This window comes from Chiloscyllium plagiosum, unplaced genomic scaffold (genome assembly GCF_037043375.1).
Source record: "Chiloscyllium plagiosum isolate Xiang-an unplaced genomic scaffold, Cpla_swu_hap1 HiC_scaffold_52, whole genome shotgun sequence".
In the NCBI taxonomy this organism is placed as follows: domain Eukaryota; kingdom Metazoa; phylum Chordata; class Chondrichthyes; order Orectolobiformes; family Hemiscylliidae; genus Chiloscyllium; species Chiloscyllium plagiosum.
Genome location: NW_028270190.1, coordinates 2,272,726 through 2,829,412, shown reverse-complemented (window position 1 = coordinate 2,829,412; position 556,687 = coordinate 2,272,726). Strand labels below are relative to the sequence as shown.

Below are 556,687 nucleotides of genomic sequence, written 5' to 3'. Positions count from 1 at the left end.
ATCCTCCAGTCTTCTGGCACTACTCCTGTAGACAAAGAGGACATAAAAATCAAGGCCAATGGCTCTGCAATCTCCTCCCTTGCTTCCCAGAGAATCCTCGGATAAATGCCATCAGGCCCAGGGGACTTATCTATTTTCACCTTTTCCAGGATTTCCAACACATCTTCTCTACATACCTCAAAGCCATCCATTCTACTTATTTGTGACTCAGTATTCACATCGACGACAATGCCCTGTTCCTGAGTAAATACTGAAGAAAAGTATTCATTCAGTGTCTCCCCAATCTCTTCCGCCTCCACACGCAACTTCCCACTACTATCCTTGACTGGACCTATTCCTACCCTAATCATTCTTTTATTCCTAACATACCTATAGAAAGCCTTAGGGTTTTCCCTAATCCTACCGACTAAGGACCTTTCATGTCCCCTCCTTGCTGCTCTTAGCTCTCTCTTCAGGTCCTTCCTGGCTACCCTATAACTCTCAATCGCCCCAATTGAACCTTCACGTCTCATCTTGAGATAGGCCGCCCTCTTCCATTTAACAAGGGATTCCAATTCCTTATTAAACCACGGCTCCCTCGCACGACCCTTTCCTCCCTGCGTGACAGGTACATAATTATCAAGGACACTCAATAGTTGCTCCTTGAACAAGCTCCACATATCATTTACACTCTTGCCTTGGAGTCTACTTTTCCAAGCCACACATCCTAAGTCATGCCTCACCGCATCATAATTTCCCTGACCCCAGCTATAACTCTTGCCCTGTAGTACACACTTATCCCTCTCCATCACGAGAGTAAAAATCACCGAATTATGGTCACTATCCCCAAAGTGCTCACCTACCTCTAATTCTAACACCTGGCCTGGTTCGTTACCCAGAACCAAATCCAGTATGGCCTCACCTCTTGTTGGCCTGTCTACATATTGTGTCAGGAAACTCTCCTGCACACATTGAACAAACACTGACCCATCTAACGAACTTGAGCTATAGCTTTCCCAATCAATATCAGGAAAGTTAAAGTCCCCCATAACAACCACCCTATTACTGTCACTCATCTCCTGAATCACCTTCCCTATCCTTTCTTCAATGATTCTAGGACTATTAGGAGGCCTGTAAAAGACTCCTAACAGGGTGAGCTCACCTTCCCTATTCCTAACCTCAGTCCAAACTACCTCAGATGGCAAGTCCTCATCCATCGTCCTTTCCACCAATGTAATACTATCTTTGACAAGCAATGCCACACCTCCCCCTCTTTTACCCCCACCTCTGACCCTGCTAAAACATTCAAATCCTGGAACCTGCAACAGCCAATCCTGTCCCTGTTTTACCCATGTCTCCGTAATAGCCACAACATCGAAGTCCCAGGTACCAACCCACGCTGCAAGTTCACCTACCTTATTTCGTATACTTCTTGCATTGAAGTATACACACTTCAAGCCACTTTCCTGTTTACAGGCACCCTCCTTTGAAATTGATGCCATGTTCCTAACCTCCCTACACTGCAGGCCCTGCACCCTGAAGCTACAATCTGGGTTCCCATGCCCCTGCAGAGTTAGTTTAAACCCCCCCCAAGAGCACTAGCAAACCTCCCCCCAAGGATACTGGTGCTCCCGCTCTTTCTGTGAAGAGAGAGTGAAAGAGAAAAAAACCCACCGCTGCCCGCTACCGGTAAGTACTTTTAAAACCAAACGGTCTTACCTTCGCTGCTGCTCGCACTGGAAATGGAGAGACTCTCCTCATCTACACACCTCCCACTAACCATACATTCACTGCACACAGTCTCCCAGTGAGACTAGCCTCATATACACACCTCTCTGTGACTGTACAGTCACTGCAAACAGTCTCGGAGAGAGCCTGTCCTCATCTACACACCTCCCAGTAACCAGTCACTGCACACGCTGACTGGCCTCAGCTATACACCTTCCAGTAACCACACACTCACCGCTAACCATCTCAGAGAGAGACTGTCCTCATCCACACACCTCTCATCACCAAACAGAAACTGTAAAGAATCTCAGTGAAACTGGCCTCATCAACACACCTCCCAGTAACCATACAGTCATTGCACACAGTCTCCCAGTGAGACTGGCCTCATCAACAAGCCTCCCAGTTACCATACAGTTACTGCAAACAGTATCACTGTGAGAATGACCTCAACCGCACACCTCCCAGTGACCACACAGTCACTGCAGATAGTATAATAGAGATCCTGTCCTTACCTACACACCTCCCAGTGACCAGACAGTCACTGAAAACCGTTTCATAAAGAGTCTATTCTCATCTACACACCTCCCATTAATCACCCAGTCACTGCACACAGTCTCCCAGCGAGACTAGCCTCATGAAAACACCACTCAGTAACCATACAGTCACTGCAAACAGACTCATAGAAAGCGTGACCTCATCGACACATCTCCCAGTAACATTAGAGTCAATGCAATCAGTCTCACAGTGAACCTCTCCTCATTCACACACCTCTCAGTAACTATACAGTCACTGCAAACACTCTCATATAGAGTCTATCCTCAACTACAGACGACCAAGTAACCACACAGTCACTGAAAACAGTCTCTCAGTGACACTAGCCTCATCTACACACCTACCAGTAACCATAAAGTCACTGCAAACAGTCTCAGATAGAGGCTGTTCTGATCTACACACTTCCCAGTGACCATACAGCCACTGCAATCAGTCTCAGAGAGAGCCTGTCCTAATCTACACACCTCCCAGTGTCTGTACAGTCAGTGTAAACAGGCTCATAGAGAGAGTCTGTCCTCATCTACACAAGTTCCAGTAGCCATACAGTCACTGCAAACAGTTGGATGGAGACCCTTTCCCCAGTCACACAGCTGCCAGTAACCAAACATTCACTGAAAACAATCTCATAGAGATTCTTTCCTCAACTACACACCTCTCAGTAACCACCCAGTCACTGCAAACAGCCTCCCAGTGAGATTGGCATCATCTACACACCTCCCAGTAACCACACAGTCACGGCACACATTCTCCCACAGTGACTGGCCTCATCTACCCACCTCACAGTAACCATACAGTCACCTTAGGGAACATCTCTGGGACACCTGCACCAATCAACCACACCGCCCTGTGGCCCAACATTTCAACTCCCCCTCCCACTCTGCCGAGGACATGGAGGTTCTTGGCCTCCTTCACCGCCACTCCCTCACCACCCAACGCCTTGAGGAAGAATGCTTCATCTTCTGCCTCGGAACACTTCAACCCCAGGGCATCAATGTGGACTTCAACAGTTTCCTCATTTCCCCTTCCCCCATCTCACCCCAGTTCCAAACTTCAATCTCAGCACTCTCCCCATGACTCTCCTACCTGCCTATCTTCCTTTCCACCTATCCACTCCACCCTTCTCCCTGACCTATCACCTCCATCCCCACTGTCCTCAACTACAGTTCTCCCAGTGGGCATACAGTCAATGCAAACAGTCTCACAGTGAGCCTGGCCTCATTTACACACCTCCCAGTAACCATACAGATACTGCACACAGTCTCCCAGTGACACAGGCCCAAACAACACGACTCCCAGTTACCATACTGTCACTGCAAACAGTATCATAGTGAGCCTGTCTTCATCCACACACCTTCCAGTAACCATACAGTCATTGAAAACAGTCTCATGCAGAGCCAGTCACTACAAACAGTCTTATAGATACCGGGTCTTTATCCACACATCTCCCTGTAACCATGCAGTCACTGCAAATAGTATCATAGAGAGCGTGTCCTTATCTACACGTCTCCCAGTGACCATTGAGTCACTGCAGTCTCAAAGAGAACCTGCCTTCATCTAAACTCCACCCAGGAACCACACAATCAGTGCAAACAGTCTCCCAGTGAGATGCACACAGAGACCCTTTTCCTCAGCTGCAGACCTCCCAGTAACCAGTCATTGCAAATACTCTCCCAGTGAGATGGCCTCATCAACACGACTCCCAGTTACCATACTGTCACCGCAAACTGTCTCATAGAGAGCCTGTCTTCATCCACACACCTTCCATGACCACATATTCACTGCAAAGAGCCTCTTATCCCTCCAAACCTTCCTATTCATATACCCATCCAAATGCCTCTTAAAATGTTGCAATTGTACCAGCCTCCACCACTTCCTCTGGCAGCTCATTCCATACAGGTTCCACACTCTGCATGAAAAAGTTGCCTCTTAGGTCTCTTTTATATCTTTCCCCTCTCACCCTAAACCTATGCCCTCTAGTTCTGGACTCCCCGACCCCAAGGAAGACACTTTGCCAATTTACACCATCCATACCCCTCATAATTTTGTAAACCTCTAGACGGTCACCCCTCAACTCCCGACGCTCCAGGGAAAACAGCCCCAGCCTGTTCAGCCTCTCCCTATATTTCAAATCCTCCAACGCTGGCAACATCCTTGTAAATCTTTTCTGAACCATTTCATGTTTCACAACATCTTTCCAATAGGAAGGAGACCAAAATTGCTCGCAATATTCCAACAGTGGCCTAACCAATGTCCTGAACAGCTGCAACATGACCTCCCAACTCCTGTACTCAATACTCTAACCAATACAGGAAAGCATACCAAATGCCTCCTTCACTTCCCTATCTACCACTTTCAAGGAGCTATCAACCTGCACTCCAAGGTCTCTTTGTTCAGCAACACTCCCTAGGACCTTACCATTAAGTGTATAAGTCCTGCTAAGATTTGCTTTCCCAAAATGCAGCACCTCGCATTTGTCTGAATTAAACTCCATCTGCCACTTCTCAGCCCATTGGCCCATTTGGTCCAGATCCTGTTGTAATCTGAGGTAACTCTCTTCGCTGTCTACTACACGTCCAATTTTGGTGTCATCTGCAAACTTACTAACTGTACCTCTTATGCTCGCATCCAAATCATTTATGTAAATGACAAAAAGTAGAGGACCCAGCACTGATCCTTGTGGCACTCTACTGGTCACAGGCCTCCAGTCTGAAAAACAACCCTCCACCACAAACAGTCTTCTACCTTTGAGCCAGTTTTGTATCCAAATGGCTAATTCTCCCTGTATTCCATGAGATCTAACCTTGCTAATCAGTATCCCATGGGGAGTAGAAGTAAGACTGTCCTCACCTACACACCTTTCAGTGACCATACAGTCACTGCAAACAGTCTAACAGTGAGCCTGTCCTCACCTACACACCTTTCAGTGACCATACAGTCACTGCAAACAGTTTGACAGTGAGACTGGCCTAATCTACACATGTCCCAGTAAACATACAGTCATTGAAAACAGTCTCAAAGTGAGACTGGCCTCTCCTACACATCTCTAAGCAGCCATACAGTCACTGCATACTGTCATCCATTGAGACTGGCCAAATCAACACACCTCCCAGTAATCATACAGTCACTACAAACAGTCTCATAGAGAGCCTGTCCTCATCTACACACCTCCACGTTATCATACAGTCATTCCAAAAGTCTCAGAGAGAGACTGTTCTCATCCATACACCTCCCATTGACCATACCGTCACTGCAAAAAGTCTCTCAGTGCGATGGCCTCCTCAACGCGACTCCCAGTTACCATACTGTCACTGCAAACTGTCTCATAGAGAGCCTGTCTTCATCCACACACCTTCCATGACCACATATTCATTGCAAAGAGCCTCACAGAGAGCATGCCCTCATCCGCACACCTCCCAGTAACCATACAATTACTGCACAGTCTCCCAGTGAGCTGGCCTCATCAACACAACTCCCAGTACAGTCATTGCAAACAGTCTCAATACAAACCTGTCCTTATCTGCACCCCTCACAGCAACCGCAGAGTCAATGCAAACAATCTGCCACTGAGATTGGCCTCATCTACCCACCTCGCAGTAACCAAACAGTCATAGAGATGTACAGCATGGAAACAGGCCCTTCGGTCCAACCTGTCCATGCCGATCAGGATATCCCAACCCAATCTAGTTCTACCTGCCAACACCTGGCCCGTATCCCTCCAAACCTTCCTATTCATTTACCCATCCAAATGCCTCTTAAAATGTTGCAATTGTACCAGCCTCCTCTGGCAGCTCATTCCATACACACACCACCCTCTGCGTGATAACGTTGTCCCTTAGGTCTCTTCTATATCTTTCCCCTCTCACCCTAAACTTATGCCCTCTAGTTCTGGACTCCCCGACCCCAAGGAAGACACTTTGCCAATTTACCCTATCCATACCCCTCATAATTTTGTAAACCTCTAGAAGGCCACCCCTTAGCTTCTGACGCACCAGGGAAAACAGCCCCAGCCTGTTCAGCCTCTCCCTATATTTCAAATTTTCCAACCCTGGCAACATTCTTGTAAATCTTTTCTGAACCATTTCATGTTTCATAACATCTTTCCGATAGGAAGGAGACCAAAATTGCACGCAATATTCCAACAGTGGCCTAACCAATGTCCTGTACAGCTGCAACATGACCTCCCAACTCCTGTACTCAATACTCTGACCAATACAGGAAAGCATACCAAATGCCTCCTTCACTTCCCTATCTACCACTTTCAAGGAGCTATCAATCTGGACTCCAAGGTCTCTTTGTTCAGCAACACTCCCTACGACTTTACCATTAAGTGTATAAGTCCTGCTAAGATTTGCTTTCCCAAAATGCAGCACCTCGCATTTATCTGAATTGAACTCCATCTGCCACTTCTCAGCCCATTGGCCCATTTGGCCAGATCCTGTTGTAGGTAACTCTCTTCGCTGTCTACTACACGTCCAATTTTGGTGTCATCTGCAAACTTACTAACTGTACCTCTTGTGCTCGCATCCAAATCATTTATGTAAATGACAAAAAGTAGAGGTCCCAGCACTGATTCTTGTGGCACTCTACTGGTCACAAGCCTCTAGTCTGAAAAACAACCCTCCACCACCACCCTCTGTCTTCTACCTTTGAGCCAGTTTTGTATCCAAATGGCTAATTCTCCCTGTATTCCATGAGATCTAACCTTGCTAATCAGTATCCCATGGGGAGTAGAAGTAAGACTGGCCTCTTCTACACACCTTTCAGTGACCATACAGTCACTGCTAACAATCTCATAGAAAGCCTGTCCTCAGCTACACATCTCCGAGTAACCATGCAGTCAACACAAACAGACTCATAGATAGCCTGTCTTCATCTACACACCTCCCAGTAAAAATACAGTCACTGCAAACAGTCTCATACAGAGCCTGTCCTTATCAACACACCTCCCAGTAATCATACAGTCACTACAAACAGTCTCATCGAGAGCCTGTCCTCATCTTCACACCTCCACGTTACCATACAGTCAGTGCAAAAAGTCTCAGAGAGAGGCTGTTCTCATCCACACACCTCCCAGTAACCATCCAGTCACAGCAAAGAGTCTCACATTGAGACTGGCCTCTTCTACACAGCTCCCATTAACCATACAATCACTGCAAATAGTACCATAGATAGCGTGTCCTTATCTACACATCTCCCGGTGACCATACAGTCATTGAAAACAGTCTCACAGTGATACTGGCCTCTCCTACACTCCTCTAAGCAACCATACATTCACTGCAAAGAGTCTCATAGAGAGACGGTTTTCATCCACACACCTTCCACTAACCAGTCTGTAAGCAGTCTCAGAGAGAGCCGACCCTCATCCACACATCTCCCAGTAACCATCCAGTCGTTGCACACAGTCTCACAGTGAAATTGGCCTCATCTACCCACTTCCCAGTATGCATACAGTCACTGCGAACAGTCTCATAGTGAGACTGGCCTAATCTACACACCTCTAAGCAACCATACAGTCACTGCACACAGTCATCCAGTGAGACTGGCCTCATCGACACACTATTCAGTAACCATACAGTCACTGCAAATAGTTTCATAGAGTTCCTGTCTTCAACCACACACATTCCAGTAACCAGACAGTCTCCGAGGGTGACTGGCCTCATCTACACACCTCCCAGTGACCACAGAGTCACTGCAAAGAGTCTCCCAGTGAGACAGGCCTTATATTTACACACCTCCTAGTAACCATACAGTCACTGCAAACAGTCTCATAGCGAGCCTGTCCTCAAATACATACATCCCAGTAACCACATAGTCACTGCAAACAGACTCGTAGTGAGACTGGCCTCACCAACAAAATTCCCAGTAATCATACAGTCACTGAAAAAAGTCTAAGAGAGAGCCTGTCCTCATCTACACACCTCCCAGTGCTCATACAGTCACTGCAAACAGTCTCAGAGAGACTATCCCCACTTACACAGCTGCCATGAACCATGCAGTCACTGCAAAAGGTATCATGGAGAACCTGTCCCCACTTACACACCTCCCAGTGACGTGAGTCATTGCACACAGTCTCATAGAGAAGCGGTGCTCATCAACACACTTCCAAGTAACCATACTGTCACTGCAAACAGTCTCAGAGAGAGCCTGCCCTCATCCTCACACCTCCCAGTGACCAACCAGTCACAGCAAAGAGTCTCACATTGAGACTGGCCTCTTCTATACAGCTCCCATTACCCATACAGTCACTGCAAATAGTACCATAGAGAGCGTGTCCTTATTTACACATCTCCCAGTAACCATACAGTCACTGCAATCAGTCTGATAGTGAGACTGGCCTAATCTACACATATCCCAGTAACCATACAGTCATTGAAAACAGTCTCACAGTGATACTGGCCTCATGTACACACCTCCCAGTAATCACACAGTCACTGCACACAGTCTCCCAGTGAGACTGGCCTCATGTACACACCTCCCAGTATCCATACAGTCACTGCACACAGTCTCCCAGTGAGACTGTCCTCATCAACACGCCTCCCAATTACAATACAGTCACTGCAAACAGTCTTCCAGTGAGACTGGCATCATCTACACACCTCCCACAAACCATTCATTCACTGCACACAGTCTCACAGTGATACTGGCCTCTTCTACACACCTCCCAGTAACCATACAGTCACTGTAAGCAGTCTCAGAGTGTCCTTATTGACATGCCTCCTAGTAGCCATACAGTCAGCGCAATTAGTCTCACAGTGAACCTGTCCTCATCTATACACCTCCCAGTAACAATACAGTCACTGCAAACAGTCTCATGTAGAGAGCCTGCCTTCATCCACACACACCTTCCAGTAACCATACAGTCAAAGCAAAGTCTCTTAGAAAGCCTGTCCTCATCTAAACATCTCCGAGTAACCATACAGTCAACGCAATTAGTCTCACAGTGAACTTGCCCTCATCTACACACCTCCCAGTGACCATACAGTCACTACAAAATGGTCTCATAGAGAGCCTGTCCTCATCTACACACCTCCCAGTTACCATACAGACACTGCACACCGTCACTCAGTGAGACAGGCCTCAACAACATGCCTCCCGGTTACTGTACAGTCACTGCAAAAAGTCTCAGAGATCCTGTCTTCAACCACATACCTCCCAGTAACCAAAGAGTCACTGCAAAGAGTCTCACAGTGAGATTGGCGTCATTTACACACCTCCTGGAAACCGTACAGACACTGATCAGTCTCCCAGTGAGGCTGGCCTCATCTACACACATCTCAGTAATGATAAAGTCACTGTAAATAGTCTCAGAGAGAACTTGGCCTCAGCTACACACCTCCCAGTAACCATACAGTCACTGCAATCAGTCTCATAGAGACTCTGTCCACATATACACACCTCCCTGTCACCACACAGGAACTGCAAATAGTATAATAGAAAGCCTGTCCTTATCGACACACCGCCCAGTGCTCATACAGCCACTGCAAACAGTCTCAGAGAGGCTATCCCCACTTACACAGCTGCCAGTAGCCATGCAGTCACTGCAAAAAGTATCATGGAGAACCTGTCCCCACTTACACACCTCCCAGTGACCATACAGTCATTGCACACAGTCTCATAGGGAGCCTAGCCTTACGCAGCTACCAGTAATCATACAGTCACTGCAAACTATCTCATAGAGAAACAGTCCTCAACTACACACCTCCCAAAAACAATACAGTCTCAGAGAACCTGTCCGCACTTACACACCTCCCAGTGACCATACAGTCACTGCACACAGTATCATAGAGAACCGGTGCTCATCTACACGCTTCCAAGTAACCATACTATCACTGCAAACACTCTCAGAGAGAGCCTATTTTCATCCACACACCTTCCAGTAACCATGCATTCAATGCAAACAGTCACAGAGAGAGTCTGTCCTCATTGACATGCCTCCCAGTAGCCATACAGTCAGTGCAGTCTCATAGAGAGCCTTCGTCATCTACACACCTACTAGTAAATATACAGTCACTGCAAACAGTTTCATAAAAAGCCTGTCCTTATCTACACACCACCCAGTAACCATACAGTCACTTCAAACAATCTCTTAGAAAGCCTGTCCTCATCTACACATCTCCCGGTAACCATACAGTCAACGCAATTAGTCTCACAGTGAACCTGCCCTCATCTAAACACCTCCCAGTAACGATACAGACACTGCAAACATTCTCATGGTGAGACTGTCCTCATGTAGACACCTCCCAGTGACCATGCAGTCACTGCAAAATGTCTCAGAAAGGCTATCCCCACTTACACAGCTGCCAGTAACCATGCAGTGACTGCAAAAAGTATCATAGAGAACCTGCCCCCATTTATACACCTTCCAGTAACCATACAGTCACTGCAAACAGTCTCATAGAGAGGCCCTCCTCGATTACACATCCCACATAAATCATACAGTCACTGCAAACAGTCTCACAGCGAGACTACTCTCATTTACACACCGCACAGTAACCAGTAGGTCATTGCACACAGTCTGATAGAGAGCCTATCCCCACTTACACATCTGCCAGTGGCCATACATTCACTGCAAACAGTCTCAGAGAGAGCCTGTGCCTACTTATACACCTCTCAGTAACCATACAGTCACTGCAAATAGGCTCACAGTGAGAGTGCCCTCATCTAAACAGCCGACAGTGTCCATTCAGTCACTGCAAACAGTCTCATCGAGAGTCTGTCCTCATGTACACACCTCCCAGTAACCATACAGAAAGTCTGACCTCATGCACACACCTCCATGTGATCATACAGTCACTGCAAACAGTTTCACAGTGAGCCTATCCTCATCTACACACTTTCCAACAACCATACAGTCAGTGCAAACAGACTCATAGAGGGCCTATCCACAACTATATCCATCCCAGGAACCACACAGTCACCGCAAGCAGTATCATTGAGACCCTGTCCCCATTTTCACAGCTGCCAATAAACATATAGTCACTGCAAATAGTCTCATAAAGAACCGGTACCATAGATACACATCTGCCAGTAACCATAGTCACTGCAAACAGTCACATAGAGAGCCTGTGCTCACCTACACACCTCCCAGTAACTGTACAGTCACTGCATTCAGTCTCCTAGGGTGACTGGCCTCATCTACCCACTTCCAATAACCATACAGTCACTGCAAACAGTCTCAGAGAGAGCCTGTCCTCATCCACACACCTCTCAGTAACCACACAGTCACTGCAAAGAATCTCAGTGAGACTGGCCTTATCAACACGCCTAGTAGTTACCATATAGTCACTGCAAATAGTCTCATAGAGATCATGTCCTCATCCACACACCTCCCAGTAACCATACAATCACTGCAAACAGTCTCACAGATAGCCTTTCCTCACCTGTACACCTGCCAGTAACCACCCAGTCACTGCAAACAGTCTCATAGAGAGTCTATCCTTATCTACACACCTCCCAGTAACCACACAGTCACTGCAAACAAACTCCCAGTGAGACTGGCATCATCTACACATCTCCCACTAACCATACATTCACTGCACACAGTCTCATAGAAAGCCTGACCTCATGTACACACCTCCCAGTGACCATACAGTCTCTGCAACCAGTCTCAGAGAGCATGTCCTAATCAACACACCTCCCAGAAACCATGCAGTGACTGCAAACAGCCTCATAGACAGCCTGTCCTAATCAACACACCTCAAAACAGCCATGCAGTCACTGCAAACAGTGTCATAGAGACCCTGTCCCCACTTTCACAGCTGCCAGTAAACATACAGTCACTGCAAATAGTCTCATAAAAGAACCTGTTCCCACTGACACAGATGATAGTAACCGTACATTACTGCAAATAGTCACATAGAGAGCCTGTCCTCATCTACACACCTCACAGTAACCATACTTTAACTGCAAACAGCCTCATCGAGATTTGTGGGAAGATTTGTAGCTTGGGTGCTGGTTGTTGTGGTTCTGTTCGCCGAGCTGGGAATTTGTGTTGCAGACGTTTTGTCCCCTATCTAGGTGACATCCTCAGTGCTTGGGAGCCTCCTGTGAATTGCTTCTGTGATGTTTCCTCCAGCATTTATAGTGGTTTGTCTCTGCCGCTTCCAGTTGTCAGTTCCAGCTGTCCGCTGCAGTGGCCGGTATATTGGGTCCAGGTCGATGTGTTTGTTAATAGAATCTGTGGATGAGTGCCATGCCTCTAGGAATTCCCTGGCTGTTCTCTGTTTGGCTTGTACTATAATAGTAGTGTTGTCCCAGTCGAACTCATGTTGCCTGTCATCTGCGTGATTTGCTACTAAGGATAGCTGGTCGTGTCGTTTCGTGGCTAGTTGGTGTTCATGGATACGGATCGTTAGCTGTCTTCTTGTTTGCCCTATGTAGTGTTTTGTGCAGTCCTTGCATGGGATTTTGTACACTACGTTGGTTTTGCTCATGCTGGGAATCGGGTCCTTTGTCCTGGTGAGTTGTTGTCTGAGAATGGCTGTTGGTTTGTGTGCTGTTATGAGTCCTCGTGGTCGTAGTAGTCTGGCTGTCAGTTCAGAAATGTTCTTGATGTATGGTAACGTGGCCACTCCTTTGAGTTGTGGCATGTCCTCATTCCATTGTCTTTCCCTTAGGTATCTGTTGATGAAATTGCGGGGGTATCCGTTTTTGGCGAATACATTGTAGAGGTGTTCTTCTTCCACTTTTTGCAATTCTGGTGTGCTGCAGTGTGTTGTGGCCATTTTGAACAGTGTCTTGATGCAACTTCTTTTGTGTGTGTTGGGGTGGTTGCTTTCGTAGTTCAGGACTTGGTCTGTGTGTGTGGCTTTCCTGTATAATCTTGTGGTGAATTCTCCATTCAGTGTTGGAGGAAACATCACAGAAGCACTTCACAGGAGGCTCCCAAACACTGAGGATGTCACCTAGATAGGGGACGAAATGTCTGCAACACAAATTCTCAGCTCGGCGAACAGAACCACAACAACCAGAACCCGAGCTACAAATCTTCTCACAAACTTTGGGATGATTAAGTTTTAAAGTGATCCCCATAAAGGACAAACAATAACTGGGAACCAGAAACAGAGCCTTATGGCCTTTGATAAGGTTCCATGTGGTCGGCTGCTCTGAAAGGTTCGATCTCATGAAATCCAGGGCAAGCTGGCAATTTGGATACACAATTGGCTTGAGAGTAGGAAACAGATGCTTGTCCAATTGCAGGCCTGTGACTATTGGAGTCCCTCAGGAGTCATTGCTAGGCCCATTGCTGTTTGTTGTCTATATCAGTGATTTGGATGAGAGTGTACAAGGTCAGTTTGCTGATGACACTAAAATAGGTGGTATTGTGGACAGTGAGGGAGATTATAGAAAATGCAGCAGGACCTTGATCAGCTGGGGAAGTGAGCAGAGAAATAGCAAATGGAGTTTAGTATACATAAGTGAATCCCCAGGACCCAATCAGGTGTCCTCTAGAACTTGAGAGGAAGTTCGGGAAATGATTGCTGGGCCCTTTGCTCAGATAATTGTCTTATTGATAGTCACAGGTGAGGTGCCGGAAGACTGGAATTGGCTAATGTGGTACCACTATTTAAGAAAGGTGGTAAGGACAAGCCAGGGAACTGTAGAACGGTGAGCTTCACTTCGGTGGTAGGCAAGTTATTGGAGGGAATCCTGAGGGATAAGATTTACACATATTCAGAAAGCCAAGGATTCATTAGGGATAATCAACATGTCTTTGAGTGTGGGAAATTATGTCTCAAGAATTTATTTGAGGTTTTTGAAGAAGTCACAAAGAGGATTGATGAGGGCAGAATGGTGGACGTGATCGATATGGACTTCAGTAAGGGGTTCGACAAGGTTCCCCATGGGAGACTGGTTAGCAAGGTTAGATCTCATGGAATACAGGGAGAACTAGCCATTTGGATACAAAACTGGCTCAAAGGTCAAAGAGAGATGGCGGTGGTGGAGTTTGTTTTTCAAACTGGAGACCTGTGACCAATGGAGTGGCACAAGAAATGGTGCTGGATCCACTAATGTTTGTCATTTGTATGAATAATTTGGATGTGAACATAGGACATATAGTTAGTAAGTTTGCAGATGATACCAAAATTGGAGGTGTAGTGGTCAACAAAGAAGTAGCAATAACATTAGCAACTTTGCTGATGATACTAAGCTGGGTGGCAGGGTGAAATGTGATGAGGATGTTAGGAGATTACAGGGTGACCTGGACAAGTTAGGTGAGTGGTCAGATGCATGGCAGATGCAGTTTAATGTGGATAAATGTATGGTTATCCACTTTGGTGGCAAGAACAGGAAGGCAGATTACTACCAAAGTGGAATCAATTTAGGTAAAGGGGCAGTACAGAGAGATCTGGGTGTTCTTGTACACCAGTCAATGAAGGTAAGCATGCAGGTACAGCAGATAGTGAAGAAGGCGAATAGCATGCTGGCCTTCATAACAAGAGGGATTGAGTATAGAAGCAAAGAGGTTCTTCTGCAGCTGTACAGGGCCCTGGTGAGACCACACCTGGAGTACTGTGTGCAGTTCTGGTCTCCAAATTTGAGGAAAGACATTCTGGCTATTGAGGGAGTGCAGCGTAGGTTCACGAGGTCAATTCCTGGAATGGCGGGATTACCTTACACTGAAAGACTGAAGCGACTGGGCTTGTATACCCTTGAGTTTAGAAGACTGAGAGGGGATCTGATTGAGACATATAAGATTATTAAAGGATTGGAAACTCTGGAGGCAGGAAACATGTTTCTGCTGATGGGTGAGTGCCGAACCAGAGGACACAGCTTAAAAATATGGGGTAGACCTTTTAGGACAGAGATGAAAAGAAACTTCTTCACCCAGACGGTGGTGGCTGTGTGGAACGCTCTGCCCCAGAGGGCAGTGGAGGCACAGTCTCTGCATTCATTTAAGAAAGAGTTGGATAGAGCTCTCAAGGATTGTGGAATCAAGGGTTATGGAGATAAGGCAGGAACAGGATACTGATTAAGGATGATCAGCAATGATCATATTGAATGGTGGTGCAGGCTGGAAGGGCAGAATGGCCTACTCCTGCACCTATTGTCTATTGTCTACCTCAGATTACAATGGTATCTTGATCAGATGGACAAATGGGCTGAGGAGTGGAATTTAATTTAGATAAATGGGAAGTGTTGCATCTTGGGAAAGCAAATCTTATCAGGACTTGTGCACTTAATGGTAAGGTCCTAGCGAGTGCTGATGAACAAATAGACTTTAGAGTGCAGGTTCATAGCTCTTTGAAAGTGGCGTCATAGGTAGAAACGATAGTAAAGAAGGCACTTAGTATGCTTTCCTTTACTGGTCAGGATATTGAGGATAGGAGTTGAGTGGTCATTTTGCGGATGCTGGTGAGGCCAACAATATTTTGGAATATTGTGTGCAATTCTGATTTCCTTTCGATCAGAGGGATATCTCGAAATTTGAAAGGATTCAGTAAAGATTGACAACGATGTTGTCAGGGTTGGAGGATTTGAGCTATAGGGAGAGGTTGAATAGGCTGGGGATGTTTTCCCAGGAACGTCAGAGGCTGAGAGGTGATCTTATAGAGGTTTATAAAATGATGAAGGGCTTGGATAGAGGAAATAGACAAGATCTTTTCCCTGGGGTGGGGAGTCTAGAACTAGAGGGCATAGGTTTAGAGTGACAGGGGAAAGATATAAAAGAGACCTAAGGGGCAACGTTTTCAAGCAGAGGGTAGTGTGTGTGTAGAATGAGCTGCCAAAGGAAGTGGTGGAGGCTGGTACAGTTGCAACATTTAAAAGGATCTGGATGGGTATATCAATAGGAAGGGTTTGGAGGGATGTGGGCCTGGGTGCTGGCAAGTGGAACTCGGCTGGGTTGGGATATCTACTCAACGTGGTTGGGTTGTGTCTGTTTTCATGCTACGCACCTCTCTGACTGGAGGTCTTGCATTTTGGAAAGTCAAATCAAGACAGGAATTTCATGCTGAATGTTAGGGCTTTAAAGAGTGTAGTGCAACAGAGGGACCTTGTAGTTCAGAAAGTGAAGTCACAGGTAGACAGGATAGTGAAGGAGGCATTTGGCACACTGACCTTCATCAGTTACAGCATTGAATACAGAAGTTGGGAAGTTATGTTGCAGTTATACAGAACGTTGATAAGGCTGCACTTGTGAGCATTGTGTTCAGTTTTGGTGACCTTGCTACAGGAAGGATGTTACCAAACTGAAATTTACTGGGATGTTGCCAAGACTCAACTGTCTGAGTTCTAACCAGAGATTGGGTAAACTAGGACATTTCTTTAGAGTGCAGGAAACTGAGATTGGATCTTATTAACGTGTACCAGATCATGACAGGCATGGAAAGGGTGAGGGCATTCAATCTTTTTCCCAGGCTTGGAAATTGTGGACGAGAGGGCATCAGTTTAAAGTTAGTGGGTGAAGAACGAAAGGGTAACTGAAGGGAAATGTTTTGACACAGACGGTGATATGCATATGCTGCAGGTCATTATCACTGTGAAACGGACTGGAAGGAGTGTGCTGCAGGTCAGTATCACTGAAACAGATTGTGAGGATGCGGGACACGATAGCGTTGATTTCTGCTTAAAGCAGCTTGATAGGAGAGGAGTAAATTTTGTAAGATTGTGCAGGGAATGCCGGATGACTGAAGAAATTGAGGATTTGGTTAAGAAAAAGAAGGAAGCATATATCAGGTATAGACAGGATAGATCGAGTAAATCCTTAGAATACTATAAAGGCAGTAGGAGTATACTTAAGAGGGAAATCAAGAGGGCAAAAAGAGGGCATGAGATAGCTTTGGCAAATACAGTTAAGGAGAACCCAAAGGGTTTTTGCAAGTACATTAAGGACAAAAGGGTAACTAGGGAGAGAACAGGGCCCCTCAAAGATCAGCAAGGCGGACTTTGTGTGGAGCCGCAGGAGATGGGGCAGATACTAAAGAAGTATTTGCATTATTATTTACTGTGTAAAAGGATATGGAAGATATAGAATATAGGGAAATTGATGGTGACATCTTGAAAAATGTCCATATTACAGAGAAGGAAGCGCGGGGTGTCTTGAAATGCACAGAAGTGGATAAATCCCCAGGAGAAAGTGAGGACTGCAGATGCTGGAGATCAGAACCGAAAATGTGTTGCTGGAAAAGTGTAGCAGGTCAGGCAGCATCCAAGAAGCAGGACAATCAACATTTCGGGCATGAGTCCTTCTTCAGGAATCTTTTCTGAAGAAGGGCTCATGCACGAAACATCGATTCTCCTGCTCCTTGGATGCTGCCTGACCTGCTGCGCTTTTCCAGCAACACATTTTCGGCGATAAATCCCCAGGACCTGATCAGGTGTACTCGAGAACTCTGTGGGAAGCTACGGAAGTGATTGCTGGGCCTCTTGCTGAGATGTTTGTATCATCGATAGTCATAGGTGAGGTGCTGGAAGACTGGAGGTTGGCTAACATGGTGCCAATGTTTAAGAAAGGTGGTAAGGACAAGCCAGGGCACTATAGACCAGTGAGCCTGACGTTGGTGGTGGGCATGTTGTTGGAGGGAATCCTGAGGGATAGAATGTACATGTATTTGGAAAGGCAAGCACAGATTAGGGATCGTCAAAATGGCATAATGCGTGGGAAATCATGTCTCACAAATTTGATTGAGCTTTTTGAAGTAACAAAAAGGATTGATGAGGGCAGAGTGGTTCTATAACGAACTACAGAAAGGGGTTCGACAAGGTTCCCCAAGGGAGACGAGTGAGCAAGGTGAGATCTCATGGAATATAGGGAGAATTAGCCATTTTGATACAGAACTGGCATAAAAGTAGAAGACAGAGAGTAGTGGTGGAAGTTTGTTTTTCAGACTGGATGCCTGTGACCAGTGAGTGCCACAGGATCAGTGCTGGGTCCATTACTTTTTATCATTTATATAGGTGATTTGGATGTGAACATAAGAGGTATAGTTCGTAAGTTTGCTGATGATGTCGAAATTGGAGGTGTCGTGGACAGCGAAGAAGGTTACCTCAGATTACAACAGGATCTTGATCAAATGGGCCAATTGGCTGAGAAGTGGCAGATGGAGTTTAAATTAGATAAATGTGAGGTGCTGCATTTTGGGAAAGCCAATCTCAGCAGGACTTATCCACTTAATAGTAAGGTCCTAGGGAGTTTTGGTGAACAAAGAGACCTTGGAGTGCAGGTTGATAGCTCCTTGAAAGTGGTAGATAGGATAGTGAAGAAAGCATTTGGTATGCTTTCCTTTATTGGTCAGAGTATTGAGTACAGGAGTTGGGAAGTCATGTTGCGGCTGTACAGGACATTGGTTAGGCCACTGTTGGAATATTGTGTGCAATTCTGGTCTCCTTCCTATCGGAAAGATGTTGTGAAACTTGAAAGGGTTCAGAAAAGATTTACAAGGATATTGCCAGCATTGGAGGATCTGAGCTAAGGGGGAGGCTGAACAGGCTGGGGTTGTTTTCCCTGGAACGTCGGAAGCTGAGACCTTGTAGAGGTTTATTAAAATCATGAGGGGCATGGTTAGAATAAATAAGACAGTCTTTTCTCTAGGGTGGGAGAGTCCAGAACTAGAGGACATAGGTTTAGGGTGAGAGGGGAAAGATAAAAAAAGAGACCTGAGGGGCAATGCTTTCACACAGAGGGTGGTCCATGTATGGAACGAGCTTCCAGAGGAAGTGGCGGAGGCTGGAACAATTACAACTTTTAAAAGGCATCTGGATGGGTATATGAATAGGAAGGGTTTGGAGAGCTTCGGGCTGTGTGCTGGCAGGTGGGACGAGCTTGCCTTGGGACGAGTTGGACCAAGGAGTCTATTTCCATGCTATACATCTCTATGACTGTAATAGTAGCAACCCACTTGTTATGAATGAATGTTCAGTACTTCGCCTGCCCCTCCACCGCACACATGTCTGTATTTTTCAGTTTGGTGTCAATAGTTCCCCCTCTGAATCTCCCAGTTTCTTATTGCTCAGCTTCAGAAATGTTAGTGATTGATTCGTAGTGAGAGCGGAAACAAGATCATGAGCACCAGAATTTGAGAGGCCAGCATTTGTCGGGCTTGGGTTTAAAGATGGAGAGAGGGGGGACAAATGGACAAATGAAATTCAAGTGAAGCAGATGTAAAATTTGACATGGGCACTCTGATAGAAATAAAGGTGTTTATTTTGGAAAGGAGAACAAAAGATCAGTATTATTTAAATAGGGAAAAGCTGCAGAAAGCTGCAACACAAAAACTGAGGGGAACCTGTGCAGGAAATACAAAGCTAGCAGACAGGGTGCAGTAGATAATGCTAATGGAATGTTTCTTACGTTCCTGACAAAGCTAAGGTTTAGTTATGATACATAGAGAGGAAAAATGTATGATCTGTGTCAGTTGAGAGTGGTTTACTGATCTCTGAAAACAAACAGGCATATGGTGGAGGGTGTATTGATCTGTGTAGCTTGTGGCAACAGTCTTCTGTTCAAGTGTTGGGTACCTCTTTGTCTTGGTGTTTCTCCATTTTCCAGACATGCAACGAAGGAGCTGCTTGATGAGACTGCTCCTGGTCACCAAGCACTAATTTGACTGAGCAACAGTGCAGCGACAGCAAACTCCTTCCAAGTCTTCATGGTACATGACTTGGAGGGGATCTTGCAAATGGTTCCATGTATTTGATGCCTTTGTCCTTCACGATGATTGAGGTTTGGAAGGTGGTTAGCGGTTTGGAAGGTGCTGCCTAAGGATCCTTGATGAGTTGTTGTAGTGATTCTTGTCAATGACACACACTACTGCCACTCAGTGTTGGTTGTGAAGGGAGTGGATTTTGAAGGTGGTGGATAGGATGTAACATGCGATTCTGATTTGACCTGTTACATAGCAATCTTTTCCAGTGTTGCTCATCCAGGCATCGTATTCCTGATTTGTGGCTTGTAGATGGTTGATGCTTTCTACACCTAATCTGTCTATCCCTTCAAGAATGTTGTAACTTTCAAAGAACATTGTTTATTCTTCTAATCTCCAGAGAAAACATGCCCAGTCTCCTCAATTGCTAATTGATAGGACAGTCCCACCAACCCAGCAATCAGTTTACTGAAAAGCCCTATAATTCCCTCTGAAGTAAATAGGCCAGAGGACCAGAAGTGTGCACAATACTCCAAGCAAGGTCTCACCTCTATAAAGAAAATTCAAAAGCTAACAGAGGATTTCCCTTCTGAATTGCTTTCTGCGCCGACATGTTAATGTTCAGTACCTTGTGAACAGGAGTATTTTGGTCCTTCTGTACCTCAATATTTTCAAGCTTTTACCATTCAAGAAATGCTCTTCACTGCTGTACGTGACTCTTTGTAGAAGAGAAAAAGATAGTATGAAGCCAAGTCTTAACTCCTGTGAGATTATAAAACTGACTTCATAGTCACTGACATGAACACACTATCTCTCCAAAATCTTGGAATCATGCAACATGGAAACAACAGATCCTTTATACCAACCAATCCAACCAGGTTTCCCAAACTAAACTAGTCCGATTTGTCTGCATTTGGTTTATATCCCTCTGAACTTTTCCGGTTCACGTACCTGTCCAGATAGCTTCCTCTGGCTGTTCATTTTGCATACAAACCACCCTCTGTGGAAAACGTTGCCCCAAACGTTCCACCTCCTCACCCCCTAACCTCTAGGTTTCTGCTCAAAACACTACCCAAGGCTTCACCTTGAACTGATTAATTCCTGCCCTTGTTGTACAAAAATGCAATAAACTCCATCTGCCACTTCTCAGCCTATTTTCCCAATTGATCAAGATTCCTTTCTAATCTCAGCTAACCTCCTTGGCTATTGACCATACTAACAAAGAGATCGATGTAAGGAAGGGGCTGAGCGCTATTTCTGAAGCACTAGTATGGACAGTAGTATCAACAGGACAAGGAAATGGTGATGGGGTGGGGAGCATGATAGGTATCGGAGTCTGTGAGCTTATACATGCAATTGACAAGGAGGCAATTGTCTGAAATGGAATTGGAGAAAGTGAAGACAGGAGAAATGGACCACAGAAGCTCCACTGAAAAAAGGGCATTTGTGGAAACTGAAAACTGGTCAATGAAGTTACTCAATATCGAGCTAATTGAAGGGGATGTCATCAAGACAGTAATGAAAGTACTGGCTGTAGCCAGGTAGCTGAGTAAATCAAGTCCAAATAGGGCTCTGGGACCCACAAGAGATAGTTGAAGGAAGTTGAAAGAGATAAGGGTTGATGGGTCCTTCTCAGGGAAGATCCCAAGCACTGATAATTTTATTCAGTTCCTTTTTAACTGAGCTTTACACCAGTTAGAGTAATTCAACATGGACAACAATGTGAGTGAACTTTACACAAACACACAAAACTAACCCTCAGTCTGACTGCACCCCTTCATCAGTGTTGACTAGCCCTTGAACTGACTATCTCCTGACTCACTGACTAATTTTGACTTACCTCAGGAGTCTGCCACCCTCTCCAACCACCACCCTCTTAACCTGCCACTCTAGCTACTTACCTCACCCACATGCCCACCTTGGCCTTTTGTGAATTCACTCACAAGATGTGGGCATTTATTGTCCATCCCTATTTGCCCTCAGGAAGTTAGTACTGTTCTGCCTTTTTGAACTGTTGCAGTCCATTCAATCACTCACTCACTCGCTGATTCAGTCATTCATTCAGAGAGAGAGACACACACACACACGCCAATATGAGTTGTCTTCTGCTTCCCTTGAGCCTGCAGCATATCAACAAGGGATGCTAGACTTCTCACTTCTAAGAACACACCAAGAAATACCAAATAACATCTGAGAATGGAAACATTTGAGCAGTTGGCTCTCCATTGATTGTTGCTTTGCAGAAGATCCAAGTATTTAATAAATGCCAAAAGAGGTCATTTGCAAAAGAAGCAAAGGTGAAGTAAGGTAAAATTTCTTCACTTAGCAAATAGCTGATGTATGGATTGTCTATCTGGGAATGTGGTGGAGGCAGGTTCAATCAAGACATTTGATGATCATTTGGCTAGAAATGATGTGCAATGATATGGGGGGAGAAAAGCAGGCGATTAACACTAGTAATGATGCTCATAGAGAAGGCAGTGCTGGCACAATGGGCCAAATGGTCTCTTCCTGCACTTGTGCACTTCTGTGATTCTGAGTGAAATCAGACTTCACAACAGCATAAGACCAGTGATAGTGAATTGACAGCCAGTCCAATTTGTTCTTGTTTCTCTGTTCCATTGGCTTGGGAAAGTGAAATTCCATTCAAAGTGAAATTGGGTGAGGTATATTTCCAGTGATGGGTCCTTAGTCAAATCTCATTGTTACTTGCCATTTATAAATTGCAGTAGAACCTTCCAATTTGTCCTGTTGAATTGTATTTTTACATCAAAGAAGCGCTGATTTGACTTTTTCATGTTTCCTATAATATTTGAGACACAGATTTTGCATACATTTTGGTTTGACTAAATATGTTTCTCGCTATTTTTGTTTAGTCTCCAGAGCAATGAACGGGAGATTCAGGAATAAAATTACATCTGGAAACCAAATTGCAAAATACAGGGACTGGAGCAAGTAGCAGAATGTGAGATGTTTATTATGACGAGATGTCTGACACTGCACACTTTTTATTAAGTGTACAAGTTTAAGCGTATCAGTAATGACATTAATACCAAACAGTGGAAGTGAAATTGGACAAGAGTGGAGAGGTAAAACAGATGGCATCATATTTGCCAGCTCTTGCAGGCCCACCCACTAATCAAACTCTGAATTGATTGAACCTAAAACCAGCTGCGAGTGGTACAGAAGAACTGGGCAATCTCATGTACTCTGTATCTGTACCAGTGAAAGGATTGTGTGTGACTGAGGAATACAAACTGTAAAACTGCAGGAAGTACCAGACTTTGTGGCATTGTGTTTGACATTGTCAGACAATGTACTGGATCGGTAACAATTAAAAAGCTCTGCACATTATTAATATCAATAATACTTTCTTTATCATACTCAGTGAGAATAATAAATACAGTACATTACCATTGTTATTCATAAAAATGGTGTCGTATTGGTATTGTTAAATATGGTTCACTCTTGTTAGAATTGATCGTACAAATATACTCCCATCAGTAACAGTGTTCTTTACACTGTAAATACTGTACATAGCTGTCCTTGTCCATACTGAAGTGTGCACAAGGTATATTTTCTGCTTTCCATTATTTCCCTTTGTTTGATCCAATTTCGAGCATGAATGATGTCAGTGTCCAAGGATCTGGGACCAAGGATCTTACTTCTGCTCTCACTGCACTTTAGTCAGTGATGGATCTGACCCAAAGGTGATGATAAATTGTCATTTGGGAATGAAAGAACTGCCTGTGGCTCTGGGGATTCCAAACTGTAAAATATAGATTCTGAGGTAATTAGGTCTGTTTCTGTGCTGTACAACTATGACTATTGATTTCATCGAGCTCCTTCCCTTCACCGGGAATAATGTGGTCTCTTACCCAAAGTATCCACAAATAATTTGCTAACTAATATCAAAGATGTTTTCTCACCCACATTGGAAGGATGAGAAAACCATAAACTCTCAGTCCGTGTTACCTCCCCCACAGTTTATATCCGAACATTAACAGTGTTTTTGATTTTAATACCGTCACGGGAAGGATTTTGGTTTGAAGCAAACCTTCAGAGTCCAGTGCAGCCGAAATCCCAGGGAAGACGAACCAACGGCCGTCGCGCGGGACCCGGTTTGAAATGTTACGCATGCGCAAGGCCCATCCCTCCCTCGCGCAGTGTCGGTTAAACGGCGGCGCTCGAAACTCCGAAGGGCGGGACTTAACTCAGCTGCCTGCTCCGATTGGGTAAGGGATCTGTCAATCGCATGGTGCCGGCCAATAGGGCTTGCGGTCCCGCTCGGGTGCCGCCCCTTGGAGGTGAATCCCTGGAGAGACTCGGCAGCTTCTGTGCGATTATAGCAAAGGGAACGGTTCCCGCCCGTTCACCCTTCGTCACAACCCACAGCAGGTCGGAAAAACAACAACTCTTCTTCATTAACTTATTGTGCAGACAATCAAAGATTTCACTGTCTTGGAAAATCTCCCGGGACATTTATTTTTGTGAGTGTTCCGAGTAAGTGTCCTCCTTGAGAACTGGGAATGTGATCTTCCAACGTGAAGGACAGGGATGTTATTCAGTAATGGGGTGGGGGGCAGCGGGTTATGGGGATGGGGAAAGGAAAGTTGGGTTGAGAATGAGCAGATCAACCGTGGTCTGAGTGAAAGGTGGAGCAGACTTTGGGAGGGAATCACTTCCTTCTGCTGTTCCATCTTATGGCGATCCCTGATCCATTGGGACAAGAACCTTCCACACTCAGTCCCCTCAATGTGACCGTTCACCTGTTTGGTCTAACACCATTTCATATCGTGGCTGGTGGATCAGAGGGTCAGCGTGCCCCAGGTGAGGGGAGAGGTTGAGAATCCTTCATGGTGTGAGAAACAGAACTCACTCATACATCAGCCTGAGACAAAGCCTTGGAAACAAGAACCATTTATTACGGCCTTGCAAGTACCAGACGCCTCTGCAATCAAGCAAAAATGCGCATGAAAACAAAGCACGTAAGCATTCTTATTCAGTTTGCAAGTTGCGGAATCACGCCTCCTTTTTCGCATCCTATCGTAAGCCAATTACCTCACTTGTTTTTTTGTCTCTCTAGTTATTTTTTTATCTGGCCATCCTGCTGTCCTTGTATGTCTGCATTCTTTGTTCCTTGTTTGTTACAGCTTATTCTTTTATCCAGTTTCTCTTATCAAACTACAAGCTTTATTGTGAAATGCCCCTACTGCTTCTTTTGTGGTCAACTACACCACTTTAAATTATTTCTTAGTTTAAAACTATTTCTTAAACAAAAACCTCTACATTCGTTAAAATCTTAGCCTTAAGAATCCCATGACCGTTTGTGTAATATTCCCCTTCCCCTCCCCCCACAACACCCCCTCCCCCACCTGCAGTAACGACATTTCTAATCTCCCACAATTTCCCCTTTTCTTTTTTTTAAACTGTTGTTTCTGCACTTATTAAGTCTCCTTTAATCCATTTTCTTATGTTCTGCCCTCTTACGCCTTTTGGCGATGAGGTTCACAATCTTACATTTTACATTTGTGCTGTTCGTCCCTCGAACTCTAGAAGCATTCTTTGACTTTCTCTTTGTTGCATATCACCTGCTGATTGTAAAAGCATCTGATGATTTATTTGGGTTCCTTCCCCAAGGGATGTCATCAGTTAGCTCATTACCCATTTTAGGACATTGAACCCTACCACCAGACCCACTAATATCTATAATCCATAGGTAGCCAGATTGACTAACCACCTTCCCCAACCAGTCAATCCTCCATTCCCATCCTTTTTTTGTTCAGGTACAGATTACCGGCCTCCCTTATCTTGGCGATTTTGTCTCGCACATGCTTGGAGATATCAGTAATGTTAGAGGAGACCTCCGGTATGTACATACAACATTCCTCTCCAATTAGTGCACAGGTACCACCCTTCTCTGCTAGAACAAAATCCAGAGCCATCCTGTTCTGAAGGGTCGTTAGCCTAGTGGCAATCATTTCGGTCGTTATGGCTGCTACTTGGGATTGGGTTTCAGCCAATGCATCAGCAGTATTGTTGGCCAACTCTTCCAGGGAAGCCGCCAACTTTTGTATTTCTACTCCTGCTCGAGCGGTCCCATACACAGGTATCAAAGTCCAGAGGAGGCGATCTCCTTTGGTTACTTTCCGGGTTGCTCGCCTTCCTCCCTGTTTATTCCGAGGTACTTTTGGGGCTCTCTTTAATAGCCACAAGTGGGGAATTATATAGGCGAGGTAGCAGCAGCCACTCCAGCCTTTCTGGCTTTGAGGCAGTGTTTGATCAACATCATGACATGCATGCATTCGTATACATTCGGTCACGCGAATGTATTTTTCCCCGGGAATAAATGGATCGGCCTTCAGGCCGCATACCCAATATGTTCCATTTAACATTCGGGGAATGGTCATGGCAGTGGCCTGGCTGGTGTAGATTCAAGATGATTTTCCTAATCGGAAGGGTGCGGTATCATTCTGATTACAGAAACAAGTGGTATTTACTGCTCCTTTCAATGGGGAAACTCTAAGGCCATCGATAGCACCCAGAGTTTTGGGGCTGGTCGAGGGAACCATCCCGCAAAGTTATAATTACCCCATTCAAATCTCCAAGTTGTATCATTTGAGCCCGAGTCAAGTTGTTGTACATTGTACACTTCTTCTTTGGTAAGTGGTATTACCGTGAGAGGAATTCCGGATTCCCCATGGTGTGGGATCTCCGCACATACCCAACATTCCCCTCTCCCCACAACACCCCCTCCCCCACCTGCAGAAACTACATTTCTAATCTCCCACAGTGGTAACCCACACTGATGGCATCACTCTCCATTGCAAACTAACTCTCCATTCAACTGAGCTCACCAACCTCACTTCAGGGGGCACACCATGCACAACACAATTATAGCCAGTCTTCACTTCAATAGGAACCATGAGCAAGGCCATTTGGCCTGCTCGAGCCAGAAGGGAGGCCACGGGAAGCCAGTGAAGGAAATAGTCTCTCCATGTGTCCTTCCCAAACTGCGCTGGAGGAGAGAGCACATCGGGCCCACTATTTGCTTCCCTGTGACTGGCCTGCTCCACCTTGCAGTGAGAGACTAAGGGGAGCTTCAAGGGGATTTCACTTCTCACACAGAGCCTGGAACTCTAATCCAGAAAGGCTGATTCACTCTGAAACTCTCAGAAGAGTGGAGCACTCTTCAGATCAGTCCTGTCTAGTCATAGACTCCAGTGTTTCGGCCAAGAGCTGGAAGATTACACTGAGAACATACGACCATCCAAAATAGGAATAGAAGAGGCCATTCAGCGTCTCGAGCCTGCTCTGCCATTGAATAGGATCATGACTGATTCAATATTTGAATTGGGATCTGAAACTCTGACAAATACAGCGATAGCGCGAATTAAATTATTCTGCCATGAGCAATTGTCAGATAAGAGCTTTCTCCTTGTCCTTCATTAACACCAGGCGAAATCAATTGTGGGTTTCAGGCTGTCTCTGGGATTTATACCACAAGGGACAAGCTCTGGGAAAGGGTGAGTTAAAGGGGCAAAAAGATAGCAAAGGGGCTAACCCCACGGATTTCACTGACTCCCTCTGTCTTTACTTCCACGTTCCCAGCTGTCTCTCCCACGTCTTTCCTTCAATCTCCCTCTCCTCATCCTTCACATCTCCATCCTGTTCACATTCCCCTGCGAATTCCCTTCTTACATTTCTCTGCTTGTTTGTCACCCCACCATTTTTTTCAGGAATGCTTAATCGTTCAATTTTTCCAAAACCAATATCTTTGTTCATCTCTCTCTCAGCTCTGTAGAATCTTGCTGTTCTTGTTTGTCGACCATTTTAACTGCATTGCAGTGGTACAAGCACTCTCTCAGCTCTACCTCTCTGTTTTTGCAAATGTCTCTCTGTCTCTATCCTATGCCTGTCCCTGGGATTTCTCTCCATCTTCCCTACTTTCTTTCTTTTCCTGGGTTTTCCATCCCTCTATCCCCACTTTCTTCCCATACCTGCTGACATTCTGTTTCATCCCGAAGGATTTCACTCTCTATCTTGCGATCTCCATCTACCTTTCTCTATCCTTCCATCGTTTTCTCCTTGCATTTTAGATTAAATTCCATTCTCTACAGTGTGGGAATAGACCCCTCGGCCCAACAAGTCATCACCAACCCCGAAGAGTAACCCACCCAAACCCATTTCCCTCTAACTAATGCATCAAACACTATGGGTAATTTAGCATGGCCAATTCACCTGACCTGCCCATCTTTGGATTGTAGGAAGAAAGCCATGCAGACACTGGGAGAATGTGCAAACTCCACACAGACTGAGGCTAGAATCTAACCTGGGTCTCTCGCACTGTGAGGCAGCTGTGCTAACCACTGAGCCACCATGCTGCCCTCGCTTTTTTTCCTCCATGAGCCCTCTGCTCTGTCCCAGTGACTGGGGAGGCAGCATTGGGAAATCTTGGACTCATTGACACAGGGTACTATACAGTTATAGAGTCATTGAGATGTACAGCACGGAAACAGACCCTTTGGTCCAATTCATCCATGCCGTCCAGATATCCAAACCTCATCTAGTCCCATTTGACAGTACTGGCCCATATCCCACTAAACCCTTCCTATTCATATACCCATTTAGATGCCTTTTAAATGTACCAGTTTTCACTACTTTCTCTGGCAGCTCATTCCATACATGTGCAATCGTATGCATGAAAAAGTCACCCCTTATGTCCCTTTTATATCTTTTCCGCTCTCACTCTAAACCTATGCTCACTAGTTCTGGGCTCCCTAGATAGAAGACTTTCTCTATTTATCGTATCCATGCCCCTCATGATTTCATAAACTTCTGAGGTCACCTCTCAGCCTCTGATGCCCCAGAGAAAACATCGCCAGTCTATTCAGCCTCTCCCGCTAGCTCAAATCCATGGCAAAATCCTTGTTCATCTTTTCTGAACCCTTTCAAGTTTCACAACATCCTTCCGACAGGAAGGAGACCAGAATTACACATGATATTTGAAAAGTGGCCTAATCAATGTCCTGTTCAGCTGTAACATGACCTCCCAATTCCTATACTCAATACTAACTAATAAAAGGAAAGCATTCTTCACTATCCTATCTACCTGTAACTCTACTTTCAAGGAACTATGAACCTGCATTCCAAGGTCTCTTTGTTCAACAACACTCCCTAGGTCCTTAAAATTAAGTGTATAAGTCTTGCTATGATTTGCTTTTCCAAAATGCAGCACCTCACATTTATGTAAATTAAACTCCTTTTGCCAGCACTCAACCCATTGGCCCATTTGAACATGATCCTGTTGTACTCTTGAGTTTTCCTTCTTCGCTGTCCATTACACCTCCAATTTTTGTTTCATTTGTAAACTTACTAACTGTCCCCCTTCCTATGTTTACATACAAACAATTTATTAAAAATGACAAAAAGTAGTGGACCCAGTACGATCCATGTGGCATTCCACTAGTTACAGGTCTCCAGTCTGAAAAGCAATCCTCCACCAACAACCTCTTTCTTCTACCTTCGAGCCAGTTCTGTATTGAAATGATTAGTTCTCATTGTATTCCATGAGATCTAACCTTGCTCACCAGCCTCCCATGGGGAGCCTGTTGAGCGCCTTACAGAAGTGCATATAGATCATGTCCACCGCTCTGTCCTCATCAATCCTCTTTGTTACTTCAATAAACTCTATCTAGTTCATGAGACATGATTTCCAATGCACAAAGCCATGCCGACTATCCCTAATCAGTCTTTGCCTTTCCAAATGCATGTAAGTCCTTTCCCTCAGGACAACAACTTGCCCACCACTGATGTCAGTCACACAGGTCTATAGTTCCCTGGCTTTTCCTTACCACCTTGCTAAAAAAGTGGCACCGCGTTAGCCAACCTCCAATCTTCTGGTACCTCACGTGTCTCTATCGATTATACAAATATCTCAGCAAGGGGCCCAGCAATCACTTCCCTAGCTTTTCACAGAGTTCTGCGATTCACCTGATCAGGTCCTGGGATTTATCCAGTTTTATACATTTCAAGACATCCAGCACCTCCTCCTCTTTAATATGGGCAATTTTCAAGATGTCACCATCTATTCCCCACATTCTGTATCTTCCATGTCATTCTCCACAGTAAAAACTGATGCAAAATACAGGTGTAATATCTTCTGCCATCTCCTGCGGTTCCACACATAGGCTGCTTTGCTGATCTTTGAGGGGCCATATTATCTCCCCATTTACTCTTTTGCCCTTAATGTGTTTAGAAGAACCCTTTATCCTTCACACTATTTGCCAAAGCTATCTCATGTCCCCTTTTTGTCCTCCTGATTTCCTTCTTAAGTATACTCCTACTGCCTTTCTACTCTTCTAAGGATTCACCTGATTTCTCCTGTCTATCCCTGACATACGTTTCCTTCTTTTTCTTAACCAAAACATCAATTTCTCTCGTCCAGCATTCCCTACGTCTACCAGCTTTTCCTTTCACTCTAACAGGAATATACTTTATCTGGAACCTTGTTATCTCATTTTTGGCTTCCCATTTTCCAGCCATCCATTTACCTTGATTCAGTGGGATCCACCTTTCCCTCCAATCTCACCCAGGTTTTACACGCATTGTTATCCAACTGGGGCGGTGAAGAAGAAGGGGTACAAAGTAACTTTCTCTTTGAGAGTGTGCCCAGGATGGCTGCAGACGGGGATCTTGATTTGAATTAATTTGGTCAGTCAAATGGCCAGTTAGTCTCTGCACCACATCCTCCAGCTGAGGGGTGGTGAGTCTTCGAGGGGAAGGTGAGAGGGGGCAGTTACCATGCCCCTGAGTTCCTGAGGGGGAGAGTGGTCAGCAGGGATTGGGCTGAAGAAACTGAGTGGAGTGATACTCAATGGTGGCATTTGGGGGAGGGTGGGGGGGAGGTGAGAGGGAGGTGCTGTTGTAAGAGGGAGAGAGACGATTGGAAGAAGAGAACACAGAGTGTGAGACAGGGCTGAGGAGTGGTCTCCACAGGAAGAATACTCAATGGGGCCATTCTGTGGCAAATCCTGGGGAAATGGACAGGACCAGGATCATTTAATAAGGAGCCCAAAAGGACACCCATTGTGAGGTGAAGCTTCTGTAATTCTGGCACTGGGATCTTGCTGTGCATTAAACCAGTCAGTGCACACAGACTCATTTGCCTCTGGCCCCAGGGAATTTGGCTCAGCACAATATTTGTGGCAGTAAACCATTCACGGGGTGGGGGAGGCATACATAGTGAGGCAAATATTTGGGAGTGCAAAATATTTTGAGAAAAGGGCATAGATTTTGGGAGGGGAGAGAAAATTTGGGGCCAGATATTTTCGGCGATACAAGGAGTTGGGAGGTTATTTTGTGGCTGTATATGAAGTTGATTTGACTATTGCATGCAATTCTCATCTCTCTGCTATAGGAACGGATGTTGTGAAACATGAAAGGGTTCTTAAACGATATACAAGGATATTGCGAGGGTTGGAATGTTTGTGGTGTAGGCAGGAGGCTGAATAGGCTGGGGCAATTTTCCCTGGAGCATCAGAGGCTGATGGGTGACCTTATAATGGTTTAGAAAATCATGAGTGATTTTCTAAGGACAGGATGAATAACAAACGACTTTTCCCCAAGGCAGGGTAGTTCAAACTCGAGGACACAGGTTCAAGTTGCAATGAGAAAGATTTATAAGGAACCGAAGGGGCAGCTTTGTCATGCAGAGGATGGTGTGTGTATGGAACGAGCTACCAGAGGAAGTGATGGAGGCTGGTACAAATGACATTTAAAAGGCATCTGGATGGGAATATGAACAGGAAAGATTCGGAGGGACATAGGCCAAGTGCTGGCCAATAGGACAAGATTAATTTAGGATATCTGGTCGCCATGGGCAAGTTAGATCAAAGGGTCTGTTCCTGTGCTGTACAAATATGACTCTTTGACAAATATGGAGACATGCTGATACATTTCCTGGCAGAAGCAAACCTTAGGAGAGAATGCGTGAGAAACTATCGAGAGAGCTGGGAACAATGGAATAGTGAGCATTATCCCTTCAATCTGACCATGTCTTAACTCCTATTTGTGTCTGTTGGAGTTTTCCCTTACGCTGTCTCACTCAATTTCTGTCCCTCTTTCTTCCAGTCTCTTGTCCTCTCTCCCGCCCTGTCCATCGTTCTCTCCCTCTTTGTCTCTGTCCTCTCTCCCTCTCTCTCTATCTGTCTTTCTCTCTCTCCTTCTCTTTGTCTGTCCTTCTCTCTCTGACCCTCTTTCTCCATCCTCTCACTCTTTCTCTCTGTGTCATTTTCTCCCTGTCTGTCTTTTTCTCACACTCTCCCTTTCTCCCTCTCTCTTCTTTATCTGTGTGTATCTCCATATCAGTATCTCTGTGCAATTCTGTCTCTGTTGTTTTGGGACTGGATCCTGTTTGTTCTCACTTTTTCTCTGTCTGTCAACCTTGAGTTTAAAGTGAAAAAATGCCACCCTCTACTGGACACTCCACATCACTGCACAAACAGCAGATTTTGTTTGGGAGGAAATATCAAAGTCTGTGTTCTCATCCATTGAAAAATAAAAACTGAAAGTATTGCCGATGTTATAAATCAGAAGCAAAAAGAGAAGGTGCTGGAAAAGCTCAGCAGGTCTGGCCGCATTTGTGAAGAAAACTCAAGAGTTAACATTTCAGGTCTGGTGCACTCTATTTAATGTGTATAATCCTTTCCACATCCATCAAAGTTTTACCTGCACATCCACTAATATCATCTATTGTATCCGTTGCTCCCGATGCGGTCTCCTCTACATTGGGGAGACTGGGCGCCTCCTGGCGGAGCGCTTTAGGGAACATCTCCGAGACACCCGCACCAATCAACCAAATCGCCCAGTGGCTCAACATTTCAACTCCCCCTCCCACTCTGCCGAGGATATGGAGGTGCTGGGCCTCCTCCACCACCGCTCCCTCACCACCAGACGCCTGGAGGAAGAATGCCTCATCTTCCGCCTCGGAACACTTCAACCCCAGGACATCAATGTGGATTTCAACAGTTTCCTCATTTCCCCTTCCCCCACCTCATCCTAGCTTCTAACCTCCAGCAACTCGATCCCCTGACCTGTCCGGACTTGTCCGACCTGCCCAGCTCCTTTTCCACCTATCCACTCCACCCTCTCCTCCCTGACCTATCACCTTCATCTCCTTCCCCACTGACCTATTGCACTCTATGCCACCCCCACCCTCCTCTAGCTTATCTCTCCACGCTTCAGGCTCTCTGCCTTTATTCCTGATGAAGGGCTTTTGCCCGAAACGTCGATTTTGCCTGTCTTCGGATGCTGCCTGAATTGCTGTGCTCTTCCAGCACCACTGATCCAGAAATTAATGTGTATAATGTCAGGAATATTGTGCAAAGACAAATCATTTCCACATTGCAGAGGGAGCACAACATTTCTCCATATATGCATGTCCACAACAAGGGACCTCAAGCCCAATTGCAACCCTCTGTATACCAGCCTTGTGTCTATGTCTCCGTGTTTGTCTCTGAGTGTGTTTCTTTATTGTTTGTGCTGATTGTTTGGATGTGCTGTGACCTGCTGCTCTCCATCTCTGACTGAATCCTTGAGGGTTTTTACCCTGCAACACTCATGTGCAGTGGTGTGGGGCAGCCAGCAGAGGGCATATCACTTTCAACACAAGGGAGTTTTGTTGCACTATTTTCACTCTTCACCACATGACACGAAATTTCTGATAAGACTACATTGGAGTAGCAGCCCATTGGAATTGGGAAGTTTGATGCTGAAAAATAGGGAGCCCAGACACTTATTTATTCGGTAAGTGGGTGACGATAATTCCATGTAATCGGCTGCCACAATTTCTTAAGTTGAAACAGTTGATATGACTGTGACATTAGCATTACTGAGAAGTGAGACCATGTATTTAATAGTGAAACATTTTCTGATTAACTATTCTATTTAATTTCGTCAGAACACTCCAAAGAATTTGATTTTAAAGGAGACTTACGGAGGGTTCCAAGCTGAGAGGAATTATCCAGCAGGAAATTCCATTTCTTAAGCACAATCCAAAAGAATTGTCCATGAGGGGGAATCAACAGGTTCCCAAGCTAAACTCTCTCCTTGCACTGATATAAGGACTCTGTGTCAGGATGTGATGAAATATTCCATACTTGCCTGGATTAGTGCAGCTACGACAAACACTCGAATCTTGATACCAGCCTGTTTGATTGACACCACATCAACAAACATTCGTTCCTTCCAACACCGACTATCAATAGCAGTAGTGTACCATCTACATGATGCACTGCAGAGATTCACCCAAGTTCTTCAGTCAGCACCTTCCAAACCCACAACCATTTCCCTCTAGAAGGACAGGTGCAGCAGATACGTGGGAGCAAGTTTCCTTCCAACCCTCTCACCCTTTTGACTTGGAAATATATCATGTCGTCTTTTGTGTTGCTGCATCAAAATCCTGGAATTCCCTCCCTAACAATATTGTGGGTCTATGTACAGTACATGGGCTACAGCAGTTCAAGAAGGCAGCTCACTGCTACGTTCTCAAAAAGCAGCTAGTGATGGGTAATAAATGCTGGGCCCAGCCAGTGATACTGACATCCCACAAATGAATTTAAAAAAATAATAATTTCATCGTCTGGGAACAATGGCACCCTCCTGTGGGCTACACTGAGGTGTTTTATTTGTTCATAATGCAAGGAATTCATGGATTCAGTTATTTTACTGCATTTCTGATATTTGCTGCAGACCTCAACAATTATGTGTTTGTGCAACAACTTAGGTTTTGCAGCAAGAAACCAACTGCACTGAAGTCATATGGAATAGGCAGGTTATCGTCAAGATTAAATCCATGAATGACAAATCGTAAGAAACATAAAACGTTGATTAAACACAGGAAGACAGAGCTCTCAGATATGTTGAAGAGCAAAATCACAGACATCCTTCCGCTTTCTATCTCTGGATCCCTGCGATCCTCTCCTTGTTCTCACCTTTCAGCCTCTTCCAATCTTGAGTGGTCAGTAAAACATGTCTGTCTGTCAGAGCATTGCGCAACAGAATTAAAGCGAATTAAAGAGGTTAAAACTATATGAAGACAATCTAATGCCACCCACCAAGTCTCAGTAAAGTAGCTTGATTTTGTGTGGGGCAGGTAGGGTAAATCGAGAGGTTAGGGTTTGGAATGTGCTACCTGAGAGTGCAGCGAAAGCAGGGTGAATTAGAACATTACAGTGCAGTACAGGCCCTTCGGCCCTCGATGTTGCGCCGTCGTCATACTAATCTGAAGCCCATCCCGCCTACACTGTTCCATGTACGTCCATTTGCCTGTCCAATGACAACTTAAATGCACTTAAACTTGGTGAATCTACCACCATTGCAGGCAAAGCATTCCATACCCTTACTACTTTCTGAGTAAAGAAACTACCTCTGACATCTGTCTATACTTATCTCCCCTCACTTTAAAGTTATGTCCCCTCGTGCTTGCCGTCCCCATACTTGGAAAAAGGCTCTCCCTGTCCACCCTATCTAACCCTCTGATTATCTTGTATGTCTCTATTAAGTCACCTCTCAACCTTCTTCTCTCAGTATGTAGATTGTCCAACCAGAGGGGAGGCCATATTGGATTTGGTACTCGGTAATGAACCGGGACAAGTGGTAGGCTTGTTAGTGGGTGAACATTTTGGTGATGGTGACCACAATTCTGTGACTTTCACCTTGGTTATGGAGAGAGATAGGTGCGCACAACAAGGTAGATTTTATAATTGGGGGAAGGGAAATTACGATGCTGTAAGGCAGGATTTGAGGACCATACGTTGGGAGCATAGGCTGTCAGGGAAGGATGTGGTGGAAATGTGGAACTTTTTCAAAGAGCAGATACGACGTGTCCATGATATGTATGTACCTATCAGGCAGGAAAGAAATGGTCGTGTGAGGGAGCCTTGGTTGACGAGAGAGGTTGAATGTCTGGTAAAGAGGAAGAAGGAGGCTTACATAAGGTTGAGGAAACAGGATTCAGACAGAGCAGTGGAGGGATACAGGATAGCCAGAAGGGACCTGAAGAAAGGGATTAGGAGAGCTAAGAGAGGGCATGAAAAATCGTTGGCGGATAGGATCAAGGATAGCCCCAAGGCATTTTATGTGTATGTGAGAAACCTGAGAATGACGAGAACGAGGGTAGGTCCGATCAAGGACAGTAGTGGGAGACTGTGTATTGAGTCGGAAGAGATAGGAGAGGTCTTGAACAAGTACTTCTCTTCAGTATTTACGAACGGGAGGGACCGTATTGTAGAAGAGGAGAGTGTGAAATGGACTGGTAAGCTAGAAGAGATACCTATTAGGAAGGAAGATGTGTTGGACATTTGGAACAACTTGAGGATAGACAAGTCCCCCGGGCCTGACGGGATATATCCTAGGATTATGTGGGAAGCAAGAGAGGAAATTGCAGTACCGTTGGCAATGATCTTCTCGTCTTCACTGGCAACGGGGGTGGTACCAGGGGACTGGAGAGTAGCGAATGTTGTGCCCCTGTTCAAAAAAGGGAATAGGGATAACCCCGGGAATTACAGGCCTGTTAGTCTTACTTCTGTGGTAGGCAAAGTAATGGAAAGGGTACTGAGGGATAGGATTTATGAGTATCTGGAAAGGCACTGCTTGATTAGGGACAGCCAGCTCGGATTTGTGAAGGGTAGGTCTTGCCTTACAAGTCTTATTGAATTCTTCGATGAGGTGACCAAGCATGTGGATGAGGGTAGAGCAGTGGATGTAGTGTACATGGATTTTAGTAAGGCATTTGATAAGGTTCCCCATGGTAGGCTTATGCGGAAAGTCAGGAGGCATGGGATAGAGGGAAATTTGGCCAATTGGATAGAAAACTGGCTAACCGGTCGAAGGCAGAGAGTGGTGGTAGATGGTAAATATTCAGCCTGGAGCCCAGTTACAAGTGGAGTTCCGCAGGGATCAGTTCTGGGTCCTCTGCTGTTTGTAATTTTTATTAATGACTTAGATGAGGGAGTCGAAGGGTGGGTCAGTAAATTTGCAGATGATACGAAGATAGGTGGAGTTGTGGACAGTGAGGAGGGCAGTTGTCGGCTGCAGAGGGACTTAGATATGATGCAGAGCTGGGCTGAGGAGTGGCAGATGGAGTTCAACCCTGCCAAGTGTGAGGTTGTCCATTTTGGAAGAACAAATAAGAATGCGGAATACAGGGTTAATGGTAGGGTTCTTAGTCAGGTGGAGGAACAGAGGGATCTTGGGGTCTATGTACATAGATCTTTGAAGGTTGCCACTCAGGTGGATAGAGTTTGTAAGAAGGCCTATGGAGTATTATCGTTCATTAGCAGAGGGATTGAATTCAAGAGTCGTGAAGTGATGTTGCAGCTGTACAGGACTTTGGTTAGGCCACAGTTGGAGTACTGTGTGCAGTTCTGGTCGCCTCACTTTAGGAAAGATGTGGAAGCTTTGGAGAGGGTGCAGAGAAGATTTACCAGGATGTTGCCTGGAATGGAGATGAAGTCGTACGAGGATAGGTTGAGAGTTCTCGGCCTTTTCTCGTTGGAACGGCGAAGGATGAGGGGTGACTTGATAGAGGTTTATAAGATGATCAGAGGAATAGATAGAGTAGACAGTCAGAAACTTTTTCCCCGGGTACAACAGAGTGTTACAAGGGGACATAAATTTAAGGTGAAGGGTGGAAGGTATAGGGGAGATGTCAGGGGTGGGTTATTTACCCAGAGAGTGGTGGGGGCATGGAATGCGCTGCCCGTGGGAGTGGTAGAGTCGGAATCATTGGCGACCTTTAAGCGGCATTTGGATAGGTACATGGATGGGTACTTAATCTAGGTTAGAAGTTCGGCACAACATTGTGGGCCGAAGGGCCTGTTCTGTGCTGTATTGTTCTATGTTCTATGTTCTAGATCCCATCCAGCCCAGGGGGCTTGTCTATTTTCACACTCTGCAGTATTTCTAATACCTCTTCCTTGTGAACCTCAATCTCTTCTAGTCTAGATGCAAGTATCTCTGTATCTTCCTCGCCAACATTTTCATTTTCTATAGTGAACACTGTCGAAAAATATTTATTTAGTGCTTCCCCTATCTCCTCTGACTCCACACACAATTTCCCACTATTATCCTTGATTGGCCCTATTTTAACTCTCATCATTCTTTTGTTCCTGACATACCTATGGAAAGCCTTAGGGCTAACCCTGAACCTATCCGCCAACAACTTCTCATGTCCCCTCCTGCTCTTCTGAGCTCTCTTTTTAGGTCTTTCTTAACTTCCTTGTAACCCTCAAGCGCCCTAACTGAGTTTTCACCTTTTGTCCTAACATAAGCCTCTTTCTTCTTCTTGACCAGGGATTCCACTTCCTTAGTAAACCACGGCTCACGCGTTCTATATCTTCCTCCCTGCCTGACAGGTACATACTTATCTAGGACACACAGGAGCTTTTCCTTGAATAAGCTCCACATTTTTAATGTGCTCATCCCCTGCAGTTTCCTTCCCCACTCTACGCTTCCTAAATCTTTCCTAATTGCATCGTAATTTCCCTTCCCCCATCTGTAACTCTTGCTCGGTGGAGTACACCTACCCCTTTCCATCACTAAAGTAAACCTGATCGAATTGTGATTGCTGTCTCCAAAGTGCTCACCGACTTCCAAATCTAACACCAAGCCAGGCTCGTTACCCAGGACTAAATCTAAAGTGGCTTCGCCCCTTGTAGGCCTGTCCACACACTGTGTCAGGAAGCCCTCCTGCACACACTAGACAAAAACTGATCACTCGTACTGTAGTGATCCCAGTCAATATTTGGATAGTTGAAGTCCCCCATGACAACTACCCTGCCTCTCTCACTCCTATCGAGAATCATCTTTGCTATCCTTTACTGTACATCTCTGGGACTATTCGGAGGTCTATAGAATGGTGACTTCTCCTTTCCTGTTTCTAACCTCAGCCCATACTACCTCAGTTAACGAGTTCCCAAACATCCTTTCTCCAACTGTAATATTGTCCCTGATCAACAATGCCACAGCTCCCCGTCTTTTACCATCTTCTCTGTTCTTACTGAAACATCTGAATCCTGGGACCTGCAACTACCCCTAGGACTCATAACGGCACACAAACCAACAGCCACGCTCAGACAACAACTCACCAGAACGAAGGACCCGATACCCAACATGAGCAAGACGAATGTAGTGTACAAAATACCATGCAAGGACTGCACTAAACACTATATAGGACAAACAGGAAGACAGCTAACAATCCGCATACATGAACGTCAACTAGCCACGAAACGACACAACCAGCTATCCTTAGTAGCCACACACGCAGACAACAAGCAACATGAATTCGACTGGGACAACACTACTATCATAGGGCCAGCCAGGGAATTCCTAGAGGCATGGCATTCATCCACAAACTCCGTCAACAAACACATCGACCTGGACCCAATATACCAACCACTACAGCGGACGGCTGAAACTGACAACCGGAAGCAGCAGGGACAGACCACTATAAACACCGGAGGAAACATCAAAGAAGCGCTTCGCAGAAGGCTCCCAAGCACTGATGATGTCGCCTAGCCAGGGGACGAAACGTTTGCAACAAAAACTTCCAGCTCGGCGAACAGAATTAGGAACATAGTGTCTGAGAATGTAGGGGAGGCAGGTTCACAGAGTCCTACAGCATGGAGACAGGGACGTTGGCCCAAACTGGCCATCCATATTTCCCTGGACTTAGCCGATATCTTTTTAAACTTTTCCGACCCATGTATTTGTCCAAATGCTTTTTAAGTGTTGTCGAGCATGGGGTTGGTGTCTTGAACACAATGCCTGAGAGTGTGGGGGAGGCAGGGTTGATAGAGGATTTAAGGTCTGAACATGCTGCCTGAGAGGGTAGGAGAAGCAGGTTTGATGGAAGAGTTCGGGTCTGAAACATACTGCCTGAAAGAGCAGTGAGAGCAAATTCAATCAGGAGCTTGTGGAGTGGAATTGGACAAAAATGGAAACAGTATGGCATTACCTCAGTACTAACCTCTGATAGTGCGGCACACCCTCAGTAGTGATCCTTCCGACAGAGCAGCACACCTTCAGTACTGACCTTCTGACAGTGCAGCACTCCCCAGGTACTGACCCTCCAACAGTGTGACACACTCCCTCAGTACTGACCCTCCAACAGTGCAGCACTCCTTCAGTATAGACCCACAGTTGCTGTCTTCCCTGTAAATCAATCTGGCCGGTTAACCTTCACTGATCTGAACCTCATTTCATTGTAATTCTCCTTATGAAAGTTAAACGCACTTGATTATGACCCAAAATACTCATTTCCAGATCGAATATGATATTGTCTCATGGTGTAACTGCTCCTTCCGCAAAGAGTTTTCACTCAGAGGTCCTCCCTTGAATGTGCTCCATTCCCATATTCAGATCCAGTATAAAACACAATAAGACCATAAGAATCAGGAGTAGGCCAACTGGCCCTTTGAGCTTGCTCTGTCATTCAGTAAGGTTATGGCTGATCTTTTCATGGCCTCAGCCCCAACTAACCTGCCCTCTCACCAAAAGCCTTAATTCCTTCACTGTTCAAAATGTTATTTTTCTTAGTTTAAAAAATATTCAATGAGGAAACCTCAGCTATTTTATTAGGCAGGGACTTCCACAGATTCACAGCTATCTGAGTGAAAAAAGTTCCTTCTCAATTCAGTCGTAAATCTGCTAATTTTGCCTCTTGTTCGATTTCACCTACCAGTACAAATATCCTCTCTACTTTTATCTCTTCCCTACATAATTTGATAAGTTTCTATAAAATTCCTCCTCAATCTTCTAAATTTCAATGAATATAATCACAGTCAACTAAGTTTCTCATCATAATCCAAACCCATCAACTCCAGAATCAACTCAATAAACCTCCTCTGCGTCCCTCTAGTGCCAGTACATCCTTTCTCAAGTATGGAGGCCAAAACTGCACACAGTGCTCCAGGTGGAGCCTCACCGGAACCCGATACAGCTGCAACACTACCTCCCTGCTTTTAAACTTAATCCCTTTAGCAATGAAGGGCAAAATTCTTAATTACTTATTGTACCTGCAAACCAATCTTTTGTGAATCATGCAGAAGGACACCTAGGTCCCTGTACACTGCAGCATCTTGCAATATTTTAATCATTCAAATAGCAGTCATTTTTACTGTTACTCCTATCAACATGGATAACTTCTTATTTTTTAGCATTGTCCTCCATTTGCCAGACCTCTATCCACTCACTTAGACTATCTATGTTCCTCTGCAAACTTTCACAGTCCTCTGCACACTTTTCTCTACCATGCATCTTAATGTCATCTGCAAACTTTCCCACACCATGCATGGTCCCCAACTCCAAATCATTCGTGTAAATTGTTAATAATTGCAGTCACAACACTGATTCTTGAGGCACACCACTAGTCTTGGTCACCAACCTAAAAAAAAACGCTCATTTATCCCCATTCTTCGCTTGCTATTAGTTAACCAATCCTCTATTCATGCTAATAGATCATGCTATTAATGCCTGTAATGCCACATATCTTTATCTCATTTAGCAGACTTTTCTGTGGCATCTTGTCAAATACCTTTTGGAAATCTTTATGAACCATATCCACTGGGTTCCTGCTCTCCACGGTGCTTGTAATGTTTTCTTAGAATTCCAGTAAATTAGTTAAGGATGTCTTGCCTTTTCATGAACCCATGCTGCATCTTATCCAATGGGACAATTTCTATCCAAGTGTTTTGCTAGTTCCTTCTTGATAATAGATTTAAGTATTTTCCCCACAACAAAAGTTAACCTGCCTATAATTCCCCACGTTTTGTCCACTCCCGTTTGTAAACAGTGGTGACCCATTTGCTGTTTTCCAATCTGCCAGAACTGCCCTAAAGTCCAGCGAATTTTGGAAAATAACCTCAAATTTATTTGCTATTTCTCCCTCTATCACTTTTAGTATTCTGAGATGCATTCCATTAGGACCAGGATACTTGTCTACCTTTAGCTCCATTAGCTTGTCCAACACTACCTCCTTCATACTAATGATCTCACTTACCTCAGTCTCCTTGTCAATTGCTGCTATGTTATTCTTGTACTCCACTGTGAAGACTGAAAAAAAAGTTCAATGTTTCAGACATTTCCTCATATCCCATTGTTAAATCCCAATCCTCATCCTCGAAAAGACAAATACTGACCTTAGTCACTGCTTTCATTTTATATTATAGAAACCTTTGCTATCTGTCTTTTTATATTCTGAGCTAGTTTACTCTCACAATCTACTTTACTTTTCTTTATAGCTTTTTGTGGCTTTCGGTTGACGTTTGAAGTTTGTCCAATCTTCTAGCTTCCCGCTGGTCTTTGCCACTTTATATACCTTTTCTTTCAATTTGACAGCCTCCATTATTTCCTGAGGCATCTATGGCAAATTGCCCCTTTTCCTACCGTTCTTCGTTTTCACTGGCCTGTATTTTTGCTGAACACTTTGAAAAATTGCTTTGAAAGCCCTCTACCATTCGTCAGCTGTCCCACCATAAAGTCTTTGCTTCCAGTGTAATTTACCCAGTTACTTCTCACTCTATTCCATGAGATCGAGCCTTGCTAACCAGTCTCCCGTGGGGAACTTTGTCGAACGCCTTACTGAAGTCCATGCAGACCACGGTGCACCACTCTGCCCTCATCAATCCTCTTTGCTACTTATTCAAAAAACTGAATGAATATTGTGAGACATGATTTCCCATGCACAAAGCTATGTTGACTATCCCTAATCAGTCTTTGCCTTTCCAAATACATGCACATCCTGTCCCTCAGGACTCCCTCCAACAACTTGCCAACCACTGACGTCAGGCTCACTTGTCTTTATTTCCCTGGCTTGTCCTTAGCACCTTTCTTAAACAGTGGCATCACGTTGATCATTCCACCGCAACAGAGATTAACTTCCTCCTTCGATGTTATTCTGAAGTGTGTCCCTACTACGGATGATTGACTCACTGGCCTGTAATTCTCTGGCCAATCTCCACACCATTCCTATAATGTGAATCATGTTAGCTGTACCCCAGAACTCTGGTACATAACCTGTAGCCAGCATTGTCTCAAACATTCAGGACAAGTTCCCTATAATTTCATCCGTAATCTCCCCTACCAGCCTGGTATATACCTCATTCAGCATTAAGCCGTGCCCACGTTAAATTCCACCAAAACATCCAACATCTTTGGCTTTATACATCATACCGTTTCAGAACTTCACAGTACACCTTGTTTAAATGTGAGCTTCATTCTTCCTTCTGTCGAGTAAGAACATATTTGAAGGATTAATGTAAGTCTCTGACAATGTCATCTGTCTTCACGCACAGTTCATTCCCTTCTTCCTGAATACATCCACCTCTTTCCCTCAGAATTTTTATCTTAACCATACACTTGTTTTTTTTTTAAATCTTGGGATTTAATAATAGAATATCATTTCTTGTCCTATGTCATCGATTACAGAAGTACAGGCGTACAGTGGCTGCTTTATTGGCGTCATCTTCGGCACAAGTGCCAAGCCAGAAATCGTTCAGTGTTAATATAGCGTAAAAAAACCCGCATAAATTGGTATGGAAGAGTGAAAAATTCCTGAATTATAACAAATGACATTAAGTATATAAGTTCCAAACCAAGCAGGAGGCCACACTGCCTCCATCTGCTGCCATCATTCCTGGACTCACACCGTCGCTGCTCTGAGAATCGCCCAGTCGCTACACTGCCAGTGCAGGACTCGGCCCATGTTTGTTCCACCACAGGACTCAGCCCGTGTTTGTTCCACCACAGGACTCAGCCCGTTTTTGTTCCACCACAGGTCTCAGCCCGTGTTTGTTCCACCACAGGACTCAGTCCGTGTTTGTTCCACCACAGGACTCAGCCGCTTTGTTCCACCACAGGACTCAGCCCGTGTTTGTTCCACCACAGGTCTCAGCCCGTGTTTGTTCCACCACAGGTCTCAGCCCGTGTTTGTTCCACCACAGGTCTCAGCCCGTGTTTGTTCCACCACAGGTCTCAGCCCGTGTTTGTTCCACCACAGGTCTCAGCCCGTGTTTGTTCCACCACAGGACTCAGCCCCTTTGTTCCACCACAGGACTCAGCCCATGTTTGTTCCACCACAGGTCTCAGCCCGTGTTAGTTCTACCACAGGTCTCAGCCCGTGTTAGTTCTACCACAGGTCTCAGCCCGTGTTTGTTCTACCACACGTCTCAGCCCGTGTTTGTTCCACCACAGGTCTCAGCCCGTGTTTGTTCCACCACAGGACTCAGCCCCTCTTTGTTCCTCCACAGATCTCAGCCCGTGTTTGTTCCACCACAGGTCTCAGCACATGTTTGTTCCACCACAGGACTCAGTCCATGTTTGTTCCACGGCAGGACACTGCTGTGCATGTTCCACTGCAGGACACAGCCCTTGTTTGTTCCACTGCAGTACTCATATTTTGCTTTCTCTGCAACAATTGTCTTTCACTGGTATTATAGGAAGCGATTTACTGTATTTTACAAGTGTAGATTAATTAATGGATGGGCATGAGTTAACTCGACATATTTATTCAATGGGCAGAAGTAATATCAATGTCTAAGTACCCTGATTGTGTCACTTGACATTTTCACTCTTGTGTTGATAAGGGACTCCTTTCTAAACTTCATTCTTTAATGCTATTGAGAAGATCGGAATTCAGTGACTCCACAGAAAAAGGGAGGATATATAGGAGCAGGAAGAGGCTGGAATTTGCAAGCAATATATTACAATGTTCGGACTGTGGGATTTGAGAACAAAATGTTTGGATGGCACAGCAAGGCAGGGGAGAGAAGCTAGTTATACTTCTGGAGCTAAGCTGTCATGCCCGATTGAACTGTTGGAATATATTCGAAAGTTGGATAAATCATTTTCAAACAACCAGTATATGAACCTCAGACAAAGGAATCATAGTTTCAGGCAATGAGACGCAGTGAGCTGCAATTCATTTCCTGATAGAGTATATGTGAGCCATTTCGACAAATTCAAACAGTACTCGAGTTTTTCCTGAATAAAATGTGAGCTACAAGGCTCCTGACGTAATGGTATAAGCAGGGATTAAACTGGATAGACCTTTGTCGATTGACGCAGATACAATTTGACAAGGAGCTGAAAGTTGCCACCCAGGTAAATAGTGCTGTGAAGAAGGCATATGGCGTACTGGCTTTTATTGGTAGAGGAATTGAGTTCCGGAGCCCTGAGGTCATGTTGCAGTTGTATAAGACTCTGGTGCGGCCACATCTGGAGTATTGTGTGCAGTTTTGGTCGCCATACTATAGGAAGGATGTGGAGGCACTAGAACGGGTGCAGGGAGGTTTACCAGGATGTTGCCTGGTATGGTAGGAAGATCGTATGAGGAAAGGCTGAGGCACTTGGGGTTGTTTTCATTGGAGAAAAGTAGGTTTAGGGGTGACTTGATAGAGGTGTACAAGATGATTAGGGGTTTAGATAGGGTTGACCATGAGAACCTTTTTCCACGTATGGAGTCAGCTATTACGAGGGGGCATAGCTTTAAATTAAGGGGTGGTAGGTACAGGACAGATGTTAGGGGTAGATTCTTTACTCAGTGAGTGATGTGTTCATGGAATGCCCTGCCAGGGAAATGTAGGGGTATGGGTGGATTGCGCTTCAGCGGGTCGGTGTGGACTTGTTGGGCCGAAGAGCCTATTTCCACACTGTAATGTAATCTAATCTAATCTAAATCAATTATTTGGGATAAAGCTATTAGTCAGGCTGAAAAAGGCGGGTTGGTTAGGAAAATTCATGGTGAAATTGTGCACAACTAACTTGCTTTTTGATGAAAGAGAGCAGATTGCTAAGGCCTTGATGAGCTTTGCATCCTCGCTAGCCATTAGACAGATCCTGGAAGACTGGCAAGTAGCAAAGTTGAAACTTTATTGCTGGAACAGCACAGCAGGTCAGGCAGCATCCAGGGAACAGGAGATTCGACGTTTCGGGCACAGGCCCTTCTTCAGTTCCTGAAGAAGGGCCTGTGCCCGAAACGTCGAATCTCCTGTTCCCTGGATGCTGCCTGACCTGCTGTGCTGTTCCAGCAATAAAGTTTCAACTTTGATCTCCAGCATCTGCAGACCTCACTTTCTCCTGGCAAGTAGCAAATGTTGTTTTTCTGTTCAAGAAGGGAGTTAGGGATAATCCAAGAAACTATAGACCAGTGAGTTTCTGATCAGTGGTTGGGAAGCTGTTGAAGAGAATACTTAGAATGTATATGCTTTTGGAAAAGCGTGGCCTAATTAGGGACAATCAGTATGGTTTTGTGTGGAGTAGATCATGTCTTACTCACATGGTTGAATTTCTTGAGTAGTTGACAAAGGTGGATAGAGCAGTGGATGTTGTCTACATCCTTTTTAATAAGGCTTTTTTAACAAGGTCCCTCATGGTAGGTTCATCTAGTAGATTAAGATGCATGGGATCCACTGTGACTTGGTTTCTTGGATTCAGAATTGGCTTGCCCGTAGAGGGTAGAGGGTAGGCGTGGAATAGTGTTTTTGTGGCCAGAGGTCCACGACCAGCACAAATCTGTACTGAGAACTCCACTGTTTGTGATACATATGAATGATTTGAATGAAAATGTAGTTGGTTGGGTTCGTAAGTTTGCAGTTAACAAAAACATTGGTGGAATTGTGGATAGTGTAGAAGATTGTCAAAGACTACAGTGGAATATCGATCAGTAGAAAATGTCAGGTGGAGTTTAATCCGGGTAATTGTGTGATGCTGCACTTTGGGAGATCAATTGTTAATGAAAAGTATGCAGTTAACGCCAGGACACTGAGTACACTGATGTACAGAGTTGAAGTCCATAGCTCCCTGACAGTGGCCATGTAGGTAGGTAGGGTGGTAAGAAGACATATGGCATGCTTGCCTTTATTGGTTAGGGAATTGAAACAAGACTCAGGATGTATGTTGCAGCTTCATAAGATCTTGGTTAAGTCACAGTTAGTGTTGCACTTGGCTTTAGAGTGGGTGCAGTAGAGGTTTACCAGGATGCTGCCTGAATTAGAGGGTATGAGTTCTTAGGAGATGCTTGAAACACTTGGATTGTTTTCTGTGGAGTGCAGGAGGCGAAGGGGAGACTTGAGAGATGTCTGCTGTCCGATCTGCTGTGCTTTTCCCGCACTGCACTTTCAACTACAAAAATTAGTTGTTTGGATACGCTTGACAGTGATAATCTTTATTCCAGAATTGAAATGTCTAATACAGAGAGGCATGCATGTAATGTGAGAGGGGAAAGTTCAAAGAAGATGTGAGGAAAAAGGTTTTTAGAGAGTGGTAGGAGTTTGTAACATGCTGCCAGGGATGGTTTTAGAGGCAGATACAATGGGAGCGTTTGAGCTTATAAGATAAGCACATGAATTTGCAAGGACTGGTCAGAAATGGAGCAAAGGTAGGCAGAAGGGATTAGTTTAATTTGGTGTCATGTCTGACGCAGCACAGTTGGCCTAAGGCCCCATTGCTGTACTGTATTGTTCTATGGTCCGACGGTGAGAGACTCTGAGCAAATTTCCATTAAATGCCTCATGCAGTTTAATGTCTGTCACTTCAAAGCAGCTACTAAAGTAGCACTATTGCAGCACACTGGTACTGCCTCTCTCTCAAAACAGAAACGAACACAGTTAATGGTAGGGCCTTGGGGATTACAGTTGAAGAGGGAGACCTTGGGGTGCAGGTACATAGTTCCTTGAAAGTGGTAGACTGGCTAGTGAGGAAAGCATTTGGCACGCTTGCCTTCATTGTTCAGAACATTGAGTACAGGAGTTGGGACATCATGTTACAGCTGTACAAGACAATGTAAGGCCACATGTGGAGTACTGGGTACAATTGAGTTTGCCTGCTTTAGGGAGGATATTATTAAATTGGAAGTGTGCAAAAAAGAATTACAAGGATGTCACCGAGATTAGAAGGTTTAAGTTATAAGGTGAAAGTGAATAGGCTGGGTTTTTCTTTAAACCTGAAACGTTGGAGGCTCAGGGGTGACCTTATGGAGGTTGACCATATCCAAAGTCTTTTCCCTCACTTAGGGGATCCAAAGACATTAGTTCAAGTTGAGAGGGGAAAGATTTAAAAGAAACCTGATGAGAGATCTTTTCAGACAGATGGTGGTGCGATTATCAAATGAGCTGCCAGGGGAAGTGGGTACAGTTACAAGATTTAAAAGAGATTTGGACAGGGATAGGAAAGATTAGCAGGATATGGGCCAACTGTGGGTAAATGGGACTACTTCAGGGATGCATAGGTCAGATGAATTAGCCATATGAAGTGCGAATATGGTAGATGGGTGAGTCTGGGTCGGATGCTCTTTGGAGAATCGGTGTGGACTTGTTGGATAGAATCACCTTGTTTCCACGTTGTTGGGATTCTATTGTATGACCTCCAGTTCAGGAAATCTGGTTGGAATGGATAAGTTGGATCTGTTTCCGTGTACTGAGATTCTGAGATCAGACAGTGTGTGACGTGGGTGGGGGTGGAGGGGAAACAGAACTCCCTGTATTTCAACATCTTTGTTGCATGATATATACATAAAAACAGACCCCTCAGTTCAACTCGTCCTTCCTCACTATCCTATCGAGCTGTGACTCCACTTTCAAGGAACTATGAACCTGCACTCCAAGGTCTCTTTGTTCAGCAAGACTTACCATTTACTGTTATTAAGACCCATCCTGATTTGCCTTTCCAAAATGCAGCACCTCACATTTATCTAAATTAAACTCCACCCGTTGGCCCAATGGCCCATACTCGAAGGTAACCATCTTTGCTGTTCACTGCTCCTCCAATTTTGGTGGTGTTTGCAAAGTTAAGAACCATACCTTCCATGTTCACATCCAAGTCACTTGTATAAATGATGACAAAATGATCCAGCACTGATCCTTGTGGCTCGCCATCGGTCACAGGCCTCCAGTCTGACAATCAATTCTCCATCACCGCCCTTTGTCTTCTACCTTCAAGCTAGTTTTGTATCCAAATAATTCTCCTTCTATTCAGTGTGATCTATCCTTGCTAACCAGTCCACCATGAGGAACTTTATCGAACATCTTACTGACGTCCAAAGATCATGTACACCACTGTGCCCTCATCAATGCTCTGTGATTCTTCAACAAAACTCAAATCAAGTTAGTCAGACTGTATTTCGCACACACAAAGCCAAGTTAACTATCCCTAATCAGTCCTTGCTTTTCAAAATACAATACATCCAAATACTCAGGATTCCCCCCAACAACTTGTCCACGACTCATGACAGGCTCACTGGTCTATAGTTCCCATTCAATTCTAGAGCTAACTGTAGTTGCACTGACATGGAGGAAAGTTGAATAGGTAATTTAATATTTTCAAAACCCTTTCAATTTTTTTTATTTCAGGGCATCATCACTTGGGAAGGTGTAACGCTGCCATGGCTGAAGGTTTGAGCAAGAGAGAAAATTAGATATCTTCAACAATAATGGGAATAGACACAGGTATTTTCTGAGAATGAAAAATGTTTTCTCATCTCGAAAAAGGCTGCTGAACTTAAGCAAAAAGTTGACATAGTACGAGGCAATTGGCTAGGTGCTCAGCAGGATGAGGGAAGGAAGTGGCCATTTAGAATAAACTTGTCTATCAAATGGCCCAATGACTGGAATAAATGTGGACTTCTGTCCCAGCTGTAGAGATACTTCCCTCTGCACCAATAGACCCAAGGACGGCATTGCTTATTTATCATTCTGTCCATTTCCAAGGCATTCTAAACAGCCCCTATTAGTCATTCCAAATACAGATGAATGATTTTGCAAGGAGTTGCTCTTTCACTCGGGCAATATCTCACCCGTGAGCCCAGTAGCAGCAGCAACAGCAACTGTGGGAGAGAATAGGCCTCAGGCTGGAAAAGCATCAAGCCTATATGAACTCCACCAGCCTTTTTGTGGAGCCGCAGAAAATAGGGGAGATATTAAATGTGTATTTTGCATTAGTATTTACTATGGAAAAGGACATGGAAGATATAGAATCCAGGGAAATAGACGGTGACATCTTGAAACATGCCCATATTACAGGGAAGTGCTGGATGTCTTAAAACGCATAAAAGGTGAATAAATCCCCAGGACCTGATCTGGTGTACCCGAGAACTCCATGGGAAGCTAACGAAGTGATTGCTGGCCCTCTTGCTGAGATATTTGTATCATCGATAGTCACAAGTGAGGTGCCAGAAGACTGGAGGTTGGCTGACGTGGTGCAGTGATTTAAGGTGGTAAGGACAGGGCAGGGAACAATAGACCAGTGAGCCTGACGTCGGTAGTGGGCAGGTTGTTTATTATTTAAATAGGGAAAAGCTGCAGAAAGCTGCAACACAAAAACTGGGAGGAACTTGTGAAGGAAACATAGAAAGCTCGCAGACAGAGGTCAGTAGATAATGCTAATTGAATGTTTGCCCTAATTTCAAGTGGGTTGGAGTATAAGAGTTGGGAAGTGTTACTGCAGCTACACAAGATGCTGATGAGACCACATGGGGAGTACTGTGAGCAGCTTTGCTTCCTTTAAGGAAAGATTCCATTTCATTGGATGCAGTTCAGAGAAGATTCAGTTAGGATGATCTGTCGTATGGGGAGATTGTCTTATGAACAAAGGTTTAACAGGCTGGGACACTACTTAATGCAGTTTAGAAAAATGAGAGGTCATCTCATTGAAACAAATGGGATTCTTAACGGGCCTGACAGGGGAAATACTGAAAGGACATTTCCCCTCATGGGAAAGTCTAGAACCAGAGGACAGTCTTAAATTGGCGCCCCTTTATTCTAAGGCAGAGATGAGGAGAATCAGAGGGTTGTCTTTGGAATTCCATGCCATAGAGAGCTGGCGGGTGGGGGAGCGGGAGGGGTGTGCAGAATCATTGAGTCATCCAGCATGGATACAGACCCTTCAGTCCTTCCAGTCCATGCAACATACGTAATCCCAAACGAAACTAGCCCCACCTGCATGCTCCCAGCCCATATTCATCCGAGCCGTTCCTCTTCATCTACCTATGCAAATGTCTTTTAAACATTGCAATTGTACCCACATCCACCACTTCCTCAGGAAATTAATTCCACGTGGGAACCATCCTCTCAAAAAAAAGTTGCTCTCAAGTCTTTATAAAATCTCTCTCACCTTAAAAATATGCACCTGAATCTCGAAATACCCCATCCTCGGGAAAGACAACTCATTAACTCATTATTTTATAAACTTCTATCATGTCTCTTCTCAACCTCCTGTGAACCAGTGGAAAACGTCCCAGCCCATCCTGCCTTTCCTTATAACTCAAACCTTCGATACTCGTAAGTAATGGCAGCTTCATTAATAACAGTCATGACTAGCACTAAAAATAATGTAGTGTTGTTAATGAAATAATAACTGTTAGTCGTCATCACATATAGAACCAGATACTCAGTTCTTATAATCACAGTCTCACACAATCTGGTAATTACCTCAGAATCTATATTTTACAGTTTGGAATTCCCAGAGCCACAGACAGTTATTTCATTCCCAAATGACAATTTATCATCACCTTTGGGTCAGATCCATCACTGACTAAAGTGCAGTGAGAGCAGAAGTAAGATCCTTGGTCCCAGATCCTTGGACACTGACATCATTCATGCTCGAAATTGGATCAAACGAAGGGAAATAATGGAAAGCAGAAAATATACCTTGTGCACACTTCAGTATGGACAAGGATACTGCAGCTATGTACAGTATTTACAGTATAAAGAACACTGTTACTGATGGGAGTATATTTGTACGATCAATTCTAACAAAAGTGAACCATATTTAACAATACCAATACGACACCATTTTTATGAATAACAATGGTAATGTACTGTATTTATTATTCTCACTGAGTATGGTAAAGAAAGTATTATTGATATTAATAATGTGCAGAGCTTTTTAATTGTTACCGATCCAGTACGTTGTCTGACAATGTCAAACACAATGCCACAAAGTCTGGTACTTCCTGCAGTTTTACAGTTTGTATTCCTCAGTCACACACAATCCTTTCACTGGTACAGATACAGAGTACATGAGATTGCCCGGTTCTTCTGTACCACTCGCAGCTGGCTTTAGGTTCAATCAATTCAGAGTTTGATTAGTGGGTGGGCCTGCAAGAGCTGGCAAATATGATGCCATCTGTTTTACCTCTGCACTCTTGTCCAATTTCACTTCCACTGTTTGGTATTAATGTCATTACTGATACGCTTAAACTTGTACACTTAATAAAAAGTGTGCAGTGTCAGATATCGCGTCATAATAAACATCTCACATTCTGCTACTTACTCCAGTCCCTGTATTTTGCAATTTGGTTTCCAGATGTAATTTTATTCCTGAATCACCCGGTCATTGCTCTGGAGACTAAACAAAAGTAGCGAGAAACATATTTAGTCAAACCAAAATGTATGCAAAATCTGTGTCTCAAATATTACAGGAAACATGAAAAAGTCAAATCAGCGCTTCTTTGATGTAAAAATACAGTTCAACAGGACAAATTGGAAGATTCTACTGCAATTTATAAATGGCAAGTAACAATGATATTTGACTTAGGACCCATCACTGGAAATATACCTCACCCAATTTCACTTTGAATGGAATTTCACTTTCCCAAGCCAATGGAACAGAGAAACAAGAACAAGTTGGACTGGCTGTCAATTCACTATCACTGGTCTTATGCTGTGGTGAAGTCTGATATCACTCAGAATCACAGAAGTGCACAAGTGCAGAAAGAGACCATTTGGCCCATTGTGCCAGCACTGCCTTCTCTATGAGCATCATTACTAGTGTTAATCGCCTGCTTTTCTCCCCCCATATCATTGCACATCATTTCTAGCCAAATGATCATCAAATGCCTTGTTGAATGCCTCGATTGAACCTGCCTCCACCACATTCCCAGATATACAATCCATACATCAGCTATTTGCTAAGTGAAGAAATTTTACCTTACTTCATCTTTGCTTCTTTTGCAAATGACCTCTTTTGGCATTTATTAAATACTTGGATCTTCTGCAAAGCAACAATCAATGGAGAGCCAACTGCTCAAACGTTTCCGTTCCCAGATGTTATCTGGTATGTCTTGGTGTGTTCTCAGAAGTGAGAAGTCTAGCATCCCTTGTTGATATGCTGCAGGCTCAAGGGAAGCAGAAGACAACTCACATTGGCGTGTGTGTGTGTGTCTCTCTCTCTGAATGAATAACTGAATCAGCGAGTGAGTGAGTGATTGAATGGACTGCAACAGTTCAAAAAGGCAGGACAGTACTAACTTCCTGAGGGCAAATAGGGATGGACAATAAATGCCCACATGTTGTGAGTGAATTCACAAAAGGCCAAGGTGGGCATGTGGGTGAGGTAAGTAGCTAGAGTGGCAGGTTAAGAGGGTGGTGGTTGGAGAGGGTGACAGACTCATGAGGTAAGTCAAAATTAGTCAGTGAGTCAGGAGATAGTCAGTTCAAGGGCTAGTCAACACTGATGAAGGGGTGCAGTCAGACTGAGGGTTAGTTTTGTGTGTTTGTGTAAAGTTCACTCACATTGTTGTCCATGTTGAATTACTCTAACTGGTGTAAAGCTCAGTTAAAAAGGAGCTGAATAAAATGATCAGTGCTTGGGATCTTCCCTGAGAAGGACCCATCAACCCTTATCCCTTTCAACTTCCTTCAACCATCTCTTGTGGGTCCCAGAGCCCTATTTGGACTTGATTTATTTCACCTCATTGACACAGTTTTCCTGGAATTCCTCTGATAAACAACAGTTCTGATCCGGAAACGAAAAACATCACTGTTCCTGCTGCTAGCCCGTGTGCGGTTGTAAGGGGTGTTTGTGTGCCTGCTGGGTGTAGACACTGCAGCATCCCCGCTTAAATGGTGTTGGTGTCGGATGCACTGGTGATGCTGCCTCTTTGTATTTGTCTTTATCCCAGTCTTACTCAGCTACCTGGCTACAGCCAGTACTTTCATTACTGTCTTTACGACATCCCCTTCAATTAGCTCGATATTGAGTAACTTCATTGACCAGTTTTCAGTTTCCACAAATGCCCTTTTTTCAATGGAGCTTCTGTGGTCCCTTTCTCCTGTCTTCACTTTCTCCAATTCCATTTCAGACAATTGCCTCCTTGTCAATTGCATGTATAAGCTCACAGACACCAATACCTATCATCCTCCCCACCCTATCGCCATTTCCTTGTCCTGTTGATACTCCTGTCCATGCTAGTGCTTCAGAAATAGCGCTCAGCCCCTTCCTTATACCGATCTCTTTGTTAGTATGGTCAATAGCCAAGGAGAAAGTGAGGTCTGCAGATGCTGGAGATCAGAGCTGAAAATGTGTTGCTGGAAAAGCGCAGCAGGTCAAATGCCTGACCTGCTGCGCTTTTCCAGCAACACATTTTCAGCTCAATAGCCAAGGAGGTTAGCTGAGATTAGAAAGGGATCTTGATCAATTGGGAAAATAGACTGAGAAGTGGCAGATGGAGTTTATTGCATTTTTGTACAACAAGGGCAGGAATTAATCAGTTCAAGGTTAAGCCCTGGGTAGTGTTTTGAGCAGAAACCTAGAGGTTTGGGGGTGAGGAGGTGGAACGTTGGGGCAACGTTTTCCACAGAGGGTGGTTTGTATGCAAAATGAACAGCCAGAGGAAGCTATCTGGACAGGTACGTGAGTCGGAAAAGTTCAGAGGGATATAAACCAAATGCAGACAAATCGGACTAGTTTAGTTTGGGAAACCTGGTTGGATTGGTTGGTATAAAGGATCTGTTGTTTCCATGTTGCATGATTCCAAGATTTTGGAGAGATAGTGTGTTCATGTCAGTGACTATGAAGTCAGTTTTATAATCTCACAGGAGTTAAGACTTGGCTTCATACTATCTTTTTCTCTTCTACAAAGAGTCACGTACAGAAGGGAAGAGCATTTCTTGAACGGTAAAAGCTTGAAAATATTGAGGTACAGAAGGACCAAAATACTCCTGTTCACAAGGTACTGAACATTAACATGTCGGCGCAGAAAGCAATTCAGAAGGGAAATCCTCTGTTAGCTTTTGAATTTTCTTTATAGAGGTGAGACCTCGCTTGGAGTATTGTGCACACTTCTGGTCCTCTGGCCTATTTACTTCAGAGGGAATTATAGGGCTTTTCAGTAAACCGATTGCTGGGTTGGTGGGACTGTCCTATCAATTAGCAATTGAGGAGACTGGGCATGTTTTCTCTGGAGATTAGAAGAATAAACAATGTTCTTTGAAAGTTACAACATTCTTGAAGGGATAGACAGATTAGGTGTAGAAAGCATCAACCATCTACAAGCCACAAATCAGGAATACGATGCCTGGATGAGCAACACTGGAAAAGATTGATATGTAACAGGTCAAATCAGAATCGCATGTTGCATCCTATCCACCACCTTCAAAATCCACTCCCTTCACGACCAACACTGAGTGGCAGTAGTGTGTGTCATTGACAAGAATCACTACAACAACTCATCAAGGATCCTTAGACAGCACCTTCCAAACCGCTAACCACCTTCCAAACCTCAATCATCGTGAAGGACAAAGGCATCAAATACATGGAACCATTTGCAAGATCCCCTCCAAGTCATGTACCATGAAGACTTGAAAGGAGTTTGCTGTTGCTTCACTATTGCTCAGTCAAATTTGTGCTTGGTGACCAGGAGCAGTCCTCATCAAGCAGCTCCTTCGTTACATCTCTGGAAAATGGAGAAACACCAAGACAAAGAGGTACCCAACACTTGAACAGAAGACTGTTACCACAAGCTACACAGATCAATACACCCTACACCATATGCCTGTTTGTTTTCAGAGATCAGTAAACCACTCTCAACTGACACAGATCATACATTTTTCCTCTCCATGTATCATAACTAAACCTTAGCTTTGTCAGGAAGGTAAGAAACATTCCATTAGCATTATCTACTGCACCCTGTCTGCTAGCTTTGTATTTCCTGCACAGGTTCCCCTCAGTTTTTGTGTTGCAGCTTTCTGCAGCTTTTCCCTATTTAAATAATACTGATCTTTTGTTCTCCTTTCCAAAATAAACACCTTTATTTCTATCAGAGTGCCCATGTCAAATTTCACATCTACTTCACTTTAATTTCAATTGTCCAGTTGTCCCCCCTCTCTCCATGTTTAAACCCAAGCCTCTCAAATACTGGCCTCTCAAATTCTGGTGCTCATGATCTTGTTTCCGCTCTCACTACGAATCAGTCACTAACATTTCTGAAGCTGAGCAATAAGAAACTGGGAGATTCAGAGGGAGAGCTATTGACACCAAACTGAAAAATACCGACATGGGTGCGGGGGAGGGGCAGGCGAAGTACTGAACATTCATTCATAACAAGTGGGTTGCTACAATTACAGTCATAGAGATGTATAGCATGGAAATAGACTCCTTGGTCCAACTCATCCCAAGGCAATCTAGTCCCACCTGCTAGCACACAGCCCGAAACTCTCCAAACCCTTCCTATTCATATATCCATCCAGATGCCTTTAAATGTTGTAATTGTTCCAGTCTCCTCCACTTCCTCTGGAAGCTCGTTCCATACATGGACCACCCTCTGTGTGAAAGCGTTGCCCCTCAGGTCTCTTTTTTTATCTTTCCCCTCTCACCCTAAAGCTATGTCCTCTAGTTCTGGACTCTCCCACCCCAGAGAAAAGACTGTCTTATTTATCCTAACCATGCCCCTCATGATTTTATAAACCTCTACAAGGTCTCAGCCTCCGACGTTCCAGGGAAAACTGCCCCAGCCTGTTCAGCCTCCCCCGTAGCTCAGATCCTCCAACCCTGGCAATATCCTTGTAAATCTTTTCTGAACCCTTTCAAGTTTCACAACATCTTTCCGATAGGAAGGAAACCAGAATTGCACACAATATTCCAACAGTGGCCTCACCAATGTCCTGTACAGCCGCAACATGACTTCCCACCTCCTTTTCAGTAGGAGTGGTTTACTGATCTCTGAAAACAAACAGGCATATGGTGTAGGGTGTATTGATCTGTGTAGCTTGTACTCAATACTCTGACCAATAAAGGAAAGCATACCAAATGCTTTCTTCACTATCCTATCTACCACTTTCAAGGAGCTATCAACCTGCACTCCAAGGTCTCTTTGTTCACCAAAACTCCCTAGGACCTGACCATTAAGTGGATAAGTCCTGCTGAGATTGGCTTCCCCAAAATGCAGCACCTCACATTTATCTAAATTAAACTCCATCTGCCACTTCTCAGCCTATTGGCCCATCTGATCAAGATCCTGTTGTAATCTGAGGTAACCTTCTTCGCTGTCCACGACACCTCCAATTTCGACATCATCAGCAAACTTACGAACTATACCGCTTATGTTCACATCGAAATCACCTATATAAATGATAAAAAGTAATGGACCCAGCATTGATCCTGTGGCACTCACTGGTCACAGGCCTCCAGTCTGAAAAACAAACTTCCACCACTACCCTCTGTCTTCTACCTTTGTGCCAGTTCTGTGTCAAAATGGCTAATTCTCCCTATATTCCATGAGATCTAACCTTGCTCACTCGTCTCCCTTGGGGAACCTTGTCGAACCCCTTTCTGTAGTCCGTTATCGAACCACTCTGCCCTCATCAATCCTTTTTGTTACTTCAAAAAGCTCAATCAAGTTTGTGAGACATGATTTCCCACGCATTATGCCATTTTGACGATCCCTAATCTGTGCTTGCCTTTCCAAATACATGTACATTCTATCCCTCAGGATTCCCTCCAACAACTTGCCCACCACCGACGTCAGGCTAACTGGTCTATAGTGCCCTGGCTTGTCCTTACCACCTTTCTTAAACATTGGCACCATGTTAGCCAACCTCCAGTCTTCCAGCACCTCACCAATGACTATCGATGATACAAACATCTCAGCAAGAGGCCCAGCAATCACTTCCGTAGCTTCCCACAGAGTTCTCGAGTACACCTGATCAGGTCCTGGGGATTTATCGCCGAAAATGTGTTGGTGGAAAAGCGCAGCAGGTCAGGCAGCATCCAAGGAGCAGGAGAATCGATGAAGAAGGGCTCATGCCCGAAACAGAAAAGATTCCTGAAGAAGGGCTCATGCCCGAAACGTCGATTCTCCTGCTCCTTGGATGCTGCCTGATCTGCTTCATTTTTCCAGCAACACATTTTCGACTCTGATCTCCAGCATCTGCAGTCCTCACTTTCTCCTAGGGATTTATCCATTTCTATGCATTTCAAGACATCCCGCACTTCCTTCTCTGTCATATGGACATTTTTCGAGATGTCACCATCAATTTCCCTATATTCTATATCTTCCATATCCTTTTACACAGTAAATAATAATGCAAAATACTTGTTTAGTATCTGCCCCATCTCCTGCGGCTCCACACAAAGGCCGCCTTGCTGATCTTTGAGGGGCCCTGTTCTCTCCCTAGTTACCCTTTTGTCCTTAATGTATTTGCAAAAACCCTTTGGGTTCTCCTTAACTCTATTTGCCAAAGCTATCTCATGCCCTCTTTTTGCCCTCTTGATTTCCCTCTTAAGTATACTCCTACTGCCTTTATAGTATTCTAAGGATTCACTTGCTGAAAATGTGTTGCTGGAAAAGCGCAGCAGGTCAGGCAGCATCCAGGGAACAGGAGAATCGACGTTTCGGGCGTAAGCCCTTCTTCAGGAATGAGGAAAGTTTGTCCAGCAGGCTAAGATAAAAGGTAGGGAGGGGGAATTGGGGGAGTGGCGTCGGAAATGTGATACGTGGAAAGAGGTCAAGATGAGTGTGATCGGTCAGACTGGGGTGGGGTCGGAGAGGTCGGGAAGAAGATTGCAGGTTAGGAAGGCGGTGCTGAATTCGATGGATTTGACTGAGACAGGGTGGGGGGAGGGGAAATGAGGAAACTGGTGAAATCCAAGTTCATCCCTTGTGGTTGGAGTGTTCCTCGGTGGAAGATGAGGCGTTCTTCCTCCAACCGTCGTTTTGTTGTGGTCTGACGATGGAGGAGTCCAAAGACCTGGTGGAGTGGGAGGGGGAATTGAAATGTTGAGCCACCGGGTGGTTGGGTTGGTTGGTTCGGGTGTCCCAGAGGTGTTCTCTGAAACGCTCCGCAAGTGGCCGGCCTGTCTCCCCAATATAGAGGAGGCCACATCGGGTGCAGAGGATGCAATAGATAATGTGTGTGCAGGTGAATCTGTGGCGGATATGGAAGTTTCCTTTGGGGCCTTGGAGGGAGGTGAGGGAGGAGGTGTGGGCGCAGGTCTTGCACCTCCTGCGGTTGCAGGGGAAGGTGCCGGGAGTGGAGATTGGGTTGGTGGGGGGTGTGGATCTGACGAGGGAGTCAGGGAGTGGTCTTTACGGAATGCTGATAGGGGAGGGGAGGGAAATATATCCTTGGTGGTGGGGTCCGTTTGGAGTTGGCGGAAATGACGGCGGATGATGCGCTGTACATGGAGATTGGTGGGGTGATAGGTGAGGACCAGTGGGGTTCTCTCCTGGTGGCGGTTGGAGGGGCGGGGTTCAAGGGCGGAGGAGCGGGAAGTGGAAGAGATGCGGTGGAGGTCATCGACGACCACATCGGGGGGGAAATTGCGGCCCTTGAAGAAGGAGGCCATCTGGGTTGTGCGTTTTTGGAACTGGTCCTCCTGGGAGCAGATGCGGCGGAGTCGAAGGAATTGGGAGAATGGGATGGCGTTTTTACAGGGGGCAGGATGGGAGGAGGTGTAGTCCAGGTAGCTGTGGGACTCGGTCGGTACCACATTAGTGGTACCACATTAGCCAATTCCAGTCTTCCGGCACCTCACCTGTGACTATCAATAAGACAATTATCTGAGCAAAAGGCCCAGCAATCATTTCCCGAACTTCCTCTCAAGTTCTAGAGTACACCTGATTGGGTCCTGGGCATTCACTTATGTATATTAAACTCCATTTGCTATTTCTCTGCTCACTTCCCCAGCTGATCAAGGTCCTGCTGCATTTTCTATAATCTCCCTCACTGTCCACGATACTACCTATTTTAGTGTCATCAGCAAACTGACCTTGTACACTCTCATCCAAATCACTGATATAGACAACAAACAGCAATGGGCTTAGCAATGACTCCTGAGGGACTCCAATAGTCACAGGCCTGCAATTGGACAAGCATCTGTTTCCTACTCTCAAGCCAATTGTGTATCCAAATTGCCAGCTTGCCCTGGATTTCATGAGATCGAACCTTTCAGAGCAGCCGACCACATGGAACCTTATCAAAGGCCATAAGGCTCTGTTTCTGGTTCCCAGTTATTGTTTGTCCTTTATGGGGATCACTTTAAAACTTAATCATCCCAAAGTTTGTGAGAAGATTTGTAGCTCGGGTGCTGGTTGTTGTGGTTTTGTTCGCCGAGCTAAGAATTTGTGTTGCAGACATTTCGTCCCCCATCGAGGTGACATCCTCAGTGTTTGGGAGCCTCCTGTGAAGTGCTTCTGTGATGTTTCCTCCAACACCGAACGGAGAATTCACCACAAAATTATACAGGAAAGCCACACACACAGACCAAGTCCTGAACTACGAAAGCAACCACCCCAACACACACAAAAGAAGTTGCATCAAGACACTGTTCAAAAGGGCCACAACACACTGCAGCACACCATAATTGCAAAAAGAGGAAGAAGAACACCTCTACAATGTATTCGCCAAAACGGATACCCCCGCAATTTCATCAACAGATACCTAAGGGAAAGACAATGGAATGAGGACATGCCACAACTCAAAGGAGTGGCCACGTTACCATACATCAAGAACATTTCTGAACTGACAGCCAGACCTACTACGACCACGAGGACTCATAACAGCACACAAACCAACAGCCATTCTCAGACAACAACTCACCAGGACAAAGGACCCGATACCCAGCATGAGCAAAACCAACATAGTGTACAAAATCCCATGCAAGGACTGCACAAAACACTACATAGGACAAACAAGAAGACAGCTAACACCATGAACACCAACGAGCCACGAAACGACACGACCAGTTATCCTTAGTAGCAAATCACGCAGATGACAGACAACATGAGTTCGACTGGGACAACACTACTATTATAGAACAAGCCAAACAGAGAACAGCCAGGGAATTCCTAGAGGCATGGCACTCATCCACAGATTCTATCAACAAACACATCGACCTGCACCCAATATACCGGCCACTGCAGCGGACAGCTGGAACTGACAACTGGAAGCGGCAGAGACAAACCACTATAAATGCCGGAGGAAACATCACAGAAGCGCTTCACAGGAGGCTCCCAAGCACTGAGGATGTCACCTAGATAGGGGACGAAACGTCTGCAACACAAATTCCCAGCTCGGCGAACAGAACCACAACAACCAGCACCCGAGCTACAATTCTTTTCACAAATCTTGATGAGGCTGTTTGCAGTTAAAGTATGGGAGGGGTGTGGATGAGCACAGATTCTCTGTGACTGTTTGCAGTGAGTGTATGGTTACTGTGAGGTGTGTAGATGAGGACAGGCTCTCTATGTGATTATTTGCAGTAATGTACGGTTACTATCATCTGTGTCAGTGGGAACAGGTTCTTTTATGAGACTATTTTCAGTGACTGTATGTTTACTGGCAGCTGTGAAAGTGGGGACAGGGTCTCTATGACACTGTTTGCAGTGACTGCATGGCTGTTTTGAGGTGTGTTGATTAGGACAGGCTGTTTATGAGGCTGTTTGCAGTCACTGCATGGTTTCTGGGAGGTCTGTTGATTAGGACATGCTCTCTGAGACTGGTTGCAGTGACTGTATGGTCACTGGGAGGTGTGTACATGAGGTCAGGCTTTCTATGAGACTGTGTGCAGTGAATGTATGGTTAGTGGGAGATGTGTAGATGATGCCAGTCTCACTGGGAGTTTGTTTGCAGTGACTGTGTGGTTACTGGGAGGTGTGTAGATAAGGATAGACTCTCTATGAGACTGTTTGCAGTGACTGGGTGGTTACTGGCAGGTGTACAGGTGAGGAAAGGCTATCTGTGAGACTGTTTGCAGTGATTGTATGGTTACTGGGAGGTGTGTGGATGAGGACATGATCTCTATGAGACTATTTGCAGTGACTGTATGGTAACTACTAGATGTGTTGATCAGGCCAGTCTCACTGAGATTCTTTGCAGTGACTGTGTGGTTACTGAGAGGTGTGTGGATGAGGACAGGCTCTCTCTGAGACTGTTTGCAGTGACTATGGTTACTGGCAGATGTGTACCTATGGTACCGGTTCTTTATGAGACTATCTGCAGTGACTATATGTTTATTGGCAGCTGTGAAAATGGGGACAGGGTCTCAATGATACTGCTTGCGGTGACTGTGTGGTTCCTGGGATGGATGTAGTTGTGGATAGGCCCTCTATGAGTCTGTTTGCACTGACTGTATGGTTGTTGGAAAGTGTGTAGATGAGGATAGGCTCACTGTGAAACTGTTTGCAGTGACTGTATGATCACATGGAGGTGTGTGCATGAGGTCAGGCTTTCTGTATAGTTACTGGGAGGTGTGTACATGAGGACAGACTCTCGATGAGACTGTTTGCAGTGACTGAATGGACACTGTCGGCTGTTTAGATGAGGGCAGGCTCACTGTGAGCCTATTTGCAGTGACTGTATGGTTACTGGGAGGTGTGTGGATGAGAACAGCCTCGCTCTCAGACTTTTTGCACTGACTGTATGGTAACGTGGAGGTGTGAAGATGAGGACAGGCTCTCGATGAGACTGTTTATAGTGACTGTATGATTACTGGGAGGTGTGTTGATAAGGACAGGCTCTGTATGAGACTGTTTGCAGTGACTGTATTTTTACTGGGAGGTGTGTAGATGAAGACAGGCTTTCTATGAGTCTGTTTGTGTTTGTGAGAAACAAAAGCTCACTCACTTTAATAATTTCAGTCCGAGACCAAATATCTGAAACAGCAGATATTTTTATTTGTACACCTGCAGGTGGGTGGAATGTCTGACGCCTAGAAAGGCATTGACAAATACACACCAAACCCCAATCAACTCTGCAATTTATACATTTTAAATTCCCATATTTTTGTCTCATTCCACTATTTGTCTCTGCTTCACTTACGTCACTCATTTCCTTAAGACTTATCCCACAACTTCTGTTTATCCTGTCTTGTCCGTGACAAACTCTTATCTCTGACTCCCATAAGGGTGTTTGATGTCAGTCTACCGTAGGTTATTGATTAGGCATATCTTTTCTTCTATCAGCATCTATTTCTATCCAGAGGCCACTTTGACCTCTTTCCTGTTTCAGGAAAATTTTCTCATTCCTGTTCTGTATCAGAATTTATAGTTGCAGAAATAACATTAATTCATTTATATCCCACAATTTCCCCTTTTTCTTTTCATTACTATCTGTTATCTTCTGCATTTTTGTCTCCTTTTTTTTAAACATTGTTCCCAAAATTCGCAAGCATCATTTCAGAGATTTCATCCATCTTGGTCTCACTCATCTCCTTATTATTTAGTTGATAAAGTTCCTCTGTCAAATTTCCCCTCAGGGGCATTCGTTTCATCAAGGCTGTTTCAATCAGCCTCTGGGTGAGCCCTCGTATACAGGGTATGACACAACAGCCAATGGCCACCAATACCCCGACTACTACTATCAGGAAGTAAGGATAGAAACCGCCACCCCCTTTTTCTGCTAAAATCATATCAAGGGCTATTCTGTTTTCCCATGCCATCCTACTTGTCGCATCAAGCTGTTCTGATATTCCTTTAACCGCATCTCTTGTATAATTTATAAACCGCTATTGATTATAGAAAATGTAATTTATCCAATCTACATTTTTATTAATTGTTGCCCACCAAAAGAGAGCTGACTCAAAGCCTGCTGCAATCTGGTTACGAGCCTTGAATTCATCAGGCACTCCCCTAGGGACTCCTACCGAGTCGAGATAAATCCTGTCATCAAAAGAAGTATCTAACAGTAATCTCTTACCCCTTCCCTTTTTCCCTACTATCTTTTCCTTCTTAAATGCCAAGGTAAATGGAATTGCCAATTGTACAATTGCACATATCCCTCTCCAATCCGGAGGTAGGGTGGGTCTCAATATTTTTCCTCCACAGTACCACCACAGATCCGCTCGGGGAACCTTTAATGCTGAGTAGTTCCCTCCCTTCTCCGTTTCGGTAACATTCTTAATCTCTGTACATAATTTCAGCTCCCCCAAATCTCTCGACCGACTTGTACCTCGCCTGCGCACAGATGACATGTGATTTCCAACTGCGGCGGAAAATGTGGGGGGGATCTTTTACATCTTTCTTCTCCAAGGGAGGGAACATCAGAGACAGGGAGGTACAATTCCATGCAGTCTCATCCTGGTACAGGGCTATCATACATTTCATGCCCTTCCTGTCTTGCTTCCACCCGAGCGGAAAGGGAACCACCTGGGCCACTGGCCTACCGGAGGCACATCCATAGCAATTGCTTTTGTTCAGACCTTTTTACAGTATACTTTACCCATTTAACCCAGGCATTTGCATCCCCGTACCCAGTCTCTATCTCGATGGTCTGTTTCAAATCCTTTACCTCTATAATTTTTACTACTTTAGGATCCTCGGGAGGGGTGAAAGGTTGTATCTCATTACCCAGTAATTCTACCCGTTTTTCCTGTCTTACGCTAATTCGAAAACAACAGCCCACAAACTCCTTCCCATTTGCTTTCATTTCAATCCCAAATGTTTCATTTAATTGTATCTCATAAGTGCTATGTGGTTTTCCTTATGATTAAATATATGGGGTTACACTTTTTATCGGGACAATCTCGTGCTGGTCGGAAGGGGGCCCGGTGTATTGTGACAAGACCATTATACCAGGTACCATCCCCGATGCCATCCCCATAGGACTTAAGATGTATCTCTGAGTTGCGGTATTGTCTCTGATTAGCTACATCCCACAATTTACTAAGCTACATGCATCAGTGTCTATTACTTGTGGATTATCAGACTCAGGAACCATTAATAATACATATGAAAATGATATTTGACAAAATCCTAATACCAAGAGGGCTAGCATCATAACTCTAATCATTCCCAGTATTCTAATCATTATGCTAAAACACAAAAAGACTTAATATACAATCTTACAGAAATAATCCCGCGCTCGCGTCGCCACTGTATAGTCAGTTACTCAAAGTCTCTTTAGTCTGAGTTTCAGCGGGTCTTGCGTTGATTCGGCTGTCCAGACTTCTTCCTCAACTGGTGGGTCCACTGGCGCTTTGACCCGAGTATAATGAGTCCAGCCTTTTTCCACTGTTCTTATTGCCGTTTCGGTAGTCAAAAGAGCCTGATGCGGCCCTTCCCAGTCTGGCTGCAGCTTAGTCTCTGTCCATGATTTTATTAAGACCCAATCTCCTGGCCGGATGGGATGAACAGCAAATTCAAGGGGCGGGGTCTGTGCCAATAGACCCTGTTTTCTGAGGAAAGATAAAGAGGAGGACAAGCCCAGTATATACTTCTTTAAAAACAAATCTTTAGTTTCGGGAATTGGCAATTCTCCCTGCGTTCCCAGATAAGGTAATCTAAATAAGAATTCATAGGGGGATAGTCCCAAATCTTTCCTCCGCCAAGGGACAAGCCCAAAAGGCATCCTTTAAATCTATCACACTAAACCATTTGTGATCATGAGGGATCTTACTTAATAACGTGTAGGGGTTTGGCACCACTGGGTGCCTGATCTGTACTATTCGATTTAATGTTCTCAAATCCTGCACCAATCGATAAGTTCCATCAGATTTCCATACTGGTAGAATTGGGGTATTATAAGGAGACATACATGGCTCCAACAGTCCATCTCTAATCAGTCCCTCAATTACTGGCTGCAGTCCTCGTTTACCTTCTATGGAAATAGGGTATTGTCGTTCACAGATAACGTCTCCTTTCCGTTTTAAATTTATTAAAAGGGGAGGGATCTAGTTTTCCACGATTCCCTTCTCTAGCCCATACAATAGGTTCTATCTTTCTCTCTGCATCCTCTGTCAACATCGCCAGTTGTACAACTAATTCTTTTTCCTGAATTCCAATCTCCAGTCCTAAAAGGATAATTAAGTCTCTCCCTAGTAAGTTACTTCCTATATCAGGGATATACAGTAGTTCCCCTGTGACCCTATCCTTAGGACTTTCTATCATCATAGGTTCAAATATCGGAACAGTAAATCCTTCCCCTTTTACCCCTGAAACAATAATTGACCGTGTTGACATTTCTACCTTCTTTGTTTTAAAATTCAGCAATGACCGTGCTGCCCCCGTATCTACTAGGAAGACTGCCTCTTCCCTACAGGGTCCCACCTTCAAGTTTATCAAGGGTTCCTGGTGGGCCCCCGAGGGCAGGAACCCCTGACACCCCCATTCTTCATCATAATTCATAAGCGGAATTGCCCTTTCTTCCCTTTGTAGATCAGAACACTGCCGCTTAAAATGCCCTATCTTTCCACAATAATAGCATCCTGCCTGTGGAGACTTCCATCTCTGCCCTTGTCGCTCAAACCCTCTATCAAATGTTCCCCCTTGTCCTCTCCCTCTCCCCTTTCCTCCCCAGTAAATAGTATATTCAAAATAGACATTAATTCAGCCCAGGTATACAGACTGGGCCCCAAAAATTGATCAATTTGTTCAGACAATCCCACCGGATCCTCAACCAGGACCTTAATTTCCTTTTTAAATGTTCTGACCTCCCCACTGGTGAGGGGGGACACTTACAAACCCAATCTCTTTGTCCCCTATGGGTACCTCCCAAAGGGGATAAGTCGTTACGTTCTTCCCCTTTTCCTTTTTTTTTAAAGAAATATTGCAATATTTCTAGCTCTCCATAACTTCAAACACCAATTCATCAATTCATGCTTGACTATCTTTAAAGCCTGTTCCTAACCTATAAATATATTTATATATTTACGTTCATTTCTTCAGTATTTAATAATTAAAATGCAAAATGCACACAGTTCCCAATTTTGCAATTCACTGTAATTACCCAGTTTTAGTCCTTTAATTTAGATGCAAAATTAGTTTTCTTAAATAGTCCTGACCAATCATTGCTCAATTACATTACTAGAAGTCGTAAAATAATCAGAGCTTGCCTTAAAAGAATTTGTCTACTCATGTTTTTTTTTAAAAAAAAACTTCTAATGCATGAACAATGGCTGAATCCAAGGTCACAAATATTAACCATAGAATTTTGCTTTTACTACAATCTAATGTTGAACTGAAACTTCAACTGTCCTCCATAAATCGCTTTTATGTAAAGATAAAAGAGATTAGTTAGAAACTGATAGTAAGACAGTCATGATCTGTAAAAAGAACAGGAGTTATCATTCTTTTTTTTCATAATCTCGATAGAATCCTTAACCTTAAAAGAAATCACGCTAAGTTTCCATAACAAAAATCAGATTCAAAACAGTCCTGGAACTCAAGCTCCAGGGAATAAAACACAAACATTCAATCACCAACAAACAAATGTTCACTCAAACCAAATCACAAAGGGTTAAACTTCCTACCAGCTGTACAGCTCTTTACATTCTCTCTCTCTCGCACATTGACATATAAATTCAGATATTCACAAACCCAGTCTTCGTCCGATCTGTACTTTGGCCAGAAGACAGCGGGACGAAGAATGGATTCCTCAGTCCATACAAAGCAACAATATTTAATCATCTTTCTCCCTTGTACAAGTATTATTTTGCCAATTTCCACAACATGCTGCCCAAAGGACTTTCCGGAGGAATGTTGTAAGGGACCCCGCCTCCATTTCCATTGCCTTTTCCTTACTTTGTTTCCCCGGAGGCTTTTTCCTTACCCACAGCACAATCCATATTGAGTTCCTTCGTTAATCCCTTATTAACGACTAAAACTCAATCCCGGCCACCAAGGCAATACTTAAAAGTCAATTTTCTTACCTTGGTCTGTGCACAGAGTTGCCTGGCCCCTTTTGTCACCGTATCTTCTATCGAGCTCCTATCACTGTCTGATTCAGATGTCTCTCTTATAGGATTCACATCAGTCACCCAAGGGAACAGACCAAACCGGGACACGAGACCGCTCCTCAATGGGGAACGGTACGCGTCTTCCCAGTGTCCAAGGCCAGCCACTCCACCCGGTGATGGAAGAAAATCCCGGACACGAGCCCCCAATTGTGAGAAACAAAACTCACTCACTTTTAAATTCCCATATTTTTGTCTCATTCCACTATTTGTCTCTGCTTCACTTACGTCACTCATTTGCTTAAGACTTATCCCACAACTTCTGTTTATCCTGTCTTATCTCTGACTCCCATAAGGGTGTTTGATGTCAGTCTATCGTAGGTTATTGATTAGGCATATCTTTTCTTCTATCAGCATCTATTTCTATCCAGAGGCCACTTTGACCTCTTTGATTAGGGTTTGTTCCTGTGTCTTCGTGCAAGTGGGGAAACAGATGTCTTCCTGTTTGCCCATACATCCACCATTGTTCTGTAATCACGTCTCATGCTAACATATCCTTTCTTTTTGCTGAATATATATTTTCTCATTCCTGTTCTGTATCAGAATTTATAGTTGCAGAAATAACATTAATTCATTTATATCCCACATGTTGACTGCATGGTTACTCGGAGGTGTGTGGCTGAGGACAGGCTTTCTATGAGACTGTTAGCAGTGACTGTATGGTCACTCAAAGGTGTGTAGAAGAGGCCAGTCATGGAATACTGATTAGCAAGGATAGATCTCATGGAATACAGGGAGAATTAGTCATTTGGATACAAAACTGGCTCAAAGGTAGAAGACAGAGGGTGGTGGAGGAGGGTTGTTTTTCAGACTAGAGGCCTGTGACCAGTAGAGTGCCACAAGAATCAGTGCTGGGACCTCTACTTTTTGTCATTTACATAAATGATTTGGATGCGAGCACAAGAGGTACAGTTAGTAAGTTTGCAGATGACACCAAAATTGGACGTGTAGTAGACAGCGAAGAGAGTTACCTCAGATTACAACAGGATCTGGCCAAATGGGCCAATGGGCTGAGAAGTGGCAGATGGAGTTTAATTCAAATAAATGCGAGGTGCTGCATTTTGGGAAAGCAAATCTTAGCAGGACTTATACGCTTAATGGTAAGGTCGGAGGGAGTGTTGCTGAACAAAGAGACCTTGGAGTCCAGGTTGATAGCTCCTTGAAAGTGGTAGATAGGGAAGTGAAGGAGGCATTTGGTATGCTTTCCTGTATTGGTCAGAGTATTGAGTACAGGAGTTGGGAGGTCATGTTGCGGCTGTACAGGACATTGGTTAGGCCACTATTGGAATATTGCGTGCAATTTTGGTCTCCTTCCTATCGGAAAGATGTTGTGGAACATGAAATGGTTCAGAAAAGATTTACAAGAATGTTGCCAGGGTTGGAGAATTTGAAATATAGGGAGAGGCTGAACAGGCTGGGGCTGTTTTCCCTGGTGCGTCGGATGTTGAGGGGTGACTGTCTAGAGGTTTACAAAATTATGAGGGACATGGATAGGGTAAATTGGCAAAGTGTCTTCCTTGGGGTCGGGGAGTCCAGAACTAGAGGGCATAGGTTTAGGGTGAGAGGGGAAAGATATAAAAGAGACCTAAGAGGCAACTTTTTCACGCAGAGTGTGGAACCTGTATGGAATGAGCTGCCAGAGGAAGTGGTGGAGGCTGGTACAATTGCAACATTTTAAGAGGCATTTGGATGGGTATATGAATAGGAAGGTTTGGAGGGATATGGGCCAGGTGTTGGCAGGTGGGACTAGATTGGGTTGGGATATCCTGATCGGCATGGACAGGTTGGACTGAAGGGTCTGTTTCCATGCTGTACATCTCTATGACTGTTTGGTTACTGCGAGGTGGGTAGATGAGGCCAGTCTCAGTGGCAGATTGTTTGCATTGACTCTGTGGTTGCTGTGAGGGGTGTAGATAAGGACAGGTTTTGTATGAGACTGTTTGCCATGACTGTATGGTTACTGGGAGTTGTGTTGATGAGGCCATTCTCACTGGGAGACTGTGTGCAGTAATTGTATGGTTACTGGGAGGTGTGCGGATGAGAGGCTCTTTGCAATGAATATGTGGTCATGGAAGGTGTGTGGATGAAGACAGGCTCTCTATGAGACAGTTTGCAGTGACAGTATGATAACTGGGAGTCGTGTTGATGAGGCCATCTCACTGGGAGAGTATTTGCAATGACTGGTTACTGGGAGGTTACTGGGAGGTCTGCAGCTGAGGAAAAGGGTCTCTGTGTGCATCTCACTGGGAGACTGTTTGCACTGATTGTGTGGTTCCTGGGTGGAGTTTAGATGAGGGCAGGTTCTCTCTGAGACTGTTTGCAGTGACTGTTTGGTCACTGGGAGGTGTGTAGGTGAGGACAAGCTCTCTATGTGACTGTGTGCAGTGACTGTATATTTACTGGGAGGTGTGTCGATGAGGCCAGTCTCACTGGGAGACTGTGTGCAGTTACTGCATGGTTAGTGGGAGGTGTGTGGATGAGAACATGCCCTCTATAAGTCTGTTTGCAGTGACCGTATGGTTACTGGGAGGTGTATTGATGAAGCTAGTCTCACAGTGAGACAGTTTGCAGTGACTGTCTGGTACAGTTGGGTGTGTAGATGGGGCCAGTCTCACCTCAGACTGTTTGCAGTGACTGTATGGTTACTGGGAGGGGTGTAGATGAGGCCAGTCTCACTGTGAGACTATTTGGAGTGACTGTTTTGTTACTGGGACGTGTGTAGTTGAGGATCGGCTCTCTGAGACTGTCCACTGTGACTGTATGGTTACTGGGAGGTGTGTCGATAAGGGCAGGTTCTCTCAGACTGTTTGCAGTGGCGTATGGTTACTGAGAGGTGTGTAGATGAGGCCAGTCACACAGTGAGTGACACTGCTTACAGTGACCGTATGGTTACTGGAATGTGTATTGATGAGGCCAGTCTCACCGTCAGTCTGCACGGAGTGACTGTGTTGTTGCTGGAACGTGTGCAGCTGAGGATGGGTTCTCTATGAAACTGTTTGCAGTGAATGTATGGTCACTGGGAGATGTGTGGATAAAGACCCGGTATCTATAAGACTGTTTGTAGTGACTGGCTCTGCATGAGACTGTTTTCAATGACTGTATGGTTACTGGAAGGTGTGTGGATGAAGACAGGCTCACTATGATACTGTTTGCAGTGACAGTATGGTAGCTGGGAGTCGTGTTGTTTGGGCCTGTGTCACTGGGAGACTGTGTGCAGTGTCTGTATGGTTACTGGGAGGTGTGTAAGTGAGGCCAGGCTCACTGTGAGCCTGTTTACACTGACTGTACGGACACAGGGAGGTGTGTAGATTAGGACAGGCTCTCTCTGAGACTGATTGCAGTGGCTGTATGGTCACTGGGAGGTGTGTAGATCAGAACAGCCTCGATCTGAGACTGTTTGCAGTGACTGTATGGTTACTGGTAGGTGTGTAGATGAGGCTAGTGTCACTGAGAGACTGTTTTCAGTGACTGTATGGTTACTGGGTCGTCTGTAGTTGAGGATAGACTCTATATGAGAGTGTTTGCAATGACTGTATGGTTACTGAGAGGTGTGTGAATGAGGAGAGGTTCACTGTGAGACTGATTGCATTGATTCTAATGCTACTGGGAGATGTGTCGATAAGGTCACGCTTTCTATGAGTCTGTTTGCAGTGACTGTATGGTTACTGAGTGGTGTTTTCATGAGGCCAGTCTCGCTGGGAGACTGTGTGCAGTGACTGGGTGATTAATGGGAGGTGTGTAGATGAGAATAGACTCTTTATGAAACGGTTTTCAGTGACTGTATGGTCACTGGGAGGTGTGTAGGTAAGGACAGGATCTCTATTATACTATCTGCAGTGACTGTGTGGTCACTGGGAGGTGTGCGGTTGAGGTCATTCTCACAGTGATACTGTTTGCAGTAACTGTATGGTAACTGGGAAGCTTGTTGATGAGGCTAGTCTCACTGGGAGACTGTGTGCAATGACTGTATGGTTACTGGGAGGTGTGTTGATGAGGCCAGTTTCACTATGAGATTCTTTACAGTTTCTGTTTGGTGACTGAGAGGTGTGTGGATGAGGACAGTCTCTCTGAGATGGTTAGCGGTGAGTGTATGGTTACTGGAAGGTGTATAGCTGAGGCCAGTCAGCGTGTGCAGTGACAGGTTACTGGGAGGTGTGTAGATGAAGACAGGCTCTCTATGAGTCTGTTTACAGTGTATGTATAGTCACTGGGAGGTGTGTAGGTGAGGACAGGCTCTCTATGAGACTGTGTTCAGTGACTGTATATTTACTGGGAGGTGTGTTGATGAGGCCAGTCTCACTGTGAGACTGTATGGAGTGACTGTATTGTTACAGGGATGTATGTAGTTGAGGATAGGCTCTCAATGAGACTGTTCGCTGTGACTCTTTGGTTCCTGGGAGGTGTGTAGATAAGGACACGCTCTCTATGATACTATTTGCAATGACTGTATGGTTACTTGGAAGTTGTGTAGCTGAGAACAAGTTCTCTGAGACTTTTGGCAGGTACCAACCCACGCTGCCAGGTCACCAACTTTATTTCGGATGCTCCTCGCGTTGAAATACACACACTTCAAACCAGGTTCTCGCTTGTGAGTGTCAAATACTTGATTTGGGTACTCCCTACTGTGCCTGTCCTACAATTAAAAGACCTAAGGGGCAACATTTTCACGCAGAGTGTGGTACGTGTATGGAATGAGCTGCCAGAGGATGTGGTGGAGGCTGGTACAATTGCAACATTTAAAAGGCATCTGGATGGGTATATGAATAGGAAGGGTTTGGAAGGATTTGGGCCAGGTGGTGGCAGGTGGGACTAGATTGGGTTGGAATATCTGGTCGGCATGGACAGGTTGAACCAAAGGGTCAGTTTCTGTGTTGTACATCTCTATGACTCTGTCTGCCACTTTCTGTTGCAGCTACTCTGAGATCCTGGGCCAACAAAATTCTCCACTCTCAAGGGAAGAGGAGAGAGATGTTGTAGCACAGGCCAGGAGCGGAGGCTGGGATTTTCCAGATCTCTGAGACTCCATACCATTCTGCACGTGTAATCCACACTACATGGATTTAATTTCGGAGTCTGTCTATTTCTGTGTCTCCTGTAGCTACTTGGAGTTCTTGACGGAGCAGAATTCCCAACTCCTATCTCATCCAGAACCACATTGAAGACAGTCAAGCAGCCAGGAAAAATGAAAGACAGATCTACAGCGTTCAATAAATCCTGCAGGTAAGATCACTCATGTTGGATAAAGCAGGAGATGAATTAGAGGACTCAAAGCAAAAAGCCCACAAAAGTGACATAGCTAAAGAGCTGCAGTGGGAACACAAAGGCTCCATTGTCATCCTGTCATGACAGGCCTGCTTTCACCACTGCTTTACTGAGTTCCACGAAGACAGCACAGGCCACAATTGATGACTGGGACCTTCACATGCTGTTTTAATGAAGCTCAATTTAACAAAGGTAAAAGCAGGCTCCTCATGAGAGGCTGGTAATTAAGTCTGATATCTTTGTATTCTATTCTGTTCTCTGTCTTCAAAACTGTAATTATGTCACATCTTATGATCCTGTGTGTTTCATCTTTCTAACTTTGATAACAGTCCCAATCTCTGTAACGTCTTCCAGTCACTGTTACTGTCCTATCTTTGTAACTTGTTCCTGTCTCTACAACATGTTTTATCTCAGCAATCTCAATGTCCAGTCATTGTCGTAGTCACTATCACTGCCATCTCCTCCAGTGTCTACAAACCTCCTCCAACACCTCGAACCCTCCCCATCGGTACACTCTCCTCCAGTCCCTGCAACACTGATTCCTCCCATTCAACAATGCACGATCTCTGTAATCTCCTACTGTTCATACAAATCTCCCCAACTGCTTAAAGTTGTCCAGTGGCTACAGCTTTCCCTTCCTGTGTAACCTGCTCTTTGCGTGACCTTCTGAAGTAACTTTGACCCTCCCCATGTCTGTTACCACCTCCAGTCTCTTCAACCTTCTCTATCTCTGACCTCCTCCAATTGCGAAAAAGATCGCTATCTCTCCTTCTTCCAGTCACGACTAGCCTTCCTAACCCTGTAATCTCCTCCAGCCACTAAAACTATCCATGTCCTTGTAACATTTTCTCGATTGATGTAACCACCTCCAGTCCCTACAGCTGCCTCTTTGAAACCTCTTTCAGTCCGAAGAACCATTGCTAACTCTGTAAACTTGTCCAGTGTCCACAACTTTCAGTGTCACTAACCTCATCCAGTCTTGATAACCATCCTGATCTTTTTAATCACCTTGTTGTAACCATCTTTCCAATAAACACTACTTAATTGACCTCCTTCTACACGACATACTATGTCTGCTTCCTCCTCCTGTTACTGCACTCCTGTGAACTCTGTAACCTCATCCAATCTGTGCCTTTGTATAAAGAACAAAGAAAATTTACAGCCCAGGAACAGGCCCTTCGGCCCTGCAAGCCTGAGCCGATCCACATCCACTGTCTAAACCTGTCGGCCAAGTCCTAAGCATCTGTATCCCTCTACTCCCCACCTACTCGTGCATCTATCCATTCGCATCTTAAATGAATCCACTGTGCCTGCCCCTACTACTTCTGCTGGCAACGCGTTCCAGGCACCTACCACCTTCTGTGTAAAGTATTTGCCGCATGTATCTCCCTTACCGCTCACCTTGAAAGCGTGATCTCTTAATATTGGATTCTTCACCCTGGGAAAAAGCTTATCTCTATCTACCCTGTCTATACCCTTTGATTTTGTAGACCTCAATCAGGTTCCCCCCCGCTCAATCTCCTTTTTCCTAATGAAAACAAACCTAACCTACTCAACATCTCTTCATAGCTAGCATCTTCCATATCAGGCAACATCCTTGTAAGTCTTCTCTGCACCCTCTCCAAAGCATCCACGTCCTTTTGGTAATGCGGCGACCAGAACTGTACACAGTATTCTAAATGCAACTGAACCAATGTCGTGTACAATTTTAACAAGACCTGCCAGCTCTTATACTCAAGAGCTGATGAAGGCAAGCATACCATATGCCCTCTTGACCACTCTATCCACCTGAGCAGACAGCTTCAGGGTACAATGAACCTGCACTCCCAGATCTCGCTTCTCTTCAACTTTTCCTGATGTCCTTGTGTTTTTTATAATTCGCTTCAGAATAAGACTTCCCAAAATGAATCACCTTGCATTTGCCTGGATTGAACTCTACCTGCCACTTCTCCGCCCAACTCTCCAGTCTATATATATTGTCCTGTATCCTTTGACAGTCCCCTATGTTTTCTGCTACTCCACCAATCTTAGTGTCATCTGCAAACTTACTGATCAGACGAACAATGCCCCCTTCCAGATCATTTATGTACCTTACAAATAACAGTGGCCCCGATCCCTTTGGAACACACTTGTCACATATCTCCAGTTCGAGAAACTTCCTTTAACTACTACTCTCTGTCTTCTGTTGCCCAACCATCCACCTAGTTAGAACACCCTGCATACCATGTGACTTCACTTTCTTCATTAGTTTATCATGGGGAACCTTATCAAAGACCTTACTAAAGTCCATGTATATGACATCTACAGCCCTTCCTTCATCTATCAACTTGGTCACTTCCTCAAAGAGCTCTATTAATTTGGTAAGGCACGATCTACCCAACACAAAACCATGTTGCCTATCACTGAGAAGCCCATTCTTTTCCAAATATAAATAGATTTTATCCCTCAGTACCTTCTCAGCAGCTTTCCCACCACTGATGTCAGACTCACTGCTCTATAGTTACCTGGAATATCCCTACTACCCACTTGTACAGGCAGACAACATGAGCAACCTTCCAGTCCTCCGTACCTCACCTGTGTTTAAGGATGCGACGAAGATATCTGTCAGGGCCGCAGCTATTTCCTCTTCTGCCTCCCTCAGCAACCTCATCTACACAACTCCAAGTAACCATACAGTCGTTGCAAGCTCTCTCAGAGATCCTGTCGCCACCTACACAACTCCCAGAAATAATACAGTCACTGTAAACAGTCTCTTAGAGATGCCTGTCCTCACCTACACACCTCCCAGTGACCATTCACTGCAAATAGCATAATAGAAAGTCTGTCCTTATCCACACACCACCCAGTGACCATACACTCACTGCACACAATCTCGTAGAGAACCTGTCCTCATCTAAACACCTAGGAGAAAGTGAGGACTGCAGATGCTGAAGATCAGAGCTGAACAATGTGTTGCTGGAAAAGCGTAGCAGGTCAGGCAGCATCAACGTTTCGGGCATAAGCCCTTCTTCAGGCTTATGCCCGAAACGTCGATTCTCCTGCTCCTTGGATGCTACCTGACCTGCTGCGCTTTTCCAGCGACACATTTTTCAGCTCTGATCTCCAGCATCTGCAGTCCTTACTTTTTCATCTACACACCTCCCAGTAACCACACGGTCACTGCGAACAGTCAGAGAGCCTGACTTCTTCCACACACCTTCCAGTCACCATATATTTCACTGTAAAGAGTCTCCTAGAGAGCATGTCCTCATCCACACACCTCACAGTAACCATACAGTCATTGAGAACAGTCTCACAGTGAGACTTGGCTCTTTACACACCTCTAAGCAACCATACAGTCACCGCAATCAGTGAATCTGTCCTCACCTACACACTATTCAGTAACCATACAATCACTGCCAACAGTTTCACAACGACCCTTCTCCTCAGCTACAGACCTCCCAGTAACCAGACAGTTATTGCAAATAGTCTCCCAGTGAGACTGGCCTCATCTACCCACCTTCCATTAACCATACAGTCACTGCAAATAGTATCATAGATAGCGTGTCCTTATCTACACATGTCCCAGTAACCATACAGTCTCTGCACAGTCGTCCAGTGAGACTGGCCTCATCAACACGCCTCCAAGTTGCTATACAGTCACTGCAAAAAGTCTCATAGAGAGCCTTTCCTCATCTACACACCTCAGTAGCCATACAGACACTGCTCACGGTCTCACAGTGAGACTGGCATAACCTACACATCTCCCAGTAACCATACAGTCATTGAAGACAGTCTCAGTGAGACTGCCCTCTTCTACACATCTCTCAGCAACCATACAGCCACTGCACACAGTCGTTCACTGAGACTGGCCTCATCAACACACCTCCCAGTTACAATACAGTTACTGCAAACAGTCTCAGAGAGCCCATCCTCATCTACACACATCGCAGTAACCATACAGTCATTGTACACAGTCTAGCAGTGAGAAAGGCATCAACAACAAGACTCCCAGTTGCCATACTGTCACTGCAAACAGTCTCACAGTGAAACTGGCTGAATCTAAACATTTCCCAGTAACCATAGAGTCATTGAAAACAATCTCACAGTAAGACGGGCCTCTTCTGCACACCTCTAAGCAACCATACAGTCACCGCAATCAGTCTCACAGTGAACCTGTCCTCACTTACACACTTTTCCATAAGCATACAATCACTACAAACAGTTTCATAGAGACCCTTTTCCTCAGCTACAAACCTCCCAGTAACCAGACAGACACTGTAAACAGTTTCATAGAAAAATTGTCCTCATCTACACACCTCGCAGTAGCCATAAAGTCACTGCAAAGAGTTTCATACAGACCCTGTCCTTATCAACACACCTCCCAGTAACCATACCATCACTGCAAACAGTAATAGTGAGACAGTTTGCAGTGACTGTATGGTTACTGGGAGGTGTGTAGACACTGCACACAGTCGCCCAGTGAGACAGGCGCAAACAACACTACTCCCAGTGACCATACTGTCACTGCAAACAGTCTCATAGAGACCCTGTCTTCATCCACACATGTTCCACTAACCATACAGTCATTGAAAACATGCTCATACAGAGCCTGTCCTCATCCACACCCTTCCCAGTAACCATACAGACACTGCAAACAGTCTCATAGAAAGCCTGTCCTCATCCTCACACCTCCCAGTAACCATACAGTCACTGCGAATAATATCCTAGATAGCGTGTTCTTATCTACACATATCCCTGTAACCATCAAGTCATTGAAAGAAGTCTCACAGTGAGACTGGCCTCTTCTCCATACATTCACTGCACACAGTCGTCCAGTGAGACTGGCCTCATCAACATGCCTCCCAGTTACTATACAGTCACTGCAAACAGAAACACAGTGAGACGGGCCTCATCTACACCCCTCTAAGCGACCATACAGTCACCGCAATCAGTCTCACAGTGAACCTGTCCTCACCTACAAACTTTTAAGTTACCATACAATCACTGCAAACAGTTTCATCTGGACCCTTTTCCTCAGCTACAGACCTCCTAGTAACCAGACAGTCACTGCAAAGTCTCCCAGTGAGACTGGCCTCATCTACCCACCGAGGAGAAAGTGAGGATTGCAGATGCTGGAGATCAGAGCTGAAAATGTGTTGCTGGAAAAGCGCAGCAGGTCAGGCAGCATCCAAGGAGCAGGAGAATCGACGTTTCAGGCATGAAGAAAAGTCCTTCCTGAAGAAGGGCTCATACCCGAAACGTCGATTCTCCTGCTCCTTGGATGCTGCCTGACCTGCTGCGCTTTTCCAGCAACACATTTTCAGCTCATCAACCCACCTCCCAGTAGCTATACAGACACTGCAAACAGTCTCCTAGAAAGCCTGTCCTCATCCTCACACCTCCCAGTGACCATACTGTCATTACAAAGAGTTCATAGATAGCGTGTTCTTATTTACACATCTCCCAGTCACTATACAGTCACTGCAAACAGAGTCACAGTGAGACTGGCCTCATCCACACCCCTCCCAGTTACCATACAGTCACTGCGAAAAGGATCTTAGATAGTGTTCTTATCTACACATATCCCTGTAACCATACAGTCATTGAAAAAGTGAGACTGGCCTCTTCTCCACACCTCTAAGCAACCATACATTCACTGTACACAGTTGTCCAACGAGACTGGCCTCATCAATACGCCTCCCAGTAGCCACACAGTCACAACAAACAGTCCCATAGAGAGCCGGTTCTCATCTACACACATCTAAGTAACCCTACAGTCAATGCAAACAGTTTCATAGACAGCCTGTCCCCAATTACACAGCTGCTAGTAACCATACAGTCACTGCAAACAGTCTCAGAGATAGCCTGTCCTCAGCTACACACCTCCCAGTAACCATACAGTCACTGCAAGGTGACTCCGAGAGACTACCCTCAACCTCACACATCCCAGGAACAATTCTGTCACTGCACACAGGGTGAGACAGGCCTCAACAACATGCCACCCAGTTACCCACTGCCAAAAGTCTCAGAGAGAGCCTGTCCTCCGCTACACCTCCAAGTAACCATATAGTCGCTGCAAACAGTCTCACAGTGAGACTGGCCACATCTACACACCTCCCAGTAACCATACAGACACTACACAGTCGTCCAGTAAGACTGGCATCATCAACACGCCTCCCAGTAACTATACAGTCACTGCAAACAGTCTCAGAGAGCCTGTCCTCATCTACACACAGAGTAACCATCCAGTCAATGTAAACAGACGCATCCAGAGCCTGTCCTCATCTACACACCTCCCACTAACCATACTCAGAGAGACTATCCTCATCTATACACGTCCCAGTAACCATACAATATTTGCAAAGAGTCTCACAGTGAGACTGGCCTCATCAATACACATCTCAGTAACCATACAGTCAGTGGAATCAGTCTCAGTGAGAATGGCCACATCTACACACTTCCCAGTAACCATACAGACACTACACAGTCGTCCAGTGAGACTGGCCTCATCAACACGCCTCCCAGTAACCATACAGTCACTACAAACACAGTCTCATAGACAGAGTGCCCTTATCCACACATCTCCCAGTGACCATACAGTCACTGCAAACAGTGTCACAGTGAGAATTGCCCAATTTACACATATCCCAGTCACAGTGAGCCTGTCCTCATCTACATACCCCCAGTAACCATACAGTCACAGCAAACAGTCTTATAGAGAGACTATTCTCATTTACACATGTCCCAGTAACCATACAGTCACTGTAAACTGTTTCATAGAGAGTCTGTCCTCAACTACACATGTTCCAGCAACAACAGTCACTCCATTCAGACTGACAGTGAGACTGGCCTTGTCAACACACATCACAATAACCATACGGTCACTGCAAACAGTGTCACTGTGTGACTGGCCTCATCTACACACCTCTCAGTAACCAGATGTCACTGCAAACGTCTCAGACACCCTATCTTCAACTACAGACATTCAGGTAACCATAGAGTCAGTGCACACAATCTGCCACTGAAACTGGCCTCGTTTACACACCTCCCAGTAACCATCAAGTCACTGCAAATAGTATCATAGAGAGCGTGTCCTTATCTACACATCTCCTAGTAGCCATACAGTCACAGTGAACAGTCACAGAGAGCCTGTCCTCATCCACACGCCTCCCAGTAAACATAGTCACTGCACAGTCTCAGAGAGCCTGTACTCACCTACACATCTCCCACTGCCCATACAGTCACTGCACACAGTCTCCCAGTGAGACTGGCCTCATCAACACACCTCCCAGTAAATATAGTCACTGCACACATTCTCATAGAGAGCCTGTCCTCATCTACACACCCCCCAGTGACCACACAGTCACTGTAAACAGTCTCATGGAGAACCTGCCCTCATCTAAACTCCACCCAGTAACCATGCAGTCACTGCAGACTGTCTCAGAAAGAGCCTGTCTTCATCTTCATATCTTCCAGTAACCATACAGTCACTGCAGTCACACAGTGAGACTGGCCTCATCAACACGACTCCCAGTAACCATATAGTCAATGCACACAGTCTTCCAGTGAGACTGGCCTCATCAACACGACTCCCAGTAACCATACAGTCACTGCAAACAGTCTCATGGAAAGCCTGTCTTCATCCACACACCTTCCATAACTGTATATTCACTGCAAAGAGCCTCAGAGAGCATGTCCTCATCCACACACCTCCCAGTAACCATACGGTCACTGCAAACAGTCTCATACACAGCCGGTCCTCATCTATGCACCTTCCAGTAACCATACAGTTACCGCAATCAGACGCAGTGAACCTGTCCTCACCTACACACCTTTCAATAACCATCGTATCATTGCAAACAGTCTCATAGAGACCCTATTCCTCAGCTACAGACCTCCCAGTAACCAGTCATTGCAAATAGTCTCCCAGTGAGACTGGCCTCATCCACCCACCTCCGAGTAACCATACAATTACTGCAAACAATCTCTTACAAAACCTGTCCTCATCCACTCACCTCCCAGTAACTATTTGCAGTGACTGTATGGTATCATAGCTGCAGTGTCCTTATCTACACCTCTCCTAGTAGCCATACCGTCACTGCAAACAGTCTCACAGTGAGACTGGCCTCATCTACACACCTCCCAGTATCGATATGGTTACTGCACACAGTCTCCCAGTGAGACTGGCTTCATCAACACAACTCCCAGTAACCATACAGTCATTGCAAACAGTCTCATACAAAACCTGTCCTTATCTACACCCCTCACAGCAACCGCAGAGTCAATGCAAATAATCTGCCACTGAGACTGGCCTCATCTACCCACCTCGCAGTAACCAAACAGTCATAGAGATGTCCAGCATGTAAACAGACCCTTCGGCCTAACCTGTCCATGTCAACCAGCTATCCCAACCCAATCTAGTCCCACCTGCCAGCACCCGGCCCATATTCCTCCAAACCCTTCCTATTCATATACCCATCCAAATGACTCTTAAAATGTTGCCATTGTACCAGCCTCTACCACTTCCTCTGGCAGCTCATTCCACATACGTACCACACTCTGCATGAAAAGGTTGCCCCTTAGATCTCTTTTATATCTTTCCCCTCTCACCCTAAACCTATGCCCTCTAGTCTTGGACTCCCTGACACGAGGGAAAAGACTGTGTATTTATCCTATCCATGCCCCTCATAATTTTATAAACCTTTATAAGGTCACCCCTCAGCCTCCGAAGCTCCCGGGAAAACAGCCCCAGCCTGTTCAACCTCTCCCTAAAGCTCAAATCCTCCAACCCTGGCAATATCCTTGTAAATCTTTTCTGAACTCTTTCAAGTTTCACAACATCTTTCCGATAGGAAGGAGACCAGAACTGCACAAAACATTCCAACTGTGGCCTAACCAATGTCCTGTACAGCCGCAACATGACCTCCCAGCTCCTGTACTCAATTCCTGACCAACACAGGAAAGCATACAAAATGCCTTCTTCACTATCCTACCTACCTGCGACTCCACTTTCAAGGAGCTATGAACCTGCACTCCAAGGTCTCTTTGTTCAGCAACACTCCCTAGGACCTTACCATTAAGTGTATAAGTCCTGCTAAGATTGGCTTTCCCAAAATGCAGCACCTCACATTTGTCTGAATTAAACTCCATCTGCCACTTCTCAGCCCATTGGCCCATTTGGTCCAGATCCTGTTGTAATCTGAGGGAACGCTCTTCACTGTCCACGACACCTCCAATTTTGTTGTCATCTGCAAACTTACTAACTGTACCTCTTATGCTCGCATCCAAATCATTTATGTAAATGACAAAAAGTAGAGGACCCAGCACTGATCCTTGTGGCACTCCACTAGTCTTTCCAAATACATGTACATCCTGTCTCTCAGGATTACCACCAATAACTTGCCCACCACAGAGGTCAGGCTCACCGGTCTATAGTTCCCTGGTTTGCCATGGCAAATCAGTCTCACTGTAAACGTGTCCTCACCTACACACCTTTCAGTAACCATACGATCACTGCAAACAGTTTCATAGAGACCCTTTTCTGCAGCTACAGACCTCCCAGTAACCATACAGTCACTGCAAATACACTCTCCATTGAGACTGGTCTCATCTACCCACTCCCAGTTACCATACAGACACTGCAAACAATCTCATTGAAAGCCTGTCCTCATCCACACACCTACCAGTAACCATACAGTCACTGCACACGGTCTCACAGCGAGACTGGCGTAATCTACACACCTCCCAGTAACTGTACAGTCATTAAAAACAGTCTCTCAGTGAGACTGGCAACTTCTACACACCTCTAAGCAACCAGACAGTCACCACACTCAGTCTCACTGTAAACGTGTCCTCACCTACACACCTTTCAGTAACCATACGATCACTGCAAACAGTTTCATAGAGACCTCTTTTCCTCAGCTACAGACCTCTCCGTAACCATACAATAACTGCAAATAGTCTCACTGTGAGACTGGCCTCATCTACCCACCTCCCAGTAACCATATTGACACTGCAAACAGTCTCATACAAAGCCTGTTGTCATCCACACATATCCCAGCAACCATACAGTTATTGAAAACAGTCTCCCAGTGAGACTGGCCTCATCTACACCCCCCCCCCCCCACCCCCGAGTAACCATACAGTCATTGGAAGCAGTCTCAGAGAGCCTACCCTCATCCACACATCTCCCAGTAACCATCTAGTCACTGCACACAGTGCCACAGTGAGACTGTCCTCATCTACCCACCTCCCAGTAATGATACCAACACTGCAAACAGTCTCATAGAAAGCCTGGCCTCATCAACACTCCTCCCAGTAGACATACAGTCATTGAAAACAGTCTCAAAGAGAGACTGGCCTCTTCTACACATCTCTGAGCAACCATACAGTCACTGCACACAATCTCCCAGTGAGACTGGCCTCATCAACACATCTCCCAGTTACCATACAGTCACTGCAAACAGTCTCATAGAGATCATGTCCCCATCCACACACCTCCCAGTAACCATACAGTTACTGCACATAGTATCACAGTGAGAATGGCCTCAACCGCACACCAACCAGTAACCATACAGCCACTGCAAACAAACAGGCTCAGAGAGAGCCTATCCTCAACTACATACATCCCAGTAACCATACAGTCACTGCAAACAGTCTCAGAGAGCCCCTCCTCGACTACACACCCCACAGTAACCATACAGTCGCTGCAAACAGTCTCCCAGTGAGACTGGCCTCATCTACCCACCTCCCAGTAAACATACAGTCTCTGCAATTAGTCTCAGAGAGCCTGTCCATATGTACACACCTCACAATAACCATACAGTCACCGCAAACACAGTCTCACAGTGAGACTACTGTCATCTACACACCTCTCAGTAACCAGAAGATCATTTCACACATAATCTGATAGAGAGCCTATCCCCACTTACACACCTCCCAGTAACCATAAAGTCCCAGCTAATAGGCTGGCCTCATCTATATACCTCCCATTAACCAGAGAGTAACTGCAAACAGTCTCTTAGAGAGACTGTCCTCATCTTCACACCTCCCAGTTAACTACACAGTCACTGCAAAAAAGTCTCATAGAGAGCCTGTCCCCACTTACACACCTCCCAATAACCATACAGTCACTGCAAACAGTCTTCCAGTGAGACTGGCATCTTCTACACACCACCCACTATCCACATTCACAGCACAATCTCCCAATGAGACTGGCCTCACTTACACACCTCCCTGTGACCATACAGTCACTGCAAACAGGCTTAGGGAGAGCCTGTCCTCATCCACACACCTCCCTGTAGCCATACAGTCACTGCAAACACTCTCATACAGAGTCTATCCTCAACTACAGACGACCCAGTAACCATACAGTCACTGAAAACAGTCTCACAGTGACACTGGCCTCATCTACACACCTCCAGTTAACCATAGTCACTGCACACAGTCTCAGTGAGACTGGCCCCATCCATACACCTCCCAGTAACAATACAGTCACTGCAATCAGTCTCAGAGAGAACCTGTTCTAATCTACACACTCCCAGTGACCGTACAGTCAGTGTAAACAGGCTCATAGAGAGCCTGTTCTCATCTACACAAGTTCCAGTAGCCATACAGTCACTGCAAACAGTCGGATAGAGACCCTTACCCCACTTACACAGCTGCCAGTAACCATACATTCACTGAAAACAGTCTCATAGGGACCCTGTCCTCAAGTTCACACTCCCAGTAACCATACAGTCACCACAAACAGTCTCAGAGTGAAAGTGGCATCATCAACACACCTCCCACTAACCATACATTCACTGCACATAGTCTCCTAGTGAGACTGGTCTCATGTACACACCTCCCAGTATCCACACAGACTCCCAGTGAGACTGGCCATATCAACACACCTGCCAGTTACCATACAGTCACTGCAAACAGTCTCACAGAGAGACTTTTCTCATCTACACACCTCGAAGTGATCATATAGTGATTGCAAACAGTCTCATAGGCTGACTGTCCTCATCTACACACCTCCCAATAACTATACAGTCACTGCAAACTGTCTGCCAGTAAGACTGGACTCTTCTACTCACCTCCCAGTAACCATACAGTCAGAGATTGCTTGTCCTCATCCACACACCGAGTATCCAGACAGTCACCGCAAACAGTCTCATACAGATTCTACTCTCAACTACACACCTCCCAGTAACCACCCAGTCACTGCAAACAGTCTCAGAGATTCTACTCTCAACTACACACTTCCCAGTAACCACCCAGTCACTGCAAACAGTCTCCCAGTGAGATTGGCATCATCTACACACCTCCCACAAACCATAGATTCACTGCACACAGTCTCCCAGTGAGACTGGCCTCATCAACACGCCACCAACTTACCAGACAGTCACTGCAAACAGTCTCTCAGAGAGACTTTTCTCAATTACACACCCCCAAGTGATCATATAGTGACTGCAAACAGTCTCAGAGAGACTCTCATCTACAAACCTCACAGTAACCATACAGTCACCGCAAACTGTCTCAGAGATTCTATCCTCCTCTACACACCTCCAAGTAACCACACAGTCTCCCAGTGAGACTGGCCTAATCTACACACCTCCCTGTGGCCAGACAGTCATGGTATACAGTCTCCCAAGGTGACTGGCCTCATCCACATACCTCCAGGTAACATTAGAGTCAACGCAATCAGTCTCGCAGTGAACCTCTCCTCATTCACACATCTCTCAGTAACCATACAGTCATTGCAAAGAGTCTCACAGTGAGACTGCCCTCATCTACACATCTCTCTGTATCCATACAGTCATTGCACACAGTCTCCCAGTGAGACTGGCCTCATCAACACGCCTCCCAGTTAACATACAGTCACTGCAAACAGTTTCAAAGAGCCTGTCCTCATGTACACACCACCCAGTGTCCAATCAGTACAAATAGTATCAGAGAGCATGTCCTTATCTACACATCTTCCAGTTACCACACAGTCACTGCAAAGAGTCTCACAGTGAGACTGGCCTCACCCACACACGTCCCAGTTACCATACAGTCGCTGTATGCCATCTCATAGAAAGCCTAACCTGATGTACACACTTCCCTGTGACCATACAGTCACTGCAAACAGTCTCATAGAAAGCCTGACCTCATCTACATACCTCCCAGTAACATTTGAGTCAACGCAGTCTCACAGTGAACCTCTCCTCATTCACACACCTCCCAGTAACCATACAGTCACTGCTAACAGTCTCATTGAGAGACTGCCCTCAACAACAGATCACCAGGACTTGTGCACTTAATGGTAAGGTCCTAGCAGGTTCATAGCTCATTGAAAGTGGTGTCATAGGTAGAAACGATAGGAAAGAAGGCACTTGGTATGCTTTCCTTTACTGGTCAGAATATTGAGTATAGGAGTTAGGAGGTAATTTTGCGGATGTTGGTGAGGCCAACAATATATTGGAATATTGTGTGCAATTCTGATTTCCTTTCGATCAGAGGGATATCTCGAAACTTGAAAGGATTCAGTAAAGATTGACAATGATGTTGTCAGGGTTGGAGGATTTGAGCTATAGGGAGAGGTTGAATAGGCTGGGGTTGGTTTCCCAGGAGCGTCAGAGGCTGAGTGGTGATCTTATAGAGGTTTATAAAATTATGAAGGGCTTGGATAGAGTAAATAGACAAGATCTTTTCCCTGGGGTGGGGAGTCTAGAACTAGAGAGCATAGGTTTAGGGTGAGAGGGGAAAGATATAAAAGAGACCTAAGGGGCAACGTTTTCACGCAGAGGGTAGTGTGTGTGTAGAATGAGCTGCCAAAGGAAGTGGTGGAGGCTGGTACAGTTGCAACATTTAAAAGGATCTGGATGGGTATATCAATAGGAAGGGTTTGGAGGGATGTGGGCCTGGGTGCTGGCAAGTGGAACTAGGCTGGGTTGGGATATCTACTCAACGTGGATGGGTTGCATCTGTTTTCATGCTACGCACCTCTCTGACTGGAGGTCTTGCATTTTGGAAAGTCAAATCAAGACAGGAATTTCATGCTGAATGTTAGAGCTTTAAGGAGTGTAGTGCAACAGAGGGACCTTGTAGTTCAGATGCACAATTCTCTGAAAGTGAAGTCACAGGTAGACAGGATAGTGAAGGAGGCATTTGGCACACTGACCTTCATCAGTTACAGCATTGAATACAGAAGTTGGGAAGTTATGTTGCAGTTATACAGAACGTTGATGAGGCTGCACTTGTGAGCATTGTGTTCAGTTTTGGTGACCTTGCTACAGGAAGGATGTTACCAAACTGAAATTTACTGGGATGTTGCCAAGACTCAACTGTCTGAGTTCTGAGGAGAGATTGGGTAAACTAGGACATTTCTTTAGAGTGCAGGAAACTGAGATTGGATCTTATTGAAGTGTACCAGATCATGACAGGCATTCTCTCTTTTTCCCAGGCTTGGAAATTGTGGACGAGAGGGCATCAGTTTAAAGTTAGTGGGTGAAGAACGAAAGGGTAACTGAAGGGAAATGTTTTGACTCAGACGGTGATATGCATATGCTGCAGGTCATTATCGCTGTGAAACGGACTGGAAGGAGTGTGCTGCAGGTCAGTATCACTGAAACAGATTGTGAGGATGCGGGACACGATAGCGTTGATTTCTGCTTAAAGCAGCTTGAGAGGAGAGCAGTAAATTTTGTAAGATTGTGCAGGTTAAGTGCATCTTCAAAAGCTCTAAGTTCGAAAGCATTTAGAGGAGGGTGGGGTGAGTACTTCTACAAGTGAAACTGTTGCAGTCCACTCACTGAAACAAATTATGGTCGCGATTTTTGACTGTAGTGCTTGGAGTGATTAAAAGACCTGCAGTGTAATTAATATTATTGAAAGGAAGAAATTAACAAGCTTAATTTCAGGGGATGTCCATGGTCAGTCGAGCAACAATCATGTCACAAAATGTCAATTGTGACAGGAACACTGAGTCAGGTATTTGCCTCCCATGTCACCTCACCACAAGCAGCACAACATCTTGGGGGCAATTAAACCTCCCCATGAAAGAAGATTGATCTTCTGCGCATTCCAGCTGACTCCACCTCCACTCCCACAACCATTAATTAATTTGCTTGTAGATCCAACATGATTCTTGATAACAACTCAGCATCTGCTGCTCTCTGTGGAAGAGAATTACCAAGAGTAGTTGTGCTCAGTGAAAATGAAGATTGTCCCAACAGTTCATCACACTCTTTCACCCAGAACTGGTGTCAGTATCCCGTGAATCAAAACTCATTTGTCCGACCTCTATTATTGAGCGACAGGTGCCAAACTATGATCTGATTTCCACAATGACAATTTCATCAGAGAAGTGCAGAGTCAATTCAAATTGGCATCCTGTGTTTTAATTTCAACCTCAGATGGCCAGGTTCCCTCAGCAGAATCCCTTTCATTGTCTCTCCTGTGTTCTTGATACCCACATGGACCACAATGTGCAAGGCGATTTCTTTTTAATTCATAGGATATGGACATGACTAGCCAGGAATCCAGTGACCCAGGTAATGGTCTGGGAACTGGGTTCAAATCCTGTCTTAGCAGACAGTGGAATCAGAATTCAGTAAAATCCTGGAATGGAGAGTTTAATGAGGACCATGAAACCATTATTGCTTATTGGGAAAAATAAACCCATCAGTTTCACTGATGTATCGGGAAGGAAATTGTCTTCCTTACCTCATCTAACCTGCATGTGATTTTAGAATTACAGCAATGTGGTTCACTCAATTACACTCTGAGCAATTAGGGTTGGACAAAAATTCTAGCCTGGCCAGCTAACCTGATATTGGTTGCATCTGTGAATGGGTCAACACACCAAATATCGATACTGCCGAAGGATCTTTGCTAAACTTCTGTGGTGATTCTTGTAGGTAATACGCACTGCTGCTACCGAGCGTCGGTAATGGAGGGACTGGGGATGCTTGTGGATGTGGTGTCAACCAAGTGCACAAGGATATAGAAACATGTACTGAGATTGATATTTAGCCCTCAGTCCCACTTACAGAACAATGCCCTTTAGTTGTCAAAGCTCAAAATGCTAAAATCAAGATGAGTTAATATTTGAATTAAGTGCAGAAAATTTCTGCATGAGCGACAGCAAAGAACGTAGAAATGTCATTACAAAGGACCAAGTCAAAGTAAGGAAGGTTATATCAATACCTTCCTTAAATCTCATCAGATTGAATTCAGAGGAATATTTCAATTTTCTTGATTATTCCGTGCATAGTGAAGGTAACCAGTTTTAAAATTAAGTAGATAGCATAAAATATTTTCAGAACTTAGTGCGTCCATTAACTCAGAGTACATTGGGTAAAAAACATTCCCATTGGTGAAAGAATTGGGAACCAGAAAGTATTTATTTTGGATAAGTGGTAAAAGAAGCAATGGCAACACGTGGAAATTATTTCCTGCATTAAATGGTTAGGATCTGGAGTGTTCTGCCTGAATGTGTGGTGAGGTCAGTACAAATCAGGCATTCAAGACAGCAAAGGATTATTTTCTGAAAAGCACAATGTGTAAATTGACAGCGCGAAGGGGACAAAAAAAACTATGCAGGTGTTTGTGAGGAAAGCTGGCAGAGTTTCTAAATGGCATCTTTTTTTGCAGTAATCTCTGAAATGGTTTTATCTCAAATTTAACAGGTTCAATTGTGCAAACGATGATGCTCAAATAGATTCTGGGTAATCCAAGATGGAAGACTGCAAAGATTTCTGGCTGTAATAGCTGCTCCTTTTTTGAGGTATTTTGGGTGTTGGAGGTGATTGCTTTGAATTTCAGGAGCAGCAATAACTGTTTTATATGCTGTTGCATTGTTTTGGAACTTTGGAGGAAAGAAAAGTCAAAACAACAGCACTTTTAAAAGGGAGAAGAACAGACAAATGAAGCACATGGTGAGGTCAGTGCAGGAGAGAAAGAGAGAGAGAGAAAGAAACCCACATTGCCCAACTGAGAGTTATTAGTTACTGCCTTTGCTGTTGAATTCATGTATCACTGGACATCGGACTGCGTCTGGGAAAATTAAAACACAGTGAAATTCACAACTGATCTTGGAGGAACCTGTCTGGGAGACGTCACTGTACACAAGCAGATAAGTGGATTTTAAGCATGGCCTTAAAATAAGTCTGCAGTAGTGAGTTGAGTGGGTTCTTTCATGATTATATATGTTTTATTGAGCTTTGTCTCTTAATTAACCTTAAAATATAAGCCATAATATTAATTTAACCTGGAGCAGTGTTTTGTAGAGGATTAAGACGGTGCTATTTTCTGGGTCTGTACATTGAAAGAAGCAAAAATGGCCTTTATGATTATATCTGCAACGATGCCGTTGGTTGTGAATCCTATCAGATTGAATGAATCGTTGGAGACACAGTTAGAGACAATGAGGAGTTTACAAGAGCAAAGGGATGTGATGGATGGCAGTTATAGGAAGGTGGGGAAAAGAGAGGTAGGCAGGTAGTGCAGGAGCCTTCTGTGGCTCTCCCCATTGCAAAAACCTGTGCTGTTTTTGAAAATATAGGGGGTGATGGATTCTCAGGGGAACGTGGCACCAAGAGCCAAGTTTCTGGCATTGAGACTGGCTCTAATGTAATGAGAGGTACGTTGGGTTCCAAGCGATCGATTGTGTTAGGGGACTCTCTAGTCTGAGATTCAGCAGCGAAAAATCAGAATAGTGTGTTGCTTCCATGGTGCCAAGATCAAGGATCTGTTAGAGAGAGTGCAGAATGTTCTCAAGGGGGAAAGGGGCCAGCAGGAGTTCATTGTAAACACGGAACTGATGATATAGGAAGTGAAAAGGTTGAGATTCTGAAGGGAGATTACAGAGAGTTAGGCAGGAATTTAAAAAGGAGGTCCTTGAGAGTAGTCATATCTGGTTTACTCCTGGTGCTACGAACTAGTGAGGGAGAGAATAGGAGTATGGAGCAGATGAATGCATGGCTGAGAGGCTGGTGTATGGGAGAAGGATTCACATTTTTGGATCATTGGAAGCTGTTTTGAGGTAGAAGTGATCTGTATAAGAAGGATGGATTGCACCTAAATTGGAAGGGGACTAATATATTGGCAGGGAGATTTGCTCGAGCTGCTCAGGAGGATTTAAACTAGTAAGGTTGGTGGGATCCAGGGATATAGTGAGGAAAGATTTCAATCTGAGACTGGTACAGTTGACAACAAAGGCGAGTCAAGCAGTCAGGGCAGGCAGGGAGAAAGCAGAGAACAAGGTACATGATATATTAAACTGCATTTATTTCAATACAAGAGACCAAACAGAGAAGAGAGATGAAGTCAGGGCATGTTTGGGAACATACGACTGGGATATCATAGCAATTACAGAAACATGGCTCAGGGATGGAGAGGACTGGCAGCCTAATGTTCCAGGATACAAATGCTACAGGAAAGACAGAAAGGGAGGCAAGAGAGGAGGGGGAGTCATGTTTTTGATAAGGGATAGCATTACAACTGGACTTACGGTGGATATTCCCTGAAATACATCCAGGGAAGTTATTTGGGTGGCCTGAGATATAAGAAAGTGATGATCACCTTATTGGGATTATATTATAGACCCCCTAATAGTCAGAAAGAAATTGAGAAACAAAATTCTGAGGAGATCTCCGTTATCTGTAAGGATAATAGAGTGGTTATAGTAGAGGATTTCAACTTTCCAAACATAGACTGGGACTGCCATAGTGTAATGGGCACTTTGAGTGCGAGCAGCAGCTAAGGTAAGACAGTTTGTTTTAAAATTACTTACCGGTAGCGTGCAGCGGTGTTTTTGTTTCTCTTCACAGAAAGAGCGGGAGCAGCAGGGGGAAGTGACGAAGACCAGAGGGGCAGCCGGGACCCGGAGGAAGGTAGAGCGTAAGCTTACCTGGGTAGGTTTTTTCCCTTTAAAAGCGCGCAGGAGAAGATCCCGAGGCACTACAGAGGTAGTGTCTCCCACCCGCCCTCCTCCTCTAACCTGAATAATAAGACCCGTTGTGGTAAGTAGGTAAGTGCTGCATTTTGCTTGTTGTATTCTTTAGACCCAGTTTTTTTAAAAAAGGTTACTTTCAGAGGGATGGCAGTGAAGGCAGTGCAATGTTCCTCTTGCAACATGTTTGAGGTGAGGGATGCCATGGCCGTCCATGCTGATTACACTTGCAGGAAGTGCACCCATCTCCAGCTCCTCCAAGACCGTGTTAGGGAACTGGAGCTGGAGTTGAATGAACTTAGGATCATTCGGGAGGCAGAGGGGGTCATAGATCGGAGCTTTAGGGAAGTAGTAACTCCAAAGATGGCAGACAGATGGGTGACAGTGTGGGGGACTGGGAGGAAGCAGCCAGTGCAGGGACCCCCTGCGGCCGTTCCCCTCAAGAACAAGTATACCGTTTTGGATACTTGTGGGGTGGATGACTTACCAGGGGTAAGTAACGGGGCTCAGGCCTCTGGCACGGAGCCTGTCCCCGTTACTCAGAAGGGAAGGTTGGAGAAGAGCAGACCAATAGTTATTGGGGACTTGATAGTTCGGGGCACAGATAGGCGGTTTTGTGGGAAGGAGAGAGACTCACGTTTGGTATGTTGCCTCCCAGGTGCAAGGGTACGTGATGTCTCTGATCGTGTCTCTGGTCCTTAAGGGGGAGGGGGAGCAGCCCGAAGTCGTGGTCCACATTGGCACCAATGACATAGGTAAGAGGAGGGCTGAGGATGTTAGGCAGGCTTTCTGGGAGCTAGGTTGGAAGCTCAGAATTAGAACGAACAAAGTTGTTGTCTCTGGTTTGTTACCCGTGCCATGTGATAGAGAGTCGAGGAATAGGGAGAGAGAACAGTTCAATGAGTGGCTGCAGGGATGGTGCAGGAGGGAGGGATTCCGGTATTTGGATAACTGGGGTTCTTTCTGGGGAAGGTGGGACCTCTATAAACAGGATGGTCTGCACCTGAACCTGAGGGGCACCAGTATCCTTGGTGGGAGGTTTGCTAGTGGTCTTGGGGGGGAGGGGGGTTTAAACTAACTCTGCAGGGGCATGGGAACCCAGACTGTAGCTTTAGGGTGCAGGGCCTGCAGTGTAGGGAGGTTAGGAACATGGCATCAATTTCAAAGGAGGGTGCATGGAAACAGGAAAGTGGCTTGAAGTGTGTATACTTCAATGCAATAAGTATACGAAATAAGGTAGGTGAACTTGCAGCGTAGGTTGGAACCTGGGACTTCGATGTTGTGGCTATTACGGAGACATGGGTAGAACAGGGACAGGATTGGCTGTTGCAGGTCCCAGGGTTTAAATGTTTTAGTAGGGTCAGAGGTGGGGGTAAAAGAGGGGGAGGTGTGGCATTGCTTGTCAAAGATAGTATTACAGCAGTGGAAAGGACGATGGATGAAGACTCGCCATCTGAGGTAGTTTGGGCTGAGGGTAGGAATAGGAAAGGTGAGCTCACCCTGTTAGGAGTCTTTTACAGGCCCCCTAATAGTCCTAGAATCGTAGAAGAAAGGATTGCGTGGATGATTCAAGAGAAGAGTGAAAGTAATAGGGTGGTTGTTATGGGGGACTTTAACTTTACTGATATTGATAATTAGATGGGTCGATGTTTGTCCAATGTGTGCAGGAGGGTTTCCTGACACAATATGTAGATAGGCCAACAAGAGGTGAGGCCATACTGGATTTGGTTCTGGGTAACGAACCAGGCCAGGTGTTAGAATTAGAGGTAGGTGAGCACTTTGGGGACAGTGACCACAATTTGGTGACTTTTACTCTAGTGATGGAGAGGGATAAGTGTGCACTGCAGGGCAAGAGTTATAGCTGGGGGCAGGGAAATTATGATGCGGTGAGGCATGACTTAGGATGTGTGGCTTGGAAAAGTAAGCTTCAAGGCAAGGGCGTAATTGATATGTGGAGCTTGATCAAGGAGCAACTATTGAGTGTCCTTGATAAGTATGTACCTGTCAGGCAGGGAGGAAAGGGTCGTGTGAGGGAGCCGTGGTTTAATAAGGAATTGGAATCCCTTGTTAAATGGAAGAGGGCGGCCTATGTAAAGATGAGGCGTGAAGGTTCAATTGGGGCGATTGAGAGTTATAAGATAGCCAGGAAGGACCTGAAGAGAGAGCTAAGAGCAGCAAGGAGGGGACATGAAAAGTCCTTAGTTGGTATGATTAGGGAAAACCCTAAGGCTTTCTATAGGTATGTCAGGAATAAAAGAATGACGAGGGTAGGAATAGGTCCAGTCAAGGATAGTAGTGGGAAGTTGCGTGTGGAGGCTGAAGAGATTGGGAATAGGTCCAGTCAAGGATAGTAGTGGGAAGTTGCGTGTGGAGGCTGAAGAGATTGGGGAGACACTGAATGAATACTTTTCGTCAGTATTCACTCAGGAACAGGACATTGTTGTCGATGTGAATACTGAGTCACAATTAAGTAGAATGGATGGCTTTGAGGTATGTAGACAAGAGGTGTTGGAAATTCAGGAAAGGGTGAAAATAGATAAGTCCCCTGGGCCTGATGGCATTTATCCTAGGATTCTCTGGGAAACAAGGGAGGAGATTGCAGAGCCATTGGCCTTGATTTTTATGTCCTCGTTGTCTACAGGAGTAGTGCCAGAAGATTGGAGGCTAGCAAATGTGGTTCCCTTGTTCAAGAAGGGGAGTAGGGATAACCCTAGTAACTATAGGCCGGTGAGTCTCACTTCTGTTGTGGGCAAAGTCTTAGAATTGTAATGGCAAAGTCTTAGAATTGTAAGGGATAGGATTTATGAACATCTGGATAGGAATAATGTGATCAAGGATAGTCAGCATGGTTTTGTGAAGGGTAGGTCGTGCCTCACAAACCTTATTGAATTCTTTGAGAAGGTGACTAAGGAGGTGGACGAGGGGAAAGCGATAGATGTGGTGTATATGGATTTTAGTAAGGCGTTTGATAAGGTTCCGCCTGGTAGACTACTGCAAAAAATATGGAGGTATGACATTGAGGGTGAGTTGGAGGTTTGGATTAGGAGTTGGCTGGCTGGAAGAAGACAGAGGGTAGTAGTTGATGGCAAAAGTTCATCTTGGAGTGTCGTCACTAGCGGTGTTCCGCAAGGATCTGTTTTGGGACCATTGCTGTTTGTCATTTTTATAAATGACCTGGAGGAGGGGTTAGAAGGTTGGGTGAGCAAGTTTGCGGATGATACGAAAGCCGGAGGAGTTGTAGACAGTGAGGAAGGATGTGGCAGGTTACAGCGGGATATAGATAAGCTGCAGAGCTGGGCAGAAAGGTGGCAAGTGGAGTTCAATGTAGGTAAGTGTGAGGTGATTCACTTTGGTAAGAGTAACAACAAGATGGGATACTGGGCTAATGGTCGGATACTTGGTAGTGTGGATGAGCAGAGGGATCTTGGTGTCCATGTACACAGATCTTTGAAAGTTGCCACCCAGGTAAATAGTGTGGTGAAGAAGGCATATGGCGTACTGGCTTTTATTGGTAGAGGAATTGAGTTCCGGAGTCCTGAGCTCATGTTGCAGTTGTATAAGACTCTGGTGCGGCCACATCTGGAGTATTGTGTGCAGTTTTGGTTGCCATACCACAGGACGGATGTGGAGGCACTGGAACGGGTGCAGAGGAGGTTTACCAGGATGTTGCCTGGTATGGTAGGAAGATCGTATGGGGAAAGGCTGAGGCACTTGGGGTTGTTTTCATTGGAGAAAAAAAGGTTTAGGGGTGACTCGATAGAGGTATACAAGGTGATTAGGCGTTTAGATCGGGTTGACAGTGAGAATCTTTTTCCACGTATGGAGTCAGCTATTACAAGGTTTAAATTAAGGTTCTTTACTCAGCGAGTCGTGAGTTCGTGGTATATTCCTGTTAGGGTGAAAGGACAGGCTGGTAGGTATAGGGAATGCCGGATGACTGAAGAAATTGAGGATTTGGTTAAGAAAAAGAAGGAAGCATATATCAGGTATAGACAGGATAGATCGAGTGAATCCTTAGAATACTATAAAGGCAGTAGGAGTATACTTAAGAGGGAAATCAAGAGGGCAAAAAGAGGGCATGAGATAGCTTTGGCAAATAGAGTTAAGGAGAACCCAAAGGGTTTTTGCAAATACATTAAGGACAAAAGGGTAACTAGGGAGAGAACAGGGCCCCTCAAAGATCAACAAGGCGGCCTTTGTGTGGAGCCGCAGGAGATGGGGCAGATACTAAACAAGTATTTTGCATCATTATTTACTGTGTAAAAGGATATGGAAAATATAGAATATAGGGAAATTGATGGTGACAACTTGAAAAATGTCCATATGACAGAGAAGGAAGTGCGGGATGTCTTGAAATGCATAGAAATGGATAAATCCCCAGGAGAAAGTGAGGACTGCAGATGCTGGAGATCAGAGCTGAAAATGTGTTGCTGGAGAAGCACAGCAGGTCAGGCAGCATCCAAGGAGCAGGAGAATCAACGTTTCGGGCATGAGCCCTTCTTCAGAAAAGATTCCTGAAGAATGGCTCATGCCCGAAACGTCGATTCCCCTGCTCCTTGGATGCTGCCTGACCTGCTGCGCTTTTCCAGCAACACATTTTCGGCGATAAATCCCCAGGACCTGATCAGGTGTACTCGAGAATTCTGTGGGAAGCGACGGAAGTGATTGCTGGGCCTCTTGCTGAGATATTTGTATCATCGATAGTCATTGGTGAGGTGCTGGAAGACTGGAGGTTGGCTAACATGGTGCCAATGTTTAAGAAAGTGGTAAGGACAAGCCTATAGACCAGTGAGCCTGATGTCGGTGGTGGGCAAGTTGTTGGAGGGAATCCTGAGGGATAGAATGTACATGTATTTGGAAAGGCAAGCACTGATTAGGGATAGTCAACATGGCTTTATGCGTGGGAAATCATGTCTCACAAACTTGATTGAGTTTTTTGAAGTAACAAAAAGGATTGATGAGGGCAGAGTGGTTCTATAATGGACTACAGAAAGGTGTTCGACAAGGTTCCCCAAGGGAGACGGGTGAGCAAGGTTAGATCTCATGGAATATAGGGAGAACTAGCCATTTTGATACAGAACTGGCACAAAGGTAGAAGACAGAGGGTAGTGGTGGAAGTTTGTTTTTCAGACTGGAGGCCTGTGACCAGTGAGTGCCACAGGATCAGTGCTGGGTCCATTACTTTTTATCATTTATATAAGTGATTTGGATGTGAACATAAGAGGTATAGTTCGTACGTTTGCTGATGATGTCGAAATTGGAGGTGTCGTGGACAGCGAAGAAGGTTACCTCAGATTACAACAGGATCTTGATCAGATGGGCCAATAGGCTGAGAAGTGGCAGATGGAGTTTAATTTAGATAAATGTGAGGTGCTGCATTTTGGGAAAGCCAATCTCGGCAGGACTTATCCACTTAATGGTCAGGTCCTAGGGAGTTTTGGTGAACAAAGAGACCTTGGAGTGCAAGTTGATAGCTCCTTGAAAGTGGTAGATAGGATAGTGAAGAAAGCATTTGCTATGCTTTCCTTCATTGGTCAGAGTATTGAGTACAGGAGTTGGGAGGTCATGTTGCGGCTTTACAGGACATTGGTTAGGCCACTGTTGGAATATTGTGTGCAATTCTGGTTTCCTTCCTATCGGAAAGATGTTGTGAAACTTAAAAGGATTCAGAAAAGATTTACAAGGATATTGCCAGGGTTGGAGGATCTGAGCTACGGGGGAGGCTGAACAGGCTGGGGCTGTTTTCCCTGGAACGTCGGAGGCTGAGACCTTGTAGAGATTTATAAAATCATGAGGGGCATGGTTAGGATAAATAAGACAGTCTTTTCTCTGGGGTGGGAGAGTCCAGAACTAGAGGACATAGCTTTAGGGTGAGAGGGGAAAGATAAAAAAAGAGACCTGAGGGGCAACGCTTACACACAGGGTGGTCCATGTATGGAACGAGCTTCCAGAGGAAGTGGCGGAGGCTGGAACAATTGCAACATGTAAAAGGCATCTGGATGGGTATATGAATAGGAAGGGTTTGGAGAGTTTCGGGCTGTGTGCTGGCAGGTTGGACTAGATTGCCTTCGGACGAGTTGGACCAAGGAGTCTATTTCCGCGCTATACATCTCTATGACTGTAATTGTAACCACCCACTTGTTATGAATGAATGTTCAGTACTTTGCCTGCCCCTCCCACGCCCCCATGTCTGTATTTTTCAGTTTGGTGTCAATAGTCCCCCCTCTGAATCTCCCAGTTTCTTATTGCTCAGCTTCAGAAATGTTAGTGATTGATTTGTAGTGAGAGCGGAAACAAGATCATGAGCACCAGAATTTGAGAGGCCAGCATTTGAGAGGCTTGGGTTTAAAGATGGAGAGAGGGGGGACAAATGGACAATTGAAATTCAAGTGAAGCAGATGTAAAATTTGACCTAGGCACTCTGATAGAAATAAAGGTGTTTATTTTGGAAAGGAGAACAAAAGATCAGTATTATTTAAAGAGGGAAAAGCTGCAGAAAGCTGCAACACAAAAACTGAGGGGAACCTGTGCAGGAAATACAAAGCTAGCAGACAGGGTGCAGTAGATAATGCTAATGGAATGTTTCTTACCTTCCTGACAAAGCTAAGTTTTAGTTATGATACATGGAGAGGAAAAATGTATGATCTGTGTCAGTTGAGAGTGGTTTACTGATCTCTGAAAACAAACAGGCATATGGTGGAGGGTGTATTGATCTGTGTAGCTTGTGGTAACGGTCTTCTGTTCAAGTGTTGGGTACCTCTTTGTCTTGGTGTTTCTCCATTTTCCAGACATGTAACGAAGGAGCTGCTTGATGAGACTGCTCCTGGTCACCAAGCACTAATTTGACTGAGCAACAGTGAAGCAACATCAAACTCCTTCCAAGTCTTCATGGTACATGACTTGGAGGGGATCTTGCAAATGGTTCCATGTATTTGATGCCTTTGTCCTTCACGATGATTGAGGTTTGGAAGGTGCTGCCTAAGGATCCTTGATGAGTTGTTGTAGTGATTCTTGTCAATGACACACACTACTGCCACTCAGTGTTGGTTGTGAAGGGAGTGGATTATGAAGGTGGTGGATAGGATGCAACATGCGATTCTGATTTGACCTGTTACATAGCAATCTTTTCCAGTGTTGCTCATCCAGGCATCGTATTCCTGATTTGTGGCTTGTAGATGGTTGATGCTTTCTACACCTAATCTGTCTATCCCTTCAAGAATGTTGTAACTTTCAAAGAACATTGTTTATTCTTCTAATCTCCAGAGAAAACATGCCCAGTCTCCTCAATTGCTAATTGATAGGACAGTCCCACCAACCCAGCAATCAGTTTACTGAAAAGCCCTATAATTCCCTCTGAAGTAAATAGGCCAGAGGACCAGAAGTGTGCACAATACCCCAAGCGAGGTCTCACCTCTATAAAGAAAATTCAAAAGCTAACAGAGGATTTCCCTTCTGAATTGCTTTCTGCACCGACATGTTAATGTTCAGTACCTTGTGAACAGGAGTATTTTGGTCCTTCTGTACCTCAATATTTTCAAGCTTTTACCATTTAAGAAATGCTCTTCCCTTCTATACGTGACTTTTTCTAGAAGAGAAAAAGATAGTATGAAGAAAAGTCTTAACTCCTGTGAGATTGTAAAACTGACTTCATAGTCACTGACATGAACTCTCCAATATCTCTCCAAAATCTTGGAATCATGCAACATGGAAACAACAGATCCTTTATACCAACCAATCCAACCAGGTTTCCCAAACTAAACTAGTCCGATTTGTCTGCATTTGGTTTATATCCCTCTGAACTTTTCCGATTCACGTACCTGTCCAGATAGCTTCCTCTGGCTGTTCATTTTGCATACAAACCACCCTCTGTGGAAAACGTTGCCCCAAACGTTCCACCTCCTCACCCCCTAACCTCTAGGTTTCTGCTCAAAACACTACCCAGGGCTTCACCTTGAACTGATTAATTCCTGCCCTTGTTGTACAAAAATGCAATAAACTCCATCTGCCACTTCTCAGCCTATTTTCCCAATTGATCAAGATTCCTTTCTAATCTCAGCTAACCTCCTTGGCTATTGACCATACTAACAAAGAGATCGGTGTAAGGAAGGGGCTGAGCGCTATTTCTGAAGCACTAGCATTGACAGTAGTATCAACAGGACAAGGAAATGGCGATGGGGTGGGGAGGATGATAGGTATCGGAGTCTGTGAGCTTATACATGCAATTGACAAGGAGGCAATTGTATGAAATGGAATTGGAGAAAGTGAAGACAGGAGAAAGGACCACAGAAGCTCCACTGAAAAAAGGGCATTTGTGGAAACTGATAACTGGTCAATGAAGTTACTCAACATCGAGCTAATTGAAGGGGATGTCGTAAAGACAGTAATGAAAGTACTGGCTGTAGCCAGATAGCTGAGTAAGACTGGGATAAAGACAAATACAAAGAGGCAGCATCACCAGTGCATCCGACACCAACACCATTTAAGCGGGGATGCTGCAGTGTCCACACCCAGCAGGCACACAAACACCCCTTACAACCGCACACGGGCTAGCAGCAGGAACAGTGATGTTTTTCGTTTCCGGATCAGAACTGTTGTTTAACAGAGGAATTCCAGGAAAACTGTGTCAATGAGGTGAAATAAATCAAGTCCAAATAGGGCTCTGGGACCCACGAGAGATGGTTGAAGGAAGTTGAAAGGGATAAGGGTTGATGGGTCCTTCTCAGGGAAGATCCCAAGCACTGATAATTTTATTCAGCTCCTTTTTAACTGAGCTTTACACCAGTTAGAGTAATTCAACATGGACAACAATGTGAGTGAACTTTACACAAACACACAAAACTAACCCTCAGTCTGACTGCACCCCTTCATCAGTGTTGACTAGCCCTTGAACTGACTATCTCCTGACTCACTGACTAATTTTGACTTACCTCAGGAGTCTGCCACCCTCTCCAACCACCACCCTCTTAACCTGCCACTCTAGCTACTTACCTCACCCACATGCCCACCTTGGCCTTTTGTGAATTCACTCACAAGATGTGGGCATTTATTGTCCATCCCTATTTGCCCTCAGGAAGTTAGTACTGTTCTGCCTTTTTGAACTGTTGCAGTCCATTCAATCACTCACTCACTCGCTGATTCAGTCATTCATTCAGAGAGAGACACACACACACACGCCAATATGAGTTGTCTTCTGCTTCCCTTGAGCCTGCAGCATATCAACAAGGGATGCTAGACTTCTCACTTCTGAGAACACACCAAGAAATACCAAATAACATCTGAGAATGGAAACATTTGAGCAGTTGGCTCGCCATTGATTGTTGCTTTGCAGAAGATCCAAGTATTTAATAAATGCCAAAAGAGGTCATTTGCAAAAGAAGCAAAGATGAAGTAAGGTAAAATTTCTTCACTTAGCAAATAGCTGATGTATGGATTGTATATCTGGGAATGTAGTGGAGGCAGGTTCAATCGAGGCATTCAACAAGACATTTGATGATCATTTGGCGAGAAATGATGTGCAATGATATGGGGGGAGACAAGCAGGCGATTAACACTAGTAATGATGCTCATAGAGAAGGCAGTGCTGGCACAATGGGCCAAATGGTCTCTTCCTGCACTTGTGCACTTCTGTGATTCTGAGTGATATCAGACTTCACCACAGCATAAGACCAGTGATAGTGAATTGACAGCCAGTCCAACTTGTTCTTGTTTCTCTGTTCCATTGGCTTGGGAAAGTGAAATTCCATTCAAAGTGAAATTGGGTGAGGTATATTTCCAGTGATGGGTCCTAAGTCAAATATCATTGTTATTTGCCATTTATTAATTGCAGTAGAATCTTCCAATTTGTCCTGTTGAACTGTATTTTTACATCAAAGAAGCGCTGATTTGACTTTTTCATGTTTCCTGTAATATTTGAGACACAGATTTTGCATACATTTTGGTTTGACTAAATATGTTTCTCGCTACTTTTGTTTAGTCTCCAGAGCTATGACCGGGAGATTCAGGAATAAAATTACATCTGGAAACCAAATTGCAAAATACAGGGACTGGAGTAAGTAGCAGAATGTGAGATGTTTATTATGACGAGATGTCTGACACTGCACACCTTTTATTAAGTGTACAAGTTTAAGCGTATCAGTAATGACATTAATACCAAACAGTGGAAGTGAAATTGGACAAGAGTGGAGAGGTAAAACAGATGGCATCATATTTGCCAGCTCTTGCAGGCCCACCCACTAATCAAACTCTGAATTAATTGAACCTAAAGCCAGCTGCGAGTGGTACAGAAGAACCGGGCAATCTCATGTACTCTGTATCTGTACCAGTGAAAGGATTGTGTGTGACTGAGGAATACAAACTGTAAAACTGCAGGAAGTACCAGACTTTGTGGCATTGTGTTTGACATTGTCAGACAATGTACTGGATCGGTAACAATTAAAAAGCTCTGCACATTATTTATATCAATAATACTTTCTTTACCATACTCAGTGAGAATAATAAATACAGTACATTACCATTGTTATTCATAAAAATGGTGTCGTATTGGTATTGTTAAATATGGTTCACTTTTGTTAGAATTGATCGTACAAATATACTCCCATCAGTAACAGTGTTCTTTATACTGTAAATACTGTACATAGCTGCAGTATCCTTGTCCATACTGAAGTGTGCACAAGGTATATTTTCTGCTTTCAATTATTTCCCTTTGTTTGATCCAATTTCGAGCATGAATGATGTCAGTGTCCAAGGATCTGGGACCAAGGATCTTACTTCTGCTCTCACTGCACTTTAGTCAGTGATGGATCTGACCCAAAGGTGATGATAAATTGTCATTTGGGAATGAAATAACTGTCTGTGGCTCTGGGGATTCCAAACTATAAAATATAGATTCTGAGGTAATTACCAGATTGTGTGAGACTGTGATTATAAGAATTGAGTATCTGGTTCTATATGTGATGACGACTAACAGTTATTATTTCATTAACAACACTACATTATTTTTAGTGCTAGTCATGACTGTTATTAATGAAGCTGCCATTACTTACGAGTATCGAAGGTTTGAGTTATAAGGAAAGGCAGGATGGGCTGGGACGTTTTCCACTGGTTCACAGGAGGTTGAGAAGAGACATGATAGATGTTTATAAAATAATGAGTTAATTTGTAGTTGTCTTTCCCGAGGATGGGGGATTTCGAGATTCAGGTGCATATTTTTAAGGTGAGAGAGATTTTATAAAGACCTGAGAGCAACCTTTTTTTGAGAGGGTGGTTCCCATGTGGAATTAATTTCCTGAGGAAGTGGTGGATGTGGGTACAATTGCAATGTTTAAAAGACATTTGCATAGGTAGATGAATAGGAATGGCTTGGAGGAATATGGGCTGGAAGCATGCAGGTGGGGCTAGTTTCGTTTGGGATTACGTTTGCCGCATGGACTGGACGGGCTGAAGGGTCTGTATCCATGCTGGATGACTCAATGATTCTGCACACATACACACCCCCCGCCAGCTCTCTCTGGCATGGAATTCCAAAGACAACCCTCTGATTCTCCTCATCTCTGCCTTAGAATAAAGGGGCGCCAATTTAAGACTGTCCTCTGGTTCTAGAGTTTCCCATGAGGGGAAACGTCCTTTCAGTATTTACCCTGTCAGGCCCGTTAAGAATCCCATTTGTTTCAATTTTGCTAAACTGCATTAAGTAGTGTCCCAGCCTGTTAAACCTTTGTTCATAAGACAATCTCCCCATACTACAGATCATCCAAGTGAATCTTCTCTGAACTGCATCCAATGAAATGGAATCTTTCCTTAAAGGAAGCAAAGCTGCTCACAGTACTCCTCATGTGGTCTCATCAGCATCTTGTGTAGCTGCAGTAACACTTCCCAACTCTTATACTCCAACCCACTTGCAATTAGGGCAAACATTCAATTAGCATTATCTACTGACCTCTGTCTGCGAGCTTTCTATGTTTCCTTCACAAGTTCCTCCCAGTTTTTGTGTTGCAGCTTTCTGCAGCTTTTCCCTATTTAAATAATAAACAACCTGCCCACTACCGACATCAGGCTCACTGGTCTATTGTTTCCTGCCCTATCCTTACCACCTTAAACCACTGCATCACGTCAGAGGAGAAAGTGAGGTCTGCAGATGCTGGAGATCAGAGCTGAAAATGTGTTGCTGGAAAAGCGCAGCAGGTCAGGCAGCATCCAGGGAACAGGATTCCTGAAGAAGGTCTTATGCCCGAAACGTCGATTCTCCTGTTCCCTGTATGCTCCCTGACCTGCTGCTTTTTCCAGCAACACATTTTCAGCACTGCACCACGTCAGCCAACCTCCAGTCTTCTGGCACCTCACTTGTGACTATCGATGATACAAATATCTCAGCAAGAGGGCCAGCAATCACTCCGTTAGCTTCACATGGAGTTCTAGGGTACACCAGATCAGGTCCTGGGGATTTATCCACCTTTTATGCGTTTCAAGACATCCAGCACTTCCCTGTAATATGGGCATGTTTCAAGATGTCACCGTCTATTTCCCTACATTCTATATCTTCCATGTCCTTTTCCATAGTAAACATACTAATGCAAAATATTCGGTTAATATCTCCCCTATTTTCTGCGGCTCCACAAAAAGGCCGCCCCACTGATCTTTGAGGGGCCCTATTCTCTGAGACCTCCTTCCACATTTGTTTCTCAATTTCCCTCTGACTATTAGGGGGTCTGTAATACAAACCCAATAAGGTGATCATTCCTTTCTTATTTCTCAGTTCCACCCAAATAACTTCCCTGGATGTATTTCTGGGAATAGCCTCCCTCAGTACAGCTGTAATGCTATCCCTTATCAAAAACGCCCACCCTCCCCTCCTCACTTGCTTCCCTTTCTGTCCTTCCTGTAGCATTTGGATCCTGGAACATGAAGCTGCCAGTACTGTCCATTCCTGAGCCATGTTTCTGTAATTGCTATGAAATCCCAGTCCCATGTTCCTAACCATGCCCTGAGTTCATCCGCCTTCCCTGTTAGGCGCCTTGCATTGAAATAAATGTAGTTTCATTTATCAGTTCTCCCTTGTACTCTGCTTTGTCCCTGCCTGCCCTGATTGTTTGACTTGCTTCTGTTCTCAACTGTACCAGTCTCAGATTGACCTCTTTCCTCACTATCTCCCTGTATCCCACCCCACCACCTTACTAGTTTAAATCCTCCAGAGCAGCTCTAGCAAATCTCCCTGTATGTTAGTCCCCTTCCAATTTAGTTGCAATCTGTCCTTCTTGTACAGGTCACTTCTGCCCCAAAACAGCTTGCAATAACCCAAAAATGTGAATCCTTCTCCCATACTCCAGCTTCTCAGCCTCATTCATCTGCTCTTCTATTCCTGCTCTCACGAACTCGTATTACCGGGAGTTATCCAGATATTACTACTCTCCAGGATCTCCCGTTGAAATTCCTGCCTAACCCTCAGTAATCTCCCTTCAGAATCTCAGCCTTTTTCTTTCCTATGTTGTTGGTTCCAATGTGTACAATGACCTCCTCCTGCTCCCTTTTCCCTTTGAGAACATTCTGCACTCTCTCTGAGACATCCTTGATCCTGGCACTAGGGAAGCAACACACCATTTGGATTTTTTGCTGCTGGCCACAGAAATGTCTGTCTGTACCTCAGACTAGAGAATCCCCTATCACAATTGATCTCTTGGAACCCGATGTAGCCCTCATTGCACTAGAGCCAGTCTCAATACTAGAAACTTGGCTGTTCGTGCTACGTTCCCCTGCGAATCCATTACCCCCTACATTTTCCAAAACAGCATACTTGTTTGAAATGGGGATAGCCACAGAATACTCTTGCACTACCTGCCCTACCTCTCTGACCTTTTCTGGAGTTAACCCATCTATGTGACTGTATCTGAGACTTTCCCCTTCCTACAACTGCCATACATCACATCCCCTTGCTCTTGTAAATTCCTCATTGCATCCAGCTGTCTCTCCAACCAAACCATTCGGTCTGATCGGATTCGCAACTAACGGCATTTATTGCAGATACAACCCTTAGTAACCCGTAAAACTCTCTGTGAACTCTCAAATCCGACCAGAAGAGCATATCACTCTACTAAAGGCCATTTTTCCTCCTTCACAATCTACAGATCCAGAAAATAGCACCACCTTATTCCTCTACAAAACACTGCTGCAGGTTAAATTAATAGTTATGGCTTATATTTGAAGTTTAATAAAGAGACATGTCTCAGTAAAATATATAATCAAGACAGAACCCACACTACTGCAGACTTAAATATTCACTTCTGTTTCTATGCTGTGACCTCTCCCAACCATGTTCCTCCAAGATTAGTTGTGAATTTCTCTCTGTCTCTCTCTCTCTCTCTCTCTCTTCCTCTCTTCCCTGCACTGACCTCACCACGTGCTTGCTTTGTCTGATCTTCTCCCTTTTAAAAGTGCTATTGTTTGATTTCTTTCTCTCCAAATTTCCAAAACAATGCAACAGCATATAAAACGGTAATTGATGCTCCTGGAATTCGAAGAAATCACTTCCAACACCCAAAATACCTCAAAAAAGGAGCAGCTGTTACAGCCAGAGATTTTTCCTGTCCTCCATCTTGAATTAACCAGAATCCTATCTTATTAAAGAAGAATAGTAGCGTTTATTTAATTAAACACACACATTGAATTGGTGGTTGCCGAATAAAATGACTTGGCTCGAGGAGTCTGGAACCAGCCACGAGAATGTAGTCATCAAATGGATCCAAAGCAAAAGAACATGCAAATACAATCATATTGTTTTTGTAATTTGCATTCTATCCCTGTTGACCTAAGAGATGAATGAATGTGCTGTGGTTCGTTTGGCCAAGAGATTGTTTTGCAAGTTGTACTTAATTGGAGGAAGGCAAATTTTGATGGTATTTGACAAGAACATTCAATAGTTGATTGGTAGCAGATACTAGCAGGTAAAGGAACAGCTAAAGAACAGCTCAAAAATGAGATAATCAGAGTACAGAACCAAGGTGAAATACAGAGCTGTTAGCTATAACATGGGGTAAAACTTCCCATTAGATAACCTGGACTAAAACCCTCTGAACTTGGGATATTAGTTTGTGGAATTTACGTTTGAACGAAGAGTCACTGAGTTCTCTGGCTGAGACAGACTAGGCAACACGTAAGCCCAGGAACAGCAGTCTGGAACAGGGGTAAGATAAGGGAAAGCCCCCACAAATGCCTCAGCTAAAATACAATAAAGGAGAAAGTGAGGGCTGCAGATGTTGGCGATCAGAATCGAAAAGTGTGACGCTGGAAAAGCACAGCAGGTCAGGCAACATGGTGGCACGGTGGATCAGTGGTTAGCAGTGCTGCCTCACAGCACCAGGGAGCTGGGTTCAATTCCAGCCTCGGACGACTGACTGCGTGGAGGTTGCACATTCTCTCCGTGTCTGTGTGGGTTTCCTCTGGGTGCTCCGGTTTCCTCCCACAATCCAAAGATGTGCAGGTCAGGTGAATTGATCATGCTAAATTGTCCGTAGTGTTAAGTGCATGAGTAGGGAAAGGAGTCTGGGTGGGTTACTCTTCGGACGGTTGAATGGACTTGTTGAGCCGAAGGGCCTGTTTCCGCACTGTAGGGAAGCTAATCTAAAAAAAATCTAAAACATCTGAGAAGCAGGAGAGTCGACGTTTCGGAATAAGCCCATCATCAGGAATGCAGGCCAGGTGGGAAGGGAGCTGAAACATAAACAGGGGGTGATAGGGCTGGGGGGGAAGGTAGCTGGGAAGGTGATAGGGAGATGCAGGTGGTGGGGGAGGGTGACAGGTCGGAGCGGTTAGATGGGAAAGAAGATGGACAGGTAGGATAGTTCAAGGGGGTGGTGCTGAGTTAGAGGGTTGGTTCTGGAATGCGGAAATTGGTGAAGTTGATGTTAATGTCGTGTGGTTGGGGGTCCCAAGACGGATTATGTGTTCTTCCTGTAGGTGCTGGCTAGCTTGGATTTGGCGGAGGAGGCGTCCCAGGACCTGCACGTCCTTGGCGGAATGAGAGAGGGAGTTGAACTGTTCAGCCACAGGGCAGTGGGGTTTGTTTTGTGCGTGTCCCAGAGATGTTCCCTGAAATGATCCGCAAGTTAGCATTCTGTCTCCCAATGTAGAGGAGACCACATCAGGTGCAATGGACACAGTAGATGAGGTGTTTGGATGTGTAGGAAAATCTCTGCCGGATGTGGAAGGATCCTTTGGGCCCTTGGACAGAGGTGAGCAGGGAGATGTGGGCGCAGGTGTTACACCTCTTGCGGTAAGGTGCTGGGAAGAGAATGTGGGTTGGTGGGCAGCGTGGACCTAACCAGGGAGTTACAGAGGGAACAGTATCTGTGAACTGCTTCCACATTCACTCCGTGACTCCCTGGTGGGGTCCATGCCCCACCAACCCACCCTCCACTCTCTGCACCTTGCCCTGCCACCGCATGAAATGTACAACCTGCATCCACTCCTCCCTGCTCACCCTAAATCTCCTTAATATGGCTGAGTTAACTACATTGGCAGACAGGGCATTCCATGCCCTTAACACTCTGCGTAAAGAACCTGCCTCTGATACCAGTATTAAATCTATCACCCCTCACTTTGTAGTTATGCCCCCTCATACAAGCTGACGTCATCATCCTGGGAAAAAGACTCTCACTGTCTACCCTATCTAATCCTCTGATCTTCTTGTATGTCTCTGTCAAATCCGCTCTTCGCCTTCTTCTTTCCAATGAGAACAGACCCTCGTCTCTCAGTCTTTTCTCATAAGACCTTTTCTCCAGACCAGGCAACATCCTGGGAAATCTCCTCTGCACCTTTTCTAATGCTTCCACATCCTTCCCGAAATATGGCGACCAGAACTGTGCCCAATATTCCAAGTTGGCTGCACTAGCATTTTGTATAGTTGCAGCATGGTATTGCGGCTACGGAACTCAGTCCCTCTACCAATGAAACCTAATACACCATATGCCTTCTTCACAGCACTATCCACCTGGGTGGCAACTTTCAGGGATCTATGTACATGGACTCCAAGATCCCTCTGCACATCCACACTACCAAGAGTCTTTCCATTGCTCCAGTACTCTGCCTTCCTGTTATTCTTCCCAGAGTGCATCACCTCACATTTAGCTGCATTGAACTCCATTTGCCAACACTCAGCCCAATTCTATAGTTTATCCAAGTCTCCCTGCAACCTGTAACATTCTTCCAAACTGTCCACTACTCCACTGACTTTAGTGTCATCTGCAAATTTACTAATCCATCACCAACTCCCGCATCTAAGTGGCGTACCACTAGTAACCGGACTCCAGACTGAAGATTTTCCATCAACCACTACTCACTGCCTTCTTTCAGAAAGCCAGTTTCTAATCCAAACTGCTAAATCACCCTCATTCCCATGCCTCTGCGTATTCTCCAACAGCCTACCGTATGCAAACTTATCAAAGGCTTCCTTCCCACCTATTCACCTATTCTGCTCTGAACTATCACCATCAAGCCCCCACCTTCACCTACCTATCGCCTTCCCAGCTACCTTCTCCCAGCTCCACTCCCACCCTCCTATTCATCACTCAGCCCCCGTCCTCCAGCCACATATTCCCGATAAAGTGATAATGCCTATACATCGACTCTCTTGCTCCTCAGATGCTGCCTGACCTGCTGTGGTTTTCTAGCACCACACTCTGAAAGACAATGAGCACCAGCCTGCAGAGCAAACAACAGAGACATTCTGCAGCTTGCAAAATTACGCGACCATTCAACTTGTAATCATTTGCTCAGACACAGAGATCCTGAACATTTCACACCTTTGTATGACATACAAACCTGTTTGTCTTGAAAGGGAAGGCCATCACACTATTAGCAACACCTTAACCTACACTTATCGAAGAGAAATAATGGACATTTGAAACTATTGTACACCCACTGACTTCAATTGGAGAACTATTCACACTCATCGAATACTCAGGAAGCTCATTCAGCCCCGAGAGGAGGAACAACAGCTCAGTGATCCAATCCAGGAGGGATTGGCAGGAGACACGGCAATTCAGGCAGCATCCGAGGACAGGCAAAATCGACGTTTCGGGCAAAAGCCCTTCATCAGGAATAAAGGCAGAGAGCCTGAAGCATGGAGAGATAAGCTAGAGGAGGGTGGGGGTGGGAGAGAGTGGCATAGAGTACAATAGGTCAGTGGGGAAGGAGATGAAGGTGATAGGTCAGGGAGGAGACACCCTCTCCTCCCTGACCTATCACCTTCATCTCCTTCCCCACTGACCTATTGTACTCTATGCCACTCTCTCCCACCCCCACCCTCCTCTAGCTTATCTCTCCATGCTTCAGGCTCTCTGCCTTTATTCCTGATGAAGGGCTTTTGCCCGAAACGTCGATTTTGCCTGTCCTCGGATGCTGCCTGAATTGCTGTGCTCTTCCAGCACCACTGATCCAGAATCTGGTTTCCAGCATCTGCAGTCATTGTTTTTACCTAGGAGACACGGCAACCCTGATCTCTGGGGTTTGTTCAGTAAGAGGTCCAGCCAGCATCAAGAGAATCAGTTACAACCAGTTGCAGACTCAGGAAAAGGAGAGCGAGCAATCTTCTCATCCACAACCCTCCATGTACTGATGAGATGTGACTGGAGAGCTGAGAGACTGACTGGGGGCAGTGCCAGTGACACCCACCACTCTCCAAACCAATACAAGCCATTCCAGGGGCGAGCAGAAGGTCATCAAGACCCTCTGTTCCAGCTCAGTAAGAGAGGGGAGAAATGGTGGCCTTCCGGCCTGACAGTGCAGGGCAGTCCCCATGGAAGGGAAATATGAGAGGATCCTGGGATTCGTGTTCACTCTCTCTCTCTCTTTTCCCCTCTCACTCAGTAATTAACAGCTCTTTGTAATTCAAACCCCACTGTACCAAGTCAGGGCGCAAGGGTTAACTGGAGAGTTAACAACAGTCAGACAAGTCGCACTGTTTTTTCCTAAATATTCATTTACCTGTCAATGTTTTAATAGAATCGGAATTTCCTTTGCCTCTGAAGTATCTCCCGCCTGTGTTTTTCACCACATGAGCCCAGTGTCAGAACCAGGGAGCTGGTTAATAAACTGACCCGCACTCCCTACATAGATGCTGGGGGACTGGAGAAGGTCAGGGTTTAGTCACGAAAAAGAAGGCAGCATATGTCAGGAATAGACAGCAGGGATTGAGTGAATCCCTTGAAGAGTATAAAGGCAGTGCAAGTATATTTAAGAGGGAATTCAGGAGGGCAAAAAAGGAATTGCTTTGGCAATCGGGTTAAGAAGAATCCAAAGGAATTTTAAACAAACATTGAGAACAAAGAAGTAACGAGGGAGAGAATAGGGCCCCTGTAAGATCAGCCTATGTGTGGAATTGCAGGAGATGGGGAGATTTTAAATTAATATTTTGCTTCTGTATTCACTTTGGAAAAGGATATGAAAGACCAGAGAATTGGAGAAATAAATGGCGACATCTTGAACAATGTCCACATTACAGAGGGAGGAGGTGCTGGATGTCTTAAATCATGAAAAGGATGATGAGCACCCAGGACGTGATCAGGTGTACCCTAGAACTCTGTGGGAAGCTAGGGAAGTAATTCCTGGGCGACTTGCTGAGATATTAGTATCATTGTTAGTCAAAGGTGAGGAGCCAGAAGACTGGAGGTTGGCTAACGTAGATGGGAAGGAAAATCCAGAGAACTATAGACCGTCTGACATCAGTAGTGGGAAGGTTGTTGAAGGGAATCCAGAGGGACAGGACTTGCATGTATTGGGCAAAGCAAGGACTGATTCGGGATATGGCTTTGTGCATGGGAATTCCTGTCACACTGACTTGATTTTTAGAGGAATTTTTGAAGACGGTTAGAGTCATAGAGGTGTACAGCATGGAAACAGACCCTTCAGTCCAACCAGTCCTTGCCAACCAGATATCCCAACCCAGTCTAGTCCCACCTGACAGCACCCGGCCCATATCCCTCCAAACCCTTCCTATTCATATACCCATCCAAATGCCTCTTAAATATTGCAATTATACGAGCCTCCACCACATCCTCTAGCAGCTCATTCCATACACGTACCACCCTCTGTGTGATAAAGTTGCCCCTTAAGTCTCTTTGATATCTTTCCCCTCTCACCCTAAACCTATGCCCTCTAGTTCTGGACTCCCCGATACCAGGGAAAAGACTTTCTCAATTTATCCTATCCATGCACCTCATAATTTTGTAAACCTCTATAAGGTCACCCCTCAGCCTCCACTCTAGGGAAAACAGCCCCTGCCTGTTCAGCCTCTCCCGATAGCTCAGATCCTTCAACCCTGGCAACATCCTTGTAAATCTTTTCTGAACCCTTTCAAGTTACACAACATCTTTCTGATAGGAAGGAGACCAGAATTGCACGCAATATTCCAACAGTGGCTTAACCAAAGTGGGCGGCACGGTGGCACAGTGGTTAGCACTGCTGCCTCACAGCGCCAGAGACCCGGGTTCAATTCCCGACTCAGGCGACTGACTGTGTGGAGTTTGCACGTTCTCCCCGTGTCTGCGTGGGTTTCCTCCGGGTGCTCCGGTTTCCTCCCACAGTCCAAAGATGTGCAGGTTAGGTGAATTGGCCATGCTAAATTGCCCTTAGTGTTAGGTAATAAGGGGTAAATGTAGGGGTATGGGTGGGTTGCGCTTCGGCGGGTCGGTGTGGACTTGTTGGGCCGAAGGGCCTGTTTCCACACTGTAAGTAATCTAATCTAATCTAATCAAAGTCCTGTAAAGCTGCAACATGACCTCCCAACTCCTATACTCAGTACTCTGACGAATAAAGGAAAGCATACCAAAAGCCTTCTTCACTATCCTATTTACCTGTGACTCCACTTTCAAGGAGCTATGAACCTGCACTTCAAGGTCTCTTTGTTCAGCAACACTCCCTAGGACCTTACCATTAAGTGTATAAGTCCTGCTAAGATTTACTTTCCCAAAATGCAGCACCTCGCATTTATCTGAATTAAACTCCATCTGCCACTTCTCAGCCCATTGGCCCATCTGGTCCAGATCCTGTTGTAATCTGAGGTAACCCTCTTTGTTGTCCACTACACCTCCAATTTTGGTGTCATCTGCAAACTTACTAACTGTACCTCTTATGCTCGCATCCAAATCATTTATGTAAATGACAGAAGGTAGAGGGCCCAGCACCGATCCTTGTGGTACTCCACTGGTCATAAGCCTCCAGCCTGAAAAACAACCCTCCAACACCACCCTCTGCCTTCTACCTTTGAGCCAGTTCTGTATCCAAATGGCTAGTTCTCCCTGTATTCCATGAGATCTAACCTTGCTAATCAGTCTCCCACGGGGAACCTTGTTGAACGTCTTACTAAGGTCCATATAGATCACATCTACTGCTCTGCCCTCATCAATCTTTTTTGTTACTTCTTCAAAAAACTCAATCAAGTTTGTGAGACATGATTTCCCACGCACAAAGCCGTGTTGACTATCCCTAATCAGTCCTTGCCTTTCCAAATACGTGTACATCCTGTCCCTCAGGATTCCCTCCAACAACTTGCCCACCACCGAGGTCAGGCTCACTGGTCTATAGTTCCCTGGCTTGTCTTTACTGCCCTTCTTAAACAGTGGCACCACGTTTGCCAACCTCCAGTCTTAAGGCATCTCACCTGTGACTATCGATGATACAATTATCTCAGCAAGAGGCCCAGCAATCACCTCTCTAGCTTCCCACAGATCCCAATAATGTGATCATCCCTTTCTTATTTCTCAGTTCCACCTAAATAACTTCCCTGGATGTATTTCTGGGAATATCCTCCCTCAGCACAGCTGTAATGCTATCCCTTATCAAAAATGCCACTCCCCCTCCTCACTTACCTCCCTTTCTATCCTTCCTGAAGCATTTGTATCCTGGAACATTAAGCTGCCAGTCCTGCTCATCCCTGAGCCATGTTTCTGTAATTGCTATGAGATCCCAGTCCCATGTTCCTAACCATGCCCTGAGTTCATCTGCCTTCCCTGTTAGGTCCCTTGCATTGAAATAAATGCAGTTTAATTTATTAGTCCTACCTTGTCCCTGCCTGCCCTACTGTTTGACTCTCTTCTGTTCTCAGCTGTACCTGTCTCAGATCGATCTCTTTCCTCACTATCTCCCCTGGTCCCACCCCCCCATTTTAGTAGTTTAAATCCCCCCAAGCAGTTCTAGCAACTTTCCCTGCCAGTATATTAGTCCCCTTCCAATTTAGGTGCAATCCGTCCTTCTTGTACAGGTCAACACTTCTACCCCACAAGAGATTCCAATGATCCAAAAATGTGAATCCTTCTCCCGTACACCAGCTCCTCAGCCATGCATTCATCTGCTCTAGCTTCCTATTCCTGCCCTGACTAGCTCATAGTATTGGGAGTAATCCAGATATTACTACCCTTGAGGACCTCCTTTTTAAATTCCTGCCTAACTCTCTGTAATCTCCCTTCAGAGTCTCAACCTTTTCCCTTCCAATGTTGTTGGTTCCAATGTGGACAATGACCTCTTGCTGGCCCCTCTCCCCCGTGAGAACATTCTGCACCCTCTCTGAGACATCCTTGATCCTGGCACCAGGGAAACAACACACCATTCTGCTTTTTCTCTGCTGGCCACATAAACGTCTGTCTGTACCTCTGACTACAGAATCCCCTAACACAATTGATCACTTGGAAGCCAACATACCCTTAGTTGCATTCGAGCCAGTCTCAATACCAGAAACTTGGCTGTTCGTGCTACATTCCCCTGACAATCCATCACCCCCTACATTTTCCAAAACAGCTTACCCATTTGAAATGGGTATATCCACAAAAGACTCCTGCACTAGCTGCCTACCTCTCTTACCCTTCCTGGAGTTAACCCATCTGTGTGACTATATCTGAGACTTTCCCCCTTTTCTATAACTGCCATCCATCACATACTGTTGCTGTTGCAAATTCCTCATCGCTTCTATCTGTCTCTCTAACCGATCCACTCGATCTGATTAGAGTCACATCCAACAGCATTTATGGCAGATATAATCCGCAGTAACCCTTAAACTCTCTTTAAACTCCCAAATCTGACAAGAAGTACATATCACTGCAAAGGCCTTCACAATCTACAGACCCAGAAAATAACACCGTCTTATTCCTCTACAAACACTGCCCCAGGTTAAATGAATAGCTATGGCTTATATTTTAAGTTTAATCAAGAGACTTTTCTCCAGAAACATATAATCAAGAAAGAATCCACTGTACCCACTACTGCAGCCTTTCTCTTGTACAGACTTAAAACAACAATTAACTTATCAGATTCTGTGCTGTGAACTTCGCCCAACAGTTCCTCCAAGATTAGTTGTGAATTTCACTGTTTGTTGATTTTCCCAGATGCACTCCGATGTCCAGCGATACATGAATTCAAACAGCAAAGGCAGTAACTGTGCTGAGGTGTTCCTCCTCCAGGCATTGGGTGGCTTGGACTTGGCAGTGGAGGATTCCCAGTGGAGGACGTCCTTGGTGGAGTCAGCGAGGGAGTTGAAGTATTCAGTCACAGGGCAGTGGGGTTTGTTTGGTGCATGTGTCCCAGAGATGTTCCCTGAAACGATCCGCATGGTGGTATCCTGTCTCCGAATGTAGAAGAGACCACATCGGGTGCAACAAACACAATAGATGAGGTGTTTGGATGCACAGAAAAATCTCTGCCAGATGTGGAAGGCTCCTTTGGGGCCTTGATCGGGGGTAAGGGGGGAGATGTGGGTGCAGGTTTTACACCTCTTGCGGTGATAAGGGAAGGTGCCGGGAGTGGAGTGTGGGTTGGTGGGGAGTGTGGACCTAACCAGGAAGTCATGGAGGGAACAGTATCTGCAGACCGCTTCCACATTCGCTCCGTGACTCCCTGATGAGGTCCATGCCCCCCACTAACCCCCTCCTCCACTCCCTGCACCTTGCCGTGCCACCAAATGAAGTGTAAAACCTGCACCCAGACCTCCCTGCTCACCTCTGTCCAAGGCCCCAAAAGGATCCTTTCGCATCCGGCAGAGATTTTCCTGCACATCCAACCACCTCATCTACCTTCTGTTGCTTTTGATGGTGTCTCCTCTGCATTGAGGATACAGGACGCCAATTTGAGGAATGTTTCAGGGAACATCTCTGGGACACACACACCAAACAACCCCACCACCCTGTGGCTGAACACTTCAATTCCCCCTTCCACTCTGCCAAGGACATGCAAGTCCTGGACCTCCTCCACTGCCAAATCCAAGCCACCCGACGTCTGGAGGAAAAAAAATAGCAGTTTTCCAAGACAGTTTTAGAAAGTAAGGACAAAATGAGTTGGCACAGGCTTGGAGGTTCCTATGCTGTGTTGTTCTGTGTTCTTTTGTAGGATCCAAGACCTAAGCAAGCTGCAGCTGCATGAGTTTGTTCCATACCCATTCCACAGAGTGAGTGTCAATACCCCTTTCTAGGAGGAGAGGGAGAGCTATTTGAGATTGTGAAACAGCAGTAATGTTAGTTTCTGGCATTGGAGCAAATAATCAACACTTGACTAGCATTACAGAGGAGAAAGGAATCTAATGATCTGGCTGCTGCAACATTGTTCCATCTGGGATCTTGTTGTGCATCAATTGCCATCACCCTATCTTTGCAGGCAGTGAATATTCTAATCAGCTAAAACCTCATCGTGTAAAGTTTTCAAAATGGTCTGGCCTGAAAATTCAACTTTCAGCTGATATGTTTAATGTTTGGATGTTCCTGAGAGAGGAAATAGACAATAGACAAATCCCTGGAATCTTGCTGTGCCATCTCTCTTAGCGTTTTCTTGCTCCGTCTTTTAATTGATCCCGTCTCTTTTTTTCCCAGGGAATTCTAGTCACTTAGAAGATCCAAAGAGAGTTTGGGGCAAGGTGAACTTTGAACAAGAGCATCCTCCAAGAGGGCACATGGTCCTGAGGCCTATTCCACAGGCCGCACTCCGTGGGGCCCCACCTCAGTTGTGTCCCTTTATTCCCCCAAAGAGTGGGTGCCTCTGTTGGACCCTGTTTTTTTTTAACAGGCCTCTGGTTAACTGGGTCCTGTCAAATTGTGGCCTTGTCATTTTAAAACAGGTTTGAAGCCTGGGGTTAAAGTAACCGAGGTCTTCGGATTTGACACAAACTTCTTAACCCCCACATCCTCACCCGCAGCAAGTGCCTGAGAGACAGGACTTCCCAAATAGAAAATGAAAACCCTAAATATCAAACTGTCTCTTGAAGACTTGTTATAATGTCAGAGTAATAATGTGTGGATGTTAAAATTGACTTTGGGAGTGAGAGCGAGACTTGTAAATGGGAGAGAGACAAGAGAAAGAGAGAGAGGAAAGGAGGGAGAGGCATTTGAAATTGTGAAATATGTCAGTGCATTAGTTGCAACAAATATGAAACGTTTAAGCAGCCTCCATCAGAAAAATTGAGCAGATCTTACTGCTGACATGTTGCTGTTGTGAGATCCTGCTGTGCTCTGACTGCCTGCGGTAATGCAATCGAAGCAAGGACTGTTTCGATGAACCCATAGTTTTAAGGCTAACCGATGGACCTGGGATTGAAATCCCCAAACTATTTTCTCAATTTGATCATACTTGGATTTGCTGAGGGATGTTGTGTGTGAGGGAATGAGCTCTTGCTGTGTAATTTGTTTGAAAATCTCCCCCGCTTTCCAGTTCCAATAATCTTTTTCTCTCCCACTCTCTACACCCACCCCTTGCAGGAATTGCTATTTTGAAACTACGACAGGACAAGAAATCCTTCTTTTGGACAGAAGTTTCTTCCAGAGGGGACGGGCGGACATCGGCCTGAGGCCTGTTCGACAGGCCGCACCCCATGGGGCCCGTGTGAGTTGTGTGTATTTGTTACCCCAAGGTTTGATTTCCTCTGGGACACCCTGGATTTTTAAGGGTCTCTGGTTAACTGAGTCCCAACGGGTTGTGGCTCTGTCATTTTAAAGCAAGTTTGAAGCCTGGGGTTAAAATAACCAGGGCCTTGGGATTTGACACAAATGTGTTAAGTGTCTGACACACTGGACTCCCCAAAGAGGAAATTTAAACCCTGAATGTGAAACTCTCCTTAAAGACTTGGTATAATGTCAGAGTAATGTGTGATGTGTGGGGCAGGATGGAAGAGACACGGATAAAGACAGAGAGAGAGAGAGAGAGAGAGTTATAGCTGGGAGTCACACATGTTTTCAAACTGCACTGATATACATTAGAAAGCATAAAAATGGCTAAAAAGCTTAAAAGGAAACAAGGAATGGGTCAAGCTTTCCTGTGCTAGAATTAACATGACAATGTTCAGGGAGATCCAACAAAGTTCAAGTCCTGACATTAACATCTCAATGGGACAGGCAGCTCTCTGGGAGGGAACTGAGAGACATTTCAATGTGTCCGACACATTGGGGTGGAGACAGTGAACCCCTCAGGGAGAATAAATCTGCAGAAGAATGTGTCAAATTAATTTTCAACTCGTTATTTCTCTCTCTGTCGTGAGAGAGAGCAGCTCTCTCTGGTTGAGATTGCCTGTGTAGGGAGAGAGAAAGAGAGAGATAGAGAATAATAAACAGAGTGATAGAACATAGAACAGTACAGCACAGAACAGGCCCTTCAGTCCACGATGTTGTGCCGACTATTGATCCTCGTGTGAGGTAAACCTATTGTACGAACTCTCAAATTTCTGCGACCATATGCATGTCCAGCAATCTCTAAAATATCCCCAATGACCTCGCTATCGGCAACGCATTCCATGCTCTCACGCTCTCTGCGTAAAGAACCCGCCTCTGGCATCCCCTCTACATTTATCGCCAAACAGCTTAAAGCTATGACCCCTCGTGTTAACAATTTCTGCCCTGGGAAAACGTTTCTGGCTGTGAGAAACAAAGCTCACACACACTTCAATAATTGCAGTCAGAGACAAAATCTGAATCAGTAGTGTCCTTTATTTTTACACTTGCAAGTGGGTGTGATGTCCAGTGCCAGGCAAGGCAGAGGACATACACACACCAAATTCAACAAACTCTCGATATTTATATAATTTGGTTCCTACATATTTTTTTCTTATTTCATTGTTTCCCCCCCCGTTTACATCCTCCACTTCCCTAAGACTGGTCCCGAATCAGTCCTTGCCCTCCTGATTTCCCTCTTTAGTGTACTCCTACTTTCTTTATAATCTTATAAGGATTCACTCGATCTATCCTGTCTATACCTGACATATGCTTCCTTTTTTTTCTTAACCAAATCCTCAATTTCTTTAGTCATCCAGCATTCCCTATACCTACCAGCCTTCCCTTTCACCCTGACAGGAATATACTTTCTCTGGATCCTTGTTATCTCATTTCTGAAGGCTTCCCATTTTCAAGCCGTCCCTTATCCAGGTTGAACTCCATCTGCCCCCTCTGAAACAGCATTACAGAGGAGAAAGTAATCAGAATCTCGGGCCAGCTGCTACTGTAGTGCTGGGCTGGGATCGTGCTGTGCAACCATTGCATGGGCAATGCCATTGATGCAGGCAGTGAGTGTTTTACTCAGCAAACGGAAGAGGAAAAAGAAAGGGAGACATTGACACAGAGAGAAAGAAAGAAGGACAGAGAGAGAGAGAGACAGTACGAAGCAGAGATAGCACATAGTGGGAGACAGAAATAGAGACAGGAAGAGAGAGACAGAGACAATGCCAAACAAAGGTGGCGGTAACAGTGTCTCAATCTCAAGAGCCTCTGGATTCTAACTGCAGATGTGCTCTTATTATCACCCAGTTGCTCTTTCATCCCAACGGTAGTCCTCTGGGTGGGTGGGTGGTGGGGGGGTAGTGGTTTCGAATTGGGGAATGTGGTCAGGAGCGTGTGAGGGGGCCATGTGTGAATTGGTGAAGAATCAAGTTTTGGGTTTTCAGAAGGGGCCACAACATGGCGAATGCACAATGGATGGGGCAGGTGCCATGCGTGTGCAGTATGCGAACATACCCAACATCGCCCTCACCCCGATGGCCTCCTTTGTGTGCGGCTGCATCAAGCTGTGTGTAGACCCTTGGTACACAGACACCAATTGTCACCATGTACTGAGGTTCTACCTGTCCCCGGTGTTGGGAAGGATGGGACTGGCCTCGTTGCCGTGCAACGCTCCAAATGGAGTCACAGAGTCATGGAGCTAGTCAGTACAGATATGGAAATGTGTTGCTGGAAAAGCGCAGCAGGTCAGGCAGCATCTAGGGAACAGGAGAATCAACGTTTCGGGCATTAGCCCTTCTTCAGGCAGATACAGACCCTTTGGTCCAACTCGTCCATTAAGACCAAATGTCCTCAATTACTCCTGTTCCATTTGCTCGCATTTCACCCATATCCCTCCAAACTCTTCCTATTAACATACCCATTCCAGGTGCCTTTTCAATGTAACTGTATAAGCATCCACCACTTCCTCTGGCAGCTCATTCCATACATGCACCACATCTGCATGGAAAAGTTGCCCCTTCTATCTTTCCCCTCTCCTTAAACCTCGGAAGTCTCCTTAAACTTCGGAAGTCCCCCAACACCGGGGAAAGTCTTTAGCTCTTCACCCTGTCCATGCCCCTCATAATTTTATAAACTTCTGTAAGGTCACCCCTGAGCCTCCGGTGCTCCAGGCAAAATACCCCAGTCTATTCAGCCTCTCCGTATAGCTCAAACTCTCCAACCCTGGCAACATCCTCATAAATTGTTTCTGAGCCCTTTCAAATTTCACAGCATACAGCAGGAAGACCGGAAGTGAACACAGTATTCCAAACATGGCCGAACCAATGTCCTATACAGCCACAACATGACCTCCCAACTCCGATACTCAATGCTCTGACCAATGCAGGAAAGCATACCAAACGCATTCTTCACTATCCTATTTATCTGCAACTCCACAAAAAGAGCGGGAGCAGCAGAGGAAGTGACGGCAAGCAGAGGGGCAGCCGGGAAGGAGAACTGTGAGTATAAATACTCACCCTTTAATCACCAACGGTCATTTGAGTGGGAGCAGCGGCCGAGTAAAGGCGAACCCGGGAGACTACAGCTAAGGTAAAACAGTTTGTTTCAAAATTACTTACCTGTAGCGGGCAGCGGTGTTTTTTATTCTCTCTTCACAAAAAGAGCGGGAGCAGCAGAGGAAGTGACGGCAAGCAGAGGGGCAGCCGGGAAGGAGAACTGTGAGTATAAATACTCACCCTTTAATCACCAACGGTCATTTGAGTGGGAGCAGCGGAAGTGAGGTTGGAGCGCATAGCTGGGCGGGAAGGTAAGTGATTAGTATTTGAGTGGGTGTGTTCTAGACCCCAGATCCTACTTCCGTAGGGCCTCCCTCCCACCCTCCTCCTCTAACCTAACTTTAAAGTCCACAGGTAAGTGACTCAGTGTTCTTGTTTTTGGAGAAAGTGTACAGTCATGGCAGCGCAGGCGGTGAAATGTTCCTCCTGCAGGATGTTTGAGGTAGGGGTGACCACCGATACTCCTGCCGACTTCGTCTGCAGGAAATGCAGTCAGATCCTGATCCTCACCGAAAGAGTTAGGGAACTGGAACTGGAGTTGGATGAACTGAGGATTATTCGAGAGGCTGAGAGGGTGATTGATAGAAGCTACAGGGACATAGTTACGCCGGAGAACAGAGGTAGCTGGGTAACAGTTAGAGGTGGGAAGGGAAAGAAGCAGGCAGTGCAGGGTTCCCCTGTGGTCGTTCCCCTAAAAAATAAATATACAGCTTTGGAAACTGTTGGGGGGGACAGCATTGCAGGTGTAAGCTGCAGTGAAGGGGTCTGTGGCTCTGAGACTCAGAAGGGAAAGGGGGAGAGGAGGAGAGCGCTAGTTATAGGGGACTCTCTAGTTAGAGGGACGGACAGGCGGTTCTGTGGACATGGGCGAGACTCACGGATGGTTTGTTGCCTCCCGGGTGCTAGGGTCCGAGACGTCTCAGACCGTGTCTTCAGAATCCTTAAGGGGGAGGGTGTGCAGCCAGAAGTCGTGGTGCACATTGGCACCAACGACATAGGTAGGAAGAGGGGTGGGGAGGTCATTCAAGAGCTCAAGGAGTTAGGCTGGAAGCTAAAAGCTAGGACAGACAGAGTCGTCATCTCTGGGTTGTTGCCGGTGCCACGTGACAGTGAGGCAAAGAATAGGGAGAGAGTGCAGTTGAACACGTGGCTGCAAGGCTGGTGTAGGAGGGAGGGCTTCAGATATTTGGACAATTGGACTGCATTCTGGGGAAGGTGGGACCTGTACAAACAGGACGGGTTGCACCTGAACCAGAAGGGCACCAATATCCTGGGAGGTAGGTTTGCTAGCACTCTTCGGGGGGGTTTAAACTAATTTGGCAGGGGGATGGGATCCGGACTTGTAGTCCAGCAAGTAGGTTAGCTGTTTGTCAGGATGCCCAAGACTGTAGGGGGGCTGTGGAGAAGGTAGCACTGACAGGGACTACTAGCGGACACAGAGATGGGCTCAAGTGCGTATACATCAACGCAAGGAGTATCAGAAATAAGGTGAGTGAACTTAAGGCGTGGATCGGTACCTGGGACTACGATGTTGTGGCCATCACGGAAACGTGGATAGAAGAGGGACAGGAATGGTTGTTGGAGGTTCCTGGTTACAGGTGTTTCAGTAAGATTAGGGAGGGTGGGAAAAAAGGAGGGGGGGTGGCATTGCTAATTAGAAATGGTATAACGGCTGCAGAAAGGAAGTTTGAGGGGGATCTGCCTCTGGAGGTAGTATGGGCTGAAGTCAGAAATAGGAAAGGTGCAGTCACCTTGTTGGGTGTTTACTATAGGCCCCCCAATAGCAGCAGAGATGTGGAGAAACAGATTGGGAAACAGATTTTGGAAAGGTGCAGAAGCCACAGGGTCGTAGTCATGGGCGACTTCAACTTCCCAAATATTGATTGGAAGCTCTTTAGATCAAGTAGATTGGATGGGGCAGTGTTTGTGCAGTGTGTCCAGGAAGCTTTTCTAACGCAGTATGTAGATTGTCCAACCAGAGGGGAGGCCATATTGGATTTGGTACTCGGTAATGAACCGGGACAAGTGGTGGGCTTGTTAGTGGGTGAACATTTTGGTGATGGTGACCACAATTCTGTGACTTTCACCTTGGTTATGGAGAGAGATAGGTGCGCACAACAAGGTAGATTTTATAATTGGGGGAAGGGAAATTACGATGCTGTAAGGCAGGATTTGAGGAGCATACGTTGGGAGCATAGGCTGTCAGGGAAGGATGTGGTGGAAATGTGGAACTTTTTCAAAGAGCAGATACGACGTGTCCATGACATGTATGTACCTATCAGGCAGGAAAGAAATGGTCGTGTGAGGGAGCCTTGGTTGACGAGAGAGGTTGAATGTCTGGTAAAGAGGAAGAAGGAGGCTTACATAAGGTTGAGGAAACAGGATTCAGACAGAGCAGTGGAGGGATAAAGGATAGCCAGAAGGGACCTGAAGAAAGGGATTAGGAGAGCTAAGAGAGGGCATGAAAAATCGTTGGCGGATAGGATCAAGGATACCCCAAGGCATTTTATGCGTATGTGAGAAACCAGAGAATGACGAGAACGAGGGTAGGTCCGATCAAGGACAGTAGTGGGAGACTGTGTATTGAGTCGGAAGAGATAGGAGAGGTCTTGAACAAGTACTTCTCTTCAGTATTTACGAACGAGAGGGACCGTATTGTAGAAGAGGAGAGTGTGAAATGGACTGGTAAGCTAGAAGAGATACCTGTTAGAAAGGAAGATGTGTTGGACATTTTGAACAACTTGAGGATAGACAAGTCCCCCGGGCCTGACGGGATATATCCTAGGATTATGTGGGAAGCAAGAGAGGAAATTGCAGTACCGTTGGCAATGATCTTCTCGTCTTCACTGGCAAAGGGGGTGGTACCAGGGGACTGGAGAGTAGCGAATGTTGTGCACCTGTTCAAAAAAGGGAATAAGGATAACCCCGGCAATTAAAGGGCTGTTAGTCTTACTTCTGTGGTAGGCAAAGTAATGGAAAGGGTACTGAGGGATAGGATTTATGAGTATCTGGAAAGACACTGCTTGATTAGGGACAGCCAGCACGGATTTGTGAAGGGTAGGTCTTGCCTTACAAGTCTTATTGAATTCTTCGAGGAGGTGACCAAGCATGTGGATGAGGGAAGAGCAGTGGATGTAGTGTACATGTATTTCAGTAAGGCATTTGATAAGGTTCCCCATGGTAGGCTTATGCGGAAAGTCAGGAGGCATGGGATAGAAGGAAATTTGGCCAATTGGATAGAAAACTGGCTAACCGGTCGAAGGCAGAGAGTGGTGGTAGATGGTAAATACTCAGCCTGGAGCCCAGTTACAAGTGGAGTTCCGCAGGGATCAGTTCTGGGTCCTCTGCTGTTTGTAATTTTTATTAATGACTTAGATGAGGGAGTCGAAGGGTGGGTCAGTAAATTTGCAGATGATACGAAGATAGGTGGAGTTGTGGACAGTGAGGAGGACAGTTGTCGGCTGCAGAGGGACTTAGATATGATGCAGAGCTGGGCTGAGGAGTGGCAGATGGAGTTCAACCCTGCCAAGTGTGAGGTTGTCCATTTTGGAAGAACAAATAAGAATGCGGAATACAGGGTTAATGGTAGGGTTCTTAGTCAGGTGGAGGAACAGAGGGATCTTGGGGTCTATGTACATAGATCTTTGAAGGTTGCCACTCAGGTGGATAGAGTTTGTAAGAAGGCCTATGGAGTATTATCGTTCATTAGCAGAGGGATTGAATTCAAGAGTCGTGAAGTGATGTTGCAGCTGTACAGGACTTTGGTTAGGCCACAGTTGGAGTACTGTGTGCAGTTCTGGTCGCCTCACTATAGGAAAGATGTGGAAGCTTTGGAGAGGGTGCAGAGAAGATTTACCAGGATGTTGCCTGGGATGGAGAGGAAGTCGTACGAGGATAGGTTGAGAGTTCTCGGCCTTTTCTCGTTGGAACGGCGAAGGATGAGGGGTGACTTGATAGAGGTTTATAAGATGATCAGAGGAATAGATAGAGTAGACAGTCAGAAACTTTTTCCCCAGGTACAACAGAGTGTTACAAGGGGACATAAATTTAAGGTGAAGGGTGGAAGGTATAGGGGAGATGTCAGGGGTGGGTTCTTTACCCAGAGAGTGGTGGGGGCATGGAATGCGCTGCCCGTGGGAGTGGTGGAGTCGGAATCATTGGCGACCTTTAAGCGGCATTTGGATAGGTACATGGATGGGTACTTAATCTAGGTTAGAAGTTCGGCACAACATCGTGGGCCGAAGGGCCTGTTCTGTGCTGTATTGTTCTATGTTCTATGTTCTATGTTCCACTATCAAAGAACTCTGAACCTGCACTCCAAGGTCTCTTTGTTGAGCAACACTCCCCAGGACCTTACCATTAACTGTGTCGGTCCTGCCTGATTTACCTTCCCAAAATACTGCACCTTACGTTTATCTAAATTAAATCCATCTGCCACTGCTCAGCCCGCTGGCCCATCTGATCGAGATTCCATTGTACTCTGAGGGAAAGCTTCTTCCCTGTCCACTGCACCTCCAACTTTAGTATCATCCGCAATTTAGGAACTATGCCTCTTATGTTCACAACCAAGTCATTTATGTAACTGACAGAACCCGGTGGAACACTACTGGTCATAGGCCTCGAGACTGAAAAATAACCAACACCCTCTGTCTTCTCCCTTTGAGCCAATTCCACATCAAAATGGCTAGTTCTCCCTCTATTCCATGATCTAACCCCGCTAAACAGGCTACCATGAGGAACCTTGTCAAGTGCCTTACTGAAGTCCATATAGATTAAGACCACCGCTCTGCTTTCATCAATCCTCTTCGACAATTCTTCAAAAAATCAGGTCAGTGAGACACGAGTTCCCATGCACAAAGCCATATTGCCTATCCTGAATCAGTCCTTGCCTTTCCAAATTCATGTAAGTGCTGTCCCTCAGAATTCCTTCCAACAACCTTCCCACCACTGATTTCAGGCTCACCAGTCTATAATTCCCTGGATTTTCCTTCCCATCTTTCCCATCCACGTTAGCCAACCTCCAGTCTTCCGGCACCTCACCTGTGGTTATCGATGAAACGTGTATCTCAGCAAGTGGCCCCAGAAATTACTTCCCTAACTTCCCACAGAGTTCTCAGGTACACCTGATCAGGTTCTAGGTGTTCATCATCCTTTCTGTGATTTAAGACATCCAGCTCCTCCTCCCTCTGTAATGTGGACATTGTTCAAGATGTCACCATTTATTTCTCCAATTCTCTGGTTTTCATATCCTTTTCCGAAGTGAACACGGAGGCAAAATATTCATTTAGTATCTCCCCCATATCCTGCAATTCCACACATAGGCTGATCTTACAGGGGCCTTATTCTCTCCCTCGTTACTTCTTTGTTCTCAATGTATGTGTAAAAATCCCTTTGGATTCTTCTTAACCCGATTGCCAAAGCTATCCCATGTTCCCTTTTTGCCCTCCTGAATTCCCTCTTAAATATACTTGCACTGCCTTTATACTCTTCAAGGGATTCACTCAATCCCTGCTGTCTATTCCTGATGTATGCTGCCTTCTTTTTCGTGACTAAAACCTTACCTTCTCCAGTCCCCCAGCACTCCTTGCCCCTATGTAGGGAGTGAGGGTCAGTTTATTATCCAACAGTTCCCTGGTCTGACAATGGGCTTATGTGGTGAGACATGGTGTGGTGAAAAACACGGTATGGAGATGCTTCAGAGGCAAAGAAAATTCCGATTTTATTAAAACATTGCCAGGTAAATGAATATTTTGAAAAAAACAGTGCGATGCATCAAGTGAAATGAGACTTATCTGACTGCTGTTAACTCCCCAGTTAATCCTTGCAGCCTTGACTTGGTACAATGGGGTTTGAATTACAGAGAGCTGTTAATTACTGAATGATAGGGGAAAGTAGAGAGAGAGAGAGTGACAGAGAGTAAACACGAATCCCGGGATCTTCTCATACTTCCCTCCCCTGGAGACTGCCCTGCACTGTCAGCCCTGTCGCCCACCCTTTCTCCCCTCTCTTACTGAGCTGGGACAGAGGGTCTCGATGACCTTCTGCTCGCCCCCACAGTGGCTTGTGTTGGTTTGGAGAGTGGTGGGTGTCGCTGGCACTGCCCTAGTCAGTCTCTCAGCTCTCCACTCACATCTCATCAGTAGGTGGAGGGTTGTGGATAAGAAGATTGCTCGCTCTCCTTCTTTTCCTGAGTTTGTGACTGGCTGTAACTGATTCCCTTGATGCTGGCCGGACCTCTTACTGAACACACCCCAGAGATTAGGGTTCCCCAGTTATACTGGCTGGAGGTTTCCCATGTTTCCTGCCAAATCTGCATTGGATCACTGAGCTACTGTTTCTCCTCTCGAGGCTGAATGAACTTCCTGAGTATTCGATGAGTGTGAATGGTTCTCCAATTAAAGTCAGTGGGTATACCATAATTTTGAATGTCCATTATTTCTCTTCGAGGGGTGCAGGTTAAGGTGTTGCTGATAGTGTGATAGCCTTCCCATTCAAGACAAACAGGTTTGCATGTCAGGTGTGGAGTGTTCTGGATCTCTGCGTCCGAGCAAATGATTACAAGTTGAATGGTTATGTAATTTTGCAAGCTGTAGAATGTCTCTGTTGTTTGCTCTGCAGGCTGGTGCTCATTGTCTTCTAGCGTGTGGTGCTAGAAAAGCATAGCAGGTCAGGCAGCATCCAAAGAGCAAGAGAGTCGATGTTTCAGGCATAATCCCCTCATCAGGAATAAGGGGCTGGGGGAAGGGGGCTGAGAAATGAATATGACGGTAGGGCTGGGGGAAGGTAGCTGGGAAGGTGATAGGTGGGTGTAGGTGAGGGAATCATGGTTATAGTTCGGAGCAGAGGGTGGAGTGGATAGGTGGGGAGGAAGATGGACAGGTAGGACAGTTCAAGACGGCAGTGCTGAGTTGGAGGGTTGGTTCTGGCAAGAGGTGGAGTGGAGGGGAGATGAGGAAACTGGTGAAGTCGATGTTAATGCCGTGTGTTGAAGTGGTCAGCCACAGGGCGGTGCGGTTATTTGGTGCATGTGTCCCAGTGATTTTCCCTGAAACGTTCCTCAAGTTGGCATCCTGTCTCCCCATTGTAGAGGAGACACCATCAAGAGCAACAGACACAATAGATGAGGTGGTTGGATGTGCAGGAAAATCTCTGCGGGATGTGAAAGGATCCTTTGGGGCCTTGGACAGAGTGAGCAGGGAGGTGTGGGTGCAGGTTTTACATTTCGTACTGTGGCAGGGCAAGGTGCCGGGAGTGGAGGAGGGGGTTAGTGGGGGGCGTGGACCTCACCAGGGAGTCACGGAGTGAATGTGGAAGCGGTCCACGAGACGTTTTCCTCCGTGACTCCCTGGTTAGGTCCACACTTCCCACTAACCCATCCTCCCCTCCACTTGTCACTGCAAGAGGTGTAAAGCCTGCGTCCACACCTCCAGCAAAGGCCCCAAAGGATCCTTCCACATCCAGCAGAGATTTTCCTGCACATCCAAACACTTCATCTGCGGTGTCTGTTGCACTCGATCATTTCAGCGAACATCTCTGGGACACGCACAAACAAACCCCACTGCCCTGTGGCTGAACGGTTCAACTCCCCCTCCCACTCTGCCAAGGACATGCAGGTGCTGGGACCCCTCCACTGCCAAATCCAGGTACTGCCTGACCTGCTGTGTTTTTCCAGTGCCACACTTTTCGACTCAGATTGCCTGTATCGGCAGTCCTCACTTTCTCCTTTATTGTCTTTGAGCTGATGCATTTGTGGGGGCCTTCCTTTATCTTACCCCTGTTCCAGACTGCTGCCCCTGAGCTTGCATATTGCTCGTCTGTCTCGGAAACTCTTAGTTTAAATGTGAATTCCACAAACTCATGTCCCAAGTTCAGAGGGTTTTTGTCCAGGGTATCTAATGGGAATGTTTACTCCACCTTACACCTTGTTTCTGTACTCTGATTATCTCATTTTTGATGGCTTCCTGTTTTTTTAGCTGTTCCTTTACCTGCAAGTATCTGCTACCAATCAACTATTGAATATTCTTGCCAAACACCATCAAAATTTGCCTTCTTCCAATTTAGTGCAACTTGCAAAACAATCTCTTGGCCAAACGAGCCACAGCACATTTAAAACCATCTCTTAAGTCAACAGGGATAGACTGTAAATTGCAAATGCAATCCAATCCGATTTGCATGTTCCCTTGCTTCGGACCCATTTGATGATTACATTCTCGTGGCTGGTTCCAGATTCTCCTCGAGGCAAGACATTTATTCACTATCCAACAATTCAATGTGTGTGTTTAACTAAATAAACTCCTTTTTTTAAAATGAGTGTAATAGGGTTTTGTGTGCAAGGCTACAGTCCGAAGTGAATACTTCATCTGATCAGCGATAATGTACACTTTACTCAAAGACACAATCCAGCTGACATCTGGCATGTGGACAACCTGACAGTGAAACATTGCCTCCCCACTGCTCCTGATAATGTGACAGGCTGTATACTCTGTAGTCTGCGTAGCTAGCAATTAAATCAAAGATTTTAACTGTTGCATCATTTATAACAAATTTAAGTTCCAATCATGAGAAAACAGCTCAACAATATCTGATCATGGAATCCAAGGGAAGGTAAAGGTTGTTGTTAATTAAAGGAATAAAGCTGATGTTGCGTGGGAGGGGTGTCTTGTGGTACAGTGGTGGTGTCCCTACCCATGCTCCAGAGGTGTGTGTTAACATCTCTGAACAGGTTGATTCTAAAAAGGTTAATTTTTAAAAAAATTCTACATAAAAAGCTGACGTTAAAGCCTGCGCATTCGAAACACTTTCGAATTCAGTAAAACAGGATTAACAAAATAATGCATTGAGAGAGAAAACAACATGAAATTAAACTAGTGAGAGACAAAAACATGTGTTTGAAATAGCTTTCTCAAGATAAAGAAAAAAGGTGATCAGAAAAGACAACTAGCAGAGGCAGGAAAACCTGCAATTGGGATGGTGTGAATAACAGAGAAATAAAGATGATATTTTAGGTCTCTTCAGAGAGGAACATTCACTCCACTTCTCAATAATACAATAGAAGCAATGTCCTAGTGAAAATGAGCAGATCGCTGAATTGGTCATGAGTGAACAGAAGTAGTACTGGAAAATTAATATAATCCCAGAATCTGAAGATCAACATTCAAAATCCTCAGAATATTGGTGGCAGTGATCATGATCTTTGACTGCCACTCCGGTACATATTTGTGTGTTCTGATCATGTTTTGCTTCACCTATAGAAAGCTTTTTCAAACATTTTCATCTCTCTCACTGGTTTAATTTGATGTAGTTTTCTCTCAATGCATTTTTTTTAGTCCGACTGTACTGAATTTAAAAAGATATTCTGAATCCCCATTTTTTAAAGCACCTTGTTCATTCCCACTGCATCACAAGATGTCACCCCTTCCGCAACATCATCATTATACACCTCTTCCTTTAATTAACAACAATCTTTACCTTTCCCGTATTCCATGAGTAGATCTTGTTGAGCTTTTGCTCATGATTGGAATTTAAATTTGTTACAAATGATGAAACAGTTAAATCTTTGACTACAGTGTATACAGCCTGTCACATTATCAGGAGCAGTGGGGAGGCAATGCTTCACTGTCAGGTTGTCCACTTGCCAGATGTCAGCTGGGTTGTGTCCTTGAATAAAATGTACATCATCGCTGATCTTATGAGGGAAGGGTATGCTGCCAGTGGAGAGATCAATATGAAAATATTTCTTCAGATGAAGTACTTGCTTCTGACAGTAAGTATTGCATGCAAGACTATTTACCTCATTAAAAAAATACAGGTAGAGTTTATTTAATTAAACACACACATTGTTGGTTGATTCGATTAGATCAGATCCCCCTCGGTAAGGAAACAGGCCTTTTGGCCCAATAAGTCCATACCAACCTTCCAAAGAGCAATCCACCCAGTCCAATTCCCCTACATTTACCCTTGACACTATGGGTAATATAGCATGGCCAATTCACCTGGCATGCACGTCTTTGGTTGTGGGAAAAAAACAGAGCACCCGGAGAAAGCCCACACAGACACAGGGAAAACATACAAACTCCACACAGACAGTTGCCCGAGGCTGGGATCGAACCCATGTCCCTGGCATTGTAAAGCAGCAGTGCTCACCACTGAGCCACCAGACCACCAAAGCAGTGGTTGTTGAATCAATGTCTCACCTTGAGGAGAATTTGGAATCAGCCGCCAGAGTATTGGCATTAAATTGGTTTGAAGCAAAGGAACATGCAAATGTTTTTACACTTTGCATTCTATCCCTGTTGACATAAGAAGTGGGTGGACGTGCTGTGGTTCATTTGGTCAACATGATTGTTTTGCAAGATGTAAATGTCTGGCCGACTCAAAGGAAGGAGTGGCCCAACAGGAACAGTAACATAAATTGAGGGCTGAAGGACAGAGTCATTAACTGGTTCAGAGAAGAGGTGGTTCAGGTTGGTGAAAAGTTTTTATGCCTCTCTGTCTGTTTCTCTTCACTTGGCTCTCTCTCTTTTTCTCTCTCACTGTCTCCCACTCTGCCTCTCTCTCGCTATCATTGTCCCTCTCCCTCTCTTGCTCTTTCTGTCTCAGTTCCTCTCTCCGTCGGTCTCATTCTCTTTCACTGATTCTCCCTCTCTCGCACTCTGTCTGTCTATCTCTTACGCTGTTTCTCTTCCTCTCCCACTGTATCTTTCTCTCTCAATGTCTCTCTCTCGCTCTCACTGTCTGTCACTCTTCTCTCTCACTGTCTTGTTGTCTCCCTCAACGAATCTCTCTCTCACTCTCTCTCTCTGTTCCTTTTTCTTGCTCGTTCCCCGCTCTCTCTCATATGTCTCTGTGTACTCTGCTTCTGAATTCCTCTCTCTCTCTCTGTCCTTCAGTATGTCTCTTGTCTCTCTCTCTCTCTTTTAAACTGTCTCTGTCTTAAACCGTCTCTCTCTCACACTATTGATCTCACTCTGTCCCTCTTTCTCATTCTTTCTGTGTTTCTCTCTCTCTTGTGCTTTCTGTCTCTATCTCTCCCTCTCGCTCTTTCAGCCGCAGTAACTCTCCCTCTCTCTAACTGACTCTAATTCCTCATTCTCTGTCTCCCTCTCTCTCCCTCACTGTATCTCTCCCACTGTCTTTCTTTCTCAGTGACTCTCTCTCTGTCACAGTCTCCCACTCTCTCTTTCTGAGTCTCTCACTGTCTCTGTCACTCCCCCTCCCTCACACTGTCTTGCTTTCTCCCTCAGGGTGTCTCTCTTTGACACACATGCTGTCTCTCTCTCCCTCTCTCACTGACTCTATTCCTCATTCTTACTTCCCCCTCTCTCTCATGTCTTTCTGTCTCTCTCTCTCTCTCTCTCACTGACTCTTTCAGTTCCTCATTCTTCCTTCAGCCCCCTCTCTCTCATGTCTCTCTATCTTTCTCTCCTGTATCTCTCTGTTTCTACTCTGTCTCTGACTCGCTCTGTCTCACTCTCTCTGTCCTTCACATTACCTCTCTCTCACACTCTCTCTCTCTCATTTTTGATCTCTTGCTGTCACTCTCTCTGTCAGTATTTCTTGTTCTTTCACCATCTATGTCTCTCTCACTCTTTTTTGCGTCTCTCTCTTCCTCTAGCGCTCTCACTGTCTCTTTCTCTCTTTCTGCCCCTTAGTCGCTCACTAACTCCCTTTCTCTCACACACATATTCTTTGTCTCTATCTGTCTCTCATTCCCTGTCTGCCTCTCACTCTCTTTCTCACTCTTTCCTTCTCTGCCTCTCACACTCTGTCTTTTTCTCTCTTCTACTGTCTCTGTCTCACCTCCTCTCTCTCTGTCCTTCTTTCCCATTCTGCATCTTTGATTGTCTGTCTTCTGTCTCTGTCTCTCTCACAAACTGTTTCTCTCATTGTCTGTGTCTGTGTCTCTTTCTCTCACTGTTTCTCCACGTCTGTCTGGTTTTCTCTCTCACTCTGTCAGCCCGCCTCTCTCTCTTCCCCCCCCTCCCCCACCCCATTTGTCTCTCGCTATCTGAAGCAGGTTGCTGAAGTCATAACATTATATTTATAATTACTGGGTTTCACAAGGTAATGTAAGAGAAGTGTGGAAAAGGTCCTGTTTGAACCATTGAATTCTAATTCTTCAAGCACAATATTTGGATAGATGGTAAATGATATTTTCCAGCTGTACTGTGGGTAGGGTGGTGCACACCAGTGTGATCGATACCAACAACACTCCGAGCAAATGCCTGCAGGTCAGGGAACATCAGCTCAGTGCTAATGTAATGGAGTCTGAACTTCGATCATTCCGATGTCTCATTGAGGAGGTGATTATCTGGACATTGTGTTCCAGGAGGCAGAAGCCTATGCTTGGATTTGCACTTTGGAAGTATCTGTGCTCAGAGATAGTACAGTGTCTGGAGGGAAGTGCAGTTTTCGAACCTCTGAGTGGAAAAACCTCAGCTTTTGCACTTTGGTGTGTTCACTGGCTAAATCAACTCTTATTATCCATCCCTAACTGTCTTTGTAATGAATACGGTGAACAACGAATTGATGGCAGCATCTGTGGGAAGAAACCAGAGTTAATGCTTCAGTCTGTTGACCCTTCATCAGAACAGATAGCAGCAGGGAATAAGGGATATTTATAGTGAAGAGCTGAAAATGTGTTGCTGAAAAAGCGCAGCAGGTCAGGCAGCATCCAAGGAACAGGAGAATCGACGTTTCGGGCATAAGCCCTTCTTCAGGAATGAGGAAAGTGTGTCCAGCAGGCTAAGATAAAAGGTAGGGAGGAGGGACTTGGGGGAGGTGTGTTGGAAATGCGATAGATGGGAGGAGGTCAAGGTGAGGGTGATAGGCCGGAGTGGGGTAGGGGCGGAGAGGTCAGGAAGAAGATTGCAGGTTAGGAAGGCGGTGCTGAGTTCGAGGGATTTGACTGAGACAAGGTGGGGGGGAGGGGAAATGAGGAAACTGGAGAAATCTGAGTTCATCCCTTGTGGTTGGAGGGTTCCTAGGCGGAAGATGAGGCGCTCTTCCTCCAACCGTCGTTTTGTTGTGGTCTGGCGATGTTGGCCAAGGCTGCATTTATGCGATGGTGGTATACTAGGACGCTGATGAGTATTAGTTAAATAATACATTATTTTGTCAAGTATTTTTTTGTTTTGCGTATTTTCTAACTGTGGGGTAAGAACGAAGTGTCTTTTGCTTAAATCCGATGAGATTGACCCATCAAATCACATCCGGAATGCAGCACCTTAAACTAGCCTCAAAATAAGGTAACGGTTACAGTCTCGGCTACCCCCTTGATAGTCTTCAGGGCATTTGGTCTGTTCCATAAAATACGAAAGGGCTGGGTAAACAAGGAGATAATGGAGAGCAGGCCAGTATAGAAGAAAAGTTGAATATGTGATAAAAGATGCTAAGAATAGGAGAGAATGGACAATGAAACAAAGGGTGACCTTCCCATCAGCCCTGCTCCATTTTCCAATATGATCCTGGCTGATCCTTTATCACGCAGTCACATACCTGTTCTTTTCTCAGACCCACTGACACTTTTAGCTCCTGGAAATCAATATGGTTCTTTCTTTAAAAAAAACAGTAACTTTCCTCCAGAGCCTTTTGCGGTAGAGGTCTCCAGATGGTCACCATTGCCTGAGTGAAGACATTTCTCAGCATCTCAGTCAGAAATGGTGTCCCGTGTGTATGCTGAGACCCTGGCCCCTTTCTCTGGATTCCCAGGCCGGGGAAACATCATCATTGCATCCTGAGCCCTATCAGAATCCTATACACATCAGTGAGACACTTCACCTTCTGATACCATCAAGTGAATGCCGGCCCACCCAACCCCAACATTCCTCATAGGACCAACCTGGCATAGCAACAATTATTCTGATAAACCCTTACTGCTGTCTCCTTGCAGTAGGTATCAATTTCCATAGGTACTTGAATCAAGAATGTACAAAATACTCCAGCTGTGGTCTCACCAACTGGATAAGCTTTCAAGCTGTACTGAAATCCACAGCCAATGAAGGCCAACATGCTGTTTGTCTTTCTAACATGTTGCTATTCAGCTGCACCTTCATTTTGAATTTCAGTGACCTCTGGAAAAGGACATCCATAGATTCATACAGCATGGAAAAGACCCTTCGGTGCAATGTGTCCACACTCATCAGGTTTCCCAAACTAACCTAGTTCCATTGCGCTGCATTTGGCCCATATCTCTCTGAACATTTCCTATCCATGTATCTGTCCAATTGTCTTTTAAATGTTGTAACTGTACATGCATCTCCCTCTTCTTCTGGCAGTTCAATCCACACATGAACCACCCTCTATGTAACAATGTTGCCCCTCAGGTCCCTTTTAAATCTCTCTCCTCTCACCTAAACACTGTGCCCTCCAGTTATGAACTCCCCTATCTTCAGAAAAAGACTGTTGCTATTCACCTCATCTACGCCCCTTATGATTTTTCAACCTCTCTAAGGTCACCCCTCAACCTCCTACATTCCAGTGAATTAATGTCCCAGCCTATCCCTCCTCTCCTTATGGAAGCCAATATTGCTCCATTCGATCAATATTTCAATGATACACTACAAATATGTATCTTATTTCCTACTGATGTGGACAATTTCCCATTTGCACCTTCCATGTGTTTCCCAATTTACTGAAATTGTTCATATTATTCTGAAGCCTTCTTACCTCCTGTACATCGGTCACAATGATGCACAAGTTTGAATTGTCATCAAACCTGGATATTTTATACTTGATTCACCCATCCAAATTGGTGATATGTATTGTGATTAACTGGACCTGCACCAAAGTCAGTTTGTAATCAGTGTATAATACTGGGAATCTGTGCAATATCCTGTGGGATGTTTCAATCCTTCAAAGGTTCTATGTAAGTGCATATTGTTTTGGACATTTTCAAGGTCCTGTTGTATTTGGAGTCTGAGAACACATCTCCTCCACCGACCCCCTCCAAGAGAGCTGTGGGCCTGTTGCACCTATTCTGAAAGGTTGGCTATACCCCATAACTCCTGGAAGAAACTCCAATCTTCACCTGCAAATTGTACCCATGGGAGGTAACCAGACCTTCTGCTTAATTAATGGCAAACACCACCCAGGACGATAGCGACAGTTTCTGTTTGCCAACATGTGTGTCCCTGCATATCTTTCACGCTCTTGCCAATGTAGTTATGAATTGAACAAGTTTTTCTTTCATCTTTTCCAGTTTTGTCTGTGTGTTCCCTATAGTACGGTTAAAGGGTGCTGACAAATCTGAAAAATGCGGACACTCTGCCTGTTCCTGTTGGTGCTGCTCACAATCCCCATGTCAGATGCGGCTGTACTGGATAACCATGCCGTGACTGGCATTTTTAAAAGGTAAGTGTCAGTGAAACAGATCTTACCTGATCAGGGCGGCACGGTAGTACAGTGGTTAGCACTGCTGCCTCACAGCGCTAGAGACCTGGGTTCAATTCCTGCCTCAGGCGACTGAATGGAGTTTACACATTCTCCCCTCCGGATGAATTGGCCATGCTAAATTGCCTGTAGTGTTAGGTGAAGGGGCAAATGGAGAGGTCTGGGTGGGTTGCCCTTCGGCGGGGCGGTGTGGGACTTGTTGGTAATCTTAAAAAAAAAGCTCTGTCAGCAGTGGGGGGGGGGATTTTTGGAGTGATTTTTGGAGAAAATGCCCAAATCCCACACACAGGCAACATTTTACTGTTTACTGAATCGCCTCACCCACCTCTCAGTTTCCCTTTGTCTCCCTCTATCTCCTTCACTACTATTCCCATTTCCTGTCAGTCTGCAAGTCTTTGTTTTCTCTCTGTCCCTTTCTTTTGTTCCCTTGCTTTCTAGTTGCTCCACGCCTTGTCCTTATGCCCCAAACTTTTTCTGTTTTCCAATTCTTCCAGGATTCTCTCTACCTCCAGTTCTCGTTCACTGCTCATGTAGCCTTCATTGTCTCTCTCTTTCTCTCTCCCCATCTCTCTGTTTCTAATCAATACGTATGGCATGGAGCATCGAGTAGTGCATCAGTCAAAGGACCTTATGATGAAGGTACAGTGAGTTATCAAGAAGGCTTGTGGCATTCTGTGATTCATTGCAGGAGGATTTGTACAAAAATAAGTAACAATGTTCTGCTTTCTGTCGCATCACCCTGGTTCTGTCTTTAAACCTGACACTGATCCCAGAACTTAATACAACACTGAGATAGCAACATTGACCTTCCCATGCAATAATTTGAAATGTGAATTGCAGGGTTTCACCTTTTCTTTAATATGATGGGCATTGTTCCAAATAACACATCTCAAACAGGGCCCACTAACACTGCACAGAGAATGTTTCACCTGAAGTCCGTCCCTTGACTCACACCCTGACTTTACCCCTTTCAGTCTCCGCTTGGTGCTGGGCACCGGGCGTCTGATTATGGGAGAGAACACTTCGCCTTCCTGGTGGCTTTACCTGCTTCCCAGTGCGGAAACTCCAATAGATATATAGACTTGAACCCCAGCATATCAATACATCCTTTCATTACCTCCGATGTGAACGTTTTCGAAAACTACCCGGGTAGAAATGACCTTGCTGTCTTTCCGAACAGTAGCAGTCGTTGCTCAGAAAGTAAATTGCTGAACCCCGCCCAGATCAACGGGAACCACACCGCGGCTCAGCTTTTCCAAACTCTGCTGAATAACAGAAGCCAGCACAATAACCAGCCAGTGGGCTGTATCATTCTCTACACCACCTACAGCCCACTGTAGATCACTGTTTCAGTAACACGGGGAATTATCAGACCATCCCTGCCTTGCAAAAATCCCCATTTCGGGACATATGGATCGAACCAGACGTTCACAAGCATTTTGTCTTCAGTAAAATATTTGCACATGATGCAGATCAGAGGTGACACCAGGAAATCCGGGAAAAGCTGGCTGCAGTGGAGAATACCGGGTTTCATGTCAGAAGGTGTGCTATAGAATACCCAATCAGGTGTAAAGAATGCTCCACTCCAGAATACTGCATCGAACAGACTCCAAGAATTGATTTAACATACTAAGGGATCTAGGAATTTCTGTAAATGGGTGCCTATTCAAATACATCTATCACATTTCAAAACAATATAAAAATCCAAATTTACCAACATATCCTTTCTGCTTAACATTCAATGAATCATATGAGATGTCATCAGAGAATAAAAGTCAATTATCAACTCAATAAATTCAAGAATCCCTCACAGTCAAAATCAATTCCATTCACAACCTCTTTTTCCTGTCCATCAACACATCTGCAAATGCAATACTGGTCCCACATTCTCAGTATCAGTCTTATTCTCACCCTGCTGCTCACTGCAGACAGAGATAGAACATAGATACAGAATGTTTGACAGACTGAACAAGCTTACAGTGATAGGGTGTGTTACAGCGCAGTACAGGCTCTTCGGCCCTCGATGTTTTGCCGAACTGTGAAATCAATTTGAAGCCCATCTAATCTATGCTCTTCCATTATCATCCATATGTTTATCCAGTGATCATTTAAATGCCCTTAAAGTTAGCGAGTCCTCTACTGATGTAGACAGGGCATTGCATGCCCTTTCTACTCTCTGAGTAAAGAATCTATCTCTGATATCTGTCCTATATGTATCACCTCTCAGTTTAAACTATGCCCCCTCGTGCTAGCAATCACCATCCGAGGAAAAAGGCTCTCACTGTCTGCCCTAGCTATTCCTCTGATCATCTTGTGTGCCTCTGTCAAGTCACCTTTTCACCTTTTTTTCTCTAAGCAAAACAGCATTAAGTCCCTCAGCTTTCTTCATAAGACCTACCCTCTGTACCAGGCAACATCCTGGTAAATCTCCTTTACACCGTTTCCAAAGCTTCCACATCCTTCTTATAATGCGGTGACCAGGACTCCAAGTGTGGCCACACCAGAGGTTTGTACAACTGCAACATGATTTCATGGCTCCAAAACTCAATCCCTCTACCAGTACAACCTAACACATTGTATGCCATCCTAACAATCCTTTAACCTGGGTGGAAATTTTCAGGGCACTAACATGGACACCGAGATCTATCTGCTCACCCACACTACCAAGTATCTTACCATTAGCTCAGTACTCTGTATTCCTGTTACTCAATCCAAAGTGGATCACCTCACATTTTTCTGCATTAAACTCCATTTGCCGCCTCTCAGCCCAGCTCTGCAGCCTATCTATGTCTCACTATAATCTACAACATACTTTGGTACAACTCCACCAACGTTAATGGCATCCGCAAATGTACTAACCCATCATTCCATGCCATCATTTATAAAACTGATAAACAGTAGTGGCACCAAAACAGATCCTTGCAGTACACCACTCGTAACTGAACTCCAGGATGAAACAATTCCCATCAACCACCACCCTCTGTCTTCTTACAGCCAGCCAATTAATGATCCAAACCACGAGATCAATCTCAATCCCATGCCTCCGTATTTTCCGTGATAGCCTACCGTAGATAATCTTATCAAACGCTTTACTGAAACTGAGATGTTGGACAACAGTACAGTAGCGCCTCGACTTACGAACTTAATCCGTTCTGGGACTCGGTTCGTGAACTGAATCAATTTTTCCCATTGCTCGGATAGCGTAAGAATGCTTGGACAGTTGTCCACAGCGCACGCGCCAAAGACGAACTGAATGAGATCACGCGGGGCCCGAGAGCTTTTGCGTTCAACAAGCACGTGGCAAAGCAGAACAATGAAACCACGTGGTCACACACGGGCTTTTTGCATTCGTACCTTCGTTCGTACCTTGAATTTTGTACGTACGTTGAAGCAAACTTTTACGTACAATCCTGTTCGTAAACTGATTTGTTCGTGAACGGGGTCGTTCGTATGTCAAGGCGCTACTGTACTTGAAAAGGTTCAGAAAAGATTTCCAAGGATGCTGCAAGGGTTGCAGAGTCTGCGCTATAGGGAGAGGCTGGTAGGCGGCACAGTGGCACAGTGGTTAGCACTGCTGCCTCACAGCGCCGGAGACCCGGGTTCAATTCCCGCCTCAGGTGACTAACTGTGTGGAGTTTGCACATTCTCCCCGTGTCTGCGTGGGTTTCCTCCGGGTGCTCCGGTTTCCTCCCACAGTCCAAAGATGTGCAGGTTAGGTGAATTGGCCGTGCTAAATTGCCCGTAGTGTTAGCTAAGGGGTAAATGTAGGGGTATGGGTGGGTTGCGCTTCGGCGGGTCGGTGTGGACTTGTTGGGCCGAAGGGCCTGTTTCCACACACTGTAATGTAATGTAATCTAAATAGACTGTTCAATATGAGTCTAGGTTAGAGTCGTGCTGGAAAAACACAGTTCAGGCAGCATCCGAGGACCTGCTGTGCGTTTCCAGCATCTGCAGTCCTTGTTTTTACCCTGTGTTCAATGTGATCTAACCTTGCTCAGCAGTCTGCGGGTGAGCAGTAGAGGAACCTTGTCGATCACCTGACTGACGTTCATGTAGATCATATCCACCGCTCTTTAAAGGCATCTGAATGAGTATGTGACTAAGAGGGGTTTAGAAGGATATGAGCTAAATGCTGGAAATGGGACTAGATTTATTTAGGATATCTGGTTGGCATGGTCGTGTTCGACAGAACCATCAGTTTCCGTGCTGTATATCTCTGTGACTCTATGCCTGTGACTCTAAAAGGAAGGGTATGCAGTAATGTTTAAACCCAGTGCTGGAGATGGATGTGAAGAAATCTGCACTGAGGCTTGTGGCCTTCTCCAAGTCCCCTTCTATTTACACATGAACTGTCCTTGACTTTATCACTACCTCATTCAGAGACCGCATTGACCCTTCTCATCTGTCGGCCAGGGCTCCCTGCTTGGTCCAGATTAACAGCCCCAATCAGGGAGCTCATATTCTATGAGGTCCAGCTGGCTGTCCTGGTCACAACCACTGGAATTCATATTTCCCCTGGAAATAAAGAGAAACAGTTACATACCCGGGGAAAAGGATGGGGTAAGGCCATGCTGGAGAGAAAAGGGAGTCACACATTTGAGGTGACCCAGAAAGTGGAAGAAAATTGAATGGGAAGGAGACCAGTAAAAACAGATGTAATCGCCTGAACGAAGTATTTCCTTTGTGAAATGGATTAAGTGTTTTGGTGCAGAGCATGCCTTCAGTTTCCCCTTAATTGATCTGCAGTTTCTGCAACATTTCCAAATGTTCTCTCTCCAATGTTGTACTGTTGGAATGGTTTGAACAGCAGAGATATCATTTCTTTGCACAGCTGTATTCAATGAAATGATTTGCATGCAGAACTACACGTGATTTTTTTGCTTTTGATTTATACACATAAAATAAAGTTAATCTCACCATTGAACAGCAATCCGTTTGCAGATGTATGATTTATCTCATTCACCTGCCACTTATTCCTGTCAATGAGTTATGTTTCTGTTTTGTGAAGAAATATGAATGAGCTGGAGAAGTAATGGCAGTGTCCATGGTGGGGATTCTCGAACATTGCAGCTGGATGGTGGGGTCAGGGAAGAGGGTTGGGGTTCACAAAAACTAGTCAGGAGGGAGAGGGAAAGACAAGTGGTGTACGTGGGAACACTAAGACAGTGAGGAGAATGAAATGCGGCCTGGAGAGATCTCTGGCTGCATTCCCAAAAGCAGGGGCTAAGTGGAAGAGGACACAAAGCATTGACTCACAGGAAGTAAGGATGAGGCTAGGCTGACTGTGAAACAGGCAACAGACACTGGTAGGAGGGTGAACAATACAGGCTCACTGTGAGACTGTTTCCAGTCACCATATAGTTACTGGGTCAAACGTCGACTGAGCCTGGAGAATCATCAACTCAGTGAATGATGCTCTTTGGTCTGCCCGAAACTTGTTGGTCTTCCAGAGCGAGGAGTTGACCCTGAGTGTTGCAGACTGACACATCCTAATGTCCAGGACTATGTGCTGAGGGATGGACTAAAGCTTGGGGCAACTGCTGCCAAGGTGCAGTGGGGGTAAGACCACTGTCCGAGGTCTTCCTGCTGAAGGGAAATGGGGGTCCGTTCAGTTATCGGACCCTCCCAGTGTCTCCCAGATATGTAATGATATACGTGTAAGAGACCTTTTTTGGGTTTTTGTCCAAAGTCCAATGTTTGTTTATTTGAATAGAATATTCTTTGTTGTAATATCCTTTATTGTCATGTGATATGCAACTGTAAAGTACCAAACTGCATTTGTGACTATGTATATATAGAAAGATGTTTTTGATGAATCAAATATAATTTTGAAATTTTAAAAGAAAAAGCTCAATGTTAGATTGTTCACAATCACCATGTAGTAACTGGGTGGCGTGCAGATGAGGCCAGACTCTCAATGAGACTGTTTGCAGTCATCATATCGTAACTGAGGCTAGTTTCACTGAGAGACTGTTTTACACTGACATTATACTGACTTGGAGGTGTGTAAACGAGGCCACACTCAGTGTGAGACTGTTTACAGACCTTGTACATTTACACAGAGGTGTGTAGATGAGGGCAGGCTCACCGTGAGACCCTTTACAGTCAGTGTATAGTTACTGGGAGGTGTGAAGATCAGGCCAGAATCACTCCGAGACTCTTTATAATTAGTGTATAGTTACTGGGAAGTGTGGAGATCATGTTAGCCTCAGTGTGAGACAAAAACAAAAATTGCTGGAAAAGCTCAGCAGATCTGGCAGCATCTGTGAAAAAACATCTGAGGATGGACCGAGACGGCGACACAGCCGTGACATGCTGCAAGAAGGAAGAGGGACAGAGTCACAGCCACAACATGCAGCGAGGGAAGGGGCATGTATAAGTCGTGACCTGGTTTGCCTAACCAGAATACAACACATCACATTCATCTCAATTAAATTCCATCTGCCACTCCTCAGCCTATTGTCCTGTGGTACTGTCAGACAACCTTCTTCACTGTTCAACACACCACCAATTTTGCTGCTATCTGCAAACTTACAAACCTATATTCATATCCAAACCATTTTTATAAATGACAAAAAGCAGTGGAACCTGCACTGATCCTGGTCACAGGCCTCCAGTCTGGAAAATAACCCTCTATCACCATTCTCTATCTCAGGAAAATAACCCTCTATTACAATCCTGTATCTCAGGAAGGTGCCCAGCAATCTCTTCTCTCGCTTCTTAAAACGTTCTGGAATTACCTGATCAGGTCCTAGGGAAATACCTACCTTTATTGATGTTAAGGTCTCCAGCGTCTCCTCCTCTGTAATATGGACAGCTTTCAAGACATCACTATTTATTTCCCCAAGTTCCCTCGCTTCCATTTAAACATGGCAGTTAAACATCCAAGGATTTACAACTTATCAAAAAGACACTGAGGTGGGCAGAGGGGGCGGGATTCCTTGTTAAAATAGATAGGGCATGTCAGAAAGGCAAGGTCATGGTGATCATAGGGGCTTAAATATGCAATTGGTCTGAGTGAATTATGTTGCCAGTGGATCCAAAGAAAGGGAATTCATGGAATGCTTACAGGATGGCATTTGGAATAGCTTGTGAAAGAGCCCACAAGGGAGCAGGCTAATTTTCGGATCATTGGAATTTGGATAATCGATGTTCCTCTGTACTTGATAAGCCAAAAGATCTAAAAATTGAGAAATCTCCTGGCCCGGATGGGCTACATCGTAGAGTTCTGAAGGAGGTAGCTCAAGAAATAGTGGAGATGTTGGTTGTAATCTTTCAAAAATCACTGGAGTCAGGGAAAGTCCCAGATGATTGGAAAATCGCTGTTGTTACCCCCTTGTTCAAGAAAGGATCAAGACAAAAGATGGAAAATTAAGGCTGATTAGCCTAACCTCGGTTATAGGTAAAATTCTAGAATCCATCATTAAGGATGAGATTTCTAAATTCTTGGAAGTGCAGGGTCGAATTAGAACAAGTCAGCATGGATTTAGTAAAGGGAGGTCATGCCTGACAAACCTGTTAGAATTCTTTGAAGAGGTAACAACTAGTTTAGACCAGGGAAACCCGGTAGATGTTATTTACGGAGACTTCCAAAATGCCTTTGATAAGGTGCCTCACGAGAGGCTGCTGAGTAATGAGGGCCCGTGGTGTTCGAGGTGAGCTACTGTCATGGATTGAGGATTGGCTGTCTGACAATGTACACTGGGATATGGGAGAACTAGTACAGGATTCTCTAAATATTGACTTGCAAGTTGAGTCCATGGTTAAGAAAGCAAATGTAATGTTGTCATTTATTTCAAGAGAGTTGGAATTTAAAAGCAGTGAGGCGCTACTAAGACTTTATAAACCTCTGCTTAGGCCCCATTTAGAATACTATGTCCAGTTTTGGGCCCCACACCTCAGGAAGGACATACTGGCACGAGAGCATGTCCAGCAGAGATTCATACGGATGATCCCTGGAATGGCAGGTCTAACATGCGATGAATGGCTGAGGATCCTGGCATTGTATTTGTTAGAGTTCAGAAGGTTGAGGGGAGATCTAATAGAAACCTCAAGATAGTGCATGGCTTAGAAAGGGTGGACAGTAGGAAATTGTTTCCATCAAACAGGGATAGTAGGACTCATGGACACAGCCTTAGAGTTAGAGGGGGTCAATTTAGAACGGAAATTAGGAGACATTTCTTCAGCCAGAGAGCGGTGGGACTGTGTATTTCACTGCCATGGAGCTCAGTAGAGGCCGGGACGGTATATGTCTTTAAGGCAGAGATTGATAAATTCTTAATTTCGCAAGAAATTAAGGGAGATGGGGAGAGTGCGGGTAAGTGGCGTTGAAATGCCCATCAGCAATGATTGAATGGCGGAGTGGACTCGATGGGCTAAATAGTCTAACTCCCACCCTGATGTCTTATGGTTTTATGGTGAAATTTAAACTATGCATACTGATAGGGAAGAGTTAGGCTGGTCCTTTTGGAAGCATTCTGGTCACAACAAGCTAACCCGAGGATGGCATTTGTATTCCTATTATTTGTTTGTTGCCCATCAAACAATGCTGAATGCTAACCAGTTTGTTACCCACAGATACATGCTCTCTGTCATATTGGATACCAAACCCTCCCTATTTACATTGTAAGCATTCTGTCAGTTAATTCTTCCAAGGAGGAAACTCAACAGAGTTTGTGAAATAATGTCTATCTTCATAAATTTGCATTGACTCCATCCAATCAGACCATTTTATTTTTAAGTGTCCACTTACATCATCGTTTACAATGCATTCTGATATTTCACTGGGGTTGATGCCATACCAACATCACAGAATTTGGAAAGATAACCAGCAACATATGTACGATTATGCCCGATGACTGCAATCGATAATGAGACGTTGGTTTTCAGATTCCAGGATTATTTTCTCCAGTACTACTTCTGTTCGCCATTGACCAATTCGTTTATCTCCTGATTTTGACGAGGGTATTGCTTCTATTGTATTGTTGAGAAACTTAGCAAATTTTCACCTCTGAAGACAGACCCAAAAGAACATCTTTTTTTCTCTGTTATTCACTTTGTCCCAATTGCAGGTTTTCTTCTGCTGCCAATCGAGTGCACATATTTGACTTTTCTGAGCACATTTTGTTTAATCTATAGAAAGTGGTTTCAAACACATGTTTATATCTCTCACCAGTTTATTCCATGCATTATTTTGTTAGTCCCTGCTTTACAGGATTAGAAAATGTTCCGAGTCCCCAGGCCCGGTGTTTAACGTCAGCTTTATATATATTTTATACATTTAGCACATCACCACTGCACCAGAAAATGCTCCCCACAACCCAACATCAGCTTTGCACAACTCTTCCTTTAATTAACAACACTCTTTACCTTCCCCTGTATTCCATGATTGGATCTCTTTTAGGCTTTCGCTCATGATTGGAACTCAAATTTGTTACAAATGATGAAACCTTTAAAATTTTCGATTGAACTGGAAGCTAACCAGACTACAGTGTATACCGATTGTCGCATTATCAGGAGCTGGGGGGAGGCAATGCTTCACTGTCAGGTTGTCCACTTGCCAGTTGTCAGCTGGGTTGTGTCTTTGAGTAAAGTGCACAGTATCGCTGATCTTTTGAGGGAAGGTTATGCTGCCAGTGGAGAGATCAACATAAAAGTATTTCTTCAGATGAAGTATTGCCTTCTGACAAGTTCTTATACAGAGGCATCTTATTTCCATTGAATGTTTGAACAATGAACAAATGTATTGCTTTAGGACAGTCTGGAACCAGGTATCAGGTTATAGAAATCAAATGGGTCAGAACGAAAGGAATCTACAACTGCAATCTAAATTATCTTTTGCGCTTGGCATTCGATCACTGTTGACACAAGAGGTGGCTGGATGTTCGTGGTTCATCTGGCCAAGATGGTTGTTTTACAATATGTAAGTGTCTGGCCAATTCAAAAGAATGAATGGGTCAACAGGGACAGTGACATCAATTGAGGGCTCAAGGACAGAGTCGTTAATTGATTCAGAGAAGAGGTGGTTCAGGTTGGTAAAACTTTTCTGTCTCTCTCTCTCTGCCTGTTTCCATTTGATACAATCTCCCTCACCCCTTCTCTCTCTTTCTCTGTGTTGCTCTACCACTCTCACTACCTCGCTCTCACACCCTGACTCTCCCTTGTTCTTTCACTCTTTATATCACTCACTGTCTGTCTGTCTCTGTCATCATCGCTCTGTCTGTCTCTCTGTCTGCTTTGTTCTCTGTGATTTTTCTCTTCTCACTTTCACTCTCTCACTCATTCTGTGTTTCTTTCTCTATCTTGTCGTCTCTCACTGTCTTTCTCTCCTAGCTCTGTCTCTCTAATAGTGTCTCTCTCACACTGTTTTTCTCTCTCTAACTGACTCTGCCAGTCTCTGTCTCTTACTTCATCACTCCCTCCTTCTGCTTTTTTATAAACCTGCTCTGACTCTGTCTCAGTGTCTCTCTCTCTTTCACTGTCTCTCTCTATCACACTCTCTATGTATCTCCCTTTCTCTCTTTCACTCTCATTCTCTCTGACCAACTCTTTCCATCTATATCTCACTATCTGTATCTCTTTCACTCTCAACACCCCACCTTTCTCTTTCATTGTCCCTCCCTCTCCCACTGTCCCTCCCTCTCCCACTGTCTCTCTCTGGGCCTCTGCTATTGCCATTCTTTCTCTCTCTGTCTTTCTGTCACACTTTCTCTCTCACTCACTCATTGATTCTCACTCTTTCTATCTTTGTCTGAGTCTTTCTCTTTCTTTCATTTCTCTCTCCCTCTATTGCTGTTCCTCTCTCTGTCTCACACACATTGTCTCTCTCTATCACTGTCTGCTCTCTTTCGCTGTTTCTCTCTCTTGCTCGCTGTCTGTCTGTCTCTCTCCCACCTCTCCCCCTCGCTCTCTCCTCCCTCACCACCCCGACATTGAACTATCTCGGAATTATCTGCATTGAACTGCATTTCCAACTCCTAAGCCCATGTCTGCAGTTTATCCAAGTCCCCCTGCAACCTGCAACATTCTTCCACACTGTCCACCACTCCACCGACTTTAGTGTCCTCTGCAAACTTACTAACCCATCCACTTTTGCCTGCGTCCAAGTCATTTATAAAATTGACAGACAGCAGTGGTCCCAAAACAGATTCTTGTGGCAAGAACTTCCTGGGAAGTTTGTAGGGACTGAAGGTGAATACACGGATAGGGAAGTTTGTATTGGCAGAGGTGTTTACAGAGGTAGGAATGATTGTATTGACTCGATAAAGTTATTCTAAAACAGAATATTTGAGAGACTGAAGAAGCTTCCAGGGATAGGATGTGTGTATGGACTAGAGGTTACAGACAGAGCAAAGTTTGGAGAGATGGGAAGAGTTTACAGTGATCAAGAGGGTTGTCGAGACATGACAACATTATTCAGATAGAGAATTTTGTAGGAACTGAGGGGAAGGTGGCAGCCAAAGGGAGGTTTGTACAAGCTAGATGCAGTTTAGAGAGACATGGACAGTTTTAGAGGCTGGTGCAGTTAACAGTGAATGGTGAATACTGTAATGAATGACAAATGTTCGAGTCATAAAGGTTTCTCAGGATGGTAAGAGTTTACAGTCATATGGAGCATTGCAAGAACAGAGGTTCATATCGACGAGAAGTATTTTAGGAATAATACAATTTACTGAGGCAGGGAAGGTAGTAGGAACGAGGCAAAGTGAAAAAGATGGATGACAGGACTGGAGGAAGATTAATTTAATTTTGAATTTTTTGAAAACTCAATATATTGATTAGGATAGTGCAGTGTATGTGGTTGACATGAACTTAAGTAAGACATTTGACAAGGTCTCACATGAAAAGCTGGAACAAAACGAAAGGACACAAGAATCCAAAACAAGTTGGCAAACTGGATTCAAACTTGGCTTACAAATATGAGACAAAGGATATTATCTTAGTAACGCAGTCTCAGACCAGCAGTGTGCCACATTGTTCAGCGCTAGGATGCTTGCTGCTTGTTATTTAAATTAATGACATGGAAGACTGCTAAGAGTGCAAAGAAGATCTGAGGATGTTGCCAGGACAAGTAGGCCTGAGGTATAGGGAGAGATTGGCCAGTATAGGACTTTATCCCTTGGAATGTCAAAGAATGAGGGGTGACCATACGAGGTGCATAAAATCACGAGGGGCACAAATAGGATGAATGCATATAGTTTTTTCCCAGGGATGGTGAACTAAAAACTAGAGGGCATTGGTTTAAGGTGGGAGGGGAAAGGTTTTAGACGAACTTGAGGGGTAACTTTGTCACGCAGAGAGTGGTGTGTATATGGACTGGGCTGCCAGAGGAAATGGTTGAGGCGGGTACCATAGCAATATTTAAAAAAAAAGCATTTTTATAGGTGCATGGCATGGGAAGACATGAGAGGGATATAGAAGAATTGTGGGCACTTGGAATAAGCTTTGTGGGCATCATAATCAGCATGGCCTAGTTGAGACTGAGCGGCCTGTTTCCATGCTGTATTCCTCTCTGACTCTGTGTGAATGCAGATGGTGGAATTGACAAGTTTGCAGAAGACACAAAAATCGGTGGTGCTGTTGATAGTGAGGAGGAGAGTCCCAGTCAGATACTGATCAGCTGGTAAATTGGGCAGGGCGCTGGCAAATAGAAATGAAGGACATACACAATGAATGCTCAATTACTGTGGAGTACTAAGGGGTTGTGGCGTCCAAGTCCATAGATCCATGAAGGGGTCAGTACAGGTAGACAGTTTGACAAAGCTGGCATGTGGGATACTTGTCTTCATTATCAAGTGTCGAGTGTGTGGTGCTGGAAAGGCACAGCAGGTCAGACAGCATCCGAGGACCAGGAGAGTCGACGTTTCGAGCATCAGCTCTTCATCAGGAATGAATGAGTAAGGAAGCTTACTACAAACATTGGTGAGACAACATCTGGAGTACTGTGCCCAGATCGGTTTGCCTCACTGTCAGAAAATCATGATTGCATTGGAGAGAGTGAAAAAGAGATTCATCCGGATGTTGCCTTGGATGAAAGGTTTCAGTTCTGAGGGGTGACTGATAGGCTGAGATTTTTTCGCTGGAGCAGAGGAGGCTGAGCTAGGAATTTGATTCATGTTTCCAAACCTATGAGTAGATCACAAGAATCTCTTCCCCATTGCATACTGTCATACACAAGAAGGCATAAGATTAAAGTGAGGAGCAGGTGAATTGGAAGAGTTTTGAGAAGTACTTTTTTCACTCAGAGGATAATAAATAGATGGAACGTGTTGCCTGAGAGGTGGTGGAGGCAGACAAAGAAGCATTAAAGAAGCATTTGGATGCGTAATTAATATGCCAGAATTAAGCAGCTTATGCACCAAGTGCAGGGAAATGAGGTTAGTGTAGATTGCTGCTGATTGTCTGCAGATACATCATGGGTTGAAGGACCTGTTTCTATGCAGTATGACAATAAGACACAAAGGTACAGATTGGATAAGGTTACAGAGTTCACAAAGGTTGCAGGAACAGGGGGAAGAAGCAGACATAGTATGTAGCATAGAAAGAGGTTAATAAATTAGTTTTTATTGGAAGGACGGAAGAAGGTTACAACAATAGGAAGGTTGCAGGTGATTACAGAGATAGGGATGGTTGTCAAGACTGGATGAGGTTGGTGACATGGAGGGCTGTAGACAATGGAGGACTGAAGGAGGTGACAAAAAGACAGCTGGAGGGACTGGAGGTGATTACAGCAAACAAGAGAATGTTACAGCAACATGGATAGTTTTCGAGGCTGCAGGAGATTAGAAGGCTAGTCATGACTGGAGGAACTCGAGATAGGGAGCACAGTAGCAACGGTCGGAGGTGAGAGATAGAGAAGATTGTAGAGACTGAATGAGGTGACAGACAAGGGGAGGGTCAAAGTGGCTTCAGGAGGTCACACGAATCTGGAGTTTAGTAGAGACTGAAGCAAGTTACACATGGGGGGAAGGATATTGGTTGAAGAACTTTAAGCAGTTCAGGAGATTTGTATTAATGGTAGGAGAAAGCTAGTGCGCTTCCCATTAAAGCTGTTGGACTATAACCTGGTGTTGTGTGATTTTTAACTTTGTACACCCCAGTCCAACACCCGCATCTCCAAATCTTTAGCTCTGGACACTCTCACCATCTATTCCCCTCGTTCTACAATCCAAACCCCAGCAGTTCCTTCCAGTTCTGAACAAGAGTTAGATCAGATTCTCGACATTAACTGTTTCTCTCTCCACACAACGTCCCTCAGCAACTCAGTTCCCGCAGCACACACTGGTGGACTACATGACCCATGCTGCCCTGGTAGCGAGCGCCTGCGTAGTAAGGGCTGGTGAGCTTGGTGCCGTGGAGGATCGGCCCACGGGGCCTAATGGGAATTGTAGTTCTGACGGGCGCACACGCGACGTGCGGCGGTTGGTGGCCAACGGCGGGGAGTTCGAATGTGCACGCGTGGGATTTCCCCCCAGCCGCAGTGACGTGGTGCGGCTGGATTTGGGGGCGCGCTCCTGTAAATAGCCTGGGGGAGGGGCGGGGTTTATAGACCCAGAGACCTCCCCCAATCAACAGCCTCCCTCCAAACCTGGGGTTATGGGAGAATAGGGAAATGGCATCAATGTTTTCTCTAATTTCTTGGTGGAATATAAAAAGAACATTATTAATTTCTGGGCACAAAGATCCTCAGAACTATAGACTAGTAAACCTAACGTCTATGGTGGGTGAATTACTTGATACGATTGCGAGGGATAAGATGTACATGCATTTGAAAAGATAGGGTTTGATTAGAAACAGTCAGCATAGCTTTGTGGATGGGAGATCATGCCTCACAAATTTGTTAAGAGTTCTTCGATGGAGTGACCAGCAAGACGTAGTCTGGATGGAGTTTGTGGAATGTTTTTGTCAGGGTTTGTTGGAACAACACCATTGTTGACTGACGGGGGATGTACCTGTTTCAGATCCAGCATTGCATCATGAAGCAGAGTAAATGAGTCATATCACAGTAAAAGATCCTCCAGGAAATTGGGAATAAAATGGAATTCAAAGGGATTATGAAGTTTTGAAGTGATCCCCATAAATGTCAAACAATAACTGGGAAACAGAAGTAGAGCCTTACGGCCTTTGATAAGGTTCCACATGGTCGGCTGTTCTGGAAGGTTGGATCTCATGGAATCCCGGGCAAGCTGGCAAATTGGATACACAATTGGCTTTACAGTAGGAAGCAGAGGGTGGTAGTCGAAGGATGCTTGTCTGATTGCAGGCCTGTGACTATTGGAGTCCCTCAGGAGTGGTTGCTGGGTCCATTGCTGTTTATTAACTATATCTGTGATTTGGATGAGTGTACAAGGCATGAGTAGTCAGTTTTGCTGATGACACTAAAATAGGTGGTATCGTGGACAGTGAGAAAGATTATAGAAAATGCAGCAGGACCTTGATCAGCTGGGAAAGTGAGCAGAAAAATGGCATATAGAGTTTAATATATATAAGTAATTCCCCAGGGTCCAATCAGGTGTACCCTAGAACTCTATGGGAAGCTAGGGAAATGATTGCTGGGCCCCTTGCTGAGATCATTGTCTTAGGTGAGGTGCCGTAAGACTGGAGTTGGCTACCACTATTTAAGAAAGATGGTAAGGACAAGCCAGAGTGAGCGGTGAGCTTCACCTCGGTTGTAGGAAAGTTATTGGAGGGATTCCTGACGGAAAGGATTTAAATGTATTTGGAAAGGCAAGGATTGATTAGGGATAGTCAACATGTCTTTGTGCATGTAAAATATGTCTCACAAACTTATTTGAGCTTTTTGAAGAAGTCACAAAGAGGATTGATGAGGGCAGAGTGGTGGACGTGATCTATCTCGACTTCAGTCAGGGGTTTGACAAGGTTCCCCATGGGAGACTGGTTAGCAAGGTTAGATCTCATGGAATACAGGGAGAACTAGTCATTTGGATACAAAGCTGGCTTGATTGTAAAAGATCTGGTGATGGAGAGTTCTTTTTCAGACTGAAGCCTGTGACCAGTGGAGTACTACAAAGATCTGTGCTGGGTCCACTACTTTTTGTCATTTATATAAATAATTTGGATGTCAACATAGGACGTAAGTTTGCAGATGATACCAAAATTGGAGCTGAAGTGGACAGCAAAGAAGGTTACCTCAGATTACAACGGGATCTTGATCAAATGGGCCAATGGGCTGAGGAGTGGCAGATGGAGTTTAATTTTGATAAATGTGAAATGTTGCATTTTGGGTAAGCAAATCTTAACAGGACTTATACACTTAACGGTAATGTCCGAGAGAGTGCTGCTGAACAAAGAGACCTTGGAATGCAGGTTCATAGCTCCTTAAAAGTAGAGTCACAGTTAGATAGGATAGTGAAGAAAGCGTTTGGTATGCTTTCCTTTGTTAGTCAGAGTATTGAGTATAGGAGTTGGAAGGTCATTTTGCGGATATACTGGATGTTGGTTAGGCCACTTTTGGAGTATTATGTGCAGTTCTGGTCTACTTCCTATCAGAAAGATACTGTGAAACTTGAAACGATTTAGAAAAGATTTACAAGGACGTTGCCAGGATTGGAGCTATATGGAGAGTTTGAATAGGCTGGGGCGGTTTTCCCTGGTGCGTTGGAGGCTAAAGTGTGACCTTATAGATGTTTATAAAATCGTGAACGGCATGGATGGGGTAATTAAACAAGGTCTTTTCCCTGGGTTGAGAAGTCGAGAACTAGAGATCGTAGATTTAAGGTGAGAGGGGAATGATCAAAAAGAGACCTAAGGGGCAACTTTTTCACACAGAGGGTGGTGAATGAGCTGCCAGAGGAAGTGGTGGAGGCTAGTACAATTGCAATATTAAAAAGACATCTGGATGAGTACATAAATAGGAAGGGTTTGGAGGGATATGGGCCCGGTGCTGGCAAGTGGAACCAGATTGGGTTGGGATATCTTGTCGGCATGGCTATGCTCTATGATTCAAAGTTTGAGGTCTTGCATTTTGGAAAGTCAAATCAAGACAGGAATTTCTTGCTGAATGTTAGGGCTTTAAGGTGTGTAGTGCAACAGAGGGACCTTGTAGTTCAGGTGCACAATTCTCTGAAAGTGAAGTCACAGGTAGACAGGGCATTTGGCACACTGACCTTTATCAGTTACAGCACTGAATAAAGCTGTTGGGAAGTTATGTTGTAGTTCTACAAAACATTGATGAGGCTGCTTTTGGGAGTATTGCATTCAGTTTTGATGACCTTGCTGCAGGAAGGATGTTACTAAACTGAAATTTACTAGGATGTTGCCAGGACTCAATTGTCTGAGTTCTAAGGAGAGGTTGGATAAGCTAGGACATTTTTTTTTCTTTAGAGCGCAGGAAACTGAGGATGGATCTTATAGAAGTGTACAAGATCATGAGAGGCACGGAAATGGTGAATGCACTCAATCTTTTTCCCAGGGTTGGGGAATTGAGGACTAGAGGGCATCAGTTTAATGTTAGTGGGTAAAGAACGAAAGGGTAACTGAGGGGAAACGGTTTTACATAGATGGTGGTACGAAGATGGAATGAGCTCCTGGTGGAAATGCTCGAAACGGGTACATTAACAATATTTAAAAGGCATTTGGTCAAATACATGGATAGGAAACAATTAGACGTATATGGGCCAAGAACAGCGAAATGGAGTTAGTTTGGAGGACTAGTGGAGGTTAGTGTTGGTCGGCATGAATCAGTTTGGGCCAAAGGATCTGGCACGATGCTGAAGGACTCCATGACTCTATGAAATGGTATTGGGTAAATTGATGGGAATAAAACCTAATAAATCCCCATGGCCTTGTGCTCTCCACCCTTAAGGAAGTGGCCCGAGAAATAGTGGATGCATTGGTGATCATTTTCCAGCATTCTGTAGACTCTGGAAGAGCTCTAAAAGCACGATGGCTTGGTTGTAGCACTGGTGCTTCATAGCATCAAGAACCTGGGTTCGATTCGAGTATCAGACCACTGTCTGTGTGGTGTTTGCACATTGTCTGTGTGGGGATTTTTGGGTGCTCTTGTTTCCTCCCACAGTCGAACGATGTGCAGGTTTGTTGAATTGGCCATCGTAAATTTTTCAGGGATGGGTAGGCTAGATGCGCTAGTCAGGGAAATGCAAAGTAATGGGGTCTGGATGGAATATTTTTCAGAGGGTTGGTGTGGCTTTATTGGGCCAAATGGCTTATTTTCACACTGTAGTGATTATGACTGGAGGGGAGAAAATGTAACTGTACTTTTCAAAAAAAAAGGACGGAGAGAGAAAATGGGGAATTATAGGCCGGTTAGCCAGAAATCAATAAGAGTGGAAAATGCTGAAGTAAATGTTAAAGACGTAATAACTAAGCATTTGGAAAGCAGTGACAGGATTGGTCTTAGTCAGTATGGATTCACGAAAGGAAATCACGCTTGACAAACCGTTTGGAATTTTTGAGGATGTGTCTGGTCAACAAGGGTTGATATTGTGACTTTGGGCTTTCGAAAGGCTTTTGACAAGGCTTATTAAGCAAAGTTATGGCTCATGGTACCAGAGGTAGTGATTTGATGTGGATAGAGAACTGGTTGACAGAGAGGAAGCAGAGAGTTGAAATAAGTGGGTAATTCTCCGAGTGGCAGGCAGTGACGTACCGTAGGGTTCAGTACTGGGACCCCAGCTGTTCACAATACATTAATGCTGTGGACGAAGGAATTGAATGCAACATCTTCAAATTTGCAGACAGCACAAACTGAATGGTAGTGTGTGTTATGAGGAGGATGCTGAGAAGTTGCAGAGTGACTTGGATAGGCTGGCTGAATGGGTACATACTTGCAAATGCAACATAATGCGGATAAATGTGTGTTTATCAACTTTGTGGCAAAAACAGGAAGGCAGATTATGATCTGAATGGTGGCAGTTTAGGAAAAGGTGAAGTCCAACAAGACCTGGGTGTTATGGTGGAACAGTTCACTGCTGGTATGCAGGTGCTGGAAGTGGGGGAAAGCTTACAGCATGCTGACGTTCATAGCAAGAGGATTTGATACAGGACGACTGATGTCTTCTTGCAGTTATATAGAGCATGTGGGAGGCTATGCCTTGAGTACTGTGTAGTATGTTGGTCTCCTAATCTGAGGAAGGACATTCTCACTATTGAGGGAGTCAAGCAAAACTTCAATAAACTGATTTCAAGGATGGCAGGACTGACACATGAAGAAAGACTGGATCAACTGGGTTTGTACTCACTGGAATTTAGGAGAATGGGGGTGGCCATTGAACCTGTGGAATTCTCTACCACAGACAGCTGTTGGGAACAGCTCATTAGATATATATTCAGGGAACTGGAAATGGCCCTGTGGCTAAAGAGATCAAGGCGTTTGGAGAGAAAGCAGGAATGGGATACTGAAATTGGATGATCAGCCATCATCATATTGAATGATGGTGCTGGCTCGAACGATTGATTGGCCTACTTCTGCAACTTTTTTCTATGTTTCTGAGTGTGCAGCAAATCAGTAGCTCCGTGAAGCAGGCTGCGAGGAGTGTGCTCCAGGTCAGCATCACTGAAACAGATTGAGAGGATGTGGTACACGAGGACAGTGTAGATTTCTGCTTAAAGCAGCTTGAGAGGAGAGCAGTCAATTTTGCAAGATTGTGCTGGTTTAGTGCATCTTTAAAAGCTCGAGGTCAGAGAGGACTTAGAGGAGGGTGCAGTGAGTACTTCTACTAATGAAACTGCTGCAGTCCACTCACTTAAATAAACTATGGTTGGGAGGTCGGACTGTGGTGGGTGTGCTTGGAGTGAAAAAAAAACCTTCATGTAATTAGTATTATTGAAAGGGAATAATTAATAAGCTTAATTTCAGCACAACCATGTAATAAAATATCAATTGTCACAGTAGCACTGAGCCAGCTCATCGCCTCCCATGTCACCTCACCACAAGCAGCAGAGCATCTTGGGGGCAATTAAACCTCCCCATAAAAGAAAATTCATCTTCTCCACATTCTAGCTGACATCACCTCCACTCCCACAACCATTAATTAATTCCCTTGTAGATCCAAATTCTGTCAAACTCATTCTCAATAACGATTGAGCAACTGCTGCTCTGTGTGGAAAAGAATTACAAAGAGAAATTATGTTCAATGAAGATAGAGACTGCCCCAACAGTTCACCCAGGACTGGTGTCAGTGTCCCATGAATCAAAACTCATTTGTCCTACATCAATTTATTGAGTTACAGGTGCAAAAATATGATCTGATTTCAACCATTACAATTTCACCACAGCAGTGCAGAGTCTATTCAAATTGGCATCCTGTGTTTTAATTTAAACCTCAGATGGCCAGGTTCCCTCAGCAGAATCCCTTTCATTGTCTCTCCTGTGTTCTTGATACTCACATGGACCACAAATATGCAAGGCAATTTCTTTTTATTCACAGGATATGGACATGACTGGCCAGGAATCCAGTGACCCAGGTAATGTTCTAAGAACTGGGTTCAAATCCTAACATGGCAGATGATGGAATCAGAATTTAGTAAAATCCTGGAATGGAAAGTTTAATGAGGACCATGAAACCATTATTTCTTATTAGGAAAAATAAAACCACCAGTTTCATTGACGTCCATGGAAGAAAACTCATCTTATCCGCATGTGACTTCAGACGCACAGCAATGTGGTTCACTCTTAATTACACACTGAGCAATTAGGGTTGGACAAAAATTCTAGCCTGGCCAGCCAACCCGTTATCCATTGTATCTGCAAATGGGGTAAGACACCAAATATCAAACAAGTTGTGAATCCCTAAAAGTAAAGCAATGCTCCAGTAATAGACACCATCACCAGTGAAGGCTCACTGAGCCTGCATTGGCTTCTGAAACAAAACTAAACATTTTCGGAAAAGCTCGGCAAGTCTGGCAGCATTTGTTGAGAGAAATCAGTGTTGACAATTCGGATAGAGTGACCCATCGTCACAACTGATTTCCCTCCACAGATGCTGCCAGACTTGCTGCACTTTTCTGGCAACTTCTATTTTTGTTGTGGTTCTGTTCGCCAAGCTGGGAATTTTTGTTGCAAACGTTTCGTCCCCTATCTAGGTGACATCCTCAGTGCTTGGGAGCCTCCTGTGAAGCGCTTCTGTGGTGTTTCCTCCGGCATTTATAGTGGCCTGTCCCTGCCGCTTCCGGTTGTCAGTTTCAGCTGTCCGCTGTAGAGGCCGGTATATTGGGTCCAGGTCGATGTGTTTGTTGATGGAGTTTGTGGATGAGTGCCATGCTTCTAGGAATTCCCTGGCTGTTCTTTGTTTGGCTTGCCCGATAATGGTAGTGTTGTCCCAGTCGAATTCATGTTGCTTGTCGTCTGCGTGTGTGGCTACTAAGGATAGCTGGTCGTGGCGAGTTGGTGTTCATGGATGCGGATCGTTAGCTGTCTTCCCGTTTGTCCTATATAGTGTTTTGTGCAGTCCTTGCATGGGATTTTGTACACTACATTAGTTTTGCTCATGCTGGGTATCGGGTCCTTCGTTCTGGTGAGTTGTTGTCTGAGGGTGGCTGTTGGTTTGTGTGCTGTTATAAATCCTAGTGGTCGCAGTAGTCTGGCTGTCAGTTCTGAAATGCTCCTGACGTATGGTAGTGTGGCTAGTCCTTTGGGTTGCGGCATGTCCTCGTTCCATTGTCTTTCTCTTAGGCATCTGTTGATGAAATTGCGCGGGTATCCGTTTTTGGCGAATACCTTGTACAGGTGTTCCTCTTCCTCTTTTTGCAGTTCTTGTGTGCTGCAGTGTGTTGTGGCTCTTTTGAATAGTGTCTTGATGCAACTTCGTTTGTGTGTGTTGGGGTGGTTGCTTTCATAGTTCAGGACTTGGTCTGTGTGTGTGGCTTTCCTGTGTACCCTTGTGGTGAATTCTCCGTTCGGTGTTCTCTGTACCATCACGTCTAGGAATGGGAGTTGGTTATCCTTTTCTTCTTCTCTCGTGAATCGGATTCCTGTGAGTGTGGTGTTGATGATCCGGTGTGTTTTCTCTATTTCTGTGTTTTTAATGATTGCAAAGGTGTCATCAACATATCTGACTAGAGTTTGGGTTGGATTTGTGGTAAGACTGTTTGTTCTAACCTTTGCATTACTGCTTCTGCGATGAGTCCAGAGATCGGTGAGCCCATGGGTGTTCCGTTGATTTGTTCGTATATCTGGTTGTTGAATGTGAAGTGTGTTGTGAGGCACAAAAAACTTCTATTTTTGTTTCTTATTTACAGCATCCACAGTTCTTAGTTTTTATTCTGCACTGTTGTCTGATTGTCACTGGCATGTTGTCTTTTACAACCAGTTCCTGTATTAGGAACACACATGGTGTGACACAGAAAGAAATGTGACAATCCTTCGACAAAATGTGTGATCAGAATGTTTTGTTTTAATATCTGGTTCTCATTCATGCTTGGATTCTGCCATTTCCAGACACTATACTATCACTGATGGAATATTCTCTTCAAAAGAAAAAGCAATACTGCAAATACTTCAACATAATGCAACAGAGTGAGGAGATCATCCTAACAAAGTAGGAACATTCTGTCACTCTGAGAATTAACTCCCAGCAAAGTCCTGCAATTTACTCTAGCGGATACATTGGCTTGTGCAGTTACCCAGGAAGCTGGGGTTTTGTGCTCAATGTTCCATTCTCAAGCTTATCCTTTATTTTTCTCTCTCCCTGGAGCTGCTTGATTGTGGAGTCCAATTCGAGGAATATCCAAGACAAAGCTGTCACTCTGAGTGAATCCAGAGAGTGGATGTTATTGGCAGAGGAGTCCATCTCAGGTGAGAGGCACAGTCCCCTTTCACTCCGACACAGATTCACAGGGCACTACTGCCTCACAGTGGTGGTTAGCACTACTGCCTCACAGTGCCAGAGACCCAGGTTCAATTCCCACCTCAGGGAATTTTCTGTGTGGAGTTTGCACATTCTCCCCGTGTCTGCGTGGGTTTCCTCCGAGTGCTCCGGTTTCCTCCCACAGTCCAAAAATGTGCAGGTTAGGTGAATTGGCTATGCTAAATTGCCCGTAGTGTTAGGCGAAGGGGTAAATGTAGGGGAATAGGTCTGGGTGGGTTGCTCTTCAGAGGATCGATGTGGACTTGTTGGGCCGAAGGACCTGTTTCCACTACTGTAAGTAATCTAAACCTTCCAGCAGGCTTACTGGGTAAGGTACTGAGCAGGAACCTGGAGTAATGTACCCTACAGACGCACAAATATTGAGCGTAACTGTCACTGTTCCATTGCAGTCCAGACAGAGTCCCACTCTGGTGTCTTCATGCCAATGCATGTCCCCAGCAGGTCACAATGAGGCAAAGATATCCTGTAGAAACCACACCGAGTCCGGGCCCCTGAGTCTCATGACTCTATGACTGGGCCTCTGACCTCACAATGAGAGATGGCCCTCCCTTAGCTCGAGTGGAGACTGGGAAATGGTCAATAGAATTTCAACCTTGAACACAGCCAGTTGAAGGAAGTGGGGGTAGGGTGCAGAATCAGCAAAAAATATTCAAATGACAACAGTAGTGATGCTCATAACTTCCAAGATTCACACAGTCCCTCTCAGTCTGGATCGGAGCGACTTCCCATTTGGAGTGAACTCCATTTCCCCACAATCTGAAACACATTGAAGATTAAACAGAAACTAAAGAGATGGAAACACGGTGTAAATAATGGAGAGACTGGGGTTAGTGCTCAATAATAAATATAGAAACATATTGAGCCTAATCTATATTGAATTTCTAATACTAAAGCAGCTCATAAACACTCACTTGATCCATTGCAGACTCTGCAGTTTGTACACAGTGGAACAATAAGGGGACAGAATTGTTGGTTAAGATGTTTAATGAGATGGACAACTCCATCAGTGACTGGTTTGTACTGAAAGCAAGGGCAAGTTTCTCAGCACAAAGCTCTGAGAAGGCAGTAGAACATACCCTAGGGGGGACAAAGAAAGAACAAGAACTAAAGTTTATTAAACAGCAGTATTTCTGACACAGACGTAACTGTAAAATATGGGATATTCTGTTCCAGTAAACTGAAGACAGGAAGCAGGTGGAATGTTCCTAGGTCCTGAATGACATAGATGACAATGATAAGCCTGGGAGCATCCCATCAGAACTCAAGCAGTGCCTTCCCTGAAATCAAGAGCAATAAATCACAATTCCCAATTGAGCTTTTCTCTGTTTTCAGTCATGGGAATTGGCATCGCTGGCTGGGCCAGCATTTATTGCTCATTCCCAGTTGTCACCTTCAAAACACGGGGATGAGCTTTTTGAATCGCAGTGATATTTCTAACTCAGGATGGTGAGTGGTTTAGAGTGGAATTTTCAAGGGTGGTGCTCCTATGTATCTGCTGCACTTGTCCTTCTAGATGGAAGTGGTCACGGATTGAGAGGTACTGTCAAAGGATCTTTGATGAACTTCTGCAGCGCAACTTGTAGATAATACGCACTGCTGCTACTGAGCATCGATGATGGAGGGACTGGGGATGCATGCAGATGTGGTGTCAATCAAGTGCACAAGGACATAGAAACATGTACTAGGATTTATATTTACCTCTTAGTCCCATTTACAGAACAAATTGCTTTAGTTCTCCAACCTCAAAATGTTAATTCAAATATTAACTCATCTTGATTTTAAGTGCAGAAAATGTCTGCATTACCAACAGTAAAAAACTTAGAATTGTCATTACTGAGGGCCAAGTCAAAGTAAGGAAGGTTACATTAATACTTTCCTTAAATCTCATCAGATTGAATTCAAAGGAATATTTCAATTTTCTTGATTATTCTGTGCATAGTGAAGATAATCAGTTCTAAAATTAAGTAGACAGCATAAAATATTTTCAGAACTTAGTGTATCCATTAACTTAGAATACATGGGATAAAAGCATTCCCATTGGTGAAAGAATAGAGAACCAGAAAGTATTTATTTCAGGTAAGTGGTAGAAGAAGCAATGGCAACATATGGAAATTATTTTTGGCATTAAATGGTTAGAATCTGGAATGTTCTGCCTGTGGGTGTGGTAAGGTCGGTACAAATCAGGCATTCAAGACAGCAAAGGATTATTTTCGTAAAAGCAAAATGCGTAAATTGACAGCGAGAAGGAAGACAAATAAAACTTTGCAGGTGTTTGTGAGGAAAGCTGGCACAGTTTGAATGGCATTCTTTCTTGCAGTAATCTCTCAATGGTTTTATTAGTAACAGGTTCAATGATGCAAATGATGTGGCTCAAATATTAATCTACAATTGTACCACCCAGTTGTTATGAATGAATGCCCAGTACTTCTCTCTCTCTCCCCTCTCCCCCCAATATTATCTATGTTTTTCAGTTTGGTGTCAATTTATTACTGATTGGATCAGTTTATTACTGATTAGCTTCAGAAATGTTAGTGACTGATTTGTAGTGACAGCAGAAACAAGATCATGAGCACCAGAATTTGAGAGGCCAGCATTTGTCAGGCTTGGGTTTAGAGATGGAGAGAGAGAAAAGAAATGGAAAATTGAAATTAAAGTGAAGCAGACATGAAATCTGTCATGAGCGCTCCGGTACGAATAAAAGTGTTCATTTTGGAAGGGAAGCAATAGATCAGTATTATTTAAATAGGAAAAAGCTGCAACACAAAAACTGAGAGGAGCTTGTGCAGGAAACACAAAGCTAGCAGACAGGGTGCAGTAGATAATGTTAATGGAATGTTTGATCTAATTTCAAGTTGGTTGACGTACAAGATTCAGGAAGTCTTACTGCAGCTGCACAAGATGCTGATGAGACTACATTGGGAGAACTGTGAGCAGCTTTGCTTCCTTTCAGGAAAGATTTCATTTCATTGAATGCAGTTCAGAGAAGATTCACTTGGATGACTTGTAGTATGGGGAGATTGTCTTATGAACAAAGGTTTAACAGGCTGGGACACTACTTACTGCAATTTAGAAAAATGAGAGGTCATCTCATTGAAACAAATGGGATTCTTAACGGGCCTGACAGGGTGAATACTGAAAGGACGTTTCCCCTCATGGGAAAATCTAGAACCAGAGGACAGTCTTAAATTGGCGCCCCTTTATTCTAAGGCAGAGATGAGGAGAAATTTCCTCTCTGAGGAATTCTTTGGAATTCCATGCCATAGGGAGCTGTGGGGGCAGAATCATTGAGTCATCCAGCATGGAAACAGACCCTTCAGTCCTACCAGTCCATGCCAAACATAATCCCAGACTAAACTAGCCCCACCTGCATGCTCCTGGCCCACATCCCTCCAAACATTTCCTATTCATCTACCCATCCAAATGTCTTTAAAACATTGCAATTGTACCCACATCCACCACTTCCTCAGGAAATTCATTCTACATGTAAACCACCCTCTGTGGAAAAAAAGTTGCTCTTAAGTCTTCATAAAATCTCTCTTCTCCCTGAAAAATATGCACCCGAGTCTCAAAATCCCCCATCCTCGGTAAAAAAAACTACAGATTAACTCATTATCTTATAAATTTCTGTCAGGTCTCTTCTCAACCTCCTATGATCCAGTGGAAAAAAATTCCAGCCTTTCTTTATAACTGAAGCCTTCCATACTCGGCAAAATCCTAGTAAATCTCTTCTGAATCATCTCCAGCTTAATAATATTTTTCCTATAACTGGGCGAGCATAAACGGACACAGCATTCCAGCAGAGGCCTCACCAATATTCTGCACAACTTTAACATGACTTCTGAACCCCTCTACTCAAAAGGCTGAGCAACGAAGGCAAGCATGCCAAACGCATTTCTAAACACCCTATGTATGATGCAAACTTCAATGATGCAGTCGGGGAATCAAGGATTATGAAGAAAGGGCAGAAAAGTGGAAATGTCGGATCAGCCATGATCCTATTGAATGGCAAAGGAGGCTAAAGGAGCTGAATGGCCTGTTACTACTTATGGACTTACGTCTTAATGATGTACAATGTATAACATTTTACAACACTATCACTGACCATAATAATGTACAGTGTTCCTTTAATGTGGAATATTTAAAATATTTTAATTACTGTCACTGACATGAATACTATGGAATTTATTAACACACTGATAATAGCAACATGCTAATTATTGTTAATGTGTAATAGAACTATTAATGTACAAAATCATTATTATTATTGACAATTTTGCTGATAAGAATTGTCGCACTGTTTAATGCCACTACTACTTCTGCTGGTTAAGTACTTTCTTTCAAATTACACAATCACTAACACAAATAGTGGACAGCTTAATTAATAAGTCATTACAAGGTCTAACAATAATGCACTGTTGTTAATGAAATAACTACTGTCAGTCGTCATCACACTGTGCCAGATATTCATTTCTTATAATCACGCAATCTGGTACTTACCTCAGAATCTACATTTTACAGTTTGGAATCCCCAGAGCTACAAACAGTTGTTCTACTCGCAAATGACCCAATTTATCATCACTTTGGGCCAGGTCCATCACTGATCAATGTGCCATGAGAGCAGAGATGAGATCCTAGGTCCCAGAATCTGTCATGGACACCAATAATGCTAGAAATTGGATCAAACAAGGGAAATAATGGAAAGCAGAAAAGATAGCATGTGTAAAATTCAGTATGGCCAAGGATACTGCAGCTATGTACAGTCTTTACAGAACAATGTTACTGATAGAAGTATATTTGTACGATTATCAATTCTAACAAAAGTGCACCTTATTTAACAATACCAATACCATGCCATTTTTATTAATTGCAATGTACCGAATTTATCATTCTCACTGAGTACTGTGAATAAAGTATTGTTGATATTAAGAAATCCAGTGCTTTTTAATTGTTGCTGATACAGTACATTGTCAGACAATGTCAAACACAATGCCACAAAGTCTGGTACTTCCTGCAGCGTGTGTATTTTACAGTTTGTATTCCTCAGTCACATACAGTCCTTTCACTGGTACAGACACAGAATACAGGAGATTGCCCAATTCTTCTGTACCATGCACAGCCGGATTTTAGGTTCAATCAATTCAGAGTTTGATTACTGGGTAGGCCTGGAAAAGCTGGCAAATATGATGCCATCTGTTTTACCTCTCCACTCTTGTCCAATTTCACATCCACTGTTTGCTATTAATGTCATTCCTGATATGCTTAAACTTGCACACATTTTATTAAGTGTACATTGTCAGACATCTAGCCATTATAAACATCTCACATTCTTCTACTTACTCCAGTCCCTGTATTCTGCAGTTTGGTTTCCTCTCAATCACAGATGTAATTTTATTCCTGAATCTCCTGGGTCATTACTCTGGAGACTAAACAAAGGTAGCGAGAAACATATACAGTCAAACCAAAATATATGCAAAGTTTGTGTCTTGAGTATTACAGGAAACACAAAAAAGTCAAATTGTTAGGTTCTTTGAAGTAAAAATACAATTCAACAGGACAAATTGGAAGGTTCTACTGCAATTAATAAATGGCAAGTAACAATGAGATTTGACTAAAGACCCATCACTGGAGCTATCCCTCACCCAATTTCACTTTCAATGAAATTTCAAGTTCCCAAGTCAATGGAACAGAGAAACAAGAACAAAGTGGACTGGCTGTCAATTCACTATCACTGGTCTTATGCTGTGGTGAAGTCTGATATCACTCAGAATGACAGAAGTGCACAAGTGCAGGAAGAGACCATTTGGCCCATTGTGCCTGCACTGCCTTCTCTATGAGCATCATTACTAGTGTTAATCGCCTGCTTTTCTCCCCCCATATCATTGCACATCATTTCTAGCCAAATGATCATCAAATGCCTTGTTGAATGCCTCGATTGAACCTGCCTCCACCACATACCCAGATATACAATCCATACATCAACTATTTGCTAAGTGACGATGTTTTACCTTACTTCACCTTTACTTCTTTTGCAAATGACCTCTTTTGTCAATTATTAAATACTTGGATCTTCTGCAAAGCAACAATCATTGGAGAGCCAACTGCTCAAACGTTTCCATTCCCAGATGTTATTTGGTATTTCTAGGAGTGTTGTTTAAGCCTGGCTTCTCCAGAAGTGAGAAGTCTAGCATCCCTTGGATATCTTTGTTGATATGCTGTAGGCTCAAGGGAAGCAGAAGACAACTCATTTTGGCACGTGTGTCTGAATGTCTGCCTGAATGAACAACTGAATCAGCGAATGAGTGAATGGACTACAACAGCTCAAAAATGCAGAACCCTCCTGAGGGCAGCTAGGGATGGATGATAAATGCTCAAATCTTGTGAGTGAGTTCATAAAAGGGCAAGGTGGGCATGTGGGTGAGGTAAGTGACTACAGTGGTAGGTTAAGAGGGTGGTGGATGCAGAGGGTGGCAGGTTCCTGAGGTTAGTCAAAATTAGTCAGTTTGGGTCAGGAGATAGTCAGTTCAAGGGCTTGTCAAGATTGATGAAGGGATGCAGTCAGACTGAGAGTAAGTTTTGTGTGTTTGTGTTAAAGTTCACTCACATTCTTGTCCATGTTGACCTTTCTCTAACTGGTGTAAAGCTCAGTTAAAAGGAGCAGAATAAAATTATCAGTGCTTGGGATCTTCCCTGAGAAGGACCCATCAATCCCTTTCCCTTTCAGCTTCCTTCAACCATCTCTTGTGAGTCCCAGAGCCCTATTTGGACTTGATTCATTTCAGCTCATTGACACAATCAACTGTTAAACAACAGTTCTGATCTGGAAATGAAAAAAATATCACTGTTCCTGCTGCTAGCCCATGTGCTGTTGTAAGGGGTGTTTGTGTAGGTGCTGGGTATAAACACTGGAGCATCCCCGCTTAAATAGTGTTGGTGTAGGACGCACTGGTGTTGCTGCCTGTGTGTATTTGTTTTTGTTCCAGTCTTACTCAGCTACCTTGCTATAGCCAGTACTTTCATTACTGTCTTTTCACCATCCCCTTCAATCAGCTGGATATGGAGTAAATTCTTTGACCTATTTTCAGTTTCCACAAATGCCCTTTATTTGGTGGACCTTCTGTGGTCCATTTCTCCTGTCTTCACTTTCTCCTATTCCATTTCAGACAATTGCCTCCTTGTCAATTGCATGTATAAGCTCACAGACTCCGATACCTATCATGCTCCCCACCCCATCGCCATTTCCTTGTCCTGTTGATACTACTGTCCATGCTAGTGCTTCAGAAATAGTGCTCAGCCCCTTCCTTACACCGATCTCTTTGTTAGTATGGTCAATAGCCAAGGAGGTTAGCTGAGATTACAAAGGGATCATGATCAATTGGGAAAATAGGCTGAGAAGTGGCAGATGGAGTTTATTGCATTTTTGTACAACAAGGGCAGGATTTAATCAGTTAATGGTGGAGCTCTGGGTAGTGTTTCGAGAAGAGACCGAGAGATTGGGGGTGAGGAGGTGGAATGCGTGGGCAATTTTTTCCAGAGAGGGTGGTTTGTATGCAGAATGAACAGCCAGAGGAAGCTATCTGGACAGATATGTGAATCGGAAAGGTTCAGAGGAATATAAACCAATTGTAGACAAATCGGACTAGTTTACTTTGGGAAACCTGGTCAGCGAGGATCAGTTAGAAAGAAGATCTGTTGTTTCCATGTTGCATGACTCCATGATTCCAAGATTTGGGGGCAATGGAGTGTTCATGCCATGACTGTGAAGTCAGTTTTACAATCTGACAGGAGTTAAGACTCGGCTTCATCCTATCTTTTTCCTGGAGAACTCATCAAGTCAATGCGTCAGAACTGGCAAAACCTTTCTGCTCTATCCCAGAGTTACAGGTTTCTACAGAGAGTCGCGTGTAGAAGGGAAATTGCCCATTAACAAATTCAAAATTCATGGATAATTCACACCAAAGTCCATGCTTCAGATCTTCCAAAAGATCCCAACATTCATCTTAGCTCATAAGATCTATACAAATGTACCGTCACTTATAAAACCTCTCAATCCCCCTCAGTTCACTCTAAATCCCTTATCAGAAATACTCTCCAAGATATTAATGATCACGACCGCAAAATTTGCTCTATTTCTGTTTCTTCTTTCATTCCAATCTCTGTTAAAATGCGACAACATAACCCTCCCGCCAGGCAGTTCTGGCGACCCTGCTACAGGAAGGATATTACTTAACTAGAGAAGATTTAGAAAGGATTTAAGAACCAGCATAGCATTACCTCAATACTTGGCATTCAGGAGCCAGATATTGGAATCCTTCAGAATTGTCTTGTACGTTGAGGTGGTTAATTGTGTCATAGAATTCACTATCCACCAGGAGACAGCCTCAATCCATCAAGCTCATTTTCACTGCAGATCTTCAAATGTCCCTGGGATCTGGGATCAGGCTTTGTGAGAGGGCAGCGACAAAGTCTTGGCTGGCGAGGTGTGGGAATGTGTAAACCAGACAGTGCACAGAATCATCTCTCTCCAGTAGTTCCATTAGGAACCCAGACAGGAACTTCATTCCTGAACACAACCTTCCTCTTCAGAATCCTGTGAAAGCCATCTCACCAAGCTCAGTAACATAACACGGGGGTCTTCACTCTCTCAGCCATGGCTTTTCACAATGTTGTAACTATAGTAAGAATATAGTTGGGTGATGATCTTGGGAAGTTGCTGCAGTTTCCTGTCTTGTTATGTGAAAAAGGGATTCAGTAACAGATCGAGGATCCAGTAGTACGAAACGTTGTAGACCATGGTACATAGGATCTTGTTCCCCTTCACTTGTTTGAAAACAGCTGCTGCCATCATCTGATCTTTAAAAAGCCTGTTGAAATATTCATCCCGCTCATCACCAACAAATCGCAGGATTTCAGCCCAGACACTGATCAGCTATTTCCAATAAATGGGACAGCTGGCCAGGAGCACTGAACATCCCGGGAGCAGCTTGTGCTGGATTAGAGTGTACACAATGTCAGAAACTGTCACACCAGCATTCAGGATCAGAGCACATGAACTGAGGGTCTACTTTTCAGACCATCAGAAAAATCGATACTGTCTTTGATTTCTTCCAAACCATCAAATATATAAAGCAATCCCTCTGGGTTCTTCCAGACCTCTCCCATATCATTCCCAAAGTAAGGATACTGTTCCAGCATTCCTGAGTGAATACCATTCAAATCCCGAAATTTAAAAAGGAAAACAGATTAAAATTCTGGGGTATATTTTCCCAGTGGTCCAATCACAGTCTTTTCTACCATTGTTGTTTTTCCAGTCCCTGGGTCCACAATCACTACCGTACTCCCAGATGTGGAAGTTCTCTGGGGAGGAAAAAACTGTTCTGGAACAACTGATCAGTTGTATTTTTTCTAGTTCTCTCCAGGGATGTTTCTCTTTCCACTCTTCACGGACTCAGACTCTTACCAGACGTTCATCTTCTCTAAATGTCCAATCTCGTACATTAGCGATTAGCATTAACTCAGCATATTGATCAACCAGCTGGAAACTGGTTTCTTCGGATGGTGTTCACACAGCTTTTCAGTTTGTACCTGGAGTATCTCCTTGTGTTTTTACTGAATACCTTCAGCTAGAACAGAGAGATAGCAGTTCTCAATGTTAGCTATATTATCATTACAGCAATTTCCAAATACCATTTCATGATTTTGGCAATTACTATTGAATAAATTGGTGCAGCTTTTATTTTCAGCTTCAATAAACCTGTGAGCAGCAACTGAATCGGTTAAGGATCAAGAACTGTTTCAACAATCAGCTGATTTCATTCTGTACTCAACATGAAAAGTTCAATGTTGGTGCTACTTTCCCTTGGATCTTTAATAAGAACCACCCACCCCATATTCCAGTTATCTCATTGTAAATCGACACATTGTCCTGACAATGCCATTGCAAATACAAGCAAGAAGCCAATTGGTTCTCCACGCTGTGCCGCTATTTAATAAGATCATATTGAAAGAGTCATTCTCAGGTTGTCAAGCTGTGACCAGAAGGATGAGTGATTGGGGCCCTGTTCTGGGGACTGATTGTAATATTTCCAAGTTTGCAGATGACATTAAATTTAGTGAGATTACAAATATTGAGGAAAGTGCCAAAAGGCTTCAGGTAGACTTAAATAGGCCGAGTGAATACAGAAGAGCATGGGAGATGGAAGAGAATGTGAATAAGTACAAGGTTGGAGGCCTGACAATGCAGACCATTTCTTAAAATTGGGAAAGTTTGAAAATATTGAGGTCGAGAAGGACCAAGATATTCCTGTTCACAAGGTACTGAACGTTAGCATGTCACTGCAGAAAACAATTCAGAAGGCAAATTAGGTGTTAGCTGTTGGTTTCCTTTGTAGAGGTGAGATCTCACCTGGAGTATTGTGTGCACTCTGGTCCTCCTGCCTATTTACCTAAGAAGGAGTATAGGGATGTTCACTAAACTGATTGCTGGGTTGGTGGGACCGTCCTATAAATTAGCGATTGAGGAGACTGGGCATGTTTTCTCTGAAGATTAGAAGAATCAACTATGTTACAATGCTCTTAAAGAGATAGACAGATTAGATGTAGAAAGCATCCACCATCTACAAGGCACAAGTCAGGAATGTTATGAAATAATCTCCAACTTGCCTGGATGAGCAACACTGAAAAAGTTTGACATGTGACAGGTCAAATCAGTTTCACATGTTGCATCCCATCCACCACCTTCAAAATTCACTCCCTTCACAACCAACACTGAATGGCAGTAGCGTGCACCATTGACAAGAAACACTGCAATAACTCATCTAGGCTCCTTAGACAGCACCTTCCAAACCTCTAACCTCTGTCATCGTGAAGGACAAGGGCATCAAATGTATGGAACCATCTGCAAGATTCCCTCCAAGTCATCCACCATGAAGGCTTGGAAGGAATTTTCTGTCACTTCACTGTTGCTCAGTCAAATTAGTGCTTGGCGACCAGGAGCAGTTCTCACCAAACAGCTGCTTTCTTTAGAGGCCAAGAAGATGGGGAAACACCAAGCGGAAGAGGGACCCAACACTTGAAGAGAAGACTGTTGCCACAAGCTACACACCCGCACCATATGCTTGTAAACCACTCTCAACTGACACAGATCATACATTTTTCCTCTCTATGTATCATTACTAAACAGTACCTTTGCCATGAATGTAAGAAGTTAACTGAAAAGGAGTTACCAGTGCTCAATCGCTTACTCCGGCTCCTAATCTTTCCTCTCACCAACAGCATACACTCCTATTCCTATGTTTCTATATACATCCAATCTCTAACCCTATTGAGGTGCCCTCCATCTCTTCAGTGACACAGGAAAACCACAGCACCATATCAACAGCTGTCCTTCAGATGGCTGGTGCATGTACATGGAGAGTCACACTCAACCACTCACTACCTCGCAGCCTCCCCCTGCTCGCCAAATCTCAGCTTCTTGCCTTCACCTCCCCAGGTGGCCTCCTGGCCCACACTCACCTCTCATTGCTCCGCAGCCTCAAGCACTGCTGCACCTCACGTCCAAATCCCAGCCTGACGTAAAGTAGGGAGGTTCAAAGAGGCTTGATGCTTTTCCAGTCTGAGGCCTTTTCTCTCCCACAGTTGCTGTTGCTGCTGCTGCTGCTACTGGGCTCACGGGTGAGAAATTGCCCGAGTGAAAGAGCAACTCCTTGCAAAATCATTCATCTGTATTTGGAATGACTAATAGACGCTGTTTAGAATGCCTTGGAAATGGACAGAATGAGAAATAAGCAATGCCGTCCTTGGGTCTATTGGTGCAGAGGGAAGTGTCTCTACAGCTGGGACAGAAGTCCACATTTATTCCAGTCATTGGGCCATTTGATAGACAAGTTTATTCTAAATGGCCACGTCCTTTCGTCATCCTGCTGAGCACCTAGCCAATTGCCTCGTACGATGTCAACTTTTTGCTTAAGTTCAGCAGCCTTTTTCAAGATGAGAAAACATTTTTTCATTCTCAGAAAATACCTGTGTCTATTCCCATTATTGTTGAAGATATCTAATTTTCTCTCTTGCTCAAACCTTCAGCCATGGCAGCGTTACACCTTCCCAAATGATGATGCCCTGAAATAAAAAAATTGAAAGGTTTTTGAAAATATTAAATTACCTATTCAACTTTCCTTCATGTCAGTGCAACTACAGTTAGCTCGAGAATTGAATGGGAACTATAGACCAGTGAGCCTGTCATGAGTCGTGGACAAGTTGTTGGGGGGAGTCCTGAGTATTTAGATGTATTGTATTTGGAAAAGCAAGGACTGATTAGGGATAGTTAACTTGGCTTTGTGTGTGCGAAATACAGTCTGACTAACTTGATTGAGTTTTGTTGAAGAATCACAGAGCATTGATAAAGGAACAGTGGTGCACATGATCTTTGGACGTCAGTAAGATGTTCAACAAAGTTCCTCATGGTGGACTGGTTAGCAAGGATAGATCACACTGAATAGAAGGAGAATTATTTGGATACAGAACTAGCTTGAAGGTAGAAGACAAAGGGCGGTGATGGAGAATTGATTGTCAGACTGGAGGCCTGTGACCGATGGCGAGCCACAAGGATCAGTGCTGGATCCACTGTTTGTCATCATTTATACAAGTGACTTGGATGTGAACATGGAAGGTATGGTTCTTAACTTTGCAAACACCACCAAAATTGGAGGAGCAGTGAACAGCAAAGATGGTTACCTTAGAGTATGGGCCATTGGGCCAAGGGGTGGAGTTTAATTTAGATAAATGTGAGGTGCTGCATTTTGGAAAGGCAAATCAGGATGGGTCTTAATAACACTTAATGGTAAGTCTTGCTGAACAAAGAGACCTTGGAGTGCAGGTTCATAGTTCCTTGAAAGTGGAGTCACAGCTCGATAGGAAGTGAGGAAGGACGAGTTGAACTGAGGGGTCCGTTTTCATGTATATATCATGCAACAAAGATGTTGAAATACAGGGAGTTATGTTTCCCCTCCACCCCCACCCAGGTCACACACTGTCTGATCTCAGAATCTCAGTACACGGAAACAGATCCAACTTATCCATTCCAACCAGATTTCCTGAACTGGAGGTCATACAATAGAATCCCAACAACGTGGAAACAAGGTGATTCTATCCAACAAGTCCACACCGATTCTCCAAAGAGCATCCGACCCAGACTCACCCATCTACCATATTCGCACTTCATATGGCCAATTCATCTGACCTACGCATTCCTGAAGTAGTCGTATTTACTCACAGTTGGCCTGTATCCTGCTAATCTTTCCTATCCCTGTCCAAATCTCTTTTAAATCTTGTAACTGTACCCACTTCCACTGGCAGCTCATTTGATATTCACACCACCATCTGTCTGAAAAGATCTCTCATCAGGTCTCTTTGAAATCTTTCCCCTCTCAACTTGAACTAATGTCTTTGGATCCCCTAAGTGAGGGAAAAGACTTTGGATATGCCCCTCATGATTTGGTAAACCTCCATAAGGTCACCCCTGAGCCTCCAACATTTCAGGTTTAAAGAAAAACCCAGCCTATTCACTTTCACCTTATAACTTAAACCTTCTAATCTCTGTGACATCCTTGTAATTCTTTTTTGCATGCTTCCAATTTAATAATATCCGCCCTAAAGCAGGCAAACATAATTGTACCCAGTACTCCACATGTGGCCTTACCATTGTCTTGTCCAGCTGTAACATGATGTCCCAACTCCTGTACTCAATGTTCTGAACAATGAAGGCAAGCGTGCCAAATGCTTTCCTCACTGGCCAGTCTACCACTTTCAAGGAACTATGTACCTGCACCTCTTCCTCTTCAACTGTAATCCCCAAGGCCCTACCATTAACTGTGTTCGTTTCTGTTTTGAGAGAGAGGCAGTACCAGTGTGCTGCAATAGTGCTACTTTAGTAGCTGCTTTGAAGTGACAGACATTAAACTGCATGAGGCATTTAATGGAAATTTGCTCAGAGTCTCTCACCGTCGGACCATAGAACTATACAGTACAGCAATGGGGCCTTAGGCCAACTGTGCTGCGTCAGACATGACACCAAATTAAACTAATCCCTTCTGCCTACCTTTGCTCCATTTCTGACCAGTCCTTGCAAATTCATGTGCTTATCTTATAAGCTCAAACGCTCCCATTGTATCTGCCTCTAAAACCATCCCTGGCAGCATGTTACAAACTCCTACCACTCTCTAAAAACCTTTTTCCTCACATCTTCTTTGAACTTTCCCCTCTCACATTACATGCATGCCTCTCTGTATTAGACATTTCAATTCTGGAATAAAGATTATCACTGTCAAGCGTATCCAAACAACTAATTTTTGTAGTTGAAAGTGCAGTGCGGGAAAAGCACAGATCGGATAGCAGACTTCTCTCAAGTCTCCCCATAGCCTCCTGCACTCCACAGAAAACAATCCAAGTGTTTCAAGCATCTCCTAAGAGCTCATACCCTCTAATTCAGGCAGCATCCTGGTCAACCTCTACTGCACCCACTCGAAAGCCAAGTGCAACACTAACTGTGACTTAAACAAGATCTTATGAAGCTGCAACATACATCCTGAGTCTTGTTTCAATTCCCTAACCAATAAAGGCAAGCATGCCATATGTCTTCTTACCACCCTACCTACCTGCATGGCCACTGTCAGGGAGCTATGGACTTCAACTCTGTACATCAGTGTACTCAGTGTCCTGGCGTTAACTGCATACTTTTCATTAACAATTGATCTCCCAAAGTGCAGCACCACACAATTACCCGGATTAAACTCCACCTGACATTTTCTACTGATCGATATTCCACTGTAGTCTTTGACAATCTTCTACACTATCCACAATTGCACCAATGTTTTAGTTAACTGCAAATTTACGAACCCAACCAACTACATTTTCATACAAATCATTCATATGTATCACAAACAGTGGAGTTCTCAGTACAGATTTGTGCTGGTCGTGGACCTCTGGCCACAAAAATACTATTCCACGCCTACCCTCTACCTTCTACGGGCAAGCCAATTCTGAATCCAAGCAACAAAGTCACAGTGGATCCCATGCATCTTAATCTACTAGATGAACCTACCATGAGGGACCTTGTTAAAAAAGCCTTATTAAAAAGCATGTAGACAACATCCACTGCTCTATCCACATCGACTACCTTTGTCACCTACTCAAAAAATTCAACCAAGTAAGACATGATCTACTCCACACAAAACCATACTGATTGTCCCTAATTAGGCCACGCTTTTCCAAAAGCATATACATTCTAAGTATTCTCTTCAACAGCTTCCCAACCACTGATCAGAAACTCACTGGTCTATAGTTTCTTGGATTACCCCTATCTCCCTTCTTGAACAGAAAAACAACATTTGCTACTTGCCAGTCTTCCAGGATCTGTCGAATGGCTAGCGAGGATGCAAAGCTCATCAAGGCCTTAGCAATCTGCTCTTTCCTCTGAGGTAGAAACCATCAGGCTCTGGAGATTCCTTCACCTTAATGATCATCAAGAGGTCGAACACTTCTTTCTTGATCTCAATATGCCTTGGCATGTTTGCATTCTCTGCATTAATTTCACTATCCACCATATCCTTCTCCTGGAGAATACCAATGAATGCTCCCTCCTTTATCCATGAGTGGTCCTACCTTCTCCCCAGTTATCCTCTTATTAATATGTGTGTAGAATACTCTTGCGATACTCTTTAACCCTAATTGCCAAAGTCATTTCACAGCACCTTCTTGCTCTCTTAATTCCCTGCTTGGGTTATTTCTGCTTTTTTATATTCATCACAGGTGCGGCCCAATTTTACCTTTCTAAAACCTTCCATATGCTTCTTTTTCACCCTTGGACTAAATTCACACTTTTTCTTGTTATCCAAGGCTCCCTTATATAGCCTTGCCCTTCCTCCCCCCCGGAACATGCTGTTCCCAATATTAACACCCTGCGAACTCTATTCCAAACTTTCCTCGAACTCAAAAAATATCCATTAACCGTCACTCTCTCTTTTTCCCATCACACAGTTAATGTTGTATTCATGTTGCCCCTCCTTGTTGTACCACGAATGACAATCTTCCTCAAGTCTGTTGCGTGGCACCTTCACAAAATTCATGTAAACCCCATCAGTAGATTGCCCTCATCAGCACTTTGTTAAGTCATCAAAAACATCTTAATCTACTAGATGAACCTACCATGAGGGACCTTGTTAAAAAAGCCTTATTAAAAAGGATGTAGACAAAATCCACTGCTCTATCCACCTTTGTCACCTACTCAAGAAATTCAACCAAGTGAGTAAGACATGATCTACTCCACACAAAACCATACTGATTGTCCCTAATTAGGCCACGCTTTTCCAAAAGCATATACATTCTAAGTATTCTCTTCAACATCTTCCCAACCACTGATCAGAAACTCACTGGTCTATAGCTTCTTGGATTATCCCTAACTCCCTTCTTGAACAGAAAAACAACATTTGCTACTTGCCAGTCTTCCAGGATCTGTCTAATGGCTAGCGAGGATGCAAAGCTCATCAAGGCCTTAGCAATCTGCTCTCTTTCATCAAAAGCAAGTTAGTTGTGCACAATTTCACCATGATTTTTCCTAACCAACCCGCCTTTTTCAACCTGACTAATACCTTTATCCCAAATAATTGATTTAGATTAGATTAGATTACATTAGTGTGGAAATAGGCCCTTCGGCCCAACAAGTCCACACCGATCCGCTGAAGCGCAACCCACCCATACCCCTACATTTCCCTGGCAGGGCATTCCATGAACACATCACTCGCTGAGTAAAGAACCTACCCCTAACATCTGTCCTATACCTACCACCCCTTAATTTAAAGCTATGCCCCCTCGTAATAGCTGACTCCATACGTGGAAAAAGGTTCTCACGGTCAACCTTATCTAAACCCCTAATCATCTTGTACACCTCTATCAAGTCACCCCTAAACCTTCTTTTCTCCAATGAAAACAGCCCCAAGTGCCTCAGCCTTTCCTCATACGATCTTCCTACCATACCAGGCAACATCCTGGTAAACCTCCTCTGCACCCGTTCCAGTACCTCCACATCCTTCCTATAGTATGGCGACCAAAACTGCAGACAATACTCCAGATGCGGCTGCACTAGTCTTATACAACTGAAACAGGGCTCCGGAACTCAATTCCTCTACCAATAAAAGCCAGTACGCCATATGCCTTCTTCACAGCACTATTTACCTGGGTGGCAACTTTCAGCTCCTTGTCAAATTGTATCTGCGTCAATCGACAAAGGTCTATCCAGTTTAATCCCTGCTTATACTATTACGTCAGGAGCCTTGTAGCTCACATTTTATTCAGGAAAAATTCGAGTACTGTTTGAATTTGTCGAAATGGCTCATATATACTCTATCAGGAAATGAGTTGCAGCTCACTGCGTCTCATTGCCTGAAACTATGATTCCTTTGTCTGAGGTTCATATACTGGTTGTTTGAAAATGATTTATCCACCTTTCGAATATATTCCAACAGTTCAATCGGGCATGACAGCTTAGCTCCAGAGGTATAACTAGCTTCTCTCCCCTGCCTTGCTGTGCCATCCAAACATTTTGTTCTCAAATCCCACAGTCCGAACATTGTAATATATTGCTTGCAAATTCCAGCCTCTTCCTGCTCCTATATATCCTCCCTCTTTCTGTGGAGTCACTGAATTCCGATCTTCTCAATAGCATTAAAGAATGAAGTTTTGAAAGGAGTCCCTTATCAACACAAGAGTGAAAATGTCAAGTGACACAATCAGGGTACTTAGACATTGATATTACTTCTGCCCATTGAATAAATATGTCGAGTTAACTCATGCTCATCCATTAATTAATCTACACTTGTAAAATACAGCAAATCGCTTCCTATAATACCAGTGAAAGACAATTGTTGCAGAGAAAGCAAAATATGAGTACTGCAGTGGAACAAACACGGGCTGTGTCCTGCAGTGGAACATGCACAGCAGTGTCCTGCCGTGGAACAAACATGGACTGAGTCCTGTGGTGGAACAAACACGGGCTGAGACCTGTGGTGGAACAAATACGGGCTGAGTCCTGTGGTGGAACAAAGGGGCTGAGTCCTGTGGTGGAACAAACACGGGCTGAGACCTGTGGTGGAACAAACACGGGCTGAGACCTGTGGTGGATCAAACACGGGCTGAGTCCTGTGGTGGAACAAACACGGGCTGAGTCCTGTGGTGGAACAAAGGGGCTGAGTCCTGTGGTGGAACAAAGGGGCTGAGACCTGTGGTGGATCAAACACAGGCTGAGTCCTGCGGTGGAACAAACACGGGGCTGAGTCCTGTGGTGGAACAAACACGGGCTGAGACCTGTGGTGGAACAAACACCGGCTGAGTCCTGTGGTGGAACAAACACGGGCTGAGTCCTGTGGTAGAACAAACACGGGCTGAGTCCTGTGGTAGAACAAACACGGGGCTGAGTCCTGTGGTGGAACAAAGGGGCTGAGACCTGTGGTGGAACAAACACGGGCTGAGACCTGTGGTGGAACAAACACGGGCTGAGTCCTGTGGTAGAACAAACACGGGCTGAGTCCTGTGGTGGAACAAACACGGGCTGAGTCCTGTGGTGGAACAAACACGGGCTGAGTCCTGTGGTGGAACAAACACGGGCTGAGTCCTGTGGTGGAACAAACACGGGCTGAGTCCTGTGGTAGAACAAACACGGGCTGAGTCCTGTGGTGGAACAAACACGGGCTGAGTCCTGTGGTGGAACAAACACGGGCTGAGTCCTGTGGTGGAACAAACACGGGCTGAGTCCTGTGGTAGAACAAACACGGGCTGAGTCCTGTGGTGGAACAAACACGGGCTGAGTCCTGTGGTAGAACAAACACGGGCTGAGTCCTGTGGTGGAACAAACACGGGCTGAGTCCTGTGGTGGAACAAACACGGGCTGAGTCCTGTGGTGGAACAAACACGGGCTGAGTCCTGTGGTAGAACAAACACGGGCTGAGTCCTGTGGTGGAACAAACACGGGCTGAGTCCTGTGGTGGAACAAACACGGGCTGAGTCCTGTGGTGGAGCAAACACGGGCTGAGTCCTGTGGTAGAACAAACACGGGCTGAGTCCTGTGGTGGAACAAACACGGGCTGAGTCCTGTGGTGGAACAAAGGGACTGAGTCCTGTGGTAGAACAAACACGGGCTGAGTCCTGTGGTGGAACAAACACGGGCTGAGTCCTGTGGTGGAACAAACACGGGCCGAGTCCTGCACTGGCAGTGTAGCGACTGGGCGATTCTCAGAGCAGCGACGGTGTGAGTCCAGGAATGATGGTGGCAGATGGAGGCAGTGTGGCCTCCGGCTTGGTTTGGAACTTATATACTTAACGTCATTTGTTATAATTCAGGAATTTTTCACTCTTCCATACCAATTTATGCGGGTTTTTTTACGCTATATTAACACTGAACGATTTCTGGCTTGGCACTTGTGCCGAAGATGACGCCAATAAAGCAGCCACTGTACGCCTGTACTTCTGTAATCGATGACATAGGACAAGAAATGATATTCTATTATTAAATCCCAAGATTTAAAAAAAAAACAAGTGTATGGTTAAGATAAAAATTCTGAGGGAAAGAGGTGGATGTATTCAGGAAGAAGGGAATGAACTGTGCGTGAAGACAGATGACATTGTCAGAGACTTACATTAATACTTCAAATATGTTCTTACTCGACAGAAGGAAGAATGAAGCTCACATTTAAACAAGGTGTACTGTGGAGTTCTGAAACGGTATGATGTATAAAGCCAAAGATGTTGGATGTTTTGGTGGAATTTAACGTGGGCACGACTTAATGCTGAATGAGGTATATATCAGGCTGGTAGGGGAGATCACGGATGAAATTAAAGGGAACTTGTCCTGAATGTTTGAGACAATGCTGGCTACAGGTTATGTACCAGAGTTCTGGGGTACAGCTAACATGATTCACATTATAGGAATGGTGTGGAGATTGGCCAGAGAACTACAGGTCAGTGAGTCAATCATCCGTAATAGGGAAACACTTCAGAATAACATCGAAGGAGGAAGTTAATCTCTGTTGCGGTGGAATGATCAACGTGATGCCACTGTTTAAGAAAGGTGCTAAGGACAAGCCAGGGAAATAAAGACAAGTGAGCCTGACGTCAGTGGTTAGCAAGTTGTTGGAGGGAGTCCTAAGGGACAGGATGTGCATGTATTTGGAAAGGCAAAGACTGATTAGGGATAGTCAACATAGCTTTGTGCATGGGAAATCATGTCTCACAATATTCATTCAGTTTTTTGAATAAGTAGCAAAGAGGATTGATGAGGGCAGAGTGGTGCACCGTGGTGTGCATGGACTTCAGTAAGGCGTTCGACAAAGTTCCCCACGGGAGACTGGTTAGCAAGGCTCGATCTCATGGAATAGAGTGAGAAGTAACTGGGTAAATTACACTGGAAGCAAAGACTTTATGGTGGGACAGCTGACGAATGGTTGAGGGCTTTCAAAGCAATTTTTCAAAGTGTTCAGCAAAAATACAGGCCAGTGAAAACGAAGAACGGTAGGAAAAGGGGCAATTTGCCATAGATGCCTCAGGAAATAATGGAGGCTGTCAAATTGAAAGAAAAGGTATATAAAGTGGCAAAGACCAGCGGGAAGCTAGAAGATTGGAAAAACTTCAAAGGTCAACCGAAAGCCACAAAAAGCTATAAAGAAAAGTAAAGTAGATTGTGAGAGTAAACTAGCTCAGAATATAAAAAGACAGATAGCAAAGGTTTCTATAATATAAAATGAAAGCAGTGACTCAGGTCAGTATTTGTCTTTTCGAGGATGAGGATTGGGATTTAACAATGGGATATGAGGAAATGTCTGAAACATTGAACTTTTTTTTCAGTCTTCACAGTGGAGTACAAGAATAACATAGCAGCAATTGACAAGGAGACTGAGATAAGTGAGAACTTAGAAACGATCATTAGTATGAAGGAGGTAGTGTTGGACAAGCTCATGGAGCTAAAGGTAGACAAGTATCCTGGTCCTAATGGAATGCATCTCAGAATACTAAAAGTGATAGAGGGAGAAATAGCAAATAAATTTCAGGTTATTTTCCAAAATTCGCTGGACTTTAGGGCAGTTCTGGCAAATTGGAAAACAGCAAATGGGTCACCACTGTTTACAAACGGGAGTGGGGAATTATAGGCAGGTTAACGTTTGTTGTGGGGAAAATACTTAAATCTATTATCAAGGAGGAACTAGCAAAACACTTGGATAGAAATTGTCCCATTGGATAAGATGCAGCATGGGTTCATGAAAAGGCAAGATCCTTAACTAATTTACTGGAATTCTAAGAAAACATTACAAGCACCGTGGAGAGCAGGAACCCAGTGGATATGTTTCATAAAGATTTCCAAAAGGTATTTGACAAGATGCCACAGAAAAGTCTGCTAAATGAGATAAAGATATGTGGCATTACAGGCATTAATAGCATGATCTATTAGCATGAATAGAGGATTGGTTAACTAATAGCAAGCGAAGAATGGGGATAAATGAGCGTTTTTTTTTAGGTTGGTGACCAAGACTAGTGGTGTGCCTCAAGAATCAGTGTTGTGACTGCAATTATTAACAATTTACACAAATGATTTGGAGACCATGCATGGTGTGTTGAAAGTTTGCAGATGACATTAAGATGCATGGTAGAGAAAAGTGTGCAGAGGACTGTGAAAGTTTGCAGAGGAACATCGATAGTCTAAGTGAGTGGGCAGAGGTCTGGCAAATGGAGTACAATGCTAAAAAATAAGAAGTTATCCATGTTGATAGGAGTAACAGTAAAAATGACTGCTATTTGAATGATTAAAATATTGCAAGATGCTGCAGTGTATAGGGACCTGGGTGTCCTTCTGCATGATTCACAAAAGATTGGTTTGCAGGTACAATAAGTAATTAAGAATTTTGCCCTTCATTGCTAAAGGGATTAAGTTTAAAAGCAGGGAGGTAGTGTTGCAGCTGTATAGGGTTCCGGTGAGGCCCCACCTGGAGTACTGTGTGCAGTTTTGGCCTCCATACTTGAGAAAGGATGTACTGGCACTAGAGGGACGCAGAGGAGGTTTATTGAGTTGATTCTGGAGTTGATGGGTTTGGATTATGATGAGAAACTTAGTTGACTGTGATTATATTCATTGAAATTTAGAAGATTGAGGTTGAATTTTATAGATACTTATCACATTATGTAGGGAAGAGATAAAAGTAGAGAGGATATTTGTACTGGCAGGTGAAATCGAACAAGAGGCAAAATTAGCAGATTTACGACTGAATTGAGAAGGAACTTTTTTCACTCAGATAGTTGTGAATCTGTGGAAGTCCCTGCCTAATAAAATAGCTGAGGTTTCCTCATTGAATATTTTTTAAACTAAGAAAAATAACATTTTGAACAGTGAAGGAATTAAGGCTTCTGGTGAGAGGGCAGGTTAGTGGGGCTGAGGCCATGAAAAGATCAGCCATAACCTTACTGAATGACAGAGCAAGCTCAAAGGGCCAGTTGGCCTACTCCTGATTCTTATGGTCTTATTGTGTTTTATACTGGATCTGAATATGGGAATGGAGCACGTTCAAGGGAGGACCTCTGAGTGAAAACTCTTTGCGGAAGGAGCAGTTACACCATGAGACAATATCATATTTGATCTGGAAATGAGTATTTTGGGTCATAATCAAATGCGTTTAACTTTCATAAGGAGAATTACAATGAAATGAGTTTCAGATCAGTGAAGGTTAACCGGCCAGATTGATTTACAGGGAAGACAGCAACTGAGGGTCAATACTGAAGGAGTATTGCACTGTTGGAGGATCAGTACTGAGGGAGTGTGTCACACTGTTGGAGGGTCAGTACCTGGGGAGTGCTGCACTGTCAGAAGGTCAGTACTGAAGGTGTGTTGCTCTGTCGGAAGGATCACTACTGAGGGTGTGCCGCACTATCAGAGGTGAGTACTGAGGTAATGCCATACTGTTTCCATTTTTGTCCAATTCCACTCCACAAGCTCCTGATTGAATTTGCTCTCACTGCTCTTTCAGGCAGTATGTTTCAGACCATAACTCTTCCATCAAACCTGCTTCTCCTACCCTCTCAGGCAGCATGTTCAGACCTTAAATCCTCTATCAACCCTGCCTCCCCCACACTCTCAGGCATTGTGTTCAAGACACCAACCCTATGCTCGACAACACTTAAAAAGCATTTGGACAAATACATGGGTCGGAAAAGTTTACAAAGATATCGGCTAAGTCCAGGGAAATATGGATGGCCATTTTGGTTGGCACAGACCAGTTTGGGCCAACGTCCCTGTCTCCATGCTGTAGGACTCTGTGAACCTGCCCCCCCTACATTCTCAGACACTATGTTCCTAATTCTGTTCGCCGAGCTGGAAGTTTTTGTTGCAAATGTTTCGTCCCCTGGCTAGGCGACATCATCAGTGCTTGGGAGCCTCCTGCGAAGCGCTTCTTTGATGTTTCCTCCGGTGTTTATAGTGGTCTGTCCCTGCCGCTTCCGGTTGTCAGTTTCAGCCGTCCGCTGTAGTGGTTGGTATATTGGGTCCAGGTCGATGTGTTTGTTGACGGAGTTTGTGGATGAATGCCATGCCTCTAGGAATTCCCTGGCTGGCCCTATGATAGTAGTGTTGTCCCAGTCGAATTCATGTTGCTTGTTGTCTGCGTGTGTGGCTACTAAGGATAGCTGGTCGTGTCGTTTCGTGGCTAGTTGATGTTCATGTATGCGGATTGTTAGCTGTCTTCCTGTTTGTCCTATATAGTGTTTAGTGCAGTCCTTGCATGGTATTTTGTACACTACATTCGTCTTGCTCATGTTGGGTATCGGGTCCTTCGTTCTGGTGAGTTGTTGTCTGAGCGTGGCTGTTGGTTTGTGTGCCGTTATGAGTCCTAGGGGTCGCAGTAGTTGCAGGTCCCAGGATTCAGATGTTTCAGTAAGAACAGAGAAGATGGTAAAAGATGGGGAGGTGTGGCATTGTTGATCAGGGACAATATTACAGTTGGAGAAAGGATGTTTGGGAACTCGTTAACTGAGGTAGTATGGGCTGAGGTTAGAAACAGGAAAGGAGAAGTCACCATTCTATAGACCTCCGAATAGTCCCAGAGATGTACAGGAAAGGATAGCAAAGATGATTCTCGATAGGAGTGAGAGAGGCAGGGTAGTTGTCATGGGGGACTTCAACTATCCAAATATTGACTGGGATCACTACAGTACGAGTGATCAGTTTTTGTCTAGTGTGTGCAGGAGGGCTTCCTGACACAGTGTGTGGACAGGCCTACAAGGGGCAAAGCCACTTTAGATTTAGTCCTGGGTAACGAGCCTGGCTTGGTGTTAGATTTGGAAGTAGGTGAGCACTTTGGAGACAGCAATCACAATTCTGTCAGGTTTACTTTAGTGATGGAAAGGGGTAGGTGTACTCCACCGAGCAAGAGTTACAGATAGGGGATGGGAAATTACAATGCAATTAGGAAAGATTTAGGAAGCGTAGAGTGGGGAAGGAAACTGCAGGGGATGAGCACATTAAAAATGTGGAGCTTATTCAAGGAAAAGCTCCTGTGTGTCCTAGATAAGTATGTACCTGTCAGGCAGGGAGGAAGATATAGAACGCGTGAGCCGTGGTTTACTAAGGAAGTGGAATCCCTGGTCAAGAAGAAGAAGGAGGCTTATGTTAGGATAAAATGTGAAAACTCAGTTAGGGCGCTTGAGGGTTACAAGGAAGTTAAGAAAGACCTAAAAAGAGAGCTCAGAAGAGCCAGGAGGGGACATGAGAAGTTGTTGGCGGATAGGTTCAGGGTTAACCCGAAGGCTTTCCATAGGTATGTCAGGAACAAAAGAATGATGAGAGTTAAAATAGGGCCAATCAAGGATAATAGTGGGAAATTGTGTGTTGAGTCAGAGGAGATAGGGGAAGCACTAAATAAATATTTTTCGACAGTGTTCACCATAGAAAATGAAAATGTTGGCGAGGAAGATACAGAGATACTTGCATCTAGACTAGAAGAGATTGAGGTTCACAAGGAAGAGGTATTAGAAATACTGCAGAGTGTGAAAATAGACAAGCCCCCTGGGCTGGATGGGATCTATCCTAGGATCCTCTGGGAAGCAATCTCTGTTTGTCATTTTTATAAATGACCTGGATGAGGGCTTAGAAGGGTGGGGTAGTAACTTTTCGGTGACACTAAGGTCGGTGGAGTTATGGATGTAGTAGGTTGCAGAGAGACATAGATAGGATGCAGAGCTGGGCTGAGAGGTGGCAAATGGAGTTTAATGTGGACAAGTGTGAGGTACACTGTGGACGGAGTAATTGGAATGCAAAGTACTGTGCTAATGGTAGGATTCTTGGGAGTGCAGATGAGCAGAGAGATCTCAGTGTCCATGTACACAGATCCTTGAAAGTTGCCACCCAGATTGACAGGGTTGTTAAGAAGGCATACAGTGTTTTGGCCTTCAATAGAGGGATTGAGTTCCAGAACCAGGAGATTATGCTGCACCTGTACAAAGCTCTGGTACGGCCACACTTGGAGTATTGTGTACAGTTCTGGTCACCGCATTATAAGAAGGATGTGGAAAGTTTGGAAAGGGTGCAGAGGAGATTTACTAGGATGTTGCCTGGTATGGAAGGAATGTCTTACGAGGAAAGGCTGAGGGACTTGAAGCTGTTCTCATTAGAGAGAAGAAGGTTGAGAGGTGACTTAATAGAGACATAAAAGATAATCAGAGGGTTAGATAGGGTGGACAGGGAGAGCCTTTTTCCAAGTATGGGGACGGCAAGCACAAGGGGACATAACTTTAAAGTGAGGGGAGATAAGTATAAGACAGATGTCAGAGGTAGTTTCTTTACTCAGAAAGTAGTAAGGGTATGGAATGCTTTCCCTGCAACGGTAGTAGATTCACCAAGTTTAAGTGCATTTAAGTCATCATTGGACAGGAAAATGGACATACATGGAACAGTGTAGGTGGGATAGGCTTCAGGTTAGTATGACGACGGCGCAACATCGAGGGCCGAAGGGCCTGTACTGCACTGTAATGTTCTAATTCACCCTGCTTTCGCTGCACTCTCAGGTAGCACATTCCAAACCCTAACCTCTCGATTTACCCTACCTGCCCCACACAAAATCAAGCTACTTTACTGAGACTTGGTGGGTGGCATTAGATTGTCTTCATATGGTTTTAACCTCTTTAATTCGCTTTAATTCTGTTGCGCAATGCTCTGACAGTCAGACACGTTTTAGTGACCACTCAAGTTTGGAAGAGGCTGAAACGTGAGAACAAGGAGAGAATCGCAGGGACCCAGAGATAGAAAGCGGAAGGATGTCTGTGATTTTGCTCTTCAACATATCTGAGAGCTCTGTCTTCCTGTGTTTAACGTTTTATATTTCTTACGATTTGTCATTCATGGATTTAATCTTGACGATTACCTGCCTATTCCATATGACTTCAGTGCAGTTGGTTTCTTGCTGCAAAACTTAAGTTGTTGCACAAACACATAATTGTTGAGGTATGCAGCAAATATCAGAAATGCAGTAAAATAACTGAATCCATGAATTCCTTGCATTATGAACAAATAAAACACCTCAGTGTAGCCCACAGGAGGGTGCCATTGTTCCCAGACGATGAAATTATTATTTTTTTAAATTCATTTATAGGATGTCAGTATCATTGGCTGGGCCCAGCATTTATTACCCATCACTAGCTGCTTTTTGAGAACGTAGCAGTGAGCTGCCTTCTTGAACTGCTGTAGCCCATGTACTGTACATAGACCCACAATATTGTTAGGGAGGGAATTCCAGGATTTTGATGCAGCAACACAAAAGACGACATGATATATTTCCAAGTCAAAAGGGTGAGAGGGTTGGAAGGAAACTTGCTCCCACGTATCTGCTGCACCTGTCCTTCTACAGGGAAATGGTTGTGGGTTTGGAAGGTGCTGACTGAAGAACTTGGGTGAATCTCTGCAGTGCATCATGTAGATGGTACACTACTGCTATTGATAGTCGGTGTTGGAAGGAACAAGTGTTTGTTGATGTGGTGTCAATCAAACAGGCTGGTATCAAGATTCGAGTGTTTGTCGTAGCTGCACTAATCCAGGCAAGTGTGGAATATTTCATCACATCCTGACACAGAGTCCTTATATCAGTGCAAGGAGAGAGTTTAGCTTGGGAACCTGTTGATTCCCCCTCATGGACAATTCTTTTGGATTGTGCTTAAGAAATGGAATTTCCTGCTGGATAATTCCTCTCAGCTTGGGACCCTCCGTAAGTCTCCTTTAAAATCAAATTCTTTGGAGTGTTCTGACGAAATTAAATAGAATAGTTAATCAGAAAATGTTTCACTATTACATACATGGTCTCACTTCTCAGTAACATATCATCAGACCCAATGCTTATGTCACAGTCATATCAACTGTTTCAACTTAAGAAATTGTGGCAGCCGATTACATGGAATTATCGTCACCCACTTACCAAATAAATAAGTGTCTGGGCTCCCTATTTTTCAGCATCAAACTTCCCAATTCCAATGGGCTGCTACTCCAATGTCGTCTTATCAGAAATTTTGTCTCATGTGGTGAAGAGTGAAAATAGTGCAACAAAACTCCCTTGTGTTGAAAGTGATATGCCCTCTGCTGGCTGCCCCACACCACTGCACATGAGTGTTGCAGGGTTAAAACCCTCAAGGATTCAGTCAGAGATGGAGAGAGGGAGAGCAGCAGGTCACAGCACATCCAAACAATCAGCACAAACAATAAAGAAACACACTCAGAGACAAACACGGAGACATAGACACAAGGCTGGTATACAGAGGGTTGCAATTGGGCTTGAGGTCCCTTGTTGTGGACATGCATATATGGAGAAATGTTGTGCTCCCTCTGCAATGTGGAAATGATTTGTCTTTGCACAATATTCCTGACATTATACACATTAAATAGAGTGCACCAGACCTGAAATGTTAACTCTTGAGTTTTCTTCACAAATGCGGCCAGACCTGCTGAGCTTTTCCAGCACCTTCTCTTTTTGCTTCTGATTTATAACATCGGCAATACTTTCAGTTTTTATTTTGCAATGGATGAGAACACGGTGGCACAGTGGTTAGCACTGCTGCCTCACAGCGCCAGAGACCCGGGTTCAATTCCCGACTCAGGCGACTGACTGTGTGGAGTTTGCACGTTCTCCCTGTGTCTGCGTGGGTTTCCTCCGGGTGCTCCGGTTTCCTCCCACAATCCAAAAATGTGCGGGTCAGGTGAATTGGCCATGCTAAATTGCCCGTAGTGTTAGGTTAAAGGGGTAAATGTAGGGGTATGGGTGGGTTGCGCTTCGGCGTGTCGGTGGGGACTTGTTGGGCCGAAGGGCCTGTTTCCACACTGTAAGTAATCTAATCTAATCTAATCTAATCTAACACAGACTTTGATATTTCCTCCCAAACAAAATCTGCTGTTTGTGCAGTGATGTGGAGTGTCCAACAGAGGGTGGCATTTTTTCACTTTAAACTCAAGGTTGACAGACAGAGAAAAAGTGAGCTGGAAATGTGTTGCTGGAAAAGCGCAGCAGGTCAGGCAGCATCCAGGGAACAGGAGAACTTTTTCTCCTGTTCCCTGGATGCTGCCTGACCTGCTGCGCTTTTCCAGCAACACATTTCCAGCTCTAATCTCCAGCATCTGCAGACCTGACTTTCTCCTCAGAGAAAAAGTGAGAACAAACAGGATTCAGTCCCAAAACAACAGAGACAGAATTGCACAGAGATACTGATATGGAGATACACACAGATAAAGAAGAGAGAGGGAGAAAGGAAGAGTGTGAGAAAAAGACAGACAGGGAGAAAATGACACAGAGAGAAAGAGTGAGAGGATGGAGAAAGAGGGTCAGAGAGAGAAGGACAGACAAAGAGTAGGAGAGAGAGAAAGACAGATAGAGAGAGAGGGAGAGAGGTCAGAGACAAAGAGGGAGAGAACGATGGACAGGGCGGGAGAGAGGACAAGAGACTGGAAGAAAGAGGGACAGAAATTGAGAGAGACAGCGTAAGGGAAAACTCCAACAGACACAAATAGGAGTTAAGACATGGTCAGATTGAAGGGATAATACTCACTATTCCATTGTTCCCAGCTCTCTCGATAGTTTCTCACACGCATTCTCTCCTAAGGTTTGCTTCTGCCAGGAAATGTATCAGCATGTCTCCATATTTGTCAAAGAGTCATATTTGTACAGCACAAGAACAGACCCTTTGATCTAACTTGCCCATGGCGACCAGATATCCTAAATTAATCTTGTCCTATTGGCCAGCACTTGGCCTATGTCCCTCCGAATCTTTCCTGTTCATATTTCCATCCAGATGCCTTTTAAATGTCATTTGTACCAGCCTCCATCACTTCCTCTGGTAGCTCGTTCCATACACACACCATCCTCTGCATGACAAAGCTGCCCCTTCGGTTCCTTATAAATCTTTCTCATTTCAACTTGAACCTGTGTCCTCGAGTTTGAACTACCCTGCCTTGGGGAAAAGACGTTTGTTATTCATCCTGTCCTTAGAAAATCACTCATGATTTTCTAAACCATTATAAGGTCACCCATCAGCCTCTGATGCTCCAGGGAAAATTGCCCCAGCCTATTCAGCCTCCTGCCTACACTGCAAACATTCCAACCCTCGCAATATCCTTGGAAATCGTTTAAGAACCCTTTCATGTTTCACAACATCCGTTCCTATAGCAGAGAGATGAGAATTGCATGCAATAGTCAAATCAATTTCATATACAGCCACAAAATAACCTCCCAACTCCTTGTATTGCCAAAAATATCTGGCCCCAAATTTTCACTCCCCTCCCAAAATCTATGCCCTTTTCTCAAAATATTTTGCACTCCCAAATATTTGCCTCACTATGTATGCCTCCCCCACCCCATGAATGGTTTACTGCCACAAATATTGTGCTGAGCCTAATTCCCTGGGACCAGAGGCAAATGAGTCTGTGTGCACTGACTGGTTTAATGCACAGCAAGATCCCAGTGCCAGAATTACAGAACCTTCACCTCACAATGGGTGTCCTTTTGGGCTCCTTATTAAATGATCCTGGTACTGTCCATTTCCCCAGGATTTGCCACAGAATGGCCCCATTGAGTATTCTTCCTGTGGAGACCACTCCTCAGCCCTGTCTCACACTCTGCGTCCTGTGCTCTCTTCTTCCAATCGTCTCTCTCCCTCTTACAACAGCCCCTCCCTCTCACCTCCCCCCCACCCTCCCCCAAATGCCACCATTGAGTATCACTCCACTCAGTTTCTTCAGCTCCCCCTCAGGAACTCAGGGGCATGGTAACTGCCCCCTCTCACCTTCCCCTCGAAGACTCACCACCCCTCAGCTGGAGGATGTGGTGCAGAGACTAACTGGCCATTTGACTGACCAAATTAATTCAAATCAAGATCCCCGTCTGCAGCCATCCTGGGCACTCTCTCAAAGAGAAAGTTACTTTGTACCCCTTCTTCTTCACCCCCCCAGTTGGATAACAATGCGTGTAAAACCTGGGTGAGATTGGAGGGAAAGGTGGATCCCACTGAATCAAGGTAAATGGATGGCTGGAAAGTGGGAAGCCAAAAATGAGATAACAAGGTTCCAGATAAAGTATATTCCTGTTAGAGTGAAAGGAAAAGCTGGTAGACGTAGGGAATGCTGGATGACGAGAGAAATTGATGTTTTGGTTAAGAAAAAGGAAACGTATGTCAGGGATAGACAGGAGAAATCAGGTGAATCCTTAGAAGAGTAGAAAGGCAGTAGGAGTATACTTAAGAAGGAAATCAGGAGGACAAAAAGGGGACATGAGATAGCTTTGGCAAATAGTGTCAAGGATAAAGGGTTCTTATAAACACATTAAGGGCAAAAGAGTAAATGGGGAGATAATATGGCCCCTCAAAGATCAGCAAAGCAGCCTATGTGTGGAACCGCAGGAGATGGCAGAAGATATTACACCTGTATTTTGCATCAGTTTTTACTGTGGAGAATGACATGGAAGATACAGAATGTGTAGGAATAGATGGTGACATCTTGAAAATTGCCCATATTAAAGAGGAGGAGGTGCTGGATGTCTTGAAATGTATAAAACTGGATAAATCCCAGGACCTGATCAGGTGAATCGCAGAACTCTGTGAAAAGCTAGGGAAGTGATTGCTGGGCCCCTTGCTGAGATATTTGTATCATCGATAGACACATGTGAGGTACCAGAAGACTGGAGGTTGGCTAACATGGTGCCACTTTTTTAGCAAGGTGGTAAGGAAAAGCCAGGGAACTATAGACCTGTGTGACTGACATCAGTGGTGGGCAAGTTGTTGTCCTGAGGGAAAGGACTTACATGCATTTGGAAAGGCAAGGACTGATTAGGGATAGTCGGCATGGCTTTGTGCATTGGAAATCATGTCTCATGAACTAGATAGAGTTTATTGAAGTAACAAAGAGGATTGATGAGGACAGAGCGGTGGACATGATCTATATGCACTTCTGTAAGGCGCTCAACAGGCTCCCCATGGGAGGCTGGTGAGCAAGGTTAGATCTCATGGAATACAATGAGAACTAATCATTTCAATACAGAACTGGCTCGAAGGTAGAAGAAAGAGCTTGTTGGTGGAGGATTGCTTTTCAGACTGGAGACCTGAAACTCGTGGAATGCCACATGGGTCCACTACTTTTTGTCATTTTTTATCAATTGTTTGTATGTAAACATAGGAAAGGGGACAGTCAGTAAGTTTACAAATGAAACAAAAATTGGAGGTGTAATGGACAGCGAAGAAGGAAAACTCAAGAGTACAACAGGATCATGTTCAAATGGGCCAATGGGTTGAGTGCTGGCAAAAGGAGTTTAATTTACATAAATGTAAGGTGCTGCATTTTGGACAAGCAAATCATAGCAAGACTTATACACTTAATTTTAAGGACCTAGGGAGTGTTGTTGAACAAAGAGACCTTGGAATGCAGGTTCATAGTTCCTTGAAAGTAGAGTTACAGGTAGATAGGATAGTGAAGAATGCTTTCCTTTTATTAGTTAGTATTGAGTATAGGAATTGGAGGGTCATGTTACAGCTGAACAGGACATTGATTAGGCCACTTTTCGAATATCATGTGCAATTCTGGTCTCCTTCCTGTCGGAAGGATGTTGTGAAACTTGAAAGGGTTCAGAAAAGATGAACAAGGATCTTGCCATGGATTTGAGCTAGCGGGAGAGGCTGAATAGACTGGCGATGTTTTCTCTGAGGCATCAGAGGCTGAGAGGTGACCTCATAGAAGTTTATGAAATCATGAGGGGCATGGATAGGATAAATAGAGAAAGTCTTCTATCTAGGGAGCCCAGAACTAGTGAGCATAGGTTTAGAGTGAGAGCGGAAAAGATATAAAAGGGACCTAAGGGGTGACTTTTTCATGCATACGATTGCACATGTATGGAATGAGCTGCCAGAGAAAGTAGGGAAAGCTGGTACATTTAAAAGGCATCTAAATGGGTATATGAATAGGAAGGGTTTAGTGGGATATGGGCCAGTACTGTCAAATGGGACTAGATGAGGTTTGGATATCTGGACGGCATGGATGAATTGGACCAAAGGGTCTGTTTCCGTGCTGTACATCTCAATGACTCTATAACTGTATAGTACCCTGTGTCAATGAGTCCAAGATTTCCCAATGCTGCCTCCCCAGTCACTGGGACAGAGCAGAGGGCTCATGGAGGAAAAAAAGCGAGGGCAGCATGGTGGCTCAGTGGTTAGCACAGCTGCCTCACAGTGCGAGAGACCCAGGTTAGATTCTAGCCTCAGGCGACTGTCTGTGTGGAGTTTGCACATTCTCCCCGTGTCTGCATGGCTTTCTTCCTACAATCCAAAGATGGGCAAGTCAGGTGAATTGGCCATGCTAAATTACCCATAGTGTTTGATGCATTAGTTAGAGGGAAATGGGTTTGGGTGGGTTCCTCTTCGGGGTTGGTAATGACTTGTTGGGCCGAGGGGTCTATTCCCACACTGTAGAGAATGGAATTTAATCTAAAATGCAAGGAGAAAACGATGGAAGGATAGAGAAAGGTAGACGGAGATCGCAAGATAGAGAGTGAAATCCTTCGGGATGAAACAGAATGTCAGCAGGTATGGGAAGAAAGTGGGGATAGAGGGATGGAAAACCCAGGAAAGAAAGAAAGTAGGGAAGATGGAGAGAAATCCCAGGGACAGGCATAGGATAGAGACAGAGAGACATTTGCAAAAACAGAGAGGTAGAGCTGAGAGAGTGCTTGTACCACTGCAATGCAGTTAAAATGGTCGACAGACAAGAACAGCAAGATTCTAAGAGCTGAGAGAAAGATGCAGAGAGAGATGAACAAAGATATTGGTTTTGGAAAAATTGAACGATTAAGCATTCCTGAAAAAAATGGTGGGGTGACAAACAAGCAGAGAAATGTAAGAAGGGAATTCGCAGGGGAATGTGAACAGGATGGAGATGTGAAGGATGAGGAGAGGGAGATTGAAGGAAAGACGTGGGAGAGACAGCTGGGAACGTGGAAGTAAAGACAGAGGGAGTCAGTGAAATCCGTGGGGTTAGCCCCTTTGCTATCTTTTTGCCCCTTTAACTCAACCTTTCCCAGAGCTTGTCCCTTGTGGTATAAATCCCAGAGACAGCCTGAAACCCACAATTGATTTCGCCTGGTGTTAATGAAGGACAAGGAGAAAGCTCTTATCTGACAATTGCTCATGGCAGAATAATTTAATTCTCGCTATCGCTGTATTTGTCAGAGTTTCAGATCCCAATTCAAATCTTGAATCAGTCATGATCCTATTCAATGGCAGAGCAGGCTCGAGATGCTGAATGGCCTCTTCTATTCCTATTTTGGATGGTCGTATGTTCTCAGTGTAATCTTCCAGCTCTTGGCCGAAACACTGGAGTCTATGACTAGACAGGACTGATCTGAAGAGTGCTCCACTCTTCTGAGAGTTTCAGAGTGAATCAGCCTTTCTGGATTAGAGTTCCAGGCTCTGTGTGAGAAGTGAAATCCCCTTGAAGCTCCCCTTAGTCTCTCACTGCAAGGTAGAGCAGGTCAGTCACAGGGAAGCAAATAGTGGGCCCGATGTGCTCTCTCCTCCAGCGCAGTTTGGGAAGGACACATGGAGAGACTATTTCCTTCACTGGCTTCCCGTGGCCTCCCTTCTGGCTCGAGCAGGCCAAATGGCCTTGCTCATGGTTCCTATTGAAGTGAAGACTGGCTATAATTGTGTTGTGCATGGTGTGGCCCCTGAAGTGAGGTTGGTGAGCTCAGTTGAATGGAGAGTTAGTTTGCAATGGAGAGTGATGCCATCAGTGTGGGTTACCACTGTGGGAGATTAGAAATGTAGTTTCTGCAGGTGGGGGAGGGGGTGTTGTGGGGGGACGGGAATGTTGGGTATGTGTGGAGATCCCACACCATGGGGAATCCGGAATTCCTCTCACGGTAATACCACTTACCAAAGAAGAAGTGTACAATGTACAACAATTTGACTCGGGCTCAAATGATACAACTTGGAGATTTGAAAGGGGTAGTTATAACTTTGCGGGATGGTTCCCTCGACCAGCCCCAAAACTCTGAGTGCTATCGATGGCCTTAGAGTTTCCATTGAAAGGAGCAGTAAATACCACTTGTTTCTGTAATCAGAATGATACCGCACCCTTCCGATTAGGAAAATCATCTTGTATCTACACCAGCCAGGCCACTGCCATGACCATTCCCCGAATCGTAAATGGAACATATTGGGTATGCGGCCTGAAGGCCGATCCATTTATTCCCGGGGAAAAATACATTCGCGTGACCGAATGTATACGAATGTATGCATGTCATGATGTTGATCAAACACTGCCTCAAAGCCAGAAAGGCTGGAGTGGCTGCTGCTACCTCGCCTATATAATTCCCCACTTGTGGCTATAAAAGAGAGCCCCAAAAGTACCTCGGAATAAACAGGGAGGAAGGCGAGCAACCTGGAAAATAACCAAAGGAGATCGCCTCCTCTGGACTTTGATACTTGTGCATGGGACCGCTCGAGCAGGAGTAGAAATACAAAAGTTGGCGGCTTCCCTGGAAGAGTTGGCCAACAATACTGCTGATGCATTGGCTGAAACCCAATCCCAAGTAGCAGCCATAACGACCGAAATGATTGCCACTAGGCTAACGACCCTTCAGAACAGGATGGCTCTGGATTTTGTTCTAGCAGAGAAGGGTGGTACCTGTGCACTAATTGGAGAGGAATGTTGTATGTACATACCGGAGGTCTCCTCTAACATTACTGATAGCTCCAAGCATGTGCGAGACAAAATCGCCAAGATAGGGGAGGCCGGTACTCTGTACCTGAACAAAAAAAGGATGGGAATGGAGGATTGACTGGTTGGGGAAGGTGGTTAGTCAATCTGGCTATCTATGGATTATAGATATTAGTGGGTCTGGTGGTAGGGTTCAATGTCCTAAAATGGGTAATGAGCTAACTGATGACATCCCTTGGGGAAGGAACCCAAATAAATCATCAGATGCTTTTACAATCAGCAGGTGATATGCAACAAAGAGAAAGTCAAAGAATGCTTCTGGAGTTCGAGGGTCGAACAGCACAAATGTAAAATGTAAGATTGTGAACCTCATCGCCAAAAGGCGTAAGAGGGCAGAACAAAAGAAAATGGATTAAAGGAGACTTAATAAGTGCAGAAGCATCAGTTAAAAAAAAAAGAAAAGGGGAAATTGTGGGAGATTAGAAATGTCATTACTGCAGGTGGGGGAGGGGGTGTTGTGGGGCGAGGGGAAGGGGAATATTACACAAACGGTCACGGGATTCTTGCAGCATACTTAAGGCTTAAGATTTTAACGAATGTAGAGGTTTTTGTTTAAGAAATAGTTTTAAACTAAGAAATAATTTAAAGTGGTGTAGTTGACCACAAAAGAAGCAGGAGGGGCATTTCACAATAAAGCTTGTAGTTTGATAAGAGAAACTGGATAAAAGAATAAGCTGTAACAAACAAGGAACAAAGAATGCAGACATACAAGGACAGCAGCATGGCCAGATAAGAAAATAACGAGAGAGAGAAAGAAAAAACAAGTGAGGTAATCGGCTTATGGTAGGATGCGAAAAAGGAGGCGTGATTCCGCAACTTGCAAACTGAATAAGAATGCTTACGTGCTTTGTTTTCACGCGCATTTTTGCTTGATTGCAGAGGCGTCTGGTACTTGCAAGGCCGTAATAAATGGTTCTTGTTTCCAAGGCTTTGTCTCAGGCTGATGTATGAGTGAGTTCTGTTTCTCACACCATGAAGGATTCTCAACCTCTCCCCTCACCTGGGGCACGCTGACCCTCTGATCCACCAGCCACGATATGAAATGGTGTTAGACCAAACAGGTGAACGGTCACATTGAGGGGACTGAGTGTGGAAGGTTCTTGTCCCAATGGATCAGGGATCGCCATAAGATGGAACAGCAGAAGGAAGTGATTCCCTCCCAAAGTCTGCTCCACCTTTCACTCAGACCACGGTTGATCTGCTCATTCTCAACCCAACTTTCCTTTCCCCATCCCCATAACCCGCTGCCCCCCACCCCATTACTGAATAACATCCCTGTCCTTCACGTTGGAAGATCACATTCCCAGTTCTCAAGGAGGACACTTACTCGGAACACTCACAAAAATAAACGTCCCGGGAGATTTTCCAAGACAGTGAAATCTTTGATTGTCTGCACAATAAGTTAATGAAGAAGGGTTGTTGTTTTTCCGACCTGCTGTGGGTTGTGACGAAGGGTGAACGGGCGGGAACCGTTCCCTTTGCTTTAATCGCACAGAAGCTGCCGAGTCTCTCCAGGGATTCACCTCCAGGGGGCGGCACCCAAGCGGGACCGCAAGCCCTATTGGCCGGCACCATGCGATTGACAGATCCCTCACCCAATCGGAGCCGACAGCTGAGTTAAGGCCCGCCCTTCGGAGTTTCGAGTGCCGCCGTTTATCCGACACTGCGCGAGGGAGGGATGGGCCTTGCGCATGCGTAACATTTCAAACCGGGTCCCGCGCGACGGCCGTTGGTTCGTCTTCCCTGGGATTTCGGCTGCACTGGACTCTGAAGGTTTGCTTCAAACCAAAATCCTTCCCGTGACGGTATTAAAATCAAAAACACTGTTAATGTTCGGATATAGACTGTGGGGGAGGTAACACGGACTGAGAGTTTATGGTTTTCTCATCCTTCCAATGTGGGTGAGAAAACATCTTTGATATTAGTTAGCAAATTATTTGTGGATACTTTGGGTAAGAGACCACATTATTCCCGGTGAGGGGAGGAGCTCGATGAAATCCAACAGTCATAGTTGTACAGCACAGAAACAGACCCTTGGTCCGGCTCGTCCATGTAAACCAGATATCCCTTATTAATCTAGTCCAATTTGCCAGCGCTTGGCCATATTCATATAAACCCTTATTCATTTTTTTCCATCCAGATTATTTTTAAATATTGTAATTATGCCAGCCTCCTCCACTTTCTCTGGCAGCTTATTCCATATATGCATCACCTTCTGTGTGAAAAAGCTGCCCCTCAATCCCTTTTAAATCTTTCCCATCTGTCCTTAAACCGCTATCTTCTAGTTTTGGACTCTCCACCCTCATACCCTGTCTATTTAACCTATCTGTGTTCCTCATGACTTTTATAAACCTCTAAAAAGCCATCTCCAGCCTCAGGCGCTCAATGGAAAACAGGTCCAGCTTATTTAGACTCTCCCCATAGCTCAAACCCTCCAACCCTGGCAAAATCCTTCTAAATCTCTTCTGAACACTTTCAAGTTTGAAAGAACAAGAACGAAGTCCCACTGCACACAAATAGGCTATTTGGTCAATCCAGATTCAAAAACAGCAGCAACAGTTCTCCTTCAAGATCCTCCGCTCCACGTTTGCAGCAATGCGCCGGCACCTAACCTCTCTACAGTCAGCCCTGCCTCAGCTGAGGGCCACACTCTCTCAGAATTGTAAAGGACCCACTCTGTACCACATCCTCAGGAGAATTCATACTCTCAACAAACAGTATTTCAATTCCATCTCAAACATCAAAAACTAAGTACAACAAACTTTTATCCACCCACCTCCATAACCAGCGCTCCTCAAACATTCCAGAAGATTCCCCTGGCCTCGGAACCTATTCCGCCATTAGCCATGCGGCTGATGCAGCTGCCACCCCCACGCTGATTGATGATGTCACTTCCACCTCTCACAATTCCTCAGCAAAGGACTCACCTTCATCCCCCTCCGTCCACGCATCAATGAATTTAATACACGCCGTGACGTCGAACAATTCTTCCTTCGCCTCCGAGCTTACTTTCACAATCAGGACTCCCGTCCACCTTCCGAGGACCCCTTCGTCCACCCCCAACACAGTGCATCCACCTGGACACCCCACGCTGGCCTATTACCTGCCCTCGACCTCTTCATTTCCAACTGCCGCCGAGACATTAACCGCCTCAACCTGTCCACCTCCCACCCCCAGTCCAAACTCTCACCCTCACAACGCGCAGCCCTCCAATCCCTCTGCTCCAATCCCAACCTCATCATCAAGCCAGTGGATAAAGGGGGCGCAGTGATAGTCTGGTGCACTGACCTCTACACCGCTGAAGCCAAACGTCAACTTGAGGACACCTCTTCCTACTGCCCCCTCGACCATGACCCCACCCCCCATCACCAAACCATCATCTCCCAGACCATAAAGAACCTCATCACCTCAGGAGATCTCCCACCCACAACTTCCAACCTCATAGTCCGGGAACCCCGCACTGCCCGGTTCTACCTCCTTCCCAAGATCCACAAACCTGACCACTCTGGCCGACCCATTGTCTCAGCATGCTCCTGCCCCACTGAACTCATCTCGACATACCTCGACACTGTCCTATCCCCCCTAGTCCAGGAACTCCCCACATAAGTTCGAGACACCACCCACGCCCTCCACCTCCTCCAAGACTTCCGTTTCCCTGGCCCCCAATGCCTCATCTTCATCATGGATATCCAATCCCTCTACACCTCCATCTGCCAAGACCAGGGCCTCCAAGCCCTTCGTTTTTTCCTCTCCCGACGTCCCCAACAGTACCCTTCCACCAACACTCTCATTCGTTTGGCCGACCTGGTCCTCACCCTTAACAATTTCTCCTTTGAATCCCCTCACTTCCTCCAGACCAAAGGGGTAGCCATGGGCACACGTATGGGCCCCAGCTATGCCTGTCTCTTTGTTGGCTACGTAGAGCAGTTGATCTTCCGTAATTAAACCGGCACCACTCCCCACCTCTTCCTCCGCTACATTGATGACTGCTTTGGCGCCACCTCATGCTCCTGTGAGGAGGTTGAGCAATTCATCAACTTCACCAACACATTCCACCCTGACCTTAAATTTACCTGGACCATCTCTGACACCTCCCTCCCCTTCCTGGACCTCTCCATCTCCATTAATGACGACCGACTTGACACTGACATTTTTTACACACCCACCAACTCCCGCAGCTACCTGGATTTCACCTTTTCCCACCCTACCTCTTGCAAAAATGCTATCCCGTATTCCCAATTCTTCCGCCGGATCTGCTCCCAGGAGGATCAGTTCCACCACAGAACACTCCAGATGGCCTCCTTCTTTAGAGACCGCAATTTCCCTTCCCACGTGGTTAAAGATGGCCTCCAACGCATCTCGTCTACATCCCGCACCTCCGCCCTCAGACCCCACCCCTCCAACCGTAACAAGGACAGAACGCCCCTGGTGCTCACCTTCCATCCTACCAACCTTCACATAAACCAAATCATCCGCCGACATTTCCGCCACCTCCAAACAGACCCCACCACCAGGGATATATTTCCCTCCCCACCCCTTTCCGCCTTCTGCAAAGACCGTTCCCACCGTGACTACCTGGTCAGGTCCACGCCCCCCTACAACCCACCCTCCCATCCTGGCACTTTTCCCTGCCACCGCAGGAACTGCAAAACCTGCGCCCACACCTCCTCCCTCACCCTCTATCCAAGGCCCTAAAGGAGCCTTCCACATCCATCAAAGTTTTACTTGCACATCCACTAATATCATTTATTGTATCCGTTGCTCCCGGTGCGGTCTCCTCTACATTGGGGAGACTGGGCGCCCCCTAGCAGAGCGCTTTAGGGAACATCTCCGGGACACCCGCACCAATCAACCACACCGTCCCGTGGCCCAACATTTCAACTCCCCTCCCACTTTGCCGAGGACATGGAGGTCCTGGGCCTCCTTCACCGGCGCTCCCTCACCACCAGACGCCTGGAGGAAGAACACCTCATCTTCCACCTCGGAACACTTCAACCCCAGGGCATCAATGTGGACTTCAACAGTTTCCTCATTTTCCCTTCCCCCACCTCACCCTAGTTCTAAACTTCCAGCTCAGCACTGTCCCCATGACTTGTCCGGACTTGTCCTACCTGCCTATCTCCTTTTCCACCTATCCAAGCCACCCTCCTCTCCCTGACCTATCATCTTCATCCCCTCCCCCACCCTCCCATTGTACTCTATGCTACTTTCTCCCCACCCCAACCCGCCTCTAGCTTATCGCTCCAGGCTCACTGCCTTTATTCTTGATGAAGGGCTTTTGCCCGAAACGTCGATTTCGAAGCTCCTTGGATGCTGCCTGAACTGCTGTGCTCTTCCAGCACCACTCATCCAGAATCTGGTTTCCAGCATCTGCAGTCATTGTTTTTACCTATTTGGTCAATCTGTCTATCCCGTCCGGATTTCCTAAACTGAACTAGCCCCATTTGGCTGTGTTTGGCACGTGTCCCTCTGAACCTTTTCCTTTTGGGTGACGTGGTGACTCAATGGTTAGCATTGCCTCACAGCACCAGGGTCCCAGATTTGATTCTACCTTTGACTGACTGTGTGGAGTTCGTATGTTGTCCCCCTGTCTGTGTGGGTTTCCGCTTGGTGCTCTAGTTTCCTCCCACAGTCCAAAAATGTGCAAGTTAGGTAAATTGGCCATGCTAAGTAACCCATAGTATTCAGGGGCCTGTAGGTGTGGTAGCCATGAGATATGCAGGGTTACAGGAATTGGGTAGGGGATGTGGCTGGGTGGATCGGTGTCAACTCGTTGAGCCGAATGGCCTGCTCCCACAATGAAGCGATCCAATCCAATCACTTGTCCAGTTTATGTTGGCAATCAGATGTAACAGGACACCAGAACTGGATCTGATGCATCGAAGGATTTTGCATGAAGTGAGAGGAGAAATTATGGGGGCACTAGCCAGAAGGTTACACTCTTCCCTGCAATCTGATGAGGTACCAGGACACTGTAGGATTACCAGCATGACAATCTTTATTTTTCTAAAAAGAGTTGTAAAGTTAATCCTGTCTTGTCTGTTTAACTCCAGGGAAACCTCTGGCAACAATTATTTGGGATAAAGCTATTAGTCAGGCTGAAAAAGGCAGGTTGGTTAGGAAAAATCATGGTGAAATTGTGCACAACTAACTTGCTGATGTTTTTTGATGACTTAACAAAGTGCTGATGAGGGCAATCTACTGATGGGGTTTACATGAATTTCGTGAAGGTGCCACGCAACAGACTTGAGGAAGGTTGTCATTCGTGGTACAACAGGGAGGGGCAACATGAATACAACATTAACTGTGTGATGGGAAAGAGAGAGAGTGACGGTTAATGAATATTTTTTGAGTTCGAGGAAAGTTTGGAATAGAGTTCTCAGGGTGTCAATATTGGGAACAGCATGTTCCGGGGGGGAGGAAGGGCAAGGCTATATAAGGGAGCCTTGGATAACAAGGGAAAGTGTGAATTTAGTCCAAGAGTGAAAAAGAAGCATATGGAAGGTTTTAGAAAGCTAAAATTGGGCCGCAATTGATGAATATGAAAAAGCAGAAATAACCCAAGCAGGGAATTAAGAGAGCAAGAAGGTGCTGTGAAATGACTTCAGCAATTAGGGTGAAAGAGTATCGCAAGAGTATTCTACGCATATATTAATAAGAGAATAACTGGGGAGCAATTAGGACCACTCAAGGATAAAGGAGGGAGCATTCATTGGTATTCTCCAGGAGAAGGATATGGTGGATAGTGAAATTAATGCGGAGAATGCAAACATGCTAAGGCATATTGAGATCAAGAAAGAAGTGTTCGATCTCTTGATGAGCATCAGAGCCTGATGGTTTCTACCTCAGAAGAAGGAGAGCAGATTGCTAAGGCCTTGATGAGCTTTGCGTCCTCGCTAGCCATTAGACAGATCCTGGAAGACTGGCAAGTAGCAAATGTTGTTTTTCTGTTCAAGAAGGGAGATAGGGGTAATCCAAGAAACTATAGACCAGTGAGTTTCTGATCAGTGGTTGGGAAGCTGTTGAAGAGAAGACTTAGAATGTATATGCTTTTGGAAAAGCGTGGCCTAATTAGGGACAATCAGTATGGTTTTGTGTGGAGTAGATCATGTCTTACTCACTTGGTTGAATTTTTTGATTAGGTGACAAAGGTAATCGATGTGGATAGAGCAGTGGATGTTGTCTACATCCTTTTTAATAAGGCTTTTTTAATAAGGTCCCTCATGGTAAGTTCATCTAGTAGATTAAGATGCATAGGATCCACTGTGACTTGGTTGCTTGGATTCAGAATTGGCTTGCCCGTAGAAGGTAGAGGGTAGGCGTGGAATAGTGTTTTTGTGGCCAGAGGTCCACGACCAGCACAAATCTGTACTGAGAACTCCACTGTTTGTGATACATATGAATGATTTGTATGAAAATGTAGTTGGGTTCGTAAGTTTGCAGTAAACAAAAACATTGGTGGAATTGTGGATAGTGTAGAAGATTGTCAAAGACTACAGTGGAATATCGATCAGTAGAAAATGTCAGGTGGAGTTTAATCCGGGTAATTGTGTGGTGCTGCACTTTGGGAGATCAATTGTTAATGAAAAGTATGCAGTTAACGCCAGGACACTGAGTACACTGATGTACAGAGTTGAAGTCCATAGCTCCCTGACAGTGGCCATGCAGGTAGGTAGGGTGGTAAGAAGACATATGGCATGCTTGCCTTTATTGGTTAGGGAATTGAAACAAGACTCAGGATGTATGTTGCAGCTTCATAAGATCTTGGTTAAGTCACAGTTAGTGTTGCACTTGGCTTTCGAGTGGGTGCAGTAGAGGTTTACCAGGATGCTGCCTGAATTAGAGGGTATGAGCTCTTAGGAGATGCTTGAAACACTTGGATTGTTTTCTGTGGAGTGCAGGAGGCTATGGGGAGACTTGAGAGAAGTCTGCTGCCTGATCTGTGCTTTTCCCGCACTGCACTTTCAACTACAAAAATTAGTTGTTTGGATACGCTTGACAGTGATCATCTTTATTCCAGAATTGAAATGTCTAATACAGAGAGGCATGCATGTAATGTGAGAGGGGAAAGTTCAAAGAAGATGTGAGGAAAAAGGTTTTTAGAGAGTGGTAGGAGTTTGTAATATGCTGCCAGGAATGGTTTTAGAGGCAGATACAATAGGAGCGTTTGAGCTTATAAGATAAGCACATGAATTTGCAAGGACTGGTCAGAAATGGAGCAAAGGTAGGCAAAAGGGATTAGTTTAATTTGGTGTCATGTCTGACGCAGCACAGTTGGCCTAAGGCCCAATTGCTGTACTGTATAGTTCTCTGGTCCGAAGGTGAGAGACTCTGAGCAAATTTCCATTAAATGCCTCATGCAGTTTAATGTCTGTCACTTCAAAGCAGCTACTAAAGTAGCACTATTGCAGCACAGTGGTACTGCCTCTCTCTCAAAACAGAAACGAACACAGTTAATGGAAGGGCCTTGGGGATTACAGTTGAAGAGGGAGACCTTGGGGTGCAGGTACATAGTTCCTTGAAAGTGGTAGACTGGCTAGTGAGGAAAGCATTTGGCACGCTTGCCTTCATTGTTCAAAACATTGAGTACAGGAGTTGGGACATCATGTTACAGCTGTACAAGACAATGGTAAGGCCACATGTGGAGTACTGGGTACAATTGTGTTTGCCTACTTTCGGGCGGATATTATTAAATTGGAAGCGTGCAAAAAAGAATTACAAGGATGTCACAGAGATTAGAAGGTTTAAGTTATAAGATGAAAGTGAATAGGCTGGGTTTTTCTTTAAACCAGAATGTTGGAGGCTCAGGGGTGACCTTATGGAGGTTTACCAAATCATGAGGGGCATATCCAAAGTCTTTTCCCTCACTTAGGGAAAGACATTAGTTGAGAGGGGAAAGATTTCAAAGAGACCTGATGTGAGGTCTTTTCAGAAAGATGCTGTGCGATTATCAAATGAGCTGCCAGTGGAAGTGGGTACAGTTACAAGATTTAAAAGAGATTTGTACAGGGATAGGAAAGATTAGCTGGATATGGGCCAACTGTGGATAAATGGGACTACTTCAGGGATGCGTAGGTCAGATGAATTAGCCATATGATGTGCGAATATGGTAGATGGGTGAGTCTGGGTCGGATGCTCTTTGGAGAATCGGTGTGGACATGTTGGATAGAATCACCTTGTTTCCACGTTGTTGGGATTCTATTGTATGACCTCCAGTTCAGGAAATCTGGTTGGAATGGATAAGTTGGATCCGTTTCCGTGTACTGAGATTCTGAGGTCAGACAGTGTGTGACCTGGGTGGGGGTGGAGGGGAAACAGAACTCCCTGTTTTTCAACATCTGTGCATGATATATACATGAAAACAGACCCCTCAGTTAAACTCGTCCTTCCTCACTATCTTATCGAGCTGTGACTCCATTTTCAAGGAACTATGAACCTGCACTCCAAGGTCTCTTTGTTCAGCAAGACTTACCATTAAGTGTTATTAAGACCCATCCTGATTTGCCTTTCCAAAATGCAGCACCTCACATTTATCTAAATTAAACTCCACCCCTTGGCCCAATGGCCCATACTCTAAGGTAACCATCTTTGCTGTTCACTGCTCCTCCAATTTTGGTGGTGTTTGCAAAGTTAAGAACCATACCTTCCATGTTCACATCCAAGTCACTTGTATAAATGATGACAAACAGTGGATCCAGCACTGATCCTTGTGGCTCGCCATCGGTCACAGGCCTCCAGTCTGACAATCAATTCTCCATCACCGCCCTTTATCTTCTACCTTCAAGCTAGTTCTGTATCCAAATAATTCTCCTTCTATTCAGTGTGATCTATCCTTGCTAACCAGTCCACCATGAGGAACTTTATCGAACATCTTACTGACGTCCAAAGATCATGTACACCACTGTGCCCTTATCAATGCTCTGTGATTCTTCAACAAAACTCAGTCAAGTTAGTCAGACTGTATTTCACACACACAAAGCCAAGTTAACTATCCCTAATCAGTCCTTGCTTTTCCAAATACAATACATCCAAATACTCAGGATTCCCCCCAACAACTTGTCCACGACTCATGACAGGCTCACTGGTCTATAGTTCCCATTCAATTCTAGAGCTAACTGTAGTTGCACTGACATGGAGGAAAGTTGAATAGGTAATTTAATATTTTCAAAACCCTTTCAATTTTTTTTATTTCAGGGCATCATCACTTGGGAAGATGTAACACTGCCATGGCTGAAGGTTTGAGCAAGATAGAAAATTAGATATCTTCAACAATAATGGGAATAGACACAGGTATTTTCTGAGAATGAAAAAATATTTTCTCATCTTGAAAAAGGCTGCTGAACTTAAGCAAAAAGTTGACATTGTATGAGGCAATTGGCTAGGTGCTCAGCAGGATGAGGGAAGGAAGTGGCCATTTAGAATAAACTTGTCTATCAAATGGCCCAATGACTGGAATAAATGTGGACTTCTGTCCCAGCTGTAGAGACACTTCCCTCTGCACCAATAGACCCAAGGACGGCATTGCTTATTTATCATTCTGTCCATTTCCAAGGCGTTCTAAACAGCCTCTATTAGTCATTCCAAATACAGATGAATGATTTTGCAAGGAGTTGCTCTTTCACGCGGGCAATTTCTCACCCGTGAGCCCAGTTGCAGCAGCAATAGCAATTGTGGGAGAGAAAAGGCCTCAGGCTGGAAAAGCATCAAGCCTATATGAACTCCTTTTTGTGGAGCCGCAGAAAATAGGGGAGATATTAAATGTGTATTTTGCATTAGTATTTACTATGGAAAAGGACATGGAAGATATAGAATGTAGGGAAATAGACGGTGACATCTTGAAACATGCCCATATTACAGGGAAGTGCTGGATGTCTTGAAACGCATAAAAGGTGAATAAATCCCCAGGACCTGATCTGGTGTACCCGAGAACTCCATGGGAAGCTAACGAAGTGATTGCTGGCCCTCTTGCTGAGATATTTGTAGCTTCGATAGTCACAAGTGAGGTGCCAGAAGACTGGAGGTTGGCTGACGTGGTGCCACTGTTTAAGGTGGTAAGGACAGGGCAGGGAACAATAGACCAGTGAGCCTGACGTCGGTAGTGGGCAGGTTGTTTATTATTTAAATAGGGAAAAGCTGCAGAAAGCTGCAACACAAAAACTGGGAGGAACTTGTGAAGGAAACATAGAAAACTCGCAGACAGAGGTCAGCAGATAATGCTAATTGAATGTTTGCCCTAATTTCAAGTGGGTTGGAGTATAAGAGTTGGGAAGTGTTACTGCAGCTACACAAGATGCTGATGAGACCACATGGGAAGTACTGTGAGCAGCTTTGCTTCCTTTAAGGAAAGATTCCATTTCATTGGATGCAGTTCAGAGAAGATTCACTTGGATGATCTGTAGAATGGGGAGATTGTCTTATGAACAAAGGTTTAACAGGCTGGGACACTACTTAATGCAGTTTAGAAAAATGAGAGGTCATCTCATTGAAACAAATGGGATTCTTAACGGGCCTGACAGGGTAAATACTGAATGGACATTTCCCCTCATGGGAAAGTCTAGAACCAGAGGACAGTCTTAAATTGGCGCCCCTTTATTCTAAGGCAGAGATGAGGAGAATCAGAGGGTTGTCTTTGGAATTCCATGCCATAGAGAGCTGGCGGGTGGGGGAGGGGGTGTGTGTGCAGAATCATTGAGTCATCCAGCATGGATACAGACCCTTCAGTCCTTCCAGTCCATGCGACAAACGTAATCCCAAACTAAACTAGCCCCACCTGCATGCTCCCAGCCCATATTCCTCCAAGCCGTTCCTATTCATCTACCTATGCAAATGTCTTTTAAACATTGCAATTGTACCCACATCCACCACTTCCTCAGGAAATTAATTCCACATGGGAACCACTCTCTCAAAAAAAAGTTGCTCTCAGGTCTTTATAAAATCTCTCTCACCTTAAAAATATGCACCTGAATCTCGAAATCCCCCATCCTCGGGAAAGACAACTACAAATTAACTCATTATTTTATAAACTTCTATCATGTCTCTTCTCAACCTCCTGTGAACCAGTGGAAAACGTTCCAGCCCATCCTGCCTTTCCTTATAACTCAAACCTTCAATACTCGTAAGTAATGGCAGCTTCATTAATAACAGTCATGACGAGCACTAAAAATAATGTCGTGTTGTTAATGAAATAATAACTGTTAGTCGTCATCACATATAGAACCAGATACTCAGTTCTTATAATCACAGTCTCACACAATCTGGTAATTACCTCAGAATCTATATTTTACAGTTTGGAATCCCCAGAGCCACAGACAGTTATTTCATTCCCAAATGACAATTTATCATCACCTTTGGGTCAGATCCATCACTGACTAAAGTGCAGTGAGAGCAGAAGTAAGATCCTTGGTCCCAGATCCTTGGACACTGACATCATTCATGCTCGAAATTGGATCAAACAAAGGGAAATAATGGAAAGCAGAAAATTTACCTTGTGCACACTTCAGTATGGACAAGGATACTGCAGCTATGTACAGTATTTACAGTGGAAAGAACACTGTTACTGATGGGAGTATATTTGTACGATCAATTCTAACAAAAGTGAACCATATTTAACAATACGAATACGACACCATTTTTATGAATAACAATGGTAATGTACTGTATTTATTATTCTCACTGAGTATGGTAAAGAAAGTATTATGATATTGATAATGTGCAGAGCTTTTTAATTGTTACCGATCCAGTACATTGTTTGACAATGTCAAACACAATGCCACAAAGTCTGGTACTTCCTGCAGTTTTACAGTTTGTATTCCTCAGTCACACACAATCCTTTCACTGGTACAGATACAGAGTACATGAGATTGCCCGGTTCTTCTGTACCACTCGCAGCTGGTTTTAGGTTCAATCAATTCAGAGTTTGATTAGTGGGTGGGCCTGCAAGAGCTGGCAAATATGATGCCATCTGTTTTACCTCTCCACTCTTGTCCAATTTCACTTCCACTGTTTGGTATGAATGTCATTACTGATACGCTTAAACTTGTACACTTAATAAAAAGTGTGCAGTGTCAGACATCGCGTCATAATAAACATCTCACATTCTGCTACTTACTCCAGTCCCTGTATTTTGCAATTTGGTTTCCAGATGTAATTTTATTCCTGAATCTCCCGGTCATTGCTCTGGAGACTAAACAAAAGTAGCGAGAAACATATTTAGTCAAACCAAAATGTATGCAAAATCTGTGTCTCAAATATTACAGGAAACATGAAAAAGTCAAATCAGCGCTTCTTTGATGTAAAAATACAGTTCAACAGGACAAATTGGAAGATTCTACTGCAATTAATAAATGGCAAGTAACAATGATATTTGACTTAGGACCCATCACTGGAAATATACCTCACCCAATTTCACTTTGAATGGAATTTCACTTTCCCAAGCCAATGGAACAGAGAAACAAGAACAAATTGGACTGGCTGTCAATTCACTATCACTAGTCTTATGCTGTGGTGAAGTCTGATTTCACTCAGAATCACAGAAGTGCACAAGTGCAGGAAGAGACCATTTGGCCCATTGTGCCAGCACTGCCTTCTCTATGAGCATCATTACTAGTGTTAATCGCCTGCTTTTCTCCCCCCATATCATTGCACATCATTTCTAGCCAAATGATCATCAAATGCCTCGATTGAACCTGCCTCCACCACATACCCAGATATGCAATCCATACATCAGCTATTTGCTAAGTGAAGAAATTTTACCTTACTTCACCTTTGCTTCTTTTGCAAATGACCTCTTTTGGCATTTATTAAATACTTGGATCTTCTGCAAAGCAACAATCAATGGAGAGCCAACTGCTCAAACGTTTCCATTCTCAGATGTAATTTGGTATTTCTTGGTGTGTTCTCAGAAGTGAGAAGTCTAGCATCCCTTGTTGATATGCTGCAGGCTCAAGGGAAGCAGAAGACAATTCATATTGGCGTGTGTGTGTGTCTCTCTCTCTCTGAATGAATGACTGAATCAGCGAGTGAGTGAGTGATTGAATGGACTGCAACAGTTCAAAAAGGCAGAACAGTACTAACTTCCTGAGGGCAACTAGGGATGGACAATAAATGCCCACATCTTGTGAGTGAATTCACAAAAGGCCAAGGTGGGCATGTGGGTGAGGTAAGTAGCTAGAGTGGCAGGTTAAGAGGGTGGTGGTTGGAGAGGGTGACAGACTCCTGAGGTAAGTCAAAATTAGTCAGTGAGTCAGGAGATAGTCAGTTCAAGGGTTAGTCAACACTGATGAAGGAGTGCAGTCAGACTGAGGGTTAGTTTTGTGTGTTTGTGTAAAGTTCACTCACATTGTTGTCCATGTTGAATTACTCTAACTGGTGTAAAGCTCAGTTAAAAAGGAGCTGAATAAAATTATCAGTACTTGGGATCTTCCCTGAGAAGGACCCATCAACCCTTATCCCTTTTAACTTCCTTCAACCATCTCTTGTGGGTCCCAGAGCCCTATTTGGACTTGATTTATTTCACCTCATTGACACAGTTTTCCTGGAATTCCTCTGTTAAACAACAGTTCTGATCCGGAAACGAAAAACATCACTGTTCCTGCTGCTAGCCAGTGTGCTGTTGTAAGGGGTGTTTGTGTGCCTGCTGGGTGTGGACACTGCAGCATCCCCGCTTAAATGGTGTTGGTTTCGGATGCACTGGTGATGCTGCCTCTTTGTATTTGTCTTTATCCCAGTCTTACTCAGCTACCTGGCTACAGCCAGTACTTTCATTACTGTCTTTACGACATCCCCTTCAATTAGCTCGATATTGAGTAACTTCATTGACCAGTTTTCAGTTTCCACAAATGCCCTTTTTTTCAATGGAGCTTCTGTGGTACCTTTCTCCTGTCTTCACTTTCTCCAATTCCATTTCAGACAATTGCCTCCTTGTCAATTGCATGTATAAGCTCACAGACTCCGATACCTATCATGCTCCCCACCCCATCGCCATTTCCTTGTCCTGTTGATACTACTGTCCATACTAGTGCTTCAGAAATAGCGCTCAGCCCCTTCCTTACACCGATCTCTTTGTTAGTATGGTCAATAGCCAAGGAGAAAGTGAGGTCTGCAGATGCTGGAGATCAGAGCTGAAAATGTGTTGCTGGAAAAGCGCAGCAGGTCAACTGCCTGACCTGCTGCGCTTTTCCAGCAACACATTTTCAGCTCAATAGCCAAGGAGGTTAGCTGAGATTAGAAAGGGATCTTGATCAATTGGGAAAATAGACTGAGAAGTGGCCAATGGAGTTTATTGCATTTTTGTACAACAAGGGCAGGAATTAATCAGTTCAAGGTGAAGCCCTGGGTAGTGTTTTGAGCAGAAACCTAGAGGTTAGGGGGTGAGGAGGTGGAACGTTTGGGGCAACGTTTTCCACAGAGGGTGGTTTGTATGCAAAATGAACAGCCAGAGGAAGCTATCTGAACAGGTACGTGAATCGGAAAAGGTCAGTGGGATATAAACCAAATGCAGACAAATTGGACTAGTTTAGTTTGGGAAACCTGGTTGGATTGGTTGGTATAAAGGATCTGTTGTTTCCATGTTGCATGATTCCAAGATTTTGGAGAGATAGTGTGTTCATGTCAGTGACAATGAAGTCAGTTTTATAATCTCACAGGAGTTAAGACTTGGCTTCATACTATCTTTTTCTCTTCTACAAAGAGTCACGTACAGCAGTGAAGAGCATTTCTTGAATGGTAAAAGCTTGAAAATATTGAGGTACAGAAGGACCAAAATACTCCTGTTCACAAGGTACTGAACATTAACATGTCGGTGCAGAAAGCAATTCAGAAGGGGAATCCTTTGTTAGCTTTTGAATTTTCTTTATAAAGGTGAGATCTCGCTTGGAGTATTGTGCACACTTCTGGTCCTCTGGCCTATTTACTTCAGAGGAATTACAGGGCTTTTCAGTAAACTGATTGCTGGGTTGGTGGGACTGTCCTATCAATTAGCAATTGAGGAAACTGGGCATGTTTTCTCTGGAGATTAGAAGAATAAACAATGTTCTTTGAAAGTTACAACATTCTTGAAGGGATAGACAGATTAGGTGTAGAAAGCATCAACCATCTACAAGCCACAAATCAGGAATACGATGCCTGGATGAGCAACACTGGAAAAGATTGCTATGTAACAGGTCAAATCAGAATTGCATGTTGCATCCTATCCACCACCTTCAAAATCTACTCCCTTCACAACCAACACTGAGTGGCAGTAGTGTGTGTCATTGACAAGAATCACTACAACAACTCATCAAGGATCCTTAGGCAGCACCTTCCAAACCGCTAACCACCTTCCAAACCTCAATCATCGTGAAGGACAAAGGCATCAAATACATGGAACCATTTGCAAGATCCCCTCCAAGTCATGTACCATAAAGACTTGGAAGGAGTTTGCTGTCGCTTCACTGTTGCTCAGTCAAATTAGTGCTTGGTGACCAGGAGCAGTCCTCATCAAGCAGCTCCTTCGTTACATGTCTGGAAAATGGAGAAACACCAAGACAAAGAGGTACCCAACACTTGAACAGAAGACTGTTGCCACAAGCTACACAGATCAATACACCCTACACCATATGCCTGTTTGTTTTCAGAGATCAGTAAACCACTCTCAACTGACACAGATCATACATTTTTCCTCTCTATGTATCATAACTAAACCTTAGCTTTGTCAGGAAGGTAAGAAACATTCCATTAGCATTATCTACTGCACCCTATCTGCTAGCTTTGTATTTCCTGCACAGGTTCCCCTCAGTTTTTGTGTTGCAGCTTTCTGCAGCTTTTCCCTATTTAAATAATACTGATCTTTTGTTCTCCTTTCCAAAATAAACACCTTTATTTCTATCAGAGTGCCCATGTCAAATTTCACAGCTACTTCACTTGAATTTCAATTGTCCATTTGTCCCCCCTCTCTCCATCTTTAAACCCAAGCCTCTCAAATGCTGGCCTCTCAAATTCTGGTGCTCATGATCTTGTTTCCGCTCTCACTACGAATCAATCACTAACATTTCTGAAGCTGAGCAATAAGAAACTGGGAGATTCAGAGGGAGAACTATTGACACCAAACTGAAAAATACAGACATGGGGGCGGGGGAGGGGCAGGCGAAGTACTGAACATTCATTCATAACAAGTGGGTTGCTACAGTTACAGTCATAGGGATGTATAGCATGGAAATAGACTCCTTGGTCCAACTCATCCCAAGGCAATCTAGTCCCACCTGCCAGCACACAGCCCGAAACTCTCCAAACCCTTCCTATTCATATACCCATCCAGATGCCTTTAAATGTTGTAATTGTTCCAGTCTCCATCACTTCCTCTGGAAGCTCGTTCCATACATGGACCACCCTCTGTGTGAAAGCGTTGCCCCTCAGGTCTCTTTTTTTATCTTTCCCCTCCCACCCTAAAGCTATGTCCTCTCGTTCTGGACTCTCCCACCCCAGAGAAAAGACTGTCTTATTTATCCTAACCATGCCCCTCATGATTTTATAAATCTCTACAAGGTCTCAGCCTCCGACGTTCCAGGGAAAACAGCCCCAGCCTGTTCAGCCTCCCCCGTAGCTCAGATCCTCCAACCCTGGCAATATCGTTGTAAATCTTTTCTGAACCCTTTCAAGTTTCACAACATCTTTCCGATAGGAAGTAAACCAGAATTGCACACAATATTCCAACAGTGGCCTAACCAATGTCCTGTACAGCCGCAACATGACTTCCCAACTCCTTTTCAGTAGGAGTGGTTTACTGATCTCTGAAAACAAACAGGCATATGGTGTAGGGTGTATTGATCTGTGTAGCTTGTACTCAATACTCTGACCAATAAAGGAAAGCATAGCAAATGCTTTCTTCACGATCCTATCTACCACTTTCAAGGAGCTATCAACCTGCACTCCAAGGTCTCTTTGTTCACCAAAACTCCCTCGGACCTGACCATTAAGTGGATAAGTCCTGCTGAGATTGGCTTTCCCAAAATGTAGCACCTCACATTTATCTAAATTAAACTCCATCTGCCACTTCTCAGCCTATTGGCCCATCTGATCAAGATCCTGTTGTAATCTGAGGTAACCTCCTTCGCTGTCCACGACACCTCCAATTTCGACATCATCAGCAAACTTACGAACTATACCTCTTATGTTCACATCCAAATCACCTATATAAATGATAAAAAGTAATGGACCCAGCACTGATCCTGTGGCACTCACTGGTCACAGGCCTCCAGTCTGAAAAACAAACTTCCACCACTACCCTCTGTCTTCTACCTTTGTGCCAGTTCTGTGTCAAAATGGCTAATTCTCCCTATATTCCATGAGATCTAACCTTGCTCACCCGTCTCCCTTGGGGAACCTTGTTGAACCCCTTTCTGTAGTCCGTTATAGAACCACTCTGCCCTCATCAATCCTTTTTGTTACTTCAAAAAGCTCAATCAAGTTTGTGAGACATGATTTCCCACGCATTATGCCATTTTGACGATCCCTAATCTGTGCTTGCCTTTCCAAATACATGTACATTCTATCCCTCAGGATTGCCTCCAACAACTTGCCCACCACCGACGTCAGGGTCACTGGTCTATAGTGCCCTGGCTTGTCCTTACCACCTTTCTTAAACATTGGCACCATGTTAGCCAACCTCCAGTCTTCCAGCACCTCACCTATGACTATCGATGATACAAACATCTCTTTTTATTCCTGATGAAAGGCTTTTGCCCGAAACGTCGATTTTGCCTGTTCTCGGATGCTGCCTGAATTGCTGTGCTCTTCCAGCACCACTGATCCAGAATCTGGTTTCCAGCACCTGCAGTCATTGTTTTTACCTCTCAGCAAGAGGCCCAGCAATCACTTCCGTAGCTTCCCACAGAGTTCTCGAGTACACCTGATCAGGTCCTGGGGATTTATCGCTGAAAATGTGTTGCTGGAAAAGCGCAGCAGGTCAGGCAGCATCCAAGGAGCAGGAGAATCGATGTTTCGTGTATGAGCCCTTCTTCAGAAAAGATTCCTGAAGAAGGGTTCATGCCCGAAACGTCGATTCTCCTGCTCCTTGGATGCTGCCTGACCTGCGACATTTCTCCAGCAACACATTTTCAGCTCTGATCTCCAGCATCTGCAGTCCTCACTTTCTCCTGGGGATTTATCCATTTCTATGCGTTTCAAGACATCCCGCAGTTCCTTCTCTGTCATATGGAGATTTTTCAAGATGTCACCATCAATTTCCCTATATTCTATATCTTCCATATCCTTTTACACAGTAAATAATAATGCAAAATACTTGTTTAGTATCTGCCCCATCTCCTGCGGCTCCACACAAAGGCCGCCTTGCTGATCTTTGAGGGGCCCTGTTCTCTCCCTAGTTACCCTTTTGTCCTTAATGTATTTGCAAAAACCCTTTGGGTTCTCCTTAACTCTATTTGCCAAAGCTATCTCATGCCCTCTTTTTGCCCTCTTGATTTCCCTCTTAAGTATATTCCTACTGCCTTTATAGTATTCTAAGGATTCACTCGCTGAAAATGTGTTTCTGGAAAAGCGCAGCAGGTCAGGCAGCATCCAGGGAACAGGAGAATCGACGTTTCGGGCATAAGCCCTTCTTCAGGAATGAGGAAAGTTTGTCCAGCAGGCTAAGATAAAAGGTCGGGAGGAGGGAATTGGGGGAGGGGCGTCGGAAATGTGATAGGTGGAAAGAGGTCAAGATGAGGGTGATACGTCAGAGTGGGGTGGGGGCGGAGAGGTCGGGAAAAAGATTGCAGGTTAGGAAGGCGGTGCTGAATTCGATGGATTTGACTGAGACAGGGTGGGGGGAGGTGAAATGAGGAAACTGGTGAAATCCGAGTTCATCCCTTGTGGTTGGAGGGTTCCTAGGCGGAAGATGAGGCGTTCTTCCTCCAACCGTCGTTTTGTTGTGGTCTGACGATGGAGGAGTCCAAAGACCTGTATATCCTTGGTGGAGTGGGAGGGGGAATTGAAATGTTGCGCCACCGGGTGGTTGGGTTGGTTGGTTTGGGTGTCCCAGAGGTGTTCTCTGAAACGCTCCGCAAGTAGCCGGCCTGTCTCCCCAATAAAGAGGAGGCCACATCGGGTGCAGAGGATGCAATAGGTGTGGAGGTGCAGGTGAATCTGTGGCGGATATGGAAGTTTCCTTTGGGGCCTTGGAAGGAGGTGAGGGGGGAGGTGTGGGCGCAAGTCTTGCACCTCCTGCGGTTGCAGGGGAAGGTGGCGGGAGTGGAGGTTGTGTTGGTGGGGGGTGTGGACGAGGGAATCACGGAGGGAGTGGTCTTTACGGAATGCTGAAAGGGGAGGGGAGGGAAATATATCCTTGGTGGTGGGGTCCGTTTGGAGGTGGCGGAAATGACGGCGGATGATGCGCTGTACATGGAGATTGGAGGGGTGGTAGGTGAGGACCAGTGGGGTTCTGTCCTGGTGGCGGTTGGAGGGGCGGGGTTCAAGGGCGGAGGAGCGGGAAGTGGAAGAGATGCGGTGGAGGGCATCGTCGACCACGTCGGGGGGCAAATTGCGGTCCTTGAAGAAGGAGGCCATCTGGCTTGTGCGTTTTTGGAACTGGTCCTCCTGGGAGCAGATGCGGCGGAGTCGAAGGAATTGGGAGAATGGGATGGCGTTTTTACAGGGGGCAGGATGGGAGGAGGTGTAGTCCAGGTAGCTGTGGGAGTCTGTCGGTTTGTAGTCTACTACAAGGGCAGGAATAAACATACATTTATCCACATTAAACTGCAACTGCCATGCATCTGACCACTCACCTAACTTGTCCAGGTCACCCTGTAATCTCCTAACATCCTCATCACATTTCACCCTGCCACCCAGCTTAGTATCATCAGCAAATTTGCTAATGTTATTGCTACTTCTTTGTTGACCACTACACCTCCAATTTTGGAATCATCTGCAAACTTAGTAACTATATGTCCTATGTTCACATCCAAATTATTCATACAAATGACAAAAATTAGTGGACCCAGCACCATTTCTTGTGCCACTCCATTGGTCACAGGTCTCCAGTTTGAAAAACAAACTCCACCACCGCCACCTCTCTTTGACCATCGAGCCAGTTTTGTATCCAAATGGCTAGTTCTCCCTGTATTCCATGAGATCTAACCTTGCTAACCAGTCTCCCATGGGGAACCTTGTCGAACCCCTTACTGGAAGTCCATATCGATCACGTCCACCATTCTGCCCTCATCAATCCTCTTTGTGACTTCTTCAAAAACCTCAAATAAATTCTTGAGACATAATTTCCCACACACAAAGACATGTTGATTATCCCTAATGAATCCTTGGCTTTCTGAATATGTGTAAATCTTATCCCTCAGGATTCCCTCCAACAACTTGCCTACCACCGAAGTGAAGCTCACCGTTTACAGTTCCCTGGCTTGTCCTTACCACCTTTCTTAAATAGTGGTACCACACTAGCCAATTCCAGTCTTCCGGCACCTCACCTGTGACTATCAATAAGACAATTATCTGAGCAAAGGGCCCAGCAATCATTTCCCGAACTTCCTCTCAAGTTCTAGAGGACACCTGATTGGGTCCTGGGGATTCACTTATGTATATTAAACTCCATTTGCTATTTCTCTGCTCACTTCCCCAGCTGATCAAGGTCCTGCTGCGTTTTCTATAATCTCCCTCACTGTCCACGATACCACCTATTTTAGTGTCATCAGCAAACTGACCTTGTACACTCTCATCCAAATCACTGATATAGACAACAAACAGCAATGGGCCTAGCAATGACTCCTGAGGGACTCCAATAGTCACAGGCCTGCAATTGGACAAGCATCTGTTTCCTACTCTCAAGCCAATTGTGTATCCAAATTGCCAGCTTGCCCTGGATTTCATGAGATCGAACCTTTCAGAGCAGCCGACCACATGGAACCTTATCAAAGGCCATAAGGCTCTGTTTCTGGTTCCCAGTTATTGTTTGTCCTTTATGGGGATCACTTTAAAACTTAATCATCCCAAAGTTTGTGAGAAGATTTGTAGCTCGGGTGCTGGTTGTTGTGTTTCTGTTCGCTGAGCTGAGAATTTGTGTTGCAGAAGCGCTTCACAGGAGGCTCCCATGCACTGAGGATGTCACCTAGATAGGGGACGAAACGTCTGCAACATAAATTCCCAGCTTGGCGAACAGAACCACAACAACCAGCACCCAAGCTACAAATCTTCTCACAAATCTCGATGAGACTGTTTGCAGTTAAAGTATGGGAGGGGTGTGGATGAGCACAGATTCTCTGTGACTGTTTGCAGTGAGTGTATGGTTACTGTGAGGTGTGTAGATGAGGACATGATCTCTATGAGACTATTTGCAGTGACTGTATGGTAACTACTAGGCGTGTTGATAAGGCCAGTGTCACTGAGATTCTTTGCAGTGACTGTGTGGTTACTGAGAGGTGTGTGGATGAGGACAGGCTCTCTCTGAGACTGTTTGCAGTGACTATGGTTACTGGCAGATGTGTACCTATGGTACCGGTTCTTTATGAGACTATTTGCAGTGACTGTATGTTTATTGGCAGCTGTGAAAATGGGGACAGGGTCTCAATGATACTGCTTGCGGTGACTGTGTGGTTCCTGGGATGGATGTAGTTGTGGATAGGCCCTCTATGAGTCTGTTTGCACTGACTGTATGGTTGTTGGAAAGTGTGTAGATGAGGATAGGCTCACTGTGAAACTGTTTGCAGTGACTGTATGATCACATGGAGGTGTGTGCATGAGGTCATGCTTTCTGTATGGTTACTGGGAGGTGTGTACATGAGGACAGACTCTCGATGAGACTGTTTGCAGTGACTGAATGGACACTGTCGGCTGTTTAGATGAGGGCAGGCTCACTGTGAGCCTGTTTGCAGTGACTGTATGGTTACTGGGAGGTGTCAGGATGAGAACAGGCTCTCTCTGAGACTGTTTGGAATGACTGTATGGTCACTGAAAGATGTGTAGGTGAGGATAGGTTCACTGTGAGACTGTATGGTTACTGAGAGGTGTGTAGATTAAGCCAGTCTCACTGTGAGACTGTTTGAGTGTCGGTATGGTTACTGGGAGGTGTGTGGATGAGAACAGCCTCTCTCTGAGACTTTTTGCACTGACTGTATGGTAACGTGGAGGTGTGCAGATGAGGACAGGCTCTCAATGAGACTGTTTATAGTGACTGTATGATTACTGGGAGGTGTGTTGATAAGGTATGAGACTGTTTGCAGTGACTGTATTTTTACTGGGAGGTGTGTAGATGAAGACAGGCTATCTATGAGTCTGTTTGTGTTTGTGAGAAACAAAAGCTCACTCACTTTAATAATTTCAGTCCGAGACCAAATATCTGAATCAGCAGCGTCGTTTTATTTGTACATCTGCAGGTGGGTGTAATGTCTGACGCCTAGAAAGGCATTGACAAATACACACCAAACCCCAATCAACTCTGCAATTTATACATTTTAAATTCCCATATTTTTGTCTCATTCCACTATTTGTCTCTGCTTCACTTACGTCACTTAAGACTTATCCCACAACTTCTGTTTATCCTGTCTTGTCCGTGACAAACTCTTATCTCTGACTCCCATAAGGGTGTTTGATGTCAGTCTACCGTAGGTTATTGATTAGACATATCTTTTCTTCTATCAGCATCTATTTCTATCCAGAGGCCACTTTGACCTCTTTGATTAGGGTTTGTTCCTGTGTCTTCGTGCAAGTGGGGAAACAGATGTCTTCCTGTTTGCCCATACATCCACCATTGTTCTGTAATCACGTCTCATGCTAACATATCCTTTCTTTTTGCTGAATATATATTTTCTCATTCCTGTTCTGTATCAGAATTTATAGTTGCAGAAATAACTAATTCATTTATATCCCACAATTTCCCCTTTTTCTTTTCATTACTATCTGTTATCTTCTGCATTTTTGTCTCCTTTTTTTTAAACATTGTTCCCAAAATTCGCAAGCATCATTTCAGAGATTTCATCCATCTTGGTCTCACTCATCTCCTTATTATTTAGTTGATAAAGTTCCTCTGTCAAATTTCCCCTCAGGGGCATTCGTTTCATCAAGGCTGTTTCAATCAGCCTCTGGGTGAGCCCTCATAAACAGGGTATGACACAACAGCCAATGGCCACCAATACCCCGACTACTACTATCAGGGAAGTAAGGATAGAAACCACCACCCCCTTTTTCTGCTAAAATCATATCAAGGGCTATTCTGTTTTCCCATGCCATCCTACTTGTCGCATCAAGCTGTTCTGATATTCCTTTAACCGCATCTCTTGTATAATTTATAAACCGCTATTGATTATAGAAAATGTAATTTATCCAATCTACATTTTTATTAATTGTTGCCCACCAAAAGAGAGCTGACTCAAAGCCTGCTGCAATCTGGTTACGAGCCTTGAATTCATCAAGCACTCCCCTAGGGACTCCTACCGAGTCGAGATAAATCCCGTCATCAAAAGAAGTAGCTAACAGTAATCTCTTACCCCTTCCCTTTTTCCCTACTATCTTTTCCTTCTTAAATGCCAAGGTAAATGGAATTGCCAATTGTACAATTGCACATATCCCTCTCCAATCCGGAGGTAGGGTGGGTCTCAATATTTTTCCTCCACAGTACCACCACAGATCCGCTCGGGGAACCTTTAATGCTGAGTAGTTCCCTCCCTTCTCCGTTTCGGTAACATTCTTAATCTCTGGACATAATTTCAGCTCCCGCAAATCTCTCGACCGACTCGTACCTCGCCTGTGCACACATGATGTGTGATTTCCAACTGCGGCGGAAAATGTGGGGCGGAACCTTTACATCTTTCTTCTCCAAGGGAGGGAACATCAGAGACAGGGAAGTACAATTCCTATCATTCCATGCAGTCTCATCCTGGTACAGGGCTATCATACATTTCATGCCCTTCCTGTCTTGCTTCCACCCAAGCGGAAAGGGAACCACCTGGGCCACTGGCCTACCGGAGGCACATTCATAGCAATTGCTTTTGTTCAGACCTTTTTACAGTATACTTTACCCATTCAACACAGGCATTTGCATCCCCGTACCCAGTCTCTATCTCGATGGTCTGTTTCAAATCCTTTACCTCTATAATTTTTACTACTTTAGGATCCTCGGGAGGGGTGAAAGGTTGTATCTCATTACCCAGTAATTCTACCCGTTTCCCCTGTCCTATGCTAATTCGAAAACAACAGCCCACAAACTCCTTCCCATTTGCTTTCATTTCAATCCCAAATGTTTCATTTAATTGTATCTCATAAGTGCCATGTGGTTTTCCTTATCATTAAATATATGGGGTTACACTTTTTACCGGGACAATCGCGTGGTGGTCGGAAGGGGGCCCGGTGTATTGTGACAAGACCATTATACCAGGTACCATCCCCGAGGCCATCCACATAGGACTTAAGATGTATCTCTGAGCTGCGGTATTGTCTCTGATTAGCTACATTCCCACAATTTACTAAGCTACACACATCAGTGTCTATTACTAGTGGATTATCAGACTCAGGAACCATTAATAATACATATGAAAATGATATTTGACAAATTCTTAGTAACAAGAGGGCTAGCATCATAACTCTTAAGCATTCCCAGTATTCTGATCATTATGCTAAAACACAAAAAGACTTAATATACAATCTTACAGAAATAATCCTGCGCTCGCGTCGCCACTGTATAGTCAATTACTCAAAGTCTCTTTAGTCTGAGTTTCAGTGGGTCTTGCGTTGATTCGGCTGTCCAGACTTCTTCCTCAACTGGAGGGTCCACTGGCGCTTTGATCCGAGTATAATGAGTCCAGCCTTTTTCCGCCGTCCTTATTGCCGTTTTGGTGGTCAAAAGAGCCTGATACGGCCCTTCCCAGTCTGGCTGCAGCTTATTTTATTAATATGATTTTATTAAGACCCAATCTCCTGGCCGGATGGGATGAACAGCAAATTCGAGGGGCGGAGTCTGTGCCAATAGACCCTGTTTTCTGAGGAAAGATAAAGAGGAGGACAAGCCCAGTATATACTTCTTTAAAAACAAATCTTTAGTTTCTGGAATTGGCAATTCTCCCTGCGTTCCCAGATAAGGTAATCCAAATAAGATTTCATAGGGGGATAGTACCAAATCTTTCCTCCACCAAGGGATAAGCCCAAAAGGCATCCTTTAAATCTATCACACTAAACCATTTGTGATCATGAGGGATCTTACTTAATAACGTGTAGGGGTTTGGCACCACTGGGTGCCTGATCTGTACTATTCGATTTAATGTTCTCAAATCCTGCACCAATCGATAAGTTCCATCAGATTTCCGTACTGGTAGAATTGGGGTATTATAAGGAGACATACATGGCTCCAACAGTCCATCTCTAATCAGTCCCTCAATTACTGGCTGCAGTCCTCGTTTACCTTCTATGGAAATAGGGTATTGTCGTTCACAGATAACGTCTCCTTTCCGTTTTAAATTTATTAAAAGGGGAGGGATCTGTAGTTTTCCACGATTCCCTTCTCTAGCCCATACAATAGGTTCTATCTTTCTCTCTGCATCCTCTGTCAACATCACCAGTTGTACAACTAATTCTTTTTCCTGAATTCCAATCTCCAGTCCTAAAAGGATAATTAAGTCTCTCCCTAGTAAGTTACTTCCTATATCAGGGATATACAGTAGTTCCCCTGTGACCCTATCCTTGGGACCTTCTATCATCATAGGTTCAAATATCGGAACAGTAAATCCTTCCCCTTTTACCCCTGAAACAATAACTGACCGTGTCGACATTTCTACCTTCTTTGTTTTAAAATTCAGCAATGACCGTGCTGCCCCCATATCTACTAGGAAGACTGCCTCTTCCCTACAGGGTCCCACCTTCAAGTTTATCAAGGGTTCCTGGTGGGCCCCCGAGGGCAGGAACCCCTGACACCCCCATTCTTCATCATAATTCATAAGCGGAATTGCCCTTTCTTCCCTTTGTAGATCAGAACACTCCCGCTTAAAATGCCCTATCTTTCCACAATAATAGCATCCTGCCTGTGCAGACTTCCATCTCTGCCCTTGTCGCTCAAACCCTCTATCAAATGTTCCCCCTTGTCCTCTCCCTCTCCCCTTTCCACCCCAGTAAATAGTATATTCAAAATAGACATTAATTCAGCCCAGGTATACAGACTGGGCCCCAAAAATTGATCAATTTGTTCAGACAATCCCACTGGATCCTCAACCAGGACCTTCATTTCCTTTTTAAATGTTCTGACCTCCCCACTGGTGAGGGGGGAACACTTACAAACCCAATCTCTTTGTCCCCTATGGGTACCTCCCAAAGGGGATAAGTCGTTACGTTCTTCCCTTTTTCCTTTTTTTTAAAGAAATATTGCAATATTTCTAGCTCTCCATAACTTCAAACACCAATTCATCAATTCATGCTTGACTATCTTTAAAGCCTGTTCCTAACCTATAAATATATTTATATATTTACGTTCATTTCTTCAGTATTTAATAATTAAAATGCAAAATGCACACAGTTCCCAATTTTGCAATTCACTGTAATTACCCAGTTTTAGTCCTTTAATTTAGATCCAAAATTAGTTTTCTTAAATAGTCCTGACCAATCATTGCTCAATTACAATACTATAAGTCGTAAAATAATCAGAGCTTGCCTTAAAAGAATTTGTCTACTCAAGTTTTTTTTTTAAAAAAAACTTCTAATGCATGAACAATGGCTGAATCCAAGGTCACAAATATTAACCATAGAATTTTGCTTTTACTACAATCTAATGTTGAACTGAAACTTCAACTGTCCTCCATAAATCGCTTTTATGTAAAGATAAAAGAGATTAGTTAGAAACTGATAGTAAGGCAGTCATGATCTGTAAAAAGAACAGGAATATCATTCTTTTTTTTCATAATCTCGATAGAATCCTTAACCTTAAAAGAAATCACGTTAAGTTTCCATAACAAAAATCAGATTCAAAACAGTCCTGGAACTCAAGCTCCAGGGAATAAAACACAAACATTCAATCACCAACAAACAAATGTTCACTCAAACCAAATCACAAAGGGTTAAACTTCCTACCAGCTGTACAGCTCTTTACATTCTCTCTCTCTCTCTCTCTCGCACATTGACATATAAATTCAGATATTCACAAACCCAGTCTTCGTCCGATCTGTACTTTGGCCAGAAGACAGCGGGACGAAGAATGGATTCCTTAGTCCATACAAAGCAACAATATTTAATCATCTTTCTCCCTTGTACAAGTATTATTTTGCCAATTTCCACAACATCCTGCCCAAAGGACTTTCCGGAGGAATGTTGTAAGGGACCCCGCCTCCATTTCCATTGCCTTTTCCTTACTTTGTTTCCCCGGAGGCTTTTTCCTTACCCATAGCACAATCCATGTTGAGTTCCTTCGTTAATCCCTTATTAACTACTAAAACTCAATCCCGGCCACCAAGGCAATACTTAAAAGTCAATTTTCTTACCTTGGTCTGTGCACAGAGTTGCCTGGCCCCTTTTGTCACCGTATCTTCTATCGAGCTCCTATCACTGTCTGATTCAGATGTCTCTCTTATAGGATTCACACCAGTCACCCAAGGGAACAGACCAAACCGGGACACGAGACCGCTCCTCAATGGGGAACGGTACGCGTCTTCCCAGTGTCCAAGGCCAGCCACTCCCCCCGGTGATGGAAGAAAATCCCGGACACGAGCCCCCAATTGTGAGAAACAAAACTCACTCACATTAATAATTTCAGTCCGAGACCAAATTTCTGAAACAGCAGTGTCGCTTTATTTGTACACCTGCAGGTGGGTGTAATGTCTGACGCCTAGAAAGGCATTGACAAATACACACCAAACCCCAATCAACTCTGCAATTTATACATTTTAAATTCCCATATTTTTGTCTCATTCCACTATTTGTCTCTGCTTCACTTACGTCACTCATTTCCTTAAGACTTATCCCACAACTTCTGTTTATCCTGTCTTGTCCGTGACAAGCTCTTAATCTCTGACTCCCATAAGGGTGTTTGATGTCAGTCTACCGTAGGTTATTGATTAGGCATATCTTTTCTTCTATCAGCATCTATTTCTATCCAGAGGCCACTTTGACCTCTTTGATTAGGGTTTGTTCCTGTGTCTTCGTGCAAGTGGGGAAACAGATGTCTCCCTATCTGCAGACCTCACTTTCTGCCCATACATCTACCATTGTTCTGTAATCACGTCTCATGCTAACATATCCTTTCTTTTTGCTGAATATATATTTTCTCATTCCTGTTCTGTATCAGAATTTATAGTTGCAGAAATAACATTAATTCATTTATATCCCACATGTTGACTGCATGGTTACTCGGAGGTGTGTAGCTGAGGACAGGCTTTCTATAAGACTGTTAGCAGTGACTGTATGGTCACTGAAAGGTGTGTAGAAGAGGCCAGTCTTACTTCTACCCCCCATGGGATACTGATTAGCAAGGTTAGATCTCATGGAATACAGGGAGAATTAGCCATTTGGATACAAAACTGGCTCAAAGGTAGAAGACAGAGGGTGGTGGAGGAGGGTTGTTTTTCAGACTAGAGGCCTGTGACCAGTAGAGTGCCACAAGAATCAGTGCTGGGACCTCTACTTTTTGTCATTTACATAAATGATTTGGATGCGAGCACATCAGGTACAGTTAGTAAGTTTGCAGATGACACCAAAATTGGACGTGTAGTAGACAGCAAAAAGAGTTACCTCAGATTACAACAGGATCTGGCCAAATGGGCCAATGGGCTGAGAAGTGGCAGATGGAGTTTAATTCAGATAAATGCGAGGTGCTGCATTTTGGGAAAGCAAATCTTAGCAGGACTTATACACTTAATGGTAAGGTCGTAGGGAGTGTTGCTGAACAAAGAGACCTTGGAGTGCAGGTTGATAGCTCCTTGAAAGTGGTAGATAGGGAAGTGAAGGAGGCATTTGGTATGCTTCCCTGTATTGGTCAGAGTATTGAGTACAGGAGTTGGGAGGTCATGTTGCGGCTGTACAGGACATTGGTTAGGCCACTCTTGGAATATTGCGTGCAATTTTGGTCTCCTTCCTATCGGAAAGATGTTGTGGAACATGAAATGGTTCAGAAAAGATTTACAAGAATGTTGCCAGGGTTGGAGAATTTGAAATATAGGGAGAGGCTGAACAGGCTGGGGTTGTTTTCCCTGGTGCGTCAGAAGCTAAGGGGTGACCTTCTAGAGGTTTACAAAATTATGAGGGGTATGGATAGGGTAAATTGGCAAAGTGTCTTCCTTGGGGTTGGGGAGTCCAGAACTAGAGGGCATAAGTTTAGGGTGAGAGGGGAAAGATATAGAAGAGACCTAAGGGACAACTTTATCACGCAGAGGGTGGTACGTGTATGGAATGAGCTGCCAGAGGAAGTGGTGGAGGCTGGTACAATTGCAACATTTTAAGAGGCATTTGGATGGGTATATGAATAGGAAGGTTTGGAAGGATATGGGCCAGGTGCTGGCAGGTGGGAGTAGATTGGGTTGGGATATCCTGATCGGCATGGACAGGTTGGACCGAAGGGTCTGTTTCCATGCTGTACATCTCTATGACTGTTTGGTTACTGCGAGGTGGGTAGATGAGGCCAGTCTCAGTGGCAGATTGTTTGCATTGACTCTGTGGTTGCTGTGAGGGTGTAGATAAGGACAGGTTTTGTATGAGACTGTTTGCCATGACTGTATGGTTACTGGGAGTTGTGTTGATGAGGCCAGTCTCACTGGGAGACTGTGTGCAGTAATTGTATGGTTACTGGGAGGTGTGCGGATGAGAGGCTCTTTGCAGTGAATATGTGGTCATGGTAGGTGTGTGGATGAAGACAGGCTCTCTCTGAGACAGTTTGCAGTGACAGTATGATAACTGGGAGTCGTGTTGATGAGGCCATCTCACTGGGAGAGTATTTGCAATGACTGATTACTGGGAGGTTACTGGGAGGTCTGCAGCTGAGGGAAAGGGTCTCTGTGTGCATCTCACTGGGAGACTGTTTGCACTGATTGTGTGGTTCCTGGGTGGAGTTTAGATGAGGGCAGGTTCTCTATGAGACTGTTTGCAGTGACTGCATGGTTCCAGGATGGTGTTTACGTGAGGGCAGGTTCTCCATGAGACTGTTTGCAGTGACTGTTTGGTCACTGGGAGGTGTGTAGGTGAGGACAAGCTCTCTATGTGACTGTGTGCAGTGACTGTATATTTACTGGGAGGTGTGTCGATGAGGCCAGTCTCACTGGGAGACTGTGTGCAGTTACTGCATGGTTAGTGGGAGGTGTGTGGATGAGAACATGCCCTCTATAAGTCTGTTTGCAGTGACCGTATGGTTACTGGGAGGTGTATTGATGAAGCTAGTCTCACAGTGAGACAGTTTGCAGTGACTGTCTGGTACGGTTGGGTGTGTAGATGGGGTCAGTCTCACCTGAGACTGTTTGCAGTGACTGTATGGTTACTGGGAGGGGTGTAGATGAGGCCAGTCTCACTGTGAGACTATTTGGAGTGACTGTTTTGTTACTGGGACGTGTCTAGTTGAGGATCAGCTCTCTGAGACTGTCCACTGTGACTGTATGGTTACTGGGAGGTGTGTCGATAAGGGCAGGTTCTCTCTCAGACTGTTTGCAGTGGCGTATGGTTACTGAGAGGTGTGTAGATGAGGCCAGTCACACAGTGAGTGACACTGTTTACAGTGACCGTATGGTTACTGGAATGTGGCCAGTCTCACCGTCAGTCTGCACGGAGTGACAGTGTTGTTGCTGGAACGTGTGTAGCTGAGGATGGGCTCTCTATGAAACTGTTTGCAGTGAATGTATGGTTGCTCTGAGGTGTGTAGATTAGGACAGGCTCTCTATGAGACTGTTTGCAGTGACTGTATGGTCACTGGGAGATGTGTGGATAAAGACCCGGTATCTATAAGAATGTTTGTAGTGACTGGCTCTGCATGAGACTGTTTTCAATGACTGTATGGTTACTGGAAGGTGTGTGGATGAAGACAGGCTCACTATGATACTGTTTGCAGTGACAGTATGGTAACTGGGAGTCGTGTTGTTTGGGCCTGTGTCACTGGGAGACTGTGTGCAGTGTCTGTATGGTTACTGGGAAGTGTGTAAATGAGGCCAGGCTCACTGTGAGACTGTTTGCATTGACTGTATGCCCACTGGGAGAACTGTAGTTGAGGACAGTGGGGATGGAGGTGATAGGTCAGGGAGAAGGGTGGAGTGGATAGGTGGAAAGGAAGATAGGCAGGTAGGACAGTCATGGGGAGAGTGCTGAGATGGAAGTTTGGAACTGGGGTGAGGTGGGGGAAGGGGAAATGAGGAAACTGTTGAAGTCCACATTGATGCCCTGGGGTTGAAGTGTTCCGAGGCAGAAGATGAAGCGTTCTTCCTCCAGGCGTTGGGTGGTGAGGGAGTGGCGGTGAAGGAGGCCAAGAACCTCCATGTCCTCGGCAGAGTGGGAGGGGGAGTTGAAATGTTGGGCCACAGGGCGGTGTGGTTGATTGGTGCAGGTGTCCCAGAGATGTTCCCTAAGGTGACTGTATGGTTACAGTCAGGTGGGTAGATGAGGCCAGTCACCGTGGGAGAATGTGTGCCGTGACTGTGTGGTTACTGGGAGGTGTGTAGATGATGCCAATCTCACTGGGAGGCTGTTTGCAGTGACTGGGTGGTTACTGAGAGGTGTGTAGTTGAGGAAAGAATCTCTATGAGACTGTTTTCAGTGAATGTTTGGTTACTGGCAGCTGTGTGAGTGGGGAAAGTGTCTCCATCCAACTGTTTGCAGTGACTGTATGGCTACTGGAACTTGTATAGATGAGGACAGTCTCTCTATGAGCCTGTTTACACTGACTGTACGGACACTGGGAGGTGTGTAGATTAGGACAGGCTCTCTCTGAGACTGATTGCAGTGGCTGTATGGTCACTGGGAGGTGTGTAGATCAGAACAGCCTTGATCTGAGACTGTTTTCAGTGACTGTATGGTTACTGGGTCGTCTGTAGTTAAGGATAGACTCTATATGAGAGTGTTTGCAATGACTGTATAGTTACTGAGAGGTGTGTGAATGAGGAGAGGTTCACTGTGAGACTGATTGCATTGACTCTAATGTTTCTGGGAGATGTGTCGATGAGGTCACGCTTTCTATGAGTCTGTTTGCAGTGACTGTATGGTTACTGAGTGGTGTTTTCATGAGGCCAGTCTCGCTGGGAGACTGTGTGCAGTGACTGGGTGATTAATGGGAGGTATGTAGATGAGAATAGACTCTTTATGAAACGGTTTTCAGTGACTGTATGGTCACTGGGAGGTGTGTAGGTAAGGACAGGATCTCTATTATACTATCTGCAGTGACTGTGTGGTCACTGGGAGGTGTGCGGTTGAGGTCATTCTCACAGTGATACTGTTTGCAGTAACTATATGGTAACTGGGAAGCTTGTTGATGAGGCTAGTCTCACTGGGAGACTGTGTGCAATGACTGTATGGTTACTGGGAGGTGTGTTGATGAGGCCAGTTTCACTATGAGATTCTTTACAGTTTCTGTTTGGTGACTGAGAGGTGTGTGGATGAGGACAGTCTCTCTGAGATGGTTAGCGGTGAGTGTATGGTTACTGGAAGGTGTATAGCTGAGGCCAGTCAGCGTGTGCAGTGACTGGTTACTGGGAGGTGTGTAGATGAAGACAGGCTCTCTATGAGTCTGTTTACAGTGTATGTATGGTCACTGGGAGGTGTGTAGGTGAGGACAGGCTCTCTATGAGACTGTGTTCAGTGACTATATATTTACTGGGAGGTGTGTTGATGAGGCCAGTCTCACTGTGAGACTGTATGGAGTGACTGTATTGTTACAGGGATGTATGTAGTTGAGGATAGGCTCTCAATGAGACTGTTCGCTGTGACTCTTTGGTTCCTGGGAGGTGTGTAGATAAGGACACGCTCTCTATGATACTATTTGCAATGACTGTATGGTTACTTGGAAGTTGTGTAGCTGAGAACAAGTTCTCTGAGACTTTTGGCAGGTACCAACCCACGCTGCCAGTTCACCAAATTTATTTCGGATGCTCCTCGCGTTGAAATACACACACTTCAAACCAGGTTCTCGCTTGTGAGTGTCAAATACTTGATTTGGGTACTCCCTACTGTGCCTGTCCTACAATTAAAAGACCTAAGGGGCAACATTTTCACGCAGAGTGTGGTACGTGTATGGAATGAGCTGCCAGAGGATGTGGTGGAGGCTGGTACAATTGCAACATTTAAAAGGCATCTGGATGGGTATATGAATAGGAAGGGTTTGGAAGGATTTGGGCCAGGTGGTGGCAGGTGGGACTAGATTGGGTTGGAATATCTGGTCGGCATGGACAGGTTGAACCAAAGGGTCAGTTTCTGTGTTGTACATCTCTATGACTCTGTCTGCCACTTTCTGTTGCAGCTACTCTGAGATCCTGGGCCAACAAAATTCTCCACTCTCAAGGGAAGAGGAGAGAGATGTTGTAGCACAGGCCAGGAGCGGAGGCTGGGATTTTCCAGATCTCTGAGACTCCATACCATTCTGCACGTGTAATCCACACTACATGGATTTAATTTCGGAGTCTGTCTATTTCTGTGTCTCCTGTAGCTACTTGGAGTTCTTGACGGAGCAGAATTCCCAACTCCTATCTCATCCAGAACCACATTGAAGACAGTCAAGCAGCCAGGAAAAATGAAAGACAGATCTACAGCGTTCAATAAATCCTGCAGGTAAGATCACTCATGTTGGATAAAGCAGGAGATGAATTAGAGGACTCAAAGCAAAAAGCCCACAAAAGTGACATAGCTAAAGAGCTGCAGTGGGAACACAAAGGCTCCATTGTCATCCTGTCATGACAGGCCTGCTTTCACCACTGCTTTACTGAGTTCCACGAAGACAGCACAGGCCACAATTGATGACTGGGACCTTCACATGCTGTTTTAATGAAGCTCAATTTAACAAAGGTAAAAGCAGGCTCCTCATGAGAGGCTGGTAATTAAGTCTGATATCTTTGTATTCTATTCTGTTCTCTGTCTTCAAAACTGTAATTATGTCACATCTTATGATCCTGTGTGTTTCATCTTTCTAACTTTGATAACAGTCCCAATCTCTGTAACGTCTTCCAGTCACTGTTACTGTCCTATCTTTGTAACTTGTTCCTGTCTCTACAACATGTTTTATCTCAGCAATCTCAATGTCCAGTCATTGTCGTAGTCACTATCACTGCCATCTCCTCCAGTGTCTACAAATCTCAACCAACACCTCGAACCCTCCCCATCGCTACACTCTCCTCCAGTCCCTGCAACACTGATTCCTCCCATTCAACAATGCACGATCTCTGTAATCTCCTACTGTTCATACAAATCTCCCCAACTGCTTAAAGTTGTCCAGTGGCTACAGCTTTCCCTTTCTGTGTAACCTGCTCTTTGCGTGACCTTCTGAAGTAACTTTGACCCTCCCCATGTCTGTTACCACCTCCAGTCTCTTCAACCTTCTCTATCTCTGACCTCCTCCAATTGCGAAAAAGATCGCTATCTCTCCTTCTTCCAGTCACGACTAGCCTTCCTAACCCTGTAATCTCCTCCAGCCACTAAAACTATCCATGTCCTTGTAACATTTTCTCAATTGATGTAACCACCTCCAGTCCCTACAGCTGTCTCTTTGAAACCTCTTTCAGTCCGAAGAACCATTGCTACCTCTGTAAACTTGTCCAGTGTCCACAACTTTCAGTGTCACTAACCTCATCCAGTCTTGATAACCATCCTGATCTTTTTAATCACCTTGTTGTAACCATCTTTCCAATAAACACTACTTAATTGACCTCCTTCTACACGACATACTATGTCTGCTTCCTCCTCCTGTTACTGCACTCCTGTGAACTCTGTAACCTCATCCAATCTGTGCCTTTGTATAAAGAACAAAGACAATTTACAGCCCAGGAACAGGCCCTTCGGCCCTGCAAGCCTGAGCCGATCCACATCCACTGTCTAAACCTGTCGGCCAAGTCCTAAGCATCTGTATCCCTCTGCTCCCCACCTACTCGTGCATCTGTCCATTCGCATCTTAAATGAATCCACTGTGCCTGCCCCTACTACTTCTGCTGGTAACGCGTTCCAGGCACCTACCACCTTCTGTGTAAAGTATTTGCTGCATGTATCTCCCTTACCGCTCACCTTGAAAGCGTGATCTCTTAATATTGGATTCTTCACCCTGGGAAAAAGCTTATCTCTATCTTCCCTGTCTATATCCTTTATGATTTTGTAGACCTCAATCCGGTTCCCCCCCCGCTCAATCTCCTTTTTCCTAATGAAAACAAACCTACTCAACATCTCTTCATAGCTAGCATCTTCCATATCAGGCAACATCCTTGTAAGTCTTCTCTGCACCCTCTCCAAAGCGTCCACGTCCTTTTGGTAATGCGGTGACCAGAACTGTACACAGTATTCTAAATGCAACTGAACCAATGTCGTGTACAATTTTAACAAGACCTGCCAGCTCTTATACTCAAGAGCTGATGAAGGCAAGCATACCATATGCCCTCTTGACCACTCTATCCACCTGGGCAGCCAGCTTCAGGGTACAATGAACCTGCACTCCCAGATCTCGCTTCTCTTCAACTTTTCCCGATGTCCTTGTGTTTTTTGTAATTCGCTTCAGAATAAGACTTCCCAAAATGAATCACCTTGCATTTGCCTGGATTGAACTCTACCTGCCACTTCTCCGCCCAACTCTCCAGTCTATATATATTCTCCTGTATCCTTTGACAGTCCCCTATGTTTTCTGCTACTCCACCAATCTTAGTGTCATCTGCAAACTGACTGATCAGACGAACAATGCCCCCTTCCAGATCATTTATGTACCTTACAAATAACAGTGGCCCCGATCCCTTTGGAACACACTTGTCACATATCTCCAGTTCGAGAAACTTCCTTTAACTACTACTCTCTGTCTTCTGTTGCCCAACCAGTTCTTTATCCACCTAGTTAGAACACCATGCATACCATGTGACTTCACTTTCTTCATTAGTTTATCATGGGGAACCTTATCAAAGACCTTACTAAAGTCCATGTATATGACATCTACAGCCCTTCCTTCATCTATCAACTTGGTCCCTTGCTCAAAGAGCTCTATTAATTTGGTAAGGCACGATCTACCCCACACAAAACCATGTTGCCTATCACTGAGAAGCCCATTCTTTTCCAAATATAAATAGATTTTATCCCTCAGTACCTTCTCCAGCAGCTTTCCCACTACTGATGTCAGACTCACTGCTCTATAGTTACCTGGAATATCCCTACTACCCACTTGTACAGGCAGACAACATGAGCAACCTTCCAGTCCTCCGCACCTCACCTGTGTTTAAGGATGCGACGAAGATATCTGTCAGGGCCGCAGCTATTTCCTCTTCTGCCTCCCTCAGCAACCTCATCTACACAACTCCAAGTAACCATACAGTCGTTGCAAGCTGTCTCAGAGATCCTGTCGCCACCTACACAACTCCCAGAAATAATACAGTCACTGTAAACAGACTCTTAGAGATGCCTGTCCTCACCTACACACCTCCCAGTGACCATTCACTGCAAATAGCATAATAGAAAGTCTGTCCTTATCCACACACCACCCAGTGACCATATACTCACTGCACACAATCTCGTAGAGAACCTGTCCTCATCTAAATACCTAGGAGAAAGTAAGGACTGCAGATGCTGAAGATCAGAGCTGAAAAATGTGTTGCTGGAAAAGTGCAGCAGGTCAGGCAGCATCAACGTTTCGGGCATAAGCCCTTCTTCAGGCTTATGCCCGAAACGTCAATTCTCCTGCTCCTTGGATGCTACCTGACCTGCTGCGCTTTTCCAGCGACACATTTTTCAGCTCTGATCTCCAGCATCTGCAGTCCTTACGTTTTCATCTACACACCTCCCAGGAACCACACAGTCACTGCGAACAGTCAGAGAGCCTGACTTCTTCCACACACCTTCCAGTCACCATATATTTCACTCTAAAGAGTCTCCTAGAGAGCATGTCCTCATCCACACACCTCACAGTAACCATACAGTCATTGAGAACAGTCTCACAGTGAGACTTGGCTCTTTACACACCTCTAAGCAACCATACAGTCACCGCAATCAGTGAATCTGTCCTCACCTACACACTATTCAGTAACCATACAATCACTGCAAACAGTTTCACAGCGACCCTTCTCCTCAGCTACAGAACTCCCAGTAACCAGACAGTTATTGCAAACAATCTCCCAGTGAGACTGGCCTCATCTTCCCACCTTCCATTAACCATACAGTCACTGCAAATAGTATCATAGATAGCGTGTCCTTATCTACACATGTCCCAGTAACCATACAGTCTCTGCACAGTCGTCCAGTGAGACTGGCCTCATCAACACGCCTCCAAGTTGCTATACAGTCACTGCAAAAAGTCTCATAAAGTCTCATCTACACACCTCAGTAGCCATACAGACACTGCTCACGGTCTCACAGTGAGACTGGCATAACCTACACATCTCCCAGTAACCATACAGTCATTGAAGACAGTCTCAGTGAGACTGCCCTCTTCTACACATCTAACAGCAACCATACAGCCACTGCACACAGTCGTCCACTGAGACTGGCCTCATCAACACACCTCCCAGTTACAATACAGTTACTGCAAACAGTCTCAGAGAGCCCATCCTCATCTACACACATGGCAGTAACCATATAGTCATTGCACACAGTCTAGCAGTGAGAAAGGCATCAACAACAAGACTCCCAGTTGCCATACTGTCACTGCAAACAGTCTCACAGTGAAACTGGCTGAATCTAAACATTTCCCAGTAACCATAGAGTCATTGAAAACAGTCTCACAGTAAGACGGGCCTCTTCTGCACACCTCTAAGCAACCATACAGTCACCGCAATCAGTCTCACAGTGAACCTGTCCTCACTTACACACTTTTCCATAAGCATACAATCACTACAAACAGTTTCATAGAGACCCTTTTCCTCAGCTACAAACCTCCCAGTAACCAGACAGACACTGCAAATAGTCTCCCAGTGAGACTGGCCTCATCTACCCACCTCCCAGTAACCATACAGACATTACAAACAGTCTCATAGAAAGCCTGTCCTCATCCTCCCAGTGACCATACAGTCAGTGCGAATAGTATCAAAGATCGCGTGTTCTTATCTACACATCTCCCAGTAACTATACAGTCACTGCAAACAGTCTCACAGTGGGACTGGCTTAATCTACCTACCTCCCAGTAACCATACAGACACTGTAAACAGTTTAATAGAAAAATTGTCCTCATCTACACACCTCGCAGTAGCCATAAAGTCACTGCAAAGAGTTTCATACAGACCCTGTCCTTATCAACACACCTCCCAGTAACCATACCATCACTGCAAACAGTAATAGTGAGACTGTTTGCATTGACTGTATGGTTACTGGGAGGTGTGTAGACACTGCACACAGTCGCCCAGTGAGACAGGCCCAAACAACACTACTCCCAGTGACCATACTGTCACTGCAAACAGTCTCATAGAGAGCCTGTCTTCATCCACACATGTTCCACTAACCATACAGTCATTGAAAACATGCTCATACAGAGCCTGTCCTCATCCACACCCTTCCCAGTAACCATACAGACACTGCAAACAGTCTCATAGAAAGCCTGTCCTCATCCTCACACCGGAGAAAGTGACGTCTGCAGATGCTGGAGATCAAAGTTGAAACTTTATTGCTGGAACAGCACAGCAGGTCAGGCAGCATCCAGGGAACAGGAGATTCGACGTTTCGGGCACAGGCCCTTCTTCAGGAATCCTGAAGAAGGGCCTGTGCCCAAAACGTCGAATCTCCTGTTCCCTGGATGCTGCCTGACCTGCTGTGCTGTTCCAGCAATAAAGTTTCAACTCATCCTCACACCTCCCAGTAACCATTCAGTCACTGCGAATAATATCCTAGATAGCGTGTTCTTATCTACACATATCCCTGTAACCATCAAGTCATTGAAAGAAGTCTCACAGTGAGACTGGCCTCTTCTCCATACATTCACTGCACACAGTCGTCCAGTGAGACTGGCCTCATCAACATGCCTCCCAGTTACTATACAGTCACTGCAAACAGAAACACAGTGAGATGGGCCTCATCTACACCCCTCTAAGCAACCATACAGTCACCGCAATCAGTCTCACAGTGAACCTGTCCTCACCTACAAACTTTTAAGTTACCATACAATCATTGCAAACAGTTTCATATGGACCCTTTTCCTCAGCTACAGACCTCCTAGTAACCAGACAGTCACTGCAAATAGTCTTCCAGTGAGACTGGCCTCATCTACCCACTGAGGAGAAAGTGAGGATTGCAGATGCTGGAGATCAGAGCTGAAAATGTGTTGCTGGAAAAGCGCAGCAGGTCAGGCAGCATCTAAGGAGCAGGAGAATCGAGGTTTCGGGCATGAAGAAACGTCCTTCCTGAAGAAGGGCTCATACCCGAAATGTCGATTCTCCTGCTCCTTGGATGCTGCCTGACCTGCTGCGCTTTTCCAGCAACACATTTTCAGCTCATCAACCCACCTCCCAGTAGCTTTTCAGACACTGCAAACAGTCTCCTAGAAAGCCTGTCCTCATCCTCACACCTCCCAGTGACCATACTGTCACTACAAAGAGTCTCATAGATAGTGTGACCTTATTTACACATCTCCCAGTCACTATACAGTCACTGCAAACAGAGTCACAGTGAGACTGGCCTCATCCACACCCCTCCCAGTTACCATACAGTCACTGCGAAAAGGATCTTAGATAGCGTGTTCTTATCTACACATATCCCTGTAACCATACAGTCATTGAAAAAGTCTCAGTGAGACTGGCCTCTTCTCCACACCTCTAAGCAACTATTCATTCACTGTACACAGTTGTCCAACGAGACTGGCCTCATCAATACGCCTCCCAGTAGCCACACAGTCACAACAAACAGTCCCATAGAGAGCCGGTCCTCATCTACACACCTCTAAGTAACCCTACAGTCAATGCAAACAGTTTCATAGACAGCCTGTCCTCAATTACACAGCTGCTAGTAACCATACAGTCACTGCAAACAGTCTCAGAGATAGCCTGTCCTCAGCTACACACCTCCCAGTAACCATACAGTCACTGCAAAGTGACTCAGAGAGACCACCCTCGACCTCACACATCCCAGGAACAATACTGTCACTGCACACAGGGTGAGACAGGCCTCAACAACACGTCACACAGTTACCCACTGCCAAAAGTCTCAGAGAGCCTGTCCTCAGCTACACCTCCAAGTAACCATACAGTCGCTGCAAACAGTCTCACAGTGAGACTGGCCACATCTACACACCTCCCAGTAACCATACAGACACTACACAGTCGTCCAGTAAGACTGGCATCATCAACACGCCTCCCAGTAACTATACAGTCACTGCAAACAGTCTCAGAGAGCCTGTCCTCATCGACACACAGAAAAACCATCCAGTCAATGTAAACAGACACATCCAGAGCCTGTCCTCATCTGCACACCTCCCACTAACCATACTCAGAGAGACTATCCTCATCTATACACGTCCCAGTAACCATACAATATTTGCAAACAGTCTCACAGTGAGACTGGCCTCATCAACACACATCTCAGTAACCATACAGTCAGTGGAATCAGTCTCAGTGAGAATGGCCACATCTACACACCTCCCAGTAACCATACAGACACTACAAACACAGTCTCATAGACAGAGTGCCCTTATCCACACATCTCCCAGTGACCATACAGTCACTGCAAACAGTGTCACAGTGAGAATTGCCCAATTTACACATATCCCAGTCACAGTGAGCCTGTCCTCATCTACATACCCCCAGTAACCATACAGTCACAGCAAACAGTCTTATAGAGAGACTATTCTCATTTACACATGTCCCAGTAACCATACAGTCACTGTAAACTGTTTCATAGAGAGTCTGTCCTCAACTACACATGTTCCAGCAACAACAGTCACTCCATGCAGACTGACAGTGAGACTGGCCTTGTCAACACACATCACAGTAACCATACGGTCACTGCAAACAATGTCACTGTGTGACTGGCCTCGTCAACACACCTCTCAGTAACCATATGTCACTGCAAACGTCTCAGACACCCTATCCTCAACTACAGACATTCAGGTAACCATAAAGTCAGTGCACACAATCTGCCACTGAGACTGGCCTCATTTACACACCTCCCAGTAACCATAAAGTCACTGCAAATAGTATCATAGAGAGCGTGTCCTTATCTACACATCTCCCAGTAGCCATACAGTCACAGTGAACAGTCTCAGAGAGCCTGTCCTCATCCACACGCCTCCCAGTAAACATAGTCACTGCACAGTCTCAGAGAGCCTGTACTCACCTACACATCTCCCAGTGACCATACAGTCTCAGAGACAGCCTGTTCTCATCCACACACCTCCCACTGCCCATACAGTCACTGCACACAGTCTCCCAGTGAGACTGGCCTCATCGACACACCTCCCAGTAAATATAGTCACTGCACACATTCTCATAGAGAGCCTGTCCTCATCTACACACCCCCCAGTGACCACACAGTCACTGTAATCAGTCTCATGGAGAACCTGCCCTCATCTAAACTCCACCCAGTAACCATGCAGTCACTGCAGACTGTCTCAGAAAGAGCCTGTCTTCATCTACATATCTTCCAGTAACCATACAGTCACTGCAGTCACACAGTGAGACTGGTCTCATCTACACACCTCCCAGTAACCATATAGTCAATGCACACAGTCTTCCAGTGAGACTGTCCTCATCAACACGACTCCCAGTAACCATACAGTCACTGCAAACAGTCTCATGGAAAGCCTGTCTTCATCCACACACCTTCCATAACTGTATATTCACTGCAAAGAGCCTCAGAGAGCATGTCCTCATCCACACACCTCCCAATAACCATACGGTCACTGCAAACAGTCTCATACAAAGCCGGTCCTCATCTATGCACCTTCCAGTAACCATACAGTTACCGCAATCAGACTCAGTGAACCTGTCCTCACCTACACACCTTTCAATAACCATAGTATCATTGCAAACAGTCTCATAAGAGACCCTTTTCCTCAGCTACAGACCTCCCAGTAACCAGTCATTGCAAATAGTCTCCCAGTGAGACTGGCCTCATCCACCCACCTCCGAGTAACCATACAATTACTGCAAACAATCTCTTACAAAACCTGTCCTCATCCACTCACCTCCCACTAACTATTTGCAGTGACTGTATGGTATCATAGCTGCAGTGTCCTTATCTACATATCTCGCAGAAACCATAAAGTCACTGCAAACAGTCTCACAGTGAGACTGGCCTCATCTACACACCTCCCAGTATCCATACGGTGACTGCACACAGTCTCCCAGTGAGACTGGCTTCATCAACACAACTCCCAGTAACCATACAGTCATTGCAAACAGTCTCATACAAAACCTGTCCTTATCTACACCCGTCACAGCAACCGCAGAATCAATGCAAACAATCTGCCACTGAGACTGGCCTCATCTACCCACCTCGCAGTAACCATACAGTCATAGAGATGTACAGCATGGAAACAGACCCTTCGGCCCAAACTGTCCATGTCAACCAGCTATCCCAACCCAATCTAGTCCCACCTGCCAGCACCCGGCCCATATTCCTCCAAACCCTTCCTATTCATATACCCATCCAAATGACTCTTAAAATGTTGCAATTGTACCAGCCTCTACCACTTCCTCTGGCAGCTCATTCCACATACGTACCACACTCTGCGTGAAAAGGTTGCCCCTTAGGTCTCTTTTATATCTTTCCCCTCTCACCCTAAACCTATGCCCTCTAGTCCTGGACTCCCCGACACGAGGGAAAAGACTGTGTATTTATCCTATCCATGCCCCTCATAATTTTATAAACCTTTGTAAGGTCACCCCTCAGCCTCCGATGCTCCAGGGAAAACAGCCCCAGCCTGTTCAGCCTCTCCCTAAAGCTCAAATCCTCCAACCCTGGCAACATCCTTGTAAATCTTTTCTGAACTCTTTCAAGTTTCACAACATCTTTCCGATAGGAAGGAGACCAGAACTGCACACAAGATTCCAACTGTGGCCGAACCAATGTCCTGTACAGCCGCAACATGACCTCCCAACTCCTGTACTCAATACTCTGACCAACACAGGAAAGCATACAAAACGCCTTCTTCACTATCCTACCTACCTGCGACTTCACTTTCAAGGAGCTATGAACCTGCACTCCAAGGTCTCTTTGTTCAGCGACACTCCCTAGGACCTTACCATTAAGTGTATAAGTCCTGCTAAGATTGGCTTTCCCAAAATGCAGCACCACACATTTGTCTGAATTAAACTCCATCTGCCACTTCTCAGTCCATTGGCCCATTTGGTCCAGATCCTGTTGTAATCTGAGGTAACCCTCTTCACTGTCCACGACACCTCCAATTTTGGTGTCATCTGCAAACTTACTAACTGTACCTCTTATGCTCGTATCCAAATCATTTATGTAAATGACAAAAAGTAGAGGGCCCAGCACCGATCCTTGTGGCACTCCACTGGTCTTTCCAAATACATGTACATCCTGTCCCTCAGGATTACCACCAATAACTTGCCCACCACAGAGGTCAGGCTCACCGGTCTATAGTTCCCTGGTTTGCCATGGCAAATCAGTCTCACTGTAAACGTGTCCTCACCTACACACCTTTCAGTAAGCATACGATCACTGCAAACAGTTTCATAGAGACCCTTTTCTGCAGCTACAGACCTCCCAGTAACCATACAGTCACTGCAAATACACTCTCCATTGAGACTGGTCTCATCTACCCACTCCCAGTTACCATACAGACACTGCAAACAATCTCATTGAAAGCCTGTCCTCATCCACACACCTACCAGTAACCATACAGTCACTGCACACGGTCTCACAGCGAGACTGGCGTAATCTACACACCTCCCAGTAACCATACAGTCATTAAAAACAGTCTCACAGTGAGACTGGCAACTTCTACACACCTCTAAGCAACCAGACAGTCACCACAATCAGTCTCACATTGAACCTGTCCTCACCTACACATCTTTCAGTAACCATACAATCACTGCAAACAGTTTCATAGAGACCTCTTTTCTTCAGCTACAGACCTCTCAGTAACCATACAATAACTGCAAATAGTCTCACTGTGAGACTGGCCTCATCTACCCACCTCCCAGTAACCATACAGACACTGCAAACAGTCTCACACAAAGCCTGTTGTCATCCACACATATCCCAGCAACCATACAGTTATTGAAAACAGTCTCCCAGTGAGACTGGCCTCATCTACACCCCCCCCCCCCCCAGTAACCATACAGTCATTGGAAGCAGTCTCAGAGAGCCTACCCTCATCCACACATCTCCCAGTAACCATCTAGTCACTGCACACAGTGCCACAGTGAGATTGTCCTCATCTACCTACCTCCCAGTAACGATACCAACACTGCAAACAGTCTCATAGAAAGCCTGGCCTCATCAACACTCCTTCCAGTAGACATACAGTCATTGAAAACAGTCTCAAAGAGAGACTGACCTCTTCTACACATCGCTGAGCAACCATTCAGTCACTGCACACAATCTCCCAGTGAGACTGGCCTCATCAACACATCTCCCAGTTACCATACAGTCACTGCAAACAGTCTCATAGAGATCATGACCCCATCCACACACCTCCCAGTAACCATACAGTTACTGCACATAGTATCACAGTGAGAATGGCCTCAACCGCACACCTACCAGTAACCATACAGTCACTGCAAACAAACAGGCTCAGAGAGAGCCTATCCTCAACTACATACATCCCAGTAACCATACAGTCACTGCAAACAGACTTGTAGTGAGACTGGCCTCACCAACAAACTTCCCAGTAATCATACAGTCACTGAAAAAGGTCTAAAAGCAAGCCTGTCCTCATGTACACACCTCCCAGTAACCACAGTCACTGCAAACAGTCTCAGAGAGCGCCTGTCCTCAACGACACACCTCCCAGAAACAATACAGTCACTGCAAACGGTCTCAGAGAGGCTGTCCACACCTACACACCTCCCACAAACAATACAGTCTCTCCAAAGTCTCATATAGAATCTGTCCCACTTACATACCTCCCAGTAACCAAACAGTCTCATGGGGATTCTATCCTCATCTACATACCTCCCAGTACCTACCCAGTCACTGCCAACAGTCTTCCAGTGAGACTTGCGTCATATACACACCTCCCTGTGACCATACAGTCACTGCAAAATGTCTCAGAGAGCCTGTCTTCATTCATACACCACCCAGTAACCATACAGTCAATGCAAACAGTCTCAGAGATCCTGTCCCTGTACACACCTTCCACAAACAATACAGTCTCCACAAACAGTCTCATGGAGAGCCCGTCCTCGTGCACACACCTCTCAGTAACCATACACTCACGGCAAATAGGCTCACAGTGAGACTCGTTTCATCTACACACCTCCCAGTAATACAGTCACTGCAAACAGTCTCAAATAACCTGTCCTCATTCACATGCCTCCCAGTAACCATACAGTCACTGCAAACAGTCTCTAAGTGAGACTGGCCTCATCTACACACCTCACAGTAACCATTGGGTCACTGCAAACAGTCACTTCGAGAGCCTATGCTCACCTACGCACCACCCAGTAACCATGCAGTCACTGTAAACAGTCTCAAAGAGCCTGTTCTCATCTACACATCTCTCAATAACCATACAGTCACTGCAAACAGTCTCAGAGAGCCCCTCCTCGACTACACACCCCACAGTAACCATACAGTCACTGCAAACAGTCTCCCAGTGAGACTGGCCTCATCTACCCACCTCCCAGTAAACATACAGTCTCTGCAATTAGTCTCAGAGAGCCTGTCTATATGTACACACCTCACAATAACCATACAGTCACCGCAAACACAGTCTCACAGTGAGACTACTGTCATCTACACACCTCTCAGTAACCAGAGGATCATTTCACACACAATCTGATAGAGAGCCTATCCCCACTTACACACCTCCCAGTAACCATAAAGTCCCAGCTAATAGGCTCACAGTGAGACTGGCCTCATCTACATTCCTCCCATTAACCAGAGAGTAACTGCAAACAGTCTCTTAGAGAGACTGTCCTCATCTTCACACCTCCCAGTTAACTACACAGTCACTGCAAAAAAGTCTCATAGAGAGCCTGTCCCCAGTTACACACCTCCCAGTAACTATACAGTCACTGCAAACGGTCTCCCAGTGAGACTGGCCTCATCTGCACACCTCCCAATAACCATACAGTCACTGCAAACAGTCTTCCAGTGAGACTGGCATCTTCTACACACTACCCACTATCCACATTCACAGCACAATCTCCCAGTGAGACTGGCCTCATATACACACCTCCCTGTGACCATACAGTCACTGCAAACAGGCTTAGGGAGAGCCTGTCCTCATCCACACACCTCCCTGTAGCCATACAGTCACTGCAAACACTCTCATATAGAGTCTATCCTCAACTACAGACGACCCAGTAACCATACAGTCACTGAAAACAGTCTCACAGTGACACTGGCCTCATCTACACACCTCCAGTTAACCATAGTCACTGCACACAGTCTCAGTGAGACTACTTCCATCTACACACCTCCCAGTAACAATACAGTCATTGCAATCTGTCTCAGAGAGAGGCTGTTCTGATCTACACACCTCCCAGTGACCATAAAGTAAATACAAACATTACATTAGTGAGCCTGTCCTCATCTACACAAGTTCCAGTAGCCATACAGTCACTGCAAACAGTCACATAGAGACCCTTTCCCCACTTATCCAGCGGCCAGTAACTATACAGTCCCTGCAAACATTTCATAGAGAGCCTGTCCTCATCTACACACCTCACACTAACTGTACAGTCACTGTAAACAGTCTCAGAGAGCCTGTCCTAATCTACAGACCTCCCAGTAACCATATTTTCACTGCAGAGAGTCTATGGAGAACCTGTCCTCAACCTCACACCTCACAATAACCATACAGTCATCGCAAATAGTCTCATTGTGAGTCTATCCTCATTTACACACCTCCCAGTAACAATACAGTCACTGCAATCAGTCTCAGAGAGAACCTGTTCTAATCTACACACTCCCAGTGACCGTATAGTCAGTGTAAACAGGCTCATAGAGAGCCTGTTCTCATCTGCACAAGTTCCAGTAGCCATACAGTCACTGCAAACAGTCGGATAGAGACCCTTACCCCACTCACACAGCTGCCAGTAACCATACATTCACTGAAAACAGTCTCATAGAGACCCTGTCCTCAACTTCACACTCCCAGTAACCATACAGTCACCGCAAACAGTCTCGGAGTGAAAGTGGCATCATCAACACACCTCCCACTAACTATACATTCACTGCACATAGTCTCCTAATGAGACTGGTCTCATGTACACACCTCCCAGTATCCACACAGTCTCCCAGTGAGACTGGCCATATCAACACGCCTGCCAGTTACCATACAGTCACTGCAAACAGTCTCACAGAGAGACTTTTCTCATCTACACACCTCCAAGTGATCATATAGTGACTGCAAACAGTCTCAGAGAGTTTCTCATCTACAAACCTCACAGTAACCATACAGTCACCGCAAACTGTCTCAGAGATTCTATCCTCCTCTACACACCTCCAAGTAACCACACAGTCTCCCAGTGAGACTGGCCATATCAACACGCCTGCCAGTTACCATACAGTCACTGCAAACAGTCTCACAGAGAGACTTTTCTCATCTACACACCTCCAAGTGATCATATAGTGATTGCAAACAGCCTCATAGGATGGCTGTCCTCATCTACACACCTCCCAATAACTATACAGTCACTGCAAACTGTCTCCCAGTAAGACTGGACTCTTCTACACACCTCCCAGTAACCATACAGTCAGAGATTGCTTGTCCTCATCCACACACCGAGTATCCAGACAGTCACCGCAAACAGTCTCATACAGATTCTATCCTCAACTACACACCTCCCAGTAACCACCCAGTCACTGCAAACAGTCTCCCAGTGAGATTGGCATCATCTACACACCTCCCACAAACCATAGATTCACTGCACACAGTCTCCCAGTGAGACTGGCCTCATCAACACGCCACCAACTTACCAGACAGTCACTGCAAACAGTCTCTCAGAGAGACTTTTCTCAATTACACACTCCCAAGTGATCATATAGTGACTGCAAACAGTCTCAGAGAGTTTCTCATCTACAAACCTCACAGTAACCATACAGTCACCGCAAACTGTCTCAGAGATTCTATCCTCCTCTACACACCTCCAAGTAACCACACAGTCTCCCAGTGAGACTGGCCTAATCTACACACCTCCCTGTGGCCAGACAGTCATGGTATACAGTCTCCCAAGGTGACTGGCCTCATCCACATACCTCCAGGTAACATTAGAGTCAACGCAATCAGTCTCGCAGTGAACCTCTCCTCATTCACACATCTCTCAGTAACCATACAGTCATTGCAAAGAGTCTCACAGTGAGACTGCCCTCATCTACACATCTCTCAGTATCCATACAGTCATTGCACACAGTCTCCCAGTGAGACTGTCCTCATGTACACACCACCCAGTGACCAGTCACTACAAATAGTATCAGAAAGCATGTCCTTATCTACACATCTTCCAGTTACCACACAGTCACTGCAAAGAGTCTCACAGTGAGACTGGCCTCACCCACACACGTCCCAGTTACCATACAGTCGCTGTATGCCATCTCATAGAAAGCCTAACCTGATGTACACACTTCCCTGTGACCATACATTCACTGCAAACAGTCTCATAGAAAGCCTGACCTCATCTACATACCTCCCAGTAACATTTGAGTCAACGCAGTCTCACAGTGAACCTCTCCTCATTCACACACCTCCCAGTAACCATACAGTCACTGCTAACAGTCTCATTGAGACACTGCCCTCAACAACAGATCACCAGGACTTGTGCACTTAATGGTAAGGTCCGAGGGAGTGCTGATGAACAAATAGAGTTTGGAGTGCAGGTTCATAGCTCTTTGAAAGTGGCGTCACAGGTAGAAACGATAGGAAAGAAGGCACTTGGTATGCTTTCCTTTACTGGTCAGAATATTGAGTATAGGAGTTAGGAGGTAATTTTGCGGATGTTGGTGAGGCCAACAATATATTGGAATATTGTGTGCAATTCTGATTTCCTTTCGATCAGAGGGATATCTCGAAACTTGAAAGGATTCAGTAAAGATTGACAATGATGTTGTCAGGGTTGGAGGATTTGAGCTATAGGGAGAGGTTGAATAGGCTGGGGTTGGTTTCCCAGGAGCATCAGAGGCTGAGCAGTGATCTTATAGAGGTTTATAAAATTATGAAGGGCTTGGATAGAGTAAATAGACAAGATCTTTTCCCTGGGGTGGGGAGTCTAGAACTAGAGAGCATAGGTTTAGGGTGAGAGGGAAAAGATATAAAAGAGACCGAAGGGGCAACGTTTTCACGCAGAGGGTAGTGTGTGTGTAGAATGAGCTGCCAAAGGAAGTGGTGGAGGCTGGTACAGTTGCAACATTTAAAAGGATCTGGATGGGTATATCAATAGGAAGGGTTTGGAGGGATGTGGGCCTGGGTGCTGGCAAGTGGAACTAGGCTGGGTTGGGATATCTACTCAACGTGGATGGGTTGCATCTGTTTTCATGCTATGCACCTCTCTGACTGGAGGTCTTGCATTTTGGAAAGTCAAATCAAGACAGGAATTTCATGCTGAATGTTAGGGCTTTAAGGAGTGTAGTGCAACAGAGGGACCTTGTAGTTCAGATGCACAATTCTCTGAAAGTGAAGTCACAGGTAGACAGGATAGTGAAGGAGGCATTTGGCACACTGACCTTCATCAGTTATAGCATTGAATACAGAAGTTGGGAAGTTATGTTGCAGTTATACAGAACGTTGATGAGGCTGCACTTGTGAGCATTGTGTTCAGTTTTGGTGACCTTGCTACAGGAAGGATGTTACCAAACTGAAATTTACTGGGATGTTGCCAAGACTCAACTGTCTGAGTTCTGAGGAGAGATTGGGTAAACTAGGACATTTCTGTAGAGTGCAGGAAATGAGGGTGGATCTTATAGAAGTGTACCAGATCATGACAGGCATGCAAAGGGTGAGGGCATTCAATCTTTTTCCCAGGCATGGAAATTGTGGACGAGAGGGCATCAGTTTAAAGTTAGTGGGTGAAGATCGAAAGGGTAACTGAAGGGAAATGTTTTGACTCAGACGGTGATATGCATATGCTGCAGGTCATTATCACTGTGAAACGGACTGGAAGGAGTGTGCTGCAGGTCAGTATCACTGAAACAGATTGTGAGGATGCGGGACACGATAGCGTTGATTTCTGCTTAAAGCAGCTTGAGAGGAGAGCAGTAAATTTGTAAGATTGTGCAGGTTAAGTGCATCTTCAAAAGCTCTAAGTTCGAAAGCATTTAGAGGAGGGTGGGGTGAGTACTTCTACAAGTGAAACTGTTGCAGTCCACTCACTGAAACAAACTATGGTCGCGATTTTTGACTGTAGTGCTTGGAGTGATTAAAAGGCCTGCAGTGTAATTAATATTATTGAAAGGAAGAAATTAACAAGCTTAATTTCAGGGGATGTCCATGGTCAGTCGAGCAACAATCATGTCACAAAATGTCAATTGTGACAGGAACACTGAGTCAGGTATTTGCCTCCCATGTCACCTCACCACAAGCAGCACAGCATCTTGGGGGCAATTAAACCTCCCCATGAAAGAAGATTGATCTTCTGCGCATTCCAGCTGACTCCACCTCCACTCCCACAACCATTAATTAATTTGCTTGTAGATCCAACATGATTCTTGATAACAACTCAGCATCTGCTGCTCTCTGTGGAAGAGAATTACCAAGAGTAGTTGTGCTCAGTGAAAATGAAGATTGTCCCAACAGTTCATCACACTCTTTCACCCAGAACTGGTGTCAGTATCCCGTGAATCAAAACTCATTTGTCCGACCTCTATTATTGAGCTACAGGTGCCAAACTATGATCTGATTTCCACAATGACAATTTCATCAGAGAAGTGCAGAGTCAATTCAAATTGGCAATGTTGTGTTTTAATTTCAACCTCAGATGGCCAGGTTCCCTCAGCAGAATCCCTTTCATTGTCTCTCCTGTGTTCTTGATACCCACATGGACCAAAATGTGCAAGGCGATTTCTTTTTAATTCACAGGATATGGACATGACTGGCCAGGAATCCAGTGACCCAGGTAATGGTCTGGGAACTGGGTTCAAATCCTGTCTTAGCAGACAGTGGAATCAGAATTCAGTAAAATCCTGGAATGGAGAGTTTAATGAGGACCATGAAACCATTATTGCTTATTGGGAAAAATAAACCCATCAGTTTCACTGATGTATAGGGAAGGAAATTGTCTTCCTTACCTCATCTAACCTGCATGTGATTTTAGAATTACAGCAATGTGGTTCACTCAATTACACTGAGCAATTAGGGTTGGACAAAAATTCTAGCCTGGCCAGCTAACCTGATATTGGTTGCATCTGTGAATGGGTCAAAACACCAAATATCGATACTGCCGAAGGATCTTTGGTAAACTTCTGCGGTGAATCTTGTAGGTAATACGCACTGCTGCTACCGAGCGTCGGTAATGGAGGGACTGGGGATGCTTGTGGATGTGGTGTCAACCAAGTGCACAAGGATATAGAAACATGTACTGAGATTGATATTTAGCCCTCAGTCCCACTTACAGAACAATGCCCTTTAGTTGTCAAAGCTCAAAATGCTAAAATCAAGATGAGTTAATATTTGAATTAAGTGCAGAAAATTTCTGCATGAGCAACAGTAAAGAACTAGAAATGTCATTACAAAGGACCAAGTCAAAGTAAGGAAGGTTATATCAATACCTTCCTTAAATCTCATCAGATTGATTTCAGAGGAATATTTCAATTTTCTTGATTATTCCGTGCATAGTGAAGGTAACCAGTTTTAAAATTAAGTAGATAGCATAAAATATTTTCAGAACTTAGTGCGTCCATTAACTCAGAGTACATTGGGTAAAAAACATTCCCAATGGTGAAAGAATTGGGAACCAGAAAGTATTTATTTCGGATAAGTGGTAAAAGAAGCAATGGCAACACGTGGAAGTTATTTCCTGCATTAAATGGTTAGGATCTGGAGTGTTCTGCCTGAATGTGTGGTGAGGTCGGTACAAATCAGGCATTCAAGACAGCAAAGGATTATTTTCTGAAAAGCACAATGTGTAAATTGACAGCGCGAAGGGGACAAAAAAAACTATGCAGGTGTTTGTGAGGAAAGCTGGCAGAGTTTCTAAATGGCATCTTTTCTTGCAGTAATCTCTGAAATGGTTTTATCTCAAATTTAACAGGTTCAATTGTGCAAACGATGATGCTCAAATAGATTCTGGGTAATCCAAGATGGAAGACTGCAAAGATTTCTGGCTGTAATAGCTGCTCCTTTTTTTGAGGTATTTTGGGTGTTGGAGGTGATTTCTTTGAATTTCAGGAGCAGCAATAACTGTTTTATATGCTGTTGCATTGTTTTGGAACTTTGGAGGAAAGAAAAGTCAAAACAACAGCACTTTTAAAAGGGAGAAGAACAGACAAATGAAGCACATGGTGAGGTCAGTGCAGGAGAGAAAGAGAGAGAGAGAAAGAAACCCACATTGCCCAACTGAGAGTTATTAGTTACTGCCTTTGCTGTTGAATTCATGTATCACTGGACATCAGACTGCGTCTGGGAAAATTAAAACACAGTGAAATTCACAACTGATCTTGGAGGAACCTGTCTGGGAGACGTCACTGTACACAAGCAGATAAGTGGATTTTAAGCATGGCCTTAAAATAAGTCTGCAGTAGTGAGTAGAGTGGGTTCTTTCATGATTATATATGTTTTATTGAGCTTTGTCTCTTAATTAACCTTGAAATATAAGCCATAATATTAATTTAACCTGGAGCAGTGTTTTGTAGAGGATTAAGACGGTGCTATTTTCTGGGTCTGTACATTGAAAGAAGCAAAAATGGCCTTTAGGATTATATCTGCAACGATGCCGTTGGTTGTGAATCCTATCAGATTGAATGAATCGTTGGAGACACAGTTAGAGGCAATGAGGAGTTTACAAGAGCAAGGGGATGTGATGGATGGTAGTTATAGGAAGGCGGGGAAAAGAGAGGTAGGCAGGTAGTGCAGGAGTCTTCTGTGGCTATCCCCATTTCAAAAACCTGTGCTGTTTTTGAAAATATAAGGGGTGATGGATTCTCAGAGGAACGTAGCACCAAGAGCCAAGTTTCTGGCATTGAGACTGGCTCTAATGTAATGAGAGGTACGTTGGGTTCCAAGCGATCGATTGTGTTAGGGGACTCTCTAGTCTGAGATTCAGCAGCGAAAAATCAGAATAGTGTGTTGCTTCCATGGTGCCAAGATCAAGGATCTGTTAGAGAGAGTGCAGAATGTTCTCAAGGGGGAAAGGGGCCAGCAGGAGTTCATTGTAAACACTGGAACCGATGATATAGGAAGTGAAAAGGTTGAGATTCTGAAGGGAGATTACAGAGAGTTAGGCAGGAATTTAAAAAGGAGGTCCTTGAGAGTAGTAATATCTGGTTTACTCCTGGTGCTACGAACTAGTGAGGGAGAGAATAGGAGTATGGAGCAGATGAATGCATGGCTGAGAGGCTGGTGTATGGGAGAAGGATTCACATTTTTGGATCATTGGAAGCTGTTTTGAGGTAGAAGTGATCTGTATAAGAAGGATGGATTGCACCTAAATTGGAAGGGGACTAATATATTGGCAGGGAGATTTGCTCGAGCTGCTCAGGAGGATTTAAAGTAGTAAGGTTGGTGGGACCCAGGGATATAGTGAGGAAAGATTTCAATCTGAGACTGGTACAGTTGACAACAAAGGCGAGTCAAGCAGTCAGGGCAGGCAGGGAGAAAGCAGAGAACAAGGTACATGATATATTAAACTGCATTTATTTCAACACAAGAGGCCAAACAGAGAAGAGAGATGAAGTCAGGGCATGGTTGGGAACATACGACTGGGATATCATAGCAATTACAGAAACATGGCGCAGGGATGGAGAGGACTGGCAGCCTAATGTTCCAGGATACAAATGCTACAGGAAAGACAGAAAGGGAGGCAAGAGAGGAGGGGGAGTCACATTTTTGATAAGGGATAGCATTACAACTGGACTTACGGTGGATATTCCCTGAAATACATCCAGGGAAGTTATTTGGGTGGCCTGAGATATAAGAAAGTGATGATCACCTTATTGGGATTATATTATAGACCCCCTAATAGTCAGAAGGAAATTGAGAAACAAAATTCTGAGGAGATCTCAGTTATCTGTAAGGATAATAGAGTGGTTATAGTAGAGGATTTCAACTTTCCAAACATAGACTGGGACTGCCATAGTGTAATGGGCACTTTGAGTGCGAGCAGCAGCTAAGGTAAGACAGTTTGTTTTAAAATTACTTACCAGTAGCGTGCAGCGGTGTTTTTTTTTCTCTTCACAGAAAGAGCGGGAGCAGCAGGGGGAAGTGACAAAGACCAAAGGGGCAGCCGGGACCAGGAGGAAGGTAAGCTTACCTGGGTAGGTTTTTTCCCTTTAAAAGCGCGCAGGAGAAGAACCCGAGGCACTACAGAGGTAGTGTCTCCCACCCGCCCTCCTCCTCTAACTTGAATAACAAGACCCGTTGTGGTAAGTAGGTAAGTGCTGCATTTTGCTTGTTGTATTCTTTAGACCCAGTTTTTTTAAAAAAGGTTACTTTCAGAGGGATGGCAGTGAAGGCAGTGCAATGTTCCTCTTGCAACATGTTTGAGGTGAGGGATGCCATGGCCGTCCCTGCTGATTACACTTGCAGGAAGTGCACCCATCTCCAGCTCCTCCAAGACCGTGTTAGGGAACTAGAGCTGGAGTTGGATGAGCTTAGGATCATTCGGGAGGCAGAGGGGGTCATAGATCGGAGCTTTAGGGAAGTAGTAACTCCAAAGATTGCAGACAGATGGGTGACAGTGTGGGGGACTGGGAGGAAGCAGCCAGTGCAGGGACCCCCTGCGGCCGTTCCCCTCAAGAACAAGTATACCATTTTGGATACTTGTGGGGTGGACGACTTACCAGGCGTAAGTAACGGGGCTCAGGCCTCTGGCACGGAGCCTGTCCCCGTGACTCAGAAGGGAAGGGGTGGAGAAGAGCCGACCAATAGTAATTGGGGACTCGATAGTTCGGGGCACAGATAGGCGGTTTTGTGGGAACGAGAGAGACTCACGTTTGGTATGTTGCCTCCCAGGTGCAAGGGTACGTGATGTCTCTGATCGTGTCTCTGGTCCTTAAGGGGGAGCGGGAGCAGTCCGAAGTCGTGGTCCACATTGGCACCAATGACATAGGTAGGAGGAGGGCTGAGTATGTTAGGCAGGCTTTCAGGGAGCTAGGTTGGAAGCTCAGAGTTAGAACGAACAAAGTTGTTGTCTCTGGTTTGTTACCCGTGCCATGTGATAGAGAGTCGAGGAATAGGGAGAGAGAACAGTTAAATGCGTGGCTACAGGGATGGTGCAGGAGGGAGGGATTCCGGTATTTGGATAACTGGGGTTCTTTCTGGGGAAGGTGGGACCTCTATAAACAGGATGGTCTGCACCTGAACCTGAGGGGCACCAGTATCCTTGGTGGGAGGTTTGCTAGTGCTCTTGGGGGAGGGGGGGGAGTTTAAACTAACTCTGCAGGGGCATGGGAACCCAGACTGTAGCTTTAGGGTGCAGGACCTGGAGTGTAGGGAGGTTAGGAACATGGCATCAATTTCAAAGGAGGGTGCATGTAAACAGGAAAGTGGCTTGAAGTGTGTATACTTCAATGCAAGAAGTATACGAAATAACGTAGGTGAACTTGGGTTGGTGCCTGGGACTTCGATGTTGTGGCTATTATGGAGACATGGGTAGAACAGGGACAGGATTGGCTGTTGCAGGTCCCAGGGTTTAAATGTTTTAGTAGGGTCAGAGGTGGGGGTAAAAGAGGGGGAGGTGTGGCATTGCTTGTCAAAGATAGTATTACAGTGGTGGAAAGGACGATTGATGAAGACTCGCCATCTGAGGTAGTTTGGGCTGAGGGTAGGAATAGGAAAGGTGAGCTCACCCTGTTAGTCTTTTACAGGCCCCCTAATAGTCCTAGAATCGTAGAAGAAAGGATTGCGAGGATGATTCAAGAGAAGAGTGAAAGTAATAGGGTGGTTGTTCTGGGGGACTTTAACTTTCCTGATATTGATTGTTAGATGGGTCGATGTTTGTCCAATGTGTGCAGGAGGGTTTCCTCACACAATATGTAGATAGGCCAACAAGAGGTGAGGCCATACTGGATTTGGTTCTGGGTAACGAACCAGGCCAGGTGTTAGAATTAGAGGTAGGTGAGCACTTTGGGGACAGTGACCACAATTCGGTGACTTTTACTCTAGTGATGGAGAGGGATAAGTGTGCACTGCAGGGCAAGAGTTATCGCTGGGGGCAGGGAAATTATGATGCGGTGAGGCATGACTTACGATGTGTGGCTTGGAAAAGTAAGCTTCAAGGCAAGGGCATAATTGATATGTGGAGCTTGATCAAGGAGCAACTATTGAGTGTCCTTGATAAGTATGTACCTGTCAGGCAGGGAGGAAAGGGTCGTGTGATGGAGCCGTGGTTTAATAAGGAATTGGAATCCCTTGTTAAATGGAAGAGGGCGGCCTATGTAAAGATGAGGCATGAAGGTTCAATTGGGGCGATTGAGAGTTATAAGATAGCCAGGAAGGACCTGAAGAGAGAGCTAAGAGCAGCAAGGAGGGGACATGAAAGGTCCTTAGTTGGTAGGATTAGGGAAAACCCTCAAGCTTTCTATAGGTATGTCAGGAATAAAAGAATGACTAGGGTAGGAATAGGTCCAGTCAAGGATAGTAGTGGGAAGTTGCGTGTGGAGGCTGAAGAGATTGGGGAGACACTGAATGAATACTTTTTGTCAGTATTCACTCAGGAACAGGACATTGTTGTCGATGTGAATACTGAGTCACAATTAAGTAGAATGGATGGCTTTGAGGTATGTAGAGAAGAGGTGTTGGAAATTCTGGAAAGGGTGAAAATAGATAAGTCCCCTGGGCCTGATGGCATTTATCCTAGGATTCTCTGGGAAGCAAGGGAGGAGATTGCAGAGCCATTGGCCTTGATTTTTATGTCCTCGTTGTCTACAGGAGTAGTGCCAGAAGATTGGAGGCTAGCAAATGTGGTTCCCTTGTTCAAGAAGGGGAGTAGGGATAACCCTAGTAACTATAGGTCGGTGAGTCTCACTTCTGTTGTGGGCAAAGCCTTAGAATTGTAAGGGATAGGATTTATGAACATCTGGATAGGAATAATGTGATCAACGATAGTCAGCATGGTTTTGTGAAGGGCAGGTCGTGCCTCACAAACCTTATTGAATTCTTTGAGAAGGTGACTAAGGAGGTGGACGAGGGGAAAGCGATAGATGTGGTGTATATGGATTTACGGAGGTATGACATTGAGGGTGAGTTGGAGGTTTGGATTAGGAGTTGGCTGGCTGGAAGAAGACAGAGGGTAGTAGTTGATGGCAAAAGTTCATCTTGGAGTGTCGTCACGAGCGGTGTTCCGCAAGGATCTGTTTTGGGACCATTGCTGTTTGTCATCTTTATAAATGACCTGGAGGAGGGGTTAGAAGGTTGGGTGAGCAAGTTTGCGGATGATACGAAAGTCGGAGGAGTTGTAGACAGTGAGGAAGGATGTGGCAGGTTACAGCGGGATATAGATAAGCTGCAGAGCTGGGCAGAAAGGTGGCAAATGGAGTTCAATGTAGCTAAGTGTGAGGTGATTCACTTTGGTAAGAGTAACAACAAGATGGGATACTGGGCTAATGGTCGGATACTTGGTAGTGTGGATGAGCAGAGGGATCTTGGTGTCCATGTACACAGATCTTTGAAAGTTGCCACCCAGGTAAATAGTGCGGTGAAGAAGGCATATGGCGTACTGGCTTTTATTGGTAGAGGAATTGAGTTCCGGAGTCCTGAGGTCATGTTGCAGTTGTATAAGACTCTGGTGCGGCCACATCTGGAGTATTGTGTGCAGTTTTGGTCGCCATACTACAGGAAGGGTGTGGAGGCACTGGAACGGGTGCAGAGGAGGTTGACCAGGATGTTGCCTGGTATGGTAGGAAGATCGTATGAGGAAAGGCTGAGGCACTTGGGGTTGTTTTCATTGGAGAAAAGAAGGTTTAGGGGTGACTCGATAGAGGTGTACAAGATGATTAGGGGTTTAGATCGGGTTGACAGTGAGAATCTTTTTCCACGTATGGAGTCAGCTATTACAAGGTGGCATAGCTTTAAATTAGGGGGTGGTAGGTATAGGACAGATGTTAGGGGTAGGTTCTTAACTCAGCGAGTCGTGAGTTCATGGAATGCCCTGCCAGTAGCAGTGGTGGACTCTCCCTCATTATGGGCATTTAAGCGGGCATTGGATAGGCATTTGGAGGATAGTGGGCTAGTGTAGGGTAGGTGGGCTTGGGTCGGCGCAACATCGAGGGCCGAAGGGCCTGTACTGCGCTGTATTCTTCTATGTTCTATGTAGATGGAGATGAATTTGTTATGTGAATCAGAAAATTTTCTGATTCATTATGTGGATGTACCTACTATAGAAGGTGCAAAACTTGACCTAGTCTTGGGAAATAAGGCAGGGCAGGGGACTGAGATGTCAGTGGGGGAGGACTTTGGGACCAGCGAGCATAATTCTGTTAGTTTTAAAATAGTGATGGAAAAGCACAGACCAGATCTAAAGTTGAAGTTCTAAACTGGAGCAAGGCCAATTTTGACGGTGTTCGGCAAGAACTTTCAAAAGCTGATTGGGCGCAGATGTTCGCAGGTAAAGGGACGGCCTTCAGAAATGAGATAACGAGAGTCCAGAAAAAGTATATTCCTGTTAGGGTGAAAGGAAAGGCTGGTAGGTATAGGGAATGCCGGATGACTGAAGAACTTGAGGATTTGGTTAAGAAAAAGAAGGAAGCATATATCAGGTATAGACAGGATAGATCGAGTGAATCCTTAGAATACTATAAAGGCAATAGGAGTATACTTAAGAGGGAAATCAAGAGGGCAAAAAGAGGGCATGAGATAGCTTTGGCAAATAGAGTAAAGGAGAACCCAAAGGGTTTTTGCAAATACATTAAGGACAAAAGGGTAACTAGGGAGAGAACAGGGCCCCTCAAAGATCAAAAAGGTGGCCTTTGTGTGGAGCTGCAGGAGATGGGGCAGATACTAAACAAGTATTTTGCATAATTATATACTGTGCAAAAGGATATGGAAAATATAGAATATTGGGAAATTGATGGTGACATCTTGAAAAATGTCCATATGACAGAGAAGGAAGTGCGGGATGTCTTGAAACGCATAGAAATGGATAAACCCCAGGAGAAAGTGAGGACTGCAGATGCTGGAGATCAGAGCTGAAAATGTGTTGCTGGAGAAGCGCAGCAGGTCAGGCAGCATCCAAGGAGCAGGAGAATCAACGTTTCGGGCATGAGCCCTTCTTCAGAAAAGATTCCTGAAGAATGGCTCATGCCCGAAACGTCGACTCCCCTGCTCCTTGGATGCTGCCTGACCTGCTGCGCTTGTCCAGCAACACATTTTCGGCGATAAATCCCCAGGACCTGATCAGGTGTACTCGAGAACTCTGTGGGAAGCTACGGAAGTGATTGCTGGGCCTCTTGCTGAGATATTTGTATCATCGATAGTCATAGGTGAGGTGCTGGAAGACTGGAGGTTGGCTAACATGGTGCCAATGTTTAAGAAAGATGGTAAGGACAAGCCAGGGCACTATAAACCAGTGAGCCTGATGTCGGTGGTGGGCAAGTTGTTGGAGGGAATCCTGAGGGATAGAATGTACATGTATTTGGAAAGGCAAGCACTGATTAGGGATCGTCAACATGGCTTTATGCGTGGGAAATCATGTCTCACAAACTTGATTGAGTTTTTTGAAGTAACAAAAAGGATTGATGAGGGCAGAGTTGTTCTATAATGGACTACAGAAAGGGGTTCGACAAGGTTCCCCAAGGGAGACAAGTGAGCAAGGTTAGATCTCAAGGAATACAGGGAGAACTACCCATTTTGATACAGAACTGGCACAAAGGTAGAAGACAGAGGGTAGTTGTGGAAGTTTGTTTTTCAGACTGGAGGCCTGTGACCAGTGAGTGCCACAGGATCAGTGCTGGGTCCATTACTTTTTATCATTTATATAAGTGATTTGGATGTGAACATAAGAGGTATAGTTCGTAAGTTTGCTGATGATGTCGAAATTGGAGGTGTCGTGGACAGTGAAGAAGGTTACCTCAGATTACAACAGGATCTTGATCAGATGGGCCAATAGGCTGAGAAGTGGCAGATGGAGTTTAATTTAGATAAATGTGAGGTGCTACATTTTGGGAAAGCCAATCTCAGCAGGACTTATCCACTTAATGGTCAGGTCCTAGGGAGTTTTGGTGAACAAAGAGACCTTGGAGTGCAAGCTGATAGCTCCTTGAAAGTGGTAGATAGGATAGTGAAGAAAGCATTTGGTATGCTTTACTTTATGGTCAGAGTATTGAGTACAGGAGTTGGGAGGTCATGTTGCGGCTGTACAGGACATTGGTTAGGCCACTGTTGGAATATTGTGTGCAATTCTGGTTTACTTCCTATCGGAAAGATGTTGTGAAACTTGAAAGGATTCAGAAAAGATTTACAAGGATATTGCCAGGGTTGGAGGATCTGAGCTACGGGGGAGGCTGAACAGGCTGGGGCAGTTTTCCCTGGAACATCGGAGGCTGAGACCTTGTAGAGATTTATAAAATCATGAGGGGCATGGTTAGGATAAATAAGACAGTCTTTTCTCTGGGGTGGGAGAGTCCAGAACTAGAGGACATAGCTTTAGGGTGGGAGGGGAAAGATTAAAAAAAGAGACCTGAGGGGCAACACTTTCACACAGAGGGTGGTCCATGTATGGAACGAGCTTCCAGAGGAAGTGGTGGAGGCTGGAACAATTACAACTTTTAAAAGGCATCTGGATGGGTATATGAATAGGAAGAATTCCCGACTCAGGCGACTGATTGTGTGGAGTTTGCACATTCTCTCCGTGTCTGCGTGGGTTTCCTCCGGGTGCTCCGGTTTCCTCCCACAGTCCAAAGATGTGCAGGTCAGGTGAATTGGCCATGCTAAATTGCCCGTAGTGTTACGTTAAAAGGGGTAAATGTAGGGGTATGGGTGGGTTGCGCTTCGGCGGGTCGGTGTGGACTTGTTGGGCCGAAGGGCCTGTTTCCACACTGTAAGTAATCTAATCTAATCTAATCTAAAAAAGGGTTTGGAGAGTTTCGGGCTGTGTGCTGGCAGGTGGGACTAGCTTGCCTTGGGACGAGTTGGACCAAGGATCTATTTCCATGCTATACATCTCTATGACTGTAATTGTAGCCACCCACTTGTTATGAATGAATGTTCAGTACTTCGCCTGCCTCTCCCACGCCCCCATGTCTGTATTTTTCAGTTTGGTGTCAATAGTCCCGCCTCTGAATCTCCCAGCTTCTTATTGCTCAGCTTCAGAAATGTTAGTGATTGATTCGTAGTGAGAGCGGAAACAAGATCATGAGCACCAGAATTTGAGAGGCCAGCATTTGAGAGGCTTGGGTTGAAAGATGGAGAGAGGGGGGACAAATGGACAATTGAAATTAAAGTGAAGCAGATGTGAAATTTGACATGGGCACTCTGATAGAAATAAAGGTGTTTATTTTGGAAAGGAGAACAAAAGATCAGTATTATTTAAATAGGGAAAAGCTGCAGAAAGCTGCAACACAAAAACTGAGGGGAACCTGTGCAGGAAATACAAAGCTAGCAGACAGGGTGCAGTAGATATTGCTAATGGAATGTTTCTTACCTTCCTGACAAAGCTAAGGTTTAGTTATGATACATAGAGAGGAAAAATGTATGATCTGTGTCAGTTGAGAGTGGTTTACTGATCTCTGAAAACAAACAGGCATATGGTGGAGAGTGTATTGATCTGTGTAGCTTGTGGCAACAGTCTTCTGTTCAAGTGTTGGGTACCTCTTTGTCTTGGTGTTTCTCCATTTTCCAGACATGTAACGAAGGAGCTGCTTGATGAGGACTGCTCCTGGTCACCAAGCACTAATTTGACTGAGCAACAGTGAAGCGACAGCAAACTCCTTCCAAGTCTTCATGGTACATGACTTGGAGGGGATCTTGCAAATGGTTCCATGTATTTGATGCCTTTGTCCTTCACGATGATTGAGGTTTGGAAGGTGGTTAGCGGTTTGGAAGGTGCTGCCTAAGGATCCTTGATGAGTTGTTGTCGTGATTCTTGTCAATGACACACACTACTGCCACTCAGTGTTGGTTGTGAAGGGAGTGGATTTTGAAGGTGGTGGATAGGATGCAACATGCGATTCTGATTTGACCTGTTACATAGCAATCTTTTCCAGTGTTGCTCATCCAGGCATCGTATTCCTGATTTGTGGCTTGTAGATGGTTGATGCTTTCTACACCTAATCTGTCTATCCCTTCAAGAATGTTGTAACTTTCAAAGAACATTGTTTATTCTTCTAATCTCCAGAGAAAACATGCCCAGTCTCCTCAATTGCTAATTGATAGGACAGTCCCAGCAACCCAGCAATCAGTTTACTGAAAAGCCCTATAATTCCCTCTGAAGTAAATAGGCCAGAGGACCAGAAGTGTGCACAATACTCCAAGCGAGGTCTCACCTCTATAAAGAAAATTCAAAAGCTAACAGAGGATTTCCCTTCTGAATTGCTTTCTGCACCGACATGTTAATGTTCAGTACCTTGTGAACAGGAGTATTTTGGTCCTTCTGTACCTCAATATTTTCAAGCTTTTACCATTTAAGAAATGCTCTTCCCTTCTATACGTGACTCTTTGTAGAAGAGAAAAAGATAGGATGAAGCAATGTCTCAACTCCTGTGAGATTATAAAACTGACTTCATAGTCACTGACATGAACACACTATCTCTCCAAAATCTTGGAATCATGCAACATGGAAACAACAGATCCTTTATACCAACCAATCCAACCAGGTTTCCCAAACTAAACTAGTCCGATTTGTCTGCATTTGGTTTATATCCCTCTGAACTTTTCCGATTCACGTACCTGTTCAGATAGCTTCCTCTGGCTGTTCATTTTGCATACAAACCACCCTCTGTGGAAAACGTTGCCCCAAACGTTCCACCTCCTCACCCCCTAACCTCTAGGTTTCTGCTCAAAACACTACCCAGGGCTCCACCTTGAATTGATTAATTCCTGCCCTTGTTGTACAAAAATGCAATAAACTCCATTGGCCACTTCTCAGCCTATTTTCCCAATTGATCAAGATTCCTTTCTAATCTCAGCTAACCTCCTTGGCTATTGACCATACTAACAAAGAGATTGGTGTAAGGAAGGGGCTGAGCGCTATTTCTGAAGCACGAGCATTGACAGTAGTATCAACAGGACAAGGAAATGGCGATGGGGTGGGGAGCATGATAGGTATCGGAGTCTGTGAGCTTATACATGCAATTGACAAGGAGGCAATTGTCTGAAATGGAATTGGAGAAAGTGAAGACAGGAGAAAGGTACCACAGAAGCTCCACTGAAAAAAGGGCATTTGTGGAAACTGAAAACTGGTCAATGAAGTTACTCAATATCGAGCTAATTGAAGGGGATGTCGTAAAGACAGTAATGAAAGTACTGGCTGTAGCCAGGTAGCTGAGTAAGACTGGGATAAAGACAAATACAAAGAGGCAGCATCACCAGTGCATCCGACACCAACACCATTTAAGCGGGGATGCTGCAGTGTCCACACCCAGCAGGCACACAAACACCCCTTACAACCGCACACGGGCTAGCAGCAGGAACAGTGATGTTTTTCGTTTCCGGATCAGAACTGTTGTTTAACAGAGGAATTCCAGGAAAACTGTGTCAATGAGGTGAAATAAATCAAGTCCAAATAGGGCTCTGGGACCCACAAGAGATAGCTGAAGGAAGTTGAAAGGGATAAGGGTTGATGGGTCCTTCTCAGGGAAGATCCCAAGCACTGATAATTTTATTCAGCTCCTTTTTAACTGAGCTTTACACCAGTTAGAGTAATTCAACATGGACAACAATGTGAGTGAACTTTACACAAACACACAAAACTAACCCTCAGTCTGACTGCACCCCTTCATCAGTGTTGACTCGCCCTTGAACTGACTATCTCCTGACTCACTGACTAATTTTGACTTACCTCAGGAGTCTGCCACCCTCTCCAACCACCACCCTCTTAACCTGCCACTCTAGCTACTTACCTCACCCACATGCCCACCTTGGCCTTTTGTGAATTCACTCACAAGATGTGGGCATTTATTGTCCATCCCTATTTGCCCTCAGGAAGTTAGTACTGTTCTGCCTTTTTGAACTGTTGCAGTCCATTCAATCACTCACTCACTCGCTGATTCAGTCACTCATTCAGAGAGAGAGACACACACACACGCCAATATGAGTTGTCTTCTGCTTCCCTTGAGCCTGCAGCATATCAACAAGGGATGCTAGACTTCTCACTTCTGAGAACACACCAAGAAATACCAAATTACATCTGAGAATGGAAACGTTTGAGCAGTTGGCTCTCCATTGATTGTTGCTTTGCAGAAGATCCAAGTATTTAATAAATGCCAAAAGAGGTCATTTGCAAAAGAAGCAAAGATGAAGTAAGGTAAAACTTCTTCACTTAGCAAATAGCTGATGTATGGATTGTATATCTGGGAATGTGGTGAAGGCTGGTTCAATCGAGGCATTCAACAAGGCATTTGATGATCATTTGGCTAGAAATGATGTGCAATGATATGGGGGGAGACAAGCAGGCGATTAACACTAGTAATGTTGCTCATAGAGAAGGCAGTGCAGGCACAATGGGCCAAATGGTCTCTTTCTGCACTTGTGCACTTCTGTCATTCTGAGTGATATCAGACTTCACCACAGCATAAGACCAGTGATAGTGAATTGACAGCCAGTCCAATTTGTTCTTGTTTCTCTGTTCCATTGGCTTGGGAAAGTGAAATTCCATTCAAAGTGAAATTGGGTGAGGTATATTTCCAGTGATGGGTACTTAGTCAAATATCATTGTTACTTGCCATTTATTAATTGCAGTAGAATCTTCCAATTTGTCCTGTTGAACTGTATTTTTACATCAAAGAAGCGCTGATTTGACTTTTTCATGTTTCCTGTAATATTTGAGACACAGATTTTGCACACATTTTGGTTTGACTAAATATGTTTCTCGCTACTTTTGTTTAGTCTCCAGAGCTATGACCGGGAGATTCAGGAATAAAATTACATCTGGAAACCAAATTGCAAAATACAGGGACTGGAGCAAGTAGCAGAATGTGAGATGTTTATTATTACGAGATGTCTGACACTGCACACTTTTTATTAAGTGTACAAGTTTAAGCGTATCAGTAATGACATTCATACCAAACAGTGGAAGTGAAATTGGACAAGAGTGGAGAGATAAAACAGATGGCATCATATTTGCCAGCTCTTGCAGGCCCACCCACTAATCAAACTCTGAATTGATTGAACCTAAAACCAGCTGCGAGTGGTACAGAAGAACCGGGCAATCTCATGTACTCTGTATCTGTACCAGTGAAAGGATTGTGTGTGACTGAGGAATACAAACTGTAAAACTGCAGGAAGTACCAGACTTTGTGGCATTGTGTTTGACATTGTCAGACAATGTACTGGATCGGTAACAATTAAAAAGCTCTGCACATTATTAATAGCAATAATACTTTCTTTACCATACTCAGTGAGAATAATAAATACAGTACATTACCATTGTTATTCATAAAAATGGTGTCGTATTGGTATTGTTAAATATGGTTCACTTTTGTTAGAATTGATTGTACAAATATACTCCCATCAGTAACAGTGTTCTTTCCACTGTAAATACTGTACATAGCTGCAGTATCCTTGTCCATACTGAAGTGTGCACAAGGTATATTTTCTGCTTTCCATTATTTCCCTTTGTTTGATCCAATTTCGAGCATGAATAATGTCAGTGTCCAAGGATCTAGGACCAAGGATCTTACTTCTGCTCTCACTGCACTTTAGTCAGTGATGGATCTGACCCAAAGGTGATGATAAATTGTCATTTGGGAATGAAATAACTGTCTGTGGCTCTGGGGATTCCAAACTGTAAAATATAGATTCTGAGGTAATTACCAGATTGTGTGAGACTGGGATTATAAGAACTGAGTATCTGGTTCTATATATGATGACGACTAACAGTTATTATTTCATTAACAACACGACATTATTTTTAGTGCTCGTCATGACTGTTATTAATGAAGCTGCCATTACTTACGAGTATCGAAGGTTTGAGTAATAAGGAAAGGCAGGATGGGCTGGGACGTTTTCCACTGGTTCACAGGAGGTTGAGGAGAGACCTGATAGACGTTTATAAAATAATGAGTTAATTTGTAGTTGTCTTTCCCGAGGATGGGGGTTTTCGAGATTCAGTTGCATATTTTTAAGGTGAGAGAGATTTTATAAAGACCTGAGAGCAACCTTTTTTTGAGAGGGTGGTTCCCATGTGGAATTAATTTCCTGAGGAAGTGGTGGATGTGGGTACAATTGCAATGTTTAAAAGACATTTGCATAGGTAGATGAATAGGAACGGCTTGGAGGAATATGGGCTGGGAGCATGCAGGTGGGGCTAGTTTAGTTTGGGATTACGTTTGCCACATGGACTGGACGGGCTGAAGGGTCTGTATCCATGCTGGATGACTCAATGATTCTGCACACACACACACACCCCCCGCCAGCTCTCTATGGCATGGAATTCCAAAGACAACCCTCTGATTCTCCTCATCACTGCCTTAGAATAAAGGGGCTGGAAATGTGTTGCTGGAAAAGCGCAGCAGGTCAGGCAGCATCTAGGGAACAGGAGAATCGACGTTTCGGGCATTAGCCTTTCTGCAGGAAGAAGGGCTAATGCCCGAAACGTCGATTCTCCTGTTCCCTAGATGCTGCCTGACCTGCTGCGCTTTTCCAGCAACACATTTCCATCTCTGATCTCCAGCATCTGCAGACCTCACCTTCTCCTCTTAGAATAAAGGGGCGCCAATTTAAGACTGTCCTCTGGTTCTAGACTTTCCCATGAGGGGAAATGTCCTTTCAGTATTTACCCTGTCAGGCCCGTTAAGAATCCCATTTGTTTCAATGAGATGACCTCTCATTTTTCTAAACTGCAGTAAGTAGTGTCCCAGCCTGTTAAACCTTTGTTCATAAGACAATCTCCCCATACTACAGATCATCCAAGTGAATCTTCTCTGAACTGCATCCAATGAAATGGAATCTTTCCTTAAAGGAAGCAAAGCTGCTCACAGTACTTCCCATGTGGTCTCATCAGCATCTTGTGTAGCTGCAGTAACACTTCCCAACTCTTATACTCCAACCCACTTGAAATTAGGGCAAACTTTCAATTAGCATTATCTGCTGACCTCTGTCTGCGAGCTTTCTATGTTTCCTTCACAAGTTCCTCCCAGTTTTTGTGTTGCAGCTTTCTGCAGCTTTTCCCTATTTAAATAATAAACAACCTGCCCACTACCGACGTCAGGCTCACTGGTCTATTGTTTCCTGCCCTGTCCTTACCACCTTAAACCACTGCACCACGTCAGTGGAGAAAGTGAGGTCTGCAGATGTTGGAGATCAGAGCTGAAAATGTGTTGCTGGACAAGCGCAGCAGGTCAGGCAGCATCCAGGGAACAGGATTCCTGAAGAAGGGCTTATGCCCGAAACGTCGATTCTCCTGTTTCCTGGATGCTCCCTGACCTGCTGCGCTTTTCCAGCAACACATTTTGAGTACTGCACCACGTCAGCCAACCTCCAGTCTTCTGGCACCTCACTTGTGACTATCGATGATACAAATATCTCAGCAAGAGGGCCAGCAATCACTCCGTTAGCTTCCCATGGAGTTCTAGGGTACACCAGATCAGGTCCTGGGGATTTATCCACCTTTTATGCGTTTCAAGACATCCAGCACTTCCCTGTAATATGGGCATGTTTCAAGATGTCACCGTCTATTTCCCTACATTCTATATCTTCCATGTCCTTTTCCATAGTAAACATACTAATGCAAAATATTCGTTTAATATCTCCCCTATTTTCTGCGGCTCCACAAAAAGGCCGCCCTACTGATCTTTGAGGGGCCCTATTCTCTCCCTCGTTACCCTTTTGTCCTTCATGTATTTGAAAAAACCCTTTGGATTCTCCTTAACTCTATTTGCCAAAGCTATCTCATGTCCCCTTTTTGCCCTCCTGATTCCTCTCTTAGGTATACTCCTACTGCCTTTATACGCTTCTAAGGATTCACTCGATCGATCCTGTCTAAACTTGATATATGCTTCCTTCTTTTTCTGAACCAAGCCCTCAATTTCTTTAGTCATCCAGCATTCCCTCTACCTACCAGCCTTCCCTTTCACCCTAACAGGAATATACTTTTTTCTGGATTCTCGTTATCTCATTTCTGAAGGCTTCCCATTTTCTAGCTGTCCCTTTACCTGCGAATATTTGCCCCCAATCAGCTTTTGAAAGTTCTTGCCCGATACCGTCAAAATTGGCATTTCTCCAGTTTGGAACTTCAACTTTTAGATCTGGTCTATCCTTTTCCATCATTATTTTAAAACTAATAAAATTATGGTCGCTGGCCCCAAAGTGCTTCCCCATTGACACCTCAGTCACCTGCCCTGCCTTCTTTCCCAAGAGTAGGTCAAGTTTTGCACCTTCTCTAGTAGAATATAGAACATAAAAAATTACAGCGCAGTACAGGCCCTTCGGCCCTCGATGTTGTGCCACCCTGTCATACTAATCTGAAGCCCATCCCACCTACACTATTCCATGTATGTCCATATGCCTGTCCAATGACGATTTAACAGAATTAAAGCGAATTAAAGAAGTTAAAACCATATGAAGACAATCTAATGCCACCCACCAAGTCTCAGTAAAGTAGCTTGATTTTGTGTGGGGGAGGTAGGGTAAATCGAGAGGTTAGGGTTTGGAATGTGCTACCTGAGAGTGTAGCGAAAGCAGGGTGAATTAGAACATTACAGTGCAGTACAGGCCCTTTGGCCCTCGATGTTGCGCCGTCGTCATACTAATCTGAAGCCCATCCCGCCTATACTATTCCCTGTACGTCCATTTGCCTGTCCAATGACGACTTAATGCACTTAAACTTGGCGAATCTACTACCGTTGCAGGCAAAGCATTCCATACCCTTACTACTCTCTGAGTAAAGAAACTACCTCTGACATCTGTCTTATACTTATCTCCCCTCACTTTAAAGTTATGTCCCCTCGTGCTTGCCGTCCCCATACTTGGAAAAAGGCTCTCACTGTCCACCCAATCTAACCCTCTGATTATCTTGTATGTCTCTATTAAGTCACCTCTCAACCTTTTTCTCTCTAACGAGAACAGCTTCAAGCCCCTCAGCCTTTCCTTGTAAGACATTCTTTCCATACCAGGCAACATCCTAGTAAATCTCCTCTGCACCCTTTCCAAAGTTTCCACATCCTTCTTATAATGCGGTGACCAGAATTGTACACAATACTCCAAGTGTGGCCGTACCAGAGCTTTGTACAGGTGCAGCATAACCTCCTGGTTCCGGAACTCAATCCCTCTATTAAAGGCCAAAATACTGTATGCCTTCTTCACAACCCTGTCAATCTGGGTGGCAACTTTCAAGGATCTGTGTACATGGACACCGAGATCTCTCTGCTCATCTGCACTCCCAAGAATCCGACCATTAGCACAGTACTTTGCATTCCGATTACTCCGTCCAAAGTGTATCACCTCACACTTATCCACATTAAACTCCATTTGCCACCTCTCAGCCCAGCTCTGCATCCTATCTATGGCTCTCTGCAACCTACTTCATCCTTCGTCACTATCCACAACTCCACTGACCTTAGTGTCGTCCACAAATTTACTACCCACCCTTCTAAGCCCTCATCCAGGTCATTTATAAAAATGACCAGCAGCAGTGGACCCAACACCGACCCTTGCAGTACGCCACTAGTAACTGGACACCAAGATGAACATGTTCCATCAACTACAACCCTCTGTTTTCTTTCAGCAAGCCAATTACTGATCCAAACTGCTTTGTCTTCCACAATCCCATTCCTCTGCATTTTGGAAAAGAGCCGACTGTGGGGAACCTTATCGAATGCCTTGCTGAAATCCATATACACCACATCAACTGGTTTACTCTCATCTACTGTTTGGTCACTTTGTCAGAAAGGTCAGTGAGATTCGTTAGGCATGACCTACCCTTCACAAAACCGTGCTGACTGTCCCTGATCAGATTATTCTTTTCTAGATGGTTATAAATCCTGTCTCGTATAACCTTTTCCAACACTTTACCAACAACTGAAGTGAGACTCACTGGTCTGTAATTACCAGGATTGTCTCTACTACCCTTTTTGAACAAGGGAACCACATTTGCTATCCTCCAGTCCTCAGGCACTATTCCTGTAGACAATGATGATTTGAAGATCAATGCTCGGCAATCTCTTCCCTTGCTTCCCAGAGGATCCTAGGATAGATCCTATCCAGCCCAGGGGACATCCACATACTAAATCAGAAGATTTTCTTGTACACTCTTAACACATTCCTATCCATCTAAACCCTTAACACTATGGCAGTCTCAGTCTATGCTTGGAAAGTTAAAATCCCCTACCATATCCATCCTATTATTCTTACAGATAACTGAGACCTCCTTCCACATTTGTTTCTCAATTTCTCTCTGACTATTAGGGGGTCTGTAATACAAACCCAATAAGGTGATCATCCCTTTCTTATTTCTCAGTTCCACCCAAATAACTTCCCTGGATGTATTTCTGGGAATAGCCTCCCTCAGTACAGCTGTAATGCTATCCCTTATCAAAAAGCCCCCCCCCCCCTCCTTACTTGCTTCCCCTTCTGTCCTTCCTGTAGCATTTGGATTCTGGAACATTAAGCTGCCAGTACTGTCCATTCCTGAGCCATGTTTCTGTAATTGCTATGAAATCCCAGTCCCATGTTCCTAACCATGCCCTGAGTTCATCTGCCTTTCCTGTTAGGCGCCTTGCACTGAAATAAATGTAGTTTTATTCATTAGTTCTCCCTTGTACTCTGCTTTGTCCCTGCCTGCCCTGATTGTTTGACTTGCTTCTGTTCTCAACTGTACCAGTCTCAGATTGACCTCTGTCCTCACTATCTCCCTGTATCCCACCCCACCACCTTACTAGTTTAAATCCTCCAGAGCAGCTCTAGCAAATCTCCCAGTATGTTAGTCCCCTTCCAATTTAGTTGCAATCTGTCCTTCTTGTACAGGTCACTTCTGCCCCAAAACAGCTTGCAATAACCCAAAAATGTGAATCCTTCTCCCATACTCCAGTTTCTCAGCCATGCATTCATCTGCTCTTCTATTCCTGCTCTCACTAACTCGTATTACCGGGAGTAATCCAGATATTACTACTCTCCAGGATCTCCCGTTGAAATTCCTGCCTAACCCTCTGTAATCTCCCTTCAGAATCTCAGCCTTTTTCTTTCCTGTGTTGTTGGTTCCAATGTGTACAATGACCTCCTCCTGCTCCCTTTTCCCTTTGAGAACATTCTGCACTCTCTCTGAGACATTCTTGATCCTGGCACTAGGGAAGCAACATACCATTTGGATTTTTTGCTGCTGGCCACAGAAATGTCTGTCTGTATCTCAGACTAGAGAATCCCCTATCACAATTGATCTCTTGGAACCCGATGTAGCTTTCATTGCATTAGAGCCAGTCTCAATACTAGAAATTTGGCTGTTCGTGCTACGTTCCCCTGAGAATCCATTACTCCCTACATTTTCCAAAACAGCATACTTGTTTGAAATGGGGATAGCCACAGAATACTCTTGCACTACCTGCCCTACCTCTCTTACCTTTTCTGGAGTTAACCCATCTATGTGACTGTATCTGAGACTTTCCCCTTCCTACAACTGCCATACATCACATCCCCTTGCTCTTGTAAATTCCTCATTGCATCCAGCTGTCTCTCCAACCAAACCATTCGATCTGATCGGATTCGCAACTAACGGCATTTATTGCAGATACAACCCTTAGTAACCCGTAAAACTCTCTGTGAACTCCCAAATCCGACCAGAAGAGCATATCACTCTACTAAAGGCCATTTTTCCTCCTTCACAACCTACAGATCCAGAAAATAGCACCATCTTATTCCTCTACAAAACACTGCTGCAGGTTAAATTAATAGTTATGGCATATATTTGAAGTTTAATAAAGAGACATGTCTCAGTAAAATATATAATCAAGACAGAACCCCCACTACTCACTACTGCAGACTTAAATATTCACTTCTGTTTCTATGCTGTGACCTCTCCCAACCATGTTCCTCCAAGATTAGTTGTGAATTTCTCTCTGTCTCTCTCTCTCTCTCTCTCTCTCTTCCTCTCTTCCCTGGACTGACCTCACCACGTGCTTGCTTTGTCTGATCTTCTCCCTTTTAAAAGTGCTATTGTTTGATTTTTTTCTCTCCAAAGTTCCAAAACAATGCAACAGCATATAAAACGGTAATTGATGCTCCTGGAATTCGAAGAAATCACTTCCAACACCCAAAATACCTCAAAAAAGGAGCAGCTGTTACAGCCAGAGATTTTTCCTGTCCTCCATCTTGGATTAACCAGAATCCTATCTTATTAAAGAAGAATAGTAGCGTTTATTTAATTAAACACACACATTGAATTGGTGGTTGCCGAATAAAATGACTTGGCTCGAGGAGAGTCTGGAACCAGCCACGAGAATGTAGTCATCAAATGGATCCAAAGCAAAGGAACATGCAAATACAATCATATTGTTTTTGTAATTTGCATTCTATCCCTGTTGACCTAAGAGATGGATGAATGTGCTGTGGTTCGTTTGGCCAAGAGATTGTTTTGCAAGTTGTACTTAATTGGAGGAAGGCAAATTTTGATGGTATTTGACAAGAACATTCAATAGTTGATTGGTAGCAGATACTAGCAGGTAAAGGAACAGCTAAAGAACAGCTCAAAAATGAGATAATCAGAGTACAGAACCAAGGTGAAATACAGGGCTGTTAGCTATAACATGGGGTAAAACTTCCCATTAGATAACCTGGACTAAAACCCTCTGAACTTGGGATATTAGTTTGTGGAATTTACGTTTGAACGAAGAGTCACTGAGTTCTCTGGCTGAGACAGACTAGGCAACACGCAAGCCCAGGAACAGCAGTCTGGAACAGGGGTAAGATAAGGGAAAGCCCCCACAAATGCCTCAGCTAAAATACAATAAAGAAGAAAGTGAGGGCTGCAGATGCTGGCGATCAGAATCGAAAAGTGTGATGCTGGAAAAGCACAGCAAGTCAGGCAACATGGTGGCACGGTGGATCAGTGGTTAGCAGTGCTGCCTCACAGCACCAGGGAGCTGGGTTCAATTCCAGCCTCGGACGACTGACTGCGTGGAGGTTGCACATTCTCTCCGTGTCTGTGTGGGTTTCCTCTGGGTGCTCCGGTTTCCTCCCACAATCCAAAGATGTGCAGGTCAGGTGAATTGATCATGCTAAATTGTCCGTAGTGTTAAGTGCATGAGTAGGGAAAGGAGTCTGGGTGGGTTACTCTTAGGACGGTTGAATGGACTTGTTGAGCCTAAGGGCCTGTTTCCGCACTAGGGAAGCTAATCTAAAAAAAATCTAAAACATCTGAGAAGCAGGAGACTCAACGTTTCGGAATAAGCCCATCATCAGGAATGCAGGCCAGGTGGGAAGGGAGCTGAAACATAAACAGGGGGTGATAGGGCTGGGGGGAAGGTAGCTGGGAAGGTGATAGGGAGATGCAGGTGATGGGGGAGGGTGACAGGTCGGAGTGGTTAGATGGGAAAGAAGATGGACAGGCAGGACATTTCAAGGAGGTGGTGCTGAGTTAGAGTGTTGGTTTTGGAATGCGGAATTTGGTGAAGTTGATGTTAATGTCGTGTGGTTGGGTGTCCCAAGACGGATGATGTGTTCTTCCTGTAGGTGCTGGCTAGCTTGGATTTGGCGGAGGAGGAGTCCCAGGACCTGCACGTCCTTGGCGGAATGAGAGAGGGAGTTGAACTGTTCAGCCACAGGGCAGTGGGGTTTGTTTTGTGCGTGTCCCAGAGATGTTCCCTGAAATGATCCGCAAGTTAGCATTCTGTCTCCCAATGTAGAGGAGACCACATCAGGTGCAACGGACACAGTAGATGAGGTGTTTGGATGTGTAGGAAAATCTCTGCCGGATGTGGAAGGATCCTTTGGGCCCTTGGACAGAGGTGAGCAGGGAGGTGTGGGCGCAGGTGTTACACTTCTTGCGGTAAGGTGCTGGGAATAGAATGTGGGTTGGTGGACAGCGTGGACCTAACCAGGGAGTTACAGAGGGAACAGTATCTGTGAACTGCTTCCACATTCACTCCGTGACTCCCTGGTGGGGTCCATGCCCCACCAACCCACCCTCCACTCTCTGCACCTTGCCCTGCCACCGCATGAAGTGTACAACCTGCACCCACACCTCCCTGCTCACCCTAAATCTCCTTAATATGGCTGAGTTAACTGCATTGGCAGGCAGGGCATTCCATGCCCTTAACACTCTGCGTAAAGAACCTGCCTCTGATACCTGTATTAAATCTATCACCCCTCAATTTGTAGTTATGCCCCCTCATACAAGCTGACGTCATCATCCTGGGAAAAAGACTCTCACTGTCTACCCTATCTAATCCTCTGATCTTCTTGTATGTCTCTGTAAAATCCGCTCTTCGCCGCCTTCTTTCCAATGAGAACAGACCCTCGTCTCTCAGTCTTTTCTCATAAGACCTTTTCTCCAGACCAGGCAACATCCTGGGAAATCTCCTCTGCACCTTTTCTAATGCTTCCACATCCTTCCCGAAATATGGCGACCAGAACTGTGCACAATATTCCAAGTTGGCTGCACTAGCGTTTTGTATAGTTGCAGCATGGTAATGCGGCTACGGAACTCAGTCCCTCTACCAGTGAAACCTAATACACCGTATGCCTTCTTCACACCACTATCCACCTGGGTGGCAACTTTCAGGGATCTATGTACATGGACTTCAAGATCCCTCTGCACATCCACACTACCAAGAGTCTTTCCATTGCTCCAGTACTCTGCCTTCCTGTTATTCTTCCCAGAGTGCATCACCTCATATTTAGCTGCATTGAACTCCATTTGCCACCACTCAGCCCATTCTGCAGTTTATCCAAGTCTCCCTGCAACCTGTAACATTCTTCCAAACTGTCCACTACTCCACTGACTTTAGTGTCATCTGCAAATTTACTAATCCATCACCAACTCCCGCATCTAAGTGGCATACCACTAGTAACCGGACTCCAGACTGAAGATTTTCCATCAACCACCACTCACTGCCTTCTTTCAGAAAGCCAGTTTCTAATCCAAACTGCTAAATCACCCTCATTCCCATGCCTCTGCATATTCTCCAACAGCCTACCATATGCAAACTTATCAAAGGCTTCCTTCCCACCTATTCACCTATTCTGCTCTGAACTATCACCATCAAGCCCCCACCTTCACCTACCTATCGCCTTCCCAGCTACCTTCTCCCAGCTCCACTCCCACCCTCCTATTCATCACTCAGCCCCCGTCCTCCAGCCACATATTCCCGATAAAGTGATTATGCCTATACATCGACTCTCTTGCTCCTCAGATGCTGCCTGACCTGCTGTGCTTTTCTAGCACCACACTCTAAAAGACAATGAGCACCAGCCTGCAGAGCAAACAACAGAGACATTCTGCAGCTTGCAAAATTACACGACCATTCAACTTGTAATCATTTGCTCAGACACAGAGATCCTGAACATTTCACACCTTTGTATGACATACAAACCTGTTTGTCTTGAATGGGAAGGCCATCACACTATTAGCAACACCTTAACCTACACTTATCGAAGAGAAATAATGGACATTTGAAACTATTGTACACCCACTGACTTTAATTGGAGAACTATTCACACTCATTGAATACTCGGGAAGCTCATTCAGCCCCGAGAGGAGGAACAACATCTCAGTGATCCAATCCAGGAGGGATTGGCAGGAGACACGGCAACCCTGATCTCTGGGGTTTGTTCAGTAAGAGGTCCAGCCAACATCAAGAGAATCAGTTACAACCAGTTGCAGACTCAGGAAAAGGAGAGCGAGAAATCTTCTCATCCACAACCCTCCATGTACTGATGAGATGTGACTGGAGAGCTGAGAGACTGACTGGGGGCAGTGCCAGTGACACCCACCACTCTCCAAACCAACACAAGCCATTCCAGGGGCGAGCAGAAGGTCATCAAGACCCTCTGTTCCAGCTCAGTAAGAGAGGGGAGAAATGGTGGGCTTCCGGCCTGACAGTGCAGGGCAGTCCCCATGGAAGGGAAATATGAGAGGATCCTGGGATTCGTGTTTACTCTCTCTCTCTCTTTTCCCCTCTCACTCAGTAATTAACAGCTCTTTGTAATTCAAACCCCACTGTACCAAGTCAGGGCGCAAGGGTTAACTGGAGAGTTAACAACAGTCAGACAAGTCGCACTGTTTTTTTCTAAATATTCATTTACCTGTCAATGTTTTAATACAATCGGAGTTTTCTTTGCCTCTGAAGTATCTCCCGCCTGTGTTTTTCACCACATGAGCCCAGTGTCAGAACCAGGGAGCTGGTTAATAAACTGACCCGCACTCCCTACATAGGTGCTGGGGGACTGGAGAAGGTCAGCGTTTAGTCACGAAAAAGAAGACAGCATATGTCAGGAATAGACAGCAGGGATTGAGTGAATCCCTTGAAGAGTATAAAGGCAGTGCAAGTATATTTAAGAGGGAATTCAGGAGGGCAAAAAGGGAATTGCTTTGGCAATCGGGTTAAGAAGAATCCAAAGGGATTTTAAACAAACATTGAGAACAAAGAAGTCACGAGGGAGAGAATAGGGCCCCTATGTGTGGAATTGGAGGAGATGGGGAGATTTTAAATTAATATTTTGCTTCTGTATTCACTTTGGAAAAGGATATGAAAAACCAGAGAATTGGAGAAATAAATGGCGACATCTTGAACAATGTCCACATTACAGAGGGAGGAGGTGCTGGATGTCTTAAATCATGAAAAGGATGATGAGCACCCAGGACGTGATCAGGTGTACCCTAGAACTCTGTGGGAAGCTAGGGAAGTAATTCCTGGGCCACTTGCTGAGATATTAGTATCATTGTTAGCCAAAGGTGAGGAGCCAGAAGACTGGAGGTTGGCTAACGTAGATGGGAAGGAAAATCCAGAGAACTATAGACCGTCTGACATCAGTAGTGGGAAGGTTGTTGGAGGGAATCCAGAGGGACAGGATTTGCATGTATCGGGCAAAGCAAGGACTGATTCGGGATATGGCTTTGTGCATGGGAATTCCTGTCACACTGACTTGATTTTTAGAGGAATTTTTGAAGACGGTTAGAGTCATAGAGGTGTACAGCATGGAAACAGACCCTTCAGTCCAACCCGTCCTTGCCGACCAGATATCCCAACCCAGTCTAGTCCCACCTGACAGCACCCGGCCCATATCCCTCCAAACCCTTCCTATTCATATACCCATCCAAATGCCTCTTAAATATTGCAATTATACGAGCCTCCACCACATCCTCTAGCAGCTCATTCCATACACGTACCACCCTCTGCGTGATAAAGTTGCCCCTTAAGTCTCTTTGATATCTTTCCCCTCTCACCCTAAACCTATGCCCTCTAGTTCTAGATTCCCCGATATCAGGGAAAAGACTTTCTCAATTTATCCTATCCATGCACCTCATAATTTTGTAAACCTCTATAAGGTCACCCTCAGCCTCCACTCTCGGGAAAACAGCCCCTGCCTGTTCAGCCTCTCCCGATAGCTCAGATCCTTCAACCCTGGCAACATCCTTGTAAATCTTTTCTGAACCCTTTCAAGTTACACAACATCTTTCTGATAGGAAGGAGACCAGAATTGCATGCAATATTCCAACAGTGGCTTAACCAAAGTCCTGTAAAGCTGCAACATGACCTCCCAACTCCTATACTCAGTACTCTGACGAATAAAGGAAAGCATACCAAACGCCTTCTTCACTATCCTATTTACCTGTGACTCCACTTTCAAGGAGCTATGAACCTGCATTTCAAGGTCTCTTTGTTCAGCAACACTCCCTAGGACCTTACCATTAAGTGTATAAGTCCTGCTAAGATTTACTTTCCCAAAATGCAGCACCTCGCATTTATCTGAATTAAACTCCATCTGCCACTTCTCAGCCCATTGGCCCATCTGGTCCAGATCCTGTTGTAATCTGAGGTAACCCTCTTTGCTGTCCACTACACCTCCAATTTTGGTGTCATCTGCAAACTTACTAACTGTACCTCTTATGCTCGCATCCAAATCATTTATGTAAATGACAAAAGGTAGAGGGCCCAGCACCGATCCTTGTGGTACTCCACTGGTCATAGACCTCCAGCCTGAAAAACAACCTCCAACACCACCCTCTGCCTTCTACCTTTGAGCCAGTTCTGTATCCAAATGGCTAGTTCTCCCTGTATTCCATGAGATCTAACCTTGCTAATCAGTCTCCCACGGGGAACCTTGTTGAACGTCTTACTAAGGTCCATATAGATCACATCTACTGCTCTGCCCTCATCAATCTTTTTTGTTACTTCTTCAAAAAACTCAATCAACTTTGTGAGACATGATTTCCCACGCACAAAGCCGTGTTGACTATCCCTAATCAGTCCTTGCCTTTCCAAATACGTGTACATCCTGTCCTTCAGGATTCCCTCCAGCAACTTGCCCACCACCGAGGTCAGGCTCACCGGTCTATAGTTCCCTGGCTTGTCTTTACTGCCCTTCTTAAACAGTGGCACCACGTTTGCCAACCTCCAGTCTTAAGGCATCTCACCTGTGACTATCGATGATACAATTATCTCAGCAAGAGGCCCAGCAATCACTTCTCTAGCTTCCCACAGATCTCAATAATGTGATCGTCCCTTTCTTATTTGTCTGTTCCACCTAAATAACTTCCCTGGATGTATTTCTGGGAATATCCTCCCTCAGCACAGCTGTAATGCTATCCCTTATCAAAAATGCCACTCCCCCTCCTCACTTACCTCCCTTTCTATCCTTCCTGAAGCATTTGTATCCTGGAACATTAAGCTGCCAGTCCTGCTCATCCCTGAGCCATGTTTCTGTAATTGCTATGAGATCCCAGTCCCATGTTCCTAACCATGCCCTGAGTTCATCTGCCTTCCCTGTTAGGTCCCTTGCATTGAAATAAATGCATTTTAATTTATTAGTCCTACCTTGTCCCTGCCTGCCCTACTGTTTGACTCTCTTCTGTTCTCAGCTGTACCTGTCTCAGATCGATCTCTTTCCTCACTATCTCCCTGGGTCCCACCCCCCCATTTTAGTAGTTTAAATCCCCCCAAGCAGTTCTAGCAACTTTCCCTGCCAGTATATTAGTCCCCTTCCAATTTAGGTGCAATCCGTCCTTCTTGTACAGGTCACTTCTACCCCAAAGAGATTCCAATGATCCAAAAATGTGAATCCTTCTCCCGTACCCCAGCTCCTCAGCCATGCATTCATCTGCCTTAGCTTCCTATTCCTGCCCTGACTAGCTCATAGCACTGGGAGTAATCCAGATATTACTACCCTTGAGGACCTCCTTTTTAAATTCCTGCCAACTCTCTATAATCTCCCTTCAGAGTCTCAACCTTTTCCCTTCCAATGTTGTTGGTTCCAATGTGGACAATGACCTCTTGCTGGCCCCTCTCCCCCGTGAGAACATTCTGCACCCTCTCTGAGACATCCTTGATCCTGGCACCAGGGAAACAACACACCATTCTGCTTTTTCTCTGCTGGTCACATAAACGTCTGTCTGTACCTCGGACTACAGAATCCCCTAACACAATTGATCACTTGGAAGCCAATATACCCTTAGTTGCATGAGAGCCAGTCTCAATACCAGAAACTTGGCTGTTCATGCTATATTCCCCTGAGGATCCACCACCCCCTACATTTTCCAAAACAGCTTACCTGTTTGAAATGGGTATATCCACAAAAGACTCCTAGCACTAGCTGCCTACCTCTCTTACCCTTCCTGGAGTTAACCCATCTGTGTGACTGTATCTGAGACTCTCCCCCCTTTCTATAACTGTCATCCATCACACACTATTGCTGTTGCAAATTCCTCATCGCTTCTATCTGTCTCTCCAACCGATCCACTCGATCTGATAAGATTCGCATCCAACAGAATTTATGGCAGATATAATCCACAGTAACCCTTAAACTCTCTTTAAACTCCCACATCTGACAAGAAGTACATATCACTGCAAAAGGCCATTTTTGCTCCTTCACAATCTACAGACCCAGAAAATAACACCGTCTTATTCCTCTGCAAACATTGCCCCAGGTTATATTTTGAGTTTAATCAAGGGACTTATCTCCAAAAACATATAATCAAGAAAGAATCCACTATCCTCACTACTGCAGCCTTTCTCTTGGACAGACTTAAAACAACAATTAACTTATCAGATTCTGTGCTGTGAACTTCAACAGTTCCTCCAAGATTAGTTGTGAATTTCACTGTTTGTTAATTTTCCCAGATGCACTCCGATGTCCAGCGATACATAGGATGCAATTGCAGATCAGAGGTGGTACAAGGACATTGTTCAGACTGGAAAATTAGCTATGAGAAGTTCAGACTGGTGGGTGATTTCTTTAAAAGAATGAAAGCTGGGGGTAAATTTAAGATTATATAAAATTGAGCACTTGGTATAGGATAGATACAACCTTTTTGATTAAAACAGGAAGTAACTGGTTTGCTTAGATCTAAGGTCCCCTCTCAAAGTGGTGCAGCTCTAGTATGAGAAAGCAGTGGTGCTAGAAACTCAAATTTGAAAAGAATGTTAGACTTGTACTTGGGAATACTGTAATTTACTGCTTTCCAAAATCTCTCTCCTCCCCCCCCCCGACCTCATCTCAGATCCAACCTTATAAGTCAACACTGCCCTCTTGACCTGCCCTACCTGTCTATTTTCTTTCCTATCTATCCAGTCCACCCTCCCCACCTATCATTACTGCATCCCACCTGCATCTACCTATCGCCTTCCCACCTACCTTCCTGCACCCCCATTCCCTTCACATTACTGATGAAGGGCTTTTGCCTGATACATTGACTCGCCTGCTTAAATGCTGTCTGATTTACTGTGCTTTTCCAGCACATTTCCATTGTAGGCCAGGAGCAAGAAAGTGAGGTTAGGCTGAGTAGCAACTTTTTTTTGACAGACAGGGATACAAGAGGTTGAGCATTCAGAACCTGAAGAAAGGTCACTAGATCAAAACATTAACTCAATTTTCTCCCCACCATACTAGGTAACACAGCCTCCAGATGAAGCACCAGTGGCACAGCCCGCTCTCCACTTGTGCGTTTAGGCTACCATGGGCCGGCGACCGCCCACTCCCCCCTGGGTGCGGCAAATTGAATCCAAGTCGACGCACACAACAGAGTTCTGATTGGAATGCCATGCCTCCAGGAACCCCCACACATATCTCCGCCTGGCCTGTCCCAGAATGGACGTGCTGTTTCAGTAAAAGTGGCGCTCCTCCCCATCTGCATGAGAAGACACCAGCGAGAGTGAACCACCAGGACACATGAACGTCAACTCTCCACAAAAAGACATGACCCACTCTCACTAGTATCCCCACACACAGAAAAAGAAGGACATCACTTCGACTGGGACGACAGATCCATCCCAAGACAAGCCAAACAGAGACAGGCACCGAGAATTTCCAGAAGCATAGCACTCCAACCGAAACTCCATCAACAAGCACATTGACCTGGACCCCATCCACCATCCTGAGAAAGAGAACAGGAAACATCACCACCAACCCAAGGAAAGCCAAATAAATAAAAAGCAGGCCACACCACTAGTGCTTCACCCGAAGGCTCACTGATGATGTTACCTAGTGTGGTGACTAAACGTCAGAAACCAAACCTTCCATCTCAGTGAGCAAACCTACATCCAGAACCTCAACCTGAGCTACAAATCATAAAACTCGATATCACCTTTCTTCTTAAAAGGGAAGAGGGACTGGTACCTAAGGGGAGTAGCAACAAGTGAATTATGGAGGCCAAGAAGAAAACTGCAGAGAATCTTTAGTTGCTTACTGCTCAAATAGTTGTCTCAAAAGAGCCACAACAATTTAGCTTATGTGACGTGTTTATTTTAGAAAGAAAAATCAATTCACATTTTGACTATTAAGACAGTTATCAATTTATGTAGTCATCCATTAAAGTAATACATTGACGAAAGCAGAGTAGTGGTCATGATCTATATGGACTTCAGTAAGGCACTTGAGAAGGTTCCTCATAGTAGACTGTCAGCAAGGTTAGATGATGTGGAATAGAGGGAGAACTAGCCATTTTGGTGCAGAATTGGCTCAAAGGGAGGAGACAGAGGGTGTGGGCGGATAGGTCTGGAGGCCTATCAATAAGCAGTGTCCCACAAGGATCAGTGCTGGGTTCAATTACATAAATGACTTGGAAGTGAACATAAGAGGCACTGTTCCTAAGTTGCAGGTGAAAGTAAAGTTGGAGGTGCGGTGGACAGCGAAGAAGCTTACGTCAGAGTACAACAGGATCTCGAACAGATGGGTCAATGAGCTGAGGAGTGGCAGATGGAGTTTAATTTAGATAAATGTGAGGTGCTGCATCTTGGGAAGGCAAATCAGGGTAGGAGTTATACACTAAACGGAATGGTCCGGGGAGTGTTGCTGAACAAAGCGACTTTGGAGTGCAGGTTCATAGTTCCTTGATAGTGGAGTTGCAGGTTGATAGGATAGTGAAGAAGGCATTTGGTATGCCTTCCTTTATTGGTCAGAGCATTGAGTATAGGAGTTGGGAGGTCATGTTGTGGCTGTACAGGACATTGGTTAGGCCATGTTTGGAATACAGTGTTCACTTCTGGTCTTCCTGCTGTAGCAAGGATGCTGTGAAACTTGAAAGGGTTCAGAAAAGATTTACAAGGAGGTTTCCAGGGTTGGAGCGTTTTGAGCTATAGGGAGAGGCTGAATAGACTGCAGCTATTTTCCCTGGAGCATCAGAAGTTGAGGGGTGACCTTACAGAAGTTTATAAAATTGTGAGGGGCATGGATAGGGTGAAGAGCTAAAGACTTTTCCCTGGTGTGGGGGTTTCCAGAACTGGGGGTGTAGGTTTAAGGAGAGGGGAAAGGTTTGAACGGTATCTGAGGAGCAACTTTTTCACGCAGATAGTGGTGTTTGAATAGAATGAGCTGGCAGAGGAAGTGGTGGATGCTTGTACAGTTACGTTTAAAAGATGGATACATGAATAGGAAGAGTTTAGAGGGATATGGGCGAAATGCGAGTAAATGGAACTGGATTAATTGAGGATATTTGGTCTGAATGGACGAGTGGGACGGAAAGGTCTGTTTTCGTACGGAACAGCTCCATGACTCTATGACTCTGGAGCATTGCACAGCAACGAGGCCAGTCCCATCCTTCCCAATACCAGGCGCAGGTAGACCCTCAGTATGTAGTTACACTTGGTGTTTGTGTACTGAGGGTCTACACACAGCTTGATGCAGCTGCACACAAAGGGGGCCATCAGGATGAGGGCGATGTAGGTATGTCCATCACCTACCTTACCCAGAGTTTTGTACATGGAGTCCCTGCAGACACGGTCTATCTGAGGCTGCCTGATGAAGTGGAAGATGCCTCAGGTGACTGAAACAGTGTAGTTTTGGGCAATGCGTCATACCTGTGATATGTCCAACAACATATCACACCTGGTAACTAGGTTTTTACCCATAATGGGGAGGGAGCGTGTCTGCTTCACTGCGCTCCTCTGTAAATTTTATGCACACCCCAACACCTTCACGTAATGCGTCCTGACTGTGAAGGGAATGGAGGATCAGTCAGCCCAGTTCCCAGAGAACATGGCCTCCATCTTGCCTGGATTTTCCTTGGCTCCCGAGGCCAGTTGGAACTCTTCCAAGATGCTCATGAGTCTGTGCACTGACAGGGGGTCCCAGCAGAAAACGGTGACGTCATCCATGTACGGGGAGGCTTTGACCTGCTGGCCTTCTCTGCCTGGAATAGTCACCCTTCTCGTGGTCACATCCTTCCTGATGGACTCATCAAAGGGCTCTATACAACACACAAACAAGGCTGGAGAGAGTGGGCGGCATGGTGGTACAGTGGTTAGCACTGTTGCCTCACAGCGCCAGAGACCCGGGTTCAATTCCCGCCTCAGGCGACTGACTGTGTGGAGTTTGCACATTCTCCCCGTGTCTGCTTGGGTTTCCTCTGGGTGCTCCGGTTTCCTCCTACAGTCCAAAAAAACATGTGCGGGTCAGGTGAATTGGCCATGCTAAATTGCCTGTAGTGTTAGGTGCAGGGATAAATGTAGGGGAATGGGTCTGGGTGGGTTGCGCTTTGGCGGGTCGGTGTGGACTTGTTGGGCCGAAGGGCCTGTTTCCACGCTGTAAGTAATCTAATCTAACCTACCTGAATCCAGATCTGATCAGGAAGCTTTCAGATTCCCACCCGTTGATTGAGACTGAGCTAACGATGTTGGTGTAGAGCAGTCGGATCTAATTGCAGACTCCCTCCCCGAAGCTCATTTTGGAGAGTAGGTCCCACGTGTAGGTGTGTGTGATATCCTGTGAAAGGTCTTCTCCTTGTCCAGGCTGATGAGGCAGGCGTCCACCCCCCTGTCCTGTATGTAGGTGATCGTATCCCTGAGGAGCATAAGGCTCTCACTGATATAGTCCCACCCAGTACAGCACAGGTTTGGTTGGGGTGGATCACTGTTCTCAGAGCAGATCTGACCCAATTGGTAATCACTTTAGACAGCATTTTGTAGTCTTCATTCAGCAATGATATTGGCCCCAATTTCTAATTTCCTTCCTCTCCCCATTCTGCTTGTAGATGAGGGTGAGAATGACTTTCCTCATGGAGCCCCTTATGGTACCTGCCAGCAGCAAACTGTCATACACCTCCAGCAGGTCTTGGGCAGTCAAATCCCACCGAGGTGAATACAGCTTGATAGACAGCATGGCTCTGTGTGGGGAACACCATGCGTCAGTTAATGAATTGAGTTTATTGAGGACATGACGAAAATATATGATATCATTTATATATGAAAATATATTTATATAAATGATTTGAAAGTGAGCATAAGAGTAAGTTAGTAGGTTTGCTGGTGACACCAAAATTGGAAGTGCAGTGGACAGCAAAGAAGGTTACCTCTGAGTACAATGGGATCTTGATCAGAGGGGCCAATGGGCTGAGAAGTGGCAGATGGAGTTGAATTTAGATAAATGCGAGATGCTGCATTTTGGGAAAGCAAATCTTAGCAGGACTTATACATTTAATGGTAAGATCCTCGATACTGTCGGTGAACAAAGAAACCTTGGAGTGCACGTTCATAGCTCCTTGAAAGTAGAGTCACAGGTTGATAGGATAGTGAAGAAGGCATTTGGTATGCTTTCCTTTATCGATCAGAGTATTGAGTGCAGGAGTTGGGAGGTTATGTTGCAGCTGTATAGGTCATTGTTTAGGCCACTGTTGGAATAATGTGTACAATTCTGGTCTCCTTCCTATCGGAAAGATAGGAAGATGTTGTGCAACGTGAAAGGATTCATAAAAGGTCTACAGGACGTTGCCAGGGTTGGAGGATTTGAGCTACAGGAAGAGGCTGAATAGGCTAGGGCTGTTTCTCTGGAGTGTCAGAGGCTGAGGGGTGACCTTATAAAAGTTATAAGATCATGAGGGGCATGGATAGGATAAATAAGCAAAGTCTTTTGTCAGGGGTGGGGGAGTCCAGCACTGGAGAACATAGGTGTAAGTGAGAGGGGAAAGATATAAAAGAGACCTAAGGGGCAACATTTTCACGCAGTGGGTAGAAAGTGAATGGAATGAGCTGCCAGAGGATGTGGTAGAGGCTGGTACAATTGCAACATTTAAGAGGCATTTGGATGAGTATATGAATAGGAAGGGTTTGGAGGGATATGGGCCGCGTGCTGGCAGGTGGGACTAGACTGGGTTGGGATATCTGGCCAGCCTGGACGGGTTCAACCGAAGCTGTACATCTCTATGACTCCATGATTGGTGAGAAAAAAGTGGATGATATTGTCTACATGAACTTCAATCTCCCACATGACAGTCTTGTATCGGGTGGTATCGGGATGAGCTGACAAGATGCATACAGAACTGGTTATTTAGTAAGTTTGTGTATGATACAAAGATTAGTGGAATTGGAGATATTGAGGAAGATTGTCAGAGGATACAGCAGGATATAGTTCACTTGGCAGCATGGGCAGAAATCTAGGAGTTTAGTCCGGACAAATGGGAGGTGATCCATTTTCAACGGTCAAGTACAGATGGAGATTGAATAGTGAATGGCAAAACCCTGAAGAGTATTGACATGTAGAGCGAACTGGGTGTGCAGGTTCACAGATCACTGAAGATGCCAGCTCAGGTAGACAAGGTAGTGAAAAAAGGCTGATGACATGCTTGCCTTCATTGGAAGGGGCAGTGAGGATAAGGATTGACAAGTTATGCTGCAGCTTTACAGAACTTTAGTGAGGCCACACTTGGGATACTGTGTGCAGTTCTGGTCACCACATGACCAGAAGGATGTGGATGCTTTGGGGAGGGTGCAGAAAAAGACTACCCTGGATGTTGCCTGGTATGGAGGAGTTTAGCTGTGAAGAAAGGTTGGATAGACTGCGCTTGTTTTCAATGGAATGCAAGAGGTTGAGGGGGGACCTGATCAAGGTTTCTTGGATTGTTAATAGCATGGATAGAGTGGACAGTATGAGGCTTTTTCCCAGGGTTGAAGGGGACAGTTACTGGGGGTCACAGGTTCAAGGTGCGAGGGACGGGGGAGGGGAGCAGTTTAAAAGACATGTGAGAGATAAGTTTTTCACACAAAGGTTGGTGAGTACCTGCAATGTGCTGCCAGAGGAAGTGGTGAAAGCAGACACGACAGCAGCTTTCAGGAACACCTGGACAAATACATGATTAGGAAGGGAATAGAGGGATATGGATCCTGTAAGTGAAGACAGTTTTAGAAAGAAAGGAGAAAATGAGTTGGCGCAGGCTTGGAGGGTCGAAGGACCTGTTCCTGTGCTGTGCTGCTCTGTGTTCTCCTCTTCTCTGTGTTCTAGCGTCCAAGACCTAAGCAAGCTGCAGCTCCAAGAGTTTGTTCCATACCCATTCCACAGAGTGTCAATACCCCTTCCACATGAGGAGAGAGAGGGAGAGCTATTTGAGATTGTGGAACAGCAGTAATGTTAGTTTCTGGCATCAGAGCAAATAATGTGCAGGTTAGGTGAATTGGCCATGCTAAATTGCCCGTAGTGTTAGGTGAAGGGGCAAATACAGGGGAATTGGTCTGGGTGGGTTGCTCTTCGGAGGGTCGGTGTCGACTTGTTGGTCCGAAGGGCCTGTTTCCACATTGTAATTAATCTAATCTAATTAACACTTGACTAGAATTGCAGAGAAGAAAGGAATCAAATGATCTGGTTGCTGCTACATTGTTCCATATGGGATCTTGCTGTGCATCAATTGCCATCATGCCACCTTTGTGGGCAGTGAGTCTTCTCATCAGCTAACTCCTCATTTTGTAAAGGTTTCAAAAAGGTCTGGCCTGAAAAATCAACTTCCAGCTGACATGTTTAATGTTTAGAGGTTGCTGAGAGAGAAAATTCCTGGGATCTTGCTGTGCCATTGCTCTAAAATTTCTAGCTCTGTCTTTTAATTGATTCTGTCTCTTTTATCCCAGGGAATTATTATTCACTTGAAAGATCCAAAAAGAGAGAGAGTTTGGGACAAGGTAAACTTTGAACAAGAGCATTCTCCAAGAGGGCACATAGTCCTGAGGCCTATTCCACAGGCCGCACTCCGTGGGTCCCCACCTCAGTTGTGTTCCTTTATTTCCCCAAAGAGTGGTTGCCCCTTGTTTTTTAACAGGCCTCTGGTTAACTGCCCCACTGAACTCATCTCTACCTACCTCGACACTGTCCTATCCCCCCTAGTCCAGGAACTCCCCACATACGTTCGAGACACCACCCACGCCCTCCACCTCCTCCAAGACTCCCGTTTCCTCGGCCCCCAACGCCTCATCTTCACCATGGATATCCAATCCCTCTACACCTCCATTCGCCATGACCAGGGCCTCCAAACCCTCCGTTTTTTCCTCTCCAGACGTTCCCAACAGTACCCCTCCACCAACACTCTCATTCGTTTGGCCGAACTGGTCCTCACCCTTAACAATTTCTCCTTTGAATCCTCCCACTTCCTCCAGACCAAAGGGGTAGCCATGGGCACACATTTGGGCCCCAGCTATGCCTGTCTCTTTGTTGGCTACGTAGAGCAGTTGATCTTCCGTAATTACACCGGCACCACTCCCCACCTCTTCCTCCGCTACATTGATGACTGCATTGGCGCCACCTCATGCTCCCGCGAGGAGGTTGAGCAATTCATCAACTTCACCAACACATTCCACCCTGACCTTAAATTTACCTGGACCATCTCTGACACCTCCCTCCCCTTCCTGGACCTCTCCATCTCCATCAGTGACGACCGACTTGACACTGACATTTTCTACAAACCCACCGACTCCCACAGCTACCTGGATTACACCTCTTCCCACCCTACCTCTTGCAAAAATGCCATCCCGTATTCCCAATTCCTCCGCCTCTGCCGTATCTGCTCCCAGGAGGAGCAGTTCCACCATAGAACACACCAGATGGCCTCCTTCTTTAGAGACCGCAATTTCCCTTCCCAAGTGGTTAAAGATGCCCTCCAACGCATCTCGTCCACATCCCGCACCTCCGCCCTCAGACCCAACCCCTCCAACCGCAACAAGGACAGAACGCCCCTGGTGCTCACCTTCCACCCTACCAACCTTCGCATAAACCAAATCATCCGCCGACATTTCCGCCACCTCCAAACAGACCCCACCACCAGGGATATATTTCCCTCCCCACCCCTCTCCGCCTTCCGCAAAGACCGTTGCCTCCGTGACTATCTGGTCAGGTCCACGCCCCCCCTACGACCCACCCTCCCATCCTGGCACTTTCCCCTGCCACCGCAGGAACTGTAAAACCTGTGCCCACACCTCCTCCCTCACCTCCATCCAAGGCCCTAAAGGAGCCTTCCACATCCATCAAAGTTTTACCTGCACATCCACTAATATCATTTATTGTATCCTTTGCTCCCGATGCGGTCTCCTCTACTTTGGGGAGACTGGGCGCCTCCTAGCAGAGCGCTTTAGGGAACATCTCCGAGACACCCGCACCAATCAACCAAACCGCCCCGTGGCTCAACACTTCAACTCCCCCTCCCACTCTGCCGAGGATATGGAGGTGCTGGGCCTCCTCCACCGCCGCTCCCTCACCACCAGACGCCTGGAGGAAGAACGCCTCATCTTCCGCCTCGGAACACTTCAACCCCAGGGCATCAATGTGGATTTCAACAGCTTCCTCATTTCCCCTTCCCCCTCCTCATCCTAGTTTCTAACCTCCAGCAACACGATCCCCTGACTTGTCCGACCTGCCCAGCTCCTTTTCCACCTATCCACTCCACCCTCTCCTCCCTGACCTATCACCTTCATCTCCTTCCCCACTGACCTATTGTACTCTATGCTACTCTATCCCCACCCCCACCCTCCTCTAGCTTATCTCTCCACGCTTCAGGCTCTCTGCCTTTATTCCTGATGAAGGGCTTTTGCCCGAAACGTCGATTTTGCCTGTCCTCGGATGCTGCCTGAATTGCTGTGCTCTTCCAGCACCACTGATCCAGAATCTAGTTTCCAGCATCTGCAGTCATTGTTTTTACCTCTGGTTAACTGGGTCATGTCAGATTATGGCCCTGTCATTTTTAAACAGGTTTGACACCTGGGGTTAAAGTAACCAAGGTCTTTGAATTTGACACAAACTTGTTAACCCCCACGTCCCCACCCGCAGCGAGTGTCTGAGAGACAGGACTTTCCAAAGAGGAAATTAAACCCTAAATGTCAAACTGTCTCTTGAAGACTTTTTATAATGTCAGAGTAATGATGTGTGAGTGTTAAAATTGACATTGGGAGTGAGAAAGAGACTTGTAAATGTGAGAGAGGCAGGAGAAAGAGAGGGAGGGAGAGGCATTTGAGATTGTGAAATAACAGTTATGTCAGTGTCTGTAGTTGCAACAAATATTGAACATTTAAGCAGCCCCCATCAGAAATATCGAGCTGATCTTGCTGCTGATATGTTGCTGCCTGTGAGATCCTGCTGTGCTCTGACAGCCTGTGGCAATGCGATCGAAGCAAGGACTGTTTAGATAAACCGACAGGACTCGATGGGTCTGGGATTGAAATCCCTGAACTTTTTTACCAATTTGATCGCTCTTGGGTTTGCTGAGGGATGTTTTATGTGAAGGAATGAGCTCTTGCTGTGTAATTTGTTTGAAAATCTCCCCCCCCGACTTTCCAGTTCCAATAATCTTTTTCTCTCCCACTCTCTCCACCCACCCCTTGCGGGAATTGCTATTTTGAAGCTACAACAGGACAAGAAATCCTTCCCTTGGACAGAAGTTTCCTCCAGAGGGGAGGGGCGGACATCGGCCTGAGGCCTATTCGACAGGCCACACCCCATGGGGCCCGTGTGAGTTGTGTCTGTTTGTTACCCTGAGGTTTGATTTCCCCTGGATTTTTAAGGGTCTCTGGTTAACTGAGATTGATTGTGGCTTTGTCATTTTAAAGCAAATTTGAAGCCTGGGGTTAAAGTAACCAGGGCCTTGGGATTTGACACAAACGTGTTAAATGTCTGGCACACAGGACTCCCCACAGAGGAAATTCAAACCCTAAATGTGAAACTCTCCTTAAAGACTTGGTATAATGTCAGAGTAATGTGTAATGTGTGGGGCAGGATGGAAGAGACATGGATAAAGACGGGGAGAGAGAGAGTTATAGCTGGCAGTCACACTGACAGAAGGAAAATCCCAAAGAGGGAACCTCCGCGAAAATCTTCACAGTCCGGCCAGTTCTGTGTTTGGTGGTAGATTTAGGGACAGAGGATCTTCGAGGCTACTGAGAAGTCAATGTTTAATGTTTTTAAACTGCACTGATATATTTTACAAAGCTTAAAAAAGGCGTAAAAAGCTTAAAAGGAAACAAGGAATGATCAAGCTTTCCTGTGCTAGAATTAACATGACAATGTTCAGGGAGATCCAATGAAGTCCAAGTCCTGAGATTAACATCTCAATGGGACAGGGTAAAAACAATGACTGCAGATGCTGGAAACCAGATTTTGGATTAGTGGTGCTGGAAGAACACAGCAGTTCAGGCAGCATCTGAGGAGCAGCAAAATCGATGTTTCGGGCAATAGCCCGACTTTTGCCCGAAACGTCGATTTTGCTGCTCCTCAGATGCTGCCTGAACTGCTGTACTCTTCCAGCACCACTAATCCAAAATCTGAATGGGACAGGCAGCTCTCTGGGAGGGGACTGAGAGACATTGCAATGTGTCCGACACACCTTGTTGGAGACAGCAAATCCCTCAAGGAGAATAAATCTGCAGAAGAACATGTCAAATTAATTCTCATGTTATTTTTCTCTTTGTCGGGAGAGAGCAGCTCTCTCTGTCTGGTCAATATTGTCTGTGTGGTGAAGGGGTGGGGGGGAGAGAGAGAGAGGGTTAGACAGAGTGATGTGTGTGTGTAGAGAGAGAGGGATAGACGTTTGAGATTAGTTGGTATCTGGAGCAACAGTTAATGCGGAAACAGCATCACAGAAGAGAAGGAAATCAGATTCTCGGGCCGGCTGCTGCTATGCTGGGCTGGGATTGATGTCAGCTGGGTTGTGTCATTGAGTAAAGTGCACATTTTCGCTGATCGTATGAGGGAAGGATATGCTTCCAGTGGAGAGATCAATAAAACAGTATTTCTTTAGAAGTGCTCACTTCTGACAGTAACATCGCACACAAAACCCTATTTCCTCATTAAAAAAAGAGTAGAGTTTATTTAAGAAAACACACACACACTGAATTGTTGGATGCTGAATAAATATTTCACCTCGAGGAGAGTCTGGAACCAGCCACAAGAATGTAGTCATCAAATGGGTCCAAAGCAAAGGGACATGCAAATATAATCACATTGTATTTGCACTTAGCATTTACCCCGGTTGACTTAAGAGATGGTTGAATGTGCTGTGGTTTGTTTGGCCAAGAGCTTGATTTGCAAGTTGTACTAAATTGGGGGAAGGCAAATTTTGACAGTATTTGGCAAGAACATTCAATAGTTGATTGGGAGCAGATACTCACAGATAAATGAACAGCTAAAAAATGGGAAGCCGTTCCTTTACCTGGGAGTAAAGAGATAATCAGAGTACAGAACCAAGGTGAAATACAGGGCTGGTAGGTGTAAGGTGAAGGAAGCATTCCCATTCGATACGCTGGACAAAAACCCTCTGAACTTGGGACATGAGTTTGTGGAAGTTACATTTAAACTAAGAGTCACTGAGCTCTCTGGCTGGGACAGACGAGGCAATATGCAAGCCCAGGGGCAGCAGTCTGGAACAGGGGTAAGATAAAGGAAGGCCCCCACATATGCCTCAGCTCAAAGGAGAAAGTGAGGGCTGCAGATGCTGGCGATCAGAGTCGAAAGTGTGGCACTGAAAAAACACAGCAGGGCAAGCAACATCCAAGGAGCAGGAGAGTCGACGTTTCAGCCATAAGCCCATCATCAGCAATGTGGGACGGGAGGAAGGGGCCTGAAACATAAATGGGGGTTGGCAGTGGGGCTGGGGTGAAGGTAGCTGGGAAGGTGATAGGTAGATGCAGGTGGGGGGGGTGGGAGGGTTGATAGATTGGAGGGGAGGGTGGAGTGGATAGGTGGGAAGGAAGATGGACAGATAGGACATGTCAAGAGGGGGTTCTGGGTTGGAGAGTTGGTTCTGGGATGAGGTGGGGGAGGGGAGATGAGAAAACTGGTGAGCTCGATGGTAATGTCGTGTGGTCGGAGGGTCCCAAGGTGGAAGATAGAGTCAGAGAGAGGTACAGCATGGAAACAGACTCTTCGGTCCAACCCGTCCATGCCAACCAGATATCCCAACCCAATCTAGTCCCAGCTGCCAGCACCCAGCCCATATCCCTCCAAACCCTTCCTATTCATATACTCATCCAAATGCCTCTTAAATGTTGCAATTGGACGAGCCTCCACCACATCCTCTGGCAGCTCATTCCATACACATACCACCCTCTGCGTGATAAAGTTGCCCTTTGGTCTCTTTTATATCTTTCCCCTCTCACCCTAAACCGATGCCATCGAGTTCTGGACTCTGTGACCCTAGGGAAAAGACTTTATCTAGTTATCCTATCTGTGCCCCTCATAATTTTGTAAACCTCTATATGGTCACCCCTCAGCCTCCGACGCTCCAGGGAAAACAGCCTCTCCCTATAGCTCAGATCCTCCAACCCTGGCAACATCCTTGTAAATCTTTTCTGAACCCTTTCAAGTTTCACAACATCTTTTCGATAGGAAGGAGACCAGAATTGCACGCAATATTCCAACAGTGGCCTAATCAATGTCCTGTACAGCCGCAACATGACCTCCCAACTCCTGTACACAATACTCTGACCAATAAAGGAAAACATACCAAACGCCTTCTTCACTATCCTATCTACCTGTGACTCCACTTTCAAGGAGCTATGAACCTGCACTCCAAGGTCTCTTTGTTCAGCAACACTCCCTAGGACCTTACCATTAAGTGTATAAGTCCTGCTAAGATTTGCTTTCTCAAAATGCAGCACCTCGCATTTATCTGAATTAAACTCCATCTGCCACTTCTCAGCCCATTGGCCCATCTGGTCCAGATCCTGTTGTAATCTGAGGTAACCCTCTTCGCTGTCCACCACACCTCCAATTTTGGTGTCATCTTATTAACTGTACCTCTTATCTCGCATCCAAATCATTTATGTAAATGGCAAAAGGTAGAGGGCCCAGCACCGATCCTTGTGACCAGCACTCCACTGGCCACAGGCTTCCAGTCTGAAAAACAACCCTCCAACACCACCCTCTGCCTTCTACTTTTGAGCCAGTTCTGTATCCAAATGGCTAGTTCTCCCTGTATTCCATGAGATCTAATCTTGTTAATCAGTCTCCCATGGGGAACTTTGTTGAACGTCTTACACATCTACTGCTCTGCCCTCATCAATCTTCTTTGTTACTTCTTCAAAATACTCAATCAAGTTCGTGAGACATGATTTCCACGCACAAAGTCATGTTGACTATCCCTAATCAGTCCTTGCCTTTCCAAATACATGTACATCCTGTCCCTCAGGATTCCCTCCAACAACTTGCCCACCACCGAGGTCAGGCTCAACGGTCTATAGTTCCCTGGCTTGTCTTTACTGCCCTTCTTAAACAGTGGCACCCCGTTTGCCAACCTCCAGTCTTCCGGCACCTCACCTGTGACTATCGATGATACAAATATCTCAGCAAGAGGCCCAGCAATCACTTCTCTAGCTTCCCACAGAGTTCTTGGGTACACCTGATCAGGTCCTGGGGATTTATCCACCTTTAACCGTTTCAAGACTTCCAGCACTTCCTCCTCTGTAATCTGGACATTTTGCAAGATGTCACCATCGATTTCCCTACAGTCTATATCTTCCATATCCTTTTCCACAATAAATACTGATGCAAAATATTCATTTAGTATCTCCCCCACTTTGTGTGGCTCCACACAAAGGCTGCCTTGCTGATCTTTGAGGGGCTCTATTCTCTCCCTAGTTACCCTTTTGTCCTGAATATATTTGTTAAACCCGTTTGGATTCTCCTCAATTCTATTTGCCAAAGCTATCTCATGTCCCTGTTTTGCTCTCCTGATTTCCCTCTTAAGTGTACTCCTACTTTCTTTATACTCTTCTTAGGATTCACTCGATCTATCCTGTCTGTACCTGACATATGCTTCCTTCTTTTTCTTAGCCAAACCCTCAATTTCTTTAGTCATCCAGCATTCCCTATACCTACCAGCCTTCCCTTTCACCCTGACAGGAATGTACTTTCTCTGGATTCTTGTTATCTCATTTCTGAAGGGTTTCCATTTTACAGCTGTCCCTTTACCTGCAAACATCTGCCTCCAATCAGCTTTTGAAAGTCCTTGCCTAATACATTCAAAATTGGCCTTTCTCCAATTTAGAACATCAACTTTTATATCTGGTCTATCCTTTTCCATCACTACTTTAAAACGAATAGAATTATGGTCGCTGGCCCCAAAGTACTCCCCCACTGACACCTCAGTCACCTGCCCTGCCTTATTTCCCAAGAGTAGGTCAAGTTTTGCACCTTCTCTAGTAGGTACATCCACATAGTGCATCAGAAAATTGTCTGTACACACTTAAGAAATTCATCTCCATCGAAACCTTTAACACTATGGCAGTCCCAGTCGATGTTTGGAAAGTTAAAATCCCCTATTATTCTTACAGAAAGCTGGGATCTCCTTACAAGTTTGTTTCTCAATTTCCTTCTGACTATTGGGGGGATCTATAATACAATCCCAATCAGGTGATCATCCCTTTCTTATTTCTCAGTTCCACCCAAATAACTTCCCTGGATGTATTTCCGGGAATATCCTCCCTTAGCACAGCTGTAATGCTATCCCTTATCAAACATTCCACACCCCGTCCTCTTTTGCCTCCCTTTCTATCCTTCCTGTAGCATTTGTATCCTGGAACATTCAGCTGCCAGTCCTGCCCATCCCTGAGCCATGTTTCCGTAATTGCTATGATAGCCCAGTCCCATGTTCCTAACTACGCCCTGAGTTCATCTGCCTTCCCTTTTAGGCCCCTTGCATTGAAATAAATGCAGTTTAATTTATTAGTCCTACCTTGTCCCTGCCTGCCCTACTCTTTGACTCTCTTCTGTTCTCAGCTGTACCCGTCTCAGATCGATCTCTTTCCTCACTGTCTCCCTGGGTCCCACCTCCCCCCCCCATATTAATAGTCTAAATCCTCTCAAGCAGTTCTAGCAACTTTCCCTGCCAGTATATTAGTCCCCTTCCAATTTAGGTACAATTCGTCCTTCTTGTACAGTTCACTTCTACCCCAAAGAGATTCCAATGATCCAAAAATGTGAATCCTTCTCCCGTACACCAGCTCCTCAGCCATGCATTCATCTGCTCTAGCCTCCTATTCCTGCCCTGACTAGCTCATAGCACTGGGAGTAATCCAGATATTACTACCCTTGAGGACGCCCTTTTTAAGTTCCTGCCTAACTCTCTGTCATCTCCCTTCAGAGTCTCAACCTTTTCCCTTCCAATGTTGTTGGTTCCAATGTGGACAATGACCTCCTGCTGGCCCCTCTCCCCCGTGAGAACATTCTGCACCCTCTCTGAGACATCCTTGATCCTGGCACCAGGGAAACAACACACTATTTTGCTTTTTCTCTGGTGACCACATAAACGTCTGTCTGTACCTCTGACTACAGAATCTCCTAACACAATTGATCTCTTAGAAGCCAACGTACCCCTCGTTGCATTAGAGCCAGTCTCAATACCAGAAACTTGGCTGTTCGTGCGACATTCCCCTGACAATCCATCACCCCCTACATTTTCCAAAACAGCTTACCCGTTTGAAATGGGTATATCCACAAAAGACTCCTGCACTAGCTGCCTACATCTCTTACCCTTCCTGGAGTTAAACCATCTGTGTGACTGTATCTGAGACTTTCCCCCCTTTCTATAACTGCCATCCATCACTTACTGTTGCTGTTGCAAATTCCTCATCGCTTCTATCTGTCTCTCTAACCGATCCACTCGATCTGATAAGATTCGCATCCAACAGCATTTATGGCAGATATAATCTGCAGTAACCCTTAAACTCTCTTTCAACTCCCACATCTGACAAGAAGTATATATCACTGCAAAGGCCTTCACAATCTACAGACCCAGAAAATAACACCGTCTTATTTCTCTACAAACACTGCCCCAGGTTAAATGAATAGCTATGGCTTATATTTTAAATTTAATCAAGAGACTTTTCTCCAGAAACATATAATCAAGAAAGAATCCACTGTACCCACTACTGCAGCCTTTCTCTTGTACAGACTTAAAACATCAATTAACTTATCAGATTCTGTGCTGTGAACTTCGCCCAACAGTTCCTCCAAGATTAGTTGTGAATTTCACTGTTTGTTAATTTTCCCAGATGCACTCCGATGTCCAGCGATACATGAATTGAAACAGCAAAGGCAGTAACTGTGCTGAGGTGTTCCTCCTCCTGGCATTGGGTGGCTTGGACTTGGCAGTGGAGGATTCCCAGTGGAGGACGTCCTTGGTGGAGTCAGCGAGGGAGTTGAAGTATTCAGTCACAGGGCAGTGGGGTTTGTTTGGTGCATGTGTCCCAGAGATGTTCCCTGAAACGATCCGCATGGTGGTATCCTGTCTCCGAATGTAGAAGAGACCACATCGGGTGCAACAGACACAATAGATGAGGTGTTTGGATGCACAGAAAAATCTCTGCCAGATGTGGAAGGCTGCTTTGGGGCCTTGATCGGGGGTAAGGGGGGAGATGTGGGTGCAGGTTTTACACCTCTTTCGGTGATAAGGGAAGGTGCCGGGAGTGGAGTGTGGGTTGGTGGGGAGTGTGGACCTAACCAGGAAGTCATGGAGGGAACAGTATCTGCAGACCGCTTCCACATTCGCTCCGTGACTCCCTGATGAGGTCCATGCCCCCCACTAACCCCCTCCTCCACTCCCTGCACCTTGCCGTGCCACCGAATGAAGTGTAAAATCTGCACCCACACCTCCCTGCTCACCTCTGTCCAAGGCCCCAAAAGGATCCTTTCGCATCCGGCAGAGATTTTCCTGCACATCCAACCACCTCATCTACTGTCTGTTGCTCTTGATGGTGTCTCCTCTGCATTGAGGATACAGGACGCCAATTTGAGGAATGTTTCAGGGAACATCTCTGGGACACACACACCAAACAACCCCACCGCCCTGTGGCTGAACACTTCCATTCCCCCTCCCACTCTGCCAAGGACATGCAAGTCCTGGACCTCCTCCACTGCCAAATCCAAGCCACCCGACATCTGGAGGAAAAAAATAGCAGTTTTCCAAGGCAGTTTTAGAAAGTAAGGACAAAATGAGTTGGCACAGGCTTGGAGGGTCGAAGGGCCTGTTCCTATGCTGTGTTGTTCTGTGTTCTTTTGTAGGATCCAAGACCTAAGCAAGCTGCAGCTCCATGAGTTTGTTCCATACCCATTCCACAGAGTGAGTGTCAATACCCCTTTCTAGGAGGAGAGGGAGAGCTATTTGAGATTGTGAAACAGCAGTAATGTTAGTTTCTGGCATTGGAGCAAATAATCAACACTTGACTAGCATTACAGAGGAGAAAGGAATCTGATGATCTGGCTTCTGCAACATTGTTCCATCTGGGATCTTGTTCTGCATCAATTGCCGTCACCCTATCTTTGCAGGCAGTGTGTATTCTAATCAGCTAAAACCTCATCGTGTAAAGTTTTCAAAATGGTCTGGCCTGAAAATTCAACTTTCAGCTGACATGTTTAATGTTTGGATGTTACTGAGAGAGGAAATAGACAATAGACAAATCCCTGGAATCTTGCTGTGCCATCTCTCTTAGCGTTTTCTTGCTCCGTCTTTTAATTGATCCCGTCTCTTTTTTTCCCAGGGAATTCTAGTCACTTAGAAGATCCAAAGAGAGTTTGGGGCAAGGTGAACTTTGAACATCCTCCAAGAGGGCACATGGTCCTGAGGCCTATTCCACAGGCCGCACTCCGTGGGGCCCCACCTCAGTTGTGTCCCTTTATTCCCCCAAAGAGTGGGTGCCTCTGTTGGACCCTTTTTTTTTTAACAGGCCTCTGGTTAACTGGGTCCTGTCAAATTGTGGCCTTGTCATTTTAAAACAGGTTTGAAGCCTGGGGTTAAAGTAACCAAGGTCTTCGGATTTGACACAAACTTCTTAACCCCCACATCCTCACCCGCAGCAAGTGCCTGAGAGACAGGACTTCCCAAATAGAAAATGAAAACCCTAAATATCAAACTGTCTCTTAAAGACTTGTTATAATGTCAGAGTAATAATGTGTGGATGTTAAAATTGACTTTGGGAGTGAGAGCGAGACTTGTAAATGGGAGAGAGAGGAAAGGAGGGAGAGGCATTTGAAATTGTGAAATAGCAGTTATGTCAGTGCGTGTAGTTGCAACAAATATTAAACATTTAAGCAGCCTCCATCAGAAAAATTGAGCAGATCTTGCTGCTGACATGTTGCTGTTGTGAGATCCTGCTGTGCTGTGACAGCCTGCGGTAATGCAATCGAAGCAAGGACTGTTTCGATGAACCCATGGTTTTAAGGCTAACCGATGGACCTGGGATTGAAATCCCCAAACTATTTTCTCAATTTGACCATCCTTGGGTTTGCTGAGGGATGTTGTGTGTGAAGGAATGAGCTCTTGCTGTGTAATTTGTTTGAAAATCTCCCCCGCTTTCCAGTTCCAATAATCTTTTTCTCTCCCACTCTCTACACCCACCCCTTGCAAGAATTGCTATTTTGAAACTACGACAGGACAAGAAATCCTTCCTTTGGGATGAAGTTTCTTCCAGACGGGACGGGCGGACATCGGCCTGAGGCCTGTTCGACAGGCCGCACCCCATGGGGCCCGTGTGAGTTGTGTGTATTTGTTACCCTGAGGTTTGATTTCCTCTGGGACACCCTGGATTTTTAAGGGTCTCTGGTTAACTGAGTCCCAACGGGTTGTGGCTCTGTTATTTTAAAGCAAGTTTGAAGCCTGGGATAAAAATAACCAGGGCCTTGGGATTTGACACAAATGTGTTAAGTGTCTGACACACTGGACTCCCCAAAGAGGAAATTTAAACCCTAAATGTGAAACTCTCCTTAAAGACTTGGTATAATGTCAGAGTAATGTGTAATGTGTGGGGCAGGATGGAAGAGACACGGATAAAGACAGAGAGAGAGAGAGTTATAGCTGGGAGTCACACTGACAGCAGGAAAATCCCAAGAGAGAACTTCAGCAAGTATTCCCACGGTCTGGCCAGTTCTGTGTTTGATGGTAGATTTAGGGACAGACAATCTTCAAGGCTACTGAGGGGTCAATGTTTAATGTTTTCAAACTGCACTGATATACATTCGAAAGCATAAAAATGGCTAAAAAGCTTAAAAGGAAACAAGGAATGGTCAAGCTTTCCTGTGTTAGAATTAACATGACAATGTTCAGGGAGATCCAACAAAGTTCAAGTCCTGACATTAACATCTCAATGGGACAGGCAGCTCTCTGGGAGGGAACTGAGAGACATTTCAATGTGTCCGACACACTGGGGTGGAGACGGTGAACCCCTCAGGGAGAATAAATCTGCAGAAGAATGTGTCAAATTAATTCTCAACTCGTTATTTCTCTCTCTGTCGTGTGAGAGAGCAGCTCTCTCTGGTTGAGATTGTCTGTGTGGGGAGAGAGAAAGAGAGAGATCGAGAAAAATAAAGAGAATGATAGAATGTAAAACAGTACAGCACAGAACAGGCCCTTCAGCCCACGATGTTGTGCCGACTATTGATCCTCATGTGAGGTAAACCTATTGTACGAACTCTCAAATTTCTGCGACCATATGCATGTCCAGCAATCTCTAAAATATCCCCAATGACCTCTCTACCACAACTGCTACCGGCAAGGCATTCCATGCTCTCACAACTCTCTGCGTAAAGAACCCGCCTCTGGCATCCCCTCTACACTTTCCGCCAAACAGCTTAAAGCTATGACCCCTCGTGTTAACAATTTCTGCCCTGGGAAAAAGTTTCTGGCTGTGAGAAACAAAGCTCACACACACTTCAATAATTGCAGTCCGAGACAAAATCTGAATCAGTAGTGTCCTTTATTTTTACACTTGCAAGTGGGTGTGATGTCCAGTGCCAGGCAAGGCAGAGGACATACACACACCAAATTCAACAAACTCTCGATATTTATATAATTTGGTTCCTACATATTTTTTTCTTATTTCATTGTTTCCCCCCACTGTTTACATCCTCCACTTCCCTAAGACTGGTCCCGAATCAGTCCTTGCCCTCCTGATTTCCCTCTTAAGTGTACTCCTACTTTCTTTATACTCTTATAAGGATTCACTCGATCTATCATGTCTATATCTGACATATGCTTCCTTTTTTTTCTTAACCAAATCCTCAATTTCTTTAGTCATCAGCATTCCCTTTACCTACCAGCCTTCCCTTTCACCCTGACAGGAATATACTTTCTCTGGATCCTTGTTATCTAATTTCTGAAGGCTTCCCATTTTCAAGCCGTCCCTTATCCAGGTTGAACTCCATCTGCCACCTCTGAAACAGCATTACAGAGGAGAAAGTAATCAGAATCTCGGGCCAGCTGCTACTGTAGTGCTGGGCTGGGATCGTGCTGTGCAACCATTGCATGGGCAATGCCATTGATGCAGGCAGTGAGTGTTTTACTTAGCAAACGGAAGAGGAAATAGAAAGGGAGACATTGACACAGAGAAAGAAAGAAGGACAGAGAGAGAGAGAGACAGTACGAAGCAGAGATAGCACATAGTGGGAGACAGAAATAGAGACAGGAAGAGAGAGACAGAGACAATGCCAAACAAAGGTGGCGGTAACAGTGTCTCAATCTCAAGAGCCTCTGGATTCTAACTGCAGATGTGCTCTTATTATCACCCAGTTGCTCTTTCATCCCAACAGCAGTCCTCTGGGTGGGAGGGTGGTGGTTTCGAATTGGGGAATGTGGTCAGGAGCGCGTGAGGGGGCCACGTGTGAATTGGTGAAGAATCAAGTTTTGGGTTTTCAGAAGGTGCCACAACATGGCGAATGCACAATGGATGGGGCAGGTGCCATGCGTGTGCAGTATGCGAACATACCCAACGTCGCCCTCACCCCGATGGCCCCCTTTGTGTGCAGCTGCATCAAGCTGTGTGTAGACCCTTGGTACACAGACACCAATTGTCACCATGGACTGAGGTTCTACCTGTCCCCGGTGTTGGGAAGGATGGGACTGGCCTCGTTGCCGTGCAACGCTCCAAATGGAGTCACAGAGTCATGGAGCTGGTCAGTACAGATACAGACCCTTTGGTCCAACTCGTCCATTAAGACCAAATATCCTCAATTACTCCTTTCCCATTTGCTCGTATTTCACCCATATCCCTCCAAACTCTTTCTATTAACATACCCATTTCAGGTGCCTTTTCAATGTAACTGTATAAGCATCCACCACTTCCTCTGGCAGCTCATTCCATACATGCACCACATCTGCATGGAAAAGTTGCCCCTTCTATCTTTCCCCTCTCCTTAAACCTCCAGTTCGGAAGTCCCCCAACACCGGGGAAAAGTCTTTAGCTCTTCACCCTGTCCATGCCCCACATAATTTTATAAACTTCTGTAAGGTCACCCCTGAGCCTCCAGTGCTCCAGGCAAAATAGCCCCAGTCTATTCAGCCTCTCCCTATAGCTCAAACTCTCCAACCCTGGCCACATCCTCATAAATCGTTTCTGAGCCCTTTCAAATTTTACAGCATACAGCAGGAAGACCGGAAGTGAACACAGTATTCCAAACATGGCCGAACCAATGTCCTATACAGCCACAACATGACCTTCCAACTCCGATACTCAATGCTCTGACCAATACAGGAAAGCATACCAAACGCATTCTTCACTATCCTATCTATCTGCAACTCCACTATCAAAGAATCTGAACCTGCACTCCAAGGTCTCTTTGTTGAGCAACACTCCCCAGGACCTTACCATTAACTGTGTCGGTCCTGTCTGATTTACCTTCCCAAAATACAGCACCTTACCTTTATCTAAATTAAATCCATCTGCCACTGCTCAGCCCCCTGGCCCATCTGATCGAGATTCCATTGTACTCTGAGGGAAAGCTTCTTCCCTGTCCACTGCACCTCCAACTTTAGTATCATCCGCAATTTAGGAACTATGCCTCTTATGTTCACAACCAAGTCATTTATGTAACCGACAGAACCCAGTGGAACACCACTGGTCGTAGGCCTCCAGTCTGAAAAATAACCAACACCATCTGTCTCCTCCCTTTGAGCCAATTCCACATCAAAATGGCTAGTTCTCCCTCTATTCCATGATCTAACCCCGCTAAACAGGCTACCATGAGGAACCTTGTCAAGTGCCTTACTGAAGTCCATATAGATTAAGACCACCGCTCTGCTTTCATCAATCCTCTTCGACAATTCTTCAAAAAATCAGGTCAGTGAGACACGAGTTCCCATGCACAAAGCCATATTGCCTATCCCGAATCAGTCCTTGCCTTTCCAAATTCATGTAAGTGCTGTCCCTCAGAATTCCTCCAACAACCTTCCCACCACTGATTTCAGGCTCACGAGTCTATAATTCCCTGGATTTTCCTTCCCATCTTTCCCATCCATGTTAGCCAACCTCCAGTCTTCCGGCACCTCACCTGTGGCCATTGATGAAACGTGTATCTCAGCAAGTGGCCCCAGAAATTACTTCCCTAACTTCCCACAGAGTTCTCAGGTACACCTGATCAGGTTCTAGGTGTTCATCATCCTTTCTGTGATTTAAGACATCCAGCTCCTCCTCCCTCTGTAATGTGGACATTGTTCAAGATGTCGCCATTTATTTCTCCAATTCTCTGGTTTTCATATCCTTTTCCGAAGTGAACACTGAGGCAAAATATTCATTTAGTATCTCCCCCATCTCCTGCAATTCCACACATAGGCTAATCTTACAGGGGCCCTATTCTCTCCTTCGTTATTTCTTTGTTCTCAATGTATGTGTAAAAATCCCTTTGGATTCTTCTTAACCCGATTGCCAAAGCTATCCCATGTTCCCTTTTTGCCCTCCTGAATTCCCTCTTAAATATACTTGCACTGCCTTTATACTCTTCAAGGGATTCACTCAATCCCTGCTGTCTATTCCTGACGTATGCCGCCTTCTTTTCGTGACTAAACACTGACCTTCTCCAGTCCCCCAGCACTCCCTGCCCCTATGTAAGGAGTGAGGGTCAGTTTATTATCCAACAGCTCCCTGGTCTGACAATGGGCTTACATGGTGAGACATGGTGTGGTGAAAAACACGATATGGAGATGCTTCAGAGGCAAAGAAAATTCCGATTTTATTAAAACATTGCCAGGTAAATGAATATTTTGAAAAAAACAGTGCGATGCATCAAGTGAAATGAGACTTATCTGACTGCTGTTAACTCCCCAGTTAATCCTTACAGCCTTGACTTGGTACAATGGGGTTTGAATTACAGAGAGCTGTTAATTACTGAATGACAGGGGAAAGGAGAGAGAGTGACAGAGAGTGACAGAGAGTAAACACGAATCCCGGGATCTTCTCATACTTCCCTCCCCTGGGGACTGCCCTGCACTGTCAGCCCTGTAGCCCACCCTTTCTCCCCTCTCTTACTGAGCTGGGACAGAGGGTCTCGATGACCTTCTGCTCGCCCCCAGAGCGGCTTGTGTTGGTTTGGAGAGTGGTGGGTGTCGCTGGCACTGCCCTAGTCAGTCTCTCAGCCTCCACTCACATCTCATCAGTAGGTGGAGGGTTGTGGATAAGAAGATTGCTCGCTCTCCTTCTTTTCCTAAGTCTGTGACTGGCTGTAACTGATTCCCTTGATGCTGGCCGGACCTCTTACTGAACAAACCCCAGAGATTAGGATTCCCCAGTTATACTGGCTGGAGGTTTCCCATGTTTCCTGCCAAATCTGCATTGAATCACTGAGCTGCTGTTTCTCCTCTTGAGGCTGAATGAACTTCCTGAGTATTCGATGAGTGTGAATGGTTCTCCAATTAAAGTCAGTGGGTGTACCATAATTTTGAATGTCCATGATTTCACTTCGAGGGGTGCAGGTTAAGGTGTTGCTGATAGTGTGATATCCTTCCCATTCAAGACAAACAGGTTTGCATGTCATACAAAGGTGTGGACTGTTCAGGATCTCTGCGTCCGAGCAAATGATTGTTTGCTCTGCAGGCTGGTGCTCATTGTCTTTTAGCGTGTGGTGCTAGAAAAGCATAGCAGGTCAGGCAGCATCCGAAGAGCAAGAGAGTCGATGTTTCAGGCATAATCCCCTCATCAGGAATAAGGGGCTGGGGGAAGGGGGCTGAGAAATGAATATGACGGTGCGAGTGGAGCTGGGGGAAGGTAGCTAGGAAGGTGATAGGTGGGTGTAGGTGAGGGGATGATGGTGATAGTTCGGAGCAGAGGGTGGAGTGGATAGGTGGGGAGGAAGTTGGACAGGTAGGACAGTTCAAGACGGCAGTGCTGAGTTGGAGGGTTGGTTCTGGCAAGAGGTGGAGTGGAGGGGAGATGAGGAAACTGGTGAAGTCGATGTTAATGCCGTGTGTTGAAGTGGTCAGCCACAGGGCGGTGCGGTTATTTGGTGCATGTGTCCCAGTGATTTTCCCTGAAACGTTCCTCAAGTTGGCATCCTGTCTCCCCATTGTAGAGGAGACACCATCAAGAGCAACAGACACAGTAGATGAGGTGGTTGGATGTGCAGGAAAATCTCTGCGGGATGTGAAAGGATCCTTTGGGGCCTTGGACAGAGTGAGCAGGGAGGTGTGGGTGCAGGTTTTACATTTCGTACTGTGGCAGGGCAAGGTGCCAGGAGTGGAGGAGGGGGTGAGTGGGGGGCGTGGACCTCACCAGGGAGTCACGGAGTGAATGTGGAAGCGGTCCACAGAGACTTTTTCCTCCGTGACTCCCTGGTTAGGTCCACACTTCCCACTAACCCATCCTCCCCTCCACTTGTCACTGCAAGAGGTGTAAAGCCTGCATCCACACCTCCAACAAAGGCCCCAAAGGATCCTTCCACATCCAGCAGAGATTTTCCTGCACATCCAAACACCTCATCTGTGGTGTCTGTTGCACTCGATCATTTCAGGGAACATCTCTGGGACACACGCACAAACAAACCCCACTGCCCTGTGGCTGAACGGTTCAACTCCCCCTCCCACTCTGCCAAGGACATGCAGGTGCTGGGACCCCTCCACTGCCAAATCCAGGTACTGCCTGACCTGCTGTGTTTTTCCAGTGCCACACTTTTCGACTCTGATTGCCTGTATCGGCAGTCCTCACTTTTTCCTTTATTGTCTTTGAGCTGATGCATTTGTGGGGGCCTTCCTTTATCTTACCCCTGTTCCAGACTGCTGCCCCTGAGCTTGCATATTGCCTCGTCTGTCTCAGCGACTCTTAGTTTAAATGTGAATTCCACAAACTCATGTCCCAAGTTCAGAGGGTTTTTGTCCAGGGTATCTAATGGGAATGTTTACTCCACCTTACATCTTGTTTCTGTACTCTGATTATCTCATTTTTGATGGCTTCCTGTTTTTTTAGCTGTTCCTTTACCTGCAAGTATCTGCTACCAATCAACTATTGAATGTTCTTGCCAAACACCACCAAAATTTGCCTTCTTCCAATTTAGTGCAACTTGCAAAACAATCTCTTGGCCAAACGAGCCACAGCACATTTAAAACCATCTCTTAAGTCAACAGGGATAGACTGTAAAATGCAAATACAATCCAATCCGATTTGCATGTTCCCTTGCTTCGGACCCATTTGATGATGACATTCTCGTGGCTGGTTCCAGATTCTCCTCGAGGCAAGACATTTATTCACTATCCAACAATTCAATGTGTGTGTTTAACTAAATAAAATACTTTCTTTTAAATGAGTGTAATAGGGTTTTGTGTGCAAGGCTACAGTCCGAAGTGAATACTTCATCTGATCAGCGATAATGTACACTTTACTCAAAGACACAACCCAGCTGACATCTGGCAAGTGGACAACCTGACAGTGAAGCATTGCCTCCCCACTGCTCCTGATAATGTGACAGGCTGTATACTCTGTCGTCTGTGTAGCTAGCAATTAAATCAAAGATTTTAACTGTTGCATTATTTATAACAAATTTAAGTTCCAATCATGAGAAAACAGCTCAACAATATCTAATCATGGAATCCAGGGGAAGGTAAAGGTTGTTGTTAATTAAAGGAATAAAGCTGATGTTGCGTGGTATAGTGGTGGTGTCCCTACCCATGCTCCAGAGGTGTGTGTTAACATCTCTGAACAGGTTGATTCTAAAAAGGTTAATTTTTTAAAAAATTCTACATAAAAAGCTGACGTTAAAGCCTGCGCATTCGAAACACTTTTGAATTCAGTAAAACAGGATTAACAAAATAATGCATTGAGAGAGAAAACAACATGAAATTAAACTGGTGAGAGACAAAAACATGTGTTTGAAATAGCTTTCTCAAGATAAAGCAAAAGGTGATCAGAAAAGACAACTAGCAGAGGCAGGAAAACCTGCAATTGGGATGGTGTGAATAACAGAGAAATAAAGATGATATTTTGGGTCTGTCTTCAGAGAGGAACATTCACTCCACTTCTCAATCATACAATAGAAGCAATGTCCTAGTGAAAATGAGCAGATCGCTGAATTGGTCACGAGTGAACAGAAGTAGTACTGGGAAATTAATATAATCCCAGAATCTGAAGATCAACATTCAAAATCCTCAGAATATTGGTTGCAGTGATCATGATCTTTCACTGCCACTCCGGTACATATTTGTGTGTTCTGATCATGTTTTGCTTCACCTATAGAAAGCTTTTTCAAACATTTTCATCTCTCTCACTGGTTTAATTTGATGTAGTTTTCTCTCAATGCATTTTTTTTAGTCCGACTGTACTGAATTTAAAAAGATATTCTGAATCCCCATTTTTTAAAGCACCTTGTTCATTCCCACTGCATCACAAGATGTCACCCCTTCCCCAACATCATCATTATGCACCTCCTCTTCCTTTAATTAACAACAATCTTTACCTTTCCTGTATTCCATGAGTAGATCTTGTTGAGCTTTTGCTCATGATTGGAATTTAAATTTGTTACAAATGATGAAACAGTTAAATTTTTGACTACAGTGTATACAGACTGTCACATTATCAGGAGCAGTGGGGAGGCAATGCTTCACTGTCAGGTTGTCCACTTGCCAGATGTCAGCTGGGTTGTGTCCTTGAATAAAATGTACATTATCGCTGATCTTAAGAGGGAAGGGTATGCTGCCAGTGGAGAGATCAATATGAAAATATTTCTTCAGATGAAGTACTTGCTTCTGACAGTAAGTATTGTATGCAAGACTATTTACCTCATTAAAAAAATACAGGTAGAGTTTATTTAATTAAACACACACATTGAGTTGTTGGTTGATTCGATTCGATCAGATCCCCCTCGGTAAGGAAACAGGCCTTTTGGCCCAATAAGTCCATACCAACCCTCCAAAGAGCAATCCACCCAGTCCAATTCCCCTACATTTACCCTTGACACTATGGGTAATATAGCATGGCCAATTCACCTGGCATGCACGTCTTTGGTTGTGGGAAAAAAACAGAGCACCCGGAGAAAGCCCACACAGACACAGGGAGAACGTACAAACTCCACACAGACAGTTGCTCGAGGCTGGGATCGAACCCATGTCCCTGGCACTGTAAGGCAGCAGTGCTCACCACTGAGCCACCAGACCACCCAAAGCAGTGGTTGTTGAATCAATGTCTCACCTTGAGGAGAATTTGGAATCAGCCGCCAGAGTATTGGCATTAAATTGGTTTGAAGCAAAGGAACATGCAAATGGAATCAAATTGTTTTTACACTTTGCATTCTATCCCTGTTGACATAAGAAGTGGGTGGACGTGCTGTGGTTCATTTGGTCAACATGATTGTTTTGCAAGATGTAAATGTCTGGCTGAGTCAAAAGAAGGAGTGGCCCAACGGGGACAACGACATAAATTGAGGGCTGAAGGACAGAGTCATTAACTGGTTCAGAGAAGAGGTGGTTCAGGTTGGTGAAATGTTTTTATGCCTCTCTGTCTGTTTCTCTTCACTTGGCTCTCTCTCTTTTTCTCTCTCACTGTCTCCCACTCTGCCTCTCTCTCGCTATCATTGTCCCTCTCCCTCTCTTGCTCTTTCTGTCTCAGTGCCTCTCTCCGTCGGTCTCATTCTCTTTCACTGATTCTCCCTCTCTCGCACTCTGTCTGTCTATCTCTTATGCTGTTTCTCTTCCTCTCCCACTGTATCTTTCTCTCTCAATGTCTCTCTCTCTCGTTCTCACTGTCTCTGTCACTCTTCTCTCTCACTGTCTTGTTGTCTCCCTCAACGAATCTGTCTCTCACTCTCTCTCTCTGTTCCTTTTTCTTGCTCGTTCCCCGCTCTCTCTCATATGTCTCTGTGTACTCTGCTTCTGAATTCCTCTCTCTCTCTGTCCTTCAGTATGTCTCTTGTTTCTCTCTCTCTGTCTTAAACTGTCTCTCTCTCACACTATTGATTTCACTCTGTCCCTCTTTCTCATTCTTTCTGTGTTTCTCTCTCTCTTGTGCTTTCTGTCTCTATCTCTCCCTCTCGCTCTTTCAGCCGCAGTAACTCTCCCTCTCTCTGTCTAACTGACTCTCACTTCCTCATTCTCTGTCTCCCTCTCTCTCCCTCACTGTATCTCTCCCACTGTCTTTCTTTCTCAGTGACTCTCTCTCTGTCACAGTCTCCCACTCTCTCTTTCTGAGTCTCTCACTGTCTCTGTCACTCCCCCTCCCTCACACTGTCTTGCTTTCTCCCTCAGGGTGTCTCTCTTTGACACACATGCTGTCTCTCTCTCCCTCTCTCACTGACTCTATTCCTCATTCTTACTTCCCCCTCTCTCTCATGTCTTTCTCTATCTCTCTCTCTCTCTCTCTCACTGACTCTTTCAGTTCCTCATTCTTCCTTCAGCCCCCTCTCTCTCATGTCTCTCTATCTTTCTCTCCTGTATCTCTCTGTTTCTACTCTGTCTCTGACTTGCTCTATCTCACTCTCTCTGTCCTTCACATTACCTCTCTCTCACACACTCTCTCTCTCTTTTTGACCTCTTGCTGTCACTCTCTCTGTCAGTATTTCTTGTTCTTTCACCATCTGTGTCTCTCTCACTCTTTTTTGCCTCTCTCTCTTCCTCTAGCGCTCTCACTGTCTCTTTCTCTCTTTCTGCCCCTTAGTCGCTCACTAACTCCCTTTCTCTCACACACACATTCTTTGTCTCTATCTGTCTCTCATTCCCTGTCTGCCTCTCACTATCTTTCTCACTCTTTCCTTCTCTGCCTCTCACACTCTGTCTTTTTCTCTCTGCTACTGTCTCTGTCTCACCTCCTGTCTCTGTCCTTCTTTCCCATTCTGCATCTTTGATTGTCTGTCTTCTGTCTCTGTCTCTCTCACAAACTGTTTCTCTCATTGTCTGTGTCTGTGTCTCTTTCTCTCACTGTTTCTCCACGTCAGTCTGGTTTTCTCTCTCACTCTGTCTGTCAGTCCGCCTCTCTCTCTCCCCGCCCCCCCCCCCCCCCCCCCCCCCCAACCCATTTGTCTCTCGCTATCTGAAGCAGGTGGCTGAAGTCATAACATTATATTTATAATTACTGGGTTTCACAAGGTAATGTAAGAGAAGTGTGGAAAAGGTCCTGTTTGAACCATTGAATTCTAATTCTTCAAGCACAATATTTGGATAGATGGTAAATGATATTTTCCAGCTGTACTGTGGGTAGGGTGGTGCACACCAGTGTGATCGATATCAACAACACTCCGAGCAAATGCCTGCAGGTCAGGGAACATCAGCTCAGTGCTAATGTAATGGAGTCTGAACTTCGATCATTCCGATGTCTCATTGAGGAGGTGATTATTTGGACATTGTGTTCCAGGAGGCAGAAGCCTATGCTTGGATTTGCACTTTGGAAGTATCTGTGCTCAGAGATAGTACAGTGTCTGGAGGGAAGTGCAGTTTTCGAACCTCTGAGTGGAAAAACCTGAGCTTTTGCACTTTGGTGTGTTCACTGGCTAAATCAACTCTTATTATCCATCCCTAACTGTCTTTGTAATGAATACGGTGAACCACGAATTGATGGCAGCATCTGTGGGAAGAAACCAGAGTTAATGCTTCAGTCTGTTGACCCTTCATCAGAACAGATAGCAGCAGGGAATAAGGGATATTTATAGTGAAGAGCTGAAAATGTGTTGCTGAAAAAGCGCAGCAGGTCAGGCAGTATCCAAGGAACAGGAGAATCGACGTTTCGGGCATAAGCCCTTCTTCAGGAATGAGGAAAGTGTGTCCAGCAGGCTAAGATAAAAGGTAGAGAGGAGGGACTTGGGGGAGGTGTGTTGGAAATGCGATAGGTGGGAGGAGGTCAAGGTGAGGGTGATAGGCTGGAGTGGAGTAGGGGCGGAGAGGTCAGGAAGAAGATTGCAGGTTAGGAAGGCGGTGCTGAGTTCGAGGGATTTGACTGAGACAAGGTGGGGGGGAGGGGAAATGAGGAAACTGGAGAAATCTGAGTTCATCCCTTGTGGTTGGAGGGTTCCTAGGTGGAAGATGAGGCGCTCTTCCTCCAACCGTCGTTTTGTTGTGGTCTGACGATGTTGGCCAAGGCTGCATTTATGCGATGGTGGGATATTAGGACGCTGATGAGTATTAGTTAAATAATTAGCCATTTTTTTGTTTTGCGTATTTTCTAACTGTGGGGTAAGAACGAAGTGTCTTTTGCTTAAATCCGATGAGATTGACCCATCAAATCACATCCGGAATGCAGCACCTTAAACTAGCCTCAAAATAAGGTAACGGTTACAGTCTCGGCTATCTCCTTGATAGTCTTCAGGGCATTTGGTCTGTTCCATAAAATACGAAAGGGCTGGGTAAACAAGGAGATAATGGAGAGCAGGCCAGTATAGAAGAAAAGTTGAATATGTGATAATAGATGCTAAGAATAGGAGAGAATGGACAATGAAACAAAGGGTGACCTTCCCATCAGCCCTGCTCCATTTTCCAATATGATCCTGGCTGATCCTTTATCAAGCAGTCACAGACCTGTTCTTTTCTCAGACCCACTGACACTTTTAGCTCCTGGAAATCAATATGTTTCTTTCTTTAAAAAAAACAGTAACTTTCCTCCAGAGCCTTTTGCGGTAGAGGTCTCCAGATGGTCACCATTGTCTGAGTGAAGACATTTCTCAGCATCTCAGTCAGAAATGGTGTCCCGTGTGTATGCTGAGACCCTGGCCCCTTTCTCTGGATTCCCACGCCGGGGAAACATCATCATTGCATCCTGAGCCCTGTCAGAATCCTATACACATCAGTGAGACACTTCACCTTCTGATACCATCAAGTGAATGCCGGCCCACCCAACCCCAACATTCCTCATAGGACCAACCTGGCATAGCAACAATTATTCTGATAAACCCTTACTGCTGTCTTCTCGCAGTAGGTATCAATTTCCATAGGTACTTGAATCAAGAATGTACAAAATACATTCTTGTACCATCCAGCTGTGGTCTCACCAACTGGATAAGCTTTCAAGCTGTACTGAAATCCACAGCCAATGAAGGCCAACATGCTGTTTGTCTTTCTAACATGTTGCTATTCAGTTGCATCTTCATTTTGAATTTCAGTGACCTCTGGAAAAGGACATCCATAGATTCATACAGCATGGAAAAGACCCTTCGGTGCAATGTGTCCACACTCATCAGGTTTCCCAAACTAACCTAGTTCCATTGCGCTGCATTTGGCCCATATCTCTCTGAACATTTCCTATCCATGTGTCTGTCCAATTGTCTTTTCAATGTTGTAACTGTACATGCATCTCCCTCTTCTTCTGGCAGTTCAACCCACACATGAACCACCCTCTATGTAACAATGTTGCCCCTCAGATCTCTTTTAAATCTCTCTCCTCTCACCTAAACACTGTGCCCTCCAGTTATGAACTCCCCTATCTTCAGAAAAAGACTGTTGCTATTCACCTCATCTACGCCCCTCATGATTTTTCAACCTGTCTAAGGTCACCCCTCAACCTCGTACATTCCAGTGAATTAATGTCCCAGCCTATCCCTCCTCTCCTTATGGAAGCCAATATTGCTCCATTCGATCAATATTTCAATAATACACTACAAATATGTATCTTATTTCCTACTGATGTGGACAATTTCCCATTTGCACCTTCCATGTGTTTCCCAATTTACTGAAATTGTTCATATTATTCTGAAGCCTTCTTACCTCCTGTACATCGGTCACAATGATGCATAGGTTTGAATTGTCATCAAACCTGGATATTTTATACTTGATTCACCCATCCAAATTGGTGATATGTATTGTGATTAACTGGACCTGCACCAGAGTCAGTTTGTGATCAGTGTATAATACTGGGAATCTGTGCAATATCCTGTGGGATGTTTCAATCCTTTAAAGGTTCTATGTAAGTGCACATTGTTTTGGACATTTTCAAGGTCCTGTTGTATTTGGAGTCTGAGAACACATCTCCTCCACCGACCCCCTCCAAGAGAGCTGTGGGCCTGTTGCACCTATTCTGAAAGGTTGGCTATACCCCATAACTCCTGGAAGAAACTCCAATCTTCACCTGCAAATTGTACCCATGGGAGGTAACCAGACCTTCTGCTTAATTAATGGCAAACACCACCCAGGACGATAGTGACAGTTTCTGTTTGCCAACATGTGTGTCCCTGCATATCTTTCACGCTCTTGCCAATGTAGTTATGAATTGAACAGGTTTTTCTTTCATCTTTTCCAGTTTTGTCTGTGTGTTCCCTATAGTACGGTTACAGGGTGCTGACAGATCTGAAAAATGCAGACACTCTGCCTGTTCCTGCTCACAATCCCCATGTCAGATGCAGCTGTACTGGATAACCATGCAGTGACTGGCATTTTTAAAAGGTAAGTGTCAGGGTGGGTTGCGCTTCGGCGGGTTGGTGTGGGACTTGTTGGTAATCTAAAAAAAAGCTCTGTGGGGGGGGGGGGTGCTGTACATCACTAAGAGTGAAATCGATTGCATCCACTGACCCTGAAATAAAGGAGACAGTGAAATAGATCGGAGTGATTTTTGGAGAAAATGCCCAAATCCCACACACAGGCAACATTTTACTGTTTACTGAATCGCCTCACCCACCTCTCAGTTTCCCTTTGTCTCCCTCTGTCTCCTTCACTACTATTCCCATTTCCTGTCAGTCTGCAAGTCTTTGTTTTCTCTCTGTCCCTTTCTTCTGTTCCCTTGCTTTCTAGTTGCTCCACACCTTGTCCTTATGCCCCAAACTTTTTCTGTTTTCCAATTCTTCCAGGATTCTCTCTACCTCCAGTTCTAGTTCACTGCTCATGTAGCCTTCATTGTCTCTCTCTTTCTCTCTCCCCATCTCTCTCTGTTTCTAATCAATACGTATGGCATGGAGCATCGAGTAGTGCATCAGTCAAAGGACCTTATGATGAAGGTACAGTGAGTTATCAAGAAGGCTTGTGCCATTCTGTGATTCATTGCAGGAGGATTTGTACAAAAATAAGTAACAATGTTCTGCTTTCTGTCGCATCACCCTGGTTCTGTCTTTAAACCTGACACTGATCCCAGAATTTACTACAACACTGAGATAGCAACATTGACCTTCCCATGCAATATTTTGAAATGTGAATTGCAGGGTTTCACCTTTTCTTTAATATGATGGGCATTGTTCCAAGTAACACATCTCAAACAGGGCCCACTAACACTGCACAGAGAATGTTTCACCTGAAGTCCGTCCCTTGACTCACACCCTGACTTTACCCCTTTCAGTCTCCGCTTGGTGCTGGGCACCGGGCGTCTGATTATGGGAGAGAACACTTCGCCTTCCTGGTGGCTTTACCTGCTTCCCAGTGCGGAAACTCCAATAGATATATAGACTTGAACCCCAGCATATCAATACATCCTTTCATTACCTCCGATGTGAACGTTTTCGAAAACTACCCGGGTAGAAATGACCTCGCTGTCTTCCCGAACAGCAGCAGTCGTTGCTCAGAAAGTAAATTGCTGAACCCCGCCCAGATCAACGGGAACCACACCGCGGCTCAGCTTTTCCAAACTCTGCTGAATAACAGAAGCCAGCACAATAACCAGCCAGTGGGCTGTATCATTCTCTACACCACCTACAGCCCACTGTAGATCACTGTTTCAGTAACACGGGGAATTGTCAGATCATCCCTGCCTTGCAAAAATCCCCATTTCGGGACATATGGATCGAACCAGACGTTCACAAGCATTTTGTCTTCAGTAAAATATTTGCACATGATGCAGATCAGAGGTGACACCAGGAAATCCGGGAAAAGCTGGCTGCAGTGGAGAATACCGGGTTTCATGTCAGAAGGTGTGCTATAGAATACCCAATCAGGTGTAAAGAATGCTCCACTCCAGAATACTGCATCGAACAGACTCCAAGAATTGATTTAACATACTAAGGGATCTGGGAATTTCTGTAAATGGGTGCAGTGCCTATTCAAATACATCTATCACATTTCAAAACAATATAAAAATCCAAATTTACCAACATATCCTTTCTGCTTAACATTCAATGAATCATATGAGATGTCATCAGAGAATAAAAGTCAATTATCAACTCAATAAATTCAAGAATCCCTCACAGTCAAAATCAATTCCATTCACAACCTCTTTTTCCTGTCCATCAACACATCTGCAAATGCAATACTGGTCCCACATTCTCAGTATCACTCTTATTCTCACCCTGCTGCTCACTGCAGACAGAGATAGAACATAGATACAGAATGTTTGACAGACTGAACAAGCTTACAGGGATAGGGTGTGTTACAGCGCAGTACAGGCTCTTAGGCCCTCGATGTTTTGCCGACCTGTGAAATCAATTTGAAGCCCTTTCTACTCTCTGAGTAAAGAATCTATCTCTGATATCTGTCCTATATGTATCACCCCTCAGTTTAAACTATGCCCCCTCGTGCTAGCAATTACCATCCGAGGAAAAAGGCCCTCACTGTCAGCCCTATCTATTCCTCTGTCAAGTCACCTTTTAACCTTTTTTTCTCTAAGCAAAACAGCATTAAGTCCCTCAGCTTTCTTCATAAGACCTACCCTCTGTACCAGGCAACATCCTGGTAAATCTCCTTTACACCGTTTCCAAAGCTTCCACATCCTTCTTATAATGCGGTGACCAGGACTGTGCACAATAACTCCAAGTGTGGCCACACCAGAGTTTTGTACAACTGCAACATGATTTCATGGCTCCAAAACTCAATTCCTCTACCAATACAACCTAACACATTGTATGCCATCCTAACAATCCTTTAACCTGGGTGGAAATTTTCAGGGCTCTAACATGGACACCGAGATCTATCTGCTCACCCACACTACCAAGTATCTTACCATTAGCTCAGTACTCTGTATTCCTGTTACTCAATCCAAAGTGGATCACCTCACATTTTTCTTAATTAAACTCCATTTGCCGCCTCTCAGCCCAGCTCTGCAGCCTATCTATGTCTCACTGTAATCTACAACATACTTTGGCACAACTCCACCAAAGTTAATGGCATCCGCAAATGTACTAATCCATCATTCTATGCCATCATTTATAAAACTGATAAACAGTAGTGGCACCAAAACAGATCCTAGCAGTACACCACTAGTAACTGAACTCCAGGATGAAACAATTCCCATCAACCACCACCCTCTGTCTTCTTACAGCCAGCCAATTAATGATCCAAACCACGAGATCAATCTCAATCCCATGCCTCCGTATTTTCCGTGATAGCCTACCGTAGATAATCTTATCAAACGCTTTACTGAAACTGAGATGTTGGACAACAGTACAGTAGCGCCTCGACTTACGAACTTAATCCGTTCTGGGACCCAGTTCGTGAACTGAATCAATTTTTCCCATTGCTCGGATAGCATAAGAATGCTTGGACAGTTGTTCACAGCGCACGCGCCAAAGACGAACTGAATGAGATCACGCGGGGCCCGAGAGCTTTTGCGTTCAACAAGCGCGTGGCAAAGCAGAACAATGAAACCACGTGGTCACACACGGGCTTTTTGCATTCGTACCTTTGTTCGTACCTTGAATTTTGTACGTACGTTGAAGCAAACTTTTACGTACAATCCTGTTCGTAAACTGATTTGTTCGTGAACGGGGTCGTTCGTATGTCGAGGTGCAACTGTACTTGAAAAGGTTCAGAAAAGATTTCCAAGGATGCTGCAAGGGTTGCAGAGTCTGCGCTATAGGGAGAGGCTGGTGGGCGGCACAGTGGTTAGCACTGCTGCCTCACAGCGCCGGAGACCCGGGTTCAATTCCCGCCTCAGGCGACTAACTGTGTGGAGTTTGCACATTCTCCCCGTGTCTCCGTGGGTTTCCTCCGGGTGCTCCGGTTTCCTCCCACAGTCCAAAGATGTGCAGGTCAGGTGAATTGGCCAGGCTAAATTGCCCGTAGTGTTAGGTAAGGGGTAAATGTAGGGGTATGGGTGGGTTGCGCTTCAGCGGGTCGGTGTCGACTTGTTGGGCCAAAGGGCCTGTTTCCACACTGTACTGTAATCTAATGTAATCTAATCTAAATAGACTGTTCAATATGAGTCTAGATTAGAGTAGTGCTGGAAAAACACAGTTCAGGCAGCATCCGAGGACCTGCTGTGCTTTTCCAGCACCACTCTGATCTAGACTCTGGTTTCCAGCATCTGCAGTCCTTGTTTTTACCCTGTGTTCAATGTGATCTAACCTTGCTCAGCAGTCTACGGGTGAGCAGTAGAGGAACCTTGTCGATCACCTGACTGACGTTCATGTAGATCATATTCACCGCTCTTTAAAGGCATCTGAATGAGTATGTGACTAAGAGGGGTTTAGAAGGATATGAGCTAAATGCTAGAAATGGGACTAGATTTATTTAGGATATCTGGTTGGCATGGTCGTGTTGGACAGAAGGGTCAGTTTCCGTGCTGTATATCTCTGTGACTCTAAGCCTGTGACTCTAAAAGGAAGGGTATGCAGTAATGTTTAAACCCAGTGCTGGAGATGGATGTGAAGAAATCTGCACTGAGGCTTGTGGCCTTCTCCAAGTCCCCTTCTATTTACACATGAACTGTCCTTGACTTTATCACTACCTCATTCAGAGACCGCATCTCTGACATTGACCCTTCTCATCTCTCAGCCAGGGCTCCCTGCTTGGTCCAGATTAACAGCCCCAATCATGGAGCTCATATTCTATGAGGTCCAGCTGGCTGTCCTGGTCACAACCACTGGAATTCATATTTCCCCTGGAAATAAAGAGAAACAGTTACATACCCGGGGAAAAGGAAGGGGTAAGGCCATGCTGGAGAGAAAAGGGAGTCACACATTTGAGGTGACCCAGAAAGTGGAAGAAAATTGAATGGGAAGGAGACCAGTAAAAACAGATGTAATCGCCTGAACGAAGTATTTCCTTTGTGAAATGGATTAAGAGTTTTGGTGCAGAGCATGCCTTCAGTTTCCCCTTAATTGATCTGCAGTTTCTGCAACATTTCCAAATGTTCTCTCTCCAATGTTGTACTGTTGGAATGGTTTGAACAGCAGAGATATCATTTCTTTGCACAGCTGTATTCAATGAAATGATTTGCATGCAGAACTACACGTGATTTTTTTGCTTTTGATTTATACACATAAAATAAAGTTAATCTCACCATTGAACAGCAATCCGTTTGCAGATGTATGATTTATCTCATTCACCTGCCACTTATTCCTGTCAATGAGTTATGTTTCTGTTTTGTGAAGAAATATGAATGAGCTGGAGAAGTAATGGCAGCGTCCATGGTGGGGATTCTCGAACATTGCAGCTGGATGGTGGGGTCAGGGAAGAGGGTTGGGGTTCACAAAAACTAGCCAGGAGGGAGAGGGAAAGACAAGTGGTGTACGTGGGAACACTAAGACAGTGAGGAGAATGAAATGCGGCCTGGAGAGATCTCTGGCTGCATTCCCAAAAGCAGGGGCTAAATGGAAGAGGACACAAAGGATTGACTCACAGGAAGTAAGGATGAGTCTAGGCTGACTGTGAAACAGGCAACAAACACTGGTAGGAGGGTGAACAATACAGGCTCACTGTGAGACTGTTTCCAGTCACCATATAGTTACTGGGTCAAACGTCGACTGAGCCTGGAGAATCATCAACTCAGTGAATGATGCTCTTTGGTCTGCCCGGAACTTGTTGGTCTTCCAGAGCGAGGAGTTGACCCTGACTGAGTGTTGCAGACTGACACATCCTAATGTCCAGGACTATGTGCTGAGGGATGGACTAAAGCTTGGGGCAACTGCTGCCAAGGTGCAGTGGGGGTAAGACCACTGTCCGAGGTCTTCCTGCTGAAGGGAAATGGGGGTCCGTTCAGTTATTGGACCCTCCCAGTGTCTCCCATATATATAATGATATACGTGTAAGAGACCTATTTTGGGTTTTTGGTTTGTCCAAAGTCCAATGTTCGTTTATTTGAATAGAATATTCTTTGTTGTAATATCCTTTATTGTCATGTGATATGCAACTGTAAAGTACCAAACTGCATTTGTGACTATGTATATATAGAAAGATGTTTTTGATGAATCAAATATAATTTTGAAATTTTAAAAGAAAAAGCCAAGCTCAATGTTAGATTGTTCACAATCACCATGTAGTAACTGGGTGGTGTGCAGATGAGGCCAGACTCTCAATGAGACTGTTTACAGTCATCATATCGTAACTGGGTCGTGTGTCAATGAGGCTAGTTTCACTGAGAGACTGTTTTACACTGACATTATACTGACTTGGAGGTGTGTAAACGAGGCCACACTCAGTGTGAGACTGTTTACAGACATTGTACAGTTACACAGAGGTGTGTAGATGAGGGCAGGCTCACCGTGAGACCCTTTACAGTCAGTGTATAGTTACTGGGAGGTGTGAAGATCAGGCCAGAATCACTGTGAGACTCCTTACAGTCAGTGTGTAGTTACTGGGAGGTGTGGAGAGCAGGCCAAAATCACTCCGAGACTCTTTATAATTAGTGTATAGTTACTGGGAAGTGTGGAGATCATGTTAGCCTCAGTGTGAGACAAAAACAAAAATTGCTGGAAAAGCTCAGCAGATCTGGCAGCATCTGTGAAAAAACATCTGAGGATGGACCGAGACGGCGACACAGCCGTGACATGCCGCAAGGAAGAGGGACAGAGTCACAGCCACAACATGCAGCGAGGGGAGGGGCATGTATAAGTCGTGACCTGGTTTGCCTAACCAGAATACAACACATCACATTCATCTCAATTAAATTCCATCTGCCACTCCTCAGCCTATTGTCCTGTGGTACTGTCAGACAACCTTGTTCACTGTTCAACACACCACCAATTTTGCTGCTATCTGCAAACTTACAAACCTATATTCATATCCAAACCATTTTTATAAATGACAAAAAGCAGTGGAACCTGCACTGATCCTGGTCACAGGCCTCCAGTCTGGAAAATAACCCTCTATCACCATTCTCTATCTCAGGAAAATAACCCTCTATAACCATCCTCTATCCAGTGCGAGCAGCAGCGAAGGTAAGACCGTTTGGTTTTAAAAGTACTTACCGGTAGCGGGTAGCGGTGTTTTTTTTTCTCTTTCACTCTCTCTTCACAGAAAGAGTGGGAGCACCGGGGGAAGTGACGACGACCAGAGGGGCAGCCGAGACCCGGAAGCAGTTAGTGTAAGCTTACCTGGGTAGGTTTTTTCCCCCTTTAAAAGCGCGAAGGAGAGGGATGCCATCGACGTCCCTGCCGATTACACTTGCAGGAAGTGCACCCATCTCCAGCTCCTCCAAGATCGTGTTAGGGAACTGGAGCTGGAGTTGGATGAACTTCGGATCATTTGGGAGGCAGAGGGGGTCATAGATCAGAGTTATAGGGAAGTAGTAACTCCAAAGATGGCAGATAGATGGGTGACAGTGAGGGGGACTGGGAGGAAGCAGCCAGTGCAGGGACCCCCTGCGGCCGTTCCCCTCAAGAACAAGTATACCGTTTTGGATACTTGTGGGGGGGCTGACTTACCAGGGGTAAGTAACGGGGCTCAGGTCTCTGGCACCTGTCCCCGTTACTCAGAAGGGAAGGGTGGAGAAGAGCAGACCAATAGTAATTGGGGACTCGATAGTTCGGGGCACAGATAGGCGGTTTTGTGGGAACGAGAGAGACTCACGTTTGGTATGTTGCCTCCCAGGTGCAAGGGTACGTGATGTCTCTGATCGTGTTTTCCGGGTCCTGGAGGGGGAGGGGGAGCAGCCCGAAGTCGTGGTCCATATTGGCACCAACGACATAGGTAGGAGGAGTGCCGAGGATGTTAGACAGGCATTCAGGGAGCTAGGTTGGAAGCTCAGAGTTAGAACGAACAGAGTTGTTGTCTCTGGTTTGTTACCCGTGCCACGTGATAGAGATTCGAGGAATAGGGAAAGAGAACACTTAAATGCGTGGCTACAGGGATGGTGCAGGAGGGAGGGATTCCGGTTTTTGGATAACTGGGGTTCTTTCTGGGAACGGTGGGACCTCTATAAACAGGATGGTCTACACCTTAACCTGAGGGGCACCAGTATCCTTGGGGGGAGGTTTGCTAGTGCTCTTGGGGGGGGTTTAAACTAACTCTGCAGGGGCATGGGAACCCAGATTGTAGCTTCAGGGTGCAGGGCCTGAAGTGTAGGGAGGTTAGGAACATGGCATCAATTTCTAGGGAGGGTGCCTGTAAACAGGAAAGTGGCTTGAAGTGTGTATACTTCAATGCAAGAAGTATACGAAATAAGGTAGGTGAACTTGCAGCGTGGGTTGGTACCTGGGACTTCGATGTTGTGGCTATTACGGAGACATGGCTAGAACAGGGACAGGATTGGCTGTTGCAGGTTCCAGGATTTAAATGTTTTAGTAGGGTCAGAGGTGGGGGTAAAAGAGGGGGAGGTGTGGCATTGCTTGTCAAAGATAGTATTACAGTGGTGGAAAGGACGATGGATGAGGACTTGCCATCTGAGGTAGTTTGGGCTGAGGTTAGGAATAGGAAAGGTGAGGTCACCCTGTTAGGAGTCTTTTACAGGCCTCCTAATAGTACTAGAATCATTGAAGAAAGGATAGGGAAGGTGATTCAGGAGATGAGTGACAGTAATAGGGTGGTTGTTATGGGGGACTTTAACTTTCCTGATATTGATTGGGAAAGCTATAGCTCAAGTTCGTTAGATGGGTCAGTGTTTGTTCAATGTGTGCAGGAGAGTTTCCTGACACAATATGTAGACAGGCCAACAAGAGGTGAGGCCATACTGGATTTGGTTCTGGGTAACGAACCAGGCCAGGTGTTAGAATTAGAGGTAGGTGAGCACTTTGGGGACAGTGACCATAATTCGGTGATTTTTACTCTCGTGATGGAGAGGGATAAGTGTGTACTACAGGGCAAGAGTTATAGCTGGGGTCAGGGAAATTATGATGCGGTGAGGCATGACTTAAGATGTGTGGATTGGAAAAGTAGACTCCAAGGCAAGAGTGTAAATGATATGTGGAGCTTGTTCAAGGAGCAACTATTGAGTGTCCTTGATAATTATGTACCTGTCAGGCAGGGAGGAAAGGGTCGTGCGAGGGAGCCGTGGTTTAATAAGGAATTGGAATCCCTTGTTAAATGGAAGAGGGCGGCCTATCTCAAGATGAGACGTGAAAGTTCAATTGGGGCGATTGAGAGTTATAGGGTAGCCAGGAAGGACCTGAAGAGAGAGCTAAGAGCAGCAAGGAGGGGACATGAAAGGTCCTTAGTCGGTAGGATTAGGGAAAACCCTAAGGCTTTCTATAGGTATGTTAGGAATAAAAGAATGACTAGGGTAGGAATAGGTCCAGTCAAGGGTAGTAGTGGGAAGTTGCGTGTGGAGGCGGAAGAGATTGGGGAGACACTGAATGAATACTTTTCGTCAGTATTTACTCAGGAACAGGGCATTGTCGTTGATGTGAATACTGAGTCACAAATAAGTAGAATGGATGGCTTTGAGGTATGTAGAGAAGAGGTGTTGGAAATCCTGGAAAAGGTGAAAATAGATAAGTTCCCTGGGCCTGATGGCATTTATCCTAGGATTCTCTGGGAAGCAAGGGAGGAGATTGCAGAGCCATTGGCCTTGATTTTTATGTCCTCTTTGTCTACAGGAGTAGTGCCAGAAGACTGGAGGATAGCAAATGTGGTTCCCTTGTTCAAAAAGGGGAGTAGGGATAACCCTAGTAACTATAGGCCGGTGAGTCTCACTTCTGTTGTGGGCAAAGTCTTAGAGAGAATTGTAAGGGATAGGATTTATGCACATCTGGATAGGAATAATGTGATCAAGGATAATCAGCATGGTTTTGTGAAGGGCAGGTCGTGCCTCACAAACCTTATTGAATTCTTTGAAAAGGTGACGAAGGAGGTTGATGAGGGGAAAGCGGTAGATGAGGTATATATGGATTTTAGTAAGGCGTTTGATAAGGTTCCCCATGGTAGGCTACTGCAGAAAATACGGAGATATGGCATTGAGAGTGAGTTGGAGGTTTGGATTAGGAATTGGCTGGATGGAAGAAGACAGAGGGTAGTAGTTGATGGCAAAGTTTCTTCATGGAGTGCCGTCACTAGCGGTGTTCCGCAAGGATCTGTTTTGGGACCATTGCTGTTTGTCATTTTTATAAATGACCTGGAAGAGGGGTTAGAAGGTTGGGTGAGCAAGTTTGCGGATGATACGAAAGTCGGAGGAGTTGTTGACAGTGAGGAAGGATGTGGCAGGTTACAGCAGGATATAGAGAAGCTGCAGAGCTGGGCAGAAAGGTGGCAAATGGAATTCAATGTAGCCAAGTGTGAGGTGATTCACTTTGGGAAGAATAACAAAAAGATGGGGTACTGGGCTAATGGTCGGATACTTGGTAGTGTGGATGAGCAGAGGGATCTTGGTGTCCATGTACACAGATATCTGAAAGTTGCCACCCAGGTAAATAGTGCGGTGAGGAAGGCATATGGCGTACTGGCTTTTATTGGTAGAGGAATTGAGTTCCGGAGTCCTGAGGTCATGATGCAGTTGTATAAGACTCTGGTGCGGCCGCATCTGGAATATTGTGTGCAGTTTTGGTCGCCATACTACAGGAAGGATGTGGAGGCACTGGAACGGGTGCAGAGGAGGTTTACCAGGATGTTGCCTGGTATGGAAGGAAGATCGTATGAGGAAAGACTGAGACACTTGGAGCTGTTTTCATTAGAGAAAAGAAGGTTTAGGGGTGACTTGATTGAGGTGTACAAGATGATTAGGGGGTTAGATAGGGTTGACAGTGTGAACCTTTTCCTGCGTATGGAGTCGGGTATTACAAGGGGGCATAGCTTTAAATTAAAGGGGGGTAGATATAGGACTGAAGTTAGGGGTAGGTTCTTCACTCAGCGAGTCGTAAGTTCATGGAATGCCCTGCCAGTAGCAGTGGTGGACTCTCCCTCTTTATGGGCATTTAAGCGGGCATTGGATAGGTATATGGAGGATAGTGGGTTAGTATAGGTTAGGTGGGCTTGGATCGGCGCTACATCGAGGGCCAAAGGGCCTGTACTGCGCTGTATTCTTCTATGTTCTATGTTCTATCTCAGGAAGGTGCCCAGCAATCTCTTCTCTCGCTTCTTAAAACGTTCTGGAATTACCTGATCAGGCCCTGGGGAAATACCTACCTTTATTGATGTTAAGGTCTCCAGCGTCTCCTCCTCTGTAATATGGACAGCTTTCAAGACATCACTATTTATTTCTCCAAGTTCCCTAGCTTCCATTTAAACATGGCAGTTAAACATCCAAGGATTTACAACTTATCGGAAAGACAGTGAGGTGGGCAGAGGGGGCGGGATTCCTTGTTCGTTAAAAATGAAATTAAATCTATGGCACTGAATGACATAGGGTGAGATGATGTGCAGCCTGTCTGGATGGAGTTGAGTAACCACAAAGGCAAAAGAAAACAGAATGGGATTTATGTACAGACCTCCCAGCAGTGGTCAGGACCAGGGGTGCAAGATGTACCAGAAAATAGATAGGGCATGTCAGAAAGGCAAGGTCATGGTGATCATAGGGGCTTAAATATGCAATTGGTCTGAGTGAATTATGTTGCCAGTGGATCCAAAGAAAGGGAATTCATGGAATGCTTACAGGATGGCATTTGGAACAGCTTGTGATCGAGCCCACAAGGGAGCAGGCTAATTTTCGGATCATTGGAATTTGGATAATCGAGGTTCCTCTGTACTTGATAAGCCAAAAGGTCTAAAAATTGAGAAATCCCCTTGCCCGGATGGGCTACATCGTAGGGTTCTGAAGGAGGTAGCTCAAGAAATAGTGGAGATGTTGGTTGTAATCTTTCAAAAATCACTGGAGTCAGGGAAAGTCCCAGATGATTGGAAAATCGCTGTTGTTACCCCCTTGTTCAAGAAAGGATCAAGACAAAAGATGGAAAATTAAGGCTGATTAGCCTAACCTTGGTTGTAGGTAAAATTCTATAATCCATCGTTAAGGATGAGATTTCTAAATTCTTGAAGTGCAGGGTCGAATTAGAACAAGTGAGCACGGATTTAGTAAAGGGAGGTCATGCCTGACAAACCTGTTAGAATTCTTTGAAGAGGTAACAAGTTGTTTCGACCAGGGAAACCCAGTAGATGTTATTTACAGAGACTTCCAAAACACCTTTGACAAGGTGCCTCACGAGAGGCTGCTGAGTAAGGTGAGGGCCTGTGGTTTTCGAGGTGAGCTACTCTCATGGATTGAGGATTGGCTGTCTGACAATGTACACTGGGATATGGGAGTACTAGTACAGGATTCTCTAAAGATTGACTTGCAAGTTGAGTCCATGGCTAAGAAAGCAAATGTAATGTTGTCATTTATTTCAAGAGAGTTGGAATTTAAAAGCAGTGAGGTGCTACTAAGACTTTATAAACCTCTGCTTAGGCCCCATTTAGAATACTATGTCCAGTTTTGGGCCCCACACCTCGGGAAGGACATACTGGCACTAGAGCATGTCCAGCAGAGATTCATACGGATGATCCCTGGAATGGCAGGCCTAACATGCGTTGAACGGCTGAGGATCCTGGCATTGTATTTGTTAGAGTTCAGAAGGTTGAGGGGAGATCTAATAGAAACCTCAAGATAGTGCATGGCTTAGAAAGGGTGGACAGTAGGAAATTGTTTCCATCAAACAGGGATAGTAGGACTCATGGACACAGCCTTAGAGTTAGAGGGGGTCAATTTAGAACGGAAATGAGGAGACATTTCTTCAGCCAGAGAGCGGTGGGACTGTGTATTTCACTGCCATGGAGCTCAGTAGAGGCCGGGACGGTATATGTCTTTAAGGCAGAGATTGGTAAATTCTTAATTTTGCAAGGAATTAAGGGAGGTGGGGAGAGTGCGGGCAAGTGGCGTTGAAATGCCCATCAGCAATGATTGAATGGCAGAGTGGACTCGATGGGCCAAATAGTCTAACTCCCACTCTGATGTTTTATGGTTTTATGGTGAAATTTAAACTATGCATACTGATTGGGACGAGTTAGGCTGGTCCTTTTGGAAGCATTCTGGTCACAACAAGCTAACCCAAGGATGGCATTTGTATTCCTGTTATTTGTTTGTTGCCCATTAAACAGTGCTGAATGCTAACCAGTTTGTTACCCACAGTTACATGCTCTCTGTCATATTGGATACCAAACCCTCCCTATTCACATTGTAAGCATTCTGCCAGTTAATTCTTCCAAGGAGGAAACTCAACAGAGTTTGTGAAATAATGTCTATCTTCATAAATTTGCATTGACTCCATCCAATCAGACCATTTTATTTTTAAGTGTCCACTTACATCATCGTTTACAATGCATTCTGATATTTCACTGGGGTTGATGCCATACCAACATCACAGAATTTGGAAATATAACCAGCAACATATGTACGATTATGCACGATGACTGCAATCGATAATAAGACGTTGGTTTTCAGATTCCAGGATTATTTTCTCCAGTACTACCTCTGTTCGCCATTGACCAATTTGTTTATCTCCTGATTTTGACGAGGGTATTGCTTCTATTGTATTGTTGAGAAACTTAGCAAATTTTCACCTTTGAAGACAGACCCAAAATAACATCTTTTTTTCTCTGTTATTCACTTTGTCCCAATTGCAGGTTTTCTTCTGCTGCAATCGAGTGCACATATTTGACTTTTCTGAGCACATTTTGTTTTATCTATAGAAAGTGGTTTCAAACACGTGTTTATATCTCTCACCAGTTTAATTCCATGCATTATTTTGTTAGTCCCTGCTTTACAGGATTAGAAAATGTTCCGAGTCCCCAGGCCCGGTGTTTAACGTCAGCTTTATATATATTTTATACATTTAGCACATCACCACTGTACCAGAAAATGCTCCCCACAACCCAACATCAGCTTTGCACAACTCTTCCGTTAATTAACAACACTCTTTACCTTCCCCTGTATTCCATGATTGGATCTCTTTTAGGCTTTCGCTCATGATTGGAACTCAAATTTGTTACAGATGATGAAATCTTTAAAATTTTCGATTGAACTGGAAGCTAACCAGACTACAGTGTATACAGATTGTCGCATTATCAGGAGCTGGGGGGAGGCAATGCTTCACTGTCAGGTTGTCCACTTGCCAGATGTCAGCTGGGTTGTGTCTTTGAGTAAAGTGCACAGTATCGCTGATCTTATGAGGGAAGGTTATGCTGCCAGTGGAGAGATCAACATAAAAGTATTTCTTCAGATGAAGTATTGCCTTCTGACAAGTTGTTATACAGAGGCATCTTATTTCCATTGAATGTTTGAACAATGAACAAATGTATTGCTTTAGGACAGTCTGGAACCAGGTATCAGGTTATAGAAATCAAATGGGTCAGAATGAAAGGAATCTACAACTGCAATCTAAATTATCTTTTGCGCTTGGCATTCGATCACTGTTGACGCAAAAGGTGGCTGGATGTTCGTGGTTCATCTGGCCAAGATGGTTGTTTTACAATATGTAAGTGTCTGGCCAATTCAAAAGAATGAATGGGTCAACAGGGACAGTGACATCAATTGAGGGCTCAAGGACAGAGTCGTTAATTAATTCAGAGAAGAGGTGGTTCAGGTTGGTAAAACTTTTCTGTCTCTCTCTCTCTCTGCCTGTCTCCATTTGATACAATCTCCCTCACCCCTTCTCTCTCTTTCTCTGTGTTGCTCTACCACTCTCACTACCTCGCTCTCACACCCTGACTCTCCCTTGTTCTTTCACTCTTTATATCACTCACTGTCTGTCTGTCTCTGTCATCATCGCTCTGTCTGTCTCTCTGTCTGCTTTGTTCTCTGTGATTTTTCTCTTCTCACTTTCACTCTCTCACTCATTCTGTGTTTCTTTCTCTATCTTGTCGTCTCTCACTGTCTTTCTCTCCTAGCTCTGTCTCTCTAATAGTGTCTCTCTCACACTGTTTTTCTCTCTCTCTAACTGACTCTGCCAGTCTCTGTCTCTTACTTCATCACTCCCTCCTTCTGCTTTTTTATAAACCTGCTCTGACTCTGTCTCAGTGTCTCTCTCTCTTTCAGAATAACAGGGACAGTTTTAGAGGCTGGTGCAGTTAACAGTGAATGGGGAATACTGTAATGAATGACAAATGTTCGAGTCATAAAGGTTTCTCAGGATGGTAAGAGTTTACAGTCATATGGAGCATTGCAAGAACAGAGGTTCATATCGACGAGAAGTATTTTAGGAATAATACAATTTACTGAGGCAGGGAAGGTAGTAGGAACGAGGCAAAGTGAAAAAGATGGATGACAGGACTGGAGGAAGATTAATTTAATTTTGAGTTTTTTGAAAACTCAATATATTGATTAGGATAGTGCAGTTGATGTGGTTGACGTGAACTTAAGTAAGACATTTGACAAGGTCTCACATGAAAAGCTGGAACAAAACGAAAGGACACAAGGATCCAAAACAAGTTGGCAAACTGGATTCAAACTTGGCTTACAAATATGAGACAAAGGATATTGTCTTAGTAACGCAGTCTCAGACCAGCAGTGTGCCGTATTGTTCAGCGCTGGGATGCTTAGATTAGATTAGATTAGATTAGATTACAGTGTGGAAACAGGCCCTTTGGCCCACCAAGTCCACACCGACCCGCCGAAGCGAAACCCACCCATACCCCTACATTTACCCCTTACCTAACACTATGGGCAATTCAGTATGGCCAATTCACCTGATCCTGCACATCTTTTGGACTGTGGGAGGAAACCGGAGCACCCGGAGGAAACCCACGCAGACACGGGGAGAACGTGCAAACTCCACACAGTCAGTCGCCTGAGGCGGGAATTGAACCCGGGTCTCTGGCGCTGTGAGGCAGCAGTGCTAACCACTGTGCCGCCGTGCCGCCCACTAACTGCTTGTTATTTAAATTAATGACATGGAAGACTGCTAAGAGTGCAAAGAAGATCTGAGGATGTTGCCAGGACAAGTAGGCCTGAGGTATAGGGAGAGATTGGCCAGTATAGGACTTTATCCCTTGGAATGTCAAAGAATGAGGGGTGACCATACTGAGGTGTATAAAATCACGAGGGGCACAAATAGGATGAATGCATATAGTTGTTTTCGCAGGGATGGGGAACTAAAAACTAGAGGGCATTGGTTTAAGGTGGGAGGGGAAAGGTTTTAGACGAACTTGAGGGGTAACTTTGTCACGCAGAGAGTGGTGTGTATATGGACTGGGCTGCCAGAGGAAATGGTTGAGGCGGGTACCATAGCAATATTTAAAAAAAAAGCATTTTTATACGTGCATGGCATGGGAAGACATGAGAGGGATATAGAAGAATTGTGGGCACTTGGAATAAGCTTTGAGGGCATAATAATCAGCATGGCCTAGTTGAGACTGAAGAGCCTGTTTCCATGCTGTATTACTCTCTGACTCTGTGTGAATGCAGATGGTGGAATTGACAAGTTTGCAGAAGACACAAAAATCGGTGGTGCTGTTGATAGTGAGGAGGAGAGTCCCAGTCAGATACTGATCAGCTGGTAAATTGGGCAGGGCACTGGCAAATGGAAATTAAGGACATACACAATAAATGCTCAATTACTGTGGAGTACTAAGGGGTTGAGTAGATCACGAGAATCTCTTCCCCATTGCATACTGTCATTCACAAGAAAGCATAAGATTAAAGTGAGGAGCAGGTGAATTGGAAGAGTTTTGAGAAGTACTTTTTTCACTCAGAGGATAATAAATAGATAGAACGTGTTGCCTGAGAGGTGGTGGAGGCAGACAATCTCACAGCATTAAAGAAGCATCTGGATGCTTAATTAATATGCCAGAATTAAGCAGCTTATGCACCAAGTGCAGGGAAATGAGGTTAGTGTAGATTGCTGCTGATTGTCTGCAGATACATCATGGGTTGAAGGACCTGTTTCTATGCAGTATGACAATAAGACACAAAGGTACAGATTGGATAAGGTTACAGAGTTCACAAAGGTTGCAGGAACAGGGGGAAGAAGCAGACATAGTATGTAGCATAGAAAGAGGTTAATAAATTAGTGTTTATTGGAAGGACGGAAGAAGGTTACAACAATAGGAAGATTGCAGGTGATTACAGAGATAGGGATGGTTGTCAAGACTAGATGAGGTTGGTGACATGGAGGGCTGTAGACAATGGAGGACTGAAGGAGGTGACAAAAAGACAGCTGGAGGGACTGGAGGTGATTACAGCAAACAAGAGAATGTTACAGCAACATGGATAGTTTTCGAGGCTGCAGGAGATTAGAAGGCTAGTCATGACTGGAGAAACTCGAGATAGGGAGCACTGTAGCAACGGTCGGAGGTGAGAGATAGAGAAGATTGTAGAGACTGAATGAGGTGACAGACAAGGGGAGGGTCAAAGTGGCTTCAGGAGGTCACACGAATCTGGAGTTTAGTAGAGACTGGAGCAAGTTACACATGGAGGGAAGGATATTGGTTGAAGAACTTTAAGCAGTTCAGGAGATTTGTATTAATGGTAGGAGAAAGCTAGTGCGCTTCCCATTAAAGCTGTTGGACTATAACCTGGTGTTGTGTGATTTTTAACTTTGTACACCCCAGTCCAACACCCGCATCTCCAAATCTTTAGCTCTGGGCACTCTCACCATCTATTCCCCTCGTTCTACAATCCAAACCCCAGCAGTTCCTTCCAGTTCTGAACAAGAGTTAGATCAGACTCTCGACATTAACTGTTTCTCTCTCCACACAACGTCCCTCAGCAACTCAGTTCCCGCAGCACACACTGGTGGACTACATTACCCATGCTGCCCTGGTAGCGAGCGCCTGCGTAGTAAGGGCTGGTGAGCTTGGTGCCGTGGAGGATCGGCCCACGGGGCCTAATGGGAATTGTAGTTCTGACGGGCGCACACGCGACGTGCGGCGGTTGGTGGCCAACGGCGGGGAGTTCGAATGTGCACGCGTGGGATTTCCCCCCAGCCGCAGTGACGTGGTGCGGCTGGATTTGGGGGCGCGCTCCTGTAAATAGCCTGGGGGAGGGGCGGGGTTTGTACACCCAGAGACCTCCCCCAATCAACAGCCTCCCTCCAAACCTGGGGTTATGGGAGAATAGGGAAATGGCATCAATGTTTTCTCTAGTTTCTTGGTGGAATATAAAAAGAACATTACAAATTTCTGGGCACAAAGATCCTCAGAACTATAGACTAGTAAACCTAACGTCTATGGTGGGTGAATTACTTGATACGATTGCGAGGGATAAGATGTACATGCATTTGAAAAGATAGGGTTTGATTAGAAACAGTCAGCATAGCTTTGTGGATGGGAGATCATGCTTCACAAATTTGTTAGGAGTTCTTCGATGAAGTGACCAGCAAGACTTTGGATGGAGTTTGTGGAATGTTTGTGTCAGGGTTTGTTGGAACAACAACATTGTTCACTGACAGGGGATGTACCTGTTTCAGATCCAGCATTGCATCATGAAGCAGAGTAAATGAGTCATGTCACAGTAAGAGATCCTCCAGGAAATTGGGAATAAGATGGAATTCAAAGGGATGATGAAGTTTTGAAGTGATCCCCATAAATGTCAAACAATAACTGGGAAACAGAAGTAGAGCCTTACGGCCTTTGATAAGGTTCCACATGGTAGGCTGTTCTGGAAGGTTGGATCTCATGGAATCCCGGGCAAGCTGGCAAATTGGATACACAATTGGCTTTACAGTAGGGAGCAGAGGGTAGTAGTTGAAGGATGCTTGTCTGATTGCAGGCCTGTGACTATTGGAGTCCCTCAGGAGTGGTTGCTGGGTCCATTGCTGTTTATTAACTATATCAGTGATTTGGATGAGTGTACAAGGCATGAGTAGTCAGTTTTGCTGATGACACTAAAATAGGTGGTATCGTGGACAGTGAGAAAGATTATAGAAAATGCAGCAGGACCTTGATCAGCTGGGAAAGTGAGCAGAAAAATGGCATATAGAGTTTAATATATATAAGTAAATCCCCAGGGTCCAATCAGGTGTACCCTAGAACTCTATGGGAAGCTAGGGAAATGATTGCTGGGCCCCTTGCTGAGATCATTGTCTTAGGTGAGGTGCCGTAAGACTGGAGTTGGCTACCACTATTTAAGAAAGATGGTAAGGACAAGCCAGAGTGAGCGGTGAGCTTCACCTCGGTGGTAGGAAAGTTATTGGAGGGATTCCTGACGGAAAGGATTTAAATGTATTTGGAAAGGCAAGGAATTGATTAGGGATAGTCAACATGTCTTTTTGCATGTAAAATATGTCTCACAAACTTATTTGAGGTTTTTGGAGAAGTCACAAAGAGGATTGATGAGGGCAGAGTGGTGGGCGTGATCTATCTCGACTTCAGTCAGGGGTTTGACAAGATTCCCCATGGGAGACTGGTTAACAAGGTTAGATCTCATGGAATACAGGGAGAACTAGTCATTTAGATACAAAGCTGGCTTGATTGTAAAAGATCTGGTGATGGAGAGTTCTTTTTCAGACTGAAGCCTGTGACCAGTGGAGTGCTACAAAGATCTGTGCTGGGTCCACTACTTTTTGTCATTTATATAAATAATTTGGATGTCAACATAGGACGTATAGTTAGTAAGTTTGCAGATGATACCAAAATTGGAGCTGTAGTGGACAGCAAAGAAGGTTACCTCAGATTACAACGGGATCTTGATCAAATGGGCCAATGGGCTGAGGAGTGGCAGATGGAGTTTAATTTTGATAAATGTGAAATGTTGCATTTTGGGTAAGCAAATCTTAACAGGACTTATACACTTAACGGTAATGTACGAGAGAGTGCTGCTGAACAAAGAGACCTTGGAATGCAGGTTCATAGCTCCTTAAAAGTAGAGTCACAGTTAGATAGGATAATGAAGAAAGCGTTTGGTATGCTTTCCTTTGTTAGTCAGAGTATTGAATATAGGAGTTGGAAGGTCATTTTGCAGATATACTGGATGTTGGTTAGGCCACTTTTGGAGTATTATGTGCAGTTCTGGTCTACTTCCTATCAGAAAGATACTGTGAAACTTGAAACGATTTAGAAAAGATTTACAAGGACGTTGCCAGGATTGGAGCTATATGGAGAGTTTGAATAGGCTGGGGCGGTTTTCCCTGGTGCGTCGGAGGCTAAAGTGTGGACCTTATAGATGTTTATAAAATTGTGAATGGCATGGATAGGGTAAATAGACAAGGTTCTTTTCCCTGGGTGTGAGAAGTCTAGAACTAGAGATCGTAGATTTAAGGTGAGAGGGGAATGATAAAAGAGAGACCTAAGGGGCAACTTTTTCACACAGAGGGTGGTGTGTGTTGAATGAGCTGCCAGAGGAAGTGGTGGAGGCTAGTACAATTGCAATATTTAAAAGACATCTGGATGAGTACATAAATAGGAAGGGTTTGGAGGGATATGGGCCTGGTGCTGGCAGGTGGAACCAGATTGGGTTGGGATATCTTGTCGGCATGGCTATGCTGTGCATCTCTATGATTCAAAGTTTGAGGTCTTGCATTTTGGAAAGTCAAATCATGACAGGAATTTCATGCTGAATGTTAGGGCTTTAAGGAGTGTAGTGCAACAGAGGGACCTTGTAGTTCAGGTGCACAATTCTCTGAAAGTGAAGTCACAGGTAGACAGGGCAGTGAAGAAGGCATTTGGCACACTGACCTTTATCAGTTACAGCACTGAACGTAGCTGTTGGGAAGTTATGTTGTGGTTCTACAAAACGTTGATGAGGCTGCTTTTGGGAGTATTGCATTCAGTTTTGATTACCTTGCTGCAGGAAGGATGTTACTAAACTGAAATTTACTAGGATGTTGCCAGGACTCAATTGTCTGAGTTCTAAGGAGAGGTTGGATAAGCTAGGACATTTTTTTTTCTTTAGAGCGCAGGAAACTGAGGATGGATCTGATAGAAGTGTACAAGATCATGAGAGGCACAGAAATGGTGAATGCACTCAATCTTTTTCCCAGGGTTGGGGAATTGAGGACTAGAGGGCATCAGTTTAATGTTAGTGGGTAAAGAACAAAAGGGTAACTGAGGGGAAACGGTTTTACATAGATGGTGGTACGAAGATGGAATGAGCTCCAGGTGGAAATGCTCGAAACGGGTACATTAACAATATTTAAAAGGTATTTGGTCAAATACATGGATAGGAAACATTTAGACGTATATGGGCCAAGAACAGCGAAATAGAGTTAGTTTGGAGGACTAGTGGAGGTTAGTGTTGGACGGCCTGAATCAGTTTAGGCTAAAGGATCTGGCACGATGCTGAAGGACTCCATGACTCTATGAAATGGTATTGGGTAAATTGATGGGAATAAAACCTAATAAATCCCCATGGCCTTGTGCTCTCCACCCTTAAGGATGTCCTTAAGGAAGTGGCCCGAGAAATAGTGGATGCATTGGTGATCATTTTCCAGCATTCTGTCGACTCTAGAAGAGCTCTAAAACTACGATGGCTTGGTTGTAGCACTGGTGCTTCATAGCATGAAGAACCTGGGTTCGATTCGAGTATCAGACCACAGTCTGTGTGGAGTTTGCACATTGTCTGTGTGGGGATTTTTGGGTGCTCTTGTTTCCTCCCACAGTCGAACGATGTGCAGGTTTGTGAATTGGCCATACTAAATTTTTCAGGGATGGGTAGGCTAGATGCGCTAGTCAGGGAAATGCAAAGTAATGGGGTCTGGATGGAATAGCCTTCAGAGGGTTGGTGTGGATTTATTGGCCAAATGGCTTATTTTCACACTGTAGTGATTATGACTGGAGGGGAGCAAATGTAACTGTACTTTTCAAAAAAAAAAGGACGGAGAGAGAAAATGGGGAATTATAGGCCGGTTAGCCAGAAATCAATAAGAGTGGAAAATGCTGAAGTAAATGTTAAGGACGTAATAACTAAGCATTTGGAAAGCAGTGACAGGAATGGTCTTAGTCAGTATGGATTCACGAAAGTAAATCATGCTTGACAAACCGTTTGGAATTTTTGAGGATGTGTCTGGTCAACAAGGGTTGATATTGTGACTTTGGGCTTTCGAAAGGCTTTTGACAAGGTTTAGTAAGCAAAGTTATGGCTCATGGTATCAGAGGTAGTGATTTGATGTGGATAGAGAACTGGTTGACAGAGAGGAAGCAGAGAGTTGAAATAAGTGGGTAATTCTCCGAGTGGCAGGCAGTGACGTACCGTAGGGTTCAGTACTGGGACCCCAGCTATTCACAATACATTAATGCTGTGGACGAAGGAATCGAATGCAACATCTTCAAATTTGCAGACAGCACAAACTGAGTGGTAGTGTGTGTCATGAGGAGAATGCTGAGAAGTTGCAGAGTGACTTGGATAGGCTGGCTGAATGGGTACATACTTGCAAATGCAACATAATGCGGATAAATGTGTGTTTATCCACTTCGTGGCAAAAACAGGAAGGCAGATTATGATCTGAATGGTGGCAGTTTAGGAAAAGGTGAAGTCCAACAAGTCCTGGGTGTTATGGTGGAACGGTTCACTGCTGGCATGCAGGTGCTGGAAGTGGGGGAAAGCTCACAGCATGCTGACGTTCATAGCAAGAGGATTTGATACAGGACGACTGATGTCTTCTTGCAGTTATATAGAGCATTTGGGAGGCTATGCCTTGAGTAGTGTGCGCAGTATTTTGGTCTCCTAATCTGAGGAAGGACATTCTCGCTATTGAGGGAGTCAAGCAAAACTTCAATAAACTGATTTCAAGGATGGCAGGACTGACATATGAAGAAAGACTGGATCAACTGGGTTTGTACTCACTGGAATTTAGGAGAATGGGGGTGGCCATTGAACCTGTGGAATTCTCTACCACAGACAGCTGTTGGGAACAGGTTATTAGATATATATTCAGGGAACTGGAAATGGCCCTGTGGCTAAAGAGATCAAGGCGTTTGGAGAGAAAGCAGGAATGGGATACTGAAATTGGATGATCAGCCATCATCATATTGAATGATGGTGCTGGCTCGAACGATTGACTGGCCTACTTCTGCAGCTTTTTTCTATGTTTCTGAGTGTGCAGCAAATCAGTAGCTCCGTGAAGCAGGCTGCGAGGAGTGTGCTCCAGGTCAGCATCACTGAAACAGATTGAGAGGATGTGGTACACGAGGACAGTGTAGATTTCTGCTTAAAGCAGCTTGAGAGGAGAGCAATCAATTTTGCAAGATTGTGCTGGTTTAGTGCATCTTTAAAAGCTCGAGGTCAGAGAGGACTTAGAGGAGGGTGCAGTGAGTACTTCTACTAATGAAACTGCTGCAGTCCACTCACTTAAATAAACTATGGTTGGGAGGTCGGACTGTGGTGGGTGTGCTTGGAGTGAAAAAAAAAACCTTCATGTAATTAGTATTATTGAAAGGGAATAATTAACAAGCTTAATTTCAGCACAACCATGTAACAAAATATCAATTGTCACAGTAGCACTGGGCCAGCTCATCGCCTCCCATGTCACCTCACCGCAAGCAGCAGAGCATCATGGGGGCAATTAAACCTCCCCATAAAAGAAAATTCATCTTCTCCACATTCTAGCTGACACCACCTCCACTCCCACAACCATTAATTAATTCCCTTGTAGATCCAAATTCTGTCAAACTCATTCTCAATAACGATTGAGCAACTGCTGCTCTCTGTGGAAGAGAATTACAAAGAGAAATTGTATTCAATGAAGATAGAGACTGTCCCAACAGTTCATCATCCTCTTTCACTCAGGACTGGTGTCAGTGTCCCATGAATCAAAACTCATTTGTCCTACATCAATTTATTGAGTTACAGGTGCCAAAATATGAACTGATTTCAACCATTACAATTTCACCACAGCAGTGCAGAGTCTATTCAAATTGGCATCCTGTGTTTTAATTTAAACCTCAGATGGCCAGGTTCCCTCAGCAGAATCCCTTTCATTGTCTCTCCTGTGTTCTTGATACCCACATGGACCACAATATGCAAGACAATTTCTTTTTATTCACAGGATATGGACATGACTGGCCAGGAATCCAGTGACCCAGGTAATGTTCTAAGAACTGGGTTCAAATCCTAACATGGCAGATGATGGAATCGGAATTTAGTAAAATCCTGGAATGGAGAGTTTAATGAGGACCATGAAACGATTATTGCTTATTAGTAAAAATAAAACCACCAGTTTCATTGATGTCCAGGGAAGGAAACACATCTTATCCGCACGTGACTTCAGACGCACAGCAATGTGGTTAACTCTTAATTACACTTTGAGAAATTAGGGTTGGACAAAAATTCTAGCCTGCCAGCCAACACGTTATCCATTGTATCTGTAAATGGGGTAAGACACCAAATATCAAACAGGTTGTGAATCCCTGAAAGTAAAGCAATGCTCCAGTAATAGACACCATCACCAGTGAAGGCTCAGTGAGCCTGCATTGTCTTCTGAAACAAAACTAAACATTTTCAGAAAAGCTTGGCAAGTCTGGCAGCATTTGTTGAGAGAAATCAGTGTTAACAATTCGGGTAGAGTGACCCATCGTCACAACTGATTTCCCTCCACAGATGCTGCCAGACTTGCTGCACTTTTCTGGCAACTTCTATTTTTGTTTCTTATTCATAGCATCCACAGTTCTTGAGTTTTTATTCTGCACTGTTGTCTGATTGTCACTGGCATGTTGTCTTTTACAACCAGTTCCTGTATTAGGACCACACATGGTGTGACACAGAAAGAAATGTGACAATCCTTCGACAAAATGTGTGATCAGAATGTTTTGTTTTAATATCTGGTTCTAATTCATGCTTGGACTCTGCCATTTCCAGACACTATACTATCACTGATGGAATATTCTCTTCAAAAGAAAAAGCAATACTGCAAATACTTCAACATAATGCAACAGAGTGAGGAGATCATCCTAACAAAGTAGGAACATTCTGTCACTCTGAGAATTAACTCCCAGCAAAGTCCTGCAATTTACTCTAGCGGATACATTGGCTTGTGCAGTTACCCAGGAAGCTGGGGTTTTGTGCTCAATGTTCCATTCTCAAGCTTATCCTTTATTTTTCTCTCTCGCTGGAGCTGCTTGATTGTGGAGTTCAATTCGAGGAATATCCAAGACAAAGCTGTCACTCAGTGAATCCAGAGAGTGGATGTTATTGGCAGAGGAGTCCATCTCAGGTGAGAGGCACAGTCCCCTTTTACTCCGACACAGATTCACAGGGCACTACTGCCTCACAGTGGTGGTTAGCACTACTGCCTCACAGTGCCAGAGACCCAAGTTCAATTCCCACCTCAGGGAACTGTCTGTGTGGAGTTTGCACATTCTCCCGGTGTCTGCGAGGGTTTCCTCCGGGTGCTCCAGTTTCCTCCCACAGTCCAAAAATGTGCAGGTTAGGTGAATTGACCATGCTAAATTGCCCGTAGTGTTAGGCGAAGGGGTAAATATAGGGGAATAGATCTGGGTGGGTTGCTCTTCAGAGGATCGATGTGGACTTGTTGGGCCAAAGGACCTATTTCCACTACTGCAAGTAATCTAAACCTTCCAGCAGGCCTACTGGGTAAGGTACTGAGCAGGAACCTGGAGTAATGTACTCTACAGACGCATGAATATTGAGAGTAACTGTCACTGTTCCATTGCAGTCCAGACAGAGTCCCACTCTGGCTCCTTCATGCCAATGCATGTCCCCAGCAGGTCACAATGAGGCAAAGATATCCTGTAGGACCCACACCGAGTCCGGGCCCCTGAGTCTCATGACCCTATGACTGGGCCTCTGACCTCACAATGAGAGATGGCCCTCCCTTAGCTCGAGTGGAGACTGGGAAATGGTCAATAGAATTTCAACCTTGAACACAGCCGGTTGAAGGAAGTGGGGGTAGGGTGCAGAATCAGCGAAAAATATTCAAATGATGACAGTAGTGATGCTCATAACTTCCAAGATTCACTCAGTCCCTCTCAGTCTGGATCGGAGCGACTTCCCATTTGGGGTGAACTCCATTTCCCCACAATCTGAAACACATTGAAGATTAAACAGAAACTAAAGAGATGGAAACACGGTGTAAATAATGGAGAGACTGGGGTTAGTGCTCAATAATAAATATAGAAACATATTGAGTCTAATCTATATTGAATTTCTAATACTAAAGCAGCTCACTTGATCCATTGCAGACTCTGCAGTTTGTACACGGTGGAACAATGAGGGGACAGAATTGTTGGTTAAGATGTTTAATGAGATGGACAACTCCATCAGTGACTGGTTTGTACTGAAAACAAGGGCATGTTTCTCAGCACAAAGCTCTGAGAAGGCAGTAGAACATACTCTAGGGGAGACAAAGAAAGAACAAGAACTAAAGTTTATTCAACAGCAGTATTTCTGACACAGACGAACTGTAAAATATGGGATATTCTGTTCCAGTAAACTGAAGACAGGAAGCAGGTGGAATGTTCCTAGGTCCTGAATGACACAGATGACAATGATAAGCCTGGGAGCATCCCATCAGAACTCAAGCAGTGTCTTCCCTGACATCAAGAGCAATAAATTACAATTCCCAATTGAGCTTTGCTCTGTTTTCAGTCATGGGAATTGGCATCGCTGGCTGGGCCAGCATTTATTGCTCATTCCCAGTTGTCACCTTCAAAACACGGGGATGAGCTTTTTGAATCGCAGTGATATTTCTAACTCAGGATGGTGAGTGGTTTAGAGTGGAATTTTCAAGGGTGGTGCTCCTATGTATCTGCTGCACTTGTCCTTCTCGATGGAAGTGGTCACGGATTGAGAGATACTGTCAAAGGATCTTTGATGAACTTCTGCAGCGCAACTTGTAGATAATACGCACTGCTGCTACTGAGCATCGATGATGGAGGGACTGGGGATGCATGCAGATGTGGTGTCAATCAAGTGCACAAGGACATAGAAACATGTACTAGGATTTATATTTAGCTCTTAGTCCCACTTACAGAACAAACTGTTTTAGTTCTCCAACCTCAAAATGTTAATTCAAATATTAACTCATCTTGATTTTAAGTGCAGAAAATGTCTGCATTACCAACAGTAAAAAACTTAGAATTGTCATTACTGAGGGCCAAGTCAAAGTAAGGAAGGTTACATTAATACTTTCCTTAAATCTCATCAGATTGAATTCAAAGGAATATTTCTTGATTTTCTTGATTATTCTGTGCATAGTGAAGGTAATCAGTTCTAAAATTAAGTAGACAGCATAAAATATTTTCAGAACTTAGTGTATCCATTAACTTAGAATACATGGGATAAAAGCATTCCCATTGGTGAAAGAATAGAGAACCAGAAAGTATTTATTTCAGGTAAGTGGTAAAAGAAGCAATGGCAACATATGGAAATTATTTTTGGCATTAAATGGTTAGAATCTGGAATGTTCTGCCTATGGGTGTGGTAAGGTCGGTACAAATCAGACATTCAAGACAGCAAAGGATTATTTTTGTAAAAGCAAAATGCGTAAATTGACAGCGAGAAGGTAGACAAATAAAACTTTGCAGGTGTTTGTGAGGAAAGCTGGCACAGTTTGAATGGCATTCTTTCTTGTAGTAATCTCTCAATGGTTTTATTAGTAACAGGTTCAATGATGCAAATGATGTGGCTCAAATATTAATCTACAATTGTAGCCACCCAGTTGTTATGAATGAATGCCCAGTACTTCTCTCTCTCTCTCTCTCTCCCCTTTCCCCCCCCCCCAACCACCCGTATTATCTATGTTTTTCAGTTTGGTGTCAATATTTCCACTCCTGAATCTTCCAGTTTATTACTGATCAGCTTCAGAAATGTTAGTGACTGATTCGTAGTGACAGCAGAAACAAGATCATGAGCACCAGAATTTGAGAGGCCAGCATTTGTCGGGCTTGGGTTTAGAGATGGAGAGAGAGAAAAGAAATGGAAAATTGAAATTAAAGTGAAGCAGACATGAAATCTGTCATGAGGGCTCCGATACGAATAAAAGTGTTCGTTTTGGAAGGGAAACAATAGATCAGTATTATTTAAATAGGGAAAAGCTGCAACACAAAAACTGAGGGGAGCTTGTGCAGGAAACACAAAGCTAGCAGACAGGGTGCAGTAGATAATGTTAATGGAATGTTTGATCTAATTTCAAGTTGGTTGACGTACAAGATTCAGGAAGTCTTACTGCAGCTGCACAAGATGCTGATGAGACTACATTGGGAGAACTATGAGCAGCTTTGCTTCCTTTCAGGAAAGATTTCATTTCATTGAATGCAGTTCAGAGAAGATTCACTTGGTTGATTTGTAGTATGGGGAGATTGTCTTAAAAACAAACGTTTAACAGGCTAGGACACTACTTATTGTAATTTAGAAAAATGAGAGGTCATCTCATTGAAACAAATGGGATTCTTAACGGGCCTGACAGGGTAAATACTGAGAGGAGGTTTCCCCTCATGGGAAAGTCTAGAACCAGAGGACAGTCTTAAATTGGCGCACCTCTAAGGCAGAGATGAGGAGAAATTTCCTCTCTGAGGAATTCTTTGGAATTCCATGCCATAGGGAGCTGTGGGGGCAGAATCTTTGAGTCATCCAGCATGGAAACAGACCCTTCAGTCCTACCAGTCCATGCCAAACATAATCCCAGACTAAACTAGCCCCACCTGCATGCTCCTGGCCCACATCCCTCCAAACATTTCCTATTCATCTACCCATCCAAATGTCTTTTAAACATTGCAATTGTACCCACATCCACCACTTCCTCAGGAAATTCATTCTACATGTGAACCACCCTCTGTGGAAAAAAAGTTGCTCTTAAGTCTTCATAAAATCTCTCTTCTCCCTGAAAAATATGCACCCGAGTCTCAAAATCCCCCATCCTCAGTAAAAAAAAAACTACAAATTAACTCATTATCTTATAAAATTCTGTCAGGTCTCTTCTCAACCTCCTATGATCCAGTGGAAAAAAATTCCAGCCTTTCTTTATAACTGAAGCCTTCCATACTCGGCAAAATCGTAGTAAATCTCTTCTGAACCATCTCCAGCTAAATAATATTTTTCCTATAACTGGGCGAGCATAAACGGACACAGCATTCCAGCAGAGGCCTCACCAATATTCTGCACAACTTTAACATGACTTCTGAACCCCTCTACTCAAAAGGCTGAGCAACGAAGGCAAGCATGTCAAACGCATTTCTAAACACCCTATGTATGATGCAAACTTCAATGATGCAGTCGGGGAATCAAGGATTATGAAGAAAGGGCAGAAAAGTGGAAATGTCGGATCAGCCATGATCCTATTGAATGGCAAAGGAGGCTAAAGGAGCTGAATAGCCTGTTACTACTTATGGACTTATGTCTTAATGACGTACAATGTATAACATTTTACAACACTATTACTGACCATAATAATGTACAGTATTCCTTTAATGTGGAATATTTAAAATATTTTAATTACTGTCACTGACATGAATACTCTGGAATTTATTAACACACTGATAATAGCAACGTGCTAATTATTGTTAATGTGTAATAGAACTATTAATGTACAAAATCATTATTATTGACAATTTTGCTGATAAGAATTGTCGCACTGTTTAATGCCACTACTACTTCTGCTGGTTAAGTACTTTCTTTCAAATTACACAATCACTAACACAAATAGTGGGCAGCTTAATTAATAAGTCATTACAAGGTCTAACAATAATGCACTGTTGTTAATGAAATAACTACTGTCAGTCGTCATCACACTGTGCCAGATATTCATTTCTTATAATCACGCAATCTGGTACTTACCTCAGAATCTATATTTTACAGTTTGGAATCCCCAGAGCTACAAACAGTTGTTCTACTCGCAAATGACCCAATTTATCATCACTTTGGGCCAGGTCCATCACTGATCAATGTGCCATGAGAGCAGAGATGAGATCCTAGGTCCCAGAATCTGTCATGGACACCAATAATGCTAGAAATTGGATCAAACAAGGGAAATAATGGAAAGCAGAAAAGATAGCATGTATAAAATTCAGTATGGACAAGGATACTGCAGCTATGTACAGTCTTTACAGAACAATGTTACTGATAGAAGTATATTTGTACGATTATCAATTCTAACAAAAGTGCACCTTATTTAACAATACCAATACCATACCATTTTTATTAATTGCAATGTACCGAATTTATCATTCTCACTGAGTACTGTGAATAAAGTATTGTTGATATTAAGAAATCCAGTGCTTTTTAATTGTTGCTGATACAGTACATTGTCAGACAATGTCAAACACAATGCCACAAAGTCTGGTACTTCCTGCAGCGTGTGTATTTTACAGTTTGTATTCCTCAGTCACATACAGTCCTTTCACTGGTACAGACACAGAATACAGGAGATTGCCCAATTCTTCTGTACCATGCACAGCCGGATTTTAGGTTCAATCAATTCAGAGTTTGATTACTGGGTAGGCCTGGAAAAGCTGGCAAATATGATGCCATCTGTTTTACCTCTCCACTCTTGTCCAATTTCACATCCACTGTTTGCTATTAATGTCATTCCTGATATGCTTAAACTTGCACACATTTTATTAAGTGTACATTGTCAGACATCTAGCCATTATAAACATCTCACATTCTTCTACTTACTCCAGTCCCTGTATTTTGCAGTTTGGTTTCCTCTCAACCACAGATGTAATTTTATTCCTGAATCTCCTGGGTCATTACTCTGGAGACTAAACGAAGGTAGCGAGAAACATATACAGTCAAACCAAAATATATGCAAAGTTTGTGTCTTGTGTATTACAGGAAACACGAAAAAGTCAAATGAAACCTTCTTTGAAGTAAAAATACAATTCAACAGGACAAATTGGAAGGTTCTACTGCAATTAATAAATGGCAAGTAACAATGAGATTTGACTAAAGACCCATCACTGGAGCTATCCCTCACCCAATTTCACTTTCAATGAAATTTCAAGTTCCCAAGCCAATGGAACAGAGAAACAAGAACAAAGTGGACTGGCTGTCAATTCACTATCACTGGTCTTATGCTGTGGTGAAGTCTGATATCACGCAGAATCACAGAAGTGCATAAGTGCAGGAAGAGACCATTTGGCCCATTGTGCCAGCACTGCCTTCTCTATGAGCATCATTACTAGTGTTAATCGCCTGCTTGTCTCCCCCCATATCATTGCACATCATTTCTAGCCAAATGATCATCAAATGCCTTGTTGAATGCCTCGATTGAACCTGCCTTCACCACATTCCCAGATATACAATCCATACATCAGCTATTTGCTAAGTGACGATGTTTTACCTTACTTCACCTTTACTTCTTTTGCAAATGACCTCTTTTGTCATTTATTAAATACTTGGATCTTCTGCAAAGCAACAATCAATGGAGAGCCAACTGCTCAAACGTTTCCATTTTCAGATGTTATTTGGTATTTCTAGGAGTGTCGTTTAAGCCTGGCTTCTCCAGAAGTGAGAAGTCTAGCATCCCTTCGATATCTTTGTTGATATGCTGTAGGCTCAAGGGAAGCAGAAGACAACTCATTTTGGCACGTGTGTCTGAATGTCTGCCTGAATGAACAACTGAATCAGCGAATGAGTGAATGGACTACAACAGCTCAAAAATGCAGAACCCTCCTGAGGGCAGCTAGGGATGGATGATAAATGCTCAAATCTTGTGAGTGAGTTCACAAAAGGGCAAGGTGGGCATGTGGGTGAGGTAAGTGACTACAGTGGTAGATTAAGAGGGTGGTGGATGCAGAGGGTGGCAGGTTCCTGAGGTTAGTCAAAATTAGTCAGTTTGGGTCAGGAGATAGTCAGTTCAAGGGCTTGTCAAGATTGATGAAGGGGTGCAGTCAGACTGAGAGTAAGTTTTGTGTGTTTGTGTTAAAGTTCACTCACATTCTTATCCATGTTGACCTTTCTCTAACTGGTGTAAAGCTCAGTTAAAAGGAGCTGAATAAAATTATCAGTGCTTGGGATCTTCCCTGAGAAGGACCCATCAATCCCTTTCTCTTTCAGCTTCCTTCAACCATCTCTTGTGAGTCCCAGAGCCCTATTTGGACTTGATTCATTTCAGCTCATTGACACAATCAACTGTTAAACAACAGTTCTGATCTGGAAATAAAAAAAAATCACTGTTCCTGCTGCTAGCCCATGTGCTGTTGTAAGGGGTGTTTGTGTGGGTGCTGGGTATAAACACTGGAGCATCCCCGCTTAAATAGTGTTGGTGTAGGACGCACTGGTGTTGCTGCCTGTGTGTATTTGTTTTTGTTCCAGTCTTACTCAGCTACCTTGCTATAGCCAGTACTTTCATTACTGTCTTTACGCCATCCCCTTCAATCAGCTGGATATGGAGTAAAGTCTTTGACCTATTTTCAGTTTCCACAAATGCCCTTTATTAGGTGGACCTTCTGTGGTCCCTTTCTCCTGTCTTCACTTTCTCCTAGCTTTATTCCTGATGAAGGGCTTTTGCCCGAAACGTCGATTTTGCCTGTCCTCGAATGCTGCCTGAATTGCTGTGCTCTTCCAGCACCACTAATCCAGAATTCACTTTCTCCTATTCCATTTCAGACAATTGCCTCCTTGTCAATTGCATGTATAAGCTCACAGACTCCGATAACTATCATGCTCCCCACCCCATCGCCATTTCCTTGTCCTGTTGATACTACTGTCCATGCTAGTGCTTCAGAAATAGTGCTCAGCCCCTTCCTTACACCGATCTCTTTGTTAGTATGGTCAATAGCCAAGGAGGTTATCTGAGATTACAAAGGGATCATGATCAATTGGGAAAATAGGCTGAGAAGTGGCAGATGGAGTTTATTGCATTTTTGTACAACAAGGGCAGGATTTAATCAGTTAATGGTGGAGCCCTGGGTAGTGTTTCGAGAAGAGACCGAGAGATTGGGGGTGAGGAGGTGGAATGCGTGGGGCAATTGTTTCCAGAGAGGGTGGTTTGTATGCAGAATGAACAGCCAGAGGAAGCTATCTGGACAGGTATGTGAATCGGAAAGGTTCAGAGGAATAGTTTAATTTGGGAAACCTGGTCAGCGAGGATCAGTTAGAAAGAAGATCTGTTGTTTCCATGTTGCATGACTCCATGATTCCAAGATTTGGAGGCAATGGAGTGTTCATGCCATGACTGTGAAGTCAGTTTTACAATCTGACAGGAGTTAAGACTAGGCTTCATACTATCTTTTTCCTGGAGAACTAATCAAGTCAATGCGTCAGAACTGGCAAAACCTTTCTGCTCTATCCCAGAGTTACAGGTTTCTACAGAGAGTCGCGTGTAGAAGGGAAATTGCCCATTAACAAGTTCAAAATTCATGGATAATTCACACCAAAGTCCATGCTTCAGATCTTCCAAAAGATCCCAACATTCATCTTAGCTCATAAGATCTATACAAATGTACCGTCACCTATAAAACCTCTCAATCCCCCTCAGTTCACTCTAAATCCCTTATCAGAAATACTCTCCAAGATATTAATGATCACGACCGCAAAATTTGCTCTATTTCTGTTTCTTCTTTCATTCCAATCTCTGTTAAAATGAGACAACATAACCCTCCCGCCAGGCAGTTCTGGCGACCCTGCTACAGGAAGGATATTACTTAACTAGAGAAGATTTAGAAAGGATTTAAGAACCAGCATAGCATTACCTCAATACTTGGCATTCAGGAGCCAGATATTGGAATCCTTCAGAATTGTCTTGTACGTTGAGGTGGTTAATTGTGTCATAGAATTCACTATCCACCAGGAGACAGCCTCAATCCATCAAGCTCATTTTCACTGCAGATCTTCAAATGTCCCTGGGATCTGGGATCAGGCTTTGTGAGAGGGCAGCGACAAGTCTTGGCTGGCGAGGTGTGGGAATGTGTAAACCAGACAGTGCACAGAATCATCTCTCTCCAGTAGTTCCATTAGGAACCCAGACAGGAACTTCATTCCTGAACACAACCTACCTCTTCAGAATCCTGTGAAAGCCATCTCATCAAGCTCAGTAACATAACACGGGGGTCTTCACTCTCTCAGCCATGGCTTTTCACAATGTTGTAACTATAGTAAGGATATAGTTGGGTGATGATCTTGGGAAGTTGCTGCAATTTCCTGTCTTGTTATGTGAAAAAGGGACTCAGTAACAGATCGAGGATCCAGTAGTACGAAACATTGTAGACCATGGTACATAGGATCTTGTTCCCCTTCACTTGTTTGAAAACAGCTGCTGCCATCATCTGATCTTTAAAAAGCCTGTTGAAATATTCATCCCGCTCATCACCAACAAACCGCAGGATTTCAGCCCAGACACTGATCTCAGCTATTTCCAATAAATGGGACAGCTGGCCAGGAGCACTGAACATCCCGGGAGCAGCTTGTGCTGGATTAGAGTGTACACAATGTCAGAAACTGTCACACCAGCATTCAGGATCAGAGCACGTGAACTGAGGGTGTACTTTTCAGACCATCAGAAAAATCGATACTGTCTTTGATTTCTTCCAAACCATCAAATAAATAAAGCAATCCCTCTGGGTTCTTCTAGACCTCTCCCATATCATTCCCAAAGTAAGGATACTGTTACAGCATTCCTGAGTGAATACCATTCAAATCCCGAAATTTAAAAAGGAAAACAGATTAAAATTCTGGGGTATATTTTCCCAGTGGCCCAATCACAGTCTTTTCTACCATTGTTGTTTTTCCAGTCCCTGGGTCCACAATCACTGCTACCGTACTCCCAGATGTGGAAGTTCTCTGGGGAGGAAAAAACTGTTCTGGAACAACTGATCAGTTGTATTTTTTCTAGTTCTCTCCAGGGATGTTTCTCTCTCCACTCTTCACGGACTCAGCCTCTTACCAGACGTTCATCTTCTCTAAATGTCCAATCTCGTACATTAGCGATTAGCATTAACTCAGCATATCGATCAACCAGCTGGAAACTGGTTTCTTCGGATGGTGTTCACACAGCTTTTCAGTTTGTACCTGGAGTATCTCCTTGTTTTTACTGAATACCTTCAGCTAGAACAGAGAGATAGCAGTTCTCAATGTTAGCTATATTATCATTACAACAATTTCCAAATACCATTTCATGATTTTGGCAATTACTATTGAATAAATTGGTGCAGATTTTATTTTCAGCTTCAATAAACCTGTGAGCAGCAACTGAATCGGTTAAGGAAAAAAACTTGAAAGTGGACAAGGATCAAGAACTGTTTCAATAATCAGCTGATTTCACTCTGTACTCAACATGAAAAGTTCAATGTTGGTGCTACTTTCCCTTGGATCTTTAATAAGAACCACCCAACCCATATTCCAGTTATCTCATTGTAAATCGACACATTGTCCTGACAATGCCACAGCAAATACAAGCAAGAAGCCAATTGGTTCTCCACGCTGTGCCGCTATTTAATAAGACCATATTGAAAGAGTCATTCTCAGGCTGTCAAGCTTTGACCAGAAGGATGAGTGATTGGGGCCCTGTTCTGGGGACTGATTGTAATATTTCCAAGTTTGCAGATGACATTAAATTTAGTGAGATTACAAATATTGAGGAAAGTGCCAAAAGGCTTCAGGTAGACTTAAATAGGCCGAGTGAATACAGAAGAGCATGGGAGATGGAAGAGAATGTGAATAAGTACAAGGTTGGAGGCCTGACAATGCAGACCATTTCTTAAAATTGGGAAAGTTTGAAAATATTGAGGTCTAGAAGGACCAAGATATTCCTGTTCACAAGGTATTGAACGTTAGCATGTCACTGCAGAAAACAATTCAGAAGGCAAATTAGGTGTTAGCTGTTGGTTTCCTTTGTAGAGGTGAGATCTCACCCTGGAGTATTGTGTGAACTCTGGTCCTCCTGCCTATTTACCTAAGAAGGAGTATCGGGATGTTCACTAAACTGATTGCTGGGTTGGTGGGACTGTCCTATAAATTAGCGATTGAGGAGACTGGGCATGTTTTCTCTGAAGATTAGAAGAATCAACTATGTTACAATGCTCTTAAAGAGATAGACAGATTAGATGTAGAAAGCATCCACCATCTACAAGGCACAAGTCAGGAATGTTATGAAATAATCTCCAACTTGCCTGGATGAGCAACACTGAAAAAGTTTGACATGTGACAGGTCAAATCAGTTTCACATGTTGCATCCCATCCACCACCTTCAAAATTCACTCCCTTCACAACCAACACTGAATGGCAGTAGCGTGCACCATTGACAAGAAACACTGCAATAACTCATCTAGGCTCCTTAGACAGCACCTTCCAAACCTCTAACATCTGTCATCGTGAAGGACAAGGGCATCAAATGTATGGAACCATCTGCAAGATTCCCTCCAAGTCATCCACCATGAAGGCTTGGAAGGAATTTGCTGTCACTTCACTGTTGCTCAGTCAAATTAGTGCTTGGCAACCAGGAGCAGTCCTCACCAAACAGCTGCTTTCTTTAGAGGCCAAGAAGATGGGGAAACACCAAGCGGAAGAAGGACCCAACACTTGAACAGAAGACTGTTGCCACAAGCTACACACCCGCACCAATTGCCTGTTTGTTCTCAGAGATCAGTAAACCACTCTCAACTGACACAGATCATACATTTTTCCTCTCTATGTATCATAACTAAACAGTAACTTTGCGATGAATATAAGAAGTTAACTGAAAAGGAGTTACCAGTGCTCAATCGCTTACTCCGGCTCCTAATCTTTCCTCTCACCAACAGCATACACTCCTATTCCTATGTTTCTATATGCATCCAATCTCTAACCCTATTGAGGTGCCCTCCTTCTCTTCAGTGACACAGGAAAACCACAGCACCATATCAACAGCTGTCCTTCAGATGGCTGGCGCATGTACATGGAGAGTCACACTCAACCACTCACTACCTCGCAGCCTCCCCCTGCTCACCAAATCTCAGCTTCTTGCCTTCACCTCCCCAGGTGGCCTCCTGGCCCACACTCACCTCTCATTGCTCCGCAGCCTCAAGCACTGCTGCACCTCACGTCCAAATCCCAGCCTGATTTAAAGTAGGGAGGTTCATATAGGCTTGATGCTTTTCCAGCCTGAGGCCTTTTCTCTCCCACAGTTGCTGTTGCTGCTGCTACTGGGCTCACGGGTGAGGAATTGCCCGAGTGAAAGAGCAACTCCTTGCAAAATCATTCATCTGTATTTGGAATGACTAATAGAGGCTGTTTAGAACGCCTTGGAAATGGACAGAATGATAAATAAGCAATGCCATCCTTGGGTCTATTGGTGCAGAGGGAAGTGTCTCTACAGCTGGGACAGAAGTCCACATTTATTCCAGTCATTGGGCCATTTGATAGACAAGTTTATTCTAAATGGCCACTTCCTTCCCTCATCCTGCTGAGCACCTAGCCAATTGCCTCGTACGATGTCAACTTTTTGCGTAAGTTCAGCAGCCTTTTTCAAGATGAGAAAACATTTTTTCATTCTCAGAAAATACCTGTGTCTATTCCCATTATTGTTGAAGATATCTAATTTTCTCTCTTGCTCAAACCTTCAGCCATGGCAGAGTGACACCTTCCCAAGTGATGATGCCCTGAAATAAAAAAATTGAAAGGTTTTTGAAAATATTAAATTACCTATTCAACTTTCCTCCATGTCAGTGCAATTACAGTTAGCTCGAGAATTGAATGGGAACTATAGACCAGTGAGCCTGTCATGAGTCGTGGACAAGTTGTTGGGGGGAATCCTGAGTATTTGGATGTATTGTATTTGGAAAAGCAAGGACTGATTAGGGATAGTTAACTTGGCTTTGTGTGTGCGAAATACAGTCTGACTAACTTGATTGAGTTTTGTTGAAGAATCACAGAGCATTGATCACAGTGGTGCACATGATCTTTGGACGTCAGTAAGATGTTCCACAAAGTTCCTCATGGTGGACTGGTTAGCAAGGAGAGATCACACTGAATAGAAGGAGAATTATTTGGATACAGAACGAGCTTGAAGGTAGAAGACAAAGGGCGGTGATGGAGAATTGATTGTCAGACTGGAGGCCTGTGACCGACGGCGAGCCACAAGGATCAGTGCTGGATCCACTGTTTGTCATCATTTATACAAGTGACTTGGATGTGAACATGGGAGGTATGGTTCTTAACTTTGCAAACACCACCAAAATTGGAGGAGCAGTGAACAGCAAAGATGGTTACCTTAGAGTATGGGCCATTGGGCCAAGGGGTGGAGTTTAATTTAGATAAATGTGAGGTGCTGCATTTTGGAAAGGCAAATCAGGATGGGTCTTAATAACACTTAATGGTAAGTCTTGCTGAACAAAGAGACCTTGGAGTGCAGGTTCATAGTTCCTTGAAAATGGAGACACGGCTCGATAGGATAGTGAGGAAGGACGAGTTGAACTGAGGGGTCTGTTTTCATGTATATATCATGCAACAAAAATGTTGAAATACAGGGAGTTCTGTTTCCCCTCCACCCCCACCCAGGTCACACACTGTCTGATCTCAGAATCTCAGTACACGGAAACAGATCCAACTTATCCATTCCAGCCAGATTTCCTGAACTGGAGGTCATACAATAGAATCCCAACAACGTGGAAACAAGGTGATTCTATCCAACATGTCCACACCGATTCTCCAAAGAGCATCCGACCCAGACTCACCCATCTACCATATTCGCACTTCATATGGCTAATTCATCTGACCTACGCATTCCTGAAGTAGTCATATTTACCCACAGTTGGCCCGTATCCTGCTAATCTTTCCTATCCCTGTCCAAATCTCTTTTAAATCTTGTAACTGTACCCACTTCCACTGGCAGCTCATTTGATATTCACACCACCATCTGTCTGAAAAGATCTCTCATCAGGTCTCTTTGAAATCTTTCCCCTCTCAACTTGAACTAATGTCTTTGGATCCCCTAAGTGAGGGAAAAGACTTTGGATATGCCCCTCATGATTTGGTAAACCTCCATAAGGTCACCCCTGAGCATCCAACGTTTCAGGTTGAAAGAAAAACCCAGCCGATTCACTTTCACCTTATAACTTAAACCTTCTAATCTCTGTGACATCCTCGTAATTCTTTTTTGCACGCTTCCAATTTAATAATATCCGCCCTAAAGCAGGCAAACACAATTGTACCCAGTACTCCACATGTGGCCTTACCATTGTCTTGTCCAGCTGTAACATGATGTGCCAACTCCTGTACTCAATGTTCTGAACAATGAAGGCAAGCGTGCCAAATGCTTTCCTCACTAGCCAGTCTACCACTTTCAAGGAACTATGTACCTGCACCCCAAGGTCTCCCTCTTCAACTGTAATCCCCAAGTCCCTACCATTAACTGTGTTCGTTTCTGTTTTGAGAAAGAGGCAGTACCAGTGTGCTGCAATAGTGCTACTTTAGTAGCTGCTTTGAAGTGACAGACATTAAACTGCATGAGGCATTTAATGGAAATTTGCTCAGAGTCTCTCACCGTCGGACCATAGAACTATACAGTACAGCAATGGGGCCTTAGGCCAACTGTGCTGCGTCAGACATGACACCAAATTAAACTAATCCCTTCTGCCGACCTTTGCTCCATTTCTGACCAGTCCTTGCAAATTCATGTGCTTATCTTATAAGCTCAAACGCTCCCATTGTATCTGCCTCTAAAACCATCCCTGGCAGCATGTTACAAACTCCTACCACTCTCTAAAAACCTTTTTCCTCACATCTTCTTTGAACTTTCCCCTCTCACATTACATGCATGCCTCTCTGTATTAGACATTTCAATTCTGGAATAAAGATTATCACTGTCAAGCGTATCCAAACAACTAATTTTTGTAGTTGAAAGTGCAGTGCGGGAAAAGCACAGATCAGGCAGCAGACTTCTCTCAAGTCTCCCCATAGCCTCCTGCACTCCACAGAAAACAATCCAAGTGTTTCAAGCATCTCCTAAGAGCTCATACCCTCTAATTCAGGCAGCATCCTGGTAAACCTCTACTGCACCCACTCGAAAGCCAAGTGCAACACTAACTGTGACTTAAACAAGATCTTATGAAGCTGCAACATACATCCTGAGTCTTGTTTCAATTCCCTAACCAATAAAGGCAAGCATGCCATATGTCTTCTTACCACCCTACCTACCTACATGGCCACTGTCAGGGAGCTATGGACTTCAACTCTGTACATCAGTGTACTCAGTGTCCTGGCATTAACTGCATACTTTTCATTAACAATTGATCTCCCAAAGTGCAGCACCACACAATTACCCGGATTAAACTCCACCTGACATTTTCTACTGATCGATATTCCACTGTAGTCTTTGACAATCTTCTACACTATCCACAATTCCACCAATGTTTTTGTTAACTGCAAACTTACGAACCCAACCAACTACATTTTCATTCAAATCATTCATATGTATCACAAACAGTGGAGTTCTCAGTGCAGATCACCACTGGTCGTGGACCTCTGGCCACAAAAATACTATTCCACGCCTACCCTCTACCTTCTACGGGCAAGCCAATTCTGAATCCAAGCAACCAAGTCACAGTGGATCCTATGCATCTTAATCTACTAAATGAACCTACCATGAGGGACCTTATTAAAAAAGCCTTATTAAAAAGGATGTAGACAACATCCACTGCTCTATCCACATCGATTACCTTTGTCACCTAATCAAAAAATTCAACCAAGTGAGTAAGACATGATCTACTCCACACAAAACCATACTGATTGTCCCTAATTAGGCCATGCTTTTCCAAAAGCATATACATTCTAAGTATTCTCTTCAACAGCTTCCCAACCACTGATCAGAAACTCACTGGTCTATAGTTTCTTGGATTACCCCTATCTCCCTTCTTGAACAGAAAAACAACATTTGCTACTTGCCAGTCTTCCAGGATCTGTCGAATGGCTAGCGAGGACGCCAAGCTCATCAAGGCCTTAGCAATCTGCTCTTTCCTCTGAGGTAGAAACCATCAGTCTCTGGAGACTCCTTCACCTTAATGCTCATCAAGAGATCGAGCACTTCTTTCTTGATCTCAATATGGGGAGAAAGTGAGGTCTGCAGATGCTGGAGATCAAAGTTGAAACTTTATTGCTGGAACAGCACAGCAGGTCAGGCAGCATCCAGGGAACAGGAGATTCGACGTTTCGGGCACAGGCCTCATTCCTGAAGAAGGGCCTGTGCCCGAAACGTCGAATCTCCTGTTCCCTGGATGCTGCCTGACCTGCTGTGCTGTTCCAGCAATAAAGTTTCAACCTTGATCTCAATATGCCTTGGCATGTTTGCATTCTCCGCATTAATCTTACTATCCACCATATCCTTCTCCTGGAGAATACCAATGAATGCTCCCTCCTTTATCCTTGAGTGGTCCTACCTTCTCCCCAGTTATCCTCTTATTAATATATGTGCAGAATACTCTTGCTATACTCTTTAACCCAAATTGCCGAAGTCATTTCACAGCACCTTCTTGCTTTCTTAATTCCCTGCTTGGGTTATTTCTGCTTTTTTATATTCATCACAGGTGCGGCCCAATTTTAGCTTTCTAAAACCTTCCATATGCTTCTTTTTCACCCTTGGACTAAATTCATACTTTCCCTTGTTATCCAAGGCTCCCTTATATAGCCTTGCCCTTCCTCCCCCCCGGAACATGCTGTTCCCAATATTGACACCCTGAGAACTCTATTCCAAACTTTCCTCGAACTCAAAAAATATTCATTAACCGTCACTCTCTCTCTTTCCCATCACACAGTTAATGTTGTATTCATGTTGCCCCTCCCTGTTGTACCACGAATGAAAACCTTCCTCAAGTCTGCGTGGCACCTTCACAAAATTCATGTAAACCCCATCAGTAGATTGCCCTCATCAGCACTTTGTTAAGTCATCAAAAACATCTTAATCTACTAGATGAACCTACCATGAGGAACCTTGTTAAAAAGCCTTATTAAAAAGGATGTAGACAAAATCCACTGCTCTATCCACCTTTGTCACCTACTCAAGAAATTTAACCAAGTGAGTAAGACATGATCTACTCCACACAAAACCATACTGATTGTCCCTAATTAGGCCACGCTTTTCCAAAAGTATATACATTCTAAGTATTCTCTTCAACAGCTTCCCAACCACTGATCAGAAACTCACTGGTCTATAGTTTCTTGGATTATCCCTAACTCCCTTCTTGAACAGAAAAACAACATTTGCTACTTGCCAGTCTTCCAGGATCCGTCTAATGGCTAGCGAGGATGCAAAGCTCATCAAGGCCTTAGCAACCTGCTCTCTTTCATCAAAAAGCAAGTTAGTTGTGCACAATTTCACCATGATTTTTCCTAACCAACCCGCCTTTTTCAGCCTGACTAATAGCTTTATCCCAAATAATTGATTTAGATTAGATTAGATTACATTACAGTGTGGAAATAGGCCCTTCGGCCCAACAAGTCCACATCGATCCGCTGAAGCGCAACCCACCCATACCCCTACATTTACCTAGCAGGGCATTCCATGAACACATCACTCACTGAGTAAAGAATCTACCCCTAACATCTGTCCTATACCTACCACCCCTTAATTTAAAGCTATGCCCCCTCGTAATAGCTGACTCCATACGTGGAAAAAGGTTCTCACTGTCGACCCTATCTAAACCCCTAATCATCTTGTACACCTCTATCAAGTCACCCCTAAACCTCTTTTCTCCAATGAAAACAACCCCAAGTGCCTCAGCCTTTCCTCATACGGTCTTTCTACCATATCAGGCAACATCCTGGTAAACCTCCTCTGCACCCGTTCCAGTACCTCCACATCCTTCCTATAGTATGGCGACCAAAACTGCAGACAATACTCCAGATGCGGCCGCACCAGTCTTATACAACTGCAACATGACCTCAGGGCTCCGGAACTCAATTCCTCTACCAATAAAAGCCAGTACGCCATATGCCTTCTTCACAGCACTATTTACCTGGGTGGCAACTTTCAGCTCCTTGTCAAATTGTATCTGCGTCAATCGACAAAAGTCTATCCAGTTTAATCCCTGCTTATACTATTACGTCAGGAGCCTTGTAGCTCACATTTTATTCAGGAAAAACTCGAGTATTGTTTGAATTTGTCGAAATGGCTCACATATACTCTATCAGGAAATGAGTTGCAGCTCACTGCGTCTCATTGCCTGAAACTATGATTCCTTTGTCTGAGGTTCATATACTGGTTGTTTGAAAATGATTTATCCACCTTTCGAATATATTCCAACAGTTCAATCGGGCATGACAGCTTAGCTCCAGAGGTATAACTAGCTTCTCTCCCCTGCCTTGCTGTGCCATCCAAACATTTTGTTCTCAAATCCCACAGTCCGAACATTGTAATATATTGCTTGCAAATTCCAGCCTCTTCCTGCTCCTATATATCCTCCCTCTTTCTGTGGAGTCACTGAATTCCGATCTTCTCAATAGCATTAAAGAATGAAGTTTTGAAAGGAGTCCCTTATCAACACAAGAGTGAAAATGTCAAGTGACACAATCAGGGTACTTAGACATTGATATTACTTCTGCCCATTGAATAAATATGTCGAGTTAACTCATGCCCATCCATTAATTAATCTACACTTATAAAATACAGCAAATCGCTTCCTATAATACCAGTGAAAGACAATTGTTGCAGAGAAAGCAAAATATGAGTACTGCAGTGGAACAAACACGGGCTGTGTCCTGCAGTGGAACATGCACAGCAGTGTCCTGCCGTGGAACAAACACGGGCTGAGACCTGTGGTGGAACAAACACGTGCTGAGATCTGTGGAGGAACAAAGAGGGGCTGAGTCCTGTGGTGGAACAAACACGGGCTGAGTCCTGTGGTGGAACAAACACGGGCTGAGACCTGTGGTGGAACAAACACGGGCTGAGACCTGTGGTAAAACTAACATGGGCTGAGACCTGTGGTGGAACAAAGGGGCTGAGTCCTGTGGTGGAACAAACACGGGTTGAGACCTGTGGTGGAACAAACACGGGCTGAGACCTGTGGTGGAACTAACACGGGCTGAGTCCTGTGGTGGAACAAACACGGGCTGAGACCTGTGATGGAACAAACACGGGCTGAGACCTGTGGTGGAACAAAGGGGCTGAGTCCTGTGGTGGAACAAAGGGGCTGAGACCTGTGGTGGAACAAACACGGACTGAGTCCTGTGGTGGAACAAACACGGGCTGAGTCCTGTGGTGGAACAAACACGGGCTGAGTCCTGTGGTGGAACAAACACGGGCTGAGACCTGTGGTGGAACAAACACGGGCTGAGTCCTGCGGTGGAACAAACACCGGCTGAGTCCTGTGGTGGAACAAACACGGGCTGAGTCCTGTGGTGGAACAAACACGGGCTGAGACCTGTGGTGGAACAAACACGGGCTGAGTCTTGTGGTGGAACAAACACGGGCTGAGTCCTGTGGTGGAACAAACACGGGCTGAGTCCTGTGGTGGAACAAACACGGGCTGAGACCTGTGGTGGAACAAACACGGGCTGAGTCCTGCGGTGGAACAAACACCGGCTGAGTCCTGTGGTGGAACAAACACGGGCTGAGTCCTGTGGTGGAACAAACACGGGCTGAGACCTGTGGTGGAACAAACACGGGCTGAGTCTTGTGGTGGAACAAACACGGGCTGAGACCTGTGGTGGAACAAACACCGGCTGAGTCCTGTGGTGGAACAAACACGGGCTGAGTCCTGTGGTGGAACAAACACGGGCTGAGTCCTGCGGTGGAACAAACACCGGCTGAGTCCTGTGGTGGAACAAACACGGGCTGAGTCCTGTGGTGGAACAAACACGGGCTGAGTCCTGTGGTGGAACAAACACCGGCTGAGTCCTGTGGTGGAACAAAGGGGCTGAGACCTGTGGTGGAACAAACACGGACTGAGACCTGTGGTGGAACAAACACCGGCTGAGTCCTGTGGTGGAACAAACACGGGCTGAGTCCTGTGGTGGAACAAACACGGACTGAGACCTGTGGTGGAACAAACACCGGCTGAGTCCTGTGGTGGAACAAACACGGACTGAGACCTGTGGTGGAACAAACACCGGCTGAGTCCTGTGGTGGAACAAACACGGACTGAGACCTGTGGTGGAACAAACACCGGCTGAGACCTGTGGTGGAACAAACACGGGCTGAGACCTGTGGTGGAACAAACACCGGCTGAGTCCTGTGGTGGAACAAACACGGGCCGAGTCCTGCACTGGCAGTGTAGCGACTGGGCGATTCTCAGAGCAGCGACGGTGTGAGTCCAGGAATGATGGTGGCAGATGGAGGCAGTGTGGCCTCCTGCTTGGTTTGGAACTTATATACTTAACGTCATTTGTTATAATTCAGGAATTTTTCACTCTTCCATACCAATTTATGCGGGTTTTTGTACGCTATATTAACACTGAACGATTTCTGGCTTGGCACTTGTGCCTAAGATGACGCCAATAAAGCAGCCACTGTACGCCTGTACTTCTGTAATTGATGACATAGGACAAGAAATGATATTCTATTATTAAATCCCAAGATTTAAAAAAAAACAAGTGTATGGTTAAGATAAAAATTCTGAGGGAAAGAGGTGGATGTATTCAGGAAGAAGGGAATGAACTGTGCGTGAAGATAGATGACATTGTCAGAGACTTACATTAATACTTCAAATATGTTCTTACTCGACAGAAGGAAGAATGAAGCTCACATTTAAACAAGGTGAACTGTGAAGTTCTGAAACGGTATGATGTATAAAGCCAAAGATGTTGGATGTTTTGGTGGAATTTAACGTGGGCACGGCTTAATGCTGAATGAGGTATATATCAGGCTGGTAGGGGAGATTACGGATGAAATTATAGGGAACTTGTCCTGAATGTTTGAGACAATGCTGGCTACAGGTTATGTACCAGAGTTCTGGGGTACAGCTAACATGATTCACATTATAGGAATGGTGTGGAGATTGGCCAGAGAACTACAGGTCAGTGAGTCAATCATCCGTAATAGGGAAACACTTCAGAATAACATCGAAGGAGGAAGTTAATCTCTGTTGCGGTGGAATGATCAACGTGATGCCACTGTTTAAGAAAGGTGCTAAGGACAAGCCAGGGAAATAAAGACAAGTGAGCCTGACGTCAGTGGTTGGCAAGTTGTTGGAGGGAGCTGAAACTTTATTGCTGGAACAGCACAGCAGGTCAGGCAGCATCCAGGGAACAGGAGATTCGACGTTTCGGGCACATGCCCTTCCTCAGGAAGTTTCAGCTTTGATCTCCAGCGTCTGCAGACCTCACTTTCTCCTCGAAGTTGTTGGAGGGAGTCCTGAGGGACAGGATGTGCATGTATTTGGAAAGGCAAAGACTGATTAGGGATAGTCAACATAGCTTTGTGCATGGGAAATCATGTCTCACAATATTCATTCAGTTTTTTGAATAAGTAGCAAAGAGGATTGATGAGGGCAGAGTGGTGCACCGTGGTCTGCATGGACTTCAGTAAGGCGTTCGACAAAGTTCCCCACGGGAGACTGGTTAGCAAGGCTCGATCTCATGGAATACAGTGAGAAGTAACTGGGTAAATTACACTGGAAGCAAAGACTTTATGGTGGGACAGCTGACGAACGGGAGAGGGCTTTCAAAGCAATTTTTCAAAGTGTTCAGCAAAAATACAGGCCAGTGAAAACGAAGAACGGTAGCAAAAGGGGCAATTTGCCATAGATGCCTCAGGAAATAATGGAGGCTGTCAAATTGAAAGAAAAGGTATATAAAGTGGCAAAGACCAGCGGGAAGCTAGAAGATTGGAAAAACTTCAAAGGTCAACCGAAAGCCACAAAAAGCTATAAAGAAAAGTAAAGTAGATTGTGAGAGTAAACTAGCTCAGAATATAAAAAGACAGATAGCAAAGGTTTCTATTATATAAAATGAAAGCAGTGACTAAGGTCAGTATTTGTCTTTTCGAGGATGAGGATTGGGATTTAACAATGGGATATGAGGAAATGTCTGAAACATTGAACTTTTTTTTCAGTCTTCACAGTGGAGTAGAAGAATAACATAGCAGCAATTGACAAGGAGACTGAGGTAAGTGAGAACTTAGAAACGATCATTCGTATGAAGGAGGTAGTGTTGGACAAGCTAATGGAGCTAAAGGTGGACAAGTATCCTGGTCCTCATGGAATGCATCTCAGAATACTAAAAGTGATAGAGGGAGAAATAGCAAATAAATTTGAGGTTAGTTTCCAAAATTCGATGGACTTTAGGGCAGTTCTGGCAGATTGGAAAACAGCAAATGGGTCACCACTGTTTACAAACGGGAGTGGACAAAAAGTGGGGAATTATAGGCAGGTTAACTTTTGTTGTGGGGAAAATACTTAAATCTATTATCAAGGAGGAACTAGCAAAACACTTGGATAGAAATTGTCCCATTGGATAAGATGCAGCATGGGTTCATGAAAAGGCAAGACATCCTTAACTAATTTACTGGAATTCTAAGAAGACATTACAAGCACCGTGGAGAGCAGGAACCCAGTGGATATGGTTCATAAAGATTTCCAAAAGGTATTTGACAAGATGCCACAGAAAAGTCTGCTAAATAAGATAAAGATATGTGGCATTACAGGCATTATTAGCATGATCTATTAGCATGAATAGAGGATTGGTTATCTAATAGCAAGCGAAGAATGGGGATAAAGGAGCGTTTTTTTTAGGTTGGTGACCAAGACTAGTGGTGTGCCTCAAGAATCAGTGTTGTGACTGCAATTATTAACAATTTACACGAATGATTTGGAGTTGGGGACCATGCATGGTGTGGGAAAGTTTGCAGATGACATTAAGATGCATGGTAGAGAAAAGTGTGCAGAGGACTGTGAAAGTTTGCAGAGGAACATAGATAGTCTAAGTGAGTGGGCAGAGGTCTGGCAAATGGAGTACAATGCTAAAAAATAAGAAGTTATCCATGTTGATAGGAGTAACAGTAAAAATGACTGCTATTTGAATGATTAAAATATTGCAACATGCTGCAGTGTATAGGGACCTGGGTGTCCTTCTGCATGATTCACAGAAGGTTGGTTTGCAGGTACAATAAGTAATTAAGAATTTTGCCCTTCATTGCTAAAGGGATTAAGTTTAAAAGCAGGGAGGTAGTGTTGCAGCTGTATAGGGTTCCGGTGAGGCTCCACCTGGAGTACTGTGTGCAGTTTTGGCCTCCATACTTGAGAAAGGATGTACTGGCACTAGAGGAGGTTTATTGAGTTGATTCTGGAGTTGATGGGTTTGGATTATGATGAGAAACTTAGTTGACTGTGATTATATTCATTGAAATTTAGAAGATTGAGGTTGAATTTTATAGAAACTTATCACATTATGTAGGGAAGAGATAAAAGTAGAGAGGATATTTGTACTGGCAGGTGAAATCGAACAAGAGGCAAAATTAGCAGATTTACGACTGAATTGAGAAGGAACTTTTTTCACTCAGATAGTTGTGAATCTGTGGAAGTCCCTGCCTAATAAAATAGCTGAGGTTTCCTCATTGAATATTTTTAGACTAAGAAAAATAACATTTTAACAGCGAAGGAATTAAGGCTTTTGGTGAGAGGGCAGGTTAGTGGGACTGAGGCCATGAAAAGATCAGCCATAACCTTACTGAATGACAGAGCAAGCTCAAAGGGCCAGTTGGCCTACTCCTGATTCTTATGGTCTTATTGTGTTTTATACTGGATCTGAATATGGGAATGGAGCACATTCAAGGGAGGACCTCTGAGTGAAAACTCTTTGCGGAAGGAGCAGTTACAGTGTTGGACAAGCTAATGGAGCTAAGTTCCTAGAGGCATGGCATTCATCCACAAACTCCGTCAACAAACACATCGACTTGGACCCAATATACCAACTACTACAGCGGACGGCTGAAACTGACAACCGGAAGCGGCAGGGACAGACCACTATAAACACCGGAGGAAACATCAAAGAAGCGCTTCGCAGGAGGCTCCCAAGCACTGATGATGTCGCCTAGCCAGGGGACGAAACATTTGCAACAAAAACTTCCAGCTCGGCGAACAGAATTAGGAACATAGTGTCTGAGAATGTAGGGGGGGTAGGTTCCATGAGACAATATCATATTCGATCTGGAAATGAGTATTTTGGGTCATAATCAAGTGCGTTTAACTTTTATAAGGAGAATTACAATGAAATGAGTTTCAGATCAGTGAAGGTTAACCGGCCAGATTGATTTACAGGGAAGACAGCAGCTGAGGGTCAATACTGAAGGAGTATTGCACTGTTGGAGGGTCAGTACTGAGGGAGTGTCACACTGTTTGAGGGTCAGTACCTGGGGAGTGCTGCACTGTCAGAAGGTCAGTATTGAAGATGTGCTGCTCTTTCGGAAGGATCCCTACTGAGGGAGTGCCGCACTATCAGAGGTTAGTACTGAGGTAATGTCATACTGTTTCCATTTTTGTCCAATTCCACTCCACAAGCTCCTGATTGAATTTGCTCTCACTGCTCTTTCAGGCAGTATGTTTCAGACCCTAACTCTTCCATCAAACCTGCTTCTCCTACCCTCTCAGGCAGCATGTTCAGACCTTAAATCCTCTATCAACCCTGCCTCCCCACACTCTCAGGCATTGTGTTCAAGACACCAACCCCATGCTCGACAACACTTAAAAAGCATTTGGACAAATACATGGGTCGGAAAAGTTTACACATGGGTCGGAAAAGTTTACAAAGATATCGGCTAAGTCCAGGGAAATATGGATGGCCATTTTGGTTGGCACAGACCAGTTTGGGCCAACGTCCCTGTCTCCATGCTGTAGGACTCTGTGAACCTACCCCCCCTACATTCTCAGACACTATGTTCCTAATTCTGTTCGCCGAGCTGGAAGTTTTTGTTGCAAATGTTTCGTCCCCTGGCTAGGCGACATCATCAGTGCTTGGGAGCCTCCTGCGAAGCGCTTCTTTGATGTTTCCTCCGGTGTTTATAGTGGTCTGTCCCTGCCGCTTCCGGTTGTCAGTTTCAGCCATCCGCTGTAGTGGTTGGTATATTGGGTCCAAGTCGATGTGTTTGTTGACGGAGTTTGTGGATGAATGCCATGCCTCTAGGAATTCCCTGGCTGTTCTCTGTCTGGCTTGCCCTATGATAGTAGTGTTGTCCCAGTCGAATTCATGTTGCTTGTTGTCTGCGTGTGTGGCTACTAAGGATAGCTGGTCGTGTCGTTTCGTGGCTAGTTGATGTTCATGTATGCGGATTGTTAGCTGTCTTCCTGTTTGTCCTATATAGTGTTTAGTGCAGTCCTTGCATGGTATTTTGTACCCTACATTCGTCTTGCTCATGTTGGGTATCGGGTCCTTCGTTCTGGTGAGTTGTTGTCTGAGCGTGGCTGTTGGTTTGTGTGCCGTTATGAGTCCTAGGGGTCGCAGTAGTTGCAGGTCCCAGGATTCAGATGTTTCAGTAAGAACAGAGAAGATGGTAAAAGATGGGGAGGTGTGGCATTGTTGATCAGGGACAATATTACAGTTGGAGAAAGGATGTTTGGGAACTCGTTAACTGAGGTAGTATGGGCTGAGGTTAGAAACAGGAAAGGAGAAGTCACCATTCTATAGACCTCCGAATAGTCCCAGAGATGTACAGGAAAGGATAGCAAAGATGATTCTCGATAGGAGTGAGAGAGGCAGGGTCGTTGTCATGGGAGACTTCAACTATCCAAATATTGACTGGGATCACTACAGTACGAGTGATCAGTTTTTGTCTAGTGTGTGCAGGAGGGCTACCTGACACAGTGTGTGGACAGGCCTACAAGGGGCGAAGCCACTTTAGATTTAGTCCTGGGTAACGAGCCTGGCTTGGTGTTAGATTTGGAAGTAGGTGAGCACTTTGGAGACAGCAATCACAATTCTGTCAGGTTTACTTTAGTGATGGAAAGGGTTAGGTGTACTCCACCGAGCAAGAGTTACAGATGGGGGAACGGAAATTACGATGCAATTAGGAAAGATTTAGGAAGCGTAGAGTGGGGAAGGAAACTGCAGGGGATGAGCACATTAAAAATGTGGAGCTTATTCAAGGAAAAGCTCCTGTGTGTCCTAGATAAGTATGTACCTGTCAGGCAGGGAGGAAGATATAGAACGCATGAGCCGTGGTTTACTAAGGAAGTGGAATCCCTGGTCAAGAAGAAGAAGGAGGCTTATGTTTGGACAAAATGTGAAAACTCAGTTAGGGCGCTTGAGGGTTACAAGTCAGGAAAGACCTAAAAAGAGAGCTCAGAAGAGCCAGGAGGGGACATGAGAAGTTGTTGGCGGATAGGTTCAGGGTTAACCCTAAGGCTTTCCATAGGTATGTCAGGAACAAAAGAATGATGAGAGTTAAAATAGGGCCAATCAAGGATAATAGTGGGAAATTGTGTGTGGAGTCAGAGGAGATAGGGGAAGCACTAAATAAATATTTTTCGACAGTGTTCACTATAGAAAATGAAAATATTGGAGAGGAAGATACAGAGATACTTGCATCTAGACGAGAAGAGATTGAGGTTCACAAGGAAGAGGTATTAGAAATACTGCAGAGTGTGAAAATAGACAAGCCCCCTGGGCTGGATGGGATCTATCCTAGGATCCTCTGGGAAGCAATCTCTGTTTGTCATTTTTATAAATGACCTGGATGAGGGCTTAGAAGGGTGGGGAAGTAACTTTTCGGTGACACTAAGGTCGGTGGAGTTATGGATGTAGTAGGTTGCAGAGAGACATAGATAGGATGCAGAGCTGGGCTGAGAGGTGGCAAATGGAGTTTAGTGTGGACAAGTGTGAGGTACACTTTGGACGGAGTAATTGGAATGCAAAGTACTGTGCTAATGGTAGGATTCTTGGGAGTGCAGATGAGCAGAGAGATCTCGGTGTCCATGTACACAGATCCTTGAAAGTTGCCACCCAGATTGACAGGGTTGTTAAGAAAGCATACAGTGTTTTGGCCTTCAATAGAGGGATTGAGTTCCGGAACCAGGAGGTTATGCTGCACCTGTACAAAGCTCTGGTACGGCCACACTTGGAGTATTGTGTACAGTTCTGGTCACCGCATTATAAGAAGGATGTGGAAACTTTGGAAAGGGTGCAGAGGAGATTTACTAGGATGTTGCCTGGTATGGAAGGAATGTCTTACGAGGAAAGGCTGAGGGACTTGAAGCTGTTCTCATTAGAGAGAAGAAGGTTGAGAGGTGACTTAATAGAGACATACAAGATAATCAGAGGGTTAGATAGGGTGGACAGGGAGAGCCTTTTTCCAAGTATGGGGACGGCAAGCACAAGGGGACATAACTTTAAAGTGAGGGGAGATAAGTATAAGACAGATGTCAGAGGTAGTTTCTTTACTCAGAAAGTAGTAAGGGTATGGAATGCTTTGCCTGCAACGGTAGTAGATTCACCAAGTTTAAGTGCATTTAAGTCATTATTGGACAGGAAAATGGACATACATGGAATAGTGTAGGTGGGATGGGCTTCAGATTAGTATGACGAAGGGCCTGTACTGCACTGTAATGTTCTAATTCACCCTGCTTTCGCTGCACTCTCAGGTAGCACATTCCAAACCCCAACCTCTCGATTTACCCTATCTGCCCCACACAAAATCAAGCTACTTTACTGAGACTTGGTGGGTGGCATTAGATTGTCTTCATATGGTTTTAACCTCTTTAATTCGCTTTCATTCTGTTGCACAATGCTCTGACAGTCAGGCACGTTTTACTGACCACTCAAGTTTGGAAGAGGCTGAAAGGTGAGAACAAGGAGAGAATCGCAGGGACCCAGAGATAGAAAGCGGAAGGATGTCTGTGATTTTGCTCTTCAACATATCTGAGAGCTCTATCTTCCTGTGTTTAATCAACGTTTTATATTTCTTACGATTTGTCATTCATGGATTTAATCTTGATGATTACCTGCCTATTCCATATGACTTCAGTGCAGTTGGTTTCTTGCTGCAAAACCTAAGTTGTTGCACAAACACATAATTGTTGAGGTCTGCAGCAAATATCAGGAATACAGTAAAATAACTGAATCCATGAATTCCTTGCATTATGAACAAATAAAACACCTCAGTCTAGCCCACAGGAGGGTGCCATTGTTCCCAGACGATGAAATTATTATTTTTTTAAATTCATTTGTGGGATATCAGTATCACTGGCTGGGCCCAGCATTTATTACCCATCACTAGCTGCTTTTTGAGAACGTAGCAGTGAGCTGCCTTCTTGAACTGCTGTAGCCCATGTACTGTACATAGACCCACAATATTGTTAGGGAGGGAATTCCAGGATTTTGATGCAGCAACACAAAAGACGACATGATATATTTCCAAGTCAAAAGGGTGAGAGGGTTGGAAGGAAACTTGCTCCCACGTATCTGCTGCATCTGTCCTTCTAGAGGGAAATGGTTGTGGGTTTGGAAGGTGCTGACTGAAGAACCTGGGTGAATCTCTGCAGTGCATCATGTAGATGGTACACTACTGCTATTGATAGTCGGTGTTGGAAGGAATGAATGTTTGTTGATGTGGTGTCAATTGAACAGGCTGGTGTCAAGCTTCGAGTGTTTGTTGTAGCTGCACTAATCCAGGCAAGTGTGGAATATTTCATCACATCCTGACACAGAGTCCTTATATCAGTGCAAGGAGAGAGTTTAGCTTGGGAACCTGTTGATTCCTCCTCATGGACAATTCCTTTGGATTGTGCTTAAGAAATGGAATTTCCTGCTAGATAATTCCTCTCAGCTTGGAACCCTCCGTAAGTCTCCTTTAAAATTAAATTCTTCGGAGTGTTCTGACGAAATTAAATAGAATAGTTAATCAGAAAATGTTTCACTATTACATACATGGTCTCACTTCTCAGTAACATATCATCAGACCCAATGCTTATGTCACAGTCATATCAACTGTTTCAACTTAAGAAATTGTGGCAGCCGATTACATGGAATTATCGTCACCCACTTACCAAATAAATAAGTGTCTGGGCTCCCTATTTTTCAGCATCAAAATTCCCAATTCCAATGGGCTGCTACTCCAATGTAGTCTTATCAGAAATTTTGTCTCATATGGTGAAGAGTGAAAATAGTGCAACAAAACTCCCTTGTGTTGAAAGTGATATGCTCTCTGCTGGCTGCCCCACACCACTGCACATGAGTGTTGCAGGGTGAAAACCCTCAAGGATTCAGTCAGAGATGGAGAGAGGGAGAGCAGCAGGTCACAGCACATCCAAACAATCAGCACAAACAATAAAGAAACACACTCAGAGACAAACACGGAGACATAGACACAAGGCTGGTATACAGAGGGTTGCAATTGGGCTTGAGGTCCCTTGTTGTGGACATGCATATATGGAGAAATGTTGTGCTCCCTCTGCAATGTGGAAATGATTTGTCTTTGCACAATATTCCTGACATTATACACATTAAATAGAGTGCACCAGACCTGAAATGTTAACTCTTGAGTTTTCTTCACAAATGCGGCCAGACCTGCTGAGCTTTTCCAGCACCTTCTCTTTTTGCTTCTGATTTATAACATCGGCAATACTTTCAGTTTTTATTTTTCAATGGATGAGAACACAGACTTTGATATTTCCTCCCAAACAAAAATCTGCTGTTTGTGCAGTGATGTGGAGTGTCCAACAGAGGGTGGCATTTCTTCACTTTAAACTCAAGGTTGATAGACAGAGAAAAAGTGAGAACAAACATGATTCAGTCCCAAAACAACAGAGACAGAATTGCACAGAGATACTGATATGGAGATACACACAGATAAAGAAGAGAGAGGGAGAAAGGAAGAGTGTGAGAAAAAGACAGACAGGGAGAAAATGACACAGAGAGAAAGAGAGAGAGGATGGAGAAAGAGGGTCAGAGAGAGAAGGACAGACAAAGAGTAGGAGAGAGAGAAAGACAGATAGAGAGAGAGGGAGAGAGGACAGAGACAAAGAGGGAGAGAACGATGGACAGGGCGGGAGAGAGGACAAGAGACTGGAAGAAAGAGGGACAGAAATTGAGAGAAACAGCGTAAGGGAAAACTCCAACAGACACAAATAGGAGTTAAGACATGGTCAGATTGAAGGGATAATACTCACTATTCCATTGTTCCCAGCTCTCTCGATAGTTTCTCACACGCATTCTCTCCTAAGGTTTGCTTCTGCCAGGAAATGTATCAGCATGTCTCCATATTTGTCAAAAAGTCATATTTGTACAGCACAGGAACAGACCCTTTGATCTAACTTGCCCATGGCGACCAGATATCCTAAATTAATCTTGTCCTATTGGCCAGCACTTGGCCTATGTCCCTCCGAATCTTTCCTGTTCATATTTCCATCCAGATGCCTTTTAAATGTCATTTGTACCAGCCTCCATCACTTCCTCTGGTAGCTCGTTCCATACACACACCATCCTCTGCATGACAAAGCTGCCCCTTCGGTTCCTTATAAATCTTTCTCATTTCAACTTGAACCTGTGTCCTCGAGTTTGAACTACCCTGCCTTGGGGAAAAGACGTTTGTTATTCATCCTGTCCTTAGAAAATCACTCATGATTTTCTAAACCATTATAAGGTCACCCGACAGCCTCCGATGCTCCAGCGAAAATTGCCCCAGCCTAATCAGCCTCCTGCCTACACCGCAAACATTCCAACCCTCGCAATATCCCTGTAAATCGTTTAAGAACCCTTTCATGTTTCACAACATCCGTTCCAAGAGCAGAGAGAATTGCATGCAACGGTCAAATCAATTTCATATACAGCCACAAAATAACCTCCCAACTCCTTGTATCGCTAAAAATATCTGGCCCCAAATTTTCACTCCCCTCCCAAAATCTATGCCCTTTTCTCAAAATATTTTGCACTCGCAAATATTTGCCTCACTATGTATGCCTCCCCCACCCCGTGAATGGTTTACTGCCACAAATATTGTGCTGAGCCTAATTCCCTGGGGCCAGAGGCAAATGAGTCTGTGTGCACTGACTGGTTTAATGCATAGCAAGATCCCAGTGCCAGAATTACAGAAGCTTCACCTCACCTCACCCCTTTTGGGCTCCTTATTAAATGATCCTGGTCCTGTCCATTTCCCCAGGATTTGCCACAGAATGGTCCCATTGAGTATTCTTCCTGTGGAGACCACTCCTCAGCCCTGTCTCACACTCTCCGTCCTGTGCTCTCTTCTTCCAATTGTCTCTCTCCCTCTTACAATAGCCCCTCCTTCTCACCTCCGCCCCACTCTCCCCCAAATGCCACCATTGAGTATCACTCCACTCAGTTTCTTCAGCCCAATCCCTGCTGACCACTGTCCCCCTCAGGAACTCAGGGGCATGGTAACTGCCCCCTCTCACCTTCCCCTCGAAGACTCACCACCCCTCAGCTGGAGGATGTGGTGCAGAGACTAACTGGCCATTTGACTGACCAAATTAATTCAAATCAAGATCCCCGTCTGCAGCCATCCTGGGCACACTCTCAAAGAGAAGTTACTTTGTACCCCTTCTTCTTCACCACCCCAGTTGGATAACAATGTGTGTAAAACCTGGGTGAGATTGAAGGGAAAGGTGGATCCCATTGAATCAAGGTAAATGGATGGCTGGAAAATGGGAAGCCAAAAATGAGATAACAAGGTTCCAGATAAAGTATATTCCTGTTAGAGTGAAAGGAAAAGCTGGTAGACGTAGGGAATGCTGGACGAGGGAAATTGATGTTCTGGTTAAGAAAAAGAAGGAAACGTAGGTCAGGGATAGACAGGAGAAATCAGGTGAATCCTTAGAAAAGTAGAAAGGCAGTAGGAGTATACTTAAGAAGGAAATCAGGAGGACAAAAAGGGGACATGAGATAGCTTTGGCAAATAGTGTCAAGGATAAAGGGTTCTTATAAACACATTAAGGGCAAAAGAGTAAATGGGGAGATAATATGGCCCCTAGGTCAGGTGAATTGGCCATGCTAAATTACCCTGAAGAAGGGCTAATGCCCGAAACGTCGATTCTCCTGTTCCCTAGATGCTGCCTGATCTGCTGCGCTTCTCCAGCAACACATTTCCATCCATGCTAAATTACCCATAGTGTTTGATGCATTAGTTAGAGGGAAATGGGTTTGGGTGGGTTACTCTTCGGGGTTGGCGATGACTTGTTGGGCCGAGGGGTCTATTCCCACACTGAAGAGAATGGAATCTAATCTAAAATGCAAGGAGAAAACGATGGAAGGATAGAGAAAGGGAGGGAGTGAGAGAAAGGTAGACGGAAATCGCAAGATAGAGAGTGAAATCCTTAGGGATGAAACAGAATGTCAGCAGGTATGGGAAGAAAGTGGGGATAGAGGGATGGAAAACCCAGGAAAAGAAAGAAAGTAGGGAAGATGGAGAGAAATCCCAGGGACAGGCATAGGATAGAGACAGACAGACATTTGCAAAAACAGAGAGGTAGAGCTGAGAGAGTGCTTGTACCACTGCAATGCAGATAAAATGGTCGACAGACAAGAACAGCAAGATTCTACAGAGGTGAGAGAAAGATGCAGAGAGAGATGAACAAAGATATTGGTTTTGGAAAAATTGAACGATTAAGCATTCCTGAAAAAAATGGTGGGGTGACAAACAAGCAGAGAAATGTAAGAAGGGAATTCGCAGGGGAATGTGAACAGGATGGAGACGTGAAGGATGAGGAGAGGGAGATTGAAGGAAAGATGTGGGAGAGACAGCGGGGAACGTGGAAGTAAAGACAGAGGGAGTCAGTGAAATCCGTGGGGTTAGCCCCTTTGCTATCTTTTTGCCCCTTTAACTCACCCTTTCCCAGAGCTTGTCCCTTGTGGTATAAATCCCAGAGACAGCCTGAAACCCACAATTGATTTCGCCTTGTGTTAATGAAGGGCAAGGAGAAAGCTCTTATCTGACAATTGCTCATGGCAGAATAATTTAATTCTCGCTATCGCTGTATTTGTCAGAGTTTCAGATCCTAATTCAAATATTGAATCAGTCATGATCCTATTCAATGGCAGAGCAGGCTCGAGACGCTGAATGGCCTCTTCTATTCCTATTTTGGATGGTCGTATGTTCTCAGTGTAATCTTCCAGCTCTTGGCCGAAACACTGGAGTCTATGACTAGACAGGACTGATCTGAAGAGTGCTCCACTCTTCTGAGAGTTTCAGAGTGAATCAGAGACTATTTCCTTCACTGGCTTCCCGTGGCCTCCCTTCTGGCTCGAGTAGGCCAAATGGCCTTGCTCATGGTTCCTATTGAAGTGAAGACTGGCTATAATTGTGTTGTGCATGGTGTGCCCCCTGAAGTGAGGTTGGTGAGCTCAGTTGAATGGAGAGTTAGTTTGCAATGGAGAGTGATGCCAACAGTGTGGGTTACCACTGTGGGAGATTAGAAATGTAGTTTCTGCAGGTGGGGGAGGGGGTTTTGTGGGGGGAGGGGAATGTTGGGTATGTGCGGAGATCCCACACCATGGGGAATCCGGAATTCCTCTCACGGTAATACCACTTACCAAAGAAGAAGTGTACAATGTACAACAATTTGACTCGGGCTCAAATGATACAACTTGGAGATTTGAATGGGGTAATTATAACTTTGCGGGATGGTTCCCTCGACCAACCCCAAAACTCTGGGTGCTATCGATGGCCTTAGAGTTTCCCCATTTAAAGGAGCAGTAAATACCACTTGTTTCTGTAATCAGAATGATACCGCACCCTTCCGATTAGGAAAATCATCTTGTATCTACACCAGCCAGGCCACTGCCACGACCATTCCCCGAATGGTAAATGGAACATATTGGGTATGCGGCCTGAAGGCCGATCCATTTATTCCCGGGGAAAAATACATTCGCGTGACCGAATGTATACGAATGCATGCATGTCATGATGTTGATCAAACACTGCCTCAAAGCCAGAAAGGCTGGAGTGGCTGCTGCTACCTCGCCTATATAATTCCCCAATTGTGGCTATAAAAGAGAACCCCAAAAGTACCTCGGAATAAACAGGGAGGAAGGCGAGCAACCCGGAAAGTAACCAAAGGAGATCGCCTCCTCTGGACTTTGATACTTGTGCATGGGACCGCTCGAGCAGGAGTAGAAACACAAAAGTTGGCGGCTTCCCTGGAAGAGTTGGCCAACAATACTGCCGATGCAATGGCCGAAACCCAATCCCAAGTAGCAGCCATAACGACCGAAATGATTGCCACTAGGCTAACGACCCTTCAGAACAGGATGGCTCTGGATTATGTTCTAGCAGAGAAGGATGGTACCTGTGCACTAATTGGAGAGGAATGTTGTATGTACATACCGGAGGTCTCCTCTAACCTCACTGATATCTCCAAGCATGTGCGAGACAAAATCGCCAAGATAAGGGAGGCCGGTAATCTGTACCTGAACGGAAAAAGGATGGGAATGGAGGATTGACTGGTTGGGGAAGGTGGTTAGTCAATCTGGCTACCTATGGATTATAGATATTAGTGGGTCTGGTGGTAGGGTTTAATGTCCTAAAATGGGTAATGAGCTAACTGATGACATCCCTTGGGGAAGGAACCCAAATAAATCATCAGATGCTTTTACAATCAGCAGGTGATATGCAACAAAGAGAAAGTCAAAGAATGCTTCCAGAGTTCGAGGGACGAACAGCACAAATGTAAAATTGTGAACCTCATCGCCAAAAGGCGTAAGAGGGCAGAACATAAGAAAATGGATTAAAGGAGACTTAATAAGTGCAGAAACAATAGTTTAAAAAAAAGAAAAGGGGAAATTGTGGGAGATTAGAAATGTCGTTACTGCAGGTGGGGGAGGGGGTGTTGTGGGGGGAGGGGAAGGGGAATATTACACAAACGGTCACGGGATTCTTGCAGCATACTTAAGGCTAAGATTTTAATGAATGTAGAGGTTTTTGTTTAAGAAATAGTTTTAAACTAAGAAATAATTTAAAGTGGTGTAGTTGACCACAAAAGAAGCAGTAGGGGCATTTCACAATAAAGCTTGTAGTTTGATAAGAGAAAGTGGATAAAAGAATAAGCTGTAACAAACAAGGAACAAAGAATGCAGACATATAAGGACAACAGGATGGCCAGATAAAAAAATAACTAGAGAGAGAAAAAAAAGTGAAGTAATCGGCTTACGATAGGATGCGAAAAAGGAGGCGTGATTCCGCAACTTGCAAACTGAATAAGAATGCTTACGTGCTTTGTTTTCACGCGCATTTTTGCTTGATTGCAGAGGCGTCTGGTACTTGCAAGGCCGTAATAAATGGTTCTTGTTTCCAAGGCTTTGTCTCAGGCTGATGTATGAGTGAGTTCTGTTTCTCACACCATGAAGGATTCTCAACCTCTCCCCTCACCTGGGGCACGCTGACCCTCTGATCCACCAGCCACGATATGAAATGGTGTTAGACCAAACAGGTGAACGGTCACATTGAGGGGACTGAGTGTGGAAGGTTCTTGTCCCAATGGATCAGGGATCGCCATAAGATGGAACAGCAGAAGGAAGTGATTCCCTCCCAAAGTCTGCTCAACCTTTCACTCAGACCACGGTTGATCTGCTCATTCTCAACCCAACTTTCCTTTCCCCATCCCCATAACCCGCTGCCCCCCACCCCATTACTGAATAACATCCCTGTCCTTCACGTTGGAAGATCACATTCCCAGTTCTCAAGGAGGACACTTACTCGGAACACTCACAAAAATAAATGTCCCGGGAGATTTTCCAAGACAGTGAAATCTTTGATTGTCTGCACAATAAGTTAATGAAGAAGGGTTGTTGTTTTTCCGACTTGCTGTGGGTTGTGACGAAGGGTGAACGGGCGGGAACCGTTCCCTTTGCTTTAATCGCACAGAAGCTGCCGAGTCTCTCCAGGGATTCACCTCCAGGGAGCGGCACCCGAGCGGGACCGCAAGCCCTATTGGCCGGCACCATGAGATTGACAGATCCCTTACCCAATCGGAGCCGGCAACTGAGTTAGGTCCCGCCCTTCGGAGTTTCGAGGCGCCGCCGTTTAACCGACACTGCGCGAGGGAGGGATGGGCCTTGCGCATGCGTAACATTTCAAACCGGGTCCCGCGCGACGGCCGTTGGTTCGTCTTCCCTGGGATTTCGGCTGCACTGGACTCTGAAGGTTTGCTTCAAACCAAAATCCTTCCCGTGACGGTATTAAAATCAAAAACACTGTTAATGTTCGGATATAGACTGTGGGGGAGGTAACACGGACTGAGAGTTTATGGTTTTCTCATCCTTCCAATGTGGGTGAGAAAACATCTTTGATATTAGTTAGCAAATTATTTGTGGATACTTTGGGTAAGAGACCACATTATTCCCGGTGAGGGGAGGAGCTCGATCAAATCAATAGTCATAGTTGTACAGCACAGAAACAGACCCTTGGTCCGGCTCGTCCATGTAAACCAGATATCCCTTATTAATCTAGTCCAATTTGCCAGCGCTTGGCCCATATTCATATAAACCCTTATTCATTTTTTCCATCCAGATTATTTTTAAATGTTGTAATTATGCCAGCCTCCTCCACTTTCTCTGGCAGCTTATTCCATATATGCATCACCTTCTGCGTGAAAAAGCTGCCCCTCAATCCCTTTTAAATCTTTCCCATCTGTCCTTAAACCGCTATCTTCTAGTTTTGGACTCTCCACCCTCAGACCCTGTCTATTTTACCTATCTGTGTTCCTCATGACTTTTATAAACCTCTAAAAAGCCATCCTCAGCCTCAGGCGCTCAAGGGAAAACAGGTCCAGCCTATTCAGACTCTCCCCATAGCTCAAACCCTCCAACCCTGGCAAAATCCTTCTAAATTTCTTCTGAACACTTTCAAGTTTGAAAGAATAAGAACGAAGTCCCACTGCACACAAATAGGCTATTTGGTCAATCCAGATTCAAAAACACCAGCAATAGTTCTCCTTCAAGATCCTCCGCTCCACGTTTGCAGCAATGCGCCGGCACCTAACCTCTCTACAGTCAGCCCTGCCTCAGCTGAGGGCCACACTCTCTCAGAATTGTAAAGGACCCACTCTGTACCACATCCTCAGGAGAATTCATACTCTCAACAAACAGTATTTCAATTCCATCTCAAACATCAAAAACTAAGTATAACCAAACTTTTATCCACCCACCTCCATAACCAGCGCTCCTCAAACATTCCAGAAGATTCCCCTGGCCTCGGAACCTATTCCGCCATTAGCCATGCGGCTGATGCAGCTGCCACCCCCACGCTGATTGATGATGTCACTTTCGCCCCCACTTCCACCTCTCAGAATTCCTCCTGCATCACACGTGACATCACTTCCGCCCCTCACATCATCGCTGATGCCACATGCTCAGTGACTTCCGCCACCCCTACTGCCGTTGTCACCATCACTTCCGTCCCCACCAGCGCCACTCACCTGCATTCTGCTGACATGCCCCCACAGACCCCACTGTCACTATCCCCACCCCCCAGAACCCCGAGGGGAACACTACCCCCTGCTCATGACTCCACCCCCATTACCCCCACCATCACACCCACTCCAGTTACAGGTTCCGCCCCCATGCCCAGCTCTACAACCACACCAGGTCCCAGCCCTGCCGAGTTTTCACCATCCCCCCAGACCTCCCCCCTCACTGAGGACGAACGATCAGTCCTCAGCAAAGGACTCACCTTCATCCCCCTCTGTCCACGCATCAATGAATTTAATACACGCCGTGGCGTCGAACAATTCTTCCGTCGCCTCCGCCTCCGAGCTTACTTTCACAATCAGGACTCCCGTCCACCTTCCGAGGACCCCTTCGCCCACCCCCAACACAGTGCATCCACCTGGACACCCCGCGCTGGCCTATTACCTGCCCTCGACCTCTTCATTTCCAACTGCCGCAGAGACATTAACTGCCTCAACCTGTCCACCTCCCACCCCCAGTCCAAACTCTCACCCACACAACGCACAGCCCTCCAATCCCAACCTCATCATCAAGCCAGCGGATAAAGGGGGCGCAGTGGTAGTCTGGTGCACTGACCTCTACACCGCTGAAGCCAAACGTCAACTTGAGGACAGCTCTTCCTACTGCCCCCTTGACCATGACCCCACTCCCCATCACCAAACCATCATCTCCCAGACCATAAAGAACCTCATCACCTCAGGAGATCTCCCACCCACAACTTCCAACCTCATAGTCCGGGAACCCCGCACTGCCCGGTTCTACCTCCTTCCCAAGATCCACAAACCTGACCACTCTGGCCGACCCATTGTCTCAGCATGCTCCTGCCCCACTGAACTCATCTCTACATACCTCGACACTGTCCTATCCCCCCTAGTCCAGGAACTCCCCACATACGTTCGAGACACCACCCACGCCCTCCACCTCCTCCAAGACTTCCGTTTCCCCGGCCCCCAATGCCTCATCTTCATCATGGATATCCAATCCCTCTACACCTCCATCTGCCAAGACCAGGGCCCCCAAGCCCTTCGTTTTTTCCTCTCCCGACGTCCCCAACAGTACCCTTCCACTGACACTCTCATTCGTTTGGCCGACCTGGGCCTCACCCTTAACAATTTCTCCTTTGAATCCTCTCACTTCCTCCAGACCAAAGGGGTAGCCATGGGCACACGTATGGGCCCCAGCTATGCCTGTCTCTTTGTTGGCTACGGAGAGCAGTTGATCTTCCGTAATTAAACCGGCACCACTCCCCACCTGTTCCTCCGCTACATTGATGACTGCATTGGCGCCACCTCATGCTCCTGTGAGGAGGTTGAGCAATTCATCAACTTCACCAACACATTCCACCCTGACCTTAAATTTACCTGGACCATCTCTGACACCTCCCTCCCCTTCCTGGACCTCCCCATCTCCATTAATGACGACCGACTTGACACTGACATTTTTTACACACCCACCAACTCCCGCAGCTACCTGGATTTCCCCTTTTCCCACCCTACCTCTTGCAAAAATGCTATCCCGTATTCCCAATTCTTCCGCCGGATCTGCTCCCAGGAGGACCAGTTCCACCACAGAACACACCAAATGGCCTCCTTCTTTGAGACTGCAATTTCCCTTCCCACGTGGTTAAAGACGCATCCCGTCTACATCCCGCACCTCCGCCCTCAGACCCCACCCCTCCAACCGTAACAAGGACAGAACGCCCCTGGTGCTCACCTTCCATCCTACCAACCTTCGCATAAACCAAATCATCCGCCGACATTTCCGCCACCTCCAAACAGACCCCACCACCAGGGATATATTTCCCTCCCCACCCCTTTCCGCCTTCTGCAAAGACCGTTCCCTCCGTGACTACCTGGTCAGGTCCACGCCCCCCCTACAACCCACCCTCCCATCCTGGCACTTTTCCCTGCCACCGCAGGAACTGCAAAACCTGCGCCCACACCTCCTCCCTCACCGTCTATCCAAGGCCCGAAAGGAGCCTTCCACATCCATCAAAGTTTTACTTGCACATCCACTAATATCATTTATTGTATCCGTTGCTCCCGGTGCGGTCTCCTCTACATTGGGGAGACTGGGCGCCCCCTAGCAGAGCGCTTTTGGGAACATCTCCGGGACACCCGCACCAATCAACCACACCGCCCCGTGGCCCAACATTTCAACTCCCCTCCCACTCTGCCGAGGGCATGGAGGTCCTGGCCTCCTTCACCGCCGCTCCCTCACCACCAGACGCCTGGAGGAAGAACACCTCATCTTCCGTTTCGGAACACTTGAACCCCAGGGCATCAATGTGGACTTCAACAGTTTCCTCATTTTCCCTTCCCCCACCTCACCCTAGTTCTAAACTTCCAGCTCAGCACTGTCCCCATGACTTGTCCGGACTTGTCCTACCTGCCTATCTCCTTTTCCACCTATCCAAGCCACCCTCTCCTCCCTGACCTATCATCTTCATCCCCTCCCCCACCCTCCCATTGTACTCTATGCTACTTTCTCCCCACCCCAACCTGCCTCTAGCTTATCTCTCCACGCTCCAGGCTCACTGCCTTTATTCCTGATGAAGGGCTTTTGCCCGAAACGTCGATTTCGAAGCTCCTTGGATGCTGCCTGAACTGCTGTGTTCTTCCAGCACCACTCATCCAGAATCTGGTTTCCAGCATCTGCAGTCATTGTTTTTACCTATTTGGTCAATCTGTGTATCCCGTCCGGATTTCCTAAACTGAACTAGCCCCATTTGGCTGTGTTTGGCACATGTCCCTCTGAACCTTTTCCTTTTGGGTGACGTGGTGACTCAATGGTTAGCATTGCATCACAGCACCAGGGTCCCAGATTTGATTCTACCTTTGACTGACTGTGTGGAGTTCGTATGTTGTCCCCCTGTCTGTGTGGGTTTCCGCTTGGTGCTCTAGTTTCCTCCCACAGTCCAAAAATGTGCAAGTTAGGTAAATTGGCCATGCTAAGCAACCCATAGTATTCAGGGGCCTGTAGGTGTGGTAGCCATGAGATATGCAGGGTTACAGGAATTGGGTAGGGGATGTGGCTGGGTGGATCGGTGTCAACTCGTTGAGCCGAATGGCCTGCTCCCACAATGAAGCGATCCAATCCAATCACTTGTCCAGTTTATGTTGGCAATCAGATGTAACAGGACACCAGAACTGGATCTGATGCATCGAAGAATTTTGCATGAAGTGAGAGGAGAAATTATGGGGGCACTAGCCAGAAGGTTACACTCTTCCCTGCAATCTGATGAGGTACCAGGACACTGTAGAATTGCCAGCATGACAATCTTTATTTTTCTAAAAAGAGTTGTAAAGTTAATCCTGTCTTGTCTGTTTAACTCCAGGGAAACCTCTGGCAACAATTATTTGGGATAAAGCTATTAGTCAGGCTGAAAAAGGCGGGTTGGTTAGGAAAAGTCATGGTGAAATTGTGCCCAACTAACTTGCTGATGTTTTTTGATGACTTAACAAAGTGCTGATGAGGGCAATCTACTGATGGGGTTTACATGAATTTCGTGAAGGTGCCACGCAACAGACTTGAGGAAGGTTGCCATTCGTGGTACAACAGGGAGGGGCAACATGAATACAACATTAACTGTGTGATGGGAAAGAGAGAGAGTGACGGTTAATGAATATTTTTTGAGTTCGACGAAAGTTTGGAATAGAGTTCTCAGGGTGTCAATATTGGGAACAGCATGTTCCGGGGGGGAGGAAGGGCAAGGCTATATAAGGGAGCCTTGGATAACAAGGGAAAGTATGAATTTAGTCCAAGGGTGAAAAAGAAGCATATGGAAGGTTTTAGAAAGCTAAAATTGGGCCGCACCTGTGATGAATATAAAAAAGCAGAAATAACCCAAGCAGGGAATTAAGAGAGCAAGAAGGTGCTGTGAAATGACTTCAGCAATTAGAGTTAAAGAGTATCACAAGAGTATTCTACGCATATATTAATAAGAGAATAACTGGGGAGCAGTTAGGACCACTCAAGGATAAAGGATATGGTGGATAGTGAAATTAATGCGGAGAATGCAAACATGCTAAGGCATATTGAGATCAAGAAAGAAGTGTTCGATCTCTTGATGAGCATCAGAGCCTGATGGTTTCTACCTCAGAAGAAGGAGAGCAGATTGCTAAGGCCTTGATGAGCTTTGCGTCCTCGCTAGCCATTAGACAGATCCTGGAAGACTGGCAAGGAGCAAATGTTGTTTTTCTGTTCAAGAAGGGAGATAGGGGTAATCCAAGAAACAATAGATCAGTGAGTTTCTGATCAGTGGTTGGGAAGCTGTTGAAGAGAATACTTAGAATGTATATGCTTTTGGAAAAGCGAGGCCTAATTAGAGACAATCAGTCTGGTTTTGTGTGGAGTAGGTCATGTCTTACTCACTTGGTTGAATTTTTTGATTAGGTGACAAAGGTAATCGATGTGGATAGAGCAGTGGATGTTGTCTACATCCTTTTTAATAAGGCTTTTTTAATAAGGTCCCTCATGGTAGGTTCATCTAGTAGATTAAGATGCATAGGATCCACTGTGACTTTGTTGCTTGGATTCAGAATTGGCTTGCCCGTAGAAGGTAGAGGGTAGGCGTGGAATAGTGTTTTTGTGGCCAGAGGTCCACGACCAGCACAAATCTGTACTGAGAACTCCACTGTTTGTGATACATATGAATGATTTGTATGAAAATGTAGTTGGGTTCGTAAGTTTGCAGTTAACAAAAACGTTGGTGGAATTGTCGATAGTGTAGAAGATTGTCAAAGACTACAGTGGAATATCGATCAGTAGAAAATGTCAGGTGGAGTTTAATCCGGGTAATTGTGTGATGCTGCACTTTGGGAGATCAATTGTTAATGAAAAGTATGCAGTTAACGCCAGGACACTGAGTACACTTGAAGTCCATAGCTCCCTGACAGTGGCCATGCAGGTAGGTAGGGTGGTAAGAAGACATATGGCATGCTTGCCTTTATTGGTTAGGGAATTGAAACAAGACTCAGGATGTATGTTGCAGCTTCATAAGATCTTGTTTAAGTCACAGTTAGTGTTGCACTTGGCTTTCGAGTGGGTGCAGTAGAGGTTTACCAGGATGCTGCCTGAATTAGAGGGTATGAGTTCTTAGGAGATGCTTGAAACACTTGGATTGTTTTCTGTGGAGTGCAGGAGGCGAAGGGGAGACTTGAGAGAAGTCTGCTGCCCGATCTGTGCTTTTCCCGCACTGCACTTTCAACTACAAAAATTAGTTGTTTGGATACGCTTGACAGTGATAATCTTTATTCCAGAATTGAAATGTCTAATACAGAGAGGCATGCATGTAATGTGAGAGGGGAAAGTTCAAAGAAGATGTGAGGAAAAAGGTTTTTAGAGAGTGGTAGGAGTTTGTAACATGCTGCCAGGGATGGTTTTAGAGGCAGATACAATAGGAGCGTTTGAGCTTATAAGATAAGCACATGAATTTGCAAGGACTGGTCAGAAATGGAGCAAAGGTAGGCAGAAGGGATTAGTTTAATTTGGTGTCATGTCTGACGCAGCACAGTTGGCCTAAGGCCCCATTGCTGTACTGTATAGTTCTATGGTCCGAAGGTGAGAGACTCTGAGCAAATTTCCATTAAATGCCTCATGCAGTTTAATGTCTGTCACTTCAAAGCAGCTACTAAAGTAACACTATTGCAGCACACTGGTACTGCCTCTCTCTCAAAACAGAAACTAACACAGTTAATGGTAGGGCCTTGGGGATGACTGTTGAAGAGGGAGACCTTGGGGTGCAGGTACATAGTTCCTTGAAAGTGGTAGACTGGCTAGTGAGGAAAGCATTTGGCACGCTTGCCTTCACTGTTCAGAACATTGAGTACAGGAGTTGGCACATCATGTTACAGCTGGACAAGACAATGGTAAGGCCACATGTGGAGTACTGGGTACAATTGTGTTTGCCTGCTTTAGGGCGGATATTATTAAATTGGAAGCGTGCAAAAAAGAATTACGAGGATGTCACAGAGATTAGAAGGTTTAAGTTATAAGGTGAAAGTGAATAGGCTGGGTTTTTCTTTAAACCTGAAATGTTGGAGGCTCAGGGGTGACCTTATGGAGGTTTACCAAATCATGAGGGGCATATCCAAAGTCTTTTCCATCACTTAGGGGATCCAACGACATTAGTTGAGAGGGGAAAGATTTCAAAGAGACCTGATGAGTGATATTTTCAGACAGATAGTGGTGTGAATATCAAATGAGCTGCCAGTGGAAGTGGGTACAGTTACAAGATTTAAAAGAGATTTGTACAGGGATAGGAGAGATTAGCAGGATATGGGCCAACTGTGGATAAATGGGACTACTTCAGGGATGCGTAGGTCAGATGAATTAGCCATATGACGTGCGAATATGGTAGATGGGTGAGTCTGGGTCGGATGCTCTTTGGAGAATCGGTGTGGACATGTTGAATAGAATCACCTTGTTTCCACGTTGTTGGGATTCTATTGTATGACCTCCAGTTCAGGAAATCTGGTTGGAATGGATAAGTTGGATCCGTTTCCATGTACTGAGATTCTGAGATCAGACAGTGTGTGACCTGGGTGGGGGTGGAGGGGAAACAGAACTTACTGTATTTCAACATCTTTGTTGCATGATATATACATGAAAACAGACCCCTCAGTTAAACTCGTCCTTCCTCACTATCGAGCCGTGTCTCCATTTTCAAGGAACTATGAACCTGCACTCCAAGGTCTCTTTGTTCAGCAAGACTTACCATTAAGTGTTATTAAGACCCATCCTGATTTGCCTTTCCAAAATGCAGCACCTCACATTTATCTAAATTGAACTCCACCCGTTGGCCCAATGGCCCATACTCTAAGGTAACCATCTTTGCTGTTCACTGCTCCTCCAATTTTGGTGGTGTTTGCAAAGTTAAGAACCATACCTTCCATGTTCACATCCAAGTCACTTGTATAAATGATGACAAAATGATCCAGCACTGATCCTTGTGACTCGCCATCGGTCACAGGCCTCCAGTCTGACAATCAATTCTCCATCACCGCCCTTTGTCTTCTACCTTCAAGCTAGTTCTGTATCCAAATAATTCTCCTTCTATTCAGTGTGATCTATCCTTGGTAACCAGTCCACCATGAGGAACTTTATCGAACATCTTACTGACGTCCAAAGATCATGTACACCACTGTGCCCTCATCAATGCTCTGTGATTCTTCAACAAAACTCAAATCAAGTTAGTCAGACTGTATTTCGCACACACAAAGCCAAGTTAACTATCCCTAATCAGTCCTTGCTTTTCCAAATACAATACATCCAAATACTCAGGATTCCCCCCAACAACTTGTCCACGACTCATGACAGGCTCACTGGTCTATAGTTCCCATTCAATTCTAGAGCTAACTGTAGTTGCACTGACATGGAGGAAAGTTGAATAGGTAATTTAATATTTTCAAAACCCTTTCAATTTTTTTTATTTCAGGGGATCATCACTTAGGAAGATGTAACACTGCCATGGCTGAAGGTTTGAGCAAGGGAGAAAATTAGATATCTTCAACAATAATGGGAATAGACACAGGTATTTTCTGAGAATGAAAAAAATGTTTTCTCATCTCGAAAAAGGCTGCTGAACTGAAGCAAAAAGTTGACATTGTACGAGGCAATTGGCTAGGTGCTCAGCCGGATAAGGGAAGGAAGTGGCCATTTAGAATAAACTTGTCTATCAAATGGCCCAATGACTGGAATAAATGTGGACTTCTGTCCCAGCTGTAGAGACACTTCCCTCTGCACCAATAGACCCAAGGACGGCATTGCTTATTTATCATTCTGTCCATTTCCAAGGCATTCTAAACAGCCTCTATTAGTCATTCCAAATACAGATGAATGATTTTGCAAGGAGTTGCTCTTTCACTCGGGCAATTTCTCACCCGTGAGCCCAGTAGCAGCAGCAATAGCAATTGTGGGAGAGAAAAGGCCTCAGGCTGGAAAAGCATCAAGCCTATAAGAACTCCACCGGCCTTTTTGTGGAGCCGCAGAAAATTGGGGAGATAGTAAATGTGTATTTTGCATTAGTAATTACTATGGAAAAGGACATGGAAGATATCGAATGTAGGGAAATAGACGGTGACATCTTGAAACATGCCCATATTACAGGGAAGTGCTGGATGTCTTGAAATGCATAAAAGGTGAATAAATCCTCAGGACCTGATCTGGTGTACCCTAGAACTCCATGGGAAGCTAACGAAGTGATTGCTGGCCCTCTTGCTGAGATATTTGTATCATCGATAGTCACAAGTGAGGTGCCAGAAGACTGGAGGTTGGCTGACATGGTGCAGTGATTTAAGGTGGTAAGGACAGGGCAGGGAACAATAGACCAGCGAGCCTGACGTTGGTAGTGGGCAGGTTGTTTATTATTTAAATAGGGAAAAGCTGCAGAAAGCTGCAACACAAAAACTGAACACATGGATACAGACCCTTCAGCCCGTCCAGTCCATGCGGCAAACGTAATCCCAAACTAAACTAGCCCCACCTGCATGCTTCCAGCCCATATTCCTCCAAGCCGTTCCTATTCATCTACCTATGCAAATGTCTTTTAAACATTGCAATTGTATCCACATCCACCACTTCCTCAGGAAATTAATTCCACATGGGAACCACCCTCTCAAAAAAAAGTTGCTCTCAGGTCTTTATAAAATCTCTCTCACCTTAAAAATATGCACCTGAATCTCGAAATCCCCCATCCTCGGGAAAGACAACTACAAATTAACTCATTATTTTATAAACTTCTATCATGTCTCTTCTCAACCTCCTGTGAACCAGTGGAAAACGTCCCAGCCCATCCTGCCTTTCCTTATAACTCAAACCTTCGATACTCGTAAGTAATGGCAGCTTCATTAATAACAGTCATGACGAGCACTAAAATAATGTCATGTTGTTAATGAAATAATAACTGTTAGTCGTCATCACATATAGAACCAGATACTCAGTTCTTATAATCACAGTCTCACACAATCTGGTAATTACCTCAGAATCTATATTTTACAGTTTGGAATCCCCAGAGCCACAGACAGTTATTTCATTCCCAAATGACAATTTATCATCACCTTTGGGTCAGATCCATCACTGACTAAAGTGCAGTGAGAGCAGAAGTAAGATCCTTGGTCCCAGATCCTTGGACACTGACATCATTCATGCTCGAAATTGGATCAAACAAAGGGAAATAATGGAAAGCAGAAAATATACCTTGTGCACACTTCAGTATGGACAAGGATACTGCAGCTATGTACAGTATTTACAGTGTAAAGAACACTGTTACTGATGGGAGTATATTTGTACGATCAATTCTAACAAAAGTGAACCATATTTAACAATACCAATACGACACCATTTTTATGAATAACAATGGTAATGTACTGTATTTATTATTCTCACTGAGTATGGTAAAGAAAGTATTATTGATATTAATAATGTGCAGTTTTTTAATTGTTACCGATCCAGTACATTGTCTGACAATGTCAAACACAATGCCACAAAGTCTGGTACTTCCTGCAGTTTTACAGTTTGTATTCCTCAGTCACACACAATCCTTTCACTGGTACAGATACAGAGTACATGAGATTGCCCGGTTCTTCTGTACCACTAGCAGCGGCTTTCGGTTCAATCAATTCAGAGTTTGATTCGTGGGTGGGCCTGCAAGAGCTGGCAAATATGATGCCATCTGTTTTACCTCTCCACTCTTGTCCAATTTCACTTCCACTGTTTGGTATGAATGTCATTACTGATACGCTTAAACTTGTACACTTAATAAAAAGTGTGCAGTGTCAGACATCTCGTCATAATAAACATCTCACATTCTGCTACTTACTCCAGTCCCTGTATTTTGCAATTTGGTTTCCAGATGTAATTTTATTCCTGAATCTCCCGGTCATTGCTCTGGAGACTAAACAAAAGTAGCGAGAACCATATTTCGTCAAACCAAAATGTATGCAAAATCTGTGTCTCAAATATTACAGGAAACATGAAAAAGTCAAATCAGCGCTTCTTTGATGTAAAAATACAGTTCAACAGGACAAATTGGAAGATTCTACTGCAATTAATAAATGGCAAGTAACAATGATATTTGACTTAGGACCCATCACTGGAAATATACCTCACCCAATTTCACTTTGAATGGAATTTCACTTTCCCAAGCCAATGGAACAGAGAAACAAGAACAAATTGGACTGGCTGTCAATTCACTATCACTGGTTTTATGCTGTGGTGAAGTCTGATATCACTCAGAATCACAGAAGTGCACAAGTGCAGAAAGAGACCATTTGGCCCATTGTGCCAGCACTGCCTTCTCTATGAGCATCATTACTAGTGTTAATCGCCTGCTTTTCTCCCCCCATATCATTGCACATCATTTCTCGCCAAATGATCATCAAATGCCTTGATTGAACCTGCCTCCACCACATTCCCAGATGTACAATCCATACATCAACTATTTGCTAAGTGAAGAAATTTTACCTTACTTCACCTTTGCTTCTTTTGCAAATGACCTCTTTTGGCATTTATTAAAACTAGGATCTTCTGCAAAGCAACAATCAATGGAGAGCCAACTGCTCAAATGTTTCCATTCTCAGATGTTATTTGGTATTTCTTGGAGTGTTCTCAGAAGTGAGAAGTCTAGCATCCCTTGTTGATATGCTGCAGGCTCAAGGGAAGCAGAAGACAACTCATATTGGCGTGTGTGTGTGTGTCTCTCTCTGAATGAATGACTGAATCAGCGAGTGAGTGAGTGATTGAATGGACTGCAACAGTTCAAAAAGGCAGAACAGTACTAACTTCCTGAGGGCAAATAGAGATGGACAATAAATGCCCACATCTTGTGAGTGAATTCACAAAAGGCCAAGGTGGGCATGTGGGTGAGGTAAGTAGCTAGAGTGGCAGGTTAAGAGGGTGGTGGTTGGAGAGGGTGGCAGACTCCTGAGCTAAGTCAAAATTAGTCAGTGAGTCAGGAGATAGTCAGTTCAAGGGCTAGTCAACACTGATGAAGGGGTGCAGTCAGACTGAGGGTTAGTTTTGTGTGTTTGTGTAAAGTTCACTCACATTGTTGTCCATGTTGAATTACTCTAACTGGTGTAAAGCTCAGTTAAAAAGGAGCTGAATAAAATTATCAGTGCTTGGGATCTTCCCTGAGAAGGACCCATCAACCCTTATCCCTTTCAACTTCCTTCAACCATCTCTTGTGGGTCCCAGAGCCCTATTTGGACTTGATTTATTTCACCTCATTGACACAGTTTTCCTGGAATTCCTCTGTTAAATAACAGTTCTGATCCGGAAACGAAAAACATCACTGTTCCTGCTGCTAGCCCGTGTGCTGTTGTAAGGGGTGTTTGTGTGCCTGCTGGGTGTGGACACTGCAGCATCCCTGCTTAAATGGTGTTGGTGTCGGATGCACTGGTGATGCTGCCTCTTTGTATTTGTCTTTATCCCAGTCTTACTCAGCTACCTGGCTACAGCCAGTACTTTCATCACTGTCTTTACGACATCCCCTTCAATTAGCTCGATATTGAGTAACTTCACTGACCAGTTTTCAGTTTCCACAAATGCCCTTTTTTCAATGGAGCTTCTGTGGTCCCTTTCTCCTGTCTTCACTTTCTCCAATTCCATTTCAGACAATTGCCTCCTTGTCAATTGCATGTATAAGCTCACAGACTCCGATACCTATCATCCTCCCCACCCCATCACCATTTCCTTGTCCTGTTGATACTACTGTCAATGCTAGTGCTTCAGAAATAGCGCTCAGCCCCTTCCTTACACCGATCTCTTTGTTAGTATGATCAATAGCCAAGGAGGTTAGCTGAGATTAGAAAGGAATCTTGATCAATTGGGAAAATAGGCTGAGAAGTGGCAGATGGAGTTTATTGCATTTTTGTACAACAAGGGCAGGAATTAATCAGTTCAAGGTGAAGCCCTGGGTAGTGTTTTGAGCAGAAACCTAGAGGTTTGGGGGTGAGGAGGTGGAACGTTTGGGGCAACGTTTTCCACAGAGGGTGGTTTGTATGCAAAATGAACAGCCAGAGGAAGCTATCTGGACAGGTACGTGAATCGGAAAAGTTCAGAGGGATATCAACCAAATGCAGACAAATCGGACTAGTTTAGTTTGGGAAACCTGGTTGGATTGGTTGGTATAAAGGATCTGTTGTTTCCATGTTGCATGATTCCAAGATTTTGGAGAGATAGTGTGTTCATGTCAGTGACTATGAAATCAGTTTTATAATTTCACAGGAGTTAAGACTTGGCTTCATACTATCTTTTTCTCTTCTAGAAAGTGTCACGTATAGAAGGGAAGAGCATTTCTTAAATGGTAAAAGCTTGAAAATATTGAGGTACAGAAGGACCAAAATACTCCTGTTCACAAGGTACTGAACATTAACATGTCGGTGCAGAAAGCAATTCAGAAGGGAAATCCTCTGTTAGCTTCTGAATTTTCTTTATAGAGATGAGACCTCACTTGGAGTATTGTGCACACTTCTGGTCCTCAGGCCTATTTACTTCAGAGGGAATTATAGGGCTTTTCAGTAAACTGATTGCTGGGTTGGTGGGACTGTCCTATCAATTAGCAATTGAGGAGACTGGGCATGTTTTCTCTGGAGATTAGAAGAATAAACAATGTTCTTTGAAAGTTACAACATTCTTGAAGGGGTAGACAGATTAGGTGTAGAAAGCATCAACCATCTACAAGCCACAAATCAGGAATACGATGCCTGGATGAGCAACACTGGAAAAGATTGCTATGTAACAGGTCAAATCAGAATCGCATGTTGCATCCTATCCACCACCTTCAAAATCCACTCCCTTCACAACCAACACTGAGTGGCAGTAGTGTGTGTCATTGACAAGAATCACTACAACAACTCATCAAGGATCCTTAGGCAGCACCTTCCAAACCGCTAACCACCTTCCAAACCTCAATCATCGTGAAGGACAAAGGCATCAAATACATGGAACCATTTGCAAGATCCCCTCCAAGTCATGTACCATAAAGACTTGGAAGGAGTTTGCTGTTGCTTCACTGTTGCTCAGTCAAATTAGTGCTTGGTGACCAGGAGCAGTCTCATCAAGCAGCTCCTTCGTTACATGTCTGGAAAATGGAGAAACACCAAGACAAAGAGGTACCCAACACTTGAACAGAAGACTGTTGCCACAAGCTACACAGATCAATACACCCTACACCATATGCCTGTTTGTTTTCAGAGATCAGTAAACCACTCTCAACTGACCCAGATCATACATTTTTCCTCTCTATGTATCATAACTAAACCTTAGCTTTGTCAGGAAGGTAAGAAACATTCCATTAGCATTATCTACTGCACCCTGTCTGCTAGCTTTGTATTTCCTGCACAGGTTCCCCTCAGTTTTTGTGTTGCAGCTTTTTGCAGCTTTTCCCTATTTAAATAATACTGATCTTTTGTTCTCCTTTCCAAAATAAACACCTTTATTTCTATCAGAGTGCCCATGTCAAATTTCACATCTGCTTCACTTTAATTTCAATTGTCCATTTGTCCCCCCTCTCTCCATCTTTAAACCCAAGCCCGACAAATGCTGGCCTCTCAAATTCTGGTGCTCATGATCTTGTTTCCGCTCTCACTACGAATCAATCACGATCATTTCTGAAGCTGAGCAATAAGAAACTGGGAGATTCAGAGGGGGAACTATTGACACCAAACTGAAAAATACAGACATGGGTGCGGGGGAGGGGCAGGCGAAGTACTGAACATTCGTTCATAACAAGTGGGTTGCTACAATTACAGTCATAGAGATGTATAGCATGGAAATAGACTCCTTGGTCCAACTCGTCCCAAGGCAATCTAGTCCCACCTGCCAGCACACAGCCCGAAACTCTCCAAACCCTTCTTATTCAAATACCCATCCAGATGCCTTTTACATGTTGCAATTGTTCCAGCCTCTGCCACTTCCTCTGGAAGCTCGTTCCATACATGGACCACCCTCTGTGTGAAAGCGTTGCCCCTCAGGTCCCTTTTTTTATCTTTCCCCTCTCACCCTAAACCTATGTCCTCTATTTCTGGACTCTCCCCCCTAGAGAAAAGATTGTCTTATTTATTCTAACCATGCCCCTCATGATTTTATAAACCTCTGCAAGGTCTCAGTCTCCGACGTTCCAGGGAAAACAACCCCAGCCTGTTCAGCCTCCCCCTTAGCTCAGATCCTCCAACGCTGGCAATATCCTTGTACATCTTTTCTGAATCCTTTCAAGTTTCACAACATCTTTCCGATAGGAAGGAGACCAGAATTGCACACAATATTCCAACAGTGGCCTAACCAATGTCCTGTACAGCCGCAACATGATTTCCCAACTCCTGTACTCAATACTCTGACCAATGAAGGAAAGCATACCAAATGCTTTCTTCACTATCCTATCTACCACTTTCAAGGAGCTATCAACCTGCACTCCAAGGTCTCTTTGTTCACCAAAGCTCTCTAGGACCTTACCATTAAGTGGAGAAGTCCTGCTGAGATTGGCTTTCCCAAAATGCAGCACCTCACATTTATCTAAATTAAACCCCATCTGCCAGTTCTCAGCCTATTGGCCCATCTGATCAAGATCCTGTTGTAATCTGAGGTAACCTTCTTCGCTGTCCAGGACACCTCCAATTTTGACATCATCAGCAAACTTACGAACTATGTTCACATCCAAATCACTTATATAAATGATAAAAAGTAATGGACCTAGCACTGATCCTGTGGCACTTCAGGAAAAGATTCCTGAAGAAGGGCTCATGCCCGAAACGTCGATTCTCCTGCTCCTTGGATGCTGCCTGACCTGCTACACTTTTCCAGCAACACATTTTCGGTTCTGATCTCCAGCATCTGCAGTCCTCACTTTCTCCTGGGGATTTATCCACTTCTATGCGTTTCAAGATACCCCGCACTTCCTTCTCTGTAATATGGACATTTTTCAAGATGTCACCATCAATTTCCCTATATTCTATATCTTCCATATCCTTTTACACAGTAAATAATAATGCAAATACTTGTTTAGTATCTGCCCCATCTCCTGCGGCTCCACACAAAGACCGCCTTGCTGATCTTTGAGGGGCCCTGTTCTCTCCCTAGTTACCCTTTTGTCCTTAATGTATTTGCAAAAACCCTTTGGGTTCTCCTTAACTCTATTTGCCAAAGCTATCTCATGCCCTCTTTTTGCCCTCTTGATTTCCCTCTTAAGTATACTCCTACTGCCTTTATAGTATTCTAAGGATTCACTCGATCTATCCTGTCTATACCTGATATATGCTTCCTTCTTTTTCTTAACCAAATCCTCAATTTCTTCAGTCATCCGGCATTCCCTGCACAATCTTACAAAATTTACTCCTCTCCTCTCAAGCTGCTTTAAGCAGAAATCAACGCTATCGTGTCCCGCATCCTCACAATCTGTTTCAGTGATACTGACCTGCAGCACACTCCTTCCAATCTGTTTCACAGTGATAATGACCTGCAGCATATGCATATCACCGTCTGAGTCAAAACATTTCCCTTCAGTTACCCTTTCGTTCTTTACCCACTAACTTTAAACTGATGCCCTCTCGTCCACAATTTCCATGCCTGGGAAAAAGATTGAATGCCCTCACCCTTTCCATGCCTGCCATGATCTGGTACACTTCAATAAGATCCAATCTCAGTTTCCTGCACTCTAAAGAAATGTCCTAGTTTACCCAATCTCTCCTCAGAACTCTGACAGTTGAGTCTTGGCAACATCCCAGTAAATTTCAGTTTGGTAACATCCTTCCTGTAGCAAGGTCACCAAAACTGAACACAATGCTCACAAGTGCAGCCTCATCAACGTTCTGTATAACTGCAACATAACTTCCCAACTTCTGTATTCAATGCTGTAACTGATGAAGGTCAGTGTGCCAAATGCCTCCTTCACTATCCTGTCTACCTGTGACTTCACTTTCAGAGAATTGTGCATCTGAACTACAAGGTCCCTCTGTTGCACTACACTCCTTAAAGCCCTAACATTCAGCATGAAATTCCTGTCCTGATTTGACTTTCCAAAATGCAAGACCTCCAGTCAGAGAGGTGCGTAGCATGAAAACAGACGCAACCCATCCACGTTGAGTAGATATCCCAACCCAGCCTAGTTCCACTTGCCAGCACCAGGCCCACATCCCTCCAAACCCTTCCTATTGATATACCCATCCAGATCCTTTTAAATGTTGCAACTGTACCAGCCTCCACCACTTGCTTTGGCAGCTCATTCTACACACACACTACCCTCTGCGTGAAAACGTTGCCCCTTAGGTCTCTTTTATATCTTTCCCCTGTCACTCTAAACCTATGCCCTCTAGTTCTAGACTCCCCACCCCAGGGAAAAGATCTTGTCTATTTCCTCTATCCAAGCCCTTCATAATTTTATAAACCTCTATAAGATCACCTCTCAGCCTCTGACGTTCCTGGGAAAACATCCCCAGCCTATTCAACCTCTCCCTATAGCTCAAATCCTCCAACCCTGACAACATCGTTGTCAATCTTTACTGAATCCTTTCAAATTTCGAGATATCCCTCTGATCGAAAGGAAATCAGAATTGCACACAACATTCCAAAGTATTGTTGGCACTCGCTAGGACCTTACCATTAAGTGCACAAGTCCTGATAAGATTTGCTTTCCCAAGATGCAACACTTCCCATTTATCTAAATTAAACTCCACTCCTCAGCCCATTTGTCCATCTGATCAAGATACCATTGTAATCTGAGGTAGACAATAGACAATAGGTGCAGGAGTAGGCCATTCTGCCCTTCCAGCCTGCACCACCATTCGATATGATCATTGCTGATCGTCCTTAATCAGTATCCTGTTCCTGCCTTATCTCCATAACCCTCGATTCCACAATCCTTGAGAGCTCTATCCAACTCTTTCTGAAATGAATGCAGAGACTGTACCTCCACTGTCCTCTGGGGCAGAGCATTCCACACAGCCACCATCGTCTGGGTGAAGTAGTTTCTTTTCATCTCTGTCCTAAAAGGTCTACCCCATATTTTTAAGCTGTGTCCTCTGGTTCGGCACTCACCCATCAGCAGAAACATGTTTCCTGCCTCCAGAGTTTCCAATCCTTTAATAATCTTATATGTCTCAATCAGATCCCCTCTCAGTCTTCTAAACTCAAGGGTATACAAGCCCAGTCGCTTCAGTCTTTCAGTGTAAGGTAATCCTGCCATTCCAGGAATTGACCTCGTGAACCTACGCTGCACTCCCTCAATAGCCAGAATGTCTTTCCTCAAATTTGGAGACCAGAACTGCACACAGTACTCCAGGTGTGGTCTCACCAGGGCCCTGTACAGCTGCAGAAGAACTTCTTTGCTTCGATACTCAATCCCTCTTGTTATGAAGGCCAGCATGCTATTCGCCTTCTTCACTATCTGCTGTACGTGCATGCTTACCTTCATTGACTGGTGTACAAGAACACCCAGATCTCTCTGTACTGCCCCTTTACCTAAATTGATTCCACTTAGGTAGTAATCTGCCTTCCTGTTCTTGCCACCAAAGTGGATAACCATACATTTATCCACATTAAACTGCATCTCCATGCATCTGACCACTCACCTAACGTGTCCAGGTCACCCTGTAATCTCCTAACATCCTCATCACATTTCACCCTGCCACCCTGCTTAGTATCATCAGCAAAGTTGCTAATGTTATTGCTACTTCTTTGTTGACCACTACACCTCCAATTTTGGTAGCATCTGCAAACTTGCTAACTATATGTCCTATGTTCACATCGAAATTATTCATACAAATGACAAAAATTAGTGGATCCAGCACCATTTCTTGTGCCACTCCATTGGTCACAGGTCTCCAGTTTGAAAAACAAACTCCACCACCGCCATCTCTCTTTGACCTTCGAGCCAGTTTTGTATCCAAATGGCTAGTTCTCCCTGTATTCCATGAGATCTAACCTTGCTAACCAGTCTCCCATGGGGAACCTTGTCGAACCCCTTACTGAAGTCCATATCGATCACGTCCACCATTCTGCCCTCATCAATCCTCTTTGTGACTTCTTCAAAAACCTCAAATAAATTCTTGAGACATCATTTCCCACTCACAAAGACATGTTGATTATCCCTAATGAATCCTTGGCTTTCTGAATATGTGTAAATCTTATCCCTCAGGATTCCCTCCAACAACCTGCCTACCACCGAAGTGAAGCTCACCGTTCTACAGTTCCCTGGCTTGTCCTTACCACCTTTCTTAAATAGTGGTACCACATTAGCCAATTCCAGTCTTCTGGCACCTCACCTGTGACTATCAATAAGACAATTATTTGAGCAAAGGGCCCAGCAATCATTTCCCGAACTTCCTCTCAAGTTCTAGAGGACACCTGATTGGGTCCTGGGGATTCACTTATGTATATTAAACTCCATTTGCTATTTCTCTGCTCACTTCCCCAGCTGATCAAGGTCCTGCTGCATTTTCTATAATCTCCCTCACTGTCCACAATACCACCTATTTTAGTGTCATCAGCAAACTGACCTTGTACACTCTCATCCAAATCACTGATATAGACAACAAACAGCAATGGGCCTAGCAATGACTCCTGAGGGACTCCAATAGTCACAGGCCTGCAATTGGACAAGCATCTGTTTCCGACTCTCAAGCCAATTGTGTATCCAAATTGCCAGCTTGCCCTGGATTTCATGAAATCGAACCTTTCAGAGCAGCCAACCACATGGAACCTTGTGAGAAGATTTGTAGCTCGGGTGCTGGTTGTTGTGGTTCTGTTCGCCGAGCTAAGAATTTGCGTTGCAGACATTTCGTCCCCTATCTAGGTGACATCCTCAGTGTTTGGGAGCCTCCTGTGAAGTGCTTCTGTGATGTTTCCTCCAACACCGAACAGAGAATTCACCACAAAATTATACAGGAAAGCCGCACACACAGACCAAGTCCTGAACTACGAAAGCAACCACCCCAACACACACAAAAGAAATTGCATCAAGACACTGTTCAAAAGGGCCACAACACACTGCAGCACACCAGAATTGCAAAAAGAGGAAGAAGAACACCTCTACAATGTATTCGCCAAAAATGGATACCCCCGCAATTTCATCAACAGATACCTAAGGGAAAGACAATGGAATGAGGACATGCCACAACTCAAAGGAGTGGCCACGTTACCATACATCAAGAACATTTCTGAACTGACAGCCAGACTACTACGACCACGAGGGCTCATAACAGCACACAAACCAACAGCCATTCTCAGACAACAACTCACCAGGACAAAGGACCCGATACCCAGCATGAGCAAAACCAACGTAGTGTACAAAATCCCATGCCAGGACTGCACAAAACACTACATAGGGCAAACAAGAAGACAGCTAACGATCCGTATCCATGAACACCAACTAGCCACGAAACGACACGACCAGCTATCCTTAGTAGCAAATCACGCAGATGACAGGCAACATGAGTTCGACTGGGACAACACTACTATTACAGAGAACAGCCAGGGAATTCCTAGAGGCATGGCACTCATCCACAGATTCTATCAACAAACACATCGACCTGGACCCAATATACCGGCCACTGCAGCGGACAGCTGGAACTGACAACTGGAAGCGGCAGAGACAAACCACTATAAATGCTGGAGGAAACATCACAGAAGCAATTCACAGAAGGCTCCCAAGCACTGAGGATGTCACCTAGATAGGGGACGAAACGTCTGCAACACAAATTCCCAGCTCGGCGAACAGAACCACAACAACCAGCACCCAAGCTACAAATCTTCCCACAAATCTCGATGAGACTGTTTGCAGTTAAAGTATGGTTACTGTGAGGTGTGTAGAAGAGGACAGGCTCTCTATGTGACTATTTGCAGTAATGTACGGTTACTATCATCTGTGTCAGTGGGAACAGGTTCTTTTATGAGACTATTTGCAGTGACTGTATGTTTACTGGCAGCTGTGAAAGTGGGGACAGGGTCTCTATGACACTGTTTGCAGTGACTGCATGGCTGTTTTGAGGTGTGTTGATTAGGACAGGCTGTCTATGAGGCTGTTTGCAGTCACTGCATGGTTTCTGGGAGGTGTGCTGATTTGGACATGCTCTCTGAGACTGGTTGCAGTGACTGTATAGTCACTGGGAGGTGTGTACATGAGGTCAGGCTTTCTATGAGACTGTGTGCAGTGAATGTATGGTTAGTGGGAGATGTGTAGATGATGCCAGTCTCACTGGGAGTTTGTTTGCAGTGACTGTGTGATTACTGGGAGGTGTGTAGATAAGGATAGACTCTCTATGAGACTGTTTGCAGTGACTGGGTGGTTACTGGCAGGTGTACAGGTGAGGAAAGGCTATCTGTGAGACTGTTTGCAGTGATTCCTGAGGGCCTGTGCCCGAAACGTCGAATCTCCTGTTCCCTGGATGCTGCCTGACCTGCTGTGCTGTTCCAGCAATAAAGTTTCAACTTTGATCTCCAGCATCTGCAGACCTCACTTTCTCCTGTTTGCAGTGATTGTATGGTTACTGGGAGGAGTGTGGATGAGGACATGATCTCTATGAGACTATTTGCAGTGACTGTATGGTAACTACTAGGCGTGTTGATAAGGCCAGTCTCACTGAGATTCTTTGCAGTGACTGTGTGGTTACTGAGAGGTGTGTGGATGAGGCCAGTCACCCTAGGAGACTGAATGCAGTGACTTTACAGTTACTGGGAGGTGTGTAGGTGAGCACAGGCTCTCTATGTGACTGTTTGCAGTGACTATGGTTACTGGCAGATGTGTACCTATGGTACCGGTTCTTTATGAGACTATTTGCAGTGACTATATGTTTATTGGCAGCTGTGAAAATGGGGACAGGGTCTCAATGATACTGCTTGCGGTGACTGTGTGGTTCCTGGGATGGATGTAGTTGTGGATAGGCCCACTATGAGTCTGTCTGTACTGACTGTATGGTTGTTGGAAAGTGTGTAGATGAGGATAGGCTCACTGTGAAACTGTTTGCAGTGACTGTATGATCACATTGAGGTGTGTGCATGAGGTCAGACTTTCTGTATGGTTACTGGGAGATGTGTACATGAGGACAGACTCTCGATGAGAGTGTTTGCAGTGACTGAATGGACACTGTCGGCTGTTTAGATGAGGGCAGTCTCACTGTGAGACTATTTGCAGTGACTGTATGGTTACTGAGAGGTGTGTAAGTAGGGACAGGCTCTCTCTGAGACTGTTTGCAGTGAATGTATGGCCACTGGCAGATGTGTAAGTGGGGATAGGCTCTCTATCAGACTGTGTGCAATGACCTACTGGTTACTATGCGGTGTGTAAATGAGAGTAGTCTCACTGTGAGACTGTTTGCAGTGACTGTATGATTTATGTGGGATGTGTAATCGAGGAGGGCCTCTCTATGAGACTGTGTTTGCTGTGACTGTATAGTTACTGGGAGGTGTGCAAGTGAGACGAGTCTCACTGTGAGCCTATTTGCCATGACTGTATGGTTACTGAGAGGTGTGTGCACGAGGACAGGTTCTCCAGAGACTGTTTGTGAAGACTATTATTTATGGGAGGTGTGTACATGAGGACAGGGTCTCTATCAGATTGACTGCAGTGACTTTATGGTTACTGTGAGGTCTGTAGTTGAGGATGGCCTCTCTATGATACTTTTTGCAGTCACTGCATGGTTACTGGCAGCTGTGTAAGTGGGGATAGCCTTTCTGAGACATTTTGCAGTGACTGCATGGTCACTGGGAGGTGTCTACATGAGGACAGTCTCACCATGAGAATGTTTGCAGTGTCTGTATCGTTACTGGGAGGTGTTTAGATGAGGGCAGGTTCACTGTGAGACTAATTGCGTTGACTGTATGGTTACCGGGAGATGTGTAGATGAGGACAGGCTTTCTAAGAGATTGTTTGAAGTGACTGTATGGTTACTGGGTGGTGTGTAGATGAAGACAGGCTTTTTCTGAAACTGTTTGCAGTGACTGCATATTTACTAGTAGGTGTGTAGATGACGAAGGCTCTCTATGAGACTGCACTGACTGTATGGTTACTGGGAGGTGTATAGATGAGGTCAGGTTCACTGTGAGACTGATTGCACTGACTGTATGGCTACTGGGAGGCATGTCAATGAGGACAGACTCTCTCTGTGACTGTTTGCATTGAATGCATGGTTACTGGAAGGTGTGTGGATGAAAATAGGCTCTCTCTGAGAGTGTTTGCAGTGATAGTATGGTTACTTGGAAGCGTGTAGATGAGCACCGGTTCTCTATGATACTGTGTGCAGTGACTGTATGGTCACTGGGAGGTGTGTAAGTGCGGACAGGTTCTCTGAGACTGTATTGTTTCTGGGAGGTGTGTAGTTGAGGACTGTTTCTCTATGAGATAGTTTGCAGTGACTGTATGATTACTGTCAGCTGCGTAAGGCTAGGCTCCCTATGAGACTGTGTGCAAAGACTGTATGGTTACTGGGAGGTGTATAAGTGGGGACAGGTTCTCCATGATACTTTTTGCAGTGACTGCATGGCTACTGGCAGCTGTGTAAGTGGGGATAGCCTCTCTGAGACTGTTTGCAGTGGCTGTATGAGCACTGGGCGGTGTGTCGATAAGGACAGGCTTTCTATTATACTATTTGCAGTTCCTGTGTGGTGACAGGGAGGTGTGTATATGTGGACAGAGTCTCTATGAGACTGATTGCAGTGACTGTATGGTTACTGGGAGGTGTGTAGCTGAGGCCAAGTTCTCTCTGAGACTATTTGCAGTGACTGTATCATTACTGAGATGTGTGTAGATGAGGCCAGCCTCACTGGGAGACTGTGATCAGTGTCTGTACGGTTTCCAGGAGGTGTGTAAATGAGGCCAATCTCACTGTGAGACTCTTTTCAGTGATTCTTTGGTTACTGGGAGGTATGTGGTTGAAGACAGGATCTCTGAGACTTTTTGCAGTGACTGTACAGTAACCGGGAGGCACGTTGTTGAGGCCTGTCTCACTGAGTGACGGTGTGCAGTGTCTGTATGGTAACTGGGAGGTGTGTAGATGAGAACAGGCTCTCTATGAGACCATTTTATAGTGACTGTATGGTCACTGGGAGGTGTGTAGATGAGGGCAAGTTCACTGTGAGACTAATTGCGTTGACTGTATGGTTACTCGGAGATGTTTAGATGAGGACAGGCTTTCTAAGAGACTTTGCTTTGACTGTATGGTTACTGGAAGGTGTGTGTGGATGAAGGCAGGCTCTCTACATGAGACTGTTTGCAGTGACTGTATTGTTACTGGGAGGTGTATAGATGAGGACAGGTTCACTGTGAGACTAATTGCGCTGACTGTATGGCTACTAGGAGGCATGTCAATAAGGACATTCTGAGACTGCTTACAGTGACTGTATGGTTACTGGGAGGTGTGTAGAAGAGGCCAGTATCACTGTGAGACTGTGTGCAGTGAATGAATGGTTTGTGGGAGGTGTGTAGATGATGCCAGTCTCACTGGAAGACTGTTTGCAGTGACTGTATTGTAATTGGGAGGCGTGTTGATGAGGACAGTCTCACTGGGAGACTGTGTGCAGTGACTGTATGGATACTGGGAGGTGTGTACATGAGGCCAGTCTCACTGGGAGACTGTGTGCAGTGACTGTGTGATTACTGGGAGGTGTGTACATGAGGCCAGTATCACTGTGAGACTGTTTTCAATGACTGTATGGTTACTGGGATATGTGTAGATTAGGCCAGTCTCATTATCAGACTGATTGCAGTGACTGTATGGTTACTGGGAGATGTGTAGATAAGGACACGCTCTCTATGGTACTATTTGCAGTGACTGTATGGGTAATGGGAGCTGTATAGAAGAGGCCAGTCTCAATGTGAGACTCTTTGCTGTGACTGGTTGGTCACTGGGAGGTGTGAGGATGAGGGCAGGCTCTCTCTGAGACTGTTTGCAGTGACAGTATGGTTACTTGGAAGTGTGTTAATGAGCACCGCTTCTCTATGAGACTGTGTGCAATGACTAACGTCACTGGGAGGTGTGTAAGTGGGGACAGGTTCTCCATGATACCTTTTGCAGTGATTGCATGGTTCATGGCAGCTGTGTAAGTGGGGATAGTCTCTATGAGACTGTTTGCAGTGACTGTATGAGCACTGGGAGGTGTGTCGATAAGGACAGGCTTTCTATTATACAATTTGCAGTTCCTGTGTGGTGACGGGGAGATGTGTACATGTGGACAGGGTCTCTATGAGACTGATTGCAGTGACTGTATGGTTACTGGGAGGTGTGTAGATGAGGACAGGCTCGCTATGAGACTGTTTGCAGTGACTGTATGGTTACTAGGAGGTGTGTAAATATAAGGCCAGTCTCACTGGGAGACTCTTTGCAGTGACTCTGTGGTCACTGGGAGGTGTGTAGATGAGGCCAGTCACCCTCGGAGACTGTCTGGTTACTGGAATGTGTGTGGTTGAAGACAGGATCTCTATGACACTATTTGCAGTGACTGTATGGTTACTGAATAGTGTGTCGATGAGGCCAGTCTCACTGGATGACTGTGTGCAGTGACTGTATGATTGCTTAGAGGTGTGTAGATTAGGCCAGTCTCACTATGAGACTGTTCGCAGTGACTGTATGCATACTGGGAAGTGGGTAGATGAGGCCAATTTCACTGTGAGACTGTGTGCAACGACTGGATGGTTACTGGGAGATGTGTGGATGAGGGTCGGCTCTCTCTGAGACTGCTTACAGTGACTGGTTAGTGGAAGGTGTGTGGATGAAAACTGTCTCTCTATGAGACTCTTTGCAGTGAATGTATTGTTGCTTAGAGGAGTGTAGGAGAGGCCAGTATCACTGTGAGACTGTTTTCAATGACTGTATGGTCACCGGGAGATGTGTAGATAAGGACACGCTATCCTTATCTATTTGCAGTGATTGTATGGTTAATGGGAGCTGTGTAGAAGAGGCCAGTCTCAATGTGAGACTCTTTGCTGTGACTGGATGGTTACTGGGAGGTGTGTGGATGAGAACAGCCTCTCTCTGAGACTTTTTGCACTGACTGTATGGTAACGTGGAGGTGTGAAGATGAGGACAGGCTCTCGATGAGACTGTTTGTAGTGACTGTATGATTACTGGGAGGTGTGTTGATAAGGACAGGCTCTGTATGAGACTGTTTGCAGTGACTGTATTTTTACTGGGAGGTGTGTAGATGAAGACAGGCTATCTATGAGTCTGTTTGTGTTGACTGCATGGTTACTCGGAGGTGTGTAGCTGAGGACAGGCTTTCTATGAGATTGTTAGCAGTGACTGTATGGTCACTGAAAGGTGTGTAGAAGAGGCCAGTCTTACTTCTACTCCCCATGGGATACTGATTAGCAAGGTTAGATCTCATGGAATACAGGGAGAATTAGCCATTTGGATACAAAACTGGCTCAAAGGTAGAAGACAGAGGGTGGTGGTGGAGGGTTGTTTTTCAGACTAGAGGCCTGTGACCAGTAGAGTGCCACAAGAATCAGTGCTGGGACCTCTACTTTTTGTCATTTACATAAATGATTTGGATGCGAGCACAAGAGGTACAGTTAGTAAGTTTGCAGATGACACCAAAATTGGACGTGTAGTCGACAGCGAAGAGAGTTACCTCAGATTACAACAGGATCTGGCCAAATGGGCCAATGGGCTGAGAAGTGGCAGATGGAGTTTAATTCAGACAAATGCGAGGTGCTGCATTTTGGGAAAGCAAATCTTAGCAGGACTTATACGCTTAATGGTCAGGTCCTAGGGTGTGTTGCTGAACAAAGAGACCTTGGAGTGCAGGTTGATAGCTCCTTGAAAGTGGTAGATAGGGAATTGAAGGAGGCATTTGGTATGCTTTCCTGTATTGGTCAGAGTATTGAGTACAGGAGTTGGGAGGTCATGTTGCAGCTGTACAGGACATTGGCTAGGCCACTGTTGGAATATTGCGTGCAATTTTCCTATTGGAAAGATGTTGTGGAACATGAAATGGTTCAGAAAAGATTTACAAGGATGTTGCCAGAGTTGGAGGATTTGAAATGTAGGGAGAGGCTGAACAGGCTGGGGCTGTTTTCCCTGGAGCGTCGGAAGTTAAGGGGTGACTGTCTCGAGGTTTACAAAATTATGAGGGGTATGGATAGGGTAAATTGGCAAAGTGTCTTCCTTGGGGTCGGGGAGTCCAGAACTAGAGGGTTTAGGGTGAGAGGGGAAAGATATAAAAGAGACCTAAGAGGCAACTTTTTCATGCAGAGTGTGGAACCTGTATGGAATGAGCTGCCAGAGGAAGTGGTGGAGGCTGGTACAATTGCAACATTTTAAGAGGCATTTGGATGGGTATATGAATAGGAAGGTTTGGAGGGATAAGAGGCTCTTTGCTGTGAATATGTGGTCATGGAAGGTGTGTGGATGAAGACAGGCTCTCTATGAGACAGTTTGCAGTGACAGTATGGTAACTGGGAGTCGTGTTGATGAGGCCATCTCATTGGGAGAGTATTTGCAATGACTGGTTACTGGGAGGTCTGCAGCTGAGGAAAAGGGTCTCTGTGTGCATCTCACTGGGAGACTGTTTGCACTGATTGTGTGGTTCCTGGGTGGAGTTTCTTTGAGACTGTTTGCAGTGACTCTATGGTCACTGGGAGACGTGTAGATAAGGACACGCTCTCTATGATATTGTTCGCAGTGACTGCATGGTAACAGGGTGGTGTTTACATGAGGACAGGTTCTCCATGAGACTGTTTGCAGTGACTGTTTGGTCACTGGGAGGTGTGTAGGCGAGGACAAGCTCTCTATGTGACTCTGTGCAGTGACTGTATATTTACTGGGAGGTGTGTCGATGAGGCCAGTCTCACTGGGAGACTGTGTGCAGTTACTGCATGGTTAGTGGGAGGTGTGTGGATGAGAACATGCCCTCTATAAGTCTGTTTGCAGTGACCGTATGGTTACTGGGAGGTGTATTGATGAAGCTAGTCTCACAGTGAGACAGTTTGCAGTGACTGTCTGGTACGGTTGGGTGTGGAGATGGGGCCAGTCTCACCTGAGACTGTTTGCAGTGACTGTATGGTCACTGGGAGATGTGTGGATAAAGACCCGGTATCTATAAGACTGTTTGTAGTGACTGGCTCTGCATGAGACTGTTTTCAATGACTGTATGGTTACTGGAAGGTGTGTGGATGAAGACAGGCTCACTATGATACTGTTTGCAGTGACAGTATGGTAACTGGGAGTCGTGTTGTTTGGTCCTGTGTCACTGGGAGACAGTGTGCAGTATCTGTATGGTTACTGGGAGGTGTGTAAATGAGGCTAGGCACACTGTGAAACTGTTTGCATTGACTGTATGCCCACTGGGAGAACTGTAGTTGAGGACAGTGGGGATGGAGGTGATAGGTCAGGGAGAAGGGTGGAGTGGATAGGTGGAAAGGAAGATAGGCAGGTAGGACAGTCATGGGGAGAGTGCTGAGATGGAAGTTTGGAACTGGGGTGAGGTGGGGGAAGGGGAAATGAGAAAACTGTTGAAGTCCACATTGATGCCCTGGGGTTGAAGTGTTCCGAGGCAGAAGATGAAGCGTTCTTCCTCAAGGCGTTAGGTGGTGAGGGAGTGGCGGTGAAGGAGGCCAAGAACCTCCATGTCCTCGGCAGAGTGGGAGGGGGAGTTGAAATGTTGGGCCACAGGGCGGTGTGGTTGATTGGTGCAGGTGTCCCAGAGATGTTCCCTAAGGTGACTGTATGGTTACAGTGAGGTGGGTAGGTGAGGCCAGTCACCGTGGGAGAATGTGTGCCGTGACTGTGTGGTTACTGGGAGGTGTGTAGATGATGCCAATCTCACTGGGAGACTGTTTGCAGTGACTGGGTGGTTACTGAGAGGTGTGTAGTTGAGGAAAGAATCTCTATGAGACTGTTTTCAGTGAATGTTTGGTTACTGGCAGCTGTGTGAGTGGGGAAAGGGTCTCCATCCAACTGTTTGCAGTGACTGTACGGACTACTGTATGGCTACTGTATGGCTACTGGAACTTGTGTAGATGAGGACAGACTCTCTCTATGAGCCTGTTTACACTGACTGTACGGACACTGGGAGGTGTGTAGATTAGGACAGGCTCTCTCTGAGACTGATTGCAGTGGCTGTATGGTCACTGGGAGGTGTGTAGATCAGAACAGCCTCGATCTGAGACTGTTTGCAGTGACTGTATGGTTACTGGTAGGTGTGTAGATGAGGCTAGTGTCACTGAGAGACTTTTCAGTGACTGTGTGGTTACTGGGTCGTCTGTAGTTGAGGATAGACTCTATATGAGAGTGTTTGCAATGGCTGTATGGTTACTGAGAGGTGTGTGAATGAGGAGAGGTTCACTGTGAGACTGATTGCATTGACTCTAATATTACTGGGAGATGTGTCGATGAGGTCACGCTTTCTATGAGTCTGTTTGCAGTGACTGTATGGTTACTGAGTGGTGTTTTCATGAGGCCAGTCTCGCTGGGAGACTGTGTGCAGTGACTGGGTGATTAATGGGAGGTGTGTAGATGAGAATAGACTCTTTATGAAACGGTTTTCAGTGACTGTCTGGTCACTGGGAGGTGTGTAGGTAAGGACAGGATCTCTATTATACTATCTGCAGTGACTGTGTGGTCACTGGGAGGTGTGCGGTTGAGGTCATTCTCACAGTGATACTGTTTGCAGTAACTGTATGGTAACTGGGAGGCTTGTTGATGAGGCCAGTCTCACTGGGAGACTGTGTGCAATGACTGTATGGTTACTGGGAGGTGTGTTGATGAGGCCAGTTTCACTATGAGATTCTTTACAGTTTCTGTTTGGTGATGAGAGGTGTGTGGATGAGGACAGTCTCTCTCTGAGATGGTTAGCGGTGAGTGTATGGTCACTGGAAGGTGTATAGCTGAGGCCAGTCAGCGTGTGCAGTGACTGGTTACTGGGAGGTGTGTAGATGAGGACAGGCTCTCTCCGAGACTGTTTGCAGTGACTGTACAGTCACAGAGAGGTGTGTATATGAGGCCAGTCTCACTGGGAGACTGTGTGCAGTGAATGTATGGTTAGTGGGAGGTGTGTAGATGAGGAGAGTCTCTCTATGAGACTGTTTGCAGTCACTATATGATCACTTGGGGTGTGTAGTTGAGAAAAGTCTCTCTGAGAGACTGTTTGTAGTGACTGTATGGTTACTGGGAGGCGTGTTGATGAGGCCTCTCTCACTGGGAGACTGCAGTGACTGTGTGGTTACTGAGAGGTGTATGGATGAGGACAGGCTCTCTCTGAGATGGTTTGCAGTTAGTGTATGGTTACTAGGAGGTGTGTAAACGAGGACAAGCTCTCTCTGAGACTATTTGCAGTGACTGTATGGTTACTGGGAGGTGTGCAGTTGAGGCCATTCTCACTGTGATACTGTTTCCAGTGACTGTATGGTTACTGGGAGGTGTGTAGATGAAGACATTATCTCTATGAGACTGTTTGCAGTGACTGTATGGTTACTGGAATGGGTGTGGTTGAAGACAGGTTCTCTATGAGACTGTTTGCAGTGACTGCGTGGTTACTAGCAGATGTGTAAATGGGGATAGACTCTCTATCAGACTCTGTGCAGTGAATGTATGGTTACTGGGAGGTATGTCAGTGGGGACAGGTTCTATATGAGACTGCAGAGACTGTAATGTTTCTGCGAGGTGTGTGGATGAGGACAGGCTCTCTCTAAGCCTGTTTGCAGTTACTGTATGGTCACAGGGAGGTGTGTAGAATAGGCCAGTCTCACTGGGAGACTGTGTGCAGTGTCTGGGTAGTTATTGGGAGGTGTATAGATGAGGATAGAATCCCTATGGGTGTTTACAGTGACTGTATGGTTACTGGGAGGTGTGTAGATGAGGACAGTCTCACTGGGAGACTGTGTGCAGTGATTGTATGGATACTGGGAGGCATGAGGCCAGTCTCACTGTGAGACTGTTTGCAATGATTGTGTGGTCACTAGGAGGTGTGAAGATGAGGACAGGCTCTCTAAGAGACTGTTTGCAGTTACTCTATGGTTCATGGGAGGTGTGTGTAGATGAGGCGTGTCTCACTGTGAGACTTTGCAGTGATTGTATGGTTACTGGGAGGTGTGTAGATGAGAACAGGTTCTCGATGAGACTGCATGGTCACTGGAAGGTGTTTACATGAGGACAGTCTCACCATGAGAATGTTTGCAGTGTCTGTATCGTTACTGGGAGGTGTGTAGATGAGGGCAGGCTCACTGCGCGACTGATTGCACTGACTGTATGGTTACTAGGAGATGTGTAGATGAGGACAGGCTCTCTCTGAGACTGTTTGCAATGACTGTATGTCGACTGGAAGGTGTGTAGATGAAGACAGGCTCTCTCTGAGACTGTTTTCAGTAACTGTATGGTTACTGGGAGGTATGTAGGTAAGGACAGGCTTTTTATGAAACTGTTTGCAGTAACTGTATATTTACTAGTAGGTGTGGAGATGACGAAGGCTCTCTATGAGACTGTTTGCACTGACTGTATGGTTACTGGGAGGTGTGTAGAGGAGGACAGGTTCACTGTGAGACTGACTGCGCTGACTGGCTACTGGGAGGCATGTCAATGAGGACAGACTCTCTCCGTGGCTGTTTGCAGTGACTGTATGGTTACTGGAAGATGTGTGGATGAAGACAGGCTCTCTGAGACTGTTTGCAGTGACTGTATGGTTACTGGGAGATGTGTAGATGAAGCCAGTTTCACTGTGAGACTTGTTTGGAGTCACTTTATTGTTACTGTGACATGTGTAGTTGAGGATAGGCTCTCTATGAGACTGTTCGCTGTGACTGTATGATTACTGGGAGGTGTATAAATGAAGACAGGCTCTCTATGAGTCTGTTTACAGTGTATGTATGGTCACTGGGAGGTGTGTAGGTGAGGACAGGCTCTCTATGAGACTGTGTTCAGTGACTGTATATTTACTGGGAGGTGTGTTGATGAGGCCAGTCTCACTGTGAGACTGTATGGAGTGACTGTATTGTTACAGGGATGTATGTAGTTGAGGATAGGCTCTCAATGAGACTGTTCGCTGTGACTCTTTGGTTCCTGGGAGGTGTGTAGATGAAGACACGCTCTCTATGATACTATTTGCAATGACTGTATGGTTACTTGGAAGTTGTGTAGCTGAGAACAAGTTCTCTGAGACTTTTGGCAAGTACCAACCCACGCTGCCAGTTCACCAACTTTATTTAGGATGCTCCTCGCGTTGAAGTACACACACTTCAAACCAGGTTCTCGCTTGTGAGTGTCAAATACTTGATTTGGGTACTCCCTACTGTGCCTGTCCTACAATTAAAAGACCTAAGGGGCAACATTTTCACGCAGAGTGTGGTACGTGTATGGAATGAGCTGCCAGAGGATGTGGTGGAGGCTGGTACAATTGCAACATTTAAAAGGCAACTGGATGGGTATATGAATAGGAAGGGTTTGGAAGGATTTGGGCCAGGTGCTGGCAGGTGGGACTAAATTGGGTTGGGATATCTGGTCGGCATGGACAGGTTGAACCAAAGGGTCAGTTTCTGTGTTGTACATCTCAATGACTCTGTCTGCCACTTTCTGTTGCAGCTACTCTGAGATCCTGGGCCAACAAAATTCTCCACTCTCAAGGGAAGAGAAGAGAGATGTTGTAGCACAGGCCAGGAATGGAGGCTGGGATTTTCCAGATCTCTGAGACTCCGTACCATTCTGCATGTGTAATTCACACTCCATGGATTTAATTTCGGAGTCTGTCTATTTCTGTGTCTCCTGTAGCTACTTGGAGTTCTTGACGGAGCAGAATTCCCAACTCCTATCTCATCCAGAACCACACTGAAGACAGTCAAGCAGCTAGGAAAAATGAAAGACAGATCTACAGCGTTCAATAAATCCTGCAGGTAAGATCACTCATGTTGGATAAAGCAGGAGATGAATTAGAGGACTCAAAGCTATAAGCCCACAAAAGTGACATAGCTGAAGGGCTGAAGTGGGAACACAAAGGCTCCATTGTCATCCTGTCATGACAGGCCTGCTTTCACCACTGCTTTACTGAGCTCCACGAAGACAGCACAGGCCACAATTGATGACTGGGACCTTCACATGCTGTTTTAATGAAGCTCAATTCAACAAAGGTAAAAGCAGGCTCCTCATGAGAGGCTGGTAATTAAGTCTGATATCTTTGTATTCTATTCTGTTCTCTGTCTTCAAAACTGTAATTATGTCACATCTTATGATCCTGTGTGTTTCATCTTTCTAACTTTGATAACAGTCCCAATCTCTAACGTATTCCAGTCACTGTTACTGTCCTATCTTTGTAACTTGTTCCTGTCTCTATAACATGTTTTATCTCAGCAATCTCAATGTCCAGTCATTGTCGTAGTCACTATCACTGCCATCTCCTCCAGTGCTACATACCTCCTCCAACACCTCGAACCCTCCCCATCGGTACACTCTCCTCCAGTCCCTGCAACACTGATTCCTCCCATTCAACCATGCACGATCTCTGTAATCTCCTACTGTTCATACAAATCTCCCCAACTGCTTAAAGTTGTCCAGTGGCTACAGCTTTCCCTTCCTGTGTAACCTGCTCTTTGCGCGACCTTCTGAAGTAACTTTGACCCTCCCCATGTCTGTTACCACCTCCAGTCTCTTCAACCTTCTCTATCTCTGACCTCCTCCAATTGCAAAAAAGATCGCTATCTCTCCTTCTTCCAGTCACGACTAGCCTTCCTAACCCTGTAATCTCCTCCAGCCACTAAAACTATCCATGTCCTTGTAACATTTTCTCGATTGATGTAACCACCTCCAGTCCCTACAGCTGTCTCTTTGAAACCTCTTTCAGTCCGAAGAACCATTGCTAACTCTGTAAACTTGTCCAGTGTCCACAACTTTCAGTGTCACTAACCTCATCCAGTCATGATAACCACCCCGATCTTTTTAATCGCCTTGTTGTAACCATCTTTCCAATAAACACTACTTAATTGACCTCCTTCGAAACGACATAATATGTCTGCTTCCTCCTCCTGTTACTGCACTCCTGTGAACTCTGTAACCTCATCCAATCTGTGCCTTTGTATAAAGAACAAAGAAAGAACAAAGACAATTTACAGCCCAGAAACAGGCCCTTCGGCCCTCCAAGCCTGAGCCGATCCACATCCACTGTCTAAACCTGTTGGCCAAGTCCTAAGCATCTGTATCCCTCTGCTCCCCACCTACTCGTGCATCTGTCCATTCGCATCTTAAATGAATCCACTGTGCCTGCCTCTACTACTTCTGCTGGCAACGCGTTCCAGGCACCTACCACCTTCTGTGTAAAGTATTTGCTGCATGTATCTCCCTTCCCGCTCACCTCTTAATATTGGATTCTTCACCCTGGGAAAAAGCTTATCTCTATCTACCCTGTCTATACCCTTTATGATTTTGTAGACCTCAATCAGGTTCCCCCCCGCTCAATCTCCTTTTTCCTAATGAAAACAAACCTAACCTACTCAACATCTCTTCATAGCTAGCATCTTCCATATCAGGCAACATCCTTGTAAGTCTTCTCTGCACCCTCTCCAAAGCGTCCACATCCTTTTGGTAATGCGGCGACCAGAACTGTACACAGTATTCTAAATGCAACTGAACCAATGTCGTGTACAATTTTAACAAGACCTGCCAGCTCTTATACTCAAGAGCTGATGAAGGCAAGCATACCATATGCCCTCTTGACCACTCTATTCACCTGGGCAGCCAGCTTCAGGGTACAATGAACCTGCACTCCCAGATCTCGCTTCTCTTCAACTTTTCCCGATGTCCTTGTGTTTTTTATAATTCGCTTCAGAATAAGACTTCCCAAAATGAATCACCTTGCATTTGCCTGGATTGAACTCTACCTGCCACTTCTCCGCCCAACTCTCCAGTCTATATATATTCTCCTGTATCCTTTGACAGTCCCCTATGTTTTCTGCTACTCCACCAATCTTAGTGTCATCTGCAAACTTACTGATCAGACGAACAATGCCCCCTTCCAGATCATTTATGTACCTTACAAATAACAGTGGCCCCGATCCCTTTGGAACACACTTGTCACATATCTCCAGTTCGAGAAACTTCCTTTAACTACTACTCTCTGTCTTCTGTTGCCCAACCAGTTCTTTATCCACCTAGTTAGAACACCCTGCATACCATGTGACTTCACTTTCTTCATTAGTTTATCATGGGGAACCTTATCAAAGACCTTACTAAAGTCCATGTATATGAAATCTACAGCCCTTCCTTCATCTATCAACTTGGTCACTTCCTCAAAGAGCTCTATTAATTTGGTAAGGCACGATCTACCCCACACAAAACCATGTTGCCTATCACTGAGAAGCCCATTCTTTTCCAAATATAAATAGATTTTATCCCTCAGTACCTTCTCCAGCAGCTTTCCCACTACTGATGTCAGACTCACTGCTCTATAGTTACCTGGAATATCCCTACTACCCACTTGTACAGGCAGACAACATGAGCAACCTTCCAGTCCTCCGCACCTCACCTGAGTTTAAGGATGCGACGAAGATATCTGTCAGGGCTGCAGCTATTTCCTCTCCTGCCTCCCTCAGCAACCTCATCTACACAACTCCAAGTAACCACACAGTCGTTGCAAGCTGTCTCAGAGATCCTGTCGCCACCTACACAACTCCCAGAAATAATACAGTCACTGTAAACAGTCTCTTAGAGATGCCTGTCCTCACCTACACACCTCCCAGTGACCATTCACTGCAAATAGTATAATAGAAAGTCTGTCCTTATCCACACACCACCCAGTGATCATACAGTCACTGCAAACAATCTCGTAGAGAACCTGTCCTCATCTAAACACCGAGGAGAATGTGTGGACTGCAGATGCTGAAGATCAGAGCTGAAAAATGTGTTGCTGGAAAAGCGCAGCAAGTCAGGCAGCATCAACGTTTCGGGCATAAGCCCTTCTTCAGGCTTATGCCCGAAACGTCGATTCTCCTGCTCCTTGGATGCTACCTGACCTGCTGCGCTTTTCCAGCGACACATTTTTCAGCTCTGATCTCCAGCATCTGCAGTCCTTACTTTTTCATCTACACACCTCCCAGTAACCACACAGTCACTGCGAACAGTCAGAGAGCCTGACTTCTTCCACACACCTTCCAGTCACCATATATTTCACTGTAAAGAGTCTCCTAGAGAGCATGTCCTCATCCACACACCTCACAGTAACCATACAGTCATTGAGAACAGTCTCACAGTGAGACTTGGCTCTTTACACACCTCTAAGCAACCATACAGTCACTGCAATCAGTGAATCTGTCCTCACCTACACACTATTCAGTAACCATACAATCACTGCAAACAGTTTCACAGCGACCCTTCTCCTCAGCTACAGACCTCCCAGTAACCAGACAGTTATTGCAAATAGTCTCCCAGTGAGACTGGCCTCATCTACCCACCTTTCATTAACCATACAGTCACTGCAAATAGTATCATAGATAGCGTGTCCTTATCTACACATGTCCCAGTAACCATACAGTCTCTGCACAGTCATCCAGTGAGACTGGCCTCATCAACACGCCTCCAAGTTGCTATACAGTCACTGCAAAAAGTCTCATAGAGAGCCTTTCCTCATCTACACACCTCAGTAGCCATACAGACACTGCTCACGGTCTCACAGTGATACTGGCATAACCTACACATCTCCCAGTAACCATACAGTCATTGAAGACAGTCTCAGTGAGACTGCCCTCTTCTACACATCTCTCAGCAACCATACAGCCACTGCACACAGTCGTCCACTGAGACTGGCCTCATCAACACACCTCCCAGTTACAATACAGTTACTGCAAACAGTCTCAGAGAGCCCATCCTCATCTACACACATCGCAGTAACCATACAGTCATTGCACACAGTCTAGCAGTGAGAAAGGCATCAACAACAAGACTCCCAGTTGCCATACTGTCACTGCAAACAGTCTCACAGTGAAACTGGCTGAATCTAAATATTTCCCAGTAACCATAGAGTCATTGAAAACAGTCTCACAGTAAGACGGGCCTCTTATGCACACCTCTAAGCAACCATACAGTCACCGCAATCAGTCTCACAGTGAACCTGTCCTCACTTACACACTTTTCCATAAGCATACAATCACTACAAACAGTTTCATAGAGACCCTTTTCCTCAGCTACAAACCTCCCAGTAACCAGACAGACACTGCAAATAGTCTCCCAGTGAAACTGGCCTCATCTACCCACCTCCCAGTAACCATACAGACATTACAACAGTCTCATAGAAAGCCTGTCCTCATCCTCACACCTCCCAGTGACCATACAGTCAGTGCGAATAGTATCAAAGATCGCGTGTTCTTATCTACACATCTCCCAGTAACCATACAGTCACTGCAAACAGTCTCACAGTGGGACTGGCCTAATCTACCTACCTCCCAGTAACCATACAGACACTGTAAACAGTTTCATAGAAAAATTGTCCTCATCTACACACCTCGCAGTAGCCATAAAGTCACTGCAAAGAGTTTCATACAGACCCTGTCCTTATCAACACACCTCCCAGTAACCATACCATCACTGCAAACAGTAATAGTGAGACTGTTTGCAGTGACTGTATGGTTACTGGGAGGTGTGCAGACACTACACACAATCGCCCACCGAGACAGGCCCAAACAACACTACTCCGAGTGGCCATACTGTAACTGCAAACAGTCTCATAGAGAGCCTGTCTTCATCCACACATGTTCCACTAACCATACAGTCATTGAAAACATGCTCATACAGAGCCTGTCCTCATCCACACCCTTCCCAGTAACCATACAGACACTGCAAACAGTCTCATAGAAAGCCTGTCCTCATCCTCACACCTCCCAGTAACCATACAGTCACTGCGAATAATATCTTAGATAGCGTGTTCTTATCTACACATATCCCTGTAACCATCAAGTCATTGAAAGAAGTCTCACAGTGAGACTGGCCTCTTCTCCATACATTCACTGCACACAGTCGTCCAGTGAGACTGGCCTCATCAACATGCCTCCCAGTTACTATACAGTCACTGCAAACAGAAACACAGTGAGATGGGCCTCATCTACACCCCTCTAAGCAACCATACAGTCACCGCAATCAGTCTCACAGTGAACCTGTCCTCACCTACAAACTTTTAAGTTACCATACAATCATTGCAAACAGTTTCATATGGACCCTTTTCCTCAGCTACAGACCTCCTAGTAACCAGACAGTCACTGCAAATAGTCTCCCAGTGAGACTGGCTTCATCTACCCACCGAGGAGAAAGTGAGGACTGCAGATGCTGGAGATCAGAGCTGAAAATATGTTGCTGGAAAAGCGCAGCAGGTCAGGCAGCATCCAAGGAGCAGGAGAATCGACGTTTCGGGCATGAAGAAACGTCCTTCCTGAAGAAAGGCTCATGCCCGAAACGTCGATTCTCCTGCTCCTTGGATGCTGCCTGACCTGCTGCGCTTTTCCAGCAACACATTTTCAGCTCATCAACCCACCTCCCAGTAGCTTTACAGACACTGCAAACAGTCTCCTCGAAAGCCTGTCCTCATCCTCACACCTCCCAGTGACCATACTGTCACTACAAAGAGTCTCATAGATAGCGTGACCTTATTTACACATCTCCCAGTCACTATACAGTCACTGCAAACAGAGTCACAGTGAGACTGGCCTCATCCACACCCCTCCCAGTTACCATACAATCACTGCGAAAAGGATCTTAGATAGCGTGTTCTTATCTACACATATCCCTGTAACCATACAGTCATTGAAAAAGTCTCAGTGAGACTGGCCTCTTCTCCACACCTCTAAACAACCATACATTCACTGTACACAGTTGTCCAACGAGACTGGCCTCAATACGCCTCCCAGTAGACACACAGTCACTGCAAACAGTCCCATAGAGAGCCGGTTCTCATCTACACACCTCTAAGTAACCCTACAGTCAATGCAAACAGTTTCATAGACAGCCTGTCCCCAATTACACAGCTGCTAGTAACCATACAGTCACTGCAAACAGTCTCAGAGATAGCCTGTCCTCAGCTACACACCTCCCAGTAACCATACAGTCACTCCAAACAAACAGGCTCAGAGAGAGCCTATCCTCAACAACATGCATCCCAGTAACCATACAGTCACTGCAAACAGACTTGTAGTGAGACTGGCCTCACCAATAAACTTCCCAGTAATCATACAGTCACTGAAAAAGGTCTAAGAGCAAGCCTGTCCTCATGTATCCACCTCCCAGTAACCACAGTCACTGCAAACAGTCTCAGAGAGCGCCTATCCTCAACTACACACCTCCCAGTAACCATACAGTCACTGCAAACGGTCTCAGAGAGGCTGTCCACACCGACACACCTCCCAGAAACAATACAGTCTCTCCAAAGTCTCTTATAGAACCTGTCCCACTTACATACCTCCCAGTAACCACACAGTCACTGCAAACAATCTCATGGGGATTCTATCCTCATCTCCATACCTCCCAGTACCTACCCAGTCACTGCCAACAGTCTTCCAGTGAGACTGGCGTCATATACACACCTCCCTGTGACCATACAGTCACTGCAAAATGTCTCAGAGAGCCTGTCTTCATTCACACACCACCCAGTAAACATACAGTCAATGCAAACAGTCTCAGAGATCCTGTCCCTGTACACACCTTCCACAACAATACAGTCTCCACAAACAGTCTCATGGAGAGCCCGTCCTCGTGCACACACCTCTCAGTAACCATACACTCACGGCAAATAGGCTCACAGTGAGACTCGTTTCATCTACACACCTCCCAGTAATACAGTCACTGCAAACAGTCTCAAAGAACCTGTCCTCATTCACATGCCTCCCAGTAACCATACAGTCACTGCAAACAGTCTCCAAGTGAGACTGGCCTCATCTACACACCTCACAGTAACCATTGGGTCACTGTAAACAGTCACTTCGAGAGCCGATGCTCACCTACGCACAACCCAGTAACCATGCAGTCACTGTGAACAGGCTCTTTGAGACTCATCTACGCATCTCCCAATAACCATACAGTCACTCCAAACAGTCTCAGAGAGCCCCTCCTCGACTACACACCCCACAGTAACCATACAGTCACTGCAAACAGTCTCCCAGTGAGACTGGCCTCATCTACCCACCTCCCAGTAAACATACAGTCTCTGCAATTAGACTCAGAGAGTCTGTCCATATGTACACACCTCACAATAACCATACAGTCACCGCAAACACAGTCTCACAGTGAGACTACTGTCATCTACACACCTCTCAGTAACCAGAGGATCATTTCACACACAATCTGATAGAGAGGTAAAAACAATGACTGCAGATGCTGGAAACCAGATTCTGGATCAGTGGTGCTGGAAGAGCACAGCAATTCAGGCAGCATCCGAGGACAGGCAAAATCGACGTTTCGGGCAAAAGCCCTTCATCAGGAATAAAGGCAGAGAGCCTGAAGCATGGAGAGATAAGCTAGAGGAGGGTGGGGGTGGGAGAGAGTGGCATAGAGTACAATAGGTCAGTGGGGAAGGAGATGAAGGTGATAGGTCAGGGAGGAGAGGGTGGAGTGGATAGGTGGAAAAGGAGCTGGGCAGGTCGGACAAGTCCGGACAGGTCAGGGGATCGAGTTTCTGGAGGTTAGAAGCTAGGATGAGGTGGGGGAAGGGGAAATGAGGAAACTGTTAAAATCCACATTGATGCCCTGGGGTTGAAGTGTTCCGAGGCGGAAGATGAGGCGTTCTTCCTCCAGGCGTCTGGTGGTGAGGGAGCGGCGGTGGAGGAGGCCCAGCACCTCCATATCCTCGGCAGAGTGGGAGGGGGAGTTGAAATGTTGAGCCACTGGGCGATGTGGTTGATTGGTGCGGGTGTCTCGGAGATGTTCCCTAAAGCGCTCTGCTAGGAGGCGTCCAGTCTCCCCAATGTAGAGGAGACCGCATCGGGAGCAACGGATACAATAGATGATATTAGTGGATGTGCAGGTAAAACTTTGATGGATGTGGAAAGCTCCTTTGGGGCCTTGGATGGAGGTGAGGGAGGAGGTGTGGGCGCAGGTTTTACAGTTCCTGCGGTGGCAGGGGAAAGTGCCAGGATGGGAGGGTGGGTCGTAGGGGGGCGTGGACCTGACCAGGTAGTCACGGAGGGAACGGTCTTTGCGGAAGGCGGAGAGGGGTGGGGAGGGAAATATATCCCTGGTGGTGGGGTCTGTTTGGAGGTGGCGGAAATGTCGGCGGATGATTTGGTTTATGCGAAGGTTGGTAGGGTGGAAGGTGAGCACCAGGGGCGTTCTGTCCTTGTTGCGGTTGGAGGGGTTGGGTCTGAGGGCGGAGGTGCGGGATGTGGATGAGATGTGTTGGAGGGCATCTTTAACCACGTGGGAAGGGAAATTGCGGTCTCTAAAGAAGGAGGCCATCTGGTGTGTTCTATGGTGGAACCGCTCCTCCTGGGAGCAGATACGGCGGAGGCGGAGGAATTGGGAATACGGGATGGCATTTTTGCAAGAGGTAGGGTGGGAAGAGGTGTAATCCAGGTAGCTGTGGGAGTCGGTGGGTTTGGAGAAGATGTCAGTGTCAAGTCGGTCGTCACTGATGGAGATGGAGAGGTCCAGGAAGGGGAGGGAGGTGTCAGAGATGGTCCAGGTAAATTTAAGGTCAGGGTGGAATGTGTTGGTGAAGTTGATGAATTGCTCAACCTCCTCGCGGGAGCACGAGGTGGCGCCAATGCAGTCATCAATGTAGCGGAGGAAGAGGTGGGGAGTGGTGCCGGTGTAATTACGGAAGATCAACTGCTCTACGTAGCCAACAAAGAGACAGGCATAGCTGGGGCCCATACGTGTGCCCATGGCTACCCCTTTGGTCTGGAGGAAGTGGGAGGATTCAAAGGAGAAATTGTTAAGGGTGAGGACCAGTTCGGCCAAACGAATGAGTGTCGGTGGAGGGGTACTGTTGGGAACGTCTGGAGAGGAAAAAACGGAGGGCTTGGAGGCCCTGGTTACGTAGAGCAGTTGATCTTCCGTAATTACACCGGCACCACTCCCCACCTCTTCCTCCGCTACATTGATGACTGCATTGGCGCCACCTCGTGCTCCCGCGAGGAGGTTGAGCAATTCATCAACTTCACCAACACATTCCACCCTGACCTTAAATTTACCTGGACCATCTCTGACACCTCCCTCCCCTTCCTGGACTTCTCCATCTCCATCAGTGACGACCGACTTGACACTGACATCTTCTACAAACCCACCGACTCCCACAGCTACCTGGATTACACCTCTTCCCACCCTCCCTCTTGCAAAAATGCCATCCCGTATTCCCAATTCCTCCGCCTCCGCCGTATCTGCTCCCAGGAGGAGCGGTTCCACCATAGAACACACCAGATGGCCTCCTTCTTTAGAGACCGCAATTTCCCTTCCCACGTGGTTAAAGATGCCCTCCAACGCATCTCATCCACATCCCGCACCTCCGCCCTCAGACCCAACCCCTCCAACCGCAACAAGGACAGAACGCCCCTGGTGCTCACCTTCCACCCTACCAACCTTCGCATAAACCAAATCATCCGCCCACATTTCCGCCACCTCCAAACAGACCCCACCACCAGGGATATATTTCCCTCCCCACCCCTCTCCGCCTTCCGCAAAGACCGTTCCCTCCGTGACTACCTGGTCAGGTCCACGCCCCCCTACGACCCACCCTCCCATCCTGGCACTTTCCCCTGCCACCGCAGGAACTGTAAAACCTGCGCCCACACTTCCTCCCTCACCTCCATCCAAGGCCCCAAAGGAGCTTTCCACATCCATCAAAGTTTTACCTGCACATCCACTAATTTCATCTATTGTATCCGTTGCTCCCGATGCGGTCTCCTCTACATTGGGGAGACTGGACGCCTCCTAGCAGAGCGCTTTAGGGAACATCTCCGAGACACCCGCACCAATCAACCACATCGCCCAGTGGCTCAACATTTCAACTCCCCCTCCCACTCTGCCGAGGATATGGAGGTGCTGGGCCTCCTCCACCGCCGCTCCCTCACCACCAGACGCCTGGAGGAAGAACGCCTCATCTTCCGCCTCGGAACACTTCAACCCCAGGGCATCAATGTGGATTTTAACAGTTTCCTCATTTCCCCTTCCCCCACCTCATCCTAGCTTCTAACCTCCAGAAACTCGATCCCCTGACCTGTCCGGACTTGTCCGACCTGCCCAGCTCCTTTTCCACCTATCCACTCCACCCTCTCCTCCCTGACCTATCACCTTCATCTCCTTCCCCACTGACCTATTGTACTCTATGCCACTCTCTCCCACCCCCACCCTCCTCTAGCTTATCTCTCCATGCTTCAGGCTCTCTGCCTTTATTCCTGATGAAGGGCTTTTGCCCGAAACGTCGATTTTGCCTGTCCTCGGATGCTGCCTGAATTGCTGTGCTCTTCCAGCACCACTGATCCAGAATCTGATAGAGAGCCTATCCCCACTTACACATCTCCCAGTAATCATAAAGTCCCAGCTAATAGGCTCACAGTGAGACTGGCCTCATCTACATACCTCCCATTAACCAGAGAGTAACTGCAAACAGTCTCTTAGAGAGACTGTCCTCATCTTCACACCTCCCAGTTAACTACACAGTCTCTGCAAAAAAGTCTCATAGAGAGCCTGTCCCCACTTACACACCTCCCAGTAACAATACAGTCACTGCAAACGGTCTCCCAGTGAGACTGGCCTCATCTGCACACCTCCCAATAACCATACAGTCACTGCAAACAGTCTTCCAGTGAGACTGGCATCTTCTACACACCACCCACTATCCACATTCACAGCACAATCTCCCAGTGAGACTGGCCTCATATACACACCTCCCTGTGACCATACAGTCACTGCAAACAGGCTTAGGGAGAGCCTGTCCTCATCCACACACCTCCCTGTAGCCATACAGTCACTGCAAACACTCTCATATAGAGTCTATCCTCAACTACAGACGACCCAGTAACCATACAGTCACTGAAAACAGTCTCACTGTGACACTGGCCTCATCTACACACCTCCAGTTAACCATAGTCACTGCACACAGTCTCAGTGAGACTGGCCCCATCCATACCACTCCCAGTAACAATACAGTCACTGCAATCAGTCTCAGAGAGAGGCTGTTCTAATCTACACACCTCCCAGTGACCGTACAGTCAGTGTAAACAGGCTCACAGAGAGCCTGTTCTCATCTACACAAGTTCCAGTAGCCATACAGTCACTGCAAACAGTCGGATAGAGACCCTTACCCCACTCACACACCTGCCAGTAACCATACATTCACTGAAAACAGTCTCATAGAGACCCTGTCCTCAACTTCACACTCCCAGTCACCGCAAACAGTCTCGGAGTGAAAGTGGCATCATCAACACACCTCCCACTAACCATACATTCACTGCACATAGTCTCCTAATGAGACTGGTCTCATGCACACACCTCCCAATATCCACACAGTCTCCCAGTGAGACTGGCCATATCAGCACGCCTGCCAGTTACCATATAGTCACTGCAAACAGTCTCTCAGAGAGACTTTTCTCAACGACACACCCCCAAGTGATCATATAGTGATTGCAAACAGTCTCATAGGATGACTGTCCTCATCTACAAACCTCCCAATAACTATACAGTCAATGCAAACGGTCTCCCAGTAAGACTGGACTCTTCTACACACCTCCCAGTAACCATACAGTCAGAGATTGCTTGTCCTCATCCGAGTATCCAGACAGTCACCGCAAATAGTCTCATACAGATTCTACTCTCAACTACACACCTCCCAGTAACCACCCAGTCACTGCAAACAGTCTCCCAGTGAGATTGGCATCATCTACACACCTCCCACAAACCACAGATTCACTGCACACAGTCTCCCAGTGAGACTGGCTTCATCAACACGCCACCAACTTACCAGACAGTCACTGCAAACAGTCTCTCAGAGAGACTTTTCTCAACTACACACCCCCAAGTGATCATATAGTGACTCCAAACAGTCTCAGAGAGACTCTCATCTACAAACCTCACAGTAACCATACAGTCACCGCAAACTGTCTCAGAGATTCTATCCTCCTCTACACACCCCCCAGTAACCACACAGAGTCCCAGTGACACTGGCCTAATCAACACACCTCCCTGTGGCCAGACAGTCACGGTATACAGTCTCCCAAGGTGACTGGCCTCATCTACATACCTCCAGGTAACATTAGAGTCAACACAATCAGTCTCGCAGTGAACCTCTCCTCATTCACACATCTCTCAGTAACCATACAGTCATTGCACACAGTCTCCCAGTGAGACTGGCCTCATCAACACGCCTCCCAGTTACCATACAGTCACTGCAAACAGTTTCAAAGAGCCTGTCCTCATGTACACACCACCCAGTGACCAGTCACTACAAATAGTATCAGAGAGCATGTCCTTATTTACACATCTTCCAGTTACCACACAGTCACTGCAAAGAGTCTCACAGTGAGACTGGCCTCACCCACACACGTCCCAGTTACCATACAGTCGCTGAATGCCATCTCATAGAAAGCCTAACCTGATGTACACACTTCCCTGTGACCATACAGTCACTGCAAACAGTCTCATAGAAAGCCTGACCTCATCTACATACCTCCCAGTAACATTTGAGTCAACGCAGTCTCACAGTGAACCTCTCCTCATTCACACACCTCCCAGTAACCATACAGTCACTGCTAACAGTCTCATTGAGAGACTGCCCTCAACAACAGATCACCAGGACTTGTGCACTTAATGGTAAGATCCTAGGGAGTGTTGATGAACAAATAGAGTTTGGAGTGCAGGTTCATAGCTCTTTGAAAGTGGTGTCATAGGTAGAAACGATAGGAAAGAAGGCACTTGGTATGCTTTCCTTTACTGGTCAGAATATTGAGTATAGGAGTTAGGAGGTAATTTTGCGGATGTTGGTGAGGCCAACAATATATTGGAATATTGTGTGCAATTCTGATTTCCTTTCGATCAGAGGGATATCTCAAAACTTGAAAGGATTCAGTAAAGATTGACAATGATGTTGTCAGGGTTGGAGGATTTGAGCTATAGGGAGAGGTTGAATAGGCTGGGGATGTTTTCCCAGGAACGTCAGAGGCTGAGAGGTGATCTTATAGAGGTTTATAAAATTATGAAGGGCTTGGATAGAGTAAATAGACAAGATCTTTTCCCTGGGGTGGGGAGTCTAGAACTAGAGAGCATAGGTTTAGGGTGAGAGGGGAAAGATATAAAAGAGACCTAAGGGGCAACGTTTTCACGCAGAGGGTAGTGTGTGTGTAGAATGAGCTGCCAAAGGAAGTGGTGGAGGCTGGTACAATTGCAACATTTAAAAGGATCTGGATGGGTATATCAATAGGAAGGGTTTGGAGGGATGTGGGCCTGGTGCTGGCAAGTGGAACTAGGCTGGGTTGGGATATCTACTCAACGTGGATGGGTTGCATCTGTTTTCATGCTATGCACCTCTCTGACTGGAGGTCTTGCATTTTGGAAAGTCATATCAAGACAAGAATTTCATGCTGAATGTTAGTGCTTTAAGGAGTGTAGTGCAACAGAGGGACCTTGTAGTTCAGATGCACAATTCTCTGAAAGTGAAGTCACAGGTAGACAGGATAGTGAAGGAGGCATTTGGCACACTGACCTTCATCAGTTACAGCATTGAATACAGAAGTTGGGAAGTTATGTTGCAGTTATACAGAACGTTGATGAGGCTGCACTTGTGAGCATTGTGTTCAGTTTTGGTGACCTTGCTACAGGAAGGATGTTACCAAACTGAAATTTACTGGGATATTGCCAAAACTCAACTGTCTGAGTTCTAAGGAGAGATTGGGTAAGCTAGGACATTTCTTTAGAGTGCAGGAAATGAGGGTGGATCTTATAGAAGTGTACCAGATCATGACAGGCATGGAAAGGGTGAGGGCATTCAATCTTTTTCCCAGGCTTGGAAATTGTGGACGAGAGGGCATCAGTTTAAAGTTAGTGGGTGAAGAACGAAAGGGTAACTGAATGTTTTGACTCAGACGGTGATATGCATAAGCTGCAGGTCATTATCACTGTGAAACGGACTGGAAGAGTGTGCTGCAGGTCAGTATCACTGAAACAGATTGTGAGGATGCGGGACACGATAGCGTTGATTTCTGCTTAAAGCAGCTTGAGAGGAGAGCAGTAAATTTTGTAAGATTGTGCAGGTTAAGTGCATCTTCAAAAGCTCTAAGTTCGAAAGCATTTAGAGGAGGGTGGGGTGAGTACTTCTACAAGTGAAACTGTTGCAGTCCACTCACTGAAACAAATTATGGTCGCGATTTTTGACTGTAGTGCTTGGAGTGATTATAAGGCCTGCAGTGTAATTAATATTATTGAAAGGGAGAAATTAACAAGCTTAATTTCAGGGGATGTCCATGGTCAGTCGAGCAACAATCATGTCACAAAATGTCAATTGTGACAGGAACACTGAATCAGGTATTTGCCTCCCATGTCACCTCACCACAAGCAGCACAGCATCTTGGGGGCAATTAAACCTCCCCATGAAAGAAGATTGATCTTCTGCGCATTCCAGCTGACTCCACCTCCACTCCCACAACCATCAATTAATTTGCTTGTAGATCCAACATGATTCTTGATAACAACTCAGCATCTGCTGCTCTCTGTGGAAGAGAATTACAAAGAGTAGTTGTGCTCAGTGAAAATGAAGATTGTCCCAACAGTTCATCACACTCTTTCACCCAGAACTGGTGTCAGTATCCCATGAATCAAAACTCATTTGTCCGACCTCTATTATTGAGCTACAGGTGCCAAACTATGATCTGATTTCCACAATGACAATTTCATCAGAGAAGTACAGAGTCTATTCAAATTGGCATCCTGTGTTTTAATTTCAACCTCAGATGGCCAGGTTCCCTCAGCAGAATCCCTTTCATTGTCTCTCCTGTGTTCTTGATACCCACATGGACCACAATGTGCAAGGCGATTTCTTTTTAATTCACAGGATATGGACATGACTGGCCAGGAATCCAGTGACCCAGGTAATGGTCTGGGAACTGGGTTCAAATCCTATCTTAGCAGACGGTGGAATCAGAATTCAGTAAACTCCTGGAATGGAGAGTTTAATGAGGACCATGAAACCATTATTGCTTATTGGGAAAAATAAACCCATCAGTTTCACTGATGTATCGGGAAGGAAATTGTCTTCCTTACCTCATCTTACCTGCATGTGATTTTAGAATTACAGCAATGTGGTTCACTCAATTACACTCTGAGCAATTAGGGTTGGACAAAAATTCTAGCCTGGCCAGCTAACCTGATATTGGTTGCATCTGTGAATGGGTCAAAACACCAAATATCGATGCTGCCGAAGGATCTTTGGTAAACTTCTGCGGTGAATCTTGTAGGTAATACGCACTGCTGCTGCCGAGCGTCGGTAATGGAGGGACTGGGGATGCTTGTGGATGTGGTGTCAACCAAGTGCACAAGGATATAGAAACATGAACTGAGATTGATATTTAGCCCTCAGTCCCACTTACAGAACAATGCCCTTTAGTTGTCAAAGCTCAAAATGCTAAAATCAAGATGAGTTAATATTTGAATGAAGTGCAGAAAATTTCTGCATGAGCAACAGTAAAGAACGTAGAAATGTCATTACAAAGGACCAAGTCAAAGTAAGGAAGGTTATATCAATACCTTCCTTAAATCTCATCAGATTGAATTCAGAGGAATATTTCGATTTTCTTGATTATTCCGTGCATAGTGAAGGTAACCAGTTTTAAAATTAAGTAGATGGCATTTTTTTTGCAGTAATCTCTGAAATGGTTTTATCTCAAATTTAACAATTGTGCAAACGATGATGCTCAAATAGATTCTGGGTAATCCAAGATGGAAGACTGCAAAGATTTCTGGCTGTAATAGCTGCTCCTTTTTTGAGATATTTTGAGTGTTGGAGGTGATTTCTTTGAATTTCAGGAGCAGCAATAACTGTTTTATATGCTGTTGCATTGTTTTGGAACTTTGGAGGAAAGAAAAGTCAAAACAACAGCACTTTTAAAAGGGAGAAGAACAGACAAATGAAGCACATGGTGAGGTCAGTGCAGGAGAGAAAGAGAGAGAGAGAAAGAAACCCACATTGCCCAACTGAGAGTTATTAGTTACTGCCTTTGCTGTTGAATTCATGTATCACTGGACATCGGACTGCGTCTGGGAAAATTAAAACACAATGAAATTCACAACTGATCTTGGAGGAACCTGTCTGGGAGACGTCACTGTACACAAGCAGATAAGTGGATTTTAAGCAGGGCCTTAAAAAAAGTCTGCAGTTGAGTGGGTTCATTCATGATTATATATGTTTTATTGAGCTTTGTCTTTTAATTAACCTTAAAATATAAGCCATAATATTAATTTAACCTGGAGCAGTGTTTTGTAGAGGATTAAGACGGTGCTATTTTCTGGGTCTGTACATTGAAAGAAGCAAAAATGGCCTTTAGGATTATATCTGCAACGATGCCGTTGGTTGTGAATCCTATCAGATTGAATGAATCGTTGGAGACACAGTTAGAGGCAATGAGGAGTTTACAAGAGCAAGGGGATGTGATGGATGGCAGTTATAGGAAGGCGGGGAAAAGAGAGGTAGGCAGGTAGTGCAGGAGTCTTCTGTGGCTATCCCCATTTCAAAAACCTGTGCTGTTTTTGAAAATATAGGGGGTGATGGATTCTCAGGGGAACGTAGCACCAAGAGCCAAGTTTCTGGCATTGAGACTGGCTCTAATGTAATGAGAGGTACGTTGGGTTCCAAGCGATCGATTGTGTTAGGGGACTCTCTAGTCTGAGATTCAGCAGCGAAAAATCAGAATAGTGTGTTGCTTCCATGGTGCCAAGATCAAGGATCTCTCAGAGAGAGTGCAGAATGTTCTCAAGGGGGAAAGGGGCCAGCAGGAGTTCATTGTAAACACTGGAACTGATGATATAGGAAGTGAAAAGGTTGAGATTCTGAAGGGAGATTACAGAGAGTTAGGCAGGAATTTAAAAAGGAGGTCCTTGAGAGTAGTAATATCTGGTTTACTCCTGGTGCTACGAACTAGTGAGGGAGAGAATAGGAGTATGGAGCAGATGAATGCATGGCTGAGAGGCTGGTGTACGGGAGAAGGATTCACATTTTTGGATCATTGGAAGCTGTTTTGAGGTAGAAGTGATCTGTATAAGAAGGATGGATTGCACCTAAATTGGAAGGGGACTAATATATTGGCAGGGAGATTTGCTCGAGCTGCTCAGGAGGATTTAAACTAGTAAGGTTGGTGGGATCCAGGGATATAGTGAGGAAAGATTTCAATCTGAGACTGGTACAGTTGACTGTCAAGCAGTCAGGGCAGGCAGGGAGAAAGCAGAGAACAAGGTACATGATATATTAAACTGCATTTATTTCAATACAAGAGACCAAACAGAGAAGAGAGATGAAGTCAGGGCATGGTTGGGAACATACGACTGGGATATCATAGCAATTACAGAAACATGGCTCAGGGATGGAGAGGAATGGCAGCCTAATGTTCCAGGATACAAATGCTACAGGAAAGACAGAAAGGGAGGCAAGAGAGGAGGGGGAGTCACATTTTTGATAAGGGATAGCATTACAACTGGACTTACGGTGGATATTCCCTGAAATACATCCAGGGAAGTTATTTGGGTGGCCTGAGATATAAGAAAGTGATGATCACCTTATTGGGATTATATTATAGACCCCCTAATAGTCAGAAGGAAATTGAGAAACAAAGTTCTGAGGAGATCTCAGTTATCTGTAAGGATAATAGAGTGGTTATAGTAGAGGGTTTCAACTTTCCAAACATAGACTGGGACTGCCATAGTGTAATGGGCACTTTGAGTGCGAGCAGCAGCTAAGGTAAGACAGTTTGTTTTAAAATTACTTACCGGTAGCGTGCAGCGGTGTTTTTTTTTCTCTTCACAGAAAGAGCGGGAGCAGCAGGGGGAAGTGACGAAGACCAGAGGGGCAGCCGGGACCCGGAGGAAGGTAGAGCGTAAGCTTACCTGGGTAGGTTTTTTCCCTTTAAAAGCGCGCAGGAGAAGAACCCGAAGCACGACAGAGATAGTGTCTCCCACCCGCCCTCCTCCTCTAACCTGAATAATAAGACCCGTTGTGGTAAGTAGGTAAGTGCTGCATTTTGCTTGTTGTATTCTTTAAACCCAGTTTTTTAAAAAAAAGGTTACTTTCAGAGGGATGGCAGTGAAGGCAGTGCAATGTTCCTCTTGCAACAGGTGAGGGATGCCATGGCCGTCCCTGCTGATTACACTTGCAGGAAGTGCACCCATCTCCAGCTCCTCCAAGACCGTGTTAGGGAACTGGAGCTGGAGTTGGATGAACTTAGGATCATTTGGGAGGCAGAGGGGGTCATAGATTGGAGCTTTAGGGAAGTAGTAACTCCAAAGATGGCAGATAGATGGGTGACAGTGTGGGGGACTGGGAGGAAGCAGCCAGTGCAGGGACCCCCTGCGGCCGTTCCCCTCAAGAACAAGTATACCGTTTTGGATACTTGTGGGGTGGACGACTTACCAGGGGTAAGTAACGGGGCTCAGGCCTCTGGCACGGAACCTGTCCCCGTTACTCAGAAGGGAAGGGTGGAGAAAAGCAGACCAATAGTAATTGGGGACTCGATAGTTCGGGGCACAGATAGGCGGTTTTGTGGGAACGAGAGAGACTCACGTTTGGTATGTTGCCTCCCAGGTGCAAGGGTTAGTGATGTCTCTGATCGTGTCTCTGGTCCTTAAGGGGGAGGGGGAACAGCCCGAAGTCGTGGTCCACATTGGCACCAATGACATAGGTAGGAGGAGGGCTGAGGATGTGAGGCAGGCTTTCAGGGAACTAGGTTGGAAGCTCAGAGTTAGAACGAACAGAGTTGTTGTCTCTGGTTTGTTACCCGTGCCACGTGATAGAGAGTCGAGGAATAGGGAGAAAGAACAGTTAAATGCGTGGCTGCAGGGATGGTGCAGGAGGGAGGGATTCCGGTATTTGGATAACTGGGGTTCTTTCTGGGGAAGGTCGGACCTCTATAAACAGGATGGTCTGCACCTGAACCTGAGGGGCACCAGTATCCTTGGTGGGAGGTTTGCTAGTGCTCTTGGGGGGGGTTTAAACTAACTCTGCAGGGGCATGGGAACCCAGACTGTAGCTTTAGGGTTCAGGACCTGGAGTGTAGGGAGGTTAGGAACATGGCATCACTTTCAAAGGAGGGTGCATGTAAACAGGAGAGTGGCTTGAAGTGAGTATACTTCAATGCAATAAGTATACGAAATAAGGTAGGTAAACCTGCAGCGTGGGATGGTACCTAGGACTTCGATGTTGTGGCTATTACGGAGACATGGGTAGAACAGGGACAGGATTGGCTGTTGCAGGTCCCAGGGTTGAAATGTTTTAGCAGGGTCAGAGGTGGGGGTAAAAGAGGGGGAGGTGTGGCATTGCTTGTCAAACATAGTATTACAGCGGTGGAAAGGACGATGGATGAAGACTCGCCATCTGAGGTAGTTTGGGCTGAGGGTAGGAATAGGAAAGGTGAGCTCACCCTGTTAGGAGTCTTTTACAGGCCCCCTAATAGTCCTAGAATCGTAGAAGAAAGGATTGCGAGGATGATTCAAGAGAAGAGTGAAAGTAATAGGGTGGTTGTTATGGGGGTCTTTAACTTTCCTGATATTGATTGGGAAAGCTTTAGCTCAAGTTCGTTAGATGGGTCGATGTTTGTCCAATGTGCGCAGGAGGGTTTCCTGACACAATATGTAGATAGGCCAACAAGAGGTGAGGCCATACTGGATTTGGTTCTAGGTAACGAACCAGGCCAGGTGTTAGAATTAGAGGTATGTGGGCACTTTGGGGACAGTGACCACAATTCGGTGACTTTTACTCTAGTGATGGAGAGGGATAAGTGTGCACTGCAGGGCAAGAGTTATAGCTGGGGGCAGGGAAATTATGATGCGGTGAGGCATGATTTAGGATGTGCAGCTTGGAAAAGTAAGCTTCAAGGCAAGGGCGTAATTGATATGTGGAGCTTGTTCAAGGAGCAACTATTGAGTGTCCTTGATAAGTATGTACCTGTCAGGCAGGGAGGAAAGGGTCGTGTGATGGAGCCGTGGTTTAATAAGGAATTGGAATCCCTTGTTAAATGGAAGAGGGCGGCCTATGTAAAGATGAGGCGTGAAGGTTCAATTGGGGCGATTGAGAGTTATAAGATAGCCAGGAAGGACCTGAAGAGAGAACTAAGAGCAGCAAGGAGGGGACATGAAAGGCCCTTAGTTGGTAGGATTAGGGAAAACCCTCAGGCTTTCTATGGGTATGTCAGGAATAAAAGAATGACCTGGGTCGGAATAGGTCCAGTCAAGGATAGCAGTGGGAAGTTGCGTGTGGTGGCTAAAGAGATTGGGGAGACACTGAATGAATACTTTTCGTCAGTATTCACTCAGGAACAGGACATTGTTGTCGATGTGAATACTGAGTCACAATTAAGTAGAATGGATGGCTTTGAGGTATGTAGAGAAGAGGTGTTGGAAATTCTGAAAAGGGTGAAAATAAATAAGTCCCCTGGGCCTGATGGCATTTATCCAAGGATTCTCTGGGAAGCAAGGGAGGAGATTGCAGAGCCATTGGCCTTGATTTTTATGTCCTCGTTGTCTACAGGAGTAGTGCCAGAAGATTGGAGGCTAGCAAATGTGGTTCCCTTGTTCAAGAAGGGGAGTAGAGATAACCCTAGTAACTATAGGCCGGTGAGTCTCACTTCTGTTGTGGGCAAAGTCTTAGAGAGAATTGTAAGGGATAGGATTTATGAACATCTGGATAGGAATATTGTGATCAAGGATAGTCAGCATGGTTTTGTGAAGGGCAGGTCTTGCCTCACAAACCTTATTGAATTCTTTGAGAAGGTGACTAAGGAGGTGGACGAGGGGAAAGCGGTAGATGTAGTGTATATGGATTTTAGTAAGGCGTTTGATAAGGTTCCCCATGGTAGACTACTGCAAAAAATACGGAGGTATGACATTGAGTTGGAGTTTTGGATTAGGAGTTGGCTGGCTGGAAGAAGACAGAGGGTAGTAGTTGATGGCAAACGTTCATCTTGGAGTGCCGTCACTAGCGGTGTTCCGCAAGGATCTGTTTTGGGACCCTTGCTGTTTGTCATTTTTATAAATGACCTGGAGGAGGGGTTAAAAGGTTGGGTGAGCAAGTTTGCGGATGATACGAAAGTCGGAGGAGTTGTAGACAGTGAGGAAGGATGTGGCAGGTTACAGCGGGATATAGATAAGCTGCAGAGCTGGGCAGAAAGGTGGCAAATGGAGTTCAATGTAGGTAAGTGTGAGGTGATTCACTTTGGTAAGAGAAACAAAAAGATAGGGTACTGGGCAAATGATCGGATACTTGGTAGTGTGGATGAGCAGAGGGATCTTGGTGTCAATGTACACAGATCTTTGAAAGTTGCCACCCAGGTAAATAGTGCGGTGAAGAAGGCATATGGCGTACTGGCTTTTATTGGTAGAGGAATTGAGTTCCGGAGTCCTGAGCTCATGTTGCAGTTGTATAAGACTCTGGTGTGGCCACATCTGGAGTATTGTGTGCAGTTTTGGTCGCCATACTACAGGAAGGATGTGGAGGCACTGGAACGGGGTGCAGAGGAGGTTTACCAGGATGTTGCCTGGTATGATAGGAAGATCGTATGAGGAAAGGCTGAGGCACTTGTGGCTGTTTTCATTGGAGAAAAGAAGGTTTAGGGGTGACTTGATAGAGGTGTACAAGATGATTAGGGGTTTAGATAGGGTTGACCGTGAGAATCTTTTTCCACGTATGGAGTCAGCTATTACAAGGGGGCATAGCTTTAAATTAAGGGGGGGTAGGTATAGGACAGATGTTAGGGGTAGGTTCTTTACTCAGCGAGTCGTGAGTTCATGGAATGCCCTGCCAGTAGCAGTGGTGGACTCTCCCTCATTATGGGCATTTAAGCGGGCATTGGATAGGCATATGGAGGATAGTGGGCTAGTGTAGGTTAGGTGGGCTTGGATCGGCGCAACATTGAGGGCCGAAGGCCCTGTACTGCGCTGTATTCTTTTATGTTCTATGTTCTATGTAGATGGAGATGAATTTGTTGTGTGAATCAGAAAGTTTTCTGATTCATTATGTGGATGTACCTCCTATAGAAGGTGCAAAACTTGACCTAGTCTTGGGAAATAAGGCAGGGCAGGGGACTGAGATGTCAGTGGGGGAGGACTTTGGGACCAGCGAGCATAATTCTGTTAGTTTTTAAATAGTGATGGAAAAGCACAGACCAGATCTAAAAGTTGAAGTTCTAAACTGGAGCAAGGCCAATTTTGATGGTGTTCGGCAAGAACTTTCAAAAGCTGATTGGGTGCAGATGTTCGCAGGTAAAGGGACGGCTGGAAAATGGGAAGCCTTCAGAAATGAGATAACGAGAGTCCAGAAAAAGTATATTCCTGTTAGGGTGAAAGGAAAGGCTGGTAGGTATAGGGAATGTCGGATGACTGAAGAAATTGAGGATTTGGTTAAGAAAAAAAAGGAAGCATATATCGGGTATAGATCGAGTGAATCCTTAGAATACTATCAAGGCAGTAGGAGTATACTTAAGAGGGAAATCAAGAGGGCAAAAAGAGGGCATGAGATAGCTTTGGCAAATAGAGTTAAGGAGAACCCAAAAGGTTTTTGCAAATACATTAAGGACAAAAGGGTAACTAGGGAGAGAACAAAGATCAACAAGGCGGCCGCAGGAGATGGGGCAGCTACTAAACAAGTATTTTGCATCATTATTTACTGTGTAAAAGGATATGGAAAATATAGAATATAGGGAAATTGATGGTGACATCTTGAAAAATGTCCATATTACAGAGAAGGAAGTGCGGGATGTCTTGAAACGCATAGAAATGGATAAATCCCCAGGAGAAAGTGAGGACTGCAGATGCTGGAGATCAGAGCTGAAAATGTGTTGCTGGAGAAGCGCAGCAGGTCAGGCAGCATCCAAGGAGCAGGAGAATCAACGTTTCGGGCATGAGCCCTTCTTCAGAAAAGATTCCTGAAGAATGGCTCATGCCCGAAACGTCGATTCCCCTGCTCCTTGGATGCTGCCTGACCTGCTGCGCTTTTCCAGCAACACATTTTCCGCAATAAATCCCCAGGACCTGATCAGGTGTACTCGAGAACTCTGTGGGAAGCTACGGAAGTGATTGCTGGGCCTCTTGCTGAGATATTTGTATCATCGATAGTCATAGGTGAGGTGCTGGAAGACTAGAGGTTGGCTAACATGGTGCCAATGTTTAAGAAAGGTGGTAAGGACAAGCTAGGGCACTATGGACGAGTGAGCCTGACGTCGGTGGTGGGCAAGTTGTTGGAGGGAATCCTGAGGGATACAATGTACATGTATTTGGAAAGGCAAGCACTGATTAGGGATAGTCAACATGGCTTTATGTGTGGGAAATCATGTCTCACAAACTTGATTGAGTTTTTTGAAGTAACAAAAAGGATTGATGAGGGCAGAGTGGTTCTATAATGGACTACAGAAAGGGGTTCGACAAGGTTCCCCAAGGGAGACGAGTGAGCAAGTTAGATCTCATGGAATATAGGGAGAACTAGCCATTTTGATACAGAACTGGCACAAAGGTAGAAGACAGAGGGTAGTGGTGGAAGTTTGTTTTTCAGACTGGAGGCCTGTGACCAGTGAGTGCCACAGGATCAATGCTGGGTCCATTACTTTTTATCATTTATATAAGTGATTTGGATGTGAACATAAGAGGTATAGTTCGTAAGTTTGCTGATGATGTCGAAATTGGAGGTATCGTGGACAGCGAAGAAGGTTACCTCAGATTACAACAGGATCTTGATCAGATGGGCCAATAGGCTGAGAAGTGGCAGATGGAGTTTAATTTAGATAAATGTGAGGTGCTGCATTTTGGGAAAGCCAATCTCAGCAGGACTTATCCACTTAATGGTAAGGTCCTAGGGAGTTTTGGTGAACAAAGAGACCTTGGAGTGCAAGTTGATAGCTCCTTGAAAGTGGTAGATAGGATAGTGAAGAAAGCATTTGGTATGCTTTATTTTATGGTCAGAGTATTGAGTACAGGAGTTGGGAGGTCATGTTGCGGCTGTACAGGACATTGGTTAGGCCACTGTTGGAATATTGTGTGCAATTCTGGTTTCCTTCCTATCGGAAAGATGTTGTGAAACTTGAAAGGATTCAGAAAAGATTTACAAGGATATTGCCAGGGTTGGAGGATCTGAGCTACGGGGGAGGCTGAACAGGCTGGTGCTGTTTTTCTTGGAACGTCGGAGGCTGAGACCTTGTAGAGATTTATTAAATCATGAGGGGCATGGTTAGGATCAATAAGACAGTCTTTTCTCTGGGGTGGGAGAGTCCAGAACTAGAGGACATAGCTTTAGGGTGAGAGGGGAAAGATAAAAAAAGAGACCTGAGGGGCAACGCTTTCACACAGAGGGTGGTCCATGTATGGAACGAGCTTCCAGAGGAAGTGGTGGAGGCTGGAACAATTACAACTTTTAAAAGGTATCTGGATGGGTATATGACTAGGAAGGGTTTGGAGAGTTTCGGGCTGTGTGCTGGCAGGTGGGACTAGCTTGCCTTGGGACGAGTTGGACCAAGGAGTCTATTTCCGCGCTATATATCTCTATGACTGTAATTGTAGCCACCCACTTGTTATGAATGAATGTTCAGTACTTCGCCTGCCCCTCCCAAGCCCCCATGTCTGTATTTTTCAGTTTGGTGTCAATAGACCCCCCTCTGAATCTCCCAGTTTCTTATTGCTCAGCTTCAGAAATGTTAGTGATTGATTCGTAGTGAGAGCGGAAACAAGATCATGAGCACCAGAATTTGAGAGGCCAGCATTTGAGAGGCTTGGGTTTAAAGATGGAGAGAGGGGGGACAAATGGACAATTGAAATTAAAGTGAAGCAGATGTGAAATTTGACATGGGCACTCTGATAGAAATAAAGATGTTTATTTTGGAAAGGAGAACAAAAGATCAGTATTATTTAAATAGGGAAAAGCTGCAGAAAGCTGCAACACAAAAACTGAGGGGAACCTGTGCAGGAAATACAAAGCTAGCAGACAGGGTGCAGTAGATAATGCTAATGGAATGTTTCTTACCTTCCTCACAAAGCGAAGGTTTAGTTATGACACATAGAGAGGAAAAATGTATGATCTTGATCAGTTGAGAGTGGTTTATTGATCTCTGAAAACAAACAGGCATATGGTGTAGGGTGTATTGATCTGTATAGCTTGTGGCAACAGTCTTCTGTTCAAGTGTTGGGTACCTCTTTGTCTTGGTGTTTCTCCATTTTCCAGACATTTGACGAAGGAGCTGCTTGATGAGACTGCTCCTGGTCACCAAGCACTAATTTGACTGAGCAACAGTGAAGCGACAGCAAACTCCTTCCAAGTCTTCATGGTACATGACTTGGAGGGGATCTTGCAAATGGTTCCATGTATTTGATGCCTTTGTCCTTCACGATGATTGAGGTTTGGAAGGTGGTTAGCGGTTTGGAAGGTGCTGCCTAAGGATCCTTGATGAGTTGTTGTCGTGATTCTTGTCAATGACACACACTACTGCCATTCAGTGTTGGTTGTGAAGGGAGTGGATTATGAAGGTGGTGGATAGGATGCAACATGCGATTCTGATTTGACCTGTTACATAGCAATCTTTTCCAGTGTTGCTCATCCAGGCATCGTATTCCTGATTTGTGGCTTGTAGATGGTTGATGCTTTCTACACCTAACCTGTCTATCCCTTCAAGAATGTTGTAACTTTCAAAGAACATTGTTTATTCTTCTAATCTCCAGAGAAAACATGCCCAGTCTCCTCAATTGCTAATTGATAGGACAGTCCCACCAACCCAGCAATCAGTTTACTGAAAAGCCCTATAATTCCTCTGAAGTAAATAGGCCAGAGGACCAAAAGTGTGCACAATACTCCAAGCGAGGTCTCACCTCTATAAAGAAAATTCAAAAGCTAACAGAGGATTTCCCTTCTGAATTGCGTTCTGCACCGACATGTTAATGTTCAGTACCTTGTGAACAGGAGTATTTTGGTCCTTCTGGATCTCAATATTTTCAAGCTTTTACCATTTAAGAAATGCTCTTCCCTTCTATACGTGACTCTTTGTAGAAGAGAAAAAGATAGTATGAAGCCAAGTCTTAACTCCTGTGAAATTATAAAACTGACTTCATAGTCACTGACATGAACACATTATCTCTCCAAAATCTTGAAATCATGCAACATGGAAACAACAGATCCTTTATACCAACCAATCCAACCAGGTTTCCCAAACTAAACTAGTCCGATTTGTCTGCATTTGGTTTATATCCTTCTGAACTTTTCCGATTCACGTACCTGTCCAGATAGCTTCCTCTGGCTGTTCATTTTGCATACAAACCACCCTCTGTGGAAAACGTTGCCCCAAACGTTCCACCTCCTCACCCCCTAACCTCTAGGTTTCTGCTCAAAACAGGGCTTCACCTTGAACTGATTAATTCCTGCCCTTGTTGTACAAAAATGCAATAAACTCCATCTGCCACTTCTCAGCCTATTTTCCCAATTGATCAAGATTCCTTTCTAATCTCAGCTAACCTCCTTGGCTATTGACCATACTAACAAAGAGATTGGTGTAAGGAAGGGGCTGAGTGCTATTTCTGAAGCACTAGCATTGACAGTAGTATCAACAGGACAAGGAAATGGTGATGGGGTGGGGAGGATGATAGGTATCGGAGTCTGTGAGCTTATACATGCAATTGACAAGGAGGCAATTGTCTGAAATGGAATTGGAGAAAGCGAAGACAGGAGAAAGGGACCACAGAAGCTCCATTGAAAAAAGGGCATTTGTGGAAACTGAAAACTGGTCAATGAAGTTACTCAATATCGAGCTAATTGAAGGGGATGTCGTAAAGACAGTAATGAAAGTACTGGCTGTAGCCAGGTAGCTGAGTAAGACTGGGATAAAGACAAATACAAAGAGGCAGCATCACCAGTGCATCCGACACCAACACCATTTAAGCGGGGATGCTGCAGTGTCCACACCCAGCAGGCACACAAACACCCCTTACAACAGCACACAGGCTAGCAGCAGGAACAGTGATGTTTTTCGTTTCTGGATCAGAACTGTTGTTTAACAGAGGAATTCCAGGAAAACTGTGTCAATGAGGTGAAATAAATCAAGTCCAAATAGGGCTCTGGGACGCACAAGAGATGGTTGAAGGAAGTTGAAAGGGATAAGGGTTGATGGGTCCTTCTCAGGGAAGATCCCAAGCACTGATAATTTTATTCAGCTCCTTTTTAACTGAGCTTTACACCAGTTAGAGTAATTCAACATGGACAACAATGTGAGTGAACTTTACACAAACACACAAAACTAACCCTCAGTCTGACTGCACCCCTTCATCAGTGTTGACTAGCCCTTGAACTGACTATCTCCTGACTCACTGACTAATTTTGACTTACCTCAGGAGTCTGCCACCCTCTCCAACCACCACCCTCTTAACCTGCCACTCTAGCTACTTACCTCACCCACATGCCCACCTTGGCCTTTTGTGAATTCACTCACAAGATGTGGGCATTTATTGTCCATCCCTATTTGCCCTCAGGAAGTTAGTACTGTTCTGCCTTTTTGAACTGTTGCAGTCCATTCAATCACTCACTCACTCGCTGATTCAGTCATTCATTCAGAGAGAGAGACACACACACACACGCCAATATGAGTTGTCTTCTGCTTCCCTTGAGCCTGCAGCATATCAGCAAGGGATGCTAGACTTCTCACTTCTGAGAACACTCCAAGAAATACCAAATAACATCTGAAAATGGAAACGTTTGAGCAGTTGGCTCTCCATTGATTGTTGCTTTGCAGAAGATCCAAGTATTTAATAAATGCCAAAAGAGGTCATTTGCAAAAGAAGCAAAGATGAAGTAAGGTAAAATTTCTTCACTTTGCAAATAGCTGATGTATGGATTGTATATCTGGGAATGTGGTGAAGGCAGGTTCAATCGAGGCATTCAACAAGGCATTTGATGATCATTTGGCTAGAAATGATGTGCAATGATATGGGGGGAGACAAGCTGGCGATTAACACTAGTAATGATGCTCATAGAGAAGGCAGTGCTGGCACAATGGGCCAAATAGTCTCTTTCTGCACTTGTGCACTTCTGTCATTCTGCGTGATATCAGACTTCACCACAGCATAAGACCAGTGATAGTGAATTGACAGCCAGTCCAATTTGTTCTTGTTTCTCTGTTCCATTGGCTTGGGAAAGTGAAATTCCATTCAAAGTGAAATTGGGTGAGGTATATTTCCAGTGATGGGTCCTTAGTCAAATATCATTGTTACTTGCCATTTATTAATTGCAGTAGAATCTTCCAATTTGTCCTGTTGAACTGTATTTTTACATCAAAGAAGCGCTGATTTGACTTTTTCATGTTTCCTGTAATATTTGAGACACAGATTTTGCATACATTTTGGTTTGACTAAATATGTTTCTCGCTACTTTTGTTTAGTCTCCAGAGCAATGACCGGGAGATTCAGGAATAAAATTACATCTGGAAACCAAATTGCAAAATACAGGGACTGGAGCAAGTAGCAGAATGTGAGATGTTTATTATGACGAGATGTCTGACACTGCACACTTTTTATTAAGTGTACAAGTTTAAGCGTATCAGTAATGACATTAATACCAAACAGTGGAAGTGAAATTGGACAAGAGTGGAGAGGTAAAACAGATGGCATCATATTTGCCAGCTCTTGCAGGCCCATCCACTAATCAAACTCTGAATTGATTGAACCTAAAGCCAGCTGCGAGTGGTACAGAAGAACCGGGCAATCTCATGTACTCTGTATCTGTACCAGTGAAAGGATTGTGTGTGACTGAGGAATACAAACTGTAAAACTGGAGGAAGTACCAGACTTTGTGGCATTGTGTTTGACATTGTCAGACAATGTACTGGATCGGTAACACTTAAAAAACTCTGCACATTATTAATATCAATAATACTTTCTTTACCATACTCAGTGAGAATAATAAATACAGTACATTACCATTGTTATTCATAAAAATGGTGTCGTATTGGTATTGTTAAATATGGTTCACTTTTGTTAGAATTGATCGTACAAATATACTCCCATCAGTAACAGTGTTCTTTACACTGTAAATACTGTACATAGCTGCAGTATCCTTGTCCATACTGAAGTGTGCACAAGGTATATTTTCTGCTTTCCATTATTTCCCTTTGTTTGATCCAATTTCGAGCATGAATGATGTCAGTGTCCAAGGATCTGGGACCAAGGATCTTACTTCTGCTCTCACTGCATTTTAGTCAGTGATGGATCTGACCCAAAGTTGATGATAAATTGTCATTTGGGAATGAAATAACTGCCTGTGGCTCTGGGGATTCCAAACTGTAAAATATAGATTCTGAGGTAATTACCAGATTGTGTGAGACTGTGATTATAAGAACTGAGTATCTGGTTCTATATGTGATGACGACTAACAGTTATTATTTCATTAACAACACAACATTATTTTTATGACTGTTATTAATGAAGCTGCCATTACTTATGAGTATCGAAGGTTTGAGTTATAAGGAAAGGCAGGATGGGCTGGGACATTTTCCACTGGTTCACAGGAGGTTGAGAAGAGACATGATAGATGTTTATAAAATAATGAGTTAATTTGTAGTTGTCTTTCCCGAGGATGGGGGATTTCGAGATTCAGGTGCATATTTTTAAGGTGAGAGAGATTTTATAAAGACCTGAGAGCAGCCTTTTTTTGAGAGGGTGGTTCCCATGTGGAATTAATTTCCTGAGGAAGTGGTGGATGTGGGTACAATTGCAATGTTTAAAAGACATTTGCGTAGGTAGATGAATAGGAACGGCTTGGAGGAATATGGGCTGGGAGCATGCAGGTGGGGCTAGTTTAGTTTGGGATTACGTTTGCCGCATGGACTGGTTGGGCTGAAGGGTCTGTATCCATGCTGGATGACTCAATGATTCTGCACACCCCTCCCGCTCCCCCACCCGCCAGCTCTCTATGGCATGGAATTCCAAAGACAACCCTCTGATTCTCCTCATCTCTGCCTTAGAATAAAGGGGCGCCAATTTAAGACTGTCCTCTGGTTCTAGACTTTCCCATGAGGGGAAATGTCCTTTCAGTATTTACCCTGTCAGGACCGTTAAGAATCCCATTTGTTTCAATGAGATGACCTCTCATTTTTCTAAACTGCAGTAAGTAGTGTCCCAGCCTGTTAAACCTTTGTTCATAAGACAATCTCCCCATACTACAGATCATCCAAGTGAATCTTCTCTGAACTGCATCCAATGAAATAGAATCTTTCCTTAAAGGAAGCAAAGCTGCCCACAGTCCTCCTCATGTGGTCTCATCAGCATCTTGTGTAGCTGCAGTAACACTTCCCAACTCTTATACTCCAACCCACTTGAAATTAGGGCAAACATTCAATTAGCATTATCTATGGACCTCTGTCTGCGAGCTTTCTATGTTTCCTTCACAAGTTCCTCCCAGTTTTTGTGTTGCAGCTTTCTGCAGCGTTTCCCTATTTAAATAATAAACAACCTGCCCACTACCGACGTCAGGCTCACTGGTCTATTGTTTCCTGCCCTGTCCTTATCACCTTAAACCATTGCACCACGTCAGAGGAGAAAGTGAGGTCTGCAGATGCTGGAGATCAGAGCTGAAAATGTGTTGCTGGAAAAGCGCAGCAGGTCAGGCAGCATCCAGGGAACAGGATTCCTGAAGAAGGGCTTATGCCCGAAACGTCGATTCTCCTGTTCCCTGGATGCTCCCTGACCTGCTGCGCTTTTCCAGCAACACATTTTCAGCACTGCACCACGTCAGCCAACCTCCAGTCTTCTGGCACCTCACTTGTGACTATCGATGATACAAATATCTCAGCAAGAGGGCCAGCAATCACTCCGTTAGCTTCCCATGGAGTTCTAGGGTACACCAGATCAGGTCCTGGGGATTTATCCACCTTTTATGCGTTTCAAGACATCCAGCACTTCCCTGTAATATGGGCATGTTTCAAGATGTCACCGTCTATTTCCCTACATTCTATATCTTCCATGTCCTTTTCCATAGTAAACGTACTAATGCAAAATATTCGTTTAATATCTCCCCTATTTTCTGCGGCTCCACAAAAAGGCCGCCCTACTGATCTTTGAGGGGCCCTATTCTCTCCCTAGTTACCCTTTTGTCCTTAATGTATTTGAAAAAACCCTTTGGATTCTCCTTAACTCTATTTGCCAAAGCTATCTCATGTCCCCTTTTTGCCCTCCTGATTCCTCTCTTAGGTATACTCCTACTGCCTTTATACGCTTCTAAGGATTCACTCGATCGATCCTGTCTACACTTGATATATGCTTCCTTCTTTTTCTTAACCAAGCCCTCAATTTCTTTCGTCATCCAGCAATCCCTCTACCTACCAGCCTTCCCTTTCACCCTAACAGGAATATACTTTTTTCTGGATTCTCGTTATCTCATTTCTGAAGGCTTCCCATTTTCTAGCTGTCCCTTTACCTGCGAATATTTGCCCCCAATCAGCTTTTGAAAGTTCTTGCCCGATACCGTCAAAATTGGCATTTCTCCAGTTTGGAACTTCAACTTTTAGATCTGGTCTATCCTTTTCCATCATTATTTTAAAACTAATAGAATTATGGTCGCTGGCCCCAAAGTGCTTCCCCATTGACACCTCAGTCACCTGCCCTGCCTTATTTCCCAAGAGTAGGTCAAGTTTTGCACCTTCTCTAGTAGAATATAGAACATAAAAAATTACAGCGCAGTACAGGCCCTTCGGCCCTCGATGTTGCGCCGCCCTGTCATACTAATCTGAATCCCATCCCACCTACACTATTCCATGTACGTCCATATGCCTGTCCAATGACGATTTAACAGAATTAAAGCGAATTAAAGAGGTTAAAACCATATGAAGACAATCTAATGCCACCCACCAAGTCTCAGTAAAGTAGCTTGATTTTGTGTGGGGGAGGTAGGGTAAATCGAGAGGTTAGGGTTTGGATGTGCTGCCTGAGAGTGTAGCAAAAGCAGGGTGAATTAGAACATGACAGTGCAGTACAGGCCCTTCGACCCTCGATGTTGCGCCGTCGTCATACTAATCTGAAGCCCATCCCGCCTACACTATTCCATGTACGTCCATTTGCCTGTCCAATGACGACTTAATGCACTTAAACTTCGCGAATCTACTACCGTTGCAGGCAAAGCATTCCATACCCTTACTACTCTCTGAGTAAAGAAACTACCTCTGACATCTGTCTTATACTTATCTCCCCTCACTTTAAAGTTATGTCCCCTCGTGTTTGCCGTCCCCATACTTGGAAAAAGGCTCTGGCCTGTCCACCCTATCTAACCCTCTGATTATCTTGTATGTCTCTATTAAGTCACCTCTCAACCTTCTTCTCTCTAACGAGAACAGCTTCAAGCCCCTCAGCCTTTTCTTGTAAGACATTCTTTCCATACCAGGCAACATCCTAGTAAATCTCCTCTGCACTCTTTCCAAAGTTTCCACATCCTTCTTATAATGCGGTGACCAGAATTGTACACAATACTCCAAGTGTGGCCGTACCAGAGCTTTGTACAGGTGCAGCATAACCTCCTGGTTCCGGAACTCAATCCCTCTATTAAAGGCCAAAACACTGTATGCCTTCTTCACAACCCTGTCAATCTGGGTGGCAACTTTCAAGGATCTGTGTACATGGACACCGAGATCTCTCTGCTCATCTGCACTCCCAAGAATCCTACCATTAGCACAGTACTTTGCATTCCGATTACTCCGTCCAAAGTGTATCACCTCACACTTGTCCACATTAAACTCCATTTGCCACCTCTCAGCCCAGCTCTGCATCCTATCTATGGCTCTCTGCAACCTACTACATCCTTCGTCACTATCCACAACTCCACTGACCTTAGTGTCGTCCACAAATTTACTACCCACCCTTCTAAGCCCTCATCCAGGTCATTTATAAAAATGACCAACAGCAGTGGACCCAACACCGACCCTTGCGGTACGCCACTAGTAACTGGACACCAAGATGAACATGTTCCATCAACTACAACCCTCTGTTTTCTTTCAGCAAGCCAATTACTGATCCAAACTGCTATGTCTTCCACAATCCCATTCCTCTGCATTTTGTATAAGAGCCTACTGTGGGGAACCTTATCGAATGCGTTGCTGAAATCCATATACACCACATCAACTGGTTTACTCTCATCTACTGTTTGGTCACTTTGTCAGAAAGGTCAGTGAGATTCGTTAGGCACGACCTACCCTTCACAAAACCGTGCTAACTGTCCCTGATCAGATTATTCTTTTCTAGATGGTTATAAATCCTTTCTCTTATAACCTTTTCCAACACTTTACCAACAACTGAAGTGAGACTCACTGGTCTGTAATTACCAGGATTGTCTCTACTACCCTTTTTGAACAAGGGAACCACATTTGCTATCCTCCAGTCCTCAGGCACTATTCCTGTAGACAATGATGTTTTGAAGATCAATGCTCGGCAATCTCTTCCCTTGCTTCTCAGAGGATCCTAGGATAGATCCTATCCAGCCCAGGGGACATCCACATACTAAATCAGAAGATTTTTTTGTACACTTTAACACATTCCTATCCATCTAAACCCTTAACACTATGGGAGTCTCAGTCTATGCTTGGAAAGTTAAAATCCCCTACCATATCCATCCTATTATTCTTACAGATAACTGAGACCTCCTTCCACATTTGTTTCTCAATTTCCCTCTGACTATTAGGGGGTCTGTAATACAAACCCAATAAGGTGATCATCCCTTTCTTATTTCTCAGTTCCACCCAAATAACTTCCCTGGATGTATTTCTGGGAATAGCCTCCCTCAGTACAGCTGTAATGCTATCCCTTATCAAAAACATCCCCCCCCCCCCCTCCTCACTTGCTTCCCTTTCTGTCCTTCCTGTAGCATTTGGATCCTGGAACATTAAGCTGCCAGTACTGTCCATTCCTGAGCCATGTTTCTGTAATTGCAATGAAATCCCAGTCCCATGTTCCTAACCATGCCCTGAGTTCATCTGCCTTCCCTGTTAGGCGCCTTGCATTGAAATAAATGTAGTTTAATTTATCAGTTCTCCCTTGTACTCTGCTTTGTCCCTGCCTGCCCTGATTGTTTGACTTGCTTCTGTTCTCAACTGTACCAGTCTCAGATTGACCTCTTTCCTCACTATCTCCCTGTATCCCACCCCACCACCTTACTAGTTTAAATCCTCCAGAGCAGCTCTAGCAAATCTCCCAGTATGTTAGTCCCCTTCCAATTTAGTTGCAATCTGTCCTTCTTGTACAGGTCACTTCTGCCCCAAAACAGCTTGCAATAACCCAAAAATGTGAATCCTTCTCCCATACTCCAGCTTCTCAGCCATGCATTCATCTGCTCTTCTATTCCTGCTCTCACTAACTCATTTTACCAGGAGTAATCCAGATATTACTACTCTCCAGGATCTCCCGTTGAAATTCCTGCCTAACCCTCTGTAATCTCCCTTCAGAATCTCAGCCTTTTTCTTTCCTATGTTGTTGGTTCCAATGTGTACAATGACCTCCTCCTGCTCCCTTTTCCCTTTGAGAACATTCTGCACTCTCTCTGAGACATCCTTGATCCTGGCACTAGGGAAGCAACACACCATTTGGATTTTTTGCTGCTGGCCACAGAAATGTCTGTCTGTACCTCAGACTAGAGAATCCCCGATCACAATTGATCTCTTGGAACCCGATGTAGCCCTCATTGCATTAGAGCCAGTCTCAATACTAGAAACTTGGCTGTTCGTGCTACGTTCCCCTGAGAATCCATTACCCCCTACATTTTCCAAAACAGCATACTTGTTTGAAATGGGGATAGCCACAGAATACTCTTGCACTACCTGCCCTACCTCTCTTACCTTTTCTGGAGTTAACCCATCTATGTGACTGTATCTGAGACTTTCCCCTTCCTACAACTGCCATACATCACATCCCCTTGCTCTTGTAAATTCCTCATTGCATCCAGCTGTCTCTCCAACCAAACCATTCGATCTGATCGGATTCGCAACTAACGGCATTTATTGCAGATACAACCCTTAGTAACCCGTAAAACTCTCTGTGAACTCCCAAATCCGACCAGAAGAGTATATCACTCTACTAAAGGCCATTTTTCCTCCTTCACAATCTACAGATCCAGAAAATAGCACCATCTTATTCCTCTACAAAACACTGCTGCAGGTTAAATTAATAGTTATGGCTTATATTTGAAGTTTAATAAAGAGACATGTCTCAGTAAAATATATAATCAAGACAGAACCCACACTACTCACTACTGCAGACTTAAATATTCACTTCTGTTTCTATGCTGTGACCTCTCCCAACCATGTTCCTCCAAGATTAGTTGTGAATTTCTCTCTGTCTCTCTCTCTCTCTCTCTCTTCCTCTCTTCCCTGGACTGACCTCACCACGTGCTTGCTTTGTCTGATCTTCTCCCTTTTAAAAGTGCTATTGTTTGATTTTTTTTCTCTCCAAAGTTCCAAAACAATGCAACAGCATATAAAACAGTAATTGATGCTCCTGGAATTCGAAGAAATCACTTCCAACACCCAAAATACCTCAAAACAGGAGCAGCTGTTACAGCCAGAGATTTTTCCTGTCCTCCATCTTGGATTAACCAGAATCCTATCTTATTAAAGAAGAATAGTAGCGTTTATTTAATTAAACACACACATTGAATTGGTGGTTGCCGAATAAAATGACTTGGCTCGAGGAGTCTGGAACCAGCCACGAGAATGTAGTCATCAAATGGATCCAAAGCAAAGGAACATGCAAATACAATCATATTGTTTTTGTAATTTGCATTCTATCCCTGTTGACCTAAGAGATGGATGAATGTGCTGTGGTTCGTTTGGCCAAGAGATTGTTTTGCAAGTTGTACTTAATTGGAGGAAGGCAAATTTTGACGGTATTTGACAAGAACATTCAATAGTTGATTTGTAGCAGATACTAGCAGGTAAAGGAACAGCTAAAGAACAGCTCAAAAATGAGATAATCAGAGTACAGAACCAAGGTGAAATACAGGGCTGTTAGCTATAACATGGGGTAAAACTTCCCATTAGATAACCTGGACTAAAACCCTCTGAACTTGGGATATTAGTTTGTGGAATTTACATTTGAACGAAGAGTCACTGAGTTCTCTGGCTGAGACAGACTAGGCAACACGCAAGCCCAGGAACAGCAGTCTGGAACAGGGGTAAGATAAGGGAAAGCCCCCACAAATGCCTCAGCTAAAATACAATAAAGGAGAAAGTGAGGGCTGCAGATGTTGGCGATCAGAATCGAAAAGTGTGACGCTGGAAAAGCACAGCAGGTCAGGCAACATGGTGGCACGGTGGATAAGTGGTTAGCAGTGCTGCCTCACAGCACCAGGGAGCTGGGTTCAATTCCAGTCTCGGACGACTTACTGCGTGGAGGTTGCACATTCTCTCCGTGTCTGTGTGGGTTTCCTCTGGGTGCTCCGGTTTCCTCCCACAATCCAAAGATGTGCAGGTGAGGTGAATTGATCATGCTAAATTGTCCGTAGTGTTAAGTGCATGAGTAGGGAAAGGAGTCTGGGTGGGTTACTCTTCGGACGGTTGAATGGATTTGTTGAGCCGAAGGGCCTGTTTCCGCACTAGGGAAGCTAATCTAAAAAACATCTAAAACATCTGAGAAGCAGGAGAGTCGACGTTTCGGAATAAGCCCATCATCAGGAATGCAGGCCAGGTGGGAAGGGAGCTGAAACATAAACAGGGGGTGATAGGGCTGTGGGGAAGGTAGCTGGGAAGGTGATAGGGAGATGCAGGTGGTGAGGGAGGGTGACAGGTCGGAGCGGTTAGATGGGAAAGAAGATGGACATGTAGGACAGTTCAAGGGGGTGGTGCTGAATTAGAGGGTTGGTTCTGGAATGCGGAAACTGGTGAAGTTGATGTTAATGTCGTGTGGTTGGGGGTTCCAAGACGGATGATGTGTTCTTCCTGTAGCTGCTGGCTAGCTTGGATTTGGCGGAGGAGGAATCCCAGGACCTGCACGTCCTTGGCGGAATGAGAGAGGGAGTTGAACTGTTCAGCCACAGGGCAGTGGGGTTTGTTTTGTGCGTGTCCCAGAGATGTTCCCTGAAATGATCCGCAAGTTAGCATTCTGTCTCCCAATGTAGAGGAGACCACATCAGGTGCAATGGACACAGTAGATGAGGTGTTTGGATGTGTAGGAAAATCTCTGCCGGATGTGGAAGGATCCTTTGGGCCCTTGGACAGAGGTGAGCAGGGAGGTGTGGGCGCAGGTGTTACACCTCTTGCGGTAAGGTGCTGGGAATAGAATGTGGGTTGGTGGGCAGTGTGGACCTAACCAGGGAGTTACAGAGGGAACAGTATCTGTGAACTGCTTCCACATTCACTCCGTGACTCCCTGGTGGGGTCCATGCCCCACCAACCCACTCTCCACTCTCTGCACCTTGCCCTGCCACCGCATGAAGTGTACAATCTGCACCCACACCTCCCTGCTCACCCTAAATCTCCTTAATATGTCTGAGTTAACTACATTGGCAGGCAGGGCATTCCATGCCCTTAACACTCTGCGTAAAGAACCTGCCTCTGATACCTGTATTAAATCTATCACCCCTCAATTTGTAGTTATGCCCCCTCATACAAGCTGACGTCATCATCCTGGGAAAAAGACTCTCACTGTCTACCCTATCTAATCCTCTGATCTTCTTGTATGTCTCTGTCAAATCCGCTCTTCGCCTTCTTCTTTCCAATGCGAACAGACCCTCGTCTCTCAGTCTTTTCTCCAGACCAGGCAACATCCTGGGAAATCTCCTCTGCACCTTTTCTAATGCTTCCACATCCTTCCCGAAATATGGCGACCAGAACTGTGCACAATATTCCAAGTTGGCTGCACTAGCGTTTTGTATAGTTGCAGCATGGTATTGCGGCTACGGAACTCAGTCTCTCTACCAATAAAACCTAATACACCGTATGCCTTCTTCACAGCACTATCCACCTGGGTGGCAACTTTCAGGGATCTATGTACATGGACTCCAAGATCCCTCTGCACATCCACACTACCAAGAGTCTTTCCATTGCTCCAGTACTCTGCCTTCCTGTTATTCTTCCCAGAGTGCATCACCTCACATTTAGCTGCATTGAACTCCATTTGCCACCACTCAGCCCAATTCTGCAGTTTATCCAAGTCTCCCTGCAACCTGTAACATTCTTCCAAACTGTCCACTACTCCACTGACTTTAGTGTCATCTGCAAATTTACTAATCCATCACCAACTCCCGCATCTAAATGGCATACCACTAGTAACCGGACTCCAGACTGAAGATTTTCCATCAACCACTACTCACTGCCTTCTTTCAGAAAGCCAGTTTCTAATCCAAACTGCTAAATCACCCTCATTCCCATGCCTCTACGTATTCTCCAACAGCCTACCGTATGCAAACTTATCAAAGGCTTCCTTCCCACCTATTCACCTATTCTGCTCTGAACTATCACCATCAAGCCCCCACCTTCACCTACCTATCGCCTTCCCACCTACCTTCTCCCAGCTCCACTCCCACCCTCCTATTCATCACTCAGCCCCCGTCCTCCAGCCACATATTCCCGATAAAGTGATTATGCCTATACATCGACTCTCTTGCTCCTAGGATGCTGCCTGACCTGCTGTGCTTTTCTAGCACCACACTCTGAAAGACAATGAGCACCAGCCTGCAGAGCAAACAACAGAGACATTCTGCAGCTTGCAAAATTACACGACCATTCAACTTGTAATCATTTGCTCAGACACAGAGATCCTGAACATTTCACACCTTTGTCTGACATACAAACCTGTTTGTCTTGAATGGGAAGGCTATCACACTATTAGCAACACCTTAACATCCACTTATCGAAGAGAAATAATGGACATTTGAAACTATTGTACACGCACTGACTTTAATTGGAGAACTATTCACACTCATCGAATACTCAGGAAGCTCATTCAGCCCCGAGAGGAGGAACAACAGCTCAGTGATCCAATCCAGGAGGGATTGGCAGGAGACACGGCAACCCTGATCTCTGGGGTTTGTTCAGTAAGAGGTCCAGCCAACATCAAGAGAATCAGTTACAACCAGTTGCAGACTCAGGAAAAGGAGAGCGAGCAATCTTCTCATCCACAACCCTCCATGTACTGATGAGATGTGACTGGAGAGCCGAGAGACTGACTGGGGGCAGTGCCAGTGACACCCACCACTCTCCAAACCAACACAAGCCATTCCAGGGGCGAGCAGAAGGTCATCAAGACCCTCTGTTCCAGCTCAGTAAGAGAGGGGAGAAATGGTGGGCTTCCGGCCTGACAGTGCAGGGCAGTCCCCATGGAAGGGAAATATGAGAGGATCCTGGGATTCGTGTTTACTCTCTCTCTCTCTCTTTTCCCCTCTCACTCAGTAATTAACAGCTTTTTGTAATTCAAACCCCACTGTACCAAGTCAGGGCGCAAGGGTTAACTGGAGAGTTAACAACAGTCAGACAAGTCGCACTGTTTTTTTCTAAATATTCATTTACCTGTCAATGTTTTAATAGAATCGGAGTTTCCTTTGCCTCTGAAGTATCTCCCGCCTGTGTTTTTCACCACATGAGCCCAGTGTCAGAACCAGGGAGCTGGTTAATAAATTGTCCCGCACTCCCTACATAGGTGCTGGGGGACTGGAGAAGGTCAGGGTTTAGTCATGAAAAAGAAGGCAGCATATGTCAGGAATAGACAGCAGGGATTGAGTGAATCCCTTGAAGAGTATAAAGGCAGTGCAAGTATATTTAAGAGGGAATTCAGGAGGGCAAAAAGGGAATTGCTTTGGCAATCGGGTTAAGAAGAATCCAAAGGGATTTTAAACAAACATTGAGAACAAAGAAGTAACGAGGGAGAGAATAGGGCCCCTGTAAGATCAGCCTATGTGTGGAATTGCAGGAGATGGGGAGATTTTAAATTAATATTTTGCTTCTGTATTCACTTTGGAAAAGGATATGAAAAACCAGAGAATTGGAGAAATAAATGGCGACATGTTGAACAATGTCCACATTACAGAGGGAGGAGGTGCTGGATGTCTTAAATCATGAAAAGGATGATGAGCACCCAGGACGTGATCAGGTGTACCCTAGAACTCTGTGGGAAGCTAGGGAAGTAATTCCTGGGCGACTTGCTGAGATATTAGTCTCATTGTTAGCCAAAGGTGAGGAGCCAGAAGACTGGAGGTTGGCTAACGTAGATGGGAAGGAAAATCCAGAGAACTATAGACCGTCTGACATCCGTAGTGGGAAGGTTGTTGGAGGGAATCCAGAGGGACAGGACTTGCATGTATTGGGCAAAGCAAGGACTGATTCGGGATATGGCTTTGTGCATGGGAATTCCTGTCACACTGACTTGATTTTTAGAGGAATTTTTGAAGACGGTTAGAGTCCTAGAGGTGTACAGCATGGAAATAGACCCTTCAGTCCAACCCGTCCTTGCCAAACAGATATCCCAACCCAGTCTAGTCCCACCTGACAGCACCCGGCCCATATCCCTCCAAACCCTTCCTATTCATACACCCATCCAAATGCCTCTTAAATATTGCAATTATACGAGCCTCCACCACATCCTCTAGCAGCTCATTCCATACAGGTACCACCCTCTGCGTGATAAAGTTGCCCCTTAAGTCTCTTTGATATCTTTCCCCTCTCACCCTAAACCTATGCCCTCTAGTGCTGGACTCCCCGATACCAGGGAAAAGACTTTCTCAATTTATCCTATCCATGCACCTCATAATTTTGTAAACCTCTATAAGGTCACCCCTCAGCCTCCACTCTCGGGAAAACAGCCCCTGCCTGTTCAGCCTCTCCCGATAGCTCAGATCCTTCAACCCTGGCAACATCCTTGTAAATCTTTTCTGAACCCTTTCAAGTTACACAACATCTTTCTGATAGGAAGGAGACCAGAATTGCACGCAATATTCCAACTGTGGCTTAACCAAAGTCCTGTAAAGCTGCAACATGACCTCCCAACTCCTATACTCAGTACTCTGACGAATAAAGGAAAGCATACCAAACGCCTTCTTCACTATCCTATTTACCTGTGACTCCACTTTTAAGGAGCTATGAACCTGCACTTCAAGGTCTCTTTGTTCAGCAATACTCCCTAGAACCTTACCATTAAGTGTATAAGTCCTGCTAAGATTTACTTTCCCAAAATGCAGCACCTCGCATTTATCTGAATTAAACTCCATCTGCCACTTCTCAGCCCATTGGCCCGTCTGGTTCAGATCCTGTTGTAATCTGAGGTAACTCTCTTCGCTGTCCACTACACCTCCAATTTTGGTGTCATCTGCAAACTTACTAACTGTACCTCTTATGCTCGCATCCAAATCATTTATGTAAATGACAAAAGGTAGAGGGCCCAGCACCAATCCTTGTGGTATTCCACTGGTCATAGGCCTCCAGCCTGAAAAACAACCCTCCAACACCACCCTCTGCCATCTACCTTTGAGCCAGTTCTGTATCCAAATGGCTAGTTCTCCCTGTATTCCATGAGATCTAACCTTGCTAATCAGTCTCCCACGGGGAACCTTGTTGAACGTCTTACTAAGGTCCATATAGATCACATCTACTGCTCTGCCCTCATCAATCTTTTTTGTTACTTCTTCAAAATACTCAATCAAGTTTGTGAGACATGATTTCCCACGCACATACCCGTGTTGACTATCCCTAATCAGTCCTTTCCTTTCCAAATACGTGTACATCCTGTCCCTCAGGATTCCCTCCAACAACTTGCCCACCACCGAGGTCAGGCTCACCGGTCTATAGTTCCCTGGCTTGTCTTTACTGCCCTTCTTAAACAGTGGCACCACGTTTGCCAACCTCCAGTCTTAAGGCACCTCACCTGTGACTATCGATGATACAAATATCTCAGCAAGAGGCCCAGCAATCACTTCTCTAGCTTCCCACAGATCCCAATAATGTGATCATCCCTTTCTTATTTGTCAGTTCCACCTAAATAACTTCCCTGGATGTATTTCTGGGAATATCCTCCCACAGCACAGCTGTAATGCTATCCCTGATCAAAAATGCCACTCCCCCTCCTCACTTATCTCCCTTTCTATCCTTCCTGAAGCATTTGTATCCTGGAACATTAAGCTGCCAGTCCTGCTCATCCCTGAGCCATGTTTCTGCAATTGCTATGAGATCCCAGTCCCATGTTCCTAACCATGCCCTGAGTTCATCTGACTTCCCTGTTAGGTCCCTTGCATTGAAATAAATGCAGTTTAATTTATTAGTCCTACCTTGTCCCTGCCTGCCCTACTGTTTGACTCTCTTCTGTTCTCAGCTGTACCTGCCTCAGATCGATCTCTTTCCTCACTATCTCCCCGGGTCCCACCCACCCCCCCCCCCCCCCCCCATTTTAGTAGTTTAAATCCCCCCAAGCAGTTCTAGCAACTTTCCCTGCCAGTATATTAGTCCCCTTCCAATTTAGGTGCAATCCGTCCTTCTTGTACAGATCACCTCTACCCCACAAGAGATTCCAATGATCCAAAAATGTGAATCCTTCTCCCGTACACCAGCTCCTCAGCCATGCATTCATCTGCTCTAGCCTCCTATTCCTGCCCTGACTAGCTCATAGCACTGGGAGTAATCCAGATATTACTACCCTTGAGGACCTCCTTTTTAAATTCCTGCCTAACTCTCTGTAATCTCCCTTCAGAGTCTCAACCTTTTCCCTTCCAATGTTGTTGGTTCCAATGTGGACAATGACCTCTTGCTGGCCCCTCTCCCCCGTGAGAACATTCTGCACCCTCTCTGAGACATCCTTGATCCTGGCACCAGGGAAACAACACACCATTCTGCTTTTTCTCTGCTGGCCACATAAACGTCTGCCTGTACCTCGGACTACAGAATCCCCTCACACGATTGATCACTTGGAAGCCAACATACCCTTAGTTGCATTAGAGCCAGTCTCAATACCAGAAACTTGGCTGTTCATGCTATTTTCCCCTGAGAATCCACCACTCCCTACATTTTCCAAAACAGCTTACCTGTTTGAAATATCCACAAAAGACTCCTGCACTAGCTGCCTACCTCTCTTACCCTTCCTGGAGTTAACCCATCTGTGTGACTGTATCTGAGACTCTCCCCCCTTTCTATAACTGCCATCCATCACATACTGTTGCTGTTGCAAATTCCTCATCGCTTCTATCTGTCTCTCCAACCGATCCACTCGATCTGATAAGATTCGCATCCAACAGAATTTATGACAGATATAATCCACAGTAACCCTTAAACTCTCTTTAAACTCCCACATCTGACAAGAAGTACATCTCACTGCAAAAGGCCATTTTCGCTCCTTCACAATCTACAGACCCAGAAAATAACACCGTCTTATTCCCCTGCAAACACTGCCCCAGGTTATATTTTGAGTTTAATCAAGGGACTTATCTCCAAAAACATATAATCAAGAAAGAATCCACTATCCTCACTACTGCAGCCTTTCTCTTGGACAGACTTAAAACAACAATTAACTTATCAGATTCTGTGCTGTGAACTTCGCCTAACAGTTCCTCCAAGATTAGTTGTGAATTTCACTGTTTGTTAATTTTCCCAGATGCACTCCAATGTCCAGCGATACATAGGATGCAATTGCAGATCAGAGGTGGTACAAGGACATTGTTCAGACTGGAAAATTAGCTATGAGAAGTTCAGACTGGTGGGTGATTTCTTTAAAAGAATGAAAGCTGGGGGTAAATTTAAGATTATATAAAATTGAGCACTTGGTCTAGGATAGATACAACCTTTTTGAGTAAAACAGGAAGTAACTGGTTTGCTTAGATCTAAGGTCACTCATAATAGGATTAAGGGAGGGAAGAATTCAAGTGTTTTTTTCCCCTCTCAAAGTGGTGCAGCTCTAGTATGAGAAAGCAGTGGTGCTAGAAACTCAAATTTGAAAAGAATGTTAGACTTGTACTTGGGAATACTGTAATTTACTGCTTTCCAAAATCTCTCTCCTCCCCCCCCCGACCTCATCTCAGATCCAACCTTATAAGTCAACACTGCCCTCTTGACCTGCCCTACCTGTCTATTTTCTTTCCTATCTATCCAGTCCACCCTCCCCACCTATCATTACTGCATCCCACCTGCATCTACCTATCGCCTTCCCACCTACCTTCCTGCACCCCCATTCCCTTCACATTCCTGATGAAGGGCTTTTGCCTGAAACATCGACTCGCCTGCTTAAATGCTGTCTGATTTACTGTGCTTTTCCAGCACATTTCCATTGTAGGCCAGGAGCAGGAAAGTGAGGTTAGGCTGAGTAGCAACTTTTTTTTTACAGACAGGGATACAAGAGGTTGAGCATTCAGAACCTGAAGAAAGGTCACTAGACCAAAATATTAACTCAATTTTCTCCCACCATACTAGGTAACACAGCCTCCAGATGAAGCACCAGTGGTACAGCCCGCTCCCCACTTGTGCGTTTAGGCAACCATGGGCCGGCGACCGCCCACTCCCTCCTCGGGGTGGCAAATGGAATCCAAGTCAACGCACCCAACAGAGTTCTGATTGGAATGCCATGCCTCCAGGAACCCCCACACATATCTCCGCCTGGCCTATCCCAGAATGGACGTGCTGTTTCAGTAAAAGTGGCGCTCCTCCCCATCTGCATGAGAAGACACCAGCGAGAGTGAACCACCAGGATACATGAACGTCAACTCTCCACAAAAAGACATGACCCACTCTCACTAGTATCCCCACACACAGAAAAAGAAGGACATCACTTCGACTGGGACGACAGATCCATCCCAAGACAAGCCAAACAGAGACAGGCACCGAGAATTTCCAGAAGCATAGCACTCCAACCGGAACTCCATCAACAAGCACATCGACCTGGACCCCATCCACCATCCTGAGAAAGAGAACAGGAAACACCACCACCAACCCAAGGAAAGCCAAATAAATAAAAAGCAGGCCACACCACTAGTGCTTCACCAGGAGGCTCACTGATGATGTTACCTAGTGTGGTGACTAAACGTCAGAAACCAAACCTTCCATCTCAGTGAGCAAACCTACATCCAGAACCTCAATCTGAGCTACAAATCATAAAACTCGATATCACCTTTCTTCTTAAAAGGGAGGAGGGACTGGTACCTAAGGGGAGTAGCAACAAGTGAATTATGGAGGCCAAGAAGAAAACTACAGAGAATCTTTAGTTGCTTACTGCTCAAATAGTTGTCTCAAAAGAGCCACAACAATTTAGCTTATGTGACGTGTTTATTTTAGAAAGAAAAATCAATTCACATTTTGACTATTAAGACAGTTATCAATTTATGTAGTCATCCATTAAAGTAATACATTGATGAAAGCAGAGTGGTCATGATCTATATGGACTTCAGTAAGGCACTTGAGAAGGTTCCTCATAGTAGACTGTCAGCAAGGTTAGATGATGTGGAATAGAGGGAGAACTAGCCATTTTGGTGCAGAATTGGCTCAAAGGGAGGAGACAGAGGGTGTGGGCGGATAGGTCTGGAGGCCTATCAATAAGCAGTGTCCCACAAGGATCAGTGTTGGGTTCAATTACATAAATGACTTGGAAGTGAACATAAGAGGCACTATTCCTAAGTTGCAGGTGATACTAAAGTTGGAGGTGCAGTGGACAGCGAAGAAGCTTACGTCAGAGTACAACAGGATCTCGAACAGATGGGTCAATGAGCTGAGGAGTGGCAGATGGAGTTTAATTTAGATAAATGTGAGGTGCTGCATCTTGGGAAGGCAAATCAGGGTAGGAGTTATCCGCTAAACGGAATGATCCGGGGAGTGTTGCTGAACAAAGCGACTTTGGAGTGCAGGTTCATAGTTCCCTGATAGTGGAGTTGCAGGTTGATAGGATAGTGAAGAAGGCATTTGGTATGTCTTCCTTTATTGGTCAGAGCATTGAGTATAGGAGTTGGGAGGTCATGTTGTGGCTGTACAGGACATTGGTTAGGCCATGTTTGGAATACAGTGTTCACTTCTGGTCTTCCTGCTGTAGCAAGGATGCTGTGAAACTTGAAAGGGTTCAGAAAAGATTTACAAGGAGGTTTCCAGGGTTGGAGCGTTTGAGCTATAGGGAGAGGCTGTATAGACTGCAGCTATTTTCCCTGGAGCATCAGAAGTTGAGGGGTGACCTTACAGAAGTTTATAAAATTATGAGGGGCATGGATAGGGTGAAGAGCTAAAGACTTTTCCCTGGTGTGGGGGTTTCCAGAACTGGGGGTGTAGGTTTAAGGAGAGGGGAAAGGTTTGAACGGTATCTGAGGAGCAACTTTTTCACGCAGATATTGGTGTTTGAATGGAAAGAGCTGCCAGAGGAAGTGGTGGATGCTTGTACAGTTACGTTTAAAAGATGGATACATGAATAGGAAGAGTTTAGAGGGATATGGGTGAAATGTGAGTAAATGGAACTGGATTAATTGAGGATATTTGGTCTGAATGGACGAGTGGGACGGAAAGGTCTGTTTTCGTACGGAACAGCTCCATGACTCTGTGACTCTGGAGCATTGCACAGCAACGAGGCCAGTCCCATCCTTCCCAATATACCAGGGGCAGGTAGACCCTCAGTATGTAGTTACACTTGGTGTTTGTGTACTGAGGGTCTACACACAGCTTGATGCAGCCGCGCACAAAGGGGGCCATCAGGATGAGGGCGATGTAGGTATGTCCATCACCTACCTTACCCAGAGTTTTGTACATGGAGTCCCTGCAGACACGGTCTATCTTAGGCTGCCTGATGAAGTGGAAGATGCCTCAGGTGACTGAAACAGTGTAGTTTTGGGCAATGCGTCATACCTGTGATATGTCCAACAACATATCACACCTGGTAACTAGGTTTTTACCCACAATGGGGAGGGAGCGTGTCTGCTTCACTGCGCTCCTCTGTAAATTTTATGCACACCCCAACACCTTCAGGTAATGCGTCCTGACTGTGAAGGGAATGGAGGATCAGTCAGCCCAGTTCCCAGAGAACATGGCCTCCATCTTGCCTGGATTTTCCTTGGATCCCGAGGCCAGTTGGAACTCTTTCAAGATGCTCATGAGTCTGTGCACTGACAGGGGGTCCCAGCAGAAAATGGTGACCATGTACGGGGAGGCTTTGACCTGCTGGCCTTCTCTGCCTGGAATAGTCACCCTTCTCGAGATCACATCCTTCCTGATGGACTCATCAAAGGGCTCTATACAACACACAAACAAGGCTGGAGAGAGTGGGCGGCATGGTGGTACAGTGGTTAGCACTGTTGCCTCACAGCGCCAGAGACCAGGGTTCAATTCCCGCCTCAGGCGACTGACTGTATGGAGTTTGCACATTCTCCTCGTGTCTGCTTGGGTTTCCTCCGGGTGCTCCGGTTTCCTCCCACAGTCCAAAAAAAAATGTGCGGGTCAGGTGAATTGGCCATGCTAAATTGCCCGTAGTGTTAGGTGCAGGGATAAATGTAGGGGAAGGGGTCTGGGTGGGTTGCGCTTTGGCGGGTCGGTGTGGCCTTGTTGGGCCAAAGGGCCTGTTTCCATGCTGTAAGTAATCTAATCTAATCTACCTGAATCCAGATCTGATCAGGAAGCTTTCAGATTCCCACCCGTTGATTGAGACTGAGCTAACGATGTTGGTGTAGAGCAGTCGGATCTAATTGCAGACTCCCTCCCCGAAGCTCATTTTGGAGAGTAGGTCCCACGTGTAGGTGTGTGTGATATCCTGTGAAAGGTCTTCTCCTTGTCCAGGCTGATGAGGCAGGCGTCCACCCCCCTGTCCTATATGTAGGTGATCGTATCCCTGAGGAGCATAAGGCTCTCACTGATATAGTCCCACCTAGTACAGCACAGGTTTGGTTGGGGTGGATCACTGTTCTCAGAGCAGATCTGACCTTAGACAGCATTTTGTAGTCTTCATTCAGCAATGATATTGGCCCCAATTTCTAATTTCCTTCCTCTCCCCATTCTGCTTGTAGATGAGGGTGAGAATGACTTTCCTCATGGATCCCCTTATGGTACCTGCCAGCAGCAAACTGTCATACACCTCCAGCAGGTCTTGGGCAGTCAAGTCCGACCAAGCTGAACACAGCTTGATAGACAGCATGGCTCTGTGTGGGGAACACCATGCGGCAGTTAATGAATTGAGTTTATTGAGGACATGACGAAAATATATGATATCATTTATATATGAAAATATATTTATATAAATGATTTGAAAGTGAGCATAAGAGTAAGTTAGTAGGTTTGCTGGTGACACCAAAATTGGAAGTGCAGTGGACAGCAAAGAAGGTTACCTCTGAGTACAATGGGATCTTGATCAGAGGGGCTAATGGGCTGAGAAGTGGCAGATGGAGTTGAATTTAGATAAATGCGAGATGCTGCATTTTGGGAAAGCAAATCTTAGCAGGACTTATACACTTAATGGTAAGATCCTAGATACTGTCGGTGAACAAAGAAACCTTGGAGTGCACGTTCATAGCTCCTTGAAAGTAGAGTCACAGGTTGATAGGATAGTGAAGAAGGCGTTTGGTATGCTTTCCTTTATCGATCAGAGAATTGAGTGCAGGAGTTGGGAGGTTATGTTGCAGCTGTATAGGTCATTGTTTAGGCCACTGTTGGAATAATGTGTACAATTCTGGTCTCCTTCCTATCGGAAAGATAGGAAGATGTTGTGCAACGTGAAAGGGTTCATAAAAGGTCTACAGGAAGTTGCCAGGGTTGGAGGATTTGAGCTACAGGAAGAGGCTGAATAGGCTAGGGCTGTTTCTCTGGAGTGTCAGAGGCTGAGGGGTGACCTTATAAAAGTGATAAGATCATGAGGGGCATGGATAGGATAAATAAGCAAAGTCTTTTCTCAGGGGTGGGGGAGTCCAGCACTGGAGAACATAGGTTTCAGTGAGAGGGGAAAGATATAAAAGAGACCTAAGGGGCAACATTTTCATGCAGTGGATAGAAAGTGAATGGAATGAGCTGCCAGAGGATGTGGTGGAGGCTGGTACAATTGCAACATTTAAGAGGCATTTGGATGAGTATATGAATAGGAAGGGTTTGGAGGGATATGGGCCGCGTGCTGGCAGGTGGGACTAGACTGGGTTGGGATATCTGGCCAGCCTGGACGGGTTCAACCGAAGCTGTACATCTCTATGACTCCATGATTGGTGAGATAGGTTTCCATGCTGTACATCTCTATGACTCCATGATTGGTGAGAAAAAAGTGGATGATATTGTCTACATGAACTTCAATCTCCCACATGACAGTCTTGTACAAAAGGTGAAGTCACTTGGTATCGGGATGAGCTGACAAGATGCATACAGAACTGGTTATTTAGTAAGTTTGTGTATGATACAAAGATTAGTGGAATTGGAGATATTGAGGAAGATTGTCAGAGGATACAGCAGGATATAGTTCACTTGGCAGCATGGGCAGAAATCTAGGAATTTAGTCCGGACAAATGGGAGGTGATCCATTTTCAAAGGTCAAGTACAGATGGAGATTGAATAGTGAATGGCAAAACCCTGAAGAGTATTGACATGTAGAGCGAACTGGGTGTGCAGGTTCACAGATCACTGAAGATGCCAGCTCAGGTAGACAAGGTAGTGAAAAAAGGCTGATGACATGCTTGCCTTCATTGGAAGGGGCAGTGAGGATAAGGATTGACAAGTTATGCTGCAGCTTTACAGAACTTTAGTGAGGCCACACTTGGGATACTGTGTGCAGTTCTGGTCACCACATGACCAGAAGGATGTGGGTGCTTTGGGGAGGGTGCATAAAAAGACTACCCTGGATGTTGCCTGGTATGGAGGAGTTTATCTGTGAAGAAAGGTTGGATAGACTGCGCTTGTTTTCAATGGAATGTAAGAGGTTGAGGGGGGACCTGATCAAGGTTTCTTGGATTGTTAATAGCATGGATAGAGTGGACAGTATGAGGCTTTTTCCCAAGGTTGAAGGGGACAGTTACTGGGGGTCACAGGTTCAAGGTGCGAGGGACGGGGGAGGGGAGCAGTTTAAAAGACATGTGAGAGATAAGTTTTTCACACAAAGGTTGGTGAGTACCTGCAATGTGCTGCCAGAGGAAGTGGTGAAAGCAGACACGACAGCAGCTTTCAGGAACACCTGGACAAATACATGATTAGGAAGGGAATAGAGGGATATGGATCCTGTAAGTGAAGACAGTTTTAGAAAGAAAGGAGAAAATGAATTGGCGCAGGCTTGGAGGGTCGAAGGACCTGTTCCTGTGCTGTGCTGCTCTGTGTTCTCCTCTTCTCTGTGTTCTAGCATCCAAGACCTAAGCAAGCTGCAGCTCCAAGAGTTTGTTCCATACCCATTCCACAGAGTGAGTGTCAATACCCCTTCCACAGGAGGAGAGAGAGGGAGAGCTATTTGAGATTGTGGAACAGCAGTAATGTTAGTTTCTGGCATCAGAGCAAATAATGTGCAGGTTAGGTGAATTGGCCATGCTAAATTGCCCGTAGTGTTAGGTGAAGGGGAAAATACAGGGGAATTGGTCTGGGTGGGTTGCTCTTCGGAGGGTCGGTGTCGACTTGTTGGTCCGAAGGGCCTGTTTCCACATTGTAATTAATCTAATCTAATTAACACTTGACTAGAATTGCAGAGAAGAAAGGAATCAAATGATCTGGTTGCTGCTACATTGTTCCATATGGGATCTTGCTGTGCATCAATTGCCATCATGCCACCTTTGCGGGCAGTGAGTCTTCTCATCAGCTAACTCCTCATTTTGTAAAGGTTTCAAAAAGGTCTGGCCTGAAAAATCAACTTCCAGCTGACATGTTTAATGTTTAGAGGTTGCTGAGAGAGAAAATTCCTGGGATCTTGCTGTGCCATTGCTCTACAGTTTCTAGCTCTGTCTTTTAATTGATTCTGTCTCTTTTATCCCAGGGAATTATTATTCACTTGAAAGATCCAAAAAGAGAGAGTTTGGGACTCGGTAAACTTTGAACAAGAGCATCCTCCAAGAGGGCACATAGTCCTGAGGCCTATTCCACAGGCCGCACTCCGTGGGTCCCCACCTCAGTTGTGTGCCTTTATTTCCCCAAAGAGTGGTTGCCCCTCGTTTTTTAACAGGCCTCTGGTTAACTGGGTCATGTCAGATTGTGGCCCTGTCATTTTTAAACAGGTTTGACGTCTGGGGTTAAAGTAACCAAGGTCTTTGAATTTGACACAAACTTGTTAACCCCCACGTCCCCACCTGCAGCGAGTGTCTGAGAGACAGGACTTTCCAAAGAGGAAATTAAACCCTAAATGTCAAACTGTTTCTTGAAGACTTTTTATAATGTCAGAGTAGTGATGTGTGAGTGTTAAAATTGACATTGGGAGTGAGAAAGAGACTTGTAAATGTGAGAGAGGCAGGAGAAATAAGAGAGGGAGGGAGGGAGAGGCATTTGAGATTGTGAAATAACAGTTATGTCAGTGTCTGTAGTTGCAACAAATATTGAACATTTAAGCAGCCCCCATCAGAAATGTCGAGCTGATCTTGCTGCTGATATGTTGCTGCCTGTGAGATCCTGCTGTGCTCTGACAGCCTGTGGCATTGCGATCGAAGCAAGGACTGTTTAGATAAACCGACAGGACCCGATGGGTCTGGGATTGAAATCCTTGAACTTTTTTACCAATTTGATCGCACTTGCGTTTGCTGAGGGATGTTTTGTGTGATGGAATGAGCTCTTGCTGTGTAATTTGTTTGAAAATCTCCCCCCTGACTTTCCAGTTCCAATAATCTTTTTCTCTCCCACTCTCTCCACCCACCCCTTGCGGGAATTGCTATTTTGAAACTACAACAGGACAAGAAATCCTTCCCTTGGACAGAAGTTTCCTCCAGAGGGGAGGGGCGGACATCGGCCTGAGGCCTATTCGACAGGCCACACCCCATGGGGCCCGTGTGAGTTGTGTCTGTTTGTTACCCTGAGGTTTGATTTCCCCTGGATTTTTAAGGGTCTCTGGTTAACTGAGATTGATTGTGGCTCTGTCATTTTAAAGCAAATTTGAAGCCTGGGGTTAAAGTAACCAGGGCCTTGGGATTTGACACAAACATGTTAAGTGTCTGACACACAGGACTCCCCACAGAGGAAATTCAAACCCTAAATGTGAAACTCTCCTTAAAGACTTGGTATAATGTCAGAGTAATGTGTAATGTGTGGGGCAGGATGGAAGAGACATGGATAAAGACGGGGAGAGAGAGAGAGAGTTATAGCTGGCAGTCACACTGACAGAAGGAAAATCCCAAGAGGGAACCTCCGCGAAAATCTTCACAGTCCGGCCAAGTCTGTGTTTGGTGGTAGATTTAGGGACAGAGGATCTTCGAGGCTACTGAGGAGTCAATGTTTAATGTTTTCAAACTGCACTGATATATTTTACAAAGCTTAAAAAAGGCGTAAAAAGCTTAAAAGGAAACAAGGAATGATCAATCTTTCCTGTGCTAGAATTAACATGACAATGTTCAGGGAGATCCAATGAAGTCCACGTCCTGACATTAACATCTCAATGGGACAGGGTAAAAACATTGACTGCAGATGCTGGAAGCCAGATTTTGGATTAGTGGTGCTGGAAGAGCGCAGCAGTTCAGGCAGCATCTGAGGAGGAGCAAAATCGATGTTTCGGGCAATAGCCCGACTTTTGCCCGAAACGTCGATTTTGCTGCTCCTCAGATGCTGCCTGAACTGCTGTGCTCTTCCAGCACCACTAATCCAAAATCTGAATGGGACAGGCAGCTCTCTGGGAGGGGACTGAGAGACATTGCAATGTGTCCGACACACCTTGTTGGAGACAGCAAATCCCTCAAGGAGAATAAATTTGCAGAAGAATATGTCAAATTAATTCTCATGTTATTTTTCTCTCTGTCGAGAGAGAGCAGCTCTCTCTGTCTGGTCAATATTGTCTGTGTGGTGAAGGGGTGGGGGGGAGAGAGAGACAGGGTTAGACAGAGTGATGTGTGTGTGTAGAGAGAGAGAGGGATAGACGTTTGAGATTAGTTGGTATCTGGAGCAACAGTTAATGCGGCAACAGCATCACAGAGGAGAAGGAAATCAGATTCTCGGGCCGGCTGCTGCTGTGCTGGGCTGGGATTGATGTCAGCTGGGTTGTGTCATTGAGTAAAGTGCACATTATCGCTGATCGTATGAGGGAAGGATATGCTTCCAGTGGAGAGATCAATAAAAAAGTATTTCTTTAGAAGTGCTCACTTCTGACAGTAACATCGCACAAACAACCCTATTTCCTCATTAAAAAAAGAGTAGAGTTTATTTAAGAAAACACACACACACTGAATTGTTGGATGCTGAATAAATATTTCACCTCGAGGAGAGTCTGGAACCAGCCACGAGAATGTAGTCATCAAATGGGTCCAAAGCAAAGGAACATGCAAATACAATCACATTGTATTTGCACTTAGCATTTACCCCGGTTGACTTAAGAGATGATTGAATGTGCTGTGGTTCGTTTGGCCAAGAGCTTGATTTGCAAGTTGTACTAAATTGGGGGAAGGCAAATTTTAACGGTATTTGGCAAGAACATTCAATAGTTGATTGGGAGCAGATACTCACAGGTAAAGGAACAGCTAAAAAATGGGAAGCTGTTCCTTTACCTGGGAGTAAAGAGATAAACAGAGTATAGAACCAAGGTGAAATACAGGGCTGGTAGGTGTAAGATGAAGGAAGCATTCCCATTAGATACGCTGGACAAAAACCCTCTGAACTTGGGACATGAGTTTGTGGAATTTACATTTAAACTAAGAGTCACTGAGCTCTCTGGCTGGGACAGACGAGGCAATATGCAAGCCCAGGGGCAGCAGTCTGGAACAGGGGTAAAATAAGGGAAGGCCCCCACATATGCCTCAGCTCAAAGGAGAAAGTGAGAGCTGCAGATGCTGGCGATCAGAGTCGAAAGTGTGGCACTGAAAAAGCACAGCAGGGCAAGCAACATCCAAGGAGCAGGAGAGTCGACGTTTCAGCCATAAGCCCATCATCAGCAATGTGGGACGGGAGGAAGGGGCCTGAAACATAAATGGGGGTTGGCAGTGGGGCTGGGGTGAAGGTAGCTGGGAAGGTGATAGGTAGATGCAGGTGGTGGGGGGGGCAAGGGTTGATAGATTGGAGGGGAGGGTGGAGTGGATAGGTGGGAAGGAAGATGGACAGATAGGACATGTCAAGAGGGGGTTCTGGGTTGGAGAGTTGGTTCTGGGATGAGGTGGGGGAGGGGAGATGAGAAAACTGGTGAGTTCGATGGTAATGTCGCGTGGTCGGAGGGTCCCACGGTGGAAGATAGAGTCATAGAGAGGTACAGCATGGAAGCAGACTCTTCGGTCCAACCCGTCCATGCCGACCAGATATCCCACCCCAATCTAGTCCCAGCTGCCAGCCCCCAGCCCATATCCCTCCAAACCCTTCCTATTCATATACCCATCCAAATGCCTCTTAAATGTTGCAATTGGACGAGCCTCCACCACATCCTCTGGCAGTTCATTCCATACACGTACAACCCTCTGCGTGATAAAGTTGCCCCTTAAGTCTCTTTGATATCTTTCCCCTCTCACCCTAAACCTATGCCATCTAGTTCTGGACTCTGTGACCCCAGGGAAAAGACTTTGTCTAGTTATCCTATCTATGCCCCTCATAATTCTGTAAACCTCTATATGGTCACCCCTCAGCCTCCGACGCTCCAGGGAAAACAGCCGCTCCCTATAGCTCAGATCCTCCAACCCTGGCAACATCCTTGTAAATCTTTTCTGAACCCTTTCAAGTTTCACAACATCTTTCCGATAGGAAGGAGAGCAGAACTGTACGCAATATTCCAACAGTGGCCTAATCGATGTCCGATACAGCTGCAACATGACCTCCCAACTCCTGTACTCAATACTCTGACCAATAAAGGAAAACATACCAAACGCCTTCTTCACTATCCTATCTACCTGTGACTCCACTTTCAAGGAGCTATGAACTTGAACTCCAAGGTCTCTTTCTTCAGCAACACTCCCTCGGACCTTACCATGAAGTGTATAAGTCCTGCTAAGATTTGCTTTCCCAAAATGCAGCACCTCGCATTTATCTGAATTAAACTCCATCTGTCACTTCTCAGCCTATTGGCCCATCTGGTCCAGATCCTGTCGTAATCTGAGGTAACCCTCTTCGCTGTCCACTACACCTCCAATTTTGGTGTCATCTGCAAACTTATTAACTGTACCTCTTATGCTCGCATCCAAATCATTTATGTAAATGAACAAAAGTAGAGGGCCCAGCAAGTATCCTTGTGACCAGCACTCAACTGGTCATAGGCCTCCAGTCTGAAAAACAACCCTCCAACACCACCCTCTGCCTTCTACTTTTGAGCCAGTTCTGTATCCAAATGGCTAGTTCTCCCTGTATTCCATGAGATCTAATCTTGTTAATCAGTCTCCCATGGGGAACCTTGTTGAACGTCTTACTAAGGTCCATATAGATCACATCTACTGCTCTGCCCTCATCAATCGTCTTTGTTACTTCTTCAAAATACTCAATCAAGTTTGTGAGACATGATTTCCCACGCACAAAGCCATGTTGACTATCCCTAATCAGTCCTTGCCTTTCCAAATACATGTACATCCTGTCCCTCAGGATTCCCTCCAACAACTTGCCCACCACCGAGGTCAGGCTCACCGGTCTATAGTTCCCTGGCTTGTCTTTACTGCCCTTCTTAAACAGTGGCACCACGTTTGCCAACCTCCAGTCTTCCGGCACCTCACCTGTGACTATCGATGATACAAATATCTCAGCAAGAGGCCCAGTAATCACTTCTCTAGCTTCCCACAGAGTTCTCGGGTACACCTGATCAGGTCCTGGGGATCTATCCACCTTTAACCGTTTCAAGACATCCAGCACTTCCTCCTCTGTAATCTGGACATTTTGCAAGATGTCACCATCGATTTCCCTACAGTCTATATCTTCCATATCCTTTTCCACAGTAAATACTGATGCAAAATATTCATTTAGTATCTCCCCCACTTTCTGTGGCTCCACACAAAGGCTGCCGTGCTGATCTTTGAGGGGCCCTATTCTCTCCCTAGTTACCCTTTTGTCCTGAATATATTTGTTAAACCCGTTTGGATTCTCCTTAATTCTATTTGCCAAAGCTATCTCATGTCCCTGTTTTGCTCTCCTGATTTCCCTCTTAAGTGTACTCCTACTTTCTTTATACTCTTCTAAGGATTCATTCGATCTATCCTGTCTGTACCTGACATATGCTTCCTTCTTTTTCTTAACCAAACCCTCAATTCCCTATACCTACCAGCCTTCCCTTTCACCCTAACAGGAATATACTTTCTCTGGATTCTTGTTATCTCATTTCTGAAGGGTTTCCATTTTCCAGCCGTCCCTTTACCTGCAAACATCTGCCTCCAATCAGCTTTTGAAAGTTCTTGCCTAATACATTCAAAATTGACCTTTTTCCAATTTAGAACATCAACTTTTATGTCTGGTCTATCCTTTTCCATCACTATTTTAAAACGAATAGAATTGCAAGAGTTATAGCTGGGGGCAGGGAAATTATGATGCTGTGAGGCATGACTTAGGATGTGTGGCCTGGAAAAGTAAGCTTCAAGGCAAGGGTGTAATTGATATGTGGAGCTTGTTCAAGGAGCAACTATTGAGTGTCCTTGATAAGTATGTACCCGTCCGGCAGGGAGGAAAGGGTCGTGTGAGGAGCCGTGGTTTAACAAGGAATTGGAATCCCTTGTTAAATGGAAGAGGGCGGCCTATGTAAAGATGAGGCGTGAAGGTTCAATTGGGGCGATTGAGAGTTATAAGGTAGCCAGGAAGGACCTGAGGAGAGAGCTAAGAGCAGCAAGGAGGGGACATGAAAGGTCCTTAGTTGGTAGGATTAGGGAAAACCCTAAGGCTTTCTATAGGCATGTCAGGAATAAAAGAATGACCTGGGTAGGAATAGGTCCAGTCAAGGATAGTAGTGGGAAGTTGCGTGTGGAGGCTGAAGAGATTGGGGAGACACTTTTCGTCAGTATTCAATCAGGAACAGGACATTGTTGTCAATGTGAGTACTGAGTCACAATTAAGTAGAATGGATGACTTTGAGGTATGTAGAGAAGAGGTGTTGGAAATTCTGGAAAGGGTGAAAATAGATAAGTCCCCTGGGCCTGATGGCATTTATCCTAGGATTCTCTGGGAAGCAAGGGAGGCGATTGCAGAGGCATTGGCCTTGATTTTTATGTCCTCGTTGTCTACAGGAGTAGTGCCAGAAGATTGGAGGCTAGCAAATGTGGTTCCCTTGTTCAAGAAGGGGAGTAGGGATAACCCTAGTAACTATAGGCCGGTGAGTCTCACTTCTGTTGTGGGCAAAATCTTAGAGAGAATTGTAAGGGATAGGATTTATGAACATCTGGATAGGAATAATGTGATCAAGGATAGTCAGCATGGTTTTGTGAAGGGCAGGTCGTGCCTCACAAACCTTATTGAATTCTTTCAGAAGGTGACTAAGGAGGTGGACGAGGGGAAAGCAGTAGATGTGGTGTATATGGATTTTAGTAAGGCGTTTGATAAGGTTCCCCATGGTAGACGACTGCAAAAAATACGGAGGTATGGCATTGAGGGTGAGTTGGAGGTTTGGATTAGGAGTTGGCTGGCTGGAAGAAGACAGAGGGTAGTAGTTGATGGCAAAAGTTCATCTTGGAGAGTCGTCACTAGCAGTGTTCCGCAAGGATCTGTTTTGGGACCATTGCTGTTTGTCATTTTTATAAATGGAGGAGGGGTTAGAAGGTTGGGTGAGCAAGTTTGCGGATGATACGAAAGTCGGCGGAGTTGTAGACAGTGAGGAAGGATGTGGCAGGTTACAGCGGGATATAGATAAGCTGCAGAACTGGGCAGAAAGGTGGCAAATGGAGTTCAATGTAGGTAAGTGTGAGGTGATTCACTTTGGTAAGAGTAATAAAAAGATGGGGTACTGGGCTAACGGTCGGATACTTGGTAGTGTGGATGAGCAGAGGGATCTGGTGTCCAGGTACACAAATCTTTGAAAGTTGCCACCCAGGTAAATAGTGCGGTGAAGAAGGCATATGGCTTTTATTGGTAGAGGAATTGAGTTCCGGAGTCCTGAGGTCATGTTGCAGTTGTATAAGACTCTGGTGCGGCCGCATCTGGAGTATTTTGTGCAGTTTTGGTCGCCAAACTATAGGAAGGATGTGGAGGCACTGGAACAGGTGCAGAGGAGGTTTACCAGGATGTTGCCTGATATGGTAGAAAGACCGTATGAGGAAAGGCTGAGGCACTTGGGGTTGTTTTCATTGGAGAAAAGAGGTTTAGGGGTGACTTGATAGAGGTGTACAAGATGATTAGGGGTTTAGATAGGGTCGACAGTGAGAATCTTTTTCCACGTATGGAGTCAGCTATTACAAGGGGGCATAGCTTTAAATTAAGGGGGGGTAGGTATAGGACAGATGTTAGGGGTAGGTTCTTTACTCAGCGAGTCGTGAGTTCATGGAATGCCCTGCCAGTAGCAGTGGTGGACTCTCCCTCATTATGGGCATTTAAGCGGGCATTGGATAGGCATATGGAGGATAGTGGGCTAGTGTAGGTTAGGTGGGCTTGGATCGGCGCAACATCGAGGGCCGAAGGGCCTGTACTGCGCTGTATTCTTCTATGTTCTATGTTCTATGGTCGCTGGCCCCAAAGTTATCCCCCACTGACACTTCAGTCACCTGCCCTGCCTTATTTCCCAGGAGTAGGTCAAGTTTTGCACCTTCTCTAGTAGGTACATCCACATAGTGAATCAGAAAATGGTCTGTACACACTTAAGAAATTCATCTCCATCGAAACCTTTAACACTATGGCAGTCGATGTTTGGAAAGTTAAAATCCCCTATTATTCTTACAGAAAGCTGAGATCTCCTTACAAGTTTGTTTCTCAATTTCCCTCTGACTATTGGGGGGATCTATAATACAATCCCAATCAGGTGATCATCCCTTTCTTATTTCTCAGTTCCACCCAAATAACTTCCCTGGATGTATTTCTGGGAATATCCTCCCTTAGCACAGCTGTAATGCTATCCCTTATCAATAATTCCACTCCCCGTCCTCTTTTGCCTCCCTTTCTATCCTTCCTGTAGCATTTGTATCGTGGAACATTCAGCTGCCAGTCCTGCCCATCCCTGAGCCATGTTTCCGTAATTGCTATGATAGCCCAGTCCCATGTTCCTTACCATGCCCTGAGTTCATCTGCCTTCCCTTTTAGGCCCCTTGCATTGAAATAAATGCAGTTTAATTTATTAGTCCTACCTTGTCCCTGCCTGCCCTACTGTTTGACTCTCTTCTGTTCTCAGCTGTACCTGTCTCAGATCGATCTCTTTCCTCACTATCTCCCTGGGTCCCACCTCCCCCCCCATCTTAGTAGTTTAAATCCCCCCAAGCAGTTCTAGCAACTTTCCCTGGCAGTATATTAGTCCCCTTCCAATTTAGGTGCAATCCGTCCTTCTTGTACATGTCACTTCTACCCCAAAGAGATTCCAATGATCCAAAAATGTGAATCCTTCTCTGGTACACCAGCTCCTCAGCCATGCATTCATCTGCTCTAGCCTCCTATTCCTGCCCTGACTAGCTCATAGCACCGGGAGTAATCCAGATATGACTACCCTTGAGGACCTCCTTTTTAAATTCCTGCCTAACTCTCTGTAATCTCCTTTCAGAGTCTCAACCTTTTCCCTTCCAATGTTGTTGGTTCCAATGTGGACAATGACCTCCTGCTGGCCCCTCTCCCCCGTGAGAACATTCTGCACCCTCTCTGAGACATCCTTCATCCCGGCACCAGGGAAACAACACACTATTCTACTTTTTCTCTAGTGACCACATAAACGTCTGTCTGTACCTCTGACTACAGAATCCCCTAACACAATTGATCTCTTGGAAGCCAATGTACCCCTCGTTGCATTAGAGCCAGTCTCAATACCAGAAACTTGGCTGTTCGTGCTACATTCCCCTGACAATCCATCACCCCCTACATTTTCCAAAACAGCTTACCCATTTGAAATGGGTATATCCACAAAAGACTCCTGCACTAGCAGCCTACCTCTCTTACCCTTCCTGGAGTTAACCCATCTGTGTGACTGTATCTGAGACTTTCCCCCTTTTATATAACTGCCATCCATCACATACTGTTGCTGTTGCAAATTCCTCATTGCTTCTATCTGTCTCTCTAACCGATCCACTCGATCTGATTAGATTCGCATCCAACAGCATTTATGGCAGATATAATCCGCAGTAACTCTTAAACTCTCTTTAAACTCCCACATCTGACAAGAAGTACATATCACTGCAAAGGCCTTCACAATCTACAGACCCAGAAAATAACACCGTCTTATTTCTCTACAAACACTGCCCCAGGTTAAATGAATAGCTATGGCTTATATTTTAAGTTTAATCAAGAGACTTTTCTCCAGAAACATATAATCAAGAAAGAATCCACTGTACCCACTACTGCAGCCTTTCTCTTGTACAGACTTAAAACAACAATTAACTTATCAGATTCTGTGCTGTGAACTTCGCCCAACAGTTCCTCCAAGATTAGTTGTGAATTTCACTGTTTGTTAATTTTCCCAGATGCACTCCGATGTCCAGCGATACATGAATTCAAACAGCAAAGGCAGTAACTGTGCTGAGGTGTTCCTCCTCCAGGCGTTGGGTGGCTTGGACTTGGCAGTGGAGGATTCCCAGTGGAGGACGTCCTTGGTGGAGTCAGCGAGGGAGTTGAAGTATTCAGTCACAGGGCAGTGGGGTTTGTTTGGTGCATGTGTCCCAGAGATGTTCCCTGAAACGATCCGCATGGTGGTATCCTGTCTCCGAATGTAGAAGAGACCACATCGGGTGCAACAGACACAATAGATGAGGTGTTTGGATGCACAGAAAAATCTCTGCCAGATGTGGAAGGCTCCTTTGGGGCCTTGATCGGGGGTAAGGGGGGAGATGTGGGTGCAGCTTTTACACCTCTTGCGGTGATAAGGGAAGGTGCCGGGAGTGGAGTGTGGGTTGGTGGGGAGTGTGGACCTAACCAGGAAGTCATGGAGGGAACAGTATCTGCAGACCGCTTCCACATTCGCTCCGTGACTCCCTGATGAGATCCATGCCCCCCACTAACCCCCTCCTCCACTCCCTGCACCTTGCCGTGTCACTGAATGAAGTGTAAAACCTGCACCCACACCTCCCTGCTCACCTCTGTCCAAGGCCCCAAAAGGATCCTTTCGCATCCGGCAGAGATTTTCCTGCACATCCAACCACCTCATCGACTGTCTGTTGCTCTTGATGGTGTCTCCTCTGCATTGAGGATACAGGACGTCAATTTGAGGAATGTTTCAGGGAACATGTCTGGGACACACACACCAAACAACCCCACCACCCTGTGGCTGAACACTTCAATTCCCCCTCCCGCTCTGCCAAGGACATGCAAGTCCTGGACCTCCTCCACTGCCAAATCCAAGCCACCCGACGTCTGGAGGAAAAAAATAGCAGTTTTCTAAGGCAGTTTTAGAAAGTAAGGACAAAATGAGTTGGCACAGGCTTGGAGGGTCGAAGGGCCTGTTCCTATGCTGTGTTGTTCTGTGTTCTTTTGTAGGATCCAAGACCGAAGCAAGCTGCAGCTCCATGAGTTTGTTCCATACCCATTCCACAGAGTGAGTGTCAATACCCCTTTCTAAGAGGAGAGGGAGAGCTATTTGAGATTGTGAAACAGCAGTAATGTTAGTTTCTGGCATTGGAGCAAATAATCAACACTTGACTAGCATTACAGAGGAGAAAGGAATCTGATGATCTGGCTGCTGCAACATTGTTCCATCTGGGATCTTGTTCTGCATCAATTGCCGTCACCCTATCTTTGCAGGCAGTGTGTATTCTAATCAGCTAAAACCTCATCGTGTAAAGTTTTCAAAATGGTCTGGCCTGAAAATTCAACTTTCAGCTGACATGTTTAATGTTTGGATGTTCCTGAGAGAGGAAATAGACAATAGACAAATCCCTGGAATCTTGCTGTGCCATCTCTCTTAGCGTTTTCTTGCTCCGTCTTTTAATTGATCCCGTCTCTTTTTTTCCCAGGGAATTATAGTCACTTAGAAGATCCAAAGAGAGTTTGGGGCAAGGTGAACTTTGAACAAGAGCATCCTCCAAGAGGGCACATGGTCCTGAGGCCTATTCCACCGGCCGCACTCCGTGGGGCCCCACCTCAGTTGTGTCCCTTTATTCCCCCAAAGAGTGGGTGCCTCTGTTGGACCCTGTTTTTTTTTTTAACAGGCCTCTGGTTAACTGGGTCCTGTCAAATTGTGGCCTTGTCATTTTAAAACAGGTTTGAAGCCTGGGGTTAAAGTAACCGAGGTCTTCGGATTTGACACAAACTTCTTAACCCCCACATCCTCACCCGCAGCAAGTGCCTGAGAGACAGGACTTCCCAAATAGAAAATGAAAACCCTAAATATCAAACTGTCTCTTGAAGACTTGTTATAATGTCAGAGTAATAATGTGTGGATGTTAAAATTGACTTTGGGAGTGAGAGCGAGATTTGTAAATGGGAGAGAGACAAGAGAAAGAGAGAGAGGAAAGGAGGGAGAGGCATTTGAAATTGTGAAATAGCAGTTATGTCAGTGCGTATAGTTGCAACAAATATTAAACATTTAAGCAGCCTCCATCAGAAAAATTGAGCAGATCTTACTGCTGACATGTTGCTGTTGTGAGATCCTGCTGTGCTGTGACAGCCTGCGGTAATGCAATCGAAGCAAGGACTGTTTCGATGAACCCATAGTTTTAAGGCTAACCGATGGACCTGGGATTGAAATCCCCAAACTATTTTCTCAATTTGATCATACTTGGGTTTGCTGAGGGATGTTGTGTGTGTAGGAATGAGCTCTTGCTGTGTAATTTGTTTGAAAATCTCCCCCGCTTTCCAGTTCCAATAATCTTTTTCTCTCCCACTCTCTACACCCACCCCTTGCAGGAATTGCTATTTTGAAACTACGACAGGACAAGAAATCCTTCCTTTGGACAGAAGTTTCTTCCAGACGGGACGGGCGGACATCGCCTGAGGCCTGTTCGACAGGCCGCACCCCATGGGGCCCGTGTGAGTTGTGTGTATTTGTTATCCCAAGGTTTGATTTCCTCTGGGACACCCTGGATTTTTAAGGGTCTCTGGTTAACTGAGTCCCAACGGGTTGTGGCTCTGTCATTTTAAAGCAAGTTTGAAGCCTGGGGTTAAAATAACCAGGGCCTTGGGATTTGACACAAATGTGTTAAGTGTCTGACACACTGGACTCCCCAAAGAGGAAATTTAAACCCTGAATGTGAAACTCTCCTTAAAGACTTGGTATAATGTCAGAGTAATGTGTGATGTGTGGGGCAGGATGGAAGAGACACGGATAAAGACAGAGAGAGAGAGAGAGTTATAGCTGGGAGTCACACTGACAGCAGGAAAATCCCAAGAGAGAACTTCAGCAAGTATTCCCACGGTCTGGCCAGTTCTGTGTTTGATGTTAGATTTAGGGACAGACAATCTTCAAGGCTACTGAGGGGTCAATATTTAATGTTTTCAAACTGCACTGATATACATTAGAAAGCATAAAAATGGCTAAAAAGCTTAAAAGGAAACAAGGAATGGGTAAAACTTTCCTGTGCTAGAATTAACATGACAATGTTCAAGGAGATCCAACAAAGTTCAAGTCCTGACATTAACATCTCAATTGGACAGGCAGCTCTCTGGGAAGGGACTGAGAGACATTGCAATGTGTCCGACACATTGGGGTGGAGACAGTGAACCCCTCAGGGAGAATAAATCTGCAGAAGAATGTGTCAAATTAATTCTCAACTCGTTATTTCTCTCTCAGTCGTGAGAGAGAGCAGCTCTCTCTGGTTGAGATTGTCTGTGTGGGGAGAGAGAAAGAGAGAGATAGAGAATAATAAACAGAGTGATAGAACATAGAACAGTACAGCACAGAACAGGCCCTTCAGTCCACGATGTTGTGCCGACTATTGATCCTCATGTGAGGTAAACCTATTGTACGAACTCTCAAATTTCTGCGACAATATGCATGTCCAGCAATCTCTAAAATATCCCCAATGACCTCGCTACCACAACTGCTACCGGCAAGGCATTCCATGCTCTCACAACTCTCTGCGTAAAGAACCCGCCTCTGGCATCCCCTCTACACTTTCCGCCAAACAGCTTAAAGCTATGACCCCTCGTGTTAACAATTTCTGCCGTGGGAAAAAGTTTCTGGCTGTGAGAAACAAAACTCTCACACACTTCAATAATTGCAGTCCGAGACAAAATCTGAATCAGTAGTGTCCTTTATTTTTACACTTGCAAGTGGGTGTGATGTCCAGTGCCAGGCAAGGCAGAGGACATTCACACACCAAATTCAACAAACTCTCGATATTTATATAATTTGGTTCCTACATTTTTTTTCTTATTTCATTGTTTCCCCCCACTGTTTGCATCCTCCACTTCCCTAAGACTGGTCCCGAATCAGTCCTTGCCCTCCTGATTTCCCTCTTAAGTGTACTCCTACTTTCTTTATACTCTTATAAGGATTCACTCGATCTATCATGTCTCTACCTGACATATGCTTCCTTTTTTTTCTTAACCAAATCCTCAATTTCTTCAGTCATCCAGCATTCCCTATACCTACCAGCCTTCCCTTTCACCCTGACAGGAATATACTTTCTCTGGATCCTTGTTATCTCATTTCTGAAGGCTTCCCATTTTCAAGCCGTCCCTTATCCAGGTTGAACTCCATCTGCCACCTCTGAAACAGCATTACAGAAGAGAAAGTAATCAGAATCTCGGGCCAGCTGCTACTGTAGTGCTGGGCTGGGATCGTGCTGTGCAACCATTGCATGGGCAATGCCATTGATGCAGGCAGTGAGTGTTTTACTCAGCAAACGGAAGAGGAAAAAGAAAGGGAGACATTGACACAGAGAGAAAGAAAGAGGGACAGAGAGAGAGAGAGAGACAGTACGAAGCAGAGATAGCACATAGTGGGAGACAGAAATAGAGACAGGAAGAGAGAGGTAAAAACAATGACTGCAGATGCTGGAAACCAGATTCTGGATCAGTGGTGCTGGAAGAGCACAGCAATTCAGGCAGCATCCGAAGACAGGCAAAATCGACGTTGCCTGTCTTCGGATGCTGCCTGAATTGCTGTGCTCTTCCAGCACCACAGGAAGAGAGAGACAGAGACAATGCCAAACAAAGGTGACGGTAACAGTGTCTCAATCTCAAGAGCCTCTGGATTCTAACTGCAGATGTGCTCTTATTATCACCCAGTTGCTCTTTCATCCCAACGGTAGTCCTCTGGGTGGGGGGGTGGTGGTTTCGAATTGGGGAATGTGGTCAGGAGCGCGTGAGGGGGCCACGTGTGAATTGGTGAAGAATCAAGTTTTGGGTTTTCAGAAGGTGCCACAACATGGCAAATGCACAATGGATGGGGCAGGTGCCATGCGTGTGCAGTATGCGAACATACCCAACATTGCCCTCACCCCGATGGCCCCCTTTGTGTGCGGCTGCATCAAGCTGTGTGTAGACCCTTGGTACACAGACACCAATTGTCACCATGGACTGAGGTTCTGCCTGTCCCCAGTGTTTGGAAGGATGGGACTGGCCTCGTTGCCGTGCAACGCTCCAAATGGAGTCACAGAGTCATGGAGCTGGTCAGTACAGATACAGACCCTTTGGTCCAACTCATCCATTAAGACCAAATATCCTCAATTACTCCTGTCCCATTTGCTCGTATTTCACCCATATCCCTCCAAACTCTTCCTATTAACATACCCCTTCCAGGTGCCTTTTCAATCCACCACTTCCTCTGGCAGCTCATTCCATCCATGCACCACATCTGCGTGAAAACGTTGCCCCTTCTATCTTTCCCCTCTCCTTAAACCTCCAGTTCGGAAGTCCCCCAACACCGGGGAAAAGTCTTTAGCTCTTCACCCTGTCCATGCCCCTCATAATTTTATAAACTTCTGTAAGGTCACCCCTGAGCCTCCGGTGCTCCAGGCAAAATAGCCCCAGTCTATTCAGCCTCTCCCTATAGCTCAAACTCTCCAACCCTGGCCACATCCTCATAAATCGTTTCTGAGCCCTTTAAAATTTCACAACATACAGCAGGAAAACCAGAAGTGAACACAGTATTCCAAACATGGCCAAACCAATGTCCTATACAGCCACAACATGACCTTCCAACTCCTATACTCAATGCTCTGACCAATAGAGGAAAGCATACCAAACGCATTCTTCACTATCCTATTTATCTGCAACTCCACTATCAAAGAACTCTGAACCTGCACTCCAAGGTCTCTTTGTTGAGCAACACTCCCCAGGACCTTACCATTAACTGTGTCGGTCCTGCCTGATTTACCTTCCCAAAATACTGCACCTTACGTTTATCTAAATTAAATCCATCTGCCACTGCTCAGCCCGCTGGCCCATCTGATCGAGATTCCATTGGACTCTGAGGGAAAGCTTCTTCCCTGTCCACTGCACCTCCAACTTTAGTATCATCCGCAATTTAGGAACTATGCCTCTTATGTTCACAACCAAGTCATTTATGTAACTGACAGAACTCAGTGGAACACTACTGGTCATAGGCCTCCAGACTGAAAAATAACCAACACCCTCTGTCTCCTCCCTTTGAGTCAATTCCACATCAAAATGGCTAGTTCTCCCTCTATTCCACATGATCTAACCCCGCTAAACAGGCTACCATGAGGAACCTTGTCAAGTGCCTTACTGAAGTCCATATAGATTAAGACCACCGCTCTGCTTTCATCAATCCTCTTCGACAATTCTTCAAAAAAATCAGGTCAGTGAGACACGAGTTCCCATGCACAAAGCCATATTGCCTATCCCGAATCAGTCCTTGCCTTTCCAAATTCATGTAAGTGCTGTCCCTCAGAATTCCCTCCAACAACCTTCCCACCACTGATTTCAGGCTCACCAGTGTCTAATTTCCTGGATTTTCCTTCCCATCTTTCCCATCCACGTTAGCCAACCTCCAGTCTTCCGGCACCTCACCTGTGGTTATCGATGAAACGTGTATCTCAGCAAGTGGCCCCTGACATTACTTCCCTAACTTCCCACAGATTTCTCAGGTACACCTGATCAGGTTCTAGGTGTTCATCATCCTTTCTGTGATTTAAGACATCCAGCTCCTCCTCCCTCTGTAATGTGGACATTGTTCAAGATGTCGCCATTTATTTCTCCAATTCTCTGGTTTTCATATCCTTTTCCGAAGTGAACACGGAGGCAAAATATTCATTTAGTATCTCCCCTATCTCCTGCAATTCCACACATAGGCTGATCTTACAGGGGCCCTATTCTCTCCCTCGTTACTTCTTTGTTCTCAATGTATGTGTAAAAATCCCTTTGGATTCTTCTTAACCCGATTGCCAAAGCTATCCCATGTTCCCTTTTTGCCCTCCTGAATTCCCTCTTAAATATACTTGCACTGCCTTTATACTCTTCAAGGGATTCACTCAAACCCTGCTGTCTATTCCTGACGTATGCTGCCTTCTTTTTCGTGACTAAAACCTTACCTTCTCCAGTCCTCCAGCACTCCCTGCCCCTATGTAGGGAGTGAGGGTCAGTTTATTATCCAACAGCTCCCTGGTCTGACAATGGGCTTATGTGGTGAGACATGGTGTGGTGAAAAACACGGTATGGAGATGCTTCAGAGGCAAAGAAAATTCCGATTTTATTAAAACATTGCCAGGTAAATGAATATTTTGAAAAAAACAGTGCGATGCATCAAGTGAAATGAGACTTATCTGACTGCTGTTAACTCCCCAGTTACACCTTGCAGCCTTGACTTGGTACAATGGGGTTTGAATTACAGAGAGCTGTTAATTACTGAATGATAGGGGAAAGGAGAGAGAGAGAGAATGTGACAGAGAGTAAACACGAATCCCGGGATCTTCTCATACTTACCTCCCTTGGAGACTGCCCTGCACTGTCAGCCCTGTAGCCCACCCTTTCTCCCCTCTCTTACTGAGCTGGGACAGAGGGTCTCGATGACCTTCTGCTCGCCCCAGAGTGGCTTGTGTTGGTTTGGAGAGTGGTGGGTGTCGCTGGCACTGCCCGAGTCAGCTCTCCACTCAGTAGGTGGAGGGTTGTGGATAAGAAGATTGCTCGCTCTCCTTCTTTTCCTGAGTCTGTGACTGGCTGTAACCGATTCCCTTGATGCTGGCTGGACCTCTTACTGAACAAACCCCAGAGATTAGGGTTCCCCAGTTATACTGGCTGGAGGTTTCCTGCCAAATCTGCATTGGATCACTGAGCTGCTGTTTCTCCTCTCGAGGCTGAATGAACTTCCTGAGTATTCGATGAGTGTGAATGGTTCTCCAATTAAAGTCAGTGGGTGTACCATAATTTTGAATGTCCATTATTTCTCTTCGAGGGGTGCAGGTTAAGGTGTTGCTGATAGTGTGATAGCCTTCCCATTCAAGACAAACAGGTTTGCATGTCAGGTGTGGAGTGTTCTGGATCTCTGCGTCCGAGCAAATGATTATAAGTTGAATGGTTATGTAATTTTGCAAGCTGTAGAATGTCTCTGTTGTTTGCTCTGCAGGCTGGTGCTCATTGTCTTTTAGAGTGTGGTGCTAGAAAAGCATAGCAGGTCAGGCAGCATCTGAGGAGGAAGACAGTCGATGTTTCAGGCATAATCCCCTCATCAGGAATAAGGGGCTGGGGGAAGGGGGCTGAGAAATGAATATGACGGTGGGAGTGGAGCTGGGGAAGGTAGCTAGGTAAGTGATAGGTGGGTGTAGGTGAGGGGATGATGGTGATAGGTCGGAGCAGAGGGTGGAGTGGATAGGTGGGGAGGAAGATGGACAGGTAGGATAGTTCAAGACGGCAGTGCTGAGTTGGAGGGTTGGTTCTGGTAAGAGGTGGAGTGGAGGTGAGATGAGGAAACTGGTGAAGTCGATGTTCATGCCATGTGTTGAAGTGGTCAGCTACAGGGCGGTGGGGTTATTTGGTGCATGTGTCCCAGTGATTTTCCCTGAAACGTTCCTCAAGTTGGCATCCTGTCTCCCCATTGTAGAGGAGACACCATCAAGAGCAACAGACACAGTAGATGAGGTGGTTGGATGTGCAGGAAAATCTCTGCGGAATGTGAAGGGATCCTTTGGGGCCTTGGACAGAGTGAGCAGGGAGGTGTGGGGACAGGTTTTACATTTCGTACTGTGGCAGGGCAAGGTGCTGGGAGTGGAGGAGGGGGTTAGTGGGGGGCATGGACCTCACCAGGGAGTCACGGAGTGAATGTTGAGGCGGTCCACAGAGATTTTTTCCTCCGTGACTCCCTGGTTAGGTCCACACTTCCCACTAACCCATTCTCCCCTCCACTTGTCACTGCAAGAGGTGTAAAGCCTGCGTCCACACCTCCAACAAAGGCCCCAAAGGATCCTTCCACATCCAGCAGAGATTTTCCTGCACATCCAAACACCTCATCTGCGGTGTCTGTTGCACTCGATCAGTTCCGGGAACATCTCTGGGACACATGCACAAACAAACCCCACTGCCCTGTGGCTGAACGGTTCAACTCCCCCTCCCACTCTGCCAAGAACATGCAGGTGCTGGGACCCCTCCACTGCCAAATCCAGGTACTGCCTGACCTGCTGTGTTTTTCCAGTGCCACACTTTTCATCTCTGATTGCCTGTATCGGCAGTCCTCACTTTCTCCTTTATTGTCTTTGAGCTGATGCATTTGTGGGGGCCTTCCTTTATCTTACCCCTGTTCCAGACTGCTGCCCCTGAGCTTGCATATTGCCTCGTCTGTCTCAGCGACTCTTAGTTTAAATGTGAATTCCACAAATTCATGTCCCAAGTTCAGAGGGTTTTTGTCCAGGGTATCTAATGGGAATGTTTACTCCACCTTACACCTTGTTTCTGTACTCTGATTATCTCATTTTTGATGGCTTTCTGTTTTTTTAGCTGTTCCTTTACCTGCAAGTATCTGCTACCAATCAACTATTGAATGTTCTTGCCAAACACCATCAAAATTTGCCTTCTTCCAATTTAGTGCAACTTGCAAAACAATCTCTTGGCCAAACGAGCCACAGCACATTTAAAACCATCTCTTAAGTCAACAGGGATAGACTGTAAAATGCAAATGCAATCCAATCCGATTTGCATGTTCCCTTGCTTCGGACTCATTTGATGATTACATTCTCGTGGCTGGTTCCAGATTCTCCTCGAGGCAAGACATTTATTCACTATCCAACAATTCAATGTGTGTGTTTAACTAAATAAACTACTTTTTTTTAAATGAGTGAAATAGGGTTTTGTGTGCAAGGCTACAGTCCGAAGTGAATACTTCATCTGATCAGCGATAATGTATACTTTACTCAAAGACACAACCCAGCTGACATCTGGCAAGTGGACAACCTGACAGTGAAACATTGCCTCCCCACTGCTCCTGATAATGTGACAGGCTGTATACTCTGTAGTCTGCGTAGCTAGCAATTAAATCAAAGATTTTAACTGTTGCATCATTTATAACAAATTTAAGTTCCAATCATGAGAAAACAGCTCAAAAATATCTGATCATGGAATCCAGGGGAAGGTAAAGGTTGTTGTTAATTAAAGGAAGACGGGTATAAAGCTGATGTTGCGTGGGAGGGGCATCTTGTGGTACAGTGGTGGTGTCCCTACCCATGCTCCAGAGGTGTGTGTTAACATCTCTGAACAGGTTGATTCTAAAAAGGTTAATTTTTAAAAAAATTCTACATAAAAAAATTCTACATAAAAAGCTGACGTTAAAGCTGCCTGTGGATTCGAAACACTTTCGAATTCAGTAAAACAGGATTAACAAAATAATGCATTGAGAGAGAAAACAACATGAAATTAAACTAGTGAGAGACAAAAACATGTGTTTGAAATAGCTTTCTCAAGATAAAGCAAAAGGTGATCAGAAAAGACATATTGGCAGAGGCAGGAAAACCTGCAATTGGGATGGTGTGAATAACAGAGAAATAAAGATGATATTTTGGGTCTGTCTTCAGAGAGGAACATTCACTCCACTTCTCAATAATACAATAGAAGCAATGTCCTAGTGAAAATGAGCAGATCGCTGAATTGGTCATGAGTGAACAGAATTAGTACTGGGAAATTAATATAATCCCAGAATCTGAAGATCAACATTCAAAATCCTCAGAATATTGGTTGCAGTGATCATGATCTTTGACTGCCACTCCGGTACATATTTGTGTGTTCTGATCATGTTTTGCTTCACCTATAGAAAGCTTTTTCAAACATTTTCATCTCTCTCACTGGTTTAATTTGATGTAGTTTTCTCTCAATGCATTTTTTTTAGTCCGACTGTACTGAATTTAAAAAGATATTCTGAATCCCCATTTTTTAAAGCACCTTGTTCATTCCCAGTGCATCACAAGATGTCACCCCTTCCGCAACATCATCATTATACACCTCTTCCTTTAATTAACAACAATCTTTACCTTTCCTGTATTCCATGAGTAGATCTTGTTGAGCTTTTGCTCATGATTGGAATTTAAATTTGTTACAAATGATGAAACAGTTAAATCTTTGACTACAGTGTATACAGCCTGTCACATTATCAGGAGCAGTGGGGAGGCAATGCTTCACTGTCAGGTTGTCCACTTGCCAGATGTCAGCTGGGTTGTGTCTTTGAATAAAGTGTACATTATCGCTGATCTTAAGAGGGAAGGGTATGCTGCCAGTGGAGAGATCAATATGAAAATATTTCTTCAGATGAAGTACTTGCTTCTGACAGTAAGTATTGCATGCAAGATTATTTACCTCATTTAAAAAATACAGGTAGAGTTTATTTAATTAAACACACACATTGAGTTGTTGGTTGATTCGATTCGATCAGATCCCCCTCGGTAAGGAAACAGGCCCTTTGGCCCAATAAGTCCATACCAACCCTCCAAAGAGCAATCCACCCAGTCCAATTCCCCTACATTTACCCTTGACACTATGGGTAATTTAGCATTGCCAATTCACCGGGCATGCACGTCTTTGGTTGTGGGAAAAAAACAGAGCACCCGGAGAAAGCCCACACAGACACAGGGAGAACGTACAAATTCCACACAGACAGTTGCCCGAGGCTGGGATCGAACCCGGGTCCCTGGCACTGTGAGGCAGCAGTGCTCACCACTGAGCCACCGTACCCACTCTAAAAGTCAGAAATACTGACATTTGTAAACTTGATCAGCTTCATAGAATCCCTACAGTGGGGAAGCAGGCCATTCGGTCCACACTGACACACCAAACAGTGCCTGACCTACACCCAGCCCATTCCCCTGGCTAACTCACCTAGCTTCCACATCCCTGGACGCTGTAGGCATGGCCAATCCACCCTAATCTGTACATCTTTGGACTATGGGAGGAAACACACACAGACATGGGAAGAATGTGCAAACTTCATACAGACAGTTACCTGAGGCTGGGATTGAACCCAGGTCCCTGGCACTGTAAGGCAGCAGTGCTCACCACTGAGCCACCAGACCACCCAAAGCAGTGGTTGTTGAATCAATGTCTCACCTTGAGGAGAATTTGGAATCAGCCGCCAGAGTATTGGCATTAAATTGGTTTGAAGCAAAGGAACATGCAAATGGAATCAAATTGTTTTTACACTTTGCATTCTATCCCTGTTGACATAAGAAGTGGGTGGACGTGCTGTGGTTCATTTGGTCAACATGATTGTTTTGCAAGATGTAAATGTCTGGCCGACTCAAAAGAAGGAGTGGCCCAACGGGGACAGCGACATAAATTGAGGGCTGAAGGACAGAGTCATTAACTGGTTCAGAGAAGAGGTGGTTCAGGTTGGTGAAAAGTTTTTATGCCTCTCTGTCTGTTTCTCTTCACTTGGCTCTCTCTCTTTTTCTCTCTCACTGTCTCCCACTCTGCCTCTCTCTCGCTCTGCCTCTCTCTCGCTATCATTGTCCCTCTCCCTCTCTTGCTCTTTCTGTCTCAGTGCCTCTCTCCGTCGGTCTCATTCTCTTTCACTGATTCTCCCTCTCTCGCACTCTGTCTGTCTATCTCTTACGCTGTTTCTCTTCCTCTCCCACTGTATCTTTCTCTCTCAATGTCTCTCTCTCTCGCTCTCACTGTCTCTGTCACTCTTCTCTCTCACTGTCTTGTTGTCTCCCTCAATGAATCTCTCTCTCACTCTCTCTCTCTGTTCCTTTTTCTTGCTCGTTCCCCCACTCTCTCTCATATGTCTCTGTGTACTCTGCTTCTGAATTCCTCTCTCTCTCTGTCCTTCAGTATGTCTCTTGTCTCTCTCTCTCTCTCTTTTAAACAGTCTCTCTCTCACACTATTGATCTCACTCTGTCCCTCTTTCTCATTCTTTCTGTGTTTCTCTCTCTTGTGCTTTCTGTCTCTATCTCTCCCTCTCGCTCTTTCAGCCGCAGTAACTCTCCCTCTCTCTGTCGAACTGACTCTAACTTCCTCATTCTCTGTCTCCCTCTCTCTCCCTCACTGTATCTCTCCCACTGTCTTTCTTTCTCAGTGACTCTCTCTCTGCCACAGTCTCCCACTCTCTCTTTCTGAGTCTCTCACTGTCTCTGTCACTCCCCCTCCCTCACACTGTCTTGCTTTCTCCCTCAGGATGTCTCTCTTTGACGCACATGCTGTCTCTCTCTCCCTCTCTCACTGACTCTATTCCTCATTCTTACTTCCCCCTCTCTCTCATGTCTTTCTCTGTCTCTCTCTCTCTCTCACTGACTCTTTCAGTTCCTCATTCTTCCTTCAGCCCCCTCTCTCTCATGTCTCTCTATCTTTCTCTCCTGTATCTCTCTGTTTCTACTCTGTCTCTGACTCGCTCTGTCTCACTCTCTCTGTCCTTCACATTACCTCTCTCTCACACTCTCTCTCTCTCTCATTTTTGATCTCTTGCTGTCACTCTCTCTGTCAGTATTTCTTGTTCTTTCACCATCTATGTCTCTCTCACTCTTTTTTGCGTCTCTCTCTTCCTCTAGCGCTCTCACTGTCTCTTTCTCTCTTTCTGCCTCTTAGTCGCTCACTAACTCCCTCTCTCTCACACACATATTCTTTGTCTCTATCTGTCTCTCATTCCCTGTCTGCCTCTCACTCTCTTTCTCACTCTTTCCTTCTCTGCCTCTCACACTCTGTCTTTTTCTCTCTGCTACTGTCTCTGTCTCACCTCCTCTCTCTCTGTCCTTCTTTCCCATTCTGCATCTTTGAATGTCTGTCTTCTGTCTCTGTCTCTCTCACAAACTGTTTCTCTCATTGTCTGTGTCTGTGTCTCTTTCTCTCACTGTTTCTCCACGTCTGTCTGGTTTTCTCTCTCACTCTGTCTGTCAGCCCGCCTCTCTCTCTTCCCCCCCCCCCCCCCCCCCCACCCCATTTGTCTCTCGTTATCTGAAGCAGGTGGCTGAAGTCATAACATTATATTTATAATTACTGGGTTTCACAAGGTAATGTAAGAGAAGTGTGGAAAAGGTCCTGTTTGAACCATTGAATTCTAATTCTTCAAGCACAATATTTGGATAGATGGTAAATGATATTTTCCAGCTGTACTGTGGGTAGGGTGGTGCACACCAGTGTGATCGATACCAACAACACTCCGAGCAAATGCCTGCAGGTCAGGGAACATCAGCTCAGTGCTAATGTAATGGAGTCTGAACTTCGATCATTCCGATGTCTCATTGAGGAGGTGATTATCTGGACATTGTGTTCCAGGAGGCAGAAGCCTATGCTTGGATTTGCACTTTGGAAGTATCTGTGCTCAGAGATAGTACAGTGTCTGGAGGGAAGTGCAGTTTTCGAACCTCTGAGTGGAAAAACCTCAGCTTTTGCACTTTGGTGTGTTCACTGGCTAAATCAACTCTTATTATCCATCCCTAACTGTCTTTGTAATGAATACGGTGAACCACGAATTAATGGCAGCATCTGTGGGAAGAAACCAGAGTTAATGCTTCGAGTCTGTTGACCCTTCATCAGAACAGATAGCAGCAGGGAATAAGGGATATTTATAGTGAAGAGCTGAAAATGTGTTGCTGAAAAAGCGCAGCCTGTCAGGCAGCATCCAAGGAACAGGAGAATCGACGTTTCGGGCATAAGCCCTTCTTCAGGGATGAGGAAAGTGTGTCCAGCAGGCTAAGATAAAAGGTAGGGAGGAGGGACTTGGGGGAGAGGTGTTGGAAATGGGATAGGTGGAAGGAGGTCAAGGTGAGGGAGATAGGCCGGAGTGGGGTAGTGGCGGAGAGGTCAGGAAGAAGATTGCAGGTTAGGAAGGCGGTGCTGAGTTCGAGGGATTTGACTGAGACAAGGTGGGGGGAGGGGAAATGAGGAAACTGGAGAAATCTGAGTTCATCCCTTGTGGTTGGAGGGTTCCTAGGCGGAAGATGAGGCGCTCTTCCTCCAACCGTCATGTTGCTGTGGTCTGGCGATGGAGGAGTCCAAGGACCTGCATGTCCTTGGTGGAGTGGGAGGGGGAGTTGAAGTGTTGAGCCATGGGGTGGTTGGTTTGGTTGGTCCGGGTGTCCCAGAGGTGTTCTCTGAAACGTTCCGCAAGTAGGCGGCCTGTCTCCCCAATATAGAGGAGGCCACATCAGGTGCAGAGGATGCAATAAATGATGTGTGTGGAGGTGCAGGTGAATTTGTGGCGGATATGGAAGGATCCCATGGGGCCTTGGAGGGAAGGAAGAGGGGAGGTGTGGGCGTAAGTTTAGCATTTCTTGCGGTTGCAGGGGAAGGTGCCGGGGTGGAGGTTGGGTTGGTGGGGGGGGTGGACCTGACGAGGGAGTCACGGAGGGAGTGGTCTTTTCGGAACGCTGATAGAGGAGGGGTGGGAAATATATCCCTGGTGGTGGGGTCTGTTTGGAGGTTGCGGAAATGACGGCGGATGATACGCTGTATATGGAGGTTGATGGGGTGGTTGGTGAGGACCAGTGGGGTTCTGTCCTGGTGGCGGCTGGAGGGGCAGGGCTCAAGGGCGGAGGAGCGGGAAGTGGAGAAGATGCGGTGGATGGCATCGTCGACCACATCTGGGGGGAAATTGTGGTCTTTGAAGAAGGAGGCCATCTGGGTTGTATGGTTTTGGAACTGGTCCTCCTGGGAGTAGATGCGGCGGAGACGAAGGAATTGGGAATATGGGGTGGCGTTTTTACAGGGGGCAGGGTGGGAGGAGGTGCAGTCTAAGTAGTTGTGGGAGTCGGTCGGTTTATAGTAAATGTCCGTGTTGATTCGCCCGAGATAGAAATGGAAAGGTCGAGGAAGGGGAGGGAGGAGTCTGAGACGGTCCAGGTGAATTTGAGGTCGGGGTGGAAGGTGTTGATAAAGTGGATGAACTGTTCAACCTCCTCCTCGTTCAACAGTCATCGATGTATCGGAGGAAAAGGTGAGGGGTGGTGCCAATGTAGCTGCGGAAGATAGACTGTTCCACATATCCTACGAAGAGGCAGGCATAGCTGGGGCCCATGCGGGTGCCCATGGCTACTCCTTTGGTTTGGAGGAAGTGGGAGGATTGGAAAGAGAAGTTGTTCAGGGTGAGGACCAGTTCAGTCAGTCGAAGGAGGGTGTCAGTGGAAGGGTACTGGTTTGTACGGCGGGAAAGGAAGAAGCGGAGGGCTTTCAGTCCTTCGTGATAGGGAATGGAGGTGTACAGGGACTGGATGTCCATGGTGAAGATAAGGCGTTGGGGACCGGGGAAGCGAAAATCATGGAGGAGGTGGAGGGTGTGGATGCAATAAATGATGTGTGTGGAGATGCAGGTGAATGTGTGGCGGATATGGAAGTATCCCTTGGGGCCTTGGAGGGAGGTAAGGGGGGAGGTGTGGGCGCAAGTTTTGCATTTCTTGCGGTTGCAGGGGAAGGTGCCGGGAGTGCGGATGCAATAAATGATGTGTGTGGAGGTGCAGGTGAATTTGTGGCGGAGAGAGACAGATACATGGAAAAGAAATGGATAGGCCACCCGATGTGGCCTCCTCTGTATTGGGGGCACCCGATGTGGCCTCCTCTATATTGGGGAGATAGGCCGCCTACTGCACCCGATGTGGCCTCCTCTATATTGGGGAGACAGGCCGCCTACTGCACCCGATGTGGCCTCCTCTATATTGGGGAGACAGGCCGCCTACTTGCGGAACGTTTCAGAGAACACCTCTGGGACACCTGGACCAACCAACCCAACCACCCCATGGCTCAACACTTCAATTCCCCCTCCCACTCCACCAAGGATATGCAGGTCCTTGGACTCCTCCATCGCCAGACCATAGCAACATGACGGTTGGAAGAAGAACGCCTCATCTTCCGCCTAGGAACCCTCCAACCACAAGGGATGAACTCAGATTTCTCCAGTTTCCTCATTTCCCCTCCCCCCACCTTGTCTCAGTCAAATCCCTCGAACTCAGCACCGCCTTCCTAACCTGCAATCTTCTTCCTGACCTCTCTGCCCCCACCCCACTCCGGCCTATCACCCTCACCTTGACCTCCTTCCACCTATCACATCTTCAACGCCCCTCCCCCAAGTCCCTCCTCCCTACCTTTTATCTTAGCCTGCTAGACACACCTTCCTCATTCCTGAAGAAGGGCTTATGCCCGAAACGTTGATTCTCCTGTTCCTTGGATGCTGCCTGACCTGCTGCGCTTTTCCAGCAACACATTTCCAGCTCTGATCTCCAGCATCTGCAGTCCTCACTTTCTCCTCGAAGATGTTTTCCCATATTTATAGTGAAGTCTGGGTTGGGTGTGCTGTGGGGGGAAAGGGGAGATCTGAGTGGATAGCTGGAGATGAAGCCCAGAGAGAGAGAGAGAGAGATGTGTGTGTTAACATGCGCATTTAAGAGGGATTGGTTCTGTTCTGTTTCTTTTCAAGAGATGCTGGGATGTCTGCTCCATGGAAAGCAGAGTAAGTAGCTTTTATTTTGTTACAGACCAGGCCAGAACCCCTCAAAATGTTTTAAGAAGGTAGCCGAGACCCTAACTTCATCCTGTTTTAAAGGCAGATGTGAAGTGGATATTCCCGGTGAAAAGCAATTGCTCAAATAACTGAGCTTTAAGCAAAACAGAATTTATTTAAACCCTACAGTTGAAACACAAACTAAACAAAACGGAATTTAAAATAACCAAACTATGGAAAACATTAACCAACACAATACAGTAACTCCTACTAGGTAACTGGTCCAGTACAGCAACACCTCGTCAACACACCCCTTGGCAAAAAGGTAAATTGCAACACAGCTTCTTACGGAGAGGGGGGAATAACTTCCAAAGCGATTTCAGAGAGAAAGGCAATCAGGAATCATCTGCTGAAGTTTTCAATCTTCCTTGGAATCCATCATCTTCAGACTGCCTGCTAAACAAAACTCCAAAAAAAAACCCTGAACTGGGAGAACTGGCCACTTCTCTGAAGTTGTTAAACTCGGCTCTTTCCAGAGCCATCAGCACCTCTGCCTTTAAGACGTCTCTTGAAAAAAACCCGAGGACAAAACAACCTTGTGAAAGTGAGAGCAGTGTCACAGTTTAAGGGAAAGGACCGACGCATGAATGGGTGCAGTGAGCCTCACGCACAGACCCAGGGTTTTAGGGGTTGCTTTCAGTTGTTGAAGTTGGGGGTTTTGTAATTGAAGCTGCCAGATACAGGTCTCTCTCCCTCTCCCTGCTGCCAGATTCCTGTTGTTAGTGTTCCTTCTCCTGGACGAGAATCTGCTGGATATTCCTTGGCCAAGGTTGCATTTATGCGATGTTGGTATACTAGGACATTGATGAGTATAAGTTAAATAATACATTATTTTGTTAAGTATTTCGACAGAATTAAAATTAGCCATTTTTTTGTTTTGCGTATTTTCTAACTGTGGGGTAAGAACGAAGTGTCTTTTGCTTAAATCCGATGAGATTGACCAATCAAATCACATCCGGAATGCAGCACCTTAAACTAGCCTCAAAATAAGATAACGGTTACAGTCTCGGCTATCCCCATAATAGTCTTTATGGTCTGTTCCACAAAATACGAAAGGGCTGGGTAAACAAGGAGATAATGGAGAGCAGGCCAGGATAGAAGAAAAGTTGAATATGTGATAATAGATGCTAAGAATAGGAGAGAATGGACAATGAAACAAAGGGTGACCTTCCCATCAGCCCTGCTCCATCTTCCGATATGATCCTGGCTGATCCTTTATCACGCAGTCACATACCTGTTCTTTTCTCAGACCCACTGACACTTTTAGCTCCTGGAAATCAATATGGTTCTTTCTTTAAAAAAAAACAGTGACTTTGCCTCCAGAGCCTTTTGTGGTAGAGGTCTCCAGATGGTCACCATTGTCTGAGTGAAGACATTTCTCAGCATCTCAGTCAGAAATGGTGTCCCGTGTGTATGCTGAGACCCTGGCCCCTTTCTCTGGATTCCCACGCCGGGGAAACATCATCATTGCATCCTGAGCCCTGTCAGAATCCTATACACATCAGTGAGACACTTCACCTTCTGATACCATCAAGTGAATGCCGGCCCACCCAACCCCAACATTCCTCATAGGACCAACCTGGCATAGCAACAATTATTCTGATAAACCCTTACTGCTGTCTCCTCGCAGTAGGTATTAATTTCCATAGGTACTTGAATCAAGAATGTACAAAATACTCCAGATGTGGTCTCACCAACTGGATAAGCTTTCAAGCTGTACTGAAATCCACAGCCAATGAAGGCCAACATGCTGTTTGTCTTTCTAACATGTTGCTATTCAGTTGCATCTTCATTTTGAATTTCAGTGACCTCTGGAAAAGGACATCCATAGATTCATACAGCATGGAAAAGACCCTTCGGTGCAATGTGTCCACACTCATCAGGTTTCCCAAACTAATCTAGTTCCATTACGCTGCATTTGGCCCATATCTCTCTGAACATTTCCTATCCATGTATCTGTCCAATTGTCTTTTAAATGTTGTAACTGTACATGCATCTCCCTCTTCTTCTGGCAGTTCAACCCACACACGAACCACCCTCTATGTAACAATGTTGCCCTTCAGGTCCCTTTTAAATCTCTCTCCTCTCACCTAAACACTGTGCCCTCCAGTTATGAACTCCCCTATCTTCAGAAAAAGACCCTTGCTATTCACCTCATCTACGCCCCTCATGATTTTTCAACCTCTCTAAGGTCACCCCTCAACCTCCTACATTCCAGTGAATTAATGTCCCAGCCTGTCCCTCCTCTCCTTATGGAAGCCAATATTGCTCCATTCGATCAATATTTCAATAATACATTACAAATATGTATCTTATTTCCTACTGATGTGGACAATTTCCCATTTGCACCTTCCATGTGTTTCCCAATTTACTGAAATTGTTCATATTATTCTGAAGCCTTCTTACCTCCTGTACATCGGTCACAATGATGCACAAGTTTGAATTGAACCTGGATATTTTATACTTGATTCACCCATCCAAATTGGTGATATGTATTGTGATTAACTGGACCTGCACCAGAGTCAGTTTGTGATCAGTGTATAATACTGGGAACCTGTGCAATATCCTGTGGGATGTTTCAATCCTTTAAAGGTTCTATGTAAGTGCACATTGTTTTGGACATTTTCAAGGTCCTGTTGTATTTGGAGTCTGAGAACACATCTCCTCCACCGACCCCCTCCAAGAGAGCTGTGGGCCTGTTGCACCTATTCTGAAAGGTTGGCTATACCCCATAACTCCTGGAAGAAACTCCAATCTTCACCTGCAAATTGTACCCATGGGAGGTAACCAGACCTTCTGCTTAATTAATGGCAAACACCACCCAGGACGATAGCGACAGCTTCTGTTTGCCAACATGTGTGTCCCTGCATAACTTTCACACTCTTGCCAATGTAGTTATGAATTGAACAAGTTTTTCTTTCATCTTTTCCAGTTTTGTCTGTGTGTTCCCTATAGTACGGTTAAAGGGTGCTGACAGATCTGAAAAATGCGGACACTCTGCCTGTTCCTGTTGGTGTTGCTCACAATCCCCATGTCAGATGCGGCTGTACTGGATAACCATGCCGTGACTGGCATTTTTAAAAGGTAAGTGTCAGTGAAACAGATCTTACTTGATCAAGGCGGCACGGTAGTACAACGCTAGAGACCTGGGTTCAATTCCTGCCTCAGGCGACTGACTGGAGTTTACACATAAGTGAATTGGCCATGCTAAATTGCCTGTAGTGTTAGGTGAAGGGGCAAATGTAGGTGTCTGGGTGGGTTGCACTTCGGTGGGTCGGTGTGGGACTTGATGGTAATCTAAAATAAAAGCTCTGTAAGCCGGGGGGGGGGGGGGGGGGGGGGGTGCTGTACATCACTAAGAGTGAAATCAATAGAATCCACTGACCCTGAAATAATATGAAATACATTGGAGTGATTTTTGGAGAAAATGCCCAAATCCCACACACAGGCAACATTTTACTGTTTACTGAATTGCCTCACCCACCTCTCAGTTTCCCTTTGTCTCCCTCTGTCTCCTTCACTACTATTCCCATTTCCTGTCAGTTTGCAAGTCTTTGTTTTCTCTCTGTCCCTTTCTTCTGTTGCCTTGTTTTCTAGTTGCTCCACACCTTGTCCTTATGCCCCAAACTTTTTCTGTTTTCCAATTCTTCCAGGATTCTCTCTACCTCCAGTTCTAGTTCACTGCTCATGTAGCCTTCATTGTCTCTCTCTTTCTCTCTCCCCATCTCTCTCTGTTTCTAATCAAGACGTATGGCCTGGAGCATCGAGTAGTGCATCAGTCAAAGGACCTTATGATGAAGGTACAGTGAGTTATCAAGAAGGCTTGTGGCATTCTGTGATTCATTGCAGGAGGATTTGTACAAAAATAAGTAACAATGTTCTGCTTTCTGTCGCATCACCCTGGTTCTGTCTTTAAACCTGACACTGATCCCAGAATTTACTACAACTCTGAGATAGCAACACTGACCTTCCCATGCAATAATTTGATGGGCATTGTTCCAAGTAACACATCTCAAACAGGGCCCACTAACACTGCACAGAGAATGTTTCACCTGAAGTCCGTCCCTTGACTCACACCCTGACTTTACCCCTTTCAGTCTCCGCTTGGTGCTGGGCACCGGGCGTCTGATTATGGGAGAGAACATTTCGCCTTCCTGGTGGCTTTACCTGCTTCCCAGTGCGGAAACTCCAATAGATATATAGACTTGAACCCCAGCATATCAATACATCCTTTCATTACCTCCGATGTGAACGTTTTCGAAAACTACCCGGGTAGAAATGACCTCACTGTCTTCCCGAACAGCAGGAGTCGTTGCCCAGAAAGTAAATTGCTGAACCCCGCCCAGATCAACGGGAACCACACCGCGGCTCAGCTTTTCCAAACTCTGCTGAATAACAGAACCCAGCACAATAACCAGCCAGTGGGCTGTATCATTCTCTACACCACCTACAGCCCACTGTAGATCACTGTTTCAGTAACACGGGGAATTGTCAGATCATCCCTGCCTTGCAAAAATCCCCATTTCGGGACCTATGGATCGAACCAGACGTTCACAAGCATTTTGTCTTCAGTAAAATATTTGCACATGATGCAGATCAGAGGTGACACCAGGAAATCCGGGAAAAGCTGGCTGCAGTGGAGAATACCGGGTTTCATGTCAGAAGGTGTGCTATAGAATACCCAATCAGGTGTAAAGAATGCTCCACTCCAGAATACTGCATCGAACAGACTCCAAGAATTGATTTAACATACTAAGGGATCTGGGAATTTCTGTAAATGGGTGCAGTGCCTATTCAAATACATCTATCACATTTCAAAACAATATAAAAATCCAAATTTACCAACATATCCTTTCTGCTTAACATTCAATGAATCATATGAGATGTCATCAGAGAATAAAAGTCAATTATCAACTCAATAAATTCAAGAATCCCTCACAGTCAAAATCAATTCCATTCACAACCTCTTTTTCCTGTCCATCAACACATCTGCAAATGCAACTCAATACTGGTCCCACATTCTCAGTATCACTCTTATTCTAACCCTGCTGCTCACTGCAGACACAGATAGAACATGGATACAGATGTTTGAGAGACTGAACAAGCTTACAGGGATAGGGTGTGTTACAGCGCAGTACAGGCTCTTAGGCCCTCGATGTTTTGCCGACCTGTGAAATCAATCTGAAGCCCTTTCTACTCTCTGAGTAAAGAATCTCTCTCTGATATCTGTCCTATATGTATCACCCCTCAGTTTAAACTATGCCCCCTCGTGCTAGCAATCACCATCCGAGGAAAAAGGCTCTCACTGTCTGCCCTATCTATTCCTCTGATCATCTTGTGTGCCTCTGTCAAGTCACCTTTTAACCTTTTTTTCTCTAAGGAAAACAGCATTAAGTCCCTCAGCTTTCTTCATAAGACCTACCCTCTGTACCAGGCAACATCCTGGTAAATCTCCTTTACACCATTTCCAAAGCTTCCACATCCTTCTTATAATGCGGTGACCAGGACTCCAAGTGTGGCCACACCAGAGTTTTGTACAGCTGCAACATGATTTCATGGCTCCAAAACTCAATCCCTCTACCAATACAACCTTACACATCGAATGCCATCTTAACAATCCTATAACATACTTTGGCACAACTCCACCAACGTTAATGGCATCCGCAAATGTACTAACCCATCATTCTATGCCATTATTTATAAAACTGATAAACAGTAGTGGCACCAAAACAGATCCTTGCAGTACACCACTCGTAACTGAACTCCAGGATGAAACAATTCCCATCAACCACCACCTTCTTACAGCCAGCCAATTAATGATCCAAACCACTAGATCACTCTCAATCCCATGCCTCCGTATTTTCCGTGATAGCCTACCGTAGATAATCTTATCAAACGCTTTACTGAAACTGAGATGTTGGACAACAGTACAGTAGCGCCTCGACTTACGAACTTAATCTGTTCTGGGACCCGGTTCGTGAACTGAATCAATTTTTCCCATTGCTCGGATAGCGTAAGAATGCTTGGACAGTTGTTCATAGCGCACGCGCCAAAGATGAACTGAATGAGATCACGCGGGGCCCGAGAGCTTTTGCGTTCAACAAGCACGTGGCAAAGTAGAACAATGAAACCACGTGGTCGCACAAGGGCTTTTTGCATTCATACCTTTGTTCGTACCTTGAATTTTGTACATACGTTGAAGCAAACTTTTACGTACAATCCTGTTCGTAAACTGATTTGTTCGTGAATGGGGTCGTTCGTATGTCGAGGCGCTACTGTACTTGAAAAGATTTCCAAGGATGCTGCCAGGGTTGCAGAGTCTGCGCTATAGGAAAAGGCTGGTGGGTGGCACAGTGGTTAGCACTGCTGCCTCACAGCGTCGGAGACCCGGGTTCAATTCCTGACTCAGGCGACTAACTGTGTGGAGTTTGCACATTCTCCCCGTGTCTGCGTGGGTTTCCTCCGGGTGCTCCGGTTTCCTCCCACAGTCCAAAGATGTGCAGGTCAGGTGAATTGGCCATGCTAAATTGCCCGTAGTGTAAATGTAGGGGTATGGGTGGGTTGCGCTTCGGCGGGTCGGTGTGGACTTGTTGGGCCGAAGGGCCTGTTTCCACACTGTAATTTAATCTAATCTAAATAGCCTGTTCAATATGAGTCTAGATTAGAGTCGTGCTGGAAAAACACAGTTCAGGCAGCATCCGAGGACCTGCTGTGCTTTTCCAGCACCACTCTGATCTAGACTCTGGTTTCCAGCATCTGCAGTCCTTGTTTTTACCCTGTGTTCAATGTGATCTAACCTTGCTCAGCAGTCTACGGGTGAGCAGTAGAGGAACCTTGTCGATCACCTGACTGACGTTCATGTAGATCATATTCACCGCTCTTTAAAGGCATCTGAATGAGTATGTGACTAAGAGGGGTTTAGAAGGATATGAGCTAAATGCTAGAAATGGGACTAGATTTATTTAGGATATCTGGTTGGCATGGTCGTGTTGGACAGAACGGTCAGTTTCCGTGCTGTATATCTCTCTGAAATCTAAAAGGAAGGGTATGCAGTAATGTTTAAACCCAGTACTGAAGATGGATGTGAAGAAATCTGCACTGAGGCTTGTGGCCTTCTCCAAGTCCCCTTCTATTTACACATGAACTGTCCTTGACTTTATCACTACCTCATTCAGAGACCGCATCTCTGACATTGACCCTTCTCATCTGTCGGCCAGGGCTCCCTGCTTGGTCCAGATTAACAGCCCCAATCAGGGAGCTCATATTCTATGAGGTCCAGCTGGCTGTCCTGGTCACAACCACTGGAATTCATATTTCCCCTGGAAATAAAGAGAAACAGTTACATACCCGGGGAAAAGGAAGGGGAGTCACACATTTGAGGTGACCATACTGGAAAGGAAAGGGAGTCACACATTTGAGGTGACCAAGGAAGTGGAAAAAAATTGAATGGGAAGGAGACCAGTAAAAACAAATTTAATCGCCTGAACGAAGTATTTCCTTTGTGAAATGGATTAAGAGTTTTGGTGCAGAGCATGCCTTCAGTTTCCCCTTAATTGATCTGCAGTTTCTGCAACATTTCCAAATGTTCTCTCTCCAATGTTGTACTGTTGGAATGGTTTGAACAGCAGAGATATCATTTCTTTGCACAGCTGTATTCAATGAAATGATTTGCATGCAGAACTACACGTGATTTTTTTGCTTTTGATTTATATACATAAAATAAAGTTAATATCACCATTGAACACCAATCCACTTGCAGATGTATGATTTATCTCATTTACCTGCCACTTATTCCTGTCAATGAGTTATGTTTCTGTTTTGTGAAGAAATATGAATGAGCTGGAGAAGTAATGGCAGCGTCCATGGTGGGGATTCTCGAACATTGCAGCTGGATGGTGGGGTCAGGGAAGAGGGTTGGGGTTCACAAAAACTAGTCAGGAGGGAGAGGGAAAGACAAGTGGTGTACGTGGGACCACTAAGACAGTGAGGAGAATGAAATGTGGCCTGGAGAGATCTCTGGCTGCATTCCCAAAGGCAGGGGCTAAATGGAAGAGGACACAAAGGATTGACTCACAGGAAGTAAGGATGAGGCTAGGCTGACTGTGAAACAAGCAACAGACACTGGTAGGAGGGTGAACAATACAGGCTCACTGTGAGACTGTTTCCAGTCACCACATAGTTACTGGGTCAAACGTCGACTGAGCCTGGAGGATCGTCAACTCAGTGAATGATGCTCTTTGGTCTGCCCGGAACTTGTTGGTCTTCCAGAGCGAGGAGTTGGCCCTGACTGAGTGTTGCAGACTGACACATCCTAATGTCCAGGACTATGGGCTGAGGGATGGACTAAAGCTTGGGGCAACTGCTGCCAAGGTGCAGTGGGGGTAAGACCACTGTCTGAGGTCTTCCTGCTGAAGGGAAATGGGGGTCCGTTCAGTTATCGGACCCTCCCAGTGTCTCCCATATATATAATGATACACGTGTAAGAGACCTTTTTTGGGTTTTTGGTTTGTCCAAAGTCCAATGTTTGTTTATTTGAATAGAATATTCTTTGTTGTAATATTCTTTATTGTCATGTGATATGCAACTGTAAAGATCCAAACTGCATTTGTGACTATGTATATATAGAAAGATGTTTTTGATGAATCAAATATAATTTTGAAATTTTAAAAGAAAAAGCCAAGCTCAATGTTAGATTGTTCACAATCACCATGTAGTAACTGGGTGGTGTGCAGATGAGGCCAGACTCTCAATGAGACTGTTTACAGTCATCATATCGTAACTGGGTGGTGCGTCAATGAGGCTAGTTTCACTGAGAGACTGTTTTACACTGACATTGTACTGACTTGGAGGTGTGTAAACGAGTCCACACTCAGTGTGAGACTGTTTACAGACATTGTACAGTTACACAGAGGTGTGTAGATGAGGGCAGGCTCACCGTGAGACCCTTTACAGTCAGTGTATAGTTACTGGGAGGTGTGAAGATCAGGCCAGAATCACTGTGAGACTCCTTACAGTCAGTGTATAGTTACTGGGAGGTGTGGAGAGCAGGCCAGAATCACTCCGAGACTCTTTATAATTAGTGTATAGTTACTGGGAAGTGTGAGACAAAAACAAAAATTGCTGGAAAAACTCAGCAGATCTGACAGCATCTGTGAAGAAACATCTGAATTAATGTTTCAGGTCCGCTGATGCCGCGAGGGAGAGGATGGACCGAGACGACGACACAGCTGTGACATGCCGCAAGAAGGAAGAGGGACAGAGTCACAGCCGCAACATGCAGCGAGGGCAGGGGCATGTATAAGTCGTGACCTGGTTTGCCTAACCAGAATACAACACATCACATTCATCTCAATTAAATTCCATCTGCCACTCCTCAGCCTATTGTCCTGTGGTACTGTCAGACAACCTTCTTCACTGTTCAACACACCACCAGTTTTGCTGCTATCTGCAAACTTACAAACCTATATTCATATCCAATATTCATATTTATAAATGACAAAAAGCAGTGGAACCTGCACTGATCCTGGTCACAGGCCTCCAGTCTGGAAAATAACCCTCTATCACCATTCTCTATCTCAGGAAAATAACCCTTTATTACCATCCTCTATCTCAGGAAGGTGCCCAGCAATCTCTTCTCTCGCTTCTTAAAATGTTCTGGAATGACCTGATCAGGTCCTGGGGAAATACCTACCTTTATTGATGTTAAGGTCTCCAGCGTCTCTTCCTCTATAATATGGACAGCTTTCAAGACATCACTATTTATTTCCCCAAATTCCCTAGCTTCCATTTAAACATGGCAGTTAAAAATCCAAGGATTTACAACTTATCAAAAAGACAGTGAGGTGGGCAGAGGGGGCGGGATTCTTTGTTCGTTAAGAATGAAATTAAATCTATGGCACTGAATGACATAGGGTGAGATGATGTGGAGCCTGTCTGGATGGAGTTGAGTAACCACAAAGGCAAAAGAAAACAGAATGGGATTTATGTACAGACCTCCCAGCAGTGGTCAGGACCAGGGGTGCAAGATGTACCAGATAGGGCATGTCAGAAAGGCAAGGTCATGGTGATCATAGGGGCTTAAATATGCAATTGGTCTGAGTGAATTATGTTGCCAGTGGATCCAAAGAAAGGCAATTCATGGAATGCTTACAGGATGGCATTTGGAACAGCTTGTGATAGAGCCCACAAGGGAGCAGGCTAATTTTCGGATCATTGGAATTTGGATAATCGAGGTTCCTTTGTACTTGATAAGCCAAAAGGTCTAAAAATTGATAAATCTCCTGGCCCGGATGGGCTACATCGTAGGGTTCTGAAGGAGGTAGCTCAAGAAATAGTGGAGATGTTGGTTGTAATCTTTCAAAAATCACTGGAGTCAGGGAAAGTCCCAGATGATTGGAAAATCGCTGTTGTTACCCCCTTGTTCAAGAAAGGATCAAGACAAAAGATGGAAAATTAAGGCTGATTAGCCTAACCTTGGTTGTAGGTAAAATTCTATAATCCATCGTTAAGGATGAGATTTCTAAATTCTTGGAAGTGCAGGGTCGAATTAGAACAAGTGAGCACGGATTTAGTAAAGGGAGGTCATGCCTGACACCTGTTAGAATTCTTTGAAGAGGTAACAAATAGTTTAGACCAGGGAAACCCAGTAGATGTTATTTACAGAGACTTCCAAAATGCCTTTGATAAGGTGCCTCACGAGAGGCTGCTGAGTAAGGTGAGGGCCTGTGGTTTTCGAGGTGAGCTACTGTCATGGATTGAGGATTGGCTGTCTGACAATCTACACTGGGATATGGGAGTACTAGTACAGGATTCTCTAAAGATTGACTTGCAAGTTGAGTCCATGGCTAAGAAAGCAAATGTAATGTTGTCATTTATTTCAAGAGAGTTGGAATTTAAAAGCAGTGAGGTGCTACTAAGACTTTATAAACCTCTGCTTAGGCCCCATTTAGAATACTATGTCCAGTTTTGGGCTCCACACCTCAGGAAGGACATACTGGCACGAGAGCATGTCCAGCAGAGATTCATACGGATGATCCCTGGAATGGCAGGCCTAACATGCGTTGAACGGCTGAGGATCCTGGCATTGTATTTGTTAGAGTTCAGAAGGTTGAGGGGAGATCTAATAGAAACCTCAAGATAGTGCATGGCTTAGAAAGGGTGGACAGTAGGAAATTGTTTCCATCAAACAGGGATAGTAGGACTCATGGACACAGCCTTAGAGTTAGAGGGGGTCAATTTAGAATGGAAATGAGGAGACATTTCTTCAGCCAGAGAGCGGTGGGACTGTGTATTTCACTGCCATGGAGCTCAGTCGAGGCCGGGACGGTATATGTCTTTAAGGCAGAGATTGGTAAATTCTTAATTTTGCAAGGAATTAAGGGAGATGGGGAGAGTGCGGGTAAGTGGCGTTGAAATGCCCATCAGCAATGATTGAATGGCAGAGTGGACTCGATGGGCTAAATAGTCTAACTCCCACTCTGATGTCTTATGGTTTTATGGTGAAATTTAAACTATGCATACTGATTGGGACGAGTTAGGCTGGTCTTTTTGGAAGCATTCTGGTCACAACAAGCTAACCCGAGGATGGCATTTGTATTCCTATTATTTGTTTGCTGCCCATTAAACAATGCTGAATGCTAACCAGTTTGTTACCCACAGTTACATGCTCTCTGTCATATTGGATACCAAACCCTCCCTATTTACATTGTAAGCATTCTGCCAGTTAATTCTTCCAAGGAGGAAACTCAACAGAGTTTGTGAAATAATGTCTCTCTTCATAAATTTGCATTGACTCCATCCAATCAGACCATTTTATTTTTAAGTGTCCACTTACATCATCGTTTACAATGCATTCTGATATTTCACTGGGGTTGATGCCATACCAACATCACAGAATTTGGAAAGATAACCAGCAACATATGTACGATTATGCACGATGACTGCAATCGATAATGAGACGTTGGTTTTCAGATTCCAGGATTATTTTCTCCAGTACTACCTCTGTTCGCCATTGACCAATTCATTTATCTCCTGATTTTGACGAGGGTATTGCTTCTATTGTATTGTTGAGAAACTTAGCAAATTTTCACCTTTGAAGACAGACCCAAAATAACATCTTTTTTTCTCTGTTATTCACTTTGTCCCAATTGCAGGTTTTCTTCTGCTGCCAATCGAGTGCACATATTTGACTTTTCTGAGCACATTTTGTTTTATCTATAGAAAGTGGTTTCAAACACATGTTTATATCTCTCACCAGTTTATTCCATGCATTATTTTGTTAGTCCCTGCTTTACAGGATTAGAAAATGTTCCGAGTCCCCAGGCCCGGTGTTTAACGTCAGCTTTATATATATTTTATATATACATTTAGCACATCACCACTGCACCAGAAAATGCTCCCCACAACCAAACATCAGCTTTGCACAACTCTTCCTTTAATTAACAACACTCTTTACCTTCCCCTGTATTCCATGATTGGATCTCTTTTAGGCTTTCGCTCATGATTGGAACTCAAATTTGTTACAAATGATGAAACCTTTAAAATTTTCGATTGAACTGGAAGCTAACCAGACTACAGTGTATACCGATTGTCGCATTATCAGGAGCTGGGGGGAGGCAATGCTTCACTGTCAGGTTGTCCACTTGCCAGTTGTCAGCTGGGTTGTGTCTTTGAGTAAAGTGCACAGTATCGCTGATCTTATGAGGGAAGGTTATGCTGCCAGTGGAGAGATCAACATAAAAGTATTTCTTCAGATGAAGTATTGCCTTCTGACAAGTTCTTATACAGAGGCATCTTATTTCCATTGAATGTTTGAACAATGAACAAATGTATTGCTTTAGGACAGTCTGGAACCAGGTATCAGGTTATAGAAATCAAATGGGTCAGAATGAAAGGAATCTACAACTGCAATCTAAATTATCTTTTGCGCTTGGCATTCGATCACTGTTGACGCAAGAGGTGGCTGGATGTTCGTGGTTCATCTGGCCAAGATGGTTGCTTTACAATATGTAAGTGTCTGGCCAATTCAAAAGAATGAATGGGTCAACAGGGACAGTGACATCAATGGAGGGCTCAAGGACAGAGTTGTTAATTGATTCAGAGAAGAGGTGGTTCAGGTTGGTAAAACTTTTCTGTCTCTCTCTCTCTGCCTGTCTCCATTTGATACAATCTCCCTCACCCCTTCTCTCTCTTTCTCTGTGTTGCTCTACCACTCTCACTACCTTGCTCTCACACCCTGACTCTCCCTTGTTCTTTCACTCTTTATATCACTCACTGTCTGTCTGTCTCTGTCATCATCGCTCTGTCTGTCTCTCTGTCTGCTTTGTTCTCTGTGATTTTTCTCTTCTCACTTTCACTCTCTCACTCATTCTGTGTTTCTTTCTCTATCTTGTTGTCTCTCACTGTCTTTCTCTCCTAGCTCTGTCTCTCTAATAGTGTCTCACACTGTTTTTCTCTCTCTAACTGACTCTGCCAGTCTCTGTCTCTTACTTCATCACTCCCTCCTGCTTTTTTATAAACCTGCTCTGACTCTGTCTCAGTGTCTCTCTCTCTTTCACTGTCTCTCTCTATCACACTCTCTATGTATCTCCCTTTCTTTCTCTCTTTCACTCTCATTCTCTCTGACCAACTCTTTCCATCTATATCTCACTATCTGTATCTCTTTCACTCTCAACTCCCCACCTTTCTCTTTCATTGTCCCTCCCTCTCCCACTGTCCCTCCCTCTCCCACTGTCTCTCTCTGGGCCTCTGCTATTGCCATTCTTTCTCTCTCTGTCTTTCTCTGTCACACTTTCTCTCTCACTCACTCATTGATTCTCACTCTTTCTATCTTTGTCTGAGTCTTTCTCTTTCTTTCATTTCTCTCTCCCTCTATTGCTGTTCCTCTCTCTGTCTCACACACATTGTCTCTCTCTATCACTGTCTGCTCTCTTTCGCTGTTTCTCTCTCTTGCTCGCTGTCTGTCTGTCTCTCTCCCACCTCTCCCCCTTGCTCTCTCCTCCCTCACCACCCCGACATTGAACTATCTTGGAATTATCTGCATTGAACTGCATTTCCAACTCCTAAGCCCATGTCTGCAGTTTATCCAAGTCCCCCTGCAACCTGCAACATTCTTCCACACTGTCCACCACTCCACCGACTTTAGTGTCCTCTGCAAACTTACTAACCCATCCACCTTTGCCTGCGTCCAAGTCATTTATAAAATTGACAGACAGCAGTGGTCCCAAAACAGATTCTTGTGGCAAGAACTTCCTGGGAAGTTTGTAGGGACTGAAGGTGAATACACGGATAGGGAAGTTTGTATTGGCAGAGGTGTTTACAGAGGTAGGAATGATTGTATTGACTCGATAAAGTTATTCTGAAACAGAATATTTGAGAGACTGAAGAAGCTTCCAGGGATAGGATGTGTGTATGGACTAGAGGTTACAGACAGAGCAAAGTTTGGAGAGATGGGAAGAGTTTACAGTGATCAAGACATGACAACATTATTCAGATAGAGAATTTTGTAGGAACTGAGGGGAAGGTGGCAGCCAAAGGGAGGTTTGTACAAGCTAGATGCAGTTTAGAGAGACAGGGACAGTTTTAGAGGCTGGTGCAGTTAACAGTGAATGGGGAATACTGTAATGAATGACAAATGTTCGAGTCATAAAGGTTTCTCAGGATGGTAAGAGTTTACAGTCATATGGAGCATTGCAAGAACAGAGGTTCATATCGACGAGAAGTATTTTAGGAATAATACAATTTACTGAGGCAGGGAAGGTAGTAGGAACGAGGCAAAGTGAAAAAGATGGATGACAGGACTGGAGGAAGATTAATTTAATTTTGAATTTTTTGAAAACTCAATATATTGATTAGGATAGTGCAGTTGATGTGGTTGATATGAACTTAAGTAAGACATTTGACAAGGTCTCACATGAAAAGCTGGAACAAAACGAAAGGACACAAGGATCCAAAACAAGTTGGCAAACTGGATTCAAACTTGGCTTACAAATATGAGACAAAGGATATTGTCTTAGTAACGCAGTCTCAGACCAGCAGTGTGCCACATTGTTCAGCCCTGGGATGCTTGCTGGTTGTTATTTAAATTAATGACATGGAAGACTGCTAAGAGTGCAAAGAAGATCTGAGGATGTTGCCAGGACAAGTAGGCCTGAGGTATAGGGAGAGATTGGCCAGTATAGGACTTTATCCCTTGGAATGTCAAAGAATGAGGGGTGACTATACTGAGGTGCATAAAATCACGAGGGGCACAAATAGGATGAATGCATATAGTTGTTTTCCCAGGGATGGGGAACTAAAAACTAGAGGGCATTGGTTTAAGGTGGGAGGGGAAAGGTTTTAGACGAACTTGAGGGGTAACTTTGTCACGCAGAGAGTGGTGTGTATATGGACTGGGCTGCCAGAGGAAATGGTTGAGGCGGGTACCATAGCAATATTTAAAAAAAAAGCATTTTTATAGGTGCATGGCATGGGAAGACATGAAAGGGATATAGAAGAATTGTGGGCACTTGGAATAAGCTTTGTGGGCATCATAATCAGCATGGCCTAGTTGAGACTGAGGGGCCTGTTTCCATGCTGTATTACTGTCTGACTCTGTGTGAATGCAGATGGTGGAATTGACAAGTTTGCAGAAGACACAAAAATCGGTGGTGCTGTTGATAGTGAGGAGGAGAGTCCCAGTCAGATTCTGATCAGCTGGTAAATTGGGCAGGGCACTGGCAAATAGAAATTAAGGACATACACAATGAATGCTCAATTACTGTGGAGTACTAAGGGGTTGTGGCGTCCAAGTCCATAGATCCATGAAGGGGTCAGTGCAGGTAGACAGTTTGACAAAGCTGGCATCTGGGATACTTGTCTTCATTATCAAGTGTCGAGTGTGTGGTGCTGGAAAAGCACAGCAGGTCAGACAGCATCCGAGGACCAGGAGAGTCGACGTTTCAAGCATCAGCTCTTCATCAGGAATGAATGAGTAAGGAAACTTACTACAAACATTGGTGAGACAACATCTGGAGTACTAGGCCCAGATCTGTTTGCCTCACTGTCAGAAAATCATGATTGCATTGGAGAGAGTGAAAAAGAGATTCATCCGGATGTTGCCTTGGATGAAAGGTTTCAGTTCTGAGGGGTGACTGATAGGCTGAGATTTTTTCGCTGGAGCAGAGGAGGCTGAGCTAGGAATTTGATTGATGTTTCCAAACCTATGATTAGATCACAAGAATCTCTTCCCCATTGCATACTGTCATACACAAGAAGGCATAAGATTAAAGTGAGGAGCAGGTGAATTGGAAGAGTTTTGAGAAGTACTTTTTTCACTCAGAGGAGAGTAAATAGATGGAACGTGTTGCCTGAGAGGTGGTGGAGGCAGACAATCTCACAGCATTAAAGAAGCATTTGGATGTGTAATTAATATGCCAGAATTAAGCAGCTTATGCACCAAGTGCAGGGAAATGAGGTTAGTGTAGATTGCTGCTGATTGTCTGCAGATACATCATGGGTTGAAGGACCTGTTTCTATGCAGTATGACAATAAGACACAAAGGTACAGATTGGATAAGGTTACAGAGTTCACAAAGGTTGCAGGAACAGGGGGAAGAAGCAGACATAGTATGTAGCATAGAAAGAGGTTAATAAATTAGTTTTTATTGGAAGGACGGAAGAAGGTTACAACAATAGGAAGGTTGCAGGTGATTACAGAGATAGGGATGGTTGTCAAGACTGGATGAGGTTCGTGACATGGAGGGCTGTAGACAATTGAGGACTGAAGGAGGTGACAAAAAGACAGCTGTAGGGACTGGAGGTGATTACAGCAAACAAGAGAATGTTACAGCAACATGGATAGTTTTCGAGGCTGCAGGAGATTAGAAGGCTAGTCATGACTGGAGAAACTCGAGATAGGGAGCACTGTAGCAACGGTCGGAGGCGAGAGATAGAGAAGATTGTCGAGACTGAATGAGGTGACAGACAAGGGGAGGGTCAAAGTGGCTTCAGGAGGTCACACGAATCTGGAGTTTAGTAGAGACTGGAGCAAGTTACACATGGGGGGAAGGATATTGGTTGAAGAACTTTAAGTAGTTCAGGAGATTTGTATTAATGGTAGGAGAAAGCTAGTGCGCTTCCCATTAAAGCTGTTGGACTATAACCTGGTGTTGTGTGATTTTTAACTTTGTACACCCCAGTCCAACACCCGCATCTCCAAATCTTTAGCTCTGGGCACTCTCACCATCTATTCCCCTCGTTCTACAATCCAAACCCCAGCAGTTCCTTCCAGTTCTGAACAAGAGTTAGATCAGACTCTCGACATTAACTGTTTCTCTCTCCACACAACGTCCCTCAGCAACTCAGTTCCCGCAGCACACACTGGTGGACTACATTACCCATGCTGCCCTGGTAGCGAGCGCCTGCGTAGTAAGGGCTGGTGAGCTTGGTGCCGTGGAGGATCGGCCCACGGGGCCTAATGGGAATTGTAGTTCTGACGGGCGCACACGCGACGTGCGGCGGTTGGTGGCCAACGGCGGAGACTCCGAATGTGCACGCGTGGGATTTCCCCCCAGCCGCAGTGACGTGGTGCGGCTGGATTTGGGGGCGCGCTCCTGTAAATAGCCTGGGGTAGGGGCGGGGTTTATACACCCAGAGACCTCCCCCAATCAACAGCCTCCCTCCAAACCTGGGGTTATGGGAGAATAGGGAAATGGCATCAATGTTTTCTCTAATTTCTTGGTGGAATATAAAAAGAACATTACTAATTTCTGGGCACAAAGATCCTCAGAACTATAGACTAGTAAACCTAACGTCTATGGTGGGTGAATTACTTGATACGATTGCGAGGGATAAGATGTACATGCATTTGAAAAGATAGGGTTTGATTAGAAACAGCATAGCTTTGTGGATGGGAGATCATGCCTCACAAATTTGTTAAGAGTTCTTCGATGAAGTGACCAGCAAGACGTAGTCTGGATGGAGTTTGTGGAATGTTTTTGTCAGGGTTTGTTGAAACAACAACATTATTCACTGACGGGGGATGTACCTGTTTCAGATCCAGCATTGCATCATGAAGCAGAGTAAATGAGTCATGTCACAGTAAAAGATCCTCCAGGAAATTGGGAATAAAATGGAATTCAAAGGGATGATGAAGTTTTGAAGTGATCCCCATAAATGTCAAACAATAACTGGGAAACAGAAATAGAGCCTTACGGCCTTTGATAAGGTTCCACATGGTAGGCTGTTCTGGAAGGTTGGATCTCATGGAATCCCGGGCAAGCTGGCAAATTGGATACACAATTGGCTTTACAGTAGGAAGCAGAGGGTGGTAGTCGAAGGATGCTTGTCTGATTGCCTCTGACTATTGGAGTCCCTCAGGAGTGGTTGCTGGGTCCATTGCTGTTTATTAACTATATCAGTGATTTGGATGAGTGTCCAAGGCATGAGTAGTCAGTTTTGCTGATGACACTAAAATAGGTGGTATCGTGGACAGTGAGAAAGATTATAGAAAATGCAGCAGGACCTTGATCAGCTGGGAAAGTGAGCAGAAAAATGGCATATAGCGTTTAATATATATAAGTAATTCCCCAGGGTCCAATCAGGTGTACCCTAGAACTCTATGGGAAGCTAGGGAAATGATTGCTGGGCCTCTTGCTGAGATCATTGTCTTAGGTGAGGTGCCGTAAGACTGGAGTTGGCTACCAGTATTTAAGAAAGATGGTAAGGACAAGCCAGAGTGAGCGGTGAGCTTCACCTCGGTTGTAGGAAAGTTATTGGAGGGATTCCTGACGGAAAGGATTTAAATGTATTTGGAAAGGCAAGGATTGATTAGGGATAGTCAACATGTCTTTGTGCATGTAAAATATGTCTCACAAACTTATTTGAGGTTTTTGAAGAAGTCACAAAGAGGATTGATGAGGGCAGAGTGGTGGACGTGATCTATCTCAACTTCAGTCAGGGGTTTGACAAGGTTCCCCATGGGAGACTGGTTAGCAAGGTTAGATCTCATGGAATACAGGGAGAACTAGTCATTTGGATACAAAGCTGGCTTGATTGTAAAAGATCTGGTGATGGAGAGTTCTTTTTCAGACTGAAGCCTGTGACCAGTGGAGTGCTACAAAGATCTGTGCTGGGTCCACTACTTTTTGTCATTTATATAAATAATTTGGATGTCAACATAGGACGTAAGTTTGCAGATGATACCAAAATTGGAGCTGAAGTGGACAGCAAAGAAGGTTACCTCAGATTACAACAGGATCTTGATCAAATGGGCCAATGGGCTGAGGAGTGGCAGATGGAGTTTAATTTTGATAAATGTGAAATGTTGCATTTTGGGTAAGCAAATCTTAACAGGACGTATACACTTAACGGTAATGTCCGAGAGAGTGCTGCTGAACAAAGAGACCTTGGAATGCAGGTTCATAGCTCCTTAAAAGTAGAGTCACAGTTAGATAGGATAGTGAAGAAAGCGTTTGGTATGCTTTCCTTTGTTAGTCAGAGTATTGAGTATAGGAGTTGGAAGGTCATTTTGCGGATATACTGGATGTTAGTTAGGCCACTTTTGGAGTATTATGTGCAGTTCTGGTCTACTTCCTATCAGAAAGATACTGTGAAACTTGAAACGATTTAGAAATGATTTACAAGGACGTTGCCAGGATTGGAGCTATATGGAGAGTTTGAATAGGCTGGGGCGGTTTTCCCTGGTGCCTCGGAGGCTAAAGTGTGACCAAACTCTCCATATAGCTCCAATCCTGGCAACGTCCTTGTAAATCTTTTCTAAATCGTTTCAAGTTTCACAGTTTATAAAATCGTGAACGGCATGGATGGGGTAATTAAACAAGGTCTTTTCCCTGGGTTGAGAAGTCTAGAACTAGAGATCGTAGATTTAAGGTGAGAGGGGAATGATAAAAAAGAGACCTAAGGGGCAACTTTTTCACACAGAGGGTGGTGAATGAGCTGACAGAGGAAGTGGTGGAGGCTAGTACAATTGCAATATTAAAAAGACATCTGGATGAGTACATAAATAGGAAGGGTTTGGAGGGATATGGGCCCGGTGCTGGCAAGTGGAACCAGATTGGGTTGGGATATCTTGTCGGCATGGCTATGCTCTATGATTCAAAGTTTGAGGTCTTGCATTTTGGAAAGTCAAATCAAGACAGGAATTTCATGCTGAATGTTAGGGCTTTAAGGTGTGTAGTGCAACAGAGGGACCTTGTAGTTCAGGTGCACAATTCTCTGAAAGTGAAGTCACAGGTAGACAGGGCATTTGGCACACTGACCTTTATCAGTTACAGCACTGAATAAAGCTGTTGGGAAGTTATGTTGTAGTTCTACAAAACGTTGATGAGGCTGCTTTTGGGAGTATTGCATTCAGTTTTGATGACCTTGCTGCAGGAAGGATGTTACTAAACTGAAATTTACTAGGATGTTGCCAGGACTCAATTGTCTGAGTTCTAAGGAGAGGTTGGATAAGCTAGGACATTTTTTTTTCTTTAGAGCGCAGGAAACTGAGGATGGATCTTATAGAAGTGTACAAGATCATGAGAGGCACGGAAATGGTGAATGCACTCAATCTTTTTCCCAGGGTTGGGGAATTGAGGACTAGAGGGCATCAGTTTAATGTTAGTGGGTAAAGAACGAAAGGGTAACTGAGGGGAAACGGTTTTACATAGATGGTGGTACGAAGATGGAATGAGCTCCTGGTGGAAATGCTCGAAACGGGTACATTAACAATATTTAAAAGGCATTTGGTCAAATACATGGATAGGAAACATTTAGACGTATATGGGCCAAGAACAGCGAAATGGAGTTAGTTTGGAGGACTAGTGGAGGTTAGTGTTGGTCGGCATGAATCAGTTTGGGCCAAAGGATCTGGCACGATGCTGAAGGACTCCATGACTCTATGAAATGGTATTGGGTAAATTGATGGGAATAAAACCTAATAAATCCCCATGGCCTTGTGCTCTCCACCCTTAAGGAAGTGGCCCGAGAAATAATGGATGCATTGGTGATCATTTTCCAGCATTCTGTAGACTCTGGAAGAGCTCTAAAAGCACGATGGCTTGGTTGTAGCACTGGTGCTTCATAGCATCAAGAACCTGGGTTCGATTCGAGTATCAGACCACTGTCTGTATGGTGTTTGCACATTGTCTGTGTGGGGATTTTTGGGTGCTCTTGTTTCCTCCCACAGTCGAACGATGTGCAGGTTTGTTGAATTGGCCATCGTAAATTTTTCAGGGATGGGTAGGCTAGATGCGCTAGTCAGGGAAATGCAAAGTAATGGGGTCTGGATGGAATAGTCTTCAGAGGGTTGGTGTGGCTTTATTGGGCCAAATGGCTTATTTTCACACTGTAGTGATTATGACTGGAGGGGAGAAAATGTAACTGTACTTTTCAAAAACAAAGGACGGAGAGAGAAAATGGGGAATTATAGGCCGGTTAGCCAGAAATCAATAAGAGTCGAAAATGCTGAAGTAAATGTTAAGGACGTAATAACTAAGCATTTGGAAAGCAGTGACAGGATTGGTCTTAGTCAGTATGGATTCACGAAAGGAAATCACGCTTGACAAACCGTTTGGAATTTTTGAGGATGTGTCTGGTCAACAAGGGTTGATATTGTGACTTTGGGCTTTCGAAAGGCTTTTGACAAGGCTTATTAAGCAAAGTTATGGCTCATGGTACCAGAGGTCGTGATTTGATGTGAATAGAGAACTGGTTGACAGAGAGGAAGCAGAGAGTTGAAATAAGTGGGTAATTCTCCGAGTGGCAGGCAGTGACGTACCGTAGGGTTCAGTACTGGGACCCCAGCTGTTCACAATACATTAATGCTGTGGACGAAGGAATTGAATGCAACATCTTCAAATTTGCAGACAGCACAAACTGAATGGTAGTGTGTGTTATGAGGAGGATGCTGAGAAGTTGCAGAGTGACTTGGATAGGCTGGCTGAATGGGTACATACTTGCAAATGCAACATAATGCGGATAAATGTGTGTTTATCAACTTTGTGGCAAAAACAGGAAGGCAGATTATGATCTGAATGGTGGCAGTTTAGGAAAAGGTGAAGTCCAACAAGACCTGGGTGTTATGGTGGAACAGTTCACTGCTGGCATGCAGGTGCTGGAAGTGGGAGAAAGCTTACAGCATGCTGACGTTCATAGCAAGAGGATTTGATACAGGACGACTGATGTCTTCTTGCAGTTATATAGAGCATGTGGGAGGCTATGCCTTGAGTACTGTGTAGTATTTTGGTCTCCTAATCTGAGGAAGGACATTCTCACTATTGAGGGAGTCAAGCAAAACTTCAATAAACTGATTTCAAGGATGGCAGGACTGACACATGAAGAAAGACTGGATCAACTGGGTTTGTACTCACTGGAATTTAGGAGAATGGGGGTGGCCATTGAACCTGTGGAATTCTCTACCACAGACAGCTGTTGGGAACAGGTCAGAAGATATATATTCAGGGAACTGGAAATGGCCCTGTGGCTAAAGAGATCAAGGCGTTTGGAGAGAAAGCAGGAATGGGATACTGAAATTGGATGATCAGCCATCATCATATTGAATGATGGTGCTGGCTCGAACGATTGATTGGCCTACTTCTGCAACTTTTTTCTATGTTTCTGAGTGTGCAGCAAATCAGTAGCTCCGTGAAGCAGGCTGCGAGGAGTGTGCTCCAGGTCAGCATCACTGAAACAGATTGAGAGGATGTGGTACACGAGGACAGTGTAGATTTCTGCTTAAAGCAGCTTGAGAGGAGAGCAGTCAATTTTGCAAGATTGTGCTGGTTTAGTGCATCTTTAAAAGCTCGAGGTCAGAGAGGACTTAGAGGAGGGTGCAGTGAGTACTTCTACTAATGAAACTGCTGCAGTCCACTCACTTAAATAAACTATGGTTGGGAGGTCGGACTGTGGTGGGTGTGCTTGGAGTGAAAAAAAAACCTTCATGTAATTAGTATTATTGAAAGGGAATAATTAATAAGCTTAATTTCAGCACAACCATGTAATAAAATATCAATTGTCACAGTAGCACTGAGCCAGCTCATCGCCTCCCATGTCACCTCACCACAAGCAGCAGAGCATCTTGGGGGCAATTAAACCTCCCCATAAAAGAAAATTCATCTTCTCTACATTCTAGCTGACATCACCTCCACTCCCACAACCATTAATTAATTCCCTTGTAGATCCAAATTCTGTCAAACTCATTCTCAATAACGATTGAGCAACTGCTGCTCTCTGTGGAAAAGAATTACAAAGAGAAATTATGTTCAATGAAGATAGAGACTGCCCCAACAGTTCACCCAGGACTGGTGTCAGTGTCCCATGAATCAAAACTCATTTGTCCTACATCAATTTATTGAGTTACAGGTGCCAAAATATGATCTGATTTCAACCATTACAATTTCACCACAGCAGTGCAGAGTCTATTCAAATTGGCATCCTGTGTTTTAATTTAAACCTCAGATGGCCAGGTTCCCTCAGCAGAATCCCTTTCATTGTCTCTCCTGTGTTCTTGATACTCACATGGACCACAAATATGCAAGGCAATTTCTTTTTATTCACAGGATATGGACATGACTGGCCAGGAATCCAGTGACCCAGGTAATGTTCTAAGAACTGGGTTCAAATCCTAACATGGCAGATGATGGAATCAGAATTTAGTAAAATCCTGGAATGGAAAGTTTAATGAGGACCATGAAACCATTATTTCTTATTAGGAAAAATAAAACCACCAGTTTCATTGACGTCCATGGAAGAAAACTCATCTTATCCGCATGTGACTTCAGACGCACAGCAATGTGGTTCACTCTTAATTACACACTGAGCAATTAGGGTTGGACAAAAATTCTAGCCTGGCCAGCCAACCCGTTATCCATTGTATCTGCAAATGGGGTAAGACACCAAATATCAAACAAGTTGTGAATCCCTAAAAGTAAAGCAATGCTCCAGTAATAGACACCATCACCAGTGAAGGCTCACTGAGCCTGCATTGGCTTCTGAAACAAAACTAAACATTTTCGGAAAAGCTCGGCAAGTCTGGCAGCATTTGTTGAGAGAAATCAGTGTTAACAATTCGGATAGAGTGACCCATCGTCACAACTGATTTCCCTCCACAGATGCTGCCAGACTTGCTGCACTTTACTGGCAACTTCTATTTTTGTTGTGGTTCTGTTCGCCAAGCTGGGAATTTTTGTTGCAAACGTTTCGTCCCCTATCTAGGTGACATCCTCAGTGCTTGGGAGCCTCCTGTGAAGCGCTTCTGTGGTGTTTCCTCCGGCATTTATAGTGGCCTGTCCCTGCCGCTTCCGGTTGTCAGTTTCAGCTGTCCGCTGTAGAGGCCGGTATATTGGGTCCAGGTCGATTTGTTTGTTGATGGAGTTTGTGGATGAGTGCCATGCTTCTAGGAATTCCCTGGCTGTTCTTTGTTTGGCTTGCCCAATAATGGTAGTGTTGTCCCAGTCGAATTCATGTTGCTTGTCGTCTGCGTGTGTGGCTACTAAGGATAGCTGGTCGTGGCGAGTTGGTGTTCATGGATGCGGATCGTTAGCTGTCTTCCCGTTTGTCCTATATAGTGTTTTGTGCAGTCCTTGCATGGGATTTTGTACACTACATTAGTTTTGCTCATGCTGGGTATCGGGTCCTTCGTTCTGGTGAGTTGTTGTCTGAGGGTGGCTGTTGGTTTGTGTGCTGTTATAAATCCTAGTGGTCGCAGTAGTCTGGCTGTCAGTTCTGAAATGCTCCTGACGTATGGTAGTGTGGCTAGTCCTTTGGGTTGCGGCATGTCCTCGTTCCGTTGTCCTTCTCTGAGGCATGTGTTGATGAAATTGCGCGGGTATCCGTTTTTGGCGAACACCTTGTACAGGTGTTCCTCTTCCTCTTTTTGCAGTTCTTGTGTGCTGCAGTGTGTTGTGGCTCTTTTGAATAGTGTCTTGATGCAACTTCGTTTGTGTGTGTTGGGGTGGTTGCTTTCATAGTTCAGGACTTGGTCTGTGTGTGTGGCTTTCCTGTGTACCCTTGTGGTGAATTCTCCGTTCGGTGTTCTCTGTACCATCACGTCTAGGAATGGGAGTTGGTTATCCTTTTCTTCTTCTCTCGTGAATCGGATTCCTGTGAGTGTGGTGTTGATGATCCGGTGTGTTTTCTCTATTTCTGTGTTTTTAATGATTACAAAGGTGTCATCAACATATCTGACCAGAGTTTGGGTTGGATTTGTGGTAAGACTGTTTGTCTTACCACCTTTGCATTACTGCTTCTGCGATGAGTCCAGAGATCGGTGAGCCCATGGGTGTTCCGTTGATTTGTTCGTATATCTGGTTGTTGAATGTGAAGTGTGTTGTGAGGCACAAAAAACTTCTATTTTTGTTTCTTATTTACAGCATCCACAGTTCTTAGTTTTTATTCTGCACTGTTGTCTGATTGTCACTGGCATGTTGTCTTTTACAACCAGTTCCTGTATTAGGAACACACATGGTGTGACACAGAAAGAAATGTGACAATCCTTCGACAAAATGTGTGATCAGAATGTTTTGTTTTAATATCTGCTTCTCATTCATGCTTGGATTCTGCCATTTCCAGACACTATACTATCACTGATGGAATATTCTCTTCAAAAGAAAAAGCAATACTGCAAATACTTCAACATAATGCAACAGAGTGAGGAGATCATCCTAACAAAGTAGGAACATTCTGTCACTCTGAGAATTAACTCCCAGCAAAGTCCTGCAATTTACTCTAGCGGATACATTGGCTTGTGCAGTTACCCAGGAAGCTGGGGTTTTGTGCTCAATGTTCCATTCTCAAGCTTATCCTTTATTTTTCTCTCTCCCTGGAGCTGCTTGATTGTGGAGTCCAATTCGAGGAATATCCAAGACAAAGCTGTCACTCTGAGTGAATCCAGAGAGTGGATGTTATTGGCAGAGGAGTCCATCTCAGGTGAGAGGCACAGTCCCCTTTTACTCCGACACAGATTCACAGGGCACTACTGCCTCACAGTGGTGGTTAGCACTACTGCCTCACAGTGCCAGAGACCCAGGTTCAATTCCCACCTCAGGGAACTTTCTGTGTGGAGTTTGCACATTCTCCCCGTGTCTGTGTGGGTTTCCTCCGGGTGCTCCGGTTTCCTCCCACAGTCCAAAAATGTGCAGGTTAGGTGAATTGGCCATGCTAAATTGCCCGTAGTGTTAGGCAAAGGGGTAAATGTAGGGGAATAGGTCTGGGTGGGTTGCTCTTCAGAGGATCGATGTGGACTTGTTTGGCCGAAAGACCTGTTTCCACTACTGTAAGTAATCTAAATCTTCCAGCAGGCTTACTGGGTAAGGTACTGAGCAGGAACCTGGAGTAATGTACCCCACAGACACACAAATATTGAGTGTAACTGTCACTGTTCCATTGCAGTCCAGACAGAGTCCCACTCTGGCTTCTTCATGCCAATGCATGTCCCCAGCAGGTCACAATGAGGCAAAGATATCCTGTAGAAACCACACCGAGTCCGGGCCCCTGAGTCTCATGACCCTATGACTGGGCCTCTGACCTCACAATGAGAGATGGCCCTCCGTTAGCTCGAGTGCAGACTGGGAAATGGTCAATAGAATTTCAACCTTGAACACAGCCAGTTGAAGGAAGTGGGGGTAGGGTGCAGAATCAGCAAAAAATATTCAAATGACAACAGTAGTGATGCTCATAACTTCCAAGATTCACACAGTCCCTCTCAGTCTGGATCGGAGCGACTTCCCATTTGGAGTGAACTCCATTTCCCCACAATCTGAAACACATTGAAGATTAAACAGAAACTAAAGAGATGGAAACACGGTGTAAATAATGGAGAGACTGGGGTTAGTGCTCAATAATAAATATAGAAACATATTGAGCCTAATCTATATTGAATTTCTAATACTAAAGCAGCTCATAAACACTCACTTGATCCATTGCAGACTCTGCAGTTTGTACACGGTGGAACAATGAGGGGACAGAATTGTTGGTTAAGATGTTTAATGAGATGGACAACTCCATCAGTGACTGGTTGGTACTGAAAGCAAAGGCAAGTTTCTCAGCACAAAGCTCCGAGAAGGCAGTAGAACATACCCTAGGGGGGACAAAGAAAGAACAAGAACTAAAGTTTATTAAACAGCAGTATTTCTGACACAGACGTAACTGTAAAATATGGGATATTCTGTTCCAGTAAACTGAAGACAGGAAGCAGGTGGAATGTTCCTAGGTCCTGAATGACATAGATGACAATGATAAGCCTGGGAGCATCCCATCAGAACTCAAGCAGTGCCTTCCCTGACATCAAGAGCAATAAATCACAATTCCCAATTGAGCTTTTCTCTGTTTTCAGTCATGGGAATTGGCATCGCTGGCTGGGCCAGCATTTATTGCTCATTCCCAGTTGTCACCTTCAAAACACGGGGATGAGCTTTTTGAATCGCAGTGATATTTCTAACTCAGGATGGTGAGTGGTTTAGAGTGGAATTTTCAAGGGTGGTGCTCCTATGTATCTGCTGCACTTGTCCTTCTAGATGGAAGTGGTCACGGATTGAGAGGTACTGTCAAAGGATCTTTGATGAACTTCTGCAGCGCAACTTGTCGATAATACGCACTGCTGCTACTGAGCATCGATGATGGAGGGACTGGGGATGCATGCAGATGTGGTGTCAATCAAGTGCACAAGGATATAGAAACATGTACTAGGATTTATATTTAGCTCTTAGCCCCACTTACAGAACAAATTGCTTTAGTTCTCCAACCTCAAAATGTTAATTCAAATATTAACTCATCTTGATTTTAAGTGCAGAAAATGTCTGCATTACCAACAGTAAAAAACTTAGGATTGTCATTACTGAGGGCCAAGTCAAAGTAAGGAAGGTTACATTAATACTTTCCTGAAGTCTCATCAGATTGAATTCAAAGGAATATTTCAATTTTCTTGATTATTCTGTGCATAGTGAAGGTAATCAGTTCTAAAATTAAGTAGACAGCATAAAATATTTTCAGAACTTAGTGTATCCATTAACTTAGAAGACATGGGATAAAAGCATTCCCATTGGTGAAAGAATAGAGAACCAGAAAGTATTTATTTCAGGTAAGTGGTAAAAGAAGCAATGGCAACATATGGAAATTATTTTTGGCATGAAATGGTTAGAATCTGGAATGTTCTGCCTGTGGGTGTGGTAAGGTCGGTACAAATCAGGCATTCAAGACAGCAAAAGATTATTTTCGTAAAAGCAAAATGCGTAAATTGACAGCGAGAAGGAAGACAAATAAAACTTTGTAGGTGTTTGTGAGGAAAGCTGGCACAGTTTGAATGGCATTCTTTCTTGCAGTAATCTCTCAATGGTTTTATTAGTAACAGGTTCAATGACGCAAATGATGTGGCTCAAATATTAATCTACAATTGTAGCCACCCAGTTGTTATGAATGAATGCCCAGTACTTCTCTCTCCCCCACTGATCAATGTGCCATGAGAGCAGAGATGAGATCCTAGGTCCCAGAATCTGTCACGGACACCAATAATGCTAGAAATTGGATCAAACAAGGGAAATAATGGAAAGCAGAAAAGATAGCATGTATAAAATTCAGTATGGACAAGGATACTGCAGCTATGTACAGTCTTTACAGAACAATGTTACTGATAGAAGTATATTTGTACGATTATTAATTCTAACAAAAGTGCACCTTATTTAACAATACCAATACCATACCATTTTATTAATTGCAATATACCGAATTTATCATTCTCACTGAGTACTGTGAATAAAGTATTGTTGATATTAAGAAATCCAGTGCTTTTTAATCGTTGCTGATACAGTACATTGTCAGACAATGTCAAACACAATGCCACAAAGTCTGGTACTTCCTGCAGCGTGTGTATTTTACAGTTTGTATTCCTCAGTCACATACAGTCCTTTCACTGGTACAGACAGAATACAGGAGATTGCCCAATTCTTCTGTACCATGCACAGCCGGATTTTAGGTTCAATCAATTCAGAGTTTGATTACTGGGTAGGCCTGGAAAAGCTGGCAAATATGATGCCATCTGTTTTACCTCTCCACTCTTGTCCAATTTCACATCCACTGTTTGCTATTAATGTCATTCCTGATATGCTTAAACTTGCACACATTTTATTAAGTGTACATTGTCAGACATCTAGCCATTATAAACATCTTACATTCTGCTACTTACTCCAGTCCCTGTATTTTGCAGTTTGGTTTCCTCTCAATCACAGATGTAATTTTATTCCTGAATCTCCTGGGTCATTACTCTGGAGACTAAACAAAGGTAGCGAGAAACATATACAGTCAAACCAAAATATATGCAAAGTTTGTGTCTTGAGTATTACAGGAAACACGAAAAAGTCATATTGGAAGGTTCTTTGAAGTAAAAATACAATTCAACAGGACAAATTGGAAGGTTCTACTGCAATTAATAAATGGCAAGTAACAATGAGATTTGACTAAAGACCCATCACTGGAGCTATCCCTCACCCAATTTCACTTTCAATGAAATTTCACTTTCCCAAGCCAATGGAACAGAGAAACAAGAACAAAGTGGACTGGCTGTCAATTCACTATCACTGGTCTTATGCTGTGGTGAAGTCTGATATCACGCAGAATCACAGAAGTGCATAAGTGCAGGAAGAGACCATTTGGCCCATTGTGCCAGCACTGCCTTCTCTATGAGCATCATTACTAGTGTTAATCGCCTGCTTTTCTCCCCCCATATCATTGCACATCATTTCTAGCCAAATGATCATCAAATGCCTTGTTGAATGCCTCGATTGAACCTGCCTTCACCATATTCCCAGATATACAATCCATACATCAACTATTTGCTAAGTGACGATGTTTTACCTTACTTCACCTTTACTTCTTTTGCAAATGACCTCTTTTGTCATTTATTAAATACTTGGATCTTCTGCAAAGCAACAATCAATGGAGAGCCAACTGCTCAAACGTTTCCATTCCCAGATGTTATTTGGTATTTCTAGGAGTGTCGTTTAAGCCTGGCTTCTCCAGAAGTGAGAAGTCTAGCATCCCTTGGATATCTTTGTTGATATGCTGTAGGCTCAAGGGAAGCAGAAGACAACTCATTTTGGCACGTGTGTCTGAATGTCTGCCTGAATGAACAACTGAATCAGCGAATGAGTGAATGGACTACAACAGCTCAAAAATGCAGAACCCTCCTGAGGGCAGCTAGGGATGGATGATAAATGCTCAAATCTTGTGAGTGAGTTCATAAAAGGGCAAGGTGGGCATGTGGGTGAGGTAAGTGACTACAGTGGTAAGTTAAGAGGGTGGTGGATGCAGAGGGTGGCAGGTTCCTGAGGTTAGTCAAAATTAGTCAGTTTGGGTCAGGAGATAGTCAGTTCAAGGGCTTGTCAAGATTGATGAAGGGGTGCAGTCAGACTGAGAGTAAGTTTTGTGTGTTTGTGTTAAAGTTCACTCACATTCTTGTCCATGTTGACCTTTCTCTAACTGGTGTAAAGCTCAGTTAAAAGGAGCAGAATAAAATTATCAGTGCTTGGGATCTTCCCTGAGAAGGACCCATCAATCCCTTTCCCTTTCAGCTTCCTTCAACCATCTCTTGTGGGTCCCAGAGCCCTATTTGGACTTGATTCATTTCAGCTCATTGACACAATCAACTGTTAAACAACAGTTCTGATCTGGAAATGAAAAAAATATCACTGTTCCTGCTGCTAGCCCATGTGCTGTTGTAAGGGGTGTTTGTGTGGGTGCTGGGTATAAACACTGGAGCATTCCCGCTTAAATAGTGTTGGTGTAGGACGCACTGGTGTTGCTGCCTGTGTGTATTTGTTTTTGTTCCAGTCTGACTCAGCTACCTTGCTATAGCCAGTACTTTCATTACTGTCTTGACACCATCCCCTTCAATCAGCTGGATATGGAGTAAATTCTTTGACCTATTTTCAGTTTCCACAAATGCCCTTTTTTCAGTGGAGCTTCTGTGGTCCCTTTCTCCTGTCTTCACTTTCTCCTATTCCATTTCAGACAATTGCCTCCTTGTCAATTGCATGTATAAGCTCACAGACTCCGATACCTATCATGCTCCCCACCCCATCGCCATTTCCTTGTCCTGTTGATACTACTGTCCATGCAAGTGCTTCAGAAATAGTGCTCAGCCCCTTCCTTACACCGATCTCTTTGTTAGTATGGTCAATAGCCAAGGAGGTTATCTGAGATTAGAAAGGGATCATGATCAATTGGGAAAATAGGCTGAGAAGTGGCAGATGGAGTTTATTGCATTTTTGTACAACAAGGGCAGGATTTAATCAGTTAATGGTGGAGCCCTGGGTAGTGTTTCGAAAAGAGACCGAGAGATTGGGGGTGAGGAGGTGGAATGCGTGGGGCAATTTTTTCCACTGAGGGTGGTTTGTATGCAGAATGAACAGCCAGAGGAAGCTATCTGGACAGGTATGTGAATCGGAAAGGTTCAGAGGAATATAAACCAATTGTAGACAAATCTGACTAGTTTAATTTGGGAAACCTGGTCAGCGAGGATCAGTTAGAAAGAAGGATCTGTTGTTTCCATGTTGCGTGACTCCAAGATTTGGGGGCAATGGAGTGTTCATGCCATGACTGTGAATTCAGTTTTACAATCTGACAGGAGTTAAGACTAGGCTTCATACTATCTTTTTCCTGGAGAACTAATCAAGTAAATGCGTCAGAACTGGCAAAACCTTTCTGCTCTATCCCAGAGTTGCAGGTTTCTACAGAGAGTCGCGTGTAGAAGGGAAATTGCCCATTAACAAGTTCAAAATTCATGGATAATTCACACCAAAGTCCATGCTTCAGATCTTCCAAAAGATCCCAACATTCATCTTAGCTCATAAGATCTATACAAATGTACCGTCACCTGTAAAACCTCTCAATCCCCCTCAGTTCACTCTAAACCCTTATCAGAAATACTCTCCAAGATATTAATGATCACGACCGCAAAATTTGCTCTATTTCTGTTTCTTCTTTAATTCCAATCTCTGTTAAAATGAGACAACATAACCCTCCCGCCAGGCAGTTCTGGTGACCCTGCTACAGGAAGGATATTACTTAACTAGAGAAGATTTAGAAAGGATTTAAGAACCAGCATAGCATTACCTCAATACTTGGCATTCAGGAGCCAGATATTGGAATCCTTCAGAATTGTCTTGTACGTTGAGGTGGTTAATTGTGTCATGGAATTCACTATCAACCAGGAGACAGCCTCAATCCATCAAGCTCATTTTCCTTGCTTTGGGCTTCACTGCAGATCTTCAAATGTCCCTGGGATCTGGGATCAGGCTTTGTGAGAGGGCAGCGACAAAGTCTTGGCTGGCGAGGTGTGGGAATGTGTAAACCAGACAGTGCACAGAATCATCTCTCTCCAGTAGTTCCATTAGGAACCCAGACAGGAACTTCATTCCTGAACACAACCTTCCTCTTCAGAATCCTGTGAAAGCCACCTCACCAAGCTTCAGTAACATAACACAGGGGTCTTCACTCTCTCAGCCATGGCTTTTCACAATGTTGTAACTATAGTAAGAATATAGTTGGGTGATGATCTTGGGAAGTTGCTGCAATTTCCTGTCTTGTTATGTGAAAAAGGGACTCAGTAACAGATCGAGGATCCAGTAGCACGAAACGTTGTAGACCATGGTACATAGGATCTTGTTCCCCTTCACTTGTTTGAAAACAGCTGCTGCCATCATCTGATCTTTAAAAAGCCAGTGGAAATATTCATCCCGCTCATCACCAACAAATCGCAGGATTTCAGCCCAGACACTGATCTCAGCTATTTCCAATAAATGGGACAGCTGGCCAGGAGCACTGAACATCCCGGGAGCAGCTTGTGCTGGATTAGAGTGTACACAATGTCAGAAACTGTCACACCAGCATTCAGGATCAGAGCACATGAACTGAGGGTCTACTTTTCAGACCATCAGAAAAATCAATACTGTCTTTGATTTCTTCCAAACCATCAAATATATAAAGCAATCCCTCTGGGTTCTTCCAGACCTCTCCCATATCATTCCCAAAGTAAGGATACTGTTCCAGCATTCCTGAGTGAATACCATTCAAATCCCGAAATTTAAAAAGGAAAACAGATTAAAATTCTGGGGTATATTTTCCCAGTGGCCCAATCACAGTCTTTTCTACCATTGTTGTTTTTCCAGTCCCTGGGTCCACAATCACTGCTACCGTACTCCCAGATGTGGAAGTTCTCTGGGGAGGAAAAAACTGTTCTGGAACAACTGATCAGTTGTATTTTTTCTAGTTCTCTCCAGGGATGTTTCTCTCTCCACTCTTCACGGACTCAGCCTCTTACCAGACGTTCATCTTTTGTAAATGTCCAATCTCGTACATTAGCGATTAGCATTAACTCAGCATATCGATCAACCAGCTGGAAACTGGTTTCTTCGGATGGTGTTCACACAGCTTTTCAGTTTGTACCTGGAATATCTCCTTGTGTTTCTACTGAATACCTTCAGCTAGAACAGAGAGATAGCAGTTCTCAATGTTAGCTATATTATCATTACAACAATTTCCAAATACCATTCCAAATAGTGATTTTGGCAATTACTATTGAATAAATTGGTGCAGATTTTATTTTCAGCTTCAATAAACCTGTGAGCAGCAACTGAATCGGTTAAGGAAAAAACTTGAAAGTGGACAAGGATCAAGAACTGTTTCAATAATCAGCTGATTTCACTCTGTACTCAACATGAAAAGTTCAATGTTGGTGCTACTTTCCCTTGGATCTTTAATAAGAACCACCCACCCCATATTCCAGTTATCTCATTGTAAATTGACACACTGTCCTGACAATGCCACAGCAAATACAAGCAAGAAGCCAATTGGTTCTCCACGCTGTGCCGCTATTTAATAAGATCATATTGAAAGAGTCATTCTCAGGTTGTCAAGCTGTGACCAGAAGGATGAGTGATTGGGGCCCTGTTCTGGGGAGTGATTGTAATATTTCCAAGTATGCAGATGACATTAATTTTAGTGAGATTACAAATACTGAGGAAAGTGCCAAAAGGCTTCAGGTAGACTTAAATAGGCCGAGTGAATACAGAAGAGCATGGGAGATGGAAGAGAATGTGAATAAGTACAAGGTTGGAGGCCTGACAATGCAGACCATTTCTTAAAATTGGGAAAGTTTGAAAATATTGAGGTCTAGAAGGACCAAGATATTCCTGTTCACAAGGTACTGAACGTTTGCATGTCACTGCAGAAAACAATTCAGAAGGCAAATTAGGTGTTAGCTGTTGGTTTCCTTTGTAGAGGTGAGATCTCACCTGGAGTATTGTGTGCACTCTGGTCCTCCTGCCTATTTACCTAAGAAGGAGTATAGGGATGTTCACTAAACTGATTGCTGGGTTGGTGGGACTGTCCTATAAATTAGCGATTGAGGAGACTGGGCATGTTTTCTCTGAAGATTAGAAGAATCAACTATGTTACAATGTTCTTAAAGAGATAGACAGATTAGATGTAGAAAGCATCCACCATCTACAAGGCACAAGTCAGGAATGTTATGAAATAATCTCCAACTTGCCTGGATGAGCAACACTGAAAAGGTTTGACATGTGACAGGTCAAATCAGTTTCACATGTTGCATCCCATCCACCACCTTCAAAATTCACTCCCTTCACAACCAACACTGAATGGCAGTAGCGTGCACCATTGACAAGAAACACTGCAATAACTCATCTAGGCTCCTTAGACAGCACCTTCCAAACCTCTAACCTCTGTCATCGTGAAATACAAGGGCATCAAATGTATGGAACCATCTGCAAGATTCCCTCCAAGTCATCCACCATGAAGGCTTGGAAGGAATTTGCTGTCACTTCACTGTTGCTCAGTCAAATTAGTGCTTGGCGACCAGGAGCAGTCCTCACCAAACAGCTGCTTTCTTTAGAGGCCAAGAAGATGGGGAAACACCAAGCGGAAGAGGGACCCAACACTTGAAGAGAAGACTGTTGCCACAAGCCACACACCCGCACCATATGCCTGTAAACCACTCTCAACTGACACAGATCATACATTTTTCCTCTCTGTGTATCATAACTAAACAGTAACTTTGCCATGAATGTAAGAAGTTAACTGAAAAGGAGTTACCAGTGCTCAATCGCTTACTCCGGCTCCTAATCTTTCCTCGCACCAACAGCATACACTCCTATTCCTATGTTTCTTTATGCATCCAATCTCTAACCCTATTGAGGTGCATTCGTTCTCTCCAGTGACACAGGAAAACCACAGCACCATATCAACAGCTGTCCTTCAGATGGCTGGCGCATGTACATGGAGAGTCACACTCAACCACTCACTACCTCGCAGCCTCCCCCTGCTCGCCAAATCTCAGCTTCTTGCCTTCACCTCCCCAGGTGGCCTCCTGGCCCACACTCACCTCTCATTGCTCCGCAGCCTCAAGCACTGCTGCACCTCACGTCCAAATCCCAGCCTGACTTAAAGTAGGGAGGTTCATATAGGCTTGATGCTTTTCCAGTCTGAGGCCTTTTCTCTCCCACAGTTGCTGTTGCTGCTGCTACTGGGCTCACGGGTGAGAAATTACCCGAGTGAAAGAGCAACTCCTTGCAAAATCATTCATCTGTATTTGGAATGACTAATAGAGGCTGTTTAGAATGCCTTGGAAATGGACAGAATGATAAATAAGCAATGCCGTCCTTGGGTCTATTGGTGCAGAGGGAAGTGTCTCTACAGCTGGGACAGAAGTCCACATTTATTCCAGTCATTGGGCCATTTGATAGACAAGTTTATTCTAAATGGCCACTTTCTTCCCTCATCCTGCTGAGCACCTAGCCAATTGCCTCGTACAATGTCAACTTTTTGCTTAAGTTCAGCAGCCTTTTTCGAGATGAGAAAACATTTTTCATTCTCAGAAAATACCTGTGTCTATTCCCATTATTGTTGAAGATATCTAATTTTCTCTCTTGCTCAAACCTTCAGCCATGGCAGCGTTACACCTTCCCAAGTGATGATGCCCTGAAATAAAAAAATTGAAAGGGTTTTGAAAATATTAAATTACCTATTCAACTTTCCTCCATGTCAGTGCAACTACAGTTAGCTCGAGAATTGAATGGGAACTATAGACCAGTGAGCCTGTCATGAGTCGTGGACAAGTTGTTGGGGGGAATCCTGAGTATTTGGATGTATTGTATTTGGAAAAGCAAGGACTGATTAGGGATAGTTAACTTGGCTTTGTGTGTGCGAAATACAGTCTGACTAACTTGATTGAGTTTTGTTGAAGAATCACAGAGCATTGATAAGGGCACAGTGGTGTACATGATCTTTGGATGTCAGTAAGATGTTCGATAAAGTTCCTCATGGTGGACTGGTTAGCAAGGAGAGATCACACTGAATAGAAGGAGAATTATTTGGATACAGAACTAGCTTGAAGGTACAAGACAAAGGGCGGTGATGGAGAATTGATTGTCAGACTGGAGGCCTGTGACCGATGGCGAGCCACAAGGATCAGTGCTGGATCATTTTGTCATCATTTATACAAGTGACTTGGATGTGAACATGGAAGGTATGGTTCTTAACTTTGCAAACACCACCAAAATTGGAGGAGCAGTGAACAGCAAAGATGGTTACCTTAGAGTATGGGCCATTGGGCCAAGGGGTGGAGTTTAATTTAGATAAATGTGAGGTGCTGCATTTTGGAAAGGCAAATCAGGATGGGTCTTAATAACACTTAATGGTAAGTCTTGCTGAACAAAGAGAGCTTGGAGTGCAGGTTCATAGTTCCTTGAAAGTGGAGTCACAGCTCGATAGGATAGTGAGGAAGGACGAGTTGAACTGAGGGGTCTGTTTTCATGTATATATCATGCAACAAAGATGTTGAAATACAGGGAGTTCTGTTTCCCCTCCACCCCCACCCAGGTCACACACTGTCTGATCTCAGAGTCTCAGTACACGGAAACAGATCCAACTTATCCATTCCAACCAGATTTCCTGAACTGGAGGTCATACAATAGAATTCCAACAACGTGGAAACAAGGTGATTCTATCCAACATGTCCACACCGATTCTCCAAAGAGCATCCGACCCAGACTCACCCATCTACCATATTTGCACTTCATATGGCTAATTCATCTGACCTACGCATTCCTGAAGTAGTCCTATTTACCCACAGTTGGCCCATATCCTGCTAATCTTTCCGAACCTTGTACAAATCTCTTTTAAATCTTGTAACTGTACCCACTTCCACTGGCAGCTCATTTGATATTCACACCACCATCTGTCTGAAAAGATCTCTCATCAGGTCTCTTTGAAATCTTTCCCCTCTCAACTTGAACTAATGTCTTTGGATCCCCTAAGTGAGGGAAAAGACTTTGGATATGCCCCTCATGATTTGGTAAACCTCCATAAGGTCACCCCTGAGCCTCCAACATTTCAGGTTTAAAGAAAAACCCAGCCTATTCACTTTCACCTTATAACTTAAACCTTCTAATCTCTGTGACATCCTTGTAATTCTTTTTTGCATGCTTCTAATTTAATAATATCCGCCCTAAAGCAGGCAAACACAATTGTACCCAGTACTCCACATGTGGCCTTACATTGTCTTGTACAGCTGTAACATGATGTCCCAACTCCTGTACTCAATGTTCTGAACAGTGAAGGCAAGCGTGCCAAATGCTTTCCTCACTAGCCAGTCTACCACTTTCAAGGAACTATGTATCTGCGCCCCAAGGTCTCCCTCTTCAACTGTCATCCCCAAGGCCCTACCATTAACTGTGTTCGTTTCTGTTTTGAGAGAGAGGCAGTACCACTGTGCTGCAATAGTGCTACTTTAGTAGCTGCTTTGAAGTGACAGACATTAAACTGCATGAGGCATTTAATGGAAATTTGCTCAGAGTCTCTCACCTTCGGACCATAGAACTATACAGTACAGCAATGGGGCCTTAGGCCAACTGTGCTGCGTCAGACATGACACCAAATTAAACTAATCCCTTCTGCCTACCTTTGCGCCATTTCTGACCAGTCCTTGCAAATTCATGTGCTTATCTTGTAATCTCAAACGCTCCTATTGTATCTGCCTCTAAAACCATCCCTGGCAGCATGTTACAAACTCCTACCACTCTCTAAAAACCTATTTCCTCACATCTTCTTTGAACTTTCCCCTCTCACATTACATGCATGCCTCTCTGTATTAGACATTTCAATTCTGGAATAAAGATTATCACTGTCAAGCGTATCCAAACAACTAATTTTTGTAGTTGAAAGTGCAGTGCGGGAAAAGCACAGCAGATCGGACAGCAGACTTCTCTTAAGTCTGCCCTTAGCCTCCTGCACTCCACAGAAAACAATCCAAGTGTTTCAAGCATCTCCTAAGAGCTCATACCCTCTAATTCAGGCAGCATCCTGGTAAACCTCTACTGCACCCACTCGAAAGCCAAGTGCAACACTAACTGTGACTTAACCAAGATCTTATGAAGCTGCAACATACATCCTGAGTCTTGTTTCAATTCCCTAACCAATAAAGGCAAGCATGGCATATGTCTTCTTACCACCCTACCTACCTGCATGGCCACTGTCAGGGAGCTATGGACTTCAACTCTGTACATCAGTGTACTCAGTGTCCTGGCGTTAACTGCATACTTTTCATTAACAATTGATCTCCCAAAGTGCAGCACCACACAATTACCCGGATTAAACTCCACCTGACATTTTCTACTGATCGATATTCCACTGTAGTCTTTGACAATCTTCTACACTATCCACAATTCCACCAATGTTTTTGTTAACTGCAAACTTACGAACCCAACCAACTACATTTTCATTCAAATCATTCATATGTATCACAAACAGTGGAGTTCTCAGTGCAGATCACCACTGGTCGTGGAACTCTGGCCACAAAAATACTATTCCACGCCTACCCTCTACCTTCTACGGGCAAGCCAATTCTGAATTCAAGCAACCAAGTCACAGTGGATCCCATGCATCTTAATCTACTAGATGAACATACCATGAGGGACCTTATTAAAAAAGCCTTATTAAAAAGGATGTAGACAACATCCACTGCTCTATCCACATCGACTACCTTTGTCACCTACTCAAAAAATTCAACCAAGTGAGTAAGACATGATCTACTCCACACAAAACCATACTGATTGTCCCTAATTAGGCCACGCTTTTCCAAAAGCATATACATTCTAAGTATTCTCTTCAACAGCTTCCCAACCACTGATCAGAAACTCATTGGTCTATTGTTTCTTGGATTACCCCTATCTCCCTTCTTGAACAGAAAAACAACATTTGCTACTTGCCAGTCTTCCAGGATCTGTCTAATGGCTAGCGAGGATGCAAAGCTCATCACGGCCTTAGCAATCTGCTCTCCTTCTTCTGAGGTAGAAACCATCAGGCTCTGATGTTCATCAAGAGATCGAACACTTCTTTCTTGATCTCAGTATGCCTTGGCATGTTTGCATTCTCCGCATTAATCTTACTATCCACCATATCCTTCTCCTGGAGAATACCAATGAATGCTCCCTCCGTTATCCTTGAGTGGTCCTACCTTCTCCCCAGTTATCCTCTTATTAATATATGTGCAGAATACTCTTGCGATACTCTTTAACCCTAATTGCTGAAGTCATTTCACAGCACCTTCTTGCTTTCTTAATTCCCTGCTTGGGTTATTTTTGCTTTTTTATATTCATCACAGGTGCGGCCCAATTTTACCTTTCTAAAACCTTCCATATGCTTCTTTTTCACCCTTGGACTAAATTCACACTTTCCCTTGTTATCCAAGGCTCCCTTATATAGCCTTGCCCTTCCTCCCCCCTGGAACATGCTGTTCCCAATATTGACACCGTGCGAACTGTATTCCAAACTTTCCTCGAACTCAAAAAATATCCATTAACCGTCACTCTCTCTCTTTCCCATCACACAGTTAATGGTGTATTCATGTTGCCCCTCCTTGTTGTACCACGAATGACAACCTTCCTCAAGTCTGTTGCGTGGCACCTTCACAAAATTAATGTAAACCCCATCAGTAGATTGCCCTCATCAGCACTTTGTTAATTCATCAAAAACATCTTAATCTACTAGATGAACCTACCATGAGGAACCCTGTTAAAAAAGCCTTATTAAAAAGGATGTAGACAAAATCCACTGCTCTATCCACCTTTGTCACCTACTCAAGAAAGTCAACCATGTGAGTAAGACATGATCTACTGCACACAAAACCATACTGATTGTCCCTAATTAGGCCACGCTTTTCCAAAAGCATATACATTCTAAGTATTCTCTTCAACAGCTTCCCAACCACTGATCAGAAACTCACTGGTCTATAGTTTCTTGGATTATCCCTAACTCCCTTCTTGAACAGAAAAACAACATTTGCTACTTGCCAGTCTTCCAGGATCTGTCTAATGGCTAGCGAGGATGCAAAGCTCATCAAGGCCTTAGCAATCTGCTCTCTTTCATCAAAAAGCAAGTTAGTTGTGCACAATTTCACCATGATTTTTCCTAACCAACCCGCCTTTTTCAGCCTGACTAATAGCTTTATCCCAAATAATTGATTTAGATTAGATTAGATTACATTACAGTGTGGAAATAGGCTCTTCGGCTCAACAAGTCCACACCGACCCGCTGAAGCGCAATCCACCCATACCCCTACATTTACCTGGCAGGGCATTCCATGAACACATCACTCACTGAGTAAAGAATCTACCCCTAACATCTGTCCTGTACCTACCACCCCTTAATTTAAAGCTATCCCCCTCGTAATAGCTGACTCCATACGTGGAAAAAGGTTCTCATGGTCAACCCTATCTAAACCCCTAATCATCTTGTACACCTCTATCAAGTCACCCCTAAACCTTCTTTTCTCCAAAGAAAACAGCCCCAAGTGCCTCAGCCTTTCCTCATACGATCTTCCTACCATACCAGGCAACATCCTGGTAAACCTCCTCTGCACCCGTTCCAGTGCCTCCACATCCTTTCTATAGTATGGCGACCAAAACTGCACACAATACTCCAGATGCGGCCGCACCAGTCTTATACAACTGCAACATGACCTCAGGGCTCCGGAACTCAATTCCTCTACCAATAAAAGCCAGTACGCCATATGCCTTCTTCACAGCACTATTTACCTGGGTGGCAACTTTCAGCTCCTTGTCAAATTGTATCTGCGTCAATCGACAAAGGTCAATCCAGTTTAATCCCTGCTTCTACTGTTACGTCAGGAGCCTTGTAGCTCACATTTTATTCAGGAAAAACTCGAGTACTGTTTGAATTTGTCGAAATGGCTCACATATACTCTATCAGGAAATGAATTGCAGCTCACTGCATCTCATTGCCTGAAACTATGATTCCTTTGTCTGAGGTTCATATACTGGTTGTTTGAAAATGATTTATCCAACTTTTGAATATATTCCAACAGTTCAATCGGGCATGACAGCTTAGCTCCAGAGGTATAAATAGCTTCTCTCCCCTGCCTTGCTGTGCCATCCAAACATTTTGTTCTCAAATCCCACAGTCCGAACATTGTAATATATTGCTTGCAAATTCCAGCCTCTTCCTGCTCCTATATATCCTCCCTCTTTCTGTGGAGCCACTGAATTCCGATCTTCTCAATAGCATTAAAGAATGAAGTTTAGAAAGGAGTCCCTAATCAACACAAGAGTGAAAATGTCAAGTGACACACTCAGGGTACTTAGACATTGATATTACTTTTGCCCATTGAATAAATATGTCGAGTTAACTCATGCCCATCCATTAATTAATCTACACTTGTAAAATACAGTAAATCGCTCCCTATAATACCAGTGAAAGACAATTGTTGCAGAGAAAGCAAAATAGGAGTACTGCAGTGGAACAAACACGGGCTGTGTCCTGCAGTGGAACATGCACAGCAGTGTCCTGCCGTGGAACAAACATGGACTGAGTCCTGTGGTGGAACAAACACGGGCTGAGATCTGTGGAGGAACAAAGAGGGGCTGAGTCCTGTGGTGGAACAAACACGGGCTGAGACCTGTGGTGGAACTAACACGGGCTGAGGCCTGTGGTGGAACAAACACGGGCTGAGACCTGTGGTGGAACAAACACGGGCTGAGACCTGTGGTGGAACAAACACGGGCTGAGTCCTGTGGTAAAACTAACACGGGCTGAGACCTGTGGTGGAACAAAGGGGCTGAGTCCTGTGGTGGAACAAAGGGGCTGAGTCCTGTGGTGGAACAAACACGGGCTGAGTCCTGTGGTGGAACAAACACGGGCTGAGTCCTGTGGTGGAACAAACACGGGCTGAGTCCTGTGCTGGAACAAACACGGGCTGAGGCCTGTGGTGGAACAAACACGGGCTGAGACCTGTGGTGGAACAAAGGGGCTGAGTCCTGTGGTGGAACAAAGGGGCTGAGACCTGTGGTGGAACAAACACGGGCTGAGACCTGTGGTGCAACAAACACGGGCTGAAACCTGTGGTAGAACTAACACGGGCTGAGTCCTGTGGTGGAACAAAGGGGCTGAGTCCTGTGGTGGAACAAACACGGACTGAGTCCTGTGGTGGAACAAACACGGGCTGAGACCTGTGGTGGAACAAACACGGGCTGAGTCCAGTGGTGGAACAAACACGGGCTGAGTCCTGTGGTGGAACAAACACGGGCTGAGTCCTGTGGTGGAACAAACACGGGCTGAGTCCTGTGGTGGAACAAACACGGGCTGAGACCTGTGGTGGAACAAACACAGGCTGAGTCCTGTGGTGGAACAAACACGGGCTGAGACCTGTGGTGGAACAAACACGGGCTGAGTCCTGTGGTGGAACAAAGGGGCTGAGTCCTGTGGTGGAACAAACACAGGCTGAGTCCTGTGGTGAAACAAACACGGGCTGAGTCCTGTGGTGGAACAAACACGGGCTGAGTCCTGTGGTGGAACAAACACGGGCTGAGTCCTGTGGTGGAACAAACACGGGCTGAGTCCTGTGGTGGAACAAACACGGGCTGAGACCTGTGGTGGAACAAACACGGGCTGAGACCTGTGGTGGAACAAACACGGGCTGAGACCTGTGGTGGAACAAACACGGGCTGAGTCCTGTGGTGGAACAAACACGGGCTGAATCCTGTGGTAAAACTAACATGGGCTGAGACCTGTGGTGGAACAAACACGGGCTGAGACCTGTGGTGGAACAAAGGGGCTGAGTCCTGTGGTGGAACAAACACGGGCTGAGACCTGTGGTGGAACAAAGGGGCTGAGTCCTGTGGTGGAACAAACACGGGCTGAGACCTGTGGTGGAACAAAGGGGCTGAGTCCTGTGGTGGAACAAAGGGGCTGAGTCCTGTGGTGGAACAAAGGGGCTGAGTCCTGTGGTGGAACAAACACGGGCTGAGTCCTGTGGTGGAACAAACACGGGCTGAGTCCTGTGGTGGAACAAACACGGGCTGAGTCCTGTGCTGGAACAAACACGGGCTGAGGCCTGTGGTGGAACAAACACGGGCTGAGACCTGTGGTGGAACAAAGGGGCTGAGTCCTGTGGTGGAACAAAGGGGCTGAGACCTGTGGTGGAACAAACACGGGCTGAGACCTGTGGTGCAACAAACACGGGCTGAAACCTGTGGTAGAACTAACACGGGCTGAGTCCTGTGGTGGAACAAAGGGGCTGAGTCCTGTGGTGGAACAAACACGGACTGAGTCCTGTGGTGGAACAAACACGGGCTGAGACCTGTGGTGGAACAAACACGGGCTGAGTCCAGTGGTGGAACAAACACGGGCTGAGTCCTGTGGTGGAACAAACACGGGCTGAGTCCTGTGGTGGAACAAACACGGGCTGAGTCCTGTGGTGGAACAAACACGGGCTGAGACCTGTGGTGGAACAAACACAGGCTGAGTCCTGTGGTGGAACAAACACGGGCTGAGACCTGTGGTGGAACAAACACGGGCTGAGTCCTGTGGTGGAACAAAGGGGCTGAGTCCTGTGGTGGAACAAACACAGGCTGAGTCCTGTGGTGAAACAAACACGGGCTGAGTCCTGTGGTGGAACAAACACGGGCTGAGTCCTGTGGTGGAACAAACACGGGCTGAGTCCTGTGGTGGAACAAACACGGGCTGAGTCCTGTGGTGGAACAAACACGGGCTGAGTCCTGTGGTGGAACAAACACGGGCTGAGACCTGTGGTGGAACAAACACGGGCTGAGACCTGTGGTGGAACAAACACGGGCTGAGACCTGTGGTGGAACAAACACGGGCTGAGTCCTGTGGTGGAACAAACACGGGCTGAATCCTGTGGTAAAACTAACATGGGCTGAGACCTGTGGTGGAACAAACACGGGCTGAGACCTGTGGTGGAACAAAGGGGCTGAGTCCTGTGGTGGAACAAACACGGGCTGAGACCTGTGGTGGAACAAAGGGGCTGAGTCCTGTGGTGGAACAAACACGGGCTGAGACCTGTGGTGGAACAAAGGGGCTGAGTCCTGTGGTGGAACAAACACGGGCTGAGACCTGTGGTGGAACTAACATGGGCTGAGACCTGTGGTGGAACAAACACGGGCTGAGACCTGTGGTGGAACAAACACGGGCTGAGACCTGTGGTAGAACTAACACGGGCTGAGACCTGTGGTAGAACTAACACGGGCTGAGTCCTGTCGTAAAACTAACACGGGCTGAGTCCTGTGGTGGAACAAAGGGGCTGAGTCCTGTGGTGGAACAAACACGGGCTGAGTCCTGTGGTGGAACAAAGGGACTGAGACCTGTGGTGGAACAAACACGGGCTGAGACCTGTGGTGGAACAAACACGGGCTGAGACCTGTGGTGGAACAAACACGGGCTGAGACCTGTGGTGGAACAAAGGGACTGAGACCTGTGGTGGAACAAACACGGGCTGAGACCTGTGGTGGAACAAACACGGGCTGAGACCTGTGGTGGAACAAACACGGGCTGAGACCTGTGGTGGAACAAAGGGACTGAGTCCTGTGGTGGAACAAACACGGGCTGAGACCTGTGGTGGAACAAACACGGGCTGAGACCTGTGGTAGAACTAACACGGGCTGAGTCCTGTGGTGGAACAAACACGGACTGAGACCTGTGGTGGAACAAACACGGGCTGAGACCTGTGGTGGAACAAAGGGACTGAGTCCTGTGGTGGAACAAACACGGGCTGAGACCTGTGGTGGAACAAACACGGGCTGAGACCTGTGGTAGAACTAACACGGGCTGAGTCCTGTGGTGGAACAAACACCGGCTGAGACGTGTGGTGGAACAAACACCGGCTGAGTCCTGTGGTGGAACAAAGGGACTGAGTCCTGTGGTGGAACAAACACGGGCTGAGTCCTGTGGTGGAACAAACACGGGCTGAGTCCTGTGGTGGAACAAACATGGGCCGAGTCCTGCACTGGCAGTGTAGCGACTGGGCGATTCTCAGAGCAGCGACGGTGTGAGTCCAGGAATGATGGTGGCAGATGGAGGCAGTGTGGCCTCCTGCTTGGTTTGGAACTTATATACTTAACGTCATTTGTTATAATTCAGGAATTTTTCACTCTTCCATACCAATTTATGCGGGTTTTTGTACGCTATATTAACACTGAACGATTTCTGGCTTGGCACTTGTGCCTAAGATGACGCCAATAAAGCAGCCACTGTACGCCTGTACTTCTGTAATCGATGACATAGGACAAGAAATGATATTCTATTATTAAATCCCAAGATTTAAAAAAAAAACAAGTGTATGGTTAAGATAAAAATTCTGAGGGAGAGGTGGATGTATTCAGGAAGAAGGAAATGAACTGTGCGTGAAGACAGATGACATTGTCAGAGACTTACATTAATACTTCAAATATATTCTTACTCGACAGAAGGAAGAATGAAGCTCACATTTAAACAAGGTGTACTGTGAAGTTCTGAAACGGTATGATGTATAAAGCCAAAGATGTTGGATATTTTGGTGGAATTTAACGTGGGCACGGCTTAATGCTGAATGAGGTATATACCAGGCTGGTAGGGCAGATTACGGATGAAATTATAGGGAACTTGTCCTGAATGTTTGAGACAATGCTGGCTACAGGTTATGTACCAGAGTTCTGGGGTACAGCTAACATGATTCACATTATAGGAATGGTGTGGAGATTGGCCAGAGAATTACAGGTCAGTGAGTCAATCATCCGTAATAGGGAAACACTTCAGAATAACATCGAAGGAGGAAGTTAATCTCTGTTGCGGTGGAATGATCAACGTGATGCCACTGTTTCAGAAAGGTGCTAAGGACAAGCCAGGGAAATAAAGACAAGTGAGCCTGATGTCAGTGGTTGGCAAGTTGTTGGAGGGAGTCCTGAGGGACAGGATGTGCATGTATTTGGAAAGGCAAAGACTGATTAGGGATAGTCAACATAGCTTTGTGCATGGGAAATCATGTCTCACAATATTCATTCAGTTTTTTGAATAAGTAGCAAAGAGGATTGATGAGGGCAGAGTGGTGCACCGTGGTCTGCATGGACTTCAGTAAGGCGTTCGACAAAGTTCCCCACGGGAGACTGGTTAGCAAGGCTCGATCTCATGGAATACAGTGAGAAGTAACTGGGTAAATTACACTGGAAGCAAAGACTTTATGGTGGGACAGCTGACGAATGGTAGAGGGCTTTCAAAGCAATTTTTCAAAGTGTTCAGCAAAAATACAGGCCAGTGAAAACGAAGAATGGTAGGAAAAGGGGCAATTTGCCATAGATGCCTCAGGAAATAATGGAGGCTGTCAAATTGAAAGAAAAGGTATATAAAGTGGCAAAGACCAGCGGGAAGCTAGAAGATTGGAAAAACTTCAAAGGTCAACCGAAAGCCACAAAAAGCTATAAAGAAAAGTAAAGTAGATTGTGAGAGTAAACTAGCTCAGAATATGAAAAGACAGATAGCAAAGGTTTCTATAATATAAAATGAAAGCAGTGACTAAGGTCAGTATTTGTCTTTTTGAGGATGAGGATTGGGATTTAACAATGGGATATGAGGAAATGTCTGAAACATTGAACTTTTTTTTCAGTCTTCACAGTGGAGTACAAGAATAACATAGCAGCAATTGACAAGGAGACTGAGGTAAGTGAGAACTTAGAAACGATCATTAGTATGAAGGAGGTAGTGTTGGACAAGCTCATGGAGCTAAAGGTAGACAAGTATCCTGGTCCTAATGGAATGCATCTCAGAATACTAAAAGTGATAGAGGGAGAAATAGCAAATAAATTTGAGGTTAGTTTCCAAAATTCGCTGGACTTTAGGGCAGTTCTGGCAGATTGGAAAACAGCAAATGGGTCACCACTGTTTACAAACGGGAGTGGACAAAAGGTGGGGAATTATAGGCAGGTTAACTTTTGTTGTGGGGAAAATACTTAAATCTATTATCAAGAAGGAACTAGCAAAACACTTGGATAGAAATTATCCCATTGGATAAGATGCAGCATGGGTTCATGAAAAGGCAAGACATCCTTAACTAATTTACTAGAATTCTAAGACGACATTACAAGCACTGTGGAGAGCAGGAACCCAGTGGATATGGTTCATAAAGATTTCCAAAAGGTATTTGACATGATGCCACAGAAAAGTCTGCTAAATGAGATAAAGATATGTGGCATTACAGGCATTAATAGCATGATCTATTAGCATGAATAGAGGATTGGTTAACTAATAGCAAGCGAAGAATGGGGATAAATCAGCGTTTTTTTTAGGTTGGTGACCAAGACTAGTGGTGTGCCTCAGGAATCAGTGTTGTGACTGCAATTATTAACAATTTACACGAATGATTTGGAGTTGGGGACCATGCATGGTGTGGGAAAGTTTGCAGATGACATTAAGATGCATGGTAGAGAAAAGTGTGCAGAGGACTGTGAAAGTTTGCAGAGGAACATAGATAGTCTAAGTGAGTGGGCAGAGGTCTGGCAAATGGAGTACAATGCTAAAAAATAAGAAGTTATCCATGTTGATAGGAGTAACAGTAAAAATGACTGCTATTTGAATGATTAAAATATTGCAAGATGCTGCAGTGTATTGGGACCTGGGTGTCCTTCTGCATGATTCACAAAAGATTGGTTTGCAGGTACAATAAGTAATTAAGAATTTTGCCCTTCATTGCTAAAGGGATTAAGTTTAAAAGCAGGGAGGTAGTGTTGCAGCTGTATAGGGTTCCGGTGAGGCCCCACCTGGAGTACTGTGTGCAGTTTTGGCCTCCATACTTGAGAAAGGATGTACTGGCACTAGAGGGACGCAGAGGAGGTTTATTGAGTTGATTCTGGAGTTGATGGGTTTGGATTATGATGAGAAACTTAGTTGACTGTGATTATATTCATTGAAATTTAGAAGATTGAGGTTGAATTTTATAGAAACTTATCACATTATGTAGGGAAGAGATAAAAGTAGAGAGGATATTTGTACTGGCAGGTGAAATCGAACAAGAGGCAAAATTAGCAGGTTTACGACTGAATTGAGAAGGAACTTTTTTCACTCAGATAGTTGTGAATCTGTGGAAGTCCCTGCCTAATAAAATAGCTGAGGTTTCCTCATTGAATATTTTTTAAACTAAGAAAAATAACATTTTGAACAGTGAAGGAATTAAGGCTTTTGGTGAGAGGGCAGGTTAGTTGGGGCTGAGGCCATGAAAAGATCAGCCATAACCTTACTGAATGACAGAGCAAGCTCAAAGGGCCAGTTGGCCTACTCCTGATTCTTATGGTCTTATTGTGTTTTATACTGGATCTGAATATGGGAATGGAGCACATTCAAGGGAGGACCTCTGAGTGAAAACTCTTTGCGGAAGGAGCAGTTACACCATGAGACAATATCATATTCGATCTGGAAATGAGTATTTTGGGTCATAATCAAGTGCGTTTAACTTTCATAAGGAGAATTACAATGAAATGAGTTTCAGATCAGTGAAGGTTAACCGGCCAGATTAATTTACAGGGAAGACAGCAACTGAGGGTCAATACTGAAGGAGTATTGCACTGTTGGAGGGTCAGTACTGAGGGAGTGTGTCACACTGTTGGAGGGTCAGTACCTGGGGAGCGCTGCACTGTCAGAAGGTCAGTACTGAAGGTGTGCTGCTCTGTCGGAAGGATCACTACTGAGGGAGTGCCGCACTATCAGAGGTTAGTACTGAGGGTATGCTATACTGTTTTCATTTTTTGTCCAATTCCACTCCACAAGCTCCTGATTGAATTTGCTCTCACTGCTCTTTCAGGCAGTATGTTTCAGACCATAACTCTTCCATCAAACCTGCTTCTCCTACCCTCTCAGGCAGCATGTTCAGACCTTAAATCCTCTATCAACCCTGCCTCCCCCACACTCTCAGGCATTGTGTTCAAGACACCAACCCCATGCTCGACAACACTTAAAAAGCATTTGGACAAATACATGGGTCGGAAAAGTTTACAAAGATATTGGCTAAGTCCAGGGAAATATGGATGGCCATTTTGGTTGGCACAGACCAGTTTGGGCCAACGTCCCTGTCTCCATGCTGTAGGACTCTGTGAACCTGCCTCCCCTACATTCTCAGACACTATGTTCCTAATTCTGTTCGCCGAGCTGGAAGTTTTTGTTGCAAACGTTTCGTCCCCTGGCTAGGCGACATCATCAGTGCTTGGGAGCCTCCTGCGAAGCGCTTCTTTGATGTTTCCTCCGGTGTTTATAGTGGTCTGTCCCTGCCGCTTCCGGTTGTCAGTTTCAGCCGTCCGCTGTAGTAGTTGGTATATTGGGTCCAGGTCGATGTGTTTGTTGACGGAGTTTGTGGATGAATGCCATGCCTCTAGGAATTCACTGGCTGGCCCTATGACAGTAGTGTTGTCCCAGTCGAATTCATGTTGCTTGTTGTCTGCGTGTGTGGCTACTAAGGATAGCTGGTCGTGTCGTTTCGTGGCTAGTTGATGATCATGTATGCGGATTGTTAGCTGTCTTCCTGTTTGTCCTATATAGTGTTTAGTGCAGTCCTTGCATGGTATTTTGTACACTACATTCATCTTGCTCATGTTGGGTATCGGGTCCTTCGTTCTGGTGAGTTGTTGTCTGAGCGTGGCTGTTGGTTTGTGTGCCGTTATGAGTCCTAGGGGTCGCAATAGTTGCAGGTCCCAGGATTCAGATGTTTCAGTAAGAACAGAGAAGATGGTAAAAGACGGGGAGGTGTGGCATTGTTGATTAGGGACAATATTACAGTTGGTGAAAGGATGTTTGGGAACTCGTTAACTGAGGTAGTATGGGCTGAGGTTAGAAACAGGAAAGGAGAAGTCACCATTCTATAGACCTCCGAATAGTCCCAGAGATGTACAGGAAAGGATAGCAAAGATGATTCTCGATAGGAGTGAGAGAGGCAGGGTAGTTGTCATGGGGGACTTCAAATGTCCAAATATTGACTGGGATCACTACAGTACGAGTGATCAGTTTTTGTCTAGTGTGTGCAGGAGGGCTTCCTGACACAGTGTGTGGACAGGCCTACAAGGGGCAAAGCCACTTTAGATTTAGTCCTGGGTAACGAGCCTGGCTTGGTGTTAGATTTGGAAGTAGGTGAGCACTTTGGAGACAGCAATCACAATTCTGTCAGGTTTACTTTAGTGATGGAAAGGGGTAGGTGTACTCCACCGAGCAAGAGTTACAGATAGGGGATGGGAAATTACGATGCAATTCGGAAAGATTTAGGAAGCGTAGAGTGGGGAAGGAAACTGCAGGGGATGAGCACATTAATAATGTGGAGCTTATTCAAGGAAAAGCTCCTGTGTGTCCTAGATAAGCATGTACCTGTCAGGCAGGGAGGAAGATATAGAACGTGTGAGCCGTGGTTTTCTTCGGAAGTGGAATCCCTGGTCAAGAAGAAGAAGGAGGCTTATGTTAGGACAAAATGTGAAAACTCAGTTAGGGCGCTTGAGGGTTACAAGGAAGTTAAGAAAGACCTAAAAAGAGAGCTCAGAAGAGCCAGGAGGGGACATGAGAAGTTGTTGGCGGATAGGTTCAGGGTTAACCCTAAGGCTTTCCATAGGTATGTCAGGAACAAAAGAATGATGAGAGTTAAAATAGGGCCAATCAAGGATAATAGTGGGAAATTGTGTGTTGAGTCAGAGGAGATAGGGGAAGCACTAAATAAATATTTTTCGACAGTGTTCACTATAGTGTTCACTATAGAAAATGAAAATGTTGGCGAGGAAGATACAGAGATACTTGCATCTAGACGAGAAGAGATTGAGGTTCACAAGGAAGAGGTATTAGAAATACTGCAGAGTGTGAAAATAGACAAGCCCCCTGGGCTGGATGGGATCTATCCTAGGATCCTCTGGGAAGCAATCTCTGTTTGTCATTTTTATAAATGACCTGGATGAGGGCTTAGAAGGGTGGGGTAGTAACTTTTCGGTGACACTAAGGTCGGTGGAGTTATGGATGTAGTAGGTTGCAGAGAGACATAGATAGGATGCAGAGCTGGGCTGAGAGGTGGCAAATGGAGTTTAATGTGGACAAGTGTGAGGTACACTGTGGACGGAGTAATTGGAATGCAAAGTACTGTGCTAATGGTAGGATTCTTGGGAGTGCAGATGAGCAGAGAGATCTCAGTGTCCATGTACACAGATCCTTGAAAGTTGCCACCCAGATTGACAGGGTTGTTAAGAAGGCATACAGTGTTTTGGCCTTCAATAGAGGGATTGAGTTCCGGAACCAGGAGGTTATGCTGCACCTGTACAAAGCTCTGGTACGGCCACACTTGGAGTATTGTGTACAGTTCTGGTCACCGCATTATAAGAAGGATGTGGAAACTTTGGAAAGGGTGCAGAGGAGATTTACTAGGAGGTTGCCTGGTATGGAAGGAATGTCTTACGAGGAAAGGCTGAGGGGCTTGAAGCTGTTCTCATTAGAGAGAAGGTTGAGAGGTGACTTAATAGAGACATACAAGATAATCAGAGGGTTAGATAGGGTGGACAGGGAGAGCCTTTTTCCAAGTATGGGGACGGCAAGCACAAGGGGACATAACTTTAAAGTGAGGGGAGATAAGTATAAGACAGATGTCAGAGGTAGTTTCTTTACTCAGAAAGTAGTAAGGGTATGGAATGCTTTGCCTGCAACGGTAGTAGATTCACCAAGTTTAAGTGCCATCATTGGACAGGAAAATGGACATACATGGAAAAGTGTAGGTGGGATAGGCTTCAGATTAGTATGACGACGGCGCAACATCGAGGGCCGAAGGGCCTGTACTGCACTGTAATGTTCTAATTCACCCTGCTTTCGCTGCACTCTCAGGTAGCACATTCCAAACCCTAACCTCTCGATTTACCCTACCTGCCCCACACAAAATCAAGCTACTTTACTGAGACTTGGTGGGTGGCATTAGATTGTCTTCATATAGTTTTAACCTCTTTAATTCGCTTTAATTCTGTTGCGCAATGCTCTGACAGTCAGACACGTTTTACTGACCACTCAAGATGGAAGAGGCTGAAAGGTGAGAACAAGGAGAGGATCGCAGGGACCCAGAGATAGAAAGCGCCAAAAATATCTGGCCCCAAATTTTCACTCCCCTCCCAAAATCTATGCCCTTTTCTCAAAATATTTTGCACTCCCAAATATTTGCCTCACTATGTATGCCTCCCCCACCCCGTGAATGGTTTACTGCCACAAATATTGTGCTGAGCCTAATTCCCTGGGACCAGAGGCAAATGAGTCTGTGTGCACTGACTGGTTTAATGCACAGCAAGATCCCAGTGCCAGAATTACAGAACCTTCACCTCACAATGGGTGTCCTTTTGGGCTCCTTATTAAATGATCCTGGTCCTGTCCATTTCCCCAGGATTTGCCACAGAATGGCCCCATTTAGTATTCTTCCTGTGGAGACGACTCCTCAGCCCTGTCTCACACTCTGCGTCCTGTGCTCTCTTCTTCCAATTGTCTCTCTCCCTCTTACAACAGCCCCTCCTTCTCACCTCCGCCCCACTCTCCCCCAAATGCCACCATTGAGTATCACTCCACTCAGTTTCTTGAGCCCAATCCCTGCTGACCACTCTCCCCCTCAGGAACTCAGGGGCATGGTAACTGCCCCCTCTCACCTTCCCCTCGAAGACTCACCACCCCTCAGCTGGAGGATGTGGTGCAGAGACTAACTGGCCATTTGACTGACCAAATTAATTCAAATCAAGATCCCCGTCTGCAGCCATCCTGGGCACTCTCTCAAAGAGAAAGTTACTTTGTACCCCTTCTTCTTCACCACCCCAGTTGGATAACAATGCGTGTAAAACCTGGGTGAGATAGGAGGGAAAGGTGGATCCCACTGAATCAAGGTAAATGGATGGCTGGAAAATGGGAAGCCAAAAATGAGATAACAAGGTTCCAGATAAAGTATATTCCTGTTAGAGTGAAAGGAAAAGCTGGTAGACGTAGGGAATGCTGGATGACGAGAGAAATTGATGTTTTGGTTAAGAAAAAGAAGGAAACGTATGTCAGGGATAGACAGGAGAAATCAGGTGAATCCTTAGAAGAGTAGAAAGGCAGTAGGAGGAGACTTAAGAAGGAAATCAGGAGGACAAAAAGGGGACATGAGATAGCTTTGGCAAATAGTGTCAAGGATAAAGGGTTCTTATAAACACATTAAGGGCAAAAGAGTAAATGGGGAGATAATATGGCCCCTCAAAGATCAGCAAAGCAGCCTATGTGTTGAACCGCAGGAGATGGCAGAAGATATTACACCTGTATTTTGCATCAGTTTTTACTGTGGAGAATGACATGGAAGATACAGAATGTGGGGGAATAGATGGTGACATCTTGAAAATTGCCCATATTAAAGAGGAGGAGGTGCTGGATGTCTTGAAATGTATAAAACTGGATAAATCCCAGGACCTGATCACGTGTATCGCAGAACTCTGTGAAAAGCTAGGGAAGTGATTGCTGGGCCCCTTGCTGAGATATTTGTATCATCGATAGACACACGTGAGGTACCAGAAGACTGGAGGTTGGCTAACGCGGTGCCACTTTTTTAGCAAGGTGGTAAGGAAAAGCCAGGGAACTATAGACCTGTGTGACTGACATCAGTGGTGGGCAAGTTGTTGTCCTGAGGGAAAGGACTTACATGCATTTGGAAAGGCAAGGACTGATTAGGGATAGTCGGCATGGCTTTGTGCATTAGAAATCATGAACTACATAGAGTTTATTGAAGTAACAAAGAGGATTGATGAGGACAGAGCGGTGGACATGATCTATATGCACTTCTGTAAGGCACTCAACAGGCTCCCCATGGGAGGCTGGTGAGCAAGGTTAGATCTCATGGAATGCAATGAGAACTAATCATTTCAATACAGAACTGGCTCGAAGGTAGAAGAAAGAGGTTGTTGGTGGAGGATTGCTTTTCAGACTGGAGACCTGTAACTAGTGGAATGCCACATGGATCGTACTGGGTCCACTACTTTTTGTCATTTTTTATAAATTGTTTGTATGTAAACATAGGAAGGGGGACAGTTAGTAAGTTTACAAATGAAACAAAAATTGGAGGTGTAATGGACAGCGAAGAAGGAAAACTCAAGAGTACAACAGGATCATGTTCAAATGGGCCAATGGGTTCAGTGCTGGCAAAAGGAGTTTAATTTACATAAATGTGAGGTGCTGCATTTTGGAAAAGCAAATCATAGCAAGACTTATACACTTAATTTTAAGGACCTAGGGAGTGTTGTTGAACAAAGAGACCTTGGAATGCGGGTTCATCGTTCCTTGAAAGTAGAGTTACAGGTAGATAGGATAGTGAAGAATGCTTTCCTTTTATTAGTCAGTGTTGAGTATAGGAATTGGGAGGTCATGTTACAGCTGAACAGGACAGTGATTAGGCCACTTTTCGAATATCATGTGCAATTCTGGTCTCCTTCCTGTCGGAAGGATGTTGTGAAACTTGAAAGGGTTCAGAAAAGATGAACAAGGATCTTGCCATGGATTTGAGCTAGCGGGAGAGGCTGAATAGACTGGCGATGTTTTCTCTGAGGCATCAGAGGCTGAGAGGTGACCTCATAGAAGTTCATGAAATCATGAGGGGCATGGATAGGATAAATAGAGAAAGTCTTCTATCTAGGGAGCCCAGAACTAGTGAGCATAGGTTTAGAGTGAGAGCGGAAAAGATATAAAAGGGACCTAAGGGGTGACTTTTTCATGCATACGATTGCACATGTATGGAATGAGCTGCCAGAGAAAGTAGTGAAAGCTGGTACATTTAAAAGGCATCTAAATGGGTATATGAATAGGAATGGTTTAGTGGGATATGGGCCAGTACTGTCAAATGGGACTAGATGAGGTTTGGATATCTGGGCGGCATGGATGAATTGGACCAAAGGGTCTGTTTCCGTGCTGTACATCTCAATGACTCTATAACTGTATAGTACCCTGTGTCAATGAGTCCAAGATTTCCCAATGCTGCCTCCCCAGTCACTGGGACAGAGCAGAGGGCTCATGGAGGAAAAAAAGCGAGGGCAGCATGGTGGCTCAGTGGTTAGCACAGCTGCCTCACAGTGCGAGAGACCCAGGTTAGATTCTAGCCTCAGGCGACTGTCTGTGTGGAGTTTGCACATTCTCCCCGTGTCTGCATGGCTTTCTTCCTACAATCCAAAGATGGGCAGGTCAGGTGAATTGGCCATGCTAAATTACCCATAGTGTTTGATGCATTAGTTAGAGGGAAATGGGTTTGGGTGGGTTACTCTTCGGGGTTAGTGATGACTTGTTGGGCCGAGGGGTCTATTCCCACACTGCAGAGAATGGAATTTAATCTAAAATGCAAGGAGAAAACGATGGAAGGATAGAGAAAGGTAGGGAGTGAGAGAAAGGTAGACGGAGATCTCAAGATAGAGAGTGAAATCCTTCGGGATGAAACAGAATGTCAGCAGGTATGGGAAGAAAGTGGGGATAGAGGGATGGAAAACCCAGGAAAAGAAAGAAAGTAGGGAAGATGGAGAGAAATCCCAGGGACAGGCATAGGATAGAGACAGAGAGACATTTGCAAAAACAGAGAGGTAGAGCTGAGAGTGCTTGTACCACTGCAATGCAGTTAAAATGGTCGACAGACAAGAACAGCAAGATTCTAAGAGCTGAGAGAAAGATGCAGAGAGAGATGAACAAAGATATTGGTTTTGGAAAAATTGAACGATTAAGCATTCCTGAAAAAAATGGTGGGGTGACAAACAAGCAGAGAAATGTAAGAAGGGAATTCGCAGGGGAATGTGAACAGGATGGAGATGTGAAGGATGAGGAGAGGGAGATTGAAGGAAAGACGTGGGAGAGACAGCTGGGAACGTGGAAGTAAAGACAGAGGGAGTCAGTGAAATCCGTGGGGTTCGCCCCTTTGCTATCTTTTTGCCCCTTTAACTCACCCTTTCCCAGAGCTTGTCCCTTGTGGTATAAATCCCAGAGACAGCCTGAAACCCACAATTGATTTCGCCTGGTGTCAATGAAGGACAAGGAGAAAGCTCTTATCTGACAATTGCTCATGGCAGAATAATTTAATTCTCGCTATCGCTGTATTTGTCAGAGTTTCAGATCCCAATTCAAATATTGAATCAGTCATGATCCTATTCAATGGCAGAGCAGGCTCGAGACGCTGAATGGCCTCTTCTATTCCTATTTTGGATGGTCGTATGTTCTCAGTGTAATCTTCCAGCTCTTGGCTGAAACACTGGAGTCTATGACTAGACAGGACTGATCTGAAGAGTGCTCCACTCTTCTGAGAGTTTCAGAGTGAATCAGCCTTTCTGGATTAGAGTTCCAGGCTCTGTGTGAGAAGTGAAATCCTCTTGAAGCTCCCCTTAGTCTCTCACTGCAAGGTGGAGCAGGCCAGTCACAGGGAAGCAAATAGTGGGCCCGATGTGCTCTCTCCTCCAGCGCAGTTTGGGAAGGACACATGGAGAGACTATTTCCTTCACTGGCTTCCCATGGCCTCCCTTCTGGCTCGAGCAGGCCAAATGGCCTTGCTCATGGTTCCTATTGAAGTGAAGACTGGCTATAATTGTGTTGTGCATGGTGTGCCCCCTGAAGTGAGGTTGGTGAGCTCAGTTGAATGGAGAGTTAGTTTGCAATGGAGAGTGATGCCATCAGTGTGGGTTACCACTGTGGGAGATTAGAAATGTAGTTTCTGCAGGTGGGGGAGGGGGTGTTGTGGGGGGACGGGAATGTTGGGTATGTGTGGAGATCCCATACCATGGGGAATCCGGAATTCCTCTCACGGTAATACCACTTACCAAAGAAGAAGTGTACAATGTACAACAATTTGACTCGGGCTCAAATGATACAACTTGGAGATTTGAAAGGGGTAGTTATAACTTTGCGGGATGGTTCCCTCGACCAGCCCCAAAACTCTGAGTGCTATCGATGGCCTTAGAGTTTCCATTGAAAGGAGCAGTAAATACCACTTGTTTCTGTAATCAGAATGATACCGCACCCTTCCGATTAGGAAAATCATCTTGTATCTACACCAGCCAGGCCACTGCCATGACCATTCCCCGAATGTTAAATGGAACATATTGGGTATGCGGCCTGAAGGCCGATCCATTTATTCCCGGGGAAAAATACATTCGCGTGACTGAATGTATACGAATGCATGCATGTCATGATGTTGATCAAACACTGCCTCAAAGCCAGAAAGGCTGGAGTGGCTGCTGCTACCTCGCCTATATAATTCCCCAATTGTGGCTATAAAAGATAGCCCCAAAAGTACCTCGGAATAAACAGGGAGGAAGGCGAGCAACCCGGAAAGTAACCAAAGGAGATCGCCTCCTCTGGACTTTGATACCTGTGTATGGGACCGCTCGAGCAGGAGTAGAAATACAAAAGTTGGCGGCTTCCCTGGAAGAGTTGGCCAACAATACTGCTGATGCATTGGATGAAACCCAATCCCAAGTAGCAGCCATAACGACCGAAATGATTGCCACTAGGCTAACGACCCTTCAGAACAGGATGGCTCTGGATTTTGTTCTAGCAGAGAAGGGTGGTACCTGTGCACTAATTGGAGAGGAATGTTGTATGTACATACCGGAGGTCTCCTCTAACATTACTAATAGCTCCAAGCAGGTGCGAGACAAAATCGCCAAGATAGGGGAGGCCGGTAATCTGTACCTGAACAAAAAAAGGATGGAATGGAGGATTGACTGGTTGGGGAAGGTTAGTCAATCTGGCTACCTATGGATTATAGATATTAGTGGGTCTGGTGGTAGGGTTCAATGTCCTAAAATGGGTAATGTGCTAACTGATGACATCCCTTGGGGAAGGAACCCAAATAAATCATCAGATGATTTTACAATCAGCAGGTGATATGCAACAAAGAGAAAGTCAAAGAATGCTTCTGGAGTTCGAGGGTCAAACAGCACAAATGTAAAATGTAAGATTGTGAACCTCATCGCCAAAAGGCGTAAGAGGGCAGAACAAAAGAAAATGGATTAAAGGAGACTTAATAAGTGCAGAAACAACAGTTTAAAAAAAAGAAAAGGGGAAATTGTGGGAGATTGGAAATGTCATTACTGCAGGTGGGGGAGGGGGTGTTGTGGGGGGAGGGGAAGGGGAATATTACACAAACAGTCACGGGATTCTTGCAGCATACTTAAGGCTAAGATTTTAACGAATGTAGAGGTTTTTGTTTAAGAAATAGTTTTAAACTAAGAAATAATTTAAAGTGGTGTAGTTGACCACAAAAGAAGCAGTAGGGGCATTTCACAATAAAGCTTGTAGTTTGATAAGAGAAACTGGATAAAAGAATAAGCTGTAACAAACAAGGAACAAAGAATGCAGACATACAAGGACAGCAGCATGGCCAGATAAGAAAATAACGAGAGAGAGAAAGAAAAAACAAGTGAGGTAATCAGCTTATGATAGGATGCGAAAAAGGAGGCGTGATTCCGCAACTTGCAAACTGAATAAGAATGCTTACGTGCTTTGTTTTCACGCGCATTTTTGCTTGATTGCAGAGGCGTCTGGTACTTGCAAGGCCGTAATAAATGGTTCTTGTTTCCAAGGCTTTGTCTCAGGCTGATGTATGAGTGAGTTCTGTTTCTCACACCATGAAGGATTCTCAACCTCTCCCCTCACCTGGGGCACGCTGACCCTCTGATCCACCAGCCACGATATGAAATGGTGTTAGACCAAACAGGTGAACGGTCACATTGAGGGGACTGAGTGTGGAAGGTTCTTGTCCCAATGGATCAGGGATCGCCATAAGATGGAACAGCAGAAGGAAGTGATTCCCTCCCAAAGTCTGCTCCACCTTTCACTCAGACCACGGTTGATCTGCTCATTCTCAACCCAACTTTCCTTTCCCCATCCCCATAACCCGCTGCCCCCCACCCCATTACTGAATAACATCCCTGTCCTTCACGTTGGAAGATCACGTTCCCAGTTCTCAAGGAGGACACTTACTCGGAACACTCACAAAAATAAATGTCCCGGGAGATTTTCCAAGACAGTGAAATCTTTGATTGTCTGCACAATAAGTTAATGAAGAAGGGTTGTTGTTTTCCCGACCTGCTGTGGGTTGTGACGAAGGGTGAACGGGCGGGAACCGTTCCCTTTGCTTTAATCGCACAGAAGCTGCCGAGTCTCTCCAGGGATTCACCTCCAGGGGGCGGCACCCAAACGGGACCGCAAGCCCTATTGGCCGGCACCATGCGATTGACAGATCCCTCACCCAATCGGAGCCGGCAGCTGAGTTAAGTCCCGCCCTTCGGAGTTTCGTGTGCCGCCGTTTAACCGACACTGCGCGAGGGAGGGATGGGCCTTGCGCATGCGTAACATTTCAAACCGGGTCCCGCGCGACGGCCGTTGGTTCGTCTTCCCTGGGATTTCGGCTGCACTGGACTCTGAAGGTTTGCTTCAAACCAAAATCCTTCCCGTGACGGTATTAAAATCAAAAACACTGTTAATGTTCGGATATAGACTGTGGGGGAGGTAACACGGACTGAGAGTTTATGGTGTTCTCATCCTTCCAATGTGGGTGAGAAAACATCTTTGATATTAGTTAGCAAATTATTTGTGGATACTTTGGGTAAGAGACCACATTATTTCCGGTGAGGGGAGGAGCTCGATCAAATCAATAGTCATAGTTGTACAGCACAGAAACAGACCCTTGGTCCGGCTCGTCCATGTAAACCAGATATCCCTTATTAATCTAGTCCAATTTGCCAGCGCTTAGCCCATATTCATATAAACCCTTATTCATTTTTTCCATCCAGATTATTTTGAAATGTTGTAATTATGCCAGCCTCCTCCACTTTCTCTGGCAGCTTATTCCATATATGCATCACCTTCTGTGTGAAAAAGCTGCCCCTCAATCCCTTTTAAATCTTTCCCATCTGTCCTTAAACCGCTATCTTCTAGTTTTGGACTCTCCACCCTCAGACCCTGTCCATTTTACCTATCTGTGTTCCTCATGACTTTTATAAACCTCTAAAAAGTCATCCACAGCCTCAGGCGCTCAATGGAAAACAGGTCCAGCCTATTCAGACTCTCCCCATAGCTCAAACCCTCCAACCCTGGCAAAATCCTTCTAAATTTCTTCTGAACACTTTCAAGTTTGAAAGAATAAGAACGAAGTCCCACTGCACACAAATAGGCTATTTGGTCAATCCAGATTCAAAAACAGCAGCAACAGTTCTCCTTCAAGATCCTCCGCTCCACGTTTGCAGCAATGCGCCGGCACCTAACCTCTCTACAGTCAGCCCTGCCTCAGCTGAGGGCCACACTCTCTCAGAATTGCAAAGGACCCACTCTGTACCACATCCTCAGGAGAATTCATACTCTCAACAAACAGTATTTCAATTCCATCTCAAACATCAAAAACTAAGTACAACAAACTTTTATCCACCCACCTCCATAACCAGCGCTCCTCAAACATTCCAGAAGATTCCCCTGGCCTCGGAACCTATTCCACCATTAGCCATGCGGCTGATGCAGCTGCCACCCCCACGCTGATTGATGATGTCACTTTCACCTCTCACAATTCCTCAGCAAAGGACTCACCTCCATCCCCTCCGTCCACGCATCAATGAATTTAATACACGCCGTGACGTCGAACAATTCTTCCGTCGCCTCCGCCTCCAAACTTACTTTCACAATCAGGACTCCCGTCCACCTTCCGAGGACCCCTTCGCCCACCCCCAACACAGTGCATCCACCTGGACACCCCGCGCTGGCCAATTACCTGCCCTCGACCTCTTCATTTCCAACTGCCGCAGAGACATTAACCGCCTCAACCTGTCCACCTCCCACCCCCAGTCCAAACTCTCACCCTCACAATGCGCAGCCCTCCAATCCCTCTGCTCCAATCCCAACCTCATCATCAAGCCAGCGGATAAAGGGGGCGCAGTGATAGTCTGGTGCACTGACCTCTACACCGCTGAAGCCAAACGTCAACTTGAGGACACCTCTTCCTACTGCCCCCTCGACCATGACCCCACCCCCCATCACCAAACCATCATCTCCCAGACCATAAAGAACCTCATCACCTCAGGAGATCTCCCACCCACAACTTCCAACCTCATAGTCCGGGAACCCCGCACTGCCCGGTTCTACCTCCTTCCCAAGATCCACAAACCAGACCACTCTGGCCGACCCATTGTCTCAGCATGCTCCTGCCCCACTGAACTCATCTCTACATACTTCGACACTGTCCTATCCCCCCTAGCCCAGGAACTCCCCACATACGTTCGAGACACCACCCACGCCCTCCACCTCCTCCAAGACGTCCGTTTCCCCGGCCACCAATCCCTCATCTTCATCATGGATATCCAATCCCTCTACACATCCATCTGCCAAGACCAGGGCCTCCAAGCCCTTCGTTTTTTCCTCTCCCGACGTCCCCAACAGTACCCTTCCACCAACACTCTCATTCGTTTGGCCGACCTGGTCCTCACCCTTAACAATTTCTCCTTTGAATCCTCCCACTTCCTCCAGACCAAAGGGGTAGCCATGGGCACACGTATGGGCCCCAGCTATGCCTGTCTCTTTGTTGGCGACGTAGAGCAGTTGATCTTCCGTAATTAAACCGGCACCACTCCCCACCTCTTCCTCCGCTACATTGATGACTGCATTGGCGCCACCTCATGCTCCTGTGAGGAGGTTGAGCAATTCACCAACACATTCCACCCTGACCTTAAATTTACCTGGACCATCTCTGACACCTCCCTCCCCTTCCTGGACCTCTCCATCTCCATTAATGACGACCGACTTGACACTGACATTTTTTACACACCCACCAACTCCCGCATCTACCTGGATTTCACCTTTTCCCACCCTACCTCTTGCAAAAATGCTATCCCGTATTCCCAATTCTTCCGCCGGATCTGCTCCCAGGAGGACCAGTTCCACCACAGAACACACCAGATGGCCTCCTTCTTTAGAGACCGCAATTTCCCTTCCCACGTGGTTAAAGATGGCCTCCAACGCATCTCGTCTACATCCCGCACCTCCGCCCTCCGACCCCACCCCTCCAACCGTAACAAGGACAGAACGCCCCTGGTGCTCACCTTCCATCCTACCAACCTTCGCATAAACCAAATCATCCGCCGACATTTCCGCCACCTCCAAACAGACCCCACCACCAGGGATATATTTCCCTCCCCACCCCTTTACGCCTTCTGCAAAGACCGTTCCCTCCGTGACTACCTGGTCAGGTCCACGCCCCCCGACAACCCACCCTCCCATCCTGGCACTTTTCCCTGCCACCGCAGGAACTGCAAAACCTGCGCCCACACCTCCTCCCTCACCCTCTATCCAAGGCCCTAAAGGAGCCTTCCACATCCATCAAAGTTTTACTTGCACATCCACTAATATCATTTATTGTATCCGTTGCTCCCGGTGCGGTCTCCTCTACATTGGGGAGACTGGGCGCCCCCTAGCAGAGCGCTTTTGGGAACATCTCCGGGACACCCGCACCAATCAACCACACCGCCCCGTGGCCCAACATTTCAACTCCCCTCCCACTCTGCCGAGGACATGGAGGTCCTGGGCCTCCTTCACCGCCGCTCCCTCACCACCAGACGCCTGGAGGAAGAACACCTCATCTTCCACCTCGGAACACTTCAACCCCAGGGCATCAATGTGGACTTCAACAGTTTCCTCATTTTCCCTTCCCCCACCTCACCCTAGTTCTAAACTTCCAGCTCAGCACTGTCCCCATGACTTGTCCTACCTGCCTATCTCCTTTTCCACCTATCCAAGCCACCCTCTCCTCCCTGACCTATCATCTTCATCCCCTCCCCCACCCTCCCATTGTACTCTATTCTTCTTTCTCCCCACCCCAACCCGCCTCTAGCTTATCTCTCCACGCTCCAGGCTCACTGCCTTTATTCCTGATGAAGGGCTTTTGCCCGAAACGTCGATTTCGAAGCTCCTTGGATGCTGCCTGAACTGCCAGCACCACTCATCCAGAATCTGGTTTCCAGAATCTGCAGTCATTGTTTTTACCTATTTGGTCAATCTGTGTATCCCGTCCGGATTTCCTAAACTGAACTAGCCCCATTTGGCTGTGTTTGGCACGTGTCCCTCTGAATCTTTTCCTTTTGGGTGACGTGGTGACTCAATGGTTAGCATTGCCTCACAGCACCAGGGTCCCAGATTTGATTCTACCTTTGACTGACTGTGTGGAGTTCGTATGTTGTCCCCCTGTCTGTGTGGGTTTCCGCTTGGTGCTCTAGTTTCCTCCCACAGTCCAAAAATGTGCAAGTTAGGTAAATTGGCCATGCTAAGTAACCCATAGTATTCAGGGGCCTGTAAGTGTGGTAGCCATGAGATATGCAGGGTTACAGGAATTGGGTAGGGGATGTGGCTGGGTGGATCGGTATCAACTCGTTGAGCCGAATGGCCTGCTCCCACAATGAAGCGATCCAATCCAATCACTTGTCCAGTTTATGTTGGCAATCAGATGTAACAGGACACCAGAACTGGATCTGATGCATCGAAGAATTTTGCATGAAGTGAGAGGAGAAATTATGGGGGCACTAGCCAGAAGGTTACACTCTTCCCTGCAATCTTTATTTTTCTAAAAAGAGTTGTAAAGTTAATCCTGTCTTGTCTGTTTAACTCCAGGGAAACCTCTGGCAACAATTATTTGGGATAAAGCTATTAGTCAGGCTGAAAAAGGCGGGTTGGTTAGGAAAAATCATGGTGAAATTGTGCACAACTAACTTGCTGATGTTTTTTGATGACTTAACAAAGTGCTGATGAGGGCAATCTACTGATGGGGCTCACATGAATTTCGTGAAGGTGCCACGCAACAGACTTGAGGAAGGTTGTCATTCGTGGTACAACAGGGAGGGGCAACATGAATACAACATTAACTGTGTGATGGGAAAGAGAGAGAGTGACGGTTAATGAATATCTTTTGAGTTCGAGGAAAGTTTGGAACAGAGTTCTCAGGGTGTCAATATTGGGAACAGCATGTTCCGGGGGGGGAGGAAGGGCAAGGCTATATAAGGGAGCCTTGGATAACAAGGGAAAGTGTGAATTTAGTCCAAGAGTGAAAAAGAAGCATATGGAAGGTTTTAGAAAGCTAAAGTTGGGCCGCAGCTGTGATGAATATAAAAAAGCAGAAATAACCCAAGCAGGGAATTAAGAGAGCAAGAAGGTGCTGTGAAATGACTTCAGCAATTAGGGTTAAAGAGTATCGCAAGAGTATTCTACGCATATATTAATAAGAGAATAACTGGGGAGCAGTTAGGACCACTCAAGGATAAAGAAGGGAGCATTCATTGGTATTCTCCAGGAGAAGGATATGGTGGATAGTGAAATTAATGCGGAGAATGCAAACATGCTAAGGCATATTGAGATCAAGAAAGAAGTGTTCGATCTCTTGATGAGCATCAGAGCCTGATGGTTTCTACCTCAGAAGAAGGAGAGCAGATTGCTAAGGCCTTGATGAGCTTTGCGTCCTCGCTAGCCATCAGACAGATCCTGGAAGACTGGCAAGGAGCAAATGTTGTTTTTCTGTTCAAGAAGGGAGATAGGGGTAATCCTAGAAACTATTGACCAGTGAGTTTCTGATCAGTGGTTGGGAAGCTGTTGAAGAGAATACTTAGAATGTATATGCTTTTGGAAAAGCGTGGCCTAATTAGGGACAATCCGTATGGTTTTGTGTGGAGTAGGTCATGTCTTACTCACTTGGTTGAATTTTTTGATTAGGTGACAAAGGTAATCGATGTGGATAGAGCAGTGGATGTTGTCTACATCCTTTTTAATAAGGCTTTTTTAATAAGGTCCCTCATGGTAGGTTCATCTAGTAGATTAAGATGCATAGGATCCACTGTGACTTGGTTGCTTGGATTCAGAATTGGCTTGCCCGTAGAAGGCAGAGGGTCGGCGTGGAATAGTGTTTTTGTGGCCAGAGGTCCACGACCAGCACAAATCTGTACTGAGAACTCCACTGTTTGTGATACATATGAATGATTTGTATGAAAATGTAGTTGGGTTCGTAAGTTTGCAGTTAACAAAAACATTGGTGGAATTGTGGATAGTGTAGAAGATTGTCAAAGACTACAGTGGAATATCGATCAGTAGAAAATGTCAGGTGGAGTTTAATCCGGGTAATTGTGTGGTGCTGCACTTTGGGAGATCAATTGTTAATGAAAAGTATGCAGTTAACGCCAGGACACTGAGTACACTGATGTACAGAGTTGAAGTCCATAGCTCCCTGACAGTGGCCATGCAGGTCGGTAGGGTGGTAAGAAGACATATGCCATGCTTGCCTTTATTGGTTAGGGAATTGAAACAAGACTCAGGATGTATGTTGCAGCTTCATAAGATCTTGTTTAAGTCACAGTTAGTGTTGCACTTGGCTTTCGAGTGGGTGCAGTAGAGGTTTACCAGGATGCTGCCTGAATTAGAGGGTATGAGTTCTTAGGAGATGCTTGAAACACTTGGATTGTTTTCTGTGGAGTGCAGGAGGCTATGGGGAGACTTGAGAGAAGTCTGCTGCCCGATCTGTGCTTTTCCCGCACTGCACTTTCAACTACAAAAATTAGTTGTTTGGATACGCTTGACAGTGATAATCTTTATTCCAGAATTGAAATGTCTAATACAGAGAGGCATGCATGTAATGTGAGAGGGGAAAGTTCAAAGAAGATGTGAGGAAAAAGGTTTTTAGAGAGTGGTAGGAGTTTGTAACATGCTGCCAGGGATGGTTTTAGAGGCAGATACAATGGGAGCGTTTGAGATTATAAGATAAGCACATGAATTTGCAAGGACTGGTCAGAAATGGAGCAAAGGTAGGCAGAAGAGATTAGTTTAATTTGGTGTCATGTCTGAGGCAGCACAGTTGGCCTGAGGCCCCATTGCTGTACTGTATAGTTCTATGGTCCGAAGGTGAGAGACTCTGAGCAAATTTCCATTAAATGCCTCATGCAGTTTAATGTCTGTCACTTCAAAGCAGCTACTAAAGTAGCACTATTGCAGCACAGTGGTACTGCCTCTCTCTCAAAACAGAAACGAACACAGTTAATGGTAGGGCCTTGGGGATTACAGTTGAAGAGGGAGACCTTGGGGCGCAGATACATAGTTCCTTGAAAGTGGTAGACTGGCGAGTGAGGAAAGCATTTGGCACGCTTGCCTTCATTGTTCAGAACATTGAGTACAGGAGTTGGGACATCATGTTACAGCTGGACAAGACAATGGTAAGGCCACATGTGGAGTACTGGGTACAATTGTGTTTGCCTGCTTTAGGGCGGATATTATTAAATTGGAAGCATGCAAAAAAGAATTATAAGGATGTCACAGAGATTAGAAGGTTTAAGTTATAAGGTGAAAGTGGATAGGCTGGGTTTTTCTTTAAACCTGAAACGTTGGAGGCTCAGGGGTGACCTTATGGAGGTTTACCAAATCATGAGGGGCATATCCAAAGTCTTTTCCCTCACTTAGGGGATCCAAAGACATTAGTTCAAGTTGAGAGGGGAAAGATTTCAAAGAGACCTGATGAGAGATCTTTTCAGACAGATGGTGGTGTGAATATCAAATGAGCTGCCAGTGGAAGTGGGTACAGTTAAAAGATTTAAAAGAGATTTGTACAGGGTTAGGAAAGATTAGCAGGATATGGGCCAACTGTGGGTAAATAGGACTACTTCAGGAATGCGTAGGTCAGATGAATTAGCCATATGAAGTGCAAATATGGTAGATGGTTGAGTCTGGGTCGGATGCTCTTTGGAGAATCGGTGCAGACTTGTTGGATAGAATCACCTTGTTTCCACGTTGTTGGGATTCTATTGTATGACCTTCAGTTCAGGAAATCTGGTTGGAATGGATAAGTTGGATCCGTTTCCGTGTACTGAGATTCTGAGATCAGACAGTGTGTGACCTGGGTGGGGGTGGAGGGGAAACAGAACTCCCTGTATTTCAACATCTTTGTTGCATGATATATACATGAAAACAGACCCCTCAATTCAACTCGTCCTTCCTCACTATCCTATCGAGCTGTGACTCCACTTTCAAGGAACTATGAACCTGCACTCCAAGGTCTCTTTGTTCAGCAAGACTTACCATTAAGTGTTATTAAGACCCATCCTGATTTGCCTTTCCAAAATGCAGCACCTCACATTTATCTAAATTAAACTCCACCCCTTGGCCCAATGGCCCATACTCTAAGGTAACCATCTTTGCTGTTCACTGCTCCTCCAATTTTGGTGGTGTTTGCAAAGTTAAGAACCATACCTCCCATGTTCACATCCAAGTCACTTGTATAAATGATGACAAACAGTGGATCCAACACTGATCCTTGTGGCTCGCCATCGGTCACAGGCCTCCAGTCTGACAATCACCGCCCTTTGTCTTCTACCTTCAAGCTAGTTCTGTATCCAAATAATTCTCCTTCTGTTCAGTGTGATCTATCCTTGCTAACCTGTCCACCATGAGGAACTTTATCGAACATCTTACTGACGTCCAAAGATCATGTACACCACTGTGCCCTCATCAATGCTCTGTGATTCTTCAACAAAACTCAATCAAGTTAGTCAGACTGTATTTCACACGCACAAAGCCAAGTTAACTATCCCTAATCAGTCCTTGCTTTTCCAAATACAATACATCCAAATACTCAGGATTCCCCCCAACAACTTGTCCACGACTCATGACAGGCTCACTGGTCTATAGTTCCCATTCAATTCTCGAGCTAACTGTAGTTGCACTGACATGGAGGAAAGTTGAATAGGTAATTTAATATTTTCAAAACTCTTTCAATTTTTTTATTTCAGGGCATCATCATTTGGGAAGGTGTAACGCTGCCATGGCTGAAGGTTTGAGCAAGAGAGAAAATTAGATATCTTCAACAATAATGGGAATAGACACAGGTATTTTCTGAGAATGAAAAAATGTTTTTTCATCTCGAAAAAGCCTGCTGAACTTAAGCAAAAAGTTGACATAGTATGAGGCAATTGGCTAGGTGCTCAGCAGGATGAGGGAAGGAAGTGGCCATTTAGAATAAACTTGTCTATCAAATGGCCCAATGACTGGAATAAATGTGGACTTCTGTCCCAGCTGTAGAGACACTTCCCTCTGCACCAATAGACCCAAGGACGGCATTGCTTATTTATCATTCTGTCCATTTCCAAGGCGTTCTAAACAGCCTCTATTAGTCATTCCAAATACAGATGAATGATTTTGCAAGGAGTTGCTCTTTCACTCGGGCAATTTCTCACCCGTGAGCCCAGTAGCAGCAGCAACAGCAACTGTGGGAGAGAAAAGGCCTCAGGCTGGAAAAGCATCAAGCCTATATGAACCTCCCTACTTTAAGTCAGGCTGGGATTTGGACGTGAGGTGCAGCAGTGCTTGAGGCTGCGGAGCAATGAGAGGTGAGTGTGGGCCAGGAGGCCACCTGGGGAGGTGAAGGCAAGAAGCTGAGATTTGGCGAGCAGGGGGAGGCTGCGAGGTAGTGAGTGTTGAGTGTGACTCTCCATGTACATGCGCCAGCCATCTGAAGGACAGCTGTTGATATGGTGCTGTGGTTTTCCTGTGTCACTGGAGAGAACGAATGCACCTCAATAGGGTTAGAGATTGGATGCATAAAGAAACATAGGAATAGGAGTGTATGCTGTTGGTGCGAGGAAAGATTAGGAGCCGGAGTAAGCGATTGAGCACTGGTAACTCCTTTTCAGTTAACTTCTTCCATTCATGGCAAAGTTACTGTTTAGTAATGATAGATAGAGAGGAAAAATGTATGATCTGTGTCAGTTGAGAGTGGTTTACAGGCATATGGTGCGGGTGTGTGGCTTGTGGCAACAGTCTTCTGTTCAAGTGTTGGGTCCCTCTTCCGCTTGGTGTTTCCCCATCTTCTTGGCCTCTAAAGAAAGCAGCTGTTTGGTGAGGACTGCTCCTGGTCGCCAAGCACTAATTTGACTGAGCAACAGTGAAGTGACAGCAAATTCCTTCCAAGCCTTCATGGTGGATGACTTGGAGGGAATCTTGCAGATGGTTCCATACATTTGATGCCCTTGTCCTTCACGATGACAGAGGTTAGAGGTTTGGAAGGTGCTGTCTAAGGAGCCTAGATGAGTTATTGCAGTGTTTCTTGTCAATGGTGCACGCTACTGCCATTCGGTGTTGGTTGTGAAGGGAGTGAATTTTGAAGGTGGTGGATGGGATGCAACATGTGAAACTGATTTGACCTGTCACATGTCAAACCTTTTCAGTGTTGCTCATCCAGGCAAGTTGGAGATTATTTCATAACATTCCTGACTTGTGCCTTGTAGATGGTGGATGCTTTCTACATCTAATCTGTCTATCTCTTTAAGAACATTGTAACATAGTTGATTCTTCTAATCTTCAGAGAAAACATGCCCAGTCTCCTCAATCGCTAATTTATAGGACAGTCCCACCAACCCAGCAATCAGTTTAGTGAACATCCCTATACTCCTTCTTAGGTAAATAGGCAGGAGGAACAGAGTGCACACAATACTCCAGGTGAGATCTCACCTCTACAAAGGAAAACAACAGCTAACACCTAATTTGCCTTCTGAATTGTTTTCTGCAGTGACATGCTAACGTTCAGTACCTTGTGAACAGGAATACCTTGGTCCTTCTAGACCTCAATATTTTCAAACTTTTACCATTTTAAGAAATGGTCTGCATTGTCAGGCCTCCAACCTTGTACTTATTCACATTCTCTTCCATCTCCCATGCTCTTCTGTATTCACTCGGCCTATTTAGGTCTACCTGAAGCCTTTTGGCACTTTCCTCAATATTTGTAATCTCACTAAAATTAATGTCATCTGCAAACTTGGAAATATTACAATCATTCCCCAGAACAGGGCCCCAATCACTCATCCTTCTGGTCACAGCTTGACAACCTGAGAATGACTCTTTCAGTATGATCTTATTAAATAGCGGCACGGCTTGGAGAACCAATTGGCTTCTTGCTTGTATTTGCAATGGCATTGTCAGGACAATGTGTCGATTTACAATGAGATAACTGGAATATGGGGTGGGTGGTTCTTATTAAAGATCCAAGGGAAAGTAGCACCAACATTGAACTTTTCATGTTGAGTACAGAGTGAAATCAGCTGATTATTGAAACGGTTCTTGATCCTTGTCCACTTTCAAGTTTTTTCCTTAACCGATTCAGTTGCTGCTCACAGGTTTATTGAAGCTGAAAATAAAATCTGCACCAATTTATTCAATAGTAATTGCCAAAATCACTATTTGGAATGGTATTTGGAAATTGTTGTAATGATAATATAGCTAACATTGAGAACTGCTATATCTCTGTTCTAGCTGAAGGTATTCAGTAGAAACACAAGGAGATACTGCAGGTACAAACTGAAAAGCTGTGTGAACACCATCCGAAGAAACCAGTTTCCAGCTGGTTGATCGATATGCTGAGTTAATGCTAATCGCTAATGTACGAGATTGGACATTTACAGAAGATGAACGTCTGGTCAGAGGCTGAGTCCGTGAAGAGTGGAGAGAGATGTTCAGTGCTCCTGGCCAGCTGTCCCATTTATTGGAAATAGCTGAGATCAGTGTCTGGGCTGAAATCCTGCGATTTGTTGGTGATGAGCGGGATGAATATTTCCACAGGCTTTTTAAAGATCAGATGATGGCAGCAGCTGTTTTCAAACAAGTGAAGGGGAACAAGATCCTATGTACCATGGTCTACAACGTTTCGTACTACGGGATCCTCGATCTGTTACTGAGTCCCTTTTTCACATAACAAGACAGGAAACTGCAGCAACTTCCCAAGATCATCACCCAACTATATTCTTACTATAGTTACAACATTGTGAAAAGCCATGGCTGAGAGAGTGAAGACCCCTGTATTATGTTACTGAAGCTTGGTGAGATGGCTTTCACAGGATTCTGAAGAGGAAGGTTGTGTTCAGGAATGAAGTTCCTGTCTGGGTTCCTAATGGAACTACTGGAGAGAGATGATTCTGTGCACTGTCTGGTTTACACATTCCCACACCTCACCAGCCAAGACTTTGTCGCTGCCCTCTCACAAAGCCTGATCCCAGATCCCAGAGACATTTGAAGATCTGCAGTGAAGCCCATAGCAAGGAAAATGAGCTTGATGGATTGAGGCTGTCTCCTGGTTGATAGTGAATTCTATGACACAATTAACCACCTCAACGTACAAGACAATTCTGAAGGATTCCAATATCTGGCTCCTGAATGCCAAGTATTGAGATAATGCTATGCTGGTTCTTAAATCCTTTCTAAATCTTCTCCAGTTAAGTAATATCCTTCCTGTAGCAGGGTCGCCAGAACTGCCTGGCGGGAGGGTTATGTTGTCTCATTTTAACAGAGATTGGAATTAAAGAAGAAACAGAAATAGAGCAAATTTTGCGGTCGTGATCATTAATATCTTGGAGAGTATTTCTGATAAGGGTTTAGAGTGAACTGAAGGGGATTGAGAGGTTTTACAGGTGACGGTACATTTGTATAGATCTTATGAGCTAAGATGAATGTTGGGATCTTTTGGAAGATCTGAAGCATGGACTTTGGTGTGAATTATCCATGCATTTTGAACTTGTTAATGGGCAATTTCCCTTCGACACGCGACTCTCTGTAGAAACCTGCAACTCTGGGATAGAGCAGAAAGTTTTTGCCAGTTCTGACGCATTTACTTGATTAGTTCTCCAGGAAAAAGATAGTATGAAGCCTAGTCTTAACTCCTGTCAGATTGTAAAACTGAATTCACAGTCATGGCATGAATACTCTATTGCCCCCAAATCTTGGAATCATGGAGTCATGCAACATGGAAACAACAGATCCTTCTTTCTAACTGATCCTCGCTGACCAGGTTTCTCAAATTAAACTAGTCCTATTTGTCTACAATTGGTTTATATTCCTCTGAACCTTTCCGATTCACATACCTGTCCAGATAGCTTCCTCTGGCTGTTCATTCTGCATACAAACCACCCTCTGTGGAAAAAATTGCCCCACGCATTCCACCTCCTCACCCCCAATCCCTCGGTCTCTTCTCGAAACACTACCCAGGGCTCCACCATTAACTGATTAAATCCTGCCCTTGTTGTCCAAAAATGCAATAAACTCCACCTGCCACTTCTCAGCCTATTTTCCAAATTGATCAAGATCCCTTTGTAATCTCAGATAACCTCCTTGGCTATTGACCATACTAACAAAGAGATCGGTGTAAGGAAGGGGCTGAGCACTATTTCTGAAGCACTAGCATGGACAGTAGTATCAACAGGACAAGGAAATGGCGATGGGGTGGGGAGCATGATAGGTATCGGAGTCTGTGAGCTTATACATGCAATTGACAAGGAGGCAATTGTCTGAAATGGAAGAGGAGAAAGTGAAGACAGGAGAAAGGGACCACAGAAGGTCCACCTAATAAAGGGCATTTGTGGAAACTGAAAATAGGTCAAAGAATTTACTCCATATCCAGCTGATTGAAGGGGATGGCGTAAAGACAGTAATGAAAGTACTGGCTATAGCAAGGTAGCTGAGTAAGACTGGAACAAAAACAAATACACACAGGCAGCAACACCAGTGCGTCCTACACCAACACTATTTAAGCGGGGATGCTCCAGTGTTTATACCCAGCACCCACACAAACACCCCTTACAACAGCACATGGGCTAGCAGCAGGAACAGTGATATTTTTTTCATTTCCAGATCAGAACTGTTGTTTAACAGTTGATTGTGTCAATGAGCTGAAATGAATCAAGTCCAAATAAGGCTCTGGGACTCACAAGAGATGGTTGAAGGAAGCTGAAAGGGAAAGGGATTGATGGGTCCTTCTCAGGGAAGATCCCAAGCACTGATAATTTTATTCAGCTCCTTTTAACTGAGCTTTACACCAGTTAGAGAAAGGTCAACATGGACAAGAATGTGAGTGAACTTTAACACAAACACACAAAACTTACTCTCAGTCTGACTGCACCCCTTCATCAATCTTGACAAGCCCTTGAACTGACTATCTCCTGACCCAAACTGACTAATTTTGACTAACCTCAGGAACCTGCCACCCTCTGCATCCACCACCCTCTTAACCTACCACTGTAGTCACTTAACTCACCCACATGCCCACCTTGCCCTTTTGTGAACTCACTCACAAGATTTGAGCATTTATCATCCATCCCTAGCTGCCCTCAGGAGGGTTCTGCATTTTTGAGCTGTTGTCCATTCAATCATTCGCTGATTCAGTTGTTCATTCAGGCAGACATTCAGACACACGTGCCAAAATGAGTTGTCTTCTGCTTCCCTTGAGCCTACAGCATATCAACAAAGATATCCAAGGGATGCTAGACTTCTCACTTCTGGAGAAGCCAGGCTTAAACGACACTCCTAGAAATACCAAATAACATCTGGGAATGGAAACGTTTGAGCAGTTGGCTCTCCATTGATTGTTGCTTTGCAGAAGATCCAAGTATTTAATAAATGACAAAAGAGGTCATTTGCAAAAGAAGTAAAGGTGAAGTAAGGTAAAACATCGTCACTTAGCAAATAGTTGATGTATGGATTGTATATCTGGGAATATGGTGAAGGCAGGTTCAATCGAGGCATTCAACAAGGCATTTGATGATCATTTGGCTAGAAATGATGTGCAATGATATGGGGGGAGAAAAGCAGGCGATTAACACTAGTAATGATGCTCATAGAGAAGGCAGTGCTGGCACAATGGGCCAAATGGTCTCTTCCTGCACTTATGCACTTCTGTGATTCTGCGTGATATCAGACTTCACCACAGCATAAGACCAGTGATAGTGAATTGACAGCCAGTCCACTTTGTTCTTGTTTCTCTGTTCCATTGGCTTGGGAACTTGAAATTTCATTGAAAGTGAAATTGGGTGAGGGATAGCTCCAGTGATGGGTCTTTAGTCAAATCTCATTGTTACTTGCCATTTATTAATTGCAGTAGAACCTTCCAATTTGTCCTGTTGAATTGTATTTTTACTTCAAAGAAGGTTTCATTTGACTTTTTCGTGTTTCCTGTAATACACAAGACACAAACTTTGCATATATTTTGGTTTGACTGTATATGTTTCTCGCTACCTTCGTTTAGTCTCCAGAGTAATGACCCAGGAGAGTCAGGAATAAAATTACATCTGTGGTTGAGAGGAAACCAAACTGCAGAATACAGGGACTGGAGTAAGTAGCAGAATGTGAGATGTTTATAATGGCTAGATGTCTGACAATGTACACTTAATAAAATGTGTGCAAGTTTAAGCATATCAGGAATGACATTAATAGCAAACAGTGGATGTGAAATTGGACAAGAGTGGAGAGGTAAAACAGATGGCATCATATTTGCCAGCTTTTCCAGGCCTACCCAGTAATCAAACTCTGAATTGATTGAACCTAAAATCCGGCTGTGCATGGTACAGAAGAATTGGGCAATCTCCTGTATTCTGTGTCTGTACCAGTGAAAGGACTGTATGTGACTGAGGAATACAAACTGTAAAATACACACGCTGCAGGAAGTACCAGACTGTGTGGCATTGTGTTTGACATTGTCTGACAATGTACTGTATCAGCAACGATTAAAAAGCACTGGATTTCTTAATATCAACAATACTTTATTCACAGTACTCAGTGAGAATGATAAATTCGGTACATTGCAATTAATAAAAATGGTATGGTATTGGTATTGTTAAATAAGGTGCACTTTTGTTAGAATTGATAATCGTACAAATATACTTCTATCAGTAACATTGTTCTGTAAAGACTGTACATAGCTGCAGTATCCTTGTCCATACTGAATTTTATACATGCTATCTTTTCTGCTTTCCATTATTTCCCTTGTTTGATCCAATTTCTAGCATTATTGGTGTCCATGACAGATTCTGGGACCTCGGATCTCATCTCTGCTCTCATGGCACATTGATCAGTGATGGACCTGGCTCAAAGTGATGATAAATTGGGTCATTTGCGAGTAGAACAACTGTTTGTAGCTCTGGGGATTCCAAACTGTAAAATATAGATTCTGAGGTAAGTACCAGATTGCGTGATTATAAGAAATGAATATCTGGCACAGTGTGATGACGACTGACAGTAGTTATTTCATTAACAACAGTGCATTATTGTTAGACCTTGTAATGACTTATTAATTAAGCTGCCCACTATTTGTGTTAGTGATTGCGTAATTTGAAAGAAAGTACTTAACCAGCAGAAGTAGTAGTGGCATTAAACAGTGCGACAATTCTTATCAGCAAAATTGTCAATAATAACGATTTTGTACATTAATAGTTCTATTACACATTAACAATAATTAGCACGTTGCTATTATCAGTGTGTTAATAAATTCCATAGT

General features: G+C 45.0%; 7 long non-coding RNA genes and 3 pseudogenes across 12 annotated transcripts; 6 read left to right on the top strand and 4 right to left on the bottom strand.

The window, feature by feature from the left end:
* Positions 1-25,367: 25,367 nt before the first annotated feature.
* Positions 25,368-26,489, bottom strand: LOC148134745 (uncharacterized; annotated as a pseudogene).
* Positions 26,490-117,748: 91,259 nt separating this feature from the next.
* On the top strand, positions 117,749-163,888 carry LOC148134744 (uncharacterized). 3 transcript variants are annotated; one of them, XR_015755610.1, is made up of 4 exons: positions 117,749-117,852; positions 136,209-136,360; positions 159,073-159,173; positions 163,765-163,888. It is a non-coding gene; the product is annotated as an uncharacterized LOC148134744 (long non-coding RNA). The 3 variants fall into 3 exon arrangements; XR_015755612.1 differs by lacking the exon at positions 163,765-163,888 and adding an exon at positions 162,878-163,524; XR_015755611.1 differs by lacking the exons at positions 159,073-159,173; positions 163,765-163,888 and adding an exon at positions 137,374-137,494.
* On the bottom strand, positions 156,632-171,065 carry LOC148134743 (uncharacterized). 2 transcript variants are annotated; one of them, XR_015755608.1, is made up of 6 exons: positions 170,758-171,065; positions 167,518-168,866; positions 164,584-164,669; positions 163,744-163,912; positions 160,158-160,323; positions 156,632-160,002 (listed from the first exon to the last, which is right to left on the bottom strand). It is a non-coding gene; the product is annotated as an uncharacterized LOC148134743 (long non-coding RNA). The 2 variants fall into 2 exon arrangements; XR_015755607.1 differs by lacking the exon at positions 160,158-160,323.
* Positions 171,066-196,282: 25,217 nt separating this feature from the next.
* Positions 196,283-278,210, top strand: LOC148134742 (uncharacterized). Its single transcript, XR_015755609.1, has 4 exons — positions 196,283-196,330; positions 204,752-204,847; positions 229,113-229,234; positions 277,032-278,210. It is a non-coding gene; the product is annotated as an uncharacterized LOC148134742 (long non-coding RNA).
* A 16,484-nt stretch (positions 278,211-294,694) lies between these two features.
* LOC148134737 (uncharacterized) lies at positions 294,695-485,899 on the top strand (annotated as a pseudogene). Its single transcript, XR_015755606.1, has 6 exons — positions 294,695-295,342; positions 447,573-448,206; positions 454,950-455,047; positions 466,113-466,235; positions 484,005-484,166; positions 485,170-485,899. The product of XR_015755606.1 is annotated as an uncharacterized LOC148134737 (transcript).
* LOC148134740 (uncharacterized) lies at positions 309,281-339,100 on the top strand. The gene is made up of 2 exons (XR_015755627.1): positions 309,281-309,417; positions 338,040-339,100. It is a non-coding gene; the product is annotated as an uncharacterized LOC148134740 (long non-coding RNA).
* LOC148134741 (uncharacterized) lies at positions 310,292-311,323 on the top strand (annotated as a pseudogene).
* On the bottom strand, positions 333,492-369,511 carry LOC148134739 (uncharacterized). Its single transcript, XR_015755626.1, has 6 exons — positions 368,902-369,511; positions 346,321-346,416; positions 342,535-343,885; positions 339,515-339,600; positions 338,675-338,843; positions 333,492-334,923 (listed from the first exon to the last, which is right to left on the bottom strand). It is a non-coding gene; the product is annotated as an uncharacterized LOC148134739 (long non-coding RNA).
* On the top strand, positions 383,481-431,629 carry LOC148134738 (uncharacterized). The gene is made up of 3 exons (XR_015755663.1): positions 383,481-383,499; positions 421,016-421,207; positions 431,601-431,629. It is a non-coding gene; the product is annotated as an uncharacterized LOC148134738 (long non-coding RNA).
* An 18,491-nt stretch (positions 485,900-504,390) lies between the features above and the next one.
* On the bottom strand, positions 504,391-540,229 carry LOC148134736 (uncharacterized). Of its 2 annotated transcripts, XR_015755622.1 has the most exons (6): positions 539,870-540,229; positions 516,946-517,041; positions 513,157-514,526; positions 510,230-510,315; positions 507,964-508,129; positions 504,391-507,808 (listed from the first exon to the last, which is right to left on the bottom strand). It is a non-coding gene; the product is annotated as an uncharacterized LOC148134736 (long non-coding RNA). The 2 variants fall into 2 exon arrangements; XR_015755623.1 differs by lacking the exon at positions 516,946-517,041.
* Between the last annotated feature and the right edge of the window lie 16,458 nt (positions 540,230-556,687).